Genomic DNA, 518,714 nt, shown 5'->3' with positions numbered 1-518,714 from the left:
ATGAAGCTGGAGGATGAGAAGGAGGATTTGGAGGTGCTGCTGAGGCAGGTGCCCGAGTTGGAGAGGAGGGTGAGGGAGTTGAGTGAGCTTTAGTGGGACGGTGGTAATGATTTTTTTTTGGAAAAAAATAAAAAATTGGAAAGCAAAGGTGTGTATTATCATGAGATGGAAATGCAAACAGAGCATAGGTAGACATGGTTGTGGCAGGGTGTGTCGTTATTTCGGCTTATTCTTTTTCTCGATAATCTCAAAAGATGGAAGGGGCATACCTGGTCTAAATAAGAAAGGGGACCAATATGTGTTCTTTATGTATCTGTTGTACTAGTATGAGCCGTGGTTGTTTGTTGGCTTGCAGGTATCTAACGATGGCGAGTTATGTAGGGAGTACTGAATGAATGTCATCACGGAGTATCACTTGCACAATCCAAAATTGAAAGAGCTTGGATATCCTTTTATTTTAAAGCCTCCTGTCTACAAGACTCTCTGGACATGACCGCCCTTGCAATGACAGTCTAGCTACCGTATCCCATCCATCGCCATGATTTATCTATGCTATGCCTTTCCAACGGGAATGCAAAATAGGTACCCTCTTCCATCTCGGCAACAGCTTCTTGCGTTTATGCAAACGAAAACTCCCCAGTCAGTCATACCTCATCCTCCTCGCACCCTGCGCCACCCCATGAGCTTTACTCAGCCGGGACATCGTACATGTTGGTTGTTGGTCTGTCGCCGCCATCGCCGACAAGGCAAATGAGTCGGTATTGTGCGCGAAATAGAAGGAAATTCCCGACAGGTCCTTCTTGACAGCCATGACCCCAATCGCTCCAGCCGAGGGCTGGTTCCGCACTCCAGGATGCCCCATAAAGTCGTTGACAATGAAGGACTCCATCAGGGCAGACTCATCCAGCTCTTCGATATCTTGGCCACTAGGTCCGCGCCGGGTACAGTGAAACAGACGCTCAGCACACTTGGCAGAGGCAATACACGTGGCCATGTGTTCGCCTGTCCCGCTGGTGACAGCAGCTACCGAGGTCGCCATTTCGTCTTCGGGGTCCTCCGGCACAACAGCGGTACCAATGCCGACGAGGGCAGCAGGCCCAATTCGGCCGCGATGCTTCATTCCAATACCCCCAGAAGAAGATCCTGCTGCAATGTGACCCCTGTTATCAATGGCGATGGCGCCGACCGTGTCTGTTACGAAATCCTCATGGCCGCTACCGAATTCACGGCTACGTTTGGTGCCAGCAAGAGTTGGCAGAGGCTGTTTCTCCTCTTCTTTTTTCTCTCCGTCGTCAGAGATATCGCCTCTATCGCTCTCCGCAGTGCTTACCGAACCGTCGTGTGCCGAAGCGGCCGGGGATGGTGCTTTGTTCGTCCCTGTGAGCGGCGTGAGGAAGGCGGCGGCATCATCACTCACGCTTTTCCGTACTTTGGGCCGCTTTTGAGATGGCCTCGAGCGCCCTTGAAAGGCGGCACTGACGTAGCTCAAAGGATTTGGGGTTCGCAGGGTGTACGATGAGGACCTGGACGAGCTGCTGGGAGTCGACCGCGCAGTGGTAACCGCAGTGCCTGCCGGTGATCCATTCTCTCCCAAGGGCGTGCCAGGGATATGAGGGGAGTCAGGTTGACCTTCATTCCAAGTTCCCGTCAAGATTGCATTGGTGTGATCTCGCCCCGACGACTGCCCAGCAGGGTCGGCGGCCTGTTCGTAGTCTCCAGCGCTGGACTTTTCAGCAGTCCTGCCAGAAAAATGATTCGAGGGGTGCAGTTTGGCTTCTGCCCGTTTTAAGTCCTCGTTCCAGCGGAGATATCTGTCCTTGGCATTCTTCGAAACCAGTTGCTCGTTGGAGACTTGGGGCATGCCATGTTCTATCCCGAACTCTCTGGCACCCTCTCCAACAAGGATGTTTGGTGGAACTCGGCGGAGTGACAGAGGACGACTGCTTGCGTCTAGAATCAGCTTGGCTAGGGATATAGGATTTCGCACTCCTATCGTCGAGTTAGTTCAAGTCTCCCGTGGTAGCTATGTGAGCACATCATACCAGGAACGGCACCGCAGGCACCGCTTCTTCCCAAGTGGTCTACCACAGTCGCATCACACTCGACAATGCCGTCCATGGTCAAGTTGCTGCCGAAGCCAGCATTGGTGATTTCCCTGTCCTCGAGGTATTTGATAGCAGCTTCCACGGCTTGGGTAGCAGAAGCACCAGCTCTCAGAAAGCTCATGCCCAGCTTGGCCGCTCTATGCTCGACAATCAGTATACCTGCTATGTGAGAGCATAGACCGAGGACGAACAGGGCTTACTCGCTACATGCACTGAGATGCACATGTTCATTGGCAACGCTGTGGTAACCGGCACCAGCATGGATAAAGATCGCAGCAACCGGCTGGGGCTGTTTCCTCCTCCAGACCCGGTCGGCAGCCCCATCTCCAGAGGATATTGGTGAGAGTTCGGGGCTACTTGAGCTGCGTTGCATCGTCGCGAGACGTAAAGGCCCCCCCCCCCCTTATACCACGGGTTCTGCGAGATAGGGCGACCCGATAGGGCGTGTTGATGGTCGGAGGATTTAGGACCGGCGTGCGAGCAGAGGCGAGGTGGAAAGTCAAAACGGGGGGGATTGTAGTCCGGGGTAAAGAGGGCGTGTGGCGACGCTAAAGTCCTGTCATGGATACATGTGAGGGTGAGCAAGAGGCAGGACGGTGATCGTGAGCGGGCCAGGGGCGCGACGATGGATGGAGACGGGAAGGTTAGGTCTTTGGTGGGACGACAGGCAATTTACACAAACGATGCTGTATAAGGGTGCTGTGATAAATAAATTTGGTTTGGTTTGCCGGTGGTTTGAGACAAACTCAGGACAGCGGAAAGGAGGTGTTTTGAGGTGGACGGTTGATGGACGAAGAAGATGCAGTAGTTGGTGATTTCCAAGAGTTTGACCAAACCACGGATTCCCGGGCGTCTTCGGATCTACGTCAGGGTGTGCAAATGGCGGGAGGAAGGTGGTTTCCTGGGGTGGTGGTTGCTTCTTGGGTTATGTGGACGGTGAGAGCTTCATGGCGCTTGCCAAATGTTTACTGCGGAGCTTTTTGGATTTGGAGCCGACCTGGCGGATGTTGGGGACTGCAACCACAACGAATCATGATTGATTGACATTGAGACGAGAATGCTCTAAGATGACCTCTGAAAGCCATGCCATGAAAACAAGGCTCAGGAACTTGGACCTGCCATCTTCTAACAATATCTTGAAGCTCTTGGCTAGACATTCGAGACCATTACCCAGAAGGTGAGAGTGACACTGGAGTTAAATGTTGAGGGGAAAGAGAGCCAGAGAGGTTTTGTCACAAGAGCTTCTGTTGACCGCCATAGTCTGGCGGGGCTCTCTCTTGGCGCACAGCCGCAGAGCCACCGCAACATGGATGGAGCTCGCTGCTGGCGAGACGTAATCTTGGACCTCCAACCTCCACTGGGCGCCGACTGCCTGCCACCTTCGACGTCCGGCTCACGATCCCCCAATTTCCATTCCCGTTCCGCAAAGCAACACTTGATTCTTCAACACACGAGCTGCATTCGGCCGCAACCCCATCGTCAACATGGCAAACCAAACGCCGGCCGTTGTCATGGACAAGTACGTCGCAGCCCCTTAAATCAAGCCCCGCTCTTCCCAGTCCAGGTAGCAGCCAGCTCCCAGCTTGAAGGTCATCGTCACTAACATCATGCGCGCAGCGGCACTGGCTTCTCCAAGTTAGGTTCGTAGCTTCGGGTATCGACCGGTAACATCCTTTTCGTAAACAACATCTGACCGGCTCTGCCCAGGTTTTGCCGGCAATGATTCCCCGTCCTTCGTTTTCCCGACCGCCATCGCGACCAAGGCCGCTGCCGGTAGCGCCGGGTCTGGCTCTGGCCGTCCGGCCGTAGCGAACAAGCCCTCTTTCCTCACTGGCGGTGCTGGTCCGACCGGCCATCTCTCGGCCAAGCGCGGCACTGAGGACCTCGATTACTTTATTGGCGACGAAGCCATCGCCGCCTCTTCTGGCCCCGGTTACGGGCTGCACTACCCAATCCGACACGGTCAAATAGAGAACTGGGTGGGTCTAGTCGCATCGGGTTGGAAGAGGAAGCACAATGCTAATACGAGGATACCCAGGATCACATGGAGAGATTCTGGTCCAACTCCATCTTTAAATATTTGAGGGTCGAGCCTGAGGATCATCACTTCCTCCTCACCGAACCACCCCTGAACCCCCCCGAAAACCGTGAAAACACGGCCGAGATTTTCTTCGAGTCTTTCAACTGCGCCGGTCTATATATTGCCGTTCAGGCCGTGTTGGCTCTTGCTGCCTCCTGGACCTCATCCAAGGTCACCGACCGATCCCTGACCGGTACTGTTATTGACTCGGGTGACGGTGTCACCCACGTCATCCCCGTGGCCGAGGGCTATGTTATTGGATCATCGATCAAGTCTATTCCCATTGCTGGACGCGACATCACCTACTTTGTCCAGTCACTCCTGAGAGACCGCGGCGAGCCCGACTCGTCGCTCAAGACGGCGCAGGAGATCAAGGAGCAGTACTGCTATGTGTGCCCCGACATTGTCAAGGAGTTTGACCGCTTCGATCGTGACCGCAGTCGCTTCATGAAGCACGTTGTTGCGCACCCCGGCGGTCGCCAAGCGACTGTCGATGTTGGTTACGAGCGCTTCCTTGCTCCTGAAATCTTCTTCAACCCCGAAATCTACTCGTCCGACTTTTTGACTCCCCTTCCCGTGGTGGTGGATGGCGTCATCCAGTCATCCCCTATCGATGTGCGCCGCGGTCTCTACAAGAACATTGTCCTCTCTGGTGGTAGCACACTCTACAAGGACTTTGGTCGCAGATTACAGCGTGATATCAAGCAGTTGGTGGATGCCAGAATTCGGGCCAGCGAGGCTCGCAGCGGTGGAGCCAAGAGCGGTGGTCTTGATGTCCAAGTCATCACGCACAAGCGACAAAGGCACGGCCCCTGGTTTGGTGGCAGTTTGCTTGGTCAAACACCCGAGTTCCGGTCCTACTGCCACACCAAGGCGGAGGTATGTGTCCCTCATACTGACCATATATGTCGAGCAATGATGGCTAACTGTCTTATAGTACCAAGAATATGGCCCAAGTATTGTTCGGAGATTTGCGCTGTTGGGTGGCCCTGCAGGCTCTTAGAGTATGGTGTTTTTTTTGTAGTAAAAGCAAGCGATGTTTTTGGAGAGGGCGGTTGCGTTTCTGCCGGACGGCGGCGCCCAAAAGAGATAGGAAAGACATGTTTTTTATTCATTTGTTGATTTTTAGACCAAGTGACCTTGAAGTGGTGGAACCCGGCTTTCGGGATGGCTGCCCAGCCGGCGTCTCCGCCCCCCGAGCGCAACCCCCAGGCCGTTTGATATGGACCGGGCAGTCTCAGCTGCTTTCCAGACTACCGAGTTCCCGGCTCGGCAATCTTTTGACGATCTGGGGGCTGTTTAGCTTCGGCTCAACCCCGCGTTTTGTCATGATCCTTTATGCGGGGAAGTGTCTTTTTGGGGTCTGTTGGGACGTCACGATGTTAGACATACATAACCTCGGATATAAGTGCATTTTGTGATGCTTCCTTCGCTCAAGCGGAAGCTGGGGAAGGGATTTTAGATGGTGGTGGTGATGCGGGGAAGTTTTGAAAAGTGACGGATTCTTATGTATCATGTGTTTGGTCGATGTGATACTTTATTATGGGAAGGTTTAATCCGGCCAGTCAGGAATTCTTGGAGGATCCGATATATCCGGCCTTGTCCGGGGCGGTCCGGCTCCGACTTTCATATCATAAGGTAGGCTCCCTCTCCGTTGATTCGATTGATCGGTGGAGTCTATCAAGAACATGAGATGATTGCTGTCTTGACTGCCTGATGGACACTGAAATCCGGTACTGGACTGAATGATAACGTGATGATGGTCGTGATAAGTTAAAAATTTGATCCGAACTATGGAGCGATGATGATGTGGTTTGTTTTGGAACGGGCCGTTTACAGTGGTGGCGTCGACTTTACACGAGCAGCGGCTGTAGTTCTAGCGCCCTATCGCTTGGTTCCGGGGCAGCGGAAGGCCTTTCTTCCATGCATGACACTGCATTGTGTGGAACGTCACAACGGCCTAGACTTGCTGCGAGGGGAAGGGGGGGGGGTTATCATCAAGATGGACAGAACATCAGACCACCTTCTGCGTCCGTGGACTTGGATATTGACTGCCGCGATTGGCGGTTCAGTTTTTGAGGGGAAAGGTTTCAATTCGACAAAATAACGGCTTTTAAGGACAAGTTGATCAACAGTTTTGGGTAGCAGAGGATTTAAACACATAAAAATTGTGGTTCCATGACGTTTGGTGCAGGCGTGATCTTCCGGGGATAAACACCAGTCAGTTTTGCTTCCTCGTAAAAACAACAACAACAACAACAACAGAGCTTCCAGGCGGAGATCACTCGGTCTTTTTTTCTACGACATAATGTTAAGAGGAGGGTAACAGTGCATTACAGCCTCACAGAAACAAGCCTTCCACTATGTCTGATTCTGGAAAGGGCCTTCCACCTCCCTGTAGTTAGCCCCGGTTTGGTAACAAAGGATAAGATCATACGTTTTTCCCTGACAGCACTTTCCCGCCCCCCCTTCGCAGGCAGGAAAAAATCTTCGATGATGCAGCAGATCTCGTGTCTGGACCGCAAGTGGTCTCCTCATTTCGTGAGGGGGTGACTGAGACACAAGTGTATATAAAGGTCACACGGTTACCTCATTTTGTACATCACAGTTCAACTTTGATTTCATCAGAACCAACCTATCTCATACTCAAACGCCAACCACTATTTTCAGAGAAGAAAGAGAAAGAGTCTGTTCAAGATGACAACCTACGACATCCCAACCGAGCAATGGGCCCAAGTAGTCGAAGCCCCCGGCGGCCGTATGTTTCCCACCCCCATCCCCACCTATATCTTGACAACCACAACTAACATCTCGCGCCCCCAGCCGCCGTCTACAAGAAAATCCCCGTCCCCTCCCCCGGCCCAGATGAGGTCCTCATCAACGTAAAGTACTCCGGCGTCTGCCACACCGACCTCCACGCCATGAAGGGTGACTGGTATGTTCCCCCCCAACCTTCACTCTCCCCATTCCCCAAAACAAAGCTAACAAACCCCCCTTCCAGGCCAATCCCCACTAAAATCCCCCTCGTCGGCGGCCATGAAGGCGCCGGCATCGTCGTGAAAAAAGGCTCCCTAGTCGCCGACGACATCAAGCTAGGCGACGCAGCAGGCATCAAATGGCTCAACGGCTCGTGCCTCTCCTGCTCCTTTTGCCAACAATCCGACGAGCCCCTCTGCCAGTCTGCCCTCTTGTCGGGGTACACGGTCGACGGGTCGTTCCAGCAGTATGCCATCGCCAAGGCTGCGCACATCGCGCGGATTCCTGAGGGTGTTGATCTTGAGGAGGTGGCTCCTGTGCTCTGCGCCGGGATTACGGTATACAAGGGATTAAAGGAATCAGGAGTGAGACCAGGCCAGTGGGTTGCTGTTGTTGGAGCGGGTGGCGGGTTGGGGAGTATGGCGGTGCAATACGCCAAGGCTATGGGAGTGCATGTTATTGGGATTGATGGCGGGAGTGAAAAGGGGGAGAGTGTCAAGAAACTGGGGGGGAGTGCCTACGTTGATTTTATGGCGTCCAAGGATTTGGTTGAGGAGGTCAAGGCTGCGACGCCGGATGGGTTGGGGCCGCATGCTGTGTTGCTGTTGGCTGTGTCGGAGAAGCCGTTCCAGCAGGCGACCGAGTATGTCAGGAGTAGGGGGGCAGTTGTTTGCATTGGGTTGCCTGCGGGGGCGTATCTCAAGGCGCCCGTGTTTGATACCGTGCTTAGGATGATTACTATCAAGGGGAGCTACGTGGGCAACAGGCAGGATACGGCTGAGGCGTTGGACTTCTTCCAGAGGGGTTTGATCAAGGTGCCGTATAAGACTGTTGGATTGAGCCAGCTGGGCGAGGTGTACCAGATGATGGAGGAGGGCAAGATTGTGGGGAGGTATGTGGTTGATACTAGCAAGTAGACAGGGCAATGGGGAAGGGCTGGCTGTGGGTAATGATTGTATGTGAGCGTTATTATGTATCCTGAAAATAAGAGAGTTAAAGAGTCAAACCACCCGAGTTCAACTGCCTCGTCTCCCCAACCGCCTCAAAAGTCCCGTTATACAACCTCAGCAACCCTTGCGCTGAGCTCTGTCCCGGAGCCATCCAAGAAACATTATGCTGCTTGCTCCCCAACCCAACAAAAACACTCTCGTCATACCCCGTCTCAACATTCAAAACATTAGGCATGAGCTGGTGGTGTAACCTCGGGGTTTTGATGGCCTCGTACATCTCCCCAACGGCACTACGTCCCTGATCAATGGCGGACATGATCCCAAAGGCAACTTGCATCGTAGAAGAGATAATCCTCGATCCGCCGGCTGCTCCTGTGGCAAAGAAAAGGGAGCCGTTGCTGGCGTGTTCGACAATAAGGGGGGTGATGGAGGACAGGGGGCGCTTGTAAGGGGCGATGAAGTTGTTGGGCGAGGGCTCGAAGCCGAAGGAGTTGGGGCGGCCGGGTTGGGAAAAGTCGTCCATTTCGTTGTTGCTGGAAGGGGGGGGTTGTTAGCTTTGTTTGAGAGAGCGGAAGCGGGGGCTTACAGGATGATGCCAGTGTCGGTCATGATTTTTGCCCCAAAAAGCAGGTTGATTGTCGTGGTGGAGGTAACTGTCATGCCTGTCTCGTCAGACGCAACAAGGTGAGAGGTTCCCGAGCTTTCAGCAGCGTACACCGATTGTGGGTTGTACACGTCCAGAGCCTGGGTCTGGTTATCCATGATCATCTTGCGGATTTGTTGGGCCTTCTCCTCGCTCAACATGGTCTTTTGGAACGCTGTCAACCCTCTGATGAAATCAGGGTCACCAAGTTCTTGACGTGCTCCATAAGCAAACTTCATCGCCTCGGTAAGCCTGTGGGCAGTCAAGCTCTTGTCTGCCAAGTCCTCAGGGGGGAACTGCTCCATGACCTTGAGGATGTTGAGCGTGACTGCGCCGCTGCTGGGTGCAACCGTCGTGTAAAGCTTGAAGCCGCGGTAATCAATGCTGAGGGGCTGCTTCATGCGGATGGTATACTCTCTCAAATCGTCATGCGTCATCGTCCCGTTATTCTCCTGAACAGTCTTGATAATCGAGTTGGCGATTTCTCCTTCGTAGAACGCCTCAGGTCCTTCATTGGCAATTTTCTCAAGCGTACTCGCCAACCTCTTCCTCGTAATCCTATCCCCCAATCCCAACAACGTCCCATTCGGCGCAAAATCCTGCGCCCAAACCGGATCGCTCACCAAAAAGTCATCATTGGCACTCGCAGCCTTCATGTACTTGACCAAATCCTCGCCAACCGTAAACCCCTCCCTCGCAACCTCGACAGCAGGCATCACCACCTCCTTCCACCCCAACCTCCCATACTTTTCCTGCAGATACCCCAGCCCTCTAATCTCCCCCGGCACCCCCACCGCCAACCCCCCAATCACTGAGGCGTTTCGATCATGTTTGTACATGTCTTTGTGCGCAGAAGAAGGGGCAGTCTCCCGGTAGTCGATGACCTCATGGCGGCCAAGCTCGTCGCGGACGAGCATGAAGCCGCCGCCGCCGATGCCCGAGTGGTACATTCCTATTACCCCCACGCAGAGGGTTGCTGCTACGAGGGCGTCGGCTGCCGTCCCGCCTTTGGAGATCATGTCGATGCCGATTTGGGAGCAGAGTTTGGATTCGGAGGCGACGGCCCCGCGGGTGCCATTTGGCGCGGTTGAAGGGTCAAGGTTGAGGACGCATTGTTCTTGTTCTGGGGAGTAGCGAAATGGGGCCGGAAGGCCGGATGTGAGGGTGAAGGTGCTGGCTAGGCTGAGGGCCAGGGGGAGGATGGAGATGTCTAGGTGGTGTTAGTTTTGGGGCTGAATAAGTTTGGGAAATAAAGAAAGCGGACTTACACATGGCGACGATATGGTTTGTTACCCTTATATACAACTATGCATATGTTCAAAAGGCTCGTCGTTGTTTCGTCGCAACCAGCCTCTTACCAACCACGACACAAAATGTACAACGGAGCAAGACACGAGTGCAAGATAAAGAACAGAAGCAAAATCCCACTTTTCCCAACCAGAAATAGTGTATTCACGAAAAAACCGGGAAAAAAACCCTATCCGTTTCCGTTTCTCACCCTTCCCATCCTCAAACTTACTCCCCACTTCAAGAAAGAGGGAAGGCAGGCACTTTAAGCAAGAGCAAGATAGATAAGCCTTGGTGGTGATCCCCTGTCCCACGCCGCTTACCCCAAAAGCAAAGCGGAGTTGGTTATCCATTCCACCATACTCAACCCCAACCCTGCGCTGTTATCTCCTTTCCATCAACCAATTAGCGGAACAGTGATTGCCCATTGTGATCGTCAACGTCATCTGACAGTTTATCTCCTTCCTTTTTCTCAGACCGACATGTGATTATTCAACGGGTTCATTCATTTGCACTTTCAGGCATTTTTTTTTTGTCTGGGTATATACTCAAGTTGGTTTTAGCCACTAAAAAGATGTTATTTGTTTGTCTATTCATCGGTTCATCTTCTAATCCATCCCCAAGCCTCAACCAAGTCGTCGTCGTTCGTCCAAAAAAAAAAAAAAAACAAGTGAATGAATGTACACAAAAAGGCTCAAAATTGCCTGGGCTCTCTCTTTCCCGTCTAGGGCTCAGAGAGAAAAGAAAACATTTCCACAACATCAAAATCTCCAAAATCCATCTATGATACCCAAAGTGGCTGACTGATCTTACACGCTCCCCCCTTCCCCGGAAGATAGAATGGCGATACTTTTACGCCCTCGCGGGCGTAGCCACTCTTTTGTCCCTTTTAAGCTCTAACAACAACCGTCGGTTATTTAAAAAAGCTTAACCGGCACCGCAGCCCCAGTAGCGGAAGCGACACCGCTTACGACCGTCCCGTTAGCAGCAGTAGGGAAAGGAGTGGCGCTGGCCTCGGCGGTGACAGTCACAATCTCATCAGGGGGGCAGGCCTCCTCGTCACCCTCCTCGACGACCTCCTCAACGGGGGTGGTCACAGCAGCGAGTTCGTCAGCGGTGGTGGTGGCGGCGAACTCGGTGGTGGCGGTAGTAGTGGTCTTGTTCTTGTTCTTGTTCTTCTTGGTCTTGACGGCCTTGTTCTTGCCACCGCCGACGGTGACAAAGACGGTGGAGACAGCGGCCGCCTCGGTGACGGTGACAGTGACGGCACCGGCAGCAACACCGGCCTCGGTGACGGTCACGGTGGCGGTGGCGGCGGTCTCAGTGACGGTGACGGCGCCCTCACAGACTTCGCAGACGGGGCAGGCTTCCTCGGGGGCGTTGCCGTTGCCGTTGCCGTTACCATTGCCGGCACCAGCGCCGGGGGTGACGACGGCGGTGACGGTGGTCTGCTGGTTGGGCTTCTTGACAGTGACGGTTCGGGTGCCGGTGGAGGTGAGAGTGGCAGTGGTGGTGGTGTCGACATCGGCAGCAGGGGTGGTCTCAGCGGAGCCGGGGACGGCAGCGGAGGTCTCCTCGACGGGGGTCTCACCGGCAGCCGGAGTGGTGGCCGCGGCGGTCTCGCCGGCGGGGTGGCTGACGGTGACGGTCACAACGTTGACCTTGGTCTCGGTGGACTTAACCTTGGTCTTGACCTTGGTGGTGACGACACGGGGGGTCTCAGCAACACCGCCGCCACCGAGGGTGACGGTGACGACGCGCTCGCTGGTGACGGTGTGAACAATGCTCTCGGTCTCGGTGGAAACGACAGTCTCAACAACGTGAGTGCTGGCAGGGGCTGTCTCGACAGCAGTTTCAGCGGGAGCAGCAGTTTCGGCGGGGGCGGTACCGGTGTTGGTGATGGCAATGCCAGTTCCGGTGATCACAGGGGCGTCAGAGGGGGTGAGAGTGGAACCAGTGATGAGACCGGAAGAAGCCTCTTCAAGAACGCTGGACTCGATGGCAGGGACCTCGGTGACGGGACAGACGATCTCGGTGAGGACGACGGTGTTGGTGACGATAACGGTCTCCAGGGCCTCGGTGGGGAGCTCAAGGAGATCCTCAGTCTTGGTAGGGCAGTCGATGACCTCGGCAGCGCAAGAGGTGATGGTGAGCACCTCAGTGGTGGAAACGGTCAAGGTGGTGATACCGGCCTGGGCGGCAGTGGTGGTGGCGGTGCCATTGACGAAAGGAGCGCTGGTGATGGCAGTGTCGACGGCAGACTCAACACCAGTGGAGAGAGGAATAGCGGAGGAGAGATCAGCAACGCCGGTTCCGAGAGAGGTAGCGGCAGCCGTCTCGGCAGCCGAGCTGCTGGAGATGAGGTTTGTGGTGTTTTGTCGCCTCCAGTGCATGTTGTATCTGGGGTGAGAGTAGGCGGTGGTAAGGGCGGCGAAAAGGCCGACGGCAAGAGGAGCAGACTTCATCTTGAAGGTTGATCTGGTGTATATCTCTGGGTAAGTTCGAAGTTGATGTGGTGATGAAAATGTTCAAAGTGCGCCTGGCAAAATATTCGTTTGTTTGAGTCTTTTGGAAAGCAGCGAGAGATCGACTTCGCAGTAAAAATGAGCAAACACAGTTGCTTAGAGAGTGTAGATACAAGAGAAGAAAAAGAATTGAATGTCCAGACAAGCAAAAGGAATGGTGCTTGACCAAGAGAATGAAGGTTTATTTTTTTTTTTGGAAGAACGTGAAGAAAACAAGAGGAGAAAATAGGGAACACAAAGAAAACAACACCTGGGTGGTGAGGTTCTTATGAGGGGGCCACCATCAGGCAATCCACACCAAGGTTCCATCGCCCAAGAGATGTTTTCCGAGATTCCCATGGGTGGGGCTTGGGGGGGGAGGGGAGGAGGATGAACCCATGTCTGTTTCCCAAGCATCATCAACCGCCTGGTTCCTCTTCTCAAACCCCACCGTTAGGTGATTGCTCTCTTCGATTCGACTGCCGCGAGAATGGTGGTTGACTGGCACACTGGGCGGTTTGCCGGAAATCCAGGAGGCTCTGTCGTGACACCGACAGGGGTGCCGTAGCCAAGATCAGGGGGCAGATGCAGGAACCGCAAACCTGAGACAGGCTGGGAGCCAATCATTTTGCCTGACTAGGGCACCGTTATGGAAAAGGGGGGGCTTTTTCGATTCTGCTGTCTCCATACTTCTGAAGCAGTGACATCAGGTATGAACCCTCAGGCGTTCATCGCCCGTCGGTTTGTCCGTTCAAGATCCGAAAGGGTGGACAGCCGTGACGGCTTCAAGTTGTCAAGCATCATCCTTTTTTGCTTTCCCATCCATCCGTCCGTCATCCGAGAGATAAAAGTTTGCACGGTTGATCTTCAACCCGACCGATTGGTGAAGATGGGGGCGGGGCAAAAAGATCACTGAGGCACACAAGGTTGAAAATCATTCTTTAATGATCAGAGGTCAAAACCAGGAAGGTGGGCAAAGGTGTCTGAGACAAGTGATCGCCAGCGAGAAGTCTGGTACAGTGCTACGGAGAGGTACTATAACAGACGATAATAGCCCGATGGGTGCAGCTTAACTGACAGCGGTTGTTGGTGAAATGCGAGACTTGTTTCGCTCACTTCTTGAACTCGCCTATTTTTCTGGATTTTATTTAGAAAGAAAAGAAGCGTTACAACAATCGAAGTGCAACCTTCTCTCGTCAAACAGTAGAGGGGGTCCAACCGCAAAGAAGTCTCAATATGCCTCGGCCAGTGCCTTCTCACCCAGCAATCCTCCCGACCACTCACCTCACCTTTAACAAGCTTATTTCCGTCATCCACCCTCTCCGGATCCCAAGTTTGTGCAACAATATCATTTCGTTGGCATCCTTCCTTACCATCATCACCACCGCCATCAACATCCTCTGCCCTGCCCAGCCCTGCCCAGACCTTATCCCCTCATCAGGGGTCCAGTTTCGAGACTCCCTTCTCCCCAGTCCCCAACTCAAATCCATTAAGGAGACCACCAGTTTCATCCTCCCCGGTTCTCCACCACAGCTACAACACCCCCCAATTTCCATCGCGACGTTTGAACCAAGACTCGCTCCCATTGGCCAGCGCTTCAAGAAACTCTTCTCCTTCTTCATGCGATTTTCCAGGCGCGTCAATCATCGTCAACATGTTGCGTGCTTTCGCATAAACCAGCGTCAACACACGGACAATGATCCTCAACCAGCCTCACCCAGAGACTATTTCTGTCCTTCCTCCCCCCTCCCTTCTGCGCACGTGTGACGGTTGTTTTGGAGATCGGATCAAGCATGATAGCGGGAGCGGGCAGCGCGGTAGCGGTGACGGACATTTTATCCATTGACCAAGCCCCTATCACGGTCCATACCAAGTCCCAGAGATTCCAGAACATTGGTTACCTAGGAAAGAAAGGCAGGAATGATTTCCACACTGCCTGCTCCCCTTCTTATTTTGCTCTCCTGTGGCTTGCTGTTGGGTGATCACCGTCATCTGAACTCGTGATCTGTGTGATTTTCAAGTTTGCTTCTGCTGACTTGTTGATCTGTCGTCGGCATTTGCGTGGCGTAAGCGGGTGAGTCCCGTCCCCGGGTAGGTCGCGAGGTTGGGTCTGGTACGGTCCGGTCAGGCCGGGAGATGGGCTGTCGATGATGTAGGTAGAGAGAAAGAGTGCAAACTTGGGATGATGAGAACATGTCAGCATGGGGGCTATTGCAAATATCGCCACTTGTTGGAGCATGCTGATATCCCCGACGGCAAAAATTGTGAGCATCACTGTCTAGACATCGGCACATGTAAACTGTTTCTGTTCTGTTGAGTCGAAAGTGGCCAATGCCCTGCTGCGCCCACCACGCAAAATGCCAACATCAAAGTAACAACACAGAGATGATCAATTGGCCCGGGTCAAAGAACTCTGTGGCCGAGTGGTGTTGTTGAGCGAGTACAAGTCAGACTCGTTTCCCCAAAGAAAGGAATGCTGTCAAGCGACGTCGGTAAAAAGCACCAAGAATACAGTCATCACTCGCGGAAACCTCGTCTAGGTCATGCTCTTTAATATGACATAGAATGGGATCCCGCCGGGTGATGATTGTATACTTGCAGTCCTCTCTTCGCCATTCAGTAGACAAGCATCCCATTCTTCCAGGATACAAGTCAGTCCCAGTTGTACTAGCTTAACACTACTGTCTGGCCTAGAACCCCCTTCCCCAGCCTTCTCATTCCTTTGGTACAGTATCCTAATCCACAACCATGCAAATGTATATATACACAGCCATCCATCTAGATGCACCCCCATTCCATGTTCATGCCGTATACCCCAACAACAGCGAGACCTGCCTACTCAGCTGCGTCCCAAAGCCCAACTCAAACGCCTTCCTCGCCCTCTCCTCCTCCGCGGCCATCCCATCCTGGAAATCGTACAGATACCTCGAGAAAGTATACGCCAGATTCTTCCAGTGCATATCCCCGGACTCGGTCAACCTCGGCTTCAGCTCCTCAATATACCTCCGCGGCAGCGCCCTGGCAAGGGTTATCTTCATCTCCTGCTCTAGCTCCTGCGCTTCCCTAAAAATCCCCGCAACTTCATACTCTGGCGTCCCTGGCGTCCCAAACCGAATGGCCTGGCGGAATCGTTTGGTGAATGGTATCGCTGGGTTGAGGTAGCTTTCTGCCCTCCTCAGAGCTCCAAACCTGAATTTCCTGGCCAGCCACTCGCAAATGCCATGCTCGATTTGCTCCCGCCATTGCCTGGTGAGTTCGCATTCGCGGTGCATGGCATTGACAGTTTCCCGAATCTCTAGGTGTTTGAGAAATTCAGCCTCCGACCTGTGCCTCTTGGCAATGTTATCGACGACAGAGCTCACAAGGTCGATACGATCAGCTGTAAGGGGCCGTGCCGAGCGAAGAATGCTCTCCAATCTCCGCGTCGTATACCTCTCAAAATGAAGGTTAGACTGAACCCCCAGGAGCCAGAGCGCTGTCTCCAGGTGTCGTAACCTTTCTGCGCCAGCTTGGAGCCAGGCCGTGTTTTGATCATGAATCCACAACGTCTTCGTCATGGCCAAGACTCTCCTAAACTGTCTAGCAGCCGAAAAGTTCAGCAAGCCTGGACGTTTCCCGTCTCCTGAGCCCAACAGCAAAAATGTGGTTTGGTTGAGTTTTGCGAGGCGACCTTGGATGAGCGCCTTCGCGCTTACCCAATCGCCATGTGTTACGATGATTTCGCATAATCGCCTGAAAAGATCGGCATTGGGGGCCCAACTCTCGTTCAGACAAGCCTGGGTCAGCTGAACAGCATCTAAGGTGCGTTCAAAATCCAGCAGGCCTTCAATGATAGCCTCCATGATCGGCTGGCTTAGCGGGACGCGCTGGACGTAGTAGCCCCGTATCCTAGCTACGTCTCCCTCGACAGCCCACCAAAGGCGGTTGATTCCTTGATGGCGATCTCGTTTGAAGTGGGTGATAGCCACCCTCCTACGTAATCTCATGCCCCGGGAATCGTGACCGAAAAACCTCCGAAGAATGGTATGGAAGCCCAGAATATCGCGGCTTGCCCGGTAGTGATAGAGTAGACACAGCAGTGTCGCCTGCGTTGGCCGGAAGCGACTGACATTGAGGAATGAATCCACCACGGCTTGGGCGAGGTCGTGCTCCCCAAGATTCGTGAACCCCCATATAAGAGTGTTGTAGTTTTGGATCGAAGGAGACACCTCGCAGGTGAGAATATTGAAGCAAATCTTGGCCACAAATCTTTCCCTCCTCCATGGGTTAAACTCGGAGATAACCTTCATATTGGCTTCGTTTAAGCGAGCCCTCTGTCTAGCGGCATCTTCTGCGTCCAAGAAAGCGTCCTTGTAGCGCGGGTTCCCATCTGACCGGAGCATCTTGACCATAGTCTGCGCAGAGTCGGGGCTGTTTAGCGCTGGATGCGTTCCTGGTGCCTCTTTCTCGGTCCTCCAATAAGCCACTTTGATGAGCCGGTCGACCAGACTATTGACCATGGCGACTGTTTTCATCCTGGCTATTTCGGTCACCGGCTCCGGGGTCAACGGCTTCATCATGGCTTCCTCCTCAGCCAAGGCGTTACTCAAGACACTCAACGTTGCAGAGCCTGTAGCTGGTCTTGACAGCTTGTGTGATTTCTCATACGGAGTGACCATCCTAGTCTTGCATATATGATTCAAGACGTATCGTAACGTCGTTGGTGGTGGTGGAGCTAGCTTCTCCTGCTCGGGCCGGGGCCGAGGTATTGGTCGTCGTCTCCGCCCAGCTTGCCGTGGTGGTTGGGGCGTTGGCTCGACTGTGCTCTCAGCGGTCGAGGATGACGAGAGTTGTTGAGTGGCTTCCTCAATGAGGTCTTCAGATGGCTCCGGAGCCCCAGTCGCTTGATCAATCTCCAAGCTGTGCCCGTTTGCCTCGGCAAGCGCAGCTAACCTCTGCTTTGTCTCTTCAATCTTCTCGTCGAGCTCTCGTCTCCGACGATCCTTCTGCCCAGCATCAAACACGGCGGCCGTGGCCATGATAGCCGTGTAGCAGGCGGTAAAGACATCGCTGGCCAGAACCTTTCGTCGTCCGTGGGCTTGGGCACTGGTCGTCAATGGCGTCACCCTTGTCGGCGGCGACCGTCGGGCTATGGTGTGTGTGGTTCGATGGCACGCCCGACAGTGGCAGCCCTGCAGCCGGGCTGCCATTGACCAAAGGCTTGTCATCCTCGGGGCATGCCGGCCAATCTTGTGTTGGGACCGACTGGGTGTTTTGGTGTTGTGTTGTGGGCAGTCTAGTGGGCTGAGCTCAAAGTGTTGACTGGCCCTGAGCTTTTTGTGACCTCAACTGAGTTGAGCAGTCACGAAGGCGGGGTGGCCCGAGCTCCCGCGCCAAGTTGTGTAATGATGGTGTAATACCCAGTAATTACACGAGCTGTATTGGGGGCCCGCAGTCTCAACACCAGCGGGGCAGGAGTGCCCCTCCATCGCGTCCATCACGAGAAGCTCATCCTTGCGTCGGCTGTCCAAGCTCTTTCATACACATACACATCTTCACTCATCCGTTGGCACTAGAGCCAGGACCAATCTCACAACATGTTCGCCCTCACACTCACAGCCGAGCTCTCCGGGTATGTTTACGTATCTCGGCTCTTCCATATCATGAGCTCATAGCTTACATCCATCCCACACAGAGTAACAAACCTCCGCCCAACCGACACAAAAGAACACCCCTTCTGGTACACCTTCAAAGTCCAATGCACCTCCTGCAGAGAAGTCCACCCCAAACCCGTAGGCGTCAGCAGATTTGTATGATCCCCCCCCCCCCAACCGACACCACACTCACTCATTTCACCACTCACACCCGCCCACAGGAAGAAAACGAAATGTCCGGCTCCCGCGGCGAAGCCAACTTTGTCTGGAAGTGCAAGAACTGCAAGCGCGAATCCTCCGCCTCCATCCAAACCGCCCCAACCCCCTACCAACAAGGCGAGCCACCCAAGTCCCAAAAGATCATCACGTTCGACTGCCGCGGCCTCGAATTCGTAGAATTCATCCCCGAGGGCGAGTTCGAGGTCGACGGCCTAGAGTCCAACACTAAGTTCACCGGCGTGGAGCTCAACGAAGGGGAGTGGTTCGAGTATGACGAAAAGGCTGGTGATGAGGTCAGTATCAAGGAGTTGAAGTGGGATATTGTAAGGGCTTAGAGAGTTGAGTTATAAGTCGCATTGAAACCTTATGGTATTTCCAGGGGGACAAAACGCCCCATCGAGTCTTATTTTGCGCTGTGATACCAGAAGGTAATACTTCTCCCTAACGCCCCCGGTCCAGTCCAGAACCCTATGCTTTTGCTTGAAAATCATAAAACGTCTGTATCTCGCTCTTTCTGCATTCAACACCCTGAAAGCCGCCCCTAATAAACTCTAGGATTATTCCCCATTGGCCTCCAACTTCCTCTTTCTCTTAGCACTCGGAGAAGGCGCCAATCTTGCATTAGCCGGCTCCACGTTCAACCCATCCGGTGTCTTGATCATCCCATAATCCCCCACCGCCAATTTATTCCCACAGGTCAAACACTCGTCCCCAGGCGGTGGCTCACAAAAGATGCTCAAGCAGATACTGCACACAAACCCCGTGTCCACTACGTTCCTGTGGCAGAAACACGCGGCCCTGAAATCTACCGAGTCCGCCGCCGGCGTAAACAGGCATTCTCCCACCGGCTTCCTCAGCTCATCTCCCTCTCTTTGTTTGCCTGTTTTTGGTTTGCCCATCAGTGGCCCGGAGCCGTCATTCTGTGCTGCTGAAAGCCCGGAAGATGCGCTACCCACTCCAAAACCGAACATGAGGTACTGTAGGATGCCTTGAGGGTCGGCGGCTTGAATAAATGTGCCTTGAGTTATGAACGAGGCTTGCTCGAGGAAGGTGGCACTGCCTCGGAGGGCAAGGGTATCGATGGCGATTCGGGACATGGAGGCTGCGAAGACAGCGTTCATGGTGGGGATGTATTGGGAGGCGGCGGAGTCGGAGACGGAGATGACGAGGATACGGCCGTGAAAACCGACCAAACCGGTGCTTGCGGTTGTGCCTGGGGCAGTGGTTCCTGCAGTAGAGTTGGAGAGTGCCTGGCTCGCACTATAGGCAAGCGCCGTCTTGTTCATATGGGCTAGGGCGAGTGTTAAGGCGCCTGACATTTGAGTTGTGGTCTCGTTGAGGTCCGGTGGTATCGTGCTCCCGATGAGCTCACGGAGGGAGGTTACGAGGGCGTGTTCGATTTGGGCGTATTGTGGGAATTTATTCGCTGTGTTTAAGAAGGTATCCGTCTTGCCGGCATCTCGCATCTCAACATCCTCTGATGGTGGTTTTGGGGGCGTTGGATACAGCCATACAGCTCGGTTCGTGTGTGCGGCTAAAATGGCGATCTGGTTTGTGTTGCTTAACGCTAGGTGGGCATTGATGAATATCTGGATATTGGCAATGGCCTTTGAGAGTGGAAGAACGTCCCCCAGTGCTGCCCAAGCGCGTGGGTTTGTATCAATGATGATGGTGGTCAACGAGGGCACATCTTCGAGCTTGGAGACCTCGTAGTGCTCGGAGGCGTCCACCGCATCTTGGGCGCTCATTCTTTTCGAGCCGTTCCCGCTGCGTGGCGAGGTGTTTTGGATTGAGTTCTTCGTCAGAGCAGTGGCACTTGAAATCGATGAGGGGTTGGATCAAATATGTTCTGTTCGGTAAACCGCAATTCGTAGATAGATAAGGTAGTCGTCAAGACGTCACGTCACGTATGGTTGAAGTGGCGCGCAAGGCTTTACTCAGCTGGAGTCGATTTTCAGTGGGCCGTCTTTGCTCGTATACATTGAACTTGGCAGGGAAGGTCCGTCGCGTATTCTGGCTCAATTGCGATGGAACGCGTCCCGAAGATAAAAAGTCAAGAAGAAACCCTGGTCGATCCTGGCTGGCATCGCGCTTCCACGTGAGGCTAAGACCGCTTCGGGGTACCCCCTCCACGTTGTGGACAAGAAAATAGGGACCTTCAAAGATAGTGAATAGGCCGTCAATATAGTCAAAGGACCTCGAATCGTTAATAAAGGTCTTGAAAGAAGTTGAAAGGCATTAAAAATTAGTTAAGAGGCCTTGAAAGAGAGTTGAAAGGTCTGCTGATCATCATCTGAGATCTGTTCATTGACTTTCGAGGCATGTTGGAGTCCTATTATTTTGTTCACGCACCCCTCCAATAGAGATGGCACTAAGCTGGCTTGGGCCGCTATTCGTGGGGGTGGGGGCGCAATCAGATGCTAAAGGAGAGAGAGCTCCATCAGCCAGCATCGAGGGGCAACTGCCATCCCCAGAGGGCGGCTCTTTCTCGTGTCACGACAGATTCGAGGTTAACTTTCCAGATTGGCGGCTCTGGACACTTTGTCACGTTACTCCGGGTCTGGTCGATCCTCTGCCCTTTTATTCGTCACTTTTCCATATCCTCGACGCCTGCGATTGATAAGCACCTGAATCCTACGTTTGATTTCGATTCATCTTATCTCACCTATCTATACGCCTACATCTTGTCTGACACCTGCCATCCCTTTGACAAAAACCTACCCGCCACCGGCCTAACCAGACCCTACCAAACCTTATCCTCCAAAGATTAACATTTGCACTACTGCAGCCACAAAATCACCAACCTTCAACACACATCAACATCAGTCACAAACAAATTACATGGCTACCATAGCCGAAGCGGCCGCGGCGGCGCCTGAGCCTCTGGGAAGGCTGGATCAGACACTGCTCATCTTCGCAGGTCTTATGGAAGGTGGAAAGGAGGACGAAGAGACTGTCAGAGAACTCGGCGAACTAACACGACTTCTTAACGATGACGTCGAGGTTACCAAGAAGGGCGAGACATCTGTCACGACTGTGATTGATAGCGACTGTGTCGATACCATACTATGTTACCTCGACATGAGACAGCCCGACGTCGTACGCGCCCACGCCGCACTATGTACCTCTGCCTACCTCAAAGCTGCCGGCGAGGATGGCGGCAAGAAATTGGCCGAGTTTTTTCATGACCGAGTCCGACGGGGGACCTACGATGACTACATTGTTGCCTTCTGCGTCGCTGCCACCATCTTCCCTATTGTACCCGATCTCACATCCGAGCTGTTCCTGAGTGAAGGTTTTCTTGCCAGTCTAGGCCCGCTTATGAGGCGGAAATGGAAAAGCAGAAAGGTCGAGACGGCGTGCTTGGAGATGCTGAATGCCGCCTGCATGAACTCGGCTTGCCGAGAGGCTGTCCGAAAGTACTGCACAGAGTGGCTTGAGGAGATCGTCGAGCAGGATCCCGACGACGCCGTCAAGTCCATGCATACGGTCGATCCTGACATGCACCTCCAGGAGGGATCTATTTCTATGAGACGACACTCTCTGCAAGTCCAGAACCTCGCAGCAGTGGTACTGGCGAAACTGAGGGTCAGCCAACACATCCTTACCCCCCCTTATTGACGTATTTTGTGCTGCCTTTTCATGGTGATGATGTCTGGCTGACATCACGCTTGAAGGCAGTTCCATCTACCGCAGCCACCGCCGGCCCGGAAGCCAGGATACAACCGGCGACGACTAGCATCGAGGACTTATCTAAGCGGTTCACCAGGATGCTGCTAGACGAAGATGAAATCGAGCATGTCCAGCCGTCGATCGAGGGCTTAGCCTACGCGTCTCTCCAACCCAAGGTGAAGGAAAGTTTGTCCAAAGACTCCAAGACACTGAAACGTCTTGTCAAGGCTCTCGATGAAGCCCCTCCCAGGTCCCCGATGATTTACGGCGCGCTCAGCATTTTTGCCAATCTGACCAGATACCGACCCATCGAAACAGACGAAGAGAAAAGGATACGGCAGCTCAAGGCGTATGCCAACGCTGCTGGAAAACTACAGCAGGTTGACCCGCTAAACGAAGACGAGCACGTCACAGAAAGATGCAAACGCGTTTTCGAGGCTGGGCTTACACCAGTCCTTATCAAGCAAAGCAAGAGTGGTTCTGCGGCCTCCTTGGCGTTAATCATATCCATCATCCACGCCCTTTCCACCCCTCCCCCTCTCCGCGGTCAACTCGCACAGCAGGGGGCTGTCCGTCTCCTCATCGCCGCATGGACGGCCCTCCCAGAAACGGAAAACGGACCTAAACGTGCGGCTGCCCAGGCTCTAGCGAGGATTTTGATCTCTACCAACCCGGCGCTTGTGTTTGGGGGCACGAGACCGATCCCGCAGAGCGCGGCTATCAGACCGTTGGCGTCTATCCTCACCCCAGACCCCACCGCGGACAGGAGGGACCTCTTGCCTACGTTTGAGTCGCTTATGGCGCTCACCAACCTCGCCTCTACGGACGATGACACGAGAAAGTCTATTATTCGGACGGCGTGGGATGATGTAGAAGAACAACTGTTTAATCCCAACTCGAGGGTCTGCACGGCAGCGGTGGAGTTGGTGTGCAATTTGGTTCAGGACCCGGAGCAAACCCTTGCGTTGTTTGGGGATGGGAGTCCGAAGGCGAAGAATAGGGTCAAGGTTATTGTTGCTTTGGCTGATGCGGAGGACCCCAAGACGAGGAGCGCGGCGGGGGGCGCGCTGGCTAGTTTGACGGGGTTTGACGAGGTGGTGAGGGCGGTTGTGGGGCTGGAGAGGGGGGTGGAGGTTGTGTTGGGGCTTTGTAGGGATGAGAGGGAGGATTTGAGGCATCGGGGGGCGGTGGTCGTGAGGAATATGGTTTTTTCTGAGGGGGAGGTGGGGAGGCTGGCGAGGGGGAAGTTGGTGGAGGGGGGGGCGGTGGAGGCGTTGATGGAGTGTGCTAAAGGGAGTAAGAGGAGGGAGGTGGTGGAGGTCGTGGTGCAGGCTGCTGAGGGGTTGATGGGGGAGGGGGGAAAGTAAGCTGAGGGAGCGGGTTGTTTTAAACACTGTTTGTTGGCATCGGGGGCAGGAGTACATTGGAGCGGAAGATTGAGGCTGGCAAAGGAGCATGATTTGACATGTGAGATTAGCTTGACATGATGGTATTATAAGATTATTGTAATGTTGGTAATCTAAGAAATATCCTAACTCTGTGGTGGTGGTATCCCATTGTGTTTTTCAAGATCCTCCAAACTCACACACATATATATAATACTACACACGCTCGCCTTCACATCCCCTCCGCCCCCCCCCCCATCAAATATCACTACTCCCCCCATCCCTCCCCAGCAATATCTTATGCACCCGCCTACTAATAGCCTGCCCAACCGCCCGATCACTAAACCCCCCATCCCTATTCGTCCCCTTCCTCACCGACTCCCGTATCAACGGCCCCTCCTCCTCCATCGCCCTCTTCAACCGACTCACGCTCTCATACTCCTGCGCAATCCCCACCGCGATCGGCTTCGTGACCCGCCCAACCTCCTGCAGCATCCTCACATAAATATCCTTCGTCTCGGTCCCAGTCCTGACCTGCCCAGAGTCCATGCAGAACCCCGCCTGGGTGTCATTCGTCTGATCCCTCAACCGCCGGTACGGCGCAGTGGAGATGTGCTGAGTAAAAACGGCGATTTGCTGCGAGGTTTCAATCGGGGCGTTGGTGTGGTGGATGAGAGCTGAGTGAACAAGCTGTAGCTGGAGGAGGGATTGCTCGACGAGGTCTTCGTTGATTATTTTTTGGTTGTTGTTGGCCGGCCGGTTGGGCTGGGTGCTAGAAGGGGGATCGAGTCCGTCACGGACGGCGGAGACAAACTGCCTGTTTCGAGCGGACTTTTTCTTGCGGAGGAAGGGGTTTAGGCCTTCGATTAGGTAGATCAAGGTAAATCCGGGAAAACTGGACTTCATTGAGGAGACATGCGAGTCCAGGTTTGGGGTGGATGGGGAGAGGCATAACTCCACAAACCGAGCGGCGGGCATGATAGCCATGGCGTACTTCTCCGTGTCGGTTCGATGGGGAACAGGTTCTCAGATGGAAAGGGAAGGGTTGTATTCCGCGTCTACCTTTCGCTTCCAGCGGACGATGTTGTCAACCGGGGAGCGGGAGGATTGGACTTGGACGGAGAGGTCTTTGAGAAGTTCCTCGGCCTGGATTTTGATGGTTGGGTTGAGGCCGATGGGGAGGTCGACAATCATTTCGGGGGTAGAGACCTTTTTGTCGGTGCGAAGTTTGTTCACTTCTGCGAGGGCGGCTGCTTTTTTCTTTTCAAAGGCTTTGGTTTCTTTGGCAGCTTCTTTCTCGAGACGCTTGCGCTCTCTTTCGGCGGCGAGGGCGGCGGCTTTGGTTGCTTTCTCTGCTGCTTTTTCGGCGGGGGTTTTCGTTTGTTGCGTTTTTCTCTCCTCATCTGGGAGGTCAACAGCATTGGCTGATGAGACACCTGTGGTGAACCTCTTGTTCCTTGATTTGGTAACTGTCGGCGGCCGCTTAGAGGTTGACCCAGAGGTGGTTTTTCGCTTGGAACTGGCAAGGTCCATAATATCAGGGAGATCGTCTCCATCGGAGTCCACATCATCCATGGCGTCGTCAGAATCGTCAAGCCAAATGACCTCTGACCAAGTCTTGCGGAAGGGACGAGATGGCTCCGGCGGGTGGCCAATATCAGAGGCTGGAATGGGCGCCGAGCTCGAGATAGGAACCCAGTCAGCAGTCTTGCTGAGTGTGCTCTTTGCTCGCTGCGTCAGCGCCGGCGAGTTTGAGATGATATCCTCCGCCATAAGATTCCGCTTCGGTACAGCTGGCATCGGCTGTTTCCCCTTATCTTGGGGTGTCTCGCTCACAAAAAGCTCGTCGTCAGACAGAAAGTCCACTTCTGGCTGGTCAAGACCTCTCCGCGTTGGTGCAGTCTCCTTGCCCCTGGGTGGCGAACATCTGAAAGAGTCACTGTCCGGTTCATCGTCAGACAAAAGGTCTATTTCTGGCTGGTCGAATCCATTTTGCGTAGATGCAACCTCTTTCCCTTTAGGTGACGGGCTTCGAAAATGATCATCATCCATTTCACCTTCCGAATCATCAAGCCCGGGTCGGTAGAACTTTCCTCCAATGTTCTTTACTCCTTTAGGGACAGAGCTACTCCGTTGCTGATCCCTGGGCTGCGCAGAAGGTGGAGGAATCGAAGCTTCCAATGACGGAGAGTTCCTTTTTGGACTTGATACGATTGAGTCTGCTGCGCTTATGCGGCGCTTCTTGGTCGCTGGTCCTTCTGCGCTAAGCCCTTTCCATGACCACCCAGTTCCAACCACTGGGTTAGCTGCCAACTCATCGTCCGAGACGAAGAGGGCATCTTCGATAATTGGTGATTTCTCCCTAGGTGGGCGCCGTTTGGAGCCTGCAGCCGGGAGAGATGGTTGGCGAGCTGTGGGTGGCCGAGGCGGAGAGCTCGCGAGAAGATCGACAATCTCGGTCATCGTATATGAGGCAGAGGCGCAACCAAGAGATCCTTGTAACGTGATGTGTTGGTTTTGGGGTAGTGTAGTTTCTGGGGACCCTCAAGTGCCGGCCATTGTTTAAATGACGTCGGGGGGCAACAACACAACGCCGATGTTCTGGAGTCGAGACAGTTTCTCGTTAGCTAAAGAGACGCGCCATGAAGCGCGCGAACCTAGCGCCATATCACGTGAGAAGCTTAACTGTCTGCCACCCCTGTCGGCTCCCCAGGAATAAGCCCCGCTTTCAACGGTCGTCAATGTCAAGTTTAGAAGTTTCACCTGTCAAACCCCATTTCAATGCCAGTAATTTCCTCATCATCTCCATTCTTCTAGCTGCAGATATTCCGAGTGTCTACCTTCCTCATCTGTCTCTAAGGCAAGCCGTGTACGGCCGTACGGAGGTCTCCAGGGCGGAGAATAGGAAGAGCTAAGATAAAACAACCATTCGGGGAATAATCGCACGTGGTCGATCTACGCCATGATTGGTGATGACTTACCACAGTATTCATTGCTCGGACCTCCTTCTCCTCTCACTATCAGAAGAAGGATGAACTTCTCGCCGCTCTCCGCCTTGGAAAAGGCAATTTCTAAAGTTGGTCCTGATGTCGTGATGGATTCGGGTCTCGACCTCTTGCAGATACCGTCCGTGCGCACGGCCGTTTTCTTCCCCACACCAAAGAACCGAGCGCACATGTCTCAAGGGTTGAATTGAAGGGGGAGAGGGATTTCCAAAACATTTCTGCTTTGGGAAAGAAACGCTTCCTTTGCTATCGGACCGGGTTCCGGGGAGCGGGAATACGGCACCGCTCCGCTCCGATGGGAACGCCGGTGAGGAGGGGGGAGACTAGTAAGTCTCCGGTGGCCTCTCCCCATGGGGTATCACAGGCGTGTCTGTTGGGTGTGAAAGACGAGTTCGAGACCGAGGAGGATGACAGTGGGATCATGAAGGGATCAGTTTGTATGGCAGTATATATTGAAAGAAAGAAACATATGTCATGGTTTCAGGATCCATGAAGCTATATGCCGTGTCTCTTTAGAAACTCATCAAGCTTGGTTGTAAGTGGAGTTCTATGCATGGGCTCTACACTCTGTAGACTTTGCATGAAGGAAAAGGGGTCAAGGCGTTGCATGTCGGCGGCATTGCTGAGCGATGTGCTGCCAAGCCAGAGATTCTGAAACTGTGGTCCCGCCTATCAGCTGTCCTATTTGAGTGCGGACACTTTGAACATGGAGTTGATCACACTGACGGGTGACAGCTGGACATTTTAACCATCAAGAGGAATTCTCCGCTGCGGTTATCTGCTGAGGCACATGTACATCACCGATTTCTCCGGACCGGACTATTGGTGGGTGAGGATGGACCAACAGCTCCGGACCTAGGGTCTGGCTTGTGTGGTCTTGGGGACGGGAGGAGGACCTAGGTAAGCAAGGTAAGCCGTCCCGTACCGCACCGGCCAGCCGGGACGGATATCTTTGGGCCCGGCAGCCGGAGCTATCAAGCGTCTGACTGGTGGCCAAAAGAGGGGCTGGGGCACCTGATTGAGCAAATCTTTGCTGCGTCTGGTGATCTTTTCTTGTTGGAATGCGAATGGTGTGGTGCAACTTTGCTTCTTCAAGTTGGGGGATGCTAGGTGGGGGTTGACACTGACGATAACAGGCCGATTATGTTTGCTGTCTGTAACCTGTTCCGTCTTGTGGCCCCTTCTGAAGATACCGATGAGATTATCGAGGTCTGGAGGAAGAGGCGTAGAAGGTAGAAACTAGTCCATGATTGGATGGTGCTGCCGAATAGTGGTGTTGTGCCTGCAGATAGTGTTCCCCCAAACAGTGAGTGGATGAAAACTGGTGCCTTGTTCTGCAGCTAAATTCGTCTAATCCAGAAGTTGCAACCCTGTGCTGCACCTCTGGGCGAGAAGTTCAGATGCAGCTCATCCCAGACTCCACTGTGAACATGGAAGCACACAAACAAGATCTGGAAAGGCAGATCGTCATGTCCAAAGTTGCTGGGAACAGACGGAATGTCCGATATATGGGTGTTGTCTCGTCCTTCACCACCTTAGACCTCGGCGGCCGAGTCCACCGGTAACTTTGAAATATCCGTAGAGTGGGAGTCAGGTCTACCATAGGAAGCCCAGCTGTCACCTGGTGGCCAGAGCGTTCGGCCTTTACAGGGGAAGCACCGCGTCCCCAGAACGGAGGGAAGCCGCCGTCTGATGTGCGCACTGGGAGCTAGTCCCCTTTTGGCATCTGGTTGCTTGGTTCTACTCGAGCTAACGCTGCAAGGCCGTCCCGCCTCGGGCACCCCCAACACGGCCTGTGTGGTGACACTGATGGACTGGAAGAGAACTGACAAATTCCACAGGGCAGCTGTTTGTGGGGGAAGTTTGCTGCTGAGGGAAACGGTGAGTGAAAGAGCTGTCATTGTTATTCTGCTGCTGCAATATCTATTTGTGTGTTCATCAACTGCTTGCCACTGCTTGCCACTGCTTGCTTGTTCTGGCTTCTGAGTGGGCTGCTCGGTACCTCTCTTGCCAACAAACTGAGCTCACAGCTGAAGGGAAAATCTTTCAGAGTTTTCTCCTGAGCCGCCGTCTCACCGCATCGAGCCACCAGAAAAACACATACAGCGACTAACAAGCCATTGACTGGCAGAGCGAAAGACAGAAAAAAAGAAGAACGAAACACCCAAAAAAACAAAAATAAAAAATAAAAATAAAACATCACCAGCCTGGAAGCGAGAGGCTCTCGGCGTTGCGTTTTGTGCGATCGTGTCGTTCCGGTTCGCATACGGAGTCGATAACTTTATAGCGAAGCGACTCCAGGGACCCCAATCGACCCCAATCGACCCCCCCGGCGCAGCTTCAGGGGACGCGTTTGTAATTTGCGCCACCCTTGTCGGCGCAATCAAATAAACAAGGGGACCTTCCAAGCGCCCCTGGCATCAGACAGCAACTCCCCCAGAATACCCGCCGACGACACACAGGAGAATTCACGAATTTCCAACGACAAAACATATGACGCCTGCCAGACGACCGAGTGCAGAAGCATAAGCCCTTTTGCGGGGTCGTGGCTATTCGACAGACAGACGAATATTCTGCCTCTGCCTCTTCTGCCTCTTCCCTTTTAACCACCGAGAGACGGTTCGTCCCGTCACACGTTCCACGATTGGGCCTAGCTGTACCTACCTGTACGAGCTCAAGGACGACTGCGGCAAAAATCGAGTGGCCCGTCCCACCGCGCCGGTTCAAGTCGATTGATTAGATCGAGACCTCCTACTTATTAGAGCTCCACGCCCCCAGTCCCGCTTCGCTGCTATGGCAAGCTCACCACCAGCGTCGCCGGGCACACTGCCTGCACGGCCAATGAGCGCCATGGTCCGCCCGGCTCCGAGAAGTAGCAGCCGCATGAGCATGCAGGGCAAGTCGGCCGGAGGAAGCAGAGCCTCGGACGAGGAATCAAAGACCGCCGTCAAAGTTGGTGAGTACACAGCATACCTCGGATCCCGCTTGGTGAACCCCCGGCACGCCGTCCACCGACTGTGTGTCTCGCGTGCCACCGCTGCCACGGACACCTGCATTTCTGACATGTTGAGCAGTGGTTCGCGTGCGCCCACCTCTAAGGCCCGAAGACCCGGGCTTCGAGCTTATACCTCAGCGGTTTCAGCGATCCATGGTCCAGGTGCATTCGCCAACGAGCCTGTCGATCGAGTCACCGCAGGGCCGCAAGCTTTTTGTCTTTGATAGAGTGTTCGGCCCCGAAGTTGGCCAGGCCGGAATATGGGAGTATCTAGACGAGGGAGTCAACGCCTTTACCCAGGGGTACAATGTATCCCTTCTCGCGTACGGCCAGTCCGGCGCGGGCAAATCTTACACGATGGGCACAGCGGGTGACCAGGAAAGTCTGGAGCAAATGGGTGAGTATACTCCCCAACCCGCGCCAACTGCTAGACGGTGCTGACTGTGATATTCAGGTGTGATCCCACGCGCCGCCACTGCGCTGTTTGAACGGTTGGAAGGTTCAAAGATCAACCCTAACCGCAGTTCCATGTCACAGCTCCGAACACCGGCTCGGTTCTCGAACCCGCCTGTCAGTTTCACGAAAGGGGCGGAAAAGAACTGGACCTTGCGCGCGTCATATGTCGAGATCTACAACGAGCAGTTGAGAGACCTGTTGGTCGACGATACCATCCCATTTCATGAACGGGGAGCCGTCACGATTCGCGAAGACGCCAAGGGCAACATTCTTTTGACCGGTTTGCGACAGGTGGAAGTCAACTCGGTGGACGACCTGATGCATGTGCTGGAGCAAGGATCGATAGTTCGACAGACGGATGCGACAGCGATCAACGCCCGATCGTCGCGCTCCCATGCCGTATTCAGCTTGAACCTGGTGCAAAAGAAGAGCAAGCCGATGACGGGAGCAGAGAGGCGCATGTCGATGCCGGTGGAAGGCTTGTCTGGGAGCGAATCTCTGGTAACGACCGACAGCAAAATGCATTTCGTGGATTTAGCCGGCAGCGAGCGTCTCAAGAACACGGGTGCCCAGGGAGAGCGGGCAAAGGAGGGTATTTCGATCAATGCTGGTCTGGCAGCACTCGGCAAGGTCATCTCGCAGCTGTCTTCGCGACAGGCCGGGGCGCATGTGTCGTACCGGGACTCGAAGCTAACACGACTGCTCCAAGACTCACTGGGCGGGAATGCCATCACGTACATGATTGCCTGTGTCACGCCGGCCGAGTTCCACCTGAGCGAGACGTTGAATACGGTTCAATATGCGCAGAGGGCCCGAGCGATCCAGAGCAAGCCGCGGATCCAGCAGGTTGAGGAGGGGGACAAGCAGGCCATAATCGATCGTCTCAAGGCCGAAGTAGCATTTCTGCGGGAGCAAATCCGGAGTGCAGAACGCGGCGGGGGAGAGCGACGCACCCTGGCCCCAGGCGAGAGGCCCGAGCGGCAGAGTGAGCGGGAGGTGGAACTCCAGAACCAGCTACTGGATGCCCAGGAAAACTATACGGCTCTGAGCCAGCGGCACGCGAAGCTCATTGCCGAGCTGGCGCGGGCTCGCGATGAAGAGCAGTTGGAGAACCAGCTCGAGAAGAACCTGGGTGACAGTGCCACAGAGCGGTTAAATCGCTCCAATAGCTTCGCACAGGCGGTGGAACAGGTTGTGCTCGAGTACGAAAAGACGATCCAGTCTCTAGAACAGTCGCTAGCGAGTACCAGGGCAACCCTGTCCAGCACTGAGGGATCTCTGCTGGAAAAAGAGTCCAACTGCGCCTACGCCGAAACGATCAACAATCAGCTCCAGGCCCGGCTGCAGAAGCTCATGGACCGCGAGGCCAACACCGAAAGCTACCTGCACGACCTGGAGACCAAGTTGGACGGCCACACGTCAGGCGAGGAAAAGAACACAGCCATCGTCATGGAGTTACGCAAAGAAATTGCCCGGGTCCGCGAAAACGAGGCTGCGTGTGAGAACTACATCTCGACCCTGGAGGAGCGCCTTGCCGAGGCTGACCAGGATGCTGAGCTGATGCAGCGTGAGATTGACAGGCTGGAGCAGGTGGTGGAGCGGCAACGCAGCCTTGGAAAGCTGGACTCTTTGTTATACGAGTTGGATCAAATCCAGCCTACAACTCCGGCTCCCGAGGCCGAAGTCGGAGCCGCCAACGGCACTGCCACCAACGGAGCCGGCCACCGGCGCACGGCCAGCCGGAGCATCGCCGACCATTCGCGCAGCCACAGCCATGTCAGCCGCCATAGTCAACTGGAAGAGACCATCCCCGAGATTGGAGAGGAGGATATCCCGGAGGAGGGAGAGGAGCCAGTTGATGGGCAAAAGAGGCCACGGAAATTGTCGCCGTTGGCCAACGACGGCGAGGTGCTTGAGTATCCCGCGAGCCCGGCTCAGTCCAAGTTTGTGGCCGACAAACTCGAGACTATGAATCAAGAGCTTCTCGGTCTTAGGGTTGAGCACGAGGCAACACTCAACGAGTATGATCTCCTCCATGCCAAGTATGAGGAGGCTCTCCGGGCTTTGGGCCAGCTGCAGGATATGGTGGACGAGGCTAAGCACCCTAGTCGCCAGCGAGATTCGATTCTCTCGGTGACATCGCCAATGCTGACAAGACCTACCTCATTCCTGTCTGACGCTAGAACTAATGAGACCAAGGATACCACGCATCTTTCTATGCGGTCACTCTCATCAGAGCTTTCGTCGGCTCTAGAATCTCCGTCTACGACATTGGATGTCTCGGATGCTGGCACCGCTGTGCCCAAATCTGGTTCTGCTCCCGAGTCGCCAACGGAGCCCACAAATGGTGCCGATGCCACGACCGAGGTTCACCGGTTGAAGGCTATCGCCGCGGAGAAGGAGGCCGCAGAGAAGGAACTGGCCGAGCGGTACGCTCAGCTGGAGGAACGGCATCAACACGCCCTCGACATGGTGGAAGAGCTCAAGACCCAGGTCGCCAGGGCTCAGGCCGCCAACGAGGATTCCGGCAAGGCCGGCCATGTCATCCGCCGCAAGTCTAGTCAAACACTCATGATCATCGATCGGGCTCACAGGTCATTTGCCTCGCTCCGAAACATCGCCGCCGAGCACTTTGAGGATCAGCCAGATGTGATGCAGAACTTTGAGCTCAACCTCAACGCCGCCATGCACGAGCTCCACGCTCGCTCCGAGAGGATACAGGAGCTCGAGACCAACATCGCGACGGCCAAGAAGGAGATGGAGACCAAGATGACCATCATCTCTGGACTGACCCGTGAACGGTCGAGTTTGAAGGCTGCCTCGCCTATGGACATGGCAGTTGTGTCGAATCTCCGGAATCAGCTGGAGCAGAGCGAGATGCGCATCAAGGAGCTGCAGCAGGCGAATGAAGTTCGGGAGAAGGAGCTGGAGGCTCAGTTTGCGGAACTGCAGGAGCTGATCAAGCAGACGGCCGTGAGCGCCAATGCTACCGCCGCCACGAACGAGACTTCCGAGGAGGCGGCTGCTCAGTTGGCAGCTCGTGAGGAAAAGATTGCTGAGCTGGAGAAGGAGCTGTCCACCTGGGAGGAAAGGCATAGGTCTGCTGTGCAGGCTCTTCAGGATAATGAGGAGCAGCTGAAGAAGACTATCAGCGAGCTCGAGGCTCAGGTTGCTTATTTTACTGCTAAGCTTTCGGAGGTCAAGGTTGAGGAGAAGCCTGAGGGTGGTAATGAGAGGGCAGTTGGTGAGACTCCAAAGCAAAGCGGGGGTGAAGACACGAAGCTTGTCGACTTTCTCCGTACCGAAATCGAGGAGTACAAGGCTCTCATTAACACCAGCCAGACAAAGGTGGCCGAGGCTGAGAAGCAGCACCAGGAGACGAAGGAGGCTTTCGAGCAGGCTATCAAGGAGCGTGATGAGGCGGTCAGCGAAGCAGCTGAACAGAAGGACCTGGTTGCGAAACTCGAGGCGACAATCTCTGACCATGAGCAATCTATCAAGGCTCATCAGGAGAGCGTTCACGAGTTACAGTCAGCCCACCAGAAGGATGTTAACGAGATCATGCTGGCCGGCAGACGTGATCTGGAGTCTCAGCTGGCTGCTCTCAAGACAGAGCATGCCAACCGGACTAAGCGGCTTGAGAGTGATCTGACTGAAGCTCGCGAAGAGCTCATGAAGGTTGCCACCCAGGTAGCCTATGCTCTCGGACTGGATGTCAGTGTCGAGAAGATCAGCGACCGCATCAGTGATCTTGCCGGTGCCCAAAAGGCGCTGTCAGAGGAGCAAGGCAGGCGACTGGAGCTTGAGCAGGACATTGTTGAGCTGTCCAACATCAACGACACCATCATGCGCGACCTCGAGGCTGTTAGAGCCAGCTTGGCCGAGGTGCTCGCTGCCGAGTCGGAGAAGCAGAGGGGCCCCACCGGGCAGGGCTTCCCTGTCAAGGAGCAGGTGGCGTTGGTGAAGAAGAAGGTGGTCGATCTCGAGGTCAAGAACAAGAAGAACTCGCGGCTTGTGGAGGAGCTTGAGGACCAGCTTAATAAGAATTTCGACCAGGTCCAGGCTGCTAGCAACAGGCTGTCGCTGCTTCAGACGGAGAGGAACCAGCAGCTGGAGGAGGCGAATGCTGCCAAGGTGAGATTGCAGGGCGAATTGGATGCCATCAAGGAGGAGTATTCTGCTCTTCAGGTACGTTTTTTTCTGTCCTCTACTTATTTGCTATCGGAGACTAACAATCAGCCAGGCCAAATACGACAGCATCCTCCCCAACGACTCAACCGACACCCCCCAACGATCCAACTCGCAAACCCAGCAAAACGGCCACGGCGTCCGCAAATCATCCTCGGTCGCCTCTTTACCCTCCCCCCCACCAGCAATCCCCCTCCCGCCCCTCCCATCCAACAACTCAGGCACCACATCCCCCACCCCCCGCCCCCCCTCCAAGGACGTAGGCGGTATCTCCCAGATCCAAGAAGACCAGGAAGCACGCATCCGCCTCATCGAAAAGCACCTCAAGGCAGAGAAGCAGCTTACCACCACCCTCGAAGAGGCCTTGACTGACCTGGAGAGGCAGCAGCTGGCGATGAGGGCGGATTGTGACGCCTGGAGGAGAAGGGCGCAGGAGCTGGAGCAGGAGATTAAGGACCTGAAGGAGAAGCCGCAGCAGGATAACAGGTGGAGTCTGCAGCAGGTGGAGGAGGAGAGGAGGAAGAGGAGGGATGCCGAGATTGCGAGGGCGCATTTGGAGGAGAGGATGAACACGATTAGCAAGAAGAAGAAGAAGGGGAGCCTGAATTGCTTTTAGAGGGGGCAAGGACGGCAGGGGACTGGCGGTGGTGGTGGTGTTTGGAATGTGATGAAGAGGGTTTCGGTTGCGGGGTTGGTGGTGGTGTGGTTGGTGGTTATTGGGTTGCTGGCTTTGGTTGTGAAGGGGTTGTGGAGGGTGGTAGGGGAAAGAGAGGAAGAATGAGTTGTGTGGGAGTGTGTGTGGTTGTGTCAGTCATGGCCTTCTAATCTTATGATGTGGATGTCCGTTTTTATGTCCCTTTTTTTTTTTTTTTTTTTTTTTTTTTTTGGCTTTTATTTCTCCACCGCCTTTTTTTCTTCTTTTTTTTTTCTTTTGCACAGCTTTATTTTTTAACTTTGTCTTCTCTGATTCCCCCTTTTATTTTACTTTACTGTTCTTATTTTTATTTTTATTCTTTCTTCTTTTCTTGTCTATTTTTGAACAGGGACACATCACTTTGGTTGTTGGTTTGGTTTGGTTTTGTTTGGATGAATAACTTGTTCCTTGTGCTTGCGGGAGGGAATTGGAATGGGAATGGGTGGGTCATTGTTGTGGTTGTGGTTTTCCAGTTACGTTTGTTTATATAACACATCATTCCCTGTTCTCATGAACGAAGAGACTTCTTTATACCCCCCCTCTATCTGCAGACAAACACATATCAGTTAAGAAAGAAAGAAAGAAAGAAAGAAAGAAAGAAAGAGAAAAACGGAAGTGAAATGGAGAGTAGGTTCATGTTAATGAGATGGGAGTAAAAAAATATTTGAATGAGAACTTTTGTTGTATGTGTTTGTGACATGGTAGTTTCTGATATGGACTTGGTTTGGTTGCAAAGTGTCTTGAGTGTTTTGTTGTCAGGTGTGGTTGAAGGGTTTTCTACGATTATCTTGTGTTATTTTACGTACCTATCTTGAAACGTTGATGTTAAAAAGAGAAAGATGGAGGCTGGGCTAGATTATGTATGAACCCGAGGGTTTAAACACCTTGCTTTGGGGCAGGATGTTTTAAACAGGATTATACTCGGTTACTTTGCTCCAGGCACGGTGGGATCAGCCAATGGGCAATCCAAACTACAGTTGTAAATATTATCTATTTAAAGTATATTTCCCTCATATTCTAGTTTACAAGATATACCAATCATCATCCTATGGAGCTCCTTTCCTGGGTAAGGTAGTGATCTCGTTTTTCTACAGTGGCTATACACCACCAAGCCATGTCAAGTGCCGATTTTGATGGCCTGGCAAGTACCTAGGTAACTTAGTCTATTGTGTTCCCTCTACCTTTTCATTTTACATAAAAGCAATAGGTAACTAGAACTCTCATAAACTTGTCAAGATCTGAAAATAGTCTCTGTTTCCCAGCTTCCCTGCTCTCAGTCTGGCTCTCTTTGTGTGACAATCTCCTTGCTACGTTACTGAGAGTCAGTCAAAGATGACGATATCACTTACACACCCTCTACCTACCAGGTAGGATTGTGAAAATGTTTATGTCATGACATCGTAGGAGCAGGCAGACAAAGACTAGTTAGTGGGACGGGAGGTCCATGTGGAACTGGGAATAGTCTCAAGAATGACGAAACGCATACATACATCGGACAACTCAAGAGAACTACAATCCTGCAGTTGACGGGTGGCCGGTCTTATATAGGGGCTTTCCCTCGGCTTCCTTCAATCTACCCACATCCTTGATACTATGCCGTATGCTTAATCTTAATTAAAGTGACTCTTTCTATCACATGTGCCCAGCTCAGGACCACCACCGCGTGTTGTTGTTCCCCTTTTCCCCTCCTCCCATACGTCCGGAAGGCCCCGGTTGTAGGGGTTGAGGTATGACGTTGTTCCTGGTGGCGGGCTGGCTGTCTACAGGTGGGGTCGTCTCTTGGTCTGGTCTTTGTACACCACAGTTCTGGGGTTCGAGGATACGGAAGGAATGAGGGGCACACACGAGGGAAAACACAAGAGTGCCATGACTCTCGTCCCCAGTGACGATCCGGACTGGGCGCTCTGAATAGGTTTAGATTTGTTGTTAGTTGGTTAGTTCGAGGGTACTTCCGCTGCTCCGGAACTGGTGGATGGGAACAAAAAAAAACATGGGGAAATATTTCGCCCAGTCCAGTCCAGTCCGAGCATTTGAGTTTTATGGTGGATTAAAAGGAACAATCAAGTTCGAGGCCTCCCTTCCATTGGAGAATGTGGGGAGTGGTAATGCCCCGCGATTCTGGGGAAAAGGGGGCACAAGACACACACAACACACACACACACACATAAGAGGACACGAGGGAAGGGGGGGCAAATGGATAAGGACAAGGAAAGTCACTGATGGTTATCCCTGGTTCGTTGGATGCACATGCTCATACCCGAGGTGTATGTGAGAATATGGCTTCCCGAGCTTCCCTTCATCCCCAGGAAGTCGGGTTAGCCTTGGCCCACCGGCACTTGGGAATGTCCCGGCAGCCGGCCAGCCGCAACTGTCCAACGTCGTTGCACACACACACACACAGACACACACCCGTCTTATCACGATAGCGGTGGTCCACTGCAGGAACAAGGTGGTACCCCGGCCCATGTTCGTTCGTTCGTTCGTCTCGGTCTTCGGTATTTGCTGTGAGGGAGAAAATGGACAATAAAAAGCGAGGAGCGGGCCGGGATAGCCGTTCGAGAAGAAGACGGTGCGTCATGTCCTCGACTTTCCGAGGTGGCCATCCCGTGATGTTGGGAGTGACGGACGATGACGCCAGCCCATCTGGGGATTCCATAAAGACAGGTCGTGACAGCAACGGGGGCAGCCAACGGTGATGGTCGCCAAGAGGCGCTGTGCTTTGAATGCGGTTGGGATCAGTGCGGGGAAGGCCCGTCTTATGGCGATGCGGCGTTGCGAAGGCATCATGTCTTTCCCTGTCCAAGGCGCCTCCTCCGTCACCGAGGACCCCACCGCGTCTCGATCCGGTAGCGGCTCAATGCCAAGAACGAGATCGCTGTAAAAGGAGGGGCCCGGCAGAGTGTGGGGTAAAGAAGCAGCAGAAGGTGAGGGCAAAGGAGGAGGACCAGTGAGGTACCGGTACACGGCCTTGGAGAGTTAAGGTTATTTCCTCTTATGTTTTAGCTGATTACTTATTAGTCAAGTGTTTTGTTGGTACATTGAAGATTATTGAAGACGGCATATTCAAGTGTGGTGTAAGGTATCATCAGTATGAGGGTGACTGCATTCCCACGACGGCGGGGTGGTCCCTGCAGCAGCAGCATAGACAACGACGGGAGCAGTAGTATTGACGCTGAAGAAGTGCGGCTTGTTTGGGAAGCTGCTTGGTCGTGTAGGTAGGGCATCGCATCGCATTGCGACAACAGCCAACCGGCTGGGCTCCGATAGTAGCAGACACACCACGAAGGGGTTGAATCGATCAGGCATACGGCGGCCCGCAGACGTTCGTTCGTTCGTTCGGTTACATGCCGCTGAAGAGGTTTGTCGAGATGATGGCATCCACAATCCCCATCAGATAAGGACAAACCCCCACTGTCTGAAGTGAGGCGCGCGCCATTTTATTAGGAGCGCTAGGCTTTGACGGCTGAGAGAATTCCAAATTCCAACTCAAGTCGTCACTTTGCAGTCTCGGGCCGCTTCCAAATAGAAGGTTGTGTGTGATAGATGCAACTCTCTCACAATCCAAACACGGCAACCGTCTGTCTGCTGGGCACCACTGACACCGTTCCGGTGACCTCGAGGCAACCCTGCCATGCATCTGTGTTCCCGGTGCAGCACACACTCCACAGACTGGGAGCAGCCTGCCGCGTCCGGAGGAGACACTTGTGCCATCTCGACTCATCATCCACAGGCGAGGCAAGGAGCCCTGGCTATTCGCCGCACCGGACTGCCGCATGCCCGCGTCCACCGCACGGCTGGCACCGGCCCTTCGTCTCAAGGTGTGTCGTTTCAGGGGAAACAACTTTTCTTGAGCCTCTAGGTCTCTCTTTCTCTCTTGAGTAGGCGTGCAAATAGGGCTGGTGGTCTTCTTCCCCTTTGCGGTAACAAGGACCCGTCAATGGCAACATTGCATGTCTGGTGTGCAGCGAATAGTCAGTGGTCGGGCGGAAGGAAATCCACAACGGTGGTCTTGGGGCTTGGTGTCTGGGGATGGGCTCGTGGCCGTCTCTCTGCGTCGTTGTATCGGTACAAGCTCCGGTCCGGCAGAGAGCTGGGAAGTGAGAAAAGAAAAATGCCCACACCCACACCCCTCCCCCTGAATGCCTCCCCTCGCGCTCCCCCATCCCAGCTTCCACCCTTCACCCATGCACCGTGTCCATCCAGGCGGGTATCCTTCGTCTCGTCTTCTGCCATAATACAAAAACGCCCGCTCCTCCCCAACATTGTCCGTCAGTCCAGCTCACCCAATCTCCCACTCATCTGTCCCACCTCCTTTCCACCCTCTACCACCACTACTTGTTCCTACCGGCTGCTCCTGTCTGGCTTGGCTGGGCCATTACTACCACCGCTGTGACGAACATTCTCCCGCTTTGCTAAAGCACCAAAAAGTTTCTACCCCGCCATCACCAACACCAACACCACCATCATGGGCGAGCAGTCTCCCAAGGCGCCAGTAGTGGCCGAGGCCCACGCTGTTGACACTTTCCGTGAGTTCTTGTCCCGTCCTGGAGTATAGACAGTGAAACTGACAGAGCGGCTTTTCTGCCTGCTCCCAACAGACCCTCCCCAGAAGATGCTTGACAGTAAGTTTGGGTCCATGTCGTGCGCCAAGGTGTTGTGGCCCTGTCGCGGGGCGCACACACACAGCACCTGGACGAACGGAAGCATTGGAGCTAACCACGTTTGTGACAGAGCACCCGAGCAAACCTCACTTGAGCAGTAAGACATGACCCCACCCCCCGCTGAATACCCCGCGGCCGTCCTCCTTGTCCCGAGCCTGGGCGCGCCTGGGCGGCTGGTCTCTACGTCACATCGCGCGCTGACACCGGTACCGCAGGTCTCGAGGAATATCAGAAACTCTACAAGGAATCCATCACAGAACCCAAGAAGTTCTGGGGGAGGCTGGCGCGTGAGCTCCTGACCTGGTCCAAGGATTTCCAGACTGTCCACAGCGGCTCCCTCGCCGGGGGTGACAATGCCTGGTTCCTGGAGGGTGAGCTCAATGCGTCATACAACTGTGTCGATCGCCATGCCTTCAAGGACCCCAACAAGGTCGCCATCATCTACGAAGCCGACGAGCCCTCGGACGGCCGGAACGTCACCTACGGCGAGCTCCTGCGCGATGTCTCCAAGCTCGCCCACGTGCTCACCCAGATGGGCGTGCGCAAGGGCGACACCGTGGCCATCTACCTGCCCATGATCCCGGAGGCTATCGTTGCCCTTCTTGCTTGCAGCAGAATCGGCGCCGTTCACTCGGTTGTCTTTGCCGGTTTCTCGGCCGACTCGCTTCGCGACCGTGTCATCGATGGCGGTTCCAAGGTGGTCATCACCACCGACGAGGGCAAGCGTGGTGGAAAGTTGATTGGGACAAAGAAGATTGTCGATGAGGCTCTCAAGCAGTGCCCTGATGTCGGCCACGTGCTTGTGTACAAGCGCACCGGCGCCGACATCCCCATGACCGAGGGTCGCGATTTCTGGTGGCACGAGGAGGTTGAGAAGTGGCCCTCATACTACCCCCCCGTGGCCGTCAACTCGGAGGACCCTCTCTTCCTCCTCTACACCTCCGGCTCTACCGGCAAGCCCAAGGGTGTCATGCACACCACCGGCGGTTATCTCCTGGGCGCCGCCACCACCGGAAAGTATGTGTTCGACATTCACGATGGCGACAGGTACTTCTGCGGCGGTGATGTCGGCTGGATTACCGGTCACACCTATGTCGTCTACGCCCCACTCCTCCTGGGTGTGTCCACCGTCGTTTTCGAGGGTACACCCGCCTACCCCAACTTTTCCAGATACTGGGATATCATTGAGCAGCACAAGGTCACACAGTTCTATGTTGCTCCCACTGCCCTGCGTCTCCTGAAGCGCGCCGGCAACCAGCATGTGCGTAACGAGATGAAGCACCTCAGAGTTCTTGGCTCCGTCGGTGAGCCAATCGCCGCCGAGATCTGGAAGTGGTACTTTGAGGTTGTTGGCAAGGAGGAGGCTCACATTGTGGACGTAAGTCGCTCACCTTCGGCCCTGCAAGAGACCACCTCTCACTGACGACTAATCACAGACGTACTGGCAAACCGAGACCGGCTCCAACGTCATCACCCCTCTTGCTGGTGTTACTCCCACCAAGCCCGGCTCTGCCTCTCTTCCGTTCTTCGGCATCGAGCCTGCGATCGTCGACCCTGTCTCTGGCGAGGAGATCCATGGCAACGATGTCGAGGGTGTCCTTGCCTTCAAGCAGCCCTGGCCAAGCATGGCTCGCACCGTCTGGGGCGCCCACAAGCGCTACATGGACACTTACCTGAACGTGTACAAGGGTTACTACGTGAGTATCCGCTGCCTCTGCTGTTGCAAGGCTTTCAGACTAACAAGTGATGTAGTTCACGGGCGATGGTGCCGGTCGCGATCACGAGGGCTTCTACTGGATCCGTGGCCGTGTTGATGACGTTGTCAACGTCAGCGGTCACCGTCTCAGCACGGCTGAGATCGAGGCCGCCCTCATTGAGCACGCCTCCATTGCCGAGGCGGCCGTCGTTGGGGTTGCCGACGAGCTCACCGGTCAGGCTGTCAACGCCTTTGTGTCCATCAAGAACGGCGCCGAAGTCGATGATGCCCTCCGCAAGGACTTCATCCTCCAGGTCCGCAGGAGTATTGGCCCCTTCGCGGCGCCCAAGGCCGTGTTTGTTGTCCCAGATCTTCCCAAGACCCGCAGCGGCAAGATCATGAGACGTATTCTCAGAAAGATTCTTGCCGGTGAGGAGGACCAGCTTGGCGACATCAGCACTCTCTCGGACCCATCTGTTGTTGAGAAGATCATCAACATTGTGCACGAGGGCAAGAAGAAATAAGCGTTTGTGAGCATGTTGTGTGCGGGTAGGGAAGAGGGATGATCGGAATGGGAGATTATATATACCACTATACGACCGACTTGGGCTGGGTTTGAAGGAACGGCGTCCCCTGGATGGATCAAACGAGGCATGGCAGAAAATAACTTGGGCATGCCAAGTTAATTTTTGGTTTTGGGAGTCGGGCATTTACTTGCTTTGAAAGTCATTTTTTGTTTTTGTTTCTGGTCTGGGAGAAAGCGTGGAACGCGTTGCGAGTTCTGTTTTGTTGTAAATGGATCTTTGGACGTTGGTTTCCTTTTTTTTTTTTGGATTATCATCGATGTCTTAAAAGATGAGATATGGAGGGTGGATGTTCCTACTGGGAGACTGGGATTTTCCGTCTCTGTCTATTGATTTGCTATGGTAGCAAGAAACACAAAAACAGTTAAAGTATTGGAGGTTGCTCGGTTGCGTTTGGTGTTGTAAATTTTTATTGATCACTGTTGGCAGCAGCCCGCCATCGCATAGCACTTGACTCTACATCACAACAAAGGGATCCGGAGTTTTACTTTTTCTCATCAACATACAACCATCATCACCACTTCGGGCCTTAAGCACGGCTGTCCCTTAGCCTATTTATTCCAGCTAAACGAGAGATGTAATTTGTGCTGAACCAAGGCCTACCTACACACACACTCAGTATTTCATGAACTCAACAGTTGTTATCGTGAATCGAAGACGAGCTGAGATCGGGGAAGACTGTTGCGAGTCAAGGTGATAGATCGCTGGGCCATGTTGGGGGGAAGCAGGTGTTGGTGGAAAGCCTTGTAATAGATGCATGTTTCATGTTATTGATTCATCTCGATTCGACTAATTCGGCACACTACAAATGTGTTTATATAGTCTTTCGGTCTGATATTGAGCTGATGCATCGACCTTCTTGGACTGTAAGAATTTTAAGTGGGGGCGCTGAGGTCAGAGAGATTTGTGAGACGTCGTTCGGGGGTGACAGAGCATAAGCATATATACGTGAGGTGCTTGTCTGTCTGTGTATTCCACCCTCACGGTCTATCTGTCTCTCGCCTTGACTCGATAATGGTTGAGAAGCCCGGGAGAACAGCACCCTGCCCACAAGATATTTGACACACACAAATATGACAGCCCGTGTTATATTGCGAACTACACCTTGCAGGATAGCCACTAGGCTTTCAAATATGGTCAATAGGCCTCTGAAGATAATTAAAAGGCCTATTGATTTACTTTCGAGGGCATGGTTTACAGCATTGTATGGGCCAACTTACTTTTGCTGTGTCAACTATTCTGTGGGCAGGGTGCCTGTCACCAAGAGTGCAAGAAACCTCGATCCCTAAGGGCTTGAGATGTAGGCCTTACTAAGATCATCATGTGCTTCTGCCATAAGGATACAACGTATATGTGCTCAAGAGGCGTGGTGCTGTATGTGCATCATCCAGCATTTGAAGATGAGAGGGGAATATCACTTGCAGATCTGGAAGATTATACGCATGTGGAATCTTGGAGGGAGTATATCTGACTTCCTGGAGGCAGAAAAGGCGAGCCTTGCACAACCTGTCTAATATCCGCCACTGTCTGCCATATTTTCGTCTGACAACAGTAGCGACTTTGGAATCAAACAAGCCGGATAACCCGGCCCACAGGCCACTTCTGAGGCCTCCTGGCCATGGAGACCCGAAGACAGTATCAAAAAATCGTCATCCTGTAGTGGATATGGTCGTCTTGATAGGTCAAGATGTATAAGCAATGCGGGGAGACACCTTACCCCGAGGTAACAGAGGCGCAGATGACAGGTTGGACCGGGCGGGCCAAAACCGGAAGCTCGCAGATATTGGGCCTGCATATGCATCAGACGGGACGATATTTTCATCTGTTGTTGTCAAACCTGGTTGCTGGTGCTCTCTTTGCTGCCATCGTGGACAAACGGCATTTTTATACTAGCTGGATGTTTGGATCTTGTGTCGAACGGTTATCTGGATCTTTCTTTCATTGGTGGCACTTGGCATTTCTGCCAAAGTCCGATCTCTGAAATCTTGATGGCCATGTTGGAGATCAGGTCGCAAAGAGGCTTAAATCCGATGTTGCCGTGTGAAAGCAGCTATGGACGCGTATGCAATGACATGGTCCAAGCCCGCTGTCTCCCTTGGCATTTGACAGTTCCGGGTATCTCGGAGTTCTGCAAAAAGGGAATCAAAAACTGACTTTGTGAAGGTTGAAAAAGATATCTTCAAGTGGTGTGTTGTGTATCGCGCGACTGAAAAATTGCCGGGGGTTTCCAGGAAAATATCCAGCACCGACACCCGTTGACCGCCGCCTAATTTGTATATTCCGCTCTCAAGTGATCTATATTCCACAGGCTGGTTGCGGTGGTGACCTTCGGGTGGCGCCGTAAACAACTTTCAGAGCTGCGCAGCACAGTGCGAGAGATTTGCAGAGGATTGCTCAGCAGGAAGCGGGGAGTTGAGCGGCGGGGCTGGTGCTCACTGTTGTCCGTACGCAGAACTGATCCGAGGTCAACACCGAGCAAGGCTGGTGGGCATCTTGATGGTTGTCTGCACAGATCGAAGGTTGTCACCCCGCAACCCGCAAAGCAGCTTCGTCCGACATGTTGCAAAAACAGATCGATATCAAAAGGCTAATTCCCAAACGAGATGGGCAGAAGCTGGCGACTCCACCAATTTAAAGCTGACGCTACTCTAGGGTGGATGGCACCTGCTCGCCTTTGGTCGAGGCTGAGGGGGTGGCCAGGGGCAGAGGCCATCCTGGGGTCTGTTTGAGTGCGCTTCTGAAACCGACACAAGGGATCATTCGCAACGGCCGCTTGGGTTACGTAGTGTAGCCAAGGGACCTTGGCGTAGCTATATTGCTTTCTTGGAGGTTGGGCACAGTGTTGAGCTATGCAGAAGAAAGTAGACATCGTGATAGAAGAGAGAAAACCAGTGAGGTCGGCAACACTGTCGGGGCTGGGTGGGCTGGAATAAGGCTTGCGCATATCCGTCTGAGGGGGTTTGAGGAGGATGCCGTTCCACGCTGCTGACAGACAGCCCCAGGCGCCTGCCTCACTGGCATGGCGGACCCCCCTGGAGAGAGCTGTCATGTTCGCACGGTGCAGCGAAGCGCTGGGGAGTTGTCCAAGGCTTGTCGTTTGCTGGGCGGGAGTTCTTGTTGTCCGCTGTCTCCTGGCCACTCACCAAGCCGCTCGCTACACCCATCTGACAAAATACGGTGCACTGCCACTGGTTCCCATCATTCTCTCTCTCTTTTCAACCAACAAAAGACTTCCCGTTCGCCTGCTTTGTTCCTTCCTCTCCCTCCTTGCTTGCGAGTCCATCGATTCGCCTCCACTCTTGAATGCGGCAGAGGACTTATAGAAGGACCTCCGCAACATTCTCTACGGCCGACAGCTAGACACTCTGGTCTATCCTTTCACTCCTAATACCACTCTTTCGTTTATGGGCAGGCGGCATACATAGGGAACGCAAATACGACTAATTGAATTATGCTTCTTACCAAGGCCTTCGCGGCCGCCCTCACAGCTGCAGGTCTACTGTTCCAAAATGCGATAGGTATGCTCGATTGCTACAAACCAAAAGGTGCCATTAGCTGACACAACACCCAAGCGCACTCTGTACAACGAAGATCGCTGTCCTATGTAACGCGCATTGAGGACATCAACATCCAAACACCATCGCATCGGGTGCACGCCCATACCTCATTCGACGTCACATTCCACCTTCACAGCAAGCATCAAATTGTCCGTCTCTCATTGGACCCAAACACAGATCTCTTCAGTGATGACGCAGCGATCCAACATGTCGGTGCCGATGGTACAATCACCAAGGTCGAACCGCTCGACAGGCGAGCGATCCGTGTGTTCAAGGGAGAGAGTTGGGTCAAGGAAGACGGCTCGACCGAGTGGAAGCATGTGGGCTGGGCTCGAATCAGCTTGATCCGCGATGGGAAAAATCCCATCTTCACGGGCGTATTCACCATTTCAGGAAACCACCATCACGTCAAGACTGCCAGTTCGTATCGTGCGCTCGCGATCGAGGGCGACCCCGAAGTCGACGAGGAGGATGACGACTACATGGTTGTTTGGCGCGACACTGATCTCAGCCCTGAGCCTGGCCATGTCGATCTCAAGCGTGATCTGGGCAGCATGGAAACCTGCGCCTCTGATGACCTTCTTTCCAACCAGGGTTCCAACAGCCTTGTGTATCGGGCCTTTAACGAGCCTCTGACAGAAGGCGCATCTATCAGCCCTCGGGCTCTGTTTGGGCGGCAGGATCAGATCGGTGGAAACGGTGCTGGTGTCAACTTGGCCGGGTCGATTGGTTCGACGCAGGGATGTCCGACCACAAAAAGGGTTGCCTTGATCGGTATCGCCACCGACTGCGGTTACACTTCCAAGTTTAGGAACAAGGAGGAAGTGCGAGCCAACATCATCGATATCGTGAACTCGGCCTCGGAGTTGTACGAGAGAACATTCAACATCTCGCTGGGTATTCAGAACTTGACCATCAGCGATGCTCAGTGCCCAGGCACACCCCCCCAAACCGCGCCCTGGAACACGCCCTGCAGTGACAGCATTACTATTACTCAACGTCTGAGCCAGTTCTCAGAGTGGCGCGGCCGATGGGAAGGGGACGGCAATGCTTACTGGACGCTGTTGACGAGCTGCGGGACTGATAATGCCGTTGGCCTGGCTTGGTTGGGGGCTGTCTGCCAGCGTGGAGCCACGCAACAGGGGAACGAGACCACGGCTGCTGCCAATGTCGTTGTACGGACATCCACCGAATGGCTTGTCTTTGCCCACGAGACTGGACACACCTTTGGAGCTGTTCATGACTGCGGACAGGGTTCATGTTCCCGCGGCGAAGACAAGCAGTCACAGTGCTGCCCACTGTCGAGCCAGTCTTGCGATGCACAGGCCAACTTTATCATGAACCCTTCGACAGGCAGCGGCATCACGCAGTTTTCACCCTGCAGTGTAGGCAACATCTGCAGCTTCCTCGGGCGTAGCTCCCAGCGAGCCAGCTGTCTCGTCAGCAACAGGAACCTCATCACCATCACTGGCCAGCAGTGTGGAAACGGCATTGTTGAAGCTGGCGAGGACTGCGACTGCGGCGGGGAGCAGTCCTGCGCGGGCAACCCATGCTGCGACCCCAGGACTTGCAAGTTCACCACGGGCAGCCAGTGTGATTTCTCCAATGATGAATGCTGTACTGGCCAATGTCGTTTCGCGGCCCAAGGGAGCGTCTGCCGTGCTAGCACCGGTCCTTGCGATCCTGAGGAGAGGTGTTCAGGGACAGCAGCTGCTTGCCCAGCTGATGAGAGCCGTCCAGACGGAGATAGCTGCGGTGAACCTGGCGCTGGCCTGCAGTGTGCTTCTGGCCGCTGCACATCCCGCGACCTTCAGTGCAAGACGATGATGGGCCGTTTGACCACAAACAACGATACCTACTCATGCTCGAGCAGCGGCTGCACCTTGTCTTGCCAGTCCCCCGAGTTTGGGCCCAACACTTGCTTTTCCATGCGACAGTATTTCCTCGACGGCACCCCCTGCGAAGGTGGTGGCAAGTGCTTCAACGGTAACTGCCAGGGTACACAACTCGGCAAGCAGGTTCTCGACTGGATCAACGACAACAAGCCAATCTTCATCCCGGTGGTTATCGTTGTCGGTCTTCTCTTCCTCATGGCCGTCTGCAGTTGCCTGTTCAGCTGCTGCCGGAAGTCGAGCAGAAGCCACCGCAAGATTCCCAAGCCGGTACCGCCACCATACCCCTACGGCAACGGAATGCCCGCCATGCGTGGACCAGCACCGGGGCAGCAAGGGTATCACCAACCACAGCAGCAAGGGTGGGAGCCAATGCGCTCGACGCCGTATCGTTATGCCTAATGATAAATATCTCGTTGGTTTTTTTGGGGGGGGGTTTTTTTGGTCGGAAACAGGAAAGGGGCAGGGGCATAGATCATTTTGGGAAGGAGATTTTTTCTTGTTTGGATTTTGCCTGCTGGACACACACAACCGAACCTCTTTTTGTTTTTTTGCATGCATTAGGATGGCGTTTAATCTTTTCTTGTCTCTCCTTTTGTTTTCTGGATCCTGTCTCAAAAGAGGTGGACAGGGCTTGTCGATATCTTACCCCTCTTCTCCCGGAGGATTGAGGAAGTCAAAATTATGAGGATATGATTTCTTGTCTGAAGTATAAGCTGGTTGTATATGGTCTTGGCATCTTTGTATAGCAAGTATAGGACTAAGGGTTGCACGATGTGTGTTGGCTTTTTGTAGGAGATGTCCTGGGTGATCGCGATATTTGTATGTAGTAAAGAGAAAGAGAAAGAGAGAGAGAGAGAGAGAGAGAGAGAGAGAGAGAGAGAGAGAGAGAGAGAGGTATCAAATGGGTGGCTGTTTTGTGTTTCTGCAGGAGGAAAGAATAGTTGGGGGCGGGAAATATGCAACAAGTTCAATCAATGACTTTGGAAACGCTCTTAGATCGTGCCGTGAATGATACATAGCACACACTCGCTGGGTGATAGGACTGCTTTGACCATTCAATACCCAATTCATGCACCGATAAATATATACAAGCCCCCCCCCCCGCCCATCTAAACAACCAACCCCTCCTCCAACGCCTCATCCCTCTCCAACCTCTCCAACCCATTACAAACAGCCCCATATACCCTCAACGGCACCGCCACCTCAAAGCTCTCACACGTCAAATTCTCCACCGCCACCATCACCAAACCCCCTCTATCATCCCTGCTAATCTCCTCGAGCAACGGATGCCCCTTACTCTTCACCACCTGCCCTCCATTCCCACCAGTATTCACCCCGCTCAACCCCAACCCCACCCCTTCCTCTCCTCTCCCTCTCAACCTATCCCCTTCCCCTTCCTCCTCCTCCTCCTCTTCCTCCTCTTCCACATCCCCTAACCCCCCCTTCTGCTGTTCCTGCTGCCGGTTGTTATTGTTGCTGCCAAGCTGCGGCTCCAAATCAACAGGCACCACAAACTCCAACCTAACCCTCCACCCCAGCCCAATCCCCGTCGTCTCAAACTCCGGCGTCGCACTCACCGGTATCGTCGGCTGAAACACCACCCTCCGTCCGTACATGGCCGCCTCGCTCTGGCTCACCCACACCTTTCTTGTCACTCTATAAACACTCGCCTCGCTCCTCAGCGCGAGCCCCGGATCGAGAATCTTCTCCGACGTCTCCAGCGCGGCGTGGACCGCGTAGCAGGGTATCTCCGCGTTACTAAAATCAATCACCAGCGTCACAATCTCTCCCAACCTGTAGGCCGGTCGGGCAAGCATGACCACCCCCACGCGGCGGCCGTTGCGCGCAATCTCGAACCGGTTGGTCGACTGTTGGCCCGGAGAGGTGGTCAGGTTGGAGCGGAGGATGGCAAGGTCGATGGCTTCTTTCGCTGTCGGTGGTGGTAGCCCGCCGAAACCGGCGTCCGACATCGAGTACGTCGATGGACGCCGCGAGGTGGGCATCGCTGTTGGGGATAACAGCCCGGCAGTGGGGTTGTCGTGGGATTTGGTGAGCAGCTCGTCCACGTAGGACAAAAACGAGGCCATGGTTGATGCTGGACCTGTTGTGGGGGGTGAGGGTTTTGGTTTGGAGACCATCAGCTGAGAAGAGGATGACGACTCCTTGCTGGCCGGTTTTACGACCGCCTGGTCTCGCAGGATGATATACGGAGACATGAGGTCGTGCCCCAGAATCTCGCCGTGGCTGTTCACACTCCCTAGGACGCGGAATGGGATGTCGACTGATTTGACTTGTTGCTCGTTCGCTCCTCCAGGCCGTTGGGTGCCAATCACCAGGCTGTAGAAGATTTTCATGGCTTTCCCTCGGTGGGTTGGTGGCAATCCCTTGGGAAGCTTGAACGTGTATTCATAAGCCATGCTCTCCCCGGGTCCGAGCTGTAAATCAACAAACAGGATTGACTGTGGTGTTGACAAAAGGGGCACCGCCTTGGAGCCCGCGAGCCCTCGCATTTCCTTAATCGTGCTGAGCTCGCCGCCGCCTAGCAGTTCTCCAATCGAGCTGGTGATACTCCCCCATCCAAAGCTCCTCAGCAGACCGCTGGCCCGCTTAGTGTTCGTTTCCAACCCAATAACACCACCCCCGTGCCCACCAACTACCGCCTTCCGCTTCACCGCTTCAAACGGCGCGAGATTCACGAGCGATCCATCCAGCGTAAATGACCCTTGCACCTGCGCATACCCCATCATCAGAGATTCCGGCGGCCTCACCGCAGTAGGCACCAGATTTGACGTCCTCCTGCTATGGGGCGGGCGCGGCTGCGTCCTAAGCGGCTGATGTAGCACATACTCGGAGGCCAACGTCTCGGATGAGTTGTTACTCATCGAATAAAACTCGCCACTGCTTCTGGGTGTTCCCGCTATACTCGTAGTCGACAAAACCCTTGCCGGCAGCGTGGCTCCGTGCTCGTTAATCGTCGGAACCTGGTCTCGCTGACGTATAGGCAGATTGTTCAGGAACCCAGCCGTCGCTCCACTCGAGCTAAGCAAGTCATCCTCTGAGCGTCCCGGGCCCGGCGTTGGCGGCATCCCAGGTGTTATCGGCGTAGCCGGTGAAGCTGCCGCAGGGAACCTAAACTCTGCCAGCGGATTCGGCGGCTCTGACGTGGGCGAAATCTTCGAACCTCCGACCCTCGGTGTCCCAGGCGCAGTTGAGCCACCCGAGCGCCGCCCATTCAGGCTTCGTTCGGGTGGGTATGACGCGTGAAATAAAGGCGAAGATTGCGAAGCTGTTAGTCTCGGCGTAGTTGCTACACATCCAATAATCAGTCCCCTACCCTTACCCTCTCCTCAAAATCACAAAAAACTCACCAGACCGCGGCCCATTAAACAAGCCAGCCCTCGGCAGAATCTGGAGACTCGAAGCTCTAGTATGACCTCTCCCCGACCGCTTAGAGCTCGCAGAGCCAGTAACACTCTGCCCATCATCCCCACCACCCCCAATCGTGCTCACCGACGACCCAATCGAAACAATCGACACAGACCGCTTATGCCCATGCCCATTCCTCTGCGTCCCCGATCCAGACGGCGATGACACGCCTCCACCATTACCACCACCAACACCACCCCTCGCTGAAAGCGCAGGTGAGTTCGGCGTCGCGGGCGTCCACGGAGTCGGACTCTGAATCGAACCCGCCCTCGCTCGGGAAGCCGCAGACGGGACGGAAAGCGAGAGACTCGACCTGTGATGGCCCCTGCCCCCGGCAGCAGCAGCCGACGGCGGCGCGAGACTGCTGCTAGAACTGTGCTTCGACCTCCCACCCGATGATGATGATGCGCCGGGGTGTAAAGGGGAAGGTTGGCGCAGCCGTTCCCGCTGCGAAAAGGGCTTCAAACTACTCAGCGGTGTTGAGACATGGTTCTTGCTGCTGCCGTTGCAGTTGTTGCTGCCTGGTGGACGGGCGACGTTTTTGAACGTGATGGTGCACTTGACCTCCTCGCCAGCGAAGACGACCTGCTCGTGCCAGCGCACAAAGACTCGGATATTACTGCTGCTGCTGTTGTTGCTACTGCTGTTGGGGCCGTCGGGCGACATTTCTTGTTCGTGTTTTACGGGGACGTTCGGGATATCGGAGGAGTTCGAGGGAGTGTACGGACCGTCTTGTCTTATCTATCAATTGTTCGTTCGGAAGTCGTCGGGGGTATCGTCTTGTCTTGCGTTGGAAGAGAGGGGAAGAGAGGCAGAGAGAGAGACACAGAGACTAGTATGCTTGCTGCTGACCAAGGAGAGGAGATTGTCTATTATGCTGGATCGTTAAAACCGCTCGATTCACCAGCATTGCTGATGGGCACCAGCATCTTGCGGCGCCAAGTGGGTGTCGAGGGTTCGAACGGTGGTTGTGTTCTCTTTCAATGGCCGAATCTGGGGACGAATAGCGCTGTGGACACGATCCGCGCGGCGCAAGATCCATGGTCCCCATGAGCTCACAAGCGAACCCCTGCCAACTGCTGGCACCCGGAACCTGCACGTTGAGGCCCTAACCCTGGGCTCCATCTCCCCTTAAAAACACAGCCATCTCTGAACATCAACTCCATCTCCAAAATATCCACTCTCCTCACAGGTCTCCAAAAATTCAGGATACCGCCGTTCAGAAACTTGACAAAAGACCTACATTTAGGCCTCGAAGGGAGAGGAGGCATAAAAAAGACATCAAATCCGGAGTGCGTGCCCCCTGAGTTAACAGGGGGGGTTCTCCATCATCTTTGAATTGACCCCGACCCGATTTGAACGGATAACCTTTCGATCTGGAGTCGAACGCGCTACCGTTGCGCCACGAGGCCTTCTTGATTTGTTGGAGAAAGAGCGCGGTTTCAAGGTATATGTTTGGAGCATACATCATAGGCATATCAGACTACAAATGAACAACTTCTTCGAGCCACTTACCGTGATCAAGACGGCATCATGAATTATCCCAACAACAATCTCGAAAAGAGATATGAGATCTTGCTAGAAAACATGGCAGCTAAATTCCACCGGGTATCGATGCTTACACTTCCCAAACAACGCCAGCCTTATGTATTCCGACATATGCACCATTTATATGCACATTTCTCCCGTCCTCTCTTAACATCATGACACTGTGTTTCCCAAAGAAATCATCAAAACAAAAGAAATTCAGTTGACTCTGAATGCAAAGAGATCTCACAAAAGCAATGACCTGTGGTCCCATAGGTTTTCGCCAACTCCCCATCCCATGAATGAACAAACGAAGAAATAGGGCAGATGTTGCTTCTCTACCTAGTGGCCATCATTCGCGAATCCGTTTGCCAAAACGTCATTGGGCCTTTCCAACCCTCTCTTGGTGCTGCTGCATGTCTAGTTAGCTTCTTTCTCTGGTGGCAACAACGATGGCGGTTAAGAGACAACAAATTGAAATCATTTCGTCGCGCTTATGTAACTGGCTCCTGAAAAGCGATGGTTGAGATACTTTGGTAGGCCAACGAGGCCGCTGTTGACTGTTACCAAAGAAAAAAGTTGCTTACCAGCGAAAAGGGGAGCCCGGCTCGATGCAACGGAAGGAGGTCCTCTAGAGCTCCTTGACCTGGAGAGCCGAGGGACTAGAAAGGTTTCCTGGCCCTGCAGGTCCTGAACAGAACCTGAGCTTCGTCCGCTTCCCCTGCTTCCAATGCTGTTCCGTGGGTGGTGACGTCCTGAGCCACCACTGGCTCGTCTATTACCAGTGGTGTCAAGCTTCAGGCTTGCCATGCCAAAGTCCCAGCCGTTGTCATACTGATGTACACAGTGCGGCTCCAAAATCCCGCAATGATCCGTTAAAATCTTGTACATTCTCGTCTGTAAGTCTTGGGCGTCAGGGCGGTCGGTAGGATGAGAGGAAAGCATGTGCTCAACAATATGAAGCATAGGGGCGATGCCTTTGAATATGTCGTCGTCCTTCTCCTTTTTCTGGGCTTCCTTGACCAGTAGGGTCATCCAGCTCTCGACCTGAGATAGGTTCCGATGAAACGACGAGTCAGGGACAGCACCGCCCCTGCTAGGGGTCTTGTGCTTTGCGGCCCGATGTGTTGCGAACGGTCTTCCGTGCTTCTTTACCAGGAAGCTGAGGAGGTCCAGAATTATGCAACCGAGGGAAAAGATGTCTGCCGCTTGGGGACTCAGGTGAGGCGTGGGTGCATGCATCATGGCCATCGGGTGCTGGCTGGAATCGGGGGTGGAACGGCTGGTGATATAGTTGGGGCTTTCAGGTGAAGCTGTCGTGGATGTCACGGTTCCTCGGCGGTGAAACGAAGTTGACGATGGTGAGCTCGGTTTAAACCACTGCTCCGGCGCCGCGTAGTCATATGACTCTTTATCGAACGAGTTTCTGTCCAGTCCAGTGTAACCAAGCAAGTCTGAAAGGAAGATATGGTTCTCGCTGGCAAACAAGACTGTGGAAGGCTTGATGTTGCCGTGAGATAGGCCTCTGTTGTGAAGGAAACACACCGTGTCAATGAGACAGTGGATCCATTCCATAACCTGTCGCCGTCGTGCCTTTTTCTCCATGTTCTTGAAGCATGCTGGCGTTGTGGTGAGGAGGCCCTTGAGAGTGTAGTCGGCCGCATTGGTGAAGAGGGCATAGCCATAGCCTTGTTGAACATAGGACGCCCAGTAAGAAGCGAGATGGTCGTTCTGGACGTTGCGAATGCCGTTCACGTCGAACAGAAAGTCTTCCGGGCTCGAGTAGCCGCCGCCAATCGGCATCTTCACACGACAGAACACGGTTCCTGGGTAGCCTGGAAGCATGACCTTGTCGAAGAAAGGGGTCTGGCCGGGGGCGTGCTTCTTTTCGACCACCTCCAGCGGAACCACCTCGCTATCTTGGTAGATGACATGCTCACCCTTGCGCAGAGGTCGAAGTAGATAGTAAAACTGCTTTTCGTAGAATTCCTGTTCCAGCCTGCTGTCTCTGGTAGGGGTCAGGGCGAGTCGCTCAACTTGGTCCCGAGCAATAGGCAGGTCCTCGTCGTCCCACGAGTCGTCAATCACGCCGAAGATCTGGTCAGGGACTTTGAGCTCAACAAGAATGAGGAAAATCCTCTTGGCCTTTTGCTCGATCCACTCCCAATAAGTCCCATCGGTCAAGCCATCGCCAAAGCCCAGGGTGCGGTCGAGTCGCTCGATTTCCTCAGGAATAAGATGGCTACACACAAACATGCGTGTGACTGTGCGTTCAATGGTGTCGTCGTCCCACCACATGGTGCTGTGACGTCGGTTTGGAGTCGTTGTCATGGCCCGGATATGGTGTTACTGTGCTGTTGATGCTGCCGGTGGTAGTTGTGTGATGAAGAAGCACAATACAAAAGTATTATTTACTGAAGAAATCGCTCCTTTCTGGGGACAGGTGTTCAAAGAAACCTAGAGGGGTACCCGAGTTCGCCGCCGGATTGTTGAGAAAAAAAGCACAGATGGAAGGAGCAACTGGACGGAGGGGCGGCCGCAGGTAGTGTGAGGTGAGGCGTCTTAACATCTCCGGTTCGTCGACCCGGCTCACCACACACTATAATTACAGCAAGGCAATGCTCGGCGTCATGAAATGTCTCAAGTTGTACTCCATGTACATCATATGTACTTAACGGCCACTACTCCCAGGTCTCTTCTTACTTGTGTGCTACGCAGGTGGGCATGTCTCCCCACAGTGATGCTGATATCAAGAAGGGAGTTGACTGGAGATGGTGGTTTGTTTCATTGGCTGACTGATGGCTAGAGATAAGGAATACAAGCCTCTGTTTGGCTGGCCCTGTTCTGGCATGGGTTCCATCGTCTGCACCTTGCTCAACGCGGGATGGGGGCGTGTATCTGCCAGGGTCCCTGCTGAGTACCGAAGATGAGGCACAGCCCTGATATAATTTCAGGACGATTCGGTTCTGACCTCTAGCCCTCCCGCCGAGCTCTCTCGTGCAACCCCTCCGACATTGTCATCGTCAGTTGACTTGGCGGGGTGGTTACGTACCGGTCAGATGATGTGCCTATTTATGATTTGGATCGGTGATGGAGACACCGTTTGGGAAGTCGCGAGGCTGTTGTTGAGGAAACAGCAGTCGGCTGAAGTCGGACAGGACACGGAAGGAAGAGCCCGGGGAGGAAGGGACGTGGGGGAGAACCCCACACTTTTCTCAGCCCCCCGTCACTCACATCACTCCGCCTTTTCCAGTGCAGCGGGACACCACGATATTGTATCTGTAGGTAGTAGTGAATATTCAGCATGAATTCGCCTACTAGCTCCCATGCATTCAATACTTGCTCTTCAGTTCAGTTCGACACAGCGGTGTTCCTGACGCGAGTGTTGCACTTCAACACTCGGCCGGGTAAGACGAGCAACCAGATAGATCGACGCCGTCTATCAAGTGTCACCCACATGCCATCCAGAAGTCAAATGACAGCTATCTAGAATGTCTCGTGTCAAGCCACTTCTTGACCGTCGATCAAAGGCCATGCGAGACCCTTGATTCTGCCCAAGAGCAGGTGTCTTTAGACGATATCAGTCTTGGCAGCTCCTGCAGCCACCCACACCATCATTGGTACGACAGATGGCTGTAGATGTTGGCTGCTTTGTTACACACAACAAGTTTCCGGGCACCAGCATCCATCGCCACACCGCCCGGTCGTCCTTGAGGCATTTCCTGTTGCCATGCTGGCGGAAGATAAATTCACGAACACGACTTTTGATCCGATACTATCCCATCGTACCTCGGCCAGATTGTAATTCTTGTACTCGATCCAAGTACTTCACCCAGGCTATGCTTATCTCCCCACGCCAGACTTGTGGCGTGACTTTTAATACCGGCCTGCAGGACGTCTGCCCGCAAAACTAATCTTTTTGGGAGCGATACCATATTGGCGGGTCTGTCTGCTCAGCGTGGCTGTCCCAGAACACGACCCTGTGGCGTTTGCCCTTTCTTTTCGTATGATACTGAGACAAAATCTTGGAGGGAAAAAGAACAGGAATTCGACTGGTGAGCTGCCGACTTACACCGTCCCTCGGAGAAACCCACAAGACGAAAAGCAACATGCTAGATTCGCATTTGCCGTCAGACAGACTCAAGAATCGAGAGCAAGACCGAATCGCGGGGGCCTGGCGCAGAAATTAAAGGATTTACCCCTCCCTCTCTCTCGAGCTCGAGACCCTTGGAATCGATCTTTTGCCCAAAGCAGGAATAAAGTTATCGCTATCGCTGGGGAATGATGCGCAACAAGGATTATCTACTCCTCCCCCACAACCCCTGAAATGAAGCAACCCCCACTTCTCTTGCTCAAGTCAACCCAGGCCCAGGTTCAGGGGTGACAACCCACACCAGGTTTCCCGTCTCCAGTCACCACTTTAGCATCATGCGTTTCTTGATCTTGTTCCCACCTGGTGATGCCCCGGCCCGGCCCACCGGCTAGTATTGGGGTAACGATATTCCTTAGATCTTGGTCTGAAGCACATTATGACACTTTACCACTAGGCCGAGTACTTTAATTCGCATCATTGGAGAGCTAACAAAGTCTAGTTTAACGCAAAAACCATTATTACATTATCTCGTTGATCATGCATCAGAGTCAACCAATATCTATGCACAACTGGGTATCGAGTTCGTTCCTCGCCAAAAAATGCACCAAAACCAAATGTCCAAAACGCCAATGCTCAAACGACATGATCCAGTTTCCTCTCCATCTTGTTTCTCAACCATTAGACTGCCCTCTGGGCAGCATCCATGTCCGTCCTGGGCACGCTGCCAGGCGCCTCCTTCTCTCCGTGCCCGAGCTCAGAATCATCCCCCGTCTCGCTCTCCGCCACTTCCGGCCCAGCACCAAAGGTCGGGGCATAAGCGCTCTTCGCCCTGATCCGATCACCAAACATGTAAAAGATGACCGGAATAGGCACAAGCGCCACACCGATGCAACCAAGAAGCGTGCTGGCCCACTGGGTGCCCATCCCTTCAAACATGTATCTCGCAAACAGCGGGAAGGCCGCTCCGGCCAACGACCGCAAGAAGGTGTTGCCCGCGATCGCCGAAGCGGCAAACATCAGATACGAATCGACGAGGTAGTTCAGCGCCTGTAAGAAGATGCTGGCTATCCCGAATCCCGTCATCAAACCAGAAAGTGTCGGCCAAATCCAGTGAATATCCTTGGTAAAACCCGTCCACCCGAACCAAAACAACCCAATCGCAAAAGCCACACCTCCAGCAATGACAGAGGGCAACCTCCACTCAGGAACCGGCACCCCATTGTTGGCAGCCAGCTTCCTCGCATACCAAGGCTGCTGCATCAACACGGTAACACCGGCGATGATCTGCCCGATAATCATGCCGAAAAACGTGAGCCCAGCCACACCGGCAGACATGCCGTGGACCCCCATGAAAACAAACGGATACGCCGTCAAAAAGAGATAGAGCAGCCCGTAAATAAACGCCATGTATACCGACAACAGCGTGACGATCGGCTCGCAGAAGAGAAGCCTCATCGGCCGGGAAAAGTTTTTTGTGATCAACTCCTTGACGTCGATTTCAATCTCTTCCTGCTTGGCGTGGATGCCCCAGTTGAGGGTCCTCCTCCTCAGCTCGGCGGCTTTGCTGACCAGAATAACGGGGGGATAGGTCTCCTCGAGGAAGATCAGATCGATAATAAAAGCGACAGCACCCATGATCGCAATGAGATAGGCCGTCCACCTCCACCCGATGCTCTCATCCTCAACCATGAACCCGCCGATAAACGGCGCCAGCATGGGACCGGTAAAGACAGTCATGCTGAACACGGTGATGGCCATGCCACGCGTGCGGTTGTCAAACATGTCTGAGAAGACAGCTGCAACGACAGCAAGGGGGCAAGCACCGAAAAAACCGGCAAAGAACCTCGTGATGAGGACGGTCTGGAGGTCTTTGGCGGTTCCGCAGGCGAGGTTGAAGATGGTGAAGCCGAACATGGAGGCTACCAGGGGTAAGCGACGGCCTTTGAGCTCGGATAGGGGAGCCCAGAAGGTTGGGCCGGTGGCGAAGCCGAGGACGTAGAGGGATACACCGAGGAGGGAGACGTCAGGGGATACGCCAAAGTCGTTTGCGACGGCGCGGGTGGCGGCGGAGAAGATGGAGGAGCCGAAGGAGGCGATCATTGTTGTGTAGCCTAGCATTGTTGCTGTGAGAAGTCTAGGGAGTGGTTAGCAGTGATGAAGGAATAAGTGGGAAAGATGGGGGGGAGAACGTACTTCTTAGCCATGGGCCAGTTTTGAGCGTGGAGGGGGTCATCAGGGCCGTCGAACTCGACGACGAAGTCCTCTTGATTGGGTAGGAGGGGTGGGTATGGCTTTCCGGCGCCGAAAGGGGGAAGGGGCTTGACGAGGGAGGCACGGCTTCGTCTGGAGCGGAGGGAACGGCCGACGGTTGCGCTGTGCTGGCTGCGGGCGGTCTGGATGCGGCCGAGCTCGGTTGGGGGGAGGTCTCGGGAGGTGGAGACTCGGGACATGCCCACGCCGACTATGCCGGTGCCGACGGTGGAGGGTCTGCGGGGCCGGGCCGAGTGAGAGGAGGAGGCGGAGGATACCGAGCTGGCGGAGATGACGCGCTCAATCTCGGCGCTTGTTCGGTGGGGGAGCTCATGGTGGGTTGCGGTTGGTGAGATTGGGGTGGCGGCGTCGTGTTCTGCCGCCTCGAGGGCGCGGTCGACGATGTTGGGTCCCATCGACACTATCGACACTGAGAAGAAGCTGCTTGATCTGGTGTTGAGGGTTGGTGGTGATATCAGGCGAGTGAACTGTGAGAAGAGCCAAAAAGACTAATACCAAAACGAACAACTTGAAACAGAAGTGTTCGTCAAATCGTGGTGTAAGTGATTGATTAAGATTTTGCCATCAGATCTTTCCAAGAGGGGGGAGCCCAGATCTTATAACAATGACGAGGACATCTGGGGGACCACCATCCAGTCCCCCCCCTGGATCTCTGTTGTTCTTCAGCTACCCGATTGAGTAATCCCTATCCGGATTTTCTTACCAAGGCAATAGAAGGGTCACAGTCATAGCATACATACTACGGGGGATACTCTCAGACCCAACGGGAGATCGATATAGCAAAGAAAAATGGAGCTTCTTTTGCCCAATTGTCACACCAATTCCTCGGTGAAAGTGCGTCTAGTCCACCCACCCCCTGGTTTGCTGGTGCCGTTCCCGAGGCCGGGTTGCCTTTCGAACGGCGCCACGCACGGAGGCGCAACAAAAAAACCAGATGACAAGGTTGATCGATGCGGCCTCGGCACTTCGCGTTCTTGGGAAGCCCACCTTGGCTTACTCACCACCATACATATGTACAAATGCTGTAGCATTCCGGCTTGATAACCGCATCGAACTGCATGTCAACTACAGAACTCTCTAGCAGCACCCCTATGACTCGAACGAGACATTTTTCTTGTAGAGCTGCCGTTGATTGATATCAACGTAGGTTGCTGAATCATGAACCAAAAAGGAAGATGCACATTGTCGGTAGCGGGGACACCGACCCTTTGCCCATTTCCAATCTGGTGCCCATTGAGAAGCTAAACAAGGACCACCCCTTTTCATTCCAGGCGATGCAGGCAAGATGGAGTCACGGAGCTCGAACCGGTGATCCCCGCTGGGCCCATTATCAACTTCCATTCCCCACCATGACAGCGTCCTTGGTGGGGTCCTGAAAGTTTTTAACATCAGATCAGAAGAGCCCAGAATCCCTCCGTTTTGTTTTCTCATTAGATCCCCTACACCGACACAAGCAAGATTTTGTGTTCAGCTCTGATCGCAATGAATTAATCCCGACCACCGAACGACGGGATGTTGACGATGATGAATGCTTTCGCATCCGCATCCGGTGTCATGATAGCAGCTGGAGCGGATATAAAACGGGAATCTGCTCCTCTTAAACACGAACCTCGGGAGGCGAGACGTAGCTCCAAACTCCGGACATTTGGTTTGTGGCTGCGGGATTACGTCAATGCTGTCTGGTCTCAGTGGCCTACCAACCCCCCCCCCCCATGCAATTCGCCAATCACAATCAACACCACCACACCGGACTAACGTTTTTTTTCCGTCCACGCTTCCCACGATACAACAGCTTCATTTGAATTGCCATGTGGATACGAGACATGGGGGAGCGCAGGTGAAAACTTTTTTCCCATTGACGGATGATTTCCCCTTTCCCACAATTTGACGATAGTTGATACGAACCGACTCATGGGCTGTCCCGCCTCCCATGTTTTCTTGCTGCCCAACAAGGCTGTTCAGACCATTTAATCCCGCCAATTGCCGATTCTAGCCGCCAGTAGCCTTGCAGTTCGAGGTGAGTTCACGATGTTACGGACTCTTCCGCGCAATCAGGAACCCTGCCCTTCGGGCCGTGAGGGGATCCATCTCGGATGGACGTCAAGCTTTTTTCTGCTGCTCACTTCCCGCTGGAGTGGCTTGCATGGGTGCGTCACGATGGTTCTAGATGGCGCCAGCCATTCGGTTCGTCTCCACTGTGAGGCTGTATCTCACCTCACCTCACCTCAAATCACCTCACACCCCAATTGTCATCCTCCAACAGCGAGGCAGCGTCTTCGAGAGACAAGCCGGCTGTCTCTGGGTAGAATCTCCAGATCAACACGTACCCTCCAATGCAGATCAAGGCGTATAGGGTAAACGTCAGCGGCGGGCCCAACAAGTCCATCAACATCAAGAAGGTCAGGCCAATGACAAAGTTGGCGCCCCAGTTTGTGGCCGTTGCTATGCCGCTTCCCAGCGACCGCACGTTGAGGGCAAACAACTCGCTCTGCATCCATGGGACGTTTCCGAGGCCAATCGCATAGCCTGCCACATAGATCATGATGCTGCTCAGGATGACGACTGGAGATCCGGGCGCATCGCTATCTGTGACTCCGCTCAGAAAGAAGCCAAAGGCAGCAAGGAGTAGCCCAAACACCATCCATGGAATAGACCAGAGAAGGATGCGTCTTCTTCCAATGCGGTCGATGATGAGAAGAGCCACCAAGGTAAACGCGAAGTTGGTGACTGCCACGACAAGGGAGGTAAGAGTCGGGATCGGGAAGCCGAGCATCTCGAAGATGGTCGCCGAGAAGTACATGAGCGAGTTCTGAGACGCCGTGTTAGCATTGAACATGCGCCATTGCTCATAATCGGAGAACTTACAAAACCACACAATTGCTGTAAGCCCTGCAATAAGCAAGCGATCGCCAACGCCCTCTTATTTCTCCTGATGTTGAACAGCTCGTCGAAACCTTCGGCCCAGCCGGCCTTGCTATCACCTCTCCTTCTTCGCAGCCGTCTTGCATCTTGTTCTTCCCTAACTTCGATCTCAATGCTTTTGACCGTAGCATCGACCTCGCGGGCAGCAACCTTTCCGCCAGCAACTTTCTCAACGACACCCCTAGCTTCCAATCCCCTCCCCACCATGACCAACCATCTCGGTGTTTCGGGCATAACCGTCATCATGAAAAGCTGCACCACTGCTGGCAATCCTCCCAAGCCAACCATCCATCTCCACGCGGTCTCTGGGTGCCCATATTCCCCAAATCCATATCCAACAATGTACGCAACGACCTGGCCCAATGTAATGAAGATGACGTTCATGGTCACCAACCTCCCTCTGTGTTCCGCCGGGGCCAGCTCAGCAATGTATAGCGGCACGACGAAGCTTGCTGCTCCCACCGCCATACCAACGATACTCCTCCCAACCACCATCACCCAGACTGTTGAGCATGCTGCTTGCACCCCTGCTCCCAGAACAAACAGCACATCTGCCACGAGTATTACTCTTTTCCTTCCGAGACTATCGGCAAGAACCGACGAGAACGGCGAGATCAAAAGCGCGAAGAGGGAGGTGGAAGCGGTGATGAGTGACTTGTCGAGGGAGTTAAGCGGTCGGTTGGAGAGGGACTCGCCGAGGGAGACGAGAGTAGATGATATGACGCCTGTGTCGTCTTTGGGATTGGATGTCAACACCACGCATTTCGTGAGTGAGATCAGGATGAGAAAGCACACATACAACCAAACAGCAACCCTGATATCCCCGCCGACAAGGTCAACAGCCAGATAAACCAACTCGGCGCTGCGGGGATCGCTTTCCCGGATTCGAGACCGCCGGCTTCATCGCCTTGTTGTTCATCATGATCCCCACCAGCATCTACCCGCTCCGAGGCCGAAATAAGAGGTTCCTGCGCGCTGCTCATCACTGCGGTTGTTGTTGTGCCTGTTGTTGTTGTTGTTGTTGTTGTTGTTGTTGTTGTTCTAGATCTCTTATTGGCAAATGCATATCGCGGTCTTATCGGGTACTATCCAGAAGTGTATGGAGTAGCAGCACGGGGTTGACAATGAGAACCCTGATGGTCACAGACGGTCGGTTTGATGTCCAGATGTTGGCAGCAGGCGGCGCACCGAGGGAACAAGTGACAAGTGCCAAGCACACAGTGGGAATTTGATGTAGGGGTGGGAAGGTGCACTGGGCCAGAATTCCATCCCAAGTTGGGAAGCGCGCAAAGTCCAAGAATGGAATTGAAACAAGCTAGGGGTAGCACGCACGGTCCATCACCGTTTCAACGTCGCAACGGTCGTTGAGCTGTGCGCTTTGCTACTGCTGCCACCGCCGCCAACAAGTCGTGACACCAAAAAAAAGCCACACCAGGGAGAGCTTTCTAACTTGCACTCTCTTTCTCATCCCATCTTTCTTCTTCTTCTTCTTCTTCTTCCAGTCTCTGTACTATACCTTTTCTTCAGTATTCTTTTCTGGCAGAAGAATCCAAGACATTCCTACCTATCCGAAAGTTTAATTTCCTAGCCATCAGCAACGCGCATAGCTTCAAGTTCTCAACCCCTATTAAACATAATCACCACCACATAGACAACATGGCGCCCTCCCCCTACGCCGGCCACCCCTCCCGAGGGGACAGCTGGTTCGCCCCCCTCTCCATCGACCTGATCGTCAAAGTCTTCAAAACCACCTTCTTCCACCCCTTCATCGCCTGGATCATCCCCCTTTGCTTCCGCGCGCAAAACATGCACTGGGACGCGCCCCCCATGCTCGTCTCCTTCGCCTGGGCCGGCGCCATCACCCTGATCTGGATGGCTGGCGTGATTAACGACCGTCTCGCCTTTGGCCTCCCTCGTGAGGTGGACCTCAGCGAGGAGGTCATTGTCATCACTGGTGGCGCTTCCGGGCTCGGGTTGCTGATTGCTGAGGTCTATGGTATGCGCGGCGCGACGGTTGCCGTGCTGGACGTGGAGGAGATGGAGAATGGGGAGGCAAGGGGGGTGACGTATTACAAGTGTGATGTTGGCGATAAGGAGCAGATCGCAAAGGTTGCCGAGAAGATTGAGCGCGAGGTTGGTTGCCCCTTTTTCCTCCTCTATTTCACCCCCTTTATACCACTAACCTTCTGTCTATCTGTTCAGCTTGGCCCCCCTACAATCCTGATCAACAACGCAGCCGTCGTCCTCGGCAAACCCCTCTTGTCCCTCTCCCTCCCCGAAATCGACCGTTCCCTCACCACCAACCTCCTCTCCCACTTTTACACTATCAAGACCTTCCTCCCGGGCATGACGCGCTCCGAGACCGGCGGAACGATTGTGACAATCTCGTCCGTCATTGGCACCCTCGGCGCCGCGCAGCTGACGGATTACGCCGCCGCCAAAGCTGGCGTCACCGCTCTTCACAAGTCTCTCTCGGCGGAACTGAAGGAATCACACCCCGAGATTAGAACAATGCTTGTCACCCCGGGGCAGCTCTCCACGCCTTTGTTTGCTGGGGTGAAGACACCCAACGCGTTCTTCGCCCCGGTGGTGGAGCCGGTTGATGTGGCGAAGGAGGTGATCAAGGCGATTGACAACGGGCAGAATGCGAGCATTGGGATGCCGCTTTATGCGAGGTGGGTTGATTGGTATAATGTGCTGCCTGTGGGTGTGCAGAAAGTAGTAAGGGGGTTGGCCGGGGTGGATAGGGGGATGAGGACTTTTCAGGGAAGGGCAGGGTCGGGGTTGGGGAGGAAGGGGAAGCTTGAGGCTTTTTAAAAGTCGGCGACTGGATCGCGAGGTGTGGGGGGTTGTTTTTTTGTAAAATTAGGGGAATGTACATACCGTGTATCAGCGGGCGGAGGGTTTTGCATCATTAGCAAGCGAAAAGAACATCATCATATTTGTTCTTCACTACATAGCCTTTTCCTTCCGCTCGTTCTCGCCAGCAGGGTGGTCCAAAGCCCACTGGACCCCGGATAAATCACTATAAGGAGGGAGCTTGGCCTTTCCATCCCCCTTTTTGTACTTCAGCCCTTCCAAGTCGACATTGTTGAACGCCCTCACGCTGATCCCGTACCCCTTCTGCCGAAACTCGCGAAAGTCGATGCCCAGGCTGGAGCCGCAGTTACCGCAGAAGAGGTGGTCGATTTGTTTGGTGTTGAACTGGTAGCGGGAGAGGCGGGGGAGGCTGTCTTCGGAGAACACGACTGCTTCTTTGGGGGGGACTGTTGATTTCAGCACACTATAACGGGGGAAAGGGGTGGGATGAGGGGAGTGAGACGTACAAACAAGCAGATACCCAACCCGTCGACAAATCGAGCAGTTACATTCCATCACTGTCTGCTCTGCCAGCGGGGGGGAGAGGGTCACGGTAAAGGTTATCGAGCCGCAGTGGCAGGAACAGGGGTAGGTTTGCTCGTTTTTGGTTGTTTCACCACTGGGGGTGGTGGTGGCAGGCTCCGAGGTTGGCGAGGTCGAGGTTGCCATGCTGAAATTGTCAAGAAACTTGTATAAAGGGAAGAAGGCTGGGGCAATCATACCAGCAGTTACTTGACCCTCGCTTGTACATCAAAGTTGTTTATATAGAACAGAGCTCGGTCTTCGGATAATCATGCATACTATGAACATATGCGAGGACGGACCAAAGTTCCCGGCTTGCTTAGATATCATCGTGCTACGATGCAGACAGCCAAATAAGCTCTGGGAAGGATTGTGCCGGCTTATCTCATTCGAGATACCACCTACCACACTCGTCATATTGGGTCACTCAACTAACTCAACACATACCAGGAGGGCACCTCACACTCATGCAGAAGAGAACGCAGTAATGTCAAGTTTCTATTGTTAGATGCCTGCTAGATGCCACACTACTCCAAGATAGCATACTATGTAAACCACGACAAAAAGAAAATCGTCGCTCGACCTGTATATCGTTATAAAGCTTTCAATGTTGACTAGCCAAAACCACGCTCTAAACCAAATCATTCCCATCGCTCCACTATTCAAATATCATCGCATGTATGTTTAGCCCCAACCTTTTCTCCCAAAAAGCATGCATTTATTTTTGGTAAGTTTAGTTCGCACCCCCATTCCAACGCACCGTTGCCGATGTGTACTGGCAGCGTCACCGTCTTTTTATTTTTCCCGCCCATGCTGTAATATCTCTCTGGCTTTATTCTTTACGACAGGACTCGAAGAGCCCCAAACTGCCCACTGTTTTGGGCCGGGTGATTTCAACCCCAAAGCGCCCTACTGCTCATCCATGTCGGGGATGATGAGAGGCATGTCTCCGATACTGGGCTTGTTTCTTGGCTCGATACTTTTCTGGTTGTCGGCACGGCATGTAGGCGGGTTGTGCTCCAGCAATAATCGAACTGGTCGTGTACAGGTCCTTGTAAGGTTTGATCAAGCGCATACAGGGACTGGTAGATGACCAATGCCTTCTAGTGCTGGGCATCAATTCGGTGTATCGTTGACTGGTCGTTTCTCCGGCCTCCTCAGTTCATGTTGATACCGGTCCGCTTCTCGTCGATTCTCGGGAATTCCGCTTCCTGTACGTCCCGGGGAACACGTAATACTAACAGGTCGGAGGTTGCCATTCGAAAACTCCCGCTAGGGGCTCCGCGCTCAGGAATCCAATCCTATAGGCATCGTTGCAAATGTTGATCGAGCAGACGGCCCCCCAAACCTCACACAGAGCAGCCTATTCGCCCAAGCGCCCCAGTCGAATAGGATCTGGGGCAGCGCCATCTCTCATTGGGAAAGAAAGCGGCATGTCGTTGCGTATTCGTAGGTCCGAAAGCCCCTTCTACCGGAAGTTAATGATAGCGAGTCGGTTATCCAAACCATGAACCAGTCTCTTGCCCTCGCAGTCCCACTCCAAGAATGGCAAGGAATCACCCGAGTCGGATCCCGTCTTGGGGGTCTGCCACCCAGTATTCGGCATCCAGCCGGCTTTAGGGACTTGATGTTCACCAAGCTTCCATATCAAGATTCTGTCATGTGTTGCTACAGCGATGTGCGATCCGTCGGGGCTAATGGCGAGGCTATTTGCTGCAAGGGGTGAATCCAAGGTGATCGAGTACTTCGGCCTATTCTCCAGGCCTCCAAGTACGTTCCAGACAAAGATGCCGCCATCGATGCCACATGACACCAACAGCCTCTCGCCCTCCGCAGGGTCCGCTTGCAGCGGTTGCCACTGCATAGCGGTGATAGCGCCGTCATGGGCTTTTATCGAACGCCGCCTACTGGACTCATCCCAAATCTGCAAGTCATAGATCAGTACATGAAAACCTTTAGATGCTGAAGAACAAACTTACATCAATGAAACCCGCTTCGCTGCCAGTGGCAACAAGGCTAGAACGCCAGTCGAACTTGACATACTGGAATCGCTCGTCCTTGCGTGTTTCAAACTCTCCGATCTGAACAACCTCCTTTTCAGTGCATCGGAAGGCAGTCAACATGCCTTGACCGCAGAGAATAAAAGAGCTCTCGCCGATCCATGTGGCATCGACGGGGTAGCTGTGAATATCGTAGTTGAGGATGTGAGACATTGGATTCACCGTGGTCGGAGACGAAACCTGGATCAGAGTCCGGGGGTTCTCCAGTCCATTGGTCATATCCGGTGAGATGGCCAAAAGGAACTTGTCATTGGGACTCCAGCAGAGGTTGGTGATGGGGGAGTCGAGGCCTTCGAAACGGTAGGCACTGGTACCATCGGCAGCCCACACACCAAGACGGGACTTGTTTCCTATCTCAATCCCGAGGGCGATAAGAGCGCCATTGGAGCTCCATGCCATGGAGGTGACGGTTGAATCATTGGGGAGGTCATCACCAAGATGGAGGTACCGAGGGGCTGTGTCCACGTGATCTGGCAGGGCGGCGTCTGGGGCGGCTCCACGCGGAAGCGTCCAAATGCGGGCTAGCGCATCGGTCCCGCCAGTCGCCAAGATTGATGGGTCTTTGGGGTTCCACTTGCTGATGAGCACGATAGGGTTTTCGCTAGCTTCTGTGGAATCATCGGCGCCGAGTCGCAGAAACACCGTGTCTTGGGTGAGGTCCCGTGTGTCGTCAACCTGTGTGCCCCGCGAGGGCCCCTCAGTGTGAGGGATTGGTGATGCGGCCTGTTCGCCCTCCAGGGGCGATGGGTAGGCGTGGTTGTTTTCCGCGCCGTTGTGGTGGTGGTGGTGGTGGTCAATTTCCATGGGGGTTGTGGCAGAATCCGCCCCGTTGTCGTAGCCGTTGCTCAGTCTCTGCCGCTTAGCGGGCGACCCATGCGACACGGCGAGATGCCGGTCGACCGCGCGCTTTCTTGGGTTCTCGATGTCTTCATCGTACTCTGCATCCTCGGATTCTTCTGCCTCCTCCTCCACCTCATCCTCCTCCACCTCCATCACGTCGGGCTGGAACTTGAGCGGTCCAAACACCCCACGCGGTGTCGCCTCGGCCGTTGCCGGCACATCACGAGGCGCCTGCAAGAAAATTGTCAGTTACCCCGGCACTACCGCCCCCTGGAACCTGCACCACCCGCCAATTCCATGCAGACCGGAATGGGGGGCGCCAGCCCACAGGTCGAGTCAATTTCACAACAACAATGAAATCGGGCCACCATACCTTTTGCTCAGCAAACTGTCTCTCATACGCTTCAAACTGAAGGCCTTTGTTGAGAAGGTTCACCAATGCATACGTCTTGACGTGCGGAGCATAGTCAAAATGCCTGTGAGGCGTTTGGATCCGCCACTCCTTTTGCAGCTTGGCGGCGGTTTCCCGATAATCTGTCTGAGGTCAGTTTGTCTGCTTACGTCTTGCTGCTTGCCTCGCAACTTTGTTGGTTGCTCAACGCGTGAAACACGAGAGCTGGCGGGGTGAGCTGAGCTGTTCTCAGTGAGCAGTCCACATACTTGACTCCAATAAGTACCTAATTGTCAAAAGTCAGCGACTGCAGCGCCCTCTCACCAGGCAGTCCGGAGGTTGTCGGGCTGAAGGGATGGGGTGGGCACAGAAACAACGAACCTCCAGATGAGATAGTTGACACGGTTAGTGTCGAGTAATTCCTTCATTGTCGGAGCACCGGGGGCGAAAAGGCGGCCAAAGTTGCGGGATTTCCAAACTCAGTTTCCAGCGCAGGTGGTGAGGGTATTTCTGTCCAATTTGGTCCGTCGGCGAGCTGGTGACAGGGCGATTAGGGATCTGGCATTTGTTGGTGATGGAGAATGAAAAGGGACCTCGAAAGCGCAAGGTTGAGATTTGGAGGTTGCAAGCGTTCGGGCCAGCGATGGCCCCAGCGACCCAGAATCCCAGTGCAGGTTTGCCCAATGAGGTGTGGGTTCCCACCAGCCAAGTGGTCCCTGCCGCTTGTTATTAGGCGAGCGACTAAAACCGCACCCCGGACGCTAAGCCAAATGGGAACAGCAACTTACCTCACCACGCTCAAACTTCACCATGCCAGGCCAATTGCATTTCCCCGTCCGTCAAATGGATTGATGCCCTGCCTGAGGGGACGGGGGGAGTCTTGAAGAACAATTGAATGAGCCACAGACAAACCCCCGATAACATCATCCTGTCTTCAAATGGCTGACCTCCCTGATCTGACGAACTCACAGACACCCATGACATGCTGTCACCAACCGTGACGCTCAGACTGGCGGTAGTTTGGTTTTAAGTTTGGATTCCGCACCTCCAGCTTGTTTGTGACAGGAGGTACAGTGCAGTGTTGTAGCTACAAGGTGGGTTTCTCCAGATGGTAGCAAGCTTCTGCAAGTCTGACCTTTTGCTGCACGCCATCGCCCTGCTGAGCGAGTGAGACCGCTCTTTTTTCTGCCCTTGCCCCGCGTAGGGCCTATCCAGGTCTCCCACGATAACATCACAGGTTGCTGATGGCAAGCAATTAACTGTGTGCCACCCGCTGGCCTGCGAGTCTCACGCACAAAGAAGCTATCTGGAGGTGCTCTGGGGCCAAAATGATACACACTGTAAATAATGTCGCAGGGCTTTCCTGGCCTCGCGCAAGCGTGCGACCGAAACCCGTTCTTCGGATTGAACCCACACCAATACCAACATTACCGTGGCTGGCTAGGTTTACGCCGGCTGCGGAATACAGTTTTACGGAACGGTACATGACATCCTGTCCCTGCTGGAACCAACACAAAGCCAACCTCAGCTCAGCTTGTCCTGTCCAGCACGGCCATGGCCGGGTTCAGTATTCCATCTCACCCTGTGTGCTGTTGCGTCAAATCGACACTCGACCTGGCCAGATCTGATGCCATCTCGCCTGTGCATAATTTGGAGAGAATGGAAGGGAAAGGTGAGCGGGAAGGGAGGTACTGCAATTAATCGAAACGTGGTGCTTTGCCGAGACCAATCAATCCATAGCTTATCACCCACCACCAGTGTGCCAGTCCATGGCCCGCCGGCGCCATTTGACACATACCGTCATCATCGTGGCCGAACTTCGAGCATGGCCCCCGCCTCTTCGCTACTAAGCGGAGGCCTGGTGCCGCCCTTGTTCGATGCACAAGCTCCCAATTAGGCTCTGCAGGCCGTTGTGTCGCGCTTCTTTGTGCGGCACAAGAATGATGTGGCCGACCGTGTAAAACAGCCCCTGGCGCCGTGGTGCTGTACGTTGTGGACACCAACCGAACACTGATCATGTTCCAAGGACCCGATGCAGATCGGCGGCGCGGGCAGTTGAGCGGTGCTGCTGCAGGCAATCAATCAATCAAAGCCCATCTGAACGTATCTGCCTGTGTTTCCTTCTCCGGAGCATCGTGGCACCTAGTGTACCGTTATTCATCCAACAGTAGCTGAGGGCGCGGGGAGGGGAGGGGAGGAGACTGCTGCAAAGAACAATCAACAGGCCTTCCGGAATTTTGACCAACCAAATTCGGCCAGAGCCAGTGTCGTGGTGTTCTGGGCAGAGCCAGGGTTCATGATCCGGGGTTTTCGATCTTGCGGTGCGGGGAATGCTGATTGGACACCATTGTTGCATCGTGACATGGGTTTTGTCTGGTGCTGGCTGCTTCTGGGAGGTACCGGTACTGATGCTCCCACCACCGCTTTGTATCCGAGACAGGTATCTCGACATGCAGCGAGCCTGAAGAGGCGGGTTCGAATTACAAAATGAAACCTTGTGAAAAGAAGATCGAGTTGCGTCCACCGCCCAGTGGCAGCAATGAAAGATCAACAAGAAGCACCCGCAGGCACCAGTGCCACTGGACTGCAACCAGCTTCAACGGGGTCGAAAGGAGGCTCCCTAGTGACCCCCCCATCACACACCCCGCCTTATCCGTCCTGTGTGGTTTTGTAAATAAGATCAACTCGAGATGACTGCGTTGCTTACCGCAGTACGGCCCACAAACCTTACATTACAGTAGGATAAGAGGATGACAGAGTGGCACAAGTTACGAAAGCAGTGCCCAAATATTGAATGCAACGGACGCCTTCGACCGAGGTGGCGTACAATCTGCGGAGCGGGGCATTGATGTGTGTGCGTGTGTGTGGTGTCGCAAGCCCTGCAGATGCCACCAAACGATGTCCGATTTCTCACCATGATGAGATAAATTCCCGTCGAAAATGAGCTGTCCTCGGAGATGTGAGGAAAAACGAAAATGAAATTGAAAATGACAAGAAAACCACCCATGTTGGGCTTGACCTTCGACCTTCCAGATTCCTCACTCTGACCTCTGGCTTGACCGCTCGTGCTCGTGCCGCCCGAGATGAGATGGCGTGGACTGAAGTTGGATGGCTCGTGCGCAATCTCAGATGTCGTCCCCACTCCTTCTTTGTGCAGGGGCCTGCATGAAACAACCTGGGTCCTCGTGTTGTCTTCGGGCGGGCGAACCCTGCCAGCCTGCCAACCCTGAGGAGCGGCAGCCTGGGCGCCTGAGGCACGAACCGCCCTGAATCCTTTCCCAAGCCTGGAAAAACTCCGGCAAACGGGAGGGCCCGACGTCAAGACACGAAGGCGCGATAGGAGCACCACCTTAGACAAGCCGTCGGATCAAAAAAGTACGGAGTACCCAAAGGTCAACACCCACCATGCCGCCCCGAATAAACATCCCGCCAGTAACGCGCATCTGCCTCATCGTGCTGCTTGTCCAGTCAGTGCTGAGCGCCGCTATACGATACCGACAATGGACGGCCAACTCTGAAATCGTTATCCCATATCTGAACCTGATCCCACAGCTATCACTGGTCTACCCCTGGACCTTTTTGACGACGACACTAGTCGAGAGCAACATCTTCACCCTGAGCATTGCCGGCTTCACACTCTACCATGGCGGCCGCTACCTCGAACGTGCGTGGTCAGGCCGGGAGCTTGCCAAGTTCCTGCTCATCGTTTCCCTTGTGCCAAATGCCTTGGTCTTTGCTACCACCATCTTCTTCTTTGCCCTGACAAGAAATGAGGGGTGGACGTATGTTACCACTTGAGCTGCTATACCAGAGCGCATGACCAAAGGCTAACCACCTCTACACAGGCTCATGACCATCGCCGGAACCATCCCCATCCAGATCTCCTTCCTCGTCGCCTTCAGCCAGCTTGTCCCCGCACACACCGTAACCCTCTTCAGGGGCATCCTCTCCCTGCGGGTACCTCGATTTCCCCTCCTTTACATCGGCCTCGTCATCCTCCTCTGCCTCACCCCGATGCTCACTGCCGCTTCGTTCCTCCTCGCCATCTATGGCCTCATCGTAAGCTGGACCTACCTCCGCTTCTACAAGCCCGTCTTCCCCGATCTCGATGCGTCGCAACCCGCCCACCTCCGCGGCGACGCCAGTGAGACTTTTGCGTTCGCCCAGTTCTTCCCCGGCCCCGTCCGGCCTCTGGCCTCGAGCATCTCAGATCAGGTGTTCATCGTCCTCGTTGCTATGCGCCTTTGCACACCCTTCAGCGCTGCTGATGTATCAGCCGCCCGGGGAGATCACCACCACCACAACTTTGCTCAGCGCGGTGTGCCGGGTAGTGCTCGCGCCGAAGCTGAAAGGAGGAGAGCTCTGGCGTTGAAGGCGCTTGATCAGCGGCTACACGCTGCCACGGCGAATGCGGCGGCCAGGGCGTCGAACGCACCGCCTCCACCAGCGGTTGTTCCTCCTATTCCCTCGGCGACGGGACCAACAGTACAGAGCCAACCGCAAGCTGGAGCGCAAAAGACCATGACGGTGCAGGGTGGAGGAGAGATGCTGGGGGAGACATCGTATAACCCTGATGGAGATGACCACAAATAGAGTGGTTATAAGTACTATAGTGAGAAGTTATGAATACCGGAGAGCAGATAGAAAGTGGAGGTGATGATGGAGGAGAAGGGCAAAAGGGAGGTTGGAAACGTTTTAATGACTGATTACTACCCCCTTAATTTTATTCGCATCTTTTTTTGGTAAGCCAACGGAGCGAACAGAAGATCTTTTTATGGTTCATGGAGTTGGAGGTTTATCAAAGAAACGGAATTGGGCGGTAGGTAGGAGATACCTTGTCAGCTTCCGAAGTTGTTATTCATATAATGGAGGGATGACTATACTATATGCTGTTGACAAAATTGAAAGATCCCATACCCTGTGTTTCGCCTGGGCTTTTTGACACTTGGTAACTATCGTGAACAGCAACAACCATAAGTTGTCGTTGCAAGCGGCGGAGAGCCTGTCTTAGTCTCTCACTTCTTACGATATCTCAAAAACAACAATAACACATTGCGGCGTGGGCATATCCAGTATAACTATCTACACATTTCCGAACAAGCACACTGCTTGATCACGGCAAGCTACTGCATCCTGGCTTGTCAAGCTCACAAACAAACCACAGCCGATCGCTTCCTACCGGCCTGCTTGACGGCCTACCGGCCAATGACATCATGGTTGCTGCGGCCCTGGAGGGGTTGCATGTGGCCTTGTAGGTTTCGGCCGGCTGCTGGGCTGGCCGGAAGGGTCAAGTCAGGAAGGCCGCGCCGTTTAATGCTATGGGTCAGATCGATGGATGAGGAGGTGCAGAAGGAAACTGTCCGGCTGATGAGAATTCAGGCAGATGGGAGAACGTGGGTTGGGGGTGCTGGCCTGATATGCTGGCCGCGTCTTATAGATGGTGTTTTATTTGCCTTGTTGGACAGGGAGATGATCACAAGAACGGGCGAGTGTGGTTAGTCTTTGTAGGGTGTCACTGTTGTTCGGTCATTTGATGTGGTGTTGCCCCTAGTAACAGGTGGCAGGCGGTTTACCTGTCACATTCCACCATGGAGTGTGAGCTTGTGCTTGTAGAACAACCTAAACTTCATGGGTAAAGATCCCTTTTCGACTGCTTCTTGGTCAAGTTTGAGGAATCTTTTTCCGAGACTCTAGCTTCAGGTCATGGCTGTGCTATGGGCGTAGAACCGCCTCGGGAACATTGATCGATGTGCGAGTTTCACACGTCCTGACGTGACAGCAAAGAACATGTGTTGTTGGTCCACGGAGTCGTTTAGACTCGGGACTGAGATGTTGATATGTGCGGCAATGGTGTACATGGACTAAAGATGGATCTTTACTCAGCAGGAGGCTTAACGAAATAGTGATCTAGGGCAAGATGCTTATATATATCTTAATTATCGTTACTTTCAGAACCTACCTGGGTAGGTTGGCCCCATCGCCGGAGAGAGCAGAATCCGCGTGTGACAATATGACAGTGGCACTGAGACACCAAATCACCAACCGAAAGACAGCGCTGAAACTAAATCTTCGAGCCACAAACAAGCAGCACACGGCATCTATTTCGGATATCATACCGTAGCACGCATACCCCATCACACTCGTGACATCCAGTCTGTCTGTCACCTGTGTCAACGGACCAAAAAGACAAGCCTTTTCCCCGTTCCACTTGCCCGTCACACAACCCCTCCTCCTCAAGCTGCTGACATGGCAGTCAACCCTCGAGGGAGCGGTTTCCGGTGAACAAAAGGGAGCAACCAACATCCAACCCCATATGACACCCTGCATCTCCTCTCTGTGTAACAGCAACAAAAAAGAAACTCTTGTAAAGAGAAACAAAACCCGTGCGTTGCATAGCACATGCCCTGTATCACCGTTCCATACATACCAAATCCCATCTTCGAGTTTCGGCAACCAAACCTCTTTCACATTTGATCCAGACCATCGTCATCTCCGTTCCCGTTGTTGTTCCAGTGCCATCGTCGTACACATCCATCCGTCCCTTTCCCCCTTATCTCTCACCTCGGTGAGTTCCCCAAGGCGAGGTGAATCCACACCTCCGATATCAAGCCAGAAGCCAAGCCGGGGAAAAAAGAAGATCAATCAAAAGGTCGTTAAAATCAATCCACCCACCCCCACCCACACGCCTCCAAAAAGCGGGGCTGCACTAACGAAATGAAGGGTGTGTGCATCCAACCAACAAAAAAACCGTGCCCATGCCGCCGGTAGGAAGGAGATAAAAAAATAAAAATGGGCCTGGCTTGTTTGAGATGGGCCGCGCTCTCCGCCGAACGATTCGATCTCACACGCTTCTACCAGGCACCTTCCTTCTCCCCGGCGGCACGGCCAGGTTTTCTGTGGGGCCCCCGTTCGTGACGCTGCTGTTGTGAACCCTTGCTTCACATCTGGCGGCGGTGATGTGATGGTTCGTGAGATTCTGGGGAGAGGTTCATTAATATCTCAATAAGAAGGCCCCCCCCCTTACCACCAGCGGGTGTTATAGACAACCGACCGTCCTGATGATGAGATGGGCGATAACTTATCTGGCATTTGATAAGATCGCCCAACCCTACTCGGTGTGTAGGGTACCCATCTACGTCAGGGACCTTTCACCTCCACCACGCACACCAGACGAAGAGTTCCAGTGCAGGAACTGGAAGCCCATGATCAACGATGATCATGCGCTGCGACGGCGGTGAGAGAGGGAACAAGACGAACTGCGGGGGGGAAGGGGCGGTTTTCCATCCCATCCTTCCAATCCCCAACCAAAAAGGAGGCAGTGAATGATGAGTTGTCAACCTGTCGGCTCTAGCAACGAATAATCCATCCACCACCCACCCATTATCTCTTGTCTTTCCTCTTCCCCAAAATGCTGACAACTGACTACCCACGATCAAGCCTTCTGGGCATTCTCTTGGCACGCAGCGAAGACAACGAAAACAAGAGGGGTAAGAAAGAAAAACGACCGGGCTAACGCTGCACTACCTTCTAACCCCAACCCCAGAAAAAGCCGATTCGGGCCCTCACCACTTCACGTGTCTGCGGGAAGAGAGGGGGGTAACCTTAGGAACGGGGGCCGAGTCTCGGCAGCTGGGGTTGATGACACAAGGTTTTCTGTTGTTAATGCATGCACACCGTCCGCATGACTAATGAAACGAGGGTGATCTGTCCTCCTTTCTGGTAAATGTTACCTCAGTCCACGATATCAACAGCACAAAAACTTCCTTCATTTTCCACTCGGGGGGCGTCTTTCTGGTCGTGGTTCATTTCAAAACCCCCTGCCCAACCAACATGGGCCCCCGATTTTGATCGAGACAGATTCTGGAAATGGTGCAAAAACGCGCGCCAAGACCCAACCGAGAGGTGCGTAACCAGAAGCTGCTGCTCTGCATGGAAAGAAAAAAAGGCCAACGCATCTGACACATGATGCGTCTGCATTTTCCTTTGGTCAAATGCAGGTTCGGCGGCTGGTCGGATACGGTAAGGTTGGAAAATAAATACATATAAAAATGCCGGGCCATCGTCATGTCACAGCCTGAACCGCCCGTGGTAGTGGGGGGTGGGGAAAGGAGACCACAAGCGAGCGAGAAGGGCAACAGTTGGCGTTGACGGTTCTTCGAACCGGGAGAAGGAAAGTGAGCAAGATAAATACCACTGCATAATAAGCGAAAAATGGTAAATCAAAAGAATAACAAAACCACCGAGAAAATTGCCTCCGTCTGCCACCGCAACGGGAAAGAAGAAGCAAGCAAAAGCTGCAGCATTGCTACCACGGTACAGGCACAGCAGGGGGGGTGCACAGTCATGTCCCACAAGCCGACGACGACGACGCTATCATAATGTATGCGCCCGTTCTGTGGAGGGAGCACGGCATGATTTGAGCCTGCCGCCCCGGGTGGCCCTCGACGGTTTCTTTGTCTCTTTTTAGAGCTTCCCCCCCTCGATCTGGCTGAGCGTGCCGACTCGTACACCTAGAGATCACGTGATATGACAGTAATTGGCCACAAGAGAATCACGCATTTAAGCAAGTTCATTTCTTCAAATGGTTTAGACTACCCGTAATTCAAGACCAGCCCGATATGACGCTTACCTAACATTCTCCGCAAGACGTGAAAATGGAAAACGGGACCCTTGCCCAGGGAGAAGAGGAAAAGGAAAAAGCTGGGGTGCCACCGACCCACACTCGCGGATGGTTCCAAGAGAGACATTTCCCCGTTGCATCCATTTGGACCCCCCTGTCTCTGCCCTGGTGTCTGCCCACCCTCCTCAGACACACCCACCCATCACTGCAGAAAAGTGTGTGATGAGTTGAGCAACCTCACCGGTAGGAGCGTCAACTGGGGGAAAAGTGGTAAATGAGGTATGGTGAAATCGGTGAGCGAGCGGGCAGGTGAGTAATGAGATAAGTATCCCAACCCCCTCCCCCCAGCCCAGGGAATGCAGCAAATCGGGCACATCGGACCTTCCATCTTCGAATCCCAGAAGAGATCTTCAGTCTTTGCGCACAACCGCCGCCTTTCACACCGGCTTCCACCCCCGTCCAGCCGCGGGTGTCAGCCTGTCAGCACCAAAATATGCTGTGTCGGGATCGACCCCAAGGGACCGGCGGGTTACTCTCTCTCGGCTCACCAACAGCTGATAAGCCACATCTTTGCTTGTTTTTGCTTTTGGAGGCACATCTCATTCGACTCTTCTGCAACAGTAGCGGGCAAATAGCAAACGAAAAGATGCCACTACGAGTTAAGCCGGGCCTGCATATTCGTGCATGTTGCAGCTTTCTAGTTGGTGATCACAGCGTCAGTTCTTGTCCTCCTGTAAGAGGTAGGTCCCAACACGTGCTGCTGTTATGGGCTCTCTTGTGTAATCACCGTGTGCCAGACTTTTGCTTTTTTGGAGGGCAGGCTTCACCTAGGTGTCTCGTTTAGGATCATTTTTCCACTGTTGAATAATTCCAGTGAGGTCGGACAGTGCCGCAATCGAGACCGAGCTGTGCCTTGGTGAGACAGAAAAGTATGGACCTGATAAGTTGACCCAGTTGAATAGACCGCTTATTACCCAACCCAGAGGGCTTGGCACTGTTCCCTTCGAAAAGAGGCACGGCAGGCAGTTGGATAGGTGCTGCTTGTTATATGTAGGCTGAAGGATGGCTGGTATGCGGCACTGCCCCGTTTGCTTATCGACGTGAAACAGCCTGTTGTCAATGTCAGACGTACCTTATATCTGTTTAGGTAGCGGGGAACTAGATCTCTTACTGCCTGTAACTGGGATCTGATATGCCATCAACGGGACGATTGCTTGTAGTTATGTCTTTCGAGCGAGCTTGAAACGAGGTGGGTTAGGTACGGAGAACAAGGATAATGGGGGAGAGGGAGCGTGTTGACTGAATCAAAACGAAACGTCGTTTTATGCTGCGTCCACTTTCCAACTCGCACCATTAACCCATCGATCAGCTCAGATCAGATCCAGATCGAGACTGGAAGAACGCCGGATGCCCGCGAGTCGCTGGTGGCAGGTTCGAGCCTGCCTGCCTGACACACCTAAATAACCCTGAGAGCTCATCCATCTTAACTGCCACCTAAATGATATGTTGCCCAACCCATGTGCATGGTGCGGGTTGCCTAAAACTGCAGTAGCGGCTGGCACTACGGGAGTCACCCTCTCGCCCTTACCTTACATAACCCTCTTCTGCCTTCTATTCTTGCCCCTGGAACGTGCGCGCAGCCGGTGAGGGGCAGAGAGGGGCAAGGGGCTGCCGATGACCGTTTCTTGGGTCCCGTCGGTCGATGCGTCCACCTTCGGGCAACTTGGAAGAAAGAAGGGGGGACGTGATCGGCTTTCCGTCGGGGCTTTCCCTCTATCCAAGTTGGAAAGGTACTCAAAGATTCGAGTTCAAAAATTCTGGATATGTCTCTCTTCGCTCAGCAGGGTGCCTGGGGATTTCGTCGATGGCGTTTGACCATACGGTGATTTCAGCGTCATGCTGACACTGAAACACGGACGCGGCATGTGCGTCTATTCTTCCTTCTGGAAGGCTCCCAAAAAAAAAAAAAAAAAAAAAAAAAAAAAACCGCTGGGCAGAGATCAGATCAGATTGACTCTCTGAAAATTTATGCGTGGGTAGTGCGAGTTGTCAAGACTCCGAAAAGGTTTACAAAGAAAGGTACGCCCTTGATGCCCCACTCGAGCCTCAATTCCTACATCAAGGGTATTTTTGATGTCAACTTGAGGATTTCAACGGTCTACCAGACTTTCTAATCCCAAAGCGCCCAAGGGGCGCTGCTCACAACTCCATCAAAACCACCTACGGGATGCATCAATGGCCGGTTTGCGGTGCACCTCACCGTTGAAGTTCCGAGGTCTATATGCCTTACACGAAGACATTATTGCCGGCTTTTGGGAGTGCTTGAATCGCATGCAGGACCAAGCCGCCTGCTTGGTCTAATGTAGGTGCTGTGGTGAGCGAGAGATGCCAACTGCAACCCGTTCTCCTCAAGGTAGCATTTGTGAACAGAAGATCCTCCGAGATAGATATTCCCGTCTCTCGGCGTATTCACCAGCCGTTTCATCGACCAGGGAAATCATTTATATATCGGCGATCATGCTGTCTTTATCACTGTGTGGCTGTATAGGTACCGAGGCGATAATGACAGCATGATCGTGTTCCCCCAGAGGAGGGGATAATAAGAGCTGACGGCTCGAGATTGCTCCCGTCTTGTACAAGCGAGAAACAGGCTCGCAGTCACGGTGCATGGCAGGCGCAGTTATTTTCCGATGATTTATCGAGCTCCAATTACGGCGGACCAGCTCATTTGGGGCGATAGGGTTCTGCGTCGCATCGTTGGTGACGGGCTGGCTGGTGGCTCGCTGGCTGCCGCTTGCTCTTGGCTGGCTGGCTGGCTGTGGTTTGGGGTGGACTGGTGGTGGACAGTGGGCACGGGAGAGTGGGTGTGGGGCCCCCCTGTCTGTCTGGTTGCTGAGATGCGGGCGGGACGCATGGTGGAGGGCCGGCCGGCTCGTTGCACCGTCGCCACAGTTCTGCGGTATCCACTCTCCAAAACGAAATGGCGTAGCCGCTTCCTCCGGAAACGCCCTCCCCTGGAGGAGAGGTTGGTGTTCGGCCACCGACGTACCGACCAAGTACCTGGTACCAGCTCGAACCCTTGGGGATGCGGCCCTGGGGAAGCACATCAGCCGCCGTCAGGCTGAGGAACCACACAGCACACATCCTACGAGAACTTGTTTGGACAGGCACCGCCACCGAGACACACACACACACACACGGGGAAAATATGGGATGAAACGCTCGTTACCTGGTGATGCCTTGGAGCGGCGGGACCGAGCCCACGCGTCGTGCATGAAATCATCGATCCAAATGCCATCTTGTTCTGTCATCTTGTGTCGCTCAGTGATCCGTTTCATCCAACAAAGAACAGCCGATTGTTTGTCGCCATTGTTAAATTATTTCCCGATATCGCGCAGCTGGACCTATCGTGGTTCGTCATTTGGTCCGCGTCCCAAAACCTCGATGACAAGAAAAAGAGATGGAATGGAATCGGAGCAAAATTGGAAAATCCAAACTGGAACTGCAGAATGACAAGTGATGCCTGTTTCGGCGTGGTCCTTGGTCTGTTTAGCGATGCGGCACTAAATTTTCAAGTGGCGGGTAGAGGCTCCCACAGCACAGCTTTGGCATGCTGGTACCAGGGACCTGTCGGAAACCTGGCGCGACTTGCCCACCCTCGTGCTGCAAGACATGAGCGGAACAGCCAAAGGGCCATCCCTCCACTCGCTTCTCTGGGCAGGGCTTGGCATGGGTTGGGGGAGTTGCCGCTGCGAAACCAAGTCGTACTCTTCCCATCCCGAGATTTCTTCCCGGGCTTCTGTTCTCTTTCCCTTCTTTCCCCCCTTTCGGCCTCTCAACTGACCTGGGCCGAGTGCTTCCACCAATCCCTTCCAGTTGCTCTCTATCATCTCCGTTTGCTTCACGTCTTGTTTTTCACCACCACCACCACCCCCGACCTCGCGCCTCCCTTTTACAATTGTTCCACTTTACCTGTCGCCTGAGTGAAATTGGCGAGCCGACGCCCAGCTTTTGGAGCTATCCGCCGTCGCCGTGACTCCCAAACCAGCAGCTCCCTCCACCATCTCGTGTCAGCGCGACGACGCGTATTTTGCTGTCTCAACGGCGCCACCTATAACTCCCTGGGTAGCTAGCTTGATGGAAAGAGGCGTCTATGCTTAATCCAAAGCTTGTTTTTTGGTCGTAGTGGTACCTGACAACGCCCGCCACTGTTACCCCCTTCCACGTGCATCGAACTCCCAAGTCAGCCAACCTTCCCGGTGGCCCATCTCCATCGGCCTCAAAGCACAACAACATTATAACGCAACATGGCGAACCATCACCCTTCCCCTCCGATGCAGATGCGGATCCATCATCCCCCTCCTGGCGCAGTTGGACCTCCCGGCCCGCCTCCCCCTCTTGCGGCATCGCGTCAGACATCGACCTTGTTACAAATGAACGAGGTGGTGTGGATCCAGCTTGGTATGTCCATTCAACACTGCTGAGGCTGGTTGTCACGCGACGCATGAGTACTGACGAAGCTGCAGGTAATTTGGCTGAACGCATGGGAAATCTGGAAGAAGCGATGACATGCTATGAAAGAGCTCTTACAGCCAATCCAAACTCCATCAATGCCTTAAACGCCCTCAGTGTCGTCCTGAGGACGCAGGAGAACTTCCCCAAGGCGGCGGAATATCTACACGCAATCATCAAGCTTGATGGGAACAATGGCGAGGCCTGGGGCAGTTTAGGTACGCCAACCCACACAGTCAGTTTCGGTGCTACAAAGACTGACAACTATCTCTACAGGTCATTGTTACCTCATGATGGACGACCTTCAACAGGCATACCAGGCTTACCAAAATGCCCTGCTGAAATTGCCCAACCCCAAAGAACCACGCCTGTGGTACGGCATCGGTATTCTCTATGATCGATATGGCTCGTTGGAGCATGCCGAGGAGGCATTTGCCGAAGTCATGGCGATGGACCCGCAGTTCGACAAGGCTCATGAGATTTACTTCCGCCTGGGCATAATCTACAAACAACAGCAGAAATACACCCAGTCGTTGGATGTAGGTCACCAGAACTCTCCACGACGTTTTGCAGATACTGACATGATCTACTGCAGTGCTTCAGATACATCGTCACCTCTCCTCCCGCTCCATTGACAGAGGAAGACATCTGGTTCCAGATTGGACACGTACATGAGCAGCAAAAAGACGTGAGTTTCGCCTCTATCACGTCTGACCCGCCAATGATATTGACCTTGTTCTAGTTTGATAACGCCAAGGCTGCCTATCACCGTGTCCTTGAGCGGGATCCCAACCACGCCAAGGTTCTCCAGCAACTTGGCTGGCTGCACCACAACCAAAGCCAAAGCTTTGCCAGTCAAGACAGGGCCATCGAGTACCTGGAGAAATCTGTGGCAGCCGACAACTCGGATGCACAGAGCTGGTACCTTCTCGGCCGGTGCTATATGCAGCAGCAAAAGTATCCGAAGGCATACGAAGCCTACCAGCAGGCCGTATACCGCGATGGGAGAAATCCCACCTTCTGGTGTTCCATCGGTGTGCTTTACTACCAGATCAACCAGTATAGAGATGCGCTCGATGCTTATTCGCGTGCCATCCGCCTCAACCCGTTCATCTCGGAGGTCTGGTATGATCTGGGTACTCTGTATGAATCGTGTAACAACCAGATTGCCGACGCCCTTGACGCGTACCAGCGTGCTGCCGAGTTGGATCCCAACAACCCGCACGTCAAGAGCCGATTGCAACTCCTGCGAAGTGGAGGACAAAACGGTGCCCCTCCCGGACAGGCACCAACTCCCACTGATGTTCACCCACAAGCTTATCAGGCTGCAGGTGCAGTTGGTCCTCCGGGTCCTCAGTGGGCTGGCTCCGGCCCGCCGCCGCAGTCGCAACCCCCGCAGCCGATGCACAATGGTGCTGGACCGGGCGGTCCCAACTCGTGGGCTGGCCGTGTTGCCGAGATCAATCCTCCGCCGCAGCCCCCCAACCCGTATGCTTCCGACCGAAGCGAGCAATTCCGGGGTCAAGCTCCTCCCATGCAACGCCCGCCCAGTCCGAGACAGGAGCAGCAGCCGAGGCCGTATCAGGAGGCAAGCAGAGGTCTGGAGCCGCACAGGCGTGGTCCTTCGCCTCCCCCGGGTCACTACGCAGCTCCCCCGCAGCAACAGCCGCCTCCTCCCCAGATGGCTGGACCTCCACCGCGTGTGCGAAATCCGAACTATGGAGGACATGCACCCGCCGCCGTTCTTCAACCGAGCAACGCACCTCCAAATGGAGGGGCCCCGAATCCTCTCATGCCATACCGCACCAATAGCCCGAGAAATGACGGCCGAGCCCCCATGCATGACAACCGTATGCCTTCACCAAAGTCGGCCTATCCCCAGCATCAACCTCCTTACCCCCCGCACCCGTCTGAGCAGGCTGGACCCAATGGTCCTGAGCCTGGTGTCCCTCATCCTCCTCATCAAGGCATGCCTCTTGACGGTCCCCATCACCGGGAGCAACATGACCCACGCCCTCCCTCGGTTGGCCCCAAGCGCATGCGTGAGTGGGAGGATGATCGCGAGTCTAAGAAACCTGCCACGGAAGAGTCGCGCGGACGCATGGAAGATCTGCGGCACCGCCGCCCTTCTACTCCTCCGCGCCCTGAGTATCGTCGCAACTCATCGGAAGCCCACCGGTTCGACGAGCGGCGTATGGAGGACCACAGACGCGTAGAGGAACAAAGACGAGTAGAAGAACAAAGACGAGCTGAAGAGATTCGCCGTGCGGAGGAGCAGCGTCATGGCAACGAAGGGTATCACCCATCTGAGGCTGCCCATCATCCCCAGTCACATTCTGTCCCTGCTCATCTGCCCCCAATGCAGCAGGGCCCGTCCTCCATGCAGGGCATCATGCACGATGGACCTGGTCCTCAGCCCGGACCGAGCCACAAAGACTATCCCTCGGCGCAAGAGGAAAGGCGGATAGAGCATTCGCATCCTCCGGCCCCTCACCCACCCCCGGCGAATGAGCCCGAGCGCGCCGCCCGAAAAATGCATGTCAATGAGGACTACGATGACAGTGAGGAAGAGGATAAAAAGGGTGACATCATCTCCGGGCCTGCTTCTGGTCCCAGTTCAGCGACAGCTGAGATGAAGAATGGAACACCCACCAGCGCCAGCATCAATGGCATCATGAGCCAAAAGGTCGAGAGCAATTAGGACGAACCGATTGGCCGTTTTCTAGTCACGACTTGATTTTCTTTGTCACCGAGGGCGCTCTGTTTTGTGCGTCTTATACCAGCGTTTGCTCACGCATATTTGGCTTGTTTTCTTTCGTGTGTTAGGCGAGGGAGCGGTTGGTTTCGTGTTTTCGTAGAGTAAGTTCGGGGCATGGAGTGTAGGGGAGGCAGGGTCCTGTGCCATTGTCGCAACTGGGAATGTACATGTGGAATCGGATAGGAATGGAGAGCTTCAAAAGCTTTATTTGGCGGGGCAACATCTTCGGGGTAGTAGTTCGTTGGGTTTGGTGTTTTGTCATGTATGGACTCTTCTTTCGAAGCGTTGCTTCACAGGGCGATCAGGCATGGTCGCAGTAGTTTAGTTGCTATCCACAACATTTCCTTGTTTGAAAGAGTTTCTCCGGCAGCTTGTAACTGTCTTTTAGCTTGATATTTGAGAAAAGCCAAAGTTTGGTATGGCGTATGAGCATGGCATGGAAGTCACGTGACTAGCACTCGGAGCAATCGTGCAGCGAAAAGCCTTGCTGGGGGCATCACAGAGTGGGGCGTGATTGAGAACAGGAGCAGTTCTCAGTGGGCTGAGCCAGTTAGGGCTCCGCTGCAATTGGCCCGAGCGCCCAGCTCCATTTTCCACACAAAAATTCAACCTACCTCCAAATTTCAGGACGACTTTTCTGCTCTTGTGGTTCGGACCTGGGGGATTTTTCCATTTCACATCACGGTAAAACCGAGGACATCAGCAACCATGTCTCACCGCAGTGAGTAGCGCCCTCTCTTCGAACCTCGAATCCCCCCAGTCTCGATCCCAATTTCGATGTGGCGGGGGCTTCAAGATGGGCGAATTCTGCGACAACATCTCTGGAGATCTGGAGCACTGCGATTGTGGCATCGGGACTGGGCGAGAAGTTTGCAAACGGCGACAAAGGACTGACAACATCAAACAGAGTACGAGGCCCCTCGCCATGGCTCTTTGGCCTACCTGCCGCGCAAGCGCGCTGCCCGCCATAGAGGAAAGGTCAAGTCGTAAGTGGAATATGAAAACCTTTCTCCCCTCAGACACCAGCCTCGGCCGAAAAGATGGAGGCTAACTGTTGTGCACCATGACAGCTTCCCCAAGGACGACGCCAAGAAGCCCGTTCACCTGACGGCTGCGATGGGCTACAAGGCCGGCATGACCACCATCGTCCGCGACATGGACCGTCCCGGTGCCAAGGCCAACAAGAAGGAAGTGGTGGAAGCTGTGACAATCATTGATACTCCTCCTGTACGCGCAACACAGCCCGCTTGGCTCTATTTATGTCAATGGCTAACATCTTTTACAGATGATTGTTGTGGGTCTGGTTGGTGTAAGTCATTACTGTCCAGCTGAGGAAGAAGAAGAGACGGCCGAATTAACACACGAAATAGTACATCGAGACTCCCCGCGGTCTCCGCTCCCTCACCACCGTCTGGGCCGAGCACTTGTCCGATGAGGTCAAGCGCCGCTTCTACAAGAACTGGTACAAGTCCAAGAAGAAGGCTTTTACCAAGTACGCCAAGAAGCACTCCGAGAACAGCGGTGCCTCCATCACCCGCGAGCTCGAGCGCATCAAGAAGTACTGCACCGTCGTCCGCGTTCTTGCCCACACCCAGATCCGCAAGACCCCCCTCAAGCAGAAGAAGGCCCACCTCATGGAGATCCAGATCAACGGTGGCTCCGTCGCCGACAAGGTCGAGTTCGGCCACGGCCTCTTCGAGAAGCCCGTCTCCATCGACACCATCTTCGAGAAGGACGAGATGATTGACGTTATCGCCGTCACCAAGGGTCACGGTTTCAGCGGTGTCACCGCCAGATGGGGTACCAAGAAGCTTCCCCGCAAGACTCACAAGGGTCTCCGCAAGGTCGCCTGTATCGGTGCCTGGCATCCTTCCCACGTCCAGTGGACTGTTGCCCGTGCCGGTCAGATGGGTTACCACCACCGTACCTCGGTCAACCACAAGGTTTACCGCATCGGCAAGGGTGATGCTGATGACAACGCCGCCACTGAGATCGATGTCACCAAGAAGACCATCACTCCGTATGTTGACCCCTTTTTGCTGAAATATGAAGAGCTCAAGACTAACAGATTGCAGCATGGGTGGCTTCGTCCGCTACGGCGAGATCAAGAACGACTTCGTCATGGTCAAGGGTTCCGTCCCTGGTACCAAGAAGCGCATCATGACCCTCCGCAAGTCTATGTTCATCCACACCTCCCGCAAGGCCCTCGAGAAGGTCGAGCTCAAATGGATCGATACCTCCTCCGAGTTCGGTCACGGTGCTTTCCAGACCCCTGCGGAGAAGAAGCAGTACCAGGGTACTCTCAAGAAGGACTTGGCCGCCAGCTCATGAGCGGCGTCCGGTTTCTTATTTTATCGTTCATTCAATGGCAATGGTGTCACGGTTTTCACAGCTTTGGGTCGGGATAACGGGATTCTACCTAGCATTATCAGCTTAGTTTAGAGCTGCAGGAGAGGAATGGGAAAATGAACCAATTGCCATTGACTGTTTGTGATGTGTCGATGTGTTTTTTTACTATCAATATATACCCTTTTTGTTCAGCCTATCTAGAGTATGCCGAGTGGTCGATGTGAAATTTGCCCCCTCCAATCTTCTGGTCAGTGGTCACACCCCATGGCATCAAAGTGGGTCCTTGACACTGCCTCTGGCTGGGGATGCCCCGCGTCAGCTTACTGGTCACAGCTTCCCAGCAAGAAAACTGCGGTTACATCATCGGCCTTTGCCCAACTCGAGAACTGCCGGCTTTGGTTTGCTGCTCATGACCATGATTGCGCCCTTTTTCAACGGAATTAGTCGAGTTATTTTGTCCCACAAGGCTTCCTCCCTCTTTCAGATTCCATTTTCTTTCTTCCTTTTGACTCATACCAAGAACGCTTCGACGTACTCGGACACAAAGCTTTGTGTTTCTTGTCCACGATTCCCACCAGCTCGATCGTACCACTCTGTTACCTGCGTAGCTCTAGCCACTACACCTACCGCAGCTCCATTTTTACAAACATTACGATCTTTCTCCTCCGCGTCAAGATTCCCCCGACAGAAGCGATTCTTCTCCCGCACTGCCGCCGTCAAGATGTCGGACGAGGATTATCTCGCCTTTTTGAACAAGGCCAACGCTTCTTCGTCTACTACCACCCAAGCCGCGAGTAGTAGAGATAAACAGCACTTTAAACTTGTCGACCCCGGTGTGGAGGTTCCGGAGAAGCTGAAACAGGCGGTTGAAGGAAGGGTTTTTACGGCTGCGTCGTCGGAGGCGGAAAGCCCGTGTGAGGTTGTGGCGTTGAGGTTGGAGGGTGATGGGGGCTTGCCGGATGAGGAGGAGTTTGCGAGGATGATTGGGCATACTGATCCCAAGGGGGCAAAGGTGGAGATCAAAGATCCGGTGGATTGGGATCCGGAGGGGGGGAATAATGAGGTTTTGGAGGCGATTAGGGAGGTTGGGAAGGGAGGGGATGTGAGGGTTTATGAGGTTGGGGGGGATGAGAGGGGGGTGAGGGTTTGTTACTTTTTGGTGACGGCGGTGGGGGGGAAGGTTTTGGGGGTTGTGGGGGAGGGGATTTTTACTTGAGGAGGAGAGAGGCAGTTGGTAAGGAGGGTTTGGTATGGAGAGGTTGTTAAGTCTCTAGGTTTATTCTGGGACCGGTTCTACCTTTGTCTATTTTTTTCGAGACGGTTTCTAGTTCCTGATGTTGGGATGGCTTCAGCTGGACAAGGGGAAGAAAGTGGTGTAAGAAATGCAGGGGGAGGCAAACGGACAGGAAAAAGCAAGATCAAACCGGGCAGCAATACCAAGGGATGGATGGATGGAAACCGGCAAGACGATGAGGCTGTCATCTGGTGTGTTTGCTCGATGCTGGGTGGTAGAGCAGTGAACGGCTGGGCCAGCCACATGGCATAACCATGGCAGACAAGGTGATCTTTTTGGCGGTATGCAATCGTCGCCAAGAAGTTTACGGTAATAGCACAACATAATCCATAGCCATAATTTGCGTGACCCTGTGGGAAAAAGGTGCTTATGATGTAGGTATCGATATGCGGGGGCGAGGTAAGCCATCGGGTAGCTGCCGATTCAGCTCCATGCGTCCCGGCACTCGCCTTTTGGCCTTTCCTCTCGTAGGACAAGAACCAACAAAGGGAGAAGAGAACAATGGAGCCGTACCCGATACTGTTTTTCTCTTGCTGCGTGTCTTACCAGGACTCGGGGCACTTTTGATGGAGTCACTCGAAGCCGGCCAAACTGGTTTGGTTAGGTCAGGTTTGGAAAGAAGCAACTGTCTATGTGTATGTGCCAAGGCTACAAGTAGGAAGACAAAAGAGCATTTTCCGTCCCATCCATTGCGTAAATGTTTGCCCCAAGACGGGGACGTGCATCTGCAATGCAGTTGATGAGAGTGGGAGGAGGTGCAGTTACGTTTTTTTCTTTCTTTCTTTCTTTCTTTCTTTCTTGCGTTCATAGTGAGGCAGGCAACCTGCTGGCTAGTAGGAGAGGAGGGAAAGAGCAAACATTTGAGTGGCAGAGAGGGAAGAACGTAGAGGTAGGCGCTGTGGTACGGCTTTAGGTTAGCCCCACATTCCTGGTCCTTTGGAGGTAGCTGGGTGGTGCTTGCACCACTTCACTTGTTCAACTTGCCTACCTTATTGGACTTGAGCGATTCTTTCTTTTTGAAACATTTATCATTAGCTGGGAGCAACACCAAAAGCCAGAGTCGTCTGATATTTTCAGAAGGAGCAGTTCTTTTATCGATCTTTTTTTTTTCTTTTTTTCATTCATTCATTCAAAGCAACTTGCACTTCACTCGCAGAGACTCGAGAGCAACAGCCATGTCCCTGTCACCTGGAGGAGGCCCATCCGGTGGTGGAGTAGGAGGAGGAGGAGGAAGTGGTGGTGGGGGCAACAACCACCACAACCACAGCCACAACCACAATCACAACCACAACCACAACCACAACCACAACTTCGGTAGCGGCGGCGGTGGTGGAGGTCCATCTTCATCTTCGTTTGCACATTTCCACAATAAGAGCTTCAACAACAGGAAGTTCAGTTCAGCTTATATGAACACGACGGCGACGACCAGCTCGGGATCACTTTCATCGTCATCATTATCAAACGACGACGAGGACGACGGCGACGCTTTCACTTCTGTCATGCGCGACCGTCAGGCGAGGGGGAAGGACCCCTACAATTCGGGGGATGGGTCTGAGGGGAGTGACTTGAGTGATCGGGAGGGTGGGGTTGGGACGTCGAAGTTGAGGTTGGGGGGTGGTGGTGGTGGTGGTGGTGGTGGAGGGAGGTGAGACTTTTCTTGCTTTTCATACTTGTTGCGAGATGGGGAAAGTGGAATAACTGACATTGGTGTGTGATTTACAGACCTGAGAAGGAGGATTACGCGAGCAGAGAGCTTCGTCAAAAGGCGATTGCCTTTTTGGATAATCCTGAGCTGCTGATGATGTATGCTCAGAGTACGGGTGATGTTCGTCTTTTCTTTCCTACGGGTTTCTCATGCTCATTTTCTGACCATGACATCCTTCCCGAGTAGAGCATACCAGGTGCCCGTCTCCATTTTATGCGTCTCCTTTGTGGGTATGACGATCTCCCTCAGCATTCTTCCAGCAATAAAGTGGCAACGTCAGGTTCACGGTTTGCCAACCGACCTGATCACCCTAGACAGCAAGCTCACAATGTCGGTGAGAAACGTCGCCGATAGACAGTGCTGCCTCTACTTGGAGCCAGTTATGGGTTTCCCAATCACTACACAATTCTTTCCCATTGGTTTCACCACTTCGTTCCCAGCTCGCTCGCTTGTGTCGAGCTAAATTTTGTGGTTTTTCCTGTCTCTTGTTTAACATCAGCGAATGTCTTCTGTTTCAGTTTTATGGAGATTTTCCAGGACTTTGTGAGATGGGGTTTGGCATCGAACCTGTCGTCTTAAGGGGCATTTGGATGAATTATGATGACATGACACGGGCACAAAATAAAAAAAGGAGAAAAGGCAAACGGAAAAGAATACCAAGATAGCATGGTTAATGAGTGATTCTTTTGCCGTTGAGCAATCATATGCGTGGCAGCACGGACGTCGAGTCTTCTGTTCCAAGGCAGTTTCATGAGGGGGGTGGCTGGGGCTGGACACTACATGCAAGAGAGCATGGGCAAATAGGTTAGTTACTCCCTGTCTAGACCAGTTCAAGTACACCATCCCTAGGTTCATTCATACTCTGTGTTCCAGGACTGTTCTGTGCGATATATATATGATCTCTTCCCTCTCCTCGTCCAGGTTCAAGCAAGGGCAACCAACTCCGTATCGAAAAACCAACAACCTGACCGCAGACGCCTTGCTTCCCTACTCCCCAGTAACATCAAGAGAACCGACCAACTAGTGAAACTCGGCATCTACCCTCCCATACCTCACCCCGTCAACCTTGAGCTCGAACCCCAGCCCCGCACTGTCGACGATCATCTCGAGGGTAAAATCCAGATTGTCGAACTCAACACCGCGTGTGGTTGTCAGTCTGGTGAACAGATGCCTGGGCACCGCGCTGAGGTCCGTGGTCAGCGTGCAGACGTGCACCAGATCCCGAGTAAAAGCCTTGGGCGGCTCATCAGCCTGGCAGGCGATGAGGTCGTCGGTGACGACCAACGACTGCCCCGGGCGGAAGTTGCGGGTGTAGTGGAAGGCGATGGGTTGCATGGGCGATAGCGCTTCTCCCTGTTTTTTTTTTTTTCTCTTTTGTTGGTATGTTGGAACTGGAATACGGGGACGAGAGGGTGGGAGACTAACCTTTGCAATATGCCATTGCATCCTGTCACTGACCATCCACCTCTCCCACAGCGGCGACCAGTACCTCTCCGCCACAGAGTGCTTCTCCTCGTCGTACACAGTCGCATACGACGTGCCATAGTGCATTCTCGCCTTTCGGGATATGACCATGTTACCTTCCAAGCCGCGCAAAACCGCGCCACGGACGACGGCCGTCCAGGCGTATACCGGCTGCATCACCTCCACCGTGGGCCGCTCTCGCATGTCGATGTTGGCCTGGGAGGGTCTCTCACTATAGGGAGGGGGGGCGGCGCTGGTGAAGTGAGTCTTGAGCTTGCGGTAGAGGTAGTCGCTTTGTCCGAAACCACCGACGAGGATGATGCCCGAGACGATCCCCCCCAACGCGCGGAGGTTGTCGACTTGACCTTGGACGAGTTCGCAGACTTCTTTGACGACGGGGTCGAAGATTTCTTTGATTTGGTTGGCTGTCATTACGAGGAAGCCCGAGTCGAGGCCGGCTTCTTCGTCGTCGGGAAGGCCGGGAAACCTAAAGGGGGTTGTTGGTTAGGTCTCCATGAGGGTGAGGGAAGAGGGGGGAAAGGGGTACGTACGGCACATTGACCTCCTGATGTTCGTCCTCGTTGAAATTCCTCTTGACAAACTCCTCGAAATACCGCAGTCCCATCTGCCATGTCTTGCCCTTTTTCGCCCTCATGTCATCGAACCTGCTCTGTCCGAGTCTGGACTTGACATGCTCTTCGAACCGGTAGTTGAGAAAGGCGCTACCGCACAACCCGCCGGTTCCAACGGCTGATTCTTCTACTTTTATGGGGTTCAGAGAGACGATTTTGTAGGCGATGAGGCTGGGGTGTTTTGTCAGCTTCGTTTGCCCTTTTCCCGGGCTCAGGGGTAACTGCAAAAGCAGCAAGAACTCACTCGACCGTCCCGCCACCACCATCACAAACAATAAAATTATCCCCAACCTTCAAGTGATTAGGCTGTATCGCCTTCAAAGTATACACGGCCGCCGCCTCGGGCTCACTGATAATCTGAATCTGCCCCCCCGCCCCCATCCCGGCCCTCTCCGCCGCCTGCAAAGTAGTGTTCTTCGCAGCATCTGACCAGACCGCCGGGCAGGTGAGAACAAAACTGACCTTTGTCGAGGCCATAAACGTCTCGCCGTATCTTCGTGTGAGGGTGTCCATTGTGTGTTTGTATATTTGCGTTAGGTAATCACTCACGGCGTCGGCGACCGTCTTCTTGAACTTCTTAAGCTGGGCGGCGGTTTCGAGGGGTGAGACATAGTATGGTAATTTCTGGGAGCGGTCGAGAAAGAGCTTGATGCACCGGAGGCGGGACTCTTCTGGTTTGAACTGGAACCCCCATTTTATCGTTGGGGCGGTGCCTGGGGGTGAGTTGGAAGGGAGGTCGTAGGATAGTTCGGTGGGCACCTTGTCTGAGGTGATGCCGTTGCCGCCCGGCCAGGTTTTGATGATTTCTATGTCGTCGGGGGTGCCGGTGTAGACTGCTGCTACTCTGTGTGCAATGTTAGTGATATGTATATGATGAGATTTGGCGGGATGGGGTGAAGCTTACCCCGAGAATGTAGTTCCAAAGTCGACACCAACAATTAACCTGTCGTTGATAACCGCTGACCCTCTGGCCGCCTCCCTAACCGGGCCATTGATAGCCTCGGCCGCTGGTGGCGGTGATCTTTGAGTGCTGGTATTGCTGCTGATGGAGGTGTTGTTTTTGATGTGATAGTCTCTGCTTTCCCGATTCCGCAGACTCGTTGATGAGTGGATGGGGAGAGGGATATTCATGGTGACGGCGGCATCGACTGATGATGTGGTGGTGATACAAGTGAAAACAATAAGAGAGACGGTCCACCCCTTCAACCTCTGCCAAATCCCATATCCTGAACGCCCGTATCCACAACGTTGATACCCCCGAACCCGATAAAACTTTCCAAGTTCCGAATCCCTTTCTGAACGAGAAGCGACTTTCAATCTTGTCCAAGCAATCTTTCCTTTCCAATTATTGAACACCCAAAGTATGTCTGCCTTCCGATGAACCCCTCAACACCAAAAGTCAAAGATCACCACTCCCCCTTGGCTCCCTAGCCAAGTCCCCTCCCAAAGGTGGCCGCGTGGAAAATGACGTAAATAACCTGCAAGGTCCCGTCCCACTAGGTCTCAAGTCTTCGTATACGGCCAAGAAAATAACCACAATTCATATATATATCTGCCTTTCAAAGCTTCCTGTCGTCTCGAATGCTGCTGCCTTGCCCGGTCGTGCGTTGTGGTTCTCTGAGGCTGGATAGCATTGGACGGACTGGGATGATGGGGTAAGGGGAGAAATGGGGTGGGGGAGCGCCAACCAGAGATGCCCCTCAGCCCAAGAGCAAGCAACCCGCTGGCGAGCTGCAAGGCTGGTTGGTGGTGGTGGTGCTGTTGGTGGCTTGTTCACTACTGTATTTTACTGGCGGCCATAACGGGCAACTGTTCGTCCTTTCCTCCCCAAAACGGTGGGATGAACTGCCAACGGACCGTCCAGTCCGTTTCTTTCTTTGGGGGGGGGTTTTCCATTTTGGCAGGTCCAGTGCAGGACAGGGATCAGGAACAGGAGGGTTTCACGTGATGGCGTTGCTACTGCTACATACAGCCTTTCTCTGGTAGCATTATTTCGGGGATTAAATAATATGGAAGATTTTTGAAAAGAGCCGAATGCGAAAACCAACAACCGATGCGGCCTGGTGATGACGGAAGCTTTTTCAGGCCGCTACGCAAACATCTCGCTGTCGATGTACTCGAACCAGGCAAACATTTCTTATCCATTTGCCAAGCCGCTCAACTTCCCTAATCTCCGTCGTGATGTTTCGTGATTTCTTCCTACTCGGTGAGAGATAAGAAAAGAATGGTGATCTTCTTCAACAAGTTGCTCATTGATAACCGATTGCCTGGCCCTTGCACGGGAATCCCCGATACAATCCACTTTCTTCGATACCATCTCATCAAATCATATTCGCAAACTTCCCCATGCTGCTTTCAGTATCGAGTTCCTGAAGAAGGACGTTCCAAAATCTGATAATTTGATACGATCTTATCTCTCTCCACCGCGCACTGGGTCTTGTCATGGGAATTGTACTTGATGTTCTCAAACATACCGTCAAATACGTTCAGCTTACGTGTGATGTGGTGTTCCCTCCCTCCTCTAGAACCCTCTCGCCCGTCCGTGTGTTTGTTGCCCAAAAAAGGGGGTGGCAAAAATGCCCATCGCCAATCCATCTCCTGATACCAAACAGTAGATCAAGAAAACCAGGCAAAAGAAGCAAGCCACTCCCGGTATCCCGAGGCCCCCGCGCCGCTCAATTGTCTCAGTACAGAGAAAAAAGTTCGGACTAAATCTAAGACAAAAAACGCGGGTTAAACCGAACAGAACAAACAATCAAGTTTGTTCAGCTTTTGCTGGCTGTCAGCGGCTGGACACCCCGTTGGCTGTATGTAAGTAATAGCTGGTTTTGAAATCCAAAACGCAAAGAATAGGGGGGTTGTGACACCACCATAGCCCTATCTCAGATCTTCTTGCCTCTTGGACGCCATCCATTGATGGCATATGCCGCTCTCCCTATACCTAGGGTATCCGTAGATACACACAACTTCACCTCTCTCTTGCCAAAATCACCCTTTATACAACAGAAAACCACCCCGTAGCGACCTTGTACGCCTGTTCTCCATAAATGAACGCACAAAATGCCACCTGGTATACGCCCCATCTCATCTCACACTTATCACCCCCCAACAACAACGACAACAAAGTCAAAACAGCTATATCAAAGCAACATTTTTCGATTCTGAGTGGTGATAAACAATACTCCCATCCCCACACACCAATCCAATCATCAGCCCCCCTCCCCCCTCCCTCACTCACAACTCATCCCCATGAAACACCTCAGGTACACCGCTTCATATGACGTACAAGTAAAAAAAAAATTGTGAAGGTTAGGTATGTAAACTTATATGTCGAGGTGTGTGTAAAAATAATAATAAAGATAGTACCGTGTAAAGATTCAACACCCCCCCAAACAGCAGCCATAAAGCCAGCCGGCTGCTGCTCCCCGCTCACCCTTCAAAAACAGTGTGTGCGTGTGTGCAGTGGTGCGTGATATGTGCGGTTTGTGTAAAACAACAAAAAATATGAGCAAAGTCCCCCTCTCATCTTCTCTCCCCATCCCTTCTTGAAATATTCTAACATAGGAAAAAACAAGCCCCCCCATCCGACGACGATACATGTGAGACGCCAAAATGATATGATGATGATGATGAGCTTTGCCAAGAAAAACAACAACAGCCAAAAAAGCAAGCAAGTGACGATATGTGACACAAAACTGGCTCAAAGCTGGCTGGCTGTGTGCAGTTGAAAACAGAAAAACCCAAATATCCCAATTTCCTCACTCAATCTATATGGGGGTATTTGAAACGACAGAAATTTGAGATATATGAGAAATAAACAGAAAAAGGAAACAAGCCACAAGGTATTAAAATCTAACACTCGACAAGGCGGCACCGTCCTTGGGGGTATTTGCGAGATCGAAAGACTGAAAAACGAGCCCCCACAACCGAATTCGATCCAGAGAGAAGCATTGTAACCGAAAATATCCGCCGTCGTTTGGCAGAGTCGAGAGTGAGCGATGAGACCAAATCAAGTAGAATCCTCCCATCCCAAAACACCATCCGATGAAACCCAGCCAGAAACCAAGACCTTTTATTTTCGCCGCCGTCACCAAGAGAAAGAAACGTCGCACCTTAAAACCGACTGCCCGCCGCCCAGATGCTTGCCGAAGCCGAAGCCGCCCAGTCACCCTCGTCATAAGGGGGAGTGGGCCACTTGTATTCGGCAGCCTTCTTGTCGTAGTTCAATGGCTTGGGCGTGACAGCTTCTTTGCCGTCACCAAAAAGCATTACGTTTCCGCTGGCGGAGGGCGAAGGGGTCGGGTAAGGGTTCGTCAACACGACATTGCTAGCTGATTGCCTCAGAGGCTTCTCGTTGTCGAGGCGCTTCATGGCACGGTGGGTCGAGGTCAACACTTCATCTAGAAGTTCGTCTTCCTCGTTCGGGTCGTCGTATTGGTTGACACCGTGCGCAGCCTGGGCTCTTCGTGTCCTGCTAGATACGGGACCGGTTCCTCGGGAGGCGACAAGCAGATTATCGACCGATCTTGGTTGGTGGTGAGGGAGGGAGTGGTGGCGCTTGAGATTACCGCTTGGCGTTAGTTGATTCACTTGATGGGCCGGTGGCGCAGGAGGTACCTCGGCCATTTGCTGACCCTCGCGGAGCGTCTTATCGAGGGACTCATACGTGTCTTTTGGAACGGGGATGGGTGCCGGGTTGTCGATCACCATTGATGAGCGGTTGCTCGCCCATGGTCCACAACCTGCCTGGGCCTCCATATCGTCAGAGCTGGGCGACATGGGCGTCTGATGTCTGCCCGAGAACCTCCTCGCTCTTTTCCGGAGGTGCGAGAAAAAGCTCTCCTTGTGTCCACTCGGTGGCGACACCAAGCCAGACTGTCCATTGAGAGCTCGTTCTGCCTGTTGCCTGTGAAGTTCAGCGTAGTGATTGGTGTTCGATTGGACTGAGAGCTGCCTGCCAATCTTCTTGGAGGACTTCTCTTGAACTGGGGCGTGTCTCTGAACCGCATTCGCATAGGCGTCATTGTACACTGGTGCGGGTTGGGCTGTGACAGTCTGCGATAAAGGTGAGATGGGACGGATGGTGGGAAGAATGGGCATTGGTGCGACGTTCGAAGGGCCGTTTGTCCAGGTTGCTCTTTTTGCGACCGTGGGTCGTGGGGCAGGCATAACCGGCTGCGGTGGCTCGACGGGAGCGGCAGGTCGAGCGATCGGGGCCGGGCGAGGAGCAGGAGCAGGAGCAGGAGCAGGAGCAGGAGCAGGAGCAGGAGCAGGAGCAGGAGCAGGAGCTGGTGCTTCTTTCGGGGCGGGCTGCGGAGCGGCCATAACCTCGACACTCTCGGAGCGACCAATGAGCGACTTTCTGAACCACGAAGACGGCTTTGATGTAGCCGTTGGCGTGGTCGCGTTAGAGTCCTTTCCTCGACTGATGTCAGACTGTTTACGACCCAGGATCTTGGACGCAGACTTTGGGCGCAAAGGATCAACGGCATCGGCAAAGTACTCATGGGCAAGCGCCTGAGTAGATGTCGGTCGGCTCTTGGGATCCCACATGAGGCACCAGGTAACAAACTGGCTGAGCGACGAAGGCCATTGGGGAGTCTGCAAGATGGTGTCCATGGAGTGAGGCGCCATCTTGGGGAAGGAGAACCCGAGCTTTCCAGCAAGACGGGTTCCTTCCCTCCACTCTCCACCGCCGACGCGCGCACCAGCCTTGTTGTACCAGTTCCCTGGGCTTCCCATGATTTCACATACCCTCCAGACCTGGTCGACCTCATTTCCACCAGGGAAGAGAGGCTTGAGGGTGGCCACCTCCACGGCCATAGCACCGACCGCCCAGATATCCACCGGGGCCGAGTACTCGCCCGCCCTCAGCAGTACCTCTGGGGCACGATACCACCTGGTGGAGACATACGTGGTGTAAGGAAGCTTCGAATGCGTCTCACGAGCGAGACCAAAATCGGCAATCTTGACGGTATAAGATGGGGGCGTCGATGGTGGCGTGACAAGAGCAGAATACCGTCTGAAAGAGTTGGTGAAATCCGAATGAGCTGAAGTAGACACGAGAATGTTCTCTGGCTTGATATCGCGGTGGAAGAAGCTGTGAGCATGGATATGCTCCAAACCTTGCATGATCTGGTACAGGATGCTCTTCACGCTGGCGTTGTCCAAGCACTTGTGGTCCCTGGCCTTCATTAGTTGGTAGAGGTTGCCCTCCATGTACTCCATGGCGATATGGAGCTTCCTGGTGAATGGATCCAAAAAGATGTCAAGGGCCGGAACCAAATGAGGGTGAGCGGGGAGCGTCCTCAGGAACACAACCTCCCTCAATTCCAGGCATGGCTGAAACGACTCGAAAGTCTTCTTCATGGTCTTGATGGCGACCTGTAATTGATGGTCAGAACAGCAACTTGGTCAAGGGAAAAACAATAAGCCATACCACTGTACCACGACGGGCAACACTGGCGCCCGCCGTCCGTACTCTCGCAAGCACGACACTTCCAAAGCTTCCATCTCCAATCTCCTTCAGCACCTCGAACCTGTCTTCAAGGGGTAGCCCGTTGTTGGTGACCAGCTGGGTGGACCCGCGGCGGGTCAAGTCGTGTGCGACAGTCATGTTGATGGTCGTAAATAATGATGGATATCCGGTTCGAGTGTTTTGTGTCTTCGAGGACTTGCTCGAATTGACAATGGATCGGCGCCGGAACCAGCCAACACACGCCCTGTTGCGCGCAGTGAAGCGCGGATAATGCCGAGTCGCAAGTGGAAACAGGCTCTCTAAAAGAGCAGTGCGGTTTATCGGAGCATTCAGTGTCCTACAGGAGCAACTTTCGCGAGCGTGTCGAGGGGTCGAGGGGTCGTCAGAGTGTGCGATCGATTATAGTAGTGGTGGAGATGGCGCGACGAGGAGCGGACCGTGTGAGTGAGTTCTAGATAGCGTGTGGCTGACAAGGAGTGTAGGCAGTTGGAGTTGTTATTGTAAAGGAGCGAATGAATAGAGCTGGGTTAATGAGCGACATGAAATGACAAAAGTGTATTGTGGAAAGATGTCCTGTCGAGGATGGATGGCAGGGAAGACGGCCAAGGAGACGACCGTGACTGGTATCTCTCGCGTTGCCGGAGAGTGTGGGACGAGGACCAGGGCCAGGAAAAAGGAGCTTGCGGGCGTAACAGCAGGCCTCCTAGCGCGAACCGAAGCGATGGATGGATGGATGCAAGAAATGGCCCAAAGGATTGACTCCAGGGGGTCAACAAGACGTGTGGGTTTGTTTACCCTGTCGATGGATATTGACTCGGACGATTGCGAAACTGTCAAAAGTCGAGACAGCGTCGGGGGAGTGTAGGGTGGGTGAGAGCGGCGGTGGTGACCGGAGCGGTGTCAGTGTACAGGTCACTGCCCTGTCCAGACCTGTCCTGTGCTGAGTGAACTGAGTGAGAGGGTGAGCTGAATGGTCTCAGATGTCCGTCTCGCTCTGTGCCGTTTGCTGACAGCGTCGCGAAACTGAATACAGCTGATGGGGGGACGAGCGGGCCAGTATTCCGGAATGGCAGACAGAGAGAGACACGGCTTGTTACTCTCATGGGATGAACGAGTGCAACAGGAGGGGCGGTGGACGGTGAACTGTTTTTTTTGCACAACAATTGCTGGCGCTCTGGGAAATGGGTCCGTTCTCTTAGCATGAATTACTGGGGCCGGGGTGTCTTCGAGAAAAAACGATAGGGGACCCAATCTCGCTAGTGATTCGGAGCAACGCTGCTCTCGAGCGGGCGCAATTTGGGCTAAGATGTGAGAGACCAGGGTTGAAAAAGAAATAATGTCACCGTCGCGACAAGAAGAAATATCTGATGAAGCCGTCACGGCACGGATTGGGTCGAGTGGAGGTTGTCGGTTTGTTGACAGCGAAGGTGATGCTCGAGTTTCTCAGTCACCTCAGGTCTCCCCAAACAACGGCGGATAAACAGTCGTCGTCTGCTCCCCTCCCGCCGTTACGGGCTGCCTGGCTCCGCATATATCCGCAGTGCTATTATTGTTGAATATTGACGAGAGGAGACAGACTGAGAGATAATCACATCCACATTCTGTGGCTTGTCGACGGCAGAACCAATGACACCTCCCACCAGGAAAACATTGCAGCAACGCACGATGCTTCTCCTCAGTTGGCAGCGTGCCAGCACACACCGTTCAGTGGTCAGTGGCTGGTGATCCCCGCCAGGCCCCGCACCCAACTGGTGGCCGCTGGTGGCTTGAAATATTGCGGGGGAGGGCCGTTTGTGACGGTATTGGGGTGAAATTTAAAAGGGTCCGTTGCCAAACCCGACTCGTTGTGCCAGCCTTGGCTGCCCCAAAAGGTAGGTTGGATTCTTAGCGGGACAGAGGCAGGATGGGCGGGAGCGGGAGCTTTCATCAAGCTCTCATGTTTCAGGAACTGCAACCCATCATCATGCTGCCCTGCTTCCAGAGAATTTGCACACCCTCTGCACATCGACGATGCCAGATTTCACCAGAGAATCGAGAAAAGGCGTTCCCAATAATGCCTCGCACTAATTTACCAGTTCACGTGTCGGGCCCCACACGCTCACCCTGACTTCCTTTCCCGATCACAAGTCGTCTTCTGCCAAGCCGCCATTTCACCCCATTTTCACCACCACACGATGCCCTCTTGATATTGATGGAGCTACTCAAATGAGACAACCGCCGTGGGGTCTCTCGGCATCCCGCTGACCTCTCATCGTGATTACCAATCTCGGAGCAGCGCAATTCTGGCGGACAGCGTGACGGTCTACCGTCGTAATGTAAGGTGCCTGTCTCCCGAGAGCCAGACGCATGTTTCGTCCATCTCAACAGCCTGCAGCTGGATGGGTGGTAGGTGGCAGCGAATTGGATGTGCAGGTACGCTTCCTTTTTGGACGTCGAATCAGCTTTTTTGGCGTCTCTTGGGTGTCCCGTTAGGCTACACGCTACGTTTCTGACGTTCTAGAAACCTGGAGCTTTATCTGTCCTACCTCAAGATTCCGACATGTTGTGTTAATCTCCGAAGTACCAGCTACATACAGGTCTTCCCTGGTTCAACAGCCAAGTTCGAGTCCGGTTTTCCCGATTTCCTCAAGGGTGTGTCTGTGCGACGTCCAGTAAGCCATCAACCCCAATCCGAGAGTGGTGGCACCGCAGGCTCATCATGGTCATGATTGGAGATGTCTACGAAGTGGAACAGCCTGAACTCGATTTTACCAACAGAACCTGCTCGCAGCGCGCGGGAGGTTGTGAGGATTTACTCAGGACTGCGTCACGAAGGTTGTACTGTTGCATTCAACCGCTTTGAATGTCTGCGAGCTGCAAATAGACTGTCATGACGCTCAATGACACAAACGGCAAGACACCATGGCGCGAAGGCGGCGCTACCTACTTCAGCCTCGCCTCCAGCCGCTAGCTACCAAGGCAGTGGGTTGACGGCACCACAAGCTGAAACCCAGCTCGAGGCAAAAGAAATACCATGAATATCAGGACGAGAAACAGCAGACGCTCAGGTTGACTGGGCCCGTTCCATCGGCAGATTTTTATATCGACTCTTGCCGCCGTTGGCGGTGAACGTGGTGCATCGTCCTATCAAGCCATCAAATCACATGGTGACTTAAAGATGTCCCAACGACAACAGATCATCTCTGCGAATCCCGTCACTACCAGATTCTTCACTACCCCATCAGGTTTCCCAACCCCTCCAAAATCTTAAACCATGATGTCTGCCCCTCCTCGGCGCTCTTACCGAGGGGCCGGTGGTTGAGTCTATGGATAGAGCTAGCCCATCTTGAGGAAGCCCGGACTCCGGGCGAGCCGGGGGCAAGGCTCATGGGCCCCAGAAGCTCCCCCGGTTCGACTAATCCTTCCATAGCAATCGATCAACAGGCACGTGTGAGTGGGTAGGATCAGGCGTGTCAAACTTGAAGGTGTGCACGCTGGAATCATGATACCAACCCTCATTTCATCTTGTCTTGTAGGCAATCTTGACGCCAGACGCCAAACGCAGAGTGTGATCCGCCTCGGGTTTGGGCGACACCATCGAAACATCAAACGCGGACATGGTTCAAAGCACACTCCACACCACGGTCCGACCGACGACGACAAAGTAACTCTGTAAAACCGTTGGATGCCCCGCAAATTCGACGACGTGTTCTAAAAGCGACCGAAGAAGTTTATGCGAGCGGGGATCTTGTTTTCATCCTAAGGTGCACCGTGCTCTATCTGGAACGGCTCGAGATGGGAATATCGCAGCTGTTTCTTATGCGACCACCACGCAATGCCACTGCTGATATTTGATAACAGTTTATCCTATCCACATCCTGCATGTCCCTGTCCCCTTTTTGCTGCATCTGTCACTCACAGGCCAATCACTTCTGATCAAGGGAAATGACCGATTGGTTCCCGACTGTCACAGCTGGTCCCGGGTGGCTGGCAGTTGGACCATTCAACTGCCGCTACCCAAAAAAATATCAGAACACTTTTTGCCAAGACTTTCGGCGATACATTTCCAAACAAAGAAAAATCTCCACCACAACCCACAACATTGACCACCAAAAATCAACAAAAAAATGTTGATGACACCGGCAAAAACATACAACACCAGGGATTCCCCAGTGGTCACCCACCTGAGTACTAGTCTGGCGGTCAATTGCTTAACTAGGGGAGAGCGGACGGGATCCCGTGTATTCAACTGCCTATGGTCGTATGTGAGAGGGGGACGTGGATGATGAGGTTATATAGAAGGTCTCAAAATCAAAAGGAGCGTCCTAGCTGTTCTTCGGCGTTGTTGCACAAGGCTGTCTTGTTCTTTGTGTAGTTGGTGGGCTCGCACTCTCTGTTCAACTGCCGACCAACATACACAGTAGTAGGAGGGGTTGAAAGCGCCCTTACTTGGACATTCTTGCTGCTTTGCCTGGAAAGTTGATCCGAGAGAAGGTTTCACACATCATGGGTTAGGACAGGATATACATTATCCTGTCAGACTGGCAGGCTGGCTACTACCGACTTGGGTTTATCTAGTCTCTCGATTCAAGATAGTATATTGAGAGAAAGCTCGCAACCAAGTACGAAGAGGGGAGGCAAGAAATCCGCAGATACTTTTACCGATTGGAGAATGGTTCCACTCCTCCTTGATGTTGGGCGGCGTTCCACTGTCCTCCTGTGTCCTGCTTCCTTTTTTTCACCACGTCCCACCCTCTTCACTAGGTAGCTGTCTTCTCACCAGCAGAGCCTTACTCCACGCCTGCCCGGGTCAGGCGCAGTTTTTGAAAAGAAAAGAAAAATTCCCTACAGGCACATACATACTGCATACCTCAGATGTCCGTTGATATCTCCCTTTCAAGCCCGCTCGCTACCAGTCTCAATCAAACTGGCTCAGGCGCCGAGTGGTGCACCTACCTAATATATGACGACCGGGCCAGCTCTTTATGGACATATCTTTCGAAGCTCTACTTGCCGAGCCTCCAAAAAAGTCATACTGATTAGTCCAGGCTGCCATGCATGCCGGTAGTAGGATAACTACTGGACTCTCTCGGACTTCTCAGCCTCGGACCTTGTTTGTGGGACTATACCTACATTTGGCAATATTGGATAGTCTAACTAAACATTTAAGGTGGTACAAAGACAACATAGAGTGTGATTGGATTGTTGTTGCTGTTGAGGAAAAGAGCCTCATTGTCTGGCTACCATACTCACGGTAAGAGTCCGAGTTGTGCTTGTGCTACCATATAGGTATTCCGCGAGTGTTTGTTTTGGGGCATAAGAGGTATCATGACCGGTTCTCTTGGCTGTGTTTGTGTCACCATATGAACAGTTGATGGGCAGTTCTGTTTTGGGACATAAGAAATATTATCAAAAGTTTTCTCGCGTGTTAGAGATTAAGATTTGAGATGTGTTGGTTGTTGAGGGAGGAATTGATGAGTTGATTTCCGGTAATTGTTAGATGTGATCGAGCCACCTGTGTTAAGAAACACCACCACAGCCCCTTTGACGCTGAAGAGCTCTTCGTCTGTATTATATTCGCATTGTGGCAATACGACCGGGCCGTGTTACGAGCTTGGGCTTGCTGAGAACATTGCCAACTCTCCTGTGATGTGGAGACTGGAGGGTCTCAGAGTCCGAGATGCGTTGACTCTGCAGGGCATGGATGAGCGTCAGCTCCATGGTCGAGATACATTCCAGTCCCCTTTGATGTGTGTAACCGAGTCCGAGAGATGGGTATTGGAAATAGATGGAAGTCCTTCAACCAAACCTCATCTGGCGAGATGGGCAACTCTCGACAGGTATAAAGAAGGGCCATCTCCCCCCTTCAAACCACCTCATTCTACCTCTTCACCACCGGCCTTCATCTCATCATCATCATCATCATCACCAGCCTTCAACGAACAAAAACCACCAACACCAACCCCCAGCCATCAGCATGAAGTTCCTCGCCACCCTCCTCACCCTCGCCGCCTCGGCCTCGGCCATCGACCTCTACCTCCACACCGACAACAACTGCGGCGGCTCCAACGCCCTCCGCTGCAACGGCATCAACCCCAACACCTGCTGCGGCACCAACGCCAACGGAAGCCCCTACCAGTCCGTCGCCGTCCGCGGCATCCAGCAGGGCTGGAACATCCAGTGCCGCGGCTACGACAACGGCCAGTGCAACCGCCTCCAGACCATCTCGGGCAACAACGGGGGCAACTTCATCTGCAACCGGTCCAACGGCTTCCGGTACTCCGGCGTCGGGTATAACTTCATCGGCCGGAAGCGGGCGATTGATTCTACCCTCAAGCCTGAGTGCCAGAGGCCCAACGCCTTGGTCTTGGAGGACGGCTCCGAGTTTGATCTCACTGGGTTGAGTGAGGAGGAGTTTGATGCCCTGTGGGTTTTTTTCTTTCCCAACTTTACAGACACAACACTAATTGAGATTTTGTAGTGTAGCGGTTGGTCTCCAGGCTAATAGCACTGCTGATGTCCCTGCCCAGCTCCAGTCTCTTCAGATCAAGTAAAATGGATCAGGTAGCCATGGAGAGTTATACTCGCACTCACACAGGGCTAGATGGGACGCCATTTTTTGTCTAGGGTGATGCAGTAAATCGGGGAAGCAAACGGCTTCTGCCGTTTGTGTGCCTGGGTCACAATCGTGCTGTTGACGAGGTCTGGCCTTGGTGATTTTCTGGCTAGGTGTGCTGTGTTCAGTCAACATTTCTTTTCTTCTTCTTTCTTTGTTCGAAGAAACGCTTAGATTACTTTTGTCTGCCCGAATAAAAAGTATTGGATCCTCAACGGTTGATACTGCCGAGACTGCAGTGTGTTTCCGAGAGATGGGTGTCTACAATATGAAACCTTTGACCTCTGGTCTTAAGAGATGGAGTGGCGATTGCTTGGCTTAAAGCATGAAGAGTGCCCCGGTCAAGTTGGTGCTGTTTCGTGGTGTATCTGTCCTACCACGGAGGTTAAGACGAAGTTGGACTGATGACTCAGCCAAACAGGTGCACAGAGCTCACTCAAAAAAGTGAATTGGTCATGTGATTAGCTGTCTATTCATTCTTGACAAGAACCAGATATGTTTCAAAACACATGGGACAAAATGTGTAAAAAAGTCCAAAAGAACACGAACTCCTGCGGAGGGTTTTGGTATAATATGCATCAGCCGTGAATCGAACACGGGGCCCATCGATGGCAACGATGGATTTTACCACTAAACCACTGATGCTGTTTCTTGTGGGGTTGTTGAAGAATTTGCCTACAATGTAGGTATGTAGTGCTAGCGATGGGCGATGCAAGAGAAGCACTTTGTCATGAAACGTAGCGTACCCGTTTGGCTCTCTATTTGAGAATTGTCATGTCCATATGAGAATAAAAGATTGAAGACAACAGAGGGAGTTTTCTTGCCTATGGCCGCTGAGAAGTATGACCGCGGGTAAAAATCTGTTTCCTTTGCCTTGCTTGTTGGTTTTGAAAAGGGGTAATGTTTACGTGCCTTGTTGGGAAGAGATAGACAAAGAACAAGGTTTTGTGGCGTCGAAATCAGGGGAACCATATACCACATCCCGAAGCATAACGCCATACAATACAGCTAGGCATTGTGAATCTACAAAACATCGTTTCATGAGCTATGCCTACCCTATCTTACTCTCGTTTCCTAAACAACCAATGCAAATGCTTTTAGCCCCAATTTTAATCTATACCTCCAACATCCCACCCACCGCTCACTTCTTTCCCCCCAAAAGTGCCAACTTCTCGAACCCCGTCACCACCGGCGCCGTTTGCTTAGCCCTCATAGCCTCCAAACTCTCAAACAGCACCCCATCCCCGCCCACCGGCCTCCACCCCTCTCCATCCTCCCCTTCACCCTCAACTTGCTGTTTCTCCTCCTGCGGCCAAACCTCCCCAACAGCCTGCCTACACCCCTCCAGCACAACCCCCATCGCCTCCTCAATAACCCTTGCCCGCTCCTGCATATCCCTCCTCACCAACCCAAAGACCAACCTCTCCACCTCCCCCTTCGTCCCCTCCACCCTCTCCACCAACCTCCTGACACTATTAACCAAATACTCCTCCTCATAAACCGTCCCCTTCCTCCCCCTCGCCCTCTTCTTCTCCTCCCTCCTCCTGTTTTTGCTTGTTGCTCTCGAGACATTGGAGCCAACAGTCCCCACGCTCCCAGCCTTGCCGGTATACCTCGTAAACATCGACGCGCTCGTCGTCGCCCTCGAGCTAGCAGCAATAGAGATATCATCCGGGATGTCATAACCATCCGCGTTCTTGCTCCCAAAGGGGTTCTCCCCCTCGTAAAACGCCAGCGGGTCCTCCTTTGCCTTCTTGCGGAGCTCAAGGATGCGCGGAACTTGCGCCTTGAGTTGGGCTTTGCAATCAGCCAAGAACTCAATGCTGGAGGAGAAGGCATCCGCGAGGCCGCTGTCAATATGGCTCTCAAGAAGGTCACGTCGCTTGTGCAGGGCGACAAGCCGGAGCGCATCGGCAAAGAGGTAGCCCTTGCAGAGGGATTGGATGGCGGATTCGATAGAAGAGAGGTACTCCATGTGGATTGTTGCCGCGGCGGCATAGTCCTTTGCTTCGCGGAGGGCGTCGGCAAGGTCGCTTGCTACTTCTTCTAGTCGCTGAGCGGTGATGGGCGGGTCTTGCTGCTGGGCAACGTAGAGGCATTCGCGCCAGCAGGCGGCGCCCGCTTTGAGGTAACAGTCTGTGGCGTCGTGGTAGCTGTTGAGTGACTCGTAGGCTAGGCCGGCTTCCTTAAACTGGGAGATAGACTTGAGGTGGGCGGCGAAGAGGTCGGTAATCACGCGGTGGTGCTGCTCGTCGTGACGGTAGATGCTCAAGGCGTGCTGGTAGAGCTTGTGCTTGACGGTGTACGTCTTCACCTCCTCGAAATCGCCAAGAGCCTTGAGATGGTCCAGGGCTTTCTCGTGGTTCCCGAGCTTGTCGTCGATTGTGTACTTTCGCTGGAGCTCTGGCATCTTGTGAAGTTCTTGAATAAATGGGAGATACTCTCTGGGATCACGTTGAGACTGCTGGGCAACCAGCAAAGTAAGTTCGAGATTGTACAAACCGAGGGCGTGGTCGTAGAGTCTGTTGACATCTACCAGGAAGCAAATGTGCTCAACAGCACGTTCGGCTAGTGCCTCATGTTCTTGCATAAGATCGGCAACCACACGCAAGCCATCATCGAGGGCTGGTGGGTTCTTGCAGACATGCGCTGTGATGATGTTTTGGAGGTTGGCGTTCTTCTGGGTCTTGAGCTTTGCCAAAACAGCATCACAGATCTTGTTGATCTTGCTTTCTTTAGCAGCCGTTTCAGCTTCTTGCGACTGCGGAGCTGCGCCAGCCTTGGTGTCCTTGTACATAGTCCGGGTGACATCCTCCTCCCTAAACAAAGTCAGCATACGGCATCAGATGATTCTGAAAGACTCAAGAAACTTACTTGAGAGTGGACAAAAACAAGTCAATGTTGGCCGTATCCTTCACCTGCTCCAAGAACAAGCCGACGTGCTCCAGGAACTGCTCCGGTCGGTGATCATAGAGCAGGTTCATATCCACACGCTGAGTGCGGCATGTCGCAAAAGCAGCGCCATAGTTCTTGGCCTCGATAAGGTCGCGGATGCCGGACAAAACCATAGCCCGGGGATAAATTGTCTCAAGATTGCCACGAGGCATCTGAAGCACAATGCTCATCCTGCTGGGCATGGCAACGACCAGCCTGCCTCCCCGCTCGATACTCCGGCATCGTTCGTCATTCTCGGGGTCGTCCTGGGGAACCTCAAGCTCTTCTTCCGTAGCCAAGTGAACAAACTTGACGAAGTGGTTGGTAGTTGTGAAGATGAGATGATGCTTGGTAACAACAAAAGAAGTACAGTTCCTGGCCAGTAGCGTCGAGTTGCAGTAGAGATAGCCATTCCGAGCCTGTCCAAAAGCCAGGAACTCGCCTGAATGTGTAATGTAACTTGTCCAGGGCAAGAAGTTGGCAAACTCGGCAGGAAGCGGGAGGTGTTCTCCTTCAATGATTCTGCTCAGTCTGCCACGCCAATCCTGAGCAATGACTCCATCTTCCTCGACAACTGGTGGCACTATAGGTGTTGTAATGGTTGTGATGGAAGTTGCATCCGTCTTTTGCCACCCGTGTTCGTTTGTTTGTGTGCCATCAAATGTGTGCCTGACAATCTCCATGTCTTCCGACATTTGAAGAACGTGAACCTCATTTGAGCCAGACAGGCCAACCTGAAGTACATGTTCCTCGTATAACTGGGCATGTGTCTTCCTAAAGGAAGCCGTAGAGGCAAGCTTCGGGGGTAGCATCCGTGGTCCCTGGATGATAAGCTCGAAGAAGCTAACACCACCTCGGTGCAGCACGGCCATCGAGTTGCAATCCCGTCCGATTGTAACGTCAATAATAGGAGACTCGACTTCGAGTTCGTCAAAGGCCATCGGAGGAGGCACATTAGCCGTCCGAAAAGGGGTGAATTTGAGTGTCTGACCGTCAATTACGGCAACAGCTCCGAAGTCGTGAGGAGAAACTCCCGGCCCACGGGCGATGGTGAAAATGTACTCGTTGATAAGTACTTTGCCTACACAACTTGTGAGACAACTGAGGAGAATAGGGAGTAGAGAGGTTATCTTACCTGCTGTCGCCGCAACACACAACAGTGGTTTCTCTGCATGCCAGGCAAACTTTGAACTCTGGTGGTGCTTGCTACCACCGTCACCACAGAGGAACTCTTGTTTCAGATACCAGTGGTAGTTGCCTGTAGTCCATAGCTGTACTCTATCCTTCATGATAACAGCTAGAACGGTTGAGTCCGAGTTCCACTCAAGCGCCAGCTCTGCAGCCACATCAGGGGAGTCCTGGGGCGCTCGAAGTGTGAACTGCCCATGGCGCAGGCCATTTCTTTCAAAGAACACAACGTCAATACGGTCCGAGAGACGCTGAATCCCGGCCATGAGATTTCCCTCAGGCCGCCAACTCAGAGCGCCCTCAAGCCCATCCACGGGTTCACTGACACTGTCCAACTCACCATCACGGTTGTACACCCGGATCACACGTCGTTGTCCTTGCTGAAGGAAGTTGACAGCAACATACGCACCATCACCTCTCCAACTGATCGTGCACCGACCATCATCGTTTGAGCTCAAGGCGCCCTCGTCTACCTTCTCCGGAATAGTAGGGTCTCGAAGCCCCTTGGCCTTGGCGCCCTTGCCGATAAACTGAGTCTCCTTCTTGCCCCATCCGACAGAGACATGCTTTGACAGCCTCAAGTCCTCTTCGCTGAGGCCAACCTCTGAAATAACATCGAAGCTCCGGCTCATGAAGAGCACCTTGGCATCCCCTGTTGCGATGGCAAGTAGCTCTTCATCTGGTGACCAGCGAGCAGCCGAGATAGAGGGCGACAATGTGCCTACGATCTCAATGTGCGCTTCACCAGCGGCGGTTTCTTCGTCTTCAGTAACAGTGACAATGTCACCGCCGGCCATGATGACACATGTTGTCAATGTGTCGCTGAAGTAGTGTATACTCCGGATAACATCTGGACTGCCATCTTCGTTTGGGCAAAGTGCATCCCATGTTGCGATGTTTCTTGATTTTCTATGTCATGGAAATTGCAGTCTTAGATTATATGCTTGTTTTAACATGAGAATGATGAATATGTATGTATCTTACAAGTGACAAGGGGGACGCTCATGAGTGTGCTTCACCACCCTCGAGAGTTCGATCCGGGCATCACGGGCGGTTGGGCCACGGGCAACAATCACCTCATCCCTGGAGACATCCCAACACGATGCCGAGAAGGGGGCCGAAGCCGAGGCGGCGGTAGGAAAGGGAGAATCCGGGACGGGATCCCTGAAGACGCTGTGGCCGATGTTGCGCAAGTTCCGCATCTCGTCCGGTCAAAACTCTTTTCTTGGTATGAGTTTTGGGTATGAGTCAATCGCTGGTTTTAGCACCGTAGTGGTGCGATCATTATCAGGATATAGCTTCTTTCGGGACTTTTCGGCGGCCACCGGTGCCCAGGTGGTGAGAGCTGAGAGCGGACGAAGTGGGTAGTTCAGAAGGGTAGCACTCGTCTATTTCCGTAGTGAAAAAGTGGCAAAATGTGAATAAAAAAGCGACTGAAAATTTTAAAAGAGTTGTAGTGTGTATGTAAGTCGAGGGGCTCAAGCCTATGCTCATGCAGCTCGAGTTAGCTGATTTTTGTCGGTGTTTTTCAGCCTTTGATATCCGTCTGCCAAGTTTGACCGAGTGACTTGATGTCTCAAGGCTATTCACAAGCTTGTTCTCCTCGAAAAGATCACCATCGTTCTCGAGAGTCAATGACACTGATGGCTGATAGCCCCTCTCTGCCCCTCCATAGACTGAAGCTTTCGAGAGCCCAGGGTTTAACCAGCCTCAAAATGTTAGAGTCAGTGCGCTTAGCTGCGGGGTCGGTCATTGGCTGTGGCTTGCCTTGTACCGGGGTACCAAACAGTCCGCCTTGCTTTAGCGGCACACCGCGGGAAAGTATTTACCACTAACAAGTCGCTGGTACCTTTGCCAGGGCGTTCAAGCTTCAGTGGCGGTGGCCATTGCTCTAAATAAACGGGCGAATCAGAACTCGCCCTACTACAGCCGGACGCGTTCCAGAGCTATGAAAGCGAGCAATTGTTGAGGAATCAGGCCTGCAGGGTGCCACAAACAAGGGATAGAGCTTTCCCATCCTTCCCAATCGCACCACCACCGACAACTGACCGCCCGACTGTGAAACTACTTAATTGCTTCATATATCACTTGCTTCTGGAGTCTGGGGTAAACTCCACCCTTCTCTCTCACTCGTTGTTATTCAACGTTCGTTTTCTTGCCTTCCCATTGCCTTCTAATAGCCTACCCACTAGACAGCTAGAAGACGACGACAACTCATTACCCCAACAAAAACATGGACGTCGCCTACAATCAACACTCTGCCTTCAGGCGCAAGTCCCGATCCTCGGGTAACCTCACCCACCTCTCCCTCGCGCCTCTAACCTCCAAACTCCCTATTCACGATGCCCACGATATCCTCGACGACAACGATCTCACCACCCCAACCTCCGCTCCCCCAACAGTAACCTCCTACTCCTACCTCCAAGGCAAATCCGCCCCTACCACCCCCCGTCTCCTCTCCCGCTCCCCGGGTCCCAACAACCGCTCCGCCTCCGTCTCCGGCGCCCGTAAGTCCCGATCCTCAGTCTCCCTCGCAAAATCGAAATCCTCCTCCCACCTCCCCCATAACCAGTCCCGTGCCTCCCATCGCCAAAGCTCAACCTCCCTCTACACTTCCCCCACCACCCCACGCCACCGCTCCTCCCACCACCCAAACCAGCTGAGACAAACCGACCGCTCCGACTCGGATTGGCTCCTCCGCTGCGGCTCCATCATCTCCCTCGAAACCCGGGAATCCAAAGGCCAAGCCTGGCTCTCCACCCGCGCCTCGTCTACATCCTTGGCTGGTCACTCTCCTCAAGACGCCGAAGACGAAGCCTTTGAGCGGGAACTCGCAAGGGAAAGAGAAGAGCTGGTTTATGGCTCTCGGCACACCCCCCGTCACCTATCCCGTCACGCCTCTAGGAGAAGCAGTGTCCATCTTGACGGCAACGATGATAACATCTCCTCCCCGGCCTACAGCCGCTTTAGGAGCAGATCTCACTCCCGGGTTGGGTCTATGACGCCAGGCGGGAGTAGCCATAGGATGACAACCTTTGTGGAGGATTACTTCAACTCTAATGGGTCGGGGTCAACTCCTGTGGCGGAGAACCCTGACGACGAGATTGCCGGTCCGGATTTTGTCAATTTTGACGAGGAGCTAGAAAATTACACTGTGGATGACGCTGAGTTTGTCACGGGTGATGGGGCAGAAGATGAGGCGTACGTGAGGAAGCTGGTGAAGGGGACTGGGAACGGGGGTGTAGGGTCTTGGTTTGGCCATGTGCTCGGTGTGAAGCTTTTTGCCGTTGAGGAGGACGATGAGGAGGAGTCGGAGGATGATTATGATGGGGAGACGACGGATGGGGAGGGATCAGGACATGAGATGGAGAGGAGGGTGTCATGCTTGAGGAGGCTGGAGGGGCAGAATATGAAGACGATGGTGGATGAGAGTATCCCGCCGCCGAAGGAGAATGAGGGTGGCTGGCATGATGCTGCTTGGTTGTTGACCGTTGCTTCGAAGGTATTGCTTTGAGAGGAGTGGCTTGTTAGAATGTGCAAGAGACATGGCGTTGGTTTGTGTTGTGCCATACCTGTCTTTACGTTTGTCAAGCTTGCCAGGTAGCAATTGTGGCTTCGAGTTTTTTACCCTGGCATCTTCACATACCCTACTCTCTTTTTCTGCTGGTTATTGGCTTTGGAGTTTTGCAAACTTTCCTCTGCTTATATCAGGGCAGGATTTGTGAAGTGTATGTCATTCCAGGGCGCTGGTTGGCCTTGTGGTTGGCACGCATGTCGACCTTCGAAACTGCTATCCAGTCCATATCAATGGCTGGAGAGTTCAGTTGAACGGGATTGCCTCTTGGGAGCCCTCCCAAACACAACCACGATATGGCTGGGGCAAAAAGACGATGCTCCCGGTACTGGTTTAGTCAGGCCGGCGGCTGACTGAGAAACCCCAACAACAAACCTCGCTCTTCTTATCTTGTGCCGCTGCACTGCGATTGCACATTCCGGGGAGCCTTTTCCCTCTCAAGAGCAACAGTCCAAGAGATGCACAGAGTGATAACCGATTACAAGACCGGCAACACCCCCAGCCTAGAACAGTGGGCTTGCATGAAGGAACTGTTCCCAGAAAGATTGCTTATTTCTATACCCACTTAATGATTGTCATTTTACAACATGTTTTCCCCCAAATTTGGAAGCGAGCAAAGAGAAAGATATGGTTTTTACATGTAGCTGGATATAGAAAATGTCTATTAAATCAGCTGCCCCCGCCCCCCCCTCCCCCAAAAAAAAAGAAGGTTCTTTGCGTTAACCAAACAAGTCTTGGTAGTCTTGGAAATCTTGGTATCAGAAGATTGTTGATATGTACCTTATGTAACCCCGCCCGCCGGTTAGGTATCTTGTTTCACGATAGAAATATTTCGGGACACGATGGTGTTTCTCGAGAGAGCGAATATTCGCAACCCCGATTCTCTAAACATGGAATCTTCTAGCTCTGCTTATAATTCCATCCCATCCTGTTGTGTCTGGCTTCCAATACTCTCTCTTAGTGCCAAGACTTGAACCAAACCCAAAAACGCTTTGATCTCTTGGGTACCATCGCCATGATAGGCTCCTTTTTCTTAACCCATTAGTGCGTGCGTTGGTGGTGAGGAGGAAAAAAAAAGCCGGCCGGACCTCACTGCTGATATGTATGTATGTAGTCCTGACGCAAAAAAACAGGTTTTGGGAGTGTCACGATGCAGTCCCCTATGCAAGTCGAGGGTCTAGAACGCTCAGATTGAGGGAGGGAAACAAGGAAAAAAAAAAAAACGGTGTGAGACAAGGGGGGCTAGCTTGACATGTCTCTGAACTTTCTCTCTCTGTATGTACCACTATTCCGCGCCCTTTTTTCTCGGAAAACCAACAAGTCATGAACTTTTGCTCTCTCGCCGTGGGGTCGAAACTTGCAGCGGAAGCTTCCCGGTCCGATATTACTGATCGACTTACTTTCTGTGATGGTGTTGAGCAGTGTTTTTGCTAGGAGGGCAGAATTGGGGACAGACGGCGCGCCCAGGAGGCTGTCGTCACTGGTGCCCGTTTCTTCGATATCCGAGTACACATTTCCCGAACTCGAGAATGACTGACACTTATCGAGATGAAGTCGTCCGAGCATGAAAATACTAGATACTGTAGTCTAGCGCCTGAGGCGCTTCGATCAAACAACAGCCCCGGAACGAAAGGTCCTGCTGCTCAAGACACCCAAGACACGCCGATGCACAACCTGAGCGAAGGATTGATAGAAGTGTCTCGAAGGAATATGTATATCCATAGAGCATGCTGGCCGGGAGTCTCGGGTTTCGTGGAGGACGGACGTCATCATTACACTACAAGGAAGCCTTGGCGGTTGATATAGATATCGTCGCTCAGAGCGGCTCTTTCTGTCAGCGGCGTTCAAACCCATCCGCCTGGGACATGTTTCGGGCGCCTGAGTGCGACAAGACGATATTAGATGAGCTGAAAAGGGCCGCATTTAACTAGCTCAGAGCTGGCCAATGCCCTTGCTATGGGAGCTGACGAAGATTCCAAAGCCACGATCTGGTCCTCGTCGTCAGACCGAAGCGAATCAGCACTGTGTGGACGGCTGACAGGTTCAAAGGTTGGCTCACAGGCAACGCCTGAGGCACGTTCTATATCACTACTCAGTCAGGGCACATTGCATTTGAATCTGTGGAGCTAACTCAGGAGCACTGTCCGGCTCCGATGATGGTGTGACCGCCGATTCGGGCGGTCGCACGCAAGGAAGCACCTGAAGTTGCAGTTGACGGGATTCCGCGGGCTCTCCCAGCCTCCGTTTTGTTGCGGGAGACGTGCAGGCGTCCCGGCCTTGGCTCCCGTTGGTGTACGGAGATCTAGTATAGAATAATCAAAAATGGAAAGGGTAGAAAATGATTACCAGTCCTCAACTAGCCTCCGAAAGATATGCTCATGCGGTGTAATAATTGTGGTGTTGTTGGCCGTGTGTGATGCCGAGCCAGCACCGCCTCCGAAGAAAGATGCAGGTGGTGCCGATATCCGGGCTGTCGGAGCTACTGCGGCATTGTGTAGGGACTGGCATCCCACCAACCACCTCTCTGACACGGCATCGTGACTACACTACATGTTGTCGTTGAAACAAAACTCGGCCTAGTTTGGAAATTATTGCGGTATCAAAAGAGACGAGGGATGTGGGTGGTGGAAATGGATATCCTCGATAAAAGCACTCGTGGCTCCCCACCGATCCGCTGGAAAACTCGAACACGATGCAAACGGTCGACAAAACGTTTTTGGGCTCCAATGGAAAGTTGGTCAGGGATCCTTGCATGGGGCCGGGTACTCGTGCTCCCAATGACGACACCTGGCGGAAATGACGTCGATGTTGAGACGAACTGCCTCTAGCCCCACTTGCCAAGAGCCTATTGTGGAGGGACCCCATCTAATGATTGGCTGTCGAAATTTGGTGGGGTTATGAGATTCAACCACCGTCGAGGTGCTCCTGTCGAGACCTTTCATTCCGTGACTCCTCTTGTCGACTGAGTAAGGGGGCGACGGCATCTAGACCCGCTACTCCACGATGTGTTTTCTCCGGTGGATTCGTTGCTGGTTAGCGATATTGCTTGTATCGACCGCTTTGTCGATGACATCGCTCACCAGCAGGTTCTCGTGGTGGTGCTGAGCATCGTTACACAGCAGGAATGTGTCGAGTTTGTGCCCCGGAGTACCGTCCAGATTTCCGCGATTCTGGCAGAGTGGTGTTTCTTCCAAAGATCCGGTCCTTCCATCGCATGCATGGCCTCTTACTGGGTGTTTGTCCGGTCCAGTCCGATAAGGTACCAAAGGGGAGAGGGCATTGAGGGGTACCGTCTATCAAAAGCCCACGCCGAGAGAGGGGTTGTGACAGATCGGCCTGGACCCTGCATTTGTCGGTCTGCAGCCAGATTCAAGTCTTTCGAAGCGTCCTTTTGACCTTCCGTGTCGAATCACGGTCAGCGGCATGGGACCATATGGGCCTGCTCGATATGCTGTATCGTCGTCGCCAACGAGAGATAAGTGGGAGAGGAGGCCGCATTAAAAAATATGAGCACCACCTGGTCACGCCACGGGGGAGCAGAGTCGTGATCAGCTCATTCTTGCGTCACTTGCTGAAGCCAGACTGACCTCTTAAGCTGTGGTACCGTGTCGTATGGGAAGGTCACCCTCGCTTGACGTCGAGCCCCGCGATGGTATTAGAAAAGACGCTTATTGTAGGCAATAAAAAAACAGACAAGAGAGAAAAATAAAATGGGAGAAATACTTCCAGTGGAATTTATCACACAGATGAATTCCGTCAGATGAAAATCGAAAGATAATAGAATTCCTAAATCCTTGTCAGCTTTTCCCGTGTTGCTGGCACAGATCAGCGCACGGGCCCGGTTCGGTTCAAGTTTGAACCCTGGAATGGAAGGCACCTTGTGCATGAGAAAACCGATGAAGAGTCTAACCGATGAGAGGTGGTACTGAGCTGTGTCTGGATTGGGGGTTATCGTCCATATCTGCCTGCCACTGGAAGGTAATCCGGACAATTTCTGGGGCGTTTATATGACTTTGGAACGGTGGAAATAAACAGTTTCTAAATCTCTAGATACGGAATGGAGCAAGATAATGTGGATGTGTGGTGATTGATGGCCACACGCGCACAAATGGAAGCCATTATTCTCGAGTACAGGTGCGCCCAGTGTGTGCTACGAGAACCCAATTGGGGAGCCATGACGACTGCGGGGTTGAGTGTCGAGACTAACCTCGTTTTAGCGATAATTAGTGGGTGGACCCCTACCTGCGGAACCTCAACAAGAATGGCAAGGAGAGGTAGTGTACCTGTCTGCTGGACCTGGAAAGCACAGCAGGTTGTTTCCCCTCCGTCTGAATCTGTGCCTGCATGAGCAATCGGCTTTCTAGATCAATTCTCCCATGATTTGCAATTTCCAGAGCAGCGACAGACACCAGATCCAGTCCGAAATGCTGCGATCTCTCCAGACACAGTAGGTATTACTCCGTACCTGGGCTGGGTCGTTGGTGCCAGTACCCTTGCGTCACCCGCGTCACCACCGCTGCACCTCTGCACCTCAAAACGGAAGTGACGTCTGGCCCAGGAACCCCCGAGCACCTGCAAATGCCCGTCCGACGTGTTAAGACAGCTACGGGGGGCAGCGCTGGCAAAAGCAAACCAGACAGAACGATCGCGAAGAAAGTGCGTGAAATAGGCCATCTTGCTTGTAGATACAGTAATAGCTGGCTCAAGAAGGCCAAGGGACAAAGAGAAGCTAATGGATGTGTATTGGCTGAGAGCTGAGCGAGGTGCCGCGGTGCTGAATTACTTATTGCTTGTGTGCGATTAGCTTTTTCACTGGGTTGCGGCCAGACTGCCACCCGTTTTGGCAACGCTATTTATTAACTGTCGTGCCAGATCTTATGCCCACCCTCTTCTCCACCAGCAGGACACCCAACCTACCTATCATTTACTTTACCACCCTTTAATACTTTGCTCCTACGTTGCCGGCGCAGCTCTACAGAGTGCCAGCTGGACAGACAAGCCTTTACACCACCAACCTCCAACCTCCCCTCCCCGCCCGCGTCCGCCCTCCACTCCCGGATCCCTACAGGTCTTGTCGTAAAATAGTCAGTCACGCTCTCCTCTTTCCTATCCATTCCTGTGCCGGGGCCGCGAGGGCTCTCCCGGTACCATCAAGAGTCCCCTTTACCCCTCGACCCCTCGCTCCGACCCGACCCCTCAACCCCGCCGTGAATAAAATTTCGCCCTTCATCAGATCCTTTCTCGGGCATACACACACACACACACACACGCACACACACAGGATACATGTCACAAGAGCCATCCATCTCTAACTGTCTGAATCAGCTCCAGCTGCCATAGCCACCCTCGCCCGTATCACACGTCGCTCCTCTGTCTCCCCCGTGGTTGATTCAAGGTGAGTTGAACATTATCCTGCCGAGTTCGAGGCTCCACCCCTCACTCCGCAGCCAAACTCAGAAAGTCACTGGACTCTCCGTTGACGCGCAAATAATAAGGTTCCCGAAAACCTCACCCCTGCCAACGGCCTTCCTCGTACGCCGCTGCCAGACGTGTTTTTGTGCATACTAGGGCAGCCTGGTGGTGCAGCCGCCCTTGTTTGGAACCTCTGGAACCAGTCGCCGTCTTTCTGACCTTGTTGCTATTAGAGACATCCTGTAAGCCCATCCCCCGCCTCACCTCTCACACGCATACACCCAAGACCCAAGAACCCCGTCCCCAATCTCATCTTCATCCTCGCGCTCCACCACTGGCTGCTTCCTCCGCTTCCTTTTGTCTCCTGCAAGGGTGCGCTCCCCGGTACTTAAGACGAGCCGGGCCCTGCCAGCGCGGCTACAGCCGTGTGTCCTTGGCCTCCCATGTTTCCCCTTTCAGTCTTTTTATCTCTTTGCTCCTTATCAGCATACCTCCATCCCGTTCCACAGTAACAAGCATATCCGCTCCGGAGCACAGCTTGACTGCCCCTTGCCACCATGCTCAAGTCAGACGAAGATTCGGTCTGTAATGTGTCCGCATCTCAAGGCGATCCATACTAACCCAGCTTCTGGACTGCAGGACGACGAAGTATACTTCGCAAACATGCCAGACTTCGGTGACCACGTCGACAATGCGATCTTCTCCCAGATCCTGGAAATGGACGAGAGCGACCATGAGAGGGACTTCAGTGAGCCACTGGTCATCAACTTCTTTGAGCAAGCACAGGACACCTTCGAGAAGATGGATCAAGCTCTGTAAGTTTATATCCGTGGCTGGAGCGCAAGAGGAGTGTTGTCTACTGACAGCATGATGTGCAGAGCTTCCAGAGATCTTAACGAACTCTCTACTCTAGGGCACTTCCTGAAGGGATCCTCGGCCACCCTTGGTTTTAACAAGATCCGGGACAGCTGCCAAGTTGTGCAGCAATATGGACACAAGCTCACGGTCGACGGAGTGTCTGAGCCGGACGAGAACGTATGCTTAAAAAAGATCGCCGAGGCACTCCAGGCCGCCAAAGTCGACACAGCCGAGCTCGAGAAACAGATGAAGAAATTTTTTGGAGCCGAATAAAACGGCAACATGCCGTCTCTCGACAACACAACGATGGACGGCAACAATCTCGAGTCGAGGCGGCACCGATAGTCTATCCTGTCTTTGCGGGAGGCCATCATGTGTTGGCCAAAACAGGCCCATCGTGAAGCAAAAGCTAGTGGTGGGGAGGAGCAGTTTTCTCAATAAGAACAGCACGTTTTAGGTCACGGATTGGCTAGTGCTGGGTATTGTGGAAAGCAATCATAGCTTGCGGAGCGGCGTGAGAGGGAAGCACTGCATTTGATTTCAGCGGGTTGCATGAAAGGTGTGGCATGTCTACGGAGCAGACATTATGGTGTAGCCTTTGGTGTGATAGTGGTATTGTCCACAGTTCTTCGATTCAGAAGTTTATACTTTGTATTCTTGAAGCTGCTCAGGTCCACTTGTTGCTCTCGTTAGTGCACAAGTGAAGTTCGACAGCAGCATCACCTCTGGATGGAGTAGTAAATACCAAAACCCTTCTCATATTGTTCAGGGTGTGTTGGATGAGCTGTGGTGCACGGACCATCGTTCTTTCCTTCTGACTTCATCTGCAAGTTGCCTTTCAACACTTGCGCCGATCTTGGTCAAATCTACGTTCTACTCTGTTTCCATAGAGCATCTAATAAAAGGAGAAGAGTATAGCGAAGGAAATTCCTGGGCTCTTCTATTCTCATTGCGGAGATTTGAGTCACCGGCCGGTCGGGGTCGCAAGCTAGGGCCCAATCTCACACACCGATCTGCTAAGCCTGGCTTGGTCTCAACGACAGCCCCACGAAGGTACAAAATCTCAGAGCATATATTCATAGAAACCCAAATTACCCTCCCTCAAGATACCGATCAAACTAACTGACTATAGACAGCCCATCGACTCAAGAAAAGTCCAGCACCATGCCTCCCAGGCCCAAACCGCCACCACCCACGCACTTTCTGTGCATCCCCTTGGTCACACCCACCTCTCGCCCCCAACTAGCCGCCTCGCTCTCCGCCTTCAAGGAAGAAGTCACGCTCCCTCCTCCGCAAGGGTTTTCCCTACCAGAGACGGCTATTCGACCTCTGGGAACTCTACATTTGACACTTGGCATCTTCAGCTTCCCGCCGCCGCCGTCGCCGTTGGTGAATGGTGATCGTTCTGGCGCGAGCATACCACCAAGCGAGGGTAGACTGGAGAAGGCAAAATCGATTTTGGCTGGGTTGAATTTGAGGGAGATGTGGAGTTCTGTTAAAAAGGAGGGTGAGCCAGACCAGCCGAGGGTTACGCTTAGGGGTCTGGCGAGCATGCACCCGCTGCCGAAAACCGCCGTCTTGTACGCCCCGCCTACGGATGAGAACTTCACTGGTTCACTTCGGAGGTTTTGCGATTCTGTCAGGGAAAGATTTTTACAGGTTGGGGAAGAGGGGGAGAAGTTGATGGTGGAGGATGGCCGGCCGTTGTTGTTGCACGCTACGATTGTAAATACTGTTTATGTCAAGGGGCGGGATAAGCAGAGACATAGGGGAAGATATGGGAAAGAGAGGATGGTGGTGGAGAAGGCGGGGGATATTATCGAGCGCTATGAGGACCAGATCTGGATGAGGGATGTGAGAGTGGAAAGGGTGACTATTTGTAAGATGGGGGCGAAAAAGGTTTCGGATGGAGAGGGGGGGGAGACGAGGGAGGAGGAGTATGAGGTTGTGGGGGAGGTTGGGTTTTAGTTGGGGATGATCAGGGTTGAGAACTATCGATGTTGCCTCCACGTTGATGCTGGTAAATAATCATGGAATATGCCCCAGGTTGTTGTTTGTTACCTACCTACGGTGAGGATAGGCAGCTCCCAATCTGATAACATTTTGGCAAGCTCAGCAGACCCATGTATATCACTCCCCTGTCCCGTCACGAGCGAGACGAGCCGCTGGGAAGATGGAGCTTGGGCCACCCCCACAGGGTCCCCCTGCCAGAAACGAATGTGAGGGATCGCCCAAGGCTGAAGGCAATCAAACACCACCATCCATTCCAGCAGCCTGGAGCCGCTATCTTACTACACACACTTCCTCGGATATTGCCCCCTAGGCTGCAGGTTTCTTCCAAGAGCGAGATTAATCAGCCAATCTTACAGCGTCAGACGGCGCGGCGGTGGTGGTAGTATTACTTACAAAGCCAACCCATAAGAAAGCCATCCCCTAGATGCTCCCCACGAGCAAACGAACCAACACCACCACCACCACCACGACAGATCACCAATAAACAACAACCACCGCACCAACACGACATCCAAATAACGATATGCCCCACTCTCCAAAACCATCACCTTCTTCCAACCGTCGCCGCAACTTGAACCAACCCCCCTCATCAACAGCCACAACAGCAGCGACCACGGCCCTCACCCGAGCCCTCTCACCAACGCCCATCCCTCGCTCCTCCTCCCTCGCAACCCCCTCCTCACGAAATACCACGTCAAACCTCCATCCGACAACCCCATCTCGAACCTCCTCCCTCTCCCTCTCCCGCAACCCATCCCCATCCCCGGCCCGCCCAAAAGAAGAACCAGGCCACTACAACATGCAGGACAGTTCAGAAGACGAGCTATCAGCGCTCCAACAAGAAAACCTCCTTCTCAAAGACGACATCAACGCCCTCGATGCCCAAAACACCCTCCTAAGGGACACCCTCCGCCAGGTGAAAACAGACCACAGGCAAGAACTCGCCCAGCTCCAAGACCAAATACGAGGGTTGAAGGAGTTCGTCAGTAAATCGGGCAACGGCGGGGCGGGAATCAACGGGTCCGAGCAAACAACAAGCGACGAGGTCTTTGAGGAGGGCATGGGCAAGCTAGGGAATGGCCTGCAGAACTGGGTTTTGGTTTATTGGAGGAGGAGTAAGATTGGTAGGTGGAATTTTTAACATTATCTGACAGAATCGATCTGGGCGTGATGGGAGGTTTTGGGGAGCTCAATGAGGCTCTCAACTGTGATGGATTTTGTCGCTCCTCTATTAGGCACAAGGAGGCTCCCACATGCAAAAAAAGACATGCCGTAGAATGTGAGAGGACGAGGCTGCAAAAGGATCAACCAGCGGTGAGGATATTGCGAAAAGGCTCTTTCAACTAATACTGCGGCTCTTTCAAAACAGACCTCTCCCACGCCAGCGAGGCTACCCTGACAGAACTTGACCGCCTAGTCCCAACATACAGAGACCTCGTCTCAACAGCCAAGATCCACCTCCTACAGTCCCTCGTCTCGCGACTGCTCACCGAGTCAATATTCAACACCTACTTCGTCGGTTTATCCCCCTCAGAAGCCGACAAGCTAGCCGAAGCCGAAAAGTCATTGGGCACCTATGGTAAGCCAAACCCCCTAATCAGAAACAACACAATCATCACAAGTATGAACAACTCACCGCCCACAAGCAACCTCCCCTGAAATGATGTCCCAGTGGCGCTCCCTAACCCTGGCCATCCTCCAAAAGGACGCCAGCGGGAAGCTCCAAAGAGAAACCTCGACCATCGTAGACGCCCTCGTGGCCAAAGTCAACAGGCTGCTCGACGAGATAACATCCTCAAAGTCCAACGATGCCCGAGACCAGGGTCTCCGGTCCCTCATCGCCAGCGCTGTCGATCTGTCACGCCTGCTTGCTGTCCAAAAAGCCGTCTTTGCTGTCCACATGCCTCAAGTCCTCCCCCACCAGCAAATCATGTTTGACGCCGGGACCATGGAAGACATCGGCGGTGAAGACGAAGAGGGCCTGTTCGAACGAGAGATCTCCTGCGTGACATTCCCCGGAATCATCAAGAGAGGTGACGAGACTGGCGGGCATCTTCAGTTCCGGAACGTGATCTCAAAGGCAAGAGTCCTCTGTTGTCCCGAATAAGAGTTTGAGCCGCAAAGAAAGGAATGGGCGTGATGCAAGATAATGATAGCCGCCGAATTTGTCTCCACTTGGGCTACTGAATGGTGCGTACGGTACACGTACAGGAATGCGTATGCCGGGATCTTTTCGTCGTAGAGGTCGGGTGCACCGATCCTTCGCAACCCAATCTGTCAAACCTGCCGAATAGAGATGCAGACCGGTATGCCGGCTAATGTGCCTTGACTGTGGTATTTCATGATGTCGGGATTCTTCCATGCTTGAACTTCCGAGCTGGTGACCTTTTACAGTCCATCCCGCATGCTCTGAATGGAGGAGGCTTCGCTTGGGTCAGCGAGGGTACAAAAATCTCAACCAACATGGCAAATGGATTGCAGATGCAGTGGCACGCTGCATGGTCCGTGTTTTCGAGCCGAAACAAAGTGGTGAGATACTCCATCACCCCAGCGGTCGGATTTGTGGGCAAGCAGAGCCTCAATCTGTGGGGAAACTTCCTAGTTTTGATTCCAGTTGGAGTCTTGTCGCTCACAGACGAACATGCTTTGATGTCTGGCTGTCGGTTGTATCGCAACTGCGTCGGATCGGAGGCTAAGTATTAAGCAGGTTTGTCGCAAGCTCGATGTGGTTTTACCACAGGAATAGATCTCGGCGTTGGCTCCTCGATATCTTATCCAACCAGGTGTTCTGTAATCTGGGGAGCAAATCGAATTAGAGTATAATTCCGCCGGCACTCTATTATCAGGCCCGCACGGCGCGGTCCCTTCCCGCGTTGGTATATGCAATATATGACTCAGTTGGTGGGAATAAAATCGGTCAAAGGCTACTGAATGACTGGTTAAACCATGCGGATGGCATCCGTCCCGTCCTGGCCAAGGTCATCAGCTCTGCGGAGAAGCTACAGCTGGCAGCATGAGAGAGTGGTAGCCAGTGAGTTGAAGCGGAGCGGTGGCTGCAGTAAGACTTTGGCCAAGGGCTAATGCGGCATGCTGCGTCGCTTGTATAGACTCAAGCTATGTGGTTTTTACCCGCGTGAATCATTCGTCAAGCTTGAGGTCGAGATGACCCTCTAAATAATGACGACTGTGAGGAAATGGCGGTCGAGACATGAACAGAAGTGGCAGAGAAGCCACAAGATAGCAAAGAGCATCTTAACACCTCGACCCAGAAATGCATGGCTCCAGGCCCCGAGGGTGGTGTGGGCTCCGGCAGATGGTGTCTGCATGCGGCAGAAACGATGCAAGGACTCCATGTAGCTGGATGGATCATGCCGCGTCTGTAAGAGGAACGAGAACGAAAAACGTGACTGGTGTTGATCAATGTAGCGGTCGATGTTGCGTTGAAGTGGAAATGGAAAGGTTGATAACATCCTGGAACTCCCGGAAACGCGGACGTGACTGCTTATCCTGAGTGAAATGTCATTTCCAAAATTGACCGGCGCCACCCACACATCACAGCTCGGCCCCAAATACCATTCAACAACACCACCCGCACTCTTCACAGCTGCCCCTCATTTCCATCCAGTCTTATCAGACCCAAGTTTCCGCTTCTCTTTTCCAAAGCATCCCCCATCCCACCGTTCTCTCTCTTGCTGGGAAACGCCCACCACATATTGCTCCATCAACACAGCAAGAAAACACCGCCAGCATCGCATCTGTACGACGTCAGCTCCGTCTCGGTTTCCTTGTGCCGTTTCAATACCGGCCCCTTCCTGTGCCGTAGCTGTGCGGCTTTGCGCTTTGAATCCGCGATAGCACACTTGATACCACCCAACACCTGCTCGCCTCAGCGCCCAGCTAACTGCGTAGGGTTTGGAACCAAGAACACTTGCTTGGTCCCTTGCCTGCGTGTTGGCAATTACTTGCAGTAGGACTTCCCAAGGACTGCAGCAGCTTGCGATTTGAATCGGATCGGTCAACGGCAATCAACACATAGCTGAGTGAAGGAATAAGCCCCCTGCTCACCCATTGGACCTCGCCAGCCCCCGCCAATTGAGACCCCCAACACCCCTCACAGAGCACTCGCTCCCCCTCTTTCTTAAGCTTGTCTGTCACCGCCACCCCGACGCATCGGCCATTACCACCATGGCCGGCCCTGGTTTTGATCCCAACGAGATTCACAACTTTCTTCGCACGTATCCTTCGAGCGACTACACTGGAGTGTACGGCTATTCCCAGAATCCATACAGTGACGGTGTTGAGACTCCCCGATATGCAGTCTCGATAGTCAGCGGTGACTTGCCAGATGGTTGTGAGTTTGACCATACCAATGCTGACGTCCAATCGTCATATACAGCAGCGCCGAGCGTTGCGTCACGAGCATATACCACCACATCCACGATGCAGTCCAGTACAGCATCTGTATTCAGCCGATGGGATGACCAGAGCTCGGTAGGCAGAACTTCGATAGCGTCCGGACGAAGAAGTATTGCGGCGCCACCAGCTCCTACCAATTGGGCGCAGCAGACTGGTGAGCTGTGGTGCGAATTCAGCGAGCTCAAGGGCTGTTCGGCAACATTTCGACTTGATGACGAATTTGGTTGGATTGAACACCATGTCCGCCACTTGAGAGAGAAGTTGCCTGTGCAGTCACGTTGCTGGTTCTGCGATGACTACCCCTTCGTCGCCGAGTCCCCTAGCGACCTGTATCCCAGATTTTACGAGCGCATGCAGCATATCCGCTTGCATATAGATTTCGAGCGGGTGACAAGCGACCATATGCGTCCAGACTTCCACGTCGTCGAACATATGTATAGACAGCGTCTGATTCCCGAACACACTTATCGCCTCGCGATGCAGTTCGATGAGTTGCCGCCACAACTCCAGATCCCAGGGACGCCAGGCGCGGCTCCGCCGTCATCGTCTTCATCAATGTCACGACCATCGAGAAATTTGTCGAGTCGGCATCGAATGGATGAAATATACTCTCAAGGATCGGGATATCGGTCGAGACGATAGGGGACTGTTCACTTACCTGGTTTAGTTCACATTACGAGGGCGAAAACCGCCGTCTTGCGAACAATCTGGTCTTAACAGTGCTCTCATGTCTTCCAACTGCATCCTGATCCGTTGAGTAAACAAAACAAAAAAACAAAAAAGAAGAAACAAGGAGAAGGTGGCTGCTGCCTAGCTTCGCGTTAAAACAACGCGTCTCCTTGCGCCACGCAAATCGCGAGTCGGATCTCGGTTGGACCAGGTTTGATCGCTCGACATGGGGCCGGCCGGACGGAACTCCACTCTTCTCCGACTTGGCATAACTCCGGGCCCGGGGACTGAGACAAATACTGTCCTCTTTTCGGGTCTCTTGGATGACTGTTGGGTTTGGGGGCCGTGACAGGGGTTGATGGAATTTTCTTTGTTGTCGAGAATTTGGAAGTTCGGGGTTGAGACTCTCCACCTATTTGACTATTTCCTGTTTCATCTCATCACTTATACGTTTTTATGAAAAACCCAAAAATGCAGGAAACCGAACCATGCAGTTTGATAGTGTGGCTATTGGATGACTTGCATATCTTTCCCTTCATGTCTCTAGCGTTGTGTGGTAATGTGTGGTTTGACAGACGGGGTTGGCAAGGCTGATTTTGAGGAGGACAAGGTGGGATCTGCCTTGGGGGGGATGGGCTTGATTGAACCGGTGTGCTGGGACCGCGTGTACGTGTTTCGAATCGGATGAGGGTTGGGGTGATGCAGGGAGGGGAGGTCGGATGGGAGGTCGGTAGTTGGAATTCGGTCGATTTGTAAATCAGGATGGGGAAGACAGACGGGTTTATGATGACGACGTTATGATTTTGGCAGTGTATCGACGGGGTATTTTGGACGGGGTCTCTTTCGCTTCTTCGAAAGCTGGTCTTTTTTTGGATTCGTTTCTTCCCTCGGGCCGATGGGGGCAGGATGGTGTGAGGGAATATTGTGTCCGGGTTGTTTCGGTTGTCCTCTCATCGAGTTTCTCCGTCAGGTGGGTGGAATTTGGTATCCGACTATGTGGAGGAAGGAAGGCCTCATGTCTGAGGCCGGAAGGATGTGGACTGAAAAAGGTTCCGCGGACCTCTTCGGACATAGGCTGTAGGTACCGAATGATGACGCTGGGAAATCAAAATCCTTTGACACATGGCTTTGCAAAATGGAAAAGTGAGTAGAAAGAGCCAAGTGAAAATTTCTGCAGATAGTCAAGTAGTTGCGTCGGGTAGGTACGATTGTGGGAAAGTGCTCTTTCTGAACCAGTGAAAAAGTGAAATTTTTTTGCTTCCCCAGCTCGCCCCTTCCCGTCTTCCCCGGAGGCACTTTCCTTTTTGACTGCCCGAGTGCCTACCTAGGGTTTCCTTCTTGCCCAAGTCCTTGTGACCGTGACACACACCATCACTTGTTGACCGCTCATAATAGAAACCGGTCTGTTCTATCTGTTTCCTTGGATGTGGCGATACCGAAGGAAGGCGCAACTGGAGAGCTGCATGGAAGTAAGGCGATGGATGACAGGGCAAGCTGAATAAGGCACAGCAACTGATGGATATTATCAGATTGATTGGGTGCGTATTACCTATCGACATCAGTCATCCCACTCGAATGGGTTGTTCAGATCTTGGTTCACACGTGTAAGCTACCTAGGCATCCGGGCATCCGGGCAATGTTGAATGCCTGTTACTTTTATTCGAGATATCCATTTGCACACTTTGCACATGCTTTTTTGTCCTGTTAGTAAGGGGGACGCGTGGTGTGGACTGATGAATGGGTGAGTTGGTAGCAAAAGTGAAAGATGTGACAAACTTCCAAGAGTGGCTATGCTGGAAAGCCTGGTATCCCATTCGTGACATTTGATAACTGAGATGGCTGGCTAAAGTGCAGGGCGAGAGCTAACAAAGCTGAGCTGGGGTGGTGAAATGATTCCGTTTAAAGCTTAATCGATGAGTATACAAGCACTTGACGGCTCACCTGAGCATGTTCTCCCAGGTATAAGCAAGTTTAAGGTCAAAAAAGCCAAGTTCCAACAGGGTATTGCTTTTCATCCCCTTCCTTCTGTGCTCATCTCTTACAAGATATCAAGCCAAATAACCGAACCAAAAAACGCAATGCTAGCTACCGTAAATACATCAAAAATCAAAAAGAAACAAATTGCTCCACGCTCCCTAACTGAACCATAGCACCTGGCCAATGATCCTCGCTCCTGACCTTGAAAATGTCAAACTAAATTCCCCCTCTCTCCCTAATTCTTGGATATCATTCTTCCGCTTGCTCGTCTTAAAATTAATGAAAGGTTTTGTTGTTATATCTCCACCCTGACTGATTTGATACCCTCTCCCTTCCGATTGTCTAATCATCCCGTCGGTTATCTTGGTCATCGTCCACCAAGATCACTACCGTGACTGTAGCTGCGTATGCCTCTCTGATTGCACAGGCCATACTTTACCCATATTAGCACCACATGGAATAGTAACTGTAAGAGATAAAAACATACCAGGTCTTCCCCAAATCCGCCACAACCGCACTCAATCCCCAATGCGCGCACCAAGCCCTAGCCAGAACCTCATTATCCGACACCCCAAATGCCTCCACCACCAGCACCTTCTCATCATCCCCGCCACTCAAAGTACTCGGACTTGACACCCCCGTTCTCCCTTGATTGTTATGTCCGCCACTTGCCCCCTGTCCATGAGTCGTGGGCGATAAGCTCCTCGCGTTTCTCTCGTTCTGCCCATGACTGTGAGTTCCTGCCCCGGTTCCAAACACCCCAGGCCAGTCTCGCACTTTGACTAACTCATCCGCTTTGACTGGTGTGTATACATAGTCGAAGAACAATGGATGAGGACCGTCAGTACAAGGCCAGGCGCTGATGAAGCTCACGTCAAAGGTGAGTCGTAAAGGCCAGGAAACACCATCGATGGCGAACTGGATGCTGGCGTCGTACCACTTTGGTGGGCTGGAGGTGTCGGACTTGGTATTGGTTGATCGAGGAGTGTTGGGGCGGGTGTTATTGTTTGGTCCGACAGGACGGAGGTTGAGGAGTTCGATGCGGACTAGATCGGCAAGGTAGCCGTCTTCGTCGCGGTCGGGGGCTACCAGGGCATATTCGCTGACTGGGAAGACTTGTGTTGGGGGGCCGAGGGGATCAGACCGCTCAGACATAGACCGGATATCCTCCGGCGTTACCTTGTTAGGGGGTCGTCGGGATCGAATACGTGCTATTTGAGAGCGGGCAAGATCGCCAGTTGGACGAGCCGGCCCGACCCAGCCTCCTAATGAGCGGCAGGTAGGTGCGAGTACTTTGCCTACGATGGAAGTGGCGGTCCAGTAAGTATAACTGTTACGGTACTGGAAGCCACAGCTGGGGTGAATGTGAGTCAGTAGAGCCAGATCGTCAGTGGCTCTGTCTGGATCAATGTCAAGCAGGGAATTCATTATAAGAAAAGGGAAAGTAGGGCCCGGGAGGACAAGCCCGCTGAAGAAGGCCATGGCGTGGGAGCTGACAAGATCGAGGACGCAGTCTTCATCTCGTTGTTTAAGCTCACGCAGGGTTTCGGAAAGATTGGGCCACTTCATCATTTGGGCGAAACGCTTGAGCATCTTGACTTGACGACGTTTGAGTTTGAAGCGGAGGCGGATATCGTCAGGTGTTGGACCGTAGGCCTCTACGCGGACGTTCTCGCGCCATCGTCGAGCAAGGGCGAGGCTCCATTGTATCGTTGGTGGTATTTGGGCTAGTAACCTCTCTCTGGCATCGGTCATGTGGTGTCTGGAATTGATTCGAAGATCTAACTCAATGCTCAGGAGGAGCTGGTGGAAGAACTTTCGATATTGCTCAGCGTTGGCAGCACTGGTGTCGAAGATGAACTTGGTCGCCACCTGATTTTTTAGATTGGTAAAATCTATCCAATCAGGTCGTGAGAGCACCATGAACAAGTCCATAATTTGCGTGTCCAGTGTCTTGTGTGGGCTTCTGTGCTTGTCTGGGTCTCTGAGTAGCCTCCGGTAAAGGTTTTTGTACATCAGGTCCTCATCATCGTCCTCCAGTCCCCTTTCCAAATCTCTGATGCGTGCAAAGATGGTCTCGAGGTCAACCTCTCGTGGCTCAATGCCTGAGTCGCGCAACGGGATAGTTGTTGGGAGGACACTCGCGAGTGATGCCCAATGGTTGAGAGTGATGGTCCCTGGGCGTCTTCCAAAGCAGAATGAATAACTGGGTTGTTCAAGCGTTTCCCACGGGTACGTTGCCGGGCCTGAACCCAAAAGGCACAGGGTCATGAGCTGTGTCATGGAGTCATGATGGTTAGCAGCGTCCGTCTCTTCGCCACGGTTTCCTGCTACTGTTGCGAACATGGCATAGTAGTGATCCGAGACATGCGGTATTGGGCGTTTGTGTCCCTTGAAAGCGGGGACTCCTCTCGAGATGAGCTGCATTGCCGGACCCAGCGTCAGCTCTTCGGTGCTAGACATGCCAGAGGGCGGCCATTCCGTCAGGGGCCCGGCATCGTGGGAAGGGCCGTACGTATCCTCCCGGCCTTTCCCCTTGGTTGCATCCGGGTTGGTCCGCCTTGGTCTCCGACGTGAGGCAGATGGCCTCAACTCTGAGATGACGGGCTCTGATTGCCTCCGCTGGCGGTACACTTCCCCAGTGCTTGCCCTTCGTTGTGGGTCTTTCTCCAGCTTATTCAAATCATGTTAGTACACACATCGGTCTGTCGAGAGATGTGAAGAAGCATACAAATTTGGATATTTTACTGGCAGTGCTCTTCGCCCGTAAGAGCCCCCAGAAGCTCTTCTTCTTGGGCTGTTCCTCGTCGGCCATGGCGAATGCGCGCGGGCGCCGAAGCGACTTGGAGTATTCTTTGTCCCTCAAGCGAGTTAATAAGCTGGTTGGAGACAACTGGTAAGGGGTGTCCTTGAATCAATCTTTCAGTGGACACGCGTCTCACAAGAGGTGGCTGCGCCTGTTCTTCAGTTTGTGAGATGCATCACGTTGGTTTCGAGATCCGAGAATGCTTGGCAAAAACTACGAGAGGGGAAAAAGAGGCTTGTGGGGTATAGAACAGGAAAAAGATGCAAAAGTCGGTCAGCGACACGGCGGAAAAGAGACGTCGAGAAAAAGGCGAATTGTGAACACGCAAACGAGCGCCCGAGTTTTCGTCGAGGGTGAGTTGAGTGAAACAGCGCAGAAGCTTGAATGGTGCACGGAAAGAGTGTGCAGCGGCCCGGTCGATCCAGAGAAATGCCAGCCCAGCACCGGCGGACAGCCTGCATGCTCAGGTGATGCAAGGGGTCTGCACCTCGGAGCTTGCACCTCGTCTCATCACCAAGAGACGGCTTTTACCAATTGTCTTCAATCCTCGTGTCAAGCTCAGACATCTTATCAGCTGCCGACCATCATTAAGGCACCAAACGATCTCAGATACCCAATGGCGGACATGGTGCTCGACTGCAGCCTTGTGGCCCAACATCAGTGCCACTTCATCGCGACAAAACCTGGATGGGACTTCTCCCTCTTTATTTGTGGCATCAAGGGCCTGATATTGTCACAGGAGAGATGAGATACGCGGCTCTCACCAAAAGCACAAACCCGGTGCAGTCCGCAGGTTGGGTATATCAACTATCGATGTGCCAAGCCATGGGGTTATAGACACACTTCCAGCCCAAGTCGAAAATCGACTGCACTCGATCTTTGTAACCACAGCATTGACAGCAGCTGCATCCTCGGAAGCGAATTAACTCTCTGTTTCCCAGAAGATCAGCTGAGCCGAAGGGATGAAATGGTTGCAAGTTTTCATTTATGCTGGGCTTACAGCCAAGCCTCTCTCCTGTCATCACTCGGACACTCCTCGTCCAAGGTTGCAAGACCGTACAAGTAAATACTGACATCAAGAGAAGGCTGTTCCCATTATACGAGGTTTGTGGAAGCACTTACAGGTATTTGCAGTTTTGCACATCACATATCCCAATGCCGGAAGAATGGAGGCTGGGTGATGTAGTATCACCGCAATTTATTTCAACGTCTCGTCGAAAATCCGCCCCAAGACCGCATACGTAGTTGGGGGCTATACATGTTCAAGGCGGCAGTTTCGCATTATATATCTAGTGTGTTGCAGTCCCTTCTCTGTCTTCCTGTATCTCATTCTAACATAACCAGCCCCCCATCATCTCTTGTAGCAGGCCTAGGCGCATCTTCTATGGAGCACGAGGTTGGGACGAAAGGCCCGAGGGGGCGATCCGTGAATTTGCGGACGAGACAGTACACAGACGACATTATTCATGTGCCAGCTCCCTGCTTCTCAGTCTGCGGTGAGTGGCTCAAGGCTCACGAAAAAAAATACAGTACTAATATATCAATAGATACTGCCTATCTTGAGGCGCAGAGGGTTGGCAAAGATCCAGAGTTGTGCGAAGAGGACTCTGTGTTCTACAGCTCATACAATGAGTGTAGAATGTGTATTCGCGACATGAGCGACTATGGCATGTACGGGATTACGGAAAGAGAATATCTCACGCCTACTTTCCAACCGTGGTTGGATTACTGCGAATCATTACCACCCGTTCAGTACATGACCAGCACCGATATGCCAACCAGCACACCAACCACCCCAGCGACCATCGTTAAGGTCCCTGAAAGTACGGACAAACCTGTCATCGACATCAGTCCCGCCACTTCACCCCAAACACCCAGGGCAGCACCCATACCCAGCACACCGCCTCCTAACGAAGAGCCCATTGCGCCATCCACTGGTATAAACATAAATAGTATCACAACCGACGTTCCGTTACCTAGCGAGCCGTCTTCTCCTCCCACTCCTGCAAGTTCCCCAGGGAGCAGCCCAACCAACGCCAGAGGTACTGCTCCATTATCCTGTATGTCAGCGCCAATACCACGGGTTTGGTCCCATTGTTATCTGACATATATCGATCAATAAGCTAGCTCCTCAGCGTCTCCCTTTGCACTGGGTAAGTACCCCTTTATCACATTTTCTTTTTCGAGTCCTAACATGTCTCAAGCCGGAGGTAAAATCATTGAAACAAGCTTCTCGACAGCAATACGAGCCCCTGCCTCAAATAATTCTGGAGATGGCGCTTCAAAGTCCCCAGAAACCACCGCTTCACACTCACCAGGTATTTCTGCCTCAAACTCGGAGAGCACTCTGGCCCTAAATACATCTGGCAATTCTAGTACAAATCTCTCCGGGCCCCCCACCTCAACCTCTTCAACTCCACCTATCCCAAGCTCACTAGACACTCCAACCCTTACTGGAATCATCGCGGGCTCAGTCATAGCAGTACTATTTCTCCTAGGGGGGCATCATATACCTGATCCGTTCACAACGGCAACGAAGCAAAACACCATCAAGCTCTGATACCTTGGCCTAGTGGCAAGGCTCAACTTCACAGCAAATCACTCACACCAAGGGTACCACCAGCGGAAGTGCTAGACACATGGCTTCGAGAGCTTGCGGCCGATACATCATCTCGAGGATCGCCAAGAGGGCTTTCGTATGCCGAGATGGGCGAACTTCGTGCTCTCCGTGAGCTTCGTGACTTGCGGGCACTTTGTGAGCTGAGGGAAATAAGGGTATTGAGGGAGTTGTCGGTTTCTACGGGGGTTGTGGAGTTGGAGAAGACGTTTGATCTTCCGAGGTATGAGCTTGATGGGGGTGGGGAGAAGTTGAGAAAGGAGAGGAGGTCGGTATAACCTGCGCAATGAGGGAGGAGATGGTTGAGCTGATGATAATGATAATAGCAAACACGGTGATGATAGGGGTTATGAGCATACAAGAAAGGTCTAAACCCAAAACATATGAGTAAATACGAAGCAAGGCTTTCGCATTCGAGCATTCAGGTATGAGCCAAAGAGTGTGATATCCAAATGCCTAACCAGAACAGCATCAGCGTCAGGTACATTCAGGCCCACGGCCTAGGCCGCCATAGAGCGACGACCAAGGGGTCAACTGCTCTGTTGCCAAGACCTGGATTGATTGGAAACGAGAAAGTAAATGCAGACAATACAGCCGTTCGGCAAATTATAAGGGTATGCCACTGGCTGGATATCTACAACATCTTCATGCAATGGCAGTCGAGGTTGTACAGTAATTTCAGGTAAGTGTCGATCACTCGGACGAGGCTGTGCCCACAAACTGCACATTGCTGGAGTATTTACATGTATGATGCATCGTGACTGAAATGGCATCTCGTTCTGCATGCAGCTGAATTCGACGATCACAGCGAGATAAGTAGTATTCTGGCCATATATTTCAGCTCATGCTGTTTCCCTAGTAAGCGGTACCATCTCTCCCTTCCTTCTGTTCTCAAGTTTCATCAACCCCGCAACAAGCCCTCTCACCCCCAATGAAATGGGAAAACGACAGCTATCGCCTATGGGCTTACAAGCACGGCAAGAGGGTGAGGGATCTCAGTTGCTGCCAGCTATGTGCTTCTCTCTCTGCGGTACGTTTTGGATCTTGAATTGGAGAAGAAATGGCGTATCTAATGCGAATCCCGGAATGTCATTAGATAGCGCATATATGGAAGCCCAAAGGCTCGGCAAAACTGCAGAACTGTGTTCAAAAGACGCAGCCTTTCTTTCAATCTTCGGGAATTGTACCGCTTGTATCAAGGATAACTCGAACGACACCAAGTATTCAGAGATCGAGAAGGGTTACATCAAGCCAAACTTTCAACCATGGCTGGACTACTGCGAAGTCTTGCCGCCGATTCCGATATCAGCTACCAGTGGACCGACCAAGATGATTGAGTTTCCCGCCGATTACTTTGACACCGTAATAAAGACCTACTGGAAACAAACATTACTGGGCCCGAATAGCATCACTTCGTTTTTGGAGACAGTCACACAGATTCTACCCAATCTGAAGTCCTTCAACCTTACTGATCCCCAGGAAACAACTTCGACCACTTTTAGCAATGCTACCACTACGAGTCTATCTTCATGTAAGCTGGTCTACTCTATTCCAACGCCATGCTTCATCATCTAACGCCAACACGTCTAGCTACTAGCACCTCCGCAACTGCCACACAGTCAGGTAAGTAACCACCCACCAACCACACTGCCAGATAACATTCTAACGAAACCCCAAAGTCTCAGAACTCGAGTTCGACCAATCCGGAACCCCAACTACACTAAACAGAAGCTCCCTCATCGGTGCGATAGTAGGCTCAGTAATAGGCGGACTCCTCCTCTTGGGTGCCATTGCCTTCATGATACGACGCCGGCGGAAAAAAGAACCCATTCCTCGAACCGAAGACGCAAACGACGGGAAGGATGCGGTCTGGGGAAAGGCACAGCTACATGGCGACTCTATACCCGTCAAACCAAAAACATCCCCGCAAGAGCTGCCAAATTCTTGGCTTCGAGAGCTACCGGACTCAGGTTTCCGGGAGCTTCCACTTGGTTCTGACTCGACAGAGCTTCCTATATCGCCCATGTCGAAGGAGCTTCAGGGAAGTCAGAACCTTCCGAGGTATGAATTGGATGGTGGTGGTACTCATTTCGAGAAGAGGGAGGGGGGTGGGAGAGGTGAAATGCTTTGAAGAGTTGAGAGTCGGTGGCTCTGTATCATGACTGGAGAAAGGTTTTAGGGCAGGAGGGTACATGAGGATAGTAACGCTCAGAATAGGTTGAACATAATGAAGGGGTTGTTATGCACAAATGACGGGAATGGCTGTGCCGCCTCCTATGACTGAGAGCAATATCAGGTTTGAGAGGAGTGCCACGGTTGCTTTCCTGGTATTTAATGAGTATACCTCGGTAGGTAACCCATATCAATTCTCATATTCATTCTCGCGGCAAGATGAAAGGTACATATATAGATAGACGACACCTACCCTATCTTCTATCCACGTAGATACCCACCGCAAAGAAAATCGACCAGACGAAGTGCTGCTACGGTACACATATAAAGTTCGGTAAGCCTGGCCCCCAACAAAGGTGTCAATGCAACAGCTTCCTATTGCCAAGCATCAGCCGCATAAGAAAGCGAGTAAGTGGGTGTATGGGATGCATGGGAAGCATGGCCAGGGCATACTTTTGAAGCTGTCACTGGCTGGTGATTATATGAGCAGGCCGAAGCGGCCACCCATGAAACATGCGAGGTGCTGTATTTACATGCAAGTTGACGTTGATCGCTGGAACAAGGCTACCCCTAGAAGAGCGCTTTGGCGAAGTATTTGCGTGTATTGGGCGTGTGATTGAAAGTATGGCTTGTATCTATGTGATGGGAGCAATATATTGGAGCTGTCGGTGCCCGTAGGTACTTGACTTGTTACCCAAGCCTCGTCCCAAACTTCTCCCTTTTCATCAACCGTACCTCTCTGTTTCCATGAGCCACACAGGAGCGCTCAATTCATGGCCATACAAAATGTAGGGTGCCAGGTTGGCACCGACAATCTGTCCTTGCCAGATCGCTGTACTGGAATGTATTGCGGTGAGTGGTCTCGACTTGAATCAAAGGTCGCGATTTGATGCCAACTAATACCAGACTTTGCTGGGTTTCTTGATATGAGGAATGTAACTTCATACGCATGGTCGACTATCTGCAAAGTCTTTCGAGGGAATTACGACTTGTGTATGAAATGTCTCACAGCGGGCGCTTATGATCTCTCCCACATTCAAAGAGAATTTCTCGACCCTAACTACGGACTCTGGGTGAGCTTTTGCAGCTTACCACCATCCGATGTCACCTACCCGGCCGACTACTTTGAAACCTTGACCACGACGAAATCGGTTAAAACCAAGCTTTTCAACCATGATGTTTCGACGATTTTGACAACCCAGACCATGATCTTGCCCAAAGCAGAGTCCTTTAATCTTACAGCCACTGAAGCCTCCGCAACCCCGAACAGTGCTACAACTACTGCTTCACTCTCAAGTAAGTTCATATCATCCCCCACTTTTTTAGAGTGTTTTCTGACATGTGTTTGTCCAGGGACCGGCGCTTCAACAACAGCCACCGGGCCAGGTAAGCCACACCTCTCGTCATTCCTAATACAAACAATTATTCTAACCCTCGAAGTCACTAGATGCAACTCAAATGACGACGAAGGCACACATTAGGCAGAAGTGCCTTGATCGGAGTCGTCGTGGGCTCCATGATAGCAGCGTTCATTCTCTTTGGAGTTGTAGCCTATCTGATTCGAAGAAGGCTAAAGAAGCGAAGGGCCGACAATGGCATATGGGACAAGGCACAGCTTCACGGGGACTCTTTGACTGCCAAGCCGCATAGACAGGCCAAGAAGGATCCAAACTCGACAATTGGTGAAATTTGCGAACTTCCAGTTTCACCAGGGACAACAGAGCTTCAGCAGACACCGGAAACTCGATGGCATGAGCTTGATACAACTGCGGATCAAGGAGAGAAGGGTGACCGTTCTCAATAAATGATCGTGAGATTGGGGGTGTTGATGGTGATAGATTTGGTAACCTGGAAACGAGGGAGTACTCGCCTTGGCGACAAGCTTGCTAGGCAATGGCAACAAACACGATGAAGGAAAATATGCCGTACATCTGTTGGAAGGGTATCATACTGCCCAAGAAGGTGATGCGCAGATCGCATGAGCTGCGCTATACTCCGTAGCTCAGGTTCATGCATCTGTCTTGATAGCATAAACCAAAGGTTCTGGTACAACATGAGCTGGAATTACTGGTAAAGATCATTCACAAACATACGACTGTGCCTCATGGTTGATAATCAGTGTTGGAGGGTATTCTCGCCATGGCTCCGGAAGAGTAGATCCAGGAGAACTACATGACCCCATGAACCAATTCCATTCAATACTGAGGTCCAAGCCCCTATTTCCATTCTTCTTCCCATGTGACTTTCTTACCCGATATTAGCACGGTGATTGAGATTAAACCCGAGAAAACAGCTACCGAAGTTGTACAGCCATCGATGCTCGGCGAAGATGCTCAAATCCTGCCGCCCCCGTGTAATTTGTCCTGCAGTTAGTGTCATTAAAACACAAGATTTCTTCAAGACAACAAAGACGAAGTTGTCTATACCGACACCACCCAATGCCAGACAATGTTTATAGCGAAAAACAGCATCTTACCAAACACCAGGATGGAGTTTTCTAGCATCGTCCTTCACTCTTTATCTCCAAGACTGTAAAGACTGTATCCTTGAGCACCAAGCTTGTTGAGCATGCAACCGATACTAAGGCTGTGGACGAGCAGTATCTTCAACCAAAATACAAGGCATAGGCATGGTTTGACTACTGCAATTCTCTGGAAGTAAAGAGACGCCTGAGCCCCCGTGGTATGAGCTAGGTGCTAGTGTGGATTATAAGGATGTGGTTTGGTATGAGAAATGGTCTGAGAAGGGTGAGAAGAGAGTTGAGCAACGGGATAATGGAAGGGAAACTGTCCGTCATGGTATAATGGCTGCTGACGATACCAGCTGAAACTGACGAGTTCTGGGTTCACGGAAGATACAATATTGACAAGGCCCCAAATAGTATTGTATCGGCTGTTATTGAAGCTGTCGACAAGAGTGAGATTGAAGGGGTGAACATGAGTGGGTCAAGGGGTGCAGCTAAAGGTGGGACCGGAGAGCTTTGGCAATTCACCGCCTTCCAGGATGCGGTCGCACTGGCAGAATCCAGAAATTTTCTGGAGGTGAGTGCTGGACGGAGCCATTGGATTGCACTTTTGCGCCCGCCCCAGCAACAATCCTGTTCTGCAACCCACACAATCATCAACATTCACAATGGCCAGAACAGTCAACGGTTCAGGCCGTAAGGCGAAGGGTTTGTTCATTCAAAATCGGGCAAACAAACAACCGAATACTAATGGGTTGGTTCACAGCTTCTGCCACGGAGAAGAAGGCCGCCAACGGAACCCCCAAGGCCGAGAAGCGCAAGGGTTTGTTTTCTCCCACCATATTTGTCTTGGAGCGACAATTGTCTAACTATCTCTTCGCAGCTACTGAGGATGCGTCCCCCGTCGTCATCAAGAAGCAGAAGCCCGCCAAGGACGTTGTCGCCGAGGAGGCCCCCAAGAAGTCGGCGCTGAAGGAGAAGAAGCCAACAAAGGAGGAGAAGCCCACCAAGAAGGCCAAGAAGGTCGAGGAACCAGTCGAGGAAGAGACTGTGAACTTTAAGGAGGAGGACGAGGAGGTCGACCTTGAGACCCAAGCCCTAGTTGAGGCCCTTGACAGCGACAACGAGGAGGAACAGCCAACGCGGATCAGCGAGACCTTCCAGAAGGGTCAGGATGTCGGCAAGATCCCCAAGTCCAAGAAGGCGAAGAAGGAGAAGAAGGAAAAGGAGACACCAGTCAGCAGTGGAAACCCCGGCGTCGTTTACCTCGGACGCATCCCCCACGGTTTCTACGAGCACGAGCTCCGGGCGTACTTCGGTCAGTTCGGCGATATCACCAAGTTGAGAGTTGTGCGCAACAAGAAGACAGGCGCTAGCCGTCATCGTGCCTTCATTGAGTTTGCGGAGGCTGAGGTGGCCGATATCGCAGCGCGCACCATGGACAAGTACCTTCTCTTCGGCCACATTCTCACCGCCAAGGTTGTGCCGCCTGAGCAGGTGCACCCTGACCTCTTCAAGGGCGCCAACCGCCGCTTCAAGGTCGTCCCCTGGAACAAAATGGCCGGCAACCAGCTCGAAAGACCGCTTTCCGAGTCGCAATGGCAGGCCAAGATCACAAAGGAGGAGCAGAGACGGCTTGCGCGGGCTGAGAAGCTCAAGGATCTTATGGACTACGAGTTTGACATCCCTCAGCTCAAAGCTCCCGAGGCCAAGCCACAACTGGAGAACGGAACCGCCGAGGAGGAGGCTCCTAAGGAGATCGAGGCCCCTCCCGCCCTCGAGGAAAAGGTTGAGAAGAAGATTGAGGAGAAGATTGAAGAGGTTGTTGAGACGGTTGTCGAGACCAAGGTGACCAAGGTCAGAAAGACTAAGGCTGCCAAGGAGCCCAAGGAGGACACACCCAGAAAGGGGACAAGGAGCAGCACGAGGAACAAGAAGACGAAGCCATGAGGGGCATAATACCTAATATAGGCAGGGAGAAGAGTACTTGATACCCCGACTCAAGACAGAAAAAATTTCATTGTTGGCCAGTTTTTAGTTGATTTTTAAATACATTACAATTCACACACAAAGTTTCCTGGTGAAGTAGCATGTCCGCCCCAAGCGAACCTGGCACCCTCATTTAGTGAACTGATGTTTCACGATCAATTCGAGATATGTCAGGATTATAAAGCGCGGATAGTTTTGTCTACTTCTCCCCAAGAGATGAAAAGGCCACATTTGCTGTTACATAAATGCACCAGCGGGCGGATTCCAAGAATATTCGGGGGGAAGGGTGAAATATGTAAAGAAGAAAAAGGGAAAGTTTCTTCGCGGCTGGCAGAACCTGGAGTTGGTAAAAAAACCCACGATTGGTCCGTGACCTCGAAGATTACGTAATATTGGTTCCCACCTGTGAACACCATCTCTTGCGCCGCTCTGCGGCTGCTGCATGCTGTAACACGGTAGCATTTATCAAGATGCAAGCCCTGACTGAAAACCTCCTTGGGGGACCTCGTGCTGGCCTCTCAGGCCTATAGATGACACGTAAGAATATGCATTGTTTCTGAGCAAGGAACAGTTCTCTTGTCTTCCAAGGGCGAGGAACAGGCCGAGCTGACGTGGAGCAACGGATCGGAATTCATGGAAGTGGGATGCTTGCTGCGGCGCACTCGCTGAGCTCTACCTTGCTGTTTCAACACAAGTACTTGTTCCACGGCCAGCCAGGCAAAACAAGACACATAGGGCCACATTTCTGCTCCTCTTCATCATCCCCCGGGCATTGATTCCATGACCAATTGCTAAAATCTGCCCCGGAAGCCATGTCCTCTTCTTCCGCGCCGAAGGGCAGCTCTGTCCAATCAACAGCACCAGGTATGTCCCCCATGTGGGCTTTGCTGGGGGTAGCACCACCGCCCAGCAAGCGAAGGGCCTGAAAGAGTGCAAGTGGCCAGACCGCAACTGGTCCGACGGGGAGACCCTACGATTATGTTCTGTTACAATACATGCATATACCGGAGCCTATCACCTTGCCATCTTGTCTTTTTTCCTATTTCTTCTTCCATGACGAGGCCTAGATCTCCCCTTGACATGCATTTTGCGCTAATCATACAATTGTTGTAATTCACCACCATTAGTTCCCGCCTCGACCGCATCTTCAAACACCACTCCTAGTAGGAAGAACAGGAATAAGAAGAAGAAAAATACCAACAACAATAATAATAACACCAACAACGGCGGGAAGGGTAGCAACGGGAACAACAACAGCAGCAGCGTAGCAGCGCAGAAGCAACAACGAGAGCCACCACCAGGAGAAAAGGATGGCGTTGAGAGCGCCCGGTCTCAAGAGCCAGAAACTCTGGTATGCGCAACCTACTATGTTTGGAACTCTGGTCATTTGCCCCCTCCCCTTGCCTACTACCGGCCTCGGGACCGTGGGTTTCATGTCGTTGAAGGTGTACTAACCTATTGGGTAGAATGCGCCAGGCAGCCCCTTGTCCCCGCCGCCAGATAAGCTCGAGCACACCTTTCCGCTAGCAGACGAGGCGCTCGAATCTGTGAAGCCAGAAGACGAACCCGAGAAAACAGTAGAGCCGGAGGAAGAGCCCGAGCCTGAACAGCTAGAGGAGGAACCCCCAGCCAACGGTCATGCCGACACAAACGGCTACCAACACAAACCAACAGAGAAAACGACGACGCCCCCGCAACCACCCAGCAACACCAAACTGGAAGCCACCATGTCCTCCTCACCAGATAACTCGGCTCTCCAAGAAGAGGTAGAGAAGCTTCGCCAGCAATTGGAAGCTCAGTCAACAGAGATTACCCAGCTGAAAGCCGACCTCGAAGAATCCGAATCCGCCAAGGACCATGCGGAAACCCAATACCAGACCCTTCTCGGTCGCGTTGAGAAGATCAAAGAGACCCTCGGCGAGCGCCTCAAGCGCGACAAGGCTGAGCTGGAAGAGGCGAAGGACCGGGTGGAGGAATTAGAAGCGCAGAATGACCAGCTCACGCAACAGATTGAGTCCCAAAGGGAGGAGACGGAGCAGCTGAAGCAAGAGGTTCAGGAACAAGGGCGGGAGTTGGCAAGCCTGAGAAGCAGATCCAATCTGTCTCAACAAAATTGGCACAGGGAAAAAGATGACTTGGACAGGCTGGTCAAGAAGCTAAGAGAAGAACTGGAAAGCACAGCCACCGCGATGGGAGAATGGGAGGTCATCGCCATGGAAGAACGCTCCCAAAGAGAACTCCTCGCCGAGAAAGTCTCCGAGTTGGAAGAGGAATTGCTCTCCACAAAAGAAGGCTACGAAAGAGCCGTCGGGGACCGAGACGTCCAAAGCCAAGCGGTGGATAGACTTCAGCGAGCCCTCCAAGAGATCCAAGACGCTCGCAAGAAGGAACTCCGGGACATTGTCGAAGCAAATGAAGAGCTCGTCCAATTCCTCAAGAAGCGAGTTCAGGAAGCCGAGCAAAAAGCCAACGAGGCCGAAGCAGCCAGGGAAACCCTCTCCAAGGAACTCGAACGGACCGCCTCCTTTGAAAAGGAGGTCAAGGAAAAGAACCTTCTCATTGGCAAACTTCGTCACGAAGCCATCGTTCTAAACGACCACCTGACCAAGGCACTGAAGTACATCAAGAAGACGAAGCCAGAGGAGATGATCGACAAGTATGCCCCCCCCCCCCCACCTCTTCCAGCCGATCGATAACCACTAATTATCTCCCACAGACAACTAGTAACAAACCACTTCCTCCAATTCCTCACCCTCGACCGCTCAGACCCCAAACGCTTCCAGATCCTGCAGGTCATGGCCGGCTTTCTCGGGTGGAGCGAGGAACAGCGCGAAAAAGCCGGTCTCTCCCGCCCTGGCGCTTCAGGAGGTTTGCGCCTTCCCACCTCACCGTTCCATCGCACGCCTAGTTCGCCGGCGTTGAACAGCGAGTTTTTTGCTGACCAGAACGCTTCGCTTGCGGGGGCGACACCCAAAGAAAGAGGGGAGAGCTTGAGCGACCTTTGGGCGAGCTTTTTGGAGAGGAGCGTGGATGAGGCGGGTGTGGGTGGGGGAGGCAAGGGGTCGAGGAAGGATAGTGCTAGTAGTGCGGGGACGAGGCCGGGTGTCTAAATCTCGTGAGAGAAGAAGGGAAGCGGGTGGGAAAGATAACAATATATAACTTATTGGTAGCTGGTTTGTATATAGGCATCCATGAAACGGAGGAGGGTAGTTATAGTACCATGGCATTGCATCAAAGACATGCATTATTCATGGCATGTGGCGTGTTGTTCTTTTTGTTGGGTTTGGGCAGATCAAAAGACATGAGCTTTGTAGTGCTGGTGTTTATCTTTCGAAATTATAAGGGTTAGGTGTTGTAGGCATTCAACCTGGTTTGAAGCACTTTATCACCACCAGACTCTCTTGATATAACAATTAATATTATCCTTAAACGCCAGAAGAATTCGCTCGCTAAATTATTATACATTACCCAGATACCACCATCTACTCCTCCTTAACGTGCCCACCTGCTGTCGTCGACGACGTCGTAGTAGTTGGCGTACCCGGCACCGCCTCACCCCCACTTGCCGCCGTAGGACTACTAAACCCCATCAACCCCCCCAAAACCCCCTTAGTATACTCCTCCGCATCCCTCTCCAAGCTTCTCACATCCAGCCTATTCTCCAGCGCATCATTCATCCCCCTCACCACCTCCTCCTCCTCCATCATCTCCCTCGTCAACCTCACCTCATGCGCCCAATACCCATTACTCCTTCCCCTCAACCCCTCATCCCTGGTAACCGTATTCTTCACCACCCCCGCCGCATTCAGTTTCCCCTTGATATTCCCCAACCCCTTCAAGACACTCTCTATCCTCTCCGCCGGTGACGGCGGCGTGACAAACGCCCTGTTCGTCCCAGTAAGATATATCGCCAACGCAAGAAATATATCCAACATGGCAAGAGAAATAAGTCTCATCAGCCTCGAACTCCAAAAAAACAAATCCAGATCCTGCAACCGTAGTTTGTTCGAGTTAGACTGGTGGTTAAAACTGCTCGTCAAATACAAATCCAGCACCGCCACCACCACACTCGCAATCGCCGCCGGGGTCCGCCAACCAGCCGCCTTTTCCCCCGAAAGCAAACTCGACGTCACCAGCGTGATAACCACCAGATTAAAAACATGGGGCGTCAAAATACTCGGGATGGCATAATACAAATAACTCGTCGGATCGTCGCTGTTGCAAAAGGGGCAGTTTCCTAGGACATCCGGTCCGAACTGGAGGTACAAGAGTCTTGACTCGAGCGAGGTGAATTTTTCTTTGAGGGCGAGGTCTAGCGGGGTGAGAGTGTGCAGTTCCCTGAGGGAGGACAATCGGTTGAACAAGACTTCGGTGGGGATCTGGAGGCGGGATTGGGTGATGGCGAAGATGTTTTCTGGGGAAAAGATTGGAAGGGCGCGGAGGAGGAAGGTGGCTGCCACAGCGGAGAGGATGGCGATGGCGCGGGTGAGGGAGGGGGAGAGGGGGATGATTTTGAGGCGGTGGGTTTGGGAGGCGGCGCGGATGGAGCGGTAGTAGGATATTGCTTTGGGCAGGAGGAGGGGGCCGAAGAAGATGAGGAGGGATTTGATGCTGTTAACTTGTTAGCTGGAGCTTAAGAGGTAGGTTTGGGGGCGTGGGAGAAAGAGAAAGAGATACACGTACGTCCCCCAGTCTATGGCCATCTTGTCTGGTGTATTTGTTGATCGGGCGGCATGCGCGATTCGATTTCTCCCGTTGTTTTTGCCTGCGCGTTTGTGGAAACCCCGTTGTCAAGATATCTGTTGTTTGCGACACTAAGATGCCAGGTGGTTGACGAGGCTGACAATTGCTCAATGACGAGCCAAGGGTTGAATGCGGTCGTGTCCCACCATTGTATGCAAGGCTGCCGCTGGGTGGCAGTCTCGGCAAACGTACCCACTTTTACCCGCACGCAGCCTTGGAGGGAAAATATAAATTTTGACTGGCGAATTTCTGTTGACCTTTTCTACCTTCTCACAAACCAACCACTTTCTTTGGCTTCAGCGACTGTAACAGACACCATTCGCAACCGACTTTGTTTCCTTCAATCGTGCCAATACAGCAATCAATATACTCACAACGATTCATTTCAGTCCCGATCCCTCTTCGCGCGTGATATTCTACTGACCTCCCCCACTTTCAATACCAGTTGGCACTTTCGAAGCTTCTGCGAATCTTTTCCCCATGGTCGCAGAAGTCAAAAGGGAGCCTAGATCGAGCCCAAATACTCTGCCAAGAGTCATCTCACGTAGTGTTGCAGAACTCCAGCTCCGGCCATGAAGATTATCTGCGTCAAATTGTGAGAGACATTTTATTGTCTATCCATTACTACTTTCGTTTGTGCTTCATGCCTATGTGTAATCCTGTCATGGTCTTCCTGACCTTCGCAACATCATACATGTCCCATTCATGAATCTTTCTTTTCCGACTGCGCTGGCACAGGCTGCCTGACCTTTTGTGACTGCTTCGCAGCAACATACACCAAAGCTGCTGTGGCCGCCTCAATCATCAGAGCGATCACGGCGGTGCAAGCCCATTGCCAAACCACAATGCTGACGCTACCCATTGGCGCACGGGGGAAAGAGGCGAACCATTCGACGTAGTAGGGGAACCAGCCGTAGGGGAGCCAGAACATGGGCTCCTTGCTGTACCAGAAGGGGAGGAACCACTGTACGCCGCGGGTCGAGACCGTGCGGGTGGTCGTGAGGGTTCGATCGAACTTGGTGCGGGCTGCCTCGAGCGAAGCCTCTGTAGAAACGAAGAAGTTAGCAGCTGCGTCCCTTCCAACCCATATGTAGTGATCGCCTACTCTTCTTCTCAAGATCCTCCAACAGCTTGTCATGCTGGCGCCTGAGTTTCGCCCACTTGGCAAACTCGTCTTGACTGCTCGTCGCCTTCAGCTCATGTCGAACGGCGAGGTATTCTTTTTGCTTCTTGCGCTGTTGTGCGAACTCTAATGAGAGCGGTGTCGGTAGGGTAAGGTATATCCTCCATAGCTATCAATGGGTTTTTCTTGTCAGCATATGATCATTTACCGAGGGCGGCCATGGCATGGTGGGGGGGGCATCGCAGAGAGAAGGCCAGCGTACCAAATCGTTGATGGTGGTTGCGCCGAGGGTGTTGACCAGCTGGACAACCAGCTCGGTGATGAATATGATGAGTAGTAGAGATGGCATCTTTGGGGAGTATGAGCGCGCTGGTCGGTTTACAACTAGCGGTCTAAAGTTGTGGTCATGTCCGTAGTATGTTTTGTTTGTTGGGGGGTTCGACTGTCAGCCTTGGGAAGAGAAATCAACGTGACAATGACGGAGCTCTCTCTGCCAGCTCAGACCCACAGGCGGGATACGTGGCGTAGCGTTCAGCAGAGGGTTAGGGTTGGAGTAGGTAGCTTTCACAAGGTCAGCTTGGGGGCTTGATGGCTTCACCTTGGGCCAACCACCTACTATCTTTAACATCCAGTCTTGAAAGGGGAGTTTATGGGACTCAGGCTCAGAAAGACCACTTACTGTACAGCTGGATTATTTTGCCCGCCTCTTTCACATATCATCCTTCTTTCGAGGCAGCCTTAAGCCAAGCCTGAACTCACAAGTCTCATCTCACACTCAACCTGACTATCTCACACTCAATCTATCCCTGAAGCTCTTACCAGCAACCCAAATACAGCCGCTCAAAATGTCCCGAGCCATAGACCCAAAAACAGCCACAAACCTCAACTCCGTCAACCTACAACAAGTATACGAAGAACTAACGCAAACCCTCACCCTCCCCTCCTCCCCATCCACCACCCTCCTCGAAATCGAAATCCTCAAAGAGTTCCACTTCCCCCCCGGCCAAACCATCCTCAAAGACAACAACTTCATCGCAATCTCCAAACTCGCCCTAGTCCAATCCTTCCTCTTCGCCCGACCCCGTCTCAGAGCCTACCAAACCGACCCCTCCCTCTTCAGCTCAGACGACATATCCTCCGCCACATTCACCATCCTCCTCTTCGACCCCGAGCACCTCACAGCAGCCAACACCAGAAAACGACTTCTCCAGTCAGAATTGCAAAGGCAAAACTCTGACCATAGAACGGTGTTGGAACAAGAAAAGAGGACGGTAGACAGTCTCCTCACAAGCAGACTACACCGACACACCAAATCCCCCGTGTTATGGAGTCATCGGCGGTGGCTCATCACCCAGTACGCAAAGTATGGTCTGTCAGTTGAAGTCACGGGTGATATCGAGAGGATTGTCTGCGTGGCTGGGGAGAGACATCCCCGGAACTACTACGCTTGGTGTCACGCCAGGTTTTTGGTCAACATCAGCAACAACAACTTCAACCGTGGGAAGCTGTTGGAAATAGTCCAGACTTGGTGCGTTCAGAATCACACCGACATATCAGGGTGGTCATTCCTGTCTTTTCTCCTCGGCCGTGACAAGGACGCACCGGAGGTGATAGCCAAGGTGTTGGATCTGGTCGAATCTCTCCGGTTGTCAAACGAGTCTGTCTGGGTGTTTTTGCCGACTTTGGCAGCGGCGGGTGTCATGACGGAGGAGGCTTATTCCAGGTTTTTGAAGATTCAAAAGGAGCTGCTGGAGATGGAGACGACGGCGGTGGCAGACAAGGCGGTGTTGAGGAGGGCGGTGGAGTGGTGTGAGACATATCGGAGTCCATCAGCAGACAGAGTACGCGGCTGATGAGACAGTTACGTTACGGATGGAAAAAGCCATTGTTTTAGGATGGGAGTTGAGGTGTCAGTTGAGGTGACGTTGCTGTCCGCGTGTCCAGGTGTGGAAGACAGGAGAATTTCCACCAACGGGCAGATCTCTATGACTATCAAACGGATCGGCTTCGAGAAAACCGGAGACGAGCGGAAAGAACTCTCCATACCATAGACTGGTAAGATGGCCAAAACTTCTTATTCATACAGAGAGACCCTCAGCGGGATATCAGGTAAACTGACACGTCAGACCAGCTGAAGGCATATCGACTTCTTCAGCCTGACACGAACCAGGAGTTCAACCGTTGTCAAAAGAGAGGTGAATGAAACTGAAAGCTTCAATGTACCATTCCCCTCTTACCTAGCGACGAGCTTGGGCGTTTTCGTGGGGTAATCACACACCATGCCCATGAGGTCATGATGGGTATTTGTTAGAAATTACCATTCTCCACCGAGGAAGGGGGCTCTGCTGATCTAGGTAGGGGACCTTCACCTACGCAGACTCGTGCCAAGCGCGATGGTCAAACATGAAACTGTTTGTTGTTGTCAAAAGCCATGATGCCAAACAGCCAAAAGTAAGACATTGATAGCCGCCTTGTTGTTCAGCTGGCCGGATGGGAGAGGACAAGCTGAGGCTCTGGATCAGTCTGTTGTGGTGGTGATGCTTCACACAGGCACAGAAGAGTGTGGCCGATTGGCTCGTTCGAGGCTGGCTGCTTGGTGGATATCTTGGCCGACGCCACGCAGGGATCCAGGTTCAGGACGTTATCTGGGGCGCACAGGCCGGCGGCTCCCTTGTCAGATTCGTTTCCCACGGCTGCCACCCTCCCAATATTGCATCCTTGAAAATGAAATTTCCAGAAAGAGAAGTGCTGGCTTATGTTGGTTGCTGTGGGAGCTCGTATCCTCAGGAGATTGCATTTTGCCTGAGTAAGAAGAATGCACAGGAGAGGACATGAACACAGTGAGGTAGATGTTGACTGTCTGAACTGCAGACGGGAAGGGATGTCAAGAAATCAAATGGCAGTCCGGACGGCTTCGGGGTCTTTTGCAGAGACCGGGAAAGCTGGGGGGACAAATTGGGTGGAGCCTCGAAAACAAGCGGCACACAGACGCCGAGCAGCGCTGCAGAGCTTGTTCGAGACCGCCACCAATCAGACAGCGGCTAGATGATTTGGACATGGACAGGGGCGGCTCCACTCTCGAGCAGATCGTCGCTTTTTGGAGATGAGAAGAGACACCAAGACATTTTTCCAAGAAGCTCCCAAGAGCTTCACCACGACCCCAAAGGCAATGGTCATTTGCTCAATTGGCGTTGCAGACGGCGGTATTCAACGGTATTTGAGGGTTGCAAGCGTAGGAAAACACTCCGCTTTCCCATCCAGCGAGAGCCAGGGCTTCCGGGGCAAAATGCGGGCAGCCGCAACTGACAATTTCAAGACATCCATGAGTATACATGAGATAGCCAGGTAACCAGCTCAATCGGGAAGCATTCCCCTCAACGTTGCAGATATCTCTCATCCATCATCTCTCGCTACCCAGGTACCTGCGGATATTATGGTGGTAATGGTTGACAGCCATGACAATCGCCAACAATTAACATCGAGCCAGAAAGAAGCCCAGAACTGCTCCTGGTCTCCTGCACACCATCATGGGTCCGCCCCCCCTCAGCACGCCCCCCCTCAGCAAGCCCCCCCAAAGAGGAGCAGGCAGGGGTGGTTGCGGCCGACTGCTCCATCCACAATGCATCTGGCCTCGTTCCCTTCCATGTCTTGTTCTTATTCCCACGCTCGCCACCCTCCTCTTCTTTTTTTCCTCTCCACCATCCGACATCTCCTTTCCGTTTGTTCGGGGTGTGTCCATCATTGCTCGAGGGGTCTTCCTTTATACCTCCAAAGAGCTTGTTTCAACATCGGCTTCCTGTCTCTCGTGTATCTCGCCCATTGCCCCATCATCGCGTTTCCCATTCTTCCGATCTTTCCGCATAGTTTTGCATCTTCCAGCAAGCAAGTTTCCTATCAAGTCATTTTTCAGCTTCAACGTTTTTGCATAGCCTGCGAATAGTCATTTTTGGGTGTTTGCTTTTTCCCCATCACAAAAGTCCGGTTTACGTCTGTCTCTATCAACTCTCGGCCGCAGGAACCATTAGACGACAATTCCAATGTTGTCCAATTAATCGTTAATCGCCTCTTAATACCCTCCCCTCTCGGAAAGACGGATCTGGCGCTCTCAAATGATCATTTGACCGTTGCCAGTCATCTGTCACCGATATCGAGGCTGCCCTAGTTTTTTCGACATCAGTTTTTGGAAAGCCTTTGGCAGAGAGAGACCACGTCCCGCCAAGGTTGGTGAGGGAGTGTGGTGAGGATTTTGGGGATCATCTCTCAATATGTTGAGGCCGACGTCTTTTCTTACCAAGCTCGCACTTTGGGTTGCCGCTGCCAACGCCTTTGTTGTGTTCATTCCCGACGACCAATGCGATCCTACCGGCCATTGTGGTCCTTTCACCAAGACGACGCGGAAGCATGGCGGCCACTCGGCGAGGTCCAATGGCGGCGAGGTGGTCACGTTCCCTCTGATTGCAAGGCCAAGACAAGTTGTATGTCGCTCCTGAGCTGTCGCCTTGATTGCCACCGGACATGATATTGACCGTGTTTCTAGCTTGACGATGAGTCTGAACCTTTTGACCGTGTAGCAGTGGCTATTGCCCGTGTCGCCCAGAAGTTCGGAGGACCGCCTGCAGTGCGTGCCCGAAGTCAGAAAGACGACAAGAACTACGTGCCAGGGAACCAGTACCCTATTTCCCACCCCATCAAGTCGACATCAGAGGGCAGCACCGGCATCTATCAATACGGGCCCGACTTTTCTTACTTTATCAGGGTCGAGCTCGGCTCCCAGAAGACGCCATTGTATATGCTTTTGGACACCGGTGCGGGCAACACTTGGGTCATGGGAACCGACTGCACGGAATATGCCTGCCGCCTTCACGATAGATTCGACACGGCAACATCAACGTCTTGGAAGCCCAATCAAGCTGATGACTTCTTCATCAACTATGGCACAGGTAATGTCACAGGTGTTGTGGGATGGGATAACATGGTGTTGGCGGGGAAGACTGTCAATGTTCAATTTGGTGTGGCCAACCATACTGCAGAAGAACTGCGACATTATGCCTTTGATGGCATTCTGGGTCTGGGGATGGGCCACTCTGTCACTGGGAGTTTTTTTAAGGAGGTCAGGCAACAGAACGCCCTCAAGCCGATCGTTGCCATCAGCATGAACAGAGATTCGGACGGCGTGAACGACGGCCAGGCCACTTTCGGCGGCATTGACCCGGCCAAGCATGTCGGCGAGATCAAGTACGCCGACGTCACGACGGAGCACAAGGCGAAGGGCGAGTGGGTCATTCCCATCGAGGGTTTTTCGTTCGACGGAAAACAGGCCAAACTCAACTCTACAAAAGCTATCATCGACACCGGAACAACATACATCTTTGGGTCGCCGCCCGACGTCGCGGAGCTCTTCAAGCTCGTTCCCGGGGCCAAACTAGATGAGAAGCCGGCCTACACCGAGTATATCGTCCCCTGCGATACCAAAACGGCATTCAAAGTTACTTTTGGAGGTGTCGCATATGAGATTCCAGCCAAGGACTGGGTGGCCCAAGTCGAAGATGACAAGTGTCTCAGCCGTATCTATGGCTATATCGATCTACCTAGTTTTCGGCCTGGCGAATGGATTATGGGGGATGTTTTCCTCAAGAATGTTTATTCTGTGTTCGATGCCGACAACGGCAACATGCGAATAGGCTTTGCAAACAAGGCAGCCCCGCCCAAGCCGACGAGCACGGGCAACACAGGTGCTGTGGCGACTGGCGAAGATGGTCGACCTGTCGTACCTGGATCTACTGGGAGCGCAACTGGCGAGACAAGTGCTGAGACGGTAACCCCAAAGACGGTCTCTGGTGGCAGCAAAGTAGGAGGTGTCGCGTTTACCTTGGCCTGGGCTCTGGTCGCTTGGGCCATGTTGGCGGTGTGAAGGAACATTGTAACAACATTCAAGTGTGTTTTTGGAGAAGAGTGATGTGCTCGAACCGCAGCACAAGACATGGGGGAAACCACAGACCGGCTGTCTGGAATAGGGCAGTCGTTGGTTGAACCCAAACAAGACTCAACGAGTCGCCTCCTGAATTCGATTCAACTGGCACTTTTTATTTTGGAAGAGAGTGGCCCAGCGGAGAGGAGCCGAGTCGTGCTTGGGTAGATTGTGATTTTATTCCTACCCCGTGAAGAGGAGCGTGGACGTTGTCACCTCCTGTCTCGACTCCTCGGCTGAGGATGTTCACTCGACGATCTTTGTGATCGGTTATAAAAGGGGCATTTTGAGTTAGGTCCCGCCATTTTGGTAGCGCTAGAGAAATAAGTAATAATAAGCTTCTTTAACATCACCTCAGTGAGATTGGGACTTGTGAGAATGAAACCAGAGCGGATATCGTCGGGTCGGTCGGAGTGTTTCAGTGTTCCAGAAGACCAGGCAACAAGTCCACTCTTTCGGGACGCGCAGCAGCCGCATCCTGCGAAGCGGTCCCCGTTCAGGGGCTGAGTGAGAGCCTGTGAGGAAGCTAGCTAGCTCCGCAAGGTGCCATGTGTAGCGCAACGCAGCATCACCTGACAGGGGTCTAATTGACCTGGCATTCTGTAACTGGCGAGACATTTGGGTTCTTGGGAAATTTCCAATTCATGACACTCGTTTTTCTATATCTTCTTTTTTTGAACTGAGATACATAATCAACACTTGCGCCAGCTCTTTTTTTATTATTATTATTGGTTTGCGGATGCAGAAATAAGCTTTAGTTTTCTTTGTTTCATGCGACCAGTTTGTACACGTTGCCCAATAACGAACCGGATCCCGGCGGCCGAGCCGTGCTCGCTCTTATAACGAACCGTTGTGGCTTGAATCGCGAGAAAGGGGGAGGGGGGAAAGCAAAGTTGAATAAACAACAATAGCGACTTGACGAGTAGCTGGAGTGGAAGGTTGCGAATTTGTGTGTACTTCCCCGCGAACGACGAACGAGAAGAAGACTAGCGGTGACGTACACTACATCTCGACAAACCGAGCCCCTGACTTATACCGGCCGACTTATTGCGACTTTCGAATTGCGCCTACACACGAGCAGAAAGAGGGACAGCTGCGAGCTCGGAAGGGATAGAAGAGGAGGATAGGGCATACAGAACACTGAAATCATGTCGAGAATACGAAGGGACATCCCTGAAGGAGAAAGGGCCCCAGCCCAAGAAGAGAACATCGGTCTCCTCTCCTCCCACGACGCCTCCCAAGAACCACAACGACGCCCCTCCCCCATCCACAGCAACAGCACCTCCTCGAGCAAATCCTCCTCCCGCGAACGACCCCCAGGCGGGCTATCTATCCACCCGCCCGGCCCACGAACACCACGCACACCAAACCGAGTCCGCTTCGACCTCACACCCACGTTCGTCCCAGAGGAAGGCAGGCAATTCCCCGCCGTCCCTCCCAAACCCACCCCCACAAACGAGGACACCCACCACCACGCCAGAGCGTCGTTCGATTACTCCGAATCAGACACCTTCAACCTCGACGACGATGATTACCTATCCTCCTCCTCCACCGCCCGCCGAGGCCACCAGCGCGTCCCTCTGCTATCAGATATCACCGCCCCCTCCATAGCCGTCGCATCCGACCGCTCCCTATTCGGCGACCACGCCGACGCAGAAGACTGGCACGCCTCGGAAGCATCCCGCCCCAAATCAAACCTGTCGTCAGCGTTCATGAACATGGCCAACAGCATCATCGGCGCGGGCATCATTGGCCAACCGTACGCCTTCAAGTCGGCCGGTCTCCTGTCTGGCACGTTGCTCCTCGTGGTCCTCACCGTGGTGGTGGACTGGACGATCTGCCTCATCGTCATCAACTCCAAGCTCTCGGGGGCGTCGTCGTTTCAGGGCACGGTGGAGAAGTGTTTTGGCAAGCCGGGTTTGATCGCCATCAGCGTGGCGCAGTGGGCGTTTGCGTTTGGGGGGATGGTGGCGTTTGGGGTTATTGTGGGGGATTCGATACCAAATGTTATGAAGGCGATATGGCCGGATTTGGCTGGAGGGAGAATAGGGAGCTGGCTGGTGGATAGGAGGGTGGTGATTGTGGTTTTTACGCTGGGGGTGAGCTGGCCGCTGGCGTTGTATAGGGACATTGCCAAGCTGGCAAAGGCGAGCACGTTTGCGCTGGTGAGCATGGGGGTTATTGTTCTGACGGTGGTGGTGCAGGTCGGGTTTGTGGAGGTGGAGGAGAGGGGGGAGGTGAAGGGGTGGGAGGGGTGGGTGCTGGGGGATGGGATTTGGAGTGCGATTGGGGTTATCAGTTTTGGTATGTATTTCTGGTTATGAGAGGGGAGGGAAGATATCATGTGCTGACAGTGGGGAAAGCATTTGTTTGCCATCACAACTCGTTGCTCATCTACGGCTCCCTCGAAAAACCGACCATCGATAGGTTCTCCAAGGTGACGCACTACAGTACGGCAATCAGCATGTTTGCCTGCCTCCTCATGGCCCTCGCAGGGTTTTTGACGTTTGGGGATAAGACCCAGGGCAACGTTCTCAACAATTTTCCCGCGGACAACACCATGGTCAACATCGCGAGGTTGTGCTTCGGACTCAACATGCTCACCACTCTTCCTCTTGAAGCCTTCGTCTGCAGGGAGGTGATGCTCAACTACTACTTCCCGGGAGATCCGTTCAACCTCGCCCTTCACTTAATATTTACGTCAAGCTTGGTTTTCAGCGCCATGACGCTGAGCCTGTTGACTTGTGACTTGGGAACGGTGTTTGATCTTGTGGGGGGGACGAGCGCGGCGGCGATGGCGTATATCTTGCCGCCGTTGTGTTATATTAGGCTGACGAAGAAGAGCTGGAGGACGTGGGTGGCCTGGGGGGTGGTGGGGTTTGGAGGGGTGGTGATGGGGATGAGTATGGTGCAGGCATTGGGAAAGATGATTAGTGGTATGTTCTTATTTTTATTTTATTTTTTGACTATTTGTTTCCGATGCTAACATGAAATAGGGGAGGGAGAGACGAAGCAGTGTTATTAATCATGGCAAAGGTTACAAAAGGCATAATTTCGATACCATGGGAGGGGGGGAGTGGATAATTATATTGTTTGTCAACAGGTGCCTTGCTGGGCCAACTGATGAAACCCAACAGAGTGTTTGGTTGTGTATAAAACGGCTTTGTGTACATATAGAGACTGGCTTTTGTGGTTTACTGTCTGGTCAAGAGCTCTGTAGCCTCTGGAGGTGATTAGATTGGCGTTGGATGGGCGTTGAGACGTTGGAGTTTGGGGTTTTCAAGGCGAGCATCATTGGTTTACCTAGGTTTGAGCAGGAGAGCAGGGTCATAAGTTTGGACTATGCGATTGAAATCAGACATGATGTGTCATGTTTTGACCGATCTTGAGCATATCTTGTCTTGCAACTCATGAGTGTGTGGCTGACAAGTGTTGGTTCGAGTCCATCCAACATACGTGTAAGTGGCACTACCCGCCTCACACACGAGCTCGCTTTCCCTATCCCGAGCGATCCGTTCGGTTGGTTGCCCGCCGCTCTTTTGAAGTTCCAGTGCGAGAGATATAAACGAATGGAGGAGGGTGGGTGGTATACAGGATGTACGTACTATATATTGTGTGCTTGGCGTGGGGAACCTGGGGATGAAAACGGGGCGAGACTTGCAGCTCGTGGCCAAGCTAGAGGAAGAAACACTGACATGGCAGGTCTCACAGGCAGACTTTGCCCAGTTCCAGAGGCTTTGTTTCTTTGGTTGTTTGGTTAGCATATGGTTTCTTATTGCTCTTACAGTGAATGCTTCATAGCACGTCAAGCAGAATCCCCCGCCCCTCAACCCCGGTTTGTTTGTGTTATTAAGTTATGACTTTGAAGTTCCTCCGAACTTGCCTCTACCAGTGGAGATCCGATTGCAAATCCCAACCTTGTGACTTGACGCTCTTCCCTCATGATAGGCAAACTAAGGTAGGTAGCGTTATGCATCACCGTTTTAGGAAGAGAAAAGGGTCCAACATCTGCCGTGCTTAACGCGGTTACCCATGGAGATAGGTGACTAGCTTGTCCGCGGATTAGTTAGCCCCCAAATGGTCCATGTGTGTAACAAGTGATGGATCATGTGGTTCCCTCCTTCCATCTGTTAATAAGTGCGGTTGATGGTGGGTGGTGTGTTCAGCATATATATACCCCGCTCTTTTAGTCCCCCATTCTTGCCCACCTACCTGTCTACCCCTCAAACTCTCACCCCTTCCACTATCGTGAACTTCAACTTACACTCTCAACTTTTCACTCAAACCAAACAACCAACAACCCGCAAACACTTCGAGTAACCATGCACGACGGAAGCTGCCCCAAGTGCGGTGCCGCCTCAGAGGGTAAGTCCTGCGGCAGCTGCGGAGCTGTAAGTCTTCCCCGCTCACTTATCATAACCCTCCTTGCTGACATCCACACCCTTTCTAATACAGACCTGCCCCAACTAGCAGACTTCCTCTTCCCGTCGTTCACCCTCCCCCACCAACTCCCAACGGCATCGGTTCCTTCTGTCTCAACTAGACGGTCAACTCCCCCTCCACAATCTCACCCGTCCACCCCGCCAACAAGAACAACGGAAAAGACACCGCCAACAAAAGGGCTTTACCGGGTTCATAGGCCGTCAAGCAGGGAGTTACGTCTACCTAGCCAATGTTCGAAAGTCTATTCACGAAGAGAATAAGAGGAAGGGTGGTGGACGACGGAGAAACTAGTTCTTGATTTCCAATTCTTTTTTCTCGCTGTTTTTTGGTATTTTTATTTTGTTTCCATGATGAGATGACGATGATGATACCAATCTTTTCAGAAAAAAACCAAAATAATGAATTGTTCTGTTTTCAAATCCTGAGCTGTGTCTTTGATTTAGACGAAAACAACACCTATCTTCAAGCAAAGCTCATCTCCAACAAGATAATAATACATCCACGACGTTAAACCTATAGCTTAGAAAAGCCAAAAAAATGAGTTTAAACCATCCTCGTTCGTATTCCCCTCCTAAATCAAGCCTTCTTCTCATTTCACAAAACTGTAAACTATTCAACCCAAGATAATAAGATGAACCACCCCCCCCCAACATATCCACCCTTCCTTAATTTAGCAATTACCACAGCAAATCAACACAGCCGCTCTTCACCTGCCGAGCATTCGCAAGGGACAACCTGAGAGGCCGAGTGGAGTCAAAATACAGCCCCCCCTTTTTATTGTTCACACCCATCTCGCTCGCATCTCGTATGTCAAACAACATTACGTGGATAACATGGTCAACAATCTTTCGCAACAAACGACGTAACCAGCAGAGTAAAAAGAGAGAGAAACTGTGTATTCAATGATGATGATCTAGCCTACCGACCAGTGAAAGTCCAGACCGCACAACCCAAAGACTTTACAAGCAAGCAGGTGGCACAACCCACAACAAACGACAAAGGCCCGGTCCAAGTCCAGAAAAGAGAAAAAAAAACCACATTGACTAAATAGCTAGCTAGAAAAAAGTGAGAACAGAGAGGTACAATACGTAGAGAGTTATCGGAAAAGATGAAAAGGGGGGACAGAGAGTCAGACAGCGAGGAAGGAGGTGGTGTGGATTACGGCAAAGCCTCTGCCCAAATAGTTGCGTGTACTCGGCCCATCTCCAAACCGACACAATAGTCGCTATGAGGCAGACGCTTCAAAATATTGCTTTGCGTTCTGTCACTCCTCTCCCGCCTCATGGGCCAAAAACGTGTTTCCCTCCCAGTCCTTGCGCACGTTTCCGCGTAGCCCTCCTGGAGCATAAATCCCATCCTATCCTCCCCACGGTCGACGGCGGGTGGTGATATTCCAAGAATGTCGGGTGAGCTGTTTCTGCCTCTCCGAGAGGGAATGTCCCCACTGTGATGCATTACTGGGTGCGAGGGCGTTGGGTATAGAGGCCTGGTGCGGCAAAGGTCGACAGATTGCTAGGGGTATATCTGCGGAGCACATGGTTGCGCTTAGGCGATGACGCACTTGCCCTTCTTCTTTGATGACTTCTTCATCAACGCGGCCCGCGTCGCGAACTCGAACACTTCCCGGACACCCTCGTTGGTCTTGGCGGAGCACTCGAGATACTTGGTGGCCTTGATATTGGTGGCAACTTGTTGACCCTGCACATATTTGTCAGCTTTTGTTGTTGTCGTGGGGGACGGTCCTTGCAAAAGCATACCTGTTCAGGGGACACGGGCTGTTGGCTGGTCTTGCGGAGCTCCTCGATGGTCTTCTGGTCGAAACGGAGATCCTTCTTGCAACCAACAAGGATCTTGGGAACATCGGGACAGAAATGGTGTACCTCGGAGCACCACTATCGAGAGAATTACATCAGTAACGTCCAAGCGTAATATGGTAGGATAAGCATAAACTTACCTTCTCGCCAACGTTGTCGAGGGAATCGGGCGAGTCGATGGCGAAGCAGATCAAGATGACGTGGGAGTCGGGGTAAGAGAGAGGGCGGAGACGGTCGTAATCCTCTTGGCCAGCCGTATCCCAAAGGGCGAGCTCGACGTGCTTTCCATCAACCTCGACATCGGCAACGTAGTTTTCGAAGACGGTAGGGACATAGACCTGCAGGTTCGTTAGTAATTGATAGTTGAAGGGCAGTGCCAGCGCGATCCAAATGCCGTGGTGCGGTTGCCTTGATCGTCATCGAACGCCCAGGTATGGGCAGCAAAGTTGCGGAGGCGGTCAATAGCGATCAGGGGGTGGCGTGATGGGCAATCGAAGCGTGCACGGGAGGGTGAAAGTAGTTCGAATCTTACCTCTGGGAAGGTACCCTTGGAGAAAACACTGCGACGAGACCTGTCAGTAACTGTAGATGATGGATGATGGGGGTTGATGATGATGATGATGATGTTGATGACGACGCGACCAAGGTCATGGTTGCGGCGGTGAAAGGACTAAATCCGACATGATAGAACGGGCATCATGGAAGGCTACTCACATCAACAAGCACGTCTTTCCGCAGGCACCGTCACCGACGATAACCAACTTCCGGCGAAGCTCGGCGGCCATTGTTGCGTGTGATTAGGTTAATAAGTTGGGAAAGTGTTTTGGTTTGGCTTGGTTTGGGAGGTCGCAGACGTGTCGAGCTGCGAGGCCGGGAGACGGGTGATGTTCAACAAAATGAAGAACAGCGGTGGTATCTGTATGTCAAGGAGAGAGCGGAGGCGGAGTCAGAGCCTCTGTCTGGGTGCAGTTGGTCGGGTTCGTGGGTGGTTGATGCAGCAAAAGTGCGAGAGATGGAAGGTTGCAAGGTGGAGGTGGAAAAGAGCAGAAGATCAAGTCGCTTTCAATTGACGACAGAGAAAGGGCAACGGCAACAGTGCGTTGGGGGGAGCCGGGAAGATGAGGACGAGTGGGTGCGCGCCTGAAACGGGGGCCTCTGAGTGGACAAAAAGTTGGGGGGGGCTTGCTTAAGTGCTGTTCGCTTGGTCTGGGCTCAGCTTCCCTGTTCAGCAGGGCAGTGGAGGTCGCCCGGTTATCTTTTTGGTCTTATTTAATCACCTCTCTCGTGATGTTGTAGTGCTCTAAATTGTTTATTTTATTCTTCCTGCTGACTGACAGGTAGTGGCTTTTTACCTACGGAGGACCGACAGCATCACGGGCTCCGAGTCCTGAACTTTTAGTTATGGACTAACTATATCTTAGGTAGCGGGTGTCCTTGGCTGGCAGATGCTCCCGTCAACGTGCACCGACGTGGCCCCAGCCTTCTGCCCCGGGCTGGCAAAGATCCCAAGCCCCTGAAAGACAGGCAATCTTGAACGGGCAGACGGGGTCGGATTGTCGGCGGGCCTCGCTCTTCCATCAACACAATCAAGAACGTGGGAATATCGCCACGGCTGCCTACCACGAATGCGATGATGCCATTGTCAGGGCTGTCCTGCACCAGCCGGAGCACATGTCTTGAATTCTATGACTCCCGACCGATTGGGAGAGTCCCCCCCCCCCAAAAAAAAACGCCCCTATCAACCAGAAGCACAGCACCTGCACTTGCACAAGGCTTAAGAACGGGGGCTATCCTTTCACAGCATAACTCCCTCAGCCTTGCCATTACGGAATATCTGTGCTTCTGAAACGGTGACCTCGAACATTGATGACATCCATTATTAACAGTAGAGGCATGTGATGGGTGCATCAGTTGGCTACCTCCCAACAAGGAGATCTGCAAAGACCGAGGAGAAAGCTCACCGTCTTTGCCCTCCTACGGTGTCAAGTGAGAAGTGTGTGGGTCACAATGGGTCGTAACGCTGGAGTCCTAGGGACAGCCATAGGACTTCCCAAGCCCATACCTACAGCCTGCAACCCGGGAGCTGCACAACGGGACAAAGCCGAACGAACTGCCAGCCATTTCAGCATCAGCTTGTTTGCTTGTCAGCCCTACAAACTCGTGAGAAGGCAGTCAGATTGGACCTGATACTTGGGATTCGGCCTGGTCGGCGTCTGATGTGCAGATACAGGATCACAACACGAGCGTGTCGAATGTCAACTCGTCCGGGCGTCTTATCCGCAGCTGCACGGGAGATCTTGGTTGGTTCAACCCCTTTTGATATTTGACATAGTGATCCATTCTCCATGTATAACATGACAAAAGCATTCGATGATGCAGATGCAGCATATCTCAGAAAGTGGGTCGCTGGGCTATGTTCATAGCTGCCAGCTGACAGGCCTCTCTCGGTCAGCCGTAAAAATTTCCAACCGCCGGGTGCACGGGGCACACACGGACCGTTGATGGCACGAATTGAAGCATTGGTCAGTCAACTTTTCTGAGATTCGCTGCTGGTGCGCCCGACGGATGTGATACTCGCCCGCCCCGGTCCCCCCTCCCCCGCCGACCAAAAGGACGAACACAACTCCCCTCACCACTCCCCAGCACACCAACGGACAATTGACCGTCTGCGGCCCGAGATGGACAAGATCCTCCGCCGGGTTGCCATGGCCGAGCGCCAGGTGACAAAACGAATCAAGCGCAAGACCCAGCGCCGGTACCAGCAAGAGAAGAAGGAGCGGATGAGGGAGATCAAGAGGCACAGAGAAGAAATCGGCGAGGACATGCGACAGGCCATCATCCGCCGCAATGAGGACCTCAAGTTGGGCCCCATCGCCCCCAACCGTGACACTGGCAAGCTCAACGAATTCGGCAACCCATACGGCGCCATCTCGGTCGACAGAGCTCTCCTCCACTCCCAGCTCACCCCCGCCCAAAAGGAAGCCCGCTGCGCCTGGGCCGGCGGCTCCAAGAACCTCTGCCTTGCCCCCGGAGACCGTGTAGTCATCCTCGAGGGCCCCTACAAGGGCAAGATCGTCCCCATCAAGACCATCCGAACCAACACCATGGTCCTCGAGATGGAGGACGAGCTCAAGGTGAGCTTCCTCCAACATACCCCCCCCCCTTCCCCAGCATATGACTAACCCTCCTTTCCCCAGACCAACGTCAAAATCCCCGAATACCTCCGCGAACCCGGCTCCTCCCCAGTAGAACCAATCGCCATGGCCGTCCCCATCTCAGCCGTCCGCCTCGTCTACCCCCTCCCCCACCCCGACTCCGGCCACGTCCGCGACGTCATCGTCCGCGAGCTCAAACCCATCAACATCTCCTACGACCGTCCCACCCGCCGCACCCTCTTCTCCCGCCTCGTCCCCGGCCTCAACGTCACCATCCCCTGGCCCGCCGTCCCCCCCGTCAAGCACATCGACCACCCAATCGACACCCTCCGCATCGACGTCGAGGAACGCACCTACATCCCCACCCTCCTGCGTCCCCCAATGCCAGAGGTGGTCATTGACGAGCTCCGCAACCGCTACAGCAAGTTCCGCACGAGGCACACGGAGGAGTACATCGCCAAGATTCAGGCCCAGGAGGACGAGAAGAAGGCCAGGAGGAAGAGCGTCGATACGATGTTGCAGCCGGTGCAGGAGTACAACAGGAAGCTGAGGGAGCTGAGACGGGAGAGGGGCCAGCCGGTGCTGACGGATGAGATGTTGGAGAAGATTGGCAGGGTTATTGCCAAGAATCAGGCGCTGAGGAAGAGCGGTGGGTTGGTGAGCGCGCAGTTGGAGCAGAGGAAGAAGCAGGACGAGGAGTTGAGGAAGGCGGTGGAGAGTTTATCGATAGAGGGCGGCGAGGGGATAGCGCCGGTGGACCAACCAAAGGTGTAGAACCATCATGTGTAGGTAAGGTACATACATATCAAAACAAGATACCCCTGGGTTGAAAATGGCGTGAATGGGTGAGGGTATTGAAAGTGTAAAAACATATGGAACGGTCGTGTTTGATACGGGAATGTTTCTTTGTAACAGTAAATGATGTAGCATATAGAAAGGGGCGGAACAAGAGAAATCACAAGAAACGCCATTTCACGAAGCACATGGTTGAAACTGATATTGAGGCCCTTCTCTCTTATACAATCTAAGCTGTGCCCCTGCCTCTCATGCCAATATACAATACCGCTTGTCAATGCTATGATTTGCAAAAAAAAAAAAAACTCTCCCCTGAACCCCTGATTCCAAAAAGTAAACAGAACCGCACAGACATCCAACATCACCTATCCAAAACACAACAACACTATCCTCTCATAACCCATCTCACTCCCCCTAAAACTCCTACTATGACTCCTGCTATCACTTATACCGGTCCTCTTCTACTCACCTCAAATCCCCCATATCAACCCCACTCCGATTCCCATGATGCCCCCCATCACCCCCCCAATGCTTCTCAAAAGCCTGTTGATACTACATCACACAAGTTAGCACACAACCTTCCCCCCTCCGGTTTCAATCAAAAGCGTAGTTAGTGTACTCACCGCAATCCCAAAATTCACCACCAGCGCTACCCCAAGCGCCCCCGCCACCACCATCGGCCCCAACACAAAATCAAAATCCTTCCCGCTCCTCCCCACAATCATCTCCCTCCTCCTCCTCAACACCCACCAGCTCCAACCCCCCGTAAATGCCGCCACACCCAAGAAAACCATCCCCATCACCTCCCCCAGCAAGTTCCCTCCCTTCGAGCTCGCAGAGGCAGTGTACAAACTGATCGCCAACCCCCCCAGCAATACACAGATGTGCTGCCACTTCAAAAACGTCCGCTCGTTTGCCAGCCAGACTTTTGGTTCGATTTGCAACGGGCCAGAGTTCTTGATCCACTCCTTTGGTTCCGTCACTCCAGGGGGCAGGGAGGTGATGCCCGCTTCGCGTGCGCGCTTGGCTCTGCTGTACTTGGACAGGGAAAAGCCGGGGAGGACGGAGGAGAGGGTGCCGTAGTTGATCTCGCGGTTCTCGCGGGGGATGAGGGGTTGGGACTGGGAGGACTCGCCGGCTTCATCGCCGGCGGGGGTGGACACGGCCTGTTGTTGATTGGAGGTTGTAACGCCTGACTTTGGGGAGGCGGCGGCAGCAGCAGCGTCAGTCGCCATCCGGTCGGCGAGGTAGGATTTTGCTGCTGGGGACGAGCGGGAGGGTTTATACGACGACAGTTTGGTCCCCAGGAATGACCCGACCACTTGCTCGTTTTCCGCTCTGCGGGCGCGACGCTCTTCCTCTTCTTGGAAGGCCCGCTGGGGGTCCTTGCGGATGTCGGTGTTGAGGTCCGATAGCCAGAAGGGGAGGCGGTTGACGTAGTCCTCAAAGAGAGAGGCGACGCCCTGGACAAACTTGGAGAATCTGGGGCAGGGGTAGACAAGATGGGAGCCCATGAGGTCTTGGATCCAGACTGGACGGCCGCGCTTGTTGTTGACGTCCTCCTTGAGCTTGATCTCCAACACCGCGTAAGGGAAGCGGGAGACCTCGCTTTGGTTGATGTTCTTGAACGGGTGGGTCATGTTGCTGTTGTCGATATCCGCCCGATGCCAGTCCTTGGGATCGCGGCAGGGCCGGTCACGATCAAGCGTGTCCTCCCGGATGAAGGCAATGTCCGTATCAATAGAAATCCGCACCCGATCATCCCCCGGATTCTGAAACGCAGTCCTCACGTAATTCGCCCTCACCAGCGGCTCCAACTTGTTATCCCTCACAAACTCCTGAATCGCGTCCGCCGTCCCCTTAAACTCCTCCACATCCTCCGCCTTCTGCCCCTTCCTCTCCATCTTCTGAACCGACTTTTCCATCTTGTACTCCCCATCCAGAAACGCCTTGACGTACTTCTCCTTGATCGCAAACTTCCTCTCCTCGCTCGTCCCATTCTCATGCAACAGCTTCTGCTCCAGCAAGATCTCCGGCCTCGCGCTCAACTGCCCATACCACCTCAACCTCAACGAACTCGCCTCCGCCTCCCTCTCCACCTTCTTCGAATACAGCTGGAACTTGGCATTATCAAAATACAACGACGTAATCGTCGGGTCCTGCTGCCCATCCACCTCCTTGGCCGACTGCTCACTATACACCAGCGCCGGCAGCCTCCTCAAGATGTACGTCTTGACCTCCAACAAGTTATCCGGGTGCACCCAAAACTTGTGCGCCGTGTACTTCTCCCCATTGTGCGTCTCAGGCTGGCTGTCCGGATCAATAGGCAGCACATCCCCCGCATCCGGCGCCTCAAACCGTCTAATCGCAAAATACATATACGACAGCTTGTTCAACAACGGCGAGTAAGCCTGCTCCGAGTTGAACGGCCGGTTCGACAAGTTGACCTGCATCATCGGCCGAATCTTGTACCGATCCCCCCTCTTGCGATCATGCTTCTTGACGATCTTCAAGAAGCCGGTATAGTTCAGATTGCTATACTTTTGCAGCTCCTTGACCTCGTTTGTGATCCCATCCAGCTCTGCCTCCATCTCTTTGAGTTTCTGTTTATCCACCGCCACCTCTTCATGTTTTCCCTCCTCCCCCTCTTCCTGGGCAGCATCACCCTCGCCACCCTCCTCGGACTGTTGCTGCTCATTCAAATGCTTCAGCTTCTCCGCCGCCTCATCCGTCCTGTTGCGCAGCTCCTCAATCTTGGTCTCTTGAAACTTGGCCACTTTTTCGAGCTGAGTGTTGAAGATCTCGTCGCAGAAGCGGTTCTCGTCTTCTTCGGTCCAGGGCTCGTCCTCGTCGTCGGGCTTGTCCTCGCGGAGGATGGATTTCAGCTTGGCGTAGTCGATGTATTGGTCTTTCCAGGGCGGGTAGACCGACTGGCGGAGGGTTTTGCCGAAGCGCATCGTGAACTTTCGCCTTCTCCCGTTGGAGGCGTCGGTGTTATTTGTTGGGTGCGTGTTGGATTTGGGGGAGCAATGAAGATGATGTAGTGGAGTCTCGTGTTAACAGTAGAGGGAAAGACCTGCTGGTGCCACAGAGACAAAAGGTCGGGGAAAATGATGAAACAAAAATACAGTTGGAAAGAGAAAGCTTGCGATGAAGATGGCGGTTTTGGAGAGTGCAGAGTGGTGTCTCGTCATAAACCAACCAGGCCCCGCCGCGATGGTACAGAAACATTTCCCCACAGTACCCGTTACCCCTGGTGCGGGCGTTAGAGGCTACCAAAAGTTTGAATTTGGTCTGAAATTCAGAGGTCATCAACTGGTTTTCGGCGCTGTTCAAAGCAACACAAGTCATGTATGACTTCAAACCTCTATTTAACGTGTTGAAAAATATTTGCTGTGAGAATTCGATGCTGTGACATGTCTATCAACAATCATCCTCAAAGTACTCTTCAACCACGATAGCTTCCCTGCCAAGTCCTCCAGCTCCAGCCATTGACCAATCGACCACTGGGATCACCCACGTGCTCTTGGCGATATCTTCAGCACATGCAACTCAACTTGCAAATCTAGACTCTTCATGTTCATAAACAAATCACAGCACATAAGTCATACAAAAGCTGTATTGTTTCGCTACTGGCATGTAATCATGATCCCTCCACGTCAAGTAAACTACTCAAGCCTCTACATGTGTGCAAGGTTCTCCCCGTCTCCCCATGACCAAACCACCCTTTGGCATATCATATATATACTTCATACTTCAAGCAAACCAAAAACTCCAACAAAACAAAACAACAACAAAAAACCCACGCTTTCCATCTTCCTCCAGTTTCATCGCATTCCATACAACCAATCTCCCAACAACTTCAACCCCTCTGTCGTGAGGTCCAAACTCTGATGCGCCAGCTCAGTCCAGTCTCTCACTAGCCTCTGCTCTTTCAACTTCCACGCTTTTCCCTAAGCCATTGCTGGAGTCTTGAACTGAGCCACCGCCGCCTTCGCCCTCTCTCTCACATATAGATCCGCATCATTAGTCTCCAAACCCTCCAGCTTCGACAAGACCCCAAGCTTAGCCAGCTCCGACGCCCTCTGCGCGCAAGGCTGCCTGTCCTCATCATCCTCCAGGACGCTCAGATTCTCAAACAAGTGACAAAGACCTCTCCTCACATCCACCGATTCGTTGTCGAGGTTGCCCCCCAGCAGCTTCAACAACTCGGTCTGCGCAATCACCAATTGTCGATGCCTGGGGATACTTGCCGCAATGTGCACCAAGATAAACGTGATAGCCATAATAATCTTCGCCTGTGGGTACAGCGCCAACGTGTCCCTCCCCTTGGAATACTTCCGGCCAAACGCCCCCACCACCCGCACCTTGAGCTTGTTCGCCAGAATCCCAAACAACCTGTTCTCACCCAGCTCCGAAAACAAGTAATCCACCAGCTCCGTCTGGTCCTGCGGTGTGTTCGGGTTCATGATGAAATTTTGAATAAAACCCAGCGCCTGCTCCTGAATCGCAATCATGTCGTTCCTTGCTTTCCGCGCCGGGTTCAGGTCCGCTTTCCGCAGCATCTCGAGTTTTTCTTTCGCTTTTTGCATCCGCGGCGAGTTCATCCTGCGAGGGTTTCCATCCATGCCCCGCCATGTCCACAAGTGAGGCTCCTCTTCTTCTGTCGTTTCCGCGTCCATATCCTCGTCTTCGTCAGCATCCGTGGAGCGTCGCGGCCGCGTGTACGGCGCACCCTCTTCGGATGTGTCATCGCTGATCAGCTGGATGAGCCACCCGGGTTCCAACTCCTCCAGGAGTTGCTTCTTGCGGCTATTGTTGACTTCGAGGATCAAGTGCTTGAGTGCCCAGACCGCGTTGAGACGCAGCCCTGGCTCGTGAGAGTGTGCTTGTTCGCAGAGGATCTTGGAGATACCCGCTTGGAGAAGAGGCTAGTAAGATGAGTGTTAGTGCATGTGATCAACCACTCAGAATTCGGGACAAAACTTACCTCAACCATGGGACTGGAGCTTGCCAAGAGGTTGATGACAACACTGCAAGCTGCAATTTGCACCTCCAAATCGGGGTGTTTCATGAGCTTGTAAACAGGCTGCCAGACATCGTGATCTAAAAAGGTCGTCCTTAGAATACTGACTGATCGCCCGAGACACCGCAACGCATGACAGGCCGCCAGAATCACGCTGGTGGGGTTCTGTCCATAAGCCAACCTCTCAGCGCCATCTTTCCCTTCCTTCTTGGAAGCCGACTTCCCCTTTCGATTTTGGGGCTTCCCGGGTCGTACCGCAAGCGACTCGACAATAAAAGGAACCAGCTCCTGGGAAGCAAGCTCCTTGCGGTAATCCTCTCGCGATGAACACATCCCCGCCACGAGCGTCAGTGCACTGTACCTCATCCTGATCCTATGGATGTACAATGGGACCGGCCCCGGCGGTCCGAGTTGGCACGATGGAGGGCTCCCTTCCGAAACCATACTCTGACGGGGAAATGCTGTCCACGGGCTCGGGATCAACGGCGAAGCCAATAACTCATATGCATCCTTGAGAAGCTTGGCCGTTGTCTTGATTACGCCACACTCATGAGCAGACTTCTGCAAGATCTCGCTCCCCCCAACCAAGCGCGCCAGCACTTCCGGCGTTTTCTCCAGAATGGCCCAGTCCTTTTCCGTATCACTGTCAATAAATGTGGTCGTGTAAATCGACGGAGGAATTTCCTTCATATGGTCCCTTATCAGATTGCAGAGTATAGGCACAAGGAGGTAAGCCAGTTCCTGTTCTCGGTCCAGGCGGGTGAGGTTGGCTTTGAACAGAGACGTCAGAACAGAAGCCGCTGCCACCCTCTCGAGCCCACTTGTCTTCCGCACAAGATTGAGAAGCCAGGGCACCACAGGACTCTCCGGGTTGTCAGCATCCGAGTCCTCACTAGCGGGATCGAAGCCAGTAAATTTGTATGTCTGAGAGCGCCTGTTTGACGAAGCATTCCGCGACAAGCTGGAGGGAGGAAGCTGGGCAACCTGGGAACTGCTCCTAGACTGGGAACCGGGCATTAGGGGCAGGAGATAGTCCATAGCCCCGTGGCTTTTGCCCGCGGCACCGCCAGCACCAGGAGGCCTTGGTTCTGCTGACGCAGGGGTAAAGTCGATCAAAGGGAGAACGGCTAGGATTGCCGGAGAAAGCACAAACATGCAGCAACGAAACTTAGAGTTGCAAATGATGGCCGATATTGCTTCCAACGTCAAGGCGAGACTTGCCCCTCGGGGAGCCGGGGCTGGAATCATATCAGCTAGGCCATCTGTTTCCGCAACCATTTCCGCTCCAGGTATGACCTCGCCTCGGGCCACAATGAAACTGGCCAGTATCGTCGCGAGCGCATCCAGAACACCACTGTCGGCCAAAACGTTTTGATGTTCCTCTTTATTACATAACCGGGCAATCGAACTCAAGACCAAGCGCTTTTGCTCTTGTATGACCGAATCGGTAGAAGGTTGTGTAAGAATAGCATGAAATGACTCGAGATGTTCCGGTCTGAATATAGCATCGGCCAATCTGTTGAGATCATCGTGACCTGGTAGAGCAGCACTCGTGGCCTCGGTCATGTTGCGGATGATGCGGAGGGCTGTCAGAACGACCCGGGGCGAGTTTTGGTGGGTGAGAGAAATATAAGATAGGACTGTTGGGACAACGTCGACCACATGAAGGGGGTTAAGGAATTGTGGCCCCCCTGACGAACGTTAGCACCGGGAGCAGCCGCTTGGGAGAAGAGATACTTGCCACCTGAGATACTTGCAAGCAGCTCCAGACACAGCAGACGAACAGAGTCCTCCTCTGTCCGCACGTGTGACGGAGCGCTACCTTGTAGCGCCTGGAGGATAGACCCCAGTATACCCTTCTCGACCCATTCTTCTTTGTTTTGCAGATGACCAATACACTTGTCCTTGATTGCTCGAAGCTCGGCAACCTGTTCTGAATAGCTTCTAGTTATCTTGTGCGGTGTGAGCACTGGAGGGCTCGAGGCCTGGGCCATCGTCATAGCGAGCTCGGGTTTCTGCTGATAGCTGCTGATCAAAGGGTGGCCAGCCAATAGAGACTGATTCGTGGAAAGGTATGTGGTCGTTCTTTGCGTCGGAGTATGTAGTTGTACGGTATTCGTTGTATCGCGGGCGGATTGAAGATGTAAAGATTGGAATGATGGGGAGCAAATGGCTAGACGACGAGTCTGTGGACAATAATGAACAAAGGTAATCGATGGGCTGAGATGTTGAGAGTGAGGGGGACCGTGTGGTGCGTCTGGGTGCTTTGGGATGTGGTTAAATCATTCATCGAATGCAACTGCTGCGATGGAAGTTCGACAGCTGGAAGGCGTAACCAATCGATGATTGAATGCAGATTGGAGCAAGCTAGGAACCCCACTCCGGCCCGGCCCCGGCAGGTGGTCTGGACTGGGGTGGCCTGGCTCCCTGGCTCGCGGCTGCCGATGGCATGGGGGGGCTGTGATAAGATAAGGCAAAGAGATCCCATTGCATCGAAATCCCATTCTGTTCCAAGATATCACCATCTGTCACTTTCACGGCTTCAAGATCAGCTGTAAGGTAGTCTACTGAAACCGCCGAAACCATCGGGAATAGGCGAACGAGAGAGAAGCTTCCAAACCGTTGGCAGAGATATTCCACCAAAACCAGGGCAACCAAGCAACTGGGTTCCGGCCCTCCCAGTCGTCGGCCTCACTCTGATTTGAACATGAGGCACTGCCCGCCTCTGATAGAAGTGTCCTGGCTGTGCATGTGTCACGGTGAGATCTGTAGAGCACTAGCAGGGCAACACATGGCGGTCTCCTCATGGGCCTTGACACATCTCGCTGTCACCGCCCAGGCAATGCTCTGCTGTCAGTTATGTTTTCCAGAACGCCAAGCCATCTTCCCGGTTTCTAGGCCCCGGGTCTCCATCCGCAGCCAGTCCTGGGCTGCCCCAGGCCTCTCACCTTGCTTTGAATCTGCCGGCAAGTCGACCACCCTCACATGAAAACGTGATCCGTGTGGACGATCTCTTTGGCTCAGCTACCCAGCCCGCCTGCTTAGGTACTGCTGCACAACCATCCACAAGGCAAGGGGCAGTCATAAATATCAGATGCTGGTGCTGTTCCGCCCGTCACACGACTTCCTTACGTTCCTCCTACTCGGTTTCAGTAAATACCTGTTCGGATATCGGATGTACCGCGTATAGTTCCCACTCAGCTGCGATCTTCACCTACCTAAACATAGAGCCGCCCAGGAAATCTCTTTGTCGTATTATCCGAACAGCAGTCTTGGCGATCCAGCTACACATACCGATACAGATACAGATACGGAAACAGATATCTACGACGATAAATAGATATCTCGAGGAAAATCCCCACCAGATCTGATTTTGCCATTGAGAGCCATTTTTTGTTCGGCCTACTTCGTCCCCAGCAGCAGCCGCCCTATGAGATTGTGGGGAAAAACGTTGTTCAACGGAGCCCCACCGTGCCATTGATCGGCCTGCCGCAGGAATTCCCATTCACAGCATCGACCGCGCATACACCTGCGCTCGCAGGAGGAAAGAGCTTGGGATGATGTTGACACCGTCCCCGGTCGTCTCCTCTGTCAATGCCTCCCCGAGAAGCAGCTTTCCCAACATTGGAAGCCACTATGTTCCCGCCTCCTCGCCCAGACAGTCTTCTCCCCGGGTCCAGACTGTTGCCAAGTCTCGCCGACAATCGCAATCACCATTGTCATCCGCCGTCGCTTCTGCTGCTGCCCCAATAGCTGGGCCCTCGACCTCAACCACGACCACTACCGCTACCACTACCGCTACCACTACCACCTCGACGACAATAGCGTCCGCGATCCCCCCCTCGAAACACTATGTAGCCGTCGACGCTGCAACCCAGTATTCACCTATGGAACGTATCAATTATGCTACAGGGGAACCATTATCTCATACCAAACCCGAAGGAGCCCAACCACACCAAACCCCGCCGACCACGCAGTCACGAGCCATGGCTGCTCCCGGCGACCACTACGCTGCCCAAGCGGCACCAGCAGCGGCGGTGACACCGGACCCGACCAAGAAGCCCGTCCCGCCGGCCGTTGCGAAGCAGCAGCACCAGCATACCGAGGCCGTAGCCGCCTCACCCTCAAAACGGCGAAACTCCCAGGGGCCAGGGAGCAGAGGCGCATCGCCATCACGAAATGCGGGACAAAACCCCTCACCCTCTAGCAAGCGCGCAAGGCCAGAACAGTTGCCGTCGAAAGAACTGCCACGAAAATATGAATTTTGCCTCACCGAAGATATGGTTGTTTTGATAGCGCATATGCTTGGAGAGCTTATTGAAACCAACGATGTGCTTGCTCTGAAGTCAGGCAATCTTACACGATTTCACTCACGGTATGTTGCTGCTGCTGCAAATGTCCGAGTTCCATGCTGACTTGTTCCAGTACGGCGCCTGGCATCTCAGTTTTGGATTACCTTCACCGCCTAGCGAGACATGCTACTCTCAGCCCACCACTTCTACTCTCCATGGTTTATTATATCGACCGACTATGTGCCTGCTACCCCGAATTCACCATCAACACGCTGACCGTGCATCGGTTCCTCATCACGGCTGCCACGGTAGCAGCAAAGGGCCTCTCAGACGCCTTCTGGAACAATTCGACCTACGCTAAAGTCGGGGGAATAAAAGTCAACGAGCTGAAACTGCTCGAGCTCGAATTCCTGTACAGGGTGGACTGGAAAATTGTCCCCAACCCAGACATACTTGTGTCGTACTACAAGGGACTTGTGGAGCGGTGTCCAGGATACGTGCTTGAACGAGAAGAGATTCCACTCGAAGACGACGGCGAAGACGAGGGAGAGGACGATGACAGCGATGTACTCGACGACGAGGACGATGACGACGAGGGTGGTGATAATGATGGGGGCCGCAATGAGGAGACAAGGAGCCAGTGCGTGCAATCACCACGATTCAAACAATCGGAAGAAGGGCGTTCACCTTTGAGATATCGCTAGGGGCTTACGCTTGGCGAGCCCTTCCTGGCGTGTTTGCCATGGGGAAAGAATGAAGCAACTCACGTGCGTCACACGGCAAACTGGACTGGGACTGCTATTACGATCGATTTTCGCAGCATATACGATCCACAGAACCCGCCGTTTAGCCTCGGTGCGCCAAGGCATGCAGTCGCAATAATGGCAGCTGGGCCTTTCCCAATCTGTAAAGAAGCGCAAGAGCTGGAGGAATCAGATCGTCGCCGTATACGGGAAGCTATAGCGGCCATTTTGGAAGCGAAAGCCGCTAAAGACGTGAAAAAACAGCGCGGTGATCGGGTTTTGGATGAAGAGAGAAGAAAAAAGAAGAAGAAGAATATAAGAATTCTAGGATAGGCTCCTGGTGACATAGAAGCGTGAGAGAAGATGTTGCGAAGATACCACGAGAAGCGAAGAGGTTTATATGCAAATAGCGTTGAATACAGCGATCAGGTTACAGGTCTCTAGTTTTTCTCAGACTATGGTGGTGGAATTCGGAAAAGTGATGTTGAAGACATCAGACGACGGTATTTTTGGACTGTTGAGCCAAACAGTGATGATATCGTTTATTCTCAGTTGTTCAAAAGACGATCTCGATGAACCTCTGCCAATCCCTCAGCACAGTGCCAAGACGGCTGGCCCCAAAGCTTGGGGGGACGTGCACCTCAGCTCGACGCCAAGACCTGGAGCATCATCACCAATCCAATTCCAATCTCGGCCAGCTTTTGTCTCCAAACCGACAACCGAAACACAAACCGCCCACCATGAAGCCATCCCACGTACTCTCCGCCTTCGCGGCCCTCGCAACAGCTGTCACGGCCCAAGAATACGACGACGATGTTACCTATACTTCCTCTCCCACTGGGCGCATAGCACCAGTCTACATTCAACCCATCTCGTCTTCCTCCCCGCCGGTCCTCCTCGCCGAACTAAACTACCACCCCTCTTCTTCCACCAACCCCTCCTCAGAGGAGGATGCGCCAACTCCCTCCGTCCTGAGCTATGAACCCCCCGAATTCGACCCCGAGACGAAGCTTGTTAGAGTTGGGGTGTATGATGAGAAAACAGGGAGATGGGCCTCCTCGGCGGCGGTGGTGTCCGTGGAGAACTTTGGGCAGGGGTACCAGCCGAACTTTGTGCTGAATGTGGATGAGAAGGGGGAGGAGGTGGTTGGGGTTGTGGTGAGGGGGGTGAGGGTTGATGCTGGGCAGACGAGGAATTTTGGGCCGAGGGTGGTGGTTAGGGGGATGGAGAGGGGGAGGCAGCCGGGGTTGGGGAAGCCGGTTGTGCTGAGCGCTGAGGGGAGGAAGGTGGAGGTTGAGGAGAGGAGTTTTCTTCAAAAGTGGGTGCCGATGATGGATGATATTATAGGGGTATGTGCTAACGTGAGAATAGGTACTGGTGGGCGATTCTTTTGGGTGCTGTTTTGCTGCTGGGAGGTGGTGGAGATGGGAAATGAGAGGTTTTGGGCATATCATCATGAGTTTTTGGCATTCATTATGGCATTTTCTGTTGTCTTTTTTCTAGGGGCTTGTGTCATGGCGTGTGGTGGTCTGTTTATGTATTCAACAAGAGGGAGGCGCTGTTGTTGTTTCTTTCCATGGACACAGACTGGTTTCTCTGATCAAGCTGTCGCTCCTCTCTCTCTCTCTACAATCACCCGTCCCGATTCACAGGTCGGCGGCAAAGCTGCCGCTCTAGACTTGTTGATCATTCGATGGCCTTTGCGCGACGCAGCGCAGCGCGAGCCCTCACACAGTGGGCTAGCTGGTGGCTACTGCCGTCAGCTCTCGGACCCCTGTCAGCTGGTTGCCAGTGGTGATCGAGCCGATAAAGTTTAGCGCAGTTTCGCCCGCACCTCAGCCCCACAAATAAGCTTTCCAATAATAAAGCTGAGAGGTTCACTGCGCCAGCGACCATCAGATCTCCATCTGCCACGACTTCCACCCCTACTTTCCTTCTATTCTGTCCCCGCTCTGCGTTGTCACTACACGCAAACTCCGAACCTTAAACTCTACACGGTCCGACTCACGAGTTTTCTACCTTGCTATCCCAACACAACACTACAAACAAATCGCAAATATGGCTTCCAACGGTGCTACAGACCCCACTGCGGCTGCCGAGGCTGGCGCTGCCCAGACCGATTTCAAGGGCAAGGGCAAGAGCACCGAGCAGCCAGTTGATGATACCTCTATGGTCGAGGACGATGATGATGATGACGATGAGGAGGAGGTCGAGGAGGTATGTTTTCTTTTTGCTGCGACTTGAGACACTTGCGCGATTCGCGAATCGCATTATTACTTTGGAGGAGGGGCAACTTGCTAACAGTGTTTACTACAGGAGGCCGAAGTTGGTATGTTTACCTAAATCAAAACAAAGCATGCCCACGTCATATCGAGTCGCATAACTAACCATCTCACAGAGGAGGATGGCATGGAGGAGATCGACCTCGAGAACGTGATTGGCCGTCGCACCCGCGGCAAGGTCATCGACTTCGCCAAGGCCGCCGAGGAGAACCCTCCCGAGGGCGACGACGACGAGGAGGATGATGACGACTTCGAGGCTCCGGATGAGGAGATGAAGGACGCCTAAATTCACCACAGCGTCACTTTCATTCTCTCTCTCTCTGACGTTTTCGGATCTTTCTTTGCGGCATCGCTTTTTGATTTACGACACTGAAATGAGCATGAGCCTCTAATGATGTTGAGGAAGAAACACCAGATCCGGGCCCATGGCTTCTTTTCTCGCCAGTCTACTATACAGGAGGGATGATTTGGTTGTGTGGTTTTTTCATAAAACATTGCGATTTCATCTAGTCTGATACACAGGAGGGGTGGTTTTGGGAAATGGGTTTCGGACAGAAGGGGTCAAATTTATGAACAGAAAAGACTTTTGTGGTCTGAACAGAGGGGGCTTGCTATACAGGAGGATGCGATCCTTGTAGAGAGGGTTGCGATCTGGGAATTGTCTAGCTCTCTCCGGCTATGGATTGGATGTGGCTTGCGGTTTATGAAATTCAAAAAGCGCATCTTCGAGTCGCATCTCACCCCCTCATGGAACGTCAAGCTGCATCCTCGTAAACAATACCGTGTTTCTGAGTTCCCCTCCTTTTTGCTGAAGGGAGCTGTTGTCAACGTCGGCACTACCCCTGCTGCATTTTATTTTTGGCTTTGGTAAAGCTTGGTCCACTAGGGAATGCCCAGAGTTTGTTGAGATCCATTTTCAGCCCAACGGGGAAGAGAGTTCACATGCATTGCCTCGTCAGTTGGACCTTGAGAGTGAAGATGTCAATGTGCAAAGTAAAAGCTGCAGCTAATAGGGGTTTTGCAGAGCAAGTGATTGGAGATCAACAATTAGCGGACCATAACACGGAGCACACTTTCTAGTTTCCTGCTCCGTTGCCGGTAGCCAACCCCTTAAGGGTTGGATTGCTTGCTGTAATAAATCGAGACCTCAATTGGCCAACAAAAAAGTTCTCCTTTCTCGCTGATTTTTTTTAATTTTACCCCTTTGCCCCATAAATTTTGGGAGAGGCTCTTTCTAAAAGCTGGCCAGTCACATCGTGGGGAAAGCTTGGGGTGGACAAAGGACACCTTTACAGGCCACGCGCACGCAGCAGGTAACGTACGTCCTAAAGAACACCTACCCGGTAGTTACACAGCAACCACGTAGTCTAAACCTTAAATCCTTGTGATCAGGCCAGGTGCTGGGGGAAAAGTTCCACCTTACAACAACATACGAACAACTCCTACTCGCGACAAAACAAGAGAGCGCCACAGTTTGGGAAAAGGATAATAATGGATAGAGGGTCGTTTGGGAGATAGCGCTGCGATACAACGAACAATACCTAGAGAATACTATCCGGCGACCGGATAGGGGGTAGGATAAGATGGCTTCTCGGTGAGTTTTTGGGTTTTTAGCTGCTTGCGCGTGCGCGCGCGCATCGAAGGGAATAGGATGGGGTGGTGCGCGACGGTTCTTGACAGCGACACCAACGTCATTGAATGCAAAGAATCCGCGATGGCTTCACTCTGCCAGTTTGACGACGCAACCGCCGCCGCGCGATGAACCCCGATGGCCGGCGCAACCCACCCTACGACAACCCCATCCTCGAGGCGCGCCGCATGGTCACCTCCCTCTTACCAGCAATAACTAACACCCCCCTTAGATTCCCCTCCTCAACCCTCCACCAACGCGACTCCCGCTCCGACCTCTTCAAAGGCTACTCCGGCGGCCCTTCCTCCCGCACCGCCTCCCCATCAACCTTCAACTCCCAACCCGGCCGAGCAGGCGGCGGGTATGGCTACGGGGGGTACACAAGCAACAATGGCAGTTCATCACTAGGAATCGGTGAGGGGAGTTCCGGCAATGGCGGGTATCGGTCAGCGACTCCAAATCGAAAGTGTGTTTCCCCCTCTCCTTTCCCATCCTTCCCTACCTTTCTTTGTTTTTTCGTGGTTCCAATCGCTAAGGTGCTCGGCTGGAACTAGGGGCCAATACTCAGACGCGGTCCTCAACGAGCTCGAATCCCAAAACGACGCCCAGGTCGACGGCATCCTTGGCAAGGTCCGGATACTCAAGGACATGACGGTTGCGATTGGAGACGAGATCAGGGAGAGCTCGGCGCTGGCCGAGAAGATGAACGAGGGCTTTGATAACACGAGATTGAGACTGAGGGGGACGATGAACAGGATGTTGGTCATGGCCGAGAGAACGGGGGTTGGGTGGAGGGTTTGGTTGGCGTTTTTCGCGGCGGTGATTGTCTTGTTTGTTTGGGTATGGTTGTTTTAGCCTGTTTGACCTAGACTGATGGGATGGACGGCTGGTGGGGGAAAAGGATATGAAGTAATAGTGTGGATGAGGGCGGAAAGGGAAAAATGATGGACGTGAATACGAAAGGAGGGAAAGGGGTGGGAGAATGATGTGAAAAATGCATGGGCGCTTGGGTTTGACTCTGCTTCCTTGGCTTCATCCAGTTATATAAAGCTCTGTTCGACATGCTATGGCGGGCCTGGTAATGTTTTGGTTTACAAATTTATTTAATATTGGTACATGGATTCTTTTCTCACCTTTGATATGCTGCCAGGGCGTGACTGAAAATGGGATGCAATGCTTGACTACCTCAACCAGTTTCGCGCCTCTTCCATGCCTTTCATCAGTGTAATACAAACCTCAAAAAAGCCCTATGAATCCGGTTCCATAACGATACGCCATGCTCCCAGTTTAAGACAAACAAAATGGGTATCATACTTGAACTAAACCACACACACTCCCTCATTGACCACCACCACCCAACCTTCTTAACCACGTCGACTCCTCCTAAAACTAACATGAGGACTACTCCCAATCATACTACTCCCGTCCAAGCTCAAAAACCCACTAATATCGTGATTCAGACTCGACCTAGGATCAAACCTTCCCATTCCACTGCTCCTAAAGTTCCCCCCGCTATTCCTGAAATTCTGCTGCTGCTGCTGCGGCGGTGGGCCAACAGCACTGCTCCTGAAATTCCCCTGCTGATGCTGCTGCCGTCTAACACTCCCCCCGCCTCTGGCAAAACTAACATTCCCCTGCGTCCCATCATCGCTAAGCTCAGCCTCAGAGTCAGTATGCTCATAACCCGCCCCGTCCATCCCGAACCCGGCACCACCGCTAACCCCACTGATCCCGCTCGCGTCAGGAATCTCGTCGTCCAGGTCAGCCTCCATGTCCATATCATCCCCCGACTCAGCCCCCCCTTCCAACTGCCGAGACGAAACAAGGTCTTCCTCCTCCAACATGTCATTCGCTCCTCCATCGCGGTAGTGGTTGTCGTCATTGTCATTCCCACCATACAAATCATCGTCGTTACTGTTGTTATTCCCATGTCTCGGTTGGCTCTGCTGCGCCATGAGATCTCTCATCCTCTGCTCCTGCGCACGAACGGTAGCCACCCGTGACTGAAGCTCCCTCCTCTCCATCCGGCGCTGCTGTTGCACCTCGGTAAGCGAAACATCGTTCGGGTCGACAGAACTGCTTTCATCTCCCGACGTGTCAAACTGCGCGGTTTGAAAAGTGTTGTTGATGTTCTGCTCCGTATCCCCCTCCTCTTCGTCCGTATCATCACTCGCACCATCATACCCAAACCCCCCTCCTTCGGGTATATCATCATCCAAGTCTCCCTCGGGTATCTCATCATCCAAATCCTCCCCTGGCACCGCATCATCCAGATCATCGTCATCATCATCATCATCATCATCATCATCAAGATCACCCTCGAGAATTTCATCATCCAAATCCTCTTCTTCCATATCCATCATCCCCTCGGGAATCTCCCCATCCAAATCAACCTCCATCCCCTCTTCTTCCTCACCTTCTTCAACACCCTGCTCCTCCTCGGCAGCCTGCGCCTCGGCCAGCTCCTGCGCTACCATCTCCCTTCTTACCGCCTCGGCGTGCTCCTCTTGTTCACGTTTCTCTTCCCTCATCTGGAATAATGTCTTGGCTAGACCGGGGGGTTTAAGCCATTGCTGGCCGTGGGTCGCGATGTGGGCTTGGCGACGGCGGATGAGGTCCTCGTCGGCTTTTAGGCGGCCTAACAAGGAGCGGTCGATGATTGAGTTGGTGGAGGAGGATGATTTGTTGTTGTGGCGGGAGTTGGGGGGAGGGGGAGGGGGGACTAGGGAGTTGTTGTCGAGGGTGGTGGAGGATTCGGTGAAGGCTGTGGAGGGGTGGTGGGATTGTTGGGGGGGGTGCGGGCGGCGGGGGGAGGTGTACCATGACGAGTGGCTCTATTGTAGGAGAGAGGGTTAGTGATAGAATGCAAAGGAGGGGGAGGAAACGGGGGCTTACATCTCGGGGGGTGAGATCGGGTAAGGTAGAGAACATGGTTGCGGACAGTTCGCTATCAGTTATGGATTGATTGCAACGTCGACCTTTTGCACCTCATTTCTGGTTGGTAGCTGAAGTAGTTGGGGATCTCATCTACTATGATCAATTTAAAAATCAGTCGTCCCAAGTGATATCACAACATTGGTTGTGACTGTTGAACCGTGACTGCAAGCTTCGTCGTTGCGACAATGAATGTTGACTTTGAGCTGTCGCGCTTCAAAAGTCGCGACCTCTCTGGACGAATGACGACAAATTGTTTATTCCACAGTGCCATCTTCTGCCTTCCAAGTTGTATTGATACTGTATACAAGATACTTACCCCACGATGCGGCGACATGATATGGTCTGTGCTCCCAGGGCCAGGGGTCGCACAGTCCACACCCGCACCGGGAAACTTGGCTTTTAACTCCCCGTGGGTCCCTGAGGTCAACCCTGAGATTTAGCCATCTTTCAGGACGAAAAGCATAGAGGGGTTGTTGGCGGCTACCCCTCCATAGGTGCTCTTATTTCTTTGTTCGCCACCGGGAGAACCAAGAATGGTAATGCCTCGGTGCTGTTTGGATGCCGTCCACCTGTGGTCTGGGCCTCGGGTTTCAAGACATTTCAAAACATAACTGCCTAAGGAAAGCTCCTTGCCAACGGTAAACGGCACGAAAACGGGTTCTCTCTGTCGCTCGTCGGAGCATTGGTACCCGTCTCAACACCAAGACCGAGGAGTAAGCTCATGAGTGGAAACCCTCGTGAAAGCAACCAAGCCCGGTGGTGGTGGACAAGACAAGCCCCGCCACACGCATAGCATCCGACTCAACCTGCCGTGAACTGAAGAGTCAGTCGAGCTTGTGTCCCGTGTTCTCCGGGACCAGCCGAGACAACTGTCATTGTAGATGAAGCCGACTGGTAGTTATCGAGAACCGGTATGGCAGACAAAGACGTCTTACCAAATAAGCTCCCGACCACGGCAACACAAGTTGGGTTATCATTATCAGATTGTGCGACCTGGATCACTCGATTTGAATTACCCATCCCTTCGGATCCGTGGACCTCGACGAAAATCCAGGGGCATTTCGTTCCGAGGGTCCCACAGGAAACCGTAGTTTTTGTGAGGTAATAATGGCAAGCTGACCTCCTGCACAAGAGCTTGAATTCCGTCTGAATGCTTCAGTATTGCCTCCTTGCGGGCCTTTCCCTACCTGCATGGAAGGCCACCCGCTGAGCGCCACTGTAAATGAACATGCAGCCAATTCTCGCCTGCCACGCTAACGAGCTCACCCTTCGGAATTTCTCGGAATAGCAATGGCAAAAGGGGGAAGACTGCGCGTGGGGAGACATGAGGGAGCCGCGTAGCCGGTCGTGTGCTCAATGTTTGCCGTGACCAGTTGAACAGAGGGAAAAAGAATATTCTTACGTCTTGTTAAACATGACTGGCCGGAAAGCTGCTGGGAATAAGGCACATACAGCTGGCCTTGCAGCCTTGTCAAGGGTATTCTCGGGCGATAGCTGAACGGGCGGTCTGGATGGCAAGGTCCATCAAAGACCGGGAACCCGCCGATCTCGGCCAGCGGAACGGGCGACAGCTCAGAAGCCAGAAGGAGAGAGCACGATGACTCCCAACTCCGGTGGAGCGATTCCGGGCATGAACAAGCACGCAGATCAGATGTTTGGCTCTCAAACATGCTGCTGATGAATGGCTGCTGTCTATTCATGCAGTCACCCTCCAGCAACGCCCCCCACGAAGTGGAGCCTTGCCTCCCATCTCCTTGCCCAAGCCAGGGTTCCACTGCGCGTCTCTCTACCCCGCCTTGAGGGGAATTTGGGTTCATCGTTGCGGGAAGAGTCTCAGGTCGCCAGGATCACCCTCTGCCCCAAATACGGCCCTGCGGCTCTGGCTGAGACGGGAAACACAGCAGAAGACAGCTAAACTATGCAACGTTCCACCGCGGGATGCTGTCGCGTGGTCTGAAAACCGTTTTCCCAACTTCAGATGATGCGGGTGCCAGAGGGTGTGGTGAAGGTGGACGAGAGTTTCCGTCCTGATGGGACTGTTTCCACCGCGGCGATACGGCCGACCATCGGTGATCTCGGGATGACAAGGTAGGGTGAGTAGCTACCACACTTTATATGCTTAAAACACAGGCCTTTCGCTGGATGAGATGGTGGAGGAGGGGGAGCCGGCCAAGTCTTAAAGACCAGTGACGTCTGTGCGTAAGGCGATCGGGCTGCGGGGGCCACCCCTTCGTTCGAGATAAGGAACGTTGAGGCTGGTCTTGGTGTGTTGTGATTGGTTGAGGGTCTGCCTTTTCTGTGATAATCTTTTTACAGCAGCCTTCTCCACGACTCGTTGGACTTGGTGAGGTCACAGTGAGAAAGCTGCATGCAGATGTGCCGAAACTCAGTTCACCCTCTCGTGCGGCAGGCAGATGGGATGCGGTCCTTTTTTTCTCTCGCCGTTTTTGGTTTCTGTTGCAGTGCAGTGCCGTCCAGTCGTGACCTTGGATGAATTTTCATTCATCTTCCATTGGCCAATCCGTCGCCAATCGAGCATTCTGTCCTCTTCTGACCAGCTCCCTAGATTGGGCCAAGACGGGTCCAAAAAACCCCCGTCATGGTGTAGGGGGCGATGATGAGCGTGTGGCTTTCCCTAGGTAGTCGTCATTCTCGAGGAAGACATACAGAGTGGGAGTTTATGAGGTGAGAGGAAGATGCCTACACTACAACTACCTATTCGCGGCACGTGGTGGGATCCCCATGTTGATCTGGCTAGCTGGTATCATGTGTCAGCGATTTTCTCTATTATTTCCATGTCTATTCAAGCGGATCGCCGTGATTGCTGTCTGGTGTTTTCCGACATGTTGAACGATACCGGCTGACAGGGACACCAGAGACGTTCCTCCGCACGCTTTCCCTGGTGCCCTGGGTTTGGCGCTTGAGCTGGCGACATCGGCCGGTCGTCTTTGAAAACGGTGTTATCTGATTGGTGAGAATGTTGCGGGACTGGACGGCCCAACTTTTTTGAACCCTGTCGCCGGACAGGGATGGTGGGATGCTGAAGCATGCTGTGGATGCTTCGCATGCAGGCGATGCCAGTGGATCTTGCGCTAGTCCATTATTGGTTCTGCAAGATGCAGCCATGGTGTGGGGTGCACAACCCGCTGTGTTCATGAAGAACACCTACCAACGCCTCCAACCGGGCATCAGGCCTGTGTTTCCATGGCAAAACATTTTTACACAAGTGATTTCACTCAACCTCCCAGATTTGCTGGCAATATCATCTCTCATCAATATCTGTTATGCTTGGCAGCCGGAAGCGGAGAACATGCTGACCGGAATCTTCAGGCTCGTGTTCTTCATCATCACTTTCTCCAGTACGCCGAGAAGGAGGTCGGCCCGTCTTGATGTGTCCTACTCCTAGGTATTACGCCTGAAACTGTTCGGATGGAATTACTGGATTTATTTTACAAGTGTATAAAGTTACTGTGGCCGCGGAAATACTCACATCAAACACTTCACATTGCCGGTGTCCAGCGATTCTCATTCGGCATGAATAGGACGATGACAAGCCACCGGACCAGGGCAACGGACAGTTCTTCCATGCGGTGACACCGTCAGACAGCTTCAAATGCGTGCGCGCTTTTTACACAAACCGTAGCAACCTGCAGGAGAGGAGATAAATAGTGAGCTATGAATGCCACTCAATATTGTAGCATGTGGGAGACCATCCGAGATGGGCAGATGTAGGGTAGCTGGTAGCAGATGGAGTGCACTGGATGAATAGCCCACCCACGAATAAGCGACCAGGTGGAAGGTGTCTCCCCACCTCCCCCCACTCACCCTTCGCAGCAACACACCTTCAACACCAGCAGCCACATGTCATTGCCTTTAGCACTCGGGTCACTTTCCACCATCCATCTTCCCCCTTGTATCCAGGTTGTCTTGGCTACGTCTGCTCTCCGCTCCGGTTGTTCTGCCTCAATTGAGAAACGAGAACCCCAGATCCAACACGCAAAGCTCCTGGGCAGCATCCTTGGCTAGAACGGATAGCTTGCTGCCATCGGCCGTCTCCGAGCTCTCTTCATAAAAGCAGGCTTGCCGCCCCTCCACGACCACCTTCTCTCTCCTCCTCCTCCTCCTCCCTCTTTCTTCCACGATTCCGCACCTCCCCCTCCAAACAACCACCACTCGACCTCGAGTCCCACCTCGACCCGTGAAGCAACAGCACTCTCTCTTGGAGTGTATAGCTAGTTCTAACGGTAAGTTCTCCTCGGATCGACAACCCTTCCCATCCCCCTCGCAACACCCAGCCCCAGACACGATGTGATGAAAGACAAGATATGCTTCGAGGTATCTCAAGAGCTCGGCCACCTCGTGAGAACTACGACAGCCTTTGATCGAAGGCAATGGACAATCTGGCCAGCATGCGACAAACATCAACACCCCGCTCCATGCCCACCAAGGTCTCGGGCGCCGCCAAGGGATCTTCCGAAGCTCTATCTCTGGATGACGTCGAAACTCAGCATGTCCACCCAACTGCGGGGCCCCGATAACCACTCCGGCGCATCCAATTTATCCCACAACGAAGCCGAAACCCCTCCTCCCAAGAAACAAGCAACTCCTCGCCCGCCATTCATATTTGGGCGGCAGGTACCGGGCGAACACGGGCGAACGCGGGCGTCTCTGCTTGTGCTCCGAAGTGTGGATATGACATGGTGGATTTCGGATGTGGATGCGAATGGAGGGGGTGGTGGTGCTAGTGGTGGGGGAACACACACACCCTCCCCCGCTCTCACACTCCCAATCCCGGTCTTGGCCCCCCCGCCCCTCCCACCCCGCCTCCATATTGCGTTACGACGTGCCGACGCCGTTTGGTGCTTGGTACATGTCGGCAAGGACAGGCAGGCGTCATGAAAGGCTTCGGTTCTCGCCTATCGATGATAGGATGGGTGCTCCTATCAAAGCTGCGGGAATATAGCCGCATGGACACACGATAAGGCCTCTGGGTGCTACACGCCTGTCGTCATCCCGCGCCGGTTGGGGTTCTACCGTTCTTTGGATGGTCCAGATTGCATCACAAGTCTTGGGAGCTATTGCTCAGGAGAGCTGCCTATCAAGGAGCATGCATCATGCCACGCCAATATCCGATGCCTCGAGACATCTAGACCCGTCCCCCACTACTTGGGACGATCCCACGCTGGGCACTTGTCGGCCACCTTCTGCCTCTGATAACAACTATTCAGCATTCTGGCTGTGGTTGACCGGCTCTGGGTGGGGTGATGGTCCTGTCTGGTGGCTACACACAGCGTTCGGATACGGGACGTAGCTGGCAGCTCAAGCTTTGGGCCACAAAGCCCTCAAATGAGTTCCGTGACTGCCTTGAGGGCTTTTCACCTGTCTCGCGGCGACGTGGCGTAACCCGCACATTCACACTGGACCATTGGTCCTCTCCCTCGAACTTTAAACAGTTTCCCACCACCCATCTGTCAGATTTCACTCACAGCGCCAGACTTCGAGGATCCCTCACGCACTATCTTGTCTTTGACTAACACCTTGGAACAAAGAATTACTTCGTATAGTCTTGGAGCTAATCATATCTCGTATCCTGTAGACCCTTCCATCCTTCGCAGTTATCAAGCTGCTTTTTGATACCCCGCCCGTTGGCCAGGTCACGTCAGACAAGCAACACTCCTTCGCGTCTTGACAAGCAGAAGCTTGCCTAGCATGGGCGAGATCAAGCTGACCCCAGAATTTGATGATCGACAGACTCACCTAGAGTCTGAGCAATACAACTACCAGCCCTATGAATACCAGACAGAAAACAACGACTCGTGGGCTGGTGCTCTTCCGGTGAAGCAGTATGTGTCCCCTTGGTTCGGCTGAATACTTTGCTTTGTTAACACTTTACCTCCAGGGGGTTGTATGATCCCTCACTCGAGAAAGATGCGTGCGGTGTGGGCTTTGCTTGCCACATCAAGGGCAAGGCTAGCCACAAAATCGTCAGCGATGGTGAGTTCTCCTGACAGCGGTCATGTCGAATCAATAACTAACCTTGACAGCGCGAAACCTTCTATGCAACATGACCCATCGTGGTGCCGTGGGATCTGATGCGCGAGATGGTGATGGTGCTGGTGTCATGACATCCATTCCCCACAAGTTCTTTGTCAAGAACTTTGAGCGTGAGGAGGGCATCAAGCTTCCTCCATTGGGACAGTACGCTGTGGGCAATCTGTTCTTCAAGCCTGATCCAGAGACCCTGCAAGAGTCCAAGCGGCAGTTGGAAGATATTGCCGAGTCCTTGGGCTTGAGAGTCCTCGGGTGGCGAGAGCTTCCCGTGGACTCCACTCTCCTTGGTCCGGCTGCTGCTTCTCGCGAGCCTACCATTCTGCAGCCCTTTGTGGTTCTCCAGTCTGCCTATGGTTCTGGGGATGCTCCTGAGATCACGGACGCAGACAAGTTCGATGACAGGCTGTTCGAGAGACAACTCTATGTCCTCCGGAAGCGTGCCACCCGCACCGTCGGGCTTCAGAACTGGTTCTACATCTGCTCTCTGTCGAACAAGAACATTGTTTACAAGGGACAGTTGGCTCCAGTACAAGTCTACCAATACTACCACGATTTGGTGAATGCTGATTATGAGGCGCACTTTGCCTTGGTACACTCGCGTTTCTCTACCAACACCTTCCCATCTTGGGACCGTGCTCAGCCCCTGAGATGGGCCGCTCACAACGGTAAGCAGTAGGCTGGATTTGCAAGACCGACATCACATGCTAACTTTAACCCCAGGTGAAATCAACACTCTCCGTGGTAACAAGAACTGGATGCGCGCTCGTGAGGGTGTCATGCAGTCTGACATTTTCGGTGATGAGCTCGAGGACCTCTACCCCGTCGTTGAGGATGGTGGTTCTGATTCCGCTGCCTTTGACAACGTGTTGGAGCTCCTCACCATCAATGGTGTTCTTTCTCTCCCAGAGGCCGTCATGCTCATGGTCCCCGAGGCCTGGCAGGGCAACAGTGCCATGGACCCCAAGAAGGCCGCATTCTACGAGTGGGCTGCTTGCCAGATGGAGCCCTGGGACGGTCCTGCTCTCTTCACCTTTGCCGATGGTCGTTTCTGCGGTGCCAACCTTGACCGTAACGGTCTTCGCCCTTGCCGCTTCTACGTGATGGATGATGACCGCATCATCTGCGCTTCCGAAGTTGGTACCATCCCCGTTGAGCCCGAAAGAATCATTCAGAAGGGCCGTCTGCAGCCTGGCCGCATGCTTCTCGTCGACACTCACGCCGGTCGTATTATCGATGACAGCGAGCTCAAGGCTGCTGTTTCCACCCGTCAGGACTTCAGATCCTGGCTCGATGAGAACCTGATCACCATGCCCAATGTCTTGGAAAAGGTTGGCGAGGACAAGAGCGTTGTGCTCGCTGCCAAGCCTGATGACTTCAAGCTCCAGGAGGACCCTCTTCTGCATGCTTTCGGCTACACCTTTGAACAGGTCAGCTTGCTGCTCGCTCCGATGGCCTCTGACGAGAAGGAGGCTCTCGGTTCCATGGGTAACGATGCTCCTCTTGCATGCCTGTCTCAGGCCCCCAAGCTGCTCTATGAGTACTTCCGTCAGCTGTTCGCTCAGGTCACCAACCCTCCTATCGATCCCATCAGAGAGTCCATCGTCATGTCTCTAGAGTGCTATGTCGGACCTCAGGGCAACCTTTTGGAGATGGATGCTTCCCAATGCGGCAGACTCCTCCTGCCCAGCCCCATCCTTTCCATTGAGGAGTTCAATGCCTTGAACAACATGTCCAAGCTCTACCCCGAGTGGACCGTCAAGACCATTGACATCACCTTCCCCAAGACCGAGGGTGTCCAGGGCTACATCAACCACCTTGACTACATCTGCAAGGAGGCCACTGCCGCCATCGAGGCTCGCGATCGCATCATTGTCCTGACTGACCGCAACACATCCAAGGATCGCGTTGCTGTCTCTGCCCTGTTGGCTTCTGGTATGGTTCACCATCATCTCGTTGCCAACAAGTGGCGTTCCATGGCTGCTCTCGTCGTTGAGACTGCCGAAGCTCGTGAGGTTCACCATATGTGTGTGCTTCTCGGGTACGGTGTGGATGCCATCAACCCCTACCTTGCGATGGAGTGCATCCTCAAGCTCAACAAGGAGAAGCTCATCAAGAAGAAGCTCACCGACGAGCAGCTAATCCACAACTACAAGCACTCTGTTGACGGTGGTATCTTGAAGGTCATGAGCAAGATGGGTATTTCTACCCTCGCCAGTTACAAGGGTGCTCAGATCTTCGAGGCTCTCGGTGTTGACGACAGCGTTGTCGACCGCTGCTTCCGCGGCACTGCCTCCCGCATCAAGGGTATCACTTTCGAGCTCATTGCTGAGGACGCTTTCCGCCTCCACGAGCGTGGTTTCCCCTCGCGCTACACTGTTGGTGTTGCTGGCCTTCCCGAGTCTGGCGAGTACCACTGGCGTGATGGTGGTGAAGCTCACATCAACGACCCCACGTCGATTGCCAATATCCAGGACGCCGTCCGCACCAAGAACGACAAGTCGTACGAGGCCTACTCCCGCTCCGAGTATGAGCAGATCAAGGCCTGCACGCTCCGTGGCATGCTCGACTTCAAGTTTGAGGAGACCACTCCCATCCCCATCGAGCAGGTTGAACCCTGGACCGAGATCGTGCGCCGCTTCTGCACTGGTGCCATGTCTTATGGTTCTATTTCCATGGAGTCTCACTCCACTCTCGCTGTGGCCATGAACAGACTTGGTGGCAAGTCCAACACCGGTGAAGGTGGTGAGGATCCTGAGCGCTCGCAGGTCATGCCCAACGGCGATACCATGCGCTCTGCCATCAAGCAGGTTGCCTCTGGCCGTTTCGGTGTCACGTCCGCCTACCTTGCCGACTCTGATGAGCTTCAGATCAAGATGGCCCAGGGTGCCAAGCCCGGTGAGGGTGGTGAGCTGCCCGGCCACAAGGTCTCCAAGTCCATTGCCCGCACTCGTCACTCGACCCCTGGTGTCGGTTTGATCTCGCCTCCTCCTCATCACGATATTTACTCGATCGAGGATTTGAAGCAGCTCATTTACGACCTCAAGTGCTCGAGCCCTCGCTCGCGTGTGTCAGTGAAGCTTGTGTCCGAGACTGGTGTTGGTATTGTTGCCTCTGGTGTCGCCAAGGCCAAGGCTGATCACATCTTGATCTCTGGTCACGATGGTGGTACCGGTGCTTCGCGCTGGACTGGTATCAAGTATGCCGGTCTCCCTTGGGAGTTGGGTCTTGCCGAGACTCATCAGACTTTGGTCTTGAACGATCTCCGTGGCCGTGTTGTTGTCCAGACTGATGGTCAGCTCCGCACTGGTCGCGATGTCGCCCTTGCTTGCTTGCTTGGTGCCGAGGAATGGGGTTTCGCTACCACCCCCTTGATTGCGATGGGTTGCATCATGGTAAGTTGATCACTTTTTGATATTTTTGTTACCCCTTCACACCTGGCCCGGATGGATTTCAGGCGTGCGAATGATGCAGAGAGGCATGGTTGGATTTGAAGAAGGCCTGTTTGAATTGAAAATAGGCCTTCTTCACATCCAAATATGCCTTCAGGTGTCTTTTGGACGCCTGTCACTGTCTTTTGGATGCCTCACTTCATCCACCGCCCACCATCCCATGATGATTTCTTGTTGAATACAAGCTAACTGAGCGCGTGAAGATGAGAAAGTGTTTACATCCCTCCACCACTGTCCGCACCCTCGCCGGCGTCACGACGATTGCCGAGATCAATGTCGGCGACACCCTCCTCGACGACAACCACCTCCCGGTCCTGGTCCTCGCCGTGGATGAGGTCAAGAGGGGCCCTATGAAGGAGATACACTACAAGGAGTTTGATTCTCGTGAGAAGAAAAGCTTCAAGTGCACTCCTGATCACATCCTCCCCCTGCGGACATATGGCACTGCCCCCTCCCTTGTCTGCTCCCAGAATGGGGACAAGGTCGACTGGCAGGTTTACTGGTTGACACGCTGTGACCGTTCCGGTCGTGAGAGAGAGTCGTGCAGTCTGAGGTGGGATCAGGCTGCTCATTTCCTCTACCGTGACCTTGTCGATAGTCAGGACCATACCCCGACTGAAGAGGAGGTCCATAGCTATGTCGACAGTCGTGTGGAAGCACATTTTCACGCAGCCGGCCACGACGACAACCCCCCTGAGTTTGACGACTTTCTGCGCCAAATTGCTAACCAGGAGCTTAAGAATGAGCCTGGCCTGGTCAGAGAGGCACTGCATAGTGCTGTGCAAGAATATTTGGACAGCATACCATCAGACGTTCCCATGGAAGATTTAGAGGTAGATGATGTCGAGCTGGTGGACCTCGGACCTGAGATAGGACAACAGTTCCGCGACATTGAGCTCCCGTCCTCGACATATGGAGGATCTTACCGTCCTGGTTCTTCCCAGTATACGTCCAGACCAAACTCGTCCCTTGGACACGCAGGGAACAACTCAAATGGGGGCTCATCACCACTAATTCCCCTTGGGCATCGCCCCTTCAGCCGTAGTCAGTCGGCGCTTACTGGAGGCAGCAATGGACAGCCTTCGAGGATGCCAGTATTGCATGAAGCAGATGCTGCATCATCAGACGCTATGTCAACCCTGGGCGAGTCATCACTCATGTCACTCCCATCAGCTACTCTCGATCGCTTCACCAAATTGAGAAGTGGGCTGAATAATGGGTGCCAATGCGGTGGTGTCCGGAGAATCTGTCGTCGTTTCCCTACCGAGCAGCAAGGTCGCTTGGTATATGACTTGCTGAGGAGTGAACACCATCATCTCGTTGACCCTTATATTGTCAGAGATGGTGATGACTTCAGGATGACCGTGACTCGGTACGAGGGGCTGTGCAGCAAGCAGGTCAAGAAGAATCACTTGAAGCTTTACCGCGCCCCCCTTGCCTTTGCTCCTCACCCGGCCAACGTCCAGAGGTCCGTCCCCATCGACCCCTGGCTCCTGGGCTTCTGGCTTGGTGATGGGTCCACAGGCGGCCCGATCGTCTCCAGCTCCGATCTTGAGGTCAAAGTCTGGCTTCATAGCCATGTTGCGGAGCTCAACGCCAGCAGGCCAGCCGGGGCTCGCCCGCTCCACGTCAGCGAGCACCTCCAGCAGAAGGCTGGTGATGCTATTCCGGGGACTAATCACTATGCCAACCACAATACTTACACATATAAGATCTCCAGTCAGGAGGGGATGCCTGGGTATCACTGGAATCCCATCCAGGATGGCCTCCGTTCCCTTGGTCTCCTTGGTGACAAGAGTGGTGGTATCCCCGACTGCTACAAGACTGCGGATGAGGCTACTCGGCTGGCTGTCATCGCTGGCCTCATCGATTCTGATGGCTGCTATGTGAAGTCACACAATACCTACCGTTTTACGCAGCGCACCGATGAGCATAGGAAAATCGTGGAGGATCTCCGCGACTTGGCACTGAGTTGCGGTATCTCTGTCACAGGCATTGACAGAGAAGTCAATAACCAGAAGTTTGGGGATGGGTGGTCAGATATTCCTGGCGATGTCTTCATTTGCTACCTTGGCAAGGGGTCTGCTAAGTTCCAGCAATACCTCCTCATGCCTCGCAAGAGGATGAACATGGCCAAGACCTATCACACTGACGACGCCCGCCCCTTCACGGTCACAGACGTTGAGGAGGATGATTATCGCGCGATTCAGGTCTCAGGGTCCCTATTTCAGCTTGGGAATGGCCTTGTTACTCACAATTGTCATCTGGTTTGTGGTTTGAGATCCCCAATTCCCGAGTTTTGCTAACCTTTTCGTCAGAACACTTGCCCTGTCGGTATCGCTACCCAGGATCCTGAGCTTCGCAAGAAGTTCACTGGTACTCCCGAGCACGTCATCAACTTCTTCTACTATGTTGCCAACGAGCTCCGTGCCATCATGGCCAAGCTTGGCTTCCGCACCGTGAATGAGATGATCGGTCGTGCTGAGGTCCTCAAGGTTCGCGAGGATCTGCGCACCAACAAGACCGCTAACATCGATCTTTCTCTCATTCTCACGCCTGCCCACAAGCTTCGCCCCGGTGTCGCCACCTTCAACGTCCGCAAGCAGGACCATCGCCTCTACGTCCGCCTCGACAACAAGCTCATCTCCGAGGCCGAGTTGACTCTTGACAAGGGTCTTCCCTCCCGCATCGAGTGCGACATTGTCAACACCGATCGTGCCATGGGTACTTCGCTCTCCTACCACGTCTCCAAGAGATTTGGCGAGGCTGGTCTCCCCATGGATACCATCCACGTCAACATCAAGGGCTCAGCCGGTCAGTCCTTCGGTGCTTTCCTCGCTCCTGGTATCACCTTGGAGCTCGAGGGTGATGCCAACGACTATGTCGGCAAGGGCTTGTCTGGTGGTCGCTTGATCGTGTACCCTCCTCGCTCGGCCGTCTTCAAGGCTGAGGAGAACATTCTCATCGGCAACGTCTGCTTGTATGGTGCTACCAGCGGTACTGCCTTCTTCCGTGGTGTTGCTGCTGAGCGTTTCGCCGTCCGCAACTCCGGTGCCACCGCTGTCGTTGAGGGTGTTGGTGACCACGGTTGCGAGTACATGACTGGTGGCCGCATCGTCATTCTTGGCAGCACTGGCCGCAACTTCGCTGCCGGTATGTCTGGTGGTATCGCCTACGTCCTTGACATCCACCAGGACTTCCTCACCAAGCTCAACACCGAGATGGTGGAGGCTGGCCCCGTCGAGGACCCCGAGGAAGTTGCCTACCTCCGCGGTCTCATCGAGGATCACCACCACTACACTGGCTCCGAGCTTGCGGCCCGCATCCTGGTCGACTTCAACCGCGCCCTTCCCCGTTTCATCAAGGTCTTGCCTGTTGACTACAAGCGCGTCCTTGCCGAGGAGGCTGCTAAGGCTGCTGAGGCCAAGCGTGCTGAGTACAACCTTCCCATCGTCTCTGGCGTTGAGCAGAAGAAGGAGGCCAAGAAGGAGGTCAAGAAGGAGCACACCGAGAAGCTTGCTGATATCGAAGAGAGCTTCGGTGACCAGACCCGTGATAAGAAGAAGGCTCTTGTGCTCGACAAAACCAAGGGCTTCATGAAGTACCAGCGCCGCTCTGAGAAGTACCGCAGCGCCAAGACGCGTGTCAAGGACTGGGCCGAGCTTTCTCAGAGACTCGACGAGGACGAGCTCAAGTATCAGTCCGCTCGCTGCATGGACTGCGGTGTCCCCTTCTGCCAGTCTGATACTGGTTGCCCCATCTCCAACATCATTCCCAAGTGGAACGAGCTTGTTTTCCAGAACCAGTGGCAGGACGCCCTCAACCGTCTCCTCATGACTAACAACTTCCCCGAGTTCACTGGTCGTGTTTGCCCTGCTCCCTGCGAGGGTGCTTGCGTTCTCGGCATCAACGAAGACCCCGTTGGCATCAAGTCCATCGAGTGCGCTATCATTGACAGAGGTTTCGAGAAGGGCTGGATGGTTCCCAACCCTCCCGAGGTCCGCACCGGCAAGAAGGTTGCCATCATTGGCTCTGGTCCCGCTGGTCTTGCTGCCGCCGATCAGCTGAACAAGGCTGGCCATCTTGTCACCGTCTACGAGCGTGCTGACCGTCTTGGTGGTCTGCTCATGTATGGTATCCCCAACATGAAGCTTGACAAGCGCATCGTCGACAGACGCACCAAGTTCATGGCCGACGAGGGTGTCATCTTCAAGACCGGTGTTTCCATCGGCGACGATATCAAGCTGATGGATCTCAAGGCTGAGAATGATGCTGTCATCATCGCCACCGGTGCCACTGTCGCTCGTGACCTTCCCATCAAGGGCCGCAACCTCGAGGGTATCCACTTCGCCATGGAGTTCCTTCACAAGAACACCAAATCTCTGCTTGACTCCGAGCTGGCTGACGGTTCTTACATCTCTGCCAAGGACAAGCACGTCGTTGTCATTGGCGGTGGTGATACCGGTAACGACTGCATCGGTACCTCTGTCCGCCACGGTGCCAAGTCGGTTGTCAACTTTGAGCTGCTGCCTCAGCCTCCCCCGGAGCGTGCGCGCGACAACCCGTGGCCCCAGTGGCCCCGCATCTACCGTGTCGACTACGGTCACACTGAGGTGGCTCAACACACAGGCAAGGACCCCCGTGAGTTCTGCATCATGTCGGAGGAGTTTGTCGACGACGGCAGCGGCAAGGTGAAGGGCATCAACACCGTCCGTGTTGAGTGGACCAAGTCTGCCAGCGGTGGTTGGGACATGAAGAAGGTTGAGGGTTCTCAGCAGTTCTTCCCTGCCGACCTCGTCCTCTTGTCCATGGGTTTCTTGGGACCTGAGGCTCGTGTCTTGGGTGACGAGATCGAGAAGGACGCTCGCAAGAACGTCAAGACTCCTGCTGGGAAGTACAGCACCAATGTGGAGGGTGTCTTCGCGGCTGGTGACTGCCGTCGTGGACAGTCGCTTATCGTTTGGGGTATCAATGAGGGTCGCCAGGCTGCTCGCGAGGTTGATTTGTATCTTGAGAAGAACACCAGCTTGCCTGTCACTGGTGGTATTGTCAAGAGGACTGCTGAGGAGGTGTTTACTGCTATTGCTTGAGCAACAGTGAACACAATCGGGGGCGGTTGAAAGGAACGATAATGATGACGAGGAATGAAAGCATGAGTTTCTCTCTCTCACACGGGTCAGAAGGGGGGGAAGCGTGATCACACGACATCAAAAATTTTTCTCTCCAGCGAATGGGAATCATGATTTCTTTTTCTTTGATGTGATACCATTTTTTTCGTTGTTCATTGCAAGAACGTTATCTGGCTGGTGGGGGATGATGGATGAGAGGTGAAATTTGTGGTATTTCTTTTTCTCTTTGCTATGTTTCTTCTGCTGGTTCGGGCGGGGGGTTGGCATTTGGGAGCATTTTCTGGTAGTTTTATTTTCTTTTTTTCTTTTTTGTCGCTGTAGCAGTTTTGTTGCAAGGTTGTGTACATATTTCATATTTCAAAATGAAAAGCTGTTCAAATAGTAATGGGGTTTAATGTGTGATGATGTTTGGTGATCTTTTCGAAGAGCTTCGATCTGAATACTGGTACCATTTTCGGTTGCAGCTCCTCTACGAAAATGCAACAGACAACTGTCCAAACCTACACACATTGACTGCAGAAGAAAACCATCCTCGGCTGGACAGTCTTCATAGCCTAGCCTCCAACATGGTGTAGATCATGGGATTGAAAGCGCTTTGCCTACACCAAGATATTGCACCAAGATAGTTAGGAAAGGAACAAGTGCAAGAACAGATGTACAGGCACACGATGGACGGTACCTCATCTCATGGCATTTTCTCGATTCAGACTTTACACATATACACTATGATAAAAGATATTTCGTCCTGTTTTTCCTCCCTACTCCCACTCTGTAAGTTACAAGTGTGTATATAAATAACACTATATGAAACCCGCTTCAAATAAACAACCGCCCCCGCCCCCATCCTCCCCGACATATCCAAAAACAGCTGGGTATTACACAATATGGCAGAGTAAATCATCCCCCCTAAATCAACCCACCCCCCTAACAGCTTACAACTTGGGCTTGGAACCAGCATTGGCCGCAATCTCCTCATACATGCGGTCAATCTCGGCGCGGAAAGCCCTCGCCGTCTGCGGGCGCTTGAGCTTGAGGCTGTTCATCTCGTTAGTTATACTGTATCCAATACAGTGACTCGGAAAAACTTACGTGGGAGTCAAAAGCTCATTCTCGATCGAAAAAGGCTCAATATCCAAATAGATATTCTTCACCTTCTCGTAGCTGTTGAACTTGTGGCTCTTTCCAATGTTATCCAACAGCTTCAACAGCGCCCCCTTGACCCTCGGGTCGTTCGCCGCCACCTTGAGCGCAGCCTTGTCCTCGGCAGAAATGTTCTGCTTGAGGATCTTGCTGGCATAAGGAGCAAAGTGCACAGGGTCGATACCGAACACAGCCACCAAACTCGACTCCTTGGGCTCGCCGTGCACAAAGGCCATGGCGAGGAGGTTGCAGCTGCCGAGGTAGACGTTCTCGATGCGCTCGGGGGAAATATACTCGCCCTGCGCGAGCTTGAGCACGTTCTTCTTGCGGTCGATGATCTTGAAGCGGCCCATGCTGTCCACCTCGACGATGTCGCCGGTGTGGAACCACCCGTCGGCCTCGATTGTCTTGGCCGTCTCCTCGGGGTTGCGGTAGTACTCCTTGAAGATGATGGGACCGCGCATGAGCAGCTCGCCGCGGGGGTTGGGCTTGTCCTCGACGGTGTACTCGTAGTCGGGGACGGACTCGATGCAGAGCTCGACCGAGGGGCACGGGGGGCCGATGTTGCCGGTGGTGAAATCGCCGGGCATCTGGACGGTACCGACGGCATAGGTCTCGGTCATGCCGAAACCCTGGACGAAGTTGTTGCCAAAGGCGGCGCGAAGGAACTCGTGGACGTCGGGGTCGAGCTGGGCGGAACCGCTGACCATGGTGCGAGCGCGAGAGAGACCAACACCCTTGAGGACCTTGGGGGTCCAGATCTTGTCGTAGAGGAAGTGCTTGTTGGTGGCCTTGCCAGGAGGAAGCTTCATGCTGGCCTTCTTGGCCTCAATGACACGGCGCGAGAGGGCACCCTTGAAGCCCTCCTGCTCAACCGTGGCGGCCTGGATGGCAGAGTTGATGCGGTTGAAGAGACGGGGCACCGACATGAGACCAGTTGGGCGCAGGAGCTTGATATCCTCCACAAGCTGGGTGATGTCACCGTGGAAGTAACCGATGCTGGCGCCTTCCGCGAGAGCAGTCTGGTCAGCCATGCGACCATAGATATGCGCAAGAGGAAGATAAGACAGGTGGACGTCGCCAGCCGTGATGCTCTGGTTGGAGCGAGCAGCCGAGATACCGGCAACACCGTTGGCGTGGGTGATAAGGACACCCTTGGGGTCACCAGTGGTACCAGAGGTGTAGTTGATGGTCAAAACATCCTCGGGCTGGGGAGGGCGCATTGGGCGGCCGGAGCGGGCACCCAGCGCCTCCACGCCCTCCATGGAGAAGATCTCAAGGCCAACCTGGGCGGCCGCAGCGTTCAAGAGCGACAGCTTGGAGTGGCCGGTCATCTCACCGGCATCGAGGGGGTCCAGGGAGATGATGAACTTGAGGCTGGGCACGCGGGGCGCAAGCTTCAGGAGAGTGGGGATGTGAGGGAGCGAGCAGACAACGGCAGTCAGCTCGCTGTGGTTGATGATGTACTCGGTCGCCTCGGGTCCGAGAGTCTCGTAGAGCGAAACGGGCCACAAGGACTGCGAGAGCAGAGCCAACTCGGTGATTTGCCACTCGGGGCGGTTCTGGGCCCAGAGACCGACAGCATACTTCTTGTCAGCCGTGACGCCAACCCGCTGGTGCAGCTCAACGATGCCAGCACCAAAGTTCTTCCTGCGCTCAGCAACCTCGGTATATGTCGTCCAGACAAACTTGTTCTCCCATGTCTTGGAGACAGGGTTCCAGGGTCTGTGGCCCAAGCATCTGTTTCTGGGGACCCGCGCGACGGAAGCTTCGAAGAGATCGTGGACGGTGCGAATGGCGGGGTCGAAGGTCTCGAGAAGAGGGCCGTTCTGGAAGCGCCAATGGCGGTAGATGGGAGTCCGGTTGGGGCGCTCGGTGCCGGGGATGGGGAGGGCGTAGGGAGTGCCCGGAGGGGGTGGTTGGGCGATGGCGTTGATGTAAGCCGTCGTGTCCTGCTTGCTGGGAGCCATGGCCGCGAGGTGTTTCGGCGAAACTCAAAACGAGCGTCGTTATTCGTACCGGTGGTTGAAGGAGGGGAAGGTCGAACGGCGTCTAGTAGATGTGACCCGCACGAACAAAGACAAGAAACAGCAATTCGTCAAAACACACAAGTGGCAGCTAGGGGGAGGTTGGCGTCACCGGTCGTTGGAGGATGGAGGAATGGTTTTGAGCAGAAGCGGCCCAAAAAAGCCACAAGCTGACGGGGAGATGGTCTCCTTTTCGTCAACAGGGTCGGCGCTCGGCAGCATGTGTCTCGTCCAAGTTGGTCTTGAGCCGAGTGCGACAGGGGGGTGGGAGCTAACCGGGTTGTCCGGGCTGCCAAATCAGCGCGTTGCGACTGGACATGAGAGACCTGCTACGCCATCATGAGTCTTGGTTTGCAGATGCGCCTTGATGTGAAACCGTGGGCTAAAAGCTGTCCCTCAAAGTTGAGCTTGTTTCTCTATGTCTTGTAAACACTACTGTCAACTCTGCACGCTTCAACTCTATGTCGGAGGCCCAATATCAGCATGGCCGTTGACGACTCTGTTAGGGGTTGGGTACCTCGTCGCAGAGGTCAGCCTCGGCTGGTCCAGCGACAACAGTGGACCTGTGGCGCCAAATGGTGGTTGTTCCCCAATGCTTTTGGCCGTGGAGGCAATGGCCGGTGTTGGAATCCGCAACTGGCAACGGGACACCGGATTGGAACATGGGGCCGACATCCAAGGCTTCGCCAAGCGACAAATTCCACGACCTCCCACGAAGATGCGCGGAGGCCCTTTCCCGGTACGGCCATCACATGCGCAGAGGGAGATTTCCCCAGACAAGACAGATGACACGCGGGGGATCCCATCTTTTGAGAATGCGGGGTGCGGAGAAGCAAGCATTTCGTTTTACTGAAAAAGCCCACCAGCAAGTGAAGTCAACAAAGAAAGCACCCGTGGCTGGCAATGTCGATATCCACTCCAGACTTTGTAACTGCGGGGGTGGGGGTCAGGAACAGCGTGCGAGCGTTTGGAGAGGCTCACGACGTTGGACGTTGCGCCGGGAGGACGGTTACTGCTATCCAGAAACAGGCCTTCGGAAACAAACTAAATCGAACAGTTACCGACGGTTGGGACTGGCGGTTGTCGACGTCAGGATGGCAGACGTTCAAAAAGCCTCGGACAGCCATCGACCTCGGCTGGGATGGAACTCGGGCGAGCTGGGACAACCTAGTCGCCTTTGGGAGCCATGAAAACGCCCAGCCTCACCCCGCGATTCAGATGCCCCACATTGATGTTTTGGTCTCGGCATCGCGCACGAGCCATCAAGTTCAAACTGAACAACTCGAAACCGCCAAGACATCCAAGAGCATCAAGCCATCAGATGAAACATCCTCCTTGATTCTTGATAATGGGGCTCAACATCGCAGTTGGAGATGACCCGAAGATTCTATATGACGGACCTCCTGAGATGGAAACCAACCCAGCAGCTTGTGTGAGTCGCTTTTGTGTGAAGTTCCACCTCTCATCTCAAGCTCAAGCAAGCCAAACAACTGTCGACAGACACCTGCCATCTTACTCTGCTTGTCCAGCGATTTTCGAGATATCCAATTGCATTTTTCTTGGGGACCTGAGCGAGAAAACTCGAAAGACAGATCTTGAAAAAAGGCAAGAAAAACCGGCACCTCAAATTCAGACAACAAGAGGCGGGACCCATCCCTTCTTATAGCCCGTCTCCTGTCATCCCGTTTCATGTTCCAGATAAAACCCCCATGCCCACTTCGTCACCACCAACGCAGCGATCAGGGTGGATATTCCCGTCACGGAGTCACCCCTAGCCGGTCTTGAAGGGCAACTTCAACACTACTTCACAGCCTTGTTTTAAACAATGGTACCATCTACCATTGGGTGGCCTCGCGCGCCCAGTAGCTACGAACCCCCATCTAGCATGAATGAAAATGCTTGATGATTTGCGTTTCAGGGGGGTCGTTGACGGCTTGGATAATGTCACTTCACTCATTGACTTGGACAAAAGTCAAGACTGCTTGATTCTTATGATTCCTCTTGCTATTCTTTTTCATTTTTCCTTCCATCAGACATCTGCGGTGTTGTTATCCAGTCTATCCTAGACATTTTCTTTCTCTTCATTTCGTCACTCCTTTGATACATTCATCCTTCTCTTCGATACGCAAGCAGGCCAGCAACTGCTTTTTTTTTTTTTTTTTTTTTGAATTCTCCGAAATCGAAACATTCACATCTTATCAAAATCAAGCCATCACGAATACGAGATCAAAACGTCAAAACTCACAACCATGGCCCTCTTTAAGACAGTCATCCTCCCCCTCCGGGCCATCCAAGGCGTCTTTGCTCTCATAGTCCTTGCTCTCTCATCATACGGTACTCGCCCCTCCTTACCTCCCAAATCAACTCTCTCTCCTATATCTATCACCCTGAAACTAACCTTTTTCCACAGTCGCCCACTGGTACAACACAACAACAGTAATTTCCTCCCCCTCTTCCATCAACTTCCTCTTCTTCGCCTCCCTCTACTCCCTCCTCTCCATCCTCGCTCTCGAGTTCCTCATCCCTCGCTTCGTCGCCCCTAAGACGGCCGCCAGTAACTACATCGCTTTGGGGGTGGAACTGTCAAACGTGCTCTTTTGGTTCGCCGGGTTTGTCGGGCTGGCGGTTTTCCTGAGCAAACTGCTGTTTTGTCGGGGGAGCGTCTGCCAAAGTGCGCAGGCTGACGTTGCGTTTGCTGCGGCGGCGTGGCTGGTGTGGACTGGGTCGGGGGTGATTATGGCGAGGGAGGTGGTGAAGAAGGGGGGGTTGATGAGTTGGAAGAGGAAGGAGCCGGCGGCGGTGGAGGTTCCTGTTACCAACAAGGAGGAGGCTTAAAATGTTGGAAAGACTGAGGTTAGAAGCTGTCGTGCCGGTGGAGGTTGATCAAAGACCAGCCAGTTTTCTGGGGATGCGGGAGGATTCCTGGGGGATCGACCGGGCCGTTGATTTTCGTGGCTCCTTCGCGATGGTGGCTTCTCAGGGGCTGGCGGGAATGCGGCACAGTTCTATGCGCTCCGTGGTGGTGGGAGTGGTGGCTGCTCGGAATTACCAGAGGTTCGGTGCTCGGATCTGGAATGCGAGAAGGATTCGGCCCTGGCGGGGAAGGTTTATTACGGACAACAGGACATGGCTCGGGCGGGCGATGGTTTGGATAGGTATGATATGATGGTTTCCTTTTGCTTAGATTCTGTTCTTGTCGATGTTGGCTGCTCCAGCCTTGACGGCTGGCTAGAGTCGGTCACATTTTTATCTTATAACGTCTCTTTTTTGAGCTGGCGCTTTATGAGGGTAGTGTTTCTGGGTGGCTGGTTTTGGGAAAGATGACAATCCTGGGAGCTGTTGATGACAATACCAACAAAGATGTTATGTATGAACTTTGCCTTCGAATGCTCTTCATGGGTAAACGCTCCTTCATTGCCACATAACAGGAAAAGTCTTGCTCCGATATAAAGTCCCCATACATTACCTAATTTCTTACCTGAGGTCTCGCATGTGGATGGGATGGGATGGGATGAGACATGGATCACTCATGTGGGGGTCGCTCTTCTGAACCCATCTTCCCAGTCTCATGGTTACCAGATCTGGGTGGTTCTCTCAGCCGCCATGTTATGCCTCACTTCGGACCTCTATTTATTCTCTTCTTGACCGTCCCATCTTTGATCCCCTCTGGATTCTATTTGACTTACTGTCGAGAAACAGAGCCACCACAGCAGCAGGCGCCTGGTGTCACTTGGGGTTCCCATTGCGAGTTTGCCTCACTGCATTGTTCTGTCTCACATTCACCATTCATTGTTCGCCATGTACCTCGAAATCGAAATGCAGCCAGTCGAAATGCAGCAAGTGATCGGCCAGCTTAACTCTCAACCCCTTGTTGGAGAAAGCTACCCCGCCTTGATCCTCTCGTGTAAGTCCACTTGAATATCACCTCATCCCATCTCCAAACCCAATCCGGTGGTCGATGAGATTCGGCTAGCATCTGTCACAATCTCCTACTCCTGCAGCATGTACCTACACTTGGCGACTTACAAAAGGTTGATGGTGGGGCAACCTCCGACTATCGGCCTTATCGTCGACAACCTTGATGGGCAAGAGAGTAGAAGCTCAAGTAACAAAACACGTCTTGAAGCAATACAATGACGGGCCTTGATGCTAATAAGAATGGATGCCCTTCTCCTCCTCGACTGACAACCGAAGAAGCAGTCTCCATTGTTGGGTGATCAGGCTCGTACACAGCGCATCGCAGCTCCCAAAACGTGACTTGCTGCCCCACGCCATGAGTCGATGGCGCGATTGCGTGCTTTGGACATTCACCCCCTCCCTTTCCCAAAGTGGCATGCAAAGTACACCCACTCCTGTAAACTGCAAGCCCGTCACCACGCGGGAAAAACATGCCAATTCGTAGCCCAGGTAATGGAAATGCATCCTGGGCCAGCCTTGCTGTGGTGTGAGGTAAACGGGGCCCTGGCTTGTTGCTGTGTGTTGGGACGTGTGACGATCATTCCGAGAACGTGGGTGGGTTGTCACAGGCGGGGACCCCCAGAAGTGAAAAATGTAAAAAGGCCTCCTGTTCCCGTCCTCGCCGCCCCTTGAACTCCTTGTTCCTGTCCCCTCCATACTTCGACCTTCGTCCCTGTCTCGAGCCTCAGCCTCGTGTTTGAAGGGTGTTTTTCTTTTACTTGTGTCTTTTCTGATACCCCGTTGATACCCCGTTTCCTACTTCAACCAACACCACAGTCATCATGTCTGAGCAGAGATTCGAGACCCTCCAGCTCCATGCAGGGTATGTGCTACCGTTGAATCTACTTTTGAGAGAGAGGACCATGCTGATCAGAGTGCGAATGCTATAGCCAGGAGCCTGACCCTGCCACCAACTCCCGTGCCGTCCCCATTTATGCCACCAGCGTGAGAAACGACTCATATACCTACCTCAAGAAGGTGGAGATGGCTAACAAGTACAACAGAGCTACGTTTTCAATGACTCGGCTCACGGTGCCCGCCTCTTCGGCCTCAAGGAGTTTGGCAACATCTACTCCAGAATCATGAACCCCACCATCGATGTGTTCGAGAAGAGAATCGCCGCCCTCGAGGGTGGTGTTGCGGCCGTTGCCGCCTCCTCCGGCATGGCCGCTCAGTTTATGGCCATTGCCGCTCTTGCTCACTCCGGTGACAACATCGTTTCCACCTCCAACCTCTACGGCGGTACCTACAACCAGTTCAAGGTCCTCTTTCAGCGCTTCGGCATCACCACCAAATTCGTCACGGGAGACAAGCCCGAGGATTTCGCCGCTGTCATTGACGACAAGACCAAGGCCGTCTACATTGAGAGCATTGGCAACCCCCGCTACAACGTCCCCGACTTCGAGAAGATTGCCAACATTGCCCACGAGCACGGTATCCCCGTGGTTGTCGACAACACCTTCGGCGCCGGCGGTTACTTCGTCCGCCCCATCGAGCACGGTGCTGATATCGTCGTCCACTCTGCCACCAAGTGGATTGGTGGTCACGGTACTACCATCGGTGGCGTCATCGTCGATGCCGGCAAGTTCGACTGGGGCAAGCACGGCAAGCGCTTCCCCCAGATGGTTGAGCCCTCCGAGGGTTATCACGGGCTCAAGTTCTGGGAGACCTTCGGTGCCATCACCTATGCTATTAGAGTTAGAGTCGAGCTCCTCCGCGACCTCGGTGCCTGCCTCAACCCCTTCGGTGCCCAGCAGCTCCTCCTCGGTATCGAGACTCTCTCCCTCCGTGCCGAGAGGCACGCTTCCAACGCCCTCACCCTCGCTCGTTACCTCGAGGCCAGCCCATATGTGGCCTGGGTGTCGTACCCCGGTCTCGAGAGCCACCCATCTCACGAGTTGGCTAAGAAGTACCTCAAGCGCGGTTTCGGCGGTGTCTTGAGCTTCGGTGTCAAAGGTGGCGGTGCTGCTGGCAGTCAGATTGTCGACAGCTTCAAGCTCATCTCCAACCTTGCCAACGTTGGCGACTCCAAGACCCTTGCCATTCACCCATGGACCACCACTCACGAGCAGCTCACCGACGAGGAGAAGATCAGCTCGGGTGTGTCTGAGGATCTCATCCGTGTGTCGGTCGGTACTGAGCACATTGAGGACATCGTTGCCGACTTTGAGCAGGCGTTCAAGGCTGCTGAGGCTTCGACGACAAAGGGTGACGAGACAGAGGTGGCCGATCGGACCAAGACTGATGCTGCGCCAACTGAAGTTTAAATGATTTATGAGATGTAATACCTAAGCGAGCGTTTTTTTTTTTTTTTTTTTGGATAATAAATAAAAGAAAGAATTCAACTTTCAACCCATTATACCATCTTGAATGTTGCGAGCTCTGTGATCCAACCCATGCAAAGAGCAAGCAGCCCAAGGCTGAAAGATGTCGTTTACAGCAGGGGCCCCCAGCCCTGAAACAGCCAATCAGACCCCACACTGCCCACCTGGAAGCCGCGTTTCGTCACTTGGACCTGGGTAGCTGCCGCTCCGCAAGGGAACTTGACAACAGAATCTTGTCCAACCTCCACCCAAAGCGCATCAACGGTCAACCACCACCCAAACACGCGCGCGCCCGTTTAACCAGTGTCGAGTTCCATACCGAATACACAAACCTTCGAGCCATCCAAACGACATTTTGCCACGACCCCCAACGATGAGAATACCAACCCTCCTCTCCCTCCTGGGAGCAGCCACCGCCCTCACCCACAACAACCCCCCTCTTCAAACCTCCCTAACAGTCCACATCCCCCCCTCGGCCCCCCTCCCCAACCCGGCCGCTCTCCTTCCCCAAACACACGCGACCCTCAACTCCCTAACCAAACACCACTCCGCCCCATTGTCGGACAAATCCAACTTCCACTTCCACAACGTCACCCCCGGCTCTTACCTGCTAGACATCCACTGCCTCACCCACGCGTTTCTTCCCCTCAGAGTGGACATTTCCTCCTTCTCCTCCTCCTCGGACCCGTCAGAACAATCACCCATCAAGATTGAAGCATGGGAGACGTTTAGGGGCAACGACTGGGGAAACAAAGGGGAGAAGGTCTCTACTGAGGTGTCGGACGGGAAATCGGGGATGGTGGTTGTGGCGAGGATGGCCGGCCAAAAGAGCTATTTCATGGAGAGGAGTTCGTTTTCGGTGCTGAGCATCTTCAAGAACCCGATTATCCTCCTGAGTTTGGTTTCGATGGGGTTGTTTTTTGGGATGCCAAAGTTGATTGAGAATAGTAGGTTTCTTGATGAGGAAAAAACAGGGGTGGGGTAGATTGCTAATGTGATGAATGATAGTGGATCCGGAAATGCGCGCCGAGTGGGAGGAGCAGCAAAAGAGCAACCCGATGAATGCGCTGATGGGGGCGGCGAGCGGGCAGCAGGGAGGAGGGGGGATGGGGAATTTTGATATGGCTGCTTTCTTGGCTGGGAGCGGTGGGGGTAAGGAGGATAATAAGGGGGGGAATAGTGGTGGGGGGAAGAAGAAAAACAGGTGAATGGGGGGGAGGGGGGGAGTTGGGAAGGGCAGGGATGGGGTGGGGGATATGGTATATGTATAGAAAGTTGTATAAAGCGTGGGAAGCAAAAGGGAAGAAGAGGGGGCAAATGTATTTGCATGGGTTGGGTGTTTTTTGGTTAGAATGGTCCACATATACAATGAGAGACACTTGTGGTATCTTGCTGTTCATTGTCAGGGCCACAGTAGCAAACACTGGAGAATAAGATCTTCCCGAAAGGAGCCAGCAACCTTTGCCTGACTTCTAAGGTAAAGACGAAGAAGGTGAAGCCGGTGACAGTTTTACTACACATTCATCTACTACCTCGGAACTAGTAGCTACACTACCACCACCGCCCCCTCTTGTTATTGTGGCGGTAATAATAGCAAAGGCAACAACCCAAGCCTCATATCCTCTGTTGATCTCGGACGTCTCCCAGCCCTCGGTCCCCTTCTCTTCGGACTCAGGATGATACCGTATTTGGAATATGAAGTCATCACAACCAAAACAAAACATCACGGTTCTGCTAGTCAACTACGTGTAACTGACTATACACATTCCGTAGTCTCAGCTCATAATGGCGTTCCATAACTCACATTATTTGTTATAGCAGCCAGAGTTGCGCAACACAATAGCAGACATACGTTGACCCGAGAGCATAACAGTCTGGTCTCATTTATTCATAACATGTATATACAAACACCATCTGCAACTCTTCGTAGACACCATGCTAAGCCATCCCAATCATAGGTTCACAGAAAACAACAGACACAGCAAAGAAAAACACAGAGGGGTAATAGAGACAACGAGAAAACAACCAATCAACCAACTCTTCTTCACACCACCACAACTCTAGAAGCCAATCTAGAAATCACCACCCCCAAAATCATCCCCCCCACCAAAATCCCCCTCCGCCCCATCCTGATACCCCTCCTGATAAGCCTCCTGCTGATTGTCATGTATCGCATCCGCAACCAACGCACCACCAAGCAATCCAGCACCCACACCCAACGCCGCACCACCAGCCATCATCCCCATCCCAGGACCGCTCTTCGCGGGCCTACCGTGAGCACCATAGCCCTGCTGAGGATAACCCCCATACCCCCCCTGAGGAGGATAACCCCCATAACCCTGCTGTGGATAACCCTGCTGAGGAGGGTAACCTCCATACCCCTGCTGAGGAGGATAACCGCCGTACACTCCCTGAGGAGGATAACCGCCACCACCATAAGCCCCCTGAGGAGGCGGCGCCGGCCCTCCATAACCCCCCGGATACTGACTGTGACTCCCAGGGCGATTAGCCATCAACCCCCCCAACCCACCCAATGTCCCTCCAGACCCATGACTACCACCGCCCCCCTTCTTCCCCCCAAACAACTTCCCCAAGAAACTCTTCCCCTTCTCAAGATTATCCGGTCTAGGCGGGAGCTGTCCCGGAAAGCTCTGCTGCGGCGTTGTAGTACCCCCATGAGACCGCGCCCTAGCGTCCTCCTCCGCCTGTAGCTGCCTAGCCAGGCGTTCGTCTTCGCTTTCGGTTTGATGGGTCCCAGATCCGGACGCACCGCCCGTGGTCGACTGGTTGGTATTATCGTAAGGATTGACCTTTGCATCAGAAACAACAACAGGTTTAACATCCCCGGCGGTGTAACTCGGGGGCGGACCGGCAGGAGCGTCATCGCGGGGCGGGATGGCCGGCTCGGTGGGTTTTTCCCATTGGGACTTTTTGGTGTAGGTGTTTACGTAGAACCTAACAAATGTTATTAATGGGGATTGGGTAGAGGGGGGGAAAAGGGGAAGAAGCTACTAACCATTCCTTGTACTGGTCGTTCCAGCGCGCGACCCAGCCTTCTGGCACCTTGGGCGGGGGGGGGCCGGTGGGAGCGTCAAAGTCGGCCATGTTTTTGTGGGATAATAGCAAGCTGATTGTTGAACGCCAAAATGAAATGCTGAAAATGCCGATTTCTAGGATATCTTTTTCGCGACTACTTTGGTGTAAGTGGCAAGATCTGTCTTGTCAGGGGAAATGGCGGGGCACAGTGATCAAGAGCGAGCTATGATGACGAAAGAGGGGCAATCGATAAGAGAGGGAAGTTTGGTCAGTGTAAGAGAAAAATATTTCGAAAATTGAGCAAGAGAACACGAGAATAACAACAGAATTCATGTACATACCCTTTTATAACAGATGCTTGATAAGAGGAGGCACCTTTTTTACTCCTGGCCGACAAGCATACGTAGTCAAGTGTGGCGTATGATGATGTTGGAGGGAGAGCTGCTCAGTGAGGGGCAAAAGACGAACGGCGGACTTTCGACTTCACCCGACCATTTGCACAGCCCCCTTCTTGGTTCGATCCGGGACGGGAAGGCGCCATGGCATCGTGCTCCGGACGTGTGACATGAGATGGCTGTCCATCTGATTCCATAGAGAGTGAGTCGCATTCTCCCTCCTGCCCAGACCTACACAGCCCCGCAGCGTGCGGCAGTAACAAAATAGAATATCATGATTCAATTCTAGTTTGTAACGACACAGGTAATCCTGTTCACTATAACGATGCTGCTCTTCAAGTTAGAGTCAACCCCTATACAACCCCGTCTCCGTTCTACCAGACACCAGTCCATGCAATACTCTCTACTCCCGGTAATCCCTACCACCACTATAAAATAAACAAGAAAACTTAAACCAATCATTCTTTCATCCCATTCCTAATGTGTGTGTTCCATAATAATGATAATCCACAACAACGCCGCGCTTGAGCATATAAAAACAAAACCAAAAAGTTCCAAAAAAAATTTCTCTCTAATAGATAGACTCTCTGTCACCCTGTCCCCTTCTATCCCCAAACAGGTTCGCCGCCTCCATGCAGTATCCTCCCGCTCCAGTCAACATTCTCTTCTCGCTGCCATAGCAGACCACTACGCCATCAACAATGCCGCTGAGAATGCCCTCCATGGCTCCCAAAATGCCCCAGCCTATGAAGCTGGCGATTAACCCAACCACATACGCATAGGCGCTTCCCCGGATGCCCACCTTGCCCTGCCTTTCGATTTCGAGTTGCTTCGCAGTCATGACCCACCCCGCAAATCCCAGCGCAATGGCCATCATGAAGCGCGTGGCGTGAAGGATCAGCTTCGCAAGCCGGTAGGGAAGAAGAGGCGAATGCCTGTTATGCTTGGGCAACGCGGCAGGTGTGAGAGTAGTGGTAGGCCGTTGGGGTGCCAGGAATTCCATCGATGACAGACCCCTGGCCGAAATCGACAGCGGTTGCGAGTGGATGGCCGCATATGTCAAGGTCAACGGGTTCGTCAACGCCGCGATCGGGGTCGGAATGAACGAGTAGACAAACATGGTCAGGATATGAGCCAGTCTCCGCGGCAAAACCAGTAGGGGTAGGCGAATCGCAAGAGCTAGCAACGTCGACAAGCTGATGGTTCCGAAGATGGTGGTCATGGCATGGCTCAGGGCAGCGGAAACAACGTCCCTACTAGATGGAGCTGGAACCGCATTCCGATGGAAATACCACTGCGACACCGTCGCCGCTGTTGTGCTCCGCTGAACCGCGGAGATGATCGACAGCGTCCAGAGGTACATGAGTATAAAGTACGCCCCCAGCCACCAAGTCGAAGCGCTGATGATGAACCTGGCGAGCTTGCTGGAGAAGCTTCCACCGAGAAATACTCTAGTGAACATGAAAAGCCAAGTCCACGTCCAGAGCACCACAGCAGCAAGGCAGCCCATGCCAACTAAAATAAGAGCTGAATTCGCCGTCAGGATGCGGCTCGAGAAATCGAGAATGCTCATAGCAGACTGAATAGATTCGCGGCCTTTCCAAACCATGTATACCCATATCAGTGCCCATATACCAGGGATCGTCGCTGCCCATCTCATGGCTGTATCCTGGAATCGTGAACTGCCACCAGTCTCCTGATAACTCGAAATGAACGGATACAGCGAAAACGATAAGAGGATTATTGGCACCGCCACCAACACCAGGATAACAAGCGGTCGGACGAACGACCGCAGGGCCGCCAACCATACCATGGAGACTATGATGGCCACCAAAGTGTCGACAGCCAGCAGATGGAAAGATGCCTTTAGCGTGGTGTAGATAGTGTCTCCAGATGCCTTGTTACCACTTGTATGCATGAAGATTAGGACAAAGGTAGCAAACAGGGATGCTTGGGCGATCAGGTAGATCCAGGCAAAGAAGGCGTCGTGTCGAAACATTTCTCCATCCGATGCCGGCGGCAGCGCAGTGGCATTAACTTCTGTCCCGACTGAGCTGGGCGGTCGCAGTCCAAGCTCCGAATCCTCGTCAGAACCTCTCCTAAGCAGCGGGCGCGACGGACCGCCAGGCGACCTGAACTTTTGGAAGGCCGGAGGGGTACTGTCCTCCATCATCAAGTCTGCTGGTGGTTCGCTGTAGGCGATGGTTGATTCTAGACCAACATCTTCCATCCCTTTGGTATCCGTGCTATCCCTCGATATTTCGCGTATGTGCTTCCTCGGCTCCGGCCGTTCTGTTGGTGGCTCCTCTTCCATGGTCGCCCTCTTGTACTTCTTGGGGCCGTTCCAGCTACTCCGGATGCCTCGGAGACGTTCCCCAAGAGACCCAGATCCTTCATACTCCTGGCTTTGCTCTATCGAAGCGCGGCTCCCATCGTGATCTGTTTCGGTGCTTTCTTCGAGTCGGCCGGCGGCGAGAACACGGCGTGATTGTTGCAAAGCATAAATGTCTGCGGCCTCTCGATCTCTCTCTTCTTCGTCTTCCTCATCGTGATCTAGTGGGGGTTGGAACAACGGGGCGTCCTGATTGTACCTCGAACCGAAGGCTGCCATACTACCGAACCGGGAGTTGCTGGTTTGATACGGGTTCCCACCGCCGCCCCGACCGAGATAGGAACGTCCCCCGAATCGCGCGCCTCTATTCTGCCATCCGGACGGCCGTGATGGCCTGTCGGCGTTATCTGGCTGGCCGGCAAAGTTGGAGAACCTCGACTGCGACTGCGCAAGGAATTTAGAGGCATCTGGAAACGGCATAAGCTGGTGTCCGTGAGACACGAGAGCAGCAGCGGCTGACCCCAGGCAAACTTACATTCAGAGAACATGTCGATAAACTCCCGTCACCCTCCAGAGAGGGCGTTTGTTTCCTCGCAGACACACTCGATCGAGTATTGGCAGTTGCTGAGTGGTCCAGAGGGGAAATAGAACGAGGAGAGGGGGTAGGATCGGGCAGGGCGGCTGGCTAATAGTGCGTGGATGGGAGCAGTATGTCGGGCACCTCAGAGATATGTAATGATGATGACTCGAGATGGGACAGTATAGTTCCTCAAATCAGTACGACTCCGGTGTCTTTGAAAGGTCTAGTTTCCGGGGAGAGGAGATGTTTCCGAAGATACGGTAAGGTTTGCTGCTGCCTCCCAGAGAAGAAGTAAGAGACGGTTGTTGTGCAAAAGTCAAAACAGCTGTCGCTTGAGAAGGCGTGGAAGGGCAGGCAACCAGTGCACTGTGCCCGGCAGTGCTCACCACGCAAGACGCAACCGACGCAGGCGATGGACGTGACTGGCGGCCGATGACCAGGTGCTGCAAGTCCCCATGCACCTTTTCCGACACTCGCTAGGCTCAAAGCACCTTGCGATTATGCAACTATCCCACGTAGGCTGCTGATCCTATGTGGGGAAGTCCTCACTACCTACATATTAGCTTTACCCACCGAACAAGAGAGCTCTTGAGTCAGGGGTCCAGGACAGCAACACAAAGCAGCTTAGATATACCGGTAAGTAAAGAATGCTGTTATCTCTCTCTTTGTTGCAGCTATGCAGTCCTACGGCCAGATGAAAGAAGGCATACCGGCACAGTGTCCCATGACGCAGTCACATCGTTCAGCCAGACCGCCATAATGCATCTGCAACTGGAGGGGAGTGTTATCGGCATCTTGCGTCACTGATAACGGCTGGCCAGGCCCCATCACCTGCTGCAACGCACATCAGCTGGATGCTGATCCACCCGTGGAGAAGTGGAACATGGGAGCGAGCTTACCACCCAAGCTTCAACCCTTCCCTCAAGCATCAGGAGCTGTCAACTGTCAACTGCCAAACTGCTTTTCTCTTCTCACATCACACGACCAACCAGCCATTCAACCAGTAGCCAGCCCAAAACGTACCACTGCCCGACACCAGCAAGCCCGACATCTGTACGACACCCTTTGCCACGGATAATATCTCTTGATCACCCAGAGACCAAGTCCCCTGTCCGCCAAGTCCTAACGGAACGACGTGCATCAACTCGCCTGATCCACGCCGACGAGCGCTAATAGCCTCTCGATTTTGTCGATAGCCCGCAGGTTCTCCATCGCAACACACACACACACACACACAAGACACAAAACCAACCCCGAGAAACACATCCGTCCTCCCTCTCTCTCCCAAGTCCCAACCCTCGCCTCCTCCCTCCTCCTACTCCGTCCTCGCTCCCGTCAAATCCCCCGCTCCCCACCAACCCTCATGACTTCCCAACCCGCCTGGGACTATATCGCAAAGCTAGTATGCATAGGCGACTCAGGCTGTGGTAAATCCTCCCTGACCATACGTCTCTGCGAAGGCCGCTTCGTTACCCATCATGACGTAACCATCGGCGTGGAGTTTGGCTCCCGCATCGTCCCCGTCGGTCCCCCTTATTCCACCACCACAGAAGAGTGCTCTACCTCAACCCCAATACCGTCCACTCCGTCTTCCCCAAAACCTGCCAACGGCAAGCCCCCAGCCGGCCTCCCAAAACCCCCAACAGTCCCTACCCCCCAGTCCGAAGCAGCCGCTGCTGCCTCCCAAAAGCACATGAAGCTTTCCCTCTGGGACACTGCCGGACAAGAAACGTACAAGTCCGTCACGAGATCCTACTTTCGCGGCGCATCTGGTGCGCTCTTGGTCTTCGATCTCACCCGCAAGTCCACCTTTACGCACGTCACCGACTGGCTCAACGACCTCCGCCAGATCGCCGAGCCCGACATCGTCGTTGTTCTCGTGGGTAACAAGGCCGATCTGGCCTCGCCAGAAGCAGAGGGAGGGCAGAACAAGCGCGAGGTCTCACGGCAAGAAGCGGAGGAGTGGGCCCGTAGGAATGGCGTGCTTGAATACGTCGAAACTAGCGCAAAGAGCGGGGAGGGAGTAGAAAAGGCCTTTATGAGAGTAGCCGAAAAGATTTTTGGGAACATTCAACAGGGGAAATACGACTTGAATGACAGGAGGTCAGGCGTGAAGGGACCGAACTTTGGGGGGCCGCCAGGGAGCTCGGGGGGCAAGCCGGTGAGGTTGACGAACAGTGCGAATAAGAGCTCGGGCGGGTGCTGTTGAGTAATGAGTCTGGTTGGGGGTGAGGGCGAGTTACTATGGGGGAGCAGGGGCAGGACGATCTGTAATAGTAATGCTGGGGGTTGAGTTGCAAAAGGGATCAGGGTATGTTGTTGTCGAGAGCAAGCAAGGCAAGTCACCGGAGCAAAAAGATACACAAGGGTCCAAAAGACACACACACACACACACACACACATCAAAGCATAGGGAGAGATTAGATGATACCCCCTCACCTTTTTATTTATTCATCATTTTACTTGATTAAACAAACTGGACAAGGGAGAGCAATTGTAACTAGGGTTCTGCATTTACAGCGTTGAAGCGTTTTGAGTGACTGAGGGTTTCGACTGTCGAAGCTCCTAGGGGGTCAGCCCCCTTCCGAGGATGGAAACCCACTGAGTGATAGATTTCGGAGGGGCTAGGTGTGACGGGTTGCAAAAAGATATATTTGGGAGTATATCTACTGCGATTCGCGGCACGAATCTCGTTCATCTGAGTTATGCTTACTCGAGGTCATTTGCAGTGGTCTGGGTGGTTTACTGTCCTTCTTTAGGGGGCTGAATCATTGGGTCTGTTTGGAAGGGAGGACGTATGTCAAAGTTTCCTTTATTGACCAATGGACATTTCGACTTGACTATACTGTGATGATTTGACCCAGGTCAAGGAGCAAGCCAGTCTGCTTACCTAGCAACTTGGCTTCTGACAACCGTGAATGGTCGAGGGCTGTTGAAGTTAGAGAGCCATACGGCATCTCACATTGCAAGTTTTGTTCAGAGCAGCCAGGCACACGAGTTCGACAGACATCCACATCATCTATCTAACCTCTCCCTCCCCTTCCCCTCCCCACCTCAAAAACAAAAGAAAAACAAACAACAAAAACAAAACATTAGAGTTTTAATGTCTAGAGATAGTGATGACGAGACAGAGAGCTCTCATAGAGCCCCGATGAATGTTTTTCCCTTCGCCGTTTTGGTGTGTCCTCTCCCTTTTATAACGCCGCACACCTTCCCCCTCCCTTTACACAACAGCCCTACCTATCCCACCCAGACGCCCTTCCAGATTTTGTTGCGCCCAAGCCAGATAGATAGATGAACCATTTGTGTCGATCAAGAAAACAGGAGGTATGCACACAACACCAAACGCGCCATCAACCATTCCACACACGCCTCGAAAACATCGTACAGCAACACAAGAAACATTTCAACAACACATGTTTCCACATATCCCTTTTATTTCCCCCTTTGCATCCTCCTAATCCCCTTGGTGGTAGAATTTAAGCATCCGACATCCTCCACGTGTCAAACCACTTCATGTAGCCGTACTGCCTGTTGGGACCAGTCATGCCCCAGCAGATGGGAATAAAGTAAATGTACAGCCCAATGACCGTCGCGTCGAGCACGGCATAAGTGGCGTACTGAACAATCTTCTTCTGGTTGCGGGTGAACCAGTCGGTGAGGAAGCCGAAAGTGAGGATGGCGAAGTACAAGGCTGGGTAGTAATGGTGGACGTAGGTGACACGAGCCATGATGACGAAGGGCAAGTAGTGGAGGAACCAGCCAATGACGGGGTAGATGCCGGCGTAGTGGATCTGGTCAATGTCGAACTGGGAAAGCTCCCTGTACCCTCTCTGCCAGCGGAGGATGTACCAGACGGTCAAAAGACCAAAGACACCGAGCCCGGCAGTCGAGCCCCAATAGACGAGGGGGTTGCCGAGAAGGAAGTACTTGACGATCTTGTCGTCCCAGCCGCACATCCTGAGACCAACGTGCAGAATGGGCCATTGCCACCACTGAGAAGCCAAGTCGTCCTGCTTATCGGGATCGGGCACAAGGGCGTTGTTGGAGGTCATCATGGCAACGTTCTAGCAGAGTTAGCATGCGTCATCGAGATTCAGCGGCCGGTTTTCAGTCACTTACCAGGTGCACGAAGTCCTTGAAGAAGGGCGACCTGTACTGGCCAGGGTCTCCAGGAGGGACTATCGACAGTTAGTAAGGGTCTTGTCATACTTCATAATCCTGACTTACGCTTCTCGTTAATGTGAGACTCAATGTTCCAGTGGGTGTAGGTGTCGCGAGGCTTGTTGTCCTTGGTGCAGGTAACCTCAATCTGCTTGAAACCCCACTGGGGCAAGTTGACATTGCCAGCGCGGAGATAGCAGCCCAAAACCTCGTGCTTTAACCGGAAAGCGGTGGTAAGAGTGCGGATCTTGGAGCGGTCCCTGGAGGCAGCATCACTGACAACCTCAATCTTCCAGTGGTCCTTCTCGTCGCCAACAGTGATGTTGCCGTAGCTGGAAACTTCCCAGTCGGCCTTGGTGATGGGAGCAGCGATTTGGTGAGAGTGGAGGTTGCGGCCGGTCTGGGAGTGAAGGAGACGAATGGTCTGGCCGTCGGCAATGAAACGGGGTTCGGCAGCGGCATCGTAATCGGCATCGCGGCGGTTGGGGTAGAAGAACCAGTCATTGTTGGCATCCTTGTGGTGGTAGCAGGTAACCTGTTGCTGGCCAGAGCCCTCGGGGTAGGTCTGAACGTGGCTGTGGAGGAGACCCCCACCATAGCCCATATTTTTGATGGTAACCTTGGAACCGATGGCCACTTCCAATGGGCTGTTCCTGCCGACCTCAGTCCCCCTCAAGTTGGCCTGGAAAAGTGAAGACATCTGGGCATCGCCAGGACCGCTATTGGTGAGAACCGCAAAGTGGATGGCGAAGCTGAGAAGGTAAACAAGGAAGGGCAGGATGATGAGACCAACGACGCGAGTTCCGACGTGGGCGGCGAGGGTGGAGATTGGCATCTTGGTGTCGCCAAACTTGTTCCAGAGATCCTCAATGGTGTAAAGCCCAACCAGAGCAGTGACGAAGAGTCCCACCAGCTTGACACTGGTAACGAAACCAATGCTAAGACCAGTCATGAACAGCCAAAAGAACCACTCGGGCTCGAAGCTGTTCTTGCGCTGGCCATGGAACTTGGCCCAGCAGAGTGTCGTGGCAACGGTACCGAACAGGAGCATAGAATCGAGGAGGATAAACCGGGAGATGGTGGTGTATGAGTTCTCGCAGAGGACCATGAGAGTGACGAGCCAGACAGCATTGCGGCGGAGCTTGAGCTCCTTGGCAGTCCAGTAGGCGAGGGGGACGCAAATGGCACCCCAAAAGGCGTTGAACTGGCGCATAAAAGTGTAGTTGAGCTCAGGAGGATAGGTCTCTCCCGACTTGAACTCGAAGGACCCATTGTAACCGGCAAGATATCCGCTCAGACCGACAAGAAGCTTGCCAGCGGGGGGCTAGCAAGACAGCCCGGTTAGCAAAGGCTCTGGCTGTTGTAATACTCGGGAGAACATACATGGACATCGAAGTAGAACTCGCGTTTGAGGTAGTGGCTACCGAACTTTCCGAAACTGTCGCAGGCCGTCAGGTTAGCGGCACCGTTGCAACGACAAGACAACGACGAGATAACGGGGGGTCTACTAACTGGGCTTCGTCCCATGTAACGATGTTGGAAAGACCGATCTTGTAGAGACGTGTGAAGAAGGCGAGCGCGGTGAATACGATGGGGGCAATGATCCACTCCCATTGGTCCAGGATCTCGAGGAAGGACGGTTCCTATCAAACACAAGCTGTTAGCACATGGCCACAAGAAGACGATCTGGCGCAAGCTGCCCAATGCCTTAGCGGCGCATCCTATTGCCAGTGATGATACGGATACCCGAGAAACTGTAGATAGAGGCAATTGGTGCTTACCTTCCTGACCTTCTTCTTATCATCAGGCTCTGGGACGACGGCAACTGTCTGGGGAGTGCCTGGGACGTTACGCCTTCGGGCATCGCCCAGATCAGCGCCAGTGACGACAGGGCCTCTGTCGTTGACGGCGGCCATGATGGCGAAGGGGACTAATCAATTCGGCTTCGTTGATAGGAATTGGGTTTATGGTGGTGTTGATATTCAGGGTGGTTGCGGACGGGCCTCGGTGTTGGTGGTTGTCTTGATATGGAGATGCCAATCATAAAATGGCTAAAACGAGCGTGTCGAAAAAAGAATAAAGTGCGTGCTGGAACAAGGTTTGGTCCCGTCCAGTACCTAGATTGGTTGAAGAAAGCACCCAACAGAAAGTGTCCCCCAAAAAGAAATGGAGACACTTGATGGCAGGCGATGAAGAAGAAAGCGTGCAGCTCTCGCGCAAGTGAAGTCGAGCTTGAAGAGCTTCAGCTGAAAGGGAAAAAGGGATGATGCTCCCCCAAGGCAGTCGTGGCCTTTTTTCCCCGTCGAACGAGAGCACCACTTCCAGGTTGGGCTTGGCGCGAAGCCCCCTGGCCCCCCTGTTCCCCAGAAATAGTGTGTGGGCTGCAGGGGTCCTCCCTCGTACCAGCGCCCTGTAAGCCGTCGCACACGAGCCTGTCAACCAACATCTTGATTAATGGTACCCTATGTCGAGTCCAAGCCTTTCAATCAATTCCTCTTTCCTGGTTTAGCCTTGTGTTTATCGGTAATGCAGATGAGATATATTGCTCGCGTATTGGCATCTCAAGGATAACCTCACCCTAGGGTTGCTCCTGAAAGTATATATGGATGTGGGTAAGGCACTTCATCCCCTTGCCGTAGCACCAGCAATTACTCGATCCCTTACACGAAACGAAACATTGCAGAAATGTGATTTGCGGCTCACATGTCAACCGTCTGGACAGATCTTTGATAAGTGGCGCGCTCGGAGCTCCCTCGAGGAAACATCTTAGTTGGGTATCGGAGAATAGGAAACTCATGAATTCCATGCCCTTTGCCATGTAAAACTTCCAGTATCCCAGATAAAGCCCAGAAACATTGTGATATCTTATGTTCTTTTGGGTAATGCTTCACATATGATGATATACAAGCTCCGGGCTCTTTCCGAACCCAGAGTGACGCTCAACCAACTGTCCCCAACACCACCAACAAGCTGCTTATAGCGCAGCCCTGATAGCGGCAGCCTCAGACTGCGCCTGGGCAATGAGCCTCTTCTCCCTCTTCTCAGCATCCGTCTTCCTCTTTACTCTTTCCCGGTCGATCTCTCCCGTGCGCTCCAAGTCCCTGAGTTCGGCCAAGTCGGCCTCGTCTTGCGGTGTTGGTCTTACTGGAACCGCGCCACTCTTGCTGATGAGCTCGTCGAGAATTTTCTCGGACGGCAGGTTCTTCATATCAATCGTAAGGACACGCTCGCCCTCGGCTGGTTGTGGGGCCTTGGCGAACCCGTGGAAAGATGAACTTGGCGTCTGCAATTCCTGCAATATCGAGCCCGGCTCGCGGAAGTAGACACTCAATACCGCTGGCCCAGTTACGTCTGTTGTTCGGTTGACAATCATCGGAATAGCGGGGTTCCAGAATTTCAGTCGTGGGAGATTTGTGTTCCAAAATTTCCTAAGAAAAGACTCGTCAATATCTTCCCCTATGCTCGTAGCCATATTTGCCGTACCTTGGTCCCAAGTGTCCTGCCAGACCATAGGCAAACTCGAGGTGTATCCTGGTCACATCGCTGGGGAAGATGGCAGCCCCCGGCCCGCACCTGATGTCAAGGAGCTATGAATATCGTTAGCAAGTTGTACCCTGGGCAGTAGGCTGTCTACCATCGGCGCAGTGGTTAGTCGACAAGGGGTCTGGGGGGCAGATGAACCTTCTGTAACAGAGAAATCGAATTAGTCCAGCAATTCTTTCATTCAGCACACAGTAACACTTACAGCCTTGAGCTTGTGTAATCTCCTTATTACGCCGACCATGGTGAAGATGTCTCGAGTGGCTAGGCTCGAAACAGGCGGGATATGATAGGCGGGGGTATTCGACGATGATGGCTATCGCGCGGGCAGCATCACCTTCAAGCTACTGAGCGACCCCGTAATAATTTTCAGGAACCGAGCTCACCGCTTTTGCCTGCCGGGACCTCTGTTATTGATGCCAAGCCCGGGTTGCCGGCCGCAACCCTTGCCAAAAAGTTCCTGGGTCCAGAAATTTTGGATGAAGATGCAAAAGTCAAAGGCTGCCAGTTCTTCAACGTCAGATCTGTCAAACCGATATTTTTCAATCATGCATATTCGGCCGGCCCGGAATGCGTCTTCAAGATGGCTGGGAAGTGTGTTTAATGCCGAGCATCTCACCCCGACCTCAGTGCCTCTCTACCTATGCCCCGCCTTTCGATCACTATCGACTGTCGCAAATGCCCCTCACTCTCGACCTTCCATCCCACACCATCGTCAGAATGCGCCATGTCAGTTCCGACAACTCCGAAGACTCCACGAGCAGTCAAGTGGCTTCGATCATACTTCGGATGCGCCAGAAGAAATCACGAGCCTCGAAGTTGCAGCCAAAAAGAAACTACCGCCTCAATGCCATGGCTGCGGTGCCCTGTCGCAAACCGCCGTCCCCGACGAAGCTGGCTACTATGATATGTCACGGAAGAGCATCAGACAATATTTGGGACTAGATAAAACAACCAAACCGGACAAATTGGAACAGAATGATATTATCAAAGATGCATTGAGTGGGCTGGACCTTGACGCGCTGGCACAAGCGGGCATCGATCTCAAATCACTTCTACCCCAGGAACGACAGCCCCCAAGCAAACGCGAACTGCAGAAGATTGAAAGTCCACCGTTGTGCGATCGCTGCCATAATCTGGTTCACAATTCTACGGGCAACTCCATTTACCACCCGACTCTGGAGTCTATCCAGGAGACCATCGAAGAATCACCATACAAATACAACCATATCTACCATATCATTGACGCCGCCGACTTCCCAATGTCTCTCCTGCCCAGGCTCCACAGCATTCTGGACATCACCCTACGTACGCAGAACCGAAGAGGAGGGCAACACAAGTATAAGCGTGGCAGGTTAATTGAGATGAGCTTTATCGTCACTCGCTCCGATCTTTTGGCGCCCAAGAAGGAAATGGTCGACTCCATGATGCCTTATATTCGAGAGACCCTCCGTGACGCCCTGGGAAGGGTTGGTCAACGTGTCCGACTAGGAAACGTCCACTGCGTCAGCGCCAAGCGAGGATGGTGGACCAAGGAGCTCAAGGAAGATGTCTGGAAGCGTGGCGGCGCATGCTGGATGGTTGGCAAAGTCAACGTTGGAAAATCGCAGCTCTTTGAAGCAGTCTTTCCCAAGAACCGCATGTCAGAGGCTACCGCGGTGCTGCTCAACAAGAAGAAGATTGCCCCCGTTAATGTCTTCGCAAAGAGGACAGCCGAGCCACTTTCTTTTACTGAAAACCCCGAGGATGAAGAAGCGCGCAACACCCTCCTCCCCGGCCTCAGTCTCCACACGACCTCCGACCTCTTACCCCCTCCGCAAGAAGAGACCGCCTACCCAGCCATGCCCATCGTTTCTTCCCTCCCTGGCACGACCGCCTCCCCCATCAGGATTCCCTTTGGATCTGGCAAAGGCGAGCTGATCGATCTCCCCGGCCTGTCGAGAGGCGACATCGAACTCTTCGTCCGCCCTGAATGCCGCACATCTCTCGTCATGAAACAACGCATTGTTCCAGAACAGCAAACCATCAAACCCGGTCAGTCCTTGCTCATCGGCGGCTTCATCCGCATCACACCCCGCAACGTCGCCCCAGACGAAGAGCTTGTTTTTCTGGCATACGCCTTCACCCCCATCGACCCGCATCTCACCTCCACCGAGAAGGCCATCGCAACGCAAACCCAAGACCCGAACGCACCAAAAGTAGGCAACATTGCCCTCCCTGGGACGGGCGAGAAGATCAAGCATGCGGGAGCGTTTCAGTTAAGATACGACATCACCAAAGCCCGTACTGGACCCTTGACAAGGAAAGAAGCCGTCGGTCTCAAGGTCGATCAACTCCCCTACCGCGTTTTGGGCATCGATATCCTCATTGAAGGCGTCGGCTGGGTAGAATTAGCTGTTCAAGTCCGCACGAGAAAGTTATTCGACACCTCTGCCCCAAAGCCAGTATACGCCAAACCCCCCTCCTCGGACCCATTCCACATGCTCACCTCTCCGGCAACGGACGCAACCACCACCACCCCAACGCTTGACCTCCGGCCCGAACCGGTCAACTCCCTCTCTCGGGAAAAGGAACCGAAAAAGGAGAAACACAAGCCTAAACCGGTTTACACCCCCAGACACGAGAGGATGTCTGACGAGCAGTTGAGGGACGATCTCTGGGCCGCGTGGGATGAGAAGCCCTCTCCACCAAGAGAAGAAAGTCAAAATGACTGGGAAGATGAATTTGACCAGAGACAACAACAAGAAGAAGAAGAACAAGACACCACTGCAGAGCCGGAACCAAACTGGCCTGTCATTGACGTCTACTCCCCCGAAGGGAAATTCATCGGCTATCGCCCCCCGCTGAACGCCTGGTTGGTGAACAAGGAGCTCAAGAGCAAGGAGGCGAAGCTCAGCAGGCCGAGGAGGAGCATGAAGGGGGTGAAGAAGGGGGCTAAGAGTGAGGGGAGGTGAGGTGGTGGTGGGGGGCCACGTTAGGTTTGTCAGAGGAAAAGTTGTACAGATAATGTTGTCAGATTTCGGTTTTCACCTCTTGTAGAATATAAGTGTACGTGTAACGTGTATGTATATATACAAAAAAGATGAGATCTCATAGTTTGTGCCGCCCACGCTCCTGTATGCCAACCGACCAGGAATTTTCCTGCCTTCTGGTCGGGGAAATGTTTTATGTAGCCCCCACCTATGATGATACCTTTGAACCTGATAACAATAATATCTCACACCCTATCTTACACCCTCTTTCTTTCATTTCTTTCCCGTGACGTTACTCCTTTCTCAAACGCCACTCCTCCATCACCCCAATGGCGACTCTTCCCTCTTTGAAAAGGCGAGTTTTTTCACTTCTGATCATCATACCTAGCCTTGAAAAAAGTATAATTCAACACCACGCTCTCCACCCCTCTCATGTTGAGATCATTTAGCAGATCCGGATCCAAGTAAAAGAAAACCGGCATGTCTACCGTCTCCCCGGCCTGGAGCCTCTGCTCCTCAAAACAGAAGCACTGAATCTTGCTAAAGTAGGGCGCCACCTGTGCTGGTGTGACAGAGTAGGTCGCCACCCCGATGATGTCCTTGTCAGAGTTGTTCGTCGCGGTATAAAACGCCAGCGCTGTCTCTCCCGGTAAAACCCGAACTTCTCGCTGTTGTGGAACGAATTTCCAGTCTAGGAGGTCGGAGACCGAGGCGGAGAAGGAGACGCGGATGCGGGGCGATGTGGTGATGGGTATGAGTTTGGCGGTTATGTCTTCGTCGGGGGAGGAGGAGGAGGAGGAGCCGCCGTGGGCACGGACGGGTTGTCCGCCCCAGCCGGTTGTTTGGCAGATCTGACGGGGGGAGTTTAGTAAAGGGGGAAGGGGAAAGGGGAGGGGGGACGAACCATTTTATACATTGGTACTGAACCATAACTCAAGGCCACTGTGCCGAGGATCACAGAGATGGTGTAAAAGGCGGTTGAACGGTTCCGCTGGCGGTAGAGCTGGTGTATCCTGTCCATTTCTGGGTTGGAGGACTTGGAGCCGGAGGGGGTGGGTTGGTGGTAGTGTGGGTGTTGCTGGGGTTTCGCTCGTCGGGGGGTGTTGGGGGTGAAGAAGCGTTTCTGGGAAGTGGCGGCTAGGCGCCGGGTTATTCTTGGTATTGAATTCATGTTTGGTGTGACCGAATGGTGGTGACCGTGGGTGTTGGTAGGTGTGGAAGATCGTCTGATGATGGACTTCTCAAAAAAGAATCCCAATTGAACGGCTGCGCAACCAAGGCGAGCTTGGAGCTTGTGGGTGTTCCGGGCTTGGCGGTCGCGCAAAAGTGGAGTGCATGGGTGGGTGGTGGTCATAGCTCCTTCCTTTTTGGGACTTACACGGGGTGGTTTTAGAAGGCATTCGCCCATAAAACCGTCATCATCGTCGTGAGTCTTGGACATTGCTCACATAAGGTAGAGATCACCACACGAGATCTTGGTTTCAAGACATTTGACTCAAAATAGTTCATCAAAATAGTTCATTGATTATACCATTACGTCTGCCGTATATTAGACATTATTACCGCCTCCTCCAATCCAAGCCAATCCAACTCTATCCTACATGACCAACGCAACTAGCGAGTGACTTTGGGTATCTCTGAAATGCAGACCTGTCCCATGAATTGATAGCAACAGACATAAACTTCGGGTAAATGAGTGGCTTCCGTCACCTATTCCTTCCTCCGCTTCAAGTTGGGACTGTGACCACTCCAACAAGCATCATTGATGATGCATTGCTATTCATCAATCGCTTAAACAGCAGCGCGGGTGCTGGGGGCAACGGCAGCGTTGGCATGGGGAGAGTTCTTCTCGGGGAAGCTGCCAGCGTGAACAGGGACACGGCCATACTGGGTGAAGGCAATGTTGAGTCTGCCATAATCCCATCGTCTGGAGAGGACGATGGTGAAAGCAGCGAAGCCGATGATGAGGAGCAAGTCGAGGATACCGAACCATATGAAGCTGGCAGTAACACCAATGACATTACCGCCATCAGACAGACCCCAGGCAATGGGATAGATGAGCCAGAGGAAGTTGGCATAGCCGGTAAGCTTGGTGTAGTCACTGCGGATGCCAACATGGGTGGCGTTCCTGCGGCTGTGGATCAAAGTAGAGTAGAGGAGGAAGAGATGAGCGAGGAGACCCCAGGCGAAGAAGCCCCACTTGTAGTTGGATGGAGTGTAGGCGGCGGCGAGGTAGCTGAGCTGCCAGATCCAGGTGAGGAAGACGTTAAAGAGGATGGTGGCCCAGGAGACACCGGAGAGGACACCAAGAGCGATAACGACGGCGGGGAAGGCGACAACCCAGAAGACATACTTGGGCCAGAAGATTTGACGGGTGAGACCGCTTCGGTTGATCTGGTTCGCCTGCGCGATCACATCCCAGCCGAGATCGCAGGCCTGGGCATAGTAGGTGATGAGACCGACAAAGGCGGCGATGATGAAGAGGTAGTGGAAGAAGCGTTCACCGTTGCGGGCCTTGAACTTGTGGGCGAAAAGGCCCAATGTGGTAACACCGAAGAGGGCGGCGACGGCAAAGAGCCAGTTGGAGCCATTGTCGCTGAGGTATTGGTTGCTTCCCGGAGGCGGGTGCGTGCGCCAGGCGTCGTTGCGTGGGATAATCTGGGACATGTTGACTTGGTGTCTGTTGCCTCGTGGGTAAGGGGTGGGTTATGATGTTGTTGTGGTATTCGAGAGATACCCAAGTCGTTTGGAATGGTTGTGAGATGTTGACTGGTGTAGTACCCTGAAATCGAAGGGAGGGAGAACAACTTATACCAATTTCTTCGCAGGAGACAAGTCGATGATGTCTTGGACCTTGGACTGATCCGGACAAGTCAAGGCGACGGAAAGCGGCAGCTCAAGGGGACCAAAGCAAGGCACAGCAGAGACCAGGCGCCCAAAGCGAGAAATTTCTCGAACTGCGGCCCCTCCTCCGAGAACCCCGACAACGATACTTAGGTTAATAAGCAGCTCAGTCACGAAAACTCAGCATCTCCGGTGCAATAGGTCCGGCTGCATCTCAGTTGCTGCATTTGTCGTCTGATACCACTTCATCATGGCCATTGGTAGTCATCCAACTGTCAACGCTGTCGCATTCCGGTCCGTCCATCAACTCATCACCTCATTATCGTAATCCCTCCCGACTATACATCTCTTACACATTGGCCCCTCCCCTCCAGAGCACCTCCAATGGTGGGCACAACTGTTTGTTGATTGGTGCTGTTCAGCCTCGCCCAGTCATTGTCGTTTAAAGGACCGGCCACTAAAGAGCCCCACCTGACAGCTCTTGGCATACGTTAGCATGACCCACACACCTTTTGCAAGCGATCCACCCACTACCGACTGCCGATGAGCTTTTGGATCCTCGATCAGTCTGCAAGTTGTCCACCAGAAACGTCGGCATTACCAGTATCGTGATATTTCCCAGTGACGGTATGAGTTTTTCAAAGGTTTCAATCTAGACAAGTCAAGGCCCCCAAGGTTGGGAAAAAAGCGGGGCAAGTCAACGACGTCGTTGATTTCCTTCCCTGCTGGGGGCTCACTGGCATGGCTGAATCATCAACGTCATTGACAGTTTCAGATGCCGCCGCCTACCAGCGGTGCCTGTTGCGGCCCGTCCAGACAACACACACCCACAGGTAATTCCTCATGTGGTACCAAAAAATTAACACCTTGGAGATGAGGTGATGGTCCACAACCGACAAAGCCTCTACCTCACGGGCAAACAGGACGATAGCGTTGATTCGTCATAACTCCGAAGACCGATTATTGGACAGCATCAGCATCACTGTTACCCTCCTTCACAAATCATGCAATTCACATGCTCTGCAAAAATCTCGGCGATCTAATCCAGTCAGAGTGACGACACTAAATCTGATGGATCATGAGACCCTGACGGGGATCAATGTTAGGTAATCATATGGTCTTGGCCCTGCATGATTCCTTATGTTCTTCCGATCTGAAGGTCTTGTGATAGACTGAATGGGCCCGAGTGTTTCTCATCCCACGGTGTTTACTCATCCTTGAGTAAGAGCCAATATCTATTAGCAGCGAGATAGTTACAGCACCTCCTCTTCTGTCTGTCTCATCATCATACCAACAGCACCGGATTCTAACGCGACTCCGCTCAGTGATACTGATTCTCTGGCCTCGGCGTCCACGATAGACAGTCGTATTGCACAATGGGTCCATACCTAACAGGCATAGTTAAATTCATCTCATCTCCCCCTTCTAACACTTGCAATAGTAGTTAGAGAAGGCTACTCCAGTACCTTTTGACGGCTATCAAGTTCATTCAAGGTCTTAATTCATCCCTTCAGCATTTCGACTATTCGTTAAGGCTCTTGACTATCCTCCTTCCTCATCCCTTGATTATGTGTAGGCCACATTGCTGTTCCTTCTCTGGCCCATGACTCGTTGCCGCCAGACCGCAGCGCCCTCTCCAACAGCTGTCCTCCACCAGCCTATGAGCATGCCTACGGTGCAGTCATTCCAGCATTGTCTGCTACAATAAACACACTAACCACCACAGGCGGATTCTTTGCATTGCTGTTTGCCAATAAGCTAAGGTAAGAAGCAGCACGGGCAGGTATGTGGGAAAGTAGGGAGGCAGTAAGAAGCAAGCGCGTCTATTTGATCAGAACAAGAACTCTATGCCGAGCTTAAGAAGTCGCCCTTTCCCGCCAATAACTCGAACAGGGCAAGCTTGTGGCAGAATCCTTTCCCCTCCCAAAAAGATGAAATCTTGAAGGACGAAAACAATAGAATGCGCAAACAGCTCAGCAAAGCTGAATTACGACAGCTCTCGCATTCTCTTTATTGTGCTAGGCTCCGTTGTTTTCTTTCCCGGCTTCGCCTTCGGCTCCTGCTCCAGGCATTTCTTTTATAGCCACTACCGCCAACCCCTGTCCTATGACGACCCCCCTCTTTGACCTCGCCGCATTTCAGTCTTGGGGTTTCCAAATCCCTAGCAGCCGTCACAGGGATTCATGAGAGTATTGGTAACATTTCCGAGGTGGTCGACGGGCTGGGTCGGTGATGGTGGTACATGGGCACCAGACTCTGAAACCAGATGACACTGCGCGGAGAGAGAGATAGCGAGGAAGAGAATGGGGGGTAACTGGGATAACTTGGGGATGGAAGAGGATGCAGTTCCGTTGGTGCCGGTGTGAGGGAGGGGGGGCAGGACGAGGAAGGGATGACTTTTGGTAGAGAGACTTTTTATCTATCACCGTCACTAAAACCGTTAGCTGATATTACCTCTATCAGCACCCCATCTTTCCCGCCATTGCCACAAATCCGAGCACTACACCAAGACCAACCACACCACCATCACAATGGCCAACCAGACCGTACCCACCAATGAGGCCGGGATGAAGATGGAGTGGAGGGGTGATATGAGTGAAGGAAATAGTGAAGGAGATGGTGAGGAAAGTGATGGAGATGACGGCGGAGAGGATGGTGAGGAGGCGGTGGGGGAGGTGCTGAGGGAGTTGGTGAAGGCCTGTTGGCTATCTTTTGACTAGGTTAAGTGATATGAATGGGCTTTATTTTGGATTTGTTTTCAGCATGAACCCGAGAACCCGCTGTTGACAGGGGGCTAAACGTCGATAGAATCAGGCTATTCGGCTTTGAGCTGGATACCTAGTGCTTCGAATGGAAGGCGGGAGAAAGGCGCAGAATCCTTCAGGTTTGCCTGTAGTGCTGGTCAAGTCTTATATGGCAGGCACCGCCAAGGTTCCTTTTTCAATTCTACTAGGAGGATAGTAAGTGGAGGCGCGACAGTGAAGTAAAGCCGGAGAATATTGCCTGCACATGGGCTAGAAGACAAGCCGTTGCGTTGCCGCTAATAATCCAGGGCAGGAAGCAGGCGCCTGAGGAAAGAAACAAACTAGCAAGCGCAATACATGAGGTATCGACACTGGCAACGGGCTGACGTTTTCAGTAACAGCTAGTAGAAGAAATGTACTGGCTATAGACCACACTATTTACCTCCTATCTTCCAAGATATCCAACTTTACTTTAAAGCATCCGGGAAATGGTTCAGCACTCAGAACGGCCATAATGGGAATTTCTGTACTCCGCGCACAGCCCTAACCCCTGATTGAGTCCCTGCACGATAGCCCCTTTGCGTTGCCATGGAAACCAATACCAAGCTTAGACAGTCCTTTCTGTTACCACCTCTTCTCCCCATCCCCCGTCTGTCACCCCCTTTATACAAGACGTACTTTATGTGCATTTTGGTTATAAAGCGGTTTAAACGAATCTCTCAAACATAAAACTGAGAGGCAGTGGCATTGGCATTGTCTTCTCCTTACCCCAAGATACCCCATACCCATCGTCATACCCGTCCGCGTAGTTTTGGGTGTCACTGTCATCATCATAATCCTGATTCTGGCTATCATCACCCTTCTTGACATCGTCCCAAAAAGAATGAGGGTCAAGGGCCTGAAACCAAGCCCTGTTCATCTTAGCGACGCTGTCATCTGGTCCCGGTGCCAGGTCCACGATTCGTGTAAATTTGATCTGTAGACACAGCCCACCACCACGGCTGATAATATCAATATTAGGTACCGATTAACAATCTAGGCATTGTGGAATTTCCAGGTCAAATATCATGCTAGGATCTACCATGGTAGAGCTATTGTTCGATCCATGCAGAACGGAGCTGTATCCTCGGTGCCCGGTTTCGATATACACACGGTCATGACGTGCGCTTGTTTGGCAAAGTCTTCTCTGCATGCTTGCAGCTCTCGGAGTTTAGCAAGGTTCTCGTCCAACATTTCGGGCGTGAGGCTGTAATTATTGGGGCTCAGGTCGACGTGTGCCATCCAAAATATGTACAGTATAAGCTTCGGGGGTGCAGAGGAAATGTACCTTCCTGCCAACTTTTTCCAAAACACAAAAACGGAAACGACCATCCATTTGGTTGCTGTTGGCATGATTGCATGTGGTCTTTGTCGCGACACATTACCACCGTCTCGTCATTCACCCCCTTGCACTTGAGCCTTTCCCATGAGAACCTGGTAGACGACACCCTTTGGACATCAGACCATCGGAAAACCGTGTGCGAGCACAATCGGATGAAACCCCTGTGCCCAACACAGAGACGGCTGTCTCTGCCCTTGGAGCGCTCAAATGGGAGGAACAGGCATACTGGGTGGTCGAGCTTGCAGTCCGAGCAGTGCAAGTACACTTGGTCAAATAGTGAACTCTCTGGGCCCAATTCCTAGCGAGCTTTGTGGCATAGCAATCAGTACAGTATAAGTCTCTCGCTAACAAGAACGTGAGAGTAGTCCGTTATTGAGATGTGAGATATCGGCGAAACCTGACCCATGGATAATTCACCGATATGTAATTCGCTGGTAAAAAGTCGCATTTCTCGAATAATTGAAGAAATAACCGACCGGCCCGGCGAAGACACTCGAGGCTGACTATGTCTAACAACTTCATAATTCTGAAGATCACAGTGTCAGGGAGCATGTAGAAGGGGTTCTCCAGGTAGCTTTGCAACGCAGCATTGACGAACCCGACGCCTCCAGGTTTTGTGACGCATTCTGTATGCCTTCGATTCTTGTGGATTTTGACGCGGTCGTTTGGCGCTGTCCGGTTCTTGAGAAGGGAAGGAACAGACCAACGATCATGGTAATTCTCGCGGCTGTGTTTCCATTGGGGTTTTCGACTAGATCTTTGGTAGGCAAACAGCTCCGTACTCTCTTCGTTAGCCTGCATGCTCAAATACTCTATGGGGGGTGGGGCGGGGGCAACGAGCAGACATCACGAATCAAGGTTGTTGGTCCGGTGAATAGGTAATAACTGTCTGCGAAAAACACGATACGGAAGAAAGAAGAGAGAAGAATGGAAACAAGTAGGGGAAGAGAAACGGACAAGAACCACCGACTGTGACAGGATAAAAACTAACCAGATTTTTGGATGATAAGTTCCCCACTTAGATACACAATCAACACACTATAACTGTAAGGCGCGTTGCCAACTATAATGCATCCATGGTTGGCGGACTTTGACTTGAGGCGTTGGTGTATTTATATCATCAGAGCCTCTATCCGTATTGTGGGTTCCTTAAGGGATCCTTGAGGGGAGTTTTACAAATAAGAAAGTTATAGAACCATCATGCATAAACTTGAAGAATTAGTTTGTAAGTTATGGTTACACACATTGTCATTAGTAAGAGGATTGCATACTTAATCTTGTATTATGCTGTTGTTTGATTATTTTGTACAGGCCCTTAACAAGCTTTCAGTGCTTAAAGCTAGAGCATATTAAGTAGCTGACGCGCTGTCACATGACTTGGAGCATCATTCCACGGAGCTGCTATAGAGACTGTGCTGCGCGGCGCATCAATATTGCACATTGGTAGAAGGTTGCTGAAGGTTGTGTAATACAAGCTACCTCTTTCTGGCCAGTATCAGATGCATATCCCGATCATCTAATGGGTTTTGAAAATGTGAAGCTGCATGAAAAGGAAAAAAAAGACAAAGATACTGTATAGTAGTAAGTATAAATGTGCGGGATTTCAGGTACCGTTCTTATTTAAGCAGCGTAAAATAAAGCTTTCTTCTTGAAAGCCTCGCTGGGCTTTTTATCTTTTATGCCTGACATGTAGCTAGATACACTCTCAGAGCTCGAGCTCTGGAAATCGGTTGTCTAGCACCATCTCGTTCAGCACCATCCCGTTCAGCACCATCCCGTTCAGCACCATGCTTCATGCTGCACTTCTACTAGGAGCAAAAAGCCGGCTTTTCGCAGCTTGAGTATGATATACCGTATCGGAAAGATGCAGAAAGACATGTTTTGATTCAGAATTAATATAGAGAGCCTTCTGTCACGGTTTTGGGAGACGGTGGGGACGCAAGGAACCAATCAGGACTGGACCGGACGATTGAGCGGGGCTCACGATCCAGGTGGACAGGATGGACCAATGGGATTAGAACCGGGGACTACTGCGGGGCTCACGGTCCACGGTCCAGTATCGGCCAATAAAGAGAGGACCGAGGACCGTCGGGAAGTCAACGGTCCACGGTCCCTAGGTTTATATATATATGGAGGAACTAGCTGGTGTAGATAGACAGTTCCGCAGTATGCAATACAAGTCACAATCGTTGGTATCTAGATTGTTGTGAATGAGACAAGCTATTTGTTGTACACTGTTTAGCTGTACCGAGCTAAGATTATTCAGAAGTGCCTTCAACTAGTATTTTTGTCAGAGGTTTTCGATAGAAGTTCGTTACATTTTCATGATTCGAGATATATATTTTGTAAAAGAATTATAATGACGATATTTTACGCTAATATTCATATAAAGAAAACAATTAAATTTGACCTGATAACTATAAATACTTCTAATTATAAATTGAATGTAGAATATTAGTAGAAAATAGCAGTAGTTTTAAAGTAAAAGATTAAACGGATTTATTTAGTCCAATTTTATTACGTAACTTTAGAAGTATCTATTTAGCAGGTTATTTTTTGGCAGTTGTTACTTAGCAGGCTTCTGTAACAGGCCTAAAACAACAACCAACGAACAAGCAAAGCGAGCAACATGAACTGGTATGTATTTCCTTTTTTCAAGCTTGTATTTCTACCGGTTTATTATTTTGTATGATTCTAGATGGGTCTGTACTTTTAATCGACTTTTTTACGATTTTTGGGCGTTTTTGGGATACGCGCTTCTCAACGCGTCTTCCACCGCTACTCGAGGTTCCATGAGCTCGACAGTGACATCGAACACTTCTCCCACACGCTTCCCATTCCAGAGCACTGCGCTTCCAGTGCCTGGTCGAAGTGGTTTACTATTAACAACTTCTTTTAGGCCGGATATCTCTCCAAATAATGCGACGCCGAGCAACGGGCTGGCGCCCTCCAACGGCGAGCCCCCCGCCAAACGACCACGCCTGGAACGAGAACAAACCGACAGAGAAGATGCGCTGAATAGGTGCCCGACGAAGCAGGTTTTCCCTCGTATTTTCAAGTGTCTTGATACTCTCCGAGAGCATGGAGACAAAACTCCTCAGCTTGGCCGAGAAGTAGGTGCCACCATGCGTTCTTGCTATATATACATTTCCATCACTTGTGGCACCCTGTCCTAAATACCTTTGTACCGAGCTTTCTCTTACACACCGCGCGCCCTAGCTTATCCTCCTCTTGACCTCCCAAAACCTGCTTGGTTGCCCTGTACCCCTCCCCCTCCCCCATAGCTACTAGGTAGTGATAATTTGAGCTGACTTGTGTCTGTAGAATTCTCAGAACACCTCGCTCGAGACGTCCATACCGAAGCAGTTTGCGAGGATCTCCCCCGGTCCTATACATTCATCATCCTCAATTTCTCGGCCCAGAATACCTCCGAATATTCTCCCAAACATCGAAAAGCCAGACCAAGTACGAAACCCAGCGAAGGCGAGCGTGAGACAGGCTGCCCTGATTCCGACGTCTCGCATCCCTCCTCCGCGTATTCCTCACCTCCCACCGGCGAGGGTGCAGGCGACCGGTCGCTCAATAGAGGAGGCCATTGTTATTGATGATGATTCGGGCGACGAAGCTGGGCCGGCTCCGCAGAAATCTGCCGCGCCGTCTTTGACTCAAAGGAGGGTATTTGCGCCAGTCTGGCGTCATGCTGCCAGCGTGCCACCCATCCAGTTAACGCAGCGGCGGCCCTACCTTTACTTCAAAGACCGGGCATTTGCTGTCAGTTATGCCCACAGCTATTTTGACGATTTACTTTCGAGCCCAACTGATCCGGTCATATTGCATGTGGACCTCACCGCATCAGAAATCCAATCGCTGAACGACCTTGCTTCTAGAGTCTTTCCTGCCGAATTCAAAAAGAAAAAAAGGGACGGCCATTCTCATCTAGCAAAGCTCTTGAAGAATAAAAAACTTCCGGATGCTTTGTCGAGCGTTCTAGGCGCATGGGAAGCTGACCCTAATCGAAGGATGCTGTTTCCAGGCAGGGAAAAGGAGGATCTCGAAAACTTTCTAAAGGATCTCAAAAACAGACAACTCAACGACCGCCCTGCGTCGATCATCCTGCGCAAGGACGAGGCTAATCGACAAGGGAAGTTTTTGCGGGAAAGCAAGATTTCGTCCCTGCTATTTGCCAGGGAAATCATGGGGTCTCGTGGTTATGGGTCAATGAGAAGGCCACAGAACTTGGACAACGAAATTCGAAAATGCCGCGAAGATGAGCTGGCTCTTCGAGCCGAGTGGGCAGGCGGTGCCGGGGATATCATCACGATTGTCTGGATATCAGATGATGGCTTCATCTGTGGGACAACCGAACACTCTGACTCCCACAACCAGCAGTACAACAAACCCGGCAACTTGGTCCTGGGCTCTTGTAGCTTGAAGACTATCAGAGCCTATCCCGACCATCGAATTGTCCGGCCGATCGTTGAGAGGGGCGAGAATTCAACAGATGCTATGAGACGGAGCCAAGATCCTTGGCTCTACTCTTCCGTGGTGTCTTCTGCATACGACGCCATTCATGACAGGGCTTACACTTCTGGTTTTGATTGTTGTGTGAAAGTCTGGAGGGCGGAACCATCAGGCGCTTCGATGAGTCTGTTAGGGGAGTGGAAGCATGAAGGCAACGTGAATTTTGTCATTGCCTCCAAGCACAGCTCCGGCATGGTGGCGACTGCTGCGGATGTTGCTGCGGGTGCAGTGAGAGTGTACAAGATCAACGAGGAGGATATCTCTGGAAGCCCTTTTGGTAGGCTTTATTGCTCCCGCGTTACGGACGAGAGAGGAAACTTAGTACCGACGGAAAAATGGGCATACTATCCGGCAACTATGCAATGGGGTATTTGCGAGGAGGTTCAGCATTTGCTCCTGGTTGGGTATTCTCCGCGTAGTCGAACCGGAGATGACCTCGACATCCCCGAGGACCGGAAAAACTCGGGCGAGCTTTGTTTGTGGGATGGCCTTACGGGCAAAAGGCTCAACATCTTATCAGCGGAGAAGTCCAACATCTTTGAGGTGCTATGGCATCCAAGCCAAGCATCTTTCATTGCAGCCACGTCGCCCTCGGGCTTGGATCTGGAGCCCAAGACGAAGACACAAATTCGAATTTTTCGGCCCACCGATCCCGCTGAAGATGGGACCGCCCAATTCTCAGCTATCAAGGTGCTGGACTGCCCGGCTCTGGATATCAATGAGCTGACGATTATGCCAAATAGCCCAGCCTATTGTTACGTCACCGCTGGGTGCACCAACGGCAAGGTGTACGTTTGGGATACTGCTCCCGGCCGTGGTCTCGTTCACTTACTAGAGCATGGCCAGCCAATCGATGAGTGTGAGGGTGATCGGGAGAAATACGATGTGGGCGTGAAGTTCACGGCTTGGGGCACTTCACCTGACCGCTTCTACACCGGCTCGTCGGATGGTGTGGTCAAAGTGTGGGACATAAGGTCTTTCGATAAACCACTTGTGAGATTACTGCTTGAAGCACCAGCGCCTATAGCTTGCGGCGTATTTTCTCCAGACAAGTCAAGACTGGTCGTTGGCGACGCAAGTGGTCGAGTGTTTGTCCTATCAGTCTACGAGGAGGACGATAACCCGAAACCGAAAGACAAAATCAAACTGCCCAACGGCATGATGCGGGAAGTTGAACGCCCGCATCAAATAATTCCTCACCCAGAGCCCGAGCCCCCGGCTCAGGATGCCGAAGGTCGGGCGCTCCCGCCGCCCGAGGTTGAGACGCCCTGGGCAATCGCCAGGGCTTATCTGGCGTCGGGACAGCTAATTATGCACCCTAAGCGTACTATTGGGGCGGTGCAAGGCCCAAACTACTCGTCCACGGGGTTGTTCTGCGCTGAGGCACATTTGAATGGCGACCCCAACGCGCCGTTGTTGGGACAATGGCTCTGCAATCAACAAGAAGAGAAGGCGACATCCCGTGGGAGCTCATCTAGGATACACCACCTGTCCCTGAAGCCGATCAGGGAGCAGCCGGGGCTTGGAGAGGTGCATCTTCGGAATATGAGCAGGGATGTTCTTAACTTGAACTCTTTGCCTGAGCATACCAAGCGGGAGTTGGAGCGGGAGGTGGATTTTGAGTTGCTGGGAGAGTACACCTTGCCGTATGAGGAGCTGCCTAAGATGGAAGAGGGAGATGGGGATGAAGATGAAGACGAGGATATGGACGAGCTTTAGATTTAGATTTAGACGGGACGGTTCTGTTTTTGGGGGCATTTGCATTTGTTGTTAATTTTGGGAGCAAGCAAGCATTTGGTTATTATGGAGTGAGAAGGGACGGGAGTCAAGAAGATGGTGTAGCAGGGATGGGTATAATTGTGTAGAGAAGTTGGGGTAAATGTATGCAATGCAATATTAAATACTTATTGATACAGGCTGAGAAGCTCCCTTGCATTATTATGAAGCGTGATTTGATGACCTAGAATGTGTTTCTGAGTTATGGGTGGAGGGTCTCACGCTATGGACAGATAATAGAGAGAAGTTAACCAAATCATCGCCATTGAAGATTTGTTGCAGGCGTGAATAGTTACTGAAGATAATAACTTCCAGCCACCTAAGTCATCTTACTATGACTTGGGCTTCAATGCCAGCCTCGACTTCATTTCCCAACACATTACAATGTTACCTCATAGGCCCACGCCGCAGACAGAATTAACATCCTTCAAGTATAGTCAAGAGTCCTTTAAGGATAGTTAGGATGCCTTCGAAGACAGTTAAGAGCCCCTTAAAGATAGCTAGCAGGCCTTCTAGGATAGTTGGGGGCCTATGAAGGATAGTCAAGAGACGTTTACTGAAATAGTGAGAAAACACACAAACCAACCACAACACCACAAATATACCCTCAACAGGGTGTATGAATGAGCGCACCTCCGTGACAGTAGCTCGCTCGCAGGCCGCACTCCACGTAGGACAAAGAAAAGACTCTATGGGCTCGCAGACCACATAATAAGCACCTGATCGGCCTGATCAGAGGGCCAGAATTGCCTGCACGCGTGCAAGGCACAAAAATATGAAGAAATAAAAGTCGATGATCTGTCTAAAACAGAATGTCCGAAGCAGACCGCTTATATACATGACCCCTGAACCTCCGAATCCTCCGAGAGCCCCACTTCCTTACTCAAACCCTCAGGCCTGTGGCCGCACCCCAAACCATTACATATGGTTCAGAGGCCTTAAAGATAGTTAAAAGGCCTTGAATACCTGATATAGGCGTTTAAGAGTGATTGAGAGGCTTTCAAAGATAGTTAAATGGCCTTAGAGGATAAGTAGAAGGCCTTAAACATGGTTGATGGACCTTCAAAGACGGTTAAAATGACCTGAAAAGAAAGTCGGAAGCTGGTCACGGTTGTAGAGTGTCGAGTTAGATAAGGAACTTTCTTACTATCTTTAAGTTAAGAGAGGAGTGTCTTGACTCCCTCTTGGAGCATAATGTATACCAGGCTAGGCTATCGCAGATGTGAAATTACACGTGAATATAGACAGACGGCTGTCTCTGTCTTGAATTTCGCCTCGGTAAGTTTAGTAATGGCTTATAACTTTGTATGCTGGATTAGATATGTTGGCAACCCCATGCCGTCGTAATGGCCATCTCTATCACATCCGGTGCTAAAGACTCGGGGGCTCGACGTAGTATATGTAAATCTAGGTTGATTGGGTCTAACTGAACCTACATGTACTTTATAAAAATATATAGTAGTTATGAGTCGACCATCTATCTACCTGGTATTATATAAAGCTATAAGCAGTAGGCGAGAGCACTAATATTCCTCACGAGGCAGAGACTCGCCCAAACTAAACGAGCAAAGTCAAATCATCGTCCTGACGGTAGTGACTCAGCCCTTTATGACTCCCAAACAACCTAACACCGGAGATACTGCCACCAGACCACAACAACACTCACCCCTATTACGGAGCACACATCACTACCCTCATGTCACCAAAACCACCACCCACTGCATCAGAACATACCCTCACCCCATCTCCAGACCGCTTATTAGCAGCTAAAATTCCTAACCCCCACCTTTTTGTCCAGTATCTATGGAGTCAGTCAACTGCACTCCATTAAACCCCATAACCTACCCCATTCACGCACCAAAACTCATCCTCAGGAAAACCCAAACCGGCAAAACATTGAAGCTGACCATAATAACCGCCGGTGCTAATCGAAGCTTCGATGGTGTCAGTATCCGGTCCGATCCGGCATTGGGAAGTCCGGCCCTCGTGTGGGACCGGTCAGCCATCAAACAAACAAAGTACGGTACAGCTAAGCTAGAGAGTTATGCGATTTGTTGTCCACCGCTCATTTGAAAACTTGCTCTCATTTTTTGACTCCATCCCGCCCGCCAACCTGTTCTGAGTGTCCCCAAGACAACGACCGACAGAAAGTGACAACACATCACCGCTTCTTTTCTCTCTTGTCCGGTCGGTCGGTCGATCGGTGGGTGCTTCTCATATCCACTATCCATCCAAAAACCCCATAAGTGGGAATCCTGATATCGCTAGGTACCCATCTATGGGATCCGCCTTCTTTTCCTTTTCTCCCCGCGACAAACAAACAAACAAACACCAGCGCCAGCGCTGATGTAAGTAAGGTACGGCGCTCACAGCGTGACCACTGACGGATGAACTGCTTCCTGAGTCCTGACCACAGGAAACCGGCCTTGCAGCGCGCTTCGATGCGGCCCCCTTTTGTGGAGTCAGATACTACCTCTCTGCTGCCGCCCCCGTACATCATTAGTACAGAAATGCTGTCGTTACCTTTTTTCGTGTGAAGTGGGTGAAAGTGGCATGCCGCCGGCGCCGGAAGGACCTCAACTCCTCACGCCACTGCAGGTACCAGTGGTACCTTATGCACAAGCTACATTAGATAATGTGGGTTAGTTATAGTCTAGGTAGGCTATTAGCCGGAAAGGGAAGCTTGGCCGGTTTTGTGCATTTGATCAAATGGTTGGTGGTGGTGGTGGTCGTGAGTATCGTCAATGTTGTCGTCGTTGTTGTCAACATCACCAGAACCTCACCTTGGGATTGTGAAGATCACTTACTTTTAGACCCCAAAAAACCTCAGGAATGCCAAGTTATATCAAGCCGGCATTTCTGATGACAAAAACAACACGAACCACAGACCTGGGTCATGGATGGGGTTCCGAAAACAACGGGTTTCTTCAAGAATCGGCCCGGTGCTTATGGTGGCTTGAAAGTTTGTCTCCACAATCATGAACTCAAACCATGCCAGTTTCAACCCCCCCCCCCCTCCCGCCTCCTCACGATGCTCGATATTTGCCTCAGACAGCCAAGAAGACGTTGCCCATCGCCAAGAAGTGATATACGTTGACCAGCTGACCTAAATTGTTGATTTCGTGGGTGTGTTTTAATATACGATGTGTCCCATGAGACATCTCGTCGTGGGTTACGCGGTCGTCTGGGCAAGGTGATACAGAGGCGCAAAAAGAAAGCTGGCTGAGTGAGATACCTTATGCAGGAAGAGGAAGAAAAGAGAAGGTGTAACAGATAGTAAAAGATGTGTAATACAAGACCGTCAGACTCGAGGGAATTCCGACGACAATGATGGATGTGTATGAACCATGGTGCCGGCGCCCAGACGGAAAGGTGATGATGGCCTGTGTAGCGTCACCGGCAGTTCCAGTTTGACAACAACTCCAAGATCCGCGTGTCGTTCCTTGGCTGTGGGTAGTTACCTTGTGTATGCTCTTGGGTGGTGATATCAAAGGTGTAAGTCCCGGCAGCCGACCAGCACAACGGGCTTGGTATAGGGGGCAGAAGTGCGGTACCTCCTCCTAAGACCAGAAGTCTGGCTTGCCATACACTGATTGAGGCAAATCATCTCTAGCCACGCGATTCCCCCATCCGTGCCCAGCCGTGATACAGTGTGTCTGAGAAGCTACACCAAGTTACACAGACATGTACAACGTACGTATCTTGTATAGAACGAAAGACCACAGCATGCTTGGCTGTGATGCTCCTTCTTCGACTCTCTCTTCAGCCCCCGGACCGAGGCCCTTGACGAGCAATAATTTGATATCAATGCTGAGATGCCTCCGCTGCGAAAGGCTAACCGAAAGGCAATATACTTCCAGTAGCCTTCTCATGCCCTCAAGTTGGCCGGATATTCAACCCCTCGCCTCGCACGAAACCGTTAGCTCGAGCTTTCAGACGTTCTAATAAACGTGATATGCCGAGGCATCCTAGACGATAGACCCTGCGTGCATCCCACGCAGTACCAGATAGATTGAAAGGTACCGATCTTGATCATCGAAAACACTGGAACCATACGCAGCAGGCAGTATATCACACCGGCCCACACCAGCCTGCTTTGACAGGTGCTACTAATGCTGTGCGGCTGCACCGGCATCTCGCCGCCGTCGCCCGTTCAAACTGCACCTTGCCTTGTCTAATACACCGCAGAAGCAAGGAAGCAAGCAATCGTAGCCGGCATCTTCATCACCCGGACCCTATCTTAGCCTGTCAAAATACCGGCCTGTGCCTCACTATTGCGTTGCAGAAAAGAGGCCGGGCACCGCCGGGCGTGTTGCAGTGTCGTCCTCATCGTCCGTCATGTTACGCTGCGGCTGGTGAACCAAAAGCCAGCTGCTGCCCCGAGCACACACAGCTTGCCCTTTGTCTCCCATCATAGCAAAACCAGCGAAATGGAAGGGTCGCGGAGCGGAGCCCGGACGGAAACGTGGGTCCCAGACAAAAGCCGAAGAGAGAGAAAAAAAGTTCGATTGGCGAATCATATCCCGGCATGGGTCAGACCAATTTCCTTCTTGGGCCAGCGCTTCGTCTTCGCCTTGTTCCTTGCGTAGGTACCTGCATTTCTTGCTCACGGGAAGTGGATGTTGGATTCTGCTTGCCAGAGTCAGCGTCCCAGCAACCCAAAACACCACGGATGCCTGTCCAACTCCTGGAAGAAGTCGGGAAGGGGGGAGGAGGCCAGCAAGGTGGTCTATAACGAACGCGGCTTCGGTTCCCCAGTTGCGCTGTTTCGAACTTCCACAAACGTGGACAGAAATTCGCAAAGCTAATCAGCCTGACACCAATTTAGCCGCTTTCTGCTTGCTGGAGACCTGTGCTATTGATGTTGATCCTGATGCAACCGCTGTAAGCTTGCTTGCCTTGACCCCCACGGCCCAAGCGAGCGAGAAGGGGAAAAATGAAAAAAAAAAAAAAAAAAAAAAAAAAAAAAAAAGGATCGTGAACGTGGTTGGTGGTGCTGCCCATGTTCGCTCGTTTCGTTTCGTTTCGTAGCACTCATCAACAACTTCTCACTGGCTTGACTGCTTTGCTGACACATTGTGGTGTCTGTCCCGCGTAATGGTTCAGCCGCCCGCGCTGCTGCCCACACGGCACGGCGATCGATTGGAGAAAACAGCTCTCGGTCAAGGCTGGCTAGCCACTTCACTCATGAGGGGAATGCGGGGGAGGTTGCGTTTTGGGTCCTGACCAACATCCCCCGGCCGCTAAAACCCCCATCTCCCCGGGGCGGCTCAACGGCAAGGCCAATTTTGTAACTGGGCGACTGGCAGGTTGTGAAATTTGATGGATGTGACGTGGTGAACGGGAACAGTCAAAATCGAAAGGCGGCCGGAAGAGGTCGAGAATCTCTCGTATGGCCGGGCCATGGCCCATGCTGGGTTGAGGGGTTGCAGGCTTGTGTCTCCGTTGCCGAATGGTCTGACATTCTGCAATTATTGACAATTCTCCCGCTCTTATCATCTGCTAGACGAGGCTCCAAAAAAGCTCCGCGCATCGCCGAAGTCGCGTTTGACCTTTGTTGCTGTTTTGGTGAGAGATTCTCCTGCTGCTAATGTCCGAACATGTCCGCTCGAGCGGAGCCCCCGGGACTTTTCAAAGAGACAAGAACGACAGCTCGTTGTATTCTTTTACGAAAGCCTGCAAAAAGAAGGGCCGTTGTCGTTGGAGTCGCCGCTGGGCCAGGCAGCTCCAAGTTGAATCCAGCCAACCCCGATCAGTTGTAGCCAAGAAGCAGGCCCGTGGAGCGCCGGAGAGCTTTCAGCAGCAGGGACCAGCGGGTGCCCACTGCGAGCAACATCGCGAAGAAACCCCACACACGTGGTGGAGACGGAAAATGTGGACGAGAGAGACTTTTTATGCCGCCCTTTGCATATGCTGGCTGCAGAAGGAGCGGCTTCCGATGCGGCAAACAAACATTCTTCTGCATAAAAGTGCTTGGCTAGTGGTCTGTGCACTTATCCAACTGCACCGTCCAATCGCCATTATCCAATCGCCCCGAGATCCGATCAACATAATTTCAGTCTGCAGCATTGGACAGCCAGACAGACAGGAGAGAAAAATTGCACATGCTCCCCGGACTTGCCGCCGTTGCCATCATTGTCGTCGCCGCTTGCTGTCATCGGAGCCGGAACCGTCGGCGATCGCCACAGTGGTGAGCGAACGACTCGAGCCGGGGGGGGGGTTCAGTTTGAACCACGACCGGCGGAAGATCCCGCTGAAATCCTGCTTGTTGACCGTGCCCCGGATCGGTGAACGTTTGCCTGCCACTCCTCCTAACCAACACGCCGAGAGAAGTCAAGACTTGATCTTCAAGGGTGTTACTGTCGATTTGTGTGTGACCCGTGCGTTCACCGTCAAACGGCCGCCGAGACGAACCCTTGAGGGTCTGTAGAGCTTGAAGCTTTACCGCGATAGGCATCGGATTGCGCCATTGACACATTTCCAGCCACCTTATCCCACCATTTGTTCGCCGCCGTCGCCGCCGCCGCCGCATGGACGGAGGTTGGGTTTCGTATTGTGTGTGTGTGTGTGTTGGCAGAACCAAGAAGGAAGGAAGGCTTTCCTATCAGCAGGTCCCAAGACCTTACGAGAGGGCGTTGAGCACGTTTTCCCCTTCGAAAGCTCGAATCCCGTTCTCCTTCCGAATCGCTTGTTCTTTTCCAGCCCTGATCATTGGAGGAACCCCATTGCGAGGATATTCCCCGCGCTGTTGATGGATCCCCCATCAAGATGCCAAGCAACACACGCCTGCGAGCCGGAGCATGCTAGCAAAGCACGGGCGCGGGGACTTCCCTTGTTCGGCCGCGAAAAGCCGTTCTCCCATTTGATGCCCAGCATCTCCGACAAACGACGTGCCATTGACCAGTCAACAATCAGCTTCACTTTTTTGACAACAACCCTCGGGGTTGGGTATGAGCTAGATATATGACAGAATTTACGGGGTTATGCGATTCGCCTAAATGGGATTGCAGAATGCATTGACAAGAAACATTCTAGAATTCTTCCTTGACCGCCAGTTTGCGGGATAATGTAGCCAGCCATGTCTGGAGAGCACATCCCCCTCATCGCTTTTCCATTTCCCCGGGTCGTCCATCGTGACAGCAAGCAGTAACAGCATGAGGTTCCCCCAGATTTTTGCCATATCTAAGGAAGGAATCCAAAATCAACGGCACACATACGCATAACCCTAGACGGAAGTTTCCATCATGCTGCAAAATTTGAGATCGAAATATTTGACCTTGATATTCGGGTCCGGAGAATAATCGGGAAGCCAAGGATAAGTGTAAACTGAAAACTTGAACATCAAATATCAGATTATTATTTGCCATTCGTTGAACGGTAGCACAAAAGGGAAGCAAGTGTTATAAGTACCGGCCGGTCGTTCGGATATCACTATACTACCGCAAGCGTGCACAGCGGTAGCGTAGGGGACTGTCGTGTGCTCTGTTACCTGGATGGACACCGACCAAGCAGCCATATATGCGAAACGGGGACCGGGCTGGGCAACCTTTATTGTTCACGCCCAGGGCAATAGTCTCGAGAAAACGACATCTCTTTGGCCCGCGACCGAGTAAGAGTAGCATAATGATATGGTAAGTGCGTAAGCTATGTGACTAAATCCACCCATCCAGCCAGATAGAAGAGGGTAGGTAAGAAAAGACACGCACGCACAGTAGGAAATATGTCTCATGTCGATCACACCCAGAGGTACACAGTATGAGAAAGAGGTATATATGCAATCGGTCGGTAACAGATATGAGGCTGCAATGTAACTCACGGACGACATGCAAAGAAAGAAAAAAAAAAATCCAGATGTCAGAAATGTCCGCACTTTCTGGCGATTTTTGCCATTGTAGGTAGATGCAAGTGGCTTGGATCAACAATCTTATCCAAGGTGCCAAGATATGTACCGTTGATGCAACCCATCAGTGTGCTTGGGCATCGTTCTTTCTGGCAAATTGTAGTCCGAAGGGATATACTCTGTATCAAAGCGATATATCAAACAGCTGAATATTGTTTTCTTGGCTTTTGAGTTCCCCCAAACGGCACTTTGGGGGGCACGGAGGTTTGACCGTTGAGATCGGATGAATGTTTGAAACGCAAAAGCGGCGATTGCCTCTTTTGTCATTGCTGCTTCCACCACACCTCTCCTGCTCTGCTTGTTTTTATATCGGAAAAATCATCTGCTTTGATCCCATCAACTCGAGTCTGTCGGCTGTTTCGAATTCTTCGCCTCTCCCACGCCAAAGTGGGAATTGCAGTTGATGTGTGAGCGGGCGTGGACAAAACAAGCAACTTGCCACGACTCGGGAGCGGTAGCCACAACCGTCCCTTTTTACCCCCTTCCCCCAGCCATACAACGGGGCGGCATATGGGGGTGGTTCATGCCGGTCACCTAGCGTTGATGAAAGAGGGGACCTTCCCGGGAGACAAGACATCATCAACGGCAGTCCCGAAATATGCTTCTTTCTATCAAGAAGCCGGGAACAAGCAGGGAACTTGCTCGTCAGTTCAGTGTTGAACAAATAACAGTCGATAAGCGACTCCATAAGCCACATGACTGTCGTAAATGCTCAATGGGAGGGTTGCGGCCCGAAACAGGGCTGATGATCAATGGATTTGATAATATCATATCCAAAAAAGGGGAGCCCGGATCATCATCATCACAGGCAAGGCTTTCTCTTTCTGTGCTGTAGGGTATCTCTTGCTCACCGCCGCCGTCATCGGGGATGGAAGTTGTTGCTGACATGAGTCGATGGTTCCCATGGGTGTGGAAGAAATGACGTAGTGGAAAGGGCGGCCAACCACACACCTCGGCACTTCCGCTTTGGCCGAACAATTGAAGAAAATCTGACCTGTTCTTTTATTGTGTGTTCTTATTGTTCGCCTCCACGCGACTTGCCATGCATATTTGATATAGGGGGATTGTTGTGTGTGGTGGGATGGTGTGCTTTGTAGTAACAGTAGCGGGCAGTTACCATCCAGTCGGAGGGAGGAATCATTCATGGTTTTACCAATGATACACAGATTCCCGCGGGGCTTCCGAGGCAACAAGAGCGAGATATGTGAGAGTGTGAGAGAGGATATGAGTGAGCCACTGAGCCGACATGTGAGGCAATTTGGGGCGGGAGCCAATATCTCGCTCAGATATGCAGTTACAGCAGCAGCGAAACACTGCATTGCCATCATCTCGAATTGGATATTGGAAGAGACAGGAGAGGCCGATGTAGACTACGGATATGCCATGCCAAAATGGGATAACATGCGAGATGCGAAATGCAAGCAGGGTCAGGAAACACAAGCGTATGGAGCCTGCTGTGCTGTCAAAGCTCGGGTGTGCCCGTCTGAACAGCCAGCAGCAGCCATGCTCGTAGTAGCATCGCATCGTCGTTTCTGTCCCTCTCTCCCCCCCATCCCAAATTGACCGAGAAACAAATAGCTCGTCGATTGCCCCATCGCCCGGTGAGCAGAGCATGGAATGCCTTCCCGGCTCCATCGCCTTCCTCACCGGGATGGTCCCCCACCGCACCGAGAAGAGCCGGCTGGCTTCTGCCCGCGAAAAAGGGACGAAGGCGAGGGGCGAGAATGAGCACAGGAACCATTAAGATACCTCGCCGCCGGGTACCGGTGGGATTTTCGGTTTCGAAGCCGAAGCCCGTCCTTCTGATCGCCTTGTGATGTGATGCTTCTCATCAATCGTTCTCTCTCTCTGTTTCTTGGTCCGACCAGTGAGATAAGGCCAATCGCAGGACGAGGCGCTCTCTGAGTGGTCAGACGAGCAGGCCAAACCGATTGCGACTGGGCGGGCATGGGGGGCCCAGGTTGGCGACCCATGACGGGCAGCCAACACCCCAAAGCTTGTCGGTTCGCAGTTTCTCATGCCTGGCGAACGAGGTCTCGAGCGCCGCTGACAACCCCGGGCCTCGCCCTCTTCATCTGATTTTTCAGTGCATGGCAGCGCCGTCGCGGGGAGCGCATGGTGTCAATTGGATTCTGGACAGGCCGTGCCAGCTTGTGGCGAGGGAATTAATGGGCGTGGCTCACTATAAGCGCGCATTTGCAGCTCTTTTTGCCTTTCTGAATGCCTGCATCTTTTCTGCTCATTGAGAGCTCGTTGCCAGAAGCAGAGAGCTTCTCAGAACCACAGAGGCACAGCCAGAAAATCCCGCACGCAAGGCCTGTGAATGGATGACGGAGATACCTGGAAGTGGAGTCACGACAAGGTACCGAGGACCCAGGCAATGGCGGCATCCTCGGCGGGCTAGGACAGACAAGAGTGGAGAGCCGGTACAAGGCCAGATTGCGCACCCCAGGTACCTCGCTGTTGATTGTGACCTGCAGTTGCGCGACCCACTGTTTTCAAGGACCAGGGTAGCAAGTGGTTGCTGTGGGTTGCGATGCCCGTTGCTTGGGTTGCTTGGGGTCTCGGAGGAAGAGGAAAGCAGGAATGGCAGAGCAGACAAGGACAGTGCCAATTGGGACGGCAGAACACGCCGACCACGCGCCGATGCTGCAGGAACGCCCAGTAGCGCACAGTCTAGGGTCGGGGGCACACACAGTGTAAGGCATTCATCCCAATGGAAGGACGGGGAAGGAGGCAAAGAGCGAGTCGGGGAAACCTGGAACTGAAGGTAGAAAGAAGCGGTAATCGCAGCAGCAGCAAGCAGCTGGAACAGAGCACGGGCACTGGACTGGCAGGCACGCAGCAGCAGCGGGCAGGCAAAAGAGCGGATTTGACGAGTGGGCGAGTTGGAGTGGATTGATTGATGGGATGGATGGATTTTGGAGGAGCAATGGAGTGTGGGTGGGTGGGCGATGAGTGGGTGAGCGGGTGAAGGTTCCACCAGTCCTGTAGGTGGTCGGTACCTGGGTACCTTCGCTTGGACGTGCAATTCCGTACTGTGCCCACGGTAGCGCAGCTTGTAGCGGGCAAGGAAGCTTTGATCAGGGCCGGGAAAGGTCGCTCGTGGTTCGCGGCGTTGTTGGAAAGGTTGAAATACTTGGACTGCCCGCTTCCCTCCCCCCTCTCTTTCCTCTTTTTGCTTCACGCTTGAAGGCCCTTTTTAACTCTCCCTTCGACGTGAGGTCTCGCTCTCCCTCGAGTCCAAACTCAACTCTCCTCTCTACACCCTAATTCTCTCTCGGTTTTTGTGGTCGCCAACACCGCATCACCGCCACCTCACCTATTAATAAGGTCGTCACAACAAACAACCTTTGAGGCCGCGTCCGCCCACCTAGCTTTGGTTCACCACCTACAACCATATCTACCTAAGCATCACTTGATCACTCCGCGCCCTACTGATCACCTTTATTTCTCCTCGTCCCGATCAGCCCCGAGCAGAGCTTATCTGCCGACAACCGCGTCACAATGGCCGAACACTCGACCACCGGCGCTCCCGCGCTGTCGACCAACATTGAGAGTGGCAACTTTGACGAGAAGGCCCCTCACCACGCCGCCCCTCCCAAGCAAAAGGTCGTGGAGGAAGAGGAGGAGGATGAGGACATTGACGCCCTCATCGAGGACCTCGAGTCCAACGACGGCCATGGCATGGTGAGCTTTCCCCCTACCCCGGTCTCGCCAAGCGCACATCGCGCCCCATTCCGCCCACCACCCGGTCGCTTCGGCCTTGGTTTGGGGGGGGGGGGGGTGTCGGCCTTGGCAGCTTGACCAATCGGTCAATGATGGATCGCCTGTTAACCCATCTCGTGTCTAGTTTGAGGAAGAAGAGGAGGTCGCTCCCGGCTCCGGGCGCGTCATTCCTGAGGACATGCTCCAGACCGACACCCGCGTCGGTCTCACCGAGCAGGAGGTTACCCAGAGACGCCGCAAGTATGGTCTCAACCAGATGAAGGAGGAGAAGGAGAACCTTCTCCTGAAGTTCCTTGGCTTCTTCGTCGGTCCCATTCAGTTCGTCATGGAGGCTGCCGCCGTCTGTAAGTTGGCTCACCAAACATTTTCCTTGGCGATGTTTGCATCTCGCCCCCACTCTGCCATGGCGCCTCTGCAGCTCAGCGGGGCGCCAAGCGGAGTGGCTTCATGCATCGCCAGTCCACGTTCTAACAAGAATTGCTTTTGCTAACCGTCTTTACCTGGCAGTGGCTGCTGGTCTCGAGGACTGGGTTGATTTCGGTGTCATTTGCGGTCTGCTCCTTCTCAACGCTGTCGTCGGTTTCGTCCAAGAATACCAGGCTGGTTCTATTGTCGATGAACTCAAGAAGTGAGTTTTGTCTTGTCCTGCTTTCTGCGCCAGACAGCCCTGCTAACCCCCATTGACAGGACTCTCGCCCTCAAGGCTGTCGTCCTCCGTGATGGCACCCTCAAGGAGATTGAGGCTCCCGAGGTCGTCCCCGGTGACATCCTGCAGGTTGAAGAGGGTACCATCATTCCCGCCGATGGTCGCATCGTCACCGATGATGCTTTCCTCCAGGTTGATCAGTCTGCCATCACCGGTGAGTCTCTCGCCGTCGACAAGCACAAGAACGACTCCTGCTACGCTTCTTCCGCTGTCAAGCGTGGTGAGGCTTTCCTCGTCGTTACTGCTACCGGTGACAACACCTTCGTCGGTCGTGCCGCTGCCCTCGTGAACGCTGCTAGCGCCGGCTCCGGTCACTTCACCGAGGTTCTCAACGGCATTGGTACTATTCTCCTGGTTCTCGTCATTCTCACCAACTTGGTCGTCTGGGTTGCTTCCTTCTACCGCAACAACGGCATCGTCAAGATCCTTGAGTTCACCCTCGCCATTACCATCATTGGTGTTCCCGTCGGTCTTCCCGCCGTTGTCACCACCACCATGGCTGTCGGCGCTGCTTACCTTGCCAAGAAGAAGGCCATCGTCCAGAAGCTCTCTGCCATCGAGTCCCTTGCCGGTGTCGAGATTCTCTGCTCTGACAAGACTGGTACTCTCACCAAGAACAAGCTCTCTCTCGCTGAGCCCTACACCGTCGCTGGTGTCGAGCCCGAGGACCTCATGTTGACTGCCTGCTTGGCCGCTTCCCGCAAGAAGAAGGGTATGGATGCCATCGACAAGGCTTTCCTCAAGTCCCTCAAGTTTTACCCCCGTGCCAAGTCTGTTCTCTCCAAGTACAAGGTCCTCGATTTCCACCCCTTCGACCCCGTCTCCAAGAAGGTTCAAGCCGTTGTCGAGTCTCCCCAGGGTGAGCGCATCATCTGCGTCAAGGGTGCCCCTCTTTTCGTCCTGAAGACCGTTGAGGAAGACCACCCCATTCCCGAGGAGGTTGATGTCGACTACAAGAACAAGGTTGCCGAGTTCGCTACCCGTGGTTTCCGTTCCCTCGGTGTTGCCCGCAAGCGTGGTGAGGGCTCCTGGGAGATTCTCGGTATCATGCCCTGCTCTGACCCCCCTCGTCACGATACCGCCCGCACCATCAACGAAGCCAAGTCTCTCGGTCTCTCCATCAAGATGCTTACTGGTGACGCCGTCGGTATCGCTCGTGAGACTTCTCGCCAGCTCGGTCTCGGCACCAACGTTTACAACGCCGAGCGTCTCGGTCTCGGTGGCGGCGGTGACATGCCCGGCTCTGAGGTTTACGATTTCGTCGAGGCTGCCGATGGTTTCGCCGAGGTCTTCCCCCAGCACAAGTACAACGTCGTCGAGATTCTCCAGCAGCGTGGCTACCTCGTTGCCATGACCGGTGACGGTGTCAACGATGCTCCCTCGCTCAAGAAGGCTGACACTGGTATTGCTGTCGAGGGTGCTTCCGATGCTGCCCGTTCTGCTGCCGATATCGTTTTCCTTGCCCCTGGTCTCGGTGCCATCATTGATGCCCTCAAGACTTCTCGCCAGATTTTCCACCGCATGTACGCCTACGTTGTCTACCGTATCGCTCTGTCGATCCATCTCGAGATCTACCTTGGCCTCTGGATCGCCATCCTCAACCGCTCCCTCAACATTGAGCTCGTTGTCTTCATCGCCATTTTCGCTGATGTTGCCACCCTTGCCATTGCCTACGACAACGCTCCCTACTCCAAGACCCCCGTCAAGTGGAACCTGCCCAAGCTCTGGGGTATGTCCGTCCTTCTCGGTGTCGTCCTTGCCGTCGGTACCTGGATCACTGTCACCACCATGTACGCCCACCCCAACGGTGGTATCATCCAGAACTTCGGTAACCTCGACGAGGTTGTCTTCCTTCAGATCTCGCTCACTGAGAACTGGCTCATCTTCATCACTCGGTATGTTTCTATCCTTGATTTTGTGTTGACTATGAAGCAGTATGCTAACTCTTTTCCAGTGCCAACGGTCCCTTCTGGTCCTCTCTTCCCTCGTGGCAATTGGCCGGCGCTATTCTCGTCGTTGACATTTTGGCCACTCTCTTCTGTATCTTCGGATGGTTTGAGGGCGGTGACCAGACTTCGATCGTCGCGGTTGTCCGTGTCTGGGTCTTCTCTTTCGGTGTGTTCTGCGTCATGGGCGGTGTTTACTACATCCTCCAGGACTCTGTCGGGTTTGACAACCTCATGCACGGCAAGTCCCCCAAGGGCAACCAGAAGCAGAGATCGCTGGAGGACTTTGTTGTCTCTCTCCAGCGTGTGTCTACGCAGCACGAGAAGTCGCAGTGAGCGACCTCGTTGCATGGCTTGGATGGGCAGGGTGCCATGGTTATGGCACCAAATTAAGATACCATGGTTTTTTTAACGCATACCCCGCCCTGAATAGCAGCGCCTCGGCTTTTGGGAGGAATGATAAGACCATGGCATGGGTCGAGAGCCTGCTACAGGGCACCTACTTTAATTTTTCGGAGTCTTTGATCACGACTTTGTCCGGGGACTAGTGGCGCCCCGATACTTTAGACAGATCTAATAAACAGTAAAACATAATTACGTTCACACTGGCTTTGCTGTGGTGGTGACATGTACCTTGCTAGAGGGGTGGTGGTGATGGTGGTGGCGATGATGGTGGCTGCCAGCGAGCATGAATAAGTGGTTTTTTTGGCTTTGCCCACGTGCACCGACCTCTTGTCATTGGGCAAAGATTTTCATGCTCTTTTGGACAGCCGAACGGCCACTACCAACAACACGAGTCGCTATCTGCACTTTCGACTGCGCCAGAGAATGTACTACTGTAAGCACCAATATCACACCAATTCTCTTTTCTGAAGCGGTTCCCTGTTAGACAACGCGCCACCAACAACCCACTACGAGTTGCATCATCACCGTTTTCCTTTTTGCCCCGATTCGGACAATTGTCGGCGATTGGAGGATTTTGGTTCAGGACGCAAAGAGGTCAGGATGGCACCTCTGAGGGAGATTCCGGGGTTCTATTATGGTACGTCATTTTTTTTTTTTTTTTTTTTTGAGGGTCAAGAGGTCATGTGATGAGGGTTTCCGGCGATGTTCTTTAGCTTTTCATGGGGGACCAATTTCTTACTCTTTAGAGATGGCGAGGGTGTGCGCAAGGTGGGAGAGCGGAAGGAAACTTGGCTGACACATGTGCTGACTTGGGGGATGATATAGATGAGGCCAAGAGGAAGTACTTCAAGATTGAGGATAGCAAAAGGACGGTGTTGCCTGGTGGGGCGGCTGCTTGGGGGAGCGAAGGGGAAGTGAAGAGGCGGAGGAAGGAGGTGGAGAGGGAAAAGGGGGAGAGGGAGTGGAAGGAGAGGGTGAGGAGGGAGAGGGTTAGGAGGGTTGATGTTGGTTGGGTGTTGGGGAGGGAGACTGGGCGAGAAGGGGGTGATGGGATTGTGAAGGAGTGGGCTGGGGGGTTGGAGGATAGGGGGAAGATCAAGATGTGGGTTAATCTGGAGGAGGGGGACGGGGGGGTGATTGATTGTTTTTATGTGGCTGGGCAGAGGGAGGCGCAGAAGGAGGGGAGGAAGGAGGGGGAGGATGGGTGGGAGAAGGAGGAGGATGAGGTTGGTGAGGAGTCGGTGTGGGTTTTTGCTGGTGAGTTTGGTAACTTGGTTGGGGAAGGTGGGGGGTTGCTAATAGTGATGATGTAGGGATGGAACAGATGGGGATGTCGGTTTCGGCTGCGCCGTTGGGAAGGGAGGGGAGGTTGGTTTACTCTTGTTGAGGGGGGCAGGATATTGAATTGCTAACGTGTGTTTATCTGAAGGGTCGACTACCTTTGCAACCGGGTACGGAGGTGTCGCTGGCCAGGACAGTACGTTGAACATAGGAGCGAAAGGGGGGACACCAACATGGTTGGTATTAAAGGAAGGCGAGAAGCGCTGTTATTCCTTGGCAACCACATCCATTCCACCACCCCGAAAGCGTGCTACGAATATGGATTCTCTTCCGGGCAAGAAGGGTGTTTCCCACGTGGGTGGCCTTCTTTCTGCTCACCCATTCTGGAGTTTTGTGACTCAGACCAGAACCGATTTGCTGACTTGGTTCTTGCATTGTAGTCTTGCACAGTGGCGGCCTCATAACCACACTACGTAATAACTACATCAACGCTGGAGACTGGTCGCCTGAAGAGACCGGGGCCAGACTTGTTTTGGGAACCCAGCGTGGCGTGTATTGTGCCCGAGGTCCTGGTGCGACTGCTGCCACGACTGAAATGGACACCAGGCGTCGACCAGCGAAACTTGTGCCGCCTTTTCGGGGCGATGTACTCGCGGTTGACTTTCTTCATGCGCAGCCTCAAGTGGTCCTCGCCGGCACTCGTTCAGGTCACGTTTGTCAACTCGATACGCGGACGGCGCCGGAAGCATGGGATTCGATGGTTTTCCGCCACAAGAGCAGCGTGGCACATCTCAGGGCCGTCGGTGGCTTTGATGTCCTCGCTGCGGGACCAAAGAACGCGATGTGCATCTATGATCTTCGCTTTGTGAAAGCGAAGGAGCAGAAGGCGGGCGAGAAGCCGTTTGAGCCCTGGGAGCGAAACACTGCGGCTCCGGCGGTGGAGTTTCCTGGCTATCGCAACGAGGCACATATCAAGATTGGGCTGGATGTGCTTACGCAGCCGGGGTATGGACATGGTGTTGTTGCGGCTGCTCATGATGATTGCACGGTTGGACTGTACTCGCTACGGGATGGATCGAGGATGCCATCGGGGGATGTGGACAAGAGTAAGGCGCCGGGGGTGGTGAAGGCCATCCAGTTCCAGACGGTGGCTTCTGATCAGCATCCCAGTTTGTTTGTTGGCGTTGGATCGGTTATTCAAAAGTTTTCTTATTGATACCCTTACTTTTTTTGTTGCTTTGGCATTGGTAGGCAGGCGTATATAGAAAAGAACCGAATAACTGAACACGATGTTTAGCATAAAACTCAACGAATGTGATTAGTCATAATTTGATGTCGTGCTGTGGCTGATAATCCCATCAGCCGCCCGCCGCTTCCGTTACCGCGTTGTCGGGTCCGTTTATTCGGCGACCGCGCATCCACAGCGAGCGAGAAGGGTGTGTGCGAAGTTGAAAGCGTGGTGTTACACACAGTTGTATTCGGATGACGCCGGCCGTTGAACTTCCGGCGGCATCATCTTTACTAACTCTTTCTTTCAATTCGGGCCATGGCCGGGAACCCTGTCAATTTGAATGGCCTTGCATCATTCACACCCGCCGCATCTGCTGCTGCACCCGCAACGGTCTCGGCCCTCAATAGAAGGGGAGGAAAAGGGCCACGAGCATTGGCGCCCGGGTCCGGAGGTGTCGGTGGTGAATTCGGCAGCAGCAATGGGGAATCGTCAACCGCGTCTGCGTCTATTTCCTCAACGATAACGACGCCAATGAGCAGTGTGAACACCGACGGGACTGCCAACAGCAACCTCCCGGACAACACGGCAGACGATGTCGGCACCGGTGGAATCTCCAAAAAGCGCAAGGCGGTCCCGGGATCGAGAGGAGTTGCGAACTTGACCCCGGAGCAGCTGGCCAAGAAACGGGCGAATGGTAAGTGGAGCTTGTTCTAACGTCTTTTTCTCCTGGTGGTGTGAAATCCTCCCCCGATGGCGGTCGGCATCCCGCTCCGAAAAGTGTGGAAACATTTTTTTGGGCTGGATTGCAAGGGCGGGTGCGGTTATCCGGGGGGTATTCATTCATTGTTCTCTCCGGCCCGTCTAACCTGCTCCCCCTAGTCATGAGTAGCACTAACAAGGCTGTCAGATCGTGACGCACAGCGTGCTATCCGAGAGAGGCAGCGCCTCAAGATTGAGCAGTATGAGCGGGAGATTCGTGAGCTCAAGTCTCAGCAGCCGTATCTGGAGCTGCAGGCTGCTGTTCGCCAGAGGGAGGCTGTTGAGGCGGAGCTGGCCGAGGTGAAGGCATGTCTGGCTAGTATTATGCATTTGGTTCAGCCTCTGCTGGCTAAGGGGTCGCCAATAGGTAAGTTTTGTTTGTCTCGTCGCGTTCCTGCCCAGAGGTTGATGGGATGTATAGTTGGGCAGCAGCATCCTGCGCCGTTACCTTCGCCAGCTCAGACACACCATCCGTCGTTGCACCACCAACAGCATGGACTAGTAGCACCAACTCGGACATCTGTGGGGTTTTCGGGGTCTGGCCCGGGCAGTGTTGCCTCTCCGGGCTCTGTCGGTACTCATGGACGATGGCATAACAGTATGTCGCCTGTGGTGACGCCCATGTGCACAGAAGGTCAACAACACCAGCAACATCCACACCAGCCACACCAGCTTCAGCAACCTCAACCCTCTTCCCAGGCCGGTATTCTCGCCCAGCAACGCCACGACCTCGGTCACGGGTTGGACCTAGGGTCAGACCGTCTCGGCCTCGAATTCCTCCTCGACCCGGCCCAGAAAATCGCCCGGATACATCAAAACGCTGCTGCTGCTGCTTCCACCCAGTGCCATCATCAAGTCCCTCTGTTGATACCACCCACACAAACCCCTTTCACGAAACCCACTCAACCACCACCACTACCACAACATCAACCCCGAGAAGAAGAAGAAGATGATGATGATGATGATGAAGACTTCTTCACCCTCCCACTCAACTCCCCCCCAACCTGCCCCCTCGACTCAATCCTCCTAGACTTCCTCTCCGAACGCCGCCACCTCCTCTCCCTCCCCTCCTCGCACGCAAACGACGTCCTCGGCCCGCCCTACCCCTCCATCTCCTCCCTCCTCAACCCGTCAACCCCCTCCCACCCCCTATCAAAAGTTTTTACGGACATCCTCGCCCGCTTCCCCGGCCTGTCCCGTCTCCCGGAGCGCGCAGCGGTTTTGTACCTCATGTTCCTCCTCATGCGCTGGCAAGTCTCCCCCACAAGAGAAAACTGGGAGAGGATCCCGGAGTATTTTCGCCCCGGGGGGTTGCAGAGACGGAAAAGGCACCCGGCCTGGGTGGATTATATACCCTGGGGAGGGATGAGGGAGAGGATTGTACAAATGTATGATGATGATACGGAGGAGGGGGGGATAGAGTTTGAGGATTTTTTTATTCCGTTTACTGGGACTTTGAGGGTTGGTTGGGGGGAGGAAGGGGAGGGGGAGGGGGGTTGTGTACTACTACGACAGAAAGAGAAAGGGGGGGTCGCAGGGGTGGGGGATGGGATGGTGATTAATCCCGCTTTTGAGACGCATGTGAGGAGGTTGGAGAGCTGGAGTTTGGGGGGGGGGTTTGAGAGGGCTTTTCCTGGGTTGGGGGGGACGTATAAATTGAGGAGGGGGTGAGGTAGAATGGGGAGCAACGGCATGATGACAAAGGAGTTGAGGTTGCCTTGAACAGGTGATGTGGAGGTCGGGTATATAAAAGACGTGCATGCACACAGACATTGTGGGATATGGGAATGCCCGTTTGATATTCTCCTGCCTGTGACTGGTTTGGGTATGGTATACGGCAGTGATGTGAAAGGCGGGACAAGAGAACAAATGCATTCTCACAGTCGCTCCACAATTGTCCAAATACCATTGTTTTCCCTGGTTCTTATGTCAAGGCATCATGCCGAGCCAACCCACTACTAGAACCTCATCATGTTTTACCCAACGCTCTCGATAGGTGCCCATCATCCTACTTCCCCCTTTTCCCCAGCCTTGAGTTCTATACCTGGCCAGACACACCAAGTCAGTAAAACATATAATAAATTGTTGGCTTAACACCTTTAAAAGAGAAAGAACTATCGAAGGATAGCCAAGAGGCCTTCAAAGACAGTCAAGGTAGTGAATACGAGTTGGAAACATCGTCGAGGGCTTGCCTGCTATTTTTGAAGGCTTCAAAAGAGAAGTGAATAAACAAGCTTTAATAAATGAAAGCTGAAGTCATGTCTGCTATATTCAAGGCCTTCATTTTGTAATGCAAGTCCTATTATTTTGTCCATGACGCTGCTACTAGAGAAAAAAAAGGCAAACCCTAATAACCGCCATTAAACCCCTGAAAGACCGGCCCATTCCTACTCATTTGGATTCCCGGCGGCAATTCCATAACAATTGGATCATCGCCATTCTGTTGGTTCCCATTCCCGCCATGACTTCCCCTCTTCCCATCAAAACCCCCTCCCCTTCCACCCCTATCCTTCTTCCCTCCTCCCCATCCCCCTCTCCCACCACCGCCACCACCACCACCCTGATACCCCCCATCATGGTGATGGTCCTCCTCCCGCCTACTTGACTTAGGCCCGTGACTCCCGCCTTTATCAGTTTGCATCCTCCTAGAGATCGCCTTACTCGACACCCCCGCACCAATCTCAATATCTGGCTCCTCCACCACCATCCCCGTCACAATTGGCCTCCCGCCACTACCGCCGTACGGCGCAGTCAACACCCACTTCCTATCCGCTTCCGTGAGCTTTTGAATAGGAATAACAGAAATTCCAGTGCCGTAATCACTGCAATCCCGGGGCCCAAAGCCCACTCCCCACTTCGTCCGGAGCTCGTTCCCCCTCGCCCCCCCCTCCGACATGGCCGCCTTGGCCTTTTCGGCATCTTTCCTGTAATACATTTTCACAAAGGCGTGTCTCTTCTCCTTGTGAACAATGGCACTTTGGACCTCGCCGAAGCGAGAGAAGATTTCCCGTAATTCGGGTTCGGAAACCATGACCCCGCCAACGAAAAGGGTTCGCGACAAGACCTTGAAGTGGCCAGGGGGAACGGTAGGGTCGTGATCGACCCATTTTTCTCCGTTGGGCTGTGGCGGCCCTTGTTGTTGTTGCTGTTGTTGGCGGGAAAAGTTATCTGATGGGCTACCTCTCCTGCCCTGGGGCGAGCGCTGGCGATATCCCCTATCATCATTGTAACCCCGGTTTGGCGAGGCTGGGCGGTTGTAGTCGAATCCTCCGCGGTCGTTGCGGCGGGATCGGGGTGAGTCTCTGGCGTCCCAGCGTCCCGGCGAGCGGGAGCGGGATCTACCGCGGGGAACACGCCCTGGTGAGTGATAGCCGTTGCGATCACGGGAGTCGGCTGCATGTCTGGGCGCTTCCCAGGGGGCTGGACCAGGGCCGGCACTGACGGGAGGAGCTGGGTAGCCAGGGTAAGCGGCTTGAGGTGGCTGCGGGAAGCCGGTTTGTGGGACGGCTGGAGATCCGGTAGCCGCAGTGTTTTGGGTCATGAGCTGCATTACGCTGGCGATTTGTTCGACAGGTACACCTTGGGCCAGCAAGGCGCTCAATAGCTGGACGGCCGCCGGATTGGCAGCTGGATTGGCCGCACCATTCAGCACTGGAGGTGCTGCGGGTGGTGGGAAATGGGCAGGCTGAGGAGCTGCCATGGGTGGTGGAAAGGCATGTGGCAATGTGGACATGTTGACAGGCGGAGCAGCAGGCTGCATGGCGCTATTGCCAGGCTGGCTACCAAGGATGCCGTACAAGGCTGCAGGCAGCGGGGCAGGGGCCGGAGCCGCAGTCGGGGCCGGGGCTTGAACTGGAGCTTGGACTGGGGCCGCAGGAGGGGCCGGAGCCGGGACTGGCCCGGCCGAGTGATTACTCTGTGTACTGGGCGCATTTTGGCGAGCCAGGTTGGCAAGGGTCTCAAGAATGTTTAGAGGGTTGCTTTGCGTTGCTGGCGGTGCAGGCGGCTTGCTTCCAATACCAAGCGAAGCCATCAGGTTGGGGGGAGGGCTTCCGGGAGGTGTTGTTGATTGGACTGTTGGCAGGGGTCTTGTCAGAGGTGCATCTACACAAAGAAGCGGTGACATCTTGGATGACCTACGTGTCGGCTGGGGAGCATTGAGCTTCTCCCGCCAGGAACTAACCATGGCAGCGGGAAACGTCTCGCCCTTCTCCCAAATATCGAGCAGTTTCTTGATCTTGTCCTACATACCGGCATACGTGTGAGTTACTAGTCATGGTGATGAAGCAGGGATGTGTATATGTGGGCGCCCAAGACTTTGAGAATGCTGCCGAAGTTCACCGGCTGGACGAGGCAAGACAACGAAGCGAGGGCAGCAGTTGTCTACACCAACTGTGAGGTCATCGCCAATAGCTAGTTGCAAAAACCCACCCTCTCTCTTTTCGTCTATTGGGTGCTGGAGCGGCAAAAATTCAGTGCATGATCATATGTGCGTACCTTTTGATCTTCTGGAGCCGCCGAGATGCTGTCGTTCATCAGAGTGGGCATGAGTTCAGTCAATCTATGCACGCCCGCAGCATATGTGCCATCTTGCGCTGAAGAATTTATGGGAAACTGTCCCAGAGCCTTGGCCTTCTTCAACCACTCCCGTGCTACTTGGTCTACGACGTAGAGGACGCCCAGCTTGTGTGTTCCGGGCGTTTTCTTGAGATGTGTATAGAATTTTTGGACGATGACCGACTCAGACTATCAAATGAGACACCAAAATTAGTATAACCGTCTACAACGTCAAATCGAATCGCTTCACGCGTCCGCTTACCTGTGGGTTGTTGACGCAAAGTGCAGTAAGATTTGAGATCCGAGAACCAGATACGCCTGGAGCCTTGAGGCTGAGCAAGGCTTGCAGCCCAGCCTCGAGCTCTGCTACCGGTGACGATGTCATCTCGTTGTCCACTTCCGGAAGCCTTCTTTGGTGACAATGGATGATGTGGATGACTGGCGGTGGTGATACCAGTGGGAAGGGAAAAAAACGTTGTTGAAAAAGTCGTTAAAAAGAGCCGAGAGACAGGCCCGTGATCTCTTCTCGAAGTATGATACGACTGAGTGAGCTTGGTGGGGTAGCAGGTGAACAAGATCTATGCCATGCTCCTAGGTCACAATAGAAGAATAAAATACGGTTGGCTGGCTTTTGACTTTGATTTGTTTGCTCTGCCTTGCTCTCGTCAAGGTCCCCCGAGGGAAGTGGCAGCCAGCAGATTACTAGGTTTGATTTGAAGGTCGCGTCGAGTTCACCAAGTTACGTTCGGACGAAACCTGAGAGCATGCGCAAACACCAGAGACGCGTGTTTTTTTTGAGGGGGGGGAGCAGGGCACGCAGCAATAGATCCCACTCGGCACAATCCTGCTCAAAAGATTTTCTAGAAGGCTCTGGGGGGGAAATACGTTGGGCTACTGCAAAGTTAGAGATGGATGAAAAAAAGTGTGTTCTTGATGAAGTCGTCTTGATGGAAATCGAAGAAGATCGAGATGGCCGGCCTTTTTGCCGCGAAGATGGAGAGGAGGCGGGGAACGAGCGAGCCTTTTTTTGGAGACGGTTGGTAGCTTTTATTTGGGGAGGGTCGCTGTGGCTGTCACACCAATGCCTTGGGTTTCTTGGGGCCAGGGTCAAATGTGGCGTGCGCGCGACCAACTGTGGCGCCCGAGGCAGCTGCCAAGCAGCCGGCATGGAGCACTGAGTGGCCCAGGGCCACGAGGTGACGCTTGTCTCGTGAACTGAACCTGGAACCCCGCGCCACGCCCAAGCCAAGATGTGTTGCAAAACTCCCGAGTTGCAGCGAGACGGGCGAGCGGCCATGCAGTGGTTCACGACATTTCCCTTTGGCCGAAGGTGGTTTCCCACTCGGTATGTTTAGGGTTTGCCACAGGGGACTCGCCTCACGAAACAGCAAACTTTCCGAGGGAACGAATTCGATGGGCAGCTGTTTGGAGCTCCAGCGAGCTTCTCGAAACCCTCGTGCAGCAGGCAGCTTCGAGATGGGTGCCGTGACGTCAACCGGGCGAAATAGCTCATAGGGGTACCAAACAAAAAAGCAACACTTGAGACTTGGGTGCTGGGGGTTCCGTTTACATGAGAAGCTCCCGTGCCATGTACCGGAGGGCCCCTCCATTTTAATACCCGGATAGCACTTTGTAGCCATGCATCCACTTCAGAGAAGCCTTTGGAAAGAGGGGAAAATTGCATCACGGGGAGGGAGCTCCGGAATCATAGGTAGAGCGCCTTGTTGGGAATGCCAGCTACACAACAAGACTTGATAGTCGATAGCAGCAGCCTCCCTTGAAAAATATATGCCATGAGAATCTCTGAGACCATCGGGATCGTCTTTATGATAGCAATGGGGAATCTGGAAGGGAGTGGACAGCCGAACCCCGGTCGGTCCGTTGCCGTGTGTCCGGCCAACCCGCAAAGCCGCCTGCCAAATGCTGGCAGGCTAGGCTAAGCTTGACCTTATTCCCTGGCCCGGGGCGGGCGGGCTGCGCTTTTTTTTACGGCTTGGCTGTCTTCATCAACCCCCAAACATTTTTCTCCTCCTCCCTTTTTCTCACCTGAACACCTACAAACCCTCCACATCAGATACCCAACCATGGCTCCTGCGATGCGCCTGACTTCCTCCGCCCTCCGGGCTTCGTTGAAGGCTTCGTCCTTTGCGACCAAGCAGACTGCCTTCACTGCTGCCCGCTGCTACTCCTCCAAGACCCAGGTACGAGCGAGACGACGCCCGACGCCAAATGCGCCCTGACATCATCCATTGACCGTGCTATCGTGCTGCAGACCCTCAAGGAGCGCTTCGCCGAGCTCCTCCCCGAGAAGATCGAGGAGATCAAGGCTCTCAGAAAGTACAATGCCTGCCCCTCGCCCGCCCGCTACAAAGAATTGCTGCTGACGAGCTGTCGTTAAACCCACAGGGAGCATGGCTCCAAGGTTGTTGACAAGGTCACTCTCGACCAGGTCTATGGCGGTGCCCGTGGCATCAAGTGCCTCGTCTGGGAGGGTTCTGTCCTCGACGCCGAGGAGGGCATCCGTTTCCGCGGCAAGACCATCCCCGAGTGCCAGCAGGTCCTCCCCAAGGCCCCCGGCGGCAGCGAGCCCCTTCCCGAGGGTCTCTTCTGGCTCCTCCTCACGGGTGAGGTTCCCACCGAGCAGCAGGTCCGCGACCTCTCTGCCGACTGGGCTGCCCGCGCCGAGATCCCCAAGTTCGTTGAGGAGTTGATCGACCGCTGCCCCAGCGACCTCCACCCAATGGCTCAGTTCTCCATGGCCGTCACTGCTCTCGAGCAGACCTCTTCCTTCGCCCGTGCCTACGCCAAGGGCATCAACAAGAAGGAATACTGGGGATACACCTTTGAGGACTCCATGGACCTCATCGCCAAGCTCCCCACCATCGCTGCCCGCATCTACCAGAACGTCTTCAAGGGCGGCAAGGTCGCTCCCGTCCAGAAGGACAAGGACTATTCCTTCAACTTCGCCAACCAGCTCGGCTTCGGCAACAACGCTGACTTCATTGAGCTCATGCGTCTCTACCTCACCATCCACACCGACCACGAGGGTGGAAACGTCAGCGCCCACACCACTCACCTTGTCGGCTCTGCTCTCAGCTCCCCCTTCCTGTCCCTCGCTGCCGGTCTCAACGGTCTTGCCGGTCCCCTCCACGGCCTCGCCAACCAGGAGGTGCTCAACTGGCTCACCGAGATGAAGAAGGTCATTGGTGACGATATCTCCGATGAGAGCATCACCAAGTACCTCTGGGACACCCTCAACTCCGGCCGTGTCGTCCCCGGTTACGGCCACGCCGTCCTCCGCAAGACCGACCCCCGCTACTCTGCCCAGCGCGAGTTCGCCCAGAAGCACATGTCTGAGGACCCCATGTTCAAGCTCGTCAGCCAGGTCTACAAGATCGCCCCCAAGGTTCTTACCGAGCACGGCAAGACCAAGAACCCCTACCCCAACGTCGATGCCCACTCCGGTGTCCTCCTCCAGTACTATGGTCTCACCGAGGCTAACTACTACACCGTCCTCTTCGGTGTCTCCCGCGCCATTGGTGTCCTTCCCCAGCTTATCATTGACCGCGCCGTCGGTGCCCCCATTGAGAGGTGAGTTTTATTCCTGACATGTACACAAACAGCAAGCTAACTATTGTTTCTGCACAGGCCCAAGTCTTTCTCCACCGAGAAGTGGATCGAGATCTGCAAGAAGTTGTAAGTTATGTACGAGGACGGGGAGTAATGCGGGTTATGGGTTAGGTAGTTGGGAAAATTCGGCGCGAAGGGATCGTTACGGGTTTTTCAGTATAGAATGGATGGGGAAATATTCAGCGATTGCTTCAGTCCCTGGAGGCATTGATTGGTTTGGGGCAACGCGATTACTGGGTGATGGCTGTCCATTGAGTTGTACGATACAAATTTTTCCGTATTCCGGGCCACTCGGCCACACGCACATGTTCAATGAAAAGTTCTTAGCTGCAACATCTCTGCTTCCAACGCATGCAGGGCCGGGCGGGACTCATGGGGTGGGGGGGCTGTAGGAGAGCGACATCGAACGGGCGTGTGCCACATGCAATCCTGATGGAAGTCAAGTCAAGCTGCGGCTTCGGACCCTGGATGGAGGAAGCACCGTCAGAGTTGTTTTTGGTTACACACTCGGTGCGCTCGGTCCGGTCATCAATATCATCAAACACCTTGCCGCCACAACAGAACCCTGGGCAAGGAGCATCCTCGGGGCACTGCCGCACTGCAGACCGTAGATGCTGTTGGGTTCTTATGGAATTCATGTTACAAAGATGAATTCGAGATTTCTACACCACCAGAGATGAACTGTCGGTGAGGAGCAGCTGAAGAAAGACGGCCGATGAACCAGCTGCATCTTATCTCAAGCGCAGACAGACTGGGTGGCCGGGTCAGCTCTACCCCAAGCCGGTCCGGCCGGATTCATAGGTGAGGTCAGAAGTGAGACTGGTCCCCAAAACAATTGCTGTTGAGGTGCCGAGGTGGGTGGTTGAGAACAGGGGTGTGTCGGCCGATTGGCGTGCGTTGAGCTTTGGCCCGTCTAAGAGTCTAAGACGGAACGGGCAAGCACTGCCAACAACTCGGGATTCCCCCTTGTCTCCCCCAACCATTGGAGCTTTATCGGGGTCCTGTCTTTGGGTCCTTTTTTTCTTTCTTTCTTGTCTCTCTTCCTCGACAACAAAAACATCAACGACATTGTCGTCGCTGCCATCGTCATATCCTTCCTTCATTGACACAGCCTCATCTCCGTGTTCTTAGTCGTAAGTGGATCCCCCTCTTTCATATGCTGGCTGTTGCGTTATCCGCATTACCGCGGGTATCCCCCCCCCAAATTGACCATTCCCCATGGGTGAGCCAAGCTCTCCTGCCGGGACCTCGCTTCTTTGGGCAATTCAAATCCACATCTACAATGACAGATTGAGCCTCCATCGGTAACACGTGCAATTTTATTGTTTTAGGGGAGCCGCCTTCTCGCTGCGTTGCAAGCCGCTCAAATCATATTCCGGGTCGCCTCTACCACTGCTCAGCATCATCAGCAACAAGCTGACTCCCTAGCTTCCAGCCAATCCGCCGTTTCTGGGCTGTCCCTCCTCGACCTTGCCCACTCCCCCCCCCGCGTTTCCACACCTTCCAAATACCCACCTCTCATCACACCCACACACCCGCCGTCCGGACATTCTCCCGTCCTCCGCAAACTTTACTCTCTCTCTCTCCTCTCTCTTTCTGATCCTGCGACGAAGCACCCTTTTCCCTTGGTCAGGGCCCCTATCACAGCAACATCCACCAAGTCATGTCCGCCGCTATTGCCCCCTCTCTCCCGGCTTCCGAGCCTCCCAAGCTCGAGAAGAAGCCCATCAAGTTTTCCAACTTGCTCTTGGGCGCCGGTTTGAACCTGTTCGAGGTCACCTCCCTCGGCCAGCCCCTGGAGGTCATCAAGACCACCATGGCGGCGAACCGAGGTGATGGTTTCGGAGCTGCTCTTGGCCGCATTTGGAACCGTGGTGGTGTTTTCGGCTGTAAGTTTTTCTTCGGATAAGCAAAAAAAAAAAAATTGCCAACAAGCTGCATGCGCTGACTTTGCTCTTGTCCAACAGTTTACCAAGGTCTCATTCCCTGGGCCTGGATCGAAGCCTCCACCAAAGGCGCCGTCCTTCTCTTCGTCGCTTCCGAGGCCGAGTACTATGCCCGCGCTGCCGGCGCCGGCGAGTTCGGCGGTGGCATTTTCGGTGGTGTGACGGGTGGTGTTGCGCAGGCGTACGCTACTATGGGTTTCTGCACCTGCATGAAGACGGTGGAGATCACCAAGCACAAGATGGCTTCCACCGGCCAAAAGGCTCCCGGCACCTGGGCCACCTTCATGGACATCTACCGCCGCGAAGGCATTAGAGGTATCAACAAGGGTGTCAACGCTGTTGCGATTCGCCAGATGACCAACTGGGGTTCTCGCTTCGGTCTGAGCCGTCTCGCTGAGCAGGGCATCAGGGATCTCACCGGCAAGAAGGAGGGTGAGAAGCTGAGCGCTGTGGAGAAGATCACTGCCTCGGCGCTGGGTGGTGGTTTGTCGGCCTGGAACCAGCCTATCGAGGTTATCCGCGTCGAGATGCAGAGCAAGAAGGAAGATCCCAACCGCCCCAAGAAGATGACGGTCGGGAATACCTTCAAGTATATTTACGAGACGAACGGGCTCAAGGGTCTGTACCGCGGTGTGACGCCCCGTATTGGGTTGGGCGTCTGGCAGACGGTTTGCATGGTCGCCATGGGTGACATGTGAGTTTCCTCTCCCGCTTCCATGATCTCTCACTTGACCAGCTGCTAACCATGTTTGACTAAACAGGGCAAAGACGTATGTCGAGAAGCTGACTGGCGAGGCCGTCACCGCTAAGCATTAGATGGCGTTTTGATGGGTTTTTTCATATGATTGCATCAGGGCTCTACTACTACATACACACATCGTTTATATCACTTAGAATGGATCGGGATCGGATCAGGTTAGGCGGTCGGTCGGTTGGTCGGACAACTTACTACTGGTCGGGTAACGGTCAGGTCATCTGGTTTTGCGCTTTTTCGGTGGTGAGGGGGTGCCATAAAATCAACAGAGATGTTTGGTTGTTTGTTTCATGATGCCTTGCGTTCAGTCTTGGGGATAGTGGGGTGGTAATGATATATGTGTTGGTTGATGTTTGCTTGTCTTGTCGTTGCTGTTGTGTGATATTTCGCCTTGAATTGCTTGCTGTTGATGTTTTTGAGGTGTAGTGGCATGTGATACAAAAAGCGAGCTGATGTGGCAGTTGCACATTCTTGGACTTGGCAGATTGGACACCAACATAAGCGGGCGATGAAGTGGAATATATATGGTGGCTATGGAGTCTGGTTGGGTGATAGATGAGTATAGATATCATTGGATATCATATAAGCATGTTACCTTTGACCTTGCATCATTATCCCTTCGAACATCAAATACTGCAGGCACAATGATATCCACATGGAGAGACATTCTGTCCTCTTTTCATTCTGTTTCGTTCTTCTTCTTGTCAGACCAATTCTGGCCTCCAAAGTAATTATGTGACGTTGATGCCTGGAGCTGAATGGCCTATTCAGTCTTCCCATTTCCTGTATCCTCCCCTCCAAATCCTTCGGGTATACCAATACTGCTACTCCCCTTCCCTCCCCCTTCCCTCCTCCTTCCCTCCTCCTTCCCTCCCCCGTCCTTCTTATCTTTCCTCCCGCCCATGAAACGCCCATCGAAAAAAAGAAATCAGCTTTAAACTCCCTAAACGCCCTTATGTCTTTCCCATCCCATCCCATCCCTCCTGATGCTATTATTTGCCCCTCCCCCATAAAGAACGAAAAGGAAAGAAATAGATTGTGTGTGTGGTGAGTGAGTGAGTGGGTTGCTCTAGAACCTGTCCATATGAGCAGTAGAGTAATGACTCCCTCCCGTATAAGCAGGATGTAGCGCGGTCGGCGGACGCTGAATGTCAGGAATCACCGGGCTAGCCCGACTATTGCTGTTGCTCCTGTTCAGATTCCCATAACCCGTCCCCCTTTCCACATCATCATTATCGTCATGAATCGGCATCGGCTTGCTAATCTGCAGGTTCCCGCGCGACTTTCGAAAGTTGAACTTGGGGGGAATGGGAACAGAAAAGTGGTTCGTCATGCGCTTGTAAAAGGGCTGACTTTGTTGAGGGGTGATGTTGTCGTCGTCTTCGGGGTAATGTTGCTGGTGTTGACGGATGGAATTGCTCCGGACAGAGGATTGATAGCCAGAATCGTAGTATTCTTTGGAGTTCTGGTTGGTGGGCACGGCGAGAGAGCCGTCGGAGCGAATATTCCGCGCCGTGATGCCATTCTCCCCGTCGCGAAACACAACACTCGCAATCATGTTGAACACCCCGAAAGTGATGGCCAAAATCCCAGACGAGAGGACGAGTCTCCAGATTGGCAGGCCCAAGTTGTCGATGCTGTACGCAGGCTTGACCAAATCTGCCATGATGCCACAACCCGTGATCATCAGGGCTAGACCGAGCCAACCAAGCGAGTGGTCGGGCCCGAGGATAGGAAAGTTGTTCTTGAACCAGGGCTTGAAGAGGCCGATTTCGGAGATGAAGAGGACGATGCTGATGGCGAAGACGAAGAAGTGGGAGATTACGTCGAAGAATTGAAAGTGGCCGGTTATGCCGGACAGGACGATCATTGCCCAGCATGAGGCCATGATCACGACCAGGGCGACGAGGGTCATTGCGCGGAGGGCGTGGAGGATTAGGTGGCCTGAGCCGCGGAGTTTGGGGGAGGTGGCGAGGGAGAGCATTTTGTTGTTGTTGGGGGGATGGTGGTGATTGTTATTGTGGGTTTTCTGAGGAGAAAGATGTTAGTAAGAGTATTTCAGTGGGGTTCAGGTTAATTCATGTGTTTGGGTTGAGAAGATGGACCTCGGTGAAACTTGGTGCTGTGGTTTAAGGGATTGCTCAAGTTGGCCGCGTTGTCCATGAGGAGGAAATGGTTGATGCTGTGGTCCATGAAGAGGAAGAGGAGGTTGCTGCCATTGTCCAGGAGGAGGCGGTTGACGCCACTGTCCAAGAACTGGTGGCTCGAGTCGTTGGTGTTCCTGGATAGGGCCGGGAGGTTGTTGGGGTCTTTGCCCAAAAAGAGGAGGATGTGGAAGTCCTTGAGCCGGAGAAGGCATCGACATCTGTCCTGGCCCCAAAGGCTAGTGTGGCCCGCAGTAAAGCTGCGGCTGCCCAACCAGGACATCTTCAACATCTGATTCCTCCTCTGACTCTTCCTCGGACTCATCTGTGGAGCTTGACTCTATCGATTCACGGCCTCTGATCGGAGGCAATGTTGGAATTTGGCTGGCGGCAGATGCTCTCCTTGGAAGCTGAGTTGGCTTCCGCGAATGGGGAGTACCCGGCCTATCCATCACAGGAACTTGTTCGGACATGACGAAATACTCTCCAGGAGCTTATTTGTCGACAATTTTTCGTTGCTTCGGGGGTAACCGGGTGTCGAGATTTCCAACCGGGGCCATCTTCTCAGGAGGGGAGGTGTAGGTTCTAAACTCATAAGTACTTACATATGTGACTCGTGCCAGTTGGCAGACTGCTCAGCAGGTAATGGCGAGTGATGAAGTGATTGAGTGATTGTCGGATGACGATCTGGCTAGCAGATGTGTCGAAAGTTATGTGTAGATATCGTGTGATATGTTGACGAAGTTTGCGAAGAGAGAGGGAAAAAAACACAAGGAAATACGTTGAAGATAGAAAATGTAACCAGACTTGGTGGTGAGAAAATATGATATGGGATAGGAAAAAAAAGAAAAATAGAGATCAATAGAAGAAAACTCCCATTGTCCAGGGGTACAATGGTGAATCTAAGTGATGAACAAAGACAATAGGTGGGAAGAGCTACAATAGACTTATGTGAAGTGGCGATCGGGTTTATAACAATGGAATAAGGCACCTGCCCTTGTCATGGGCAAATCGCCATCTGCCCAAAAATAACGTCTGCGGCTTTCCCGCACGGCACTCTGTAACAAGAGGGGGGAGGGGGAGGGGGAGAGCAAAGAACTGGTTCATGGGTCTTCTGGTGAGTGTTTCGCATGGAGCAGAATGTTTCTTGTCATTCTGACCAATGAAGCTGTAGGCGCCTAAAAAACTCCAAGCCAGACATGTCCCCAGAAATTGATCATGAGCTGGGGTAACTGCATCTCCCACGGTCTAGCTCATGGCCTTGCCTTGAAGCCCTGTGTTGAGCAAAACATTTTGGCGATCGAGGGCCACCCGATCAAGACAGCTTCAGTGGAGTCTCGCGGCTGCCAGCGCATAGCGGGAGAGGTCCGGGTTGGTGTGGTCCAATGGTTCGGCAGTCAAGTCATGAAGCGAGAACGTCAACCGTCGTGGTAACATTGGAATATGCGGCGGCGCGAAAGAAAGAAAAGCCGGGGTTCAGATGCATCGAGTGGTCGCATCTTCAAGTCTGCGCGTGGAGGGCAAGTCGATTGGCTGGCAATGAACCATGATGGTTTCAGGTGCTTTTAGCCTTGGGCAGCACTCGATGTGGCATCTTCTCCCGTGAAATTGCAGGGCTTCATTAAATACGCAGAGAATGAGTCAATCGTGAGATGAGAAGAGGAAGAAGAAATTTTCTTGAATTCAATAGCATCGACTTGATCTTGCTTGTCAAGTGTTGAGAGATGGTCTTCAAAGAAAGACATGGTGTTATGCACAGACCACCTTGCTCTTTTGATATGGGACACGGACCACATGATGTTGACAGAGGAAAACCACCACAACCGTTCATCAGAAGAATTGGATTTTCAAGCGGCTGATCTCAAGGCATGTTTCCGACCAGAAATCTCCCATTATCGAAAATCTGCACTATTATTCCCGGGTCCGTTTGCGCATCAGTCCTTGCAATTTTCGTTGCGCCATGAGGTTCTGCTGTGCTGCCGCCGCATGTAACACAGTTTCACGGAATCTTGGAAACTCATCCACAGTAAAGTCTCATCCTCGGATCAAGACCGGACTCGGGGTCCCTCGGAGGCTCATTTCACTTCAATGATTCAGTAGACGCCGACAAAGCGCGGCTTTCCGCGCGTCAAAATCATCGTGATCCCAAAGACAACCCTTCCCCCTGGTAACAAGCGCACGTGCCATCCTCCCCAGCTGAAAACGGCGATTGGTCAAGAGGTCACGCCCTGTTTCCCCACCCATCGAAACGCCCAGAATCTCGATTGCTCTCTTTTCTGCACAGCCTCGCCCAGGGCCCCTAAACGGCGAGCCACTCACAGCGCTGCAAAGAAGAGGAGGCAGCCTTCTCCCAGTTGCTGACCACCAAAAGCGCAATTCACCTTCCACCGCCAACCGCTCGTCAGCTTTTTTCTGCAAACCTACCTACGAACCCCGTCAGCGGTCCGCCGTCCAACTTGGTTCACCACTCTCCGCTTTCATAACACAACCCATACTCGCTGGCTGCGGATCGATCCCCCCTCTCCCTTCCGAGAACCGACGTCATCTTCTTGGACACTTTTTCACTTCTTATTAAACATTCAACATGGCCCGCGGCAACCAGCGCGACAAGGCCCGCGAGGCCGCTCAGAAGAAGGCGGCTGCCCAGAAGAAGGGCCACAACATGTCCGGCAGCGAGCTGGCAAAAGCCAAGGAGATCGCGGCTCAGAAGATGCGCGAGAAGCAGGCTGCCGGTATGCACTCACTACCACTCTCCCCCCTTCCTTCTCCTCTCTACCAGCAAGTTACTAACCACCACCCACTCCCTCCAGCCGACGCAAAGAAGGCCGCCGAAGCCGCCGCCGGAAAGAAATAATACCCTAATCCATAATTCCGAAATCAACAAACAAACAAAACAGTTTATCGACACGAGCAATACCCAGGATACCCCACCAAAATCCTTTTGAACAACAACCCGCGCCGAACCACAGTCGACGAGATACCCCAATCATCAGGATATATACACGGCCCCTTGGTTCGTCTCGTTTTGTATTCGATAACTACCCAAAAACACAACCCTCTTTTCCACCAACGGAGAAAGGGTACGAAACTTTTTATGTCCAACTGGAGTAGAAAAGGGGAAGCATGGCAGGGGATTGCGAGCATTTATCTGGAGCAGGCAAGGCAAAGGACGAGGGAATGATTTGTTTTCAGTGTGATTTTTTTGGGAGGCGCTAGGAATTTTTGAGACAAGATTTTCCCATAATCATTTGGCATTGGTGAATGTGACTGGTGATTAAATTACTTATGGGGTGCCATGGCATGACCAACCCCCTTTCTCAACAGCCCAACACCACTGGATTCAAGAATGACGCTAATGCAAAGCCCATATAGCGCATCGTGTCTTCAAAGTCGTGTCGTAAAATAGAAACAAGACATGCACTCAACAGAATACAATTATCTACCCTACCCTGTACCTCTCCTACCTCCCACCTCCCTCCTGCTTTTTGTCTTTGATCGTATAATGACAAGAATAAATCTACCGTTTGGTATCCCCCCCACCCCACCCCTCAGCCTTTCCCACGCTAAACACATCATATTCAACATTCCCCCCCTCCCCTTTCCCGCTTCTCCTTTAATCAGCCGAAGCCCTCGCCAACATCTCATGTAGTGAACTCGGCAACCGATACCTCAGCTGGCTCGTATACGCCGTCAGGTCAACGCTCGTCTGCTTCATATTATCAATCAACTCCCTCGCCGTCGTCTCATTCCCCGTAAACTGCCCATACATCAGCCTCTCCCTCTGCTTGGTGCAGCACACCACCGCCCACATCAGCAGGTTCGGCACGTTCTGCGCCACCGTCTGCGGCAGCTGGGCAAACAAAGCAGAGTACTGGCGGATAAGACTCTGATCGCCCTTTGCATCAAGCGGCAAAATGTTGAGGGCTTCGATTTTCTGTTGTTTTTTTTCAAACCAGTCAGTACCTTGGGGATGGAAGGAAAAGGCGAAGAGGGAGGGACGCTTACATCGAGACATTTTGCCCACTCCTGATCCTCCACAAGCTTCTTGATATCACTAATCTGCAACAAGAGATTGCACGCGTACTGGTTCTGATGGCCAATCTTGTTCCAGTACATGTACTCCTGCTCATACATCTTCATCATCTTCTTCGCCAGCTCCACCGGGTCGTCAATCGCCGCCAGGCTCCCCGCTGCCTCCTCCTGGCCATCCTCTCTAGCCATGACAGGCACAAGACGCATGGGTTCCTCGCCGATCTCGAGGGAAATAGCCTCGCTGAGGGCCCTGCTGACAATTTCAACCACCTGGTTGTATTCCTGAGCCAGGTGATAAAGAAGAACGGCGTCAGTGGTGCGACCATTGTCGTTGGCAAAGGCAGCGGCTTCTTGCGTGATGTTGCGGATGAAGTCGTCGTGGCGGCCAAGGGCAATAAGCTTGCCGCGCTCCTCGATGAGACCCTTGATGCGAGAGCCATCGGGTTTGATATCCCCGATCAGGCGGCTGAACTCACGGGACTCGAGAACGAGCTCGCGGAGGGCTTCGTGGCAGAGGGCGGCTTGTTGCTGACCGGCGGCGGTCTCGTCGGCGTTCAGGCAGATGAGGACAAGGTAGTCAACCGCGGCGGCGGCATTAGCGGCGCGGAAGTCACGTGTGTAGTACCCGAGCATACGGCCAAAGTTGATCTGAGGCTGGTTGCGGGTGTTGTGGGAAAGCAAATCATTGCCAGAAGACTGAGCATCAGCCGCACGGAGGAGGCCATAGTAAGAGAGCGCAATGGCAAAGTGAACGGCATCGACGTAGCTGAAGGAGTAGAGGTAGGCAATGGCATTCTCAAACATGCCCGACAGAATCTGGAGGTAGAAGAACATGGCAAAGCTGCCAGCAGTGTCCTCCGCAGGAGTCTTGGGGAAGTGCTTGAGGCCGATCTCCCGGATGCTAGACTGGAGTTCAGCAAGGCCATAAGACTCCCCAGCAAGCTCCTGTGACCTGTCAGTCTCCCGAGCAAGGTTGAACTGGAGCCAGACCCAGTCATTGACGTCTCCTGAAAGACCATCCAGACTGCGGTTGTTGACGTCGCAGCGGCCGATGATCTTGTAGCAAGCCATGCGGAAGGGGTCGATGGAGCCCTCGGGGGCATTGCGAATTCTCTGGTTGTACTCGTTGGTGCAGCGATCCTGAACCGACCGTTTAAGTCTCCGGTCTTCGCTGGAGGCATAGCTGTTGATGTAGCCCATAAAAGTTCGGTCGATGCTGCGGAACAAGCTCTCATGATCGTTGACATACTTGGCGGCGTCGTTCACAAAGCCAGCACGGAGAAGGTAGAAAACGATCGCCCAGACGTACTCGCCATTCGCTTGCTGAAGGTCCACGTTGTCTGGAACCAGGCTCTTGCGAATGAGGCGAAGGCGGATGTAAGCCTTGACCTTGCTGACGACGTCGGGCTGCCCACCCAGGTTCGCTTCATGGGGATGTTTGGTGATGAACGAGTTGACACCAGCCCAAAACTGTTTCTCCAAGAAGGTGTTTGCGCCCTTCAAGATCCGCTTGCGCATCTCAATAGAGTTGGCAGACGATGGGTTGGGGTCCAAGTAGTACCTGGCAAACTGGCGTTCCCGAGGTAGATTGTCAGGGTCGTTTTCACCCACAATCTCCCTCAGGGCATCATAGGCCTCCACCAGATGCGGCCCATGCCGATCTCCGGCAGTGTTCTCCAGGTCGCCCAACTCCTTGCAAATCTCGACTGGAAGGCCTCTCTGTCTCAAGTCGTTGAACTCCTTGATCTTGGTCGCAAGCTTGCCCTGTTTCTCTCTCAAGAAGCGATCATCCACAGAAGTGAACCCCTCGAGATCGCTCTTCTCCTTCCTGGCCTCGACATCCGAGAACTCGGGGGCATGAGCACCAATCCGGCTGGGAGTTCCAATAACAGACTTGTTCATGGCCGACCTCCCAAACATACTCTGCCGCATCGACTTTTCCCCACCACCAGGAGTGCCAGGCGCCATGCTCCCCTTCCTCCTCGACCTCCCAAACCCACCAGCACCCTGCTCCTTAGCCGGCGTCCCCCCCCTCACCGTCCTCTGCGAATCTCCCATACCCCCCTCCTGCTCCTCTCTGGGCTTAATCCCAAAATGCTGGTAGATCCTCTTCCTCTGCGCTTCCCACTCCATCGTAACATTGTCCTCCAAAAACAAATCAAAGTCCCTCACGCTCCTCTCCAACCCATCCGCAATCATGCTCAACGTCGTCTTTGTCTGCAGATTATCCAGATACGTCTCCACATCCACCTCCCCAGCAGAATAAGGACTCCTGTCCCTCGTCGTCGCCGTCGCCGCAGCAGCAAACCCCAACGAGCTCAAATCCCTCACCGCCGCCCCCGGATCAACCCCCGACGCAGCAAGAAAGTAATGAGCCTTCCCGTGCTCAAGATTGCGGCCCCCTTCCCCGTCCTTGGGAGCGAGCTTCCTGACCGTCTGCCTCAGGCTACTAAGACTGAGCTGCAGGGAAGGGAGGTCTCCCTGGGGCGTCTCCCCGCTGGCTTGCTTCTTGTTTTTCGAGAGCAACGAGTCGAAGAACGAGCCCGTCAGGCTAGGAGGGTTCATTGCCGCGTTTTGGAAGACGCTCGCGCCGCCGAGGGTGTTGCCGAAGCCAGTGTTCATCCCGCCGGCTGGCTGTTGGGTTGTGGGGCCCAAGATGCTCGCGAGACTGCCGCCGAGGTTCGATTGCTGCTGCTGCGTCGTCCCTAGACCACCGCCAAAGCCACCGCCGAGAACGGATGTTTGAGGAGTGGTGCTCCCGCCCAATGTGTTCCCAAAAATACCCCCGCCCGTCGTCGCTGTGGTGGCAGCCGGTGCAGCAGTGGTGGTGGTACTGCCAAACAGGGGGGTAGATGTGGTGGTGGTAGTCGTACCGCCAAACAATGATTTTTGGGGTGTCGTCGAAGTAGCTCCAGCGGTTGGGTTAGGATTGCTGAACAGGCCGGTCGTCGTCGTGGCCGGGGTAGCTGGTTTGGAGAAGAGTGAGCCCAAACCACCGGCCGTTGTAGCAGGTGGGTTTGTGGTGCCGGCTGCTAAGCTCCCAGTCGAGAGCGGCACCGGGGGCGTGCCCTTCCCTAGGTTGCTGAACATTTTGTGGTTCGAAACCTTATTTTTCTTGCAGTCGGTATGTCGAAGATAAGCAAGACGCGTTCCGAGCTGCGCGATGCCAGATGTTGGTGTCGGCTGAAAGCAAAACACCGACTTTTTGCTCTGTTGTTTTTTTGCGACTTTGGCGGTTGCTGCACAAAACAAGGCTGAACCTGAAATGGATGGACAACACGCCGGCGCCAAATTTGAGTGGGTCCAGCCACCCAGCCGCCAAGGTGCTGCTGGAGCTCTTTGGGAAGCACAGACCACCTGTTGCCAGCATTTCCCTGAAAGCTTCCGTCTCAGTTCAGGCACCATCAACGCCAGTTCATAGTGCAATATTACATCACAAAGTAAACAAAAAGGGTCCCTTCTTTTGTTGGACTTGTGACGATGTTGTAAAAATACCTAAGAAAAATTACAATTGACGGATGTCTACAGAATTACACGCCATTCCACTCCCCTAATTGACCCCCTCCAACGTCGACCCCTTCAAAGCTTCATCAATCTTCTTTCTGTATTCCTGCTGTGTCCGGCATTGATCCAGGAACACCTCATACTTTGTATCCAGAAGCTTCTTCTCCGCCGGGTCACCGCTCGACCAAACCACCTTTCCAGGCTTGCTCATCCGGTCCATAATATCCCACAAAGGCTCTGTCTTTCCGTCCTTGTCCGCGCTGGCTGCCTTGGCACCCAGCATCGCCGCGCCATGGACCACAGCAGCATTGACATATCGGGGAATCAACACCGGCATGTCGCAAGCCGTAGCGATGAGATCCATCAGAATCTCATTTTGACACTGACTCCCCGACATGAAAATGCTGAGAATGCTGTGGCCCGCCTTGTTCATGGCCTCGATAATCTGCCGTGTCTGCAAGGCGATGAACTCCATGGTCGAGTAGTAAAGCAGCACCATCCCGTCTTTGCTCTTGTCACTGCTCATTCCAATAATCGCCCCCCTCATGTTAGGGTCTGCAATAGGCGACCGGTTTCCCCAAAGATCTCCGTAGAAAAAGAAGTGTCGTCCCAAATACGAAATCGAAGGCGCCTTTGTCTCCTCCTTTAAATGCCTAAGATGGTCATTCAAATAATCATAGATATTCTTCCCAGCCGCCTCCGCCTCCTTCACCGTCTCGTCATAAGCAGCATGCGTTTCCAGCATGTGCTTAATCAGCTCCCCGGTAGCCGACTGCCCACCTTCTGCCATCCAAAAGTCAGGAATCAACACATCTCTGTACGGTCCCCAAACTCCCGGCACGAAAACCGGCTCCCTCGACATAGCCAAATGACAAGTCGAAGTCCCCGCCACGGACGCCAGTCGTGTAAAAGCCTGCGAGACATCATTCGGAGCAGCCGACTCATCCAGATGGTCCCGGGACAGCTTCACCTTAGCACCCACCGTCCCAATCCACCCAGCATACGCATCAATAACACCGCTCCCAATCGCAATCCCCGCCGGCAGTCCCAGTTCCTTCGCCGCCTTCTCACACAACCCCCCAACCAACTCCCCTGCGCTGAGGAAGTTACCGCTCTGCCATCACAGAATGTGTCAGCCATCAATTCCCCTTTTCCACCACTTCACAAAACAATCAGAAAAAGGACTCACTACCCCATTCACTCCTCCCATCTTCCTAAAATCATTCTCCACCAAATCGCCCAGCCCAATATTTTCCAAAAAGTCCTGCTGCCAACCCTTCACACTCCCATCCACCCCCACCGGCACAAACCCCTGCTTGCACACGGCGCTACAGAAGCTCCTAGTCTCCTCCCCCGTAGCAATATGCGTCAGCGCATCCGCCAAGTCATAAAACTTGCACCTCTCCCACAGCTCCTCGGGCATGTTATTCTTCAGCCACAACACCTTTGGGATCTCCATCTCCACCGACATCTTCCCCCCGACATATTTCAAGAGCGGATGGCCGGTAGCGTTGATGGCCTCCGCCTCGGCCAAAGGGCGGTGGTCAAGCCAGAGGATCACATTCCTGTCGTTGCCATCGTTGGTAAAGTCAGGGCCGGTGACGGGGACGGGGGCGTCGGTGTCGTGGGTGAAGACGGCGAGGGAGCATGTCGCGTCGAAGCCGATGCCGCGGATGGAGGTGGGGGGGATGGACGAGGTGGCGAGGACGGAGCGGACGCAGAGGCAGATTGCGTTCCAGATGTCGGTTGTGGACTGCTCGTAGTGGGTGCCGCCGTAGGAGGCCGGCTGCCAGAGCTTGATGTTTTCTGACGCGAGGGCTTTGATGTCGCCGGTGGTGTCGATGATGCAGGCTCTGGCGGAGCCGGTGCCGACGTCTATGCCGATGTAGTGGTCCTGTTCCGATGTGTGAGCTGTGAGTTGAGAGCTGTGGGGGGCGCGTTAGAACTAACTGGGGCAGACCTGAGAGTCATGTTAGCATGGCTTACTTGACGAGGTTTTTCACATGTTCGGACAGAGCTTGCATTTTGGAAGAGGTGTATGTAACAGCAGCAACACTCCGAGTCAAACAGCAGTTATAAGTGACGACACCGAAACCGGACCTGGATGATTTAAAGTAGAAGAGCAAAACACCTTGCTCGGAGACCGAGGCTGAGAGTCAACGAATGTGAAAAAGCGATGGATGAGGAACAGCCTGTCTCCCAAAACTAAACAGCACCAGAGGACGGGCTTATAAAGAAGCTCTTTGCACAATCGACACACCCGGTGTTGCCCTGGTGTTGTCGGAGCTACCCAGATGACCTAAAAGGGACAACCCGCTCTGGAACGGTGACGAGGGGGGAGGAGGGGTAAAATCTCGGGTCCCACTCCAACCACAGCCCGCACCGTCTTACCCAAAGCCATAGAAAAGAGACCATAAACCACCAAACCACCCCCCTTTCAGTCTCTATCAAAACAGTCCTAGATTCTCAACATTTTATCGGTGGGCTAACACACCTCGCTAGAGCAACCGGTACCTTGAACATGCAGCACCCCGCCCGCATGTACGACGGACCTAGACCTGTCTGATGTCTTGGGATCAGGCCAAAGCCAAGTTACCCCCTCCTTCGCTCAACAGCTCGCAGTAACTCCATCAAAATCCTATGTAGTGTCACGGGTTGAGAAAGATCAGCGGTGATCTACCCAAGTCGTTATCTCTGGCTTATTATAGCACGAAGACATGTTCAGATCCCGTCGGATGAGAGCTGAAGTGGCTGTTCAAGACCAAACAAAAAAAAAAAAAAAAAAAAAAAAAAAAGAGAGACGGCGGAGAACACGCGGCTTGGGTGGAGACTCCCACTTTTCTGAGTTGCTACGAGCTTGTTCTCGTGACACGCGAATGGCGGGTTTTGTAGTTTGTTTGGGAGCTGGAACCGCTGATCTTGTGGACTAGACTGCCACGGTAGGAAGCCGCTATGCGGGGCTAGAGCCGGTCAAATGGGAAAGATTGCTCCAGATCTTTGCTGTGTGGAACATTTCAGCTCCGATCCGGCATTCCGGACGACGTTTAATGACGGCGCCCGGTCCGGGCTTCCAAACGCCGCATACCGGAGTTTGCAGGACAGGGATTCGCCGGAGTGCCGATTTTGATGACTCCCGGAGTTCAACCGCACCCAATGCAATGATTTGCGGTGAGAAGATTTCGAGGTACTCAATCCGCTCCGGTATTGAATTGAACATGGCAAGGGGCTACTTGCCGCCCGCGCCGACCACAGAGTTTCTCTTCTAGGTCCCCTTCTCTTGCCCCCTTTCCAACGTTTGCTTCGAGCCTGCCTGCTGAAATTTTGACGGCATTCGGCGCCACGCTGCAGCTTGGCTGGCAGGTCGCCGCGGATGGCTGCTCTAGCAAACGGACAACCGGACAGCTTCGAAGATTTCCCGTCTCTGGCTGAACAAACGGGGATTTGCAAACAGGATAGTAAGATAGATCCTTGATAATATGTACTGAAACGACTCCCGTGCAAGATCACCAACGTCGCCATCTTCCTGTGATCTCTTGACGACTCTAATCTAACTCAATTGACTCGGTGCCACCATGGCATCACCATCTCCTTCAACAACCCCCAACCCTTCATTGGTCACCAATGTTCAAGCTCTGCGGAACTTCCTCGCCACCATTGGCCCTTCCTCTAGCATTTATGTCGATCTCGAAGGCACAAACCTCGGCCGCGGGGGAACCTTGGATCTAATCACCGTGCTGGTCCCCCCCGATCGGAAAGTTCGCATCATCGATGTCAACGCAATGGGAAACCAAGCCTTCACCACTCCGTCGAAAAAAGACGACAATGTGACGTTGAAGTCGATTCTGGAAGACCCATCCATCCGCAAGTACCTGTGGGACGTACGCAATGACGCCGACGCTTTGAAATCACTGTACCATGTTGCTATCTCTGGGGTTATCGACCTCCAGTTGCTCGAGAATCTCACCCGCCAAGGTAATAGTTTCTACGTCATCGGCTTGGACAAAGCCGTCGAGAACGATTTACGACTTGATCAGCGGGAGCAAATCGAATGGAAAAAAACGAAGGAGGATATTCGCAAGCGCATGGCTTCAGGCGACTCAGGCATCTTCTCTATTCGACCGTTCACGACGCCGGTACTTCGTTACTGTGCCGGCGATGTACAGGTTCTTCCCTTGCTACGCAAAGCGTATGAGACGAGGCCTGCATACACACCCAAATGGTGGACACATCTAGAAAACGCAAGCGCCAAACGAGTGAAGAAAGCCTGCTCTGCCAAAGGCTACGATGCAACAGGTGCAACAAGAGCTGTAGGTCCCTGGGGCTCGGATCCAGCGTACTTCTTTAGGAAAGGAAAGCAGCTGGGGCTACGCGCGACTTCTTCAACTTCTCAAAAGGGTTCCCAAAAGGATGGAAACCAGTCAGAAGGTCTTTGTCTCAAACCTACTAAAGAGTTAGCGCTTTTTGTACTCGTTGAATCTCAAAGACAGGCGACGCATCATGGTCTCGGAAGCACCTTGATACCCAAGCTGGCCTCGTTGATGAAAAGGGTTATGCCCTAGGAAAAAGTGTCGGTCATTCAAGAGGGAAGAAGGAAGTGCCATTGTTGAAATGCCCCGGCATTGTTGGTGTGTTGTTTCAGGAAAACGAATGGCAGAAGTGGGAATTAAATAGGTAGTAAGTGAGACTTATTCTGGTTGAAGTTGGAGCTCGGAGAGAATGACAGTCATGCAGCACGGGCCACCTGAGTGATGGTGCTTTCGAGTCCGCAGTTTCTTCGACTGGGCAGCCAAAAGATTTTTGAATAGGTAGATAACAACTGTAGTTTTCGAGTTTATGGGGAAATTTTGGCATGGTGTTTTGAGGCAAACCATTCGACTTGGGAGCTGTTGTGTTTGGGGGAAAGAGCGGGCCTATTGTGAGCGAGCAATTTCATCCTCGGTCCGTCCCCTCCAAGGTTCCCACTTCGGCACTCTACACCACACTTCACCACTCACGCGACCACCTCAGTTCTCTCCACAGCCAACAAACCACCTCATAATCCGACATGGCATCCGAACGAAATCTCACACACGAAGAGATCTGGGATGACTCTGCACTTGTAGCTTCCTGGAACAACGCGCTGGCGGAGTACAATGCGAGCACCCCTCCGTCCTCGATTTTCTGGTGTTTCTTATTGACGGTAAAACACAGAAATATCACAGCATTCACGCCCAAGGAGGCACAGTAGACGATCTTCCAGCCCCCGAGGAGAAGAAGTATGTTTCTCGCATTTCTCCAAACCCTTCAGGACAAAACCAAGAACCGTGACGCTGGGTAGCGACTCCTTTACTGACTCCAGTTTAGGACATCCGGCAGTGCCAAAGCTGAAACAAATGGCCATGCAGCACCTATCACAGCAGAGGAAGGGGAGGTCGACGAGAGCGTCCCAATGGACGAGAGCGACGAAACATCGCACCCAGCAATCTCGGATGCCCAACACTCCGCAGATGCGAACAAGGTACGCGGATCAAACACCCAAGATGCAGGCTGTGATCTCCCCAGGATGGAGGATCTCCGGAGATCCCTCAAAAGCTTGGCATGAAACAGTTCCTCTTCCTTGCCCTTCTAGTTCTCAGATTGATTAACATTGAATCACGGCTTACAGGTTGGAGGTGGGCTATCTGGAGGCCAGCCTGCGGTGCCGTTGGGGCCAGGACCAGGACCGCAGGTGTTGCTTGGATCAGGTACGCTCTACATGCTTTTTCTGGGATGTTGTATCCAAGCTCGATACGAATGTTAACCCGGAGATACAGTCCAAGATGAGGAGCTCAAAAAGCTGCTGATGTCTTGGTATTATGCAGGTAAGGTTTCTCTCTGTTTCTTTTCTTCGAGATGGACCACATGTGCTGATGTTTCAGGGTATTACACGGGCTTGTACGAGGGAAAGCAGCAAGGGCTCAAACAGGCCCAGCAGCAAGACAAAAGTTCTTGATAGGAATAGACAACATATTACCTCATCGTCTATAGGCGTTTATCATCAACGAGCTTTCTGAGGAGGTAGGGTACCATTGGGAAACAAATGTTAAAATGAAGGAAGAAGGCCCGAGCCAGGTGCTGGCCAGGAAGGTGACAGCGCATGCGACCCTGCACTAACGGCTTTAGGCATGGTTGACTGCCGGTGTTGTTAGCGTCTTCGGACGGTTTTCAAAACTGGGGAGTCATGTTCTGGACTCGGCGCTCGCTTCAGACCCCAGTCTGCAGGGCTGCGACTCTGCACTGCAGCTTTTCCAACCCTGATCAACGTCCAAACGCCAACCTGCGACAAGAAGCGTTCCAGAAACCTCACTTTCTACCACGGCTCCGCGAACTTCCATGTCTGAGCGCCGCCATGGCAGTGTCACAAATACAGCCTCTTTTCCTCGCCCAGCAACTTCTGTGCCCCTCGACATGGGATGCAAAAGAGGGACGGGAGATGAACCTCACCACCCTCCGTGTCCGGCTTTCAATTCCCCGTCATCCGGTCTTGTCCCCCACAGCCTGCCCACGTAGCAACGGATGCAAGAGACGGCTGTGTCTGCTGAATGCGCCGAGCTCGAATCTATTTGTTTGGTTCGTTTCATGCAGGGAATGTCGATATTGATTCAACTCTTTTTGTCGCTCACGTTGCATCCGTTGGCTGCCTCAATTCTCGAGTTGAAGTTGGATGGTCGTCAATGGGGGGAAGAACAAGGCCTGCAAAAATATCCCGATATGCTGGCCGGTTGACGCCCTGCCAAGACATGAGATCTCGATAGGATTTGGTCCGACGGGACAGACCTCACCAACTCGATATGGTTAAGAAAAGGAATTTGAGTTGCGCTGACAGACATGCTACGGTATGATTCGACGATTTTGCCAACAAAAGAAGACGGAATGTTCCATGACGCAGGTGCTGGACGGGCCTTTCGCCGCCTTGAAGGCCATGCCGCCTCTTTCAGATGGGGGTTTCCATGACGGACCGCTGTGGCGTTCTCAGTACTCTCCGCCCCATCCCTACAGCGCCTAATCGTAATGGCAAACTCCCACGAGCGCCCAATATCGTTCCTGGCTTCGAACACAGCTCTCAGGGAATAATTTGGATTGCGTATCGACTGCTTGGCAGTTGTGGGATCGCCTACTATATACAACAAGGAGCCAGTGCTCAGCAGGAAACATCTCGAACCCGAAACGTTCCTATGGCTAGTCACTGGGCCTTCCTGCTGGCCCCCAGCGTCAACTCCCGCGGTGGACATTCAAGATGCCGGGCGGCTGTCGTCTTGCGACCCCGCCGCTTCCGGGGCTTCAACCCACTCGTTGTTTAAGCGCACCGGCCGGGTCTGCTGTCACGGCCGCATGATGCTAAGAAGATCAGAGAGATGATGAAGTAGCCGCCTGGCTTGTTGAAGCCGCGCAGTCTGACTGACGGGCCAAAATAGCAGTTCGAGGCCCGCCTATCGAACGTCTTCGCTCTTCGTCGGGATCTTTTGCTGACAGCGCTTATTCTGTCTCTGTCTTCGTCCCCGTTGCCAGGAGGAAGTCCCCTCTCGGGATGCTGGGGGTTGCTATGCCCCACTCTTTCATCCCATCTTAGCGGTCTGTGCAACCGACCTTGGCGAAAACCCCAAACACAATTCTGAGACGGCTTTGTCACAGCCGACCTCCTGCTCCCACCATCCCTTCTGCCAGGGTCAGCAGCCAGGGTCTTCGCTCCGCAACGGATGCCGCTCTGCGCGGGCGCCCAGCACGCCGAAAGCAATGGGCAGGGAGCGAGACAGGGAGCGAGACAGGGAGCAGCTGTCACGGTGATGCCCTCCCGACAAGTTTCGAGACCGACCGCAACGCCCCTAACATCTTGGCCCGCATCCTTGGGGGTGCACTGGCGGAAAAAGGGGAAATCACAGCAAAGGGCATGTCGTTTTCGATCTCCAGCATGCTTGGTACAAGAGCCCGTCCCATGTGGCCGGCCCTCCTTCAAGAAGTCTTGTTTCCCTCTCTTTTTTCTCCATCCTCTCCTCACCCTCTCTCTCTCATTATTCCACCATTGTTTTTCTCTTTGTGTGTGTTCCGCTCTTTTGGTTGATCCACAGTTCCTTCTTTGATCTTTCCTCCATCTTCACTTCTATACGAGCAGGGACTCGCTTCAGCATCCAGAGTTATCTACGATATACACAACATCGAAACTTAATCAGATCGAGAAAAAGGGAAACAGAAAAGAAGACAAAATGAAGTTCTCTACAACAGCGATCTTGGGCATGGCCCCCTTTGCCTTGGCGAAGTCGGTTCACAACGTTGCTCCCGCGAAGAGAGATGGACATTTGCAAAAGGGTCACGAGAGCGTCAAGATTTCCGACGAGCAGCTCGCTGAGCTCACCCGCCTCATCGGTGTCCACAAGCCCAGCCACGGCAACATCAACTTCCTCTGGGTCAACATTGGTGGTGGTGCCCCTACCACTGTTGTTGGACAGGCCTCGACCGTAACCGTCACCGAGACCGTCAAGCACGAGGCCACCCCTCCTCCCGCCGTCGTCACCGGCGAGCCCGGCACCCCCGTCGAGCAGCCCCCTCCCGATGCCGTTGTTGGTGCCGGCGGTGCTACTCACAGCGTCACCGTCGGTGGCCCTCAAGGTCTTGCCTTCAGCCCCCAGGAGCTCAAGGCTTCCGTTGGCGATACCGTCATCTTCACCTTCCTCAGCCAAAACCACACTGCCACTCAGTCTGCCTTCGACACTCCTTGCGACCCTCTTGACGGTGGTATGGACTCTGGTTTCCAGGCCAACGCCAACAACACCGTCAACCCCCCTCCCCAGGTCGCTATGCAAGTGATGGTTGACACTCCTCTTTGTAAGTTTGACCCCAGTATCTGTCTGGAAAGCCTATTCTAACACCGAGATAAAGGGTTCTACTGCCGCCAGGGCAACCACTGCGGAAAGGGAATGGTTTTCTCCATCAACCCCACCGCCGAGAAGACCCATGCCATGTTCCAGTCCCTCGCCATCCAGCAGAAGGGTAACGGTGCCGGCGGTGCCATCACCGGCAACGCTCCCGCTCCCGACCCGAACGCTCCTCCTGCTGCTCCCCCCGCCGGCACTGAGACTGCCCCCCCTGCTGCCAACACTGGCCTCGTCCCCGGCGTCGGCAAGATCGGTGCCGACGGCTCTTGCTCTTGCGTCGTCCAGTGCAGCTTCGGTGGCTTCCCCAACGTTGCCGTCCAAGGGAGGGATTCCTTCGGCGGCTACGGTGGTGCCGTCCCCATGGCCATGGTCGGCGCCGCTCCTGCCGCCCCTGCCAAGAAGTTCAGGGCTTAAATCAACAAGACTCTTTGATATTTTCTTTGCTGCGTCATGAAAAATAAAAAAGGCATTTGCTTTTTTTTATTGGCCCCAGGATGAGATGATACCCCATTGTATATTTTCTGGGGGAGAATCACATGGAAAAGGGTGGCAAGGTGTTTTTGGCGAGTGCGTTTATGACAATGAATAAGGCGAAGTTGAAGGATAGGGGAGATACCAACGCTTCTGATGTAGACTTTTTTTTATTTTCTTTTCATGTTTCTTTTTATCTTTATTTTTACAACCCCCCCCCCCTTAGTACTTCTTTTTTCTGGTGGTTGTTGTTGTTGATATGACTGGCTCGTATTTTTCTCTGGATGCTTCACACCGTTTATACCTTAATGAGAGAGAAATAAAAAAAACCAAAAATATAAATACCTTGTGGTGGAACTTATGGGATGTGATGCGTTTGTGAATGAAGGTGACTTTATACAAAAGTGTTACAATTGGGTCATGTAGGTTGAGACCATCACCACGTCCTTCTATCATATCCAACCAGTGGTATGACGAACCACCGGCATTGTACACCACACGTCATGATGCTTCCATGTTGACCATAGCCGTCAAGATATTTGTAATTCCCACCTTGCAATTACAAAGTCAGATCCCTTTTCGTTCCTATGTCATGTTGTCGAGAACTGAACAGCGGGTCCGTAACTTAAGAACGTGAGCTGGCCATGAATATGAGCATGTGTACTCGTAGCACGAAGTATACCTGCGAGTTACACATGACTCCGGTTGCCAACTTCCTGTTGTCGCCGCGTCTTTTATTCGAAAACATTACCAGATGGTTCGAAGTCAATCTTAAAGCCATCACCAACCCCAACCCCCACTCCCTCCTTCTACCCCACCAAACATCCCGCACAGACCAATAACCACTGCCCCACCCTAATTCCAGTGGTGGTATAAAATATTTTCGCGCGCGCCAAAACTTTATCTCTGCTTTTCCTCTTTTTCTTCTTCAGAAAGTTGACCCCGGTGAAACGCAGAAACTCTGGCCCGGTGCGAATTTTCCTTTTGGATTTTGTTTCTTTCGAGAGACATATTCCGATTGGAGAAGCTGTGCACCGGGTTGATTTAAGCCGGGCAGAAGAAGAAGGAGTCTCAAGAATTGCTACTAGCCCAGGGTAAAAGCTGTGCGATGAGTGGGCGATCCCGTTAGGCCTCGACATTTTTTTTTGTTCAAATCGTGTTCTGATTTTGTGTGATGGCTGTGAGATGATTGGATGTTTGCGGGACTTGATACTCGGGAGGTTCCGTGACCATGGTCAAATGTGTCCTTTGTTGAACGACGATATTGTTGGTTTTCATCGTCGGTCGAAGAGAATTTTTCATCTGAGGTGTGGCTTGAGCAAAGGTGGCTTTGCGTGCGGTGAGAGTCATAACCCTAACCCAACTTCAAGTCAGTTCAGTGTCATCATATTGTCAATCGAGGTAGGTCAGCATGTGACGGCCTGCAGACATCTCGATACCCAACCCCTCGTCCAATTAATGGCTGATATATATATCCAATTCCCTTGGAAATGCAGCCTCGCCATATGTCAGGCCGACACTAGTGCCGGAAAATCAGCTGTGTTGCAACCTGCTGCGCTGGCCGAATCCACCGCCAGGGCCTGATGGGGCTGGGCTGCTGTTGTGGTTGATAGCAATTGGCCCACTGCCCGCCCTGGCTGCTGCATAACAAGATGGCGATGAAACTCAACGGCGACTGCCAACCGCTGCCGAGTTTGGAAGAGAGAAATCCATTTTCTCGTGTCTTCTTCCCCTGTTTGTTCATGGATGAGATGAAGGGGGACGGGAAAAACTCCTGAATGGAATCATCTTTGGAGGGTCGTCAAAGTGGACACATGAGTTGAAGCTGAGACTGAACTCAGATACCTGCCACCTCGAAGCTGAGTTGACCTCGGAGTTGACATACGAGAATCCATTCTGCCAGCCACCGCTATTCGAATTTTCACCTGTTCACTGCCGCTGCCATGCTTTTCAGCAGCAAGAAAGGAAAAAAAAACTTGAATGCTAGGTGCATTATCGGCCTGGAGCATCAAGAATTGAACATGCCAAAAGATTCAAAATCGACCCTTGTAACACGGATCGGATCGGTCTGGCCGGCCATGCGTGCCTGCACAAATGTCGTGCCTCTCGAAGCTCGAAAAGCCCTGGTCGGCTGCCCAAGACATCCATTACAAAGACGGTTTTGGGCTGGCGCTTGATCAGGCCTTGAAACAAACAGGCTTCTCTTTTGAGATTTTGACGATCAACCGCGTGTTCCCCCTGGCCGGGAACGAGGGTGAGTGGACACGGCGATGCCAGCTACACTGGCACCAATGCATGTTACACCTCTCCTGGGCCTCCCATTTGACGCCCGGAACTGCGGTGTGTCCACCCTTGAGTAATCCCCCAACTCCAACATCATATGCATGTGGCAGAAAACAGCAAGGTCTTTTAATACGTCTCGTTACCCCACTCCTTGTAATCTTTCTTCGCCTTCTCTTCCCATGCTTGCAGCATTCTCTTCTGTTCCCACCCTTGTTCACCCCAAGGTTGTAACTGCCCCATGACCGACGCTCCCCGTCAGTCTTCCTCTTCATCGTCCACGTTCTTTCGTCGTCCCTCTTTTGTTCAGCCGTTTCAGGCACTCTACTTCCTCATGATTCAACGAGGGAACCCCCATCCGCGTAAGAAGGTGGCCGTGGTGGGCAGTGGTGTAGCGGGCATCGGTGCGCTGTGGGCGTTGAACCGGAGCCCTCATGATGTGTACATCTTCGAGGCCGCTGACCGCCTGGGCGGTCATGCTAACACGGTGGAGTTCACGAGGGGAAAGTACAAGACTTTGGTCGATGCTGGGTTTATGGTCATGAATGAAGCTACATACCGTAAGGAGGCTTCTCATCCACCCCTGTTTCCTTTTGCTTAGGGCCATTTGTAAGTGAGCCGCACTAATGCATGGACAGCGAACTTTTTGAACTTTCTTAGGAGGATGAAGGTGGAAACCGCGCCCGCCGAGATGTCCTTCTCGGTGTCCAGAGACCAAGGGCGCTTCGAGTGGGCCAGCCTGAACAGAGATGCGTTCTTCTGCCAGCGAAGCAACTATTTCTCACCTAGAATGTGGAGATTGGTCTTTGACATTTGGCGCTTCGACAAGTTTGCGCTGGACGTCTTGCGCGCCGAGAAGCCAACTGAGGAGACCATTGGCGAGTACCTCGAGAGGGAGGGCTACTCAACCAAGTTCAAGGATGACTATCTCACCCCCATCACGGCGAGTTTCTGGAACACCAGCCCGGAGAAATGCGCACTCGACTTCCCCGTCGCCACACTCATTCGCTTCATGTAAGCTGTGTCCTTGAGACTCATCATCACTCGAATTTGTTGGCTGACCTCACTCAGGTGGAACCACCACTTCCTCGCCTCAACCTCCAAGAACCCACAATGGCTCACCCTCAACAGCGGTTCAAAGTCCTACATCGACGCCGTCATGAAGGGCTTCCCATCCAACCACGTCCGCCTCAACAGCAAGGTCATCTCCATCACCCCTGAGCGGGACGGCAGGTTGAGACTTCACACCCTCCACCCAACCGGCGGCAAGTCGGAGGTATTCGACCATGTCATCCTCGCCACCCACGGCGACCAAGCCCTCTCCATCATCGGGGACTCGGCAACCGAAGCAGAGGATTCCATTCTGCGATCCTTCCAGACCTCCACGAACGAGGTCTTTTTGCATTCTGACCTCTCTCTTATGCCAGAGCGGTACGAAGCCTGGACATCATTCAACTACCTTTCCCGGTCCTCCCCCATGACCGGCTCGGGCCACATTGACCAGGTCTGCCTCACATACAACATGAACATCCTCCAGGAAATCCCCCGCGCGGCCTTTGGGGACGTCCTCGTCACCCTCAACCCGCTGCACAAGCCCGACCCGAAGACCATCCAGGGGAGGTACACATACCGGCACACAATCTTCAACAAGTCCGTCCTCGCGGCCCAGGAACGCCTCCCTGAGATCCAAAACACGCGCGGGATTTCTTATGCGGGAGCCTGGACGAGACAAGGCACCCACGAAGATGGCTTCAGCTCCGGCCTCCGCGTGGCCGTCGAGCATCTCGGCGCGAACATCCCCTTTGAGTTCGAGGAGTCCACCCTCGCCAGGGGGGAAAGGCCGAGGTACTCGCTCTGGGACTACGTCATCCGGTTCCTCATCTGGCTCGTCCAGGTCCTTTTCCTTGCCGTCATTGACAAGATTGCTGGTGGCCTCACCACGACCCGTCGTAGGTTGGTGTCGAGGGTGGGAGCCAAGGGCACTGCTCTGAACGGACGGGTGAAGGTTCACGAAAAGGACTTGTGACTAGAAGGTCGGAGGGAAAGTATACGGGAGCAGTGGGTTTTGATTGAGAAGGAGAGGGCGATGGTTGCGGCGAAGAAGGAGGGACGGCATTAAATTGTTTTTTTTTTTTTTTTTTTTTTTTTTTTTTTTTTTTCACTATAACGAAACGAACGAACTTGATGACGACTTTTACGAAAAGAAAGATGAACTTTAAACAACACCCCACGAAAATCATAAGGGAAGGGGGGGGGCATGATACACACACGTACAACATTGTGGAATTTTTTTGGGCGTTTTTTTTTATACATCAAGGGAAAGATTGGATACCACTACTACCACTACATGAGCAAGAGGGAGGGATATATAAAGATTGTATATTTTATGAAGGGAGGGTTGGGCAATATGGGAAGGGGAGGGGAGGGGATACAGATATCCACTACGAAATAAATAGTCGCATAACGCGGCAGAAAGCATTTCTCTTTTTTTGGTTGCCATACAAACATCACCTAAGTGTACCTTGCCGTGCTGTGTAGTTGGGGAAGGATACCACGTATGAGCGGAATGCTGCGTCAAACACTCTGAGAAACAGATAATGAATCTACGAGAGATGTTTGTTTGGAAGAGGCTGCAAGGATGATAGCGTGACAATAGGTACCAATATATAAACTACATGCACGTCACAGTTACTTATCTGCCCTTCCAACAGACAATGCTGCAAAAAAGGCTCTCCATTTATATAACACACCACAACAAAGACTCACAACCCACAAACAAAGAGAAGACCTCTGTTGTTGAGCAACCCTTCACTTGTTTACTCAACCTACCTCTCCTTCTCCTCATCCCATTGCCTACCTGCACCTTCCCAACAGCGTGCCTTCCAACAATCCACCTCACCAATCAAAAAAGGAGGGACCAAGCAACCTTGATATCCCCCCCCCTCCACAACCCACCTCCCAACAGCAGCTCCCCAAACCCTTACCAGGATGCCAACAACACTTGTGGTCAGGTCAAATGGTAAGGATCTCGAAAGTTGCTGATAGCCCCCGAGTTCAATTCCTAGGTAAAACCCCCTGAAGGGTTTTCGTAACCGGCCACCCTACCAGAGGTTGGCCGGTGAGCTTTTCGACTTTTATGCTCACTGTTGTTTGTTTACTTCACTTCTTCTGTCTCCCCTCTTGGCTGCGACTTTTCAGATGATTGGAACACTGTCATCATAATTGAAACTCGATCCCCATGGCTACCTACGGTCATGCACGCTTATCTCAGGCAAAGTCTTTCTGCCATCAGTTTTGTATCTCATCATAGCCACTCAGTCGAGACTTCCATGCCACATAGCATCAGGTCCCCAGAGGAGCCATAATCAATGTTCATTATGCAAGTAGGTCATGTATCCTACCATCGAAAAATCAACCCCCAAACAAAAAGGTATCCAAACCAACCTGAGTCCTAGGGTGCGAAACAAGTAAAACACACCAAAGCAAAAACTCCTCTCTTGCTTACCTTCCCGCCCACCTGTTCTTCTTCTTCTTCTTCTTCTTCTCCTCCTCTCAACCCCAACTCTTCCCGCACTTCTCACCCCTCTTCTCCTTCTCCGACCCCTCCTCCTCAGCAGTCCTTCTCCTCCAATCCCTCCACCCCCTTCCCTCAACGACATGTTCCCTCAACACCCCAAGGATCGGATAGCTCACCGTGCTTCTCCTTTGGCACTGATCCCGGTGCTCACCACAACTCCAGTTCGAACCCCACTAAAGCCCCGGCCCCGTTCCTGGACTCCAAGCCGGCGGTTGTTTTGTCCACCTCCCGCCCCCAGTGACATCCGTCACACCGCACACGCTCGTCCCAGACCCAATCACAATGCTGTTCCCCAACCTAGCCTCCTCCCCATCGGCAATCTCGCGGCTACTCAGACTCGTCGCGCCGTAATCAACGTCGACTCTAACTTCTGAGGTGTGGTGCCGGACGGTTGATGTTGCCAGCGCCGGCGGCAGACGGGGGAACCTTCCAGCAGCAGCGCCATCGTCGTCGTGCGGGTTGTTGGTCGTCGTGGTTGTCGTCGTTCTGGTCAGCGAACCGCTCGTGTACGGCCTCCTGTTGGTTTCCTTGTCCCTACCGTCATCATAACACACCGTGTTGACCTCTGTACTTCGCGGCGAGACATCCCCATCCCCTCCAAACTCGGCGTGGTTGATCGACATCTCGGCAGCGTCTGCAACGATGGCATCGGTGGATGACACGAGGCCTTTTCTGTTCAGCGACTTGTTTCTCGCTTGTTGTTTCTTATCCCCCTCGAGAGAATCCTTCTGCCGGTTGTTAACGTTGCAGCGGTGATGGCTGTTGTCGAGACCGGCCAACTCCTCTCCCCCGTGACTAGTGTGGTTGTTGTGCTGACTTCGTGGTCGAGATGCTCCTCCGCTGACAGAATCAGTAGAGGCCGCCGAGCTAGTGCTGTCGCGGGAGGTGACCCATTGGATGACAATTGCACTGAAGAGGATATCACTATTACAACACATCAGGCACACCCAGCCTGGCTCGCCATCGAGAGCCATAAGCACGGATAGGTTCCTGTGGCACTTGTTAGGGGTCACCGCCGTCAGTGCGTGAAGGGAAACCTACACCACGCTGCTGGTCAATGTGCAGACACAACCCACAAAAGTTCTCATGGCCACGGTTCGGAGACGTCGACTGCCAGGTGTGTGGACAAAGTTCTTCCACGTGTACGTTCCTATGATTCCAGGTCAGTAAGGCGGAAATGAACCAGAGAGAAGGAAGAGCGGTGTACTGGATAATGGTATTAAGAATACCAAGGTAAGATATATCTGATGATTGAACTGTTAGCAATCGTTCGAGCCGTGGATCCAAACGGGAAACAGAGAAGAACTGAACGGGCTCACATTGACGAGCAGATCGAAGCTTATCAGAGGGATCATGGCTTCCTTCCTCATGCCTATTATGCATTGGCCGTTTTCCACCCTCGTGATGCGACTGGAGATGTCGGTTAGCCGTGGAAGCTGAGATCGACAACAGGGGGTGCAATACTAGATGAAGTTCATAACGACAACAACGCAATAAACCCCTGTGGTTCCCTGTTGTCAGTGACCGCTCCCATAAACACGGTCAAGGCCTCCGAGAACATACCGATCATGCCGAACGAGTTGAACAGATAGAGCTTCGACGTCATGCGCCTTCTCTTGGAGCCTGATCGTATGATGAACTATCTCGTGTCAGTGGGTAATCGTCAATGGCGACCGCAGTGTCTTACGGCTTTTTCTACCAGAAACATGTAGATAAGCTAGGTCCTGTCAGCAAAAATACAAGACATGAGCTGAGCCAAGCACATACAATCTACTCATTCAATATTAGCACACTCGTCGAGAGAGCCTTACGAGCCCGCCGAATAGCATACCTTTGTCGTTACATAGCAAGCCAGACACAATAGAATGGCTGATTCGCACACTGATACCGAGTATCCCACACCAAAACCAAACTGGAGTATGCCAGTAGCAAACACAAACAGAAAGGAATCAGCATAGATAGCGAACACCACTGTTTCCCGTTAGCCGGTGATCCTGCTCCTCCGCCACCACCATGACATACGGAAGGCCACCTACAGTATTGAACAAAAGGGAGTCTGCTCCAGAGCTTAACCGCCAGATACCTTTGGGCTGTCAATCCGTCAGCAAAGACAGCTCGACAGAAAAAGAAGGGACATACTCAGAAACGAGGAGATAATAACTAGCGAGACCATGGCCAGGATGACACTTATGACCATGCCAACCAACGGCTCGCTGTACGAAGGGTTCCTTCTCTCCGCCGCCGCCGAGGACGAGGTCTCGCTCCCTTCCTTGATGCCTCGCAAGACGAGCCATATCGGGGGAGCCATTGTTTCGTCGCCAGGAATGTTGGCGGTTGTGACAATCCATCAAAGCAAGGTCGTGTTCTCGTAGTAAAATAAAAGGTGGTTGAATATTGGGTAGGTCGAGAAGGTAGGTAGCTAGGTGAGCCAAGACGAGAGGGGCTGATATCTACCCATCTATGCGCGAAACGGTAACCGTGTATAGGTGAGTTGCTAGGATAATAGGGACGATATGAGAGATATCAGCTGAGGAGAATGGTAGCTGAACAGTTAGAATAGAGAGACAGCCAAGACCCAGGTGTGAGGTGAAAATGCTAACGTTTGCGCGCTGCCATGACGAATAGCTCGTGGGAGTTCCTTTCCTGGAAAGTGGCCGCCACATCGTGGCAAGGTGGAAGAACCGACTGTAAAATAGGAACGGTAAGAGGGAAGGGGGGGGGAAGAACAATCCCGACTGAATCGATGGGGGGCCCCTTGCTGTTCATCAGAACCCACGGGTCGGAAACAGCGTCTTGGGTGTTTCTGAGCTCAGGTGCTGGAGTGCTTGTCTCGGTAGGGTAGGTCTGATCCAAGACACTCAGGCAGTGCCCAGAGCATCGTGAGAGGAAGAAACAACCCTGGAAAAAGAACAAGAGCTGATGCGCCACTGGTGCTGCAGTACAACCGTTGCTTTCAGCCATCTAGTGTTGGTAAGCCGGCATCTGCCCGTGTTGACCTGGCCTGAGAAACAACGAGATGCATCAGAACAATGAATCCACGCTTTTCGGAGCTCAAAAAAATTACAGATCGGAGTGACATGGTATAAATGGCAGGTGGCAACAGAAGCAATTCCGACAAGATCTGGTGTAGCCCTAGCTTGGACCATTCACAAGTGTTCAACTCACCAAGGCCGCGGACGATTTCGTGCTGTCAGCGAACATGATCTTGCTTGGATGTGGGAATGCATGCTTGCTGCAGGGGATCATGTATGTATAGAAAATGCCACCGCATCGGTCCCGAACTTGGCCCAATATTGAAGAGAATGTTGTAGAGGGAGAGATGACTTGCTCAGAGTGGAGCATGGCACTGATAATTTGTTGATAATGGGTAGCTCTTTCCCACCATATTTCATGTTCCTTCTGTTGTCTTCTCAGTCGACCTCATCGGCCGTATTTACCTCTTCTTACCTCTTCCTCCCGTTCAAGACATGCCCGATCTCAACCCGACCCTCCGACGACGCGGCTTACCTTTCAGAACCCAACGATCGCGGCTCTCTCAAGGAAACTCCCTGCTTCGCCTTCCATATCAAAGCAAAAGCGAGACTGCCGTGCAACGGTAACAAGAGGGCTAGCCTGGCCGGCGGCCGATGGCTCGTATCACTCCAGTGCTCCTCCCTACTTGTCCAGATCCGTAAAAGAGAGACAATTTGGCCCGAGATTCTCAGCCTTCCAAAGCTCAGCAAAAATTCAATCAATCTCAGAGATAGGAGAATGCTTTCCAGCGCCGTCCTCAAATCAGTTGACAGGTCATATGCCGCTCAAACAAACTACAGAAGCTAACTCCAATGGTGTGCTATACAAGGGGCGTCAACACTCGACGTTTTCCCCCGCTTCTGAACCGTTCGAGCAAGTCTAGAAGCCCACGCTAATGTAGTTCCATGTTAAGCCTCACATAAGTATCAGTCCACAAACCGGCGAGCTGGACTCGAACCGTTCGTTGGACAGCATTGTTAGCTCATGAACTTCACGCCTCACAACAGTTGTTGGCCTTCAGTCCAAAGTTCATGCAGACACCTCGACTAGCCCTGCGACATAATGATCATGAGTTAACCTGAGCATCGCTCAGTCAGGTTTGTTTGAGAATGAGCTCAAACAGGAACTGCTACATCATCTCACCCTTCAACACCTCACTCCCAAAAGGGACGTAAGGGTTGAATACCTGTGTAAGTCCCAAACAAGCCTAGCGTTCCCCTCTCAACCCCGGTTCCCACCTCGACCTGGCCAAAGCGCTAACCAACCAATCCCTGCGGCGATCAATCCAGGGGCCCGTGCTCCCTTGTCTTCGGGGTTCGGAAAGTGAGGCCTTACATAATCCACCCCCAGCTTCACCCTCCCTCACTCACTCTCTCACTTATTATTCTCAGGTCGAATTCAACGGCCTCGGTCATTCCTATCGACAAATGCCCTTCTTAAATAGAGGAGAACAATAAGATACATGGCCCCTGTCCCTTGCATAACCCCATCAACAACCCAAGTCTCATAAACTTGCCAGACCTTCCATAAATATCTCGAAAACAAGCCCTGCTCAAAAAGGGCAGGTCACACGACTGATGGGCTTCTTCTGTCGGGGGTTGTTTCTTGAGAATAAAAACAAGATAATAATCAACACTTGAAACGGCTGATGAGAAAGATTGGATGCCTTTTGTATCAAGACACATCTGATCATGTTTTGCCTAGTATAGTTTTGTCTGGTAACGATTATATTTCTTTCTCAGCTACTTTCCGCACTCGAAAACGCAAAACTTATTCTTATCTATCAGATCGCACTATATCTCTTGGGAGTTGGCCGGCTGCTGCCATCTCAGCCGGTAGTCTCTTCCCTTCGAATTCGTTCTTCTGCCCCTGCGTCGACTTCATCCATGTTCATGTTCATTCCTGTTTCCTTCCCAACACTTCATATTGGCCAACTATATCATTCTTCAGTCCCAAATCCTCCCCTTTCATGAAACCAAAAAAAAGAAAAAGAAAAAAAAAACGCCAAATGCAATGATATCACCGCAAAACCATCACGCAAAAGAACGCCAAATTGTCTAACCGATCCAGTCCTATCCTTGTCCTCCTGACCAATTTGAGTTTTGTCCAGATACCGGCCCCTTTCCTGTCCCAAAATGCCCGTGGTATTCCCCAAGATTGTCGCTAAAAAAAGAATATTAAAGCCCCATCGCGTTTGCCTTGTTGGTGTTCTCTATCAAAGAGTCTCCCATAGTTATCCAAAACATTACTTATTATCCGTCCTGTCGTATACTCGGCGAATCATGTCATTCTTTTGCCATTAAGCTCCGGTCATTATAAGTGGAGAATGTTGCTCCTGTCGTGTGTGTTGTCGTAGTTATGTCGAGGCCGGTGGTGGTCCAGCCTCCCTTGCCGTTGTTGTTGTTGTCGTCGTCGTCGTCCTTGTCATTTCCCCACCACCACCATCCTGCCTCGTGGTGGTATGAACCCTAAATTTATCCCTCAGCCTATCCGCCAAGCTCGCCCGTCGGCTGTGATGCTCCTCCGAATCTGCCGTCGTCGACCCCGACGAAGACGACTGCGGTGGTTGAGACTCTCTCAACTGCTGCTGTGATCGGTGTCTTCTCAAGATTTCAATCCGTTCCTCAACCGAGGCGTGCCGGAGGCGGTGCAGGTCAAGGAACCGTAGTGATTTCCGGCGTTGTTGCTGTGTCGTTTGAGCGTTATTCTCATTCCATTCGCCGGCCAAGGGTGGTGCGAGGTGATGGGGGTCTTCTGGGTTTTGCTCGTCGTGGGGTCGGAGGTCGAGACGGCTGTGGAGGTTAGTGTTTGGTAAATAAAACGAATTGAGCAGTACGCTTACCACAGTGGACAAGTCCCGGATACGTTGATCAACCACGGGTCGATACACGGCGGGTGAAATTGGTGGTCACAAGGTAGCACTCGGACGTCCTCCCCCACAAGAAAGTCCTCGGTGCAGATTGAGCATCCAAGGTGCTCCTCTGATATCCGCTTGCCGTCCTTGGTCCCATTCTCGCCACCATTGGCGTCTTTGGGGGCAGCAATTGTTGGGTTTACGGCTGGCTGGTCGTCATCTTCAGACTCTAAGACTGTCCCCAGACCTTCATTTTGCCGCTTTGCTGGCGTTTTGGGTGTTTTGGGTGTCCTGGGCGTCTTGGGCTCCTCTGGGATGGCTGATAATCTGGTCCCTATCCCCGGCTCGGATGACGATCGAGATGTTTGGGACTCGAGCTCGAGGGCTGGATCAGGTTTTGCCGGTGCCGGATCCCCAAACTTGACAATGGGAAGCGTCTCCAACACCGCGCGCGCCAGCCCCTTTGCCCTACTTTGTCGGGGTCGTCCGCCGTAACCCGATCGCGGCCCATATCGTTCCGGATATCGATGTGCCCTGATAGCGCCCGTTGCAATGATAACGAGAAAGAGGAGCGTGATGAGACCTGTGATGCTATACAGGATGCTCATCGCCACCGCCGAATTGTTCCCATTGTGCGGTACTTGGGCACTCGTTTCCGGGCCGGCAGCAGTGATGCCGCCAGTGATGGTGGCAGCAGCCGACGCCCCGGCCAAGCGTGTGCTGTTCATGGCAGCAATGGATTCCTCCTGGTTCGCCATGGTGAACAATGTATCGTAAGGCGTCCCTTCCAAGTCCTGATAGGAACCCTGCAGCGCGCAGCAGTTCCCCTTGATGCTGTACAGCAATATCGCCCTCGGCTTGGCAGTCGTGATGAGCTCGCCCACGAGGCTCGTCGAGCTGTTGGAGTCGCAGCTGACCAGGGCAATCGACTGGTTGTTCATGGCTTCGAGATCATCGGCGTAGGTTAAAAAGCCTTGGATTCGATAGTCCTGTGCAACGTTAGCACAAGAGCACTTTCAGGTTACCACTGTATCTGGCGCGCTCACGTCTCTGACTTCTGTGCTCTCGTTCAACCCGACTGCGCGGGTCAACGGGTAGACATCAAATGTCAGCTGCAGAATCGAGCTCTCGGGTGGGCTGATTTGGAGATGCATCAGCGATTCTTCCTGCCACGCCGGGGCATTTTCGATCCAAGATATCCTTGCATCCTGAGCGCTGACGGTTGCCAGCGAGAGGGAGGCGAGGAGGAGAGTCCGTATTGAAGCCATCATTATTCCAGATCCAACGGCCGGCAACGGTCGACGTCGCTCCAAGCCAGACTGGAAGATGTGATGGGCTTGAATGACGGCGATAACGATTTCGAATCGGCCACACGCGCGGAAGGGCCGGAGCAACTCTGATGAAAAGGGAACGGAGGGGAGACGCGGCAGGTGGGGGTGGTGGGTTGGAAAAGGGCCGGCTCTCCGCGTTCTGGGGATCTTAGCATCTCACCATGGCTTTGGCTGGTCTATTCCTGATCGTCGGAGAAAAACATATGCTGGGTGTGTGGTGAGGGGTTGAGGTTGGTAGATGAGTACTGCTCCCTTGCAGCTCAGGACGGCAACAAGACGGGTACCGCAGTAGCCGGGCAGAAACGGGAACTGCATTGGCCATGATGGCATCTGCCCAGGCTAAGCTGCCATTCAAAGGCGCAATTAAGGTCGTGCGCGACAAGGACGCCGACAATATGACACCAGCAGCTGGTGTGTGCAAGATGTGTGTGATGCATCTACAAAGGGGGGCGTTTTGGATATGTTTTAGTGCCCGTTCAGTTTAAAGCAGCTGCAAGCTGCCTAGTGCCACCTAACGGCCGTGCCTCACTGACGGCCAGGGTTGTTTGTTTATGCAATTGGACGATGTTTGTTGCTCTATCTTCAAAACTCGATGATTTTGATGCAATTATGATCTAGAGTCAGTATGTTACCATCGATGACTGTTGATGGTGTATATTGTTGGAGACGACTTGAACTAGAGAATGCGCTGTTCGGTGGAGCCTCAAAGCCGCAGGTAAACTGGATCTATTTTTTGCACGCAGCATACAAAAGCGAAGCTGATCCAACGACGATTACTTCGGAAGTGATCCGAAAGAAAACACTTTTGTTTGGACTCGTAGATGTTTTGGCTGGCTCGGAAGCTTTTTGCTCCTTGAGATCCTGTCTCTGTGATCGACGTTCCGAGTCTCAGATGCTAAACAACGCTTGGTGTTTTTGCTGACAGCGCTACCACTAATCAAATGCCGACTTGTCAACAAAAAGGATATTTGGCAAGACAAGATTGGAGAAAAAAGCTGATGTTTCGAGAGATAAAATATCCAGTGATGATGTGTTATTTGCAACAAAAATGGCGAAGACGCAAAATGGATATTTCGTGGTAATTTGAGAGGGTTGTTGCAGATGGTCTGTTAACGGCAGCGTTGCACTCAGGGGTAAACGCCTTGCCCTGCATGGAGTTCGAACATCAGGCGTTACGGGGCCCATCAACCCCTTGCACCATACCTCGCAGTGAGAGATGCGGTTAAATGCAAATTCGATACCTGAGTAGACATATCCTCCCTTTGTCGCATTGGTCGTTTCGAGATTTTCAGTGCCTGATTGCCCCTGAGCCCCTTTTCCTGAGCTGGTGATGGTATATCTTAATGGCATCTTTCTGGAGCTTGTTTGGACGAGATATTTGCTCGGCGGAAAATCTCACTTAGTTTTGCAAGCCCGGTGAGCTAAAGTAGAGACCGTTAGGCAGTCATACTGTAAGTCTGGGTGACTACCCACATGTTGGTAACAGGGCAATGGCGCAGAAGCTTGGGAAGCGGCAGTTTCGAGGTCGGCTTCAAGGGCCAGCCACCTGCTTACAAGCTGGCGGCTTTTTCGGTGCCAACAAAATAACGGGAAGTGTATCAGGGAGTGCTAGCGCTTGTGAGCAAGACGGGGTCACTGGAGGATGACTGGGATACCATCTTGCCGCGGCTTCGCGCAGCTGTTCAGGAACCTGGAGAAGAGTGCAGTCCACCAACGCATCGGGACGGGCCTCTGCGACTAGCCAACTAGGCAGATGGTGTTGGGTGCGAGATGAGAGCCAATCAAGCCTCAAGGGCAGCAGAAGATGGTGACAGCGTCAAGGTTTCCATTGGTACGCATATGTTGGTGTGGTGATGGACTTCAGATCTCCTCCATGTCCTCGAGGTCATCCAGAACAGGAAAGTCCCCAACCTCCACCCGCTCTGCTCTCACAAACACGCCACGCTTAAGCTCCGACTCTTCGCCCCAGTAGCGCGTACCTCCCACGCTGCCGTCATTCTTGCCAACCGGCTCGTCCAGTTGGACGCCCACCCAGGCACCAATACCAGGAATCTCCTTGACATCCCCCACGTACTTGACCTCCCCGCGTCTCGTATCGTCACCACCAACTCTGCACCGCTTCCCCACCGCGATTCCTCGGGCCCCAATCTCTTTGGCGATGGCGTCGATCTTGGCCTGCTCATGGGTCGGGGCGTTCGGGTCGAATCGCCCGAGCTTCTGAGCCTTCTTCCATGCGAGGACCGAGTCCGTCTTCTTCTCGTACTCCTCTTCAGGCAGCTCGAATTTCTCGACGCCAACGGCGCTTGTGAAATTGGGCCTGGCAGACGCTGGCCGCGTATCAACAACCTGCCAAGCGCTGTTAGTCTGCGGGTTTCAAACGCTTGCATCTCGAGGGATTCCTCGGACCGACATATGGCCAGCAAGAAACTAGCTGGGGGGCCAGGAGAGCGCCCAATGGCTTCCGAGCTAGCCCTGGACACACACACACACCTGCCCCTGGAGCGGCTGGAGACCAGGGCACGATGCATTTTCGACGTACATCCCCTACGTGGTGGCTCTCACCAACCCCGGAAGGAGAAGGCAGCATCATAGGACGATTCGCGAGCACCACTAGAAGCCGGCCGCCACGCGTCACTTGAATAGCATTTGGCGTGAGGCGGCACGTCGTGCTCCATGTCTCAGGGCTCGATGGCCTGCCTTGCCCATGTGCCAACAGGATGATGGCAGCGCCACCTTGTTTACTTGCACTTTGATGGCGCCTGCACACCAAAGTTCCCCGGCCGAATAGATTCGGGGGCACAGGGACGGATCGGGTTTGTCTCACTTACTTGCAATTCAGCATATGGCGCTAGCGGAAAGCTTTGCAGATAGACCGCCTCCTCGTCCGAAGCCTCGATCGGAATCCCATCGTTGGACGAGGTCTTGAGGAAAATGTGCTGGCAGGAAGGAGGAATGCCGGTGATGGGTTCCAACTTGGTCTTGAGCTGAGCGATAGACCATGAGGGGGTGATCCGTCTTTCCGAAGACGAGTAGTCGGATACGACATAGAGCGGGACGTCAGCCATGGTGGGTGGTGGTTGCGAAGCAGAAGTGAGGTTCCGTATTCGTTGCTTTTCGCTCGCTTCACCAGGAACAGAAGCAAGATAGCTGACGGTTCAAACGTGGTGAAGGTGCGGTGTGGTGCCGTGGCAGACAGAAGCCCGTCGAATGTGGAAGCCGTGCACGTGGGTTTGTAATGGAGAAAGTTGGGGGTATGTGGATGGCTGCCAGAGAGTGGTCAGTTAAGAGAGATCAACCAGAGAGGGGAGCTGAGATGTATGCAAAATGTTACCAGAAAGCGAGTCTATCCAGGCCTGGAACCGTGAATCGCTTCAAAAAGGCTTATCTTTGAGGATATCGAGATCCGAGAGTTGTCTAGATCTCTCTCTGATGCTCATGTAAGCTGAAAAGGAAGCAGTTGGAGTCGCTGGTTGATCAAGCATGGGAGACCCAGCCTGGCGTCTTGGCAACACGAACCAGTGTTGCACAGCGCTAAGGAAAGCCACATTCCGGTAGTGCGGTCACTAGCCACACTCTTCAACTTCCACTCACCCAAGCCCAGCTGAGCCACCTCCATCTTCCATTGTCTTGTCTTCACGTCTCCTTCTCATCGAATCAAGACTCCAAGCCCAAGGTCTCAGCTTTCTTTTGTCCGCACACGGGAATCGAATTCGATAAAGCTTCCAATGTTCCGAATTATCCGACAGCCGATATCACCCTTGACAGCGAAAGAGCTCGCGAGGGGGGAACAAAATCTCACAAGGCGACCCAGGCATCAATTGTTCTGTTCATTCCCTCGTCGCCATTGGTTCACGCCCGTTTGCAAGCCCGCCAGCGAGGAACCGTGTCATTGGGAACACCAGCCCCAGAACACGGCAGCATTCGATGCAGTCATACATGAGATTTCGCGGGAAGCTGAGGTCAAACGCCCACCGAGTTCGCCATTGGTCGAACCGGTTTCGGCCAGCTGCCCTGAATGCCCTAAAGCGCAATGCTGCTGGAGACTCGTCCACTTTCCCGACAGGCTCACGGGCTTCACAAACAATTCCATGTCGACGCCCGATCCCGAAGACCGACCTGCCTGGTGTACGTGTACCGTATACCGGCCTGTTCCTCCGCATTCTGTGCAAACGGCTGGCCTGGACAAGAGGTGAAACATCTTGATGGTTCACTGCAGTACTGACAAGTCATTCTTGTGTCCTGCCGATTCCCTCTTTTGGCTGATTCGCCAGTCCAACTCATGCTGCGGCACCTGATGAGGCTGCTGCGTGTGCGGCATCTACCCGAGGCGATCTGAACACAATCTGCAAAAAATAGCAGGATTCACTCACAGATACCACACAGATACAATTCACCGTCTCTCACAGAAACGAAACCCCTGCACCAGTTGCGCCTCCTTCCTAGCCTCTGGAGGCAATGCAACTGACCGCTGGTGAAGCTCATCTGCATAGTCGACACTAAATGCGTTTGTCGCAGAATCGAGGGGATTTTCACTCGACATGGCGTCGCATTGCTCACGATGTTGTATTCAGTGCGGTCAAGATGGCAGGGATAAGGTTTTGAGACACTTGTCGGGCGACAGATGATATGCATGCTTGCTACCCAAGATCTGTTCTTGTGTCGTTCACCGCCACCTTTGGGTAAATGGTCACATCTTTGCATCTATTGTCTAAAAAATTGTTTTTTTTCCCGCGGCATGGACCACGGGAAGCCCGTCAACCTTTTGACCGGGCGTCTGGCACCCTGGCTGGGCGCGGTTGCTATGATCAGAAAAGAGAAGTGACCTTGAGGTATGTACAGCACAGCTCGAATACACGATACTACGTTCAGAACTGCTCACCATATTCCGTATGGATCAGCCTACAGTTGTAGCCTTGTTCTCTACGGGAGAATGACGTCGCCAAGAGTCAAATTGTCTTGTGTGCCGGGAGGGGCGGTCGAGCCGCATCTTTACGTTGCAGAACAGTGGCCAGCTGTACGGGATGCTCGTCTGATTAAACCAGCCGCCAGCACTTCCCTAGGTACCGCCTACACATCACGTCCGCATCTGGTCAGTATTCTAGGTGCAATAACAGGGCCAGGCCATTATGCAAGGCCAACGAATTCACCACCCAGTGCAGCTGAGAAGCACAAGGACTGTGTTTCTCAACCTAGGATGGCATCGGCGCCCTGCCGAATCCGGGTGCCTTTACATACGTGCCGTGTCTAATAATCATGGCTAGAGCACATGGAGGAAACAGAGCTAACGAGCTAACGAAGCCGACATGGACCGACAAGCTCCCATAGGCCCAGTCTCTCACCAAATCGACGACATACTACATGCAGTTCATCTCACTTGACCTTGGCGATTGCTGTTTGATAGTCGCAGCTGGCGAAACGGCCGGCAGCTGAGAGCATCGACTTCAACAAGTCGGTCACCGTGGCGTAGGCGTAAATAGCTTCTTTTTTCGGCACCGATCTTCAAGGGCATTAGGAACAGCGCGCTGGTTGATTCGAGCACCAACAAACAGCCGAGCTTGGGAGCGTCTTCGCTGCTTTGTTCGGGCAGCAACAACGAAACGAGCCGGCGATGATCTGCTTCGTTCCAGGTTTGTCTTGCTCACCTTGACCTGGACTGCTGAACCACGGTGGCCTTGGCTTTACCACCCCACTCCCGCTCTGCAGTTGGCCATGTGGTCATGGAAATTCGTGTATTTGAGTCCCTGAATCGCTGAGCGGCATGTGCAAAAGCGCAGTTCCAAGCTGGCCACGACTTACAGGTGAGGTTCTGGACCAGTCTTGGCAAGCCGTTTGGGCCAGAGTCATGTCAGGTCTACAGGACAAAGCGAGGCGAAATGGCAGCGTGGGTAGCACATGGCTGTGGCTGAGCCAAGTGGGATCAGCTCCAATGGCATCTTTCTTGTCTTGATATTGGGCTCCAGGACCTGCGCTGGTGTCGAAAGAAACAAGCAGCACGAACAGTCAGCCTGTAACCGAGCATGGCCGACAAAAGCATTACAAGGAGCAGCATAATGGCTATTGTTGGGTGGCAGATCATGGTTCATGGGCAGGGTGAGCCACAATAGCCAGCCGAGAGGAAGCGACACCACACCGGGAAATTCATGGATCCTAGGCACAAAACCCAAAACGGAACGATTCATTGATCGTCTTGGGGCGGCTGTCCTGCCGGCACTGTTGCCCCGCAGGAACCCTGATCCCGGACGGTGTGGGGGGAGGGATGAAGCGGAACTTGAGAGCAGAGACCTGTATCTGTCCAGAGGTACAGAACACAAGAGCTGACCGCCAATTCGTGGGACTGCCATCTCAGAGCTGTTTGCTGGAGAGTATGGAGCGCTTCTCCAGTGCACTCATGGCATTGACAAATGTATTGTCACAACTTGTCCGGTAGCCTGCCCCGCCAAACGCTGTCGTTGATCTTACAGCAAGATTGTGTGATGTGGGCTTACCAGGGACAGGATCCGGAACGCACAGACAATGCATCGAGTCGCTATTACCCGCCCCAGGCTCTTTGAGAAACCAGGGTTACAATGTTCAACAGCAACTGCTCACACGCCGGATCGATCTTTGGATCTCTGGATCTCTTGTGTCCAGAGAACTGACAGGGTTCCTGACTGTCGCGCCTCTGAGCCTGTTGCGACGGTTCTGTCCAAGTTCAGTCGACGTCGCCGTCTTAGGTAGGGGCTCATGCTCCCGCAACCCATGCAAGCAATGCTCCAGCGTCCGAATCGCACATCCATGTCGCATCGCATTGAAGCCAGGGTTTCCCTGGATCTGACAAGAGAACAGACGCACTCTCTTCGTCTCGCGCAGCGTCTGTTCTTATGCGCACAGAGGCTCCAAAATAGCTAGAGCCTGAAGAACATCCAAGAAGAATGATGATGACCGGAGCTGGCCCGGCGGCTTATATCACCGTGACTGCAAAGTAATAACCCGGAGCCAAGGTTGGCGAGCCGGCGGCCGTCGTTTCTGGGTCAAGGGCGGATCGAAACGAGCCTCTCGTGCCGCTCCTCCCATCTGCGACTTACTTCACACCTCTAGCGCCCGTTTAGGATCGATCACGCTCCCCTTCGTCGCACTGCGCAGTTGTTCAACAGTTAGGTCTGAGGTCTCGGTAATGCAGATGCCAGATGGGTTGATCCCATCCAGCCTGGGGCCTTCTTCCGCATTGGGCCCTGGACTAAACTCTCGATGCTGGCAGTGTCCAAGCTTTGGACGGGGGCAGCATGACGGTAAACCATCAAACCTCCTTTCAGAACAAGGAGGTGAGCATCAAGATGGGGCATGGACCACTGGTTGCTGGTGGCCGTCGCCTCTTGCAAATCCAATCCGCCTCCCGCCCCATACCACCACGGGCAGTTTCAAGACCAACCCATTTGAACCCATGTCCTATGCGTTTTTTTCTCCTCCCATGGCAAGCGTTTCCGTTCATCTCCACCCCCATCGTTTGTGGTCGAAACAGGTACTGCCTGTTTATGCCCGGCTGGGCTGTCGTTGCTGCTGGACAGATGCAGGTGCAGCGGCAACTTTTGGCTGACGCCTCACCCTACCTGCTTGCTTGCACACGTCTCTCTTTCTTCTGCCGCAAGTCAAGTTCCGCCTGCGCCGAACCATGCCATGGTGAAGTAGTACCTGGGATGGGGGTTAAAAGTCACTCAGGAAACAATGCCGCTTGAGAGCCCAACTAACCTTGATGACTTGACCCTTCTTTACCGACTTTGTAACCCGACCACTCACGTACACCGCCCCCCATCATAGACTTTCTTCTTCGCGGTATGCCCCCAACTTTGATGCACAATAAGAACGTTCTGCGCCATTAAACATGGCATTTTAGTCGAAGTAAGCGCTGTTAGCCAGAACCAGCCAGCCTGAAGAATAGAGGGTGTCTGTCATGCACGAAGTCGTGGTCAACCCATGTCGTTTGCCCTAGTGGGGACGGTATCTCGCGTAGTCGACATGTTCGGCGTTAGCACTGATCTTCTTCGACGTCCCTAGAACCGGTCGGTCTTGCATTTCTTTTTTTTTTTTTTCTTTATCTATTTGCCATTTCGTTCTTGGATGGAGCAACCCCTCAGCAACCAAAGAAGAAAAAAGGTCAATTGGGGCTCTTTTGATTGGGGAGGGGTGTGTTGCCATTTCTCCTGCCAAGGGGCGTGGTCTGGGAGTATGTCGAATGGCCGTCTCATTGACTTTTTACTTGGCCACCAAACAATTGGACCCAAGACAGCTAGTACCTGTTGGGTACCTCTTCTCATCAGTCCAAGCGTGAACGGGGATTGGACTTTGACATTTCGCCTTAGCCCTCTTTCCAGCTGGATCAAGAGCCCGAGCATGGCAAACCGGTTCTTGGTCCCGGGCTCTTGATATTGCAGCTGGGTGTTGGGAGCGTTGGAGCTACCCCAAACCCAACCGAAGTCGATGAGGTCCGTCCCGAAGCCCCCGGGGGTTACTTCCAGAGGTTACCCGTATCTGACAGGGCCATCTCTACCGCACAAGTCAGGCGTTTGGCATTCTGGGGTACGGACCCTGACTTGTGGCTCAGGTTATCACTCACCACCCACGGCATCCGAGCCCTGGAGCCCTGACCTTGCCCGCATCCCTTGTTCTGTCTGTTTCCCTGGCCGACCCACTTTGCACACACGCCCCCCTCCATCTGCACCCCCTCCCTGGCCCTTGGCCCTTGGCCCTGGTTGCCATCCATCCATCCATCTCCTTCAACACGACATGCAGCCTGTCTGTACACTTCCGGTATGGCTATCACCGGTGTTCTTTTCATGGAATCCCAACCATGAAGGCCTACTCGTCCTCACAGTATTAGTTTACCCTCATATGCCCCCCTGAACCCTGACCCCATCCCCCGCATACTGTCACTCTCCTTAGACACCGTCATCAAGAAGTTTTTCTTTCCCCTTCTCATCCTGGCTACCCATCTGCAGAGGCGCATCTTCCCGGACCTGGATACAGCCTCTCCCCTGCTCTATGCTCGGTGACTATGGAAAAGGTCTTCTCTCTTCTCAAGCAGTCGTCTAGCACCCCCGTCTGACCTTACCACTGCTCACCTACCTCATCAAGCTCGGCACATGCTCATTTATTGGCGAACGCATGCTCAGGAACCTACCCAATCATGTTTTGATGTCTGCCATCAGCACACGAGCCACCACCGTTGTCTAAAAGCTACTATTATAACAACCAGTCTCGAAAGGGGGTCTCTTTCTCGCTCGGCTACCAATCTACCCCCTTTAAACACGCGCTGTCTCCCGAACTTCACGGCTTACAAAACTCGGAATCGCGTCCATCACATATCCCAACCTAGCTCACTTCGGCCGACAACAACATTTGCGAAACCCGTCCTGGTCTCCCGGTCCTAGTCTCCGCGCCAAACGGTTCACTGACCTCCGTAGAAGAACAGCTACGGTGGAGTGACCTTCTTCTTGCCCGGACGTACTGACCAGCGATCCCCTGCTAAGCAGTCGAAGGAACGAAGCTTCCATTGTTGAGCTCTCGGCACCTTTGGCTTCACTGCAACTCGAGAGCAACAACCGGTTTCTGTTGGTGGCGTTGGACAAGGCGGAAAACGCGTTTCCCCCGTCTTCAGCCCTGGCCATCTATGAACTTGCTGCCGCTATAGGCAAAGACCGGCGAGACACCGTCACCGTGGATATCGCGTCATTAATCAAAGGCTCCGACTCAAATGAGTCCACTGCATCGCCTACCCAGCAGGCTCATCCGACTTCGACTGCAACATTTTCGCCGGCAACAACGTCCCCAGGTGATCCTCCTCCTCTGGCCTCCTTTGCTGTAGCACCCGGCACAGTGTCTTCGCAATTTGGCTTCGTCGGCGGCACCGGATTTGGGGGCTTCGGGGCATCTACGATACCTGGATACTCTCAGCCGACTGCCACTTTGGCGCCAGCTTCAGCATCACGCCCGCCCAGTGGAAGTAATAAACGCAGCATGCCGCCTCACACCTCCGAGTCGCCGGCGAAGAAACAAAGCAAGTGGTCTCCGGAAGAGGATGCTCTCATCATAGAGCTCCGGGGCAGTGGGATGAAATGGGACGACATATCGAAGCGGCTTCCAGGACGGAGCTCCATCAGCTGTCGTCTTCACTACCAAAACTATCTGGAAAGGCGGAGCGAGTGGGACGAAGAGCGCAAGAACAAGCTCGCAAGGCTGTACGAGAGGTAACAATGTCCCTCCCCCCCTTTTTTTTTTTTTTTTTTTTTGGCTGCGTTTCGGACGAACAAGACTGACAAAAGCTTGGCAGATTCAAACCTGAGATGTGGGCAAAAGTGGCAGAGGAGATGCAGGTCCCCTGGCGCGCCGCCGAGGCGATGCACTGGCAGCTAGGTGAGAATGAAATGGCAAGGCGGGCAGGCGTGGTTCCATTCACGCTGAACATGACTCCGAACGACTCGCAAGGTTCCCACGGCCATCACCGAATTTCCCCCACGAGAGGACACGGCCACTCGCAGTCCCAGGGAAGCCTCCCCACCATTCCGTCTCCACGATACCACCACCAACACCAACGGGGCCCCGGGCCCGTCCCACCACCCTTGATCCCACCCCCGATGGCGACCGGCCGGCCCCTAGCCGTACGACGCGAGAGCCTCCCCCCGAGATCCTCTTCCGGCATCGCCCCTGAGCCCCTTGACTACGGCTACGGACAACCGCCTCCACCACCGGGTCCTCCGTTTGGGGGGCTCGCGCCGATTCAGACGACGAGTCTTGGCCCAGGTCAAGGACGCGGAGGCGTGCTGCCCAGTGTGGCGGAACTGACGACGGGAGTTAGCCCGTATAGCACTCCGGCGTACTCGGTGGGAGCTCCTAGTGCGAGTCCTATCCACAGCGCCACTGCTAGTCCGGTTCCTTTGCTCCCGCCTTTGGGGTACAGCTCGTCGTCGTCGTATGGGTATACACATTTGGAATCGTCGTCTGGGTCGAAGCGGAGGGCCAGTCCTGATGTAAGCAGGGAGACTAGCAGGCGACGACACATGTACCCGCGGTCTGAGGATGGGGATTACCCGCCTCTTCCGCCTCCGCCTCCGCCACCGATGGGACTCGGGCAGGTGGCGGCTAGACGGCCGAGGTATGAGCCATAACATGGGGGGTGGGGGAACTGGACTGGTGAGAGGTTTCCCTGTTGTTGTGCTCCCTTTCCCCAGATAAACACCACCACACACCGCAGGGGATTTTCGAATAACCAATTGCTACGGCAAATCAGTCACCAAACAAACACACCACAGCTTGTTACGACTACAATTATTCCTTTTCCTAAATTTACTCGAGCATTACATACACTCACAACATTTCACCACTCATGACAACAAACATTCCCGGCATAGCACACTTCAATGACATACATCACAATATTAGCAACACAAACACACATGGGAGAGGGGAAAAAAAGAAAACCCGGCGGAACAAACAGTAACGACCTGGGAGGCAATCTGTAATTTTGAAATTTCTTTTACAACTTTTCAGAACGAAGGGACGGGCGGGCGGCTGGATGGATGGATGGATGGATGGCCTACCACGAAGAAATGGATGAAAAGGGACATGGCACGGAAACGGGGTGGGGGGAATATTTTGCATCAAGGCAGAGAGAGAGGAAGCGATGGGATGACACACGCACATTTGTTGGACACATATTTCTCTTTTCTTTCTTTCTTCATTTAAGCACCTACCCACTACATACTTCTTGATTGACAAGTAACGACCCTTTATTCTTATTCTTGTTTTGTTCAAAGGACACGGCATTTTGTAATTATAGTTTTTTTTTGGGGGGGGGTTTTTTTCGATTCATGTTTTACACTCTTCTCTTTTGAACAAATTCTTTTTTCTACGTCTCGAGACAGCCTTTTCACTTTGCCACATGGGGCGGGGATCTAATTGTTCTACAAAAACAAAACAAGGCGTTGAAAGAGAGATGGGTGGTGGGACATAATCATTACTGCTTGCTGCTGCTGCTAGGTACAGGGAAAACTTCTCCGGAGAAGAGAAGTTTCCTCTCTCCACACCACGAGATATCATTGGGTTAGAATTTTGAGCTTTTTGTTGGTTGTGGATAATTAATTCTTGGACCAAAAGTTTTGGAGTGTATGTATGTTATTCAGGTATGACAAAAGGGGGTGAATTGGCAAACCACAAAGCACACACAGAATCACAAAGGGGCGGCGGTTACGGCGGCCAACCCCAACATATCGGACTTTAGACTGGAGATCTTTTTTTTTTTTTTCAGTGTGACAGAACCTACCTACCCTCCCCGCCCCAACCATCAAAATGCAGCAACTATGCAAGATGCGAACCAACCTTTCTAGAAGTCTCGAACCACACATAATAGATCGATCCATCACATAACAGCGGTATCCAAAGGGGTCTAGCTTGCCGGGGGTGTCTGATCTCTGGTGATCGTTTCTCACCATTCTCTCGGCAAGACTATCTGATGCTCAACAAAGCGGAAGATAGCCCACAACTAGAGCAAATCATCAGGTATGAATCATCGAGATATACCCAGCAAGGCTGAGTATGGCACCATTATTGGAGAATTCCCCTCCGTAGTGTGCTCAATGAAGCTGGAAGAGATCAATGATACGAACCCGAGAGGCAAACCACCGTTCATCCGAAACGGAGTCATCGTTGCGACTGGTCTCCAACACTCATCCAACAGCCAACGGGAACAAACCAAGCAAACGTTTCACTTGAAAAAGAAAATCACCAAACACACACGTACCCCCAAAGACGGAGGGAGGTCCGCATTAGCGAGCGATAGATCACCCAACCAACGGACCCGGACTCCGTTTCGGTGTCTTGTTTGGTTCAACATCAATATATTTTCTTCAGCTTTCGCCTCATGTTGACTGTGACGGGAGGGGCTCATTGGCAGCCACCACCCACCAGTTGTCTCTTTCGTAACCGCTGGTGATGACTGCGCCCCCGGCAGCCAATACATCCTCCTCCAGCTCACCTTTGCGGTAGAGATGATAGTAGCGCTTGAAGACGGGGTCGGTGTGGCCCGGGTCTGGTTCCGTGGCCGCAGTAGTTGCACCGGCAGTAGCCTCAGATGGTGGAGCCTCACCGCTATTATTACTGGCAGCAACACCACTGGAATCTTGGTCCCGAGTCCGTTTCTGTCCTTTGCGTTGTTTCGGTCGCTTGGGCTGTTTTTGCTGACTCTTGAGCACCCAGGGCACTAGCAGATCTTGCTCACCCCCTTCGTCCCATCCGCGCCGGCTGTTGCCCTGTTCGAGAGCCCATACGTACACCAAGATTTGACCGCCGGGCTGGCCAGCCTGTCCGGTCCTGACACATCGCAGGAGGTGACGGATCGCCTCTTGACGCCTTGTTCTTGTCGACATGTGGTGGATAACGGCGATACAGATGACGAAATCCGCAGCGCGTTCGCGGAACGGGAGTGAGAGTCCATCAGCTACAAGCACCTCTGTGGCGACGGCAGCTCCACTCGACTCCCCGCCTGTTCCTGTTGTTGCGTCCAGCTCACCTTGAGCGATCCGCTTCTTCGCCTCCTGGGCCTGCTGTTCCTGGAGCTGCCTCCCACGGCTGTGGGCAAGCGCAACAAGCGAAGCACTACGATCCGAGCCGACCATGTACACGGATGGGTTTAGGCCCAGGTACTTGCCATTGCCACAGCCAACATCGAGACCCACCGCTCCCGGAGGCCGCGACTGCAGAAACGATGCCACGGCAGGCCAGGGCTTGTAGCGTGTCGCCGAAAAGTGCGGGGCGATGGCTTCATACACACCGTGAACATGCGTCTTTTCGTAGGCCTCTGCTTCTGCCGATTCTGCTGCCTGAGAAGCGGCGGCGGCGGCGGCCAGCTTGGCGACGTCACCGGCCACAGAGTCAGACGGCAGGGCTGAGGGGGTATGTGTCGAAGCCATCATGGGTTCGGGTTACACCGAGAGACTTTGGAATAGTGCTGGATCGGGCAACAACAAGGTGAGACTTGCTGATCTCGTTGGTCCTGGGCCCAACTTGGGCTTCGCGCGGCACGCTGACCGAGTGTCCTGCTTCTCAGTCAGGTCAGGCCGCAGAGATTTTTCACACACACCACAGCCCTAGGGAGATGGAAAAGCTTTTTTCGATTCTTGTCGCGGCTCTTGGCCCAGCGATTGATATCCTTGACCGCCTGTTCCGGGGGGTCAGCGGGCAAGGTAGCGGGACCTGGGGAGGGGGATCGTGATGTGGCGGCATGGATGCAGTGCAGATTGCAGTAAACCCAAGGCATTTGAAGATGCAGAAGCGACAGGGACGAACAGGGCCAAAACAGACGCCGTTGGCGACCGACCGACACTCGGTGCAGTCCTAGGCTGAGGGCGAAGGAACCAGCTACGACATTGCTGCCAACTGGAGGGGTATAGCTGCACGACCGGGGCAGGACAAGGAACGAACTGTGAGATGGCTTGTACACGTACCTACTTAGCAGAGGTGTACAACAAGGCCTACACAGGGCTGAAGAACATGAACGGTGAAGAACCCAACAAGAACGGAAACCAACTCAGAGATGGAGATGGAGAAGACGGAGAGATGACACACACCTTGTTGGACGGTCAATTACTCGGTCGCGTTATGCAGCTTTGCGCACATGCGGATTCCCCAAGTTGGGACGGTGTAGCCGTGGTTCGGAGCTGGTCCCCTGTGTGTGGTCGTGTGTGTGTAGGTGATGTGTTTGGTTGGTGGTTGGGTTAAGATTGGGGACATCGAAGAGAGAACATGGGCCTTGCCTTGGTGGGGCTGTTATCGGTTATCGGCTGAGCATTGATGCTATCGGGCAACAGCTCCCCTCTCCCAAGAACATACCATACATGGACTAGAGTCTACAAGTATGTCTCAGATCTCCATCTCCGTCATACAAGTTCTTCATCACCAGCTAGTCGTGCCGTTTTGGATGATGCAACAGCACTTGCGGTGACGAAGCGTCCATGCGTACCTGACACGGCACAATACCCTAACCCGAAAACCAGGGTTATGGGCCCAATTTATGGCCTTGGCGACCGTCATGGCCCCGATGACCCATCTTGACGACCTGACCGATATTTCACAGAAAAAAGACGGCAAGGGGGTGAATTGGTAAAAGTACATTTGGACTACACAGACCTCTGGTTGGTAGATAAACCAAGCCCAGCTGCGCCAGGCTCAGGCTAAATTTTCCGAGCCCAAACTCTGCGTCCCCCCATCCCTCTTCTGTATGCCATCCTTGGGCATTATAGCCTCGCGTCGTGGGGTGAATGAGAAAGACCTAATGCCGAGTCTCTAAGTTCCAACAGCTTTCCCGTACGACCTACCACAAGCCTGCCCGACGCCAGAATGCGCCAGCAGCAAGGCTGTGAGTTCAGGCACAAAGCAGAGATACCAGCCCAACCACCATCTCTTTCCTGGGGTTTTACCTCTTTCCAGTGTTGAGAGGACTTTGGGGGTCAAAGACGTCAGTCGAAATCAACTCGGGGTATGTCACACCGCCCTGCTTCAGGGTTTCGTCCATGACCTCCATGATGACAATGCTCTCGCTCCATGGCAGAGTCTTGCTCTCCTTCTGCCCGTCACGCAGGCAGCGGGCGGCCTCGTCAGCTTCCCAGAACATGCCGTGGCCCCAGTCACGCTCCTTGTCCTTGGGGATGGCAAAGTCAATGACCTCGGCCTTGCCATCGCTCTCCTTGGTGATGACTCTCAGCTGACGTGGGCGGTAGGCAGGCCCAACGACCTGAATTTCACCAAGGCCGCCCTGGATACGGATGGAGGCACCGGCGGTGTCCTTGTTGTCAGGTTCAGAGGCCACCCGAAGAGAGGTCAGAGCGATACCGTGGCTCTTGTGCTTGGGGAACTGGAGGATGATGCTGGTGGTCTCATCAGCACCAGTGTGGTACTTGTTGACGGCAGCGATGACATTGGGCGCTTCCTTCTCTGCTTCAGGCTGGGTGTGGTACAGAGACTGGAAGACCCAAGTCAAGGCGTAAATGCCAAGATCCAAGAGAGCACCGCCGGCCAAGTCGGCGTTGACCATGCGGTTCTCATCGGGGAAGTCAATCTTGCCCTCGGGGGCATCACGGCCGACAGAGAGGTCGGCTGCATGGGAAGTCAGTACGGCATTCTTCTAAAGAATTGGTAGGACCAAACTAACCAATAGTACGGTACACGTTGCCGATGGCACCGGATGTAATCAACTCCCTGACCTTGATGCTCAGGGGGAAGTAGCGAGTCCACACAGCCTCCATGAAGAAGAGGTTCTTGGAGCGAGCAGTCTCGATGAGCTTGCGGGTCTGAGCAGCAGTCACAGTCAAGGACTTCTCGCAGAGCACATTCTTGCCGGCATCGAGGGCAAGCATGGCGTTTTGGAAGTGGTGGCTGTGTGGTGTAGCAACATAGATGATATCGACATCGGGGTCAGCTACCAACTCATGGTAAGAACCATAGGCCTTTGCTGAGCTGGGAGCATCCACCTTCTTGATGAACTCGGCAGCTCTCTCCTTGGAGCTGGACGAGGACACGGCAACGACCTCATGGCGCACATCATGGACATCACGGGAAGCTGGGCTAGTGAGGAGATCCTTGGTGAAGGCTAGAAGAGCGTTTAGTCATGCCGTTTACCAAGGTTCAAAACTAAAAGGGGCAGGCAGGCACTCACTCTCAGCAATCCAGCCGGTGGCCAGAATACCCCACCTCACAGTATACGGAGACGACATGGTGTGCTGGTGATGCCAATGAAGCTTTGACAAGTGAATACAGATACAGACGACAAAGAGAAAAGAAACCACGCTGGCTTGAAGTCCTTTTGAAGCAAAGCCCGTAGCCGGCGTGTCCAACCTCGCGCCATCTTCCCCTCCATCCTCATGGCGGGGCAGCGACGGCGCTGACGGGTAAATCGCCGAAACACGCACCCAAAACTGCGGCACTTGTCCCGCACTGAGGAAGCTCTCCCAGGCGGGTAGGGATCCACCACAGCTTCTTCAGCCAATTGAATTCCGCCCATTCCCATGCCCAGGATGATCCCAGCAGACATGGCGGACAGAAAGCTCCCGGCTCCCGATTGGCGAAGGTGCATCAAAAAGCCTAGACGACGTCATTCTTGACTTATTCAACAGAACATTTTTTTGCGGACGATGGAGTTGAAGAAATCGATATGGAAGGGAAGCTACAGGTCGAAAGCGTATGGACACTGTCTTGTCAAAAATTTATCTCGAAAAGCTCGATATAAAGCTGTCAACAGCTTCCCCTCACCACTTAGCTTTGGCCAATCAATTGAGTTGTACCTTCCCGTCCTGAGATTCAAAGACACACAGTGAAAAAGACATGTTTTCGACAAAATCATCATTTTCAAGCCTCAAAACACCAACCCTTCTGACACCCAACCGTTTCGTCCCGCCACTTCATAGCTTTCCCATTCACCGTCACCCAAGAACCCTGGCCACCATGTCCACCTCAGAACCGCCCCCATCCCTCCCCAAAATGCCATCCCTCATCTACGGCACAGCCTGGAAAAAAGATCGCACCGCCGACCTCGTCTATGAAGCAATCAAAGCCGGCTTCCGGGGAATCGATACAGCGGCCATGAAACGGCATTACGACGAGGCCCTCGTTGGCGAGGGTATTCGAAGGGCGATATCTGAAGGCATCGTCAGCAGGAATGATCTCTGGGTAATTCCACCTCACCCCTTGACTTGTGCCCTTATCCCCCTGCTGGCCCATTAGTCGACCACCCATCTCCTACACCCATCATCCACCATCATCCCACCATCATCCACCATCATCCCCTATCCTCCTCATCCCACCACCCAACCTATCCCCTATCCTCTACCCCAATCATCCCACCATTCCCCCCACCCTCTCTAACCAACCAAACTAACCACTCATAGATACAAACCAAATACACTCCCTCCCCCTCCACCCACTACACCTCCACCAACCTGCTCACAACCTCCCTCACAACCTCGATAGCCTCCTCCCTATCCAACCTCTCCACCCCGGATCACCAACCCCCCTACCTCGACGCCTTAATCCTCCACTCCCCTTTTGAAACCCTCCCCGAAAACATCACCGCCTGGACCCATCTCACTTCTTACCTCCCCAATAAAATCCGCCACCTAGGCTACTCCAACGTCCCCCCGGATTTCCTCGATGTCTTTGTCGAGTTTCTCGACCTGAACCCTTCTCTCCCAAGAGTAAGTCTGATACAAAACAGGTTTACAGCGGGCATGTACAACTGGGATATTGAAACGAGGAGATGGTGCAAAGGGAATGGGGCGGTGTATCAAGGATTTTGGGTTTTGACTGGTAATGTGGATGTTTGGAGGCATGCCAAGGTGGTGAGGGAGGTGAAGGAGGGATTGGGACTGGGAAGTTTGGAGGAGGCTTGGTTGGCGGTTGTGATGGTGGGGATGGGGGTGAGGGTTTTGGATGGGACGACCAAGGGGGAGCATATGAGGGGGGATCTTGGGGTGGGGGAGAGGGTGAGGGAGTGGATGGGGGAGAGGGAAGAGAATGAGAGGAAATGGGAGAGGTGGGTGGGGGAGGTGAGAGGGTTGGTTGGGGGGTAAGGGGGACATTACACCACCTTGATACTGTTTGTGAGATTGGTTAGGAAGTGGAAGTTGGAAAGGACGGGGAGAAGAGGTGGTGGTTGTAGAACCGGATCGTAGATTGTAGGTGCGATGGTATTCTTAATGTCTCCTTAACTTGAACTCGTCGTTTTGGATGCCTGTGCCGCAGGTTAGCGAACTTCGGAGCTGTAGTTGTGGAATCGCCCAATCGGTCAGGTTGTTTCGCCATTTGGGTGGTTGGCATCCGAGATAAAGACCTCAGGTTCGCGGGACGTCAAGAATAACGTCGCCCCTACGTCTGGGGTCCAGCTGGATGGTGGGAATGCTCTCTGAGAACCGATGCGGGTCTTGTAGAGGAAAGATGACTGAGGCGAGGGTGTTGGATTGGGGTCTCAATGTTGAGATTGAGAACTGGTCTTAATACTTGTTTTTCCTCTCACACCGTGAGCCTACAACGAATTACGTATTTTGTCTAATCCAAGCCTCGAGGCTGGGTCAAAAGTTTAGCAGTCCATGGTTTGAGTAATGGAAAAGTCACCTCGGTCGCGCTGCAAGTCGAGTTAACAGAGCATCTTGTCATGTTCTTCTGAATTTCCAACATGAAAATGTCAGCCCAGATTGGGAGAAGACCCCCTGAATGAAGTCATTGATCTTGAGCCGGTCATTCCTAGTTTCTCTTTTGACTGACATACCTAGTCAATTCTGTGTCCGCCCGCCCTTGGTAGCGTCTCTCTTCTCAAGGCCGGCCAGCCAGCCAGCCAATAATTTTCCCACAGTCTAAGGGGTGCAGCAGTCCTCTCTACATGAATTAGCCAACTCCGAAGCTATGGAATTTTCCTTACAAATTTTCACGACGAACCGGTGCCGTTAAAAGCAGGAAGCATGGTTTGGTGACGGGGACTTTTGCCCGTAGTCTAACAATCACAGATATATTGTTCCCCCGAGCCGCCGCCATCATGAGTAGCCAACTCTGGAAACTTTGCCCCCATAGTCTAACAGTCCAGATGAATCAGCCAACCCAGAAACTTTTGCAACTAGGCAGTCAACGGCTTCCTCTTCCCCTCTCAACCCCGTGGAAAATTTTAGTTTCCCAATCGTCCAGCAATCACAGATACCCAACCCCTAGCCGCCATCAAGAGCTGTCAACTCTGTTACCCTTTCCTCTAGCCCCCAAAGGCTGGCTGTCCCTACTTTCCAGGACTATTCACCTCCGTCGAAGCGAGCCCGCGGACAAGCCCAGCTCGAGAGGTAGGTACCTCTAGGTTAGGTACTTTGCCCCCACAGCCCAACAACTGCTGCATGCCCCAATCCCACAATCATGAGTGACCGTCAACTCTCCCCCCCCCCCTTTACTTACTCTAAAAACTCCTCTTCCCCCAAACCTCCCGGGACCCCGTCTTATCTTCTCCACCAACAGCGAAACAAACGAGCCATGGCCCCCCATCCCCGGCTCAAGCGCCCCCCCACCTTCCCCTTCCCGCAATAAGATGACCCCAGTTCCACGTCTCTGCCCTTCTTCAAGATGAACAAATTCCCCGGCAACCGACTCAACCCCAAGTTTATGTTAACATCCGTACCCGTCCGTCCCGACGGAAGAAACCCACTTCACGCAGCCACCCATCACTCCCACTAGTACTACATAGGTATCTAGGTAGGTAGGTATGCTCTCCCAAATTTCCACAATACCTACCCACCCACCACAACCAAACTTCTCCCCCTTTGCTTTGTTTTGAACCTCACGTCTTTGTCATATTCCAAGACACTTTCATATCACAACTCACACATTCACAAGCGCACATGTAATGATATGAATCGGCGCGTTTGTATTCCCACATATTCTCAGAGCAAAAGGGCCATAAGCGATCGTCATGAATCTATCTACCATCTTGTCTCATGTCCGTCCGTCCGTTCCCATTTCCAGCTTTTTACGCTTCTCAGAAATGCCTCTTCCGCCAAGATCCCATAACCTGTATCCCAGTGTATCCCCATTTGTCTTGTTGTTGACCCCATACCATTTCCATACACATAATCTTTTCATGACTGCATTCCCTTTGAAAGCGAAAAAAAAAAAAGGCATAAAAACAAGAAAAAAGAATCGAATATGTACAAATCGAAAAAATTTCCTCCCGGAAAAAAAAAAGCCAAACATGGCAACGTGTGTCCATGCTGCTTGCCCCCCTCAAACCCGAAAGAATAATTGCCCTTGGGACCAACTAGCCTGGAAAATATCCTGCAAGGTTGGAGAAGAAAAACAAGACACATATAACAGAAGCGAAGAATCCTGGCTCGAAAAAAAAGAAAAAGAAAAAGATCCCCCCCTCCCCCCCCCCCCGAAAACAACCCTAAACTTTGTCCATGAATCGAAAAAAAACAAGATGTCGTTAACTCTTCCTTTTCTTCTCATATCCCGAGAAATTTTCGATTTTGAAATCCTTTAGTTGGCCCCGCCATAGGCAAAAGTCCTACCATAGCGACTGGGCTGGTTGCCCTTGACCAGGATGCCCTCCTCAACCATAAAGTAAGAGTAGGCCTCGACAAAGGCATACTTGGGGTCGTTGTCAATGGCGTCAATGACGGTCTTGAGCTGTTGGGCAATCTCGTCGTCGGATCCATTAAATCCAAACTCGGTGATCCACACGGGCTTCTTGAACAGCTCGTTCACCTTGACGAGGTGGTCCAAGAATTGCTCAGTGCTGAAACCGTAAATGTGAATGTTGACAAAGTCGACGGCGCACCCGCCGTTGCAGGCAGCGAAGAACCTCTTCATCCACTCGATGCCCATGTCGGGGCCACCGCCGTTGGTGATGGAAGGTGAACCAATACGCGCCTTGCCCTGGAACGGGTTCATGAGCTCCTTGTGCTTGGCAGCGGCAACCTCGGGGGAGAGGTTAGCCTGGGTTCCGTGATCGGGCTCGTTGAAGCTGAAAAGGCACGGCGAGCCAGCGTCGATGGCTCTCTGGGCATTGGCAGGCCAGACCTGAGCAAAATCCAGCTTGAGACCCCAGAGTGTGGGGATGAAGGGAAGGCCAGTGCCAGAGTCATCGCGCTGACCCCAGTTGTAGGTCCAGCCAATCTTGGTGCCAGATCCGAGCAAGGTTTTTAACAAGTTAGGGTTATTGTAGGCCAAGCCTGCTCCAAGTCTCTGTCCCTTGGGCGCGGGAGCTGGAGCTGGAGCCGGGGCCGGGGCAGGGGCAGGAGCGGGATTGGGAACTGGCTCTGGCTTTACAACCACCGCGGGGGCCTGGCTGGAGACAACAACAGGAGCCGGGGGAGGAGGCGTGGGCTCGCTCTTGGGGGGCTCGACCGGAGCGGGAGTGGGCTCAGGGTCAGCAGGGCGAACACGAGTGATGACCGTGGTCGGCTCCGGGGCAGGCGCAACAGACGCGGGAGGAGGAGGAGGCGGGGCAGGAGCGGCCTGGCTGGAAGGAGTAGGCTTGACCTTCTTGGCTTTGCGAGTGTTGGTGTAGTGCTGGCGACGACCGGTAGGCGAGTGACCAGTAACGGTGACGGTGACCCAGTTGGTGACGGTGACGAGCTCAGTCACAAGGGCACGCTTCTCGCGAACATGTCTAACGCCATGCTGGTGGTTGAGGTGAGGGCCGGCAGCAGCCTGGCCAGCGAGGCCAGCGGCGGCCAGCGCGAGAACAGTGGTGAAATGCATTTTGCTTTGCTGAGGGTGAAAATAAGCCAATGCTAGAGGTGGTGATGGATGGGTATAAAACTGTAGGTGATCGGCTGGGTGGTCAAAGGATGGGCCTGTTCGTGAAAGGAATGAATGTCGCTGTCTGTCAAAGACGCAGAAGGAGTGATGCGAGGTGACGGTGTCGTGATCGAGAAAAAAGATCAAATGTACGACAGTCGAAACTAGCGACCCAAATGCAGTGGAAAGGAATGGAAAGGCCCGTGACCGGTGGGTTGAGAGACGAGAGGGAAAGAGAGTGCGAACGGTGGGGGGTTGTGGTGTTTTAAAAGAGTGTTCGTTTTTGGCAGTGGAGTGCGGGAACCTAGAAGGCAGGGGTAATCCAGGCACAGGGCACAGATCCAGGAACAGGAGCCAAGTGAGAAGAGGAGGGTGTGAATTGAGAGAATATTTGTACGAGCTCGGCAAGCTGAAGGGGGGGTGTGGTTGCTCTGGCGAGGTGTGGGTGTTTGTTGTGTGCCCCACTCAGACTAATGAGACGGCAGACTGGGCCACAAAGTCGGGAACTTGATTGCTCCTATTGATTTCAGGTTGAAGGTGAGGGAAGCATGTGGGCTCTCATCCCACGAGGCAAAGTCGGAGTCTCCAGTTCACTTATATACTCACCTAGAGAACAAGTTGCCAGCCTTCTTCATGTCCGCCGCCCATCACAGACTGACAGCTATCATCACAAACATCACAAACAACGTCACCGCCAACTTTTTCCTTGGTGGCATTCATTTTCGTGGACACGCCGCGGCTCCATAGGCTCTCACAGCACAGTCTGCATTTCAAAAGACGCCACAGTCTGCCCTGGAGAAGCCATCAAATGCGGCCACAGCAACCCAACCACTTCCGGAGGCCCAGTTGAGGCGAGCTGTCGATGGCACCAGCCCCCCCTGAGTTTTCTCATTCCTAGGGATGGAGAGCTCGGACAGTCACCAAACGCAAGGGTCATCTGCCGGATAGGAAACGCTCGTCTCCATTCAGCTCACGTCAGTGTCCGTCCGTCCATTCTCCATCATCCTCATGTCCTTCCCCATCAGTCGACATCTTCCAAGAGTCTAGGCCGAGAGTCGTCCCGGTTCGGCCGATGCGGGCAGAATAACCAAACGAATCGCTGGAATCGTCGGGCGGGTGATGGAGGAGGTGCTGCTGCTGCTGTTCGTCGCAAGAGGTCTCGAGTGGGGCAATTGTCTTCATGATGCCTGTCGGAGTCTCGTCGGCCCCCCTCCCCCCTCGGCTGGGCTGACCAACACGGTGGGTTTACCAGAAAAGCCGGACCCGCAAAAAGCAGCACCGCACCCAATCGAAAGCAGTCCGGTGATGCAGGTACGCAAACTCTCGCACTCTTTATCCAGGGGAAAATGGCTCGCTGCTGCAGGAACAGGGCACTCTTTTTTCGAGGATTGCAGCCTGAAAATTCTGATGAGAATGACTTGTCTTCTTCTTCTGCCAGCGCAGCATTACGCAAGCACTCAAGCACGCAAGCACACAAGCAGCAAGCCATACAGTGTTATCACGGTCCTTGGCAACACCGGATCCTATGACGAGTCTTCTCCATATCTCTCAGCTGTCGTCCGATCCAGTTCGAAACACGCCTTTGCGGAGCAAGGTGGGGGTGACCCCCCTCGACCCCTTTGACGCCGGCGTGGCGCGCGCAAACACACAAGCGCCCAGCTCCCGGAGGTCGTCACTTTCTGTCGTGTTGTTCGTGGAAAACATCTTCAAGCTGAATTAAATCTTTTTAGCCGTTTTTGACATCTCAGTCGGTCGCTGTTCCGGATCGCAAGCGAGATTGCATCCAGCGCTCCGGAGCCACGATAGCACGTGTTCCCCTGTCTGCGGACGAGGGGGAAAAAGGCTTGTTTTTCCACGCTAGGCTAGCGCAGCCTGGGCAAGGCGACGAACCTGGACCGCAGATCTGTTCTGGAAGCTGAGAAGATTGAAAAGACTTCACATACGAGTGGTAATGTTGTGGTAAGCCAAGCATCGCCAACGTAAACGATAACAAGTTTCTGTTTGTCAATCCCTCGCCTGTTCTTTTCCTTAACGCCGAACTGCGGGTTCCAGGGGGATTTTTCGCAAGACCTTGTCGCGCCGTCCACACACACACACACCCCCTCCTCCTCTACATGGAGGGTCGGCTGGATTCGTTTCAGCCATCCGCAGCGTTTTTTTACTGCGGGGACACGTGGAGCCTCCCACCTCTACCCAGGTCACGGCAGTTCATGCTGACTTTAGGATATGATCGCCCCTCGTCGGCCAACTACCGACCTTGCGAGTTGCAACCGAGTAGTCGACGGCGAGACTGATCACTGGCACTGGCACTGGATGGACACCCGAGCCGGATGGGTCAACTGTGCTCCCCGAACCTTGATTCTCAATAGCTTGCTGCAACACGCAAGGTCCCACGTCCAGGAAGCACGACAGTAGCACCGTGCCTTTGGCCTATCTGTCCATTGGCGAGCATTTCTTCTCATTGGTGATAGTCTTCTGATAATCAAATCTCACTTTGACCACAAATGACGGGTAGAGGATGTGAAGTTCCGGGAGCTTTGTGACCTCCTCACTGACTGAGGTTCTATGTCTGAGGTTAATTTAATCTTCTTTTTCTTTCCTTTCCCTTCCCTTCCCTCCCGAGCCGTCTTTTGGGCGCTCAAAAGTTCCGAAGAACCGGGAGAACCGAGAAATTGTCTTGGTTATTTTCGTTGTCTTATCACTCCCGTCAGCCATCCAGATGCGAAGCTGAAAGAGCTGAACTATTGGCTGGAATGTTGAAGTGGTAGTTCTCGAGCTGCAGTGTTCTGGAGGCACGGTCAACTTTACCCGGAGTCCTGTTCTTTTCTCGTGAGCAGGAGGCAGTAAGTGCTGACAAACAAACGCCCGCGGGTATTCTTTCCATCCAGGTATAAAAGGTATGTTGGTCTTCTCACTGCATGGCGAAGCAGATAGTCGGCAGCGGGTGTAACCATCTGCTCTTATTTTGGAGCAACAGAACTCATAATTGGAGAACCGTTACACGGCGACGGATTGCCGCCGATGCCTGCGTGGACTTTTGGTCTGTTTTAGATTTGGATCTTCATCATCCACGGCTTGACGCTTACAGCTGACGGCATTTTCAAACGATATATCAAAGGGCATGGCTCATAGCCACGCATAGACAGGGCAGGTCAACGTGAGAAAAAGTGGTATCTCAGCCTTCACCGCCGACAAGCCCTCTCCGACGCCTCTCCAAAATCACAAGCCTCGCCAGCCTCCCCGACCTGCTATTCAAGGTAACGATCGACAACATATTAACTTGCAACCTCACAAACTCCTCCAGGGAGGATGACGAGCCACAGGTCCCATATCTTTCAGTCCGAGCATGCCAAGTGGTAAAGACGGATGGCCGCAGCTTTTGAATTAACTTTGTCGCCAGTCCGTTTCTGCAAACTGAAACACCAGGCTACGATAACGACCACTTGGTACAAAAGGCTTGGAAAGCCTTGGCCGTCTAGTAGGGCAGCATATTGGATGGGAACTGAGACACGGCCACGACGACTACTCCTACAACATCAACGATATCCGAAGACATCCATTGTTGAGTGTGCAGCATTTTGCCGAGGACAGGGAGAACCGATCGGTCATCGGTTTTGTAAGTCCTGCTGACTCTCACCGAAGTATGCAACAGCATGTCGGTATAGAGGACAGACAGACATTTGTCTTCATCCCGATGGAACAACCCTTCACCTCACCGACACTGCATTCATCTCAATTTCTTTCCTCGGCGGTTTTGCCATCTCGCATTTCCTTCGGTCCCGGACTTTGTCGGTCTCCTATTGTCAGTCGAGTTTGATATTGTCCCGGAAGTCGGCACGGTGATCAACTATAGAGTGATCTGCCTATGATACACCAAGCGGTGTACATGGACGTTATTTGGGAAGCACACAGATCTGGCAAAGGGAAGAAGGAAATCGACCGCGAGGACTACAGACCGCCCATCTATGTCAGTTAGTATACATCACCTTCCCAGCAGGTTTGCTGATGACTTTGCCATTCGGCCAGTGACTTACACACGGTCAGGTTTCTAGAGACTAATTGACCTCAGCATGACGAATCGATTCGTAAGTTGCATCACGACATGTCCTACCCGTAGGACTTCTCCCCCAACCACCAAACCAGCTGCCGACACAACGACAGTGTCAATGTCAATCCTTACCTTCCCGGGTCCCTAACAGGTCCAAATACGCTCCCGAAGCAACGTTCCTGACACATGCAGGTCGTGGGCGTAGAATTCGCCCAGCAGGGCTGAGAGGGCAATCATCGATCCAAAAACCGTGGAAATATTGGCAAACCACTCCGTCGGTGTCGTCGCTGCCTGCATCTCGCGAAGGCAAAAGGGCCGACATCGACTCATCGGAGGGACATATGACCCGATCGACCTCGACCCCGCGCGGGCCGGCCGGCCGGGGTTGCAGCTTTGGGGGGGATCTAACTGGCTGGAAGTCTTCTCCGATTACCATTTTGAGATTTTTTTTTTTTTTTTTTTTTTTTTTTAGTTGTAGAGCCTCAACTTCTAACCCTGTCCACGCTGTCGCGCCCTTTGGATTATATAATTGTGGCGTTGCTTCTACCGATTGCCGTTACGGAGACTAGGGAACGCGGGAGGAAGCGGTGACGGATCTTGAACTGACGGTGCAACTGTCTCTTACCAACATCAATCACCAAAGAGGACTAGCGTTGGGAAATAGAGGAGCCAAATTACAAAATCATATTCGTAGTTGACCCTGACGCGTTTTCATTCCCTGATTCTAGATACTCAGACTCGACTACATTCTGAATGACTCTCTCGGTGAGTGCTGGCAACTAAGCTCTGCAGCAGAACAACAGTCCTAACCTCCTTCCCGTTTGAGAATTAGTGACCTACTTTCGGGGATCGACAAGCGACATCACACCCACAGCCTCGTGCATTTCTCTTATCCTACCATCGTTAATTGAGTTAAAAGACCTCGCAAGGTATCCAATAGGGCGGCTTCTATCGCAAGGGGGAAGACTATGATCACACTGCCACTCTTGGCGGGTTATATAGCTAGCTGGCAGATTTTATCTTGCGTCGGACTTTTTGATTTGATGGGAGTAGCATGCCTAAGGCATAATCCAACCCTTTTACGACACACGTGATACCCCTTGATTCCATTTTGGGAGGTGAGGGTCCTTTACAAGGAATCAGCTTGTTTCCAGGTCAGGTTAAGTACACCTCTACTATCTCCACTTGGATGCCTCTCCCGGAGTTATTTCTGACAATTCTGGTCTAGCGATTACTATCGATAAGTACACAAAGCAGACGATGAACTACGGCAATAACAACAACAACGACAACAACGAAATGGACCCCAACCTCCATGCTACCTACCCCCTCTTGGCTCTAAACACCACAACCGAGACCCCCGAGTTTGACTACTCGGCCTTTTACACCCAACAGCCCCATCATTCTCACGAGGATATCGACTACCTTGCTGAGGAGAGCTCAGCATCTGCATCCACCTCTGGCAATTTTGTTTCCTCAGCATCAGATGCCACCCTCCAGAACCTCAACCCCGTCCCTCCCCCGTCCCTGTTGACGGTCCCAGCCCTGGCCAGCACCAACACCGCTCTCGCTCTTCACAACGCCCACAGTCCAGGGAACTATGGACAAGCCTACCCCCAAAACCAACTCCAACTCCCCAGCTTTGACCCCTCTGCCGTGTCAGGAACAGGTTATAACGACGGTAGCAGCGGCGGCGGCAGCCCCGCCCCTTCTCCCGGCCACGGCGGCGGCGGTAGCGGAGGGGGGGGAAGCGGGAGCAACAGCGGCAGCCTAACCGCGGCGGGAAAACAGCGGTTAGAAAGAAGGGGCCACACAAAGAGCCGAAGGGGTTGTTTCAACTGCAAACGTCGACGCATAAAGGTAGGTAACCACCATCCAACCACCAAAACAATCACTCACTGATACACGCCACCCATCAGTGTCAAGAAACCCGCCCCTCCTGCGGCCACTGCCTCAAAACCGGCCTCACCTGCGAGTACCCTTCCCTGCCAACCATAACCCACCAGCCAACCAACACCCTCCCTCTATTCTCCCTCCTCGACCTCCGCCTCTACCACCACTTCCTCTCCACCTGCTACCCCCACCACCCCATCGGTTCAGAGCCTTTGTGGCTGCACACAGTCCCTCACCTATCCCAATCCCACCCCTACCTCATGCACGCCATACTGGGGTATTCGGCCTCCCACCTCCTCCAGTCCGACCCCTCCCTCACCCTGACGCCGGCGATGACCCACCGTCTCAAAGCCATCAAATCCATCAAGAAGGCTCTCTCCTCCCTACCGTCTTCCTCCTCCTCCCCGGATTTGGCATCGGAAGGCAACGCCCTCATGGCCACCTGCTTCACGCTAACCTACCAGTCCACCCTTTTGGACGACGGAATGCCAGAGTACATGACCTTCATCCGAGGCATCGTCATCATCTCCATCTCCATGCTCGCGCGGCAGACAAGACTGATATTTGACAACCTCATCCAGCCGGAGCATAACAAGTCGGTCTTGGAAGCGCACATGAGGAGCCTGCCGCTGGTGAGAAGGGAGTGGGTTGATGCTGCGGGGGGGAGTCTCCGGAAACTGGAAGAGGTCGTGCCGAGGCAGGGGGTTCGGAGGAGGTACTGGGAGCTGCTCGTTGAGATGGTGGAAGGACTGAAAAGGGGCGGGTGGGAGGGGTACGAGGCTATGACGAGGCATTACACTTGGTGGATGATGCTTCCGCAGGAAGAGTTCAGGGTGCTGGTGGATGTGCCCGGGGACCAGGTTAGTGTTCTGCTTGGGGCGCATTGGGTGGGAATAAAAATGATTATGGCGACGGTGACGGAGGGGGAGATGATGGGGAGTGCCGAGAGAGAAAAGAGGGTTGTGGTTACCGAGGGGGGGGAGGTGAAGGAGGAGGAGGGGTGGAAGGAGGGGAAGGATCCGAGGGAGAGGGTGGAGATGGAGGGGGGAAAGAAGGAGGGGATCGGGAGGTGGTTGAGGTGGTTGAATAGGGAAACGAAAGGGGGGTGGAGAGGGTACGGGGGGTGGTGTAGGTGGGTGGAGGAGAGGTTGAGGGAGGACTTGGGGTATTTTGGGAAGTCGGTTTGATTTGAACGAAGCTTCAAAAAGACGGGAGATGTCTGTGTAGCCCATGGAAAGGGGGAACAGGTTGGGGAGTTGAGAGACAAGCCGTATCTCGTATCTGCTTGACCTGTCTTTAACAATGTTGGCAATGGGTAGCAACCTGATGCAAGCATCCGTCGTTGGGGTAGTATAAACAACTCAAGGCCCCATCACTCACACCTGAGAGATACATCCAAAAACATAATTTAATACTTTTCTCATCCACCAAATCGCATCTCGCTTTCATCATCAACAAGGACCAGAAAAAGTGACCCCCACATTCCATCAAGATCTCCACAGGGGCACCCCTGCCCCCCCTTTTTTTCTCGGCTCCGCATTCCACACCGCCCCACATTCAGGGCTTGGTTGGGGTCTGGTAGGGTCTGATCGATATCGAGCGGTCATTGACAAGCCTCGAGTTGGGACGGTTTCTTCACACGTGAGTGATGAGAAACAGATTTTGACGGGCACAATTTCAAGTCTGAAGTTTGTATGCTGTTGGTAATTTTTTCAATTTTATTTTTTCCTCATTGGGTCACCATTTCCCAATGGTGATTTCTCTGGCACACGTCAAGTCAAGGACAGAAATGAATAGTCGTGACTGCTGCTAGGATTTCTGGCACTTTTTTAGTCTTCAATCTTATACTCAGATTCACTTCGGTTGCTGGGGAAAAAAAAGGCTGCGTGAGTGGTGTAAGATATGGGTGGATTGATCTCTTGTGGGTGTGAGAATAACTTCACATTCATCCATATTCCCACATGTGTCTGTATTTTCCTGCTCGATGGCTACCTACAAGCCTCGAAAGGCAGCGGCATTTTCCGTATATAAACCTCTCCTTCTCACAATTTTGTCTCGTCGCCTATCTTTTATTCCATCATGCATACATACATTACTATTATTCACCTCCACCATCATAATAAACAAACACCCTCATCTCACCCATCTAAGAACAACTGCGCTAAAAAAACAATTCTAAAGATTTTTAGACCAATTTCAACCTTTCATCTTCACCACCAAACAACTCACAAAACCACTAAGTCAAGAAGCTTACACGCCATGATATAGTCAATATATAACCAAACTACGCTACTACCCCAAGCGCCCAAGTCTACAACAAAAACACCAGGCTACCCAACCCCAGCCTGTTCTATCATGAGTACATGCGTCTAGCTTTGGTTGCACTTGATATCAATGGTAATATATGCTTGCTTCTTCGGCCCCTTCTCTCGTTGAATGCAAATACAAATTTTTGCAACCTTGAAGCTCTTTCTACATGCGCTGCGCTGGCTCTGCTTGGTCTTGCCATGATAAAAACACACACTTTCGAAAAGAAAACAGACAGGAAAATAACAATGCATAACCTACATCCCCGCATGCAGGTCTAAAAAAAAAAAAAAAAAAAAAAAAGGAGCCGTTGCTTGGTCGAGCGCCATGATGAAAGCAACCCATGATGATTGTGTGCCGGTGATGTCTCATGTGCTTGCGTTGTGTACGTGTTCGTCCCATCTGTACCTAGTCCGTTAAGTCATTGCCCCTGTCCCATAAACGCCTCTGTGTAGCCTCCTTGATAAATGTCAAAAATCAAGTGAGTTGTGGTTGTTGCCACCACGGTATCGCCCCGAAACCCGAGACGCCGAAAACCGAAAAGCGAAAAAAATCAAAGCGCGGCAAACGTAACCAGCTGTGTTGGCCGCCTAATGTTACACATGATGGGATGTCAAAATCTCCATCACGAGTTCCTGTCCACCGTCTTCCGAGGCTTGTAGTTGGGAAGCTCATCGAACCAGCCCTGCTCCTCGTTGTACTTGTAGGCGTGGAACTCGATGCCGTACGGCTTGGGTTCAATAGCGTAGAGAATCCCCAGCGGAACATCGAGGTCGGCAATATCGTCCCTAGTGAGATCCATAAAGTACGCCATCAGCACCCTGCAAACTGATCGGTGTCCGATGATGAGCAGGTGATCGGTAATGCGCTCAATCTCCCGAACCATATCCCGGAGACGGCTGATAACCTGGAGATAACCCTCGCCTCCCACTCCAGGATAGATGTACTGGAGCTTGTCCTGGGACCGTTTCCGGTACTCCTCGGGGTATCTTTGCGCAATCTCTTCGTAAGTCATCCCCTCAAAGGAGCCAGCGTTGAGCTCGTTGAGCATCTCCCAAGCTTTCACATCGTAATCTTCGTCTGCGTCGAAGTACTCGGCCGTCTGCACGCTGCGTTGCAGCATCGAAGTCCAGACGCAAAAGTTCTTGTCCTCGAGCTCTTGGTTGAGCTCGGGATATGGTGGCGTGTTGTCACCTGGCAGCGGTGGGAAGGTCGACTGTGCGATCTTGTTCTTCTGTTCAATCAGCCACTCTTTGCGCTTGTACGTCATGAAGTTATAGAGTGCAAGGCCATAGCAGTGACCCCTCTCGGTCAGTTCAGAATTGCCGCCCAGCTTTTGCAGTTGGTTATCCTGACTCTGGCCGTGGCGGGTGATCCAGATTTGTCTGGGAGAAAGGTTGAACGTCGTCAAGTAAGAAGCGATCCCGCCGCTAAGGAATCCCTTGAGTCGGTGGTGCACGAGTTTTCTCCCAACATCAATCATCTATGCACAGTTGGTTAGTGGATGTGGCTAACAAACAAACCAAAGATAAAACATACCTGGATGTACTGAAGATGCATGTCTTCCTCCCACTTGCCCAGCGGCTCGTAAGCACTTTCATAAGCTTTGACTCTTTCCTTGAAATCAGCCAAAGACTTGACAGGATCCTTGTCCTTGTAGTCTGGCCCGGAAAGCTTCAGGCGCATGTTGGCCTCGAGCAGATTTTGGTCGTGGCAGATGCTTTCGATGAAGAGAATGCCGAGCTTTGGCTCCCGAGCTTTGATATGGTCGACCAAGAGCTTCCGCCGCTTGATCGTGCTGTTTGTGGCATCGAGAATGCCAACAGCACCGCCTCCGTGGAGAAGGTAGGCCAAGAGCTCATCCAAGGTGTCGAGAGCGACTTGTTCACGCAGCTTGGCTGCAATCTCGTTATTTGGATCGAAAAACTTGGCCGACTGGTCAATCTTGGTGCGAGCCGACTTGGGCTCCCCATTGAGATCCAGCTTGGTTGGCTCATCCTCTACCATAATGTCAGGACCTTTCGTGCCATTCAGAAGGATGGTAGCAGCCTGGGTGGGCACATCGACTCCTCTGTTAGTGGCCGAGGTCGGGGATCCACTACCGGAGTTGGCCACCCCTGCCGCAAGGCGCCTACGATTTCCAACATTGAAAATCTTGGTATTGTGTTGTTGCCACGACAGGTAGCGCTGGATCTTCTTGGTGATGTACGACTTGCCTCGAGCAGGTAGACCGACCATGATGATGACGAGCTTCGCAGCGACATCGCGGTCGGGAATTCTGCCATCGGGGGACGCCTTGGACCTGGTCATGCCCGGGATATTCAGCGTGGTGGCATGTGGCCGGACTCTTGGTGTGTGGCTGCCGGAGTTCTGTCGAAGGGGTGGACTGTTTCAACACTAGTCAGTCAAACTGACATGACAGCGGGATGCAGCAAGTATGACAAGGCTAACTATGCGCCCGGTTGGAAAAAGGCGCAGAAAGCTTCGCACAAAATCTCGCAGAAAGTGGAAAAATTGCATTCGACTCACATTCGAGGAGAACCGGGGGCAGTGGACGGGATGCTGCGTGAGTAGGGGGAGTCATAGTGCTGCTGGAAGCCAGGGCGTGTTGGGTGTGACGACGAGAGCTCAAAGTCGTTGAGGTCCTTTAGTGCGCTGGACCACGACGCAGCAGCTGGCGGCAGCAAGCCATCGTGAAACTGATGAGCGCCTGGAATGGGTCGCTGTCCGTTGGCGCGGATCGAGGGTGATGATGGTGCAGTGGCCGACGATCCGATCATATGGCTCATCGCCAGTTTTCGCAGCGACGAGGGCTGCGAAACTGGAAACGAGTCTTTATAGTGATATGCAAGGTCAGCCGTGGTGCTGGTGTTGTGCGGTGATGCCGCTTCGAGAGTGGGTGTGTGTATGTATAGTAGAAGCAGAGTAGTATAGAGAAGTGTGAGAGAAAGAAAAAGAAGAGGGGGAAAAGAGACCTTCTTCGCGTTTTCTTTTGCGTGAGAGACCAGTGAATGATGATGACGATGATGGTGGTGACCAAAGTGAATGCGGTGGCATGGAAGAAGGACGACTGGAGACTTTGAGATCAAAAGTCGAGTCCGGATGGCGCGTCTGCAGCATGGGGCAGGGATTCCCTTAGTGGGGTTGCAGCGCTATCTAAGCACCAATTAGCGGCAGGAGACAAAGGGCAGGGGTCCACGGGGCTGCACAAAATATTCGGTGCTGACCGTCCGGGTGTTGATCAGTGGTCGACCTTCCGTCAGGGTTCCAGCAGGGTCTCCAAAAGTCCCAGAAGGCCGGCAGCAACAAACTCTATTTTGCGGCAAAGATCTGACTTTGATCGCCACCGGCGGAGCATCTGACTGGAGCAAGCCATCACTTACAGGTTATGATGAGATGGACAAGAGATGGAGAATCCGGACTGGGATGGACTGGGATGGACCGTCTCGTGGGACTTTGACGTCGTCCGAGAATATTCTGTCGACGTCGAGTGGCTAAGACGATTTAGGGTCGCGAGGCGTCTTGGCCCAGGTGCTTGGCAGGGTGTATCTGGTGGAAACGAAGTGACGTAACCTGGCTCGTTTCCCAAAGGGTCGTGGGGTGACGCGGGTGACTCAAATCACCCTTTTGCTCAAACTGCTGAGAGAGAGCGCAGCTGCCGATGCCAAGGTCTGCGAGATGAGGCGCTGATGAGAGGTGGTCTGGGGTATATACGACCGTCGCACACGATGAGGCCACGGCAGATGACAAGACGTTCGACCGTCGGCCTCGTTCTGTGACACTCCGAAGACAAGTCGACCTGCCTCTGTGACTGCGCCCGAGCCCGACGATGGAGGTGGCCTTCTTGGCGTCCGCTGCGCAACAGAACACCAAGTCCGGAATGGGAGGACAGCCAGGAACGGGCTTTGGCTTTGTTGGCTGAATCCGGGACGTCCGTGATTTGTTGGGTTGGGCAGGTGTTGTCTTATTATACCAGGAGAGGCTGATGGAGGGCAGCCAAGTGTTGTTGGAGCAATCCGCGAGGGTGAGGGTGAGAGTGAGTCAAAGAGTTGGGAAATGTAAACAGAGAGACGACGACTGGCCGTGGTGTTTGGCCTGGGGGAGGTACCTTCAAATATGTACCAATCTCCTACCTTTCTTTGAGTCTTTTGTTGAGCAATGTAGCTAGCCTCCTCACCCGCCCCCTCCCTCCCGGCAGGAATTACCACAAAGACAAGCCCATCAACACTCTGACGCGGGATTCTGGGGTTTCATTGCCCCAGATGCGATGTGCACGGCTCAATAGTGGTGCAACAAGTGGTGTCGATGCTGCCGATGCACCCTCCGCTACAGGAGGCTTTCCCATATTGAGGAAGATGGGGATCTTTGCTCGTTGCGGAGGAGCCGCCGGCTTGGCTCTTTCAGCTGCAGCCAGCTCAATTCCAACCTCTGGTGTTAGGTCCGCACTCGGACTTCCGGCGCCGAATGAAGCCCACGCCAAGGCAATCAAGGCCTCATCATGCCTCATCATCACTCGCACCCCCTTCACGAGGCGTCGTGCTCGACATGGGAAATGTGACAGGCTGGCCTTCCCACCCCTTCCTTCTCCAACAAGACGGCGCCCTGCTAGGTGCTTGTTGCTTGTTGCTGCGTGCTGCGCTGCATATGCACCTCAGCACGGCATGGAGGCAGAATGCGCCTGTGCCCCCCACGCTAGAACGGGGTCAGTTGCCAAGACCAGCCGCTTTCCGATGTCAAAAAGCCTGGGATGCATCCAATGCGTTGCTCGGCACCACACCACCCGCCCGTTTGTTGCTGCGGAGGGGGATGGGATGTGGTGTGGATGTGTGTGGGTGTGTTGGCAGATGAGTGCTGATGAACAACGGCATTGTCCGTGAGGGCTCTTTGTCTCCATCCATGCCATCCTCTCCTATCTCCGTATCTTCTCCATCGTGTGGTCTGGAGACCATCCACCTTTCCTTTCACTCTCACTGTCCACTGGCTGGGACGGGTCAAGAAACCCCTCTCCCACCTAGGTCTCAAAGAGGGGTTGTGAAAGATGCTGGAACCTGGAACCTAGAGGCGTGGAAACGGGCCGTTTAAAGGGCATTATATTATCCGGGAATGGACCTATCCTCGCGCTCTGATCCTTGGAACACATGAAAAGGTTAGCAATTCGAATGTGCAATTGGAGTTCCATCCGCTCAGTGTTTTGTAATGGAAAATAGTTGGGGGGAGCTCTCTGCTTTGCGGGGAAGGGTAGGGTTGTGTAGGTACCCCGCAGTCGGTTGCTCGCCAAAAAGTGCAACGGGGGAAGGTGGGGTTGGGGTTGGGTTGACCAGCTCCAGCCTCCGTGCCTGCCGCCACCAACCGCAATTACCAGGGGTCCAGGAACAAAGCTGGAGGTGGAGCTCCTGTCTATAATTTTTTTGTCTGGAACTCAGCGAAGAAACAACAGATGGTGCCGTTTTGCTTGTTGCTTGCCTCTTGTTGTTGTCGTTGTCCGTAGGGACCGGGCTGTCTAAGTGCTCCCCGTCTTGCTCTTGCTCCTGCTTTCTCTAGAATCGATACTGCCATGGTTTCTCGTCCGGACTTCTTGTCTCTGCATGTTCCATTATACCCTCTGACTGCTGTCGTTTGATTCTGCCCTTTCTCCTCCACCATCGCCTATCTTCCCGGTTACCCCGCTAGTCACGCTTCATCGTTGATTCTTCACCTGCCACCCTCATCGAACAGTCGACCACATATTTGCTATCTGATTGCTGGCCTTCTCTACACTTTGTCACGACTTCCTTGGATCACGATTGCAAGACAAGCCTCTGTCATCGTCTCACGACAATCTCGCGCAGCCCTCTGCACTGACAAGGGGGAAGTCAACCTGCACAAGATGGACGAGGAAGAGAATTCTATCCATCGCATCCTTGACGCCCAGGAGCCTATTGTGAAGGAGCTTGTGCGTGGGGAAGTCGAACATGGGGTCCTCATCCCACTAAAGACGACACTGGAGCTGCGAGATGATTACGTGACGGCCAAAGTTCTGATCACTCGCGTGCCTCTGAAGACAGCCAACCCCGCAATCATGTACGTTCCCAACCCTCTCGAGTCCCCTGGCGATAAATGCTCACCATGATAACAGGATGTTGCGAGAGCTACTATCCGAAGAGGTGGTTAAGTGCTTCCCTCATCTTCGTCGATGCGCCAAGCCTTGCGATTTGCCTGCCCACATCAAAGCGAAGTTCATGAACGAGTCCCCAGATACCCGACAAATCCATACCGGAAAATCGAACTGGATATACATCATTGCAGGGCCCGAATCCATGCTGAACAAGGAGGAGGTCAGACAGGAACTGACCAAGCTCGACGGCATGGAGGGCGAGGAGGTGTTCATCAGCAGCATCCCCGTCCCTATGGTTGCACCTGCTTCCCAGGTTCAGGCTGCTATGTGGTCACAGCAATTCTGGCCCGCCGTATACCGCAAGAACAATCCTCTTGGACCGCATCCTTCGATGATCGCCCGCAGCACGGACGAGATCAGTGACGATGCGGCCATTTGGATGAGCCTCGCACACCAAGTCGCCCACCAGTCCGAGGCCAAAGGCTATGGAGAGGCCATGGGCGCTTGCGTTATCCAACGAGAGGAAGACAAGACGACCATTGTCGCCTTGGCTGGTGACGCTCGTTGGTGCCAGCGAGGCAAGTGCGGAGATGGAGGCAACCCCATGGCACACTGTGTCATGCGTGCCATCTCCATGGTTGCCCAAAAGCTGGTTCGATGCGAAAACAGACAAACTCGGACCAATCCGGAGCCCATTTTAGAGTACGAGTGCTTCCAGGACAAGCCCTTGTTCGAGGATGAAAGAAAGGTCTTTGAGCTGGAACATCCCAGCCCAGACGGCTACTTGTGCCACGGTCTCGAGATGTACCTGACACACGAGCCCTGCGTCATGTGTTCCATGGCGATACTCCACTCTCGCATGGGCAAGGTTGTCTTTCGTCATCGTATGCCGTTGACGGGCGGGCTCAGCGCGGAGGATAGGGGTTGTGGTCATCCCTCACTTGGGGGAGCCGATGGCGGTCGTGGTCTTGGCCTGTTTTGGCGCCGGGAGTTGAACTGGAGCTTGATTGCCTGGGAGTGGGAGTCAGGCGGCTGCATGAGGCCTCTAGAGGTGGACAAAGCCATCCATGCCTAGTCACTACGTGGGCTCTACACCTCCCCCTTTGCGGCACACACAGCTACACACGGCTCAACAACACTGGCGACGACATCTCTGGGCGGTGTCGTCATCACGCCTTACATACAACAACAGCAACAAGCTAACATGAGAGGATCTTATGGTGTTCTTGATAGTATTGAGTTTTGCAAAGAAGAAGTCGAGGGAGTTAGGTAGTCCTCTCGTACATCCGGATTGGCATTATGACGGCGCAACAAAACACAAAACATTTCACAAGCAACAACAACATGGACTGGGAAGCATTTTAAAGTATCTCATTGCGAAGGGATGGTGGACATGGAGGATACACGGATAGCAAGGCGTTAGATAGGGGGGGCAATCAGCATGATTTATAGCTGTGGTGTAATGTATCAACTTTCTTTCCTGTTAATGCCCTGGCTGGTGTTTCCGTGATATTTGGTTTGAGGGGAGTGGTGGTAATTGATGAATCCTGTCCGGCAAGATAACGACAGAGAGCAACCGACAACACAAGACACTTTTGAAGATAGTCGTCTGTAAAATTAATGAGATTGTGGGGTGAGGTTGAAACCAGTTATAAATGCTATGACCTCGCCACTCTAACATCCAAAGGCGGCCATGGTGTAGTGGTTAGCATTAATGCCTTCCAAGCATTAGAGTCGGGTTCGATTCCCGATGGCCGCACTCAACTTTTGGACTTTCATTTTTGGCCTTTTCTCACTGGGCTGAATGCCCCTATACATAACACCCTTCGTCTGATTTTTTTAAGGTTTTGGGGATTACCCATCGGGATTTCTTCTCATGGAATTCCGCTCCTTCCTGCTTGAGGGATGTTGTCCAACAAAAGTGGGGTTCCGACACTGTGCCCGCGGTGACCCAGCCTGTATGATCTGGTCCTCAAAAGCGGGCTTGGCGCCGCCGTTTTTTATGGTTCTTGCTCACTCACTCGCTCTCCTCAACTGACGTCGATACAGATAACGGTTGCTGGGTCATTGTTGTTGAAAGTAAGTTTGTTGGTTTGTTTATGGGTGGGTGGTCTAAGCTCACTTTTCATTCTAGATTCTCTCTCCTACGCAAGATTTTCTAAAACAACACGGAGAGGGATTTGGTCAAATGTGTCGATAACATCCAGCCTCACGCCTTCGACATACATATCACACACCACTTGCCGCTTTTACTTGGACAGGAGTTTCCGCGCCGCCCGGTCCGGAGGATTCGGAAAGGGTGGAGTCCGGAGGTCCCGAGCCGGAGCCGGAGGAGTGTGGTTTTGACAGCTTGGCGCCAAGGGGGTAGGGAAAGCCAAAGATGCCGACCTTGGCGATTACAAACTTCAACATTGTGTTGAGCGTGTTGGGGGGGTGGATCAGTTTGTTTGGACTGGTGTCGTATTTGATGAAGGAAAATTTTTATTTGAGTGAGGCTTGTAGGTGTTTGCTTCTTGTCTATATCCCTTATGACGCCTGGACTTGTCCACCCTCCCTCAACCGTTGGTGAAGATGAGATACTGACAAAAAAATGTAATAGTGATTTCGTTGCTTGCGGGAGTGGCCTTTTCTCCGGCGGCGGCGAATTTAATTAAGCCGCTCGAGTATACTTTGGGATCGGAAGAAGACCTCAACATTGTCACGCTCTCGTTCACCCGTCTTGTTCTTGGGATTCAGCTTGTTTTGGCGGGTGTTCAGTTACCGTCACGATATCTCAAGAAACAATGGCGGCCGCTGCTGTGGTTTCTGGGCCCGATCATGACGGCTATGTGGCTGTCTACTGCTCTTCTGATCTGGGGTCTGGTGCCTGGGATTAGGTTTCTGGAGGCGCTGGTGGTGGGCAGCTGTGTCACGCCCACGGACCCGGTGTTGAGCAATGTGATTGTGAAGGGCAAGTTTGCGGATCATAACGTGCCGAAGGAGCTGCAGGATGTGATTATTGCCGAGAGTGGTGCGAATGATGGGTTGGGGTATCCGTTTTTGTTTTTGGGGCTGTATTTACTTGAGGTGGGATGGGGTGGAGGGGATGGGGGGGTGAGGGGGGCGATGGGGCAGTGGTTTGGAGAGACTTGGGGGTATACGATACTGTTGAGTGTGGTAGGTTTTGTGCTTTTGATGTTTTGCCCTCGAGGGAGAGGAGATTTTGCTAACCTGCTGGTGATGTTGATAGGTGTATGGTGCTGTTGTGGGTTGGGGAGCGAACAAGCTGTTGCATTGGGCTGAGGAGAGGAAGTTTGTGGATAGGGAGAGCTTTTTGGTTTTTGCTATCAGTTTGGCGGTAGGTGTCTTCTACAACTCCTGGGGCTGGGTCTGAAGAAGTAGGGGAATGTGTCTGGGAAGGACTAAGCTAACATCTGGTGATAGTTGTTCATCGTGGGAACGTGTGGGATGATTGGGAGCGATGACGTCCTTGCTTGTTTCATTGCAGGCAATGCCTTCACCTGGGATGACTGGTTTCGATTGGAGACGCTGGACGATTCGTTACAGCCAACCATTGACATGCTGCTGAATGTGTCGGTGTTCATGTGGTTGGGGGCGGTTTGCCCATGGCATGAGTTTTTGGTGAATGATGGGGTGGCACCGCTGCATCGGCTGGTTGTTTTGGGAATTCTGGTGCTGCTGTTCAGGAGGTTGCCATGGGTGTTTGCGATCCACAAGTTTATCCCCCAGATCGAGGAAGTCCGCCAGGCGATATTCGTGGGTTTCTTTGGCCCGGTAGGGGTTTCGGCGATCTTCTATCTCTATATCACATTGGAGTTCTTGAAGACGATGGAGCCAAGCGAGGAGGTTGAGCATTTGGGGCACGTGGTCAAAGTTGTGGTATGGTTCCTGGCCATTTGCAGTATTGTAAGTTGGAATCTTTGTTGTTATGACAAGAAGACAAAAGGGACTAACATGTACGGTGACAGGTTGTGCATGGCCTGAGTCTCCCACTTGGAAAGCTAGGATTTTACCTTCCCAGGACCCTCTCAAGAGGAATCTCTGTGACATCTGATGGGGGGGAATTTCTTCCACCAATTCGAAACAGAGTGAGCACACTGGTCGCCCGACGACCAAGGAGAAACTCAGGAGAGGAACTGCCTGCCACGGAGCCTCCTTCGTCAGACGCAAGGCGTTCCATTTCCAGAATCGGCGGCAATGTTATCCCCAGTCGGCCAGTAGGTGGGGAACTAGATGTCAAAACCATAGCCGCTGGCTCGGGCGGGCTCGCCATGGGCACTGACGGATCTAGCAGCGCCGTCAAAATAGACCTCGAATCACCAAGTCTCCCAGGACGGACAATACGGTTTCTGGATGAGTCTCCAGCGATCGCAGGACCGACCTCAGCACCAGGATCGGCCGGGACGCACAATGCTGACAGTAGCTGAGTACTGGGCTGCCCGGATTAGCCGGGATGACCTCCATCTCGGGGTAAAGAAACAGTGCCAAGTGGTGGGATTGGGAACATGATGTACAGACCACCAAACGAGAGGCCTCAGATGTCCTCTGTCCTTTCTTTTCTGCAGTGTTGCGTGCCTCCATAGCAAGGAGTTTTAGTATCATTTTGGAGTCGCATGTTGTAGACAAAATAAGATGAAGTAAGAACAGTTAGCTACCTCCCTTTTTGAACCCTTTTATGACCCTTGAAGGCCCTCGTCTCATGCAGCAGTCTCGCTTTCTCTGACCACGACGTCAGTCCGTAATATGAAAAAGAAATACTCGAAACAGTTCCGTAATTCGTCCATCATTTATACCCTATTCCCTCCTGTTAGCGTCCGCAAAATGACGCGTTTCCCCTTGTCCCCTTTCCAGCGCCGAGAAACTCGGTGGGCTAGTTTTTGGTGTGTTTGGCTAAGTTTAGACGACCCAAAAGACTGGATGGCTGGGGTTGTTATTTCGCTTGGAGGGAAAACCTCGATAGAGACATATCAATCGGTTAAACTGCATGTCTGAGACGCAGTATTGACATGCACATACTAGATATCTTCATGATAGTGCCCCGTGCACCCTGAGACCCCTCTCGGAGCAGCTTCAAGGTTAATCAGTTAACTAGTGGCAGCTGTCAAAGAGGCGTGATGGATCCGTGATCTCCATCATGGCATCATTGCGGAATAGCGTCGTCCCATCTTCTTCCACTTGCTACTACGATCCAGACCAAGCCCTTTACATACACACATATGTACACTAGGCCGGCGGATCCGCCGCAAGCCAGCCAGGCAGAGGTGAGTTGCAGCAAAGCAAAAGAGACGCCGAAGTCAGGAAACACCTCAGGGGACAACTGGCAGTAGTAGCAGAGATGCAGCCCGAGTGCGGATGAATGACACCTGTCACACACACACACACACACTCACTCACTCACTCACGCCGCGTGCCTGCGGTTCAGTCTGATAGGGATCCTGCCGACGATGCCGTACCCAGGACTTTTGTCGAATTGAAATATCGAAGGATCCTCCCTGTATCCGTCAGTGACCACTGACAGTTCCAACATTGCGGTAGCTTTACCCTAATTTGGGATTTTGCCAGTGGCTGACAGAAGCACCACGCTTTCCCTGCGTTCCACAAGGCCCCACCTTTTAGGTTTGATCCAGGTGTGCAGAGCAGTCCAGTTGCCCCCGGTCCGGTCTGGTCTTCACCTCCTCTCCGCAGCCAAGTGCCCTCCTCACCTCAGACTTAACTTTTGCCCTGCCCTGCCCAGCTCACCTTGCCTTTTGCTTTTCCCCAATTCACATTGCTAGCTAGCTACACAACAAGAAACAAGGTCACGACACACTCTTCCGGACGACCGTCACCCGGAAGTTGACCGCCGAGGGTCAGACATCTGCAACAGAGACGCAGAGAGTGACGATTGACATCCAGGTCAAGGCTGGGCGATTTTGCCATTGCAAGGGTCCGAACATCGACAATTGGCCAGTGCTCATTTTTCGCTTACCGCCTTTCGAACTGCTCTCTCTCCCTTTGCTTCTCGCCGTCACGGCTGTGCAGCACTGGAAGTGCCCCAACCCCATCCAATCCAATCCCGTCTCCCCGACCGACCGACCGACCAACCTACCTACCGACCACCGGGGGACCTCACCTCCACTCTCTCCGTCGCCATCATCCACATCGCCAGGTGACATTTGTGAGAGCCGCGTTTACGAAGAGACGACACCGCTGCCCGACCATCGCGAAGCCGTGAGAACCCCGCCTGGGCTCAATTTGGCCTCGTTCCCACTTTGACTCTTGCTGTCCCAACAAAAAACAACATCAACTGCGAATTGTTTCGAGTCCGAGTCTGATCTCGTCCCTGACACACGACACTACCGACAACGCCTCGCAAACGCAACGCGCACCCCCTGCTCGACAGCGGCCCGTTTTACTTCCAGCTGGTTGCACACCAGCCTCGATGGCCACGGCAGGACCGGCCGCCTTGAATTGCGAACTGTCCAACATGGACCAACCAATGTCAGCCTGGGAACCCTCGTTTGATGAGCTCAACAACAACAACAACAGCAGCAGCAGCAGCAACTATCCCAGCCACTTCATGTCGCTGATGCAGGATTTCACCAATGAGCCGTATCCAGAAGAATATTTCGATTCCGATGAGAGCCCTCTTCCCTCGGGGCCTGATGTCATGGACGACGTGGGGGATGTCTTTATCCCCTTGTCCCCTTCTGACGCTCTTCCCATGAGCCAGGTCAACTTGTACACCAGCTCGCGGAACTCGTTGGCCGACTCGGGCTCCTCCAACGGGCCAGCAAGCACAACGGTTACTAGCACATCATTGAGAAACCACAAGGATGATTCAGTGCTGGATGGGTCCGAGATCAAGCCAGAATGGAAGACGGAGCAAACTGTCGACGGGCGTAATGGTCTTGACGGGCCAAGTTTCGGAGGAGCGATGGAGCCTCATTCAGACTTCAGCTCCCCAAACAGCGCCGGCTACGAGACAGCCCAGCAACTATCGCCGCAGACGAGCCAGGCCGATTCTCTGATGTTTGGCAATAACAATATGTACATGGTAAGTAGCTTGTCTGGCCAGGGCAAGACATTGCAAGCTGACGGTTACATGAAGCCCTTTGATTTCAAGCAGACAACAAGTGACATGTCACTCGAGACTTCGCGCGAAACATCTCCTTTCTCCCCACGAATGCCCAACCCCCAATCGCCGCAGTACTACCATGGTCTACCAACAAACACCTACCCACCATGGCACCCAATCGGCATGGGTGTAAATCCGCAGATGGTGCCTGTTCCATCACAGTTTTCTGGAAACGTAGGGCCACCACTCAACTTTAATAGGGGGCTTTTTACCCAACCGCAACCTTTCAAGCTTACTGTAGACCCAACGCCTACCAAGTCCCGAGTCGAGACGCAGATTCCGATAAAATTGAACCTGACGCCACTCCCTCCTGGTATCAAAAGGATTCATCTTCCAACACACACCATCAGCAAGCCAAAGCTCCTCGCCAAGCCTACCCCAGAGCCGTCTCCAGACATGTTGGAGCTGCACGTTCGGCTTGTTTGTACAAGCGCCATGCAGAACAAGGACCTCATGAAGACAGCCATGGAACAAGCACGCAAGGCATCCAAGGTACCTAGAGTGAAGCCGACTCTACCGTCCTTGCAGTCCGGAGACGGAAGTGATGATGGACCAAAACCTCAGGATGGCGGGGAAGTCACCATTTGTCAAAATTGTGTGTCGCGAGAACGGAAGCGGGCCAGTCGCAAAAAGATCAAAAAGGTGGAAGATGAAGAGATTTGGAGGCAGGACGAGCTATACCGAGTGATCGTTTTCAACACTGGCGAAGTCAGGGAGTGGGAAGCCCCCAAGGGGGAGACGGACGAATCAGGCCAGTTGCAAGTGCACATGGTGCAACCAGGAGCGCCGTGGACTGTCGAGGCACCGATGAGAATCGCGTGTTACTGCCGGCATCATACCGAAAAGCTGGGCTTTCAGGTCATCTTCACACTGACGGATTTCAGGGGAGAGTTTGTCGCCCAGGCCTTGTCACCCTCGATCATGATTACCGATGATCACAAGACTCCCCATGCCGCCGAAAATGCATTGAATAGACAGGCTGCCGTCGAAAGCACAGTTTTCTACCCCTCACCTCCCCTGACCAACACAGCAGACAGGCGCAGCTCATCGATGTCTACGCAGTTGCCTGACCAGCCGATCCAAGCTTCTCGCCTCTTGGTACGCCCGGCTCCGGCTGGACCCCTCCCTGGACAGCAACCGTCGAAGAAGAGGAAGCAGGCCGCAGCACGGCTCGAAACGGCCCTGTCTCCGGTAGCACAACTGCCATCGACGGTTGGCCCCTCGGCTTCGTCAACACCATCCCCCCAGTATCGACACATGCCACCTGCACATTTGGGGCTCCCCCCTGACGGAATGTTTGTGTCACCCACAGGGACAATGGCCCCAGGCCAGCTGCAAATGTCACCGGGGCACGCCAGTGGTCCACCGACGCCCAACCACAACCAACCGTCGTTATTCAACCCGAACGGGACCGCGAATCTGGACAATGGAGGTGCCGGTTTATATTCTGGAACGTCCTCGCTCCACCAAAGCAGAGCCCCCAGCCCCACCACCTCCATGGCAACCCTTACTATGCCCGCAGCACGTGGGGGCGTGGCTCTTTCTCAAGTTGCACCCAGAAATGTGTACGCTTCCGGTCCAGCCAACGCCGCCTCGAACGCCGCTTCACAAACTCCAGTCATACATAAGGTGGTACCGCAGGAGGGCTTGGTACTGGGAGGGTATGAGGTTACTGTGCTAGGCAAGGGGTTCAAGAGGGGCGTGGAAGTCATGTTTGGCGGTAAGCCGGCGACGACGACGACATTCTGGGGCCCTGAATCTCTTGTGTGTCTAGTGCCACCGGCCGAATCTCCTGGTGCCGTGAGGATCACTTTCAAGGATGCTCAACTAGAATTGCAGGGACACCCCGTGTGGTTTACGTACAAGGACGACTGTGATCAGCAAGCTGTCAACCTCGCCCTTGCTATCCTCAACAGTAAGATGAATGGAGGGTCTGGTGGTCTCTACGGATTTGCGCAGCAGATCATCGGAAGGCATCAGGAATCGCAGGACAGCTTTGGGGCTGGAGGCGGGATGACTGGAGGGGATGGATCATACACTGGCCGACCAACTGGGGCAAACCTCGATGGTCAGCTCCTAAACGTTTTGGAGATGATTGATCTCGATGACAGCCCACACTCGGCTCGGTTCAACTTGAGGACGAGGGCGACGGGTCAAACTGCCTTGCATGTCGCGTGCTATCTTGGCCTTCATCGCTTCGTCGCTGGTCTTTTGGCTCGCGGAGCAAACCCCGACGTGCGAGATAAGGCCGGATACACAGCGTTGCACATGGCGTCTCTCAAGAACCGGCCAGACATCATCCGCCTCCTGACTTCGCACGGCGCGGATTCCACACTGCGGACACTGTCGGGTCTGACTGCTGCGGATGTGGCCAAGTCACCAGCCGCCATTCGAGCCATCAACCGCTTTGAATCACACACGCGCTCCCGCAGCGGCGTCTCTCTCCATAGCAGGGTCAACAGTGCACTCAATCTCGCAAAGGCACTGCCCGCACCCGAAAGCAAGGATGCAGAGAGTGATAACAGTCTCAAGGTGGAGGCCGATGACGGCGAGGAAAGTCCAGAGTATTCGACATTTGCGACCACGGAAGAGAGCGACGCGGCTTCTGAGAATGCTGACGAAGAAGACGAGTGGCTCGATATGCGCGAAACCAACAGTATCACACCAGCTCCACCGGCAGATGATGCACCCCGTCGGCAGCGCCGTGGTACTGATGGTCTGGGTGGGCTTGCTTTGCCGACAGCCGCCATGACTGCGTTTAGGGACCACATGACTACTCAGTTCCAGCAACTGCAGCAGGCTATGCAGCTCAACATCCTGCAGAACCTACCAATGCCGTACATCCCTCAGATGCCAGATTACCAGGCCGCTGTGATGCAACGGTTAGCCTCGATGGTTCCCAACCTGGGCGGCCCTCGTCCAGAGTCGAACGTGGAGGACGTTTCCTCTATCAAGGAGCTGTGGCACGCTCTCTCGTCAATGGCCACCAGTGCTCAACCCGCGCCAATCCAGGCACCACCAGCGTACAGCGAAATCTTCCAGCAAGATACTTATGACAAGAAGCAATCGTCTGCGGTTCAAGCTGCCGCCGAGGCCGAGGCAGATGTCAAGTGTGCCGCCCTGTACGACGAGGCTGGGCCCTCTACTCAAGAGGCCCTGACTGTCACGGCCCCAGTGGTGGAGGCGGAGGAACAGTTCTCGGATGAAGATGCCGCTTTCATCGAGATTGGGCCCAAGAATGCCATCACTGAGGCTCAGCGGGAAAGGATCTTGAGGGCGCGCGCCGAAAGGATGAAGAGGCTGAGTGGGGATCGGAATCTGTTCTTCATTTGGGTATGTCGACTCGCCCATGATGTTTTTGATGACAACATGCTAACCAGGTGCTACAGATTCCTCTTCTCGTCCTCATGATGTGTGCCATGTTCTACAGCAGCTTACCGTACTGGGGCTCCACCATCAGGGAGGTCATTACCAACGTGCGTGTACCTCAGGGTGCTGTTCTTGGCCAGCTGGTATAAAGTGATGAACGTTTTGCTGTTGTAAGAGAGTTGTAAGAGACAACTCAGCTATGGGGTTAGCTGTGTGGGGGCCAGGAGAGGCTGGCTGGAGTTGTGTTTTTGGTCGGACTCGAAAGAAGCATGGCGTTTGGGCGTCTGACAAGAGCGTGGAATTATAGTGCGGGTATATCATAATCTTGTTAGTCATGGATTATGTCTTTGGAGGTCGGCTTATGGTTGGGAAGCAAAACCCAAAGTGGTTTTCCGTTTCTGCTTTTGAGCGATGGTTTACAGTGATGTGGGTGTGGGGTGGGAACGGTGGTCCTATATAAAGGGGGCTTTGTGTTTTATCTTTTTGGTGTTATGTCACGAATCGGTGACGATGATGGGAGCGGCGGCGGCGGCGGTGGTGGTGGTGGTATACTTTGTTTTTAATACATTTGTTCTGAAGAAGGGATCACAGCGTTTATTTCTTTGTATGTATATATTTCGGAGGGCTTGTTTCTGGTCAAGACGATGTGTGTCGGCTGAGCTGGGGATGTGTATGTGGAATGTGTTTCCTGCCTGTTTACAAGGGCGGTTGGTTGAATGGATGTGTGGTTTTTTTGTGCTGCCCGTCGGTTCTCAATGATGAATGTGTGATGGGAATCCGTTATGGACAGGGTAGGACGCTTGTGTAGACCTTGTAGGCGAAACGGCAGAGATTCTGAGATGGGGTGGAGGGCTTCAAAGTTCATCTACATGGAAGGGGGTTGTGGCGGGGTGATGTTTGTGGGGGTTTGGGTGATGCGGGCTATTTGTTTCCTATGGGGGTGCTGAGGTGATTTGAATAGTTCTAGCTGCAGACATGGCAGACTGTAAGTGAGGCAATGTAAAGCTAGCAGGAAAGAACGTATAGAGGTTCCAGGCCCTAACCAAGCACTTGTATTTTGTGAATCTCATGTGCTCGTGATACCCTCATGTTCTTGGACCCACCGACCCAGCTGGATGGCCCGTGCGTATCAGCTTATCACACTTTGTGGACTGGGCTTCCTGACCAATTCCACAGCACCAGCGCCCCACAACAAAAGGCAAAGCGACCGACTCCAAGCTTTTCCCCAACCATGAACACAACTTGCGACTTTGCAGTTTCTGCTCAAATCACAACAAAGCAGAAGCAGCCGGCGGCTCACTGACAGAGTGAATAACTTCTAGCGGCGAATTCAAGCGGAAAATTTCTCGCTCGTCAGCCATTTTGAGATTCGACCGATCCGCGGCAGACCGCCAATCAACCACAACCAACAGTTGCTGATTCCATCCACCACATTCTAGCATCCATCGAGTCGCGACTTCAGATCTTCCATCTAACCAGCTCCGCCGGCCATCAGAGTTTCCTCTGAATCTTTTTCTTTCCATTTCAGTTGATATAGTAGGCAAATCTGCGGATGGGATTTGGCTTGTGATTGCAGGGGAGAATTTGCGGAGGAGCATCGCGCGTGAGGCCTGCAGGGTAGCTGGGGAACGGAGCGATATTATTTCCTGCTCTCCTCTACTAGTCATCATCATCTTCTCTCCAAGCAATCCATTGCAGCAGAACAGCGATATCTCTACTACTTGTTGAGCATCACTGGATTGACTTGTTGATTGCCCCTTCACACGTTTCACACCCATCATGGAAGACCACGGCGATGAAGTGGCGGCCGATTTCCGTGAGGCGCTCCAGGACTTGACCACCAATGCTCGCTTTGAAATCGTCACATTGACCAACATCGCCCGAGAGAACGCCGACCATGGTCTGGCCATTTCAGAGGTCCTCACAAATCACATCAAAGAGGTAACGTCGTGACTTGCAGATTGTCCTTCTGATCCTTGATAATCAGAAATGCTAACATCACGATAGGCACCCGCCTCCAAAACCCTACCCGCCCTCTACGTCCTGGACTCGATCGTGAAGAATGTTCCGACTCCCTACGCCCTATATTTCGGCCCCAAGCTCTATCAAATCTTCATGGGTTCCTACACCAAAGTCGATAACGCGACACGGAGAAAGATGGACGAAATGCTGAAGACATGGAAGGAACCTGTAGCCGGGTCCATCTCCAAGAAACCGGTCTTCCCACTTGAATTGGTCCGACCCATTGAGAACGCTCTACTGGCTGCCCGCAATGCCTACATGGAGCAAGCCAAATTCCAGACCCATCTCATGCGAGGGCGTCCGGCCGGCCCGCCTGCCAGAGATACGCCGACACCTCCTATGGGCAGAGCTTACCAACCACCACCACCACCACCACCACATGGACAGCCGCCATATCAGGGACCACCTAATGGACAGTACCCGCCGCCTGGAGAACAGGCCTATCCCATGCGCTCCGGGAACGTAAGTGCTAGTGTAGCTCTCATTCATGCCGTTCATGTTGCTAATACATGTCTACAGACACCCAATGGCGTCCCTAACCGTGCTACGCCACCGCAGCCTGCTCCATCAGCCGGGCCATATGCTCACTACCAGCCACCTCCCAACCAAGGTCCCTATGGTGTTCCTCCAGCTCCAGGAATAAACATAGACAAGTTGAAAGATGATATCCAGCAGTTGATCGAGCTGGACAGGGCGGGTTTTGCCCAGAACATGCATGATGCTAGTAAACAAAACAGACTGAAGGCTTTGCTGGATTTGCAAAAAGTAGTCCAGAGCCAAAACCTGCCTCAGGAGCAGTTGATGATCATAAGCGATCAAGTTGCTAAACTTGCTGTAAACATGCGCGCTGCCCAGGCGCAGCCACCGCCATCATATCCTCCTGCTCTGCCACCACCATACAACTCGCACACCCCAACACCTCCTGTTGTAACTCAACAGTTTGCACCTCCCCCAGTTGTTGCCGCTGCTCCTCCACCTTCTGTACTGCCCCAATTACCAGCGGTACTAGCGGCGGCTCTGGGACGTCCGGCATCAAATGTTGCTCCCGTGCCCGTGGCAGCGGCACCACCACCACCAGTCCGTCCGGCAACCACCGCAGGAGGTGCCGCTCCGGGAACACTATCTCTCGATGCGATTCTTGGCCAGGGCGCTCTGGCTGCGCTTTTGGCGGCCAAGAAACCTGCCACCCCTCAACAGTCATCTACTGCGCCGGTTCCGCCGGCGGCGGCTGTACCACCTGCTTTGGCCGCGCTGCGATCACCACCGCAACAAGCAGCTCCATTTCAACCACCACCAGCACCACCAGTTGCTCAACAACAACCGCCCGCTGCGGCAGCCAACCCGTTGACACAGAACCCATCGGCTTTATTGGCTATGCTACGGCAGTCCGGCCTTCTCGGCGGCACCCCCGGCGTACCTACACCACCACCCGCCATCCCATCTCTCCCACCCCCGGATCCGAACATCATAACTCTCACCCCTGCCTCTCTCAAATTCCCCCGCCTGCATCTGTTGCCTTATCTCCTCGATCACCTCGGCCCCCCCTGCTCCCAGTGCGGCCGCCGCTTCCCCACCACGGAAGAGGGCAGAAAGAAGAAGACGCAGCACATGGACTGGCACTTTCGTGTTCATCAGCGTGTTGCTGAGGCTGAGCAAAGGGGTCAGCACCGGTCGCAGTTTGTGAGCGAGCTTGATTGGATTCAGAGTCACGAGGAGCCGGATGTGGATTATAACGCCCCCAGCGGCGGGGGCGGGTCAGGAGACGGGGATGGGAGCGAGAGTGATGATAATGATTGGTCTGCTGCGGTAAAAGGGGGGAGGAGGAAGAAGAACGAGAAGAAGAAGAGGTGGATCACCGCGCCTGATGAGGGGGATGGGACGGGGACGGGGACGAACAAGGTCTGCCCGATCTGCCAGGAGAAATTCCAGAGTAGGTATCTGGAGGAGGTGCAGGATTGGGTTTGGATGGATGCGGTTGTTGTTGGATCTGGGCAGGGGAGGAGGGTGTTTCATGGGACTTGTTGGGATGAGGTTAATACTGGTGGGGAGGGGGAGGGCAGGGGCAGGGGACAATGGTGATGTTGGGGAATAGTAACAATAAGAGGAAGATGAAGGAGGAGGAGGAGGAGGGGGGGGAGGGGGAGGAGGAGGTTAGGGGGCATTAAGAGGTTGATGAGGTGATTTTTGTTGTTGAGGGACAGGATTCTCGAAGGGGAAGGGGGTTAGAATGGGGGGAAGGGGGGGGTTCAGCGTATTGTTTCTTTCTCATGACATGCGGCATTAGGATGGTTAAGGTGGGGGTAAATTTGCTCTTTTGCCCCGACAAACGTATTTACGTACTTGAGTTCTGTTCTGTACATAAGGCTTGATGGTCGGGTTTTTAACGAAGAAAATGGAAGGAGGGTTTGTTTACTGGGCGAGGATTACTGTTGTTTATTTAAGGGGGCCAGGAGGAAATAGATGAGATTCACAAAATTGTTTTATGTTTAGTGAGACGCCACGTACTATGGTCAAGGCCTTATATCGACTTCACATGTCCATATTAACCGTCTACAAAACAACCCATTGCTCTTTCTACTTCCCCTTTTTTCTCAGTCATCTTTCACATACTCGATCCGCTCCCTACGATCGAGATGAGATCCCCGAAAGAAGACCATCCGTCCCAGATCTCACCCCTAGCGGTAAATCGTAAACCTTTTCGAGGCTCCCAGGGCCCCTACCTAAACCTTAAGTTTCTGTTCGCAGATAACCGATCTCACATGTCCCTCTCGGCTACAAAGCATTCTCCGTCGTCTTTATTTTCCCTATAACGAGTATGATCCCCTCCCATCCCCCACACGACACCCCCAAACCATCACTTTTTGTCTTCCTCTAAAGCCACTCCCTAGATCCCACCGAACCCGTCACCTATCCCCAAGCCACTCTCACGCCACCCTTTTCAAGTATGCTCCCACTTTCCAACAGTCTCGAGGCTTACGGAACTTGCCATTTTCTTTGTTGGTTGCCACTTCCGCGCCATGGAAACCGCGGGCATGGGGTAGGTGAAACGCCACGATATAGGGTGTCAAAGGACGGGAGGGGGAAAAGGTCAAGGCGGTGAGGAGTCACAGTGTCGGGTGGGACTTCCTTTGGGGGAGGTATAGGGATAGAATTATCGCACAAAGGATCAACTTCCCGCCAGACATATATTCGGTTGGGGGGGTTGGGGGTTGGGGGTTGGGAGGGTGTAGAGTAGCGAAGACAAAGAAATATTCTCGCACTGTGGGGGTTATCGCTCAGTTTGGGATTTTATCGATGATGGGAAAAAAAGAAAAAAAAAATTATCTATAACTGAAGGGTTAAAAACAAGCAATAGCTAAATCAACCCTCGTGCAGAAAGTGCCCGGGTTTGATAGAGGAGAGAGAGAAAGAGACAACTCAGATACCGGGCAGGGGGAGACACATGGAGACAAGGACAGGCCTGGCTCATCAGGGGGAAAGAGACAGACGGGATGGAAAAGATGAAACAAACATTTGCCCGGTTGACGGACCGGGAAAGAAACAGCAAGGCAGAAAAACATCCGCGGTCACTCACGTGGAATTTCCCCCCTGTCCGGCCAGGCGCCTGTCCATTCTCTCCAAACCAGAGTGTAAGGCCGATAGAACACCCTCCCAATCCCAAGACTCGGGTAGACACAGCATGTAAGTATTCTGTCTGAAACATCATCTCCAGCACAGGAAACCACCACCATCTCAAAAAAAAAAAAAAAAAAAAAAAAAAAAAAGAAGAAAAAAAACACGCCATTTACCGTTGTACAAATATGCAAAGCATATACCGACGGGACGGGTTACATAGGGTGATAGGGTGATAGGGTCTGAGGGCAGGGTACAAAGCAAAGTGAGCCAAGAGTAGAGTTCGTATATACCAAAACAAAATCACAGACATGAATGGCTTGGTGTACCTCGTCAAAGACTGACCGGTGGGAAATATATCAGATTTTCTTTTCTTTCCCATGGGGTGTACAGGGGTTGTTTGTGTGCCGCTGCCCATGGAGCAGGGATGGGTAGGGAACTCAAATGGTACGCGTCAAGCTTCTCTGTGTAAGTGTGCATGTGGAACGCCCGAGTCTCCGGCGCCGGAGTAGGCTTGTGTCTCTTGTGTTGTTCGGGTGTGTGTGTCATAAGGTGGAGAAGAAAAAATGCTTCGGGTGTGTCCTCCTGTGCTACATAGGTAAGTTATCAAGAGGAGGGGGAGGGGGGAACGGGAGCACACTGGAGCTCTGCTGCTTGTAATTCTACGGTGATAAGAGTATCATGTTGAGAGAACCTTTACGGAGCCCCCTATTTATCTTACCAACACCCCCCCCCCCTTTACTGAAGAATTTAACTACATTTTGAAGGATGATTATTAAGGGTTAAAGGATATTTAATAAGCTTCAAAAGAAAGTTCAAAGACGTGAAAAGATAGTTAAGAGGCCGTCAAAGATGATTAAAAGGCTTTAAAAGATAGCTAAAGGGCTTAAAATATACTTCAAGGGCCTTAAAAGATAATTTAAAGGCGTTTTATTATATTAAAGGCAGGGTAAATAAATACGTATGGAGGAGGGCGCTGGTAAGCCAAATAGGGGGCTCCGTAAAGGTTCTCTCTAAGAGTATCCATTTGCGTCTCCTGGGGGACCCAATAGTTTATAAGAACCTGCATCTTCCCAGCTGGCCGCTCCAGCGTACCCTCGTCGGTGAGAATTGCTGTCAGGGACGAAGAAAGGGAGAATGATCACCAGGAGAGCTACAGTATCGGTGCATCATGTACCCAGACCAAAGAGAGCGATGCACATCAAGACTTCAGGAAACTCCTCATGCGAAAGCCTTCCGCGTTCGGCAGTCAATGCCGGCTCCGTCCGAGCCAAAGCCGCCACCTGCTTTTCTTGAGCTCTTCCAGTTCACTATCAAATTCGAGAAGCAAATCCATAATAGCTTGCCCATGCTTCCCCATCTTGGTCACTGCTCTAAGGGTCTCGCCAGTAACATTAAATGTGTCGACATTACCGTGATCCAGAAGCTGCCGTAATATTAGCTCCCCATGCTTGACATTGCTAGCAGCTGATATCACCACTTCCTTTGTAACCGTAAACTTCCAGCCCAGCACGAAACGACTGAGCAACATTCCTACGACTGTGCTCCCACTATTTTATTGTTGGCACCCGCCAGAAGCAGGTCGTCCAGATCGCCAAGTTTCAGTCTTACGGCATTGTGTCCTTCCGAGATTGCTTCCCAACATGAGATCCCCTTGCCCCTCGCACGCCGCTGCTCTAAGCAGCAAGGCTTTGTCGGGCTCGGGAAAACGTGTCTCTAACCCACAAGAGTATATATACCACATCATATCGCCCCCTAGAGGATGGCACGTCACTCTATTCATCAAATGCATCTTTATTTCGAGTCCGTCACCCTTTATCGTGAGTATGATGTCCATGAGGCCTCGGATGGCTCGGTAGTCTTCAAGGAAATCGTTGATATCCGGAATACGTGGGCCGAAAGATTGTGAAACGCGGTTCTGGTGCTTTTTTGGGCTCCTTGCCAATTCGCAGAACATGATTTGGTGTACCAAACCATCCTCCTCCAACGAACAAGCGTGATGGTTTTCCTGGTCCCCCCTTTGGTGTTTCACCTCAATCACTTCAAGTTCTCTCCTATACAGCTTGGTCAAGCTTTCACAGTCCGTCATCAGGTTGGGGCAGAGGCCTTCAACGCGCAGCCTCTTTTCCATGAGTCGTCGAAGCTTTGCTCTGACCTCCCTCAACTTCCTCACGTCCCAGTCATACAGAGCAGTCCTGATCTTTACGTTCACTGTCTTCCGGTCGTTGCGCCCGTACTCTTTCTCAGCTAGCTTAACCCCGTCGCTAAGGAGCCCCTGTATCTTCGAATGATTGGGAGAATCTACGGGTCTTGCCAGTGTTGCTGGCTTCTCCAGGAATACGGAAGCCATGTCAAACCCCCTCCTCAACCGGTCATCGAGCCCGTGATCAAGATCACGACGCGCAACCAGAACGTCGAACTTGGCATCGGGGCCTGATGCGCCATGTGTCCAGTCCCAAACAAGAAGAAAGCTCTTTGTCATCCAAACAGCCGGCTTCTCATTGGGTAATGGTTGTTTAAGAGAAACCATGATCATGGCAACTGAGAAGTAATCCACGGGTGGTCGAATGATCATCGGGCTCCCGGCATTCTTCAGCTTGCACACAATATCGCCCGGCCGGACAGCGTTTGCTGATGGCGGGAGGGACGTCGCCTCACTAGGCCCTTCAGGCGACCGCCCATAATCGGCCAGCGTGTAGTCAATGACCACGTTTTGCCGCCCACCCTGCGCGACTTGGTTCACCTCCGCTACCCTGCCCGAAAGAGTCCCTTTCCCCCTGATCACGGCCATTTCTGTAATTTTTCCATGTCCTGATCAGCTGAGTACTACCCAGTATGCGTCGAGAGAGTTAGCGCAACACCTCGTACCATGAAATACTGTAATCCGGTGTGAAGCTTTGAATTGCCATCCCATACAGCGCGAATAATTTGTCATGAAGGACGGTGGCTTCGCGGTTGTGATACATATCCACTAACTCGCCGATGGGACGGCCCTGGAGTGACGGAAAGGCGCCCTCACCGACGGTTTTTTGACGAAATGCTGCCCCTTTCATGAGGTGCGTCAACGACTGTATAAGACTGTGCAATGGGGGCAAGGTATGGCAGATGCGAGGCGGCAGCTTGGAGTCGAGAGCGAGGGCGAAAGCATGGCCATCAATCTCAACTGATCCGCATTTGATGATGATACTTCGTGCGGCCGCGACCTCCTGCAGAATCTAATTTGTTGGTAAGAGAGAACCGTTAGTGACACACGTGCCTGGATATGATGCCCGAAGAGTCCATTGTTCACCTACCTAAATGCGCCTGAACCACGACCGCCGAAGCAATGAAAGGACCTCTCGGTTGGGTGTATCACCATCCTTTGTATCATCGGATGCAAAAGCTGACGGAGCTGCTCGAGTGCTTTGTCCCCACCGTCATCTGCTTCACCGAGCCAGACTATAACCCGTGCCGCCTTGCTGTAGATCTGGGCCATGAGTTGAATTTGCTTCGTTTTCTCGGGGATATCCCGCTGGTTGATGCAGATGGCATCAATCCAGAGAATGCGCTGTAGCTGTGCATTTCAAAGGCGCAGCAGGGCGGCATGGAGGTTTGGTGTCACAGCAAGCTCCTTCCCGTCAATGACAACGTGGTGCTGGTTATTCGCCCCCTTGCCCCCAGGCGTAAGACAGAGCTTCGTACAAGTGTGTTCCGCCAGGGATCGAGAGATTGTAGTCAAGGACTCGGCAGTGAATCGGAGACGTCGGGTCCTCGGCTGGGAGCAAGCACAGAAGACGTATACTGGTGGGCGCCGCAAGAGGCAGATACTGGTAGATACCGGAAGCCATGAGTGATGGTTTCGCCGCGGTTGAAATTATGGGTGGCAGAATGGTGAAATTCTCTAGGTATCTTCAAGCTGGAAGGGGCGGTCTCAGGTATGCCTTCCACCTACAATAGCTTTCCCGCCATTGGGTTGCAGGCAGGAGCCAATCGATTCCAGCGGGAAGGAAGCAACGTGCTGAGGGGATTTGTGCCGCTCGTGCCTACCCTCGCTGTGGACAAGATGATGGAAATTGCGACGCAAGCTCAAGGCTTGGAAGGATAACAATAAAGGCCTATCGATCATCGTTGAGGAGCTCAGTCCAAGTAACGGTCATACCAGTAACCCAGCAAGTCAGCAACATATCCTAAAAAAACGAGGATAACCTCTTAGTCTACCTATCGTAAAGGTAAAGCCTCATTCAGGCCCCCATCAGCCCTCCAGTCAGCCTACCTCCCCCTCACCACTTAACCTTCACCACTCCGTGGATGGCGTGTGAATGCACTTGCAGCACAAACAGTGCGGCCCCTTTTTTTTTTTTTTTTTTTTTTTTTTTTTTTCACGCTTCACAAGTGTCACCGACCCAGACCCGACCTGTTTTACACACAAGACCACCCGAACGTCCCGACTTGCCAATGATACACAGCAGCAGCTCATGGTCGACCCCAAAAGGTGGGGAGTTGGGTTTAATAAGTTGGCGTGTGCCTTTTTGTGGTGTGGTAAGCCTTGTGGAACTTGAGGATGCCCAAAAGATGGATACAATGACGAGAACGAACAAGCACCAGACGTCAACAACTGTCAAGACCAAAAAACCGGTACCAGGGATAGCGGCCCGTTTTTTTGTGAGAATGGACTGAAAAAGGGCGCTTGCTGTAAGGGAGTGGTCCAAAAATGAGAACCTCTATGGCTGCCGAGTGCAATCCAAAGTCTGGGGCTTAATCACTTCGGCCCCGAGACAAGAACCTACACATGTCAAATGGGCAAGCTTGATAGGAGATGGACCACGCACACATCAGGCTGAATTATGACTATTGAAAAGACAAGCGTGATAAGAAGGTAGCCGTGTGGCAACAATGAGATAGATAAAAATGGTAGTGCGGGCCGCGTGGACGGGTCTCGGACGGTGGCTCAGCATGGACGCCCATCCAATTGTTGTGAGGTTACCAGTTTCATGGTTTAGCAGGGCAGCTCTTCTCCCAAGAACCACCGAGTTGGAAAAGTGTGTGTTGCGTACGCAGGTGTGTGGAGTGGATTGAGGAGGTAATATGGATGCATCCTCTTCCGTTTTATTTCTAGTGTAGCGAGAAAAAAGACGTGGTGGAGGGGCACATACTACATCTCTCTCTCTCTCTCTCTCTCTCAATATAGTACCTACGTACCTGCAGGCAGAGAAAGGATCAGCTAAAAGCTGTCAATGCGGGTGCGCGGGGAAGCAGGTTGGTTGCTTTGGGCCGATGCAATGCCACTATAGTTGACTGTCTGTCTGTCTGTCTGTCTGCCTGGCAACCACTGACTGGCAATGACTTCGTCATCGACGATCAGACTACTGTACAGGCTCGACAGCCTGACAAGCACGAGTAAGACGTCAAAGAGGCACCGTGGGCATGGGCATGGAACCGTCCAATTCTTTGTTGGCTCGACGCCACGAAACGATGACCAAAGAAACTGGAGAGAGGCGTGGGGTCTGGAGAGAGGCGGAGACGGCGGCGGACCGGCCTGGTGGTTGAGTGCGGAGCGGGTGTGTGCGGGTCAGCAAGAGACAAAGCCAAAACGCTGGGCCCGGGAGTTTTGAATCTCGGGGATCCCAGAACTGAGGTTGGCTGGGAATGTTGGTGTTTCTTTGTTTGATGGGAGAGCATTCCAATGTTTTTCTTTTTACTTTGCACATTCCAACACGGGAAGAGCCGTTTCTTCTCTTGTCTTGTCTTCCCTTGTCTTCTCTCGTCTTTGTCTTGTCTCGCTCATTCAGACTTCGACTGACCAATGGCGGACGACCCAAAGACGACAAGATGGTGGCCTGCACGGTCCAACGTGTCCTCTGCCGTGGGACTGGTGACTGCCTGGCGACTGGCACAGTCACTGGCAGACTGATGATGGTCAAGGCGGAGATCAAAACGGACGATGCTTGGCATGGGTCGTTCAAAGGTGCTTTGCACGCCATCTGGTGCTAACGAGGGATAGCGGCTTGGCATCTCCGAGCTAAGAGCTAGCAACCGGCCTGTTTTCCACACCACGTTTCCCTGCAGCATGGCACAGCCCGGTCGCTGAAGAAGCTTGAAAGAAGACAAGGAAACTCAATTCATTCTCGAATCACAGGCTGAATACCGATATCTCAGAATTCCGGCCGTTCTTCGGCATCAAAAGCACCCCCAAACCGGGTGTGTTGACTCCCAACAAGGGACGAGGGAGGGACGGCACCTGGCCAAAACGTGCCATGGGGCCCGAGGTCGCCTTTGGCGAAATTGTGGCTGGCGGCAGCAGCAGGAGAAATGCAGCCGTAACAGCGCCCAGCGACAGCGGCAGCGACAGGCGTTACCTTCCCGAGTGTTGGTGTTGGTGTTGGCGTGAACCACAACCATGTTTTTGATCCACGGTTTTGGCCCGTTTTGAATCTTGATTGATACCTTACCGGTTTGCGGAAAAAAGTGACAATATCTGGGAAAGAAGAAACGTTTGCGGTACTCGAGGAGATCATGTCCGTTGCTTCTCACTGTACGTGTAAAGCTGCGGCAGAACCTGAACCCTGGATCCCCAACCCCCAAAAGGATTGGTCAGATGGTCGGGTGCAGGTGGTCCGTGGGGCCGAGAAACGGCAGCACAGCATTAAACCCAAAGGGGAAACTTTGGGAGCGGCCAACCCATGTCTCGAATGATGCACATCGCACTGTGTCGAGTCCCGGTGTCCCCCCGCGGCCTGGCCACCCGCTCCCGCTGGGTCGGGAAGGACTCTCCGCTGGGGAAAACTCGCTGAACTCTGGAGCCCTCCAGACGGGCGGTAGCACACAGTGTGAAGAGACCGGCACCCACTTCAGATGCAACCTCCCATGCACGAGCCGTCACATTTGCGCCCGCTCATTTCATTTCCTGTCCCTGCCTCGCTCCCCTTCGTTCCAGGCCAGGGCCGCCGAACCGATCCTCTTTTCTCTGCTCTCTCCTCTTTGCCTGTCTTCCCCTTCCTGCACTCTGTTTGACTTTTGACTGTCACCTGTCAACCTGTCACCCTCTCGACAGCGACAGCGACAGCATCTTTGAGATCCAGCGTCGCGGCCAACTCTCTAGACCGACGGCGGCAGCACCAGTCTGTTTTCTGGCTGAGACGAACCAGTCGTGGACCGGCCAATAAACATCGGACCCGACCGTGCTTTTCCAGCTTACCGTCACTCTGGTTTCTGGAACCTCTGGCCGACCCCCTTCTTCCGTCTCCATCTCGCCCACTCAACAACCACCCTCCCGACTCCTGCTTTCTCGCAACACACCATCGGCGCATCGCACCCAGAATCTAATGCTGCAAGCGGTTGTCGGTTTGATTTGATTCAATTCGGCATTAGGATTTTTGTGTGGATTTCGGTATCGATTGCGAACTGTTTGATTGATTGATTGATTGATTGATTGACGACCGTTCGAGTCTTGTTTATCTGTTGCTGGAGCCACAAAGGTACGATGAGCATTGGACTGACAGCTGCAGCCAGTCACTCGCGCATTTTTTCTTGAAAGTTTGGCCATCTGGCGACGCGCATGAGTTGATGCTGATACGGTGCGCTTGTACAGTTGTTTTTTTGGCATTTGAGGGAGGTCTGTCTGTTTGATTGATATTGTTAGCTTGTCGCCTCGACAAGTGTGTCTTGTTGGATTTTTGAAGGAAAGGAATTTGGACGAGAGATCGGACACAATGGGCGCACAAGTTGTTCCATCAGCCTCTCACGGCATGCCGGCCCTGGAAGTCGCTGAGCCAAATCCTCCGCATATCATTAGCCGCGCAACCAAGGGAGGACGCACCCTGTGGTACTGCTTGAAGGTCATCCAGCAACCCGAGCGCGCAAGAGCATGCGGTTCAGGCCCAAAGTGTGAGTGTGGCTCCTTGATCGTTCTTGTATGTGATCCAGCCAGTTTGCTAACATGGCAATAGCATCGGCTGACCGTCGTCCCGTCGACCCGCCTCCCGTTGTGGAGCTGCGCGTCTATGAGGGCCATACTTGGGAGGCGGCCCAGGATAAGGATATCACTTTCCTGTACAACGCCAACTTCTTTCTCTACGCCACTCTCGAACATGCCAGAGTCATGGCCCACGGTCGCGTTCAGACCCCAGCAGCCAACACGCCGCCCGTCTTGACCGGTATGCCCGTGTCTGGAATGGCTTATCTGGACCGTCCTACCGAAGCCGGCTATTTCTTGTTCCCTGATCTGTCTGTCAGGCACGAGGGCCGTTATAGACTGACGTTCAGCCTCTACGAGGAGACCAAGGAGGACAAGGACAAGGACCCGCAGAGCGACAGCTCGGCCTCCGAGGGCCAGAGCTCCAGCCCGGCCCAGGGAGGCTCTTTTGACTTCAGGATGGAGGTCAAGTCGCAGGACTTCGTCGTCTACAGCGCCAAGAAGTTCCCTGGTTTGGCTGAAAGCACCGCTCTCAGCCGCATGGTTGCCGAGCAAGGCTGCCGTGTCCGCATTCGCCGCGATGTTAGGATGAGACGGCGTGATGGAAAGGGTGCTGGTGACTATGACAATGGCGATGACGAGTATGCACGAAGACGTTCTCGAAGAACCGCTACGCCCGTGGCCGATGCTCGGCCTGACTTCAACCGCAACCGATCGATGAGCGGAAGCGCGGAACGGGCTCCCTACCCTGCCGACTCGCAGCGCCGCCCATCGATGGCCGACTACCCTTCGCAATTTCCTGGACAGCCAGGCTCCCAGGGAGGGCACCTTCAGTTCCTCAACGGAGGCCCCAACGGCCAGTATCCTTCTCAGCCACCACCTCAAAACTTTGCTCAACCTCCCTCGGTTCCCGCTTCACCCGTGTACCCACCAAGCCAGGCGGCGCCGTACCCATCGCAGACTTCGTACCAGGCTGCTCCTCCACCACCGCCCCCTTCGTACAGACAGCGCGAGCGAACGCCTTCGCAGTCGTCGTATGCGCCTCTCAACCCGGCTCCTCGTCGCGACAGCGCGCAACCACAGGGCTTCAGGTCATCCTCTGGCCACGTCACCCTCCCTCCCTTGGTTCCGGCTTTCCCGCAGCACAACTCGCACCGCATGCCGCCGCCCAAGATGCCGTCCCTGCCGCCCATCCAGGTCGACGGACCCCAAACCAGCACGCTTCCCGGCGCCAGCCAGCTCCCGTTGCCGAGTCCGACGGCGCTTCAGGCCGCCCGTCCCAACTTCCCGGCGCCGGCTGCCGGCCCCGTTGACCGCATCATGACAACGCAGTACGCCGGCTCGAAGCGGGCCCACGACCAGTCCTTCAAGACTGCTGACCAACCTAGGCGGTTCCAGGATGGTGCCCGCGACGAGGGTTCCTCTGAGGATCCAGATGCCGGGCTTGGGCCCATGATCTATTCGAGAGCGGCTGGATTTTATACTACGGTTCCGGCCGACCAATGTCCCGAGTAGCAGTCAAGATACCCCCCTTGCTTGATGGCTTGATGGTTTGATGCGTACTGTTGGGCTAGGTGTTTGGAGTTTTGTTGCCCAGGCGGGTCATCTTCTTTGTGATTTTAGTGTATATACGGGCGACTATATGGGATGGGCATGTGAAACCCAGGCTTTCAACGAGCCATGGACTGGACTGCTCGAGGGACACAGACGTTCTTTACGTTCCCTTTGACTCTTTTTTTTTCTTCTTCCCGTTGCTTCTTTATACCTGTTGGAACGCACATAGCACGCCGCGACACATATACGTACGACCTTCATTTTCTCTGTTTTCCTTTGGCACTCTTCATTTAGAGCGACTGCTGGGAGGTTTTGTTGTGGGTGGGTGGGTGGGTTGGGGAGGCGACAAAAAGTTGAAGCTGGTTGCAAAGGATCAGATTGTGATTTTCTTTTTTGGCTGGGAGTGTGGACTTATACATCTTATATGCAGGGAGGCCTGGGATCGGCCAGCGGATATTTTTTTTTTTGTTTTTGGAATTTGGGAATCGCGATATGTGAACAGTGTTTGAATATCAATTTTTATGCGCGTCTTCCTCTCTCTCTCTCTCTCTTTCTCTCCCTACCGTGACCGTGTTTGTAACCGCGTCTTTTTCACGTGTTGCTCGTGATACAGCGTGGTAAAAAGGTGGTTGAGGTCACGCTCGAGGAGGATGCTCATTTGGAACAACCAAGGCAAGGGAGGCTGGTGATTGGCTGCATTGTGGGGTCGGGGTCTGTGCCATGCAGGGGTCCCGTTGTCAAGCCCGTTGCCGGGTCGCGTTTTCTTGCTTTTGGCTGCGAGAGCTTGCTGCAGGTCCAGTGGAGGTGCTGCCGCTACTGCTCTGTACTGCTTGCTGCTGCTGCTGCTTCTTCTTGCTCCAAAATAACAAGCTTCGCCGTCCTCAGTTCTCGCTTTTTTGTTTTTTTGTTGTTGTTGTTGGTCTCTCTGTCAAACAAGCTGCATCGTCGGAGAGAGAGAAAGAATATTTTATTACTTCTACCTCGTGGTTTTGGCGCGATTGTGGAGTGTTACCGACTACTTGGGAGTCGGGAGAGAGAGAGAGAGAGGGAGAAAGTAAACAAAACCGCTGTCCTTTTTTTTTTCCTTTCCCCCCGACCCCCCGATTTTTATAACCGCTGTCTTGCATCGTTTCGCGCGCTCTCTCTCTCCACCTACTTCACCGCATATCCATCCACGCGCGCCACGACAAAACCGAACGATTTCGCATTGCGCCCTCTCCGCCGCGGTTTTTACGGGGCCTCACCCTTTTTTATCCAACATTATCCACTCACCTTGTTTTCCAGCCACGGGGTTTTAGTGGGTTTATGTACTAGTTTTCAGGGGGGAGGGGAACGAGCTGTCGAACACAAGACACAATGGCGATTGCCTCTTTGCAACAACCAACACAGGCAGAGATGCCACCACCACCACCACCACCACCACCACCACCTGGTTTATCGCTGTGGCCGCAATTAGAACAGCAACCACAACAGCAATCGCAACAATCGCACACCCCCCGACAACCATCCTTCGCCGAACGCAAATCTCACCAACAACACCAACAACACCAACAACAACACGCCCGCCGGGGGTCCTCTCCCGAAAAGGGACAGTCGAGGTTTCTGGAAGGGAGCATGAACGATCGCGTCAGCGCGGTGCCCCCGCCGGAATTCATCACTGGGAATAAAACCGAGGAGGAGATACGGGAGTGGGAGAGGCAATTTTATTTTCCGTCGTCCTCTTCTTCGACTTATCACGGGGGAGGAGTGACAATGTCCACTCCTGCGAGCCCGACAATGTCGGGGTTTGGTGGGCATCCGTTGATGAGGCCGAGGAGCAGTTTGCAGGTTTGGGGTGGCGGGTATAGCGGACAGGTGCAACAGAAAAAGAGCAGCGGCTTTTTGGCGCCGCTTTGGGATGGCGTGAGGGAGAAGCTGAGGGGGAGTAGGAGTTCGGGGAGTATGGAGGGGGTGATGATGCAGGGGCAGGGGCAGGGGCATGGGGAGAGGGCGAAGGTGGTGACCAGGGCAGAACAATCACAACAACCACAACAGCAACAGCAAAAGAAGGAGGCGTCGTCGTCCAGGCCGGCGAGCCCGGTGAAGCCGCCGAGTATTGTTACTGGTGCGGCGAACGGGACGAGTTATCCCTCTAGGGAGGAGGTGCTGGCGAGTTACAAGAGTTTGCAGGCTTCGGGGTTTTTCAGTGCGCATGCTATCAAAGGGACTAGACATCCCCTTCGCAACGCTGCCAGCGCGCCGATGACGAGGACGACGACGGAGATGCAGGTTGCGGGAACGATGTCGCCTTCTGGACCGTCGAGCCCGACGAGTAGTTTGTATGTCAATGGGGATAGGAGGTCGTTCGCGGATAGGTTGGCTGCCGTGAACAGTCAACAGCAGCTGCAACCTGCCCCTTCGACTGCGAGCTTTCGGAGTCCGGCGGCGCCAACGAGGGCGCCTCCGCCGCCACCGCCGGAGGAGGAGAATTGGGAGGATGCGAGTCCGAGTCGGGGGACCAAGAGGCCGAGTCAGGACATTCACGGGGAGCAGGAGACTGCGACTAGGAAGCTGGTGAAGAAGCTGAGGAGGTCGAACAGTCGGACGTCGACCAAGACGAACTTTACGACGCAGACAGCGAATTTTTACGGGGGTCATCATCATCATCACCATCACAAGTCGAGGCCGTCGACCTCGTCGGCGATGTCGGGGTTTAGTTTGTTTGGGGGGGCGTCGCTTTATACCACGACGAGCACGGTCGTGGACCCGGAGCAGCATACGCCGACTCAAAGCCCGAGCAAATCGGCGAAGCTGAGGTCCAAGATGAGTTTTGGGAATTTGGTCTCGGGGAAGCTGACGAAGGAGAAGAAGGAGAAGAAGGAGAGGACGAGTTTTCTTGGTGGGTTGAGGAGGAAGACGAAGGGGTCGAAGACGCCGCCGGCGGAACAGCAGCAGCAACAGCATCAGAGTGTTCAGAGGGAAGAGGATGTCGATATGGGGATCAACATTCCGGCGCAGGTCGCGCAGAGTATGGTGCAACCTAGCCGTTATGACGATGACGATGATGAGATGATGCTTGATGCGCCCTATATCACGCCTCACCCGACTCACTATCACGTTTCGAACCCGCACCCACACCCGCACCCGCACCCCCACCCTCACCCTCACCATCATGTCCTGCATCAGAGGGGTAACAGCCTGCCGTTGGCGACTCTGACCGAATCTTCCCCTTCGAGAAGAAACATCACCCCGCCTACCTCGGCGTTTTACACCTCGCATGGGCACCAGCCACGGATCAGGAGGAGCTTGGAGATGGAGCTGGAGAATGAGGTTGTTATTCCGGATGCGAATAGGGGGATTCCAAAGGTGCCCAAGATTCCGAGGACGTACTACACGGGCAAGGCGGTGGTGGTGGACATTGACGAGGAGAGGAGGGTGAAGAGGGAGAGTTTGCAGGTTTTGATGGGGAAGCAGAGGAAGCATAGGGATAGCGGGATGAGCGGATTTTCTTGGGGGAGCGGGGGGAGGAGTTTTAGCGGTGTCAGTGGGGGGAGTGGGATGAGCGGGAGCGGACAGGAGAACAGGGGGGAGGTGTATGTTCATCCTAGTCAGAGCGGGTGGTGAACGGCGGCTGTGTCTGATGTGGAAGAGTCAAGGGGTGGAAAGCAACAAGCAACACCGAAGAAGGGGAGGAGCTGGGAGTGTGTTTGGAATAAGGAAAAATATGTTGGACTCGACTGCTTGTTGGGATATATGGGTGGGAATGTTTGGCGTACATGTGTCAAAAGATTGTCTATATGGGGTACCCCCTGGGTTATTTGGCGTTATCATCTCTTCGCCAACAGTTTTTGGGGAGTTGGAGTTGTCGGTTTCGGATACCTCTCGAGTTATCTTATTTCGGCGGTGTTGGATCTTTTTTTGTTTTCGCTTCCATCTCTGTTGGGAAAGAAAAGCAAAAAAGGGGATCAAAGTTTTTATCAGGTGTTTGTTTTTATTATCCTTGGAGGGAGGAGGATATGTCTTGCCTGTTGCAAGGTTGTTTGTCTCGTTTGGCCTTTTGTTCGGATAGTTTCCTTTTTTTTTTTTTCTTTTCCCTGTTTTTCCTTTTTTTGTTTTCTCCTTTCTTCTGTCGGGACATGGCGGTACTCACTTATCACCTCTCTCATGGACCTATTGGGCCCTTCCCCTTAGCGGTTGGGTAGCTTTTAGGCTTGTGTTGGGTTGGGTGTGTGGTATCCGACTGGTTTGTGTACAGGAAGGGGGTTGAGAGTAATGACGACTATTTTATGACCAAACCAAAGGAGGAGGAAAGAAGAAGGGCGGGGGATGTTTGTGTGTTGTTTGTTTTATGACCAAATCTTATGACCCAATGTTATGAATTTTTTTTCCCTGTTAGCTTAGTTTTTCTTGTCTTGTTTACATAAACAGTACTTTCAGGATTCAGGAGTCGACAGAAACAGACAGAGAAAGAAAGATGTTGAGTAGTGTACATGAGATTGATGGGAAATAAGGATGCGATTGTATCAATGGTGAGGTGTGATTGGGTGTGAGCGAAGTCAGAGAGGGTGGGTGATCAGATGTTCGGTTTCACATGGGGCTTCTTGTTCTAGACTTGGAAGACACCTCAGCCCACTCGACCACCACGAGACTAGCAACGACTCCCTCGCCAATCTCCCTCTCCTCCATTGCCCCTTCTACCCCAGACAGCAAGAGTCTGCATCGCCAAAATTGCCAACCCAAACAACCCACATAAAAACAGTGAATTGTCCAGATTTTCCACCATTGGTATCTCGTCGCTGTTCCCCGTTCGCCATCCGCATCAACCCCCCTTTCCTTCTGCCTCTCTCCTTCCATTCAGTTCCCCATACCTCCTCTGCGGCCCAATCATCCACCCGGAAAACCCCCTTTTGCCCCTTTCCACCCAACCCACCTTCTCCCAGTCTTCTTCCAAAAAACTTGAGCCCTTCACTGCCCTTAACTCCCTGCATCGCAACAAGGGCCGTGGAGGGGGTGGGAGAGGGGGTAGAGGATGAGGGTGGTGAGGATGGCGAAGGTTGATAAAAAGTGTTGGTGTGGGGAGAGGAGCTTGGCGAGGGAGAGGAGATCCACGACGGCGGTATAATCCGACTTTAACTAGTCGTTCCTCGATCAGTTCTTCCGTTTTTCAGCATTCAGTCCATCGAGATAAAGTCATCAACATCAGCAAATACGGCATGTTGATGGATTAGCTTGGTAAGGAACCTAAAACCCGCCATCTCGATGTCGTTGGCACAGCCATTCCTGCGAGTGATGGGACTCTTCTTGGGGGAATGCAAAGCAAGAACCCAAACACCGTTATGTCACGTTCGCTTTCCCACCAACTTTTCTGGTCGATTTCGTGAGGCGAACCAGCATCAGTGTCACCCAAAACCTAGACCTCAAACTCATTATTTTTTCCTCAACCTAAACACCGGCAATGAACATGCCCCAAAATCAAAAAAAAATTCCACAAAAGTCCCATTCCATCATATCTACGCCCTCCCTCTCCCACCCTTCCTCACACCACCAAACCCACCCGGACCCTTCTGCTTATCCTGCCCCAACCCCCTCCGTCCAGCAGCAATCCCTCCCCGTCCACCACGTCCACCCCCCCTTCCACCACCTCTCCCACCTCTACCCCGATCACCACCTCTCCCTCTATCCCCCCCTCTCCCCCTCTGATTCCCCGGCCTCTCTCTAATGGCCTTGGCAGCCCCCTCATCAATATCCATCCCATCATCACTATCATCCCCCTCCTCATTCTTCCTCCCCCTCTTCCACTTCAACTTACCCCTCATACCCCTAATCGGCACATCCTTGCCCCTCAGCGCAGCCACGTACGCACCAACTCCACTCTCTTCCTCATTACCACCACCACCCATATCAACATCCATCCCCTCACCCTCCTCCTCCTGCCCCAAAATCAACTTCCCATCCATATCCCTCTTCACCTTCTTCTTCTCCCTTGCCTTCTGCTTCATCGGCTTCGTCGAAGAAATATTCGCCAGTGCGTTACGATCCAGCAGATCCAACGGCTCATCCTCATCCTCCAAAATATACGCGCTCCCCCCCTTGTTCTTCCCACCTTTCTGTTTCCTCCCCGTCATCTCCACATCCGAATCATCACTCTGCTCACCCTCCGACTCGCTGCTGTACAGCGCTTGGTCATACTCGCTCTCAAACCTGTTCTTCCTCCTCCCATCATCCTCCCCATCGCTCTCCTCCGCGTTCTTGGCAGCGTCCTTTCTCCTCTTGCTGCGCTCCTTGGTCTTGCGGATGTTGGTGATAAGCTTCTTGTCGTCCTCCGGGCAGTACCTCATGACCACATCCACCCCAAACCGACGAATCATTCTCTCGATAATGTGCTTGACCTTGGCGCGGAAGTGGCCCTTGTGCTCGTGGCTCCAGACCATCAGGTTGGGGAGGAGAGTCTCCAGACGGGGGAGCATCATCTCGGTGGGCAAGCTGAGGATGCACACCTTGACGAAGCCAAGCACGGACTTGACAATCTCGCGGTTGTTGGAGGTGAGAAAGAGATCCATCGTCTGGACCAAGTCGGACATGGTCGCTTCGCTGATGGTCTCACGGAACTCGTAGAGGATGCGGGTGATGGCGGTGATGGAGGCGGAAATCATGTGGGGGGTGCTACCGGCAAGACCGGCGCTGACCATGGTGAAGAATTCCTCAACGGAGGCCGTAGCGGCAGGGGCGTCCTTGGGCATGTGGGGAACCTTGCTGTTGTCAATGACAGCACCGTGAGAGTTGACCATACGTTGGCCCATAAGAACCAAGAGGTCAAAAGCAATGGTGCGGGCCTTCTCGTTCTGCTCCTTGCAGCTGATGACAACTTCGGAAAGCACCGAGGGGATGAAGTGAAGCTGGGTGTCAGGAACGAAGGGAAGCATGGCAGCAATAGCAGCAAGACGCTCTCTTCTGGCCGGGGCCGACACCTTCTCAGCGCTGGACAGGATAAGAGCCTGGAGCTCTTCGTTTCTCTGAGTAAGGGCAGCACGGCCAATCTCGGCATCAGCCAGGCGTGGGATGAGCTTGTAGGCCTTCTTCTGCAGTTGAGGGTCGTCATCCTTGAAGACAACAAGGGCAGCAATTCTGAAAAGGGCCTCGAAGCTTTCTCTGGGGAGGTAGATGGACATGGTAACAACGAGATCCATCAGGGTGTGGGCGGTAGAGGGCATCTGCTCGCCCTTCTGCTGCTTCTGCTCCTTGGGCTCAGGGGCCTGCTGGAGAGCCTCGGCAAGCTTGGTGCAAACAAGATCGAAAGTCTCGGTCAGGCGGGCAGCAGGGATAATGCTGAGGTAGGCGTTGATAGTCTGAAGAACAGGGCCACGCTTCTGAGGAAGAGTGGTGCTGTAAACGTTGAAGAGAACGGCGAGGAAGTCAGCGGCAAACGTGGTACCAAGGTACCCCAAGTTCTTGGCCGCTGTCTCCTTGCTGACTCTGCTCTCAAGAGCAGGATCGGCTTCCTCGGCCGAGACAACAGCCTGGTTGGACTCGACCAGAGCCTTGAGCGAGCGGCAGACGTCGAGGCGCAACTCAACCTGTTCGTAAAGAAGCGTAGTAAGCGTCTCCGCGAAAGTTTTGTCGAAAGCCTCAGTCAGATCCAGGGGCAAGTCGCAGTAGCCGGGGAGGATAGACCATATCTGTTGAACAACAGTCTCGAAAATCTTGATCTCCATAGTCTTGGGCGCAGCACCGTGGTCCAACACGCGCTGGAACATGGCGGCGCTCACGGGCACAAGTTCGTTCTTAAAGTGCGCCAGGTTGGTGTTGGATGTGTAGTCGCGCAGAAGAGGCAGCAGCCAAGCTCTGCCTGGCTGGCCTCTCGCCGGTCTGACAAGATTCAGGGGGAGAACCTTCAAGACAGACTCAGGACCCATGGCCCGGATGGCCTTCCCAAGAACCTCATCCGCCTCCTGCTTGCCAGTAAACGAGTCGTTTCCGCGCATCTCACCGATGCTCTGAGTGATCTTGAGCATGTAAGGATCCGCCCTCCACCTCAACGAGTCAAACATGGCACCGAGAACGTTGAACGTCTCGAGCCAAGCAGCCTGATACTTGAGCGTCAAAAGGCTCTCGGCAGTCTCGACCAACTGTCCGATGACCTTCTCGTCGTAAATCGATGGCTCAACAAGAACCGAAGCAGGCACGCAGTTGGCCATAAAAGAAACCAAGCACTCGGACGCCGAAATGCGAATGTTCTTGGCCTCAGACTCAAGATAAGAAGCCACCAAGTTGAAAGGGTCCAAAAGCCCCTGGAACGTCTCCTCCGGCTCAACCTGGGCCGAAACGTCGTACGCTCTCGAGAGAATGGCGATCCACGCGGGAAGAAGCTGGGTATCGTTTGGTGCTGGGCGCAACTCCTTGATGATCTCCAATAATCTCGGCAGCTTCGACGAAGCCACATCCTCAGCCATCCCCTCAAAGATCATCTCGAAGATGTCAAACACCGCCATGCTCATGTGCTCGTTTCCGGAGCGAGCGATGCCAAGCAGCAGCTCGCAAAGCGACTCAATCTTCTTGCTCGGCCATCCACCACTAGCCGAAGCAACAGACTTGACCAACTGCAAAGCGTGAATAAGCTCGGGATCAGTCGAAGACTCAGATCCTTTCTTCTCCTTCTTCAACTGAGCGGCCTTCTCAGCCACAGCCTTCAAGCTCATCATGGCAGTCTCGGCGCACATTGGCGCAACAGGGTGGTCGAGCGACGGGCTAGGAGGAGGGCTCCTAAGAATCTTGCGCAGGGCCTCCTGGCCTCTCTTGCGCACCTTCGGCCGAGGGTCAAGCGAAAAGCTCAAGAGACCGCCGACAGCCCGGCGGGGGCCCATGACGGCGGCGCTCTGCTCCCAAGCAACGGCATCCTGAGCAAGCAGCAGACTCTCAAGAACACCAATCGAGGCTCTGACTAACGGGGCATCGGCATCGGGTTGCGACAGGACTGGTGCCAACAGTTCGAGGATCTGGGTGAACTTGGCGCGGAGGAGGGGCTCGGGCGCGTAGGGGGTGACAATGTCGAGGAGGTAGATGACGGGTTGGGCGAGCGTCTTGTTGTCGAGAAGACTGAGCAGGGCAGCGAAGTAAGCTGTTGGTGTGGGTTGTGTGTTTTGTTCCTTGAAGGCGGCCTCGACACCTTCGAGAATGCTGGCGGTCTGCGGATCATGGTCAGTATTCCGTTCGCAGTCCCTTATCAGCCCCCAGCTCTGCAAGAAGCTGTTCAAGACAAGACTGATTAGTGAATAAAACCTACCTGCTTCTGACTCTGCAGATTTGGCGACCGGATCTTGTCCAGCTTCTCCGTCAACGTAAGAGAGGCCATTTTGACGGTTTCTGAGGTCGTCAATGGCATGCAAGTCCGGGGTTCTCCAAGTCAAACTCGAGAAATTTCAGACCAATTCAAAAAAGTTGGGTGTTATCGGTTATCGCAGCGACCCCACCATTTTTGTGCGCGGATAAGGGTTAATCGTGAGCTTAACCTTCACCAGGGTTATGTATGTCTGTCTGACAGGCCAAGAAGGTTCTCACTCATTGCTCTGTAAAACAAATCTCTATCAAATTCACCCTGGCTACCGGTAATCTCATCAGTGTATCATGTACTCGAAAGGTTCCCGCCCTTCTCCCACGAAGCAGCAGCAAATATACCACCATCCACCCCAAACGCCATAATAAACCCCAATCATCATTTCATCATCCTCCTCTCTACGAGAACTCGTTATCTGCCTCCTCAATCTGGTTCTTGATCTTGACCAACAACTCTGTCTTCCACTTGTCCAACCGGCTCATCTGATCGTACGCATAGAGCTCATCCGTAAACACCTCCTGGTTGCCCGCCTCAACAGCCTCAATCAGGGCCGACAGGAGCTTAAACTCACGCTGCGAACCAAACGACGGGTCCTTTTCCCTGTACCTCTCGATATTGCGGCGCGCACTAACCAAGTCCTTGGTCGCCAAAATGCAAATCCCCGCCTTGAAGAAGTACTCCTTGACCGAGTACTTCATCAAGTGGTTATCAAGCGACGAATCAGCCACCTTTTCAAAGTTCTGAATCGCCCTGTGATAATCCCCTTCCAAAGCAGCAATATCCGCCACCTTGAGCCAGAGCTTGTTGGCCAGCCTGTCATCCACGTTAGCATCAACCCATAAAGTGCTTGAATTCCAGAAACCTACGCATTGGCCCCATCCCCCTCATACCACTGTGCAGCCTTCTCATAACTCTCCATTGCCCTCCTCCGATCCCCCAACTCCTCCTCCAGAACTGCCCCTTCGTTCTCCTTGTGACTCGCCGCCCGTCTAAAGTTTCCTTTCTGCGTGTACCGATCAATCGCCACGCCCAAGCACCGGACCGCGTCCTCGGGGTTGTCTTTTCTATAGACCTTGAAGGCGTCCACCATAATGTTGGCCGCGTCGTCGGGTTCGTTCAGCCTGTCTCTGTGAATCTTGGCCGCTTGCTCAAATGCGGTGCCTGCTTCCTTGTCTGCTCCATGTTAGTCCCATCGTTTCCACAGCGACGGAAAGGGGAACGCACTCTTCCCCTCCATCTTGTAAGCATTTCCCGCCTGGACAAACAGCTCCGCCGCATTCTGGAGCTTGTCCTCCTTGCTCCCGCTGAAGAAGCTGAAGCCGCCCGAGGCGCCCGCGAGGGTTTTCTTTGCCTGTTTTGTGTAATCCGTATCAGCGGTGCCCTCTCTTATGCCCGTGTCCAACTGTAGAACGCACCTTCTCCTCCAACGCGCGCGGATCGAGAGCCATTGTTGTGTTATTTTATTTCCCCCCTTTTGTTGATATTTATCGTCTGGAGGTATCGATTTCGTGCTGTCGTCGTCGTCGTCGTCGCAAAATCTGCTCGGGCTTTGATAGACAAGAATGGTTGCGCAGGAGTGTGAGCTGTAGGTGTGTGTAGGTCGGTAAGGCGGGGCCAAGTGGCGGTAGGCCAACAACGGCCGGGCCTAAAAAAGGGAGCTATGACGCCAGCCTACCCTATACCAATCCAGCTAGCTCCTACCCGCAATTAGTTAGCCCACGCGCTCAATTAATTTCACAGCTCTTCTTCACTCTCAAAACCCCAAACTCGTCATCACGACACGCGGCCGAAAGGTTCACTTATCCAAGCTCCCATATTTTCTCACAAACCCGAAATTTGGCAACAACAATTTCTCACCAACCCATCTGTCCAATTCTTCAAACCAGTCACCAAGACACACACCACCATGATCAAACCTCACCACCTCCTCCGGCAACCCCTCCGCCAAATCCGCCCCCTATCTCACCCCTCTTCAGCCTTTTCAACAACCTCCTACCCCCCCCTACCCCAAAAACCCACCGCCATAAACCCCTCTCACACCCCAGTCGACCCTGACAACCTCCTCTCAAACCCAACCTGGTCCATCACCTCCCTCCTCCCCTCTTCCCCCTCCCCCTCACCATCAACACCATCAATAACCCCACACCAACTCTCCCACCTTCTCAAACTCTCCGCCCTTCCTCCCCCAGAACCAACCTCCCCAGAACCTCACAACAACAACAACAACAACAACTCCAAAATCCTCTCCGACCTCCACTCCCAGCTCCACTTCCTCGCCCACCTCCAATCAGTCAACACATCCAACGTCGAACCCCTATCCTCTATCCGTGACGAGACCCCAGAAGGCCTCGCCGAATCGACAATCACAGTCGACACACTCAAGGAAGCCCTCGACAACGAGGAACGGGTGGGCAAGTGGAAGCGGCCGAGGAGGAGGAGGACTGTTGACGCTACTACCAAAGAGCAGAGAGACGTCGAGAAGTGGGATGTGCTGGGAACCGCCTCCGAAAAGGTCACCGTGGGAGGAGGGGGCTACTTTGTCGTGAGGAGTGGCATGGCCGTTGCGGCAGAGTGAGGTTGGCACTAGTCAGAAAGAACTACTACCGAGAGAACCCGTGAGCATGAAAGAAAAAAAGGTGGAAACTATCACAACAAGTCACAACGACCACCACCGACGCACCATCACCACATATAAAGCAAACATTGCATTGTACTAACATCAAAGCGTTGGTCTCACATAGAGAACGCCCTTCCCCAACTGAAACAACCCAGGCTAATTCAACATACATCAGTTAACACGTTCCCAGCCATGCATAACCCGGCTGCCATAAGTCATAACCATGGCTTCGTCCTGTAAGGTGGCAATCTGGCGCCTGAATATCGCCTCGTGACCATAGTCTTTCATCCCCCAATAAAAAAAAATCAACGCAATGGTAGCGATTCCCTGTGCAGATACTCGGTATCAAATCCCTCCAAAACTTCATTTCTTGCCCTTCTTCTTCCTCATGCGGGTACGAATAATACCTTGCTCGGGACCCTTGTTCGTTGTATCCGTCAAGGTGTTCAGGGTCTTGAAAGGGTCCGGCCTGCCCGTCTCAACAGCAGCCCGTCTCGCCTCGTGCTGCCGGAGCTTCTCCTCCCAAATCGACATGGCGTGTTCCTGCTGGGTGGCCTGTTCCTTGTCGATGTCCTCCCAGCCGATGTGATGCAGAATGGTGCCGGCGAGGTATGGGTATCTGAGGTGGCTACTGACCTTAGCAGAGACATCCAATTGCTCGATACTTTCAACCCCGGCGATTCGCTCCAAACCTGCAACTCCATACTCGACACTGCACTGACGGCAGAGGAAGCCCAGGATGTAGTCGTTCTCCGAGTACACATTGACCATGCGACCCGTCACCACACTTCTCATGGCGACCCAGATGGCCGTCTCCGAAGGCGCCGGAAGGCCCATGACCACCACGTTCTCCACCAAACCAAACGCCCGTCGCTCGGCCAAGATGGCCATACAGGTGTAAATAGCGCGGGCACCGAGGCTGTACCCGACCAGCGAGACACCACGCTCACCGGGCGCCTTGCTTGAGATGATATCAGCAAGAATAGAGCCCAGCTTGTCGGCGCGGACCATGCAGGTGTTCCAGGGGTTGTCGACAATCTTGCTGAGCTTTAGAAGAGAGGCCGGCCAACGGGCGTCGATCAGACTAGTATAAACTGGCCCGTGGCGGTCAGCACTCTTCGCAGGGTCAGGCTGAAGGAGCTTGGAACTGGGCTCACTAGACCGAGCAATGATTTCCTTCTTGGCGATGGACCACGCGGCGCTCTTGACCATGGTCTCGAGCGCCGTGTTCAGCTTGACCAGGTTGTCGAGCTCCCAACGAACCACATACACCTCATTCTGCTCCCCCAAGCATCTCCAGGGGCGGAAGATGTCCGTCTTGTTAGGCAGCCAGGCACCGACTCCCAACACGACTCGAATCCGGCGATGATCTGGAACAATCTCGCTAATTTTGAAACACTCCTCGTTGACAATGCCGCGAAGAGGAATAAAGCCGGCGTCACTAACGTCTTTGGCGTGTTGTTCCATAGTTTTACCGCCAGCTCGACAAGGGCACATACCGAGAACGTTTCCGACAACGAGGCCACTCTCAGCCATCGTGCCAAGAAGGCCCGCGGCTGTAGTGCTCCCAACTCCCATACCACCAGTGACTGAACCGATGCTGGCAGCAATCAGCGGAGCTGCGAGATTGCCGCTGGGCACAAAGTGAGCGCCTGCTGGGCCGGCTCGTCTCCGAGAAGACTTGTTCTCCTCCGTCCTCTTCAAAGCCACCTCTTCAAATGACACCGTCTTGGCAAGCTCAGCGAAGGCCTTGCTAATTCTCACCTCTTCCTCGGTCAAGACACGCAGTGGTAAGCGAAGGGACGAGGTGATGTTGAGCATCAAGATGCGGGTGTAGGCGTTGTAGCTCTCAAGCGAGAGCAGCAAAAGCATGAGGCAATGAAGCAAGAGACATCTCTTGCCTGCCGGGAGAGTCGAAAGCGCTGTTGCAATGGGCGGGTACAGTTGCCAGAAGGCAGGATCGGCTTCCACGGTGATGGGTGTGACATTGATCATGGTAGCCGGCTGCGAGTCTGCCACATGGTCAGGACGTCCAACTGGGACCCAGCCGTCGGCCTGGGTCTGGAACTTACTGTTTGCCCTCTTTTTCTTATAGGACGACGAGCCTCTCTTGGGCCCATACCCATACTGATTGCCGTAGTCGTTCGCCTTTCGGATCGAAATGTCGCCAGCACGCTTGAGCACAGCCGTCTGCCAGCGCTTGAAGTGCATCAGCGCCTCCTTCTTGAGCTCCTGTTGGCGAGGGCCGAGTGGCACGTCAGGCTCCCTCTGGGCTGGGGATGGAGGGGCGTCCGATGAGGTGCTATTGTCAGTTCTTCTGCCATTGGACCGACCTCCCTTCTTAGAGCGCGATGGCTTGACATTCTCCTGCTTCTCTGGGGCCTTTCTGGGCTGCTCTTCGACCGGCTTGGTCAAGCTGAGGTCTCTGAGATAGGGGGGAAGCTTGTTCCAAACCGTGATGCGGACGGGCAGGGGGTTGCTCTCGGGTGGAAACACATCAAACAACTGGGTTGTCTGCTTCTGCATCATGTCGGTCAGTCTATTGATGAGCGAGCTGACTTCGACCTTTTCGGCATGGTTGAGAAGGGAGGAGAAGTCGGCCTCCCGCCTGGGAGTGTTGGGCCGGGGCCGGCCACTGGGTGGCATTTCCTCTGTAGCTGCGGTACTGGTAACGGACGCCCCGTCTTCAGTGGGTTGGGGCTGGACCTGGACCTGGGCCTGGGGATGCGGATGGGGGTGGGGATGCGGATGCTGCGATACTGTTGGGACGTCTTCTTCGTTTTCGGACGACTGGTCGTGCACCTCCAGGAGGTCAAAGAGGGTTTTAGCCATGATGAGGACGGGAAGGAGGGGTTCTGCTGGAGGAAAGATGGTGCTGGATGCCTGGCTGTCCAAGGAAGGCGTGGTGTTGCCGCAGCAAGATTTGTTCTCTGCGAAGGAAGGTGTCGGCTTCTCTTGAAGGGGAAGGAGTGCCTCTTATGATGGAAAGAAGGGGTGTTGTCACAAAAGAAGGTGTGTTCTTGATAAAGGAAGGTGTGATGTTGTCGTCTCTTGGAGGGGAGGTTGCTGTTACTCTGAGTGTGACTTCCTGTTTTGAGGGGGGCCCGTGGCAAAGCAGCGAGCTCAAGAGGCAGTCGCGAGGGAGGACTGAGAAGGCGGCGACTCGGGAGTCGGGCACCCAACCAACCTCACCGGGCTTCTGGATCTGAATCTGGAGATGGAAGAGGAAATGGCGATGCGACGAGGTGAGCCCGATTAGGACAGGTTCAGTTTTCTGTTTCTGTTTCTGTTTGCGCGATCGGGATGCCGCTTCCCTCCTGCTGTGATACTTGAGCTCTGATTTGACGTCACCAGCGCCTGTCCTGGACTGTGTGGGTTGCTGCAGGAGGAAGCCTCTTCTTATTGCAAAAGAGAAGAATGAAGCAGCAGAAGAGGTCGCAAAAGTCGCAGAAGTCGCAGAAGTCGCAAGTGGCCGGCAAAGAAATCCCTTTGGTCAACAGGCTGCGACGAGGGGGAGGGTGAAAGCGAACTGTCTCGGCAGTAAGTGTTCAATGCCCCGCCTGCTTCTTGAACATGTCTTGTGAAAGCAGTCCCTCTCTGTGTATCAACCAGTTGAACGAGCCGGCCTTCATAGGTGAGTTCGGTGCGACATCATTGAAGCTGGCGGGCATGATCCTCGCCGTCGCCGCGTGCTCCCGCCTGGTTGGGGTATCTCGCTCTGGCTGCCGGCTGTTAATTTCCAGGGCATATCGACCACAGCTGGCATCTCCTCTCTGGCAGATGCTGGGGACTGGTATCCCCTCAAAGATTGGGAGAAAATGGGTTTGTGTGAAGGAAACTGGGAGAGGTTTGGGAAACACCGCCAAGAAGAAGTCGAAGGACAGTTGCCGCCAGGTATTCCAGGCCCATTACATTTATTGTATTCTGGAACGACTCTATTTTGCTGCTCTTCCAGTAATAAGAATCCAGGCTGCTACAGTTCGCTCTTGCCGTTTGAGGTTCAAGCCTACTCATCCCATCACATCACCCTGCTATGTATACTACTGCGGTGTTGAGTCGAATGCAAGGCACCCGACATACATAGGTACAAACAAAACATTCATTGACATATTATTAAAGGACCCTGAAAACCGGCACTCAACCCCATTGGTTACATCGCATAAGCCTGCCTCCTCTATTCCCCCATACCCATCCCAGCTCTTGTCAGGGGTCTATCAATCAATACCGACCGTTTGAAAGGATGGGTCAGCTCCTCTCAGATTGGAAGTTCGGGACCGGGTCGATGTCCCGCTGCAAGCCCAGCCGTGGAGCCAGGGTCCAAGACAAGCTTCCAGAACGAAACCCCAGATTTTGTTTCGGGATCGACGCCCCACATCTCTCGCTGGCTGACGTCTGTGCGCCACAACCACAACCACAAACCACATATGCCGTGCTGTGGGGCTCTCTTTCTGACCCAGCCATAGCCTGATTCTTAAGCAGAACATCATCACTCCACCCAACTTTTTGAGCATCAATCACAGGCCATATCGCTCTGTGTCTCTGTCTCGATACCCAAGCAACTTGCGTCTGTTTCCGCTTTGACTGTGTCACTCTACAGGTCTAGCTTTGTGTCACAGCCCAACACAACCCCGCACTGTTGATATTCCGCGAGATTCTCTCCCTCGACTTCTGACCGAGCACCTCGACGACTGACTGCCCTCTCTACGCCCCATATCAAAGCCAGAATGTCCTCCAACGATACCCCCTCCCACCCAACAACCCAACAGCACCAACGCGAACCCAGAACAGGCACCATATCAACCACCCAAACAATCACCACAACCTCAACCTCCCCCCAACAAGCCATCCTCCGCCTCCGTGGTGCCCACGCCCCCAGTTCACGGACGGTGCAATGGTCAGAAGACGTCATAGACAATGAAGGTCTGAACCGCAAGAAGTCAAAAGGTATTTATTCTCTCCTCTCCCTTTCCCCTTCCCCTTTCTCCAAGCTAAACCCCACCAGTATGCTGCATCTACCACCGCCCCAAAGGCGTCGACGAATCCTCCTCCGAATCCTCCTCCTCTGACTCTTCCGACTCCGACTCGGATTCCGATGGTGGAAAGGGTGACCTCGACCGACAAGGGAAATCAGATAGTGGGAGAAGACGTGTTCACAATCACAACGACGACGACAAGTGCAACGGACATCATCATCATCATCACAGCAGGGGAAGGAAAAAGAACGGGGACGAGGGGGGGAGTAAAAGAAGAAAGAGAAAGCCGAGCCCGAATGCGTATGAGAAGATGCCTGATTATGGGATTAAACCGCCTGGAAAGGGGAAGGATAAGGACACTTCTGGAGATGGGGGGCCGATGAAGGCTTAGTCTGGGGTGTTGTATATGCTGGTGTTTGGAAGGGGGGTGAGTTGTTCTGTGTAGGAATAGGGGGGCGTTGGGGGAGTATGATACCATCTATTTTTTCGATACCTTGAGGGGAGGTTTACGCATTGGGTTGGTTGCATAGAGCAAGCAGGTAGCCAGGCATCTTCACACACATGGAAATCAACCTTGCATGGTTTTTCCTTTTGTTAGCGATGTTCCATTTCTTTCATTTTAAACATCATGGACTCAATGTGATTTACCTCATGCTTGAGCTGGCTCAGGAACATATAGTAGATATTTCGAGGCGAACTTTAGATTTGTTTGTTTGTACTCTCTGAGCAGGCATCATTGGTTGTTTACCACCAAAGTTTGTGCTCAACGCTTTGCATTTATTCATCTCTCCCATTCCTCCCTTCATACCCCTCCCTCCTATGATGCTATGTATGTGTTATTTTCCCCTTAACCTAGCCACCCTCCTCCCAAGAAAAAAAGAAAAAAAAACGAAAAAAAGAGAAGCAAAAAAAGAGATTTGCTAACCAACAATGATCACAACCTTTCTTTCTTTTCTTTCTTCTTCCGCTATCTTACAAAGATTACAACAACAACTTCCCTCTGTGTGTCTGCTTTGCATGTATTCCTCTCTCTCACTCTCTCTTGTGGCTCAACCTATCGCGCAGAACAAAACCTCCCAGATGCTCTCCCACCCACTTCACCCCCCCAAAGCCCCAAAACCCCAAATGATATCAAAAATAAATAAATCTGATGATAGCCACCCTCTCCCTCTCCCTCCTTCCCTACCCATCCCCCCTTCCCGGCAAGCAACACACACAAAAAGATTATCAAGACACTACTTTAAAAACCCAAAAAAAAACCAACGCTTTCAACCAAACCAAATGAAAAACACCCCCCCCCCCCTAACCCTACCCTACCCTACCCTACTTCGGCACCACAAACTCCGCCGGCGCCCCCAGCATACTAGCAACCTGCTTCCTCTGCACCTTTTTCCTCCCCCCCATCCCCCCCGCGCTCGGAACCCCTTGAATCGCCCTCGGCTCCTTCATCAAGCCCGGATCTAACCTCACCGGCACCCTCGTGACCACACTCCTGTAATCCCCCGAAAACTTCGCGCTCGGCACCGGCACCGACGCCGTCCTCCAGATATGATCGCTCGTGTCCCCCAAATAACTCGGCACTTTCGCTCCCTGACGGTTATGTCCCCCGCCCATGTAAGAGGGCGTTAACCCATGAGATGCCCTCAAAGTGGACAGACGGGACAGGCCAGCAGAAAACGTCGGCTTCCCCCTCGCCTTCTTGGCCAGAATGACCTCGTCAAAGAGGCGGATCGCTGGGTCCGATTGCGGTTGTCTCTCGCGCTCGTGGATGAATTCGTTGAATACTACACTTCGTTAGTTTTGTCATGACACCCTTAGAAAGGTTGGTGGGGGCGGGGGGAAGGGGGAGAAACATACCCTGCGTGTCCCTCATCATAGTAGCATACTCCTGCTGATCATACGGTAAACTCCTAATAAACCCATCCATATCAAACGCATACAACTGCCCATGCCCCTTCTGCTCCCTCGTCGGCCTCCCCAAATGCTTCCGGTACGTATACAGCAAACTAGCCAGACACCTCACAAACGCGGCCCTCACCCTGTCCGGATGGAACGCCTCCGGGCACACCAGGCTCACAAACCCCAAGCACCTGTTGTGACTCAAACAGTCACACCCGTTGCATTTATACAGCCCATCCCCCTCCGACCTCTCGTCGCACACCGTGCACGTAGACCCCGTCTCCGTCGGCTCCCAGTTGAAGCAGTGCCCCTCTACCCAAACGGTATTCTCCGTATTTTTAACCGGCTGCACCATCATGTTGGGCATGATGGTCGAGGCAGCAATCGTCGACTGCGCATACGTCGAGGGCGCATAACCCCCAAACGAAGACTGCGAGTCGATCGAGATGGCCGAGATGGACATGTTCTGCGTGTGGCCGTTCAGAAAAGGCAGGCTCGGGCGGTGGGCCATGGAAGGATGGGGAGGCTGCTTGTCCACCCCAAACGAGGAGCTGCGCCTCGACCTCTCGTCAAAATGCCCAGAGCGCTTCTCCCTCAGCGTAGCCGCAAACCCGGAATCGCTCCTGGAGATGGGAGTGATGGGCATGGGGGGAAAGTTCATCGACACGGGCGAGACAGACGACGGCGGGCTGCCCTTGCTGGACTTGGACGTCGGCGGTCGCTCCATCCTGGAAGGGTCAATCTTGGCCTGGGCAAAAGCGTTGAATAACGGCGTCCGGATGCACTCTGGCGGATCTGGCTCGGCAAAGGTGGATGAGTTTTGCGACACCCACTTGCCCAGTGAGCTCTTCATCGGGAGGGGGTTGAACAGCGTCTCGTTTTCAGCCGAGTATGCGTCGTATGGGAAGGCCTCGATTGCGTATGGGGGTGGTCCCGGTGTGACTCCATATCTCAGTCTGTGAGGAGCGGCGATCTGAAGGAGCGAGAGAAGCTTTCGTCGGTGCTGCCGTGGCAGGCTGACCGCTTGGTGTGTGGCGTCGATACTGTCTTTGTCGAGGTCCACAAGGACGTAATCGTCGTCAGGAAGCTCAATCTTCTCGTAGCGTCTCTCAATACCAACAATATAGGGGCAAGGGGCTTCCAGGGCCGAGATGAGTCGGGCAGGCAAGACCGGAATAAAGATGCTAGCCCATTTCAAGGGGTACAGCAAATTGGCCAACGCATGGCAGGCAAGGTGCAGCATGCCAGTGTGTGATGAGAGGAAGATGATGCGTCCTTCCGACATGGCATACTCGAAGAGCAGGACGATGTTTTCCAGAGACAGGCATCTGAACAGGGCGTAGATATCAATACTGCGCGATCCAGGAAGCTCATTGGCAGCCTCCTTGCGGGCATACAGCCGCAGCTCTCGCACGCCCAACTCCACCTGGGTCAGAGAACTGAGGGGGCTAAAAGCTTCGGTGCAGAGGTTCACGACATAGCGCTCCAAAGGCTGCCAGCGTCCAACCTTGGGCGAGCTCGGCGGGATCCGGAGAACGGCGCCGTCGGTCATGGGTACTGTGACAGCTCGCAACCATTCTTTCCAAAACTGCATCTTGGCTGGATCTCTACCCAAAATGCCAAACGCCCTAGGAGCCCAGAGGCCCGTCTCGCCGGCGGTCAGACCGTCAATCTTGGACGCCGCGCCATGCCTCAACGGCCTCAGCATCTCCGTCATGAGCGCGATCTTTTCCTCCACCGCGCTAATCTGCTCGTCCAGAGACTCGCGGGCGGCCGATCCCGAGGGGACGGTACCCAGCTTCGCGAGCAGCTGTGACAGATACGCCCGCTCTGCGGCTAGACGACCGCCAAGACTAGCAGCGAGCTCCCTTTCCTCGTTGCTCATGTGTCTTTGTCGCCATCGCTCGCACCTCTTCTCGACCTCGTCCGCCACCTCTGCGTGCAGTGCCACCCAGACAATGATGGTAATGCCGTAAATCTTGGAGTTGTCGTCCGACGTCATGGTGAATCCGTGCCAGGTCGAGCGAGGCCGGTCGTCCGAGGAGACAATCTGGATGTCGTTGGGAAAGGCAAACATGGGCACGTAGTCGGGGAACTTTCCTCTCCTGGCCAGGTCGTCGGCCGAGGCGTCTCGCGGGGGATATCGATCAAGTAGAACTGGCTCAAACCGCCTCTTAAGCGGGTGCATGTCTGGATCGAGGTTTAGCGGTTCCGGGGGTGGGATGACGGAGTTGTAGTTGCTCAGGCGCTTCGCCGTCCGGATAGAGGCTAGTGATCCTACAGTCAGCACACGAACCGCAGATGGCAGGGATTCCAAGGCAGCGAGAGAGTCTGTCGATGCCGATCTGCTACACGTACCCGCTCGAGGAGTCATTGGCTGCTTTCTCACGCTGCTCATATCCCTAAAACTCATCTTGCGGCGAATGCTGCCGCGGATGCTCTTCAGAGGGCTCTTTCTCCCGCTCTCGGCGTCCTCGGCCTTGAGTCTCTCGGTCCTGGGGTTTACCATGGGCGGTCTCGACTGGACCCTTGCGCCTGCGCTGAAGGTCAGGTCGTCGAGGAAGTTCTCGCGTTCGGCGGCAAACTTGAGGAGGGCCTTGTCAAAGTCAAAGTCGGCGGGGAATCCGTCGAATCCAATGCCTTGTCCTCCGCCCAAGCTTCCCAGATCAAAGCCGTTGGTGCCGCTGGTGCCGTTGGTCCCGTTGGCAAGGCCGGTGTTGAGGCTGGGCGGGGGGTTCGGCCGGATGGTTGCGCTGCTACGGTTACTTTTGGTAATGTCCTTCTCCTCAACGTCATCCTGAGATGGTTCTTCGCTACCGGATAGGGAGAGCTTAGACATGACGGACAAACGGTTAGCCGAGTTCTGGCGCGAGTGACGAGCCGTGGCGCGCGACGGCGTCGCTACCGACCGGTCGGTCTCCGCCTCTCCATCCTCGTCCTCGACGATGGTGTCCTCAACGTCCAACTGGGAGGCTGGTTCATCGTCGTATTTAACGTCTTCTATGCCTGCAATCCAGAAGTAGTCGGCAAGGGGAGCCGAAGTATTGTTGCCGTCCATGGCATATCACAGCCACGCGGTGGCTCTTTTCTTGTTCTTGTTCTTGTTCCTGTTCTCGGTCTTGTTCTTGTGGTGTATCGGTTCGTTATCGGCGCCCTGCGGGTGGAACAAAGGCAGGCAGTCAGTCGCAGTTGATCGCCAGGCGCGAGGTGGGTATGGATGGGTGCGGTGGATGCGGGTGATCGGTGTCGGTGTCGGTGTCGGTGTCGGTGAGCGCGACTTTGGTTCGTCTACACTTCAAGTTGGCACCTGGTCCCGCGGTGAGATAGATGGTGGGCAGAGACAAGAGCGGTCCCCGCCCCGTGAACACACTGCCTTTTTCCCAAGTCTACCGGAGCTTGGATATCGCCGACTGGGTGTTTGGCACCTCACGAGATACCTGGTAGGTAGCAGATGCACCACCGTTATCGAAGACGGTCGGAGGTGGAGGTGGGCAGAAAGAGCCCGGCGGGATTTGGATGGGATGGGACGGTCAAATAGAGTGAAAGGACAGAAACAGGGCGCGTCTGGAGCTGTTCTTTGCTTCGGGATGGAGGTTGCCCGTTGTTTTGGAAGGGCAACAGGTAGGAATATTTTTCTTATTTCTGGGGATTTGCCTGCCCCCAGGGGGATGGAGGTGGATGGACGTCCCAGGACGTGCATCTGCATTTAGGCCTAAAAAGCTGACCCTTGTCGCTGGCTGCAGGAGGTGCCGCACCGAAAACCCCTGCGTTCCCCCCAGCTGCCCACCCCCCATTTCTGGCAGGGCCCCTGTCCTTTAGGTACCTAACTGAACTTCCCCCTCTCAATCACGACACACATCGCATCCATGATCAACGACGACACTAGACAAGTCCAGACTCTCTCTCGTCCCAGTCAGAAACCAAAAACCGTTTCCAGATTCCCACATGTACGAGCGGGGGGTAGTGCCCTGTCCAGCCGCGGTCGAAACTGAACTGGACCATCGCGGAAGCTAGCGATGCTATTCGTAGAACCCCCTGACGCTAAAACACGATGGACAAGCCCTGGTCGGGAAAGATGAGCGAGCGAGCGAGAGAGACGTTGGACTTTTTTTTGCTTTTTTTGGTTTTTTTTTCCTTTCTGTTCTCTTGTTGCTTGAAGCAAACGCGTCTTCTTTGGCGTAACGTGGAGAGAGATTGACCTGCAGGCAACCTCTGGATCTCACTCTTTTTTCGACTTCAGGCGCATTCCAACACGAGGCACACCTCCACCGGACCTGGGGGTCTGATCTGGGGAACGGAGTGGAAGGGGTCTTTTTTCCAGGGTTCCCAAAGGGGACCGTTGATTGTCGATCGATGCACCACCACAGCCGAGCAGATCCGACAGAACCCTTTGATCATTATTACGGAGTATATCACGTATAGGTATCTACGCCATTTATTATGACACGGCATCATGGGCGTTGTTCAGCTGTGATATTCATTGCTTATATATATATATATATATATATATCTATAATATCCATGGGAAACAACAACCACAGAGTCAAATTCCCTATATCACGCAGTACTATGTGGTGTGATGGCCCCCCCTTTTGGCCGCACCACACCTCACTTCCACCCGTGGGGAGAGGCGTCTGCAGTGATGGCAGCCTCCAGGCACCTTCGATAACGCCGTGCGAGGTAGGACAGGCCCAGAGAACTAGATACAGAAGCCTCTCTGTCACATGGCATCTTGATCATGGCCTTTTTCTTCTGACTGTGACAAGCAACGGTTACGCATACACGGTGAAAACACGATCAATTATCATGCAGGGGAAGCAGCAGGAATCACCTCTCTATCTGTCCTCTCAGCTTCAGCGGCAGGAAGCGACGGTAAAATCGAGATCGTCTTCTTTTGCGCCTGTTGATAGACAATCCTCGACGGGCAAGTTTTGCTGCCGATATCCTTGCAAGCGCCCCCTCCTCCCCGCCCCCCATCCTCCATCTTTTGCCCCCCCTTTTCATTAATAAAAAAAAACCCAAGCCCAACAAACTTGACGCCAGACGCCCGTCGGGAGCCGGCGTCGTCGACGGAGACTTTTTTTTTGCCATGTCTTTTTGTTTCTGGTACAGTACACGACATGAGGTAAAAGGCTGACGGCAGCTCTCCAAATCGCTCGCGCGTTGGAAACACGAGATATACCTTGTAACTCGTCGTTCTTGAGATCGTGTTCCCGATATGCTCGGGTATCTTCTCGAGCAGCATCATCAAGTGTTCAGGGGTCAGCGTGTGAGGTGGGGAGAGGGGTTCACAAACCAACCCAGGGTTCTCCCACCACACTCACACCTAAAACCCTCATTCTTGGCCCCATCAAGGTGCATTATTGCCCTGCTGCTTTGCTGCCCAGTTGCTTTAACAACCTCAAACTCTCAACTACATACAACCTTGATGATGATGGTGAAGCTGCCGGCAGCTCCGATGCCCAATGTTGAGCCCATCGTCCTAGATCATAATGTCAAGGCCATACACCAATCCCGGCCTCTCCTGAACTTTGACGGTTCCCCATCAACAATGCACACACGTATGCACACACATATTATGCACATGCAGAACCATCCCAATCAAGCAACTCTCCCATATCTAAACTCATGCAGGATCTGGATACCTGTTCATCTCAACCTTTTTTCTTCCTTTCGGGCTGAAATCTCGGAAGAGGCACCATCAATACTAAATAACACGAAAAGTTTGCTCCTTCTTTCAAAGCCTCGGTCTGATGATATATTTCCACCCAGCCCCAGTTCACTTCCTAGTGGATGCGGCAGTGTAACAAGAGACGGCACGGCTTGGGGGAACGAAACCCAAACCCACCGATCCCCAGCGTTTCAGCCATAGCACCTTGTGGTGGTAGGCACGGGACAGTCACAAAAACCAAAAAAAAGACAAGAAGAAAAAAATCAGGTTGATATCATTGGTTCAGGTTGATTACTGACCTGGACCTTGTACATAGGTGAGAAGTTTATACCAAGTTGGACCTGGGAGGTGGTAATTCAGATCTGGGAGAACATGGATTGATCTGCATGGGTGGATGGATGTCACTTGCTGTAAAAGCAGAAAATTGACATGGTCGAGCAAGGAAATTGGTTGAGAGATGCTACATTATACCATCATGAGTAGAGTACCCTAGTGCCCAAGGCAGACACTACCATCATTGTTATTTTATCACCTGTAATAGATCCCATTGTATTAACGGTCATACCAACCGATCATGGCTTTTGGAGGAACATGCAGACATCGACACTACGCCTGCAACCGTAAAAAGGAGACTGCGCGGGTTTCAAAACTCCAAGCCCGTTCTTCACCACTCAAAGCAGGCTTGTTCGTTGATTTCATATATGGCGCATACACCGTCAACTATCAAACTAAACAGAGGCCAGAGGCTGGCGGCCTTTGCTGTAGTGTCCCATGATAGGTGCACACGTCGCGAAATAAAAAGGTTGCGGACAGCGACGGACGTAGAAAAAGGCATCCCAGGATAACGAAAAGCAATCTGACAAGACCTCTCGACGACTTTATATCTCAAGCCGTATTAACTTTATGTTCAAGGCATGTTAACTGGTTTGAGGGCGTACTAATTATTTTTGCAGGCCTATTGATTGTCTTTGCAAGGCTCTCCATCGAATACTCTTTAGCTTTTTGGCTTACAAAGCCGTGTGCCATATATGAAAAAGTCGCAAAAAAGGATTAAAAAAAACAGAGACTTGAGAGTACTCGAACCAACTACCTACCGTGAAGAGGTCCAGTGGGTGTCCTCCGGACTCCTGCTCCTGGGAGCATACTCAGAATACCGACCACTGGGCTAGGGGACCCGAATGAATTTGGATGAACTAGCTACTTCGCTGTAGCAAGAGCAGACCTGGGGTCTATATTTCCCACCGCTGAAAGGTTGCTCCCGCCCACCGTAAACCACATTCACCAACCATTGCCAAACCCGCCGCCCCATCAGTCAGTCACTGTTCTCCCTGACCCATCCCCATCCTCATCCATCACACCTTACTAACAGCACCACCCTCCCTCGGCCTCAAAACCCTGGTCCCCAACCTCCCCGTAGCCAAACTCCCCCTCCCACCCCCCTCCCCCCTCCACCCAATCTGCAAAACCCCAAAAACCCTCCTCCCCTCCTCCTCCTCCTTCCCATCCCACTCCCCCTCCTCCTCAACAACAAAGACCACCTCCTCCCCTTCCCCAGCCCTAAGCACAACCTTCTCCCTCCCCCTGCCCCTCCCCCAGAAATTCAGATCCCTCCCCCTCAACCCCTTTTCCAGCTCCAAGCCAATCTCCTCCATAAACACCACCTCCCCCCCACCATCCCCCGTCTCCCCCCCACCACCCGAGTTCTCAATCTGCGCCTCCAAAACCCACCTCCTATTCCCCTGCTTCCCCAAACCAAGCGCAGAAGTCTTCGTCCGCACAACCAACAACCCCTTGCAAACAAACTGATACAACTTCCTAAACATCCTCGCCCTCCCGCTCGTCGACGTAGCCTCGTAGTAACTAACCTGCACCACCAACGTGTGCGCCCCCTCCTCCCGTAGATCAAAACTCACAATCTTTTGGAGTGTCCCACCCGGGCTGAGATCTGTTCCCTCGTCATTCCCGGGGGGTAGCAGCGGGATGAGGGTAGGAGAGGAAGGCGTCTTCATCTCTGCTTCGATCTTGACATCCCGGATCGTCTTCACCGACAGGGGGGGACCGCCGTCGATGGGGGGGGGGATGTCATGATTCGCGCAGAGGGTGCAAGAAAAGGTTGTCCCAACATATGCCGAGCCGAAGCTTGGGGGGAGGGCGAGGATGGGGGAGAGTAAGAAAGGGGTCGGGTTGGTGCTGGAGGGGGAGTAAGATAGCGAGGCGGGAAGGGGAGGAGGGGGCGTAATGGAGGAGGAGGAGGACAGAGGTGGTGAGAGGGGGTATTGAGATACGAGAGATGGTCGGGTCAGACTTCCCCATTTGTTAGTCGACACCCAAGATATAAAAGTTGGATAGGGAAGAAGACGTGCCGGAGAACCTTGAGGGACACCGAGTGAGGCTCCTTGACCGCCGCGTCGGAAAAGTGACGCTGGTGACTCATTTCGGGGACGGGATTCGATGAAAAACGTTATATCGTGAAATAGGAGAATATACCAGCCGCTTCAACAGGGGATGGCAAGGGCAACCGTCAGATGTGAGTTTGTAGGTTGAAGCTGCTGGATGAAGGTGACACTGCGGCCCGGCGGCTGTGTGGGGAAAGAATGGAGCTTAAAGCTCCCCACACACTCAGGCACGGAGCTTGGACTTGACCAACGGCACGGCCGGGAGATATCATGACAGCATGAGGAAGGAGACTGACTACATGTAAAACCAAGGCTTCAAAATGTTGCAAAAGGCCTCTCAACTATCTTCAAACTCCTCTTCAATAGCTTGGAAGGTATGCGGACTATCTTCAATGGCAAGCCCTTCAAAAATAACGGAAAGGCCTTCGACCATCATTCAAGGCATATTCACGGTATTTGAAGGTGTTTGACCGTGCTCGAAGGCGTGTCAAGTCTGGCCAAGGGGCGTCCTGATTATATTTTAGAGCCATAGTAACTAATCTACCGAGGCATATTGACTATCGCTGAGGGCGCCCCCCCAATTCCAAAAAGTAGGTAGTTTCCTTTTCTTTGTTCATTGCCTTCTTTAGAGCCCCGGAGGTGGAGGTTGCTAGACAAAAGTTAGTCAAGCGGCTTCTGAAGCGAGCAGAGAGAATCATACCGCGCTGTACATCCCACCAGAGGTGCCTGGGGGTCCTCCTGGTGGGGGAGGGGGAGGAGCCGAGGAAGGAGGCGGTGGGGGAGGCGCCGCATCGCTTGGTGGAGGAGGAGGGGGAGATGCAGATGCACCTGGGGCAGCGGGGGCTTGCTGTGGTTGGCTTGCCATCCATTGCTGGTACATTCGCATGTACGCTTCATACCCTCCATACGCCGCGTACGGATCAGCACCAGCTGCCGCGCTGCCGTAGTACTGCATGTATTGCGCGTACTGAGCGGCGTAGTCAGCCGGGTTCGTTGCTGTGGGAGTGCTGGCCGCTGGTGCAGGAGATGCCGAAGAAGAGGCTGCCGGAGGGGCAGGGGAGTTGCTGTAACTATGACTTTGGCTGTGGCTGCTGTTATGGTGACTGTGACTGTCGCGGTTGTATGATTGACCATGGAATGAATCGCCACCACCTCGACCGCCGCCGTAGCCACCACCACCACCTCCGCCGTTGTAATGTCGCTGGGGAGGAGGCCGACTCTTGAATGCTTCGTACTCCTGCTTTACGTTGTCCAACAGATCCTCGCAGAGCTCCTTTGCTTTCTTGACCATGAGCGGATCGGGGCCGGCAACATGGAGGTACATGTCCTCTTCGCTTTCACGGCCCGTGGAGGATTCGATGTATCCGGACCCGCGGCCCTTGATCTGAACACGGCACCCAGTTTCCGACTGGATATGCTTGACGTATGCGCCACCGTGTCCAACAACCTGAGCGCGCAGGTTGAAACCTGGGACCGACTCGAGCGTGATTGCTATCTTCTCCTCGGGCCATTTGCGCTGTACATGGTCAGCAGATTCTTTCACAACAAATTCGATAGTACTTACTCGGCCAAACTCGTCACGCTCGACCGGCGGCTGCTCGGGGTTGTGGCGGCGCTGAAAGCGGCGCTCATCGACAAGTTGGGGGAGTTCCTGCTTCATCAACTCCTCGATCTTGGCCACTGCCTTGTCCAAGCCTTCCTTGGTCGTGGACGTTACGTGGAGGTAGAGAGGAGGGTTCGCCGGCGTGGCCATCGACTTGTCGGGAAAGTAGCTTCCGCGAGTGGTGACATCTTGAAACACATGTGGTCAACCGTAGTCCAAACAGAGTAGCAGAGGTATCAAGTGTGGGCGTACCGGCACCAGTTTCATCTTTAATCTAGATCAAGCAGCCGAGGTTAGCAGATGCAAAAGTGGGTGTGCCTGTGCGAGCTATCGAGCTTCCAGTAAGCAAGACTGTCCCGCACAAAAAGCTTGGATATTGACCTGATGGTGTATCAGTAGGCAACACAAGGAGTTATTTACCATTTTCTGGGTCGAGCCTTTGGTCAGAAGGTAGCGGTTGCGCAGATCGTTCACTTCGATGTCCTTGATAAAGTCGCCATCGGCAACATACACCTCCCCGTTGAGGGCAGGTCCGGCGCTTCCTTCTTTGCCGGACGACGCGGACCGGACGGGTGGGACATCGACATGTTGGATGCCCTTGCGGGCCTGTAGCTGAGCGTTGATCTTGGCAGCGGCGGCGGCTGTTGGATACGTTAGCATAGGAAAGAGGATGGAGAGGCTTAGGTGTGTCAAGGAGAAAGGAAAAGAGTAAAAAAAACTTCAGGACCTACCGGCAGCAGCAGCGGGATCAACTGGGGACTTGGGACCGGTAGGCACGTCGCGAGGCCGAGAAAGAGGGCTGCGCTCACGTTCGCGATCCGAGTCGGGCTTGCGCCCCGGCGGCGAACGGGATCGACGGTCGAATCTCGAGGGACGGCGAGGCTCCGGCTCGGTCTGGTCAAAGCGAGACCGCTTCGTGCTACGTCCGTCCATTGCGCGCGCGTTTCGTTTCTCTCGGCGAGGCACAGGTGTCAAGTCGCAGGTGAAGAAGGACGGAACGGAGGGACCGTATCTGTTGCGGATAGACAGGCGAAGTTGAGGACTGGCTGGGCGAGACAGAAAAGTAGCGCAACGGAGTTGGGATCAAAAAGAGGTTGTCGAAGTGTCATATAATGAAGGCCCTTGGACAGCTCCAAAGTTTCGGTTGCGCAGAAAAATGCACGAGGCTCGCCAGTGGAAGGATGAAAACGGGGCGTTATGTTGGACAGTAAATGGAGACTGATGCAGAGCATGGGCCCTAAAACATGATATTCAATAGACTTTCAAAGACAGCCCGGTACGAAGTAGACATACGAAAAGACAGTCAATAGATCTTCAAGCATACGTCAGCTATCATCAAAGGCCTATTGGCTGTTTTCAAAGATATATCAACAATAACTTATCTTCAAAGGCCTTGAGATGATATTTTGTCCACGACGCGGAGGTACACACTGTTCCAAATACTGTGTGGCCGATGAGGACCAGGGACCCTGGAAAACGTCCGGGTGCCTGTCTGCAGACAGAGATGCCCGGAAATGGGACGGCCGGAGGAGGGTTTAACCGACCTTCCGGAACCATCACCACTGAAAACCCCACCACCTCTCACCGAGTCCGGAGCCAAGCGCTGGCTAGCGGCCATTGACCAATGCCAGTTGAGCCAGTTGAGCTCAGTTGAGCTGTGACAGCCAGCCATTGTGGAGGGTTTTCGCGGTGTGCACGCCGGACCTGAGCGCCGATTCGGTCAGTCACTTTTTCCTCTTCAACCCTTTCCTTCCCCGGCTTCCCGACATTGTGGTGACTCAGCTTGTTGATCCGCGAAACAAACACCCCATGTTGACGTCGACAGCTCCTTCAGATTGACGATAAACATACCTGATCGACCCCTTCCCCAGCAAAACGAACCTGCCCGGGTCGCCAACCCACAGCTAGAGATGGCCTCCCGCTGCCTCTTCGCTCCCTCCAAGAGGATAGCGACGCAGGCCCGTGCCGGCCTCCTGGCGCAAACCGCCGTCAGGCACAGCTCCGGCAAGAGCTCCTCCACCTCGGCCATTGCCTACAAAGCCAACCGTCGCCGGCAGGCACCCCTCCCCATCAGCGACCAGCCCCCCTCGTGGTCAGCCCAAGCAGCCGTGTCCAACATCCTCTACGAGACCCCCACCCCCTCCGTCGCCCCTCCGAAGCGCCATGTCCTCAACTGCCTCGTCCAAAACGAGCCCGGCGTCCTCTCCCGCGTTTCCGGCATTCTCGCCGCCCGCGGCTTCAACATCGACTCCCTTGTCGTCTGCAACACCGAAGTAGAGGACCTCTCCCGCATGACCATCGTGCTTACCGGGCAAGACGGCGTCGTCGAGCAGGCCCGTCGCCAACTCGAGGATCTCGTCCCCGTATGGGCCGTTCTGGACTACACAAACTCTGCTCTCGTCCAGCGCGAGCTTCTCCTCGCCAAGATCAACATTCTTGGTCCCGAGTACTTTGAGGAGCTCCTCGCCCACCACAGGGAGATCACGGCTCCTGCTGAGGCTGCCGAGGCGGCCCCTGCTGCTTCTGAGCCTAGCTTGGAGGAGGTGTCGCAGGATTTCCACCCTAGCAGGCTGGTTGTCAGCGAGGCTCTGCGCCACAAGCATGAGCATCTCAAGAATATCACTTATTTTGCTCATCAGTTTGGCGGAAAGGTTCTCGATATTAGCACTAACAGCTGCATTGTTGAGATGTAAGTGACCCCCCTTCCCCCCACTTTTCATTATCAGGCCAAGCTTTTTCACTGCTTGGTTGGACCTTGAGTCGCCCACCCCCCCTAAACCAGTCGAACAGTCATTAATATGCACTTCCTTAAAAACAGTTCCGCTAAGCCCGAGAGAATCGACTCCTTCCTCAAGCTCATCGCTCCCTTTGGCATTCTCGAGTCCGCCCGCACCGGTCTGATGGCCCTGCCTAGATCACCCCTCTACGGTCCTGATGAGCAGGATCAGCACGTCAAGGACGCTGACGAGGTTGTCGATGCCAGCACCCTCCCCCCTGGTTAAAACAACCTTGGTAGTAATAATGAAATGGGACGATTTGCTTTGATTCTGAGAGTTCTGGGAGAGCTACAAAAAGTGTTTACGCGGGTGTTTTACTTGTGAGGCGTGTGGGTGGAACGGCGTAGAACCGAATCTAAAGAGGAAATTGATACCGAATTTGAATTGCCCAGATTATTTTGACATCTTTCTCAAATCGCTACCCGTGATATATACCTTTTCTGTTTCCGTACGCCTCTCTCCAGAAAAAAAAGCCATACGCTCCCTAGCCCCCTGATGTAAAACCAACCAAGACACTTTTTTTGTAGACCCCCCTTCTACCTCATCTCATCTACCCCAAATATTCAGAGAATCTTTCCCTTGTTGACCACAAACGCCTCGAGGGCAGCTGTGTCAAGAGTTGTAAGCTTCATCTCACAAAAAACGGGTGACAATGTTCAAGGGTGACTTACCAACCGCAGCCCAAAGCCTATTCTCGGCCTCTGGAAACACCAAACTCCTGCTCTCGTCATAAAAAACAGCATCGTCCACCTCCTCGGGATGCCTAGGCAAGCAGTGCATAAACTTCCAGTTCGGCTTCGCCCCCCCGCGCTTGGCGAGCTCATGGGTGATTTGATACCCCCTGAACGCCTCCAACCTCTTCTTCGCCTCCTCCTCCTGCCCCATGCTCACCCACGTGTCCGTGACCAAGATATCCGCGTCCTTGATCGCCTCTTCAGGGATGGTCGTTTCGGTCAAGGTGCCTGGGTTGGGGACGCCTTGGGCGGCGGAGAGGATGATGGATTTGATGTTGGGGGGGATGCCGTAGCCGGTCGGGGAGGCGACGGAGATGTGGACGCCCATTTTGACCGAGGCGATGGCGAGGTCGAAGAGGACATTGTTGCTGTCGCCTACCCAGGCGATTTTGAGACCTTCGAGGCCGAGGGAGGAGGAGGAGGGGGTGGAGGAGAGGGACTCGTGGATGGTTTGGAAGTCGGCGATGGTTTGAAGGGGGTGGAAGTCGGAGGAGAGGGCGTTGATCACGGGGACCGAGGAGGAGGCTGCTAGGCCGGTCACGTCTGAGTGAGGGCCTACGCGGGCGACCATGCAGGAGGTCATGGAGGAGATTACTACTGAGGTGTCGTGGAGGGATTCGTTGACCTGGGGGTTGTTAGATTGGGTACAACAGATGTAAGAAGAAAGAGGGGGGGCTTACGCCGAGCTGGATGTCATCCTTGCCTAGGAACATTGGGTGGCCGCCCATGAGCTGGACGGCGGCTTCTGTTGATACGCGGGTTCTGGTGCTGCGCTTGGAGAACATCATGGCGACGGTCTTGCCTGTCATAGCGCCGTGGAGGGGTTTTGGTGGTGTCTGGCCGGCGGCGAAGGCATCTTTGACGGCCTTTTTGTGAGAAGAGGCGTTGAGGACTAGTCTGGTGAACTCGGCTGGGGTGAGGTCGCCGATGGACATGAGATGCCTGGGCTGCGACCCGGAGGCAGCAGAGGAGAGGGAGCGAGTCTGGAGGTGAGCCATTGTTGTTTTCAGTGTGCGGAAGCCAGCACGATGCATCATGACGAGTGAGAAGGGTGGGTGGTGTATTATCGAGAGATCTTTTAAAGGGAGGGAATGCCTGGGAGTAAAACAAATTCCTCTCTCTTTGGCTTGGGATCAGATCTCGATGACTGGTAGTGGGGAGTGGGTGGGTATCAAACGGTTGAATTCTGGAATGAGAGGTATATTGCGATTGCCTCCTCTTTCTTATGGGGAAATTGGTTGACGAGGGCAACAGGTCGTGAGTCAGTATGCAGGTTGGACCAAAAAAAAGGAAGATGCCCAGACGGGGGGACCTTGATGACTTGTATAAAAAATAAGGGTCCGGTAACCGGTCCCGTTGGAAAATTGTATGAGGTCAGTTGGTCTGTCTGACTCTATCACCAAGGCAGCATTTGTAGAATTCTGTGTGGTCATGGGAAGATCTCGACTTCAACTCTGTCTTCTGATTGAGGGCACCAATTGGCTTCGAGCTGATGCTTCCTCTTGCTTCTCGCCCAACATTTGGCTCAACATGGTGTGCTCCTTGAATCGGAGGCATCGGCGTTTTGAGTTTTGCTGGGATAGGGCTCGCTGCAGGATGACGAATTGCAGCTGTTTGACTGGCCGTCTTCTCCCCCGCGTTCGGGACCTGTTCCTGGTCTCGCTTGCTCAAGGCTGGGCGCCCGTGCCACACACCTTCTTTTGTTAACTGACCAATGACCTCTCATTGCTCAACTGAGCGCCACACCTCTGGCCGCGTGGGCTGTTCCCGCCCTGCCGTTTCCAAGGCACGCAGAACGGAGGCAGCAACAAGGCGGACAACTGAGCGATGTCATCCAGCCCCAACCTTATCTGCACATAGCTCCTCTCTTCACTTCCTCGACATCACCATAGGTCTCTCATTCTTCAACGACCCATTCCGCCGTCTGTTTTGCGGTTCTCTCTCTCTCTCTCTCTCTCTCTTCCATCACTATCGATAGCTGCGGGGACCTCGTGACAACACCTCACTGGCCATGTCATAGGCCAAGGCGACGATAAGCACCATCCCTGTTGTCCCTCGGCGGACGGCAAGCAATAGCTTCTTCCCACCGCCCAACCATTCAACCCAACAGCGCCTAAATCCCATCGACATCTCGAGTGTCATCATGTCAGACTCGGAAACGACGCCATTTCTGGCTGCGTTGAGCAGTCCGAAAGCCGCCGATCCCGATGCGCGAGTGATGGACGAACAATCAGAATCAACACCTTTATTATCGTCAAGCGCAACTCGGCGCTACGATGGCGAGGATGATGACGTACGAGACGAGACAGCATCTGTTGCTGCTGGCGAGACGGACGCCGTCTCGGTCAAACCGACAAAAGACAGATCGATACCGAAGCCTTCACTGATCGCTGTGATTGTACTGTCACTCTTTGCGCTTGGGATTATGATTGGGGCTTTCTTTGTGCCCGCCGCGGTGGAGGAGTACGCCAAACAAGCGATTGTTCTTGAACCGACGAATCTGTCGCTGGTGTCCATCACGACCGACGGTGTACGGGCCAGAATCCAGGCGAATTTCCGCCTTGATGCGCAGCGTGTGGAAAACGAACATGTTAGACGGGTGGGCAAGGCTGCTACATGGCTGGTTGGAAGTATCGGGACGGAGGATACCAGGATCAATGTCTACCTGCCAGACTATGACAACATCTTGCTGGGAAGTGCGGCAGTCCCTTCGATGGATGTTAGTATCGCCAACGGCCAGAACAACGCGGTGGACTTTGTTGCCGATCTCATCCCGGGCGACGCTGAGGGTATCCGAACGATTGCCAATGAGTGGTTGGAAGGAAGGCTGGATACGGTTCGGGTGCTGGGAAAGGCTGATATTCAGCTGAGGGCGGGAATGATTCCTCTCGGAACGCACTCTATTGCTGAGTCGTTGACATTTGAAGGTCAATCCCTCTACCGCACTTTCGCTTCGTTGTACTTTGGAGAGAAGTCTCTCTTTTGAAAATGATTACTGGATTGCCTGCCCCAACCATGAACATGTTGCTGATTAGTAGTGTAGGCCACGACATGCCCCAGCTGCCCGCTTATAACATCACCAGGCTCAACTTTAAGGAGATTCCCGTGCCTGAGCGAAGTACGTCACACGCTGAGCGGTGGGCCATGGGTGTGGAGGTCACCATCAAAGCCTTTAACGAGTACCCAATCTCGGTCGATATCCCCGAGCTTGGATTCGAGATTCTTGTCCCCGGATGCGGAACAAATGACGCTCCCATCGTCATTGCGTCCGCCATTACTCACCGCACCTCTGTCAAGTCCCGCTCCGAAGTTGCTGTCGATGCCGATGGTGTTGTCGACAAACTGCCTGAACCTTTGACTCGCGCTTGTCCCAACTCCAACTCTTCACCGCTCGATTTGCTCTTCGAAAAGTTCCTTGGCAACGAAACAACGACCGTGCTTGTTCGAGGCCGACAGAAGCCCGACGGCGACACACCAGCCTGGCTTGCTGATGTCCTGTCCAGCATCACTGTGCCTGTGCCATTCCCAGGACGATCGTTTGAAAACATGATTCGCGACTTCTCCTTGACGGATGTTCACTTTAAGATGCCAGATCCAGCAGCCGAGCCGGACGACCCCGAATCCAACCCAAGAGTGTCGGGCACGATTCGGGTCATCGCAGGGCTTCCGGCGGAGATGAACTTTTCTCTCAATGTCACCAATGTTCGGGCCAACGCCGACGTTTTCTACAAGAAGGACAAGCTTGGAGAGCTGAACCTCAAAGAGTGGCAACAAGCAAACTCGACCCAGTTCCCCGCTACTGATGGCGGGGAGGCTACCCTCAAGATTCAGTCTCGGATTGTCGATGCGCCACTCAACGTGACAGACGCCGACGTCATGACTGATGTGATCGCAGCTTTGCTTTTCGGAGGAAAGGGTGTTGAGCTCGACATCAACGCGCTCGTCGATGTCCAGGTGCAGACAGTCCTCGGTGGCATCGTTGTCAAGGGGGTGCCCGCCGAGGGCAAAATCCCAGTTAAACGTCCGTATCTACTCTGATCATCACCACACTGTTAGTCGCCATTGGTCATCCATGATTCCATTCCGCGCTGGCAGCTCAACCGACCATCTTCGTGGGGCACCGTCACTGACATTACCTTGGTCAATAGCTCTTGGAAAGAACCTCCCCGGTCTTGCGGAACCCAAAGTTGGCAACATTGAAATTCTCGACACGACGCCTGATTCGATTTCACTCCGTGCTTTGGTCAACATTACCAATCCTACGCCTTATACAGCACATATTCCTTTTATCAGCATTCGTTTTGAAAAGAACGGCACAACACTGGGAGAAGCCCAGGCAGAGAATCTTGACCTTGGTCTCGGAAACAACACCAACATCCCCGTCTTTGCCAAGTGGAATCCCATCCTCGGCGGCAAGAAGGACGGTCCCAAAGTCGGCCGGGAGCTCATCTCTCAGTATCTGTCGGGTTACAACACCACCATCACGATCCGCACCCACGCTGGCACGATCCCCTCTCTCCCCTCCTTGGGGGCGTCGCTCTCGAGATTAAACTTTACGCTCGACGCACCGAAGCTGTCTCTGCCCGGCAAGTCGGAAGACGACAAGACGCACTTTATTCGGGATGCGACGTTTCACCTCTGGTCGTCGACGGCGCAGTTTACGCTTGTGAGCCCGCTGAAAAAGAATATGCTTTATATAGAGTATGTCAACGCCACGGCGCTGTATAACCATACGGAAGTGATCGGGACGATTGAGTATGACTTGCCGTTTGCGGCGCCGCCGGGGGAGAGCAAGACGCCGAGGTTGCCGGTGGCGTGGGATTTGGACAGTGTGGGGTATGATAAGGTCGAGGAGGCGTTGGGGGGGAGGATGAAGCTGGATGCGAGGGCGGTGGTGGGGGTTAGGTTGGGGAGGTGGAGGGAGAGGGTTTGGTATTGGGGGAGGGGGATTGGGGCTGCGGTTAGGTTGTGATTTTCGGGGGAGGATGGTTTGATTTGCATATTTGGGAAGGGACTGGGATGGCGTTTGGCTTTTGTGGAGTTATGTAACTGGGGGGGCTATGAAGGGTTTGCTTGATTTGGGGACACGATGAGACGACAGGGAGAGTAAGTACAGGATGGATATCAGACCTACAATGAGTATCAAGGGGGGGCGTGTATATGGATTGGGTTCGGAGTACACAGTTGTTTTTCTTTTTGCTTTTTTAGGGATACAATGGCACGAATACAGAACAGTCCTTTCCTTTGATCACACCCCAGTTGCCTCATGAATGTCTAGTTTTGGTGTAATGTATCGATTCTCTTTTAATATGTACAATGAATGCCTTGAATCTACACTGCTATGTCACCCCCCTTCCCCCTTTTTCCATCATTTACCTCCGCTCTCTAAAAACCAAAACTGTCCAACAAGGAGTTCGCATCCGGCTCCTCAAACACCGTCGGAGGCGGCTTCGGCTTTGCCGTTGTCCCACCACCACCACCAGTCTTCATCTCCCCCGGCACCTGCATCTGCCCCCCCGGCGTCGCAAGCGGCGACAGTGGCCCCCCACGGATAGGAATATCAGCCACAACCAAGCTCCCCCTCCTCTTCAGCAGCCTCAACGGGTTAATCTCCCCTCCCAACCCCGTCATCGCCTGCGCGGCAGGGTGGAAAAACTCCCAGTTTCTCACCAAATCAAGGCCGAGCAAGTCACAGCCCATGCGGTCATATAACCCGGCAGAATGCAGCACAAACTCCCACTCCACCTTTGGCGTGACCTTTGTCGCTCCACGGAGTGTTTGAAGCGTCTTTTGGCGGAGCTGGCGGTACAAGATTATGAGGGCGGGGTCGTCGGTGAGGTAGGATTTGGATTTGAGGTTGCCGTCGTCTGGCGGTGGGGAGGAGGGGGTGGTGGAGAGGAGGGCGAAGACTGGCGTCTGTTCCAAAGAGTTAGTCAGGGGGTGTTACAGAAAAGAAACCCGGGGGGGGAAGACTTGCAATAAGTGCCCTCACAGCCATATCGCGACGCCCAAGCATCCAAAATGCCCACGACGCTAACCAGCGGTTTCCTTCTTTTGCTGCAGTGGATAGGACTTCTTCTTCGAGAAGCCTCTTCAGCACCGGCCCATTATCACCCTCGTACACCCTCGTGATCGCCACCGCGAGCTGCAGGTCATGAAGCTGATTAAGACAGACGTTCACCGCATCATGCAAATGGTCCGCCAACAAGAAGAACGCAGCCGCGTACTCAAACCTCCGCTTCGACATCAACGCGTAAGCATTCTTCAGCGCCGCAGTCCGCCACTTCGGATCGTCAAAGTTATTCGCCAGAAACTTCGACGTCGAGGCCTGTTCTTTATTCCAGCTTGCCATTCTCCACAGGCCCTGGAGGACAGTCTTCTTCTTGAGGGCGAGGTAATAGAGGCTGCAATCGATAGGGTTCTTGTCCTCGCCTTTGGTGTACTCGTTTCTCGCAATAATCTCAAACTGTTGCCTCACGGCAGCGTTGTCACCAAGCCACATGAACATGCCGCTTTCTCTCGCGCCCTCCCACAGCATCCTGCCGTGGTTATGCTTGGTCACAAAATCGACAAGGACGTCTTGGCTGGTGGAGTGGTATGCCCAGCTGATTTCGCGCCACGAGATGTGCACCTCGTTTGCTCTTCCCTTTCTCAGGGCGTGTTGCCTGAAGGCGAGCATGAATCTTGCTCCGTTTTCGTCGAGGGAGCGACGTTGTTTTTCGACCACGCCGACGCATTCTACAATGTCGACGAGTTGGATTTGTTCGTGGCCCGAGAGCTGAGGGATGCCAATGCGGGTGAGGCGCTCGTTGATGTCGACAGCTGTTTCTTCCGAGAAGGGCTCGTCGCCGTCGTCAAACGACTGCCGGCGGTTGAGGTACTCTCTTGGGTGGCCACCGCCGTTATGCAGTGACCCATCACCGGCGTAGAATTCCACCAGGTCGAGGCCGAGGTAATCATCCACCACATCACCCTCTACCCAGAACCGAAGCGTCTTGCGCAACGCCTGCAGGACCTTGTGAACGAGCGAGATCCTTCCGGCAAGGATGCACATGCTCAAGAACTGCGGGTGGAAAACCGGCAGCGGGCCATTGAGCCGGTCCACAACCTCAAACAGATCAAGCTGCCTCGCCTTGCCCTTCCGATGCGGTATCCTCAGCCCGGTTGCCGGAACAAGCGAAGTCGAAGCCTCAAACTCCCGATCATGCACAAACAGCTGGTTCCCCGCCGCAATCACCAAGTGTCCACCCCCCAACCAAACCGAGTCCCCAATCGGATGCGGTGTGCACTGCCGTATCGAAATCTCCCTTGTCGGCAGCCACGCCGGCCCCTTGTTGAGATAATCAAACCTCATCTGACTCAACAACAACACCCGATGAGGAAACCCAACCGCCAAGATACTCTGCTTCGCCGGCGTGGTCGCCCAGTCCAGATCCCTAATCGTATGACTGTTCTCAAACTTTTGCTCATACTCCAGCCTCGCCCCCCTGATATCCCAAATCGTCAACGTCGACCGATCCGCACTCACCAACGCCGCCTTCTTCAGCGTGCTCCCACTGACCAGCGCCGGGTTCGCAACCCCCGTCTCCAGCGAGCTCGTCGACAACCACTCCACCCCCTTCCCCTCATGCCCAACCCTCGCAGTCCAAAACTCGACCCTCCCTGAGTGCGTGTACGAAATCGCCACATCCCGTGCAAACACATCCAAAAACCCCGAAACATGGAAATCCGCCCCGGCCGGATCAACAGGTAACACATACCCCAAATCCCCCGCATCCTCAAGCGTAAACTTGACAAACTCCCTGATGCACCCCCCCTGATCCCCCTCCCCCCGCCCATTCGCAACCTTGACCGTCGGATCGTTCGGTCTATAGAACGGAAACTTGACCTCCCAACCAACACCCTCCTTTTCCGACGTAATCGTCGCAACATGCGCCGTGGTGTAATCCTCCACCTTGTGCCTCGGCAGCACAATCAGGCACAGTGGTTTCCCCGGCACATCATACCTCTGCTCGGCCAGCAATCTCGCCTGAGCCCCCCTACAGTCCCAAAGCTCAACCTTTTCGTGCCGCAAGAAAACCACAAACCTCCCCTTTCTCAACACGCACATCCGGTGAACATGCCCCGCTTGCTGGATGACGACCTGTCTCCTCAACATCGCCACCCCCTTCCCATGATCCAACTCATGTTTCCACACAACGCTCTGCCCTGACTCCGTCCTCGTAACGACCGCCCTCCCACTGAAATTCCTCACCACCTTCTTGACCGGTGCCGAATGCCCAGTCCAAACAGCCACCCTTTCTAGCCTCTTCCTCTTCGGGTTCGGATCAACCAAAGCCGCGAGATCGGTCTCATAAACCTCAATCCTCCCATCAAAAAAGTGCACCAGCACCTGCAACAGCCCCTTGCCATCACAATAACTCTGCACCTCGACATGTTCACCTGCTGCCCCTCCCCAGTCCAACCCCTCCACCCCCTTCACCTCCACAATCTCCCAGACCCCCCCTCTCTTCTGTGCCCCCGGTTCCCAACCCACATCCTCCAACCCCCAAACCTTCACCCCGCCTTTCCCATCCAACCCGACCACAACCTCATGACACCTCCTCCCGACCTCCACCACCCTCTCCACCCCCTTCCCCCTCCCCCGTTCCACAACCCCCTCAACAGCCCCCATCAAATCCCCCCCTTGAACCACCCACCCCATTTTCATCCCCAACTCCAACCCCCCCCAAAGCCTCAGCTCCCTCATCCCATGCCCATCCCCGCCAACCCAAAGCTTTACTCTTCCTTTGCAGTCCACCGTCCAAAGCACATTCTCCACCGTCTGCCCCTCATGCCTCGGCCTCCTCCTCCACTCAAGCCTGGTAACCACATCCCCGTGCCGTAGGTACACAAAATCAAACCTCGCCCCATCAACGCCCTCCTCCGTCCCCGCACCCCCAGACCCATAGCTCAGCCTCCTCCACACTTTCACCAGTTTGTCATATCGCCCCACAGAGGCTATGTACGCCGAATCATACGACAACAGCGCCATTTTCGCTGGATTAGGGAGCGGTTGCGACCATGATAAATGAATATCCCCCTCTGGTCGGGACGTCTGCCATAGTTGGAGGGATGATGAGGAGGAGACCAAAAGTTCGCCGTCGCTGCCCCAGGAGAGGGTTGCCGGATGGGAAGGGGAGGGAGAGGAGAAAAAGGTTCCTTGTAATACCCAGCGGGGCTCACGCTCGGGGGAGTTGATCGGGAGGAGGGTGTTGATTGTTGGTTTGTATATCCTCCCTGTGCCAGAGGTGGTGATAACGGCGATTTTGGCCGTGGGTTCGTCGAGGGCAACGGATTGGAGGGGGGTTGGGTCGTCGTCGTAGATGGTTTGGAGGAGATGGGATGGGGAGGTGGGGCTTGGGGAGAGGATTGAGATTGCGGGACCGGAGATGTAGACCTACACCGGGTAGGGGGGTTAGTTGTGAGGAAAGGCAGATTTTGGGGGGTGGGGTGGAAGAGGGAAGAGGTACGGTTATTCGACGGTGGCCGGACTCGGATGCGTTTTGGCAGTAGCCTGTTGCTAGGGCTTGGAGGTGGGGGGAGGGGAGGCCTGGAAGGATGGTTCTCATGTTTGGTGGTTGTGATGGTGGTGATGGTGGTGATGGTGGTTGTGATGGTGGTGATGGTGGTGATGTGGTGGTGGTGTGGTGAGGATTCGTCTGCTGCTATTGATATGGTGAGTCTGTCGCAGGCATGTCGTGTTCTCGGCTTGTAATTCAATGTGCGAAAGGGACTCGACGGTTGGTTTCTGTGTCGTAACTCGTTATGTTTGTCTGCCTGGGAGCTGATTTGTGCTGTCTGTGTCGAGGTAAGTGAGTGAGTGAATGGTTGCCGCGTCGTGCCGTGCCGGCTGGCAATTAGACCCCTGTCCTTGTTTGCCAAAAATACGTACCTTTTACAGGCAACCCAGGTGTAAAGCACACAAATCACAGAAAACAAAACATGAGATGAGGAAGATGAGTTGATTTACAAGGTGTCACGCAATCAGTCAAAGGAGCGCGCCTTCAGAACACATGCGACACACCAGCTGCTGCATCATGCGACTTGCAGCAGTGGGAATCTGCCCTGAGCTGCGAGATCGCTATGACGTGGGGTTCCAGAAGCTCCCCCCCCCACACTTTGCGACTCTGTGGCTTGGCATTTGTGTCAGCAAACCCCCCATCATACAGAGCATATTCATTCCCTTGTTTATTTTGTCTATCCCATACACTTGTCCGCCGCCCCGCCGACCCTCTCTAATGGCACATCCACATCTGGCTCAGCCTCTTCTCCCCCTCCTCCCCCTCCAACCCCCAAGTCACCTTGATGTTCAACCCTCTGTGATGACCCTCGGGAATAGCATACTCAATCTCGCCCTCCAACCTCGCCCCCTCCTTGACCTTCTCCTCGCTTCCCTTCGGCTGCTTGGCATGGTCAATCAACATCAACCCCTGCCTCCAGTGCGTCTCCTTGTCAAACGGCCCGGTGGTAAACGCCACGCTCTCCTTCCCCTTGACATCCATCCACTGCTTCCACGTCAACTGCTTCTCGACCTGCTCCTGTCTCGACTCGCAGAAAAAGGTATCAAACCACACCAAGAAACCATCAAGCTTGTCCTTGGACGTATAAGTCGACGTCCACTTCTCGTTGAACACAAGGTCCTCCTTGGTGCAAGTGTGGAGGTCGAGCATCCTGAAACACTGCGCGGTGCCGGCCACGGCGGCGTCGGGGAGGTGCTCAATGCGGCAGTTGGCGTAGGTGCCCTCCTGCATGGCCTTCATGTCAAAGCCATAGACATCCCGCCAAAAGTCCATGTTGTCGGTGACGTATTCCTCGTCGGCCACAGGAGCAATCCACATCGACGTGTGCGATGGCACGAGAAGACCGGTGTCGGGCTTGAGGTACTTATCCCTGGCGTAGAGAACAGAGGGAAGCATGGCCTCGTAGAGAAGGCAGTAACCCATCCACTCCGAGACGATGATGTCGACCGTGGGCACCGGAAGAGTAACCTCTTCAATCTTGCCGCGGATGCAAGTGATGACATTGTCGAGCCCGTTGTTGAAGATGTTCTCGCGGGCCTTGTCGATGATGGCGCTGTTATCAACAGCAAGAACCTTGGCCGCACCAGCCTTGGCGGCGAACATGGAGAGGATACCAGTACCGCATCCGATGTCGAGAACAGTCTTGCCGGCAAAGATGGCCTTGTTGTTGTAGATAAAGTCACGGTAGGCGTTGGTGCGGATCGTGTCCTTCAACATGGTCTCGTGGATGTCGTTGTGGGCGTACGACTCAAAGTAATAGGTGGCTTCCGGTGGGGAGTCGTCTTTCTTTTCTGTGCCGTTGGTAGCAGGAGCAGGAGCAGGAGCAGGAGCTTCAGCTCTAGCCTTGGAGGACTCGGGCTTGTCATCCTCACCCCATCTCTGGTCCAAGGTCTGCTGGACAGCAAGCCTGTAGTTGGAGAATTGCTGAGAAAGCTTCTCGAGCTCTTCCTGGAGCTGCGCATTCTTCCGAAGAAGCTCATCAACGGCCGGGACCTCCTTTTGCTTGATCTCCCGGGCCTGAGGAGCAGCCTCACCAGCGGCAGGGAGGTCATCCAAGCACACGATGAGGGCATCATCCTCCAGTACCGGCTTCAAGAGTGAGTCATCCTCAAGATCAGACGCCTTGATATCATCCGGCTTGACTGTCTTGCCATCGTGGACCTTTTGGCGGACTGTGATCTCATGTTTAGTTTCCATAGCTATCATATGAGAGTAAAAGTAAGCAACGTACTGAAGTTGATCAACTTGATCGACCCGTAAAAGTCAAGCCCCAACCGATCTCTCACTCCCAAGAAATCCAACCCATATTTCTCCTTGCAGTAGGTGACCATGGCAAGAGCATCGTCAAAGACCTTGTCGTCCATCAGCGAGATGACCTGCACGGTCTCCTGCTCGCTGAAGTCATCACCATCGTCCTGATCACCCTGCAGCCAGTTGCCAGCCTCGGAGTTGTCTGACGAGGAGCCGTCGCTGATGGAGGGGGGGTATGCTTCGGCCATTTTGTTTCTTTTCTGTGGCACCAAAAGTGGCCGTTTCGGTGTCTGTTTTGTATAAGTGAGCGTCGGAGTTTTATTTCCAACGGCTGTGGATGAAAATTAATTTTTTCTTTTTTTTCTGTTCCTGGCTGCAAAATGGAGGGGTCCCATCGCTGAGCTGCAGGTCACAAAAAAAGTGCGGGGAGAGAGCCTGCAGGTGAAGGTTTCAAGGGTTCATCAAGGGTTCATCAAGGGTTCAACGCACATAACCCTAACCCCTGGATGGATGTTGCTTGCCCTGGTCAAACAAAACATCCATGGTGGACACATTGCCCCTTTTTCTGTTAAACACAGGATATTACAGCTCTTAAGTGTTGTCGGGACATTTAGAGATACCTGAGAGGCTCACAGCTCACCGTAGAGTTTCCAAACAAAGCAAAGGATGCAGTTATCCAGGTCATGACGACTGTTTCCCGAATCCTGGAAAAGCAACTGACTTGTCTCGTGAAACGCCTGGTTCTTTTGCTAAACCTGAGGACACCAGTGCTGGCCACAGGGGGTGTTACAGGGGCATCATAGAACGAGAGCAACCGTTTCACAAAACCGACGTCTGTATTATGAACAATAAGAGGCTGGCCAAGCCGGGTAGCTGAGGTGGATATGGTGAGCCCACAAGAGAACCTGAAAGTCAATCTGGGCCGAGAAGCAACGCAATAAACAAAAGAAACCTGATTCTCGTTGCGCAATCTCACCATCACGCCGCACTCCTGATGTCCTCCTCCCTCATCCACGAGGACTGGGAGAGCGCTCTATCCATCCATGTGTTAGTCGACTAATGGCTCCTCGCACCATGAGGAATATTGTCGAGAAGAGCGTGGCGTGTCGTGCGGAGCACAACCTCGTTCATCGAAGCCTTGACCTGAACAGCCCACCTGGAATCACTGCTTCCTTTGGTTGGCGGAAAAGTAACACCTGGAAGGATCTCGTTGTGTTGAGCAGGCGGGACAAATCGTTCGTCGCCGCGCGGGGATGGCAGATCCGCCAGGTACTGCGCCCAGAACCAGCAGGCCCCCTTGCTGCAGCCAATGTGTCTATCTTTATCCTGGAAGATCTTCCCGGTGGCGTTGAAGAAGTTGGCAATCTGTATTTCGGCGTGGTACCGCGTCAGAAGGACGCCTTTCTTCTGCTGAAGCCACCGGCTGATCTCGCCTTGGAAACTGAAGCCCTTGTGTTCTGTGCTCCCTCGCTCCTGCTCGAGATAGTAACCCACCGCTGGATCGCTGCTGGGGATGCTGGGGAAGAGATTCGTGAGCTTTTTGACTATGGTGAACGGGTCAGGCTCGTTGTTGTAGTCGCCATTTGCCCAGTCAAAAGCCCGGGTGAGGTTGATGGGCGTGGGCTTCAGAGCTTCCTGGTGACCACCCTTGGGCAGCTGGTCGAACTTGACACGGTAGCGCTGATTGGCAAAATACGGCAGCTTGTCGATTCCTTCCGCCACCTTGAAAGCGGCGTACTTGTGGGCTCCCAAGCGGGCGACAAAGTGTGCGAATTCCTTCACATCGTCTGAATAGTCCGGGTCCGACTTGGGCAGGTGGCGTTTGGCGAGGAAGTTCTTGAGCGGCTCTTCGAACCAGCACTGGTAGCATGCAGTGACGAGTTCCACCTCGTCAGTTATTAGCAGTAGGCCATCGATCCAATTCTCAATGGGGTGGTTCCCCTTGCTTGGAACTCGCCGGTCTTTTTGTCCTGAGCTGTTTGACCACCTTCTTCCCAAAAGAGTGCAACTTTATGGTGTAGAAATTGATGCGGTCCTGAACTCCGTGATATCAAGCCACGCGCCTACACCGGCAGCAACCATCTGCATTATTGGCTACCCGGACACTGAGGATGATACACATCTAAAGTCATCATCACCCCCTGCAATGTTCCAGACATAAGTAGATACCTCTCTTACGTAACTGGATCAGTCCTGGATCAAGCAAACCACAGACGCCCTTCTTATATGTGAGAGCAATGCTTTTCAGACCTCCCATTTTTACTTGCCGGACCCCCTATTCACAACACTTTTACCTATAAGCCGTTAATATAAATGAAAGTTTGAAGATAATTTTATATTTACATATGAACCAATGTTTCTTTTTTCTTTTAAGTCGTTAAAATATAATCTTACCTTTATAAACTAGTCTTTTAACAAAGCTTTCTCTTAGCTTATTCCGGTTCATCAAGATATAAATATCATAGTTTTAGATCTTACTTTTTAAAAAGATATCATCCACAATATATAAGAGAAGGCCCAAAGAACACCCTTATGAACTTTTCTTTTTCATAAAGCGCGAGAGACGTAATTACTACATCCTTTTTATATAGTTGGGGGGTCCAGCAAGTAGAAATAGGATGGCTGCTCGGATGCTTCACCAATTCACCACACCTCACTTTTCAGCAACCCGGTGTATTATTTACCTGAACAACTCAAGGAGCTCGTTTAGTAAATAACAAGTGTTGGAAAACTACCTGCGTGGCCAGCGTGACGCTGTGAAACCTCTTAGCTTCGTCGGTTGCTGACTGAACCGGCCTAAAATGGGCCATTTCGGATTTGGTTTCTTGGCTGCAACATGTGGCTGACTCTGGGCTGCTTCATTTCTTCTGTGAGGCGCCTATGCAGCGGACTGGGAGTCTTTGAGCGCACAGTTGAGGTTGAAGCTCGCAATACCTTTGTCACGATCTCACCTGCCGCAGTCTCCGGTGTGGACGTGTATTCTTGAGACAAATCCTTGGCTTCAGCAAGCAATTACCCATGGCCATAGCTCTAAAAAAAATGAAAAAAAAAGGACACATAGCGGGAGAGCGGTTGTCAAGATGCAAGAAACCATCAGACTGTCTACCATCTTTCAACTCATATCTACATAGTAGCACCCACAGCCTGGCTATCAATCACCAAACTCGCCCCCTCCTCATCACTCTTCGGCTTGGCAAGGTGCACACTCACCCCGGCATCCTGGGCATACACCCTCAACCCAAGAACAGCAACCGCGTTCCACGGAATGGAAGGCGAGTTCTCGTCCTCGGCCAATTTGCGGGCTTCTTCTTCCTCCTTCTGCCGCTGTTCCTCCTCCTCCTTTTCTTTCTCCTCCTCCTCATCCGTTTCAGACTCGTACTCAGACTCGGAATCATCCTCCTCCTCTTCCTTTTTCTTCTCTTCTGCTTTGTTCTCGTCAGGCTTGGCTTCTTTCTCCTCCGCGGCTGGGGTGGTGGTGGTGGGGGGGGCAGGCCTGATAGCCAGTGTCTCCTCCTTCTTACCGTCGTCTTTCTTCTCCTCCTTCTGTCCTTCCTTGGGGGGAGCAGGGGCGGACGAAGAGGCGGTGGAGATGGTCTTGGGAGCTTCAGTCTTCTTCTCCTCAGCCTTGGTAGTGGCAGCAGCAGCATCATCCTCCTTCTTCTCAACCGCATCCTCCGATTTCTCCGATTCCTCTTTCTTGTCAGTGTCCTCCTTCTTCTCGCCAGCCTTGACATTAACCGTCGTCTCACCACCCTCGGGAACTTTCACCGTGACCTCGGCAGCAGCAGCCTTCTTTTTCTTCTCCTTCTCCTTCCGCTTCTTAGCCTTCTCCCTCTCCTTCTTCCGCTTGGCCTTTTCTTTGGTCTTGAGCTTCTTCGCCTCAGACTTCCTCTTGGCCTCCTCCTTTTTCTTGAGGATGAGGTCGTCCTCGTCGGGGATGCCACCTTTGGCGTGGGCGAGGTCGTATTGCATGCCTACCTGGCGGAGTTTGGAGGGGTTTTTATCGGCCCTACAAAGCGGCTGTTAGTTATTCGAAAGTGAAATGGAAATGGAGAGAGATAGATACCATTTTTTGACAACGTCTTCGACTTGATCCCTCCAGTCGCATCTTTCGGCCGTCACCTTGGGCAAGACCTCATACCTCCCCGGCTCGAGGTCAACCTCACAGCTTACCGATCGGCTCTCCCACTGGTGAACAGGTCTCACCCGGCAGATGTGCTCCTCGTCCTTGCCGCCTTCTTTCTTCAACAGGAAGTGAAGGGAGAAGTTGTATTGTCCCTCAAAGCCCTGGAAGTATCTTTCGTCAAGCTGGCTCAACACCACAACCACCGTCCCTGCTTTTTTGACCTCGATCACGAATTTCTGGTTGAGATACCCCGCCACCCAGCCCACACTCACACTCGTCCATTGTTGCACCACCGTCCACTTCTCATCAAAAAGTCTAGTCCGGTGGATAAACAAAAACGTCTCCAACATATCAGAATAACTCATCCAAAAAACACCATCATCCCCAAAAGTATGATTCAGCTTCTTGAACCAGTAAGGAGTCCACTCCTTGCTCCCATCCGACCAAGGCCCGTTCCACTCCCCCACACCATCACTGCTCCTCTGACCCCACGGGTTCCTGATCTTGACCAACCTCACCTTCTTCCCATCCTCACCCACCTCCTCCGTAGCCTTAAGAATAGAATAAGCATGCCCCAACGCAAGGCCACCCTTGTAGCTATCCCACCCTGTCCCGATAGCCGACAAGGCGAAGACGAACTCCCCATCAGCATTCACCAGCTCCTTCCAAAGCTTATCCTTCCTGAGCACCCGGTTGGCAGCAACAGTGGTAGTAACACCGCCAGTCATATCCTCCACAGCCTCCCCGCTCCACCCCCCAGAAATAGCCTCGTAATCCCCGTGAACCTTTGCGTACGCCTTCTCCAAGATCGGGAGCCAAGTCTCGTTTTGGTCTTCGCACTGCGCAAAATAGAGGGCTTCGCTCCCGGTTTGGTATCTCTTTCTGTACTCCCTTGCCAACTTGCCGGTCGAGTCGTACCGGTCGCCGTAGTAGTCAAAGTCGGGGTACTGGAGGTAGAGGTTGTCGTCTACCACGACAGAGATCCACTCCCCGTCTCTGTAGAACACAAAGCCGTACACGCCGACTTCCTCGTCGCGGACGACGCAGACTCTGTCCATTAGGTCCTTTCGGTGGGTGATGGTGGCCACGGCGGCGAGCCACCAGCAGTCGCCGTTGGAGCCTTGCTTGATGTCCGAGGATGAGTACCCATCTATGGTCCATTGGGGAGACGAAAAAATCCAGTCGAGGCGGTGCTTGGAGCCGGGGTTGTACCACTCGCCGCACTGGACGCCGTTCTTGCTCCTAGTGGATTTGGGGTTGGCTCTGGGGTCGGTGTGGTGACGGGGCGAGTTTTTGCCGTGGGGAAGGACGCCTTTCTGTGCGGCAGCAGCTTGTTGAGCTTGGGGGGTAGCGCCCTTGGTCACGGGTTGGCCTTTGGTTCCCCAGGCGCCGAAGAGAGCGGCCCAGGGGTCGTCGGCGATGTAGCCTCTGACTACTCCGGGGTCCAAGGCGACAGTTCCGCCTGGTCCGAGCGCGTTGGATTCGGCGAGGGTGTCGAGGCTTCGCTTGAAGCGGTCGGCGCTGACGGCATTGCCGGTATCATCGGTGTCCCAGTCGTCCCAGTCGAAGCGGACGAGGCCGTTGAGGCAGTTGTCTTCGAGATCCCACTCGATATCAAAGTCGGGGTCGGTGAACTTTTCATTGGTACGGTGGCATTCTTTGATGATGCGCTGGACTTTCTCCCGGCACTCTTTTGCTGCAGCCTCATAAGACTCGGCTGCGTTGCGGGCTGAGCGGGCTGGTTGGCCATCCTCGAGTGAGAGAGGGAGGATGGAAGAATAGAGAGAACGAGGGAAGATGCGGGTGACTTTGCCGGGCTTCTTGGTGAAGTATCGGTCCCAGAACTCGTGGATGAGCTCCTGGGGAGCCTTGCTGTAGTTCTTCTTCGTTGTGGGGGGAGGGATGGGAGGGGGTGGGGGTGGACATCTTGGGCAACTTGGGGTTGGCGGTTGTCTTGGACAGAGAAGACAGGATACTCCAGTTTATGAAGTAACTAAGAAAGGATCAGATGTCTTGAGAAGACTCAAGACAGCCTAGAGAAAGTTGAGGAAGACCAGAGCAGACACACACGAGAGAGGGAGAGAGAGGTGGGAACAGGCTCACTTATACCTAAGGACGACGCCGTCGAGTGACATGGTGTAGCCCTATAGCTGAGGTGAGCTTCTAGGTTGCATGAAGACGAACGCACTGGCACCGTTTGTGTCTCTTCAGCTAGGCATCCCTCATATCATATCCACAAGAGGTAGGCCTAGAACGGTTGCATGGGGTCGGCGGGGTAAACAGGGCTGAAGAAGAAACAAGGGTCTTATCTGCAGCAAAGGGACTGTTTGTTACAGACTGAGGACGGATACAACGGCGAGCTTCTTCAAAGCACGAATAAGGTTGTGCTACCGCCCTCGTTTGAGGCTGCTGGGCCACACGCTTGCTGGTCTGGCTGGTCTCGTAAGGGGCTGACTAAGGAGAGATATCCAATGGAGTGCTGACAGAGCACACCGTCTTCTTGATAAATGTCGGTTGGCTTTCTTCCCGTACTGCATAGAGCCGAGCTAATAACGCAGTGAGATGAAGAGTTATTGGAGTGGAAGCTGGGTTGAGCCACTTGAGAAGGTGGGATTCTTGGCAGCAATGGTTAGGTTAGACGACATGGCCCACATCACCGATGACAGTCGGAACGTTGCTCAGTGTCCCTGTGGCACAGCTGTACGGAACATTCATCTATGCTTGAGCTGTGAGGCTGGGAAGCGGGGTGGTCGTGATACTGAAAAAGAGAGGGATTAGTGAGCACAGCAGGATCACTCAACATGGAGCACGACTTGCAATCTCACTGCAGTGCCTAGGCGGAGGTATGTTATGGAAGCAAATAGTGTCTTCCGAGGCTCGTAGCATGCATGCTGCATTACGCTCCTTTGTCTCACGCCAGAAAATAGTGAGAAGTTGTATGGAGAACGAAGAAGAGGGGAAGGAACAGAGACCCTAACCCTAGATGGAGGGCGAGCTACAGGTGTTGTTGATTATGACCTCAGTGTTTAGGAGCTGAATGGATGAGACAAACTTCCAGAAGAGTTATACAAATTGCATGAGCGGTAGTTCAACACTATGTTTTTATCACATGTCGCCATCTGCTGCCATGGCCTGGCTACCCACTCTACCTTAGGGTGCCAGTAGCTTCATAGGTCCCACTTTTCTTATCGATAGGGCCAGTCGTCAAGGTTCTGGAGGGACAAATCCCCGCTCTTTTGATCGAGTCCTGCGCGCGATGACGAAGTCATACAGCTCTTGGCTGTGCAGATGGCATATCCAGAGGGCTAATATTGAGGTAGCACAAGTACCACTTCACGGTTGTCGAACCCTCAGTTTGCTGAAGTGTTTGAGAAAACGAAAGACAAAAGGCGGACACCCAAGTCAGCCTTATAATTTGAAAGTGGGGTACATGGATCAGCTATCGATGCGGTGATAGGTGGTGACCTCGGCAGAGCTGGTACTTCCACCTCCAGCCGCCTCCATTGCGCCGCAACCCTCCCTCTTCAGGTCAGTCCCCGTCGCCGCCACCTGCATCAACATTTCGTTGTCGATGCGATCAGATTCAATTCAATGCCACCACCAAATACCCCAGAGGAAGGCTTGCTTCCCCCTCAGTCGGAGCCCTCGAGAATCGCGTCCATTCTGGCGACGGCAACCCCACCTCCATTAGATTCAGCGCCTGAGCAGGCCCCCTCGCCTGAGGCTGCTGCTACCACCACCATCACCACCACCACACACGCAGTCGTCCCTTCGTCACCAGAGGACCCTGCGCTCCTCGAGATAGACTACCAGATCCTCGAGTATCTCGACACAGTAGATGAGACGCTTCTGTGCCCAGTGTGCAAAACACCATTTCATGAACCCATAACCACATCATGCGGTCACACATTCTGCGCCTGGTGCATCAACCGAGCCCTTGACATCCAGCCAACATGTCCCATCGACCGTCAGCCGCTCACAAAGACGCGTGACTATCATCGGCCACCGCTGATCATCAAAGATCAACTCGATCGCCTCAAAGTCAAATGCCCCAACAAGGGCTGCGATCACATCTGCCCTCGGGAGCATCTCGACAGCCATTATGAGCGCCGCTGCGAGCACACCATGGTGCGCTGCCCCGACACCAGATGCAGGAAGAGAATTGCCCGCCGCCACGTCCAGGGGCCTGCCAGCACCTGCATGCATCGCGAGGTGTCATGCCGATACTGTGACGAGAGGGTGGCGCTGGTGGATCTGAACACACACTACGACTTCCTCTGCAGCGGAGCAACAACAAAGTGCTCGGCGTGCGAAGCAACCGTCGTTCTCCATCGCATGGAGAAGCACTGCGCCGAAGACTGTCTGGAAACGCAGGTACGGTGCAAGTGGCACATTGCCGGCTGCAAGGTCGACGATAAACGGTACCTGGTTCAAGAACATGAGACTGGCTGCCCCTACGAGATTATTGGGGAACTCCTCAAGCAACGGGCCGAGGACCGCCGGATAATCGACAACCTCACCGATCGCTTGGTGGCTTTGGAGACGGAGCGGCGAGAGCATCAGGAACGACGCGCTCGTCGGCGAGAACTCTCCCGTCAGGCACCAAATACGTCCCACGGAGCAGACGCAATCGACCTCTCCGCTCCCGATCCCTCCACTTTCTTTTACGACATGGAATGGAGACCAGACCTTTCCAACGTGGGAGCAGGTGAGAATAGATCATGGGGCTCACCCGAAGACTATATGCTTGCCCGCTTCGAGCGACTGGAAAGCCGGATGGAGGACCTTTCCAAGCAGGTGGTTGAGCTGGATGCGCACCAGTCCATGAGTATGCTACAGCAGATCATGCCACTCAACCAGCAGCTCGTCGAACTAGGCAGCAAGGTGGGCGTCCTGAACATGCACACTACCTGGTTGATGAACATGCAGAGACACAACCATCTCCAGCAGCGAGCCGGAGCAGTGAGCTCGTCAGGAAGCGGCATGGGCAATTCTGGAATGGCGTCAATGTCGCAAATGTCATCCGCCAATGATATCAACAACAACTTCCCTGTCAGGTTAACAGAGGGCGGACTGCCATACCGGACTACAGCTAGCCGCCGGAACAGTGATGGGAGAGGAGAGCCACCTCCCCGGCTGTGAAGATACAATGTTGAATGTTGATCAAAGCGTACCGCATATTTTCTGGCGCTGGGTATGGACGGGAGGGCAATGTTGCCCAGTCATGAGCTGTGTGAGAGTTGTATGGCTATCGTTGATATGGCGCTATGGACGTAATGGGTTGCATCATGAATTAGGTATGCGTAATGAGGTTATTCAGAGATGTTCTGTGGGCAGGTCTCTTCATGTAGAAACAACAAAAATAGACGAGCAACTAATAATGAAGGAGGATGAAGCTTGAAGAATAGAAAGAAGAAAGAAACATGCTATAGTCTACCTATGTCGAAGTGGTGATGCCCTCTAGGCAACGATAACGATAAGATAAGGATAAGGTTAGATTAGTAATGCCTACCATCAGCTCTCTCTTAAAAGGCGGAAAAGGCGTCTTCTGCGAGCTTCCAGCGCACACAGCGCCCAAAGCAGCGGCGGGCACAAGTCAATGACAGGGCATTTTCGTCCCAAGAATACTTTGTCCAGGCTGTCTTTAGGCTCCAGTTGTTAGCGCAACCCCCCCAACGTGAGCTGAGTTCCGACCCCGCCATATTTACTCTGGAGCTTCAGGCGACTTCCAAGGTTTTTGGCTTTCAAGGCAAAAGTTCTAGTGTGTTGGTGGCTGCCGTTAAATCTTCTCTCTCCATTGCTTAAAGAGTCTTTTTTTTTTTTTTTTTTTATCTGTCTGCTTCTGCTGTCAGTTCCTAGACTTTTCCAGCACCGCCCGCTCGGCCGAATAAGACTACCGAATCGTCACGATGGATCCTACTGAAGAACAGCAGCCGCCAGCGGCCCCGGCCCCGGCCCCGGCCCCGCCACCAGCCCCGGCGTCGACACTGCCTGATGCGCCCGACCGAGAAACCATGGAGGCAATCCGTCGCCGAAGACTCGAGAAGCTCGGCGGTGGGCCCGGCAGCGCGGCTGGCTCGGGAGCAAACAGCCCATCGGCCACATCACCAACCGGTGGCTCACCAACCAGTGGGACACCCGTGCCTGAGAAGGCAGCCCCCATCGTTCCCATCGCGAACCGATCACAAATCAACATCACCCCTTCGCCGTCCTCCGCAACCGCCCCAAAAGACAAGGCCGTCAACAGCATACTCGGGGAAGAGCTGGGATCTAAAAGACGGGCCTCGGAGCTGGAGGGTTCACCATCAGGAGCCCCAGCTCCACCACGGAAACAGACACCAGCTCAGGAATCCTTCGAAGACTATGCCGACCGAATCCTGGGGTCCATCTTCCGCATGACGGTGGATGCTGCACGCACAAAAGATGCCCACGGCCACAAGTTGACATTCTTGCCCAACCTGAGCCAGGACCTCACAGACGAGGTGGCCCCTCTGAAGCTGTCCCAGGACCGGCTGGAGGAGGCCATCATGGAGGCGGCCACAGAGTACCCAAAGGACAAGCCACTGTTTGAGTACCTGCTGGCTTGCTGGAAGCGGGTAGTCCGGACGCTTAAGGCGCTGAGGAACCCAACCCCCCAGAAGGAGGCCTTGTTGAAGGAGGCGAGACGATTGTGCTTTAGCAACTGCATCTTTTCGTTGACGATGCCGGAACTGTTCAGGTATTTTCTGTCAAAAACGGGTCAGCTTTTTGTTTGGTATGCTGACTTTTGTGGGCGTGAAGTCGGGAATCGAGCCCCGTGCACGACACACTCGTTCCGTATCTCTTGAAGGAGGTTGAGAACGAGAGTGGGCTGTGTATGGACTTCATTGGGGAGGCCGTGTCTCGATTCGATGAGGATGATACCATTGCGCCGCTGTTCACCAAGGCCATGGTTGATATCAGCAGCAAGCTCTCTACAATGACCATGAATGATGATTACAAGCCTTATGTTAATGTAAGTGAATCGAGACGAGCACGGTTGAAAAGATTGTGCTGACATTATTAGGCCCTGAAAACATATGCCAGATATGCACCACTTCTGAATGAACTGGCAGCTCACCCGTGCTTCCAGATGGCGCAATCGGCACCGGGCATCGAGAAGAACACCCTTCTGGGCCCCTTCTTCAGGATATCGCCCCTGCAGCCAGAGGTTGCTGCTGTGTACTTTGCTGGGCCTCGCACCATGGACCCCAGACATATCGCGACGTCTCAGAGCGCCCTGCAAATGACCCTCAACACACACCAAGCCGACCTCAGAGATATCATTAATGCCTTTATTCGCGCCAGCAACCAGACACGGAATAAGGTCCTGGATTGGTTCGCCTACATCATGAATGTCAACCACAAACGAAGAGCCATGCAGCATGATCCCAGGGAAGTGTCCTCGGACGGCTTCATGATCAATGTCACCGTCATTCTGGACTACCTCTGCGAGCCATTCATGGACAGCACATTCTCCAAAGTCAGCCGCATCGATATCAACTACTTTCGGAGAAATCCAAGGATTGATATCAAGGACGAGACCAAGCTCAATGCCGACCAGGCCCAGTCGGACAAATTTTACTCGACCAAGCTGGAGGGCGACAACAACTTCATCACCGAGGTGTTTTTTTTGACTCTCGCGGCTCACCACTACGGAAGCGAGGCAACCAATGCCAAGCTCAAGACGCTGGACAGGGAGATTAAGCACTTCGAAAAGAACATTGCCCTGATGGAGGCCGAGCGGCCCAAGGTGATCAGCCGACCTTTGGAGCTTCGGCGGTTGGATGATGCTCTGAAACGGTATACGGCCATATTGGAAGCCTCCATGTCTCTTAGAATGTGCATCTCCGGCGTATCGCTGGAGCAAAAGATGCAGGCCCGGTCGCTGCTGTTTATGCGCTATGTCACGGTCTGGCTTTTGCGCGTTGCCAGCGGGACGGAGTACACGCCGGAGAAGCAGCTCACGCTCCCGCTGCCAGCCAGCCAGCCCGAGGCATTTCAGTGCCTTCCCGAGTACGCGTTGCAGGATGTTGTGGACAACTTCAAGTTTGTCTTCCGAGAGGTGCCGCAGGTTATTGTCAATGCGGTCGGGGACGAGCTGATTGCGCTCTGCATCACCTTTTTGGAGTCGTCCGAGTACGTCAAGAACCCGTACTTGAAGTCGTCGTTGATCACGCTCTTGTACCAGGGGACATGGCCTAGGTATCATCTCAGCAAGGGGTTCTTGGGCGAGCTGATGACGAGCACCAAGTTTGCGAACCAGTACCTGCTCCATGCGGTTATGAAGTTTTACATTGAGTGCGAGCTTACCGAGAATGGGTTCTACGACAAGTTCAACATTCGGTACGAGATCTTTCAGATCATAAAGTGTGTGTGGGTCAACGACCATTACAGGCAGCAGCTGGTGCAGTCTAGCAAGTGAGTTTTCCTCTCTTTCGGTCGAGGCTGATCGTCATACTGACCAGTGGTAGGTCTAACCGGTCGTTCTTCGTACGCTTTGTCAACCTTTTGATGAACGACGCTACGTATGTTCTTGATGAGGGCTTGGGGAAGTTCCCCAAAATCCACCAGTTTCAGCTCGATTTGAAGAATCCAAACCTGTCGCAGCAGGACCGGGAGAGGTTGGAGGAGGAGCTGCGTGAGGCCGAGAACAGGGCCACGTCGTTCATGCAGCTTGCCAATGAGACAGTCGGCATGATGAGGCTGTTTACCAAGACTCTGAGCGAAGCGTTCACGATGCCAGAGATTGTCCAGCGTCTGGCGGGCATGCTGGACTACAACCTCGACATGTTGACGGGTCCCAAGTCCAAGAACTTGCGCGTCGACAATCCCGAGAAGTACCACTTTTCGCCCAAAACCCTGCTGCCCGAAATTGCGGACATTTATCTCAACCTCGGCTCCTCCCCCGCCTTTGTCGAGGCGGTCGCGGGAGATGGCCGCTCCTACCGCGACTCGACAATGAGGCAGACTGCCCAGATCCTAAGGGGGAAGCATCTGAAAGATGAGCACGAGGTCCAGGCGTGGGAGAGGCTGTGTGAGAAGTTCAGAAAGGCCAAGGAGATATTAGAGCAGGCCGAGATTGACTTTGACGACGCGCCGGCCGAGTTTGAGGACCCGATCATGGGGAGTCTGATGGATGATCCAGTTTGGTTGCCGTCGAGGCACGTGGTGGACCGGAGCACGATCGTGCAGCATTTGTTGAGCGATCCGAAGGATCCGTACACGAGGCAGCCGATGAGTATCGAGGATGTGGTGCCGCATACGGAGCTGAAGGAGAGGATTGAAGCCTGGAAGGAGGAGAGGAGGGCCGAGGCGAGGAGGGTGAAGGAGGAGAAATTGGTGGGGGTTACGGAGGGGGAGGGGGAGGGGGAAAAGATGGATACTACCGAGTAGAGTGTGTAGGGGGTGGAAGATAGCGTGTGGATAGGGGGTTGAACAGCGTATTGAGTTGATGGTGATATTTTTGCTTGGCTTTGGTTTATTGTGATAATTTATGTATTAGGAAAGAGATAAGGGGGGGCGTTGGGGGGATAGGGCGTTGAGAAAGCAATGGGTAGGGAGCAGATTTATATTTTCTTGTTGTCTGGTGCTTTTGAGTGAGTGAGGCATATGGTGATATAAGTGGTGCTTGATTGTGATTGTTCCCCGCTCATGTCTGGTTAAACCTGTTATCATGTGGTAAGGTATGCCTTTAAAGACAATTTATGGGCCTTTAAAGACAGTCAACAGCCCTTTAAACATGAGTCCGTAGTTCTTGCAAAGAACTATAAGACCTTAAAAGAGAGTTGACAGGCCTTCACAGACAGTCAAGAGACCTTTGAAGATGTTTAAAATGCCTATTGATTTGCCTTTGAGGTACGGATATGGCCGGTGTCGATTATTCTTTGGGGGAAGAGTGTGACTGCGAGTCCTGCTTGAACATGTCAGTCAATCTCGAGAAGAACCCGAACCTGCCCATGATTTTATTTATTCATCAGTTGCACTACTCCGTAACTAGCTGGTGAACACGTCAGGCAGCACCGGGATTGGTGTGCGTGTAAGTGTTAGTGGTCACGCTGCAATTGGTTAGCGGGTGTGCATTTTACCCGCTCCTGATGGGGTTAGCGGCCTATTGGTCACTAAGCGGTGGCGTGCCTCAGCGGGTGTGTGTTGTGTTATCAATTGATTGTTTCACACACACACACACACTCTCTCTCTCTCTCTCTCTCTCACACACACACTCTCTCTCTCTCTCTCACACACACTCTCTCTCTCCCTCTCGCTCGAGACATTTCATTATTTAGCATCATCTTCATCATTGTTTATCATTAATCCGCCAGGCAGTCTTGATGTAGGCCTCACATCTGTTCTTCATCCCCTTTCATCTCATCTTTTGATTTTCATCACGCCAAAATGGCAGGCTCAATAACCACTCCTGTCGATGATGGGGGAGGGGTGCGCAAACGGTCCTCATCACTCACCTCCTTCTCCCCCTCCTCCTCCTCCTCTTCTTCTTCTTCTTCTTCTTCTTCGGCAGCGTCCGGCCTGGCGATCCCAGTGGTGGTTCATGACGACCTGAACGATACCTCCCCCCTCTTGACCCCTTCCCCCTCCCCCTCCCCTTCGCCTCGAAAACGAAAAATCATTCGCGGCAGCCATTTCACCCCCCGCGCGCTGGCGGTGGGCCTCCTCGTCGGTCTGATAATCTGCTTCAGCAACATGTACTTTGGCCTGCAGACAGGCTGGGTATCAACAATGACCATGCCCGCCTCCCTCCTCGGTTTCGGGATCTTTAGGTTGTTGAGGGATCGATTAGGGGACCTGCCGTTCAGTCCGGTGGAAAACGTGCTTGTTCAGACTGTGGCGGGGAGCATGGCGATCATGCCTTTGGGGTGCGGGTTTGTTGGTGTTGTTCCTGCGATGGAGTATTTGCTCAGGGAAGAAGAAATGGGACCGGTGAGGATGGGGTTGTGGAGGGGGTGTGTTTGGGGGGTGGGGTTGTGTTTTTTTGGGGTTGTTTTCGCGGTGCCGTTGAGGAGGCAGGTGCTGATTAGGGAGCAGCTGAAGTTTCCGAGTGGGTTTAGCACGGCGGTTTTGATCAGTGTGCTGCATGGGCAGACGAAGGGGGTGGAGGAGGCGGGCGGGGAGAGGAAAAACCCGCATGGGTTTGCGAGCTTGGTTGGGGATGATGAGAGTTCTTATGGGGGGGAGGAGGTGAGGGATGGGGAGGAGGAGGATAACAAGAAATCCGAGGGGTGGAAGAGGAATGTGAGACTGTTGATTGTATGCTTTTTGCTTTCCGGCATCTCGACTTTTGCGACGTATTTTTTGCCTGTGTTGAGGAACATTCCCATCTTTGGAAGTGTCGCGGCGAGCACGTGGCTTTGGACACTCAACCCGAGTTTGGCGTATGTGGGACAGGGAATTATCATGGGTCCAGCGACGACGTTGCATATGCTTCTTGGTGCGGTGGTGGGATGGGGGGTTTTGTCCCCGCTGGCAAAGAACAAGGGATGGGCTCCGGGGCCGGTGTCGGATTGGGAGCATGGGAGTAAGGGGTGGATCGTTTGGGTTTCGTTGGCTATTATGCTTGCTGACTCCGTGGTGAGCTTGGGGTATTTGGCTTTCAGGTCGGTGAGGTTGTACTGGCCTCGGATGAAGGGGGTGTTGCCAAAGAGCGTCAGGAATTTGCTGTCGGGAGGACGCCAGGGGTATGCCTCTCTGCTTACGACCGACTCTTCTTCCGAGTCGGAAGATGGAGGCCCGCTGCTTGCTGAGACTGAGGAGGAGAAGGAACATGATGATGCGCCTCCTGACCAGCAGATCAGCAACAAGGTGGTGAGCATTGGGCTTGCTGCCTCGATCATCTTTTGCGTTGGGTGCATTCACTATGTTTTTGGAGACTTGGTGCCGCTTTATGCTACTATTACGGCGGTGTTTATGGCGCTGGTGCTGAGTATCATGGGAGTGAGGGCTCTTGGTGAGACGGACTTGAACCCGGTTTCGGGGATTAGCAAGCTTGCTCAGCTGTTCTTTGCGTTCATCATTCCGCAGTCGAACAAGTCGAGTGTCCTGATCAATTTGGTTGCTGGAGCTGTGTCCGAGGCGGTATGTTGATGCTCGCACATTCTTTGGATCTAACTAACAGGCAATACAGGGCGCTCTTCAGGCCGGCGATCTGATGCAGGATCTCAAGACCGGCCATTTACTCGGAGCAGCCCCCAAGGCTCAGTTCTGGGGACAAGTCATTGGTGCTACTGCCGGAGCTGTGGCAAGCGCGTTCATCTACCAGCTCTACACTTCAGTGTACACTATCCCGGGAGACTTGTTCCAAGTGCCTACTGGCTACGTCTGGATCTTTACTGCCAGGCTGGTGACGGGTGAGGGACTGCCTCCGATGGCGAAGGAGTGGGCTGTGGGTGCAGCTTTGTTGTTTGCCGTCACGACAGCGGCTCGCACCTCGATGACTCGAACCAAACGACTGCAGGCGCTGGTTCCAGGCGGGATTGCGGTTGCTGTGGGGATGTACAATGTGCCGTCGTTTACACTGGCGAGGACAATCGGTGGGTTGTTGAGCTGGTGGTGGAGGTCGTACAAGGGGTGGCAGGATACACCGTTGATTGTGTTGGCTTCTGTGAGTTTCTCTGCATCTTGGATGAGGAGTGGGTTTGATGAAAGACGCTGACTGTGATTACATAGGGTTTCATTCTGGGAGAAGGGTTTTTGAGCATCGTGAATCTGATCATGCAGAGCGCTGGGGTTCCTCACCTGTAGGGTTCCCTGGACTAGGTGGCGTTGGAGTTGGGTTTTTGATTTCTGGGACAGCAACATAGCATTAGCTTGAGACGGCGTTTTGGCTGCTCGAAGCTATCACATCAGCGGGTAAATATGTATCCTGCATGAGGCATCAGTAAGCCCAGCGGGGTACCAGGAAACTGGCCTTCCTTATTTGATCTCCTTCCTCGAACAGTTGGGCGGAGACAATATCTCCCCCGTTGAAAGCCGGCATTCATTGCAACCTCCGAATGCTGCCATGTTCACAGCCTGATAAGTTGATTCCTGTCTAGGTGTTCCGGTCCACTGTCCCGGTAACCCAGCCTATAAAAAGGGTTGCTTTTGGCGATTATGCAGTTGGCAAACAGCCCAACATCCCCAACCTCCAAAAACCATTTGTGTCCCCCACCATCACTACGACCAACATATGAACACCGCCCACCCCTCCACCACTCTCCGATTATCCCCTTCTCTACCAACCCTCACAACCAATATTCAAAATGGGCACCCTCACCCTCCTCCTCTCCTCCCGCCTAGGCCGCGGCGTCCTCGCCCTGCCCCTCCTCTACCTCTCCTACTTTTGCAACAAGAGATTCGACCGCGACACCCTCGTCGAGCTAGTCCCGCCCATTTTGGAAAAGGGGTTCATCCCCCACCCCTCCGGCCCAGTCCCAGTTCTGGAGGGTATCTTCCCCTGGAAACCCGCCAACGACTTCTTCCGCCCCATAAGTGTAATCTTCGCGCCCAGCACCCTATCCATAGACCCCCTAGCCTGGCACCAAATGCTCTTCTTCCTCGTCGACCTCGGTCCAGTCTACCTCGTTTTACTGCTAGAGTCGTTCCGCGACGGCAACGCCTACACAGCAGCCTACCTAGCCACAGCATGGAACTTCGCCGCCCAGATCCTCGGCCTCGGTGTCCTTGCCCCGCTGTACTGCTGGCTGCACTTCACATTCTCCCCCAGCACCAGCATCCTCGCCCTCGACCCCCGAAAAAGGCTCCTAAAAGAGGAATACATCCCCTTTCTGCTACCCCTTCTAGTGGCGCTGCATTACGCCTGGGTATACCACATGTTCTTCCCCCACAGTCTCGACCAAAGACACTACTACACCTGGCTATGGCAGCCCGCCCCTCTTTGGATCGGCCTCGCAAATACCATTCTTGCCAAAACAATCCCAACACGATGGGCAAAGGGGAGTAAATTGGTTGGGAAGGGGGCGTTGAGTTTGGTTGTTGCGGGGATCAGCATGATGGTTTGGTGGTACGTGATACTCCACAGCGGATTCTCCCTCTGGGAGGTTTTTGTGCCGGTGACCATGGCGAAGAGGGAGTTTGTGATGAGCACGAGGGGGCTTTTGCAGTATGATTTGCTCTGTTCGTTTGGGGGCTTGTTGGTCTGGAGTTTGGGGTTGATGGTTGATGTGTGGGCTGCGGGGGCGGTTGGGTTGGGGGAGTTGATTGGAGGTTTGGCGGTTGTTGCTTTGGCTGGTGTGATGGGGGGCCCGGGAGTTGCGATGCTGGATGCGTGGTGGTGGAGGGAGAAGAGGTTGGGGAGGCTTGCTGGGGGAGAGCAGAAGGGAATGTAGACGGGCAGAAAGTGGTGAGGGTCAGGGCTGTGTCAACATCGGAAATGGGGGTCCCAGAACTGTGTTCATCTTTGAATACACACCTGATGGAGGGTGACTGCTCAAATTTGCGACTTGATGATAATTAGTTATCGTATCTGTTACCAGTCAGACATCCTGCCCAGAAACCGATGTTTCGTCAGAGAAAAGGGGGAGCAACTACAGTATATACACCACCTTCCGCACCCACCTTTCAACAGCTCCGAATACTCACTCTCGCCATATTGGCCCTCCGGTCTTCAGTGGGACGAGTATTGGAGCTGCTCCCAATTGAAGGATTGGGCCCAACAGCCTTCTCGATTCGATCCATATCCGGAGTAAGATCTTGCACGTCAAGCTTTTCGTAACCGAGTCACCCCTCCCCAACATAAGAAACGAGAGGGTTGGCCGGTGAGCCTTTTGCCTTAGCTATTCCGTAGCTTAAACAATCACAATCTTCTTCCACTCCCCCTTCATCAACCTCGCATACTCCTTCCTCTTCTCCATCAAAATCTTCACCGCCATAATCGTCAACTTCACCTCCATCTCCGCCTCCCCAAACACATCCCTCATCGTCCTCGTCTCCGCAAGATTAGCCTCATTCACACTCATCCCTTCCTCATTCCCAGGCTCCCTCGGCGTCTTAGCAGGCAACTCCTTCCCCCCAGCCAACATCGTCATCAGGTCTGTCCTCTTCCAATCCCCCCCGCGCCCATTTATCAAATCATTCAAAAAGCCCCTACCACGCTCCAGCTGGTATTTTCTCATACCCAGCCACCAACTGTGGTACCCTAGCCTGATCATATACCACACCGGACACGGTATCCCATCCTTTGCCCATTCAGACTGCTCCTCCTCCCTCCCACCATCACCGTCAACGGCAAAACCCCCGCGCTCATCCAAGTTTGCCGTCATTCTAAACACCATCTCCTCCATATTCTTCTCCGTCGAACAGGTATACAGCTGCCTGACACTCCGGCTCAACCAAACTCGCCCAGGTTCTCCATCCTCAACGTATGCTTCTCGAGCTTTCTCCTTTTCAAACATCTTGACCTTCATTATTTTCAGCTCTGCTGCCCTCCGCCCGTAATCATCACGTATGGCGCCCTCAACCGTATTCCCCAGCATCTTGGCTGCTTCCAAAAGGGACTCGATCGATTCCCAGAATAATTTCATCCGCTTGAGTGACTCCGCCAAGTCTTCCAAAAGCAACACAACTGGTGCCATCAGATCAACCCCCTTCAACGATGGCAACAGGATGACGATCGGCACTTCGCGTTGGATGAATTCGGTCCAGGTCGTCTCCGCGTGCGCCCCCAGAGCTTGCAACCTCGCAAGCTGTGACTCGGCACAGGTTCTCAATGTGGCATCTTGGAGTGCTGTCGAGTAAAGGTCACCCCACCGATCGAACACCATTCGATCCGTGCCAAAATGTTCCAAGAATCGTGGTCGGGTCAAAACCGAGCTCCTCCAGGGCTCAAACTTGGGTGGTGGAAATTGGCGTTGTTTGTCCTTGCGTTTGGCATCTGATCCGATCGTATAGCCCTTCTCACTGATCGTGTAGCTGTCGGGGTTGTACATTTCTTCCTCAGCAGTTCCCTGAAACATGCACACGCCCGTCTGTACTCTGACATGACAGGTGCTAACGAAGGAAAAGATGCTGCTGTTGCCGGATTGTGACTGTCGAAGGATGACGGGTGCATTGATGCCATGCAGAAACCAGACAGACAAACAAGACGTGTCATCTGATGGTCCCATCATGGCCATCACGAAGAGAGGTCCGCGGAAGCAAGTCATGCCGCCGTGAGGAGGTGGCAATGATGGTTGATCGGGTAAAACTTGGAGGGTAGGATGAGCCGGAACGCGTGAGTACTGGTCAGAGGGGAGATCTGTGATTTTCATCCCAGGCAGAAACAGAGAGCCAGTAGGACCGTGGATATCGATGCCGGCAAACATGACTTTGCTGACGTCGTCCATAAACCAAGGCTCACGGATGTGCTCGGTCCTGCAAGAAGAGATCTTGTGGGCGCTCATCAGACTGGCTCGAGTTTCAAAAGAGTGAAAGGCGCGTATTTGAGCCATGACGTCCCAGTTTCGGGAGAGGATAGCCCAGTCCGGCACCCATGAGGGCAGCCCTGGGCATTTGGCATAACCAGCAGCGTACTTGAGAAGATCGGCCTGCTTATGATTTTTCAGTACAAACGAAGCGAGGCCTGTGTATCTATTGTGTGATCAATATCAGCAACAGCAACAAATGTGCTCAACTGGATGCATGCACATACACCTGCTCAACGGTGAGCGTATAATCGGCCACCAGACCGTCGGCCGCTGCGCCAGTGATCACCCCAAGAAGAGAAAACACCTTATCCCGTGGGTCGTAGGCCTGTGAGGTCCAGCAGTCGGTAATCAGCTGAAAAAGGTGCTTGGAGGTCTTGTATTTTCGGGTTTTGAATTCCTTAATCCAGGGGAGAAACAGGCTCGCATCGCTTTTCTCGTCATAGACGGGCCATACCCGCCATGATTCGCCATTGGCCACCAAGGCTGTTTTTGCAGAGGCGATTTCCTGTATAATCCAACTCCGAAAGAAGTAGGGGCGTTGCAGAATAGGTCCCAGGTCATCCCACTTTTGGCTCCAGTCCATCACTTTGGAAAAAACTGGGAGGTGTCTCGAGATCATGCTTCGTTCCGGTTTATCTTCACCGAGGTAAACAAGCACACGTTGAGCAGTGGCATAGATCATAGGCATGAGTTGAACTTGATGCGAGCGTTCAAGGTTGTCAAACTGGTTGATGCAAACGGTATCGACCCAGATGTAGCGTTCAGTGTTGGGAAGGCGGACATGACGAAGAGCAGCGTCGCAGTTTGTGGTGATTGGGAACACAGCCCATTCCCTTCCCAGATACAACTTCTTGGTCCGGCTAGCCTGGCCGTTGGCATCGGCCCATGTGTAGGACAGAGCTTCATACTCGGGAAAGTATTTGAGCTCTCGGGTTTCCAGCGTACCGTGCAAGGGTTCCGAGCCTTTTCCCTTACTGAGGCGAAGCAGACGAATGCTGTCATTGCCCGTCACTTCGTCCGAGGGAACCAGACTTTGGTGATAGGCGCGACACTGTTGGGCTATGGTGGACGACGAAGAATTGGATTCCAGATCCGACCCTATTTTTTCCTGTTGGACATCCAGTTGCAAGTCATCAGGTTTCTCGGTTAATAGCACGGACTGAAGCACATCTCCAAGATCGTTTCCGTCGCCGTCGGTAAGTTGCGTAGCATATTTCACTGAATGGGGCCACGAGAGCGACAGGCCAGATCGCTTCCCGGAGAGAATCGGAATGGCTGGTGGTGTTTCACTTGGTTCAAGGTCGTCGAGGGGGCCCATTGAGCCGCAACTCATACAGAACGGAATGCCTTCAGCCAAGCTCACATCGGGTCTGCTGCATGATGCCTCGTGCCATGACGAGGAAGCCATCGCGGCTGCAAACCTTCATTGGAAGGTGTAGTCGACGTCCCGAAACTGAGCTGAGTCAAACTCGAGACCTCTGTCTGAGGCTCATGCGCATGTTTGAGTTTTGTCTTGGTGGGTTTGAGGACAGGCAGACGGTTGAATGTCAGCGATGCCTGCCTTGGCTGGCTGATCCAACAACAGCTGGATGGTGAGCAAATCACAGCCGTCGCCTCCAACGTGTGTGCCCCGCATGTCGAAGGATCGATCAACTCGCCTTTGGTCCTCACCTCAAGATGGGAAGCCCAGAATATGAATCTAGCTCCTGACCGCCAGAACAGTCCCGTCTGGATGGCTGTCGTGCAACGCAGGCACCGAGTGGCGTATCTGTTGCACACCCATCGCGATCCCTTGATGCATCTCGATTCCCAGCATACGGACTGCCTATGTCGGCCAAAGGGGCCAAGCATCCCGTGACAAGAGCAGTTGTCGAAGCTACTCATATGACAGGTTTACATTGGACTTGAGCGATGCCCTTCCTGTGGGCGTGCAGAATGCCAAGTATAAAGTGTCGGAAGGCGGACATCAGTGAGTAAAACAATGATCCGAGTTCCTGTCAGTGAGTGTGTATGATTATGTAGGCCATTAGGTAAACAAGCAGCAAGAAAAACATTCCGATCCCCGCAATGTCAGATGCTGATTCATTCAAAGGGAGGGGAAATCCGAGAAGAAGGTCTCGTCATGTGAAAGTTTGAGACACTCTTTCCGCCCTTTGGTAGAGCTGGATAGGGAAAGAACACACACGACTCGGTGAGAGTTGGGGTAGGTACCCGGTGGGAAAGGGGAAGGAAGGTACGGCCAGGAACCGGCAAAAGGACGGGAACCGGGAAGGTACGGGCTACGATGGTAGTAATAACTTTAATGGTGGAATTATAGACATGAAGAACCATCTCGAATCCCCATCCAATTGTTGAACACAGAATCGAGATGACTGTCTAAATGCGACAAAGGATGAACTGGATCCAGTTAGCAGCCCGTGCGACATGCCGTCAGTGGGTTCATGCTGTAAGTGATCCATGACTGGCGCTAAGCCCACCTGGAATCCCCTGTAAACTTTACCCCTCGGCTCACACTTCAGCCCCTCTTGAGCCCCGGTCGCCGCGCCCGGGTCCCGCTCTGGGCGGCAGAGAGGACCCATTGAGCACGCTGCTGCTGGCTGGTGCCGCGGGTGGAGAGGATTTCTTTTAGGAACGACGGCGACTACCTTCCCATACATACAACTTTACTCCGTACACCTCCCGGCAATGCTTCCAACCTCAAGCCGCCCGGAGAGACGACCCCGTGGCCACCAGCTTCAATAACACCAAATCACGGATACTGCCCCGCCAACGCGCGCACCCTTCTGGCCGAGGTGTCGAGTCAACAAAGCCGAACGACTGCTTCGCGAACCGAACGACACACGAGCCGCGGCCGACGCAGAGAGCGCAAAAAAAAAAAAAAACAGGGGAACCCAGACCGAGAGAGAAGCACGACGACACCGCCGGCAGCAGCAGAACAGCGTCGGAACTGGCATTGAATGGTCGCGACTTGCTGCGAGAAGCCGCCGGCCCTGCTTAAATGAGCAACGAACTCGAAGCCCGTTGCGTAACCACGAGACCCAATGGGAGAAGAGTCCACTAGACAATGACGGCAACCGAAGCCATGGAGAGGACCGCCGGGAATGAGACCAAGGACATCAAGTCCGAGAGCAACACCAAGCCCAAGGATCACCATGCGCCTTCTACCGACGACCAACAGCAACACAACCAACACAACCACCACACCACCCACCACCAGACCCCCAAGAAGCGCCGCAAGGTCAGTCATGGTAAGTCTTGTCGAACCACCCCTCCGGCTCCACGATGGCTTCGGTCCCCCGGGAATGGCGTTTGTATGCTGACACCATTTGTTACAGCCTGCCTCTACTGCCGTCGATCTGTAAGTCATTTATCCCAGTGCGCCGGGCACCACACCCCTGTCTCCAGCCACCTCTGGTCTTTTTTTTTTTTTCTTTTTTCTTTTGTTTCTTGATCTAAGTGAAGCTGGCTGCTGGCTGGGCAGCTGCCCCCCACGGAGAGCTTCCGTGGAGGAGAAGCGCCCCTGCAGCAGCGTGCTCGCATACACGACCTCACCTCTCATACCCACTATTCACAATGAGCACTACACACCATATACTGTATACGCATACATCATGCATGTATCGAGTTGTTACAGTGGCTAACCAGGGATGATTCCACCCTCGTCTACATACAGCACATGACGTGTGATCTTGTACGTACACTTATCCCCCTTCCGCCTGGTCGACGTCCCGTCCCCAGTCTTCCCGTCTGCTGCTTGCTGGCGGCCGGGATGAGACAGGACAGGGGCGTCGAACCATTGGCCCCAGCGCTTGAGCAGTTATTGACCCCAGGCCGTGCTGTGAATAGGCGAGACCATGTACGAGATGTGTTAAGCGGAATATCGGACACCTGTGCCATGATGAGCCCCGTGATCAGGGGTCCAACAAGTCCAAGAGCGTCGTCGCCCCGTCTACTACGCACGGGTCTGCGTCTCAGTCAGACCTGGGCCGCGGCAACATGAACCAGACAGCGGCAGACGCCTTGAGACTGGCCTCGTTCGATGGGAGCTTGAGCTCCGGGACAGGATCAGCCGCCAGTGCCGCCTTCGATGCTGCTGCTGCGCTAGGCCAGAGTAATCAGCTACAGCTCGTGCAACCCACGGCGGTGTCCGGCCTCCAAGGCAGCACGCTGGGTAGCAGTATGAACCAATGTAGGTGCCTGAAAATCTCTCCCTCCCCCCCCCAGTCCGTTCCTTACGCCAGGAGCTGAAAACCTTCCCTCCCAGTCGGCGGTTTCCCTGACTCCTGGTTAGCCTCCCAAAGCCATTATCACGACATGCACAACTATCACCCCAGCTTTGTAGTTCCCCATGAGGTGTCGAGTGAGTTCGACGTCCTGAACAACTACCTGCGAGCCAACATATTCGAGGACCCCGTGGCTGCGCCCGATGGTCAAAACCAAGGCCGCCCAATCCCGGGGTTTCCCAGTAGCAGCTCCATGCCGCCCCCGGCCACGGCTCCGGGAGCCTCTCTGCCCACGGCCAATTCGGAACAATCAGCTGCGGTTTCCAAGGACAAGACCCGAGAATATTATCTCCAGGCAGCCGATCCCAGCGGTAATGCCGACGCGGATGACCGCATGCTCCAGGTTCTCACGGCCAAAGTCGAGGCTGGACTCCTCCAACCGTTTAACTATATCAAAGGCTACCAGAGTCTTCAAACATATCTCAACGAGCACGTCAGCCCGGGGTCGAGACAAAAGATCCTCCGACAACTCGATCGTTTCCGGCCAAAGTTTCGCGAAAAGATGCAGGGGCGGGACCACATGTTTCTGACCATCAACGAGATGCAGATAGAGAGTTCCCTGATGGAGTACGACCGCGTCTTCGCCAGCATGGCGGTCCCGGCATGCTGCTGGCGTCGAACAGGGGAGATTTTCAGGGGTAACAAGGAGATGGCCGAGCTCATCGACGTGCCAGTGGAGGATCTCAGAAATGTAGGTGTTGGGTCGACCAAAAGGGGGCATGCATGGCTGGGTTGCTGATCCCGTCACAGGGCAAGACTAAACTGCACGAGATCCTGACCGAGGAGTCGGTCGTGCGGTATTGGGAAGAGTTTGGAACCATTGCCTTCGATCCGCTCCACGACACCCTTTTGACAGCCTGCACACTCAAGAGCCCCAATAAATCGTCGAAAAAGGTGGTGAACTGCTGCTTTTCTTTCAGGATAAAAAAGGACAACGCCCAAGTGTATGTGGTGGACATTCTCTTTTCTCTTTTGTCGTTTCAGTCTTGCTGACACTACCCAGGCCGGGCTTGATCATTGGAAACTTCATCCCCCACGACCCTTAAATGTGGGATCAAATCGTCGTTTATTATAACATACCCGGCCGACAGGGCAAGCATCAGGACGTTTCGTAGAACAGGGAGCATAATAAGATGCGGTGGGAGCATCGACAAAATAAAGACTATCCACACACGTGGATGTTTAGAGTCAGCTTGTAAAAAGGAGAAATAATCAGGAAAACAACAAGAGTTGGATTGGAAGACGACATTGATTGATGGCTGGAGTTGATGGTTTGGAAAGGGATAGGGTTGATGGTTGACATCAGGAAGGTGCTGGTGGATAGGTAGCACCTTCCGTTCTCCTTGATCGCGCCTTCCACTGGATGGTTGGGTGAGGGCGGCCATTTGTCATAAGCTAGTCCACGTGCCTATCAGGCAGAGTCAAGTTCAGCGTTTTCTGCCTCTCCTTCTGTCGCTGTGCCAACTTAGTTGCGATGCCTCTGGTATCTATACACGATGCCGCCCCTTCGATCGACCATCTCCAGCCACGATAGGAGGCTCCCTTCTAAACCACTCCCGCCGACCAGGGGGGTCTCAGCGACAGGAGCAGGGACTGGTGTCCGCCCGAGGCTGTCACCTCCGCCCTTCTCGTCACCTCCTCCTCGATCGCTTGTACCTCCTCCACGGCCGACAGGACAGACGCACATGCTAACGGCAGAAGCACCCGCTCCTACCCAGTCCAAGACCGAGAGGCGGATTACCCCCTGTGTCGAGTTTGCCAACAGACTGTTGAACCTGCTGTCTGTGCCGAATGATATACCTGCCGCGGAAGGGCTTACTGAGGAGATTACTGGACATATTGACAAGCTTCATTTGCTTTGCCAACGGCCTCAGCCCTCCTCCTCTGCGCAGCATCATCAGCAGCAGCACTCGCCCGAAGAAATTGACATTGATGGTGTTGGTGTCAGGCTGTGGAATTTATGCACGAGATTATGGCGGGACTGCAACGACCCGATCAACCCGCCTGAGGCCCCCAATACTCGGCTGAGGAAACTTGCGCTCTATGGCAAGGCGCTGGGGTTTTGGCTGGTGGTGTTTGCCCGCTCGGCCAGGAACAAGAGGAAGAGGAGGAGTGATCTGGTGGATGTGATCAAACTCGGTTTGAAGATAACAAGGGACTTGGTGGGGACGAAGGAGACGAAGCTGTCGGGGAATGCGCTGCAGATTGTGGCCGATCACAAAACTCATTTGCAAGATTTGGGACGGGAAGGCTGGATGGAGGAAGAGGTTAGTGAGGCGAATTGTTTGGAGGTGGAGTACTTCATCTGGAGGACGGCGCTGGCGTGGGTGGAGGGGAGGTTGGATGTTGCCGAGCATATGTACAGCAGTGCTGAGCGCCTGAGGGGGTTTCTCACGAGGGATTATACCGAGAGGTTGGCGGATGTGCTGTATGAGATTGGGAAGAGTCTGAGCGGGAAGGAGGACTATAAGATCGCGGTCAAGTGGTTGGAGAGGGCGAATGAGGTGGTGAATAGTGTGGGTGTTGAGCAGCTTACGAGGGAGGGGGTGGAGCTGAGGTTGGCGATTTTGCAGGCGTTGATTACTGCGTTGCTGGGGACGGGAACGGAGGAGAATTATGGGAAGGCGAAGAATTATGTTGATTTTGTGGAGGTAGAGATGGGGAATAAGATGGTGGTTTGTTTGTTGAAGTTGGAGGTGATGTATAAGACGCCTAATGCGGAGGTGTTTGATGAGGAGGGGTATGCGGATGTGTTGAGGCATTTGATTAGGAACTTTGATGGGAAGAAGGGGATGGGGTCGGGGGCGGAGTTCAAGTTGGTTGTGCATCATGTGAGGAGGTTGCATGATAAGGCTCCTGGGGCGGGGTGTGCGGTGATGGATGATTTTATTTTGGTGTTGAGGACATTGGGGGGAACTGGTGGGCAAGAGTTTATGGAGAAGGCGTTGGTGACGAGGATGTGGATGATGACGCAGCAGAGGGATTCGATGGAGACGGTGAGGAGGTTGGGCGAGTTGTTTGGGAATGTTGCGAGGGCTGTGAGCGCTGAGGCGGCGGTTGCTGCGCAGGCGGTGAGTTTTCTTTGGGTGGAAGGGCAGAAGAGAGAATGCTGATGATGATGGTGCAGCTGTTGTGGAAGAAGTTGGAGTTGTCGTATACTCAGGGGGAATACGCGCTCGCCGAGGCTTGGTGTCAGTTGGCGTTGGCGCCCATATTTGAGAAGGGCGGTCCTGGAAATAATGCAAAGCTGGAAAGGTAATTCAAAGCCATTCCCGATGTTGAATTTAAGGACTGACGTCAAGAAAGAAAGCTTCTCCTCTGTGCTCTGGCCCGTAACAGCATGGAGACGGCAACAAGAGTCATCAACGACATGTCGGCTACGAGCTGGAAGGAGCCCATGACCGCATATCTTGCCTTCAAAGTCGCCATACGGACTGAAGACCGAGTATTGGCTGGAAAATGTCTTGAAACTATCAGTCAGACACCTGAACATGTCGACTTTCTGGGGGCTTGTATTGCAGAGTCCCAGAAGGCTGGGGACGTCATCTGTGCTATTGCCGCTCTCAAGAAGCTGCAGGATCGATATGAGTACAAGGAGCCGAATCCGATACATTTGCCGGCGTTGTTCAGGTGTACCATTCGACTATTGAACATGCTCGTTGATAGGGCAGACGCTGGTGAAAACGGGGTTGTTGAAGACCTTTGCGATATGTTTGATGCTGGTGAGCTACCCCTGAATGCCCATACTGGCAGCCTCCTGACCGATCAAACAGTCGTTGTCGCCCTCGAAAAGCAGAAGAAAGAGAATCCAAGACGCAAGCTGTTTACGGTTGACGAACTCGAGTGGTTCAGCCGCAACTCTTATAACCTCGCTCTGAAGAACACAACAACGTGGGACCTACGGTACATAGTCAGAATGCTCACCTCTTGCGTCCATATCACCGGCCACTTTCCGCCTGACATGGGAGGGTCTCAGCTTGTTGAGATGGGTTTGAAGATGCTCTTTTCCCAGTTCATCATTTCCTCGGCGTTGGTCTCCCAAGCAAGGGCGGAAGACAATGTCACGAAGCAACTAGAATATTACACTGCCATGCGAGAACATGTTTTGGCATTCGATACCGACCTTCCAGAGCTTTTGCCACGGCTAGACGAACACTCGAGGGATGACATGCTAAGGAAACACGCCACGCTGCTGACATTTGACTTTGAAGCCGCGGTAGTGCTGGAAGCGTGGGATGATTTGGGTGGGATTGTGCAAAGAGCAGTCGGCTGCAAAAGTGTGACGGCTTTTCAGGCTATGGCGGATAGTTTGCTCCGAGCGAGAGCTCCAGGACAAGGTAAACCCCCTGCCCCCCTTTTGTTACCCAAACAAGCTAACTAACACCCCAAGCAGTTCTGTACTCAACCATGCGAAGACTTGTCAATGAGATTTGGGCGCTCGAGGCGTTTGACGCGGTGAAATTGGCAAAGTATACGAGGTGTTTGTTCCAGGCTACGTTGCCGGTGGATGACGGGTTGGCGATGAGGCTGCTGGAGGAGGCGTGCGGGAAGGCGAGGGAGTTAAGGGAGAGCGAGGCTGGCTGGCCGGAGGAGGAGCTGGAGTGGATGGCTGCTACGGCGTTTAATCACGGGATTGACTGTTTCGCTGCTGGGGAGAGGGAGAGGGCGAGGGGGTGGGGGGAGGGGGCGGTGAAGCTGGCGGGGTTTTGTAGGGATGGGGGTGGGTTGGAGGGGGTTTTGAGGGGGAAGTTGGGGAGGTTGGAGTTGGGCTAGGGATGGCGTGGTTGTGGTGAGGGATATGAGCTATGCGTTATGGGGTGTCTTGGTGCCGTTTAGACGGGGTTAGTTGTGTGGTGGGAGAGGTGTGAGTTTGGGATTGCTTAGCTGTTTTATAGTTGCTTTTGCATGGCCTTTTTTTTTTTACCTTGCATGAAAAACAGCCAACAGGCCTTTAAAGATAGTTGATAGGTCCCGAAAGAAAGTCGACAGATCCCGAAAGCTGGTCAACAGGCCTCGAGATAATTTCAACCCCTCTGATCCATCTTTTCCCACCCTTAAACCCCCAAAAAGCCCGCTCCTTCCCTTGTTAATCACCTATAATCGGCCGCCCATCACCTAACAGAACCGAACGCACAGCCCTAGTAGTAGAGGCATTATCTACCGCTTGCTTCCCTACCCATGGGGGGGAAATATGGCGGCGGCGGCGGCGGTTCACGTATCACTCTCCCCTCCTGCTCCTCCTCCTTCCCACTCTCATGATTGCTGACACCGTCCCCCCCATCCCCACTCAATTCTGCCCTCTCTCGTCCCGATGAGAGTCTTCCCGCCATGGCACCAACCTCCATTCCAGCCCGGAGCAGCTCCCCTCTTCTTGTTCTCTCCTCCTGCCCTTCCCAAAGTTGGTCTTGCTTTTCTAGATGGAGTTGTTTGGCGCGCTCCTCTTGTCGTTTTGTGACCAGGGGGGTCCAGGTTTGGAGTTGGTGGGGTTGTTGTTGTTGTTGTTGTTGTTTGTGGGTGTGCTTGCGGGCGGATGTTGATGTATAGAGCGGCGAGGAAGGTGGTTATTATGACGAGGGAGAAGATGACGATGAAGGAGATTGCGGCGGGGGGGTTGGAAGAGGGGAGGGGGGTTGTGGTTGGGGTGGAGGTGCGATTGTTCAAGTTGAGGGGGTCTGGGAAGGGGTTGATGGGGGGGACGATGAGGTTGGCTGGGGAGCAGTGCGTGATGGTGGTGAGGGTGGTGGGTAGAGGTAGGGCTGGCATTTTTTCTGTGGGGTGGGTGTTGTGGTTGGTGATGGTTTGATGCATGGGTTGTGGTGGTGGTGGTGGTGGTGGTGGATGGTTGATGATTGATGGTGGTGTCACAGATCTGTCGTTTTTTTATGCACGGAAGAGAAAAGGATTCAAACTCGAGGGCAACACTTGGAGGGCAAGATATAGCTACCGAGGGTGTAAACTTTACTTTGATGGCGTTGCCCTTTACCTTTTCAACCCATGGCACGCCCCTTTGCGCGATAACCATTTCTACCTCTCTCAGCTACTGTACGTGGTGGTAGCAAAGCAACATGTATTATCAAGTTCAAGGCAACAGTATAGTATCCTGAACCACGCTTCAACCATAGAACCTAGATAAGGTATCCAGCACACGCTCAAACACACATCACAATCCTACCCCTCCGCACTCCACTCCCTCTTCCTCTCCCCCTTTAGACCCCTGCCCTCCTCCTCCTCCTCCTCCTCCTCCTCCTCCTCCTCCTCCTCCTCCTCCTCCCCCTCCCCCCTCTTCCCTCTTCACGGGTGTCCCATCCCTAACCATCCCCCACTGCCCAATAACCCTCCCATTCCTCCCCCTCCCCTCCACCCTATCCATCCCCCCTCCAAAAAACTCCTTCCTCCTCCTTGCCTTTTCCACCACAACCCCAAAGTCGTCCATCAGGGGATAAAGCTTCTCCGCCTTCCCTCCCTTCATAACCCGCTCAATAATCGTCTCATTCAAATAAGCCAGCATCTCCTCGTAGTTGAAAACTTCCGAGATGGGCAACAGAAACGAGCTCAGAAAGTGGTAGGTGTGATATGGTTGGTGGACGTATGATTTTATCATTTGGCAGCGGTTACATTGGCCGGTGGACGAAGACGGCGACGAAGAAATGCACACCGGGCAGTGAGACGTGAAATTGGTTGTGACCTCTTGACGGAGGGGGTCCATAACAGGGGAGGGTTTACTTGGGGACGGTGACTCGGGTCGTGAGAGTGAGAGTAACTGTTGTGATGATGGCTCTGTGGGTTGGGTGGAAGCTGTTGGGGTTTGAAACTGATGCTGCTGCTGCTGCTGGGGGCCTGAAGAGGCAAGTGATGTCTCAGAGTAAAGCTGCTGATTCGGAGGGTTGAAATGTCCTCTTATCTTCATTTTGGGCGGGGACATGGACTGGTCTTGAGTTGCTGCTGGAAATGATGACTTCTCTGGCTGTCCGAATGAATATGGCGGTGGCGGGCCTTGAGGGTGGTGATGGTGGCGATGGGATGCGATGGAGGGGCCTGTTCTGCTTGTCGCGTCGCTTCCCCCGCCTGCTTCGGAGGGTATGGCGTTGAGCCATGAGGGGATTCGGCGTGTGCCGGTTGTGCGGTAGTGGGAGTGCGAGTTGTCGTTGTTGTCGTTTGGGTTTTCCATTTTAGATGATGTCGAAAAGTCAGAAGCAGTCAGAGTGAGGTTCACGATGTTCAAGTCAACAGCTTGAATAGGGGGTTCCGATCTATGTCGTCACTGACGTGAGATAGTGCCAGCAAAATCCTGTGCCGTGTGACGGCCCTAATTGGTAAGAGAACCGGATCTTGGACTGAGAGTGGCAACTTGACTGGGTCCGAAAGCTCTCAACGCAAAAGTCTGCAAAACCGGTTGACAACACCATGGAGATTGTTTAAACCGATGAAAATGGGGCTGGCGACACCTAATATTTACATGATCGCCTGATCGGGTTAGGTTGCCCTGACAACCTGCTGGGCATGGCTCTTCAACCAACATGAAAGGGGTATACATATTTCTTAACAGATAATCCCGCCGTATCCTGACCCTACCCATCCAACCATCCCAGTATCATAGTCATTCATGTACAAGTTATTGTTTGAATCAATCACAACCATTTATCTCTGTCATCTTCCTATTTCTTCTTGTTTGATGCCGGTGTTCTGTTCCGCAATCTTCCAAGCCATGTCGACTGTGGCTTTTCTTCCTTCGGACTCTCGTGCTCGAGAGTGAAACTGCCCGAAAACATGCCGGTCAGTTCGTTTCTCGGGTCATCCGGACCTGGCTGCGCAAAGAAGGTTGCTGGAGCAAATTCTGGCGCGGGCTCATAGTGCCGACTGCTAGTCAACTGCTTCTGGGGCGTCCCAGTGCCCCGGAACTGGATTTCTTGACCTTGCACCGGGCTTGGTCTCAGTCTAGGTTGGTTCGGAGGGTTAAATGCTCTCTGCGCAGGCGTTACTGGAGCCGGCGGGACTTTGTACCAGAACGGACCCTTCTTGGGTTCTACTGGGGCAGCCCCAAACGGCTGAGCCTTGCGTTGGCCCTGAGTGCTGAAAGCGCGATGCGAGGAGACCTGCTGTTGCGGTGGCACTGGCTCCCACTCCATTTCTGCAGAATAATTGGCCTGCCTTTGAGGGGGGTCCTGAAAAAAGGACGGTGAGACAAGATTCATCGAGTCAAGCTCTTGAATGCTGGTAAGAGAGTTGGTAAGCTGCTGGGCTTCCAGGGTATGTGTAAAGCCCATTCGTGGTGCACGCGGCTCATCCCTCGCGCGTCTGAGCGGTGACAAATCATAGACAGTAGATGCTGCTGTGCTTGGTCGTTTTGGTTCTGGAGGGGAGCTCTCAATATGCTCCAGCTCATCCAACAGATCTCCCAGAGACTTTATAGTGTCCTTCTTCGCACTGGAGGCTCTGGGTTTGGCTCCGGAAGAGGCAGGCGTCTTCTTCGCAACTGGTCTCCCCCGTAATGAGGACTGGTTTGATTGTTTCGCGGTTGGTTTGATTACAGGCAAAGGCTTGAGGCCGACCGATTGCCATGCTATCAAAAATAGCTGCTTGCTGATTAGTATTTGATCTTGGACATGAATAGATGGATGGATAGCACATACTATGGTGGCAGCAGTCGCGCTGATGATTTGCAAATTGGTTCGGAAGGGCAACTTCCGCAAAGCAGCATTTGCAGAGCCTGGAGCAACACGTAGATATATACGCGAGAAGACGGCAATAAACTGAATCAAGTACCAGCGAAATAGCCCGGTAACCTGCCTGCTGTTTCCAGCTATCATATCCAACAACCGTGGATTCCACCACATCCCCAAAACTGTGGCCCCAATGCTCCATTTCAGCAATGTGTCTGACAATGGCAACCAAGAGGAATATGGGATCTGGTTGGTGTTTGTGGTAGAGAGCAAACTATGCCACACAAGTTGTAACACAAAGCCCGACACCCACAGCAATCTCCCAATGCCGTTCAGTATCTTTATAGGCATCCTCGACTGGATGTAAATCTTGCGCCGAATGTTGGAATTGCGGTCCATCATGCGCCGAAGGGTATCGGTCTTGGCTGTGTAGGCCGCCTGGTCTAGACGCTGCCGGACTTTGGGCTCACACTCGGCACACATCTGGGGATAGATGCGCTCTTGGGTAATGCGAAACTCATCAAACCGGCTCTCTCGCTCCCCGTTGTCTGAATCGTCGGACTCGTCGGAATCGGGAAGATATTGGGCAAGACTGGCACTCAAAAGACGTTGGTTGTTTAAGCACGTCTTGCAAAAGACTGAGTTGGTCGGGCTTGCTGGAGGGGACCCAGGGCGTGGGACAGCGTATCGAGGTGCGGGCGTCGAAGTATTAGTTCGTGCCACTGGAGGGTCGACTGGCTCGCCATTCTAGCGTCATATCAGTATAGAGAGAGACTTTGACAGGAATAATAGAACTCTACCCTATCGCGATAGTTGTCGGCATCGCAAGAGAGACACCGGAAGTGTGTTGTACTGCCATCGTTGCGCAGTTTGGTGGTGTGGCCGCAGTAAAAGCACGACAGGTACTGCGGTCCAAATAGGCGTCGTGGCGGCATGGTTATTTGATGTTTGGTTGAATCGGCATATCGAGACGCGATTGACCAAAGGAAGCGATAGAAGCAATGTGATCGTGGGGCAGTTCCAAAAGGTGTTTCCAGGAAAGCTAAAGAGGGAGGGAGCTTGCGCGGCGATTCTGCCGGGCGGTCGTGTTTTCCAGCGGCACTCAAATGCGCGGTCGACAGGGGAATGCATTTCCCCACAACACCGTCATTGTGTCTTGGCACAAGGCACGGACCACGTGTGCCTAAATTCGTTACTTGTAATTGCACATCTTTGTAACTTGACCCACCACATCGAATTACTAACATCTTCACGACTTTGACTTACAACTTCAGCTTCCATTCTTCAAATTCGGTAGCGGGAGGATTCTCTTACTGTACAGTAAGCTGCTAGAATATTGAGTTCAGAAACTCCAAGCCAGCAAGCACAGACTCTCCCAGTTCAACGACGAGACAGAGAAGCCAGATTGGGCTTTTGAGCGTCTCAATTCACACCACAACCAGTTCGTCTCCCACTGCAGGCCTGCTGTAGCTTCTCGACTCATTCGTTCTTGAACAAGTTACTAACTGGCCGCCAGCAAGATCAATTTCACTCAGACATTAGATGAACACCACCTGCCATCTTGCACCATATGCACATTACCCCAGAACAGCCGTCACCCATTTCACCTTTGAGCATTGCTGTATTTGATTCGCAAGTTCAACACAGACTTGGTGTCTGGAGCATCCAACTGCATATTTTCATCCGAAACCTGGTTTGAAAGTGTCCAAGTATATGTCGACAATCTTTCTTCAGCAGCTGGCCAACATCAGCCCGAACCCAACCTCGAAAGGGGCTCAGGGGTCAATCTCTTGGCATCAACAGCACAGACCGCCCAACATCACCACCACCACCACCACCACCACCACCACCACCATCCCCGCCGCTTAGTCGACAACCTCAATTAGTCGCCCCCCATTGATTCTCGCGATAATAGACTCAAGTCACTGCCATAATGGACCCGCATCTTTCTGACCGGGGCGAGAGCCAGGCAGCGACTCATAAACCCCTCGACAGCCTCGCAGACCAGCCAGGCTTTCTCCAGAACAACCGGCAACGAGAAGGGCGAAGCCCAGTAGAGCAAAACTTGGAGCCACCGGCTTCAGATTTCTTTTCGTCATCACCACAATCAGTGCCGCCTTCAGATCTTGTTCCTTCCTCGTCACACACAGTCCTAACTTCAGATCTCAGTTCTTCCTCTTCACAGACAATCCTGACTTCAGACCTCAGTTCTTCATCAACGCTGCCATCGAAGCCTTTGTCGCCACGAGAACGGCTCTCATCACAAGTTTCGGCAGCTCAAGAAAAAGCCTCATTGGTGTCCCCTGTCAGACCGCAAGAAACAGCTTCGCCGTTGCCACCTCCACCAAAGTCAGCATCTCCAGCGGAAGAACAAGACGAGATCAAAATGCTCGAGTCGATCGATGAGATGGGGGGTGAGGGTGGTTTGCTCGGTGGTAAGTAGAACTATCGTCTTTACATCACATGTCCTCGGATTAGGGACCTTGAAAAAAAATGAGAGATCATGTTGTTCTACGACTTGACAAAATCAGGGGCCATGTTACTCTTCAACTTTGAAGATTTTACATCGACCCGTGGGCGAGCCCAGTTCCACTTTCCAAGACATGGTGTCAGGTCCTGAGAAAGCTCTTCCCGGGCTTCATCTCAGAGACACAAAAAAGGCACACATTGTCAACTTCGAATACTCAAGTTCTAGGACGACTCGTCACATTTCTCATGACTTGCAGCTCCTTCGGAGGCGGAGTTCTCACTATTCAAGATCAAACCCCAAATCGTATGAAGACAGACATAAAACAGCCTGCTAACAATTTACCTTTGTGAAAAAAAAAAATAGTTTTCCTCGCGCTCTTGTGTGCGTTTGTCGCGGCTGCTGCAGCCGTTGTCAAGTTGTCTTGGCCCGCGCTCGCGACTTTGGTTGTGGCCGGTTGCTCGGGTGTGGCTGTAAGTTATTCTTTTTTCACTTCTCAGGTTATTGTTGCAACTTGCCGTTGAAGGATCGGAGTGGCTCAGGCGAGAGGTGGGGATGTCTGGGGGAGCAAATGGGGACAACAAGTGCTGTCTGCTTTTGGCGGAATGTGATTGAGCAAAGTCGAAGTGTCTCATGTAGTCTCCTTCCAAGAGTCTGTCGATCGGGGATCTTCGTGGGCGCCATTCTCCCGAGCCGTTATATGGGGTTTGGTGCTTGGTCACGTCTGGGAGCGGTTTCTTCTGCCCAGCTCCTTTTTATCTTTTCTACTTCTGAAGTGGTTTTCTATTGCAAGAACTTCTTCGAGTCATTGCATCCCCCTTGTTCTTTACCTCACAGTCATGCCGGCGATCAAGACCACTGAAAATGTTTCCTTTCGAGAGCGCTTGATGAATTTCGCTGTCAAGCTCATCCCTACCTACACACAGCACATCATATTCATTTCTGTTTTTTGGCAAACAATGGTTCTTCCTTTCGCTAGCTTACTCTCCCTTGTCTTCTTGGATGCATCCTCTATACATACATCTCCTTTTCCTCATTTACACCTCTCTATCTTCCGCACCGTGTTCTCAAATTTGTCACACTTCACAATGCACTCATCAGTCAACTTTTCCTTCCTCTCCTCTTGGAAACTTGCGAGGGAAAATCTACCCTCGCGACCAAGCACGCTTCAGTAGCCTTGTCCCACCTCTAGTGAGGACAGCGGACGATCGTCTGTTTTTACGCAGTGGAGCCGTGGATGCCTGCCCTTACCGGCGCCTCCTTGGGGTCGTCGTTCGGCTTCCGCGGAGGTTCACCTCCCCAGAGCCGGCGGCGGCTTGTAAAACTGGAGGAGCGCCCTGTCCCAGACCATTTGCTAACCGACCTTTCCTCGCCAGTACCGCCACCAAACCCTCGTCTCCTCCCGCCGCCGTGTGCGCGGTGGTCTGTTTCCCGCGCTGGCCCGCGGTGCTGTCCCGGTCGCCTCCTCGCGCGGTGACGGCATCCTCGGGCGTGTGCCCGCCTACTTCCTCTTCGTCTTGGGGTCGGGCGGGCACACGACCGAGATGTTTGAAACCATCAAGAACTCGTTCTTGCCATCGCCGGCGCAGCACCGGCGCTATGTGATTACGAGCGGAGATGGGGATTCCTTGCGGCGGTTGCTGAGGTTGGAGTCGTTGCTGGACCGGGCTGTTCTCGGTTCTTCGGCCGGTGGTGACAAGGCTCGGGTTGGCACCCGGGATATGTTTACAATTCCGAGGGCAAGGAGGGTTCACCAGCCTTTTTGGACGGCGCCGTTTACGAGTTTGGTTACGGGGGTGGGGGCGGTGAAGGCGTTGAGCACGGTTCCTAGGTCGAGGAAGGGGGAGGGGTATAAGTGGCCGAATGTGATTGTTACCAATGGGCCTGGGACGGGGTTTGTGGTCGCTTTGGTTGCGTACATCCTCAAGCTACTCGCCGTTGTTCCCCAAGACGGCTGCAAAGTGGTTTACGTGGAGAGTTGGGCGCGGATTAACAGCTTGAGCCTGACGGGCAAGATGTTTTACTGGAGCGGCATTGCGGAGGTGTTTGGGGTTCAGCATCAGCAGCTGTGCGACAAGTATGAGGGGGTGGTTTATGTCGGGGAGGTCGGGGCTGCCAAGGGGGCGAGGATGGGGTGAGCTGGGATGGATGTTTGCGTGTTTGGGCGGTTAGCATTGCTTTCATGAATTCAACGATACCCAATCCTCGTTTGTCCAATACGAACATAACCAGCGATCCTGAACTTTTGTACAAATTTTGTGATCTCTACCCTCCCAAACCACCCATAATTTTGCATGTATACACAGAGAGCCACACCCGAACAGTTTCTCTACTGTCCGTCTCTCCAGCTCCCTTCAGGAAGCTAACAACAACCCACCCACACACACACACACTCACTCACTCACTCACTCGCTCTCTACACATCGGCAGCCTCCTCAGCCTCCACCTCGGGCAAATCAATATCATTCGCGTAGGCCGCCTGCCTCTCCATCTCCTGCCCTTCAATCTCCTCCCCAGCCCACTTGAGCCAGTTGTTGTACTCCTTGTCCTCGAGCTCCATGCCGACCTGGTTGACCGTCTTGCCAAAGTAGGCGCCGTAGGCCCTCGCTTCTTCCTGGGCTATCCTGGCCTCTGTCTCCTCGAAGCGGCGGAGCTTGTAGAACTCCTTGCGGGCAACGTCGTAGGCTTGCGCTCGCGTCATTTTGGCGTGCTGCATGAGGTATAGTTGGCGTTGGACGACACTGTTTTCTGTCAGTTATCACTCTTTGTTTGTTTTTTTTTTTTTTTTTGTTTTTTTGTTCTTTTTCAAGCAGGGGGTGATGTACCTCTCTCCAGACAACTTCATCCCCGGCTGTCGGAGTCCTTTGCTCCAATCCCGATACCGAGCGTCCTTGCCGTCGATTTCCATGAGGAGCTTGGGCCGGGCGAGTTCCCATGGGTGGTCGGAGTAGAATTGCTTGCGAAGGCGGTCCTCGGGGTGCTCGATCTTGGTTGGGCGGTAGAGGTTTTTCGGGGGGGTCTTACGTGATTTGGGGAGGCGGACGGGCAGGAGGGCGTGCTGGGCTGGGTAGGGCCGTGTCCAGATTTCAGAGGGGGGGATGTTGGCTAGGGCGGCGACCCAGGGGGGGGAAGGGTTGTAGGTTTTTGGGTAGACGGTCGAGGCTAGGGATTCGGTGGCTGTCTGGTGGACGCGCGAGGCGAGGAGGCGGGAGGGGCCGCGGGCCATTTTGATGGAGGACTACTCCCCGGGAGGGAGGAGGATCTGGTGAGAAATCGGGGAGGGGGTTGTGGTGATGGTGGTATGTTGCCGTCCCCAGTCGCAATCGCAATTCCCACGATATCAAAATATGGGATAACGGCTGGCTTGCCAATCTTCAAGGTTGGTACGAAGTAGTGCCGATTGAATTGTGGGGCATTCCAACTTTTTGATTGGGGAGGGTTGGGGTTTTATGAGAGAAATGCCCCTGGCAGAAATTTTGTCCCCCTCCATGACGGCGGGAGCTTTGGGCTTTGCGGCAGCGGTCATTGGTTCGTACCTTAGCTTAGTAGCGCTGTAGCGCTATAATCCTTGCTAAAGGTGGGGGCAAGCAAAGCACAGTTGCGATAAGCTTCGATGTCGACTTTTTCTTGTGCTTTATCAACGCCCCCCATCGTTGACGACGACCTTGACCCCCCGGCGCCGTGACTCCGCCCCCCTTCAAACTGCCGGACGAACCAACCACCGACACGGGAGCATCGACACAACGACACACACAGGGCATGCGAGGTCGGGCTGACGGCAGGCCACCATGTTGGACGACAGCCCATGAAAGTCTCCAGACGAATTGACGGGTCGATATGCGGCGCGATCCTCTTTTTGCACCGCCCGTCGTCGTCAACGTCGTCGACCTGGCAATGGCAGACCAATATCTTACCTGCGTGTTATAACCATGGCGGAGGGTCGGGGAGGGGTTTTCTGAATCATCACCACCGCTCGACAGCCCCGCTTCACTATGCCTTGACCCTCCCGACCCTCCGCCGATTCTCGACCATCCGATTTTGGAGCTCCTTCCGGCCGTCGTTGGCTTATTTGGCAAAGAGCAACACCGCGAGAGCTACACCTCCAGCACCGGCCAACGACGAAACGTCACCTTTGTGCTCCGAGCCAGACCCAGGGTCAGAAACAGTCCACCCTCCACCAGGCCACTCCAAAGAAGAGCTCCTCGCCCTCGTCGACCCCTACGATGGTGAACCCATCGCGCCCCTGAGCGATTATGTCCGGTTGCACGCCGACCCCTACATGCGCGGTTATGCCCAAGCCGACACCCCCAAGATTTCCCTCGCGAAAACCAAAGAACAAGTCGAGTACCCTGCTCCCGACGAGGTTATCCGCCCCCGGAATCAACAAGATGAACAAATCCTCTTCGAGCTGCGCTTCGCCGTCAGATACTACCTTATCAAGCCCGAAATGGGCGACCTAGACACCGTTTACTCCCTGTACCAGCGCCTCCCCGAACCGAAAATCCTGCATCTCGACGCCAACTTTCGACATCAACTATTGAAAGCCCTCGGTCAACCTCCCAAGCTGAATGCCAGATCCATGATGCGCTACTTTACTGTGATTGGCGATGTCAAAAACAGCGGGATTGCCCTGACGAGAAGTGAGTGGAACAGGGTCATTCACTTTGGCAGCAAATACGTCGGCAGAATCACAGAGGTGGAAAACGAACAGGCGTTGAAGATGTGGAGGGAGATGGAGATTGATGCCGGGATCAAGGGGAACGATGTCACGTTCAACATTCTGTTCACTGTCGCCTGCAAAGCGGGCAATTTTGTGCTGGCCGAGATGATTTACAAGGAGATGGAGAAGAGGGGGCATGTGTACAATCGGTATCACTACGTCAGCCTGATTTACTACTTTAGTCTCAAGTACGAGACTGGGGGGATGAGGGCGGCGTACCGGGAGATGGTGGAGCAGGGGGAGATTGTCGACACGGTGGTGCTGAACGCCATGATGTCGGGCTTGCTGAGGGCGGGGGAGGAGACGGCGGCGGATAGGATATACGAGAGGATGAAGGCTGCGAATTCCGACTTGGGGGAGGTGCCGGTCAAGGGGGGGGTGATGACGGAGAGGGCCATCACGCAGGTGTTGATGATGATGGGGAAGTTGGGGAGGAGGTTCCCCGAGCAGAGGGAGAGGTTTCAGAGCATGGCGTTGACGACGCCGGACCTGCAGACTTATAGGATCTTGGTGAATTACTATGGGAAGCAGGGGGATTTGGGGAGGGTGGCGAGGTATGTGGATGAGATGAAGTATTTTCAGATTCCGCTGCACGGGGCGATTTTTTTGGGGCTGTTCAAGGGCTTTGCGAGGCACGGGAGGCTGCACAGGAGTGCGTGGTCGGAGAGGCATTTGGAGGAGATTTTCAAGGCGCTGCTGAGGGCTGTGGGGGAGAGGGGAGGGGAGGTGACGGGGGTGCATTTGCAGACTTGGTTGGTGGTTTGGGTTTTGAGGGCGTTTGATGCTTGCTCGGGGAAGAAGAGGGTGATGGAGGTTTATGATGAGTTGAGGGGACGGTGGGGGGAGGAGGTGGATGAGGGGTTTGTGGGGGAGGTGCTGGGGGGGATGGTGAGGAGGGAGTTTGATTTGCATGCACAGAGGAGGGGGGCGAGGTATGGGATATGAAAGAGATATTTGCAAAATGAGATGGGTTGGGAAAATACAGGAGGGGGCATGTAACATATTTTTTGGGTGGCATTTGTCACATAAGAGAAACAAAATGGGAGGGCTGGGAGGGACACGGCATCGATGGAGATGCTTGTTGTATACTAGATGGACATGTACATACATATGAGGCTGAGCATCTCACGACATGGAAGATGAGAATGGGACCCGATATACAGCGGTATAAGCAGATGTTAAAAGAAAGACATAACCCGCTCACCTTCGTCACCCACCTTTGGCTCACCTACACTCACCCCAACCTCCGGCACCGAGCTGACCATCATCACCGTTTTTGCCTGAATACACAAGTTCATGCGGCTCACAGCTGAAGTCTCAGCTCCGGAGCTTTAAACGCCTTGCCTGTCTTTTGCTGCCATTTTTGGAAGACACCACGGACTGTTGATGTGTGCCGGGGTGAGAAAGAGGGGGGAGGGGGCCGTGCGCTTGTTAGAGGTTGTTCCAGTAGCCTTCGATTGGATGGCGATCACACAATGTAAACATATCAGGCGAGAGAGGGACAAGAGGAACTTTATGCGACCGGGTGTCCGATTTCGAGAGAGATTTGGAGTGTTTTCAGCTTTGAGGATGGGCTTTGACTTTCGGAAGTTGAAGTTGCGATGGTTGCGATGCTCTCTTTCCATCCGAATGTCGACATGTTGGCGCTCGATGCCTCATCAACCTCACCTCAACTATCCACGGTAAGTCAACATCGATATCAGTGTTTGAGACTTTAGAACCAAGACTTTCACTCGCAACGCTAACTCTCTTTTCTATATCCCTCACCCACCTACCTACCTAGCTAGCGACCCTGCCAGACGCCCGTTTCATAGCATCTTTCTTTTTCCCCCCCTCCCCCCAGCACCCCAATAGCCGCCTCCGTTACCCAACCCCAGCTCGGCACTTCCCTTGTCCTTTACGGGGCTTTTATAAAATCTATGCGATCAACCAAGCATAACATATCCCGCATTTACAGGGGAGGGAGCTTTCGGCTCTTGTCATCCACTCTGGTCCAGACGTTTTTGTAGAAGGCAGGGTAGTCCTTGTCTTTTCTCATATCTCTTCATGTTTCTACCTCCTTGATGAAGCTCAAACCTCCGAGTTGAGCGAAGCGTGGGGGAAGGGGGGGGGACCGGAACCATATTATATCCCCCTTGGTAAGAACTAGAATGTTTTGATAAAGGGAAGGTTTCAGTTGGCTGAGGGGGAGGAGGTGATCACCCATTCATTCATTCATTCGTTCACTCTTTTTACCCGCCCGCCCGCCCGCCAGCCAAGATATAGGCTGACCAGGTGATGGGTGATGGTATAGCATGAAATCTCTGGGGTGTTGTTGTGTTCTCTCAAAACGAAAACGAAAAATGTCGTGACCCGTGTCTTATAGCTCCAACTTGCCCAATTTTTCTTCTCCCTGGTGTGTGATGTTTTAGTCTCCTTTTCACCTTTTTCTGTTGTGGCTGGGACATCAACATTGACCATGACGAGGGCATCATCATCATGACATTTTTGTTTTCTTTTTTTCGATATAATTTTGTGAGTAACGTAACAGATGACAGGTCATCATGGACCCTTCCCAACCAACACCACCACCGCTAGAGGCGGACCTCTCCCTCGGCCCCGTCCTCCTTTCCTTCTCGCTGGCAACAGCAGCATCCGCCTTCTCAACAACATTTGTGCGATTCTTTTGCCTTCCACGACAACACAGAGCTGGGAATGGTAGATACAAGGCTGACGACTGGGGAAGCCTCATCGCCACGGTACGCCCCCTTCCATGACCTCTTCCCGTTATGTACTGACAGAGGTTGTAGCTAGTAGCCCTCATCTCGACAAGCTTCACCCTCGTCGAGTCCACCACCTCTTCCCCCGTCCGGGCACTTGAATACGACGTTCTGGGCCGGCCGTGGTATCTCATGAGTGTCACCTTCAGCAAGATAGCCATCTGTCTTGTCTACCTGAGGGTTCTTTCCGGGAAGGGGAGCCAATGGCGGTTTTTGTTGGGGGGGTTGGTGCTCGTTATGGCCGTGGTGAATTTTGCTTTCGCGTTGACGGTGAACTTGCAGTGTAGACCGCTCGAAAAAATCTGGAGGGGGGGGGAGGTGGAGGGGAGTTGCTGGGACGTGGTTGTGCAGAGGGATTTTGGGTTTTTCCAGGGGGCGTTTGGGGTTTTTACTTGGTTTTTCTTGGGGGGGTTCTCGGTTGTGATTTTTGGCATGGGTTTGGGGGATGGGAACACGGGGTGGGAGTATTGGGGGGCGTTTGGGGTTTGTTCTGCGTGGGTTTTCATCTTTCGAGTTTGTGAGAAGAGGAGGGGGGGCTTGCTAACATGTGATGACCCTACTCAGGTCGGGAATCTTCGCCATTGTCGGGACAGCAAGGACGGCACAAACAAGCGGGCTGGGAGTCTACACCCCCGACCACTCCTACGCCAGCCTCATGGCGACCCTGGAGCAGAATCTGGGTCTGGTCGCGGCGAATATATTAACCTTTGGGACGCTGTTTGCCTCACGCCGGAAGGGGTCCAGGCGGAGGACTCCATTCCAGAGCACCTCCTCCGCGGGCACATCAAGGAGCAGAAAGACAGGCAAGTCCTCGTCAAGCAGAGCGGGGAGCATCACTCAAACCATCACCCGTGCCTCCTCCCGCGCCAGCTCCCACAAATCACTCCACAGCAACAGCACAGCAGCCGAAGTGTCAAACGGACACAACAGACAGGGGCACTCCGCCAGCGTGAGCAGCCTGGGGAGTTTCTTCCGGGCTGATAACAACAACAACAACAACAACAACAACAACAACAACAACAACCATCACGACAAGTACGACGACGACAGGCATAGCAGTAGCGATGATGAAGGGACTTACTTTGAGGGCGAGGAGATCGACCTCGAGTCGGGGAACTGGTGGCCGAGGGGGATCATCAAGACTGTGAGTGTGGAGGTCGTGGAGGAGGTCAACGTTGATTACGTGCCGGATCGTGCTGCTGGGGAAGCATCATCATCGTCCGGTAATGGTGGGGGGGCAACGCGCGGTGAGGGCCCAAGAAGGGGAGCCAGAAACTCGGTGGTTATCGTTCCACCTCCAAAGGCGAGGGTCAAGAGGGGGAGTGTTGCTTTTGACGATCGGGCAGAGGAAAGCGAGGAGATGGCCGATTGGGAGGTTATGATCAGGGGAGGGCCGGCGAGGTAATCTGTGATGGGCATGAATGCTTCGTATCCCGCAGGGTTGAGCGGGCGTGGGTGAAACTCTTTCTTTAGACAGGCTTGATTATACATGGGACATGGATGCCGTTGGGAGATTGGGCAGGCGATCACGAAGAACACACATCAGGAGGCAGCGAGGCGTTGGTGGATAGCCGAGAGAACACGAGGGGCTGGATGGCCGTGCACAAATAAAAATTGCCTCATGGTCGATGGGACGAACTGAACCACGGCCGGATTTTCAACAAAAGTTCAATATTGTCTCAAAAGTAAACGCAATCATGTCCACACATACCATACCATACCATACCATACCATACCATACCATACCATACCATACCATATATACAACCCATCCTGCAGCCCCCCTAAACCTTCGCCTGAGCCTGCTTCATCAACTGCAGCGTCTTCGTCAACGCAAACTCACTCCTCCTCTTACTCCTCACCTTGTCAGCCTGCTCCTCCGTAAACCCCCTTGCCTCCACCGCCGGGTTATACCCAACCCCGCTCACCCTCCCCACCTCCTCACTCCCCAACACGCTCGCCTCCTGCCCATCAGGCCTCTTGTAAACAGTCACCACCGCCGCGCCCCCCAACCCCAAATTATGCTGCAGCGCATACTTTGTCCCCTTCACCGCCCGGTTGTTAGCCCACCCCCTCAGATGCCAGACCAGCTCGGCACACTGCGCGATACCCGTCGCCCCGAGCGGGTGCCCCTTCGAGATCAACCCCCCAGAAGGATTCACCACAACCTTGGTGTTGGGCCCGTAAGTGATCGCCCCGCTCCTGACAAACTCGTGCGCCTTGCCCGGCTCGGACAACCCAAGGGCGTCAATAAGACACATCTCGTTGGCGGAAAAGCAGTCGTGGAGTTCGCAGACTTGGCAGTCTCTAGCCGTGATGCCTGCTTCCCCCAGGGCGATCTCAGCCGCGCGCTGGGTCATCTCCCGGCCCACAAGATCAATGGAGGACTTGGAGAAGAGCGATGGCGCGTCGGTGGTGAGAGCCTGACCGGCGATGAGAATGGCGCGGTCTTTGAGGTGGGGGTGGGCGTCGAGGAAGGATTGGGAGACCAGGACGGCGGCGGCACCACCGTCAGAGGTAGGGCAGCACTGGAGCTTGGTGAGGGGCTCGTGGACGGCGGGGGACTGCATGATCTGCTCGAGGGTGTAGACGTCCTGGAACTGAGAGTAGGGGTTGTTGACGGAGTGGGCGTGGTTGATGCGGGCGATCTCGGCAAAGTCCTCTTTTCTGGCGCCATACCTGAAGTCGTGCGTCAGTGATGCATGTCACCAAACATGCGACCAAGAGGAAGCTCACTTCTCCATGTACTCCCTCCCAGCATTCCCGAAGATCTGCGGCGCCCCCGGGGCCTTGCTCAACCCCCTGGTCTGCGCCATCATCACATACGTCGTGCCGATGGGGTTCTCCCTGTCGTTCCAGTGAGAGCCCAAGCTTCCAGGCATCATCTTCTCCCAGCCCACCACCAAGGCACAATCAGACGCTCCAGACGCAATGAGGGTCCGGCCCATGTAGAGACCAGTAGACCCAGTAGAGCAGTTGTTGTTGACGTTGACGATGGGAATCTGCGTCATGCCAAACTGGTAAAAGACACGCTGGCCAGAGGTGGAATCGCCGTAGCAGAAGCAAGCGACGCCATTGTCGACGTCGTCGTAGGTGATGCCGGCGTCGAGGAGGGCTTTGATGCCGGCTTCGTAGCCGAGCTCGGTGTAGTCTACCTTGCCGCGGGGCTTGATGAACTTGGTCATGCCTACGCCGAGAACGTAGACGGGAGCTTTGGATTTGGGTGCCATTGTGATTGTTGTGTGTGAGGGGGGATGTTTGTTGCCAAGGTTGAATGATCAAAATAAGCGGTATCAAGAAAGAAAGAGTGAAGCGAAAGACGGTTTTATATCTGAAGGTGCTCAATGACACCTACACCCCGGTCCAAGAACGCAGGTCCCAATGAAAGGGAGGCAAACGGCTTCCCCACGTTTGCTTCCCCAGCATTTGAAATGCGGGGATTGGGGTGCTGTGCCGAGGCATCGGAAGCTAGCCAGCATGTTGCCACAGCTGAGCACTCGAGAGGGTTCGCGTCTCGGTTATCTCTGATTCGAGAGATCGTGGAGATGAGCGCTTCAACATGTTGTTTACTTTAGCTTGTAGATCTGTAAGGGTTTACTTCAAGAGACGAATTGGTGACCCTTTTGGTGAGGTGACGATGCCCATCGAGAGAAGGCTGCTGCCATGTGATGCCTGGTCTTGGCGAGATTCGACCATTTGCTGCGACGGGTTCTGATTGTGAGGAAGCTCGGTCTACCGTACCTCCCCCTCTGTGAGGAACGCGCTATCAAGGCCAATATCAAAGATTGAAGTTTGTCTTTCCAGAGACCGGGATTGTTGGACTCGAGGTGTTGAACGGATTTCCGAGACGAGAGTCAGCACACTTGAGCGGGATCTTGGCACGCTGTCCGCCTCCGTTTGTGGGGAGGCTCCTCATTGCCAAGGCTCAAAATCTGGGGAAGAGGGGCTGCTGGTGCTGCCTCGGGTTGACCTCCCCTGTTCATGATTGCTCATGATAAAGTAACTACACCCACATGGGTAACCCATCACATCCTCCTCCCTCACTTTGTAAAATGCAAACACTTGGTGTAAGCATAACTCAGCAAGCCCTGTCTCCCCATCTCCCCCCCAAAGCCAGAATCCTTGATCCCGCTGAAATAAGCCGCAAAGTTCGGCCTCTCACTCTGATTGATCCAAACACTCCCCGCCTCCAACCTCCTGGCAACCCTCTCCGCCTCCTTCAAGTCCCTCGAATAAACCGACGCGCCCAACCCAGCATTCGCCAAATTCGCCCTCCTCACCACATCATCCTCATCACTCCACCCCAAAATCGGCAACACCGGCCCGAACTGCTCCTCCTGCACCAACAAGCTCCCCTCCTCCGGCCGACTGACAATCGTAGGCTCCAACCAAAACCCCTTCCCACTCTCGGCCACATCGACCGTCTTCCCCCCCGTCCTGATGTCAAACCCCCTCCTCTTGCAGTCCTCAATAATCCCCTTGACAATCTCAAACTGCAACTTATTGTCCACCGGCCCAAACACGCTCGGCACCGTCCCATCCTCCTGGACCTGATACTTTTCCTCCACCTCCCTCACCAACCTCTCTAGGAACTCGTCATAAATGCCCTCGTGGACGTAGATCCTTTTACTCGCGACACAAACCTGACCTGCGTTGAAGAAACCCCCAGAAGCGATGCTCGGCACCGCCTTGTCAAGATCTGCATCAGGAAGCACAATACAAGCATCGTTTCCCGCCAGCTCAAGCGTGACCTTTTTCAAAGTCTTTGCGCAAGCAGCCATGACTTTTTTCCCGGTTGACGTCTGCCCTGTGAAGGATATCTTGTGGATCCCCGGGTGGGAGCACATCGCCGCCCCCAGCTCCGCTCCCCCGTTCAGCACCTGCAGCACGCCCGGGGGGAAGATCCCCCTGGCTAGTTCGATGTGCTTGAGGACGGCGTAAGGGGTGAAGGGGGAGGGTTTGACGATGACGCAGTTCCCCGTCACGAGGGAGGAGACAATCTTGATGTTGGAGAGGATGAGGGGGAAGTTCCAGGGGCAGATGGCGCCGACGGTGCCGATGGGGATGTGGGTGGCGATGACTCTGGAGTGGTCGTCCTCGTGCTGGATCTCGTCCGAGAGGCCGTTTTGGGAGTAGTAGAGGGATTGGGCGATGGCGGCTTGGACGTCGATGTTGGCGAGGATGGTCTGGTAAGTCTTGGTAAGCTGCTGCTGCTGCTGCTCAAATTTGACAAGGTGAGCGGGATAATGAGCACATACGGATTTGCCGGTCTCTCTGGCGAGAACAGCTGCGAGCTCGTCTCCGTGCTCCTTGATGTTGTCGGCCAGCTTCACGAGCAAGGCTTGGCGCTCGGCGAGGCTGGTTTGTGACCAGGTGAGGAATGCCTTGGAGGCGGCCGCGACGGCATCTTCAAAGTCCGACGCGGTTGCGATTGGGCAGGGCCAGAGCTCCTCTTCTGTTCGGGGATCGGTCACGGTGTGAGTGTCTTCGCTTCCGCGGAGCTCATCGTTGATGATGTTGTAGAACTGGAGCTGCATATTTTGTTCCTTCTGTTTATTTACCTAGATATGTGAAAGCGCCACAGACAAGAAAGCGAAAAATGTGGGCGATAAGGAGTGATATATAAGACCACCACCTGGCTGAATCCGGCATGAAGCAAAATACCCGGCCGGCACACCTTTCCCCACCGGATCATAAGCCAACGGCATTTTTTCTGACGTTCGTGTAGGGCTCCATCGCCAAGTCCCGACTGGTGGTTGTTAGAGGTTGGATGCGGAGAAAGGAGGGGTTCCGTCAGTCTAGCGCTTGCTATCGTTGTTTCCGGGAACGGCAGATGGGGTGGCTGCCCACTGGTATATTTGCTACTGGATATAAGGGACTTTAACAAAAGGTCAACAGGCCTTTCAAGATACCGAGTCGATAAGCCCCTCGACAATGAAGTGGCCTTGGATATGCATCGTAGGCCTTGTAAAATCATCGAGAGGTCTTTTACTGGCAGGACCTGATCGTGATACGAAACACCAACATTGAGATCTGAGGGGTAGTTAGTGTGGACGTTGCGAGGACGGAAAACAACCTTGACGTTGGATCGGATAGTGGGAGTGCTTGAGAAAGAAATACTTGGGTTTGTCCCATGAGTCTTTGAAAGTGTAACATGAGTGGGTGCTTGAGTGAAGCCTTGAGGATGGAAGGTAAAACAGAGGTGAAGACACAGGGTTAGGGTATGGAACGCGCCGACAGCCACGCAGTCGGAGGCGGCCGACGTCAAGAGTGGGGACGTCCCCTAGCTGTCTGAACCCCACCCGGCCGATAGGTAAACCTCCAAGACGAACGGCTGGCGGGAAGTTGACCGAACGGTTGGCTTCCAAGTTAGGTGGCTCTTTGTGGAAGTGTTTGTTACCAACGACTGGCAGCTCATAGGCTGTTTGTCTTTTGTATCTGGTAGTACAGAAGCAAAGGTCTGCAGTCTGCCTGCTTCCAGGCTTCTTGAATGCGGGGAGGTGGGATCGGGCACCGGCGATAAGTGGATAAGCAGCCCTGTGGGCAGCGGGGGAGCTCCGAGAGGCACCCCCGCGTTCAACCGATAAGAGCCTTGGTGGAGGAGGGAGGCTTGCCACGCGCCCGGTGCTGGTGACGTCCGCTGCATGCAACTGCCATCCCATGGCCATTTGGTTGACAGAAAGGGGATTGGATGCCATCCTGATACCCGGTGATATCTCTTTGTAGCATTAATAAATACCAGTAGTAGCACCCATCTCCCCGACCGACCGACCGGTTCTTTGTTCTTTTTGGTTTTTGGTTTTTAATTCTTGGTTCCTTACTACTCTAGCTCTCCCTGTTTTTGACATCTAGGGAAAGCAACCAAGAAAGACTAGACACTTGGGACGAACACCACTGGTTCCCCCGATTTCAACATGGCACCCTCGGCCATAGCCACCACCCCCACCACAGCTCCTACAGCCTCTCTGTCGACAGAGTATTCTGATACCATTACATTTTACCTGAACGGCACCCGTGTTGTCCTTGACGATGTCGACCCAGAGGCCACCCTTCTTGAATACCTGCGAGGCATCGGCCTAACTGGCACCAAGCTGTATGTCCCCTCCTCCTCCTCCTCCTCCTCCTCCTCCTCCTCTTTCTTCTTCTTCCTCCTTTTGTATCCCCGGCATATCACTAACATCCCCCCAGCGGCTGCTCCGAAGGCGGCTGCGGCGCCTGCACCCTCGTCCTCTCGGGCTTCAACCCAACCACCAAGAAAATCTACCACGCCTCCATCAACGCCTGTCTCGCCCCCCTCGTCGCCATCGACGGCAAACATGTCATCACCGTCGAAGGCATCGGCAACGTCTCCCGCCCACACCCAGCCCAAGAAAGGATAGCAAAGGGCAATGGCTCCCAATGCGGCTTCTGCACCCCCGGGATCGTCATGAGCTTATACTCGATGCTAAGGAACAAGGCCGACAGCAAAGAAGAGCTCACGGAAGAGGAGATTGAGGAGGGGTTTGATGGGAACCTGTGCAGATGCACGGGGTACCGGTCTATCCTGAACGCAGCACAGACTTTTGCCACGACAGGGAGGAAGGTAAAAGCAGCGGCAAATGGGGGCTGTGGCAGGGAAGGGGGCTGCTGTATGGAAAATGGCAGCGGGGGTGGGTGTGGGAGAGAGGTGGATGGCGGAGAGGCAACCAAGAGGTTCACACCGCCAGGGTTGATCGAGTACAACCCCGACACGGAACTGATCTTTCCCCCTCAGCTCAAGAAACACGAGCTTAAACCACTCGCGTTTGGAAACAAGCGCAAGAAGTGGTTCAGGCCGGTAACGTTGGAGCAGCTGTTGGAGATCAAGTCTGTATTTCCGCAGGCGAAGATTGTCGGCGGCAGCACGGAGACGCAGATTGAGATCAAGTTCAAGGCGGTGCAGTATCCAGTCAGTGTTTACGTCGCTGATATCCCAGAGCTAAGACAGTACGAGTTCAAGGAGGACTCGCTGGAGGTGGGGGCCAACATTACGCTTACTGACCTGGAGCATCTCGCGCTGGAAGCACGGGAGAAGTACGGGGAGAAGAGAGGGCAGGTCTTCGAGGCGCTGCACAAGCAGCTCAAGTTCTTTGCTGGGAGGCAGATCAGGAATGTTGGCACGCCGGCGGGGAATCTGGTGACGGCAAGTCCGATTTCAGATTTGAATCCTGTTTTAATGGCGGCTGATGCTGTTTTGGTGGCGAAATCGCTGGGCGAGACGACGGAACTTCCGATGAAAGAGTTTTTCCAGGGGTACAGAAAGACAAGCTTGCCGGACGATGCCGTGCTGGTCAGCATCAAGATCCCGGTGACGAGGGAAAAGGGCGAGCTTTTCAGGGCGTACAAGCAGGCGAAGAGGAAGGATGATGACATTGCTATCGTGACGGGTGCGTTGAGGGTGAGGGTGGGTGAGGATGGAGCTGTGGAGGAGGCGAGGCTGGTGTACGGCGGTATGGCGCCTATGACGGTGGCGGCGAAGAGGGCTGGCGAGTTTTTGAAGGGGAAGAAGTTTGCCGAGTTGGAGACGTTGGAGGGCACGATGACTGCGTTGAGCCAGGACTTTGATCTGAGCTTTGGGGTTCCCGGTGGTATGGCGAGTTACAGGAAGTCATTGGCGTTGGGCTTCTTCTACAGGTTCTATCATGATGCGATGAAGGAGTTTGCTGAGGGCGAAAGGGATGAGGAGGCAGTAGAGGAGATTGAAAGAGAGATCTCAACTGGCAAAGAGGACGAGGCGGCTGCGGCGGCATATGAGCAGGAGATTGTCGGCAAGTCGAACAACCATGTTGCTGCGCTGAAGCAGGCAACTGGTGAAGCTCAATACACCGACGACATCCCACCAGCGAGAAATGAGCTGCATGGCTGCATGGTCCTCTCGACCAAAGCGCACGCCAAGCTGTTGTCGGTTGACTTTTCGCCCGCGCTCGGTGTTCCAGGCGTGGTGGATTACATCGACAAGAACGACATGCCCAGCTCGGCAGCCAACCGTTGGGGTGCGCCGCACTTTGAGGAGGTCTTTTTTGCCGAGGATGAGGTGCACACTGCTGGCCAGGTCATTGGTATGGTGCTCGCCACATCTGCTGCTCGCGCTGCCGAGGGTGCTCGCGCTGTCAGGGTCGAGTACGAGGAACTACCTGCCATCTTCACCATGGAGGAGGCCATCGAAAAGGAGAGCTTCTACAAGTTCTTCAGAGAGATCAAAAAGGGAGATCCGGAAGGCGCGTTCGAGAAGTGTGACTACACCTTCACCGGTGTTGCCAGGATGGGCGGCCAAGAGCATTTCTATCTCGAGACCAACGCCGCGATTGCTGTTCCCAAGCCTGAAGATGGTGAGATGGAGATTTGGTCCAGCACCCAGAACCCCAACGAAGCCCAGGTTTACGCCTCCCAAGTTCTTGGTGTCCAGTCCAACAAGGTCGTCGTCAAAGTCAAGCGCATGGGCGGTGGCTTTGGCGGAAAGGAGTCCAGATCCGTTCCCCTGAGCTCCTACTGCGCTCTCGCTGCTAAAAAGACCCGCAGGCCAGTTCGTGCCATGCTCACCCGCGAGGAGGACATGCTCACCTCGGGTCAGCGCCATCCCTTCCTCGGCCGGTGGAAGGTAGGCGTCAACAAAGATGGCAAGATCCAAGCCCTCGATCTCGACATCTTCAACAATGGTGGTTGGTCTTGGGATCTCAGCGCTGCTGTCTGTGAGCGCGCCATGACGCACTCCGACGGCTGCTACCTCATCCCCAACATCCACGTCCGCGGCCGCATCTGCAAGACCAACACCGTCTCCAACACGGCTTTCCGCGGGTTTGGTGGTCCCCAAGGCATGTTCATCGCAGAACAGTACATGTCTGAAGTCGCTGATCGTCTCGGCATGCCTGCTGAACGGTTCCGCGAGATCAACATGTACAAGCCGTTGGAGGAGACTCACTTTAACCAACCATTGACTGACTGGCACGTTCCTCTGATGTACAAACAGCTTCAAGAAGAGTGCGACTATGCCGCTCGCCGGGAAGCAATCACCAAATTCAACGACACACACAAGTGGCGCAAGCGCGGGCTGGCTCTCATCCCAACAAAGTTCGGTATCTCCTTCACAGCTCTTTGGTTCAACCAGGCCGGCGCTCTTGTCCACATTTACCACGATGGTTCCGTCCTCGTCGCCCACGGTGGCACGGAGATGGGTCAAGGTCTCCACACCAAGATGACGCAGATTGCCGCCCAGGCACTCAACGTTCCGTTCGACTCGGTCTACATCTCCGAGACGGCCACCAACACCGTCGCCAACGCGTCTGCCACTGCCGCATCGGCATCATCCGACCTGAACGGCTACGCCATCTACAACGCCTGCCAACAACTCAACACCCGCCTCCAGCCCTACCGTGAAAAGCTCGGGCCCAAGGCAACAATGAAGGAACTCGCCCACGCCGCCTACTTTGACAGAGTCAACCTCTCGGCCCAGGGCTTCTACAAGACCCCCGAGATCGGCTACGTCTGGGGCGAGAACAAGGGCAAGATGTTTTTCTACTTTACCCAAGGCGTCACGGCCGCCGAAGTCGAAATCGACACTCTGACTGGCTCCTGGACCTGTCTGAGAGCGGACATCAAAATGGACGTTGGGCAGTCGATCAACCCGGCTATTGACTATGGTCAGATCCAGGGAGCGTTCATCCAGGGTCTGGGGCTCTTTACGATGGAAGAGTCGCTTTGGTTGAGGAACGGACCGATGAAGGGGAGCCTTGCTACTCGCGGTCCGGGGAACTACAAAATTCCTGGCTTCAGGGATATACCGCAGGTTTTTAATGTGAGCTTGCTCAAAGATGTGGAGTGGAAGGATTTGAGGACGATTCAGAGGAGCAGGGGGGTGGGTGAGCCGCCGCTTTTTATGGGGAGTGCGGTCTTCTTTGCTATCAGGGATGCGCTGAAGGCGGCGAGGAGGCAGTATGGTGTTGAGGCGGGGGTGGGGGTGGATGAGAAGGGGGATGGGCTGCTGAGGTTGGAGAGCCCGGCGACGGTGGAGAGGATTAGGTTGGCTTGTTGTGATCCTATTGTTGAGAGGGCCAGGGTGGAGGCGAGGGAGGGGGAGAAGAGTTTTTTTATTGCTATTTGAGGGGGTGGGAAAGGAAAATGAGGGATGGATTTTGGGTTCGGGTTGTATTATAATCTGAGTTATCTTTTTATCCGGTTGAAAGATGGAGAAATACGAAGTGGTGCTGGTTGGATCCGGGAATGTGCTTTCAAGTGTGCATGCCTAGATAAAGTGATGGGGGTTGTTGAGGCGGTGTTTTGTTCGTGACAGGCGGAGCAGTTTGGCTATGTCCGTTTGATGGAAGCAGTATCTTTCTGGAAGACGGATCTACATTACTTTTGCTAGAGCGAAGCTCCCATAAAGCCGTGGTGGGAATCAAGGCATGACAGGGGGTTCGCTCTCCTTAACGAAACCAAAGTTGTTAAAAAAGAGCATTCTCAGCAACTGGAAGTTCTCGGTGTGTTTATTGGCCTAGACGTTTATCTAGAGTATTTCCTCCTTTTGGCTTTTTATCATTTTTATTATTATTGTTTTCTGTTTATTTTTTTTTCTTACAATATGGGCAGAGAGGACCACGAGGAGGAGCTTCGCTGACTTGTTGATCGAGACAGGTTGATCAATGTGTCCTTGATACACTTATCGGTTTTCTAGAGACTCCCAAGTGCCATGTCTAAAATTAGGGGATATATGTCTTTTTTCTTCCCCATGAATGAACGTATTCCCATGGAACTTTGATATTTTTTTCAAACATTCCCTTGGACTCTTTCCCGCAGCAAGGCTTTCACATGCTGGTGGTGAGATGTCTTGGCGTTGATGGCTGCCACCGAGAGAAGCGTCGTCACAACGAGTTGCTGGCGGCTGTGGATCATCGAGTTGTACCTGATAAGACCCAGAAGACTTTGTTTTCATATGATGAGCGACTGTAGGGATTGCAATGTCCTCCTCGAGGTTTGTCTCACTTTCAGACCAGGCGCCTGGCAAAGGCTGTGTGTGTGGCTGTGGCTGGTGGGCTCCACCTATTCAGGGGGAGGAATCTGGACCTTCAAAGGTGGTTTTCTCAACAGGTAAGTGGGCCGGCCCTGTGGCTGCCCTTGAGCCACAGGCCCGCGGAGGTCGTTTGAATCCGAGATAAGTCGAGGTTGACTTCCGTCACATCTACTCAAAAGCTTGTGGTTGCTGTGGAGATGCGGCTCTTTGTTTACACCTCCTGAAACCACGTTGAGAGATTTTGTTGAGATTGATGATGAGCTCCGGGGCTGTGCTGCATGCACCGCAGGAAGCGTCACCCCTTTCTTGTCACCTTCCACTAAGTATAGGGTCGAGTAAACGGTTACACACCAAAAGCTTTTGATCGACCGGTCTTTTTCTGGATGGTTGGTGTTGCGGCGATTAGGAGGCACACGACGGCCAGGGGGGGGGCTTGTAAGCGTGGTGAGTTGGTTTTCGAGAGGTTTACCTCTGTGGCTCCGAGCGGGAGGGGTTGTAAGAGGGGAGAGGGGATGGGGGATGAGGAGTAGTAGTAGTAGTAGGAGGAGGAGGAGGAGGAGGAGGAGGGACAGCAGGAGGAGGGACAGCAGGAGTAGGGACAGCAGGAATAGGGACAGCAGGAGAACGGACAGCATGAAAAGGGACAGGAGAAGAAAGGGCGGCAAAAGGACGAGGAGCAGGAGGAGAAGCACATCTGCCCGATTTTCATGGAAGACCTGTTTGAGCAGAGCTTCGACAGGGTGTTTGAGTTGCCCTGTCGTCATCAGTTCCACCTCTCATGTGTGCGGCCGTGGCTGGGGTTGGATAGTGTGAGCGGGAATGATATGGGACCGCCTCTCCATTTTGCGAGGGATTGTCCTTATTGTCGACAAAAGGTGACGCTGTTTGGGTTCGTGCGGGCCGCGGATGACAAGATTCGGAAGGATAGAGAGGGTCGAGTGGGTTTGGGTATCGAGTGAGGGATGGGAGGGATCGGATCTCTTTTCTTTTGAGATTGTATATAAGTTATCCATGATTGGGATGTATTTTTAAGAGAGAATACATACCAAATCATGGATAACTTATCTACAATCCAACATAAGATGGATATAAAAAGGTTGGACAGAAGAGAGCGAAACTATGATCAACTCAGCAAAGTTCGGGAACACCATCGATTGTGTACATAGCACCAGGTTAGATCACTCGTTTATACACACACCTCATCGTACACATCTTCATAATCTCATTACAAGCGAGTGGCAGCAGCGGCATCACAAGTTACCTAGCTTTCCAACGCTTCCACCCTCCCCCTCACTCCAAACACCACTACCATTATCTAAGTATTTATCTCATGCAAAAAAACAACAGCAACCAATACCTTCCCCCGTCACCTCAAACTACTTGTTCAACGAATTCAGCCTCCTACACTGCGGCATGGGAAAGTTGTTAGCCAATTCCATCTTGTCCTTGTTGTAAGAAAACCACCCCGTCGCCTGGTCCTTCAGCTCCTGCTTCCTCTGCATCTCCTTCTCACACTCGATCCTCAGCTGCTGCACAAACACCACCTCGGCCTGCCTATCCAACCAGTTGAACTTGGCCGGGGTGTAAGACTTGATGTCGGCCTTGTTGAGGTAGTACTTTGTCTTGTAGTTTGGCATCATCCTCTCCACAGTATACGACGCATACGGCTGGTCAAACACCATGCTCGGCGTCGCCGGCGTCGTGATGGTCGTCAACCCGGAGAAAATAGACGAAATGATGGGAAAGATGAATAAGATGATGATGGGTAAAAGTCCCAATATCGTCCCGAGCATGCTGGCCGGTGGTTCCTCCTGCCCGGGGTTTCTAGGCCTTGCTCTTGGTCTGCCGCCGCCGAATTGGTGGACTCTTATCCCTGGCCCGCCCATGCCGCCGAGGTTGAAGAAGAATTGTCCGCCGTCCATACCTGTTCACTTGTCAGCATCCATTTCTTTTCACCTCCCTCCCAGAAGTACTCACCCCCAAAAGGCCCCCCAAACCCACCACCCATTCCCCCGCCACCACCCCCAAAAAACCTAGCAAACATTTCTTCAGGACTAATCTCCTCCTCCCAACCCCCGAAACCTCCCCCCCTTGGCCGCCCCCCAAACCCACCCATCCCTGTTCCCTCCCTCGCCGCTGCCCTGGCCGACTCGAATCTACTATCGGGATCAGTCCCAAACCGATCAAATTTATCCCTCTTTTCCTTATCCCCCAAGACACTGAACGCTCTCGCGACCATCTTGAACGCCTCGTCCGCGTGCTCGTGCCCGTTTTTGTCGGGGTGTGTCAGGAGGGAGAGCTTGCGGTATGCCTTTTTCACCTCGGAGTCGGTGCATGTTTTTTGGATGTCGAGGATCTCGTAGAAGGCGGTGGGGGAGCAGCGGCGGATGCGGAGGACGGCGGCTTTTTGGTCGGGGGTATAGGTGCGCGATTGGGAGCCTTGGTTGTGGCCGTTGTGGGTGGAGGAGGTGCCGGCTGCTGTGCGGGAGCGGGCGGTGCCGTCGCTGGCGGAGGCGCCGGAGGTTTTGGCTTCGGGCATGGTTGCCCTTGGGACTGCGGTGGTGTTGAAGTGGTGGTGGCGGTGGTGGTGTAGTAAAGGGGGTGATGTTGGAGTTGGTATCTATCGGCTGTCGGAGACGGGGGGAGTCGCAAGACCGGTTGGTGGAATCAGGGTTATCTGTCGCAACAAGAATTCTCTCTTCTGAGATTGGGAGAGCGATGATAAAAAGCAACAAGAACTGCCTCTGCGAAAAGAGAGGTCGTAAAAAAGTTAGATTGCGATTGGATCTTGCAGAGTCGAACGCAAGCGATACACCACTGGTGACAGACAGCGACAGGAGGACACACCGGAGAGCGTGGCTTTTTTGGAGACCGCCGCACACTGACTGCAGCGCCCCCACACTCGCTTTTCTATATCACCCCCACGAACAACGTCCTTCCAGAAGTTGAAATGAAACGCGGAAGCCAGAAAAAATAAGACGATAGATTTGTTGAATATAGTTCAATTCAGACATCTATTTTCCATTGTGAATCCATCACACCCCTGTGACACTGGTGAGTGAACTCTTCCTCCTGCTGCTGTTCCAGAACCATCTGATTCTCCAGGTGCCAGGGACAACAACCCGTTGGCCCGTGCGTGACGTTTTTTTCCCCGGCAGGGGGCGCTGTATCGGTTGCTTAGTCATCTCGCTTGCCCTGTCGCAGCGGCAGAACCAGCCAAACGACGTCACTGGTTTTTGGGGGAAAAGTTCATTATGGATTTGTGTGAGTGAGTGAGTGAAGAGTGAAGCGAGTGAAGTGAGCGACAACATGTGGAGATGAGACGACGAGATATTGGAGACTTACGACCGCACTGAAGCTCTCTAGTCAATCGAATACTCAGATACCCGTCTTGAAACCGTCGACCAAATACCAGTGCTCAGAATGGCTTCAACAAACCAAGACAAAGTCACCTTCCGTGACACCATCCGCGCCTGGGGCAGTAAGTCAACTCCTAAAAACCACTCTCACACATCCCCTATCTGGTCCACCCCCCTCCCCTTCTCTTTCTTCCCCCTCCTCATTCACCATTTTGATACTAATACACACCCAGCATCCTCCATCCCCCCAATGACCCTCTCCTCCCTAGCCCTAGCCCTCCACCTCCGCCCTTTCCAGCCCCTCCCCTTCCTCTTCTCCCCCCTCCTCGCCTTCTCCTCCTACCTCACCCTCGCCGGCTTCAAAGTCGACGGCGCCGGCACAAACGCAGCCTGGTCAGGCATCTACGTCCTCCTCGCCTCCCGCCGCTCACCCCCGGGCGGCGTCCGCCAAAAGTTCATGTCCCTCCGCGGCGGCGTCCGCGGACTCGCAATGGGAATCGGCGCCATCAACACCGTCTGCGGAGCCTACGTCTACGCTACCGGCGACCGCAAGGCAGAAGAAGAAGAGAGGAGGGAAGTAAACAGGTGGGGAGTGTATGATGATTGAAACTTGTTACTCAAAACTGGAGATAAAAAGACTGAAAAAAGGGGGAGATGGCAATAGGATTTCGACGATATGGCATGCGAGTTCAAGGATGGAATGACACAAGGCTGGTTGTTTGTCTTCTCAAAATTTGCATAGTTTCTATCGACGCTCCTCCCACCAGTTGCCCGGCAAAAGAAGCACGGCAGCCACACCTAGCCAAAAAACTCAGCATGGACATACCCGGGGCAGGTAATATCACCCCCATGTCTCTGTCTTGTACATATAAAATATACTATACAACTAGTGTAGCATAGTCCCCCTCAATAAACGGGTTCTCACTCAAAAAAGACCCAAAAAATGTACCCAGAGAGATAAAAGAAAACAAAAAGGAGGCTACTAGGGAATAAAAAAGATGCTAGCCGCCAATAAAAAAACAAAACTAGAAAAAAAAACGCCAGGGAGACCACTTCAGCACTTGATCAGTCTCCGCTCCCTTGTCCCAACGAGTCTTGAGGGGTTTCTATGCCACTATGCCATCCGTCCCAAAAATACCGATGCAGTATATCAAAGGTAAGGGGGTTGTGTGAATGCAATGATATCAGACAGCCTCGCCCATGGTGACTCGTCCCACGATCCCTGCCGATTTCTCCTCTTGTCCCAATCTACCCAAAGCTGTGCCATTGCACTACTCTTCCAATACTTTGCCTCGCTGAGGCGCCGCTGATATTAGCTTAGTGCCTGAAAATAGCCAGATGACGGTCATGATGAGGGCGAAGAAGGTGGCTCGGAGGAAGTTTCGGGTTCGAAATGGCAAGGTCACCTCTCGAAAAAGATTCGAAATGTCGGCCGGCTCAAAGCCGGTGATGTAATTTACGTCACAGTCTCGGACCTTCGGCTCAGCGTACCTCTTGTACTCGCTAAGCACGTTGCCAAGCTCCCAACCAGAAAGTTTGCGCACCACACCAACGACACACCCAGTGCGATGCTGTCATACTGTCAGAGAACTGCTTCGTAATAATGCAAAATCCGGACTGAAATCATACCTTGCCGTGATTGCAGTGAATCAGTAATGGGTGATTCCTGCGGTCCAGGACCAGCCGGAGAATTGACCTCATGGTGGCAATCGGGATGGCCTGCTTCTTGGTGCCCTTCATGTCAAAGACGCAGTGGTTGATGCCATTCCTCTCAATGAACTTGTCATAGCCTTGTGGGAACTCTTTTTGTACAAGGGTGCTGCGTTTCATGTTAGTAACAGCTTCCTTGCAAAATGGAAGAGCAGAGTGGATGGTGCCTACACAATTGTTTTCAACTTCAAGCCCTCGATAAAGCCATAGTCCTCCGACTGTGGGAAACTGCTTCTGTACACGCCTGGAACAACGACACCAAAATTGGAGGGCCGGCCCTCGGTTGGAAGTATCCTGTCCAGCTCAAGAGCTGATATTGAGCCAGACTCGAGGTCGTCATTTGGCGGGTGAAAGGCATCGCGGGGTCCGGTGGTGGATGTGCGGTGTTTCTGACTTGAGAGCTGAAGCTGTTCCACATCTCTCTCCGGGTCGGCGGCATGCACTGATGGCGATGACTCGAGGCTGGATTGACTGCTGTAGGTGGTAGATGTCGACGCCGTGCTTCTTCTCTCGTCCCCGTTGGCCTGATAATCCAGTGTTTGTTTCTCCATTTCGTCTTCTTCGATGTATGGCCGAGCACTCCTCTTGGACATGACAACTTTCCCTCCTTCAGACATGGCGAAGAGACCGAGAGTCGTTTTTATGGCAGTGCCAGCACCCATGACAGGAGGTAACAGGTAGAATGGGTGAAGCCAAGGTTGGGTAGTCGTTATGGGGCAGATTGGAAAATGTCGGATCCGATCAGACCAGGAAGTGGGCGGTGGAGCAGTGGATGGCGGTCGCCGGGGTGTGGTCTCACGGGACGGTCGGAGGAAGCCGTGAACAATGCAGGCGAGAGGTGGATCGTCGGCCAAGGTGGTCGGGTCGGTCAAGAAGGCCGGGACTCTTTTTGCTTTTTGAGTTTTTAGGAGGATGAAGTGGAAGTGATGCCGGGAGTCGGGGACCGGGAGTCGCGAGTTAGAGCGGGATTGTTGGGTAATAAGAGTGGGTGGCTCGGTGGGCAGGATCAGAAAGAGATCCTAGGCACCTCTGAGTGGAGGGCGTTGCTGGTGATTACGGTTTCCCCATCTTGACAGAGAGAAATGAAAAGGTTCTTTGGGATTAAAAGAAAGGAGAATAGAATAGGGGGGCTGCCTTGCCTGTCGCAAAGCAAAAAGCAGGGCGAGAGGGTGCTGTGCTGTGCTCTGGCAGCTCGAAGCGATTTGGGTTGTGGGCTGTCGAAGGTAAAACAGTGAAAAGAAAGTCAAACGTATGAGGGTGCGGGTATGGGGATGGGGTCCTGGTTGTGGTTGATGAGTGGGCGCTCCACCAAAGACGGTGGGGTGGTGGTGGCTGCACAGTGTCAATGAACGGGCATGCCACTGCGCGAAGCGTCCAGTTGTCCAGCCGCGGGACGACGGGAGCTCAAACTGGGTTAGGGTCACGGAGAAAGACAGAGTCCGTCTTTTTCTTTGATCTGGAATTCTCTCCCCTCTCTGCTACTCTCTCTGACGAAAAAGTCGACGTTTCCTCGCCACCAACAGCCAAAAAGAGCTGGAAGAGTCCCTGCAGTGAAAGCCTCGTCAAGGCACTCTAAATCCCTGTCCGTTACACCGAGTGTGTACCTGTACGGAGCTACGTCGGGGTTAAACGTTGAGAACAGAGGTAGCAGACTCGAGTTCCTACCTTTGCACAATGACATCTTTCCCCTCCCACAGCGCCGTCAGCGTACGCCATGCAATTCCCCCAGGTCGTACCCCTTCCCCTTCTTTGAGATTGGGGATATTTCCCTTGATTACACATCACAGAATACAACCCCAGGCCGCGGGCGGGGGATACAATTAGCAACAATGCTGTCGTAGAACCGTCTCGTTTCCCCCACACGAACTCTAGGTTCTCCGCTTCTTGGCGGCGAGTCGCGTGCATAGCGCACAGCATAGCACAAAAGTCACCATGTTCTTCTTTTCTTTTCATCACTTGGGACTTTTCCATGCGCTTCATGTGGCTGCTCGAAAGCCACGTTGACAAGTGGATGATCAGTTTGTTGACGCCTGATCTAGTAGCGTAGTGTACCCGCCTCATCTGTGACCGAGCGAACGCGCGGAGGAGATGCCAGATCGCTGCACGCTCACACGGCACACTTCTTCCCTCAGAAGCGAGGCGGTCAATCAAAATATCGATCTAGACTCGCTACCCGGATGGATCCGATTTGGGTGAAACATTATCCATCCCCCAAATCGTCGAGTCTTTTCTGTCTATGCAGCCAAGTCTCTCAAGAGATGGGAAAATCCAGTTCATTGGTAGACCTGCCCACAAAGAAACATACGATTTCTACATCATGAATAAGAACACTGCACTGCTCTTAATACCGCAGATATTCCAATTCCCCCCTTCTCTCCCAAACTCAACCCGTCTCTTCGGGACAAAGGACACTGCGAAGCGAGAAGATGGAATTGGAAAGCTCTCGCGTGTAAGAGCTATGTCGCGGCCTGGATTCCGCGTCGGCCTGGTACAAAATACGTCATAGGCCCCTCCAGCTAATTGTATTTTCTGGGGTCAAGGGTGTGTCCGTGCACTCATCAAAGAGAACCCTGAGAAAACACCCCACGCAAATCAAATTTGTGTTTCACTGTGATTGGTAGAAAGTCAACACAGTTTCTCGACGCTATTTCCACTTCCTGAGCAAGAGAACAAAAAATCAAGAGACTGAACTGACGCAGTACACTATATTTTCCACGCTCGCGCGTTTGCCAGTTAAAAAAGCGAGGCTTGACGGTGGGATTCTGTTGTGGTGGACGTCAAACTCGGCAATGCAAGCCCCTAATGCACCCCAGTTTGGATGCACATCCCACGCTGGGCCACCCGGGATGTCAACCGCCCGCTTTCGAAACCAACAAAACAGCCAAATCCCACGCCGCAGTTCGCAGCTGGTTTCGCCAAATGAACCAATCTGAGGAAGCTTGGGGGGGGAGACTGCTCTCGTGATCACACCCAAATGAAGCCTGGAATTAATAACACCGAGCAAAATAGGGGATGGTTTCGAACGAAGCCAGTTCTTGCTTCTCACTAACCGCTTTTGGTACCCGCGAACCATTCCTCAAGGCCTGCGCTGTTGTGTGCGGTCACGTGTTGCGCACGTGACACCTGGCTGTCACCGATCGCACACTTCTTACCACATCTGAGAACCGATATGGGACAGTTGGAGAGATATTCCTCTGTGGTGAAACAAATAGATGCATCTATGCAAGACTTCTACGAGTTTACAGTCGACCTCGATATCCTGTTCGTCCGCAATCCCGGTAAAAAGTACATTTTCGTCGACCTCATCTCACTCACGATGTTTACCAGATCTCTCATCATCCCTCCATGTTCATTAACCACATAATCACGACTCGGTCAACCCACATGCTCACCACTACCAATCTCACACATCAACCCAACCTCCCCGGCACAAAAGGATGCCCAGCACTCAACCCCCCATCCACCGCCCACGCCTGCCCATTCACATAACTACTCTCATCACTCCCCAAAAACAACGCCACCCTCGCAATCTCATCCGCGTGTCCCCCCCTCTTGAGGGGATTCAGCTGCCCAATCTTCTTCTGCGTCCCCCTCTGCCTTGCCATCTCAAACACAGGCGCCGTCATCCCCGTCTCGATCAGCCCCGGACACAGCGCATTAATCCTCACCCCCGTTCCCGCCAACTGATAAGAAATCGTCTGCGCCATTGACACCACGGCCGCCTTTGAAGCCGAGTAGCTCGTATCACCAGCATTACTCCTCAACCCCGCCACCGACGCAGTAGCAATAATACTCCCCCCCGGAACCTTTTTACCCGGACTGGTCTTTTGCATCGCCGGGGCGGCGTGCTTGGCTGCCAAAAAGACAGACAGAGAGTTGACGCGCATCGTTTCCATGAAGCCGGATGGGTCGACGTCGGTGAAGAGGGCGTTGGGGCCGATGGTGCCGGCGTTGGCGAAGAAGACGTCTAGCCTGCCGTAGGTGGTCATGGCGTGGTTGATGACTTCGACGACAGAGGGCTCGTGGGCGGCGTCGAATTGGCGGGTGTGGACGTCGACTGAGGGGTAGAGGGTTGTGAGTTCTGCTTTGTGGGCGGCGAGGTTGGAGGGGTCAAAGTCGCAGATGTAGACTGCGCGGGCGCCGTTTTGGGCGAATTGGTGGGCTGAGGCGCGGCCGATGCCGAGGAGGGAGTTGGCGCCTGGGAAGTTTGTTAGCCCTATGTTGATGTGTTTGAGTATAGGTGAAGGGTATGATATATGAACTTACCAGTGATGATGACCACCTTGCCAGCGGCTCGGGGGGTGGTGGATTCAGGGGCTACTTTGATGATGGGGGCGAGGCTGGAGCTGCCAGAGAGGTGGTTGGCCGTGGCCTCGAGGCGGCGTTTGGCTTGGTCTGACATTGTGATGGAAGACTAACTACTACTTGGGACGTGAGGAATTACAAGGTGAACTTCCCATCAATTCAAGAAGATTGAGAGGACCTTTTAATGAGATGGACGGTTGAGCATGTAAGACGGTAATGCTCGGTGTGAAAGGCGGGGATGCGGTTAGGTGGGGCCGAGCCGAGGCCAACGGAGCATCCGACGTCAATGTCTCGGTTGGGAAAACCAATTCCGTCTTCATCTCCATTGCCAAATGGACTTTCGTTGACGACTCCAATTTTTTGTTGATGTTGTTGGCGATACCATGGGAGCATGGCCATGTTTGGAGGTTATGACATTGGGGCGGTTCACGATGGCATTGCGCAAAATTGAAAAGACTTTGGTTCACGGCTGCACCGAGAGTCCAACTCGCCTCGTAAAAATGGTTATTCAAGTGTCTTCACCCGATGGTGTGTCGGTCAAACACATGCAGCATCGCACCTTCTTCATGAGCAGTGTTGGGCAGTGCCTCCTGCTTGCGCCTTCCTTCAAGCAACGATATACTTAGGCAGCAGTCACCAATCAGGCCAACCCAATTTGAAGTTGCACTTGTCTCAAACCTTATCAATCCGCTCTTTCATCCCATCTCAATTGTTCTTCTCACGCTATCTCTCATCTTTCGTCATGTCCAGATACACAATCGCTGGTGCTTGGCAGGGCCTCAAGGACACGGTGAAGCCCATCTTATCGGAAGCCTACTACGAAGAATATTACGCGAGAGTGCCAGAGGATTAACCCGTGGCTGAGGAAGAACCTATCGCAGTTCGTCTGTCCATTTAGAGTTCATAATCGCTGTCCGTTGTACTGACTGCGATCCAGGATCGTGAAGAGAATGTGGCGGTAACGGAACCTCATCAATACACGCCGTTTGTCAGACTCGACTACCAGTATCAGGCTTCTTCGTCTGTTGCCAGGATCTCGTCAACAAGATATTGAATGCGAGCTGTATGTCACCGAGTTAGCCGCCCGCGGTTGACCGTTATGAAGCCCTCTCCTACGTGTGGGCGATGCCTCGCCGACGACCCCTATCCAGGTCAACGGCGACGCTCTGCAAATTGGCCTGAACCTTAGAAGCGCCTGTTGAACCTGAGGTTGCTTGGCCGTCCCAGAGTACTTTGGGTTGGTTGCAATTTGTATTAATCAGCAGGAATACGACGAGAAGCCTGGTCAGATCAACGTGATGGGCCAGATATATCGCAGTGCATCACGATGCGCCGTCCGCCTCGGCAAGGCACATGTGTCAAAATCGAAAGATGTTCCCCAGAGAGACACAAAGAAAGCTTTTGCTGTTCTTAAGATTCTCGGAGAGGAGGGGGTCGAGATGGAAAGTTGGGCAAGAAAGTCGAGCCACACCAAGGCGAGATCTATAAGAAGCTGAGGGCTGATATGAATGTGGAGGATGCCGTCTTTGAGAACAAGTGGTGAAGGGAGTATGAACTGCTCAGGAAATTATTGTCGCCAAACGGGCTCTAATGGTAAATGGGCCGCATCAGATGGAGTGGGATTTTTACGTGACGCCATTCAGCATGGCTTGGACCTGGATCTGACAGCCTGGACCGTCAATGTTCTCGGGGTTGGTATCCCACTTGTTACGGCAGTGTTTGAGGACGTCCAACGGATTCGGGACTTGGCAATAACACCAAGCTCAAACCCTTGCCGATGAGCTTCTCGGGTATTTGATCCATACACGGGCGCGTGACGCTTCCGACCTTCGAGACAAGATATTTCGTGTCTTGGGCTTTTCTGGTGGTCGGTTGAAAGATGCTGGGGTCGCACCGGACTACTGGTCTACTGCCGCCCAGGTATGTCGGGATGCTGCTATTCGAATCATTACTGTTTCTGGGAATTTTGATATCTTGGGTCTCTGCATCCGAGTTGAGACGCCAACAGCACCCAGGGATCCCTCATGGGTTCCAGACTGGAGTGTACAATTCGCGATCGCTTCCCCTCTGGTATACGACGCACTGGGACAACCTCGGAGTACACATGCTTCGAAGGGGTCACCGCCTGTATCTTGGCGTGCTCAAGGACATGTGATCGACATTGTTGGTCGTCTGGCCCCCATACAGCGCCAATTCGCCATTGTCGAAGGTGTGCCTTACACAGTGGAAGAGGCAGGAGAGACTTCGGGATTTAGGGAGTCCATGGTGGAGTTGTTCGGCATTGCTTGGAAGACCTTGGTTGCGAGTATCCCCTTTTTGGCCGTCTATGTTGAGTGGGAGAGCTTTACAACGGAGCTCCATCCAACGAATCCTGACCCCATCTCAGCAGATGCCATGTCAATATTCTGCCAGACATTGTGCACCGGCACACTTATGCCCGGTGGAAGAGAGGAGACGGAAAGGGCCTTTCATCACTGGCTTCCTGCTCTATCAACGATCAGGAGGCTTATGGCCATGAAGGCAAACAAGAAGGCAGATAAACTGTTCAAGACGGCAAGCTTGCTTGGGTATACCAGGAAGAGGCGGCAAAGCTACGGGTACTTCATTCCGTACTTATCGCAAGTGAAAGAGCGGAGGATGGGAGCCACAGTTAAAGGATATCTCTGTCTGCTTCCTTGAAACACAGAACCGAATGATCAAGTTTACATTCTGAGCGGTGGTAGGGTGCCTGTGGTTCTTCGACCACGCAGTGACGGAACGGCTGAATTCATCGGCGAGGCTTATGTGCATGGAATCATGAATGGCGAGGCTTTTAAAACAGAAAGCTACACCGACGTTAGAATAAGATGAGCTGAAAAGACTCATGTCGATACCGTCAACGTCGCAATATCACCGTTGAGGCTGGCTCGATCGGAGCTCAAACACGGGAGCACTCGGCACACCTTTGAACGCCATCGACCCAACACGAGGGAATGGCACCCCAACCAGCCATTGGATTCTTTTCACAAGCACCTTGCTGCCACGAGCCCATCAATCTTCCAGCCCTTCGGGCTGTCTGCCTGCACGCTCATCACCACCACCACACTTCGGACACGAGGTTCTGTCGAACCGAGTTCTATTGGCTTGGCGGCCGATCGAAGCTGGCTTGTCTTGAAGAAAGTGCGGGTGGCGTCGACACCTTTTTCCAGGTCGCCGACCTGGGCTTTTTCACCATGTGCAGAAAGGGGTGGGAGTGGCTGCTTCTAGTAGGGCTGGAGAAGCGCCCCTTCTTCCGACCCGATCGAAGCAAGACAGGAGTGCTAAGAATAGATATCTTTCTTTCAAGATGCAGGTCCGGGATCCTATGCATGACTGTCAAAATGCGATGATTCGACCACCGCTTTATGTACGGTTCTAACCCCCTAACCTTTGTGCCTGGTTGGTAGCTAGAAGGCCGCGTCACCAGAGAGGCAGACCACTTGCTCGGAGATGTTAGAACCGGCTTATCAATTCCGGTAGTTGTCTTTTAACTTCTCTATCAGCCGCAGTATGGGGGAGGGGGGTTGGTTCGACTTGTTCAGATTGTTCGGGTGGAAGCATGGAATACAACTGTCTCATGCCGCCAACCATCGACTGCAACTCCCGCGGCTGGATTTCGAGAATATTTTCTGGGCTTCTATGGGGGGAGGGGGTTTTCACAGTACACCTAGGATCTTTTCAGCCTCCTACTCCACGAGAAGGATCAAAAACGGTGGTGGCTTTTCAGCCGCTGTGATCACAGGATGTGTGTGTGGTTGGGAGGAAACTGGGATGACCTCATGGCTTTGCTCCTCCTCCTCCTCCTCGATGACGCACCATTGTTGACGGGTAGTGAACAACTGATGAGTTTGCCAAAATGACGGTGAAACCCAATATCTTCGAGAGCCCAACTGTGGGGGTGGGGGAGGGGGGGAGCTATAGTAGCAAACATGACCCAAGGGCGAAAGCATGAGCTTTTCGTTTCTATTTAGCAAACATTTCGAGGGTACAGGAACCCCTCCGCAGCATATGTACTGCATCAACACACGACAGGTTTTTTTTCTCTGTCTGGTTGCCGTGACCTGACCTGACCTGACCTGACCTGACCTGACCTGACCTGACCTGACCCTGGGTGCGGGTGGGATGGTCTCACTGCGGGAAAATTTGTGCGAGGGGGGGTTCATTGGAGGGTAGAGGGAGGAGATGTAATTTTGCTTGTACGTGCATGGAAAGGTTAATAAAAGGTTGGGCAGGTTGGTTGGGTAAATGGGGGGGATTATTACACCGAGGTGCGGTGATGTGCACAACGGATTTTGGTGAGAGGAAGCCCTTTGGGTAGGTGATGAGGAGGAGTTACTTAGGTGGGGAGCGGTTGTGAGACTGTGGGCTGAAATTGGGAGAGGCGGGTTTGTTCGACGTTGGGAAAAGGGAGGATAACACGAGGTTTGAGGGTTTCGTGAAAGTTCCCCCCAGGCTTTGCTTGCTGGGTTTGAATGGTTGATGAGAGAAAGGTGTGATTTGGTAATGGGTTTGGACAGGATGGTTGGGTCATGGAGATGGGAATGGAGATGAACCTACGACAACGGACGGGAAGGGGAGACGGTAGAACACGCCATTCGCCGTTTCATTTTTCGGCTTTCGCGAATCTGGGATCGACGGTACAGGCTTGAGATTACCAAGATTTTACCTCCGTTGGGTGTGTGTGGGCGGGACGGACGGCGACGGACGGGGTGGAGGGGAGAAGGGAATGGGGACAAGGGGTTGTGAGAAGGCTGCAGGAGGGCGAGCGGTACCTGGATTGTTTTATGCAAGCCTACACGGTAATCCACATGGCCTTTTTTTTTTTTTTTGATCGAGGAGAGCTGATGGTGCAGTAGACGGGGTTGCATGGGGAAAGAAGGAAGCCATTGGGTGAGAGAGAAGAGGCGTGAGTGGCGCACAAGGAAGGGCGGGGGAGGGGGGGGGGAACGGGTGGTTGCAGATTCGTCAGTCTTCGACTATGTGAGATTTTTTGTCCTGCATTCCGGTCTTCATACGAGACTATTCTCGTCGGGCGGCGGGATGGTGCAGCGGTTGTGTAACGGTGAGTCCACTTGTCGCCAAGGGGGATTTGGCTTGCGAGTAGTGGGTATCTTGTACCTACCATCACGCAGGTGCGTGTGTGTGTACCTCGCTCTTCTTTGATCCGCGTCTCGAAAACCCCGTCTGTCTAGGGGACCCACTGTCTGGAACCAGCACACACACACACACACACGCACAGGAGGTGGTGGTGCCGCCCGTCCTCCCGTTCAGAAATGGGGCACTGGGGGGCAGCCGTCTGATCTCTGCTCATCTATCGTACCTCTGGGCAACGCTGTGTTGCCATCGCTCAGCAGTCACGGGCCTGGTACTTGCCCCATTTCGAGAAAACGGGAGACACAAGATGGGGCTCATCATTTTGTGAAGAGGGAGGGGGTGGTGATGGGATATATAGACTGGGAATGCTTTTTTTTCTGTTGCGCCCGTGCCCACCTTTTTCTGACCCCTTTTCCGTTTTCTCTCACTTTTCCAGATTTTGTTTCGTTTTGATCACTCTGATTCGGACCTGTCACATCGCGGCTTTCCATCATCCATCAAACGGACACACGGCTTGCCCATCTTACCTTGCCTTGCTTGGGCATCTTTGCTTTTCGGAGGCAGACAGGTAAAGCTGAGACTGTTTGCCTCCGACTTGTTCGTTTGTATAGGGCTTATTAGGCTTGAAGCACAGCAGCTCAATCTCTTTCTTTTGGAGACAAGGCTTTATTGGGGGGGGAAGGCCGCATGGAGTTTTGATCTGGTCAGATCACCGACTACTATTACTACTACACACCGTCATTACCTCGAGAAATGGAAGGATTAAGAGTAGGGATCTCGGTGGAAGGGGTCGACCAGCAGCACAACGAGGAAAAGGACAGCAGCTGCGAGTGTCATATCAACAAGGCGGAGATCCAAAAGGGGGCATGGAACGAGGACAGGAGCGAGTGCATATCCAACTGCAAGACGCAGTTTCTGCAGTCGATAAGCCCGGGATGGAGCGAAGCGGCGTCGGGATGGGCGGACGTGTGCGGCAATCTCAACTCGACGAGCAAAGGTGTCGAGGTTGCTGAATACAGGTTTTGGTCCCTTTACTGGTGCGACTCGACGTTTTGCGGGGTAGCGATAGACCAGAGCAAGGGACTGGGGCAAGATCGTGAGTAACAAGAGAGCGGAGGCGAGGTGGTCTGATTTTTTGTCTCGGACGAGAAGGCTAAGATGTGGTACACAGCGAATGTTGATTCGATCATCACCACCTGTGACAAGTGAGGCCTCCTCTTTTTTTTGAGACCAACTTGGAGGTTGCTGACGATGTTTTGCAGTAATGGGTTCAAACCGATTATTGATCCTGGACCACCGCACGAGGACTTCAAATGCAGCACTGAGGGGGATGGAGCGGGTTCGTGTACGGACAGTTCGTTTTCGAGGCTGCAGCTGACGTCGTCGGTGACATGGGAGTCTTCGGCGTTGCTGCCAACGGCAGCATCTGCGACGGCTGTGGGTGTGGGATTGGGTTCTGTGAGCACGGTACAAGGTACGACCTCTGTTTTGCAAGAGTCTGACTTTTCTCGTCCTCCACTGGCAAATACCTTCATGGCACCAGAGAGCCAACAGACGGAGGCTGTTCCCCCTCTGCCCACAACAACCCCGACGACGGCAGAGATATTTACATTCACGGCAGAAACAATATCGACCTCATCGGACCCAACAAAACTACCGCCAATGAACGGACTGGAAACAAGTTTACCTGCCCCATCATTTCCCGCGAGCACATTTGCTGTCTCGTTAGTATCCTCCCTGACGACATCGACATTATTGACAACAACTTCGACATCATCCACTTCATCAGCCACACACCCAGCAGCATCAAAAACATCCACCTCTACCTCTGCCCCTGCCGCCTCAGCAACAGCAGCCGAGAACGGCCTTTCCAACCCAGCCAAAATCGCCATCGCAGTGTGCACCACCATCGCCCTCCTCATGCTCATCTGCGCTCTGTTCCTTTGCCTCCGCAAGCGAAAACGCGGCGGCGAATCATCGCCCCCCCATCGCAGCCTCCGCTCCCGAGTAGGCCTCAACAATGGCAAATGGGGGGGCGGCAACAACCCAACACCGCTGATCTCACCGGCAAGCTCCCTGATGGGAACAACAGCCAACAACCAAGGCATCACCCCGCCTCTCCGTCTCCGCCAGAGAAAATTCATCCCTTCTCTTTTACCGTCTATCCTCCGCCCAGGAGGCGCCCGCTCGGGCTCACCCCCTTTGACACCCCTCACGCCGCAGCACAGCACAGGCGGGGTTTTCCCGTCAAGCCCGATTTGTACCCCCACGACTTCGAAGCTGGTTCCTAGGCATGAGAGGACGCCTGGGGGGTACACGGGCGGGTTGCCGCCTATTCCTGCGCCGGTTCCGATGTTTGTGAAGGATTGTGGGAGGGGTAGTGGTAGTGCGGCATCTTCCATGACGGCGGCGACAACGAATAATTTCTTTGGTGGTGGTGGTGGTGTTGGTGGGGGTTTTGAGAAAAGTCCATCATCATCGTCACCTGCGCGTCCGAAACGACCGCATGATGGACCGTTGGAGATTCCGGATTTGTTGGTTGGTGGTGGTGGTGGCGGTGGCGGTGGTAGTAGTACGGGGAGTTTGGTGTCGCCGCCGTTGAGCCCGCCTCCTACTAGGGCTTTGCCGGCTACTCCTCCGGTCGGGACGACAAGAGCGGGGGGGAATGGGAATGGGAACCATTGGTCGGTTGTGTCGAGTTCGTCGAGTAATTACTCTAGTGAGGCGGGTAATGGTGGCAGGGCGAAGGGGATGGGTTTGGGGGGGACGCTGTATCATCACCAGAGGGGGAGTGCGGGGGTTGGGAAGGAGAGGGGGAGTTGGGGGAGTTGGAGTGGGACCACGGCGCAACAGCAAGGGACAGGGACTATTGGGAAGGCGATTGGGAGTGTGAGGGATAAGGATAGGGTTGGGAAGGGGGAGGAGGTTAGTCCGAGGAGTAGTAGTAGTGGGAGTAGTGATACTGTTACTGGGGGGACGGTGAAGGGTGGGACGACTGGGGGTAGGGGTGATGTTAGTAGTTTGGGGGAGGGGGGGCGTATTTAGAGGGTTAATAACTAGGTAGGTACCTAAGAGGGAGTAAGAGGAAGAGGGTATACCATGTATGACTTGTGGTGTTTTTTTCTTTTTTTCTCTTTTCCTTTGGTGGGGTTGGCTGGACATCGGGTTTGTTTCTCTTTTTGTGATACAGAGTATCAGTTTCATGTTTTGACTTTTTGTTCATTTACACTAAGCATTTAGTGATAGGGAAAGGGGGGTAATGATTTGGAGTAGGGGTAGGTATGATACCAGGGTTTTTGTTGTTGGATACACATACAGAGAGAAAAGACAAAGACAAAACATGTGTTTTTTTTTTTTTTTTTTTTTTTTTTTTTTTTTTTTTTTTTTTTTTTTTTGGAGATGAAAAGAGAGATGGAGAGAGAGGTTAAGAGAAAAGCTGCTGGTTAGCTAGACGGGGTGTTGGGAAGCCGAGGGGAAAGTGTTTGAGAGGAGAGAGGTGGAGTCGGCATAGTAACAGAGATGGAATTGCTCGGGGTGGGAGTGCCTGTATGGAAGGGTTGGATATGGCAACAGGGAAAGTTAGATAAAAAGAGGTTTCGCAGTTGTAATCTTCAAGGCTTTGATCATACTATATCTTGTTGCCTCGGCTGGACTTGGTGACCAAAAGCTCCAGCAACAGCTGGCTGAGTTGGCCAGACCACCGGATACTGAGAACAGACTGCTGTGTTTTGTTAAATAGAGGATTGTTGCTGCAGAGATGACGCTGGTTATTGAAGGAAAGTTGACGCCGTTGATGGTACTCGAGCACAGGACACAGTACCAGGGACGAGCTCGGAACACTGAATGGGCCGTTTATGTGTCTTTATGTCGTGCCTTCTTCAATGCAAGGGAATCGTCATGACAGCGGTTTACGAGCGTGAGTTGGTGATGCACAAGGTAAAGATTGTCAGGACAAGGCGCGACGGGAGAAAGGATCGACAGCCACTAGTAGTGGTGCGCAATGCAGGTGAAGCTTGTTGTTCGGCAGTTGGGGCTTAGGTAAGGATTTGACTCGATTCGGAATTGCACTATCTTAATAGTGCGAGGGGGAATGGGTCGAGCATTGGGGGGGAATGACAGGATGAAACGGGTACTAAATGGGATGAGGATCGAGGCTTAGATAGGCAAACAGTACTCTAGAATTAGTTGGGATGGTATAGGGGAGGGAGGTGGTCTTGGTTGGGGTTTTCTCTGAGGTTTGAGGTTTGAGGTTTGATGTTTGATGTTGCTGGAGGAAAAGCACGGGCCACGTTTGTGGATTGCATGGTGGAAGAGGAGACAAGTTAAAAGATGCCTGTCGCTGCAGCAGCTGCTGCTGCAAGCACTTGACTTGCCAAGCAGCTCTGCCTTGCTGGAGTTACAACTGCCCGCCGCATTCCCCCCAACGCCGCACGCCCGCCGCCCCTATGACAACACCAGTGGTTCATGCGACCTGACTGACAAGACCTTTCGCGACAGCAGCAGTGTTTTGTTAATACTTTTACAGACAACCACCGACAAACACCCGCCCTCAGCAATTGTCTTCCAACCACCAAAAATCAAAACAATGCCACCCCCCCTCTTCTCCTGCCACTAAGCCTTCGATCCCCATCCAACAACACCACAGCACACCGCACCACCACAATGAACCTCTCCCCCCCTCTCGAGCGCACAATCTCCCAACAATCCCACACCTCCGTCCGCTCCCGCAACACCTCCCGCCGCCCAGCAGCCAAAAAACAACAACCCCCCTCCAGCTCAGCAAGCTCAGTGATAGGAGGCGAAGACAGCAAATCCCTAACCTCCTTCCCCTCCTTCTCCCCGCGAGAAGAAGAAACATGCTGTTTACTCAACAATAACCAACCGGAAGACAGTGGCAACACTCCCCTTCCTCCTCCAAGCAGCACGACCCCCTCCCGCAAACCATCCACCTCGCTCTCCGAAATCGACCAACAACCACCCCGACTCGAACCCGAACAAATAATCCCTACCTTGCTAACCACTCCTCACACCGCCGGCCCTTTATTCGAAGACTCCCCCCCTTGCCGCAACCGCCTCCCCGGCGCGCTCCACCACGCCGACGACGGCCACATCGAGCGTCTAATCGCCAGACAGGGCGGGGCCGTCAACCTAGTAAGGCAAATCGCAGAGGACTTAGCAGCAAGGGACGCGCAAATCGCTCTGCTCCGTCGTCGGGCCGACGAGAGAGAGCGGGCTCTCAGAAAAATCATTCTCGAGTGTGGGCTCTCCAATCTTGATCTCGAGACCCGGTTGAGGGTGCTGCTTGAGGAAGGGAGGAGCCAGAGACGACAAGGAAGTGGCGAGGAGCTGGAGGATTTGATCGGGGACGCGCTGGAGGGGGATGTGAGGCTTGATGCGACGATAAAGGGGAGGGTGGTCAAAGAGCGGGGTGCAAATACTGGACAGCAGCAGCAGCAGCAAAAGGGGACGGGGAGGGGGTGGAAGGAGTATTTGTGGGGTGGGACGGGTACTAGCAAGGGGGATGGGAAGGGGGAGACGACGGCGGTGAAAGGAGGGGCGAGGCAGTCGATGCCCGAGGATTGGTTTAAACCACCAGCGGAACAGCAGGAGGAGCAAGCACAACAAAGCTCCAGTAGGGCTTCAAGTGTGAGCTCTGCTCATGCGGCGAGGAAGCCTTCTCTGGCGAGCATGGCGTTGAGGCTTGTTGCTGGCGGCGCAGCGGGGAATAGGGATAACGAAGGCAGGGGCCGTGCTAGCAGCGCTGCTGCTGCGCAGGCGGGGGGTCCGCTCAGGGGATCGAGCGCTTCCAGTGCGAAGACTACGGCTTCTAACCGGGCCGTGTCGGCGCAGGTTGGCGGGCCAAAGGCGCTCATGCAAATGAGACGAACGACTGCCGGTGGGAGCACCAGACCGATGGATATCCCCGCCAGAGGACAAGTTCCCGAACGATGGGACACCATGGGGGCGAGCCCGGGAAAGGCTGCGATATTACGACATCAGAGCTATGGACCTGTCGAGATGGACACGATCCTCCCGCCCGAGGCTCAGCCGCCTACGCTGACGCACATCTACAATAACTTTGTCGGGTCGGAGTATCTGACCGATCGGTTTGGGTTTATTTACGACCAGAGACGGAAAAAGAGGCAGAGGGAGGCGGCGCAGATGGCGAAGCAGGGGAAGAGGGGGAGTAGGACGGAAATGTTGACTAATGGACGGGGAGGGATGAGTCCGGTGATGGCGGGGGATGATGACGGGGCGAGTAGTGGGAGGTGGGACGTGTTGAGCGAGAACGGGAGGCCGGACACGCCGTGCTCGGGGACCACGACCGAGGAGCAAGTGAGAGGTGGAGGCGGGAACGAGGAGAACGCGAAGCCGAAGAGGTGGCAGGATTACCTCAAGATTGCGACGTTTCCGACTGAGTTGCTCTCGCACACGCCGCTGATCAGCGCGCAGGGGTTCGAGGTTTTGGAGGGAGGGGAGGTGCCACCACCAAAGTCGCCGGGGCATTCGCCGAGCATCATGTCGGAGGAGAGGGGGTTTTTACCTAGTGCTACCACGACGACGGTGTCGATCGCGCCGATGATGGAGGAGCACCAGGAGCCGGTGGTTAGTTCGGTCTCGAGCTCCTCGGTGTCTGCCCCGGCAGGGGTTGAAGAAGAGGATGGGGGGACGCCTCCTGGATCGACGACCCCGGCGAAGGAGGATGCCGAGCCGGTGAGGTTGCTGTTGGAGAATTTGAACAGGCTGCATGATTCGCTTCAGAGGGAAAGGACAGTTCGCTGGAACGAGTTTCTTCGGAAGGTCCGCGCCGAGAGGAAGCGGGACGGCGAAGCTGCCGCCGCCGCCGCCGCAGCAGCAGCAGAAGCCAGATTCCAACGAGCCACGGCCGTCATGCCGGAAACTCGCCTCGGAGACGGGGAGCTCATCGGCGTCGCCAGCCTCGGCGTCCAAGGCAAAGTCGGCAGGGCAAAAGCAACCGAATTCCGCTCGCTCTTGCTGGGCGGCATCCCCGTGGCCATGAGAGCCAAGATCTGGTCAGAGTGCTCCGGCGCAAAAGCACTGCGCATACCGGGATACTACGAGGATTTGGTCAGCCGCCCCGGAGAGGAAGACGACCCCCAAGTCGTCGCTCAGATCAAAGCCGACATCACGCGCACCCTCACCGACAATATATTCTTCCGCAAAGGGCCCGGAGTGGGCAAGCTGCACGAGGTTCTGCTGGCCTACTCGCGCCGCAACCCGGACGTGGGGTACTGCCAGGGGATGAACCTCGTCGTTGCCAATCTTTTACTTATCACGCCCTCGTCGGAAGACGCGTTTTGGATCCTCGTCGCCACGGTCGAGCAGATCCTCCCGTCGGGGTACTTTGACCACTCGCTGCTTGCGTCGAGGGCAGACCAGGTCGTCCTCCGCCAGTATGTCTCTGAAGTGTTGCCGAAGCTGTCGGCGCACTTTGACGACCTGGGCATCGACCTCGAGACGATGACGTTTCAGTGGTTCCTCTCCATCTTTACCGACTGCCTGTCCGCAGAAGCGCTGTTCAGGGTCTGGGACGTGGTGCTCTGCACGCCGCACGACGGGGGCGCGTTTCTGTTCCAGGTGGCGCTCGCGCTGCTGAAGCTGAACGAGGGTCAGCTTTTGGGGTGCGGGAGCCCGGCAGGGGTGTACACGTACATTAACCATCAGATGACGAACCATGCTATTTCTATTGACGGCTTGGTGCAGGCGAGCGAGGGGTTGAGGAGGTTGGTGAAGAAGGAGGATATTGAAGCGAGGAGGGAGAGGGCGATTGAGCTGGAGAGGGAGCAGGTTCGGTTGAGGGAGGAGAGGTTGGCGGAGCGGAGGAGGGTTCAACAGCAGGATAAGGTGAATGGTAAGGGGGGGAATAATAACAGGCCGAGGGCTCTGAAGAAGGAGAGCAGTCTTTTGGTTTTGGGGGGGAGTGGTGGTGGTAGTGGTGGTAGTAACAAGGCGGGTGCGGTACCCGCTATGGTGAGTGGGGAGATGGCCAGTGGGGCTACGACGCCGAGCGGGATGGGGGGTCTGAGCAGGGTGGGCAGTGCTTGTCCTAGTCCCATGTTTGGACCTGAAAGGGGGGGACTGGGGAGTAGGAGTGTGAGTGGGAGTGATGGGTTGTTGAGTGTGGAGGGGTTGGTGGGTATATCGAGTGGTGGTGGTGGTGGTGGTGGTGGTGGTGGTGGTGGTGGTGGTGGTGGTGGTGGTGGTGGTGGGTGATGAGTTATGATACAACAGCATACAGCACAGCACAGCATAGCCGGGACGGCATTTCCTTTTGTTGAGGGTTATTTTTTTGGCAGTGGGAAGATTGAAGAGTAGCATCATATCCTTTTTTTGGGGGGGGAGTTTAGGGAAAGGAAAGAGAAGATTGGCTGCTGGAGGGACATGGGAGAGGGTGTGGAGGTGGCTTTTTTCTTTCTTGTTGTGGTTGATACCCCCTGGTGGCAATACTATGTGTGTTGTGTAAAGAGAGCAGATATAGACATACAGACAAGATATGAACGCTGAAGAGGAGAGCTATGGCTTCTGCGTGTTGAGTTGGATGTGCTGGTTTGCATCCGGTGTTTTGCTGTGATGATTTGACGTGATTTTACGAGTTCAGACGCACAACCGAGGAGAAGAAATGTTTATACAGGGAGCATGGAACTGTATGGAAGGAGCCATGAGTGAAAGATATGGAAGGAGTGATGATGGATGGAGTGAGGAAGGTACGATTGGGGTATTTTGAGACGGGAGGAAGGTGCTTCTACTGGTGAGGGAGGGTTCTATGGTGGGAGGGAAGGGGCCATGGTGGGGAGAGGGAAGGTGCGAGGCAGCATGAAGAAGGGTCTGATGCGACGAGGGCTTTCAGGTAAGTCCTTGGGGGCTTGCCGATATGTTTATGGGTCTGCTAGTTGTGAGTGAGATTGTGGGCCACGAGAGAGCTAAGGCATGGTGCTGATTGAGTTCTGGTGAGCATAGCTACAGCCCCCAAGCAGACTATCCAAGATGACTGCCTCATCCACGAAAACGATCATTCTCATATATTGTAAATTGATCAGCTCATTCATCAAAGCCTCGCGATTTTCCTTGCTGGTTACGGAACATGGAAATAACTGCCGGCTCCAAAGCCTCTCTGCATCGAGAGCCTCATGAAACCCAAGCACAAAAAAGCTCCACCTGTCAAAAAAGACAATCACCTCTTGGACTCGCCTCTCAAGCAAGGGGCATACCGACACATCGCGGCTTGGAGCGGTCTTGGCCTGCCAGGGAGGGGTTGGACTTTTTTGGCCCTTGTTCAGCGTTATCGGATCACCGACCGGGTTTAGCTACCGGGAAGGAAAGCTGCCGCGGCGTGGGTGGGTCAGGGACGAGGGCGAATGCACAATTCATTCATTCAGGCGTGGCGTCTTGATTTGTTTGGTGATCTCGAGAGGTCAAAGTCCTGGATGAGGATTTTGCCTCTGGAAGAGAGCTATTGATGGTGATTGCGAGGTGAGTACGTAATTGCCGTCATAGCTCCCTTCGGCGGGAACCGAGTTGAGCTTGGCTGGGCCATGGTTCTTCCTGATCTGGATGGCCTCTTGACATGACTTTGTCTGTTTCAGTCTTTGACGTTTGCGTTGATTATTGTCGAATTGGGGATCCATATTTCTGGAACACCAAGCATAAAGAATAATATGCTACACTGGGATTTATTGATGGTCAATGACGTTGGTGATCTTTTGGAGGGACGGGAATTGAGTTTCAACCCAGGGGGAGTGGCGCCAACGAGTCGGGTGATGCAGCTACTTGCGCTGAATCCCTCGTACGAAGCTGGGAAAAAGAAATAAGAAAAAAAATAGCGTTTCGCTGTTCGAGAACGTGGGTTGTTCTGAGGGAGGTGGTTGACTTACATGTGATCGAGAGACTGACAAGGGTCTGGAGGATCAGCGGGTCCTGGGCTAAACCGGAAGCGGGTTCCTGGTTACTTGGGGAGTCCTTTGGACTGGTTTTTTCCGATGCCACTGACATGGTTTGGTGATGCATACGATGCATGTCACTCTACAGGCGAAGTGAGGTTGCAGAAACATGCCACTTGTTGGTTTGCGCGGCTCGACGCCACACCAAGTTGCTTTGCAGACGGGCCTTCCGGAGTTTGTTGAGGCATCTCTCGGAGGTTGAGCTTGACTCGAACAAACTGCCTCGGTCAAGTTAATGGTTGTAAAGAAGACGTGGCGATCGAAAGAGATCCCATGGCATGGTGTCGATAGGTTTGTGAGACGGACTCGAGTTGGGCTGGCAACGGCTCGGTATCTAACATCGGACAACCCTTGCGCGACACAGGGGGACTGCCGCCGTCGGATGTGGGATCAGGGCGGTTACCTCAGCCTGAGGGATGTGTAACCAACCCAGGAAGCTGCAAGCTGGCTGCATCATCAATCAAGCTTATCAGAGAGGACAGAACCGCAGGAGGAAGATGATGTCTCTGATGCTCTTTGTCTACTAGCCATCTGCACACTAACCATGGAGCAATATCCCAATTGTCCCTGTCAATCTGAGACCAGCATGTCGGGGAGATTTCCCCAGGCTGTTGAAAAGCAACGGCCAAGGCTGTGTGTGTTTGTAGTGCTTTTTCACATGCCAGGCAGAAAGCGTGGTGGGTGATTGATGGTGGGGTCTTGAAAAAGTGGGGTCGATAAGAGAGCTCCCTGTTGCGCAATTGGGGAGGGGAGGGGGAGGGGTGGGTGTGCTATGCCTCGTCTTAATGGTTAGTTCGACAGTCCCGTCACACGCTGGCGATAAAGATGAATTAGGAACTGGACCAACTTGGACCGCTTGGACAGCCGGGTCCATGAAAGAAAAAGTCTGGGTCCAAACGGTGAACTTGGTGCGCCCGCCTGTCACATGAAATACTACTTTCCTGGCATTCCATCACCGCATTCCTCCTTTTCCCACCACAATCTCTCGCCTTTTCTTCCTCGCCTTCCATCATTGCCATTGCCCCCGCCCAGGTATATATTTCAGGTAGATCCCTCTTCCATTCATCTTCCTCTTGCTTCACTCCCTGTCCATTCCACTCTTTCGTCAGTTCTAACATGCCGCACAAGGTCTACAAGATGCCTACCTCCAACGTAGTGAACGGCGACTCCCCTCACTCCGCTACCATCAGGGTATGTTCTGATAACACCATCTCCTCTCCCAATCCTTCAACAAGCAGCTTACCCCCATGTTCAACAGCACCTTCTCACATACCCCTGCGTCCAAGATGGTGTGAGAACAGTCAAATCGACTTCCGTCGGCTCCAAGGCCGTTGACCTCAGCAATGGTGTCTACCAATCCCTCGCCCAGAACGTATTCCCCTACCTCGCCGGCCCTTACTCATTTGTCGCCCCCTACGTGGAACGAGTCGACAGCGTCGGCGACAAGACCCTCGAGGTCATCGAGGAGAAGTTCCCTGTCGTGAAGAAGCAGCCGGGCGAGATCGTCGAGGGAACCAAACAGATGATCTTCTCTCCTTATCACGCCGGCCGCTCCGTGAAGGAATACGTTCTCTCCATATTTGAGACCAAGAAGCAAAGCTGCGGCGACTCCTGGACCGCCTACCCCACGGCCGTTGTCGCCACGACCTTCTACCTCATCGGTGAGACAGCCATCAACGCCGGGGATTACATCATCCACAAGAAGGAGGAGGAGGAAGGCAAGACGGGCGCTCAGAGGCCCGCTCAGAGACCCGCCAACGCCAACTAGGCCCGGCAAACTTAATCTTCAAGTGGCTGGCAGGTCGGGTGTACAACCATTGTACTACACTTAGTTCATGGCGACAAGCAGCGACTGATGATACCCGATACCCCAATTTCTTTCGTCTTCCTCTTAGTCGTGTAAGGGGCGGCAGCAACAGCTTTATCCCTTTTTTTTTTCTCTATCCTTTTTTGACACGACAATTATCAAACTCGGCAAATCTGGATATGGATCTTTCATCTTCACGGCCTGGTCGTCTTGTTCGAAACAATCACTCTTTTTGTTTTCATTTTCGTTTGTTCATACGGCATCGTTGACTATTTCTTTTTTTTTCTTCTGTTGGGTTAGGTAGGGAGGGTGACGGAGAGAAAAGAAAACTGTTTGTTTGTGTCCTGTTTTGTTTACTACCAAGCAGAAATAGTTTTTTTTTTTGGGAGGGGGGTCTGGATTTCAATTGTATATATATTTGGAAAGGATAGATGGGATGAAATAGATGGTTATGAAATCGGTTCATTACTTTTTGATATTGTTCGCGTCGGCATGCATGAAGCGTGGGTGTGAGACTTGAGTTGAGATGTCGACAGAAGGAGAAAACGGTCCGGAGGTGGCGGGCGGGAGGCTGGATGAGGTGTCTAAGATGTCTCAGATTGTGCAGCCGCAATGCAAGGGGTCTTGAAGAGGTGGGTGGGTAATGAGTGAGTTTTTGGTTCCTGCATGTCGCTTGAATCATGGCGGATGATGTCTTTTTTGCCTCATGTTTTGTTGTGGTTGCGGAATTAATTTAGAATGCATGTGAAGCGGATCTTTAGGAATAGGCCTTGCTTGCCCAAGAACAACACAGCAACCAAGAGTATTTAAAATCTAAGAGCTCTCCTATCGTATCCAGAGACAGTCGACGACCAGGCCAATTCATGTGGTACACAGTGTCACGGGCAAATCTTTTGGATGTCCTATCAAGGTCAAGACCCTTACATAGGCTTTCATGGAGACCTTAAGATAACTTACTTCTACCACAGATGATGCCGTCAAAGCCAGGAGGATGTGGGAGCACTGCATGATCACAACCGGACCGGAAAAACTCGTACATGTTTTAAGTTCACTATTCTCATCATCCGAGGTACATCTGAGCAAGCTCTATCCCTCCCTCATGTTCATCTTAAATCGCATACAATAATCTCATTACACTAGCTCTGCACCCTTCGCCAATGCTACGACCCCAATATCACAAAACCCCAACCCTCACGTCGTTTTCCATCGCCCCGCCAACTAACTCCACATTGATTATTTACTTTACCCCTTACATGAGATGAGCCCCATCAACCCCATCACCACCACGGCGCACGTAATGTCCTGGAAGCATTCGTTCCAAAAAAAAAAAAAAAAAAAAAAAAAAAAAAACAAGGTACAAGTCCAAGCATCCATGTCATCGACGCTGATGTCCTCGACCTGGAGAGACATATTGCCGTTGGGGATCCAGTTCACAAAGAGCAACCGCTCTGTGTGGTCTTGGCGAGATTGGCGAAAGAACGATCCCAGGCCGTTCAGCATCACAACACTGGTAGGTAGATCTGGCTCCCTGGACAAGAGGTAACATGACTTCTCTCCGTTGACCCCCGGTTTGGCCGCTCTTGGCGGCAGACCCGGGCATCTCCATCTTTTTGTGCTGCTCGTCGGGGGGCAGAAGTCAAGCGTGCGGCGGCGGGTGTTCGAGGTCAATGTCGTCGAGAGGGGGAAAACCTTGATCGTGCGTCCCGAGGCTTCCTTCCCACGACGGTGCCTCATGCCATTCCGTGGTCATCTTCCTGCATCTAAAGCAGGTCTGACCATGACGAATGAGGCCTTCCCACTGGGTCGGTCATGGCGCACTTTTGTTGGTGTGAAGGGGGTGAGTGGGTAGGTGGTTGTTTAATTGACCAGACGGATGGCACACGAGGGAGGGTGAAGGTAGGGAGAGGAGGGAGCGCGCTGTGCAACGATAGCCGACGATTCTGTCCTGGAGTAGAGTCAGTAACGTGTTGAAGTGAAGGGGAGGAACTTGGAGGTCACATACCACAGGTACAGGTTCTTGTTGTAGAACTTGTGAATGCGGACGGAAACCGGGTGGGCGCAGGCTGTTGTCGGCGTGTAGGAGGATCCATACCGACCAGCATCGCCGAGAGGGTTGAATTCGTCGTAGAAATTGAGACGGTCGTGGCGATGATGGTGCGCTCCAGGGCCAACGATAGGAGGAGAGCTCCTCACAGCCTAGGTGTGGGTAGGAGGCTGGTATGAGATTGGCGAAAGGTAAGGTTGCTAGATCAGGTATGGGAAAGGGAAATGTAGAGCGGTGACCTAGTGAAGTCACTGCCCCGCAAAAGAGAGGCCAAAAAGGCAGGGAAATTAGTTGACAAATTGATATTACAGTTGGTTGTTGTTAGTTGTTCGGAGTAAAAGTAAACAGTAAGCAAACCCAGCCTTAAGAGCAAGTCAGGTATAGGTCTGGTGCAAAGCAGGCCCTTTGTAGGTGCCCCATAAGAAAAGTCGTATATACAACATGTGAGGGGGTGGCTATGGTGCCAGATGATGAAAGGAGAAGGAGAATTGGGTTGGATGACACCCGCCTTGGCTACAACACGCCCATCGCGCCCCAGAGATTCACACATGTCCGGAGGCAGCTGGTTGGTGAACTTGGTGGACAGCTGTGAAGACTGTCTGTTGATTCATTATCGATGCTGAGCTGTGTGAACCGTCTTGGGACGCCCTGAATTCCAATGTATCCGGTGATGACCTCGGAAGCCTGTCCAAAATTTGTGTTGGGCAGTGGTTGTTGGTCCGTAGCGGTCCCACCATACTTTCTCTTGTGTAAAATCAGGTGTGAATGTGTGAAGGTAAGGCTCTAAGGTAGGTAAGCAGATAACTGTGGACATGTGAGTAGAGAAAATATATATGAGTTCTAAACGTGTAGCAGAAGCTGATAAAACGAGTAAAAACAAGAAAGGAGTGCTCAAGACCCAACAATCAAGGGAAACTTTTGACTTCCATAGGTAAGCTATTGTGGCAGCCATCTAATCATCCATCTCCCAACTGCGATGCTCCTGACTCCAAGCCAAAATAGATATCTTCTCCTCAAGTTGTGCTTTGCTTGGGAAGAATCTGGCAGTTAACAATCCCGGATTGACACTTTCCATTGGAATTGGCGGTGTCATCCTTAGAAAAGTTATAAGCCCTCCCCTGGCAAGCCTTGAACCACTCATGAGCGTACTTGATCTGCCCGTCTTCCAGATCCTGGTGTGGGTTCCTGCAAGCTCCGTATGCGTTGTTGTCCGGGCAAGCAATAGATTGTGACCAAAGCTTGGGGTTGTCACAACCAGACGAGAACTGGCCATCGGCGGCAGCAGCTCTGGTGACATCGCGGGCTTGGGTGACCTTGGTCTCGAAGGTGGTTTGGGAAGCAGGGAGGGAGAGGCGAAGATGGAGGTCAGGGCCGAAGCAACAATGAGAGGTGAGGCGAGGAATTTCATCTTGGGGGTGATGGTGGATCGGGGTATATACCTAAATAGGGAGGAATGCCTTTGCCGGTAGAGTGGAGGAGTTAAAGACCGGTTGTCAGAGGTCTTTATTGCTGGATGTTAGTGAGAGAAAGAGAATTGGTAGTGGCAATGAAGCACTCATTGTATAGATATTTGACCAGGGAGCAAATCTAGATACGGGACTTATGATTCGCTACGGTGTTACCGGATGGGGCAGAGGTCTTGTTGAACTATTCACTCGTGACAGTGAGCCACTTACCTCCTTACTCCAGTGAGGACTGTCATGCCCACAATCCAGAACTTGCTCGAGCAGTCAAGAGTCTGTATGATCATGTTCTAGCGAGCTTCTTGCTCTTGTATAATCTCAATGACAGACTTATCGTCATGCTGAACAACTCTCCTACCCCACGAGGGCTGGTAACTGGTTGGGGGGTGTGAAGATGATAAGAGTCAATCTATGCTGACTGCTCCTTGCTCACCGAAGGGGCCGTATTGTTGTTTTCATGGACAACAAACATGCTATGGTTATCCTCAACACTTGGATGAACCCCATGCCTTGCGAAGGCTTGCTTGCCCCTATTCCAAACATTGTGCTGGCGGAGTCCCAATATGGACCTCTGTTGCTCTTCTTGGCAGTCAATATTGGTTTGCTCAATACCCTGGCGTGAAGTAAGTGCTCTTTGGGAGTCAACAAGATGTGTTGCTCACTAATGTCACAGAGCCTATGCGGGTTGTCAAGCTTCGCATGGGAACAGACACACCCTTCACTGTGTCACGTTTTGACCGCTCCTCAACATGATGAGCGTCGTCTGGTTGTTTTTAAACCGCGCGCGGAAGAGAATTCTCTGACCCTGCTCTTCACCTCAACCAGCCCACTTTGCTGCTGCTCTTATCTCCACTGAGAACGTCTCTATCGAGAGGCTCATAGTTTCGTCTGAAGTATTCTGCGATCTCCCCCCTGATATCAACACACTCTGATCTCTAAAAATGCTGGCTCCCTTACGATAAGACCGTGTAACTGCTCCTATTATCTCCACTTGAATCCAATATCAAGTGAATGTGATGAGAACTGCTAACCGGGCCCAAGCGTTCCAGCCCCGACCCTTAAGTATATAATGACTTTTTACTACTCCCTTGAATCCTTTTTCTCTTCCCATCACCGAGCAGCAAAGACACCCCAGAGAACCTGTTCTCCATTCTTGTCGGCAACAGCCTTTGCTATCAGTTCACAACACCCTCTACCCCTTCGCTAAGCCTGTTCACCACGCCCCACAGTACCTTACCTGGCACAGTGATGTCCTTCACGCTCTCTACCCTCCTGGCTTCGGCCGTTCTCCTTTTCACGGCTGCTCTCGCAGTGGATATTCCCTACGTCCACTCGGACGGCTTCAACTTTTCCTACCACGACTACCACAACTACCACGACTGGGCCCAAGTTCTCAGGCATCCAGGGCAAGGACGATGCCACCAACCCTTTCTTTCCTATGCCCATCACCACATTCGCTACTTCAGTCACCACGGCCGCTCCCAAGTTCTCCGGCATTGTGGGTGCTGATTGTATGGGTTTGGGCACAGCAAGCGGCGGCGCTTTGGACGACAACCGCACCCTTGACCCGGCAGTAGCGGCGACCGTTACTCCTCTTCCCGACGGTGGCTTCTTGACGATTGTCTTCGAGAACAAGGCTGAGAAGGCCCTCCAGAATATGCACGCCAAGAACGAACACAAGTTTGATTCCGGAAAGCCCCCTGTGCCTGATCTGGTAGATGGGCAGCCTGCTCCTGGTCAGTTGGCTAATGGAGGGAGAGGCCAGATTAGACTCCGTACCGACTACTCGGGCCACATCGCTGTTGTGGAAGCGGGCAAAATCATGAATGGGCGGGAGAGTCGTGTGGGAACTCTCCCTGGAGAAACAAGGCTTGGCTTTCGGAGGGGGCGACACCGACGTCTCGTATGTCGACGGATTCAACTTCCCTATCATGTGCCGTTGCAATGGTGTTGAGATTGCCGGCTGTAACGACAATTTCTGGCTACAGGGGAAGCCCTGCCCTGAGGAAAACGGCCAAGGGCCTTGTATACACCCTTTCAGAGAGAATGGGGCTGCGACTTCAGGCCCCGAGTGGTTCAAGCCCTGCGAGAACAAAGCCTACACCTACCCCAATAACAACCAAGCCAACTCCAATCGCAAATGCCAGTCTGGAACCGTGGTGTGCACAATCAGCAAAGGCAAACCTTAAGGAGTCTAGTTTCGACGATCGGCAGCTTAACAAAGAAGACTGAAGCTTAACCCGGAGGAACTTAATGGGTGGATGGCTAGCGACAAGATTCCCAAGGAGGACAAGTTGATAGCTCGGATCAGGGTTAACAGAAGCTTAGACAGGCCAATTATAAACTGAGATACCCAAAGTAATCCGCGCTTCAAGATCTTGCATGCATGTGAGCCCGATAAAGTGATTCCTGGTATGAGGAGGCCTAGAACTGACCATCAAATGTGATGTCACGATAGCCACTAGATATACTGTAGTAATCCCGCACATGTGAACTGAACTTTAGACTGTACGAATTGAAGTGTAGGTAGACTGTGTGAATTGACAACGTACCATATTGTACCTGCATTGTATAATTACTACAGGTCCCAACCTAGTCGGAGCCTCCTTGTATTCCCCAGACCAATGACTCATCCAGGCAGGGTGGTTAGAGCACGCAGGGCAAGCCACTTGCTTGGGACAGCCCCCTCCTCAGCCTCAACCCTACCCCGAAAGGAATGGAAGTTTTCCCAGCTGACCCTCGATGAAGCCAATCAGGAGAGGCTAGTAACAAAGGCGTGATAAACTGGGGAAGATGGAGAGGACCTTTATGTTTGTCCCTCTCTTTTCGCGAGATTTTGGGCGCGTCGCGGGCCATGGACCGTCGTTAAGGTGACTCCAGAGTCGGGTTTCGACACCTGAATTCGTGTGAGGGACAGGCTCTGCCACCAGAAACCAGCAAGCTCAAGCTGATTTATAACAAAACAACATCTACCGCAGCCAAGCCATCCTCGACTTCAGAAAAGCATGCCCAACCTGCAAAGGGCCCTGTTCCAGAAAATGCGCACATTGCATCAAAATGGAGACATGGATCAAGGAAAGATATGCATACACGAAACATCCTCTGGCAAATCTCCGAGATTTCCCATGAATTTCGCTTGATGAGATGGAGGCATACCTCAGGGTTGCTATCGTCGAGAGGGTCAACAGAGCCTATGAGGTGACAGACAGCCGTTTGTACCAGGCGGACAGAAGGCGGTTGGCTGCAGAGTGGCCTTGCCCAGAAGGACATTGGGGAGGCGTATCCGAAGGCGACGCAACGGCGGAAGGCCAGTGAGAGAACGGGGATATGACATTGGGACCATGGACTTGCTTTCACTTGGTGGGCGAAGATAAGAGGTGAATCTGGCTGCTGGCTACTATGATTATGACTTCATGTCTTTGTGTTTCTTCTGGGCTAGTTATGGTCGGTTTACAGGACGAGTTCACTTTTCTTTTCGGGTTGGGTCAATGCTTTGCAAAAAAGGGGTTTGGAAAGGGTTTTTTTTTACTTTCACATACATGGCTACTCAGTTAACCCAATGTCTATCAAGTACACGTCAAAATGAATAGAGGGACCTCGAAATTGGGGCATGAATATGTGTCTGTATGATGATGATGTAACACACCATGCCAAAACTTGAACCCAACTCCACATTTGCTCTAACTTTTGTTAGGCTACATCTTAGGCCCAGAGTAGGCTCGAGACTTACCAACGCCGACCTTGTAGTGACTGGGGGTCAAGTCCAGTGGTTATCACTTTCCATCCTCCTCGAATCACATCCACGTTCTCCACATATCAATTAAGCTTTCTTTACTATCGGTGAAATCCTTGTTTTCAGTTACACGTCTTGTCCCTGTTTTCGGCGGTCCACTGAACCACACAACCTACGAGGAGAGGACTTGGAGATCCATGTGAAGTGATGCAGCATAGGTAAGGATTTGGCACATTACTTCACATGTAAACAAAATATCCACGCAGTCACAATAGCTATAGCCAGAACAATGGGCCGCAGAACTATGTAGTTTGGCCCTTTCTCTGTATCTGGTGTTGCAAAAAGATCCTTGCTGAATAAGGCTCCACTTATGGTAAAGGGGCTAAAAGGGGCTTGTTTACTTTTGTGCCCCACCGTTTACCCGCATGTCCCACACCTAACCAGACGACATCCCAGTCTATACTTACAGAGCCGAGATTTGTCTCTCACTGATGAACCTCATCTTGGATGAGGTTGTACGCTCCAATATGGCACCCCACAGCTCGGAACACGCTTCTTCTGAGCATCGCTTTCTTGTACACATACTCAAAATCCTCGGCTGTTGGGAATGGCTTTGACAGCTGAGCGAACTCGATTTGCTCAGGAGTACGCGGCCCATTATTGCGTCTCCGATGGGGTGGGCAGATCATTGAAGTCAAGGTCCCTTCTGATTTTGAGAGTTCGTGCAACTCTGTTGATGATTGCTTCGATTGCGTAGGCCAGAACCTCATCGTAGTGGAAAACCTACGATGTTTGGACGAGCTTCCAGAGAAAGGCTTCGCTGTAAAAGGGGAGTCTGGCCCATCTCTCCATGATCTCACATCGTTAGCAGGGCGGAGCTTTGGAGTGACGGGCGAGAACTGCGCAGGTCATGCAAATGACCTTGGAGTTAGTGATCGCGTCTTCGCGATCACTCTCAGCCTCGTTGTCGAGGGGCATCTTAGGGATTGTAGTGTTGCGTATTTAATACCGGAGAACCGTTCGAGAGGGGCAGAAGTGGACAGGCTTTGAAGAGGATCGAAACTTGGAGGAGGTAAAAAGGTTACCAGTAGGGAGTTGGAGGAAGTCAAAGATCCCGACAGTCGGGGAGAAAAATAGCTGGTAAGGTCTGGTCGCGAGACAGAAAGAAAGATCAGGCAGCAAGGCTGTCGAGACCAGGCAGGTAGGGGACATTTAAAACCAGGACAGCTGAGGAAGGAGCGAACGGGTGTTGATAGTATCAGCCCGCACACATTTCTCGTTAAGCTGGGAAGGAGTACTCCGACCCGGAAGGGGCCTGTTTAACTCTTGCAATTCCTAGATAAGATCTCTGCAAGTGGATTCTTCTTGTTATCCAAGATTGCATAATTTGTCGAGTTATACAAGGCTCAACTTTACCAGTCCAGAGGAAATCATCAAGTGTGACAGTGATGTCTTCTATTGACTGATACCCAAGTCTGCTATCACCACATCTCGTCATTCGGCAACCTCCTGACACCCCGAAGCTAATCCATCTACCCCCCTTCCACTCAACTCATAGATTACTCACCCACAGCCATCTCCCACTGCCCAACCGTACACCCCAACTGCCTAAACACCACCCTCCTCGTCATCGCCTGACCATACACCACTTCAACATCCCTCCCGATATGCCACACCATCGCCTGCTGGAACAACATCATCTGCTGTTCAGTCTGGGGAACAGCACGACGTCTAAAATGGGGAGGAAGTCCTTCAACATCATCATCATCTGGCTCAAAACTGAAAAAATGGGTCACTCTCGCCACGAGTGAGTCGTTGATGTGGGCGACAAACTGTGGCCAGTGAAACACCTCGGAGATTCTGACCAATCTTTTGAGAGTGTCGACTGTGTGGTTTAGGCTCAGGGAGCCGACCATGTTGCAGCATAGAGGGCAGGGAACAGGGGGGTTCAGGTTGAGGGTGGCCAGAAAGGAGCAGATGCTGCATTGAGAGAGGAAGTTGTGCTGTACTTGGTGACGGTAGAAGTTGATTTCGGCTTGGGGGAGTAAGGAAATTGTTGGTGGGTTTTGTGATGGTGGTGGCGGCTGTTTTTTGATGCGCTGGAGTCTGCCTAGGTGAGAAAAGGCTGAAAAGGGAGCAGAGATGTGTGGCAGTGGATATAAGCCAGTTTTCTGTGTTTGTTGTTGTGAGTAATGGGTGTTGGACATGTCAGAGGAACCAGCTGGGACTAGTGATGAACCTTACCTTGACAGTTACCTATGTGACACATGCCTAGGTATTTAACCTACCAAACATTTGCTTTTCCATCCTCCACTGTCGATCGAGTCCATCAGAAAACTTGGCATTGAACCAAACTGTCTCTTGCCCACAAGCACCCACCCTCAGCCAAGGTACCTTAACCACTTACCGACAATAGGCTCCGCGATACCCATGTTAACCAATGCGGCCGCCAGGCGACCACTCTGATAATCAGAGATGCCAGGAAGCAATCCGAAACTTTACAAACCAGTGCCTTATTCTGCCCAGCCCTGTACCTTCATCGAGCCCCCGGAGAACCTCATTTCTGCCCGTACCGTGACAATATTGCTGTGGAGGGCTGTGTTCCGGGAGGTCGTCTGCGGTATCGCGGCATTTGGCCTGATTGAGGGGGGCACTTCTTATATCTGAGATAGCAGCAAAGAAGGAGGAGACTGGGTGGATTGATAGTATGGATGACCAAATATCCTTTACGTCTTTCTGGGTGCGGAAATAAAAAATAGATGTTGTTCAGGAAATAGGGGTCACGTTGTGTGTGTGCATTGTTTGACCCCTGAACTCAGTTGAAGAAGGCATTTTTAAAGGCCTTTTCCTCCTTTTCTTCACTCCGTTTAACTACCAGTAAATGAACGTGTTAGAAATAATTCTAAAAGTCGTACCTATGCAAAACCAAAGTTGAAAGTTCATCCCAGCTTTGATAAAAAAAACTTGGACTCCCACAAGCGAATGTGGCAACTCAATCGGCCGATAGAAATACTACCGCGTACACGCGCGAGCGGGCAAAGCTAACGTACGGACGCGAGGCAAGAATGGTCTTGATTCGGTGTGCTGCAACTCGCACCATGAGGCTTGAGCAATCTGCAACGCTAGGCTGCGGACAGTAGAAACATCAAGACCCTGTGTCCATGGTGGTCCATCTGTTGCAGTTTTCCAGAGAGGCGTGCGCAGGGGCGAGAATCTTGTGAGCTGATATTCGCGTGTCGGACGCCTCGCCTATTGTTTGTTGTGCCTGCGGACGCTCCTTGCCTGTTATGGCTTTTATGGCAAGGGCCGAAGAGTAATTACTTTCGTTTTGTAGCTGCGGGCTATGTGTGCGGCGTCAAAAACCTACCAGTGAGGTTGAACAGAGCAGAACCGCGGCCAGACAATGAATCTTCATCCGAGCTCTGACAAAGAGCCGCGTGCGCACGTCAAGCGTGGACTGGACTGAGTAAGTTCTAGCGATTTGCTCGCGGAGGAAGGCTATGTATAAAAGAGGCTGATACAGAACATGAGATCTTCGTGCTGCATCGCGTCGCACAAAATGGGGCCGATTCCATCATTTTAGACTCACTGCTGAAGAAGACGAACCTCAGTGCTTGTATGGGGTCATGGAGCTCGGACACGAACACTCCCACATCGCTGCCCAACTTTGCTTCTGCCCTATGGAGGCTCGAGGTCTGGGTCGAAAGCAAAAGACGCGCAATCTGGCTATGAGGGTTGAGAAGCCGATGATGGGCCAGACGTATAGCGTACAACGACGGAGTGGCACACGGACACCCCAGAGAAACTGTTAGCAGATAGGCTGAAAAATTGCCCTGAAATAGATCAGGAATAAGGGACTGGTAGACGGTGGGACGGTATGATGTAGAGCCATCTCAGCATCCTTTGGTTTGGTAATTAGGCCTTCTAGTTATGTTTTATATCAAGACGATATCATCCTCGTTCGATTCAATTCGAGCTGACCTTCTTCTGGAAGTTTTCATCTCAGCCGCTGCCACCTCAACTTTGTCACTCCCAACAACAGCTGCTTTCCTTGGCCTACCACGGCTTTTTTTCTTAGCATCTGCCTCCAGCACAACCTCTTCAACATTCTCTTCTTCGACTGACGCCTTTTTCCGTCGACCAGGCCGCTTTTTGACCGGTTCTGTTCCGGCTGTCTCAGTATCTTCCACCTCCTCGATCCCCTCCACCTTCTTGGACCGCCCACGACTCTTCTTTGGAGTCTCCAACAACACCACTTCATCAATAACTTCCTGAGCCACGACGGTGTTTTTCCTCCTCCCCGATTTCTTCTTCCCACCACCTCCCTCCAACACAGCATCCACCTCAACCCCTCCATACCCCTCATCATGCACATCAACATGCTTGATCCTCCCGGTCCCTTTCTTCACCTTGCTAATCGCCTTCGCAACCCCCTTCTCCTCCTCCCCAAAATCCACCCCCCTCAACCCCTCCAAGTTCCTCTGCCACTGCAACCAAACCATCCCCTGCAACACCGAATCACTCAAATCATCTAACTTCACCCCCCTTCCCAGCACCCCCTCCTCCATCTCCCTCTTCTTCTTCCCCCTCACCCCCTTCGCCCTCCACGCCTCCAAAAAACCCTCTGCCATCCCCGCCCCCTGGTCCTGTGGCTTTATCAGTTTCCCCTGCTGTAACCACTCCCCCAACATACCGACTTTATTCGCCTTCAACAAATGGTACGCATTTTGGCTCTTCCCCCCTCCCTCGGCCTTGGCCTCACTTTTGGGAAAGAGGTAACCGGCTACTGTCTTTGGTGAGATGGAAATGACATTGCCATGGAATAAGTCGACCCCTTTGAGGGTTGCAAAACAGGCGTGGAGCATTGATTCCAGCGTGTTCACCCTGATCGTCCATTCGAATATGTTTGAGGCGTTGCCGGTACGGAAGCGCTGGCGCTCGATGAGGATGTGGGTTGGGTTCAAGGGGAGGAGGTGGGTTGAGATGAGGGAGTAGGTTAGTGAGGATAAGGAGGAGGGGGTGAATTGGACTGGGTCATCTTGTGGGAGGAGGGGGGTGGTTAGGTTGAGGTGGTTCCAGTGGTGGAGGGTGACGGGTGGGAGTAATGCCTGGGGAACTGATGATGAATCGGGGGGTGTTGGTAAGGGTGTCTTCTCTGAAGGGCTTGAGGCGGGTGTGAGGAGGCTGAAGGCGAAGTTTTTGAGGCCGAGGTCGATGCTCAGTATGCGAGCGGTGTCGGGGATGTGTTGGGCGGATTGGGCTGCTTGGCGGAGGGTTTGTTGGATGGTGGGTTTGGAACCGGCCTGGGGGAGGCCGGTGGAGGAGCAGAGGGATTGGAGCTGGGCGACGGTGAGCTTGCCGGGGAGGGGGAGTTTGGTGGTTGTCATGGTGGAAGTCTTATGAGATGCTCACGAGAAGGTAAAAAATAGAAGTCAAGAAAGAGAAGAAAATTGAAAATTGGACATTGACCATGCATTACCCGTGTCTCCCTTGTAAGTCCATCTTACAATTGTCGTCAAACCATCAGATTTGATTGAGTTGTGAGTTGAGATGCTCTCATCATCGGTACGTACCTCGAGTCTTGATCATCGTTCAGGGCAATAATTGTTAGTGCATGGTGAAGTTGACAGCCCCTGTCAGAAACAGTGGGGCGAGGGATCTCTTGTGAAGCCCAGCCCGGAATTTGTCACTGACCCCTGCAATGACGCAGCCGAACCGGAGGAGCGGGGGCAGCCGAGTTGCAAAGAATTAGTATCCATGTATAATCGACAATTGCTTACCTGAGCGCCGTTTCTTTGCTTTCTTTGGACTTCTGCGTATCGGCATCTTGGATCTTACCGTTGCGCCGTTGTGAGAGTGGGAGTTCGGACGTTGGATTTGGAATTCCATCGTGCCATCAGTCAGCAACCCGCTGCTTGCGCCAGAACTCGCTTGTATAAGACCTCCCTCCTCCCTTTTACCCCGCGATACCTCTTCCTCCTAGAAGACGGTATCCCGAGTTTCCTTTCATTCTTATGCAAGCAATCTCTATCTTGGCCAGACGCCCGGTCTTATCATCCAGAACTGTTGCATCAGGCCGCATCGGCACCATCTCCAGACACTTTTCGTCCACAGTGATCAACATGGCGCCCATCTCCAAAGAAACCGACTTCCTCGTAATCGGAGGCGGCAGCGGCGGCCTCGGTGCCGCCAGAGCCGCCGCCTCGAGATACGGCGCAAAGGCCATGGTAATCGAGGGAAAGAGACTCGGAGGCACATGTGTCAACGTGGGGTACGTACCTTTCTCCTACCATGCCATGCAGCCGCACATACAAGGCTGACACTAGTCGTCGCATCTCAGTTGTGTGCCAAAAAAGGTGACTTTCAACGCCGCCTTTATCGCCGAGACCATCCACCAAGCCAAGGCCTACGGCTTCAGCGTTCAAGAAACAGCCCCTTTCGACTGGCCAACGTTCAAGACCAAGCGCGATGCCTACATCAAGCGCCTCAACGGTATCTACGAGCGCAACCTTGCCAATGACAAGGTGGAATACATTCACGGCTGGGCCAAGCTTCTGTCGAAGAACTCGGTCGAGGTGACCCTGGACGATGGCAGCAAGGAGGTTGTCAATGCGAAGAAGATTCTGATCGCCGTCGGCGGTAACCCACATGTGCCCCCAGAAATTCCTGGTTCCGAGCTCGGAATCAACAGCGACGGTTTCTTCGATATCGACAAGCTTCCCAAGAAGGTGGCGCTTGTTGGTGCTGGTTATATCGCTGTTGAGTTCGCCGGCATGTTCAACGCGCTCGGTGTCGAGACACATTTGTTTATTCGTTACGACACCTTCCTCCGCAGCTTTGACCCAATGATTCAGGAGAAGGTCACGGCCGAGTACGAGAGACTCGGAATCCATGTACACAAGAGAAGCTTGACCAACAAGGTTGAGAAGGATGAGAAGACCGGCAAGCTCAGGCTTCACTACAACTCCTCCAAGGGCGAGGGCTCCAATGGCGAGGGCGTTTTGGAGGATGTGGATCACTTGATTTGGGCCATTGGCCGCACACCAGCCATCGAGGGACTCGGTCTTGAGGCGGCGGGCGTCAAGACCACCGAGAAGGGCCATATTGTGGTTGATGAATATCAAAACACCAACGTCGAGAACGTCTACGCGCTTGGCGACGTCACCGGTCATGTCGAGCTCACCCCAGTAGCCATTGCTGCCGGTCGCAAGCTTGCCGCTCGTCTCTTCGGGCCAGAGCAGTTCAGAACTTCCAAGCTCGATTACGACAATATTCCTTCGGTCGTCTTTTCCCACCCCGAGGTTGGCTCGATCGGCTTGACTGAACCCCAGGCTGTGGAGAAGTATGGCGCTGAGAACCTCAAGATCTACAAGACCAACTTCACGGCCATGTACTATGCCATGATGGAGCCCGAGGAGAAGGCGCCTACCAGCTACAAGCTTATCTGCGCTGGGCCAGAGGAGAAGGTTGTTGGTCTGCACATCATGGGTCTGGGCAGCGGAGAGATGCTCCAGGGCTTTGGTGTTGCGGTGAAGATGGGGGCCACCAAGGCTGATTTTGATAGCTGTGTTGCTATCCATCCGACTAGCGCCGAGGAGCTTGTTACTTTGAGGTAGATGTGAAACCATGAATTAATAGCCAATTGGTGCAAGTAATTTGTTATCTTGAAGTTGATGTCCTTGATGGTGTTCGCTTACATAAGTTTCCTCTGGGTGAGAAATCCCCACATGTGAGCGTCAAAGTCACACCACTTTTCGTTCTTCCGCGGTTGGCCCGAGCTCCCGCAACTGCAATCCCGGAGAAAGTGTGGAACGTCACAGGCGAGCAACACAATCGAACCTCAATCTCTCTCCGACCCTCTGACGACGATAGTTCAGCAAACTCTCTCCACTCTGCCAAAGTGAGTCCCTCTCTCTTACATGCCCGACGACAGCCGCGACAGCGACACCCCAATTGAAACAAAGTTGATCAGAGAAGCTAACTGAGCTGTTTACTTGCCCGCCCCCCTCTTGAAGATGATCGCCGCCTCCCGCACTCTTGCTTCTCCTGTCCTCCGCCAGGCGGTCGCCCGCCGCGGCTTCTCGACCACCCGCGCCCAGCTGTCGTCGCCTTATCACTACCCTGAGGGTCCCCTTTCCAACATTCCCTTCAACCCCCGCAAGAAGGGATTCGCGATCAAGTACTGGACTTACTGCACTGTTGGGTTTACTTTGCCTTTTGGCATTGCCGGTGAGTTATTTTTGGGGGTGGTGATGATGAGGTTGAGGGAGTGGGGATGGACGCTGACAAAGGAGGACAGTCTGGCAAACTTACCACCCTGCGAAGTAAACGGTCTTTGTGCCACTAGGAAACAAGGACGATGGCAGGGAGATGATATCGGAGGGGAAGTAAGAGGAGAGAGAATTGTATATGATACGATACGTGCCTTGATGAGAAGGTGGATAGACCGAATAGAGTTACACGATGCTGCTGGTCTTTTATCAGGGCTTGAACTACGATCTGGTGATGTTTTATTTGGGCGATGGAAGGGTGGGTGAGATGGGATACCGGAGACGAACTGATAACGAACTACCTACTGATGTGCTTGGGACTTGGTCTGACACCAGAAGCTCGTGGCGAGAGTCGACTGACATCCTGTCTAACAAACAGCTCTTTCTTGTGACAAGCTTCGAGGATGACAGATGGGAGCTTGTTTGGGCCTCTTCGGCATAGCCGGATAGCGTGCCCTTGGAGACGGACCTATGACTGATATCTGTTGGGATCGAAGATGTAAGGCTGATGAGGGCACATTCTGGCTCGCCAGCTTGCTATGACGTTACTGTTGATGAAGGGATATCCAGATATAGCAGCCTTGCTTCACCAGTTCCTCCTCGACAGCCTGATTTGAAGCCCTTTTCAGTGTAGGGTAGCTAATTTCCAAACCCAATCTCACAGTTAGTCTCAATCTCTAATTAACATCACATTGCCAGTTTCTGGGAGCTTGAGAAGCTCGGCTTGTGCCTCTCCTCAACGAGATTCCGAGCTTGACGCACGGGCCACAGCCGCATTCCAGAAGCTCGTCCCCCGTCCCAGCTGCTGCAAGGCTACGAACCATCCCCAAACATCAACGATACCTTGTCCTCAAACTCAACACAACCCCGCAACACCAACGACATCTCTCGGCATATTTGAGAAGACGTTTACGACTGATGAAAGCCAGCCTCTGATACCACAAACAAAACGATATTCAATTATCCCGCGACGCCTCCGAACCACCCCTATTGATGCGCCGCCCCTCCAGGCCACCCCCGAACCACCACCACCACCACCACCGAACCCCTCTCATAACCTCCGACGAACAACCACGCCTCCCATCGACCCCCACATAACACCTCCAAAATGGACATCCCCCCCGTCCACCTCCCCACCCTCCTCCGCCACCCAGACGACCTCTTCGACAAGCTCTCGGCCCTCAAAACCGAATTCGCCCGCAAAAAATCCCTGATCGACTCCCAGCTCCGCGCCGGCCTGCGCGACCAGGTCGAAACAACCCAATCCGGCATGACGCACCTATCCGACTCGCAAAAAACACTACAGTCGATTAAGGAAGAAATGATCAAGATTGACAAGATCGCCTCGGAATCCCAAAACCAGATCACGGGCACAGACTTTGCGACGATCAACCTCGTCAGTCAAGCACATCGTAACTTCAACGCTGTCGAGACGATGAGGAGGAACCTGGAGGGGTTTGCTGAGAGGGTGGCGGAGGTGGAGGAGATGCTGAGGGAGGACGAGGCTGATTACGAGGCGATGCCGAATTTGTTGAGGGTGCATTATGAGCTGACGAGGTTGAGGAATATAAGGGATGATGCGATGGAGCAGATTAGTAGGGGGGATGATCCGGGGTTGAGGGTGACGTTGGAGGATTATTTTGAGAGGTTGGATGGGGTGGTGAGGGTGTTTGATGAGAGGATTGAGCTGATTGCTATGAGTTTGATCACGTTGGTGCAGGCGGAGAATGAGAGTTTGGTGGTGAGGTTTGCGTTGATTGTGGAGGCGGAGGAGAAGAGTGATCAGAGGGTTATGGCGCTGCAAGAAGCGCTGAAGGACCATAGGGAGATTGCGACGAGGTTTCAGAGCATTACTGACGGGGCCAAAACTGTGAGGGGGTACAAGGAAAGGTTTTTGGAGTGCATCAAGGATGCGGCGGCGCCGCAGTTTGAGAAGAGCAGGCAGGAGTTTATGGGGGATCCGGGGGGGTTGGAGAAGAGTTTGAGGTGGTATTTTAATGATTTGAACACGGTGAGGTTAGGGATGGAGCAGAAGCAGCTGATGCCGAGGAAGTGGAAGATTTTCAAGACGTGGGCGGTGATCTTTCACCAGATGATGCATGATTTCTTGATTGGGATCGTGGAGGACCCGGAGACGAGCAGTAGCCACACGTTGGAGATTGTGGGGTGGCCGGAGAAGTATTATAGGAAGATGCTGAAGTTGGGGTTCAAGCAGGAGGAGTTGGGGGTGCAGGTCATCGACAACAGGGAGACGGAGCTGGTGAGAGATTTCAGACAGCTCATCATCAAGTTTTTAGACGAGTGGATTGATCGGATTTGGGCGGCGGAGAGGAAGGATTTTGCTGAACGAGGTGTTGACGGCGGGAACCTGGAAACAGACGAGTACGGGTATTTTCGCAACAAGAACCTCATCGATCTCTGGCGCATGCTGAGGGAACAACTCGAAGCAGCAGCCAACTCCAAGCGAGCGGATGTGGTCGAGGGTGTAGTCGACGCCATGTTCCAACGCCTACGCCAACGCCAGCAGGCCTGGCAGAAGATGCTCGAGGACGAGTCTGCGCGGTACGAAAACTCCACCACGGGCGACCTGGAGGGGTTCCAACCGCTGCAGGACTGGCTTGTGGCCACGGCGAACGACCAGATAGCCTGCATAGACGACAACGAGGAAGAAGGCCGGCTGGCTTACCTCTCGGACTTTAGGAAAAAGTTCTCTCCCCTCGTCACGCCCCAGTACATGGACCGCGCCGAAGCAGAAGTCACCACCCTGCGGGATGGCTACGTTGACTTGTCCACGTGGTGCATGGCCAAGTTTGCCAGCCTGGTCTTTTCCGTTGACTTTAGGACTGTCATGCCCGACTTTTTCACGCCAAAGTGGTACACCACCACCCACATGGCGCGCATGATCGCCACGTTTGAGGAGTACGTCTCGGACTACAGGATGGTGCTGCACCACTCGCTCGTTGACATTTTTATCGAAATCTTTGCGGACGAGCTCCTCGTCCGGTACCTCGGCTCGGTCAGGAACAAGGGCGCCAAGTTTAGGAGGGTGGACAACTTTCAGGACAAGATCTTTGACGACTTGTCTACCGCGTTCGAGTTTTTTAATTCCCTTCCTAACCCGGAAGTGGGCAACGCCATCAAGGAGACGTGGAGGGTCACGGAGGCGTTTCTGGGCCTGCTGACTGCGGAAAAGGAACAGATCCCGGACACTTTTGCGGGCTTCAAGACGTCGTATTGGGACTTGCAAATCAGCTGGGTCGAGGCCGTGTTGAGGAGCAGGGATGACTTTGAAAGGAGTATGCTGAATGCCGTCAAGGCGAGGGCCGCGCAGATGGATGTGGTTAGGGGGCCGGAGACGATTATGAGTAAGGTCAAGTAGAGAGTGAGTGAGAGATAGTTTTGGTTGTAATAGTAATGAATCATGATGGGCTTCTTTCGGCTTACTTTTGTCTCCATAAATGTGTCTGATTGCATGTCCCAACTGAACGACACGCTCGCAAGACCCAGTCTCCAGCTTTAGATCATGCCTTGCCAACATTGATCGTGCCATATCGATCACCACCGAACAGTCACCCAGACAATAGAACCCATCGTCAACCAATATGTACTCTATTAACAACACTCCTCCACCCCTTGTCACAGCTACATAAACTATACCTACACTCCCGTCTTTTACAACTGCCCAATAAATAACCATAACCACCCCCCTTCATATCCCCTAATATACCACAACTCTAACCATACATGTCCGGCCTTCTTCCTCCCCCCCCCCCCCCCACCCCTCCCTTTTTGCTGCGTCCTTGAGGTCGGCGTCATAAGAGCTGAAATAGTATAGACATGCACCTACCAAAACAGCCCACCATGCGAAAAAAAAAAGAAAAAAAAAAGAAAAAAAAAAAGCTGTCCTTCGTAAAACCCCCATCATAAACAACCAAAAACAAAATCTGTCTTGTTGCTCACTCAAGCACCCGCTGACCATTCTTGACCACAAACTTTCACCCTTCACCAGTTCCCTCAACACACACATCACACAACTCTCACCACCGTATTCACCCTCCTCAACCGCATCTGCTCCATGCTCTGCACCGTAATCAGCGGCCTGCTCCTCTCCCTCCCACTCCAAGTCTGAAACTTGGCCGCTCCCGCCGGCAGCACACTCAAGTGAGGCGCCGAGGCAATATGCAGTCGATGAGCCAGTGTGCTATCGCTTTTGATGGAATTGATATCCGTAGTATCCCCTTTATCATGACAAGAGTGAAACGATGCCGTATCATTGTTGCTGTGATAAAATGAGCTGAATGGCGTAATAAACTTTTCGGCTGTCGTCGCCGAATCTTTGCTGTTGTCTGCGCTACTGCTGGCTTGTCGATCTCGAATAGGTGTGTTTATAGGCAGTGCACAAAGAGGTGCACGATGCCGGAGCTGGTGATGGCTAGGATGCTGTCGCTTCTCCTCTTCGGGATTCGAGTCAGAATGCAACAAGGTCGCCATCCGTGTGCTGAGAGAAATCGTGCGACCCCTTTTTGGCGTATTTGTCTGCCAATGCTTCGGGCCCCGGCATGACACTCCTACGTCTTGTGACTTTTGAAGTTTCACAACCTGTGCTCTGGCTCCGCTTCCTCGCCTTTTGAGGCTTTCCAGTGACTTCGAACTAGTGCTGTTGGAGGGCCCGCGGTGGGGGACGAGCTTTCCAAAACTTGACTTGATGGCTTTTCCAAACTTCCCAGAGAAGGACTGGGTGCTCGACTTAAGAGTAAGGCGGGAGTCGTTTTTGTGGGGTTGGCGTGCGGCTTCAATCACGATTTCCGGGTGGTCCGCAACGAGCTCAGGGGTGACGCAGGTAGATTGGTCGCCAGGAGTAGAAGAGTCACGAAGTCGGGAGCCTGTCTGTGCCAGTGGGGATCTGGGACAGTCTCGGGTGAAATCGCTGCTTCTTGCTGGGTAGTGTGTTCTGAATGCATCGTAAATTGGGCTTGGGAGGCCTGTGGACGAACTGCGCTTGGGGGTCTCGGTCGTCTCTGCGATGGACGACAAGCCGCAATCAGTTGTATGAGAGACCGGCGAGCCCGGTGCAGACGAGAAACGACAAGACGGGTCGGTACTCGGAACACCCATATACCCAGAGGAGCCGCCACTGTGCTCCGAATCAGCAACAGCTTGGAGCCTCTTGTTCAGACTTTCGGGGAAACTTGAACCACGGCGATGGGCTTTGATACCGCGAGACTCCGTCTGTTGTTTCGGAGACTCGTCGCGTATGCCTAACCTCCACAGATCATCTGCACTGCCTTCATATTCGGAAAGAATCGGGGTTAGAGGGTGGTACAGTGAGGTGATGGCTGTTCCCCAAGAGTCAGGACGCCCACGTTTGACGCCTGGACAATGTCTCAACGGTGGTGGTGACGGCTCTGGCTCCCAGTTCGGTCCCTGCCCCTGCTCCTGTTCTTGGTCTGTGACAGCACCGTCAAAGTTTCGTGGGCTTATTTTGGTTCTTCTAGGGATGGTCAAATGAAGGCGTGCCAGAAAAGAGTGTTTCACCGGCTCCGGGGGAGGTGTGTCTGCCTCCTTCCGGAACCTCTTGACGATAAGTGCAGGTGCACCGTGGCCAAGATGAAAATATCCGATACTCTTTTCAACCGTATCCAGTTGAGACTCCTTGCGGACCCTACTCGAGGCATCGGCTTTTGTAACTGTCGAAGACCTGTGGAGCTCTGAGCGTCCTTCCAGAAGTGGCAAACTGTTGTTGGCCGAGTTTTCTCCTGTTGTTCGGTGGGAACTTTCCACCGATTCTCCTACAAGGTGTGGATTATTCACAGCATCAAGCCCTGTCAGTCCATAGTTAGCAACTGCCAATCACAAGCATGGGGCTCACACACATTTGAAACCTGGCAAAGTAAAAGCTGGCGGTAACTCGTGGGGGGCAAGTATCGCCGGAAGATCAAGAGTAGACGCGCCTGCGCTCAACTGTACACTTTGTCCAGCTGATGGGTACACCGACGATGACTTTGTCCCCAGGTTATTCGGGTCGTGTGGAGCCAAGATAACTTCAGAGTGGTTGAAAGTCGACTTGTTGCTTGGAGGTTTGCTTGGAGGGTCGGAAGAGGGACGGATTGTACTTCCCGAAGTTTGAGCACCGCAGGAACCGCTTGCACCACTGTTTCTCATCGATCGGGATCGTGTTGGAGAATCCATTGGTGTGTTGAAAGTTTGAGTTCCCAACTGGCGATGAATATCCATGTCGTAGAGGTGGACTATTTCCGGCTTCTGACTCTCAGCCTCTGGGACGGCAGAATTTTGAACAGAGCTCCATCTCCTGAGATAAACCACCTCGGCTTGCTGAACACTTGCACCTTGCTCAAAGTCTTGTTCGGATGATCTTGCAGGCGAGGAAGAACGAGATCGAAGGCCCTGACTTCGCAGCCAGACGCTCAATGGAGACTGCTCTGCAACGGATGCAGTCTCAGTAACTTGCGTGCCGGGTCGGGCGGGTGACGAATGTGAGCGTGACAACGAATGGGCAGGGCGTGGTGGATGCAATCCCGAGGTTGGAAGACGAATGATGGATTCCGGGTGTGACGCAGAGGAGCTGTGCACAGCATCTACATGACTCGATGGCTCTCCTCGGTCAATGTAGCTGGCCAGTTCGTCGAGCTGGCCTGCACTGTAAGAAAGCCGCCAGGAAGCAATTGAGGAGGTCTCGCTAGTGCTTGGATACCGCTGAGGCACAAGATCTGGTGATGCTGGCATCTCTGGGAAGGAGCCTTGTTCTCGAACTGTTTTGGAGTTTGCGGCAACCGGTGCAAGAGCTTCGGGATCAGTCTGACCAGCATCCGGTGCTTCACTGTTCATTCCGGGTGAGTTGGGCCTGCTGTCATCGGCAACAACAAACTCGATATTGTCCCGCGGTCCGCCGCCAGGAAGAAGGTCAATCTTGGGACTGCCAGGGTGTCGATCAGAGGAGACTTCACTCCGTGTGGATTTTTGCCCTTCTTCACTCCGGAGCTCCTCCTGGATTCTTTTGTGCATAAGCCGTTTCAGCTCGGCTCGTCGCTGAATCTCCTCCTCGGTGAAGCCCACTGCAGACCGAGCCTTCTTCTTTGAGAGCGAATCCTGGGAGAGGTGACGGCGGATACGGGTGCGAACCAGGTGGAGGGTGCTGGTGCTCTTATTGTGGGGTGCTGGATGGTCAGGCTCATCTTCACTGTCCGAGTCTTCGACTACCAACTGGCCGAGCTCTATGGGTTCGATGGGGCTGATGGTGGCAGGTACCGAAGGCTGAAGTGATGAGAGCGATCTGGGAGATGTCTCAGTCGAGAGTGGGTTGACTGGATTCAGGGTAAGGGGTCCGGGGAGGCGAGCAGGGGGTGGTGGTGAAGGTAACACAGGCTCAGGACTTCTTGGTGCGATTGTCCGTGTTTTGGACGACCGTGCCGAAGTGCAACAGCAGAAGACGGCCATGATTGCGACGTGATTCGGACAGGCCAGCAGGCATCACCAACTCGGGGGGCAGCAAAGATGTAGGATCTACAAAGTATTCCAAGAAACGGTGGTGGTGGTGTGGGTTGGTCTCCCAGAGGTTGCCATGCATGAAATGGCAGGCCTGAAGATGTCAAGAGATACGAGAGGGCTGCTGAGAAACACAGGAAGGGATGTTCCCGCCGAGGCAGAAGCAAACAGAGTTCCTTGGGGCCATTGCCAGGGCCTCCCTCTTGCGGACGACTTGCAGCTTTCCTTCCGAAGTGTGTGCGAGATTGATGGAAGTTCAGGTCCGAAGATGAATGACATGGACGCACGGCAGGCCCTTCATTGGCACCCGCAGCTTCCCAAAATTGTAAGGGGCATGGATAGCAGTGCTGCCATAGGGAAGGAACGATGACAGCGATCGAGTGAAGAGCCGGAGAAACTGTAGAAATGGAAGGAGCCACGGAGCACACACGAGAAGCACAACCTGCAAGGGAGGACTTATGCTGGGTATCCAATTATCTAATCAATTGGCCTTGGGAGGGTTGTAGACTGGCGGGTTGTCGCCATCGTGCACATTCCCGCTGCCGTCGTACGGCGTCTTCCCCACCTTCTTGATGTCACCGGCCCATTTCTGCTTGATCTTGTCAAGGATCGGAAGCCCACCGGCGCCAATCAATTTGTCGTTTGGTATTGGGATGTCCAGTCTGTTTGTGGGCTCGGTGTGCAGAAACCCCGGGTATGATATTGAATTGTTGACTGACGCTGCATTGGCAGGCTCCTTGTTCTTGGTGTAACCAGACGCATCTGCAACAAACTGAAACACATTTGCTCCAACGTCATACCTGCCGAGATTGGGCAGCATCCAGTTGTTTTGGATGGTCGAGAGCAAGCTGAAGTGGGTGTAGAAGGTGCTGTCTTCTGTTCCCTTGAGCGCTGGAGGAATTGCGCTTCCCAGAAGCAAAGTGACGATGTGGTTAGGCTGGCTGTAATCTTCCGATTCGTCATACGTAAGCATTATCAACGTCTTTTCGTCGAAAGCTTCAGGATCCAGAAAAGGTTGAAGGAACTTGTGGGCCCAGTCAGCAGCAAACTTATTGCTCGTGTTGTGGCCATCGTTCACTGCGCCATGTCAGTCTTTGGTCTGTACCGCGGGGGGTGATGAAGAGATGGAAGAATACGTACTCATGTTAGGGGTCATGAACACAAACTGGGGAACCTCCTTTGCCTTGAAGGCCCTTTGGAAGGCACGGAAGGAGTCTAGGGCCAGCAGCCGCTCTCCCTCCATAATGACGCTTTCATACGACACAAATGGACTGGTACGAGGTTAGTATTCTCCATCAAGAAACCCGATTCCACGTGTTCGTACTTGTGTTTCCTCACATAGTCCCATGTGCCGTTTCCAGTCTGTCCATCGCTATAGTTCCCCATGTACCCCGGGCCGGGCATGTCCTCAAAGTAACCTGCCCAGCTTATGTTCCTGTAATCCAGCAGGTCCACTACTGTCGAGACGTTCTCAGGGATATGAACCATGTCATCGTGATCGAGGCCCCAATAATCCCCACCGATGGCGGCCAGGTAGTTTGGCTGGGATGGATGGGTGTGCGCATAGAATCTCGTGAGCAAGATGCCCTTCCTCTTCAGGTCGGCGATGCTAGGCTCCAAGACAACCTTGGCATAGTCCTACACGTACCATTATACTGGTCAGTAAACATGTTATGGAGCACATGTGGAATGGTTGTGTGTGGACTGTTGGGCCAACCTGATTCTCCAGCCATATCGTGATCAAACGATCAAAGGCCTTCCCTGGCACTAAGCTGGCAGCGCGTGCAGCCTCCCAGCAGGCGCATCCAAGCAAAAATATCCAAAATAATGCGCGCATGTTATCATACCGCCATCGCGTCTCTCGAAGGTGCCCAAATCCGACTGGAATTTGCGATCCCAAAAACCCGAATGTCGATGTTGCACCGTGTCTAGTGCGCCGAGCCAGGCCAGACCGTTTGGTGGCGTCGGTGGCCTTTCAGACCAAGCTCTGTCTTTGTCCCACCACACCATTGCCAAGCCTCTTCTAAGCTGCGAATAAGTCGCTGGTCGGTCAGCCCCGTCCCGTGGTTCTGGGACAATGGGGACGGATTGTTCGGGGGTCTGATTCAAAGTCTGGTTCTCCAATAGAACGAATGTTCCTTGTGTGCGGCTTGCTCACAATAAATAGTTCCGTCTTCATCGTCGTCGTGGTTGCTTTGTTGAGTGTCCATATCCACCCCTAACCCTCAGAGTTTCGGAACAATGTCTTGTTCCGTTGTCACATGAAGGTTCGTTAGGCAATTGGAAAAGTCTGGTTTAAATCCATAGACTTCGACCTTTCCACATGGTCAGAGAAACTCACTGCAAAGCTGCAATGTTTCCTCCGAGGTCATCATCCCATCTTTCTTCATACCCAAGGTCCAGGAGGATGACTTCCCTACTCATTGACAGAATATCCTGACCTTATGTAAGCACAGTCCTCTCTGCTTCAGTCGGCCAATCATCGGATGAACAGGTGAAGCTGGCAGAAAGAGGGGCAGCCTCGGCGAAAAGTGTCGGATCTCCGAGAATCTTATTCCTCAACACGCATCACCAACGACCACGACCACATCACATCAACTCTACAGTCAGAAGAGGAAGGAGCTGACGAGTCCCCCGTTCAATGGCTGTGGACGTCGAGATCTTTAACTCGATATTTGTTTTGCTTGTTCTCTGAGCATCGCCTGTCGTTTCGACTGAACCAGCAAAGCCCTCGTTATTAGTCATTGGTTTTGCGAGAGAGAGGGAAAATTTATACTGCTGCAGGTTTCGTTTTGGCAGTCGTGTTCGCTTGCTGCTTTTCTCACCTTACATACAGTACAGGTTTCTCTTATCAGATTTGATTGATAAAGCGTTTATCGCCGACTGGCCCGTTTTGTTGCTGTCTCTGTTTCGCATGCTCGAGCCCACTTCCTTGTTTATCGCCTGCAACTTAGATAGGGAAAACGGCGCCGAGCGTCAGTGGCGGCTGGGTCTGTTTTGTTTGTTTGTTTGGAACCTTCCCTTCGGCCGATAGCCCCCTCCGTCTCCGGGAGAAACACCATGCCCCGGTCGGATCCGAGTGAACAAAGCGTTAGCCCCGGCGGAACCGAGGCCCACGAGGATGGTGATGATCGCGCTCCGCCCCGTAAACGCCAGAGAGTCCGGCTCTCCTGCCTCGAGTGCCGTCGAAGAAAGTTGTCCTGTGACCGGGAGTTTCCATGCTCCCGCTGTCTTCAGTCCGGTACATCAGACAAGTGCGAGTATGAGACCCGGCCCGGCCTGGCACCTCCGAACAAGCTCGGCCTCTCCCAGGGTGCCTTGACGGGTCTGGACTCTCGACTGTCGTTGCCAAGTACCGGAGGAGAGTCGCCCTACTTTCGCAAGGATGGCCGAGATCTTGACAGGATCCGGAGGTTGGAGATGGAGGTTGCCCAGCTGAGGAACCTCCTCACCAATAAACAGGGCGGCGCTTCTGTCGACGGCAGTACGCTTCAGGACCACTCACCCCCTGAGCCGAAGCATCACGAAGATGACGAAAGAGACAAGGAAGAACCTGAGCTGCCACAGTTCCTGCGGGTCCAGACAACAACGGCCGACAAAGAAGAGCTACGCTTCTTCAGGGGCAAGGAGTTCAAAACGCGATACTTTGGCCCCCACAGCGCGTTCCTGGCCTTCCAAGAAGTATGTGACGGTCTTTTACTTTCTTCCTCTCCATTGGCTCGGAATGCGTTGGCTAATGACGAGAAGTTGACTGGACTGTGTCCTTTCATGAAAGAAACCTCTGAGGAGTGGCTTCGACCACACCGGATCAGCCGGAACAAGGACCGCCACAAGAGAGCCGAGGACAGAGACAGGAAGTTCCGTGAACCAGATCTTGCGCTGGAAGCTCTCCTTCCCTCCAATGAGGAAGCTGATCAAATGGTATCTATTTACTTGGACCAGTTCGAGCAGATTCACCGAATCCTCCACATCCCCAGCTTCCGCAGGGACTATGCCAAGTTCTGGGACCCTAACGAGACTCGTAATGCAGCCTTCACGGCTTTGATCTTATCCATCATGGGTATTGCCAGCTGTTTGGCTGCTAAGCTACCGCACAAGTTTGAAAAGATGGTGTCGATCTCTTACGCCAATGCCATCAAATGGATCGAAGCTGTTGAACGTTGGCAGGAAGTTCAGAGCCAAAAGCATCGCCGCCTGATTCACTACCAGATCGCCTGCCTCATCTACCTTGCCAAGAGAGTCAACACAATGAAGAAGAAGAGATATTGGAAAAATGCGGGCGCAATGACACAGGACGCCATCTCTGTCGGCTTGCACCGGGAACCCAGCCACATGAGGAGTGACAAGATCACCCCTTTCCAGCAGGAGATGCGGAGGAGAATCTGGGCGACTATTCAGAGCTACGATCTTCAAGCATCCTTTGACCACGGTCTGCCGTCAATCTTGAGCACTCTACACTACGATGTCAATCCGCCGCATAACATCGACGACGACGAGTTTGACGAGGACACGAAAGAGCTCCCTCCCTCAAAGCCTCCAACTACATACACTTACTCTTCCTATCAGCATCTCAGTCGCCAGAGCTTGCCGCTTCGCCTAGAGCTGAGCCGGGTGCTCACCGGCCCTCCGGAAGATCTCGACTATGCGCGTGTCGTTCGCTACACCGATGAGATCAACCGCGAGATTGATGCCCTCCCGTCATGGGATGTAAGCGATGCAGACAATGAGGATACCGACGAACAGCAAACTCAGAAGAAGCCTTTGCTTGCCTATACACTTTTGCACATCCAGCTTCGCCAATACATCATACCTCTGCACCAGCCCTTCCTTCGTCTTCGCAAACAAAACTCCAAGTACCAATACTCGGAGATTATCTACTACAATGCCGCCAGGGATATGGTTCTCCTCAACGACCAACTTTTCCAGCAGGGCATTCGCACACTCAACTTTCTCCGTGAGGACAGTCTAACACTGGCGATCAATCTCTGTAGTGTCACCATGCTTCAACCACGCGGGTCAACTAATATGATCATGATCAACAGCAAGCACACGGTGGAGGCCCTGGAGAAGTGCCTGGCCATGAAGGAGGACCGGATCTTGAGGTGCGGGAACAATGAGCCCTGGGGATACAGCATTATGTGTGCTGCCTTTGGGCTTTTGGAGGCTCACCTAGGGATCAAAACTTCACAGGAAGCAAAGGCAGCCAGTGCGGACAGGTTCGTGACGTTACACTACAAAGTGATGGCCGGACAGGATCCGCCTGTTTCGAGCCAGCCGACGGGCTCTCAACCTGGTCCGTCGTTAGTAGGGGCAACGCCAGGGCGTGGCGGGCCGGTTACACACGGGCCATCGCAAGGCCACAGAAGGGTCAATAACGGACCGTTCTCTGCACCTCCCGGAGGCGGCCCATCAGCACCATTTGACCCTTTTTCCAGAGACAAGGTCTGTGCCTCATTTTCATCACCGTCGGATACCACTTCTCATATTCAGGGATTCGGTCGGGATGTCCGGAACGTGCGAGATCGGGGGCTGACGAATGGCTCGTTTCCGCAGGGGATGACTCCTTTTCAACAACAACCACAGCCGCAACCGAACCCGCATGGAATTGCGACAGGAAGCAACAACAACGGTATGGAGATGCCAGTAAATCCTTGGTGGGTCCCCAACACGGACACGCTGGGGGAGATCCCGGTCAACTTCGAACAGCTGGGGTATAGTGTCAATGAACTTTGGGGCGGTGGGACGGTGACCTGGGATTGGGATGCGATGATGGGGTCGTAATGTCTAATGTGGGATGAAGACTGGGGAGACTGGGGAGACTGGGGAGACTGGGAAGGGTATACCACAAAAAAATGGATTGGGAATGTCTTGTCTTTTGTATTGTGGGATCTTTTGGCGGCATATGCGTGCGAGTTGATGGACTAAAAGCGTTGTTTTGTTTCATTCGAAAAGTAGCATGCAGGTGAGGGTTTTATATGCATGGTGTTTGTTGTACATTGACGGAGATATAGTATGAAAACAAAGTTGTTATGGAGTGGTAATCTACAGAAGATGCTAACATGACACCATCACCATGCTTTTGGCTGCAATCTAAGTCGCTGACGGTTTCTTGCGGTTGCATTGAGGTGATTTCTTGGCGTGGAGAGGGCGTCTGTCCATTCAGAGGGCTTGGTGAAGGGACCGTCTTGCCGAAAAGGGAAGGAAGGGGCTGTGTGGACGGGATGCATGACTCGCTGAGGAACGTCGTTTTTGAGCGGTGATGTTTGGGGGACTCCACTGACAACGGGGGAGGTTGACTTAGACTTACACACTGACCTCGTGTCTTCATCCCCCAAATTCTTCTTGTGGATGCTTTGCATCGTCGGACGGCAAAGATGATGATGACCTCTCTCACCCATCATCTTATCATGGATTAAGCTTGCACCAGTGTGTTGATATCAGCTCACCCTCCGCGGAAGAGCCCAACGTCAACAAAACCACCAATGTGCTCAACTAGCACTTGTCAGACTGCATTTTGGCCTTGAAAACGACCGGACAGGCCACACTAAGGGGTAACTCGACCGCCCCTGAAGTCATCGATAGATGTGTCTTAGTAATGGGGAATGACTTTGGAGGTATGTGTGCCCAGCTAGGCAAATCTAGCTCTCTCTCTCTCTCTCTCTGTGTCATGTCTTTTTTTCGCCGTCGTGCTGGTCTGTCTTTTTCTCTTGGCCAAGTTCTTCAACCTTTTCATGTAAAGGCTAACGACTGGACATACCTACCTAGATATCCAAGATGAAACCACTACCAACCTCTCCCTTGCTTTCAATACCCTCCTCTTTTCTATTACTAACGTTTCTTATCCTCCCGGCCCCCAGTGAAGCAACCCCCCAGTTTCTCCCACATTCTTTTTTCCCTCAACACCAACCCCGGCCGCAGTCCCTACCACGAGCATTACTCCATCAACTCCTCCCAATATCAGCACCACCCCGGCCCCTTCCACCATCGAGCTTCCTCTCACAGACAGATATTGTTGTCTCTGGACAACAACCCCAAGACTTATCACCACCCAACACAACAACAACAACAACAACAACAGACCTGATCGCTCAGCTGAGCGAGAACATACCCTTGTGCGCGCTGGGTTGTGTGGTGGAGCTTACCAATGTGACGAAAGAGTGTCTGGATGGGAAGAGAGGGATGGGGGAGGAGGATCAGGTGTGCTTGTGCTCGGATGATGAGGGTCATTATACGAGGGTGTTGGGGTGTGTAAGGAGGCGGTGTACGATGGAGGAGGGTATTGGTTAGTTTTCTTCCCCTTTCTAGTATTTTGTTCACTTCGGCTTCTTTTGTTTGGCTCGGCTGATGGTCTACTTGGCTCGGCTGATACCTCGCTGTTCGCTCGTGCTCGCACTGACAACGACAACAACAACAAGAGACTGCCCGCGGCGCCTGGGAAGCCTGCGGGAAACCTCAACGATCCCGAAAGATACACCTGATGGTGCCGCTGTCGGTTGAGATACTGGCTTTGGTGTGTGTTTTGCTCCGGTTGTACTCACGGTGGTGGATGGGCGGGAAATTCGAGGTGGACGATTGGGTTATGATGATTGTTGTGGTAAACATCCCCCCCTCCGTTTCGTTGTCCATTCCCTCATGACTGACAAAACAAAAAAGGGACTCTACATCGGCTTCGAAGCCGTAGGCTGCACCGCCGCCGGCGCCGCCTTCGGAGTGGACATCTGGACCGTCGACGCCAACGCCCTCGGCACCGCCCTCAAGGTATGCTACCTCCTTTCAATCCCACGACCCCACATCAAGCTGACACCGTGAGGGAAAATAGCTCTTCTACATGGCCGAAACTTTCTACCTCGTCATCCTAGCCCTCACCAAAATCTCCATCCTCTGCTTCTACCTCCGCATCTTCACCCAACCCCACTTCCGCACCATCACCCTCGTCGTCATGGCCTGGGTCGGCCTCTCGGGCCTGATCTTTGTTTTCTGTCAAATCTTCCAGTGCGCCCCCATCTCCTTCATCTGGGAAGGCTGGCGAAAAGGTGAATTCGGCCCCTTTTCCTGCCTCGACATCAACGCGCTGGGGTACACCACCGCCGCGTTCAGCATCGCGCAGGACATTGTCATCCTTGTCATGCCGCTTCCGCTATTGATCAAATTAAATGTGAATGTCCGGTCCAAAATCTGCATCATCGTCATGTTCTCGCTTGGGATTTTTGCGCTTATTACGAGCTGTGTGAGGTTGTGGGCTTTGTATGATTTTGGGGATAGTGTTAATCCGACGTGGGATTATACGAATGCGTTGATCTGGACTGGGTTGGAGGTGGGGGTTAGCATTATTGTTACTTCTCTTCCTGCGATTAGGGTGCTGCTGGGTAGGAGGGGCAGGGGGGACGGCGGCGGGTTGTTGGGTGGTGGTGGTGGTGGTGGTGGTTGGTCGAGGGACATGGCGTCGAGAGGGACCTCGTCAAGTTTTGGCAACACGACTACTGTTGTGGCGAGCCGGCATACTATGCCGCCTCATCTGAAGAGGATTAGTAGCGTGAGTAGGATTAGTTCTATTAGGGTTGGGGTGGAGGATACTGAGAAAGGGAGAGGGGATGATGTGGAAAGGGGCAGGGGATTGGAGGTTTTGGATGGAGGTAAAGCTGAACTGGAGGATGTGATGGCGGGGGGCAACGGGGGGTTGCAAGAGGAGGGGTTGAGGAGGCCGTGGAGTGATGTTAGTGTTGGGAATAGTACTGTTGTTGGAAGCGAAAGTGACTTTGAGCAGGGGGTGGATATTAGTGACCTAGGGTGGCCGTTGATGAATAAGGCTGTTTTGGCGGGGACTGGGGGAGTAGGGGGGCAGAGATTGAGTCATATGCCAAGTATTGATGAGGTTTTGACGTATAGTGGTAGTAATTGGCAGGGGATTGGACCGAGGTCGCAGGGGAGTCAGGGGAGTAGGTTGTCGAATAACTGGAGTTATGATTCAGAGGGGTCGGGGAATAGTATGTTGACCTTTGGTTGGGAGGAGAGTACAAGTGGAGGATGGGAGAGTTGGGATTGGCAAGGGAGTGGGAGTGGGAGTGTTGCTGGCGTTTTGTGGAGGGGGAGTATGAATGAAAATGGGAATGGTAGTAGGAGTGGGAGTGGGAGTGGGGGCTATGAGGAGGAGGAGGATAGTATGTTGGGTGGGCAGAGCAAGAAACGGTCAGGGTCGGAGAGGGGCTAGGATTGAGTGGTATGTATAATATGAGGTTTTAAGATGGTTTTCGAGTTGAGTCGCGATGTATAAAGATTCGTTTTGGTTGGGAATATATGGCTTGTCTGGCTTGGTTTGAATAGAATGAGGAAGATACCACGCTGCGTTGAACACGTACGATTTCGTTTGTATGTGCTAATTGCCGGGTGTGTATTTTGGGAAAGGCGATCTAATTGTAATAATAACAAATTATGAAGAGCATCCCACTACTTCAAAAGTCAAAGACAACATCAAAATAACTGAGCTGGTCGAGTAGTCCAAGATTACATAGAGGATGTCGAATGGCGGGAGAGAGAAAAAGGACAAAAAGCTCACCGGCCAACCCCTCAGTTGTCTGAGGGAGGTGGCCGGCTGTGAAAACCGGGTGGTCTTGCTTCGGATCGAACTCGGGGGCTATCGGTTGCAAGCCCCCGGCGAGGGGGGCCAACAGCAGCTCCTCCACCTTGACCATTTGTCCTGACCAACAAGTGGCGCCCTGATCAAGATTTCAGAGCTGCTGTCGGAAGGTACATGGTCGACCTAATATATATACCATGGTTCTGTTTGTTGGGAAGGAGCGAGGATTGAGTGTGGGAAGGTGCACATATCAACTGGGGGAAGGAACGACGATGGGGTGGTGATGGCGGGGTTATCTTATCAGACGAACTCCTCTGCGTCTCCAATGCCCCACCACTCGGCTCAGCCCGCCTTGGCAGCCCATCTCAAACTCAACGTCGGTCTGTCATTTCCGCCCTCTGTCTCCTTGAGATTCACACCCACCTCTACCAATTTTAGATTCGAGTTGGGCAAGAAGCAAAACGCCAAAATGGCCGACGAAGAGCTCATTCCCGTCTCCCAAAAAGTCCGCACCATCTCCCACATGAACAACGACCACCGCCTCGACCTCCAGCACATCCTCCAGCACTTCAACAATCTCAACGACTATGAGGCCCGCGACCCGGAAATGGTGGACATCAACCTCCAGTTCATGACTGTGAAGACACCTCACACTGGAAGGACGCACTACATCAAGTTCGAGCCTGAACTCGCCAACTGGGCTGAACGCCGCGTCAAGCTTGTCGACATGACCCACCAAGCCAGGGTCGGTCTTGGTCTCGAGGCCCCCGCGGAAGAGGACGGCAAGGAGGAGAAGGGGGTTGTGGTGAGGGAGTATATGCCTCCCCGACCATTCGACTGGGTCATCTTCCTGGCGGTGCTGTTTTATTATTTTAACTTTGTGGCAACTGTGAAGTTGGGGGTGCTGGACGGGCGGGAGTGGATTCTGGATGCGTTTTGGCCGTTTGGGGGCCATCAAGGATGGATGTGGTTGACAAAGACGATTTTTTGGCCGGTGATTGCGATTCATATCTCCGAGGCGGCTTGGTTGGAGAGGAGTAGACTGAGCAAATTTGGTGTGGAAAGGGGGAGTGGGGTTTGGTGGTTGTGGATGGGGAGTTGCTTCATTGAGGGTGGGATGGCATTTAAGAGATTTGATATCTTGGTGAGGAGGGCGGAGGAGAAGGAGGACAAGAAGCATTAAGGAGGGGTATGGAGATACACGGTGTGAAGGTGAGAGGACTGGATTTTAATGGGGTGGTGATGGTGTGAGATAGGCGCGGGAACTGGCACGCTATGTAGAGACTGAGACCCAACCCTTAGGCTTTAAAGGATATTTAATACGCCTCTCAACTATCTTTTAAGGTCTGGAATTTGACGTTGCAGTCTTCATTGATTTGTTCACAACGTGGCTGGGTTTACAGGTGTGGACTTGGCGGCATAATTGATGCCGGTAATTGGTGATTCTTCTGTTTTGTACTCTTCTTCACAGAGAGATAAAAAGAGAGGATTATCCAGTCCGATTGACTAAAAAGCTCACTAGCCAGCCTTATACTCTGAGAAGAAGGGGAGTGACCAGCTACAGAAATCCGGGGTGCAAAGGGGTTTACTTCGGGCAGGTTTCGAATCTGTGATGTCCAGAACCCCGATGATCATTCCACAACCACTTGACCACTGTGCAATGGTAAGCGTACTCCCAGAAGTTCGACGGCCAGTCATCGAAGAAACCGGGGCTGATTACCCGGGAGATACGTAATGATGACGGGGTGACAGTTAAGGATTGGCATCCGGCACATATCAGGTGTCTGACACTGAGAGATAAATGGACAAGACGCGGAACTCTCCAGGTCATTAACACATTTTCCTCTGCCCTCAGCCTCGGAGTCAAATCCGAACCATCCCGCGTTAAGACATCGTGCCTTGACTTCCTACATTCCATAGGGCTGCATTATACCCCGGCCTGCCCCCATCAACGCTATTCGACACGAGGTGCGGGTTGATCCTTACCTCTATTGACGTTCGTCCCCTCATCCAACAACCTGTCAGTCAGGACATACTTTATAATGCTCACAACAAAGCTTAGAACTTGGGCCAACTACCGAGTAACTGTTCCCTACACCAGTCTCATACCCAGTACGGTCCTTTATCGTTCTAGGAAACCACTAGAATGGCCATGCAAAGTCTCGGGGTAGCCGACAACTACTGCGTTGGCCTAGGATCTTGGATTAATTAGTCTCATGGCCCGGTATCGGGAGAAACACTCACGCTGACCAGAGAGCACGGCAATCTCGTGATAGCATTCACAGCCTTTTTTGTCACCATTATATCTTCTCGCTTCTGGCGCATCTTGTTCCATCGATACTACTCTGATGCTTCACCTCACGATGCTCTTCACCACCAATGCCAAGTCACCTTACGAAACTCGGCCTCCCCAGCGAGTGGTCTTTGGACACTCAGTCAGCTGGCTTTCGTCCGGCGCGACAGAGCAAAACATTCCATCATAAGGGTGCTTCCGGCTTTCTTCTCTGCTTTCCTCTGTGCTTTCGGACTCGCCCTCGCAAGTGGCTTCTCTTATAACCTTGCAACATCGAGCAGCCACGAGGTTTTACTTGATGGTTCAAATTGTTCCCTTGTCTGGTTGAGAGAATCCACTCCCGGCAGTTTCAGTGCAGCAGTGGATGCGAGTGTAAGAAAAGCCAACACCGCCACGAATTATGCTCAACGGTGCTATAATTTCAGTAACTATGGAGGATGCAGTGCTGGCACACCCTGCAACTCGTTTGTTGTTTCACGGCGAGCCCTATCGCAAGACACCAATGCGCCGTGTTCTTTCAGTGATGGGATAGGTCGAAATGAGTCATCAAACATAATTCTCGATACCGGTTATATCGACAGTCACGATCATCTCAGCATTAACTCGCCAGAAAAGAACCCATTTCTGTCCCGGAATGTTGCCCATTGTGCGCCACTTCGGATCGAAGGATACAAAGCCAATATTCAAGAGAACTTCCCAGCGTATTACTACGGTTTGACATATCTTCCACGCGATTCGCCCGTAGATCCAAACAGCGAGATGAATTATACTTTGAAGGTTCTGAGCGTGACATCCTAGAATCTTCAGCTAGGCGACTGGGAGCACGGGATTGGGTCTCCTCCAAGTCTTATGTGAGCTGCAACCTCTGTGGAAACCATGGACATAACTGATACATGTTAAACACAGTGTGATGGGCGCTATCAATAGGAACGGAATCAACTATGCCAAAGATCTCCGACTTTTATCCCATCCCAGCTTTACAACGCGCTGATGCCGATGTTTCCATCATTTTGCTTGTCGGTAACGGCGCCGACAGTCTCGGGCTTTATCAAGATAAATGGTACCAGGCGGATCTCCCTGCGTCGGTCGTACGTGGCACTGACCACAGGGGCACCAATACCACAATACAGCTCTACAAACTCTGGGAAGCCGCGTCGCCCTTGGGTTGTGCCCAGCAGCATCAGATTTGCTGAGGCTCCCCTCCTCCAAACGGCCGTTGTGGGCAGCTTGGTAGCTGGCTCTCACATCGAGCCGGCGCGTTTCAACTCGAAGATGAGGTTGGTTCTTCTGCCGATATAATGAGCCTTTTCGAGTGGCGTCTTGATATCATCGAGAGCACTTTGATTGTCTACCCCCGGATGAAACGGCCGTTTTTCCAGGCGTGGATCGTCTGCTCTCTTACCGGACTCTGCGTTCCGGATTGATACCATTGATACACGACCATCAATGGAAAACAGACGTCGCAAATATATGGTCATTGTGAGCTGCAGCTTGCGGTGGTGGAAGCAGTCACTGGGCCGAAAGACCCTGTTCTTCATTCGTGTCGTGTCTTGCCGAACAGTCCTTATCAGCGCGACATGTGCTACAACCAGGCAAGGTTCACCATTCTCTCTTGCTGGTGGCATTTGATGCGCTGACTAGTCGACTGGAAAAGATACAAAGCCGGCAACATACCTCTTTTAGTACATTCGGACTATCCCTCGCATTGGCTCTAGGCGCTATCATCATTAGTCTGTCATTAATTCTCGAACCCCTGCAGAGCTGCTTCGACCAGAGAGTCAAGAAGAATGCATCACACCGCAAAGATCTGGACTGGATAACCAATGAGACACTGCACCTCTCAGTGCCTCGCCTCCAAGAACTCCGGCAATGGATCATGGTCCGATTCCCACAAGCGTATTTCCTTGATGAAGCCCGATGAACTCCTCAAATCACTCACATTTGCACCTCCAAAGAATGAGGCTGCAAATGAGACCTCGACACAAACCCCGATGTCAAAAGACGAAAGCACAGATACTAAGCCACCTCTGACAACAACAACAACAACAACAACAGTAGAAGTGGTCGAGCTCAGCAGGAACACCACTGTCAAATCAAAAGAAATTGATTTTTCCATTCAACCAACTCGAAACATCGTCAAGGACACCACAAAGCCACATAAATTCCAACAAAAACACGACTAGCCATTCCACCACCAAGGACCCTGCACGTCAGTGGACACGAGACTAGGATACTTCATCTCGCGCTTTACCGCTTGATGATGACGGTAGTAGAAAC

At 53.2% G+C, this 518,714-nt stretch overlaps 157 protein-coding genes and 3 non-coding genes across 160 annotated transcripts in view; 88 read left to right on the top strand and 72 right to left on the bottom strand.

Annotated features, from left to right (window-relative positions):
• The window catches only part of PXA2 (ATP-binding cassette long-chain fatty acid transporter pxa2), a 3,475-nt gene extending 3,026 nt beyond the window's left edge, over positions 1-449 (top strand). Inside the window, exon 3 of the mRNA XM_062911193.1 lies at positions 1-449. This exon is cut by the window's left edge and continues 634 nt beyond it. Within this exon, the coding sequence (XP_062767209.1) occupies positions 1-93 (93 nt within the window). The 3' untranslated portion in view covers positions 94-449.
• On the bottom strand, positions 439-3,293 carry QC763_307480 (uncharacterized protein). The gene is made up of 3 exons (XM_062911192.1): positions 2,306-3,293; positions 2,043-2,242; positions 439-1,989 (listed from the first exon to the last, which is right to left on the bottom strand). Exons 1-3 carry the CDS (start codon positions 2,476-2,478, stop codon positions 641-643), a joined length of 1,722 nt encoding a protein of 573 aa, XP_062767208.1. The 5' UTR covers positions 2,479-3,293; the 3' UTR covers positions 439-640.
• A 101-nt stretch (positions 3,294-3,394) lies between these two features.
• Positions 3,395-5,323, top strand: ARP3 (Actin-related protein 3). Its single transcript, XM_062911191.1, has 5 exons — positions 3,395-3,624; positions 3,723-3,745; positions 3,813-4,084; positions 4,144-5,064; positions 5,123-5,323. Exons 1-5 carry the CDS (start codon positions 3,590-3,592, stop codon positions 5,186-5,188), a joined length of 1,317 nt encoding a protein of 438 aa, XP_062767207.1. The 5' UTR covers positions 3,395-3,589; the 3' UTR covers positions 5,189-5,323.
• Positions 5,324-5,956: 633 nt separating this feature from the next.
• On the top strand, positions 5,957-8,166 carry ADH1_2 (alcohol dehydrogenase). The gene is made up of 3 exons (XM_062911190.1): positions 5,957-6,943; positions 7,009-7,120; positions 7,187-8,166. Exons 1-3 carry the CDS (start codon positions 6,883-6,885, stop codon positions 8,076-8,078), a joined length of 1,065 nt encoding a protein of 354 aa, XP_062767206.1. The 5' UTR covers positions 5,957-6,882; the 3' UTR covers positions 8,079-8,166.
• QC763_307450 (uncharacterized protein) lies at positions 7,214-10,397 on the bottom strand. Its single transcript, XM_062911189.1, has 3 exons — positions 10,023-10,397; positions 8,698-9,964; positions 7,214-8,644 (listed from the first exon to the last, which is right to left on the bottom strand). The coding sequence occupies exons 1-3, from the start codon at positions 10,024-10,026 to the stop codon at positions 8,155-8,157; spliced, it is 1,761 nt and encodes a 586-aa protein (XP_062767205.1). The 5' UTR covers positions 10,027-10,397; the 3' UTR covers positions 7,214-8,154.
• Positions 10,398-10,958: 561 nt separating this feature from the next.
• On the bottom strand, positions 10,959-12,506 carry QC763_307500 (uncharacterized protein; the record flags this gene model as incomplete). The annotated part of the gene is made up of 1 exon (XM_062911195.1): positions 10,959-12,506. The coding sequence occupies one exon, from the start codon at positions 12,504-12,506 to the stop codon at positions 10,959-10,961; it is 1,548 nt and encodes a 515-aa protein (XP_062767204.1).
• Positions 12,507-15,346: 2,840 nt separating this feature from the next.
• Positions 15,347-17,752, bottom strand: QC763_307440 (uncharacterized protein; the record flags this gene model as incomplete). Its single annotated transcript, XM_062911188.1, has 1 exon — positions 15,347-17,752. The coding sequence occupies one exon, from the start codon at positions 17,750-17,752 to the stop codon at positions 15,347-15,349; it is 2,406 nt and encodes an 801-aa protein (XP_062767203.1).
• Positions 17,753-17,975: 223 nt separating this feature from the next.
• On the top strand, positions 17,976-18,732 carry QC763_307430 (uncharacterized protein; the record flags this gene model as incomplete). The annotated part of the gene is made up of 3 exons (XM_062911187.1): positions 17,976-18,156; positions 18,220-18,334; positions 18,400-18,732. The coding sequence occupies exons 1-3, from the start codon at positions 18,122-18,124 to the stop codon at positions 18,730-18,732; spliced, it is 483 nt and encodes a 160-aa protein (XP_062767202.1). The 5' UTR covers positions 17,976-18,121.
• Positions 18,733-18,954: 222 nt separating this feature from the next.
• TFB4 (RNA polymerase II transcription factor B subunit 4) lies at positions 18,955-20,145 on the bottom strand (the record flags this gene model as incomplete). The annotated part of the gene is made up of 1 exon (XM_062911186.1): positions 18,955-20,145. The coding sequence occupies one exon, from the start codon at positions 20,143-20,145 to the stop codon at positions 18,955-18,957; it is 1,191 nt and encodes a 396-aa protein (XP_062767201.1).
• Positions 20,146-21,238: 1,093 nt separating this feature from the next.
• SHE4 (SWI5-dependent HO expression protein 4) lies at positions 21,239-23,436 on the top strand (the record flags this gene model as incomplete). Its single annotated transcript, XM_062911185.1, has 2 exons — positions 21,239-21,985; positions 22,075-23,436. The coding sequence occupies 2 exons, from the start codon at positions 21,239-21,241 to the stop codon at positions 23,434-23,436; spliced, it is 2,109 nt and encodes a 702-aa protein (XP_062767200.1).
• Positions 23,437-23,712: 276 nt separating this feature from the next.
• QC763_307400 (uncharacterized protein) lies at positions 23,713-25,917 on the bottom strand (the record flags this gene model as incomplete). Its single annotated transcript, XM_062911184.1, has 2 exons — positions 23,713-24,447; positions 24,517-25,917. The coding sequence occupies 2 exons, from the start codon at positions 25,915-25,917 to the stop codon at positions 23,713-23,715; spliced, it is 2,136 nt and encodes a 711-aa protein (XP_062767199.1).
• A 2,325-nt stretch (positions 25,918-28,242) lies between these two features.
• On the top strand, positions 28,243-35,463 carry QC763_307390 (uncharacterized protein). Its single transcript, XM_062911183.1, is given in 5 exon segments — positions 28,243-29,415; positions 29,534-29,851; positions 29,909-34,098; positions 34,154-34,972; positions 34,986-35,463. 4 exon segments carry the CDS (start codon positions 29,253-29,255, stop codon positions 34,712-34,714), a joined length of 5,232 nt encoding a protein of 1,743 aa, XP_062767198.1. The 5' UTR covers positions 28,243-29,252; the 3' UTR covers positions 34,715-34,972; positions 34,986-35,463.
• Positions 35,464-38,522: 3,059 nt separating this feature from the next.
• ACS2 (acetyl-coenzyme A synthetase 2) lies at positions 38,523-42,111 on the top strand. Its single transcript, XM_062911182.1, has 6 exons — positions 38,523-39,318; positions 39,391-39,414; positions 39,524-39,550; positions 39,669-40,831; positions 40,890-41,150; positions 41,206-42,111. Exons 1-6 carry the CDS (start codon positions 39,258-39,260, stop codon positions 41,671-41,673), a joined length of 2,004 nt encoding a protein of 667 aa, XP_062767197.1. The 5' UTR covers positions 38,523-39,257; the 3' UTR covers positions 41,674-42,111.
• A 3,073-nt stretch (positions 42,112-45,184) lies between these two features.
• On the top strand, positions 45,185-47,584 carry QC763_307370 (uncharacterized protein; the record flags this gene model as incomplete). The annotated part of the gene is made up of 2 exons (XM_062911181.1): positions 45,185-45,251; positions 45,306-47,584. The coding sequence occupies 2 exons, from the start codon at positions 45,185-45,187 to the stop codon at positions 47,582-47,584; spliced, it is 2,346 nt and encodes a 781-aa protein (XP_062767196.1).
• Positions 47,585-48,294: 710 nt separating this feature from the next.
• Positions 48,295-51,791, bottom strand: RGP1 (Golgi membrane exchange factor (Ric1p-Rgp1p) subunit; the record flags this gene model as incomplete). The annotated part of the gene is made up of 2 exons (XM_062911180.1): positions 50,554-51,791; positions 48,295-50,492 (listed from the first exon to the last, which is right to left on the bottom strand). Exons 1-2 carry the CDS (start codon positions 51,275-51,277, stop codon positions 48,295-48,297), a joined length of 2,922 nt encoding a protein of 973 aa, XP_062767195.1. The 5' UTR covers positions 51,278-51,791.
• A 160-nt stretch (positions 51,792-51,951) lies between these two features.
• On the bottom strand, positions 51,952-52,023 carry QC763_0055200. The gene has a single exon. It is a non-coding gene; the product is annotated as a tRNA-Trp (tRNA).
• Positions 52,024-52,068: 45 nt separating this feature from the next.
• Positions 52,069-55,875, bottom strand: QC763_307350 (uncharacterized protein). The gene is made up of 2 exons (XM_062911179.1): positions 52,726-55,875; positions 52,069-52,547 (listed from the first exon to the last, which is right to left on the bottom strand). Exons 1-2 carry the CDS (start codon positions 54,467-54,469, stop codon positions 52,477-52,479), a joined length of 1,815 nt encoding a protein of 604 aa, XP_062767194.1. The 5' UTR covers positions 54,470-55,875; the 3' UTR covers positions 52,069-52,476.
• Positions 55,876-56,684: 809 nt separating this feature from the next.
• On the bottom strand, positions 56,685-59,317 carry QC763_307340 (uncharacterized protein). The gene is made up of 2 exons (XM_062911178.1): positions 58,425-59,317; positions 56,685-58,365 (listed from the first exon to the last, which is right to left on the bottom strand). The coding sequence occupies exons 1-2, from the start codon at positions 58,895-58,897 to the stop codon at positions 56,910-56,912; spliced, it is 1,929 nt and encodes a 642-aa protein (XP_062767193.1). The 5' UTR covers positions 58,898-59,317; the 3' UTR covers positions 56,685-56,909.
• A 1,155-nt stretch (positions 59,318-60,472) lies between these two features.
• Positions 60,473-62,568, bottom strand: QC763_307330 (uncharacterized protein). The gene is made up of 3 exons (XM_062911177.1): positions 62,224-62,568; positions 61,368-62,158; positions 60,473-61,311 (listed from the first exon to the last, which is right to left on the bottom strand). The coding sequence occupies exons 1-3, from the start codon at positions 62,405-62,407 to the stop codon at positions 60,733-60,735; spliced, it is 1,554 nt and encodes a 517-aa protein (XP_062767192.1). The 5' UTR covers positions 62,408-62,568; the 3' UTR covers positions 60,473-60,732.
• Positions 62,569-62,627: 59 nt separating this feature from the next.
• QC763_307320 (uncharacterized protein) lies at positions 62,628-64,340 on the top strand. Its single transcript, XM_062911176.1, has 2 exons — positions 62,628-63,557; positions 63,627-64,340. The coding sequence occupies exons 1-2, from the start codon at positions 63,081-63,083 to the stop codon at positions 64,239-64,241; spliced, it is 1,092 nt and encodes a 363-aa protein (XP_062767191.1). The 5' UTR covers positions 62,628-63,080; the 3' UTR covers positions 64,242-64,340.
• QC763_307310 (uncharacterized protein) lies at positions 63,898-65,196 on the bottom strand. Its single transcript, XM_062911175.1, has 3 exons — positions 64,751-65,196; positions 64,308-64,690; positions 63,898-64,125 (listed from the first exon to the last, which is right to left on the bottom strand). Exons 1-2 carry the CDS (start codon positions 65,001-65,003, stop codon positions 64,377-64,379), a joined length of 567 nt encoding a protein of 188 aa, XP_062767190.1. The 5' UTR covers positions 65,004-65,196; the 3' UTR covers positions 63,898-64,125; positions 64,308-64,376.
• Positions 65,197-65,279: 83 nt separating this feature from the next.
• On the bottom strand, positions 65,280-68,524 carry QC763_307300 (uncharacterized protein; the record flags this gene model as incomplete). The annotated part of the gene is made up of 5 exons (XM_062911174.1): positions 65,280-66,729; positions 66,785-67,936; positions 68,034-68,239; positions 68,366-68,382; positions 68,478-68,524. 5 exons carry the CDS (start codon positions 68,522-68,524, stop codon positions 66,274-66,276), a joined length of 1,878 nt encoding a protein of 625 aa, XP_062767189.1. The 3' UTR covers positions 65,280-66,273.
• A 51-nt stretch (positions 68,525-68,575) lies between these two features.
• Positions 68,576-69,067, bottom strand: QC763_0055130 (uncharacterized protein; the record flags this gene model as incomplete). Its single annotated transcript, XM_062905804.1, has 2 exons — positions 68,885-69,067; positions 68,576-68,812 (listed from the first exon to the last, which is right to left on the bottom strand). Exons 1-2 carry the CDS (start codon positions 68,906-68,908, stop codon positions 68,576-68,578), a joined length of 261 nt encoding a protein of 86 aa, XP_062767188.1. The 5' UTR covers positions 68,909-69,067.
• A 1,999-nt stretch (positions 69,068-71,066) lies between these two features.
• QC763_307290 (uncharacterized protein) lies at positions 71,067-73,061 on the top strand. The gene is made up of 2 exons (XM_062911173.1): positions 71,067-71,878; positions 71,942-73,061. The coding sequence occupies exons 1-2, from the start codon at positions 71,502-71,504 to the stop codon at positions 72,687-72,689; spliced, it is 1,125 nt and encodes a 374-aa protein (XP_062767187.1). The 5' UTR covers positions 71,067-71,501; the 3' UTR covers positions 72,690-73,061.
• A 7,401-nt stretch (positions 73,062-80,462) lies between these two features.
• On the top strand, positions 80,463-84,415 carry SSN6 (glucose repression mediator protein). The gene is given in 6 exon segments (XM_062911172.1): positions 80,463-81,177; positions 81,243-81,446; positions 81,505-81,767; positions 81,824-81,916; positions 81,971-83,454; positions 83,473-84,415. 6 exon segments carry the CDS (start codon positions 81,024-81,026, stop codon positions 83,927-83,929), a joined length of 2,655 nt encoding a protein of 884 aa, XP_062767186.1. The 5' UTR covers positions 80,463-81,023; the 3' UTR covers positions 83,930-84,415.
• Positions 84,416-84,582: 167 nt separating this feature from the next.
• On the top strand, positions 84,583-86,430 carry RPL3 (60S ribosomal protein L3). The gene is made up of 6 exons (XM_062911171.1): positions 84,583-84,707; positions 84,894-84,972; positions 85,057-85,213; positions 85,272-85,295; positions 85,357-86,006; positions 86,062-86,430. The coding sequence occupies exons 1-6, from the start codon at positions 84,695-84,697 to the stop codon at positions 86,315-86,317; spliced, it is 1,179 nt and encodes a 392-aa protein (XP_062767185.1). The 5' UTR covers positions 84,583-84,694; the 3' UTR covers positions 86,318-86,430.
• A 314-nt stretch (positions 86,431-86,744) lies between these two features.
• QC763_307260 (uncharacterized protein) lies at positions 86,745-87,551 on the top strand (the record flags this gene model as incomplete). The annotated part of the gene is made up of 1 exon (XM_062911170.1): positions 86,745-87,551. The coding sequence occupies one exon, from the start codon at positions 86,745-86,747 to the stop codon at positions 87,549-87,551; it is 807 nt and encodes a 268-aa protein (XP_062767184.1).
• Positions 87,552-88,804: 1,253 nt separating this feature from the next.
• On the top strand, positions 88,805-90,328 carry QC763_307250 (uncharacterized protein; the record flags this gene model as incomplete). Its single annotated transcript, XM_062911169.1, has 3 exons — positions 88,805-89,274; positions 89,352-89,454; positions 89,521-90,328. 3 exons carry the CDS (start codon positions 88,805-88,807, stop codon positions 89,686-89,688), a joined length of 741 nt encoding a protein of 246 aa, XP_062767183.1. The 3' UTR covers positions 89,689-90,328.
• Positions 89,719-92,561, bottom strand: QC763_307240 (uncharacterized protein; the record flags this gene model as incomplete). The annotated part of the gene is made up of 6 exons (XM_062911168.1): positions 89,719-89,818; positions 89,992-90,687; positions 90,760-91,285; positions 91,350-91,601; positions 91,675-92,274; positions 92,335-92,561. The coding sequence occupies 5 exons, from the start codon at positions 92,559-92,561 to the stop codon at positions 90,355-90,357; spliced, it is 1,938 nt and encodes a 645-aa protein (XP_062767182.1). The 3' UTR covers positions 89,719-89,818; positions 89,992-90,354.
• Positions 92,562-95,543: 2,982 nt separating this feature from the next.
• IME2 (Serine/threonine protein kinase) lies at positions 95,544-99,698 on the bottom strand (the record flags this gene model as incomplete). The annotated part of the gene is made up of 2 exons (XM_062911167.1): positions 97,870-99,698; positions 95,544-97,814 (listed from the first exon to the last, which is right to left on the bottom strand). The coding sequence occupies exons 1-2, from the start codon at positions 98,044-98,046 to the stop codon at positions 95,544-95,546; spliced, it is 2,448 nt and encodes an 815-aa protein (XP_062767181.1). The 5' UTR covers positions 98,047-99,698.
• Positions 99,699-103,864: 4,166 nt separating this feature from the next.
• Positions 103,865-104,368, top strand: QC763_307225 (uncharacterized protein; the record flags this gene model as incomplete). Its single annotated transcript, XM_062911166.1, has 1 exon — positions 103,865-104,368. One exon carries the CDS (start codon positions 103,865-103,867, stop codon positions 104,366-104,368), a length of 504 nt encoding a protein of 167 aa, XP_062767180.1.
• A 709-nt stretch (positions 104,369-105,077) lies between these two features.
• Positions 105,078-105,148, bottom strand: QC763_0055040. Its single transcript has one exon. It is a non-coding gene; the product is annotated as a tRNA-Gly (tRNA).
• A 400-nt stretch (positions 105,149-105,548) lies between these two features.
• On the bottom strand, positions 105,549-110,380 carry ELP1 (putative elongator complex protein 1). Its single transcript, XM_062911165.1, has 4 exons — positions 109,610-110,380; positions 108,573-109,534; positions 107,378-108,518; positions 105,549-107,322 (listed from the first exon to the last, which is right to left on the bottom strand). Exons 1-4 carry the CDS (start codon positions 109,825-109,827, stop codon positions 105,645-105,647), a joined length of 3,999 nt encoding a protein of 1,332 aa, XP_062767179.1. The 5' UTR covers positions 109,828-110,380; the 3' UTR covers positions 105,549-105,644.
• Positions 110,381-110,858: 478 nt separating this feature from the next.
• Positions 110,859-112,139, top strand: QC763_307210 (uncharacterized protein; the record flags this gene model as incomplete). The annotated part of the gene is made up of 1 exon (XM_062911164.1): positions 110,859-112,139. One exon carries the CDS (start codon positions 110,859-110,861, stop codon positions 112,137-112,139), a length of 1,281 nt encoding a protein of 426 aa, XP_062767178.1.
• Positions 112,140-116,943: 4,804 nt separating this feature from the next.
• YPD1 (Phosphorelay intermediate protein) lies at positions 116,944-118,742 on the top strand (the record flags this gene model as incomplete). The annotated part of the gene is made up of 3 exons (XM_062911163.1): positions 116,944-118,192; positions 118,251-118,426; positions 118,490-118,742. The coding sequence occupies exons 1-3, from the start codon at positions 118,169-118,171 to the stop codon at positions 118,740-118,742; spliced, it is 453 nt and encodes a 150-aa protein (XP_062767177.1). The 5' UTR covers positions 116,944-118,168.
• Positions 118,743-119,633: 891 nt separating this feature from the next.
• Positions 119,634-120,437, top strand: QC763_307190 (uncharacterized protein; the record flags this gene model as incomplete). Its single annotated transcript, XM_062911162.1, has 1 exon — positions 119,634-120,437. One exon carries the CDS (start codon positions 119,634-119,636, stop codon positions 120,435-120,437), a length of 804 nt encoding a protein of 267 aa, XP_062767176.1.
• Positions 120,438-120,710: 273 nt separating this feature from the next.
• Positions 120,711-122,792, top strand: QC763_307180 (uncharacterized protein). The gene is made up of 3 exons (XM_062911161.1): positions 120,711-121,606; positions 121,852-122,061; positions 122,129-122,792. Exons 1-3 carry the CDS (start codon positions 121,006-121,008, stop codon positions 122,587-122,589), a joined length of 1,272 nt encoding a protein of 423 aa, XP_062767175.1. The 5' UTR covers positions 120,711-121,005; the 3' UTR covers positions 122,590-122,792.
• A 1,875-nt stretch (positions 122,793-124,667) lies between these two features.
• Positions 124,668-125,540, top strand: QC763_307170 (uncharacterized protein; the record flags this gene model as incomplete). The annotated part of the gene is made up of 1 exon (XM_062911160.1): positions 124,668-125,540. One exon carries the CDS (start codon positions 124,668-124,670, stop codon positions 125,538-125,540), a length of 873 nt encoding a protein of 290 aa, XP_062767174.1.
• Positions 125,541-127,521: 1,981 nt separating this feature from the next.
• On the bottom strand, positions 127,522-130,861 carry QC763_307160 (uncharacterized protein). The gene is made up of 3 exons (XM_062911159.1): positions 130,276-130,861; positions 128,032-130,217; positions 127,522-127,977 (listed from the first exon to the last, which is right to left on the bottom strand). Exons 1-3 carry the CDS (start codon positions 130,357-130,359, stop codon positions 127,887-127,889), a joined length of 2,361 nt encoding a protein of 786 aa, XP_062767173.1. The 5' UTR covers positions 130,360-130,861; the 3' UTR covers positions 127,522-127,886.
• QC763_307155 (uncharacterized protein) lies at positions 130,712-132,455 on the top strand (the record flags this gene model as incomplete). Its single annotated transcript, XM_062911158.1, is given in 4 exon segments — positions 130,712-131,642; positions 131,694-131,846; positions 131,898-132,287; positions 132,304-132,455. The coding sequence occupies 4 exon segments, from the start codon at positions 131,609-131,611 to the stop codon at positions 132,453-132,455; spliced, it is 729 nt and encodes a 242-aa protein (XP_062767172.1). The 5' UTR covers positions 130,712-131,608.
• A 601-nt stretch (positions 132,456-133,056) lies between these two features.
• Positions 133,057-133,339, top strand: QC763_0054950 (uncharacterized protein; the record flags this gene model as incomplete). The annotated part of the gene is made up of 2 exons (XM_062905803.1): positions 133,057-133,235; positions 133,294-133,339. 2 exons carry the CDS (start codon positions 133,057-133,059, stop codon positions 133,337-133,339), a joined length of 225 nt encoding a protein of 74 aa, XP_062767171.1.
• Positions 133,340-133,903: 564 nt separating this feature from the next.
• On the top strand, positions 133,904-135,098 carry QC763_307150 (uncharacterized protein; the record flags this gene model as incomplete). The annotated part of the gene is made up of 4 exons (XM_062911157.1): positions 133,904-133,997; positions 134,064-134,498; positions 134,558-134,590; positions 134,647-135,098. 4 exons carry the CDS (start codon positions 133,904-133,906, stop codon positions 135,096-135,098), a joined length of 1,014 nt encoding a protein of 337 aa, XP_062767170.1.
• A 778-nt stretch (positions 135,099-135,876) lies between these two features.
• QC763_0054930 (uncharacterized protein) lies at positions 135,877-136,943 on the top strand (the record flags this gene model as incomplete). The annotated part of the gene is made up of 4 exons (XM_062905802.1): positions 135,877-135,991; positions 136,046-136,435; positions 136,493-136,525; positions 136,621-136,943. The coding sequence occupies exons 1-4, from the start codon at positions 135,913-135,915 to the stop codon at positions 136,941-136,943; spliced, it is 825 nt and encodes a 274-aa protein (XP_062767169.1). The 5' UTR covers positions 135,877-135,912.
• Positions 136,944-138,200: 1,257 nt separating this feature from the next.
• Positions 138,201-139,675, top strand: NOP15 (nucleolar protein). Its single transcript, XM_062911156.1, has 3 exons — positions 138,201-138,311; positions 138,370-138,426; positions 138,487-139,675. The coding sequence occupies exons 1-3, from the start codon at positions 138,272-138,274 to the stop codon at positions 139,551-139,553; spliced, it is 1,164 nt and encodes a 387-aa protein (XP_062767168.1). The 5' UTR covers positions 138,201-138,271; the 3' UTR covers positions 139,554-139,675.
• Positions 139,676-139,868: 193 nt separating this feature from the next.
• On the top strand, positions 139,869-142,813 carry QC763_307130 (uncharacterized protein). Its single transcript, XM_062911155.1, has 4 exons — positions 139,869-140,456; positions 140,720-140,943; positions 141,059-142,248; positions 142,309-142,813. The coding sequence occupies exons 1-4, from the start codon at positions 140,405-140,407 to the stop codon at positions 142,700-142,702; spliced, it is 1,860 nt and encodes a 619-aa protein (XP_062767167.1). The 5' UTR covers positions 139,869-140,404; the 3' UTR covers positions 142,703-142,813.
• A 177-nt stretch (positions 142,814-142,990) lies between these two features.
• On the bottom strand, positions 142,991-144,436 carry QC763_307120 (uncharacterized protein). The gene is made up of 2 exons (XM_062911154.1): positions 144,276-144,436; positions 142,991-144,203 (listed from the first exon to the last, which is right to left on the bottom strand). The coding sequence occupies exons 1-2, from the start codon at positions 144,293-144,295 to the stop codon at positions 143,075-143,077; spliced, it is 1,149 nt and encodes a 382-aa protein (XP_062767166.1). The 5' UTR covers positions 144,296-144,436; the 3' UTR covers positions 142,991-143,074.
• Positions 144,437-144,754: 318 nt separating this feature from the next.
• GET1 (GET complex subunit get1) lies at positions 144,755-145,928 on the bottom strand. Its single transcript, XM_062911153.1, has 3 exons — positions 145,721-145,928; positions 145,441-145,627; positions 144,755-145,379 (listed from the first exon to the last, which is right to left on the bottom strand). Exons 1-3 carry the CDS (start codon positions 145,805-145,807, stop codon positions 145,039-145,041), a joined length of 615 nt encoding a protein of 204 aa, XP_062767165.1. The 5' UTR covers positions 145,808-145,928; the 3' UTR covers positions 144,755-145,038.
• Positions 145,929-146,303: 375 nt separating this feature from the next.
• QC763_307100 (uncharacterized protein) lies at positions 146,304-148,172 on the top strand (the record flags this gene model as incomplete). The annotated part of the gene is made up of 2 exons (XM_062911152.1): positions 146,304-147,299; positions 147,590-148,172. The coding sequence occupies 2 exons, from the start codon at positions 146,304-146,306 to the stop codon at positions 147,659-147,661; spliced, it is 1,068 nt and encodes a 355-aa protein (XP_062767164.1). The 3' UTR covers positions 147,662-148,172.
• An 845-nt stretch (positions 148,173-149,017) lies between these two features.
• Positions 149,018-151,783, top strand: QC763_307090 (uncharacterized protein). Its single transcript, XM_062911151.1, has 2 exons — positions 149,018-149,933; positions 149,996-151,783. The coding sequence occupies exons 1-2, from the start codon at positions 149,724-149,726 to the stop codon at positions 151,367-151,369; spliced, it is 1,584 nt and encodes a 527-aa protein (XP_062767163.1). The 5' UTR covers positions 149,018-149,723; the 3' UTR covers positions 151,370-151,783.
• Positions 151,784-152,138: 355 nt separating this feature from the next.
• On the top strand, positions 152,139-154,818 carry QC763_307080 (uncharacterized protein). The gene is made up of 2 exons (XM_062911150.1): positions 152,139-153,730; positions 153,790-154,818. Exons 1-2 carry the CDS (start codon positions 152,575-152,577, stop codon positions 154,410-154,412), a joined length of 1,779 nt encoding a protein of 592 aa, XP_062767162.1. The 5' UTR covers positions 152,139-152,574; the 3' UTR covers positions 154,413-154,818.
• A 1,864-nt stretch (positions 154,819-156,682) lies between these two features.
• Positions 156,683-159,260, bottom strand: RHO1 (GTP-binding protein Rho1). Its single transcript, XM_062911149.1, has 5 exons — positions 158,398-159,260; positions 158,216-158,243; positions 157,824-158,021; positions 157,627-157,761; positions 156,683-157,567 (listed from the first exon to the last, which is right to left on the bottom strand). Exons 1-5 carry the CDS (start codon positions 158,466-158,468, stop codon positions 157,415-157,417), a joined length of 585 nt encoding a protein of 194 aa, XP_062767161.1. The 5' UTR covers positions 158,469-159,260; the 3' UTR covers positions 156,683-157,414.
• Positions 158,965-161,834, top strand: QC763_307050 (uncharacterized protein). Its single transcript, XM_062911148.1, has 3 exons — positions 158,965-159,020; positions 159,105-160,817; positions 160,881-161,834. Exons 2-3 carry the CDS (start codon positions 160,362-160,364, stop codon positions 161,610-161,612), a joined length of 1,188 nt encoding a protein of 395 aa, XP_062767160.1. The 5' UTR covers positions 158,965-159,020; positions 159,105-160,361; the 3' UTR covers positions 161,613-161,834.
• VTC2 (Phosphate metabolism transcription protein) lies at positions 160,979-164,991 on the bottom strand. The gene is made up of 2 exons (XM_062911147.1): positions 162,257-164,991; positions 160,979-162,185 (listed from the first exon to the last, which is right to left on the bottom strand). Exons 1-2 carry the CDS (start codon positions 164,588-164,590, stop codon positions 162,099-162,101), a joined length of 2,421 nt encoding a protein of 806 aa, XP_062767159.1. The 5' UTR covers positions 164,591-164,991; the 3' UTR covers positions 160,979-162,098.
• A 595-nt stretch (positions 164,992-165,586) lies between these two features.
• On the bottom strand, positions 165,587-168,659 carry QC763_307030 (uncharacterized protein; the record flags this gene model as incomplete). Its single annotated transcript, XM_062911146.1, has 3 exons — positions 165,587-166,564; positions 166,624-168,350; positions 168,401-168,659. 3 exons carry the CDS (start codon positions 168,657-168,659, stop codon positions 165,587-165,589), a joined length of 2,964 nt encoding a protein of 987 aa, XP_062767158.1.
• A 950-nt stretch (positions 168,660-169,609) lies between these two features.
• Positions 169,610-171,655, top strand: PHO80 (Pho80p cyclin; the record flags this gene model as incomplete). The annotated part of the gene is given in 3 exon segments (XM_062911145.1): positions 169,610-170,445; positions 170,458-171,034; positions 171,085-171,655. 3 exon segments carry the CDS (start codon positions 170,217-170,219, stop codon positions 171,653-171,655), a joined length of 1,377 nt encoding a protein of 458 aa, XP_062767157.1. The 5' UTR covers positions 169,610-170,216.
• Positions 171,656-172,266: 611 nt separating this feature from the next.
• Positions 172,267-173,129, top strand: QC763_307010 (uncharacterized protein; the record flags this gene model as incomplete). Its single annotated transcript, XM_062911144.1, has 2 exons — positions 172,267-173,012; positions 173,066-173,129. The coding sequence occupies 2 exons, from the start codon at positions 172,267-172,269 to the stop codon at positions 173,127-173,129; spliced, it is 810 nt and encodes a 269-aa protein (XP_062767156.1).
• A 623-nt stretch (positions 173,130-173,752) lies between these two features.
• Positions 173,753-174,262, top strand: CHZ1 (Histone H2A.Z-specific chaperone; the record flags this gene model as incomplete). The annotated part of the gene is made up of 3 exons (XM_062911143.1): positions 173,753-173,911; positions 174,011-174,023; positions 174,093-174,262. The coding sequence occupies 3 exons, from the start codon at positions 173,753-173,755 to the stop codon at positions 174,260-174,262; spliced, it is 342 nt and encodes a 113-aa protein (XP_062767155.1).
• Positions 174,263-175,559: 1,297 nt separating this feature from the next.
• Positions 175,560-176,788, top strand: BET1 (protein transport protein bet1; the record flags this gene model as incomplete). Its single annotated transcript, XM_062911142.1, has 3 exons — positions 175,560-175,570; positions 175,839-176,072; positions 176,161-176,788. 3 exons carry the CDS (start codon positions 175,560-175,562, stop codon positions 176,459-176,461), a joined length of 546 nt encoding a protein of 181 aa, XP_062767154.1. The 3' UTR covers positions 176,462-176,788.
• On the bottom strand, positions 176,771-179,263 carry QC763_306980 (uncharacterized protein). Its single transcript, XM_062911141.1, has 2 exons — positions 178,502-179,263; positions 176,771-178,440 (listed from the first exon to the last, which is right to left on the bottom strand). Exons 1-2 carry the CDS (start codon positions 178,535-178,537, stop codon positions 176,971-176,973), a joined length of 1,506 nt encoding a protein of 501 aa, XP_062767153.1. The 5' UTR covers positions 178,538-179,263; the 3' UTR covers positions 176,771-176,970.
• A 3,125-nt stretch (positions 179,264-182,388) lies between these two features.
• Positions 182,389-193,554, top strand: GLT1 (glutamate synthase [NADH]). The gene is made up of 6 exons (XM_062905801.1): positions 182,389-184,386; positions 184,443-184,537; positions 184,588-185,259; positions 185,315-187,986; positions 188,247-190,310; positions 190,362-193,554. The coding sequence occupies exons 1-6, from the start codon at positions 184,253-184,255 to the stop codon at positions 193,131-193,133; spliced, it is 8,409 nt and encodes a 2,802-aa protein (XP_062767152.1). The 5' UTR covers positions 182,389-184,252; the 3' UTR covers positions 193,134-193,554.
• A 308-nt stretch (positions 193,555-193,862) lies between these two features.
• FAA2 (medium-chain fatty acid-CoA ligase faa2) lies at positions 193,863-196,282 on the bottom strand (the record flags this gene model as incomplete). Its single annotated transcript, XM_062911140.1, has 2 exons — positions 193,863-194,207; positions 194,262-196,282. 2 exons carry the CDS (start codon positions 196,280-196,282, stop codon positions 194,105-194,107), a joined length of 2,124 nt encoding a protein of 707 aa, XP_062767151.1. The 3' UTR covers positions 193,863-194,104.
• Positions 196,283-196,668: 386 nt separating this feature from the next.
• QC763_0054740 (uncharacterized protein) lies at positions 196,669-197,496 on the bottom strand (the record flags this gene model as incomplete). The annotated part of the gene is made up of 2 exons (XM_062905800.1): positions 196,857-197,496; positions 196,669-196,755 (listed from the first exon to the last, which is right to left on the bottom strand). Exons 1-2 carry the CDS (start codon positions 197,001-197,003, stop codon positions 196,669-196,671), a joined length of 234 nt encoding a protein of 77 aa, XP_062767150.1. The 5' UTR covers positions 197,004-197,496.
• Positions 197,497-198,272: 776 nt separating this feature from the next.
• QC763_306940 (uncharacterized protein) lies at positions 198,273-199,731 on the top strand. Its single transcript, XM_062911139.1, has 2 exons — positions 198,273-198,673; positions 198,750-199,731. The coding sequence occupies exons 1-2, from the start codon at positions 198,589-198,591 to the stop codon at positions 199,172-199,174; spliced, it is 510 nt and encodes a 169-aa protein (XP_062767149.1). The 5' UTR covers positions 198,273-198,588; the 3' UTR covers positions 199,175-199,731.
• Positions 199,732-200,729: 998 nt separating this feature from the next.
• MET15 (Homocysteine/cysteine synthase) lies at positions 200,730-202,690 on the top strand. Its single transcript, XM_062911138.1, has 3 exons — positions 200,730-201,119; positions 201,187-201,241; positions 201,301-202,690. The coding sequence occupies exons 1-3, from the start codon at positions 201,079-201,081 to the stop codon at positions 202,561-202,563; spliced, it is 1,359 nt and encodes a 452-aa protein (XP_062767148.1). The 5' UTR covers positions 200,730-201,078; the 3' UTR covers positions 202,564-202,690.
• Positions 202,691-202,761: 71 nt separating this feature from the next.
• On the top strand, positions 202,762-203,828 carry QC763_306920 (uncharacterized protein; the record flags this gene model as incomplete). The annotated part of the gene is made up of 2 exons (XM_062911137.1): positions 202,762-203,567; positions 203,629-203,828. The coding sequence occupies exons 1-2, from the start codon at positions 202,994-202,996 to the stop codon at positions 203,826-203,828; spliced, it is 774 nt and encodes a 257-aa protein (XP_062767147.1). The 5' UTR covers positions 202,762-202,993.
• A 566-nt stretch (positions 203,829-204,394) lies between these two features.
• On the bottom strand, positions 204,395-205,725 carry WWM1 (WW domain-containing protein wwm1; the record flags this gene model as incomplete). The annotated part of the gene is made up of 2 exons (XM_062911136.1): positions 204,395-205,575; positions 205,637-205,725. 2 exons carry the CDS (start codon positions 205,723-205,725, stop codon positions 204,693-204,695), a joined length of 972 nt encoding a protein of 323 aa, XP_062767146.1. The 3' UTR covers positions 204,395-204,692.
• An 897-nt stretch (positions 205,726-206,622) lies between these two features.
• QC763_306900 (uncharacterized protein) lies at positions 206,623-209,855 on the bottom strand (the record flags this gene model as incomplete). Its single annotated transcript, XM_062911135.1, has 2 exons — positions 208,919-209,855; positions 206,623-208,850 (listed from the first exon to the last, which is right to left on the bottom strand). The coding sequence occupies exons 1-2, from the start codon at positions 208,929-208,931 to the stop codon at positions 206,623-206,625; spliced, it is 2,241 nt and encodes a 746-aa protein (XP_062767144.1). The 5' UTR covers positions 208,932-209,855.
• Positions 209,419-209,770, top strand: QC763_0054690 (uncharacterized protein; the record flags this gene model as incomplete). Its single annotated transcript, XM_062905799.1, has 3 exons — positions 209,419-209,478; positions 209,527-209,599; positions 209,682-209,770. 3 exons carry the CDS (start codon positions 209,419-209,421, stop codon positions 209,768-209,770), a joined length of 222 nt encoding a protein of 73 aa, XP_062767145.1.
• Positions 209,856-210,326: 471 nt separating the features above from the next.
• QC763_306890 (uncharacterized protein) lies at positions 210,327-211,172 on the top strand (the record flags this gene model as incomplete). The annotated part of the gene is made up of 1 exon (XM_062911134.1): positions 210,327-211,172. One exon carries the CDS (start codon positions 210,327-210,329, stop codon positions 211,170-211,172), a length of 846 nt encoding a protein of 281 aa, XP_062767143.1.
• Positions 211,173-211,950: 778 nt separating this feature from the next.
• Positions 211,951-215,584, bottom strand: PMT2 (Dolichyl-phosphate-mannose--protein mannosyltransferase 2). Its single transcript, XM_062911133.1, has 6 exons — positions 214,909-215,584; positions 214,640-214,770; positions 214,511-214,565; positions 213,194-214,451; positions 213,086-213,144; positions 211,951-213,030 (listed from the first exon to the last, which is right to left on the bottom strand). The coding sequence occupies exons 1-6, from the start codon at positions 215,041-215,043 to the stop codon at positions 212,443-212,445; spliced, it is 2,226 nt and encodes a 741-aa protein (XP_062767142.1). The 5' UTR covers positions 215,044-215,584; the 3' UTR covers positions 211,951-212,442.
• Positions 215,585-215,899: 315 nt separating this feature from the next.
• Positions 215,900-217,015, bottom strand: QC763_306870 (uncharacterized protein). Its single transcript, XM_062911132.1, has 3 exons — positions 216,873-217,015; positions 216,611-216,714; positions 215,900-216,555 (listed from the first exon to the last, which is right to left on the bottom strand). The coding sequence occupies exons 1-3, from the start codon at positions 216,909-216,911 to the stop codon at positions 216,102-216,104; spliced, it is 597 nt and encodes a 198-aa protein (XP_062767141.1). The 5' UTR covers positions 216,912-217,015; the 3' UTR covers positions 215,900-216,101.
• A 68-nt stretch (positions 217,016-217,083) lies between these two features.
• Positions 217,084-219,621, top strand: QC763_306860 (uncharacterized protein; the record flags this gene model as incomplete). The annotated part of the gene is made up of 1 exon (XM_062911131.1): positions 217,084-219,621. One exon carries the CDS (start codon positions 217,084-217,086, stop codon positions 219,619-219,621), a length of 2,538 nt encoding a protein of 845 aa, XP_062767140.1.
• Positions 217,949-221,080, bottom strand: COX11 (Cytochrome c oxidase assembly protein cox11, mitochondrial; the record flags this gene model as incomplete). The annotated part of the gene is made up of 3 exons (XM_062911130.1): positions 217,949-219,047; positions 219,156-220,490; positions 220,544-221,080. The coding sequence occupies 2 exons, from the start codon at positions 221,078-221,080 to the stop codon at positions 220,005-220,007; spliced, it is 1,023 nt and encodes a 340-aa protein (XP_062767139.1). The 3' UTR covers positions 217,949-219,047; positions 219,156-220,004.
• A 350-nt stretch (positions 221,081-221,430) lies between these two features.
• Positions 221,431-222,306, bottom strand: QC763_306840 (uncharacterized protein; the record flags this gene model as incomplete). Its single annotated transcript, XM_062911129.1, has 1 exon — positions 221,431-222,306. One exon carries the CDS (start codon positions 222,304-222,306, stop codon positions 221,431-221,433), a length of 876 nt encoding a protein of 291 aa, XP_062767138.1.
• Positions 222,307-229,131: 6,825 nt separating this feature from the next.
• Positions 229,132-233,044, top strand: QC763_306830 (uncharacterized protein). Its single transcript, XM_062911128.1, has 3 exons — positions 229,132-229,245; positions 229,508-229,721; positions 229,933-233,044. Exons 1-3 carry the CDS (start codon positions 229,238-229,240, stop codon positions 232,846-232,848), a joined length of 3,138 nt encoding a protein of 1,045 aa, XP_062767137.1. The 5' UTR covers positions 229,132-229,237; the 3' UTR covers positions 232,849-233,044.
• A 9,290-nt stretch (positions 233,045-242,334) lies between these two features.
• On the top strand, positions 242,335-247,522 carry PMA1 (plasma membrane H+-ATPase; the record flags this gene model as incomplete). The annotated part of the gene is made up of 5 exons (XM_062911127.1): positions 242,335-244,495; positions 244,659-244,878; positions 245,042-245,162; positions 245,222-247,135; positions 247,195-247,522. Exons 1-5 carry the CDS (start codon positions 244,313-244,315, stop codon positions 247,520-247,522), a joined length of 2,766 nt encoding a protein of 921 aa, XP_062767136.1. The 5' UTR covers positions 242,335-244,312.
• Positions 247,523-248,191: 669 nt separating this feature from the next.
• Positions 248,192-250,172, top strand: QC763_306810 (uncharacterized protein; the record flags this gene model as incomplete). Its single annotated transcript, XM_062911126.1, has 3 exons — positions 248,192-248,228; positions 248,417-248,848; positions 249,313-250,172. 3 exons carry the CDS (start codon positions 248,192-248,194, stop codon positions 250,086-250,088), a joined length of 1,245 nt encoding a protein of 414 aa, XP_062767135.1. The 3' UTR covers positions 250,089-250,172.
• Positions 250,173-250,283: 111 nt separating this feature from the next.
• Positions 250,284-252,533, top strand: QC763_306800 (uncharacterized protein; the record flags this gene model as incomplete). Its single annotated transcript, XM_062911125.1, has 3 exons — positions 250,284-250,797; positions 251,011-251,229; positions 251,284-252,533. Exons 1-3 carry the CDS (start codon positions 250,419-250,421, stop codon positions 252,531-252,533), a joined length of 1,848 nt encoding a protein of 615 aa, XP_062767134.1. The 5' UTR covers positions 250,284-250,418.
• A 676-nt stretch (positions 252,534-253,209) lies between these two features.
• Positions 253,210-256,437, bottom strand: QC763_306790 (uncharacterized protein; the record flags this gene model as incomplete). Its single annotated transcript, XM_062911124.1, has 4 exons — positions 255,682-256,437; positions 255,360-255,608; positions 255,003-255,105; positions 253,210-254,936 (listed from the first exon to the last, which is right to left on the bottom strand). The coding sequence occupies exons 1-4, from the start codon at positions 255,802-255,804 to the stop codon at positions 253,210-253,212; spliced, it is 2,202 nt and encodes a 733-aa protein (XP_062767133.1). The 5' UTR covers positions 255,805-256,437.
• A 939-nt stretch (positions 256,438-257,376) lies between these two features.
• CIT1 (citrate (Si)-synthase) lies at positions 257,377-259,384 on the top strand. The gene is made up of 4 exons (XM_062911123.1): positions 257,377-257,620; positions 257,692-257,756; positions 257,826-259,010; positions 259,068-259,384. Exons 1-4 carry the CDS (start codon positions 257,504-257,506, stop codon positions 259,117-259,119), a joined length of 1,419 nt encoding a protein of 472 aa, XP_062767132.1. The 5' UTR covers positions 257,377-257,503; the 3' UTR covers positions 259,120-259,384.
• Positions 259,385-259,764: 380 nt separating this feature from the next.
• QC763_0054550 (uncharacterized protein) lies at positions 259,765-260,477 on the top strand (the record flags this gene model as incomplete). Its single annotated transcript, XM_062905798.1, has 2 exons — positions 259,765-259,850; positions 260,381-260,477. The coding sequence occupies 2 exons, from the start codon at positions 259,765-259,767 to the stop codon at positions 260,475-260,477; spliced, it is 183 nt and encodes a 60-aa protein (XP_062767131.1).
• A 235-nt stretch (positions 260,478-260,712) lies between these two features.
• YHM2 (Mitochondrial DNA replication protein yhm2) lies at positions 260,713-262,435 on the top strand (the record flags this gene model as incomplete). The annotated part of the gene is made up of 3 exons (XM_062911122.1): positions 260,713-260,938; positions 261,017-261,689; positions 261,757-262,435. The coding sequence occupies 3 exons, from the start codon at positions 260,713-260,715 to the stop codon at positions 261,809-261,811; spliced, it is 954 nt and encodes a 317-aa protein (XP_062767130.1). The 3' UTR covers positions 261,812-262,435.
• Positions 262,436-262,783: 348 nt separating this feature from the next.
• On the bottom strand, positions 262,784-264,772 carry QC763_306760 (uncharacterized protein; the record flags this gene model as incomplete). The annotated part of the gene is made up of 2 exons (XM_062911121.1): positions 262,784-263,778; positions 264,767-264,772. 2 exons carry the CDS (start codon positions 264,770-264,772, stop codon positions 262,819-262,821), a joined length of 966 nt encoding a protein of 321 aa, XP_062767129.1. The 3' UTR covers positions 262,784-262,818.
• Positions 264,773-265,687: 915 nt separating this feature from the next.
• QC763_306750 (uncharacterized protein) lies at positions 265,688-267,137 on the top strand. Its single transcript, XM_062911120.1, has 2 exons — positions 265,688-266,625; positions 266,704-267,137. The coding sequence occupies exons 1-2, from the start codon at positions 266,478-266,480 to the stop codon at positions 266,745-266,747; spliced, it is 192 nt and encodes a 63-aa protein (XP_062767128.1). The 5' UTR covers positions 265,688-266,477; the 3' UTR covers positions 266,748-267,137.
• A 269-nt stretch (positions 267,138-267,406) lies between these two features.
• Positions 267,407-271,159, bottom strand: NIC96_2 (nuclear pore complex subunit). The gene is made up of 2 exons (XM_062911119.1): positions 267,899-271,159; positions 267,407-267,827 (listed from the first exon to the last, which is right to left on the bottom strand). Exons 1-2 carry the CDS (start codon positions 271,013-271,015, stop codon positions 267,507-267,509), a joined length of 3,438 nt encoding a protein of 1,145 aa, XP_062767127.1. The 5' UTR covers positions 271,016-271,159; the 3' UTR covers positions 267,407-267,506.
• Positions 271,160-271,390: 231 nt separating this feature from the next.
• NIC96_1 (nuclear pore complex subunit) lies at positions 271,391-274,401 on the bottom strand. The gene is made up of 3 exons (XM_062911118.1): positions 273,380-274,401; positions 272,622-273,323; positions 271,391-272,543 (listed from the first exon to the last, which is right to left on the bottom strand). The coding sequence occupies exons 1-3, from the start codon at positions 273,398-273,400 to the stop codon at positions 271,476-271,478; spliced, it is 1,791 nt and encodes a 596-aa protein (XP_062767126.1). The 5' UTR covers positions 273,401-274,401; the 3' UTR covers positions 271,391-271,475.
• Positions 274,402-275,001: 600 nt separating this feature from the next.
• QC763_306730 (uncharacterized protein) lies at positions 275,002-275,988 on the top strand (the record flags this gene model as incomplete). Its single annotated transcript, XM_062911117.1, has 1 exon — positions 275,002-275,988. The coding sequence occupies one exon, from the start codon at positions 275,002-275,004 to the stop codon at positions 275,986-275,988; it is 987 nt and encodes a 328-aa protein (XP_062767125.1).
• A 262-nt stretch (positions 275,989-276,250) lies between these two features.
• Positions 276,251-277,407, top strand: QC763_306725 (uncharacterized protein). The gene is made up of 6 exons (XM_062911116.1): positions 276,251-276,563; positions 276,620-276,684; positions 276,773-276,926; positions 277,074-277,152; positions 277,222-277,269; positions 277,327-277,407. The coding sequence occupies exons 1-6, from the start codon at positions 276,474-276,476 to the stop codon at positions 277,398-277,400; spliced, it is 510 nt and encodes a 169-aa protein (XP_062767124.1). The 5' UTR covers positions 276,251-276,473; the 3' UTR covers positions 277,401-277,407.
• A 2,061-nt stretch (positions 277,408-279,468) lies between these two features.
• QC763_306720 (uncharacterized protein) lies at positions 279,469-281,150 on the top strand. The gene is made up of 2 exons (XM_062911115.1): positions 279,469-280,267; positions 280,322-281,150. The coding sequence occupies exons 1-2, from the start codon at positions 279,649-279,651 to the stop codon at positions 280,729-280,731; spliced, it is 1,029 nt and encodes a 342-aa protein (XP_062767123.1). The 5' UTR covers positions 279,469-279,648; the 3' UTR covers positions 280,732-281,150.
• Positions 281,151-283,022: 1,872 nt separating this feature from the next.
• Positions 283,023-285,471, top strand: QC763_306710 (uncharacterized protein). Its single transcript, XM_062911114.1, has 3 exons — positions 283,023-283,628; positions 283,707-284,082; positions 284,140-285,471. The coding sequence occupies exons 1-3, from the start codon at positions 283,310-283,312 to the stop codon at positions 285,092-285,094; spliced, it is 1,650 nt and encodes a 549-aa protein (XP_062767122.1). The 5' UTR covers positions 283,023-283,309; the 3' UTR covers positions 285,095-285,471.
• Positions 285,472-286,213: 742 nt separating this feature from the next.
• QC763_306700 (uncharacterized protein) lies at positions 286,214-288,953 on the bottom strand (the record flags this gene model as incomplete). The annotated part of the gene is made up of 10 exons (XM_062911113.1): positions 286,214-287,635; positions 287,687-287,795; positions 287,853-287,889; positions 287,965-288,055; positions 288,110-288,146; positions 288,209-288,284; positions 288,333-288,362; positions 288,477-288,616; positions 288,682-288,735; positions 288,785-288,953. The coding sequence occupies 10 exons, from the start codon at positions 288,951-288,953 to the stop codon at positions 286,819-286,821; spliced, it is 1,560 nt and encodes a 519-aa protein (XP_062767121.1). The 3' UTR covers positions 286,214-286,818.
• Positions 288,954-289,240: 287 nt separating this feature from the next.
• QC763_0054440 (uncharacterized protein) lies at positions 289,241-289,858 on the bottom strand (the record flags this gene model as incomplete). Its single annotated transcript, XM_062905797.1, has 2 exons — positions 289,811-289,858; positions 289,241-289,543 (listed from the first exon to the last, which is right to left on the bottom strand). Exons 1-2 carry the CDS (start codon positions 289,844-289,846, stop codon positions 289,241-289,243), a joined length of 339 nt encoding a protein of 112 aa, XP_062767120.1. The 5' UTR covers positions 289,847-289,858.
• A 1,491-nt stretch (positions 289,859-291,349) lies between these two features.
• QC763_306690 (uncharacterized protein) lies at positions 291,350-294,290 on the bottom strand. Its single transcript, XM_062911112.1, has 3 exons — positions 293,558-294,290; positions 292,500-293,500; positions 291,350-292,449 (listed from the first exon to the last, which is right to left on the bottom strand). Exons 1-3 carry the CDS (start codon positions 293,780-293,782, stop codon positions 292,014-292,016), a joined length of 1,662 nt encoding a protein of 553 aa, XP_062767119.1. The 5' UTR covers positions 293,783-294,290; the 3' UTR covers positions 291,350-292,013.
• A 184-nt stretch (positions 294,291-294,474) lies between these two features.
• On the bottom strand, positions 294,475-297,739 carry QC763_306680 (uncharacterized protein). The gene is made up of 4 exons (XM_062911111.1): positions 297,174-297,739; positions 296,671-297,105; positions 295,316-296,188; positions 294,475-295,263 (listed from the first exon to the last, which is right to left on the bottom strand). Exons 2-3 carry the CDS (start codon positions 296,905-296,907, stop codon positions 295,703-295,705), a joined length of 723 nt encoding a protein of 240 aa, XP_062767118.1. The 5' UTR covers positions 296,908-297,105; positions 297,174-297,739; the 3' UTR covers positions 294,475-295,263; positions 295,316-295,702.
• Positions 297,740-300,574: 2,835 nt separating this feature from the next.
• Positions 300,575-304,980, top strand: QC763_306670 (uncharacterized protein; the record flags this gene model as incomplete). The annotated part of the gene is made up of 2 exons (XM_062911110.1): positions 300,575-304,062; positions 304,146-304,980. The coding sequence occupies exons 1-2, from the start codon at positions 303,833-303,835 to the stop codon at positions 304,978-304,980; spliced, it is 1,065 nt and encodes a 354-aa protein (XP_062767117.1). The 5' UTR covers positions 300,575-303,832.
• A 1,749-nt stretch (positions 304,981-306,729) lies between these two features.
• TRM9 (tRNA methyltransferase, has a role in tRNA modification) lies at positions 306,730-307,782 on the bottom strand (the record flags this gene model as incomplete). The annotated part of the gene is made up of 1 exon (XM_062911109.1): positions 306,730-307,782. The coding sequence occupies one exon, from the start codon at positions 307,780-307,782 to the stop codon at positions 306,730-306,732; it is 1,053 nt and encodes a 350-aa protein (XP_062767116.1).
• Positions 307,783-308,934: 1,152 nt separating this feature from the next.
• XYD1 (D-xylose 1-dehydrogenase (NADP(+))) lies at positions 308,935-310,783 on the bottom strand. The gene is made up of 3 exons (XM_062911108.1): positions 310,521-310,783; positions 310,017-310,454; positions 308,935-309,961 (listed from the first exon to the last, which is right to left on the bottom strand). Exons 1-3 carry the CDS (start codon positions 310,576-310,578, stop codon positions 309,282-309,284), a joined length of 1,176 nt encoding a protein of 391 aa, XP_062767115.1. The 5' UTR covers positions 310,579-310,783; the 3' UTR covers positions 308,935-309,281.
• Positions 309,711-312,429, top strand: QC763_306640 (uncharacterized protein; the record flags this gene model as incomplete). The annotated part of the gene is made up of 2 exons (XM_062911107.1): positions 309,711-311,530; positions 311,749-312,429. The coding sequence occupies exons 1-2, from the start codon at positions 311,186-311,188 to the stop codon at positions 312,427-312,429; spliced, it is 1,026 nt and encodes a 341-aa protein (XP_062767114.1). The 5' UTR covers positions 309,711-311,185.
• A 2,437-nt stretch (positions 312,430-314,866) lies between these two features.
• Positions 314,867-316,093, bottom strand: QC763_306630 (uncharacterized protein; the record flags this gene model as incomplete). The annotated part of the gene is made up of 1 exon (XM_062911106.1): positions 314,867-316,093. One exon carries the CDS (start codon positions 316,091-316,093, stop codon positions 314,867-314,869), a length of 1,227 nt encoding a protein of 408 aa, XP_062767113.1.
• Positions 316,094-319,024: 2,931 nt separating this feature from the next.
• QC763_306620 (uncharacterized protein) lies at positions 319,025-323,412 on the top strand. Its single transcript, XM_062911105.1, has 2 exons — positions 319,025-322,040; positions 322,100-323,412. The coding sequence occupies exons 1-2, from the start codon at positions 321,441-321,443 to the stop codon at positions 323,258-323,260; spliced, it is 1,761 nt and encodes a 586-aa protein (XP_062767112.1). The 5' UTR covers positions 319,025-321,440; the 3' UTR covers positions 323,261-323,412.
• A 582-nt stretch (positions 323,413-323,994) lies between these two features.
• PFK26 (6-phosphofructo-2-kinase) lies at positions 323,995-329,557 on the bottom strand. Its single transcript, XM_062911104.1, has 5 exons — positions 327,590-329,557; positions 327,356-327,536; positions 326,910-327,213; positions 325,920-326,766; positions 323,995-325,863 (listed from the first exon to the last, which is right to left on the bottom strand). The coding sequence occupies exons 2-5, from the start codon at positions 327,498-327,500 to the stop codon at positions 325,006-325,008; spliced, it is 2,154 nt and encodes a 717-aa protein (XP_062767111.1). The 5' UTR covers positions 327,501-327,536; positions 327,590-329,557; the 3' UTR covers positions 323,995-325,005.
• Positions 327,645-332,096, top strand: QC763_306600 (uncharacterized protein). Its single transcript, XM_062911103.1, has 2 exons — positions 327,645-330,440; positions 330,496-332,096. The coding sequence occupies exons 1-2, from the start codon at positions 330,247-330,249 to the stop codon at positions 331,547-331,549; spliced, it is 1,248 nt and encodes a 415-aa protein (XP_062767110.1). The 5' UTR covers positions 327,645-330,246; the 3' UTR covers positions 331,550-332,096.
• A 65-nt stretch (positions 332,097-332,161) lies between these two features.
• On the bottom strand, positions 332,162-332,233 carry QC763_0054330. Its single transcript has one exon. It is a non-coding gene; the product is annotated as a tRNA-Gly (tRNA).
• QC763_306590 (uncharacterized protein) lies at positions 332,234-335,348 on the top strand. Its single transcript, XM_062911102.1, has 6 exons — positions 332,234-332,553; positions 332,609-332,972; positions 333,074-333,630; positions 333,704-333,811; positions 333,898-334,380; positions 334,443-335,348. The coding sequence occupies exons 2-6, from the start codon at positions 332,855-332,857 to the stop codon at positions 334,899-334,901; spliced, it is 1,725 nt and encodes a 574-aa protein (XP_062767109.1). The 5' UTR covers positions 332,234-332,553; positions 332,609-332,854; the 3' UTR covers positions 334,902-335,348.
• A 252-nt stretch (positions 335,349-335,600) lies between these two features.
• Positions 335,601-341,834, top strand: SPT23 (SPT3 Dosage dependent suppressor of Ty-induced promoter mutations-like protein). Its single transcript, XM_062911101.1, has 3 exons — positions 335,601-337,510; positions 337,565-340,924; positions 340,981-341,834. Exons 1-3 carry the CDS (start codon positions 336,896-336,898, stop codon positions 341,107-341,109), a joined length of 4,104 nt encoding a protein of 1,367 aa, XP_062767108.1. The 5' UTR covers positions 335,601-336,895; the 3' UTR covers positions 341,110-341,834.
• A 319-nt stretch (positions 341,835-342,153) lies between these two features.
• PCF11 (mRNA 3' end processing factor) lies at positions 342,154-345,061 on the top strand (the record flags this gene model as incomplete). Its single annotated transcript, XM_062911100.1, has 3 exons — positions 342,154-342,901; positions 342,968-343,444; positions 343,502-345,061. Exons 1-3 carry the CDS (start codon positions 342,740-342,742, stop codon positions 345,059-345,061), a joined length of 2,199 nt encoding a protein of 732 aa, XP_062767107.1. The 5' UTR covers positions 342,154-342,739.
• Positions 345,062-348,702: 3,641 nt separating this feature from the next.
• QC763_0054290 (uncharacterized protein) lies at positions 348,703-349,385 on the bottom strand (the record flags this gene model as incomplete). Its single annotated transcript, XM_062905796.1, is given in 2 exon segments — positions 348,703-348,744; positions 348,750-349,385. Coding segments are annotated over 2 exon segments (678 nt in total).
• Positions 349,386-349,443: 58 nt separating this feature from the next.
• On the bottom strand, positions 349,444-350,421 carry QC763_0054280 (uncharacterized protein; the record flags this gene model as incomplete). Its single annotated transcript, XM_062905795.1, has 4 exons — positions 349,444-349,780; positions 349,888-350,147; positions 350,196-350,374; positions 350,412-350,421. The coding sequence occupies 4 exons, from the start codon at positions 350,419-350,421 to the stop codon at positions 349,444-349,446; spliced, it is 786 nt and encodes a 261-aa protein (XP_062767105.1).
• Positions 350,422-353,375: 2,954 nt separating this feature from the next.
• On the top strand, positions 353,376-356,629 carry QC763_306550 (uncharacterized protein). The gene is made up of 3 exons (XM_062911099.1): positions 353,376-354,017; positions 354,108-354,457; positions 354,520-356,629. Exons 2-3 carry the CDS (start codon positions 354,283-354,285, stop codon positions 355,998-356,000), a joined length of 1,656 nt encoding a protein of 551 aa, XP_062767104.1. The 5' UTR covers positions 353,376-354,017; positions 354,108-354,282; the 3' UTR covers positions 356,001-356,629.
• Positions 356,630-357,395: 766 nt separating this feature from the next.
• Positions 357,396-359,642, top strand: QC763_306540 (uncharacterized protein; the record flags this gene model as incomplete). The annotated part of the gene is made up of 1 exon (XM_062911098.1): positions 357,396-359,642. One exon carries the CDS (start codon positions 357,396-357,398, stop codon positions 359,640-359,642), a length of 2,247 nt encoding a protein of 748 aa, XP_062767103.1.
• Positions 359,643-361,528: 1,886 nt separating this feature from the next.
• On the bottom strand, positions 361,529-365,397 carry RRP12 (pre-rRNA processing protein; the record flags this gene model as incomplete). The annotated part of the gene is made up of 2 exons (XM_062911097.1): positions 361,529-365,200; positions 365,299-365,397. The coding sequence occupies 2 exons, from the start codon at positions 365,395-365,397 to the stop codon at positions 361,529-361,531; spliced, it is 3,771 nt and encodes a 1,256-aa protein (XP_062767102.1).
• Positions 365,398-365,747: 350 nt separating this feature from the next.
• On the bottom strand, positions 365,748-366,958 carry SEC17 (vesicular-fusion protein S17; the record flags this gene model as incomplete). Its single annotated transcript, XM_062911096.1, is given in 4 exon segments — positions 365,748-366,162; positions 366,216-366,522; positions 366,574-366,751; positions 366,765-366,958. The coding sequence occupies 4 exon segments, from the start codon at positions 366,795-366,797 to the stop codon at positions 365,748-365,750; spliced, it is 933 nt and encodes a 310-aa protein (XP_062767101.1). The 5' UTR covers positions 366,798-366,958.
• A 297-nt stretch (positions 366,959-367,255) lies between these two features.
• On the top strand, positions 367,256-367,924 carry QC763_306510 (uncharacterized protein; the record flags this gene model as incomplete). The annotated part of the gene is made up of 1 exon (XM_062911095.1): positions 367,256-367,924. One exon carries the CDS (start codon positions 367,256-367,258, stop codon positions 367,922-367,924), a length of 669 nt encoding a protein of 222 aa, XP_062767100.1.
• A 156-nt stretch (positions 367,925-368,080) lies between these two features.
• On the bottom strand, positions 368,081-371,216 carry QC763_306500 (uncharacterized protein). Its single transcript, XM_062911094.1, has 2 exons — positions 369,124-371,216; positions 368,081-369,060 (listed from the first exon to the last, which is right to left on the bottom strand). The coding sequence occupies exons 1-2, from the start codon at positions 370,796-370,798 to the stop codon at positions 368,330-368,332; spliced, it is 2,406 nt and encodes an 801-aa protein (XP_062767099.1). The 5' UTR covers positions 370,799-371,216; the 3' UTR covers positions 368,081-368,329.
• Positions 371,217-372,690: 1,474 nt separating this feature from the next.
• YPI1 (Type 1 phosphatases regulator ypi1) lies at positions 372,691-373,797 on the top strand (the record flags this gene model as incomplete). Its single annotated transcript, XM_062911093.1, has 2 exons — positions 372,691-372,910; positions 372,969-373,797. 2 exons carry the CDS (start codon positions 372,691-372,693, stop codon positions 373,328-373,330), a joined length of 582 nt encoding a protein of 193 aa, XP_062767098.1. The 3' UTR covers positions 373,331-373,797.
• Positions 373,798-374,255: 458 nt separating this feature from the next.
• On the bottom strand, positions 374,256-378,607 carry QC763_306480 (uncharacterized protein). The gene is made up of 3 exons (XM_062911092.1): positions 377,197-378,607; positions 374,797-377,115; positions 374,256-374,723 (listed from the first exon to the last, which is right to left on the bottom strand). The coding sequence occupies exons 1-3, from the start codon at positions 377,894-377,896 to the stop codon at positions 374,263-374,265; spliced, it is 3,480 nt and encodes a 1,159-aa protein (XP_062767097.1). The 5' UTR covers positions 377,897-378,607; the 3' UTR covers positions 374,256-374,262.
• Positions 378,608-381,861: 3,254 nt separating this feature from the next.
• On the bottom strand, positions 381,862-382,943 carry QC763_306470 (uncharacterized protein; the record flags this gene model as incomplete). Its single annotated transcript, XM_062911091.1, has 2 exons — positions 381,862-382,813; positions 382,873-382,943. 2 exons carry the CDS (start codon positions 382,941-382,943, stop codon positions 381,862-381,864), a joined length of 1,023 nt encoding a protein of 340 aa, XP_062767096.1.
• A 230-nt stretch (positions 382,944-383,173) lies between these two features.
• Positions 383,174-386,212, bottom strand: QC763_306460 (uncharacterized protein). The gene is made up of 6 exons (XM_062911090.1): positions 385,240-386,212; positions 384,929-385,149; positions 384,761-384,782; positions 384,470-384,696; positions 383,606-384,421; positions 383,174-383,554 (listed from the first exon to the last, which is right to left on the bottom strand). Exons 1-6 carry the CDS (start codon positions 385,439-385,441, stop codon positions 383,531-383,533), a joined length of 1,512 nt encoding a protein of 503 aa, XP_062767095.1. The 5' UTR covers positions 385,442-386,212; the 3' UTR covers positions 383,174-383,530.
• ILV6 (acetolactate synthase, regulatory subunit) lies at positions 385,987-387,686 on the top strand. Its single transcript, XM_062911089.1, has 2 exons — positions 385,987-387,197; positions 387,327-387,686. Exons 1-2 carry the CDS (start codon positions 386,419-386,421, stop codon positions 387,508-387,510), a joined length of 963 nt encoding a protein of 320 aa, XP_062767094.1. The 5' UTR covers positions 385,987-386,418; the 3' UTR covers positions 387,511-387,686.
• On the bottom strand, positions 387,659-389,622 carry ARG3 (ornithine carbamoyltransferase). Its single transcript, XM_062911088.1, has 3 exons — positions 388,700-389,622; positions 387,957-388,644; positions 387,659-387,892 (listed from the first exon to the last, which is right to left on the bottom strand). Exons 1-3 carry the CDS (start codon positions 389,054-389,056, stop codon positions 387,849-387,851), a joined length of 1,089 nt encoding a protein of 362 aa, XP_062767093.1. The 5' UTR covers positions 389,057-389,622; the 3' UTR covers positions 387,659-387,848.
• A 540-nt stretch (positions 389,623-390,162) lies between these two features.
• On the top strand, positions 390,163-391,005 carry QC763_306430 (uncharacterized protein; the record flags this gene model as incomplete). The annotated part of the gene is made up of 1 exon (XM_062911087.1): positions 390,163-391,005. The coding sequence occupies one exon, from the start codon at positions 390,163-390,165 to the stop codon at positions 391,003-391,005; it is 843 nt and encodes a 280-aa protein (XP_062767092.1).
• A 2,399-nt stretch (positions 391,006-393,404) lies between these two features.
• On the bottom strand, positions 393,405-397,630 carry RAV1 (regulator of (H+)-ATPase in vacuolar membrane; the record flags this gene model as incomplete). The annotated part of the gene is made up of 3 exons (XM_062911086.1): positions 393,405-393,935; positions 393,997-397,458; positions 397,532-397,630. The coding sequence occupies 3 exons, from the start codon at positions 397,628-397,630 to the stop codon at positions 393,405-393,407; spliced, it is 4,092 nt and encodes a 1,363-aa protein (XP_062767091.1).
• A 666-nt stretch (positions 397,631-398,296) lies between these two features.
• rmt3 (Ribosomal protein arginine N-methyltransferase rmt3) lies at positions 398,297-400,263 on the bottom strand (the record flags this gene model as incomplete). Its single annotated transcript, XM_062911085.1, has 2 exons — positions 399,813-400,263; positions 398,297-399,753 (listed from the first exon to the last, which is right to left on the bottom strand). The coding sequence occupies exons 1-2, from the start codon at positions 400,078-400,080 to the stop codon at positions 398,297-398,299; spliced, it is 1,725 nt and encodes a 574-aa protein (XP_062767090.1). The 5' UTR covers positions 400,081-400,263.
• Positions 400,264-402,834: 2,571 nt separating this feature from the next.
• On the bottom strand, positions 402,835-406,989 carry QC763_306400 (uncharacterized protein). Its single transcript, XM_062911084.1, has 3 exons — positions 406,784-406,989; positions 403,899-406,716; positions 402,835-403,841 (listed from the first exon to the last, which is right to left on the bottom strand). The coding sequence occupies exons 2-3, from the start codon at positions 405,014-405,016 to the stop codon at positions 402,956-402,958; spliced, it is 2,004 nt and encodes a 667-aa protein (XP_062767089.1). The 5' UTR covers positions 405,017-406,716; positions 406,784-406,989; the 3' UTR covers positions 402,835-402,955.
• A 560-nt stretch (positions 406,990-407,549) lies between these two features.
• Positions 407,550-409,100, top strand: QC763_306390 (uncharacterized protein; the record flags this gene model as incomplete). Its single annotated transcript, XM_062911083.1, has 1 exon — positions 407,550-409,100. The coding sequence occupies one exon, from the start codon at positions 407,550-407,552 to the stop codon at positions 409,098-409,100; it is 1,551 nt and encodes a 516-aa protein (XP_062767088.1).
• Positions 409,101-409,867: 767 nt separating this feature from the next.
• On the top strand, positions 409,868-413,604 carry UFD2 (Ubiquitin conjugation factor E4; the record flags this gene model as incomplete). Its single annotated transcript, XM_062911082.1, has 4 exons — positions 409,868-410,676; positions 410,739-410,952; positions 411,004-412,397; positions 412,451-413,604. 4 exons carry the CDS (start codon positions 409,868-409,870, stop codon positions 413,370-413,372), a joined length of 3,339 nt encoding a protein of 1,112 aa, XP_062767087.1. The 3' UTR covers positions 413,373-413,604.
• Positions 413,605-414,371: 767 nt separating this feature from the next.
• On the top strand, positions 414,372-416,732 carry OPT8_2 (OPT superfamily; the record flags this gene model as incomplete). The annotated part of the gene is made up of 3 exons (XM_062911081.1): positions 414,372-416,066; positions 416,116-416,592; positions 416,658-416,732. 3 exons carry the CDS (start codon positions 414,372-414,374, stop codon positions 416,730-416,732), a joined length of 2,247 nt encoding a protein of 748 aa, XP_062767086.1.
• A 489-nt stretch (positions 416,733-417,221) lies between these two features.
• QC763_306350 (uncharacterized protein) lies at positions 417,222-422,902 on the bottom strand. The gene is made up of 2 exons (XM_062911079.1): positions 420,619-422,902; positions 417,222-420,557 (listed from the first exon to the last, which is right to left on the bottom strand). Exons 1-2 carry the CDS (start codon positions 421,800-421,802, stop codon positions 418,778-418,780), a joined length of 2,964 nt encoding a protein of 987 aa, XP_062767084.1. The 5' UTR covers positions 421,803-422,902; the 3' UTR covers positions 417,222-418,777.
• On the top strand, positions 417,233-418,318 carry QC763_306360 (uncharacterized protein; the record flags this gene model as incomplete). Its single annotated transcript, XM_062911080.1, has 1 exon — positions 417,233-418,318. The coding sequence occupies one exon, from the start codon at positions 417,233-417,235 to the stop codon at positions 418,316-418,318; it is 1,086 nt and encodes a 361-aa protein (XP_062767085.1).
• RDS2 (Transcription factor) lies at positions 422,743-425,723 on the top strand (the record flags this gene model as incomplete). The annotated part of the gene is made up of 8 exons (XM_062911078.1): positions 422,743-422,840; positions 422,914-423,642; positions 423,730-423,752; positions 424,068-424,085; positions 424,241-424,583; positions 424,659-425,368; positions 425,428-425,621; positions 425,681-425,723. Exons 2-8 carry the CDS (start codon positions 423,459-423,461, stop codon positions 425,721-425,723), a joined length of 1,515 nt encoding a protein of 504 aa, XP_062767083.1. The 5' UTR covers positions 422,743-422,840; positions 422,914-423,458.
• Positions 425,724-426,173: 450 nt separating this feature from the next.
• On the top strand, positions 426,174-429,450 carry SPO22 (sporulation-specific protein 22; the record flags this gene model as incomplete). The annotated part of the gene is made up of 5 exons (XM_062911077.1): positions 426,174-427,748; positions 427,805-427,932; positions 428,017-428,399; positions 428,451-429,014; positions 429,071-429,450. The coding sequence occupies 5 exons, from the start codon at positions 426,174-426,176 to the stop codon at positions 429,448-429,450; spliced, it is 3,030 nt and encodes a 1,009-aa protein (XP_062767082.1).
• Positions 429,451-430,826: 1,376 nt separating this feature from the next.
• QC763_306320 (uncharacterized protein) lies at positions 430,827-431,845 on the bottom strand (the record flags this gene model as incomplete). Its single annotated transcript, XM_062911076.1, has 3 exons — positions 430,827-430,881; positions 430,914-431,032; positions 431,057-431,845. 3 exons carry the CDS (start codon positions 431,843-431,845, stop codon positions 430,827-430,829), a joined length of 963 nt encoding a protein of 320 aa, XP_062767081.1.
• A 487-nt stretch (positions 431,846-432,332) lies between these two features.
• QC763_306310 (uncharacterized protein) lies at positions 432,333-434,448 on the bottom strand (the record flags this gene model as incomplete). The annotated part of the gene is made up of 3 exons (XM_062911075.1): positions 434,138-434,448; positions 433,308-434,084; positions 432,333-433,250 (listed from the first exon to the last, which is right to left on the bottom strand). Exons 1-3 carry the CDS (start codon positions 434,270-434,272, stop codon positions 432,333-432,335), a joined length of 1,830 nt encoding a protein of 609 aa, XP_062767080.1. The 5' UTR covers positions 434,273-434,448.
• A 125-nt stretch (positions 434,449-434,573) lies between these two features.
• Positions 434,574-438,028, top strand: ALG14 (UDP-N-acetylglucosamine transferase subunit). Its single transcript, XM_062911074.1, is given in 5 exon segments — positions 434,574-434,778; positions 434,854-435,186; positions 435,202-435,772; positions 436,064-436,110; positions 437,181-438,028. 3 exon segments carry the CDS (start codon positions 435,271-435,273, stop codon positions 437,940-437,942), a joined length of 1,311 nt encoding a protein of 436 aa, XP_062767079.1. The 5' UTR covers positions 434,574-434,778; positions 434,854-435,186; positions 435,202-435,270; the 3' UTR covers positions 437,943-438,028.
• A 147-nt stretch (positions 438,029-438,175) lies between these two features.
• RSM25 (mitochondrial ribosomal small subunit component) lies at positions 438,176-441,384 on the bottom strand. Its single transcript, XM_062911073.1, has 2 exons — positions 438,630-441,384; positions 438,176-438,545 (listed from the first exon to the last, which is right to left on the bottom strand). The coding sequence occupies exons 1-2, from the start codon at positions 439,028-439,030 to the stop codon at positions 438,221-438,223; spliced, it is 726 nt and encodes a 241-aa protein (XP_062767078.1). The 5' UTR covers positions 439,031-441,384; the 3' UTR covers positions 438,176-438,220.
• QC763_306280 (uncharacterized protein) lies at positions 439,610-441,469 on the top strand (the record flags this gene model as incomplete). The annotated part of the gene is made up of 1 exon (XM_062911072.1): positions 439,610-441,469. The coding sequence occupies one exon, from the start codon at positions 439,610-439,612 to the stop codon at positions 441,467-441,469; it is 1,860 nt and encodes a 619-aa protein (XP_062767077.1).
• Positions 441,470-442,281: 812 nt separating this feature from the next.
• Positions 442,282-444,688, top strand: QC763_306270 (uncharacterized protein; the record flags this gene model as incomplete). Its single annotated transcript, XM_062911071.1, has 3 exons — positions 442,282-443,262; positions 443,314-443,777; positions 443,848-444,688. The coding sequence occupies exons 1-3, from the start codon at positions 443,068-443,070 to the stop codon at positions 444,686-444,688; spliced, it is 1,500 nt and encodes a 499-aa protein (XP_062767076.1). The 5' UTR covers positions 442,282-443,067.
• A 379-nt stretch (positions 444,689-445,067) lies between these two features.
• QC763_306260 (uncharacterized protein) lies at positions 445,068-446,513 on the bottom strand (the record flags this gene model as incomplete). The annotated part of the gene is made up of 2 exons (XM_062911070.1): positions 445,068-445,962; positions 446,020-446,513. 2 exons carry the CDS (start codon positions 446,511-446,513, stop codon positions 445,068-445,070), a joined length of 1,389 nt encoding a protein of 462 aa, XP_062767075.1.
• Positions 446,514-447,140: 627 nt separating this feature from the next.
• QC763_306250 (uncharacterized protein) lies at positions 447,141-449,549 on the bottom strand. The gene is made up of 2 exons (XM_062911069.1): positions 448,542-449,549; positions 447,141-448,469 (listed from the first exon to the last, which is right to left on the bottom strand). The coding sequence occupies exons 1-2, from the start codon at positions 448,818-448,820 to the stop codon at positions 447,324-447,326; spliced, it is 1,425 nt and encodes a 474-aa protein (XP_062767074.1). The 5' UTR covers positions 448,821-449,549; the 3' UTR covers positions 447,141-447,323.
• A 369-nt stretch (positions 449,550-449,918) lies between these two features.
• QC763_306240 (uncharacterized protein) lies at positions 449,919-455,045 on the top strand. Its single transcript, XM_062911068.1, has 3 exons — positions 449,919-450,376; positions 450,472-454,775; positions 454,930-455,045. The coding sequence occupies exons 1-2, from the start codon at positions 450,198-450,200 to the stop codon at positions 454,397-454,399; spliced, it is 4,107 nt and encodes a 1,368-aa protein (XP_062767073.1). The 5' UTR covers positions 449,919-450,197; the 3' UTR covers positions 454,400-454,775; positions 454,930-455,045.
• Positions 455,046-456,436: 1,391 nt separating this feature from the next.
• On the bottom strand, positions 456,437-458,130 carry HLJ1 (Chaperone protein dnaJ). Its single transcript, XM_062911067.1, has 2 exons — positions 457,283-458,130; positions 456,437-457,229 (listed from the first exon to the last, which is right to left on the bottom strand). The coding sequence occupies exons 1-2, from the start codon at positions 457,842-457,844 to the stop codon at positions 456,682-456,684; spliced, it is 1,110 nt and encodes a 369-aa protein (XP_062767072.1). The 5' UTR covers positions 457,845-458,130; the 3' UTR covers positions 456,437-456,681.
• Positions 457,441-459,539, top strand: QC763_306220 (uncharacterized protein). The gene is made up of 2 exons (XM_062911066.1): positions 457,441-458,786; positions 458,898-459,539. The coding sequence occupies exons 1-2, from the start codon at positions 458,729-458,731 to the stop codon at positions 459,269-459,271; spliced, it is 432 nt and encodes a 143-aa protein (XP_062767071.1). The 5' UTR covers positions 457,441-458,728; the 3' UTR covers positions 459,272-459,539.
• Positions 459,540-459,668: 129 nt separating this feature from the next.
• SIW14 (tyrosine-protein phosphatase siw14) lies at positions 459,669-461,854 on the bottom strand. The gene is made up of 3 exons (XM_062911065.1): positions 460,546-461,854; positions 460,294-460,483; positions 459,669-460,235 (listed from the first exon to the last, which is right to left on the bottom strand). Exons 1-3 carry the CDS (start codon positions 461,034-461,036, stop codon positions 459,936-459,938), a joined length of 981 nt encoding a protein of 326 aa, XP_062767070.1. The 5' UTR covers positions 461,037-461,854; the 3' UTR covers positions 459,669-459,935.
• Positions 461,855-463,338: 1,484 nt separating this feature from the next.
• QC763_306190 (uncharacterized protein) lies at positions 463,339-465,242 on the bottom strand. The gene is made up of 2 exons (XM_062911064.1): positions 464,641-465,242; positions 463,339-464,572 (listed from the first exon to the last, which is right to left on the bottom strand). The coding sequence occupies exons 1-2, from the start codon at positions 464,774-464,776 to the stop codon at positions 463,785-463,787; spliced, it is 924 nt and encodes a 307-aa protein (XP_062767069.1). The 5' UTR covers positions 464,777-465,242; the 3' UTR covers positions 463,339-463,784.
• A 179-nt stretch (positions 465,243-465,421) lies between these two features.
• On the top strand, positions 465,422-465,733 carry QC763_0053910 (uncharacterized protein; the record flags this gene model as incomplete). The annotated part of the gene is made up of 2 exons (XM_062905794.1): positions 465,422-465,517; positions 465,617-465,733. The coding sequence occupies 2 exons, from the start codon at positions 465,422-465,424 to the stop codon at positions 465,731-465,733; spliced, it is 213 nt and encodes a 70-aa protein (XP_062767068.1).
• A 4,811-nt stretch (positions 465,734-470,544) lies between these two features.
• QC763_306180 (uncharacterized protein) lies at positions 470,545-473,407 on the top strand (the record flags this gene model as incomplete). The annotated part of the gene is made up of 5 exons (XM_062911063.1): positions 470,545-470,887; positions 470,963-470,996; positions 471,054-471,265; positions 471,413-473,135; positions 473,172-473,407. The coding sequence occupies 4 exons, from the start codon at positions 470,545-470,547 to the stop codon at positions 472,834-472,836; spliced, it is 2,013 nt and encodes a 670-aa protein (XP_062767067.1). The 3' UTR covers positions 472,837-473,135; positions 473,172-473,407.
• Positions 473,408-474,453: 1,046 nt separating this feature from the next.
• On the top strand, positions 474,454-478,026 carry QC763_306170 (uncharacterized protein; the record flags this gene model as incomplete). Its single annotated transcript, XM_062911062.1, has 1 exon — positions 474,454-478,026. The coding sequence occupies one exon, from the start codon at positions 474,454-474,456 to the stop codon at positions 478,024-478,026; it is 3,573 nt and encodes a 1,190-aa protein (XP_062767066.1).
• A 2,519-nt stretch (positions 478,027-480,545) lies between these two features.
• On the top strand, positions 480,546-481,518 carry QC763_306160 (uncharacterized protein; the record flags this gene model as incomplete). The annotated part of the gene is made up of 3 exons (XM_062911061.1): positions 480,546-480,795; positions 480,879-480,941; positions 481,009-481,518. Exons 1-3 carry the CDS (start codon positions 480,676-480,678, stop codon positions 481,516-481,518), a joined length of 693 nt encoding a protein of 230 aa, XP_062767065.1. The 5' UTR covers positions 480,546-480,675.
• Positions 481,519-484,553: 3,035 nt separating this feature from the next.
• QC763_306157 (uncharacterized protein) lies at positions 484,554-485,009 on the bottom strand (the record flags this gene model as incomplete). The annotated part of the gene is made up of 1 exon (XM_062911060.1): positions 484,554-485,009. One exon carries the CDS (start codon positions 485,007-485,009, stop codon positions 484,554-484,556), a length of 456 nt encoding a protein of 151 aa, XP_062767064.1.
• Positions 485,010-486,502: 1,493 nt separating this feature from the next.
• On the top strand, positions 486,503-487,296 carry QC763_306155 (uncharacterized protein; the record flags this gene model as incomplete). The annotated part of the gene is made up of 2 exons (XM_062911059.1): positions 486,503-486,778; positions 486,835-487,296. The coding sequence occupies 2 exons, from the start codon at positions 486,503-486,505 to the stop codon at positions 487,294-487,296; spliced, it is 738 nt and encodes a 245-aa protein (XP_062767063.1).
• Positions 487,297-490,356: 3,060 nt separating this feature from the next.
• On the bottom strand, positions 490,357-490,713 carry QC763_0053850 (uncharacterized protein; the record flags this gene model as incomplete). The annotated part of the gene is made up of 1 exon (XM_062905793.1): positions 490,357-490,713. The coding sequence occupies one exon, from the start codon at positions 490,711-490,713 to the stop codon at positions 490,357-490,359; it is 357 nt and encodes a 118-aa protein (XP_062767062.1).
• Positions 490,714-492,732: 2,019 nt separating this feature from the next.
• QC763_306150 (uncharacterized protein) lies at positions 492,733-494,404 on the bottom strand (the record flags this gene model as incomplete). The annotated part of the gene is made up of 2 exons (XM_062911058.1): positions 494,371-494,404; positions 492,733-494,204 (listed from the first exon to the last, which is right to left on the bottom strand). The coding sequence occupies exons 1-2, from the start codon at positions 494,384-494,386 to the stop codon at positions 492,733-492,735; spliced, it is 1,488 nt and encodes a 495-aa protein (XP_062767061.1). The 5' UTR covers positions 494,387-494,404.
• A 118-nt stretch (positions 494,405-494,522) lies between these two features.
• Positions 494,523-496,413, top strand: GLR1 (Glutathione reductase; the record flags this gene model as incomplete). Its single annotated transcript, XM_062911057.1, has 2 exons — positions 494,523-495,068; positions 495,138-496,413. The coding sequence occupies exons 1-2, from the start codon at positions 494,812-494,814 to the stop codon at positions 496,411-496,413; spliced, it is 1,533 nt and encodes a 510-aa protein (XP_062767060.1). The 5' UTR covers positions 494,523-494,811.
• Positions 496,414-496,812: 399 nt separating this feature from the next.
• Positions 496,813-497,183, top strand: COX15_1 (Cytochrome c oxidase assembly protein cox15; the record flags this gene model as incomplete). The annotated part of the gene is made up of 2 exons (XM_062911056.1): positions 496,813-497,026; positions 497,097-497,183. The coding sequence occupies 2 exons, from the start codon at positions 496,813-496,815 to the stop codon at positions 497,123-497,125; spliced, it is 243 nt and encodes an 80-aa protein (XP_062767059.1). The 3' UTR covers positions 497,126-497,183.
• A 992-nt stretch (positions 497,184-498,175) lies between these two features.
• Positions 498,176-500,446, top strand: SEC6 (SNARE-binding exocyst subunit S6; the record flags this gene model as incomplete). The annotated part of the gene is made up of 1 exon (XM_062911055.1): positions 498,176-500,446. One exon carries the CDS (start codon positions 498,176-498,178, stop codon positions 500,444-500,446), a length of 2,271 nt encoding a protein of 756 aa, XP_062767058.1.
• A 397-nt stretch (positions 500,447-500,843) lies between these two features.
• On the bottom strand, positions 500,844-504,522 carry QC763_306110 (uncharacterized protein; the record flags this gene model as incomplete). Its single annotated transcript, XM_062911054.1, has 3 exons — positions 500,844-500,941; positions 500,963-502,889; positions 502,941-504,522. The coding sequence occupies 2 exons, from the start codon at positions 504,520-504,522 to the stop codon at positions 501,094-501,096; spliced, it is 3,378 nt and encodes a 1,125-aa protein (XP_062767057.1). The 3' UTR covers positions 500,844-500,941; positions 500,963-501,093.
• A 529-nt stretch (positions 504,523-505,051) lies between these two features.
• On the bottom strand, positions 505,052-507,121 carry QC763_306100 (uncharacterized protein; the record flags this gene model as incomplete). The annotated part of the gene is made up of 4 exons (XM_062911053.1): positions 506,288-507,121; positions 505,895-506,208; positions 505,711-505,841; positions 505,052-505,647 (listed from the first exon to the last, which is right to left on the bottom strand). Exons 1-4 carry the CDS (start codon positions 506,405-506,407, stop codon positions 505,052-505,054), a joined length of 1,161 nt encoding a protein of 386 aa, XP_062767056.1. The 5' UTR covers positions 506,408-507,121.
• Positions 506,812-510,640, top strand: QC763_306090 (uncharacterized protein). Its single transcript, XM_062911052.1, has 2 exons — positions 506,812-508,251; positions 508,318-510,640. The coding sequence occupies exons 1-2, from the start codon at positions 507,631-507,633 to the stop codon at positions 510,349-510,351; spliced, it is 2,655 nt and encodes an 884-aa protein (XP_062767055.1). The 5' UTR covers positions 506,812-507,630; the 3' UTR covers positions 510,352-510,640.
• A 573-nt stretch (positions 510,641-511,213) lies between these two features.
• QC763_306080 (uncharacterized protein) lies at positions 511,214-513,778 on the top strand (the record flags this gene model as incomplete). Its single annotated transcript, XM_062911051.1, has 3 exons — positions 511,214-512,164; positions 512,224-512,328; positions 512,390-513,778. Exons 1-3 carry the CDS (start codon positions 512,048-512,050, stop codon positions 513,776-513,778), a joined length of 1,611 nt encoding a protein of 536 aa, XP_062767054.1. The 5' UTR covers positions 511,214-512,047.
• A 649-nt stretch (positions 513,779-514,427) lies between these two features.
• On the top strand, positions 514,428-515,327 carry QC763_306070 (uncharacterized protein; the record flags this gene model as incomplete). The annotated part of the gene is made up of 1 exon (XM_062911050.1): positions 514,428-515,327. The coding sequence occupies one exon, from the start codon at positions 514,428-514,430 to the stop codon at positions 515,325-515,327; it is 900 nt and encodes a 299-aa protein (XP_062767053.1).
• Between the last annotated feature and the right edge of the window lie 3,387 nt (positions 515,328-518,714).

This window comes from Podospora pseudopauciseta, chromosome 3 (assembly GCF_035222475.1).
Source record: "Podospora pseudopauciseta strain CBS 411.78 chromosome 3, whole genome shotgun sequence".
NCBI classification, from domain to species: Eukaryota; Fungi; Ascomycota; class Sordariomycetes; order Sordariales; family Podosporaceae; genus Podospora; species Podospora pseudopauciseta.
This window is presented reverse-complemented; position numbering and strand designations above follow the sequence as displayed.

Coding starts and splice junctions, on each gene's coding strand:
- QC763_307480 (XM_062911192.1), bottom strand. CDS start 2,478: ATGCAACGCAGCTCAAGTAGCCCCGAACTCTCACCAATATCCTCTGGA. Junction 2,243..2,305: donor CATCTCAGTGCATGTAGCGA/GTAAGCCCTGTT, acceptor TGTCGAGCATAG/AGCGGCCAAGCTGGGCATGA. Junction 1,990..2,042: donor TGCCTGCGGTGCCGTTCCTG/GTATGATGTGCT, acceptor ACTCGACGATAG/GAGTGCGAAATCCTATATCC.
- ARP3 (XM_062911191.1), top strand. CDS start 3,590: ATGGCAAACCAAACGCCGGCCGTTGTCATGGACAA. Junction 3,625..3,722: donor CCGGCCGTTGTCATGGACAA/GTACGTCGCAGC, acceptor TCATGCGCGCAG/CGGCACTGGCTTCTCCAAGT. Junction 4,085..4,143: donor ACGGTCAAATAGAGAACTGG/GTGGGTCTAGTC, acceptor GAGGATACCCAG/GATCACATGGAGAGATTCTG.
- ADH1_2 (XM_062911190.1), top strand. CDS start 6,883: ATGACAACCTACGACATCCCAACCGAGCAATGGGCCCAAGTAGTCGAA. Junction 6,944..7,008: donor AGTCGAAGCCCCCGGCGGCC/GTATGTTTCCCA, acceptor TCGCGCCCCCAG/CCGCCGTCTACAAGAAAATC. Junction 7,121..7,186: donor CACGCCATGAAGGGTGACTG/GTATGTTCCCCC, acceptor CCCCCCTTCCAG/GCCAATCCCCACTAAAATCC.
- QC763_307450 (XM_062911189.1), bottom strand. Junction 8,645..8,697: donor ACCGACACTGGCATCATCCT/GTAAGCCCCCGC, acceptor CCCCCCTTCCAG/CAACAACGAAATGGACGACT.
- QC763_307390 (XM_062911183.1), top strand. CDS start 29,253: ATGGCAAGCTCACCACCAGCGTCGCCGGGCACACTGCCTGCACGGCCA. Junction 29,852..29,908: donor GGAAAGTCTGGAGCAAATGG/GTGAGTATACTC, acceptor TGTGATATTCAG/GTGTGATCCCACGCGCCGCC. Junction 34,099..34,153: donor AGGAGTATTCTGCTCTTCAG/GTACGTTTTTTT, acceptor ACAATCAGCCAG/GCCAAATACGACAGCATCCT.
- ACS2 (XM_062911182.1), top strand. CDS start 39,258: ATGGGCGAGCAGTCTCCCAAGGCGCCAGTAGTGGCCGAGGCCCACGCT. Junction 39,415..39,523: donor TCCCCAGAAGATGCTTGACA/GTAAGTTTGGGT, acceptor CGTTTGTGACAG/AGCACCCGAGCAAACCTCAC. Junction 39,551..39,668: donor GAGCAAACCTCACTTGAGCA/GTAAGACATGAC, acceptor CCGGTACCGCAG/GTCTCGAGGAATATCAGAAA.
- QC763_307350 (XM_062911179.1), bottom strand. CDS start 54,469: ATGACAACGACTCCAAACCGACGTCACAGCACCATGTGGTGGGACGAC. Junction 52,548..52,725: donor CCGGGCTCCCCTTTTCGCTG/GTAAGCAACTTT, acceptor GACATGCAGCAG/CACCAAGAGAGGGTTGGAAA.
- QC763_307340 (XM_062911178.1), bottom strand. CDS start 58,897: ATGGGACCCAACATCGTCGACCGCGCCCTCGAGGCGGCAGAACACGAC. Junction 58,366..58,424: donor AACTGGCCCATGGCTAAGAA/GTACGTTCTCCC, acceptor ACCACTCCCTAG/ACTTCTCACAGCAACAATGC.
- QC763_307330 (XM_062911177.1), bottom strand. CDS start 62,407: ATGAGCAGCGCGCAGGAACCTCTTATTTCGGCCTCGGAGCGGGTAGAT. Junction 62,159..62,223: donor ATCAGGGTTGCTGTTTGGTT/GTATGTGTGCTT, acceptor CCAATCCCAAAG/ACGACACAGGCGTCATATCA. Junction 61,312..61,367: donor TACAGCAATTGTGTGGTTTT/GTAAGTTCTCCG, acceptor ACGGCGTCTCAG/AACTCGCTCATGTACTTCTC.
- QC763_307320 (XM_062911176.1), top strand. CDS start 63,081: ATGGCGCCCTCCCCCTACGCCGGCCACCCCTCCCGAGGGGACAGCTGG. Junction 63,558..63,626: donor CCGAGAAGATTGAGCGCGAG/GTTGGTTGCCCC, acceptor CTATCTGTTCAG/CTTGGCCCCCCTACAATCCT.
- QC763_307310 (XM_062911175.1), bottom strand. CDS start 65,003: ATGATTGCCCCAGCCTTCTTCCCTTTATACAAGTTTCTTGACAATTTC. Junction 64,691..64,750: donor GGTTGGGTATCTGCTTGTTT/GTACGTCTCACT, acceptor TGAAATCAACAG/TCCCCCCCAAAGAAGCAGTC.
- QC763_307290 (XM_062911173.1), top strand. CDS start 71,502: ATGCCGCCCCGAATAAACATCCCGCCAGTAACGCGCATCTGCCTCATC. Junction 71,879..71,941: donor ACAAGAAATGAGGGGTGGAC/GTATGTTACCAC, acceptor ACCTCTACACAG/GCTCATGACCATCGCCGGAA.
- SSN6 (XM_062911172.1), top strand. CDS start 81,024: ATGGCGAACCATCACCCTTCCCCTCCGATGCAGATGCGGATCCATCAT. Junction 81,178..81,242: donor GGTGGTGTGGATCCAGCTTG/GTATGTCCATTC, acceptor ACGAAGCTGCAG/GTAATTTGGCTGAACGCATG. Junction 81,917..81,970: donor TACATGAGCAGCAAAAAGAC/GTGAGTTTCGCC, acceptor ACCTTGTTCTAG/TTTGATAACGCCAAGGCTGC.
- RPL3 (XM_062911171.1), top strand. Junction 85,214..85,271: donor CAATCATTGATACTCCTCCT/GTACGCGCAACA, acceptor CATCTTTTACAG/ATGATTGTTGTGGGTCTGGT. Junction 86,007..86,061: donor ACCAAGAAGACCATCACTCC/GTATGTTGACCC, acceptor AACAGATTGCAG/CATGGGTGGCTTCGTCCGCT.
- ELP1 (XM_062911165.1), bottom strand. CDS start 109,827: ATGCGGAACTTGCGCAACATCGGCCACAGCGTCTTCAGGGATCCCGTC. Junction 108,519..108,572: donor GTGTGTTGCGGCGACAGCAG/GTAAGATAACCT, acceptor CAAGTTGTGTAG/GCAAAGTACTTATCAACGAG. Junction 107,323..107,377: donor TTGTTTTTGTCCACTCTCAA/GTAAGTTTCTTG, acceptor GACTTTGTTTAG/GGAGGAGGATGTCACCCGGA.
- QC763_307180 (XM_062911161.1), top strand. CDS start 121,006: ATGCCCCACTCTCCAAAACCATCACCTTCTTCCAACCGTCGCCGCAAC. Junction 121,607..121,851: donor TTGGAGGAGGAGTAAGATTG/GTAGGTGGAATT, acceptor CTTTCAAAACAG/ACCTCTCCCACGCCAGCGAG. Junction 122,062..122,128: donor AAAGTCATTGGGCACCTATG/GTAAGCCAAACC, acceptor ACCGCCCACAAG/CAACCTCCCCTGAAATGATG.
- QC763_307160 (XM_062911159.1), bottom strand. CDS start 130,359: ATGGCCGACGAGGAACAGCCCAAGAAGAAGAGCTTCTGGGGGCTCTTA. Junction 130,218..130,275: donor CCAGTAAAATATCCAAATTT/GTATGCTTCTTC, acceptor GATTTGAATAAG/CTGGAGAAAGACCCACAACG. Junction 127,978..128,031: donor GCGGATTTGGGGAAGACCTG/GTATGTTTTTAT, acceptor ATATGGGTAAAG/TATGGCCTGTGCAATCAGAG.
- NOP15 (XM_062911156.1), top strand. CDS start 138,272: ATGGCCAGAACAGTCAACGGTTCAGGCCGTAAGGCGAAGG. Junction 138,312..138,369: donor TTCAGGCCGTAAGGCGAAGG/GTTTGTTCATTC, acceptor GTTGGTTCACAG/CTTCTGCCACGGAGAAGAAG. Junction 138,427..138,486: donor CAAGGCCGAGAAGCGCAAGG/GTTTGTTTTCTC, acceptor ATCTCTTCGCAG/CTACTGAGGATGCGTCCCCC.
- QC763_307130 (XM_062911155.1), top strand. CDS start 140,405: ATGTCCTCTTCTTCCGCGCCGAAGGGCAGCTCTGTCCAATCAACAGCA. Junction 140,457..140,719: donor TGTCCAATCAACAGCACCAG/GTATGTCCCCCA, acceptor CACCACCATTAG/TTCCCGCCTCGACCGCATCT. Junction 140,944..141,058: donor CTCAAGAGCCAGAAACTCTG/GTATGCGCAACC, acceptor CCTATTGGGTAG/AATGCGCCAGGCAGCCCCTT.
- QC763_307120 (XM_062911154.1), bottom strand. CDS start 144,295: ATGGCCATAGACTGGGGGAC. Junction 144,204..144,275: donor ATGGCCATAGACTGGGGGAC/GTACGTGTATCT, acceptor ACAAGTTAACAG/CATCAAATCCCTCCTCATCT.
- GET1 (XM_062911153.1), bottom strand. CDS start 145,807: ATGCCATCTCTACTACTCATCATATTCATCACCGAGCTGGTTGTCCAG. Junction 145,628..145,720: donor CAACCACCATCAACGATTTG/GTACGCTGGCCT, acceptor ACCCATTGATAG/CTATGGAGGATATACCTTAC. Junction 145,380..145,440: donor GGAGGATCTTGAGAAGAAGA/GTAGGCGATCAC, acceptor TCGTTTCTACAG/AGGCTTCGCTCGAGGCAGCC.
- QC763_307090 (XM_062911151.1), top strand. CDS start 149,724: ATGTTGAGGCCGACGTCTTTTCTTACCAAGCTCGCACTTTGGGTTGCC. Junction 149,934..149,995: donor TTGCAAGGCCAAGACAAGTT/GTATGTCGCTCC, acceptor CCGTGTTTCTAG/CTTGACGATGAGTCTGAACC.
- QC763_307080 (XM_062911150.1), top strand. CDS start 152,575: ATGTCGAGAATACGAAGGGACATCCCTGAAGGAGAAAGGGCCCCAGCC. Junction 153,731..153,789: donor GATTGGGGTTATCAGTTTTG/GTATGTATTTCT, acceptor CAGTGGGGAAAG/CATTTGTTTGCCATCACAAC.
- RHO1 (XM_062911149.1), bottom strand. CDS start 158,468: ATGGCCGCCGAGCTTCGCCGGAAGTTGGTTATCGTCGGTGACGGTGCC. Junction 158,022..158,215: donor CCAAGGGTACCTTCCCAGAG/GTAAGATTCGAA, acceptor ACGAACCTGCAG/GTCTATGTCCCTACCGTCTT. Junction 157,568..157,626: donor AGCCCGTGTCCCCTGAACAG/GTATGCTTTTGC, acceptor AAATATGTGCAG/GGTCAACAAGTTGCCACCAA.
- QC763_307050 (XM_062911148.1), top strand. CDS start 160,362: ATGGACAAGATCCTCCGCCGGGTTGCCATGGCCGAGCGCCAGGTGACA. Junction 160,818..160,880: donor AGATGGAGGACGAGCTCAAG/GTGAGCTTCCTC, acceptor TCCTTTCCCCAG/ACCAACGTCAAAATCCCCGA.
- VTC2 (XM_062911147.1), bottom strand. CDS start 164,590: ATGCGCTTCGGCAAAACCCTCCGCCAGTCGGTCTACCCGCCCTGGAAA. Junction 162,186..162,256: donor TGGTGAATTTTGGGATTGCG/GTGAGTACACTA, acceptor TGTGTGATGTAG/TATCAACAGGCTTTTGAGAA.
- QC763_306980 (XM_062911141.1), bottom strand. CDS start 178,537: ATGTTCTCTACCTTACCCGATCTCACCCCCCGAGAT. Junction 178,441..178,501: donor CCGATCTCACCCCCCGAGAT/GTAAGCCCCCGT, acceptor CTCCTACAATAG/AGCCACTCGTCATGGTACAC.
- GLT1 (XM_062905801.1), top strand. CDS start 184,253: ATGGGCGAGATCAAGCTGACCCCAGAATTTGATGATCGACAGACTCAC. Junction 184,538..184,587: donor CCACAAAATCGTCAGCGATG/GTGAGTTCTCCT, acceptor TAACCTTGACAG/CGCGAAACCTTCTATGCAAC. Junction 190,311..190,361: donor TTACTCACAATTGTCATCTG/GTTTGTGGTTTG, acceptor CCTTTTCGTCAG/AACACTTGCCCTGTCGGTAT.
- QC763_306940 (XM_062911139.1), top strand. CDS start 198,589: ATGGCCCTCTTTAAGACAGTCATCCTCCCCCTCCGGGCCATCCAAGGC. Junction 198,674..198,749: donor CCTTGCTCTCTCATCATACG/GTACTCGCCCCT, acceptor CTTTTTCCACAG/TCGCCCACTGGTACAACACA.
- MET15 (XM_062911138.1), top strand. CDS start 201,079: ATGTCTGAGCAGAGATTCGAGACCCTCCAGCTCCATGCAGG. Junction 201,120..201,186: donor ACCCTCCAGCTCCATGCAGG/GTATGTGCTACC, acceptor CGAATGCTATAG/CCAGGAGCCTGACCCTGCCA. Junction 201,242..201,300: donor TCCCCATTTATGCCACCAGC/GTGAGAAACGAC, acceptor CAAGTACAACAG/AGCTACGTTTTCAATGACTC.
- PMT2 (XM_062911133.1), bottom strand. CDS start 215,043: ATGGCCGCCGTCAACGACAGAGGCCCTGTCGTCACTGGCGCTGATCTG. Junction 214,566..214,639: donor GTTACATGGGACGAAGCCCA/GTTAGTAGACCC, acceptor GGCCTGCGACAG/TTTCGGAAAGTTCGGTAGCC. Junction 213,031..213,085: donor TCAAGGACTTCGTGCACCTG/GTAAGTGACTGA, acceptor TAACTCTGCTAG/AACGTTGCCATGATGACCTC.
- QC763_306870 (XM_062911132.1), bottom strand. CDS start 216,911: ATGGTCGGCGTAATAAGGAGATTACACAAGCTCAAGGCT. Junction 216,715..216,872: donor GATTACACAAGCTCAAGGCT/GTAAGTGTTACT, acceptor CGATATTCATAG/CTCCTTGACATCAGGTGCGG. Junction 216,556..216,610: donor GCAGGACACTTGGGACCAAG/GTACGGCAAATA, acceptor GTCTTTTCTTAG/GAAATTTTGGAACACAAATC.
- QC763_306830 (XM_062911128.1), top strand. Junction 229,722..229,932: donor CTCCTCAGCTTGGCCGAGAA/GTAGGTGCCACC, acceptor TTGTGTCTGTAG/AATTCTCAGAACACCTCGCT.
- CIT1 (XM_062911123.1), top strand. CDS start 257,504: ATGGCTCCTGCGATGCGCCTGACTTCCTCCGCCCTCCGGGCTTCGTTG. Junction 257,757..257,825: donor GAGATCAAGGCTCTCAGAAA/GTACAATGCCTG, acceptor TTAAACCCACAG/GGAGCATGGCTCCAAGGTTG. Junction 259,011..259,067: donor GTCGGTGCCCCCATTGAGAG/GTGAGTTTTATT, acceptor GTTTCTGCACAG/GCCCAAGTCTTTCTCCACCG.
- QC763_306750 (XM_062911120.1), top strand. CDS start 266,478: ATGGCCCGCGGCAACCAGCGCGACAAGGCCCGCGAGGCCGCTCAGAAG. Junction 266,626..266,703: donor GCGCGAGAAGCAGGCTGCCG/GTATGCACTCAC, acceptor CACTCCCTCCAG/CCGACGCAAAGAAGGCCGCC.
- NIC96_2 (XM_062911119.1), bottom strand. CDS start 271,015: ATGTTCAGCAACCTAGGGAAGGGCACGCCCCCGGTGCCGCTCTCGACT. Junction 267,828..267,898: donor AGTGGGCAAAATGTCTCGAT/GTAAGCGTCCCT, acceptor AAAAAACAACAG/AAAATCGAAGCCCTCAACAT.
- NIC96_1 (XM_062911118.1), bottom strand. CDS start 273,400: ATGACTCTCAGGTCTGCCCCA. Junction 273,324..273,379: donor TGACTCTCAGGTCTGCCCCA/GTTAGTTCTAAC, acceptor ACATCGGAACAG/GACCACTACATCGGCATAGA. Junction 272,544..272,621: donor AGATGGGAGGAGTGAATGGG/GTAGTGAGTCCT, acceptor CTGTGATGGCAG/AGCGGTAACTTCCTCAGCGC.
- QC763_306725 (XM_062911116.1), top strand. CDS start 276,474: ATGGCATCCGAACGAAATCTCACACACGAAGAGATCTGGGATGACTCT. Junction 276,564..276,619: donor ACGCGCTGGCGGAGTACAAT/GCGAGCACCCCT, acceptor GGTAAAACACAG/AAATATCACAGCATTCACGC. Junction 276,927..277,073: donor ACTCCGCAGATGCGAACAAG/GTACGCGGATCA, acceptor CACGGCTTACAG/GTTGGAGGTGGGCTATCTGG.
- QC763_306720 (XM_062911115.1), top strand. CDS start 279,649: ATGAAGTTCTCTACAACAGCGATCTTGGGCATGGCCCCCTTTGCCTTG. Junction 280,268..280,321: donor GATGGTTGACACTCCTCTTT/GTAAGTTTGACC, acceptor ACCGAGATAAAG/GGTTCTACTGCCGCCAGGGC.
- QC763_306710 (XM_062911114.1), top strand. CDS start 283,310: ATGACCGACGCTCCCCGTCAGTCTTCCTCTTCATCGTCCACGTTCTTT. Junction 283,629..283,706: donor CATGAATGAAGCTACATACC/GTAAGGAGGCTT, acceptor ATGCATGGACAG/CGAACTTTTTGAACTTTCTT. Junction 284,083..284,139: donor GCCACACTCATTCGCTTCAT/GTAAGCTGTGTC, acceptor GACCTCACTCAG/GTGGAACCACCACTTCCTCG.
- QC763_306690 (XM_062911112.1), bottom strand. CDS start 293,782: ATGATGGCTTCAATACGGACTCTCCTCCTCGCCTCCCTCTCGCTGGCA. Junction 293,501..293,557: donor AGAGCACAGAAGTCAGAGAC/GTGAGCGCGCCA, acceptor AACGTTGCACAG/GACTATCGAATCCAAGGCTT. Junction 292,450..292,499: donor TCCGGGACTTGTCCACTGTG/GTAAGCGTACTG, acceptor TAACCTCCACAG/CCGTCTCGACCTCCGACCCC.
- QC763_306680 (XM_062911111.1), bottom strand. CDS start 296,907: ATGGCTGACGTCCCGCTCTATGTCGTATCCGACTACTCGTCTTCGGAA. Junction 296,189..296,670: donor CGCCATATGCTGAATTGCAA/GTAAGTGAGACA, acceptor AGCGCTTGGCAG/GTTGTTGATACGCGGCCAGC.
- XYD1 (XM_062911108.1), bottom strand. CDS start 310,578: ATGTCGTCTCCGTATACTGTGAGGTGGGGTATTCTGGCCACCGGCTGG. Junction 310,455..310,520: donor CACCGGCTGGATTGCTGAGA/GTGAGTGCCTGC, acceptor ACGCTCTTCTAG/CCTTCACCAAGGATCTCCTC. Junction 309,962..310,016: donor CAACGTGTACCGTACTATTG/GTTAGTTTGGTC, acceptor CTTCCCATGCAG/CCGACCTCTCTGTCGGCCGT.
- QC763_306620 (XM_062911105.1), top strand. CDS start 321,441: ATGAACTACGGCAATAACAACAACAACGACAACAACGAAATGGACCCC. Junction 322,041..322,099: donor GCAAACGTCGACGCATAAAG/GTAGGTAACCAC, acceptor GCCACCCATCAG/TGTCAAGAAACCCGCCCCTC.
- PFK26 (XM_062911104.1), bottom strand. CDS start 327,500: ATGCTGCAGACGCGCCATCCGGACTCGACTTTTGATCTCAAAGTCTCC. Junction 326,767..326,909: donor GCCCCCGGTTCTCCTCGAAT/GTGAGTCGAATG, acceptor GTGTTGAAACAG/TCCACCCCTTCGACAGAACT. Junction 325,864..325,919: donor TGCATCTTCAGTACATCCAG/GTATGTTTTATC, acceptor AACTGTGCATAG/ATGATTGATGTTGGGAGAAA.
- QC763_306600 (XM_062911103.1), top strand. CDS start 330,247: ATGGACGAGGAAGAGAATTCTATCCATCGCATCCTTGACGCCCAGGAG. Junction 330,441..330,495: donor ACAGCCAACCCCGCAATCAT/GTACGTTCCCAA, acceptor CCATGATAACAG/GATGTTGCGAGAGCTACTAT.
- QC763_306590 (XM_062911102.1), top strand. CDS start 332,855: ATGCCGACCTTGGCGATTACAAACTTCAACATTGTGTTGAGCGTGTTG. Junction 332,973..333,073: donor TTTTTATTTGAGTGAGGCTT/GTAGGTGTTTGC, acceptor AAAATGTAATAG/TGATTTCGTTGCTTGCGGGA. Junction 333,631..333,703: donor ATACGATACTGTTGAGTGTG/GTAGGTTTTGTG, acceptor TGATGTTGATAG/GTGTATGGTGCTGTTGTGGG.
- SPT23 (XM_062911101.1), top strand. CDS start 336,896: ATGGCCACGGCAGGACCGGCCGCCTTGAATTGCGAACTGTCCAACATG. Junction 337,511..337,564: donor GCAATAACAATATGTACATG/GTAAGTAGCTTG, acceptor GGTTACATGAAG/CCCTTTGATTTCAAGCAGAC. Junction 340,925..340,980: donor GGAATCTGTTCTTCATTTGG/GTATGTCGACTC, acceptor CAGGTGCTACAG/ATTCCTCTTCTCGTCCTCAT.
- QC763_306550 (XM_062911099.1), top strand. CDS start 354,283: ATGGGCGCACAAGTTGTTCCATCAGCCTCTCACGGCATGCCGGCCCTG. Junction 354,458..354,519: donor ATGCGGTTCAGGCCCAAAGT/GTGAGTGTGGCT, acceptor ACATGGCAATAG/CATCGGCTGACCGTCGTCCC.
- QC763_306500 (XM_062911094.1), bottom strand. CDS start 370,798: ATGGCTAAAACCCTCTTTGACCTCCTGGAGGTGCACGACCAGTCGTCC. Junction 369,061..369,123: donor GGAAATCATTGCTCGGTCTA/GTGAGCCCAGTT, acceptor GCCACGGGCCAG/TTTATACTAGTCTGATCGAC.
- QC763_306480 (XM_062911092.1), bottom strand. CDS start 377,896: ATGGACGGCAACAATACTTCGGCTCCCCTTGCCGACTACTTCTGGATT. Junction 377,116..377,196: donor GCCAATGACTCCTCGAGCGG/GTACGTGTAGCA, acceptor TGCTGACTGTAG/GATCACTAGCCTCTATCCGG. Junction 374,724..374,796: donor TATGATGAGGGACACGCAGG/GTATGTTTCTCC, acceptor AACGAAGTGTAG/TATTCAACGAATTCATCCAC.
- QC763_306460 (XM_062911090.1), bottom strand. CDS start 385,441: ATGGACGGACGTAGCACGAAGCGGTCTCGCTTTGACCAGACCGAGCCG. Junction 384,783..384,928: donor AAGGCTCGACCCAGAAAATG/GTAAATAACTCC, acceptor TGCTTGATCTAG/ATTAAAGATGAAACTGGTGC. Junction 384,697..384,760: donor TAAAGATGAAACTGGTGCCG/GTACGCCCACAC, acceptor ATGTGTTTCAAG/ATGTCACCACTCGCGGAAGC.
- ILV6 (XM_062911089.1), top strand. CDS start 386,419: ATGGCCTCCCGCTGCCTCTTCGCTCCCTCCAAGAGGATAGCGACGCAG. Junction 387,198..387,326: donor AACAGCTGCATTGTTGAGAT/GTAAGTGACCCC, acceptor CCTTAAAAACAG/TTCCGCTAAGCCCGAGAGAA.
- ARG3 (XM_062911088.1), bottom strand. CDS start 389,056: ATGATGCATCGTGCTGGCTTCCGCACACTGAAAACAACAATGGCTCAC. Junction 388,645..388,699: donor AGGATGACATCCAGCTCGGC/GTAAGCCCCCCC, acceptor AACAACCCCCAG/GTCAACGAATCCCTCCACGA. Junction 387,893..387,956: donor TAGGCTTTGGGCTGCGGTTG/GTAAGTCACCCT, acceptor CTCTTGACACAG/CTGCCCTCGAGGCGTTTGTG.
- QC763_306400 (XM_062911084.1), bottom strand. CDS start 405,016: ATGGACAGAGTCTGCGTCGTCCGCGACGAGGAAGTCGGCGTGTACGGC. Junction 403,842..403,898: donor GAAGACGTTGTCAAAAAATG/GTATCTATCTCT, acceptor GCCGCTTTGTAG/GGCCGATAAAAACCCCTCCA.
- QC763_306350 (XM_062911079.1), bottom strand. CDS start 421,802: ATGGCTTCCTCGTCATGGCACGAGGCATCATGCAGCAGACCCGATGTG. Junction 420,558..420,618: donor ACGCTCACCGTTGAGCAGGT/GTATGTGCATGC, acceptor ATCACACAATAG/ATACACAGGCCTCGCTTCGT.
- ALG14 (XM_062911074.1), top strand. CDS start 435,271: ATGGACCCGCATCTTTCTGACCGGGGCGAGAGCCAGGCAGCGACTCAT. Junction 435,773..436,063: donor TGAGGGTGGTTTGCTCGGTG/GTAAGTAGAACT, acceptor CATGACTTGCAG/CTCCTTCGGAGGCGGAGTTC. Junction 436,111..437,180: donor TCAAGATCAAACCCCAAATC/GTATGAAGACAG, acceptor TTTCCTCGCCAG/TACCGCCACCAAACCCTCGT.
- RSM25 (XM_062911073.1), bottom strand. CDS start 439,030: ATGGCCCGCGGCCCCTCCCGCCTCCTCGCCTCGCGCGTCCACCAGACA. Junction 438,546..438,629: donor ATGAAGTTGTCTGGAGAGAG/GTACATCACCCC, acceptor GACAGAAAACAG/TGTCGTCCAACGCCAACTAT.
- QC763_306250 (XM_062911069.1), bottom strand. CDS start 448,820: ATGCAGCTCCAGTTCTACAACATCATCAACGATGAGCTCCGCGGAAGC. Junction 448,470..448,541: donor CCAGAGAGACCGGCAAATCC/GTATGTGCTCAT, acceptor AAGACTTACCAG/ACCATCCTCGCCAACATCGA.
- QC763_306240 (XM_062911068.1), top strand. CDS start 450,198: ATGGCACCCTCGGCCATAGCCACCACCCCCACCACAGCTCCTACAGCC. Junction 450,377..450,471: donor GGCCTAACTGGCACCAAGCT/GTATGTCCCCTC, acceptor ACATCCCCCCAG/CGGCTGCTCCGAAGGCGGCT.
- HLJ1 (XM_062911067.1), bottom strand. CDS start 457,844: ATGCCCGAAGCCAAAACCTCCGGCGCCTCCGCCAGCGACGGCACCGCC. Junction 457,230..457,282: donor GTTTGGGGGGCCTTTTGGGG/GTGAGTACTTCT, acceptor ACAAGTGAACAG/GTATGGACGGCGGACAATTC.
- QC763_306220 (XM_062911066.1), top strand. CDS start 458,729: ATGGCTTCAACAAACCAAGACAAAGTCACCTTCCGTGACACCATCCGC. Junction 458,787..458,897: donor CACCATCCGCGCCTGGGGCA/GTAAGTCAACTC, acceptor ATACACACCCAG/CATCCTCCATCCCCCCAATG.
- SIW14 (XM_062911065.1), bottom strand. CDS start 461,036: ATGGGTGCTGGCACTGCCATAAAAACGACTCTCGGTCTCTTCGCCATG. Junction 460,484..460,545: donor TTGAAGTTGAAAACAATTGT/GTAGGCACCATC, acceptor CATGAAACGCAG/CACCCTTGTACAAAAAGAGT. Junction 460,236..460,293: donor TTCACTGCAATCACGGCAAG/GTATGATTTCAG, acceptor ACAGTATGACAG/CATCGCACTGGGTGTGTCGT.
- QC763_306190 (XM_062911064.1), bottom strand. CDS start 464,776: ATGTCAGACCAAGCCAAACGCCGCCTCGAGGCCACGGCCAACCACCTC. Junction 464,573..464,640: donor CAAGGTGGTCATCATCACTG/GTAAGTTCATAT, acceptor CAAACTTCCCAG/GCGCCAACTCCCTCCTCGGC.
- QC763_306090 (XM_062911052.1), top strand. CDS start 507,631: ATGCCCCGGTCGGATCCGAGTGAACAAAGCGTTAGCCCCGGCGGAACC. Junction 508,252..508,317: donor CGTTCCTGGCCTTCCAAGAA/GTATGTGACGGT, acceptor AATGACGAGAAG/TTGACTGGACTGTGTCCTTT.